General features: G+C 40.8%; 1 protein-coding gene across 1 annotated transcript; it reads right to left on the bottom strand.

The window, feature by feature from the left end:
- Nucleotides 1-27647: 27647 nt before the first annotated feature.
- Nucleotides 27648-315868, bottom strand: LOC126470350 (glycine dehydrogenase (decarboxylating), mitochondrial). The gene is made up of 20 exons (XM_050098138.1): nt 315769-315868; nt 315441-315673; nt 242250-242328; nt 188778-188913; nt 188505-188669; nt 173413-173638; nt 169496-169692; nt 142985-143187; nt 134706-134845; nt 120229-120315; nt 93562-93735; nt 91241-91425; nt 90834-91035; nt 89314-89430; nt 89079-89224; nt 71535-71682; nt 57983-58193; nt 49625-49732; nt 47176-47321; nt 27648-28139 (listed from the first exon to the last, which is right to left on the bottom strand). The coding sequence occupies exons 1-20, from the start codon at nt 315794-315796 to the stop codon at nt 28029-28031; spliced, it is 3042 nt and encodes a 1013-aa protein (XP_049954095.1). The 5' UTR covers nt 315797-315868; the 3' UTR covers nt 27648-28028.
- Between the last annotated feature and the right edge of the window lie 156323 nt (nt 315869-472191).

Genomic DNA, 472191 nt, shown 5'->3' with positions numbered 1-472191 from the left:
AAGTCAGAGCATACATTCTGTGTTTGTTATGCGCATCGGCCAAAAATGTGGTCATTCAAAACATACAAGGGATTATTCTTCTGCCACAGTATGTGTGATGCACTTTATAGTGATTTGCAGATAAATATGTAAATCCTGCCTACTGTAATCAAATAGAGAAGTTATGACTTTAAAAACAGTTCATTGATTCTTATATGCACTCAGAAAGTGCAGCCCCATTCACTTAAAATTGGGTAAATTATTGAGAGTAATTTCGAGAGAAAAAAAAAAAGGCTTCGATTTATTGACAAAAGGGCACTACATCAAATAGGGATTTTTGAGCAAGAATTAAGGGGTGATCCCAGTATACAGCCTCTGTGTGGAGGAGAAGAACTGACAGGTACTAACAGGAGAACTGTGAATGGTTTCAGCCATGATGTGTGAAATTTAGTAAGGCTACTGGTGCACCATAAGCATCAGAAAAAATGAGTCTTCTGCAATAGAGTGGGGTAGAGCAAATGCACACAGGAAGCGGCCATTCTGGCTATGATCAGAACACTGAGAGAGAACTCTCAGCTTGAATGACTTCACAGGAAAACCTGGAGTCATGTCACATACCTTGTATGAATCTTTGTGTGGGAAGAACCACACTGGTTGGAGTTGACACTCTTCTCTGAACTTAGACAAAAAGGATAATAAGGAAATAAAAGTGACAAGTCATACCATGTTTCAGAATAAAACAGCCATGTTTTAAACATCATTTGTTGTTGGAATGAAGAAACTAATATGAAATGTTGGCATGTGGAAGTAAATAGAGGCAAGTGATAGAGTGTAGTAACCTGAACCAGCTAACAAAGTACACACTTATTAGTAAGTAAACAGAAAAGCATTTCTAAAAAAACAGACAAAGACAAATCCATTATTGTGTCTGCCACAGTTAAATCCACACTGTCATCACCAAAATGTAAGTGTGAAACAGAAAGCAGAACAACAAAGAAACTGATTACAAATCTTTTTGAACATTTAACCTCAGTTGTAGCCGACTACGTGTCAGTGGATACTAAGGTCTGTGAAATGTGTCTGAAGGAACCATTCTGCCCATCAACCAGTACCCGTGTTCTCCAATTTGACAGGAGGATGAAATAAAATAAAATAAAATAATTTCTATTATTGCACCCTTACATCCTTGACTGTCACTGATGATTTACATTCCAGTGACTATTTCCTAGTTTGGATCCTTTGACTAGATAAACCACTCCTCGACAAGAAGCCACCACGATGCAGGATCAGTAGAGCTAATGGATTATTGTACTGTCAGTTGGCCAATTTTGAACATCCAGAACTGGATGGCTCATATAATAAGCACGATCCACCAAGCCACTGATGACATCCTAAATGCCTATGGCCACTTTGGGGGCAGCCTTCGCCATGGTGGAACTAGGATTTTCATTATGCAAGCCAAGTTTGGCCTGCAGCTTTGTGATAATCCAAATACTGATGAACTCCAGAGAACTGCATAGTTCTCAGGGTCATGAGCAAATGAATAATTAAAGAAAACAAACAAGAGATCAGTGGTGAAGTTCTAGGACTCGGACAACCAGTTCACTAGCTCAGGACAAGTATGAGAAGCCATTAAGAAGATATGTGGCAAACCAAGTTGTGCCAGATGTTCATCACTCTGGTGGTTTAAATTCGCATGCCCGATGGCACTGGCCTGGAACTCGCCTCTACATTGTCAGAAGAGTGCCTTCTATGAGAAGTGTGGAGTGCTTGGGGCAAGCAAATAGCAGCAGTTGCCTCTGGGAATTACTCTTTTGTAACATTGCCTCTGGCATGAGCGCACTTTGCTTGTAGCAAGGTGAATGAATTTTAATAAATTTTTCTAATTTTCAACCCCTTACTATTCTGTGCCCTAACAGTATTGACAGAGGTGTAGATAGAGCTGTCAGAGAGTTGGAGGTCAATGTCCAAGAAGGTGGCATGTTGGAGTGAGGAGGGCCAAGTGAAGTGGACGGGAGAGGAAGTGTAGAGGTTGTGAAGAAATGAGGATATGGTATTCTGGCCCTGAGTCCAGATCATTAAGATATAGTTAGGGAACCTTAACCAGGCAAAGGGTTTGGGGTTTTGCAAGGCTAGGAAGGTTTCTCTAGACGGCCCATAAAAAGGTTGGCAGAGGAGGTTGCCATGTGGGTGTCCATGGTTGTACCGACAATTTCTTTTTATACCTTCCCCTCAAAGGAGAAGTAGTTGTGTGTCAGGATATAGTTGGTAAGGTGTATGAGGAATCAGAGAGTGGGTGTAGATTCTGAAGGACACAGGGAGAGTTGATGTCTCACAGCAGTAAGGCAATGGGCATGAGGGATGTTAGTGTATAGTGAGGTGATTTTAACAGTGATGAGCAGGGATCCAGGAGGTAAAGGGGTGGGGATGGTGGAGACTCAGTGAAGGAAGTGGTTGGTATCTATGATTCAGAGGCTAGGTTTTGGGCAATCAGCTGGAGGTGTTGGTCAATAAAAGCAGAAATCTTTTCAGTAGGAGGACAATAACAAGCTACAGTGGGGTGTCCAGCATTCTTGGGGTTATGGATTTTGGTGAGCATGTAGAATGTGGGTGTGTAGGGTGTTGTTGTAGTGAGGAAGTAGATGGTCTCAGGAGAGAGATCTTGGGATGGGTCTAAGTATTTCAGTATCAACTGGAGGTTATGCTGGACTTCTGGGATAGGATCACTATGGCAGAGCTTGTATGTGGAGGAGTCAGACAGCTAGTGGAACTGGTAGAAGCCTTCTGTCAGGTAGTCACTGCAATACATCACAGTTGTGGAGCTTTTGTCTGCAGACAGAATGATTAGGTAAGGATCTGTTTTGAGGTTGTGTATGGCTCATTTCTCCTACTGAAAGGTGGTTGTTCATAGGAAGGGACCAGGGGGAAGGATGATGAGACCAAGTTGGAGCTAACGAAGTCCTGGAAGGTGACCAGGGGACTCTTAGGTGGGACGGAAGGAGGTTTATGGTTGGATCATATTATGAAGTGGGAGAAACAAGATTCAATATTGAGATTAGGTTGGAGGGACTGGTGGAAAAAAAGTGTTTCCACTGTGGGGATTGGCAGAAGGAGAGGTCTTTGATAAGCCCAACATGGGTGTGGGGCTGATGGTGAGGCCTTTGGATAGGACTGATAGTTCTGTGGGATTGAGGTTTTCAGTGGGAAGTTTAATAACAGCTTTTTGGGTTTGGATTTTGAGGATTGCTTGGCAGGAGTTTTGAGGGCTTTGTCAAATTGAAAAGGTCAGCTATGCAGGGTCTGGGTGCTATGAGGAGTTGACATGGGAGTTCACTGGGGAAGGATAGGAGTTGATGGGTAGTGGTGCTCCAAAAAGGGAGTAGGATGTCAATAGGTTGGGCAATTTATGGAAGAGGTATCTGGAATGCTCATCCAGGTTTTGAAGGGCAAGGGTTTCACTTTTGGGGATGTGGAATATGTAGTTAAGGTTGTGCAATAACAGTATCTTGCAGAGGGAGCAGTGGAGGTCCTGACATGACTGTGCCATGGAGATATGTTTCTGCACTACCAGAATTGTGAGGGATAGGGGCTGGATGAATCTGAAAAGTTGAAGATAATTGTAAAAGGGGAGGGGTGGGTGGGTTAGGGAGTGGGGGAATGGGACCCGAGAAAAAGGAATTTTTACGGCTAGGCTATTGGGATGGGATTCCATGGCTTAGGCAGCACTTAAGAATTAGTATGTAGGACAGTATTTCAGCTAGGGAAATGGATGCTTTCCTGGACTGACGCAGACTGATAGAGCAGGAGCCCATTTGGGTTGAGACGGTGCTAGGAATATGGGAAATAATGTGGGGAAATGAATGAAGGAAAGCATTAGGTGGTTGTGAAGGGAACTGGATAGTAATAATAATAAAAAATAAGCACAAACTGATAGATTTCAATTGGTGCTTCACAACCTGGGCCATCTGGATCCTTCCCTCTCCCACCAGTTGTGTACAAAAAATGGAATAGAATGTAAGTGCCACAAACTAAAATTTTCAGTATTCAAATAAATGTCTTAAATATTGGATTATTATATTAATTTTATGAAAAAATATGTGTATATCAAAATTCCTCTACAAAACATGAAAACAGTTTTTTATGGATATGTATAAAGGAAACAAAACTTATATGGAAAAAGAAGTAAGTACCATCCTTTCGTTTTCTGGAAAACGCTGTAAGTGCCTTACTGTTTGTGAAAAGGATGTAAGTCAAGGGTTTATGTTAAAAAAAAAATGGCAAGTCCATTGTAGTTTTGAGACCATTTAATAACTTCACATATAATTTCACTCTTTCAGTGTTAGGCTAATATAAAAAAGATATAAAATAAAATTTTGGATGGTTTTTTGAAGCAAATTTGTTTGTCTTCAGTTTGTTCTGCTTCTTCTTTCATTGGTAAGTATAAGTCACTTGAAAACCAAAAACTGAATCATATGTCTAAATATATTTTGGGTGTCTCAGCAATATACATAATATTTTGAATTTTTATTCATTCATTCTGACACAGTTGACTGTTTTTGACTAAATATCAATTTTATTTTAAACACACACACACACACACACACACACACACACACAGATATATATATATATATATATATATATATATATATATAAAAAGAAAGATGATGAAACTTACCAAACAAAAGCGCTGGCAGGTCGATAGACACACAAACAAACACAAACATACACACAAAATTCTAGCTTTCGCAACCAATGGTTGCCTCGTCAGGAAAGGGGGAAGGAGAAGGAAAGACAAAAGGATATGGGTTTTAAGGGAGAGGGTAAGGAGTCATTCCAATCCCGGGAGCGGAAAGACTTACCTTAGGGGGAAAAAAGGACAGGTATACACTCGCACACACACACATATCCATCCACACATACACAGACACAAGCAGACATATATAAGACATATATAAGACATATATAAGACATATATAAGATATATGAGATTGAAAATAATAGAGGGAAACATTCTACGTGGGAAAAATATATCTGAAAACACAGATGATGTGACTTACCGAACGAAAGTGCTGGCAGGTCGATAGACACACAAACATACACACGAAATTCAAGCATTTGCAACAAACTGTTGCCTCATCAGGAAAGAGGGAAGGAGAGGGAAAGACGAAAGGATGGTGGAACCTAAAACAAAAACATATATATTATATATATGTTTTTGTTTTAGGTTCCACCATTATCGCACCATAACACAAGCCTTTTACAAGGAAAATGGCGTCCAGTAGAAGCAACTTTGAAGAAACAAGAAGCTATTTCGTTAGTGCCATGGCCTCCAATCCCTTCATGCCACATACACATATATGAAGAGCCGTTGTCTCCAACATGTATTCCTAGATTGTAGCAAGATAGCTGTCTACAATAAAACATAGTGCTATGTGTAAGCATTGGAACAAACATAACTTCTTGTAGGTCCATGCATAAGGTTGTATAAATAGCCGTTGGAAGCTGTGAAGATGTAATATCTTGTTTCATACACTTATGAGCCTTTTCCCATTTTTGGTGATGGAACTCTTGCTGGCCTTTTACTTCCTGTTTCGCCTTTTCGCTGGTTGTAGATTGCAACTTTGCCTTCAAAAAGTCACACTTTTTACAGCTATCAAATGTAAGAGCTTTAAATTTTAGGTTTGGAAAATCTTGTTTGAACACTTTTGTGTAAAAACTTTATGTAACATCACTTGCAGGATTTCGTTTTTTAAAAGCCACGTACTTTTGGTGTTTATTTAGATCAGGTGACAAAAACTCATAACTTGATTTTTTACAGCTGTAGTGACTTTCATATCTGGGGAATGAGTTTCTATGATATCTTACAAGATTTCGATCATCTTCTGTAAATTAAACTTGTGAGCATTTGATGCAGGTGTTTTTCCTCTTTTGTCTTCAAAAACCAAGCAACCTGATTCCTTTTTTGTTTGTAAATCAATCAATTTCCTTTCAGATATAGAAAAAATTTTTTTGAACTTTCCTTTGCACACTTGTACATTTTTCCCTGTACCATCGGGGATGATATAAGCAAAAGTACAAGTCCGCCTGCTCTCTGCTGCACTTTCGTACGTCCCATGACCTCTGCGACCAATAGGTAACATATAAATATGATTAAACAAATATGTTCCTTGGCTTTCTTCATCATCTTTATAAAACTCCAAAAACAATAGCTGTTTTTGTTAACTGTTTATGTTTTTACACTTGTACTTACAGGAGCAGCTTGCCTGTTCTGCTGGTGGTTGTTTCCCATGACTGTTAATGTATGGTTGGCCCCCTTTCTCTTGCTTCACATCTCTTACGAACAGTCACCTTCTTCCTAACAGGCTTTTCCATTTGCTGGTTGGTACACTAAACACACAACTGAAGAACACTCTAAAACACACGTGAAACGGCCGAAATCACTGCCGTGTCAACATACTGTCACCAACTGTAGCTGAGGCACATACATCGTGGTGGTGGCACTTACGTCCGTGCCCATCTCAGGCCTGCAGGCACTTGCACAGTGCTGCTATCTTTGAACTGCTCTTGAAACTAGTAGGAATTTTTCTGGCCCTTGCAACCTTTCTCATATCATTACCCCTTGGCTTATACAGCCCTTTTCACTATAAAAGCCGGCCGGAGTGGCCGAGCGGTTAAAGGCGCTACAGTCTGGAACCGTACGACCGCTACGGTCGCAGGTTCGAATCCTGCTTCGGGCATGGATGTGTGTGATGTCCTTAGGTTAGTTAGGTTTAAGTAGTTCTAAGTTCTAGGGGACTTATGACCACAGCAGTTGAGTCCCATAGTGCTCAGAGTCATTTGAACCATTTCACTATAAAAGTCAATGTTTTTAATTTTTGGCACTTATATCCTTTTCCACTTTTTGTACTCAGTTTCTCTGAAGGCTCCAGATGGAAGCTATCTTTGCAACACATCCGTTGTACCTGTAACCTTTCTGGCCTCAGTCACCGTTAACCCATTGTCCCCACACACTCCACCCAGCAGTTTCCCCTTCCTCTGTCTTATCCCCCCTTCCCAGTTCTTGTCTCCACATCACCTTCATCGTATGCCACTCGCCACCACCTCTGACACTTGTGCATCATATACCTAGCCTCTGAGCCTCTGCACTTGCCACCCCTCACTCTGGCATTCCTAGATAGCAAGCTGACCACCTCCTCCTGAACTGCTAGCTCCCCTCCTCCCTGCCTCCCACCTCTCTCTCCTCACCCCTTCTACCCACCCCACCCCAAACAATCCCTACTCCACCCTATCTTCCAAATTGCAATTCTGGCACTGTGCTGCCAGACAGCATCATCATTTAGGGGCACAAGTAAGTGTGTGTGTGTGTGTGTGTGTGTGTGTGTGTGTGTGTGTAATTTTTTTGTCTTTGTTTGTGTGCACCTGTCGACCCCTCAGTGCTTATAATTTTGAGTGAGTGATCTACTTTACTCCATTGTACAGAATAGTCCAAGGACATAAATAAATAAAAATAACTTCATCACTTTTTATCATGAAAAGCAAACCCTGTAAAGCTGTTTTTAATTTAGATCGGTGGAGTTTGGATGGATTAAAAGCATGAAAAGAAAGGTTAAAATCAAGTAACATGAGGGCTGTTCAAAAATTATCCAACTTTTATTTATAAAATAAATCTTTATTCAGATACAAGTGTTTGACACTAGCCACCTCCAAAGTAGTCCCCTTCAGGTTCTAAACACCTCCCCAACACTGCTGCCATTGCTTGAAGCATCACTTGGTATGGTGTGCAGCTTCTCTGTTGAATTCTGCATAACGTCTTCCCTGTTCTGAAATGTGATCCCTTTCAGAGTCTCTTACAGTTTAGGGAAAATCCAGAAGTCAGGGGAATAGAGAGGCTGAAAAACCACAAAAACTCTCAATTACTTGAGAATGACGAATAAGTGCATTATCATTGTGCAGGTGTCTACTTCCTGTTGCCCAAAGTCTGCCCATTTGCAGCTCACTGGTTCATGAAAGCAACGTAGAACCTCTTGGTGGTACTCCTTATGCACATTAGTGCCTTCCGGGACATACTTGTGGTGGACCACACAATTGAAGTCAAAAAAGATTGTCAGAATTAGTTACACATTGCTGCAGACATACCTCACTTTTTTGGATATTGGCGATGATGAAAGCTTCCATTGTGATGACTGGAACTTTGTTTCTTGATCATAACCATAAACCCAGGACACATCACCAGTTATCACTGTGTTAAGAAAGTTGGGACTACTGCACACAGTGTCCAGTATGTCCTATGTGATCTCTGAACAAAGTTGCTTCTGCTCAGTTGTTAGCAACTTTAGCACAAATTTTACTTAGATTCTCCTGAGGTCCAAACATTCCATTAAAATGAATGAATTGATCCAATACTAATTTTAACCTCATCTACAAGTTCTTTCATTATGATTAATCTATCTTGCATCACTAGGGTCCTTATGTGATCAATAACAATCTCATTTGCAGATGTTGAAGGCCTACCTGACCATATTCACTCTTCAAAGATGAGTACCACTCCTTTATCTGTATGGTATTCATTGCTTCAGTCCCAAACAGCTGTTGAATCTTGCAGATAGTTTCAACTTGAGAATCACCAAGCTAAAACAAAATTTGATGCAATAACGTTGTTCCACTTTTTCTGTCATTTTGCTCACAAGGGAACCTCCCCATCGCACCCCCCTCAGATTTAGTTATAAGTTGGCACAGTGGATAGGCCTTGAAAAACTGAACACAGATCAAACAGGAAGAAGTTGTGTGGAACTATGAAAAAAATAAGCAAAATATACAAACTGAGTAGTCCATGCGAAGATAGGCAACTTAAGGGTTATGTGAGGCCAGGAGCGCTGTGGTCCCGTGGTTAGCGTGTGTAGCTGCGGAACGAGAGGTACTTGGTTCAAGTCTTCCTTCGAGCGTAAAATTTTATTTTTTATTTTCAGACAATTATCAAAATTCAGGCACTCACACATAATCAAATTCGCTCTCCAAAATTCCAGGACATGTTCAGATTTGCTTCGACATATGCAGGATTTGACAGTCTACACACGGAAACATTTGAAAACATTAAAAACATGTTTTGACAGAGCACAGGGAAAATTGTGCGACTGTGAAACTGTTGGATTCATTTGTTGCAATTTATGTGACAAACTCTTATGTTTTCATCACTTTTTTGGGAATAATTCTAACATCCTCAAGAAAACCTAAATCGGGCAATGTAGAAGAATCTTTTTACCCATTCGCCAAGTGTACAAGTTAGGTGGATCGACAACATATTCCTGTCATGTGACGCACGTGCCCTCACCAGTGTCGTATAGAATATATCAGACGTGTTTTCCTGTGGAGGAATCGGTTGACCTATGACCTTGCGATCAAGTGTTTTCGGTTCCCATTGGAGAGGTACGTCGTTTCGTCTACTAATCGCATGGTTTTGCGGTGCGGTCGCAAAACACAGACACTAAACTTATTACAGTGAACAGAGACGTCAATGAACGAATGGACAGGTCATAATTTTGGGAAAATAAAGAAAAATTTTTCACTTGAGGGGAGACTTGAACCAAGGACCTCTCGTTTCGCAGCTGCACATGCTAACCACGGGACCACGGTGCTCTTACATTCAGAGTATCCTTGATGTTGCCTCCTATCTGCGCATGGACTACTCATTTTGTATATTTTGCTTATTTTTTCATAGTTCCACACAACTTCTTCCTGTTTTCTCGATTGATCTGTGTTCAGTTTTTCAAGGCCTATCCACTGTGCCAACTTATAACTAAATCTGAGGGGGGTGCGATCAGGAGGTTCCCTTGTCAGAACACAACATCTGATGGCTACCACTGTCAAATTTATATATATACATATAAATAGCAATAATAAAGGGTACATAGATAAAGAGATTAATAGAAATCAATTATTTTCAATTAATGCCCAAATTTTGGATTTTTATACTTTCTATCTTTTGAGTCCGTTTTAACGTTAACTTACTTACATGTAGTTGAGGCCTACACACTCATGTTAGGTGTTCCTTATGTACCTATACACCACATGTTCAGTTGTCAATGGATAGCCAGTGACTGACTGTTTCTGTAGTCATGAAAAAAATCAGATGTGCCAAAAACTTCTTGAACAGCCCTCATACAATGACTAAAATTGCAAAGTTGTGGGTGCAGGCTCTGAAGGGTAGCAGAAAACGATCAAAACTTTGATGAATAGTGAGCACTGAGTAGAGATCTGCACTGTGGGTGATATGTGTATATCAGCTACAGCAATCAAAACCACTCTAACGTGGCCTCTTCAAAATGGTCAGGTAGAAAATATAAAGTTATCTATCTTAAGAAACATTAGAGTGTCAAGGACAGTTTGAATAGGAAAACTCCATCATGGAAGCCACATTAATGGAGTTGTCCAAGACTATTTTATAGGTACATTGTATCATACATTTTTACTAACACCAAGAGATATGTACATTATTTATTTATTTATTTATTTATTTATTGCTTTGTGAAAGCTACCTTCTATTTATTAAAAGCAGGATCTACAGTGCACTAAATATTGTCTACATAATAATAATCATTTTTAATTGTAAGTGCTTGTAATGCAATACTAAATATTATTAGTTCATAGAATATAACTCAATGATAAGATTTTTCTAAAAAATCCTGGTTAATTAGGAAGAATTTGAAATGAAAATAACTAATAAAACTAAAAAGGTAATGAGTGCATTTAGGAGCTTCTAATGTTTTCAGTTATACAGTTTTCTTTTGATGCCATTCACTGCTGCATCTTTTGACTTTTTAGTTTATCCATGTTCGGAGGGTGCTGTTTCCATAACTGTATGTTCAATTAATGGGAAGCCACGGTTCTGTTGCAGTCAAATTTTGACACATGCTGGTAGGCATTTGTCCTTCTTACAAAAGTCATAACGCAATATTCTCCACAAACAACCAGTATTCAAATTCAATTTCTGAATGAAAAACCTGCTTCATAATCTTTCTTATGTACACAATGTAGATGGCATTACCCCGGCCTACTTTGTACAATTGAGCTGAAATACTAATCATTTGTATATCGAAGCATGTGGTACACTTCCTGTGAATTTGGCATTTATTACATGCCATGCTGCCTTCATGGTACAGTTTTAATGTCCAGCAGTCTATGAGGGGTGTTCAATGAGTAATGTAACACACTTCTTTTCTGAAAGCGAGTCGGTTTCATTCAGGATTAAAATACACCATATTACTCACTCTTTTGGCTACAAAACACTGCTTTTCAACATAATCTCTGTTTAATGTGATGGTCTTATGCCACTTTACTGGGAGGGCCTGTATGCCCATATGATACACTTTACTAGTCGATATCAATGTCAACATCTTACTGCATCAATAACCTCCTCATAATCCACATACTGATTCCTGAGGAGCGCATCCTTCATTGAGCTAAATGTAATTCGGAAGGCACAAGATCTGGGCTGGGGGTAGAGGAGGAAACACAGTCTAATGAAGTTTTGTGAGCACTACCAACAGATATATCCAATTGAGCAGGGAGGTGTTTGATTGTGACCCTAATTGTAAAACGTAAACTTTTATGGCCAGTATTGTCACAATTAATTAAATATTCTGGGCTATTATGTCATGTTCGAAGGGATTTCACTTTAAAACTCAATGTTTTGTCCCCATCTGTGGAGGGCATTTTCAAGGGGGATCATAGCTTTGTTGAATGCCTGTTTCACACCCTGGTTGCCATCGATGTTAGTAACAGTGGAGGATGGCAGTCGACAATGGCCAATTGCACTCAAGTATACAGATGTGATGTCATGTCACTGCGTAGGAGCTCATGAAAGTGGAATTTTGCTGTAGTCAGTAGCAAGCCAGAGTGTTAATCGGACATTCAACAAAGCTACAATCCCCCTTGAAAATGTCCTCTGCAGATGGGGACGAAATGTCAGGTTTTAAAGTGAAATCCCTTCGACTATGGTATAATAGCCTGGAATATTTTGTTAATTGATTGTGATATGTCAATCACCTTTAATGAAAGAGTCTGCACATTCAAACATTGTAGGAGTCACAGGTGTGTGCAGCTGCCTGACATGTGGGAGATCAGACAGGTTTGTGCGACCTTGTTGCAATGATGACAGATGCCTCGCCCAATGACTCATCGTGCTTTTGTTCACTGCCAGGTCTCGGTAGACATTTTTAAGTGCCCATGAATATCAGTGATGCTCTGGTTTTCTGCTAAAGGAAACTCAATGACAGCTCCCTGCGTGGAGTGCACCTCCATTGCAAACACCATTTTATTTATTTATTAGTCCATATAAATCTCTCTTTCAGTCCATATATCGTATGCAGGATATTGGACAGAAACTTTTTATCTGTTGGTTTTTCAAATATGAAACATACATTATTAAAATTTTTATAACAAAATGGATCTACACAGTTAATAATTACTTTTTTTAAACTACTGTATATTTTAAACTTATTTCTACAGTTAAAGTTACAAATTACATATTTTCTTGCATGAGATACTGTGAGATTGAAATAGTAGCAGTTTCTCAGAAGGTGGGCTGTTACAGACTTTTTAAAGCTCTGTAATTCAGGAAGAGATTTTATATGTCTTGTTAATCTGTTGTATTGTTTTATTCCTGCATGATATACACCTTTTTGATATAGTGTGGTGTTACAATGATAAACCTGGTACTGCAATCATGGACACTTTTGTTTTGAGGAAAAAGGTTTTCTTTTCTCAGTATACTTTTTTTGGCATGCATAACTACTTCCAGTATATAAATGCAGGGAAGGGGTAAGATCTTTAGATCTTTAAAGGAAGGTTTGCATGGTTTTCTGCTGCTCACTTGGTTCATTATTCTCACAATTGTCTTTTGTTTCCTGAAAACTGTTATGGTCTGGTGTACATTTCCCCAGAAAATAATGCCGTACTTCAGTATTGAATTTACATGAGCAAAGTGTGCAGCCCTAACCGTTTCTGCACTAGTATCAAGTGCTCCATTTAAGGGTTTCCTGGATATGAATCCCAAGAAACTTAGTTTCATTGACAGCCTAATGATTTGGTTATATTACGGGTTGTCCTGCATTTTTATTTTGATCTGTTTGGAAATTCATGTGTACTGTTGTTTTGGGGATTAACTATTAGCCCTTTTCTGGTAAACTATTCAGACACTTCTTTTGTAATATCTGTTGCAGATGCAGTGAGATTTCCTTCTTTATTTCCTTCAGTCAATAGACTGGTGTCGTCTGCAAACAGAACAGGTTCAGAATCCCTAACGTGTGATGGGAAATCATTAATGTATACCAAAAAAAAGAAGGGGATGTAAAATAGAGCCCTGTGCAACACCATGACTTAGTCAACACGGTTATGAAAGGCATACCTGGAGTTCGTTTCCTTCCATGTATTTAATTTCAGTTACCTGAGAACAATATTCCAAATATGATTTACATCTACATCTACATCCATACTCTGCAAGCCACCTGATGGTGCGTGGCGGAGGGTACCTTGAGTACCACTATCGGTTCTCCCTTCTGATCCAGTCTCGTATTGTTCGTGGAAAGAAGGACTGTCGGTATGCCTCTGTGTGGGCTCCAATCTCTCTGACTTTATCCTCATGGTCTCTCCGCAAGATATACGTAGGAGGGAGCAATATACTGCTTGACTCCTCGGTGAAGGTATGTTCTCGAAACTTAAAAAAAAAAATAGCCTGTACTGAGCTACTGAGCATTTCTCCTGCAGAGTCTTCCACTGGAGTTTATCTATCATCTCCGTAACGCTTTCGTGATTACTAAATGATCCTGTAACGAAGCACGTTGCTCTCTGTTGGATCTTCTCTATCTCTTCTATCAACCCTATGTGGTACGGATACTGCTGAGCAGTACTCAAGCAGTGGGCGAATAAGCATACTGTAACTTACTTCCTTTGTTTTTGGATTGCATATCCTTAGGATTCTTCCAATGAATCTCAGTCTGGCATCTGCTTTACCAACGATCAACTTTATATGATCATTCAATTTTAAATCACTCCTAATGTGTACTCCCAGATAATTTATGGAATTAACTGCTTCCAGTTGCTGACCTGCTATATTGTAGCTAAATGATAAGGGATCTTTCTTTCTGTGTATTCGCAGCACATTACACTTGTCTACATTGAGATTCAATTGCAATTTCCTGCACCATGCGTCAATTTGCTGCAGATCCTCCTGCATTTCAGTACAATTTTCCATTGTTCCAACCTCTCGATATACCACAACATCATCTGCAAAAAGCATCAGTGAACTTCTGATGTCATCCACAATGTCATTTATTTATATTGTGAATAGCAACGGTCCTACAACACTCCCCTGCGGCACACCTAAAATCACTCTTGCTTCGGAAGACTTCTCTCCATTGAGAATGACATGCTGTGTTTTGTTATCTAGGAACTCTTCAATCCAATCACAAAATTGGTCTGATAGTCCATATGCTCTTACTTTGTTCATTAAACTACTGTGGGGAAGTGTATCAAATGCCTTGCGGAAGTCAAGAAACACGGCATCTACCTGAGAACCTGTGTCTATGGCCCTCAGAGTCTCGTGGATGAATAGCGTGAGCTGGGTTTCACACGATCGTCTTTTTCAAAACCCATGCTGATTCCTACAGAGTAGATTTCTAGTCTCCAGAAAAGTCATTATACTCTAACATAATACGTGTTCCAAAATTCTACAACTGATCGACGTTAGAGATATAGGTCTATAGTTCTGCACATCTGTTCGACGTCCCTTCTTGAAAACAGGGATGACCTGTGCCCTTTTCCAATCCTTTGGAACACTACGCTCTTCTAGAGACCTACGGTACACCGCTGCAAGAAGGGGGGCAAGTTCCTTCGCATACTCTGTGTAAAATCGAACTGGTATCCCATCAGGTCCAGCGGCCTTTCCTCTTTTGAGCGATTTCAATTGTTTCTCTATCCCTCTGTCATCTATTTCGATATCTACCATTTTTTCATCTGTGCGACAATCTAGAGAAGGAACTACAGTGCAGTCTTCCTCTGTGAAACAGCATTGGAAAAAGACATTAATATTTCGGTCTTTAGTCTGTCATCCTCTGTTTCAGTGCCATTTTGGTCACAGAGTGTCTGGACATTTTGTTCTGATCCACCTACCGGTTTGACATAAGACGAAAATTTCTTAGGATTTTCTGCCAAGTCAGTACATAGAACTTTACTTTCGAATTCATTGAACGCCTCTCGCATAGCCCTCCTCACACTACATTTCGCTTCGCGTAATTTTTGTTTGTCTGCAAGGCTTTGGCTATGTTTATGTTTTCTGTGTAGTTCTCTTTGCTTCTGCAGCAGTTTTCTAACTCATTTGTTGTACCACGGTGGCTCTTTTCCATCTCTTACGATCTTGCTTGGCACATATGCATCTAATGCATATTGTACGATGGTTTGGAGCTTTGTCCACTGATCCTCAACACTATCTGTACTTGAGATAAAACTTTTGTGTTGAGCCGTCAAGTACTTTGAAATCTGCTTTTTGTCACTTTTGCTAAACAGAAAAATCTTACTACCTTTTTTAATATTTCTATTTACGGCTGAAATCATCGATGCAGTAACTGCTTTATGATCGCTGATTCCCTGTTCTGCATTAACTGTTTCAAATAGTTCGGGTCTGTTTGTCACCAGAAGGTCTAGTACGTTATCGCCACGAGTTGGTTCTCTGTTTAACTGCTCAAGGTAGTTTTCAGATAAAGCACTTACAAAAAAATTTCACTGGATTCTTTGTCCCTGCCACCCGTTATCAACGTTTGAGTCTCCCAGTCTATATCCGGCAAATTAAAATCTCCACCCAGAACTATAACATGGTGGGGAAATCTACTCAAAATATTTTCCAAATTATCCTTCAGGTGCTCAGCCACAACAGCTGCTGAGCCAGGGGGCCTATAGAGACATCCAATTACCATGTCTGAGTCCGCCCCAGTAGCTGAGTGGTCAGCGTGACGGATTGCCGTCCTCTGGGCCCGGGTTCGATTCCCGGCTGGGTCGGAGATTTTCTCCGCTCAGGGACTGGGTGTTGTGTTGTGTTCATCATCATTTCATCCCCATCCGGCGTGCAGGTCGCCCAATGTGGCGCCGAATGTAATAAGACCTGCGATATGGCGGCCGGACCTGCCCCGCGAGGGGCCTCCCGGCCAATGACGCCAAACGCTCATTTCCATTTCCATACCATGTCCCCCCCCATGAACCATGGACCTTGCCGTTGGTGGGGAGGCTTGCGTGCCTCAGCGATACAGATAGCCGTACCGTAGGTGCAACCACAACGGAGAGGGTATCTGTTGAGAGGCCAGACAAACGTGTGGTTCCTGAAGAGGGGCAGCAGCCTTTTCAGTAGTTGCAAGGGCAACAGTCTGGATGATTGACTGATCTGGCCTTGTAACAATAACCAAAACGGCCTTGCTGTGCTGGTACTGCGAACGGCTGAAAGCAAGGGGAAACTACAGCCGTAATTTTTCCCGAGGGCATGCAGCTTTACTGTATGATTACATGATGATGGCGTCCTCTTGGGTAAAATATTCCGGAGGTAAAATAGTCCCCCATTCGGATCTCCGGGCGGGGACTACTCAAGAGGATGTCGTTATCAGGAGAAAGAAAACTGGCGTTCTACGGATCGGAGCGTGGAATGTCAGATCCCTTAATCGGGCAGGTAGGTTAGAAAATTTAAAAAGGGAAATGGATAGGTTGAAGTTAGATATAGTGGGAATTAGTGAAGTTCGGTGGCAGGAGGAACAAGACTTCTGGTCAGGTGACTACAGGGTTATAAACACAAAATCAAATATGGGTAATGCAGGAGTAGGTTTAATAATGAATAAAAAAATAGGAGTGCGGGTTAGCTACTACAAACAGCATAGTGAACGCATTATTGTGGCCAAGATAGATACGAAGCCCACGCCTACTACAGTAGTACAAGTTTATATGCCAACTAGCTCTGCAGATGACGAAGAAATTGAAGAAATGTATGATGAAATAAAAGAAATTATTCAGATTGTGAAGGGAGACGAAAATTTAATAGTCATGGGTGACTGGAATTCGAGTGTAGGAAAAGGGAGAGAAGGAAACATAGTAGGTGAATATGGATTGGGGGACAGAAATGAAAGAGGAAGCCGCCTGGTAGAATTTTGCACAGAGCACAACATAATCATAACTAACACTTGGTTTAAGAATCATGAAAGAAGGTTGTATACATGGAAGAACCCTGGAGATACTAAAAGGTATCAGATAGATTATATAATGGTAAGACAGAGATTTAGGAACCAGGTTTTAAATTGTAAGACATTTCCAGGGGCAGATGTGGACTCTGACCACAATCTATTGGTTATGACCTGTAGATTAAAACTGAAGAAACTGCAAAAAGGTGGGAATTTAAGGAGATGGGACCTGGATAAACTAAAAGAACCAGAGGTTGTACAGAGATTCAGGGAGAGCATAAGGGAGCAATTGACAGGAATGGGGGAAATAAATACAGTAGAAGAAGAATGGGTAGCTTTGAGGGATGAAGTAGTGAAGGCAGCACAGGATCAAGTAGGTAAAAAGACGAGGGCTAGTAGAAATCCTTGGGTAACAGAAGAAATATTGAATTTAATTGATGAAAGGAGAAAATATAAAAATGCAGTAAGTGAAACAGGCAAAAAGGAATACAAACGTCTCAAAAATGAGATCGACAGGAAGTGCAAAATGGCTAAGCAGGGATGGCTAGAGGACAAATGTAAGGATGTAGAGGCCTATCTCACTAGGGGTAAGATAGATACCGCCTACAGGAAAATTAAAGAGACCTTTGGAGATAAGAGAACGACTTGTATGAATATCAAGAGCTCAGATGGAAACCCAGTTCTAAGCAAAGAAGGGAAAGCAGAAAGGTGGAAGGAGTACATAGAGGGTCTATACAAGGGCGATGTACTTGAGGACAATATTATGGAAATGGAGGAGGATGTAGATGAAGATGAAATGGGAGATATGATACTGCGTGAAGAGTTTGACAGAGCACTGAAAGACCTGAGTCGAAACAAGGCACCCGGAGTAGACAATATTCCATTGGAACTACTGACGGCCGTGGGAGAGCCAGTCCTGACAAAACTCTACCATCTGGTGAGCAAGATGTATGAAACAGGCGAAATACCCTCAGACTTCAAGAAGAATATAATAATTCCAATCCCAAAGAAAGCAGGTGTTGACAGATGTGAAAATTACCGAACTATCAGCTTAATAAGTCACAGCTGCAAAATACTAACACGAATTCTTTACAGACGAATGGAAAAACTAGTAGAAGCCAACCTCGGGGAAGATCAGTTTGGATTCCGTAGAAACACTGGAACACGTGAGGCAATACTGACCTTACGACTTATCTTAGAAGAAAGATTAAGGAAAGGCAAACCTACGTTTCTAGCATTTGTAGACCTAGAGAAAGCTTTTGACAATGTTGACTGGAATACTCTCTTTCAAATTCTAAAGGTGGCAGGGGTAAAATACAGGGAGCGAAAGGCTATTTACAATTTGTACAGAAACCAGATGGCAGTTATAAGAGTCGAGGGACATGAAAGGGAAGCAGTGGTTGGGAAGGGAGTAAGACAGGGTTGTAGCCTCTCCCCGATGTTGTTCAATCTGTATATTGAGCAAGCAGTAAAGGAAACAAAAGAAAAATTCGGAGTAGGTATTAAAATTCATGGAGAAGAAATAAAAACTTTGAGGTTCGCCGATGACATTGTAATTCTGTCAGAGACAGCAAAGGACTTGGAGGAGCAGTTGAATGGAATGGACAGTGTCTTGAAAGGAGGATATAAGATGAACATCAACAAAAGCAAAACAAGGATAATGGAATGTAGTCTAATTAAGTCGGGTGATGCTGAGGGGATTAGATTAGGAAATGAGACACTTAAAGTAGTAAAGGAGTTTTGCTATTTGGGGAGCAAAATAACTGATGATGGTCGAAGTAGAGAGGATATAAAATGTAGGCTGGCAATGGCAAGGAAAGCGTTTCTGAAGAAGAGAAATTTGTTAACATCCAGTATTGATTTAAGTGTCAGGAAGTCATTTCTGAAAGTATTCGTATGGAGTGTAGCCATGTATGGAAGTGAAACATGGACGATAAATAGTTTGGACAAGAAGAGAATAGAAGCTTTCGAAATGTGGTGCTACAGAAGAATGCTGAAGATTAGATGGGTAGATCACATAACTAATGAGGAAGTATTGAATAGGATTGGGGAGAAGAGAAGTTTGTGGCACAACTTGACCAGAAGAAGGGATCGGTTGGTAGGACATGTTCTGAGGCATCAAGGGCTCACCAATTTAGTATTGGAGGGCAGCGTGGAGGGTAAAAATCGTAGAGGGAGACCAAGAGATGAATACACTAAGCAGATTCAGAAGGATGTAGCCTGCAGTAGGTACTGGGAGATGAAGAAGCTTGCACAGGATAGGGAAGCATGGCGAGCTGCATCAAACCAGTCTCAGGACTGAAGACCACAACAACAACAACAACAACCATGTCTGAGCCTGCTTTAACTGTGACCTTCACCCAAATTATTTCACATTTCGGATCTGTGGCAATTTCCTTCGATACTATTGCACTTCTTATCGCTATAAACACACCTCCCCCTTCACTGTCCAGCCTGTCTCTGCGGTATGCATTCCAACCTGAGTTTAGAATTTCATTACTGTTTACATCTGGTTTCAGCCAACTTTCTGTCCCTAGTACTATGTGGGCATTGTGACTGTTTACTAATGAGAGCAGTTCTGGGACCTTTCTATAGACACTCCTGCAGTTAACTATTAGCACATTAATATTGTTATTCCCTATTGCATTTTGCCTGTTCCTACCTTTCCGCGTCTCAGGAGGCGTCTTGTCAGGCCTAGGGAGGGAATTCTCTAACCTAAAAAACCGACGTGCACTCCACACGTACTCCACTACCCTTGTAGCCACTTACTGCATGTAGTGCACGCCTCCTATTTAGTCCACTGATTTGGCACACCTCTTACACCATACTGTTCAAGCTTCCTCAGGAGCACAGAATGATCAATCACATCAAAAGCTTTTGTTAGGTCCAAGAATAAATTGAGATATTGTCTACTGCATTTAAGACATGGTTTATCAGGTGGAAAGTGGCTGTTTCAGTTGATTGCTGTCGTCTGAAGTCATGTTGACATCCTGAAATAATATTATTCTTGTCTAAGAATGTAGTTAGTTGTGAAAGGAACACTTTTTCACTAATTTTCGAAAACCCTGACAGTAGAGACAGAGGCCTATAGTTACTCATACATTTATGATCACCTTTTTTTTTATATAGGGATATTACTTTTGCCATTTTCAGCTGCTGTGGGAAGACACTACATGATAAGGAAGAATTGAATATATCAAGTAAAGGAGAGAGTATTTGTCTTGCTGTTATTTTTATAATATAGTCTGGAATATCATCAATACCAGTTGAATAATTACTCTTCTGTGATTAATGGTATTTAGGAGCAGTTATTTCCATGACGTATTAGGTGGATCACCAAATTTTTCCTTCACTAATTTTCCAGCAACAGTTGCATAAGAAGAATTGAAGCTGTTTGCAACTGCCCTTAGGGTCAGTGACATTCTTGCCATCATGCGATATCACAATATTTTTGTGAGTTGTCTTCTTCCCTGTAAGATCCTGCAAAGCTTTCCACATGGACTTAGTTTTATTGTATGACTTCATAAAATAATTGTCATTTTCCTTAATTTTTGCCTCTTTTATGACATTTTTCGAAACTAGCTTGTATTGTGTGAAATAACTAAGAAATTCGGGATTACTGTCAGTTTTTGACAGGAGAAAAAGTTCACTCTTCCTTTTACAAGATACTCTAATGTCTGATGTAATCCAGTTTTTGAATCTATCTGTGCTTCTGGAAATCACTTTCCTTTGTGGAAAAGCTATGTCAATGTTATGCTTGAAAATGTTCAAAAAGTTTTCCAACTTTTCGTTTGTAATAGCGGTATCATATACTTCTCTCCAGGATTGTTTGCTGATTAGGTACTGGAAGTATTCAGTATTTTTCTTACTATAAATCCTTTTATGGATAATATTTTGTACACTGATCAAAATGTGATTTACAGGTATCTTTAATAATTGTGAAAGGTGGTAACTATAGCCGGTATTGAAGTTTTCTGATGTACACTTGTCCACATTTACACATACCTGATCAAGGAGAGTGACAGTTTTTGTTACATGTGTTGGAGAGCTAACAGTCAGACAAAGATTGTATGCTTTTATAATATTTAACACCTTTTCCCTGTGAAGGCTATGGTTCAGAAAGTCAATATTAAAATCTCCACACAGTACCACTGTTTTCCCAGTTGTCTTGAGTTTGCCTAAAGCAAGGTCCAGTTTTTTGGAAAAAAACCACTTTTGTTGCTAATAGGAGGTCTATACACACATAAAATAATAGAGTTTTCAGACATTAACTCAACAGCTGAGATTTCAAAGTTCCCCCATGTTCTGATTCCATTCTACAAAAGCAGTTTGCAAGATTAAAATGCAAGATTTTGAAGTATAGAAAATACTCATTTTGTAACCAGTACTTGCAAAAACATAAAACTGAAACATCTTTCCTTTCCATTTTGAAGGCTATGAATAGCACTAACATTCATCAGAATTTCACAGAACTATATAGGCTGAAGCGAGACTACCACACTTGTCCCACAAAAAATCTGCATCTTTTCAACTGAAACTGGTCATGAAAAAAATGTGTTGCATTATTTATAGAATGCCCCTCATATATTAAAACTAAATTACATGTCTTATTATACAACAGACAAAATACCTAACTGATCTGTGTTTCTGTATTTATTTTTGACTCCATACAGGCATTTGCTTGTGGTTAGTACCACTTGCATATCATGTCACAACACTCATTCCTTCACCATTAATACAACTTACATTTATTTACACCTTACCCATCAATAACATATTCCCTCTCACTCATCCTCACACCTCTGTTCACATCTCTTAAAACTTTGTTTGTATCTCTAGTATCTACTCTGACCTTGTTTAGTTCATTCCTAAATAAGTTGTATATAACACCATTCAGTGACTTAACCAACTTAACTATTATTAGTTTCAACTGGCAACTTCATTTTATTCTAAGGAGATTTGTGGCTCCTAGCTTCCTCTTTGGAGCCTATGTGAAACTATGTGCTCATGGTCTCTTCCTTATTCTATGTAAGTACTGGGGCTATGTGCTATGTACTATCATAAAATGAACCATACCTCTACTGGGGATGACGTGAGCCATTTTTAGTCTATTACACCTTTGGCAAAGGATTGGTGGTCCAGTCACCATTAGGGGCAGAATACAGAACTTTATTTTTCTTTGCCTTATGAGACATTGATATTAGTAATATCTTAATATTTGAAAATCAGTATATCTTTCACAAGAAAAAATAATTTACATTATGTACTAAATGTGCCATCTCAGTCATACAATAATTACACACATTCACTCTCATGTATGCTAAAAAGTTCACAAATGGAGTAGAATTAATTCTGAAACAGTCTTTAAATTCGCTCTTGAATTTCAGCATTTCAAGAGAAAGACTTTAGATTTCCCTACATAGAGCATTGAAAAATTGTGTCTGAGCAATTTACTCCTTTCTGATAAGAGGACTTACATAGTAACCAGACAAATTCTACTGTTTTGATCTCATATTGTCATCGTGATATGCACTATACGTTTTGAAAAGAGATTGGTTTTTATTAATGAAACCAAAGTGAGAAGATACACTGAGATGTTGTTGAAAAAACCTGTAGTTCCTGGAAAAGGCTCTTCCAAGAGCACCTTCGATGAACACCATTCATAATGTGTATAACTCTCTTCTGAGTGACAGTTTTTTATTTTTATTTTTTACCATGGGCTGATTATCCCAAAATATGAAGAGAACAATGCATGGAAATATGCAAAGCAAGCAGACTTGATGGCATTCTGATGTGTAGAGAATGTAATTGTGTGTAAGGCAAAAGCTGCAGAATGAAGGTGTTTTTTTTTTTTTTTTTTTTTTTTTTTTTTTTTTTTTTTTTTTTGCGGGGTGGGGGATGGAGTCTATGATGTAGTTGAACCAATTTAATTTTCTGTCAATGCACACATCCAAAAACTTAGCAGAGTTCAGTTGCTGTTTTTCTTGTCCATTACATTTTATATGTGTGTCCTCCTGTCCTTTCTGTCGCCACACAAAATTGTACATAATGAGTGTCTTTGATATTCAGAGTGTCCGTTACAGACAAACCACTTGAGGATATCATTAAGTACACTATTAACAGATGTTTCCATGTTTTTTCCTGCTGTTCTACACTAGGAGAAAAGTATCATCTACAAAATGGGTGCACTTGCTCATTCATGTCCCATTATTCCAAGTAACCCACAGAATTTTGTTTTATTTAGCAGAATTTCATCAATGACATAGTCAAAAGCCAAGGGTAGGTCACATAGGATTCCAGCTGATGCCGGTTTACTGTTAAGAGATTGCAGAATTTGTCCTGTGAAGCAGAAGATAGAACCATCAGTTGATAGACCATGCTGGAAACCAAACTGACATTGACTGAGAATGTTGTGGCTGTTCAGGTGAGCAACAGTTCCCCTGAACATAAGTTTTTGTAGAGCCTTAGATAAACTTGTTAGCAGGGATGTAGGGCATCAGTTTGTTATAGTACTTTTTCACCCTTCTTGAAAAGTGTTTTCACACATGCATATTTAATCTCAGTAGGACAATACCTTGACTTAGGGATTTCATAAATATGTGACACAACTGAACAGTGCCTAAGTATCCCTGTGGAATTTATAATATTAGTAGCCAAGATTTCCCGATGTGAAGTAGTTTATTTCATGACCAGTTTTGACAGCCTTGCCACACTGGTAACATCGGTTGTTATCAAATCACTGAAGTTAAGCACTGTTGGGCTTGGCTAGCATGTGGATGGGTGAGTGTCTGGGCCTGCAGAGTGCTGTCAGTGAGTGGGATGCACTCAGCCTTTGTGAGGCTTTGACTGAGAAGTAGAGGCTCTGCTCATGAAAATGACCAGGAGAGTGATGCACTGACCACATGCCCCTCCATATCCGCATATCCACATCCAGTGATGCCTATTGACTGAGGATGACACGGTGGTCAGTCGGTACTGTTGGGCCTTTTGAGGTCTGTTCAGATTGAGAGAAAAGAGTTTTTGACCGTTAAAAGCTGTCATCCCTGGATTCTCAGATCTCCCAGAGATATAATTACACGTTAGTCTCCTTGACATACAGAGAACATGCTCCAATTATAACAACACAGCTCTACACTGGCTTGTCAAACACATAAAACTTCTTAAATAAAATAAGGAGTACAGGAGCAAAAACAGGTACATCAGGTCCTGAGTTCAAATCGTGGTCTAGCGCACACTTTTAATCTGCCATGAAGATTCATATTGCAGAGTGAAAATTTCATTCTGGAAACTTCCCTGAGATAGGGGCTAAACCATGTTTCTGCAATATCCTTTGTTCCAGGGGTGCTAGTCCCACAAGATTTACAGAATAACTTCTGTGAAGTTTGGAAGGTAGGAGACAAGCTACTGGCAGAAGTAAAGCTGTGAGAATAGGTTGTGAGTCATGCTTGGGCAGCTCAATTGGTAGAGCACTCAGCTGCGAAAGGCAAACCTCCCAAGTTCAAGTCTCAGTCTGGCACACAGTTTTAATCTACCAGGGAGTTTCATAGCAGTGCACATTCCATTGCAGAGAGAATATTTCATTCTGGAAACATTTCCAGGCTGTGGCTAAGCCTTGTGTACACAATATCCATTCTTCCAGGAGTGCTTGTCCTGCAAGATCTACAAGACATCTTCTGTGAAGTTTGGAAGGTAGGAAATGAGGTACTGGCAGAAATAAAGCTGTGAGAATGGGTCATGATTTGTGTTTGAGTAGCTCAGTTGATAGAGCACTTGCCCATGAAAAGCAGAGGTCCTGAATTCGAGGCTCAGTCTAGCATATAGTTTCAATCTGACAAGAACTTTCATATCAGTACTCACACTACTGAAAACTGAAAATTTCATTCCCATTACATCCCCCAGGCTGTACCTAAGCCATGTCTCTGCATTATCCTTTCTTCCAGGAATGCTGGTCGCATAAGTTTTGTGGGAGAACTTCAGTGAAATTTGGAAGATAGGAGATGAGAGATTAGTGGAAGTATAGCTGTGAGGACGTGTTGTGAGTCATGCTAGGGCAGCTCACTTGGTAGAGCACTTGCCCACAAAATCAAAAGGTCCAAATTTTGAGTCTTGGTGTGGCACACAGTTTTAATCTGCTATGAAATTTAAAAGGCTGAAGGTCACTGAGATATCACTATTGACTGACCTGAAAGATTTAAAGGAATGTTTAACTTTATCAGCAAGGTTTATGTAATTTACTGTAAGCAGTTGTGCACAATGATCTGACAGTGTGTTGAGGATTTTACTCACAGTGATACAGCTTCTCCTGCCACTGTCAATGAATATATTGTTAGTTAGGCTATTACAGCTACTTGTCACTCTAGTGGGAAAGTTAACTATTGCAGTTAGGTTAAATTATTCCATCAGGTGCTGTAGTTCTCTGCTACTGTTAGTTGTAGTTCAGAACTTAATATGAAAATCATCCATGATAATTATATCCTTTGTTTATATTTTTTTTTTCAAAAATTGTTCCATCTGGTATACAAAAAAAAAATATTTTCCCTGCAGGAAACTATCAACACTATAACTGTCACATCATTTGTGGTAACTTCAATACCACAGACTTTAAAGAGGCAAGCTATACCATTAATACTTATGTCTATGGAGTTAGATATTGTGTCTGTTTTGGCACAAATTTTAGTCCCATCTTTCTCCTTAATAGTTCTACAACAACTTACTGCCAGTATGTAACCATCAGTATGAGCCAAGGGTGCTCATACCTGTGGACCAAGGAGTACTGTGCCCCCTGTCTGTAACAAAGTGCATAAATGTGGAATATGTCTCATAACATGGGTTGAGATGTAATATTTGAGATTAAAGTTTTAGTTTGGCATTACAAAAAATGTAAGTGGAACTGTACATTTACATACCTTAAAATTTTTTTTGTTAGAAGACATGTTCATTTGGTGTTGGACCTCACCTCAAGCTGATATGTGAATAAAAATCAGCACATTATGAAAGATTTGCCATCCACATGGCGACTTGGCATGAGGTCCAATGTAAAATGAACATGCTTCATGACAAAATGATTTTTTAAGGTATGTAAATATACAGTTTGACTCCCATTTCTTACATCTTAACTCATGCTATGAGACATATTCCATGTATATGCACTTTGTTACAGACCTGAATATGATAGCAAAGTCTGTCAAAACCAGTTGTTTTAAATAAGGAAATATTGGTCAATATTGGCTGCTGAGTATTTTTAGAAGTAAACGGAAATGAGAAAATTCAGTCATAGTGTAGACAGGTGTTTTTTTTTATTTTTTATTTTTTATTTTCAAGAAAATAATTTAAAAGTCAGTGTTAAGTACATTTCTTATAGATTCTGAGTCATTTATGTCATGATTCAAAAGCTCCAATCTGCTTCTGACACTCCTAATATTTTGATGAAACACACACAGTTTTTTTGTTACTGGCATTACTTACCTTGTTGTTGTACTTTCCTAACTTAATATCTCCCAATAAACTTAACAGTTTTAACAGGGAACTGTTTAACAGGTTATTATTCTTGTATTGCCTCTACTTAAACACTGATGAAAATCTGTACTTTCTTCTTTTTGGTTTAATACCACAAAAATCATCACTCACAATAGTTGCTCTTCTTGTCCTATGGCACTTACTTCAGGATGCTTCCAAAGGTTGGGAAATCTTCATATGTGGTAGCCCATAGTTTGTTGTACTAGCTACACTAGCCCTTCTTGTTCTTCAGATTCTTCTCTCACTCGTCTGGTTACAATAGAGATGTTTCCTTGCTCTGAGCAAAGAGCATTTCTTGTAGATGGTATCTTTTATCTTAACAAGACTCTTATTTGTCCTGTGCTAACAGCAGGTGTGCTGCATTACAAGTATATGGAAAGTGCAAGGACTTATTTTAGTTCTGGAATGTTTTAACTAGGAAAAAGTGTTTACATGTAGATATAATTTAATTTTAGTTTCCATGTGATATATTTGTACTAGAATTGATGTTTAAGAGAAGACATAATCAGAAGTTACATATCTTCACTTTTCTTTACGCCCTCTTTCTTGTTAAATTAACCAAAAATTACAGATGAAAAAAACCAGTGTCATAAAATTGTTCATAACTAATTTGTTTATGGACTGTCAAATGAAAAATGTCATGTGTGTGTTAAGTATGTGATTAAAGCACAACTTGGATAGTAAGAAGCATTCAATTTTCTAACACAGTAACAGGTGTGTATCACACTAAAGTTTCACACCATTATGCAGTCAGCTGAGCAGTCGGTGAGTGGATAGAATGAAACAGTCCTGGGGGACAGCAGTTACTTTTCTCTTTTTTAAAGGAGTGGGGAGAGGGAGGGAGGAGGAGTAGATATGCAAGTCTCACATGACATGTATTCTCCAATGTGCAACAATTGCATTGAGCTCATTTGCGGCCAGTAAATCAAAACACTACTGAAATTGAAGGCTTATACATCATGTCAGTTTATTATATTTGTCATAAATTACAATGAAATAAAATGATTCAGTGCAATTGTCAATTTTAGATGATGCAGGCTGTATTAACACTTTAAAATACTGCTATGCTTACAGTTTTCTGAACAGAAAACATTATGAATTTCTTTTAGTAAGAAAAATAATACTTCCTATGATAAAGGTATGTTTGACAACACAGGAACTATTTTAAATCTTTAAATGTGTCTATCGTTTCTTTAACATGAGCAATATCAAAGATCTATTTGTTACCCTTGTTTCCTTTTGTTATAAATTCCAGGGGAAGTACATTAATCTGCCTTGAATGTGTTTCACAAAATAGAAATGAACAATGATTGATAACTTAATCTAATAATCAGATAATACTGGTGGGCAAGTACAGACTAAATGCTTATCTCCATATATGTCATCTATTCTACCTACACTTGGCCAAATCTTGTTGTCTGCTCGTACAAATGGCTGAAATAAAGAAAAATGCATTTTTTTAATCTATGAAATAGCTACATTCAATATAAATGTTGTAGGAAATCACAACTTGTAACCAACCAGATATTCTTAGGTCTGTAAAATATGTGTTAAATCTTTATTGTGTGCAATAGCATATACTATGCAGTAAGGCCTGCAAGACAAAATCTTAAATGCATACTCTGACTGTTATCTTAACCCGATGGTAGAAACTCTACAACTTCTATTATACACTTTACTGTGGTACTATGTGCTGACATGACATACAATTCATTACCATATTTTATACCTCTTCATGATGATTTGAATTTTTATAGATCATGATAAATCTGTTAGTGGATTAATCACATCTGAAGATGTCAAACTGCCATAACTGGAAACGTTAATATTTTAGTTACTAGGCAATCTTGACAAATAGATTACTACATAAATTGGGTCTAAGACAAAAATAATAATAAAATACAAATAAAAATAAATAAAAATGTTTGAAAAGTCCCATCATGATTCACCATGAAGGAATTATTCAACTGGGACAGAAATCAGTAGATGTGATGTATGTGTACATGTACATGTATGTGTACAGACAAACAATTTATTACAATTTCATAAAAATTAGATAATCCCAAGCTGGCTGGAGGACCCTACTCATAATACTCCAAACATCACAACTGTGGAGATGTCCAGCAACTGTGCTGGTCAAGATAGGGTCCGGCAAGCATTCACACAAGCAGTAGAAACGTTTGCCGTGTGCGGGCAGGCATTATCTTGCAGAAATGCAAGTCCAGGATGGCTTGACGTGAAGGGCAACAAAATGGGCCTTAGATATTGTCGACATACTGCTGTGCTGTAAGGGTGCAGCAGATGACAACCAAAGGGGTTCTGCTATGAAAAGAAATGGCACCCCAGACAATCACACCTGATTGTTGGGCCACTGTCTGGGGCATCTCCAGAAATGTCCTTGGCCTGTTATCTCATTGACTGGAGTAGAATTGTCTTCAGTAATGAGTCCTGCTTTGAACTGAACCCTGATGACCAGCAAAGATATGTCTGGAGATGCCTCAGATAGCACTGAGATACCAATCTGACTTTCACCCAACACACTGTCTGACAACCAGGAGTAATAGTCTGGGTTGCCATTTCTTTTACAACAGGACCCCTTTGGTTGTCGTCTGTGGCACCAATACAGCACAGTAGTACATCAATGATATTCCATGAGCCATTTTGTTGCCCTTCGTGGTACACTATCCTAGTCTTACATTTCAGCATGTTTGCCTGCACATGGCAAAACTTTCTACTGTTTGTTTTCATGCTTGCCAAACACTACCTTAGCCAGCAAGTTTGGCAGCTCTCTCCCCAATTGAGAATGTTTGTAGCATTATGAGCTGGGCTCTTGAACCATCTCATGATTTTGACAATCTAATGTGCCAGTTGGACAGAATTTGTCACTATATCCCTCAGCAGACCATCCAACAACTCTACTAATCAGTGCCAAACTGAATAACTGCTTGCAGAAGGGCCAATGCATTACTGACTTGCTCAATTTGTGAAGCTCTTAATCTTGAATAAATCATCAATTTTTTTTTGAAATTATAAGCATTCATTTATTTATAAATGTGTATCACATCTAAGAATTTCCATTCCATTTGCGTAAGTGCTTTGTGGGGTGGCAAAAATTTAGTTGTGATGGGGGACTGGAATTCATTTGTGGGAAAAAGAAGAGAAGGCAGTGTAGAAGCATAATATGGGCTGGGGGACAGGAATGAAATAGGAAGGCCCCTGGTAGAATTTTACACAGAGCATAATTTAATCTTTGCTAACACTTAGATTAAAAGCTGTTAGGGAAAGATATATCCTTGGACGAGACCCAGAGGCACAAGAAGGTTTCAGAGATATTATATAACAGCAACACAGAGATTTCAAAACCACATTTTAAACTGTAAAACACTGACAAATGAATCTGTGGACTGACCATAATTTAGTGGTTATGACCCACAAATTAAAACAAGAAATTTCAAAAAAGTAAGATATTAAGAAGATGGGCCCTGGACAAATTGAAAGAACCAGAGGATGGCGAGAGTTTCAAAGGGCTCATTAGCAATGATTGACTGAAACAAGCGAAAGGAATATGACAGAAAACAAATGGGTCCTTTTGCGGAAGAAAATAGTGAATATGGCAGAGGTTCAAATAGGCAAAAAGACACAATCCAACAGAAAATCTTTGCCAGTGCATGACACATTGAAATTAACTGACAAAAGAAGAAAATATAAAAATGAAGCAGATAAAAGGGAATGCAGATGTCTAAAAAATGAGACTGGTACACAAAGCATGTATCGATAGAGGTCCAATTCAAGGCTAAGGGAAATATTAATGCTACCTATATCAACATTAAAATGTTCTCCTCCCCTTCCCAGCAAAGCCTCCTAATACTGCATATAGCAGCCTTATCTTGTCCCACCATGTTCCTGCATGCTCCCATAGGCAGCACTAGCATCTTCTTTATTCCCACTACCCACCCGAGCAAAGGTAGCTGCTCTCTTCAGACACAGTCGCAGTCAAGTCCGGGTACACAGATTTGGCAACGGCCATGTGTGTGTGAGTTACGCTCGAGTGAATCTGTGTGAGTTTTCCAAGTCTGATAAAGGACTTAGTCCAGTGGATAAATATATATGACATTCATTTTGGGTGTGTGTGTGTCTGCGACTCAATGCTTCATCTACATGGTGAGTAGGAATCTATCTTTTTCATATTGTTGTTATTCCATCCTGGATTTTCCATTGTCTGGGCTGGAAGATACAGGGTGACAATTATTGAACTATATGAAGTAAAATCATCATAACTTCTGAAAGGCTTGTGTTATAATGTTAAAACTGCATGGTTGGCTGCAAGGCATGATGGGAATTAGTATGCGCATGCATGGTTTTGTTTAGTGATGAAGTCCACTTTCATTTGAATGGGTTCATCAATAAGCAAAAATTGGCACAGCTGGGGGGACTGAAAATCCACATTTCAAAATTGATAAGCCTCATTACTCTCAATGGGTGACTGTTTTGTGTTCAATGTCCAGTCGTGGAATAATCATTGTGTTATTCCTTGACAACATGGTAACTACCAAATTGTATGTGAAGGTTTTGGAAGGTAATTTCATTCCCATTATTGAAAGTGACCTTGATTTCAACAAGATGTGTTTCATGCAGGATGGAGCTTAACACCATCAAACAGGAGAGTGTTTGATGTCTTGGAGGAGTACTTTTGGGACCGCATTCTGACTCTGGAGTATGCACAGGCCACTGGCATGGGCCTCAATTGGCTGCTATATTCTCTGGCTCTGAACACACGTGACTTTTTTGTGGGGCTATATTAAAGACAAGGTTAATGGCAATAACTCCAAAACCATTGCTGAGCTGAAAACAGCCATTCAGAGGGGTCATCGACAGTATCAATGTTCCAACACTTCAGCGGGTCATGCAGAATTTCACTATTCATGTGCCCCACTTCACTGCCAAGAATGGCAGGCATATTTAACATGTCATAAACTAAATCCTAATATCTGTAGGGGCATTTACATGTTGAAAAAAGTGTGTGCACACCAAAGTTTGCAAGTAAATTACAATTTTCTTCATATAGTTCAGTAATTGTCACCCTGTGTGTAGTAATGGAAAAGTTAAGATATTAAGGTCCTTAGAACATTTTTTTCCAATATTCTTTTTGTCGCTTTTTGTCAGCAGAATGTGGTTTATGATGGTAAATATCAATAAGAATTCCCTTCTTGTAGAAATAATAAAAGTCTAATCAGTTGCAAAATGGAAGGTATATTAAAATGCCTTTAACATGGTTTCAACATTTATAGAAACACCTTATTCAGAAGGATTATACATTGTGGGAAAGGTATGTAAAATATAGTCAAAAAGTGTCAGTTAAATCTAAAATTTCACCTCAATAATAATTAAAACATGCACAACATGGTTGTTTTCATTTGGTATTTTCTCACCAATGTACGGCTAGCACAGCTTTTGGCTATATTTTAACGTATCTCACACACAACATGTATTCCAGTTGTCAATATCTCCTTCTGAAGAAGGTATTTTATTATAAACATGGAATGCATGGTAAAGGGGTTATAAACCTTCCATTTAGCAGCTGATTCACTGTTTGCTATTTTTAAATGAAGAATTTGTCCTACAGTTGCTGCTCCAGCCATGTACAAAATTTTAAAATAAGAATTACTTTGTTCATAATTCATGTATTCACAGAAATGATTACACTACATACACAGACAAAAGGAATGATGACTCATAGATGGTCCACACTTCAGACAGAAATGATATAATACTTTAAAAGAAAGTTGTGTAATGAAAACTTGTGTTAAACTGACACATCCCACACCATTAAAAATGTTGTATTCATGTTCTATGGAGCAAATATTAATGTAATGTAGAAAACATAGAGATTAATGGATGCCCCCATTGCTCTCAATCAGGCTGTATTGAAACATTCTTAAAAGAAATGTTGGCCAAAATATCTACATCTACATCTATACTCTGAAAACCACCATGAGGTGCAAGGCAGAGGGTAAGTCCCATTGTACCAGTTATTAGGGTTTCTTCTGTTCCATTCACATATGGAGCATGGGAAAAATTATTGTCTGACTGCCTCTGTGCATGCAGTCATTACTCTAATCTTATCCTCATGATTCGTGTGTGAATGGTACACAGAGGGTTGCAGTATATCCCTACATTAATAATTTAAAGCCAGTTCTTGAAACTTGCTTAATAGGCTTTCTCAGGATAGTTTATGTCTGTCTTCAAGAGTCTACCAGTTCAGTTCCTTTAGTATCTCTGTGATACTCTCATGGATTAAACAAATATGTGACCATTCATGCTGCCCTTCTCTGTATATATTCAATATCCCCTGTTAGTCCTATCTGGTACGTGTCCCACACACTTGAGCAGTATTCTATAGCCAGCCCCATGAGTGATTTGTAAGCAATCTCTTTTGTAGACTGACTGCACTTCCACAGTATTCTACCAGTAAACTGAAGTCTAACCGCTGCTTTACCCATGACTGAACCTATGAGATCATTCCATTCCATTTCATATCCCTACAAAGTGTTAAACCCAGGAATATGTATGAGTTGGCCAATTACAACAGTGACTCATTGATATTACAGTAATAGGATACTACATTTTTCGTTTTGTGAAGTGCAAAATTTTGCATTTCTGAACATGTAAAGCAAATTACCAATCTCTGCACCACGTTGAAATCTTATCAATATTATGTGGCTTCCTTCAGATGGTACTTTATTATAGATAACTGCATCATCTGCAAAAAGCCTGATTTTACTATGAATACTGTCTGAAAGATCAGTAATATACAACATGAACACCAAGGGTCCCTGAGGCACACCTTAAGTTACTTCTACATCTGGTGATGACTCTCCATCCAAGATAATATGCTGTGTCCTCTTTATCAAAAAGTTCTCAATCCAGTTACAAATTTCACTTGATACCCAATATGATAGTATTTTTTACAATAAGCATACATGTGGTCCCGAGTCAAATGCTTTTTGGAAATAAAGAAAACTGTATCTACCTGGTTGCCTTGATCCAAAGCTTTCAGTATGTCTTGTGAGAAAAGTGAGAGTTGGGTTTCACATGATCAATGTTTTCAAAATCGATCTGTGTGGCATTGAGGAGGTCATTCCGTTCAAGATACTTCATTATGTTTGAGCTCAGAATATGTTCTAGGATTCTACAACTTATTGATGTCCAGGATAGTGGATGGTAGTTTTGTGGATAACTTCTATAACCCTTCTTGTAGACAAGTTGACCTGTGTCAGCCACAAATTCAGTATAAATCAGACAGGGATCTATCAGCGCCTGGAGCTTTGTTCAGTTATAATGATTTCAGCTGTTTCTCAACACCACTGACACTAACACATATTTCACTCATCTTTTCATTGGTCAGAGGATTAAATTGTGGCAATTCTCTTAGGCTTTCCTTTGTAAAGGAACATTTGAAACTGGAGTTACGCATTTCAGCATTTGCTCTGCTGTGCTCAATTTCAGTTCCTGTCTCATTTGCTAGGAACTGGACACTGACTTGGGTGCCACTAACAGCCTTTACATATGAGCAAAATTTCTTTGGATGTTGTGAAATGCCATTTAACAATATTCTGGTATGGTAGTCATTGAAGGTGTCACATATTGCTCTCTTGACAGCCAAACGCGTTTCATTCAGCATATCTACCTATACCCCTACGCTTTGTTTTACATCTATTATGCAGTAATATCTGTTTCTTTATAAGTTTCTTTACAGTGGTCGTATACTATGGAGGTTCCCACCCATTATGAACCATTCGACTGGGTACATAACTGCCTAGTGCTAGGTCAACTATTCTTTCAAACTTGAGCCAATTTTCCATTGCATGCTCCTGCCCTATGCTGAAAGTTTCAAGTTCCTCATTGAGATGTGACACTATTGATTTTTATCTAGTTTATTGAACATACCTATCTTTTTTCACGTTTTAGTTGTCCTCTGTACTTTGGTAATCATTGTTGCCACAACTGCGTCATGGTCACTGGTGCCAGTTTTGATGTGGACATCATCAAAGACATCGGGTCTATTTTTTGGCATTAGATTCAATATATTTCCATCATGATTGGGATTCATAATTATCTGTTCTGGGTAGTTTACAGAGAAGGCATTTACTAAAGTTCCATAGGATGTCTTATCACGCCCACCACTAACAAAACTTTAATTTTCCCAGTTAACCATTGGATGATTAAAGTCTCCACAAGTGATCACAGTATGATCAGGGAACTTACGTATATCTGAACTGAGGTGTCCTCAAAAGTTTTTGGTTACATCAGGAGATGAGTCTGGTGGGTGATAGAAGGATCCAACTAACATTTTATGCCCATCCATGATACTGAGTCTTATCCAAACAATCTCACATGCAGCTTTAATTTCTGTCTTGGTGAATTTGAGTTTATTGTCTACTGGAACAAATACACCAGCTCCATTTCCCATTTGCCTATCCTTCCAACACACACTTAAATTTTCCACAAAAAATGTAACCGATATCAATTTCAGGTTTCAACCAGTTTTCTGTGCATAGTATAATGTGAGCTTCACTGGTTTTCATGAGTGCTTGAAACTCTGGCACTTTGTTGCAAATGCTTTGGCCATTTACCATTAGGATTTTAATACTCTCACCTGTAGTAGGCATTTCTTTTGATCTTATGCTGATACTTCTCATTTTTATACACTTATCATTACCTGGATTGGAAGGAGAGTTGCCTAATCTAAAAAAACCATTGTGGGCACCCCACAGTCAGCTACCTGAGTAGCAGCCTCTAATGTGTAGTGTCACCTGACCTATTTAGGGGGATGCTATGGTTCTCAACCCTATGGTGCAAGTCCAAGAAGTCACAGCCCAGCTTGTTGCATAACTTTCAAAGTCTCTGGTTCAGCCCTTCCACTTGACTCAGAACCAAAGGGCCACAATCAGTTCTAGAGACAATACTGCAAATTGTGAGGTTTGTTGAAACTCCATGTGTAAGGCTGGTCTTCTCAATCTTCTCTGCCGGTCACTGGAATGACCCAAGAATGACCTTGGAGCCCAGATGAGAGGCATCATTTGTTCCAATGTGTGCCACAATCTGCAAGTGGTTGGAGTCTGTTCCCTCAATGGTTGTTGGAATAGCCTCTTCAACATGTTGAATGAGGCCCTCAGGCATACACACTGAGTGTACCTGGTGTTCTTTTCTGTCCCTTGCTGCCATTTCTCTCAGGGGTCTCGTCATTTGCCATATGTTTGAACTGCCGATGATTAATAGACACCTACCCTTTTGTGTTTGGCTCCTCTTCCTCAAAACAGGTGAAGTGAGTTCCACTGTGTCAGTTCCAGTTTCAGTGAAAGACAGTACCTCAAATCTGTTGGTTAGGAGGATTGGTACAACACCTCAAGTCCTTTCTGGTCGCCATCCACCATGTATAGGATGCCTAGATCTACCACTGGTTCACCACTCCCAGTTAAGTGAATGAGCAATGACAGATCCTGTGCTCTCTGCAGAGGAGACAGGTTCCACAAGAGAGGATAGCACTTTAAGTACTTCTGGTACAGGTATCACAGGTACATGACTCTTGGGAGCTCTGCCAGCACACTAATTCACAGCAGCTGCCAACCCTTTGACAGTAGTCAGTGCAGTTTCCAGCTGCTTACAAACATCAACCAACTCATCCCATGTTTGAACCGGCCAATTATCTTGTAATCAGTTGAGCTAAAAAGTTGGTAATTCCTATAAGAATTTAAACAGATACACAAAATGAGAATTCTATTAAGGGTACCCAAAAACCTGTGGTAAAAATTACTAATTTCCTAAAATGCTTTGATGTTGACTGTAGTTGTTAGCAAATTCGAAAACAGAGTTAGTTTATGATGAATGCAGATGATATATAGGGCTACTCCTCTTTAAGAGAAAACTGGATGTAACACAATATGTTAGTAAATCAACTATGGTAACTACATCACAAACACTGATTTGTTACAAATTGCTTGTAGATTATGCAAAACACACATTTATTTGCATTATTATACAATGAAATTCAGGGGTGATGTATGCTTTGGCTGAACTGTGAAAAACAAATGTTGATTTTCTGTGAACTAAATTACATATCCGAAACACTCATACTGCTAATTTACAAAAATTTCTAAGCATGGCAGAGTGAAGGAAATGGCCCTGGTAAATGCCGTAAGTTCTAGAAAGAAACGTGGAGGATAATATAATAAAAATACACTACTGGCCATTAAAATTGCTACACCATGAAGATGACATGCTACAGACGCAAAATTTAACCAACAGGAAGAAGATGCTGTGATATGCAAATGATTAGCTTTTCAAAGCATTCACACAAGGTTGGCGCCGGTGGTGACACCTACAACGTGCTGACATGAGGAAAGTTTCCAACCAATTTCTCATACACAAGCAGCAGTTGGCCAGAGTTTCCTGGTAAAACATTGTTGTGATGCCTCGTGTAAGGAGGAGAAATGCGTGCCATCATGTTTCAGACTTTGATAAAGGTCGGATTGTAGCCTATCGCGATTGCGGTTTATCGTTTTGCAACACTGCTGCTCGCATTGGTCAAGATCCAATGACTGTAAGCAGAATATGGAATTGGTGGGTTCAGGAGGGTAATACGGAATGCAGTGCTGGACCCAAACGGCCTCGTGTCACTAGCAGTCGAGATGACAGGCATCTTATCTGCATGGCTGTAGCTGATCGTGCAGCCTGGTCTTGATCCCTAAGGCAACAGATGGGGACATTTGCAAGACAACAACCATCTGCATGAACAGTTCGATGAAGTTTGCAGCAGCATGAACTATCAGCTCTGAGACCATGGCTGCGGTTACCCTTGACTCTGCATCACAGACAGGAGCGCCTGCGATGGTGTACTCAATGACGAACCTGGGTGCACGAATGGCAAAACGTCATTTTTTCAGATGAATCCAGGTTTTGTTTACAGCATCATGATGGTCGTACCCGTGTTTGGTGACATAGCGGTGGTCGGCCATTGGAAGCGTGTATTGGTCATCGCCATACTGGCGTATCACCCGGCGTGATGGTATGGGACGCCATTGGTTACACGTCTCTGTCACCTCTTGTTCGCATTGATGGCACTTTGAACAGTGGACGTTACATTTCAGATTTGTTACGACTCATGGCTCTACCCTTCTTTCGATCCCAGCAAAACCCTACATTTCATTAGGTTAATGCACGACCGCATGTTGCAGGTCCTGTGCGGGCCTTTCTGGATACAGAAAATTTTCAACTGCTGCCCTGGCCAGCACATTCTCTAGATCTCTCACCAATTGAAAACGTCTGGTCAATGGTGGCTGAGCCACTGGCACGTCACATATGTCAGTCACTACTCTTGATGAACTGTTGTATCATGTTGAAGCTGCATGGCAGCTGTACCTGCACACGCCATCCAAGCTCTGTTTGTCTCAATGCCCAGGCATATCAAGGACATTATTACGGCCACAGGAGGTTATTCTGGGTACTGATTTCTCAGGATCTATGCACCCAAATTGTGTGAAAATGTAATCACATGTCAGTTCTAGTATAATATATTTGTTGAATGAATACCCGTTTATAATCTGCATTTCTTCTTGGTGTAGCAATTTTAATGGCCAGTAGTGTATATCAGCCAGACCAATGAATGGATAAAAGTCATGAAAAACTGTTGAATTCTGCTCACCCAGACGAAAATAATTACATTTTTGAGTAGGGCCATCAAATAGACAGTACTATAAAAAGTATTAAAATCATATAAATTGTAGTAAGGTGCATACGGTAAGACCCAGGACTTAAATCCTACCATTTATTTTGTTTTTTGTGCCAATTGTTTTCATTATTAATTCATGTATTTTGGTACATATAGTACAGTTTAGTACTTTTATAGAACTGTCCATTTCCATAGCCCTATATGAAAAATTCGGAGTAGGCATTAAAATCCATGGAGAAGAAATAAAAACTTTGAGGTTCGCTGATGACATTGTAATTCTGTTAGAGACTGCAAGGACATGGAAGAGCAGTTGAACGGAATGGACAGCATCCTGAAAGGAAGATATAAGATGAACATCAACAAAAGCAGAACGAGGATAATGGAATGTATTTGAGTTAATTCGAGTGATGCTGAGGGAATTAGATTAGGGAATGAGACACTTAAAGTAGTAAAAGGAGTTTTGCTATTTGGGGAGCAAAATAACTGATGATGGTCGAAGTAGAGAGGATATAAAATGTAGACTGGCAATGGCAAGGAAAGCATTTCTGAAGAAGAGAAATTTGTTAACATCGAGTATAGATTTAAGTGTCAGGAAGTTGTTTCTGAGAGTATTTGTATGGAAGTGAAACATGGATGGTAAATAGTATGGACAAGAAGAGAATAGAAGCTTTCGAAATGTGGTGCTCAGTGCGACAGACTTGCAATCCTAAGGGCCTGGGATTGATTCCCGGCTGGGTCAGAGATTTTCTCTGCTCAGGGACTGTCCTTATCATCATCATTTCATTCCCACCAATGCGCAAGTCGCCGAAGTGGCATCAACTCAAAGGACTTGCACCCGGCGAACGGTCTACCTGACGGGAGGCCCTAGTCACACGACATTTACATCTATTTATCCTCCATGTTTCTTTCTGGAACTTGAGGCATTTACCATGCCCATCTTCTTCACTCTGTGACTCGAATTTTGACTAACAGTCCTTTTAAGGATATTGTAACACAACTTGAGAGGGTGATGGAGGCATCCAGTAGTCTCTATATTTTGCTGTAAATGATCTAAATGCAAGTATTCTACTCGTTTTGCACCCTATTCTCTTGGAGAGGTCTTGTCCATTTTATATGCTTAGGATCTAAACAAAACTGAAGTTACATATTGATTTCACTGGACCTGTTGACAAAAAATTAATTTTTTCCTCCAATATATATATATTTTCCCCCCTATGCAGATGCACCTGGTGATGCAGCTTTAGACTGAGAAACTGTTTGTACTAATACAGGATTATTCAACAGCTGCTGCAATTTTGTATAACAAGAATTCATTTTCAAGTTGTGTCTCTTGCACATTGTAGTTCGAGGTATGCATTTATCTGTCTTAAATGCTCTTCTCGAGCAATAAAAGCCTCATGTGCATTCTTAAGTTCATCCTCAGGGGAAAATGGTACATATTGTACAAGCATATATACAACAGCTGGAACATTTCTAATTACCATTTTAGTATTGTTTAGCAGCTTTGCCTTCATCTTGTTGGTTACTCTTCCTCTTCTGCCTCAGAGTTTTCTTCACCGTTTCCCACTTTCTTCACATAAAATGGCTCAGACTTCATTGTAAATTCAGATAGGCTTACTCTTGGGAAATCATAACCTTGTTCTTGTTGTCTTGGATGAACTTCATATCACTTGTATATGCTTGAGAAAAGTCCAACTGCTTGATTATCCTCAGATTTCAGCACTTGATACTGTTGATGCAGAAACTTATACTCTTAAAATCTGCATGCATGATTAGAAGAGCTTTCTTGCAATGTTAGTTTCATAATGATGAATTACTTGAGCTGCACCTTCATTTACATATGCTGGTTCTGTCTTCATAATGCACTTGGCGATGCAGTGGGCAACAGATTCATTTGACCTGCATGGTTGTATTTTCATATTGATGTTTAAGAACTCAAGAATTTGCTGATTATAATTATTGACTCATTTCTCAGCCATTCTTTGTTTTAATGTGCAGAATCATTCTCCATTCTGAATGAACTCACCTGAACTTAGTGGCATAATATGGGTCCATTGACATGGCTCATGAGGAAAAGCAAACAACATGGATAAGAGGTGGTTTTGTGGCACGTATAAATGTGACAATAAATTTGGTAGCATTTAATATGTAATCTTAAACCTGGATCTTCTTCTTCACTTGGCAAGCAACATGAGACCTCTTGGGCAATGTACATAAGTCCTTCTGGACTTTCAAAAGATGAAGCATTTCCAGTCCATACTGCAATGTGGATACGTGACTTTCAAGGTTCTGAAATTCAATTCATGTCCTTAAATTTAAAACTTTTCCACAAATAATATTTTCATTTTGTTTTAATTGCTTCATGAAAGCATCAACACAGCAAGAAAAATGTCAGCTCAACACAACAGGGTATGATTCATCAGGATGTAATTGGTTGGGATCTCTATAGGGTCTGCGATCTGCAATCAAGAAAAATCTTTGTGCTCGTCGAGCCAATTCAAGAGACAGCTAAGGACCAAGACATGAATAAATGCAATTAATTTGTTGTGAGCTGTTTGCCAATATTATGTGAATCCTCTTAGATTCTTCAAATGTTAATGAAGGGCCTTTACAACACCACCTTGTCTTCACATAGCTCTGCAACGTGCACTAATCATCAGCTGCACTCCAAGATATTAAAACATCGGTGATGCATAAAACAAATCATTTGTTCTTTGAAAATGAGTAACTGAGCCTATAATTTGCTGCTGGAAGTTGTTCAGTGGTGTAATTTTTAGCAGACACTCTTCATTCAAGCTGTTCTTTTTCTTTTCTATAGGTATTAAGATACTTTCTGTAAAGTCCTTTGGCCATTTTCCTGTTGTGTATCCTTGATTACACTGTTCAGTCAACTTCCTTTTCCCTTCTTTCTCTAATGCCTTTAACAGTTCCACAGGAATCTCATCAATTCCCATTGCCTTTCCATTTTGCATCTCCTTCATAGATTCTTCAATCTCACTAGTTAGTATTGCATTTCCTTTGTCATCATCAGCAACTTTATCTGCTCCTTCTATCCCAAGGTCTTCTTCACTTGGTTGGCTGTCTGCAGCATATAGCAATTCTACGTATTCTTCCCATCTTCTCATTATTTTCTGGTGTTCACTCACCATTTTACCGTCTGCTGCCTCTACTCCCTTTAGTCCACTGTTGTTTCTCTTTTCCCTGAATGTGAAACCCATTGCCTCTTAATTGATTATTTAACCTCCTGTAGTTGCACTTCCCTTCTTCTGTGTTTACAGTTTTCTGTTTCCTGCGATCATCCATCTTGGTTATCATATCTGGTGTTACCCACTCTTTCTTTACTTTTTTCCTCTCCTTGACTCCAAGCATTTCCTTAGCTGCCTTTTTGATTCCATTTTTTAAAAAGATCCCATCTTCCTTCTGTATTCCCTTTCCTGTCCTTGCATCATGATTTCACAATATACATTCTCTAATTTTTCACAATTGCCTTTGTCTTTCAGTTTCTCAAAGTTAATGTGCTTTCTCTTCTGTCCTTTCCAGGTTCTTTTCAGGTTAACTATAGCCTCAGCTAATACTAATACATGATCTGAATAAATATCTGCCCCTGGATAACCTTTGACACTCTTTAGGCAATTTTGGTATCTCTGTTGTATCATTATGTAATCAATTTGATATATTTTGTTGTCAAATTGAGATATCCAAGTATACCATCGTCTTTTGTGGTTATCAAATAGAGTATTTCCAACAGTGAGCCTGATATCGCATGCAGCCAAAGTCTTGCTGAGTACACTCAACAGAAGGCTGTATGGGAAGCTGAATTGTGAAATAGGAGATGAACAATTTGGTTTCAGGTGAGGAGTGTGAATTAGCGATGTCATTGGGCTACTGAGAGTGATAGGGGAGAGGTACATGGAGAAGAAAAGGTAGGTGTATGTTGTATTCATTGATCTTGAGAAGGCTTTTGACTGTTTCAGGTGAGACAAACTAATGGAAATCCTAAGGATACATGGAGTTGACTGGAGGGATAGACAGCTAATTAGAAATTTACATTTGAACCACAGAGCAAGAGTAAGAATAGGAAGTGTAATGAGTGATGAAATTGAACTGGGAAGAGGTGTAAGACAAGGTCGTTGTTTATCACCAACACTGTTCAATATCTATCTGGAGGAAATTATTAATGAAAGTTTTGATGGAAGGAGAGGAGTTTGTATAGGGGGTTGGAGAGAGGAGTGTATAAGATTTGCAGACGACATGGTTGTGATGGCAGAGAGTGCAAGAGTGCAAGAGAGATGGAACAAATCTTAGATGATCTAAACACAAATTAGAAGAATATGGAATGAAGATTAACAAGAAGAAAATGAAAAGCATGGTAATTGAAGGAAAGGGGACAAAATGCCGTATGAAAATAGGGGAGAGGAAATAGAGCAAGTGCATAACTTCAATTACTTGGGAAGTGTAATAATGGATGATATGTATTGCTCAACAGAAATTAGGAAAAGAATTGCAAAGGCAAAAGAAGTATTCAAGAGGAAACAGAAATTATTTTGTGAACCACTAAACAAAGATCTGAGGAAAAGACTTGCCAAATGTTACATCTGGAGCAGTGCACTGCATGGTGCAGAGAACTAGACATTGAGGAAGGAAGATGAAAGAAGATTGGAGGCACTAGAGATGTGGATAAGGAGAAGAATGGAAAAAGTGAAATGGAAAGACTGAGTAAGGAAGGGAGAAGTATTAAGAAGACTTGGAGAAGAAAGAAACATGCTGAAAGTCATCAGAAAAAGAAAACGGAACTGGATTGGACATTGTTTGGGGAGGGACTGTTTATTGAAGGAATGAATAGAATGAATGGTGGAGGGAAAAAGGGGAAGAGGAAAAAGAAGGTATCAAATGCTGAACGATATCAAAGGAGACAAATTTTCAGAAGTGAAAAGACTGGCTATAGACAGACAAAAGTGGAAGAGGCTTAACCCATGACAAGACATGCAGTAAGGCAGAACACCATACTACTGCTTCATTCAAGCCATTGTTGCCATATAGAAAGAGATGGAGCCACGAAAATTCCTCTGGTATTAACACTCTATTCACATTCACAATATTAGTCTTAGTTTTGTAAACAATTTCATTTACTTTCTACTTCCTTAAATTTATCATTAACACATGGCTGCTCATGATCAGTTGGTGTGATTACAGATGTTTGCACAAGACTGAATTGTGATGCATTTACTGGCTCTAGTTGTGGGTCTTTTCATCGGGAACTTCATCTACCTGTATCAATTGATGTGCCTATAAATACTGAAGCATTGATACAAGTCCTTCTTTGATGAAAAAATTGATAGCATTAATTGTAAATTGTTTAGCAGCTTTGGAATGCACGGTTCAGCAAATAATATGAAAGAATTTGTCAACAGTATTGCATTTTGTGACACAGGTTTTCCAGTTTGTGCTCCACATTTTCCTGTTGGTCCCTATGAATGGGAATCAGTGAAATAAAACCTATTATAATAGTACACTAGACCATATGCACTGCCAGAAACAATCAAAATTCTGACATTAAATTAGAATATAATAAACTCAACTTGCCCTTTTCTCACATGATATAGTGAGAACTATGGATGAGGGGCAACAGGCAGATTCCATATTTCTATATTTCCAGAAACTATTTGACATGGTGCCCCATTGTAGGCAGTTAACGAAGGTGTGAGCATATACAATAAGTTCACAGTTATGTGAGTGACACAAAGGCTTCTTAATAATAGAAACCAGTATGTTGTCCTCGACGGCAAGTGTTCATCAGAGACAAGGGTACCATCAGGAGTGCCCTAGGGAAGTGTGATAGGACCACTATTGTTCTCTGTATACATAAACAATTTGGTGGACAGGGTAGGCAAAATCTGTGGTTGTTTGCTTATGCCATGGTGTATGGTAAGATGTCAGAGTTGAATGACTGTAGGAAGATAAAGGACACAATTTCCAGTTGGTGTGTTGCATGGCAGCTAGCCCCAAATGTGGGAAAATGTAAGTTAATGCATATGAATAGGAAGAACAAATCTGTGATGTTTGGATACAGTATTATCAGTGTCCTGCTTGACACAGTCAAGTTGTTTATATATTTGGGTGTAACATTGTAAAGTGATGTGAGGTGGGGGGGAAGGCAAATGGTTGACTTTGGTTTATTGGGAGAATTTCAGCAAAGAGTGATTCCCTTATACAGAAGACCACATATAGGACACTGGTGTGACCTATTCCTGAGTACTGCTTGAGTGTTTGGGATCCGTGTCAGGTTGGACTGAAGGAAGACATTGAAGCAATTCAAAGGCAGGCAGGTAGATTTGTTACCAGTAGGTTCAAACAAAATGTAAGTATTACAGAGATGCTTTGGGCACTCAAATGGGAATACATGGAGGGAAGGCAATGTTCTTTTTGAGAAACACTGCTGAGAAAATTTAGAGAACCAGCATTTGAAGCTGACTGCCGAACAATTCTACTGCCGCTAACATAGATTGCACATAAGGACCACAGAGATAAGATATGAGATGAGAAATTAGGGCTCCTACAGAGACATACAGACAATCATTTTTCCCTCGCTCTATTTGTGAGTGGAATAGGGGGGGGGGGGGGGGATGTCAAGTAGTGGTTCAGGGTACAGTAACTTGAGGAGTGTCCGTGCAGATGTAGATTATGTTTGGTGAACATAAATTTAGTGTCTAAGTGCAAAGATTTAGGAAACTATTTACATAATTTTCCCTGTCACATAAACTGCCATTGTAGATGCCATTTAAATTATCACGCTCAGAAACAAAAGCACTGTCAGACATCAGGATGTTGTGTCTCACATCATCAGAGTTTCTGATCTCCAAATAGCTCTGATTATCAATTAGTAAGGCATCTGGTTGATGTCCAGTTTCCCAACCAATTCCTTCATAAAATCCAACACCTTCAATGAAGTTTCTATTTAGAACATTGATATCCCATTGCCTTTGTAGCAGAATGGCAGCAAATATTAAATGTACCACAATCATGGTGAAACATTGGTATTCAGAATGTGCAGATTAAAAGATTTCTTCATATCTTTGATTCTAGAAGGCATTTACAATTTGTGATTAAACAGTAACTCAGATTTAGGCACTGTGGGTTGGAGCATAAGTAGCTTGGGCATCAGATTCACTTGGTTGTTCTAGCTGAGCTGGAAAAGTGCGGATGAGGTCCAGTGTATTTCATCACACTCATTGATTTACTCTTACACCCTTGTAGAGTGGGTTATCTACAACCAGCTGCATTGTAGACATACCTATGTATATACTGATGTTTTCCAGAGTTTTGGCCACCACAACAATTTCTACCTCTGTACTTGATTGAGAAAGCATTTGAGGCATCTTTTCACTGACTTAAAAGATATTGAGACCAACAATGCCTCATGCCATTTAAAATTATATTGACCAAATTTTCTTGGAAATTTAATGACTTTGACAAATGGAATGATGCGCCAAGGCAAATGTCATTCTGGTTCAGTTAGTACCACAATTTCACCATGAATATCACCTGGTGGCGAGTTATTCCAATACACTTTTGATGGAGCACAACTTGTTGAGGTCTTCAAGTGCATATTGCATCAGTCACAAATAAGCAAATCCTTTGTAGAGGTGTGTTCTGCTGGCAAATATGCCTTAGGCAAAACCAAATGATATTTCTCTGGCTGACTAGAATAGCATATTTCCTGGCAGATATCACAACACTTGTTGCAAAAATTGACCTGTGGTTGAGTGGAACTCTGCCCATCAGCTGCCCTCTGAGCAGAGTCCTCATGTTTATGTCATAGTCTTGCTTCACTACTCCTCACTTGTCTCTCTAGCCCTTGGTTCAGAGTGTCCTAATACATCTTATAACATTCGATAAATATGTCCTTCTATAGTCTCAACTGCTCATGTTTGAGCATGATGAAGTGGATCACTAGTGAGGAGAGAGATATGTTCATCAGCTGTCTTCATTGCTCTCATTTGGGCTTGTTGTGCTCTTTGACTTTCAAGGCAAGAGATATGCTCTTCAGCTGTTTCATTTGCTCTTGGTTGTGCATGTCATCATGCATCATTGGCATGTCAAGAGGAACGTGCATCCACCATCTTGATCAATAGCACTTGAGGCATTTGTTCCTTGACAGTTGCATGTTCGACACTGTGCTGCTTTTCAGGAATTTCTTTTTGTTGTAACTTCTCCTGTTGTTTCTGTTTCTCTTTATCTAGGCATTTCTCACATTGGGTGGCTGTCTTCTTGAACATTGAAGAAGTTTTCACTAATGCAATATTTACAATTAATATCATTATTTTATCATTGCAAACTCACTTTTTTAAACTGTCATCCATTTTTGCAATATATTTCAATTTTCAAATCTATAGCTGATCAGGAAGTTTGTAGCAACCGACCAACAGACAGAGAACAAAGTACGTTACTAAGAACATGGTAATAAAATATGAAAATGAATGCTGTACTTGCTATATGTTTCAAAAAATTGAGACTGTTCACATTTAAAACCTTTTTTTGTGTTTATTCATGAATTGACAAAACTCATCTCCCTCAAAAAAGATATAATTCTTCAACAGAGGCACATTTACTTTCTCATGATTAAAAAAATATACAAATATAGCACAGATTAAGAAGAGTCTAGCTCTTAACCTCAACCACATTCCACAATTATAACATTTCTGAAGAAATTTATTGTTGGTAATATGTTATATTAAGACTTACAGCAGGAAAAGCAGCTTGCTCTCTTGTGTATGGACGATCCCAATTGCTTGAAACAACATCAGTCTGAGTATGAGGTGCCATCTTTAGTGGATTTATACGTATATCCATTTTTCCTTCTTCAATGTCCCTTATTTCCTGTCTGATACCTAGAAACAGTTATGTTGTAAGTCCTAGTATAAGGAATCGATTTTATGAAGTATAGTGGGAGGTTAATTTTTACTCTTAAAAAAGTACAAGGATCAAAGCAATATGAACACACACATGAAGGCTAATTTCTATGAAAGGTAGCAAAAGATTATTGTACAATTGCAGGCTTTTTGTGGCTGATGTTAAATGAAGTCATCATGTGGTTTCATTTAATCTGTACAGAAGATTAGTGCTCAATATACAAATGAGCATTCGGTTGCAGAGTTCTGTGTTGGCAGCAATTGTCATAAAATTCTGGTTGCATAAGTCATATCAAGTTGAAGTTAAAGCTCAAGTTTATGGGCTCATTACAGCTATCTTTTGGCAGTCAGATTTTTAGCTCCTAATTATGGAACTGTGGCAATGATTCTCAAAACTTTAATCTGGTGTGGCATACAGGAAGTGTAGACATGTTTTTGGCAGTATTGTAGTGACACTGTTCCCTATTTGACTATCAGGGAAGTCTCCGAATACAGAAATAATAATCAGCCTTGATCACAAAAATTTGTGATCTGATTATTATTTCAGATTATTTAATCAAATCTAGTCTTGTTCCAACACTGTTTTCAAAAATTATTAACCTTTAAATATATTTTGAAGGGTCTCTCAGTATTTAATCATACATACATTGTGTCTTTCTACAGTGCTGCAGTGGTTTGATATGTTAGTAGGCTACTGATTATATATGTATATTACTTTGATTGGCCAAAAGGTTTTCCATGAATAACAGACAATGTTACATATTTGATGCTAATTTTCATACAATACATCACAACTCAAATAATGGACTTTGCTTGTCCAGAAAGTGGTTTATCAAATGCTATTGAAATTGCAAATCTTCTCTAAGCAATTCTTATGTTACACGTAAACTCTTTTTTTGTGAGGTGGTGTTTCAGTACTAAATCTGCCAGACAAAAATTCTTGAATTATACTGAAAATAAAGTAAAGAACTGTGTCATGAACAGCACAGTTAATAAAACTTGTTCACCAGTATCAATTTTCCAGAATGTTTCAATATATTCACAAATATTAGTGTTTAAGAAACTGAACTCCTCCCGAATAGACCATGAAGGCCCAATGGTACCAACTGGCTGCTGTGTCATCCTCAGCCCATAGGTGTCACTGGATGTTGATATGGAAGGGCACGTGGTCAGCACCCCACTCTCCCAGCCGTATGTCAGTTTCTGAGACTGGAGCCACTACTTGTCAATCAATTAGCTCCTCAGTTTGCCTCACAAGGGCTGAGTGCACCCTGCTTGCCAACAGCACTTGGCAAACCAGATGGTCAACCATCCAAGTGCTAGCACAGACTGACAGTTCTTAACTTTGGTGATGTAATGGGAACCAGTGTTACCACTGCAGAAATGCCGTTGGCCAATATTAGTGTTTGGTAGACAAAAATCCACCACTGCAGCCACAGTCATTAAATTGAACTGTAAAAAAAGAACTTCCTTTAATGCTCTCAATAGAAATAAAAGGTCCTGCATAAAAGGAAAATCTAACAATAAAATAAGAAAAGCATGCAGCAACATTGAAACGCCTAGTTGGTAAGCATGAAACAACAAAAGAAAAATAACATCACTGTTAATACAAGAAGAAGCCCACTGGACTCGCATTCGGGAGCCATCCTGATTTAGGTTTTCCGTGATTTCCCTGAATCGTTTCAGGCAAATGCTGGGATGGTTCCTTTGAAAGGGCATGGCCGATTTCCTTCCCCATCCTTCGCTAACCCGAGCTTGCGCTCCGTCTCTAATGACCTCGTTGTCGACGGGACATTAAACAACACTAACCTAACCCTAACAAGAAGAAACAAATAGTTACTCATTATGTAGATGTAATTATATAAAAGAAGAAGAAACAAGAGCTCAGGGACCAATGTTGGTAAGGCTATGCAATGATCTTATCCTATCACAAGCTGTGAAAGAAGACCACAGACCGATGACCGTAGCAGTCTGGTCCCTTTAATCCCTCAAACCCTCAAAGAAGACCACATTGCAACTGCAAGTGTATCTTCTGGCTGTAGTAGGACCATAATAATGTTCTCAAGGGGACACATACAAGTAATAACCTTAGCAAAGATTTTCCATAACAAGGAAAAAACCACCACCACCACCAACAACAACAACAACAACAACAACACTCGTAGAAACCACATATGAAACTCATTCCAAGTGAAGTGGAAAAAAGAAAGGCTGACAAAACTCAGTCCTGTTCACAACCAAATCTTAATTTAATTCTAAATGATATCCATTAATACACTTACTGATAAGCGCATCACAGAACCTGTCAAGTTCTTTCTTGTCTTCAGATTCTGTTGGTTCAATCATAAGTGTCCCACTGACTGGCCACGACATAGTAGGTGCATGGAATCCTGTTCAACAACAAAACGACATGCTTTCAATTGTTGTATTTGTAACCAAATAATTCTTTGAAGTAAAATAATGCATGAAATTTTTAAGTGTAGTTTATATATGTTACTTTTTGATATACATGAATTGGCCACCAATTACATCAATGCAGCATTGTATGCAATTTATCAAACTGTTAAACTCATGTAACAAGTCTGCCTGTGGAATGGTGGCAATAGTATTTTCAAAGTTCTGCTTTAGTTCTTCCACTGTATAGTGGTTTACTGAGTATGCATGTGGATGTAGATGTTTGAGTAAACCTGACCCTCTGACTTTCCCCAATAGGTAAGATTTTCAGGGAGAGAGAGCAGGTGACTGGGCTGAGGAGATTTTACTGCCTTTGCTGAGAATCCTGTCATCACCAAACATGATGCCAAAGTTGTATGTGTAAGTGTGATGTTGCACCATAAGTCACTTGTCTTCTGTCAGTTGCCCTCAAATAGGTTAAACAGAGTCCAAACTCACTGCTCAGTATTAACAGTTCGAGGAAAAAATTGTGTTATGTTTTGGAACCCATTAAGCCATAACTATTCAATGTATTCATCAGGATTTTCTATTACATAATGGTGGATGTACCATCAGTTCAAGCTGAACCAGGCATAATCTGAAGAAATAAAAACTTGAGAATCCAAATGTCTCAATACCACTTCCTTTGAAAACCATCAGCAGAACCAAATAAGTTAGTTTGGAAGCTTTAGGCTCATGCATGAAAGAAAATCTGTAGGGATAAATACAATGATGAGCCAAAACATTACAACCACTTGCTAAACAGCATTTTGGTCCATCTTTTGTAAATTAATACAGCAGTGATTGTGTGTGACATAGTTTCAGTAAGTCCATGGTAGGTTTCCAGAGGTACGTGGCACCAGATGCCTACACACAGGTCATACAATTCCTGTAAATTATGGACTAGTGGTTTGTAGGCACAGAACTGGCACCTGATAGTGACCAAGAGGTGTTCCAGTGGGTTCAAATCATCCAAATTTGTTGTTCACTGTCATGCTCCTGAAACAACTACAACATGATTCTGTCCTTGTGACACAAATAATTACTGTACTGGAAGATGCCATCACCAGTGGGGAAACGTCATGCATGAAGGGATGCAGGTGGTCCATAATAATGTTCATGCAGTCAACAGCTGTCATGGTGCCTTTGATTACTAACACAGGTTCCATGGGAGCCCAGGCGAGTGCCCCATAGTACAATATTGCCCCCAATAGCCTGCATATTTGGCATGGTGGATGTTTTGGGCAGCCATTTGCATGGATGATGGCATATCTGGAAAAGCATTGACCTGGAGTAGCAAAAACAGGAGTCATCTGACTGGTGAAACATTATTATTGATTCACAGTCTAATTTTGATGATCCCATGACCATTGCAATCATAATTGACAAAGCCATTGAGTCAACATGACAAAACATAGGCATCATCTGCTGCGGAGCTCCATGGTCAACAACAAGCACTGAACAATGTGCTCCAAAACATCTTTGTCTGCACCAGCATTATATTTGGTCATCACATTTGCCACAGACTGCTACCTATCCTGCTTTACAAACAAGTAAGTAGGCAAGCCTCTGACCTCCACATTCTCTGATTAAGTGTGGATGTCCAACACTCTTTTGCTTACTTGTGGTTTCTCTGTCCTTCAACCACGTTCCATAGATGCTCACAAACTAGCATGCAAACTGCAGATCAGCTTCACCATTTCCAAGATGTGCATTCCAGCTGTCAGGCCATAAAAATTTGCCCTCTGTCAAAGTTTCTTATGCCAGTGGATTTCCCCATTTTCAGGCCATATTGTTACTAGAATGATTCCCCATTCATATCTACTCTGCTTGTATACATTCCTTACCACATCACTTGCCCACAACACCACCATACAGCATTCAATCTCATGGTATGCAGAGGTCACAATGTTTACACTCATCAGTGTATGCAGGTCGAATTTCATGAAGTTGTGACACCTCAATCTTAGATTTCCCACTTGCACAGTTAACTGGCATCATAAATTATTATTATTATTATTATTATTATTTATTTTTTTTTACAGGAAAATTTTCACCTGGCCAGTGTTGTCTGATGTTTGGACTTGATTCAGATAACAATCGTTTTCATTCAGTACAAAGGAGACTCCACACCATTTTTACACTAAGTCCTAGATTTTACCGTTTTGAACATGGCTGTTTTCCAGCAACCATATATAAGTTTCCATAGAGAAATAACACACCCAACCGATTGCAAATAATTGTTTAATACATGACCTAGGTTTCAACACCTCTAAGGATGTCTTCATCAGAATGAAAATTTAGAAGCTACATAAAATAATACATAGAAAAATAAGTTTGACAGAAACATTAACTGAGATGAAAAATGTCACACCGAGCGAGATGACGCAGTGGTTAACACACTGGATTCGCATTTAGGACCATCCTCATTTAGGTTTTCCACAATTTCCCTAAATCACGTCAAGCAAATGCAGGGATGGTTCCTTTGAAAGGGCATGACCATATTCCTTCCCCATCCCTCCTTCGTCTGATGGGACTGATGACCTCTCTGTTTGGTCCCCTCCTCTGAATCAATCAACCAACCAAAAATGCCACAACATAGAAAGGTTACTTACATAAAGTTACAATTTGAGAAGGCAATAGATAAAGTTTAGAGTAAACGTGTTCAAGTCAAAAATCAAAAATGTTCCAGTATTTGGTACGTACACCTTGCAAGGAACAACATCAGAGTAAGTGGGCCAGTGGCTTACATTGCTGCTACAAAAACAAGACAAGTTGTGCCACCTATCGGGTGAGAACAGTAGCATATGCCCAGTTGAAACAGTAGAACAGAAATAAATGAATTAAACAACAGTTAATTAATTAAGAAAATTCTAAGGAAGAGAGCTTAAAGTACTTTTGATAATACACAGATTTAAGATTTCCGTCAATTATTTCCCTCATACTTACATCCTCAAACACTTCAGTAAATGTTTTTCATACATTATGCTTCACATACTCAACAACAAACGTGCACTATTTTATCATTAGCACTATTTTGTATTCACTCCAGTTGATTTATAGCTCTGACACAAACAACATGTTGCTGTCACATGTCCCTGTATGCCCACGTTGTTGAATGTGCTACTCTCACACTGTAGCAGGAGAGGTTTGAATATTATTTCTTGTATGAGCACAAAATTGCAGAATAAAATATTGTCATAACTTTGTGATGATTTTCTCCTTAACAAACACCCCTCCCCCCCCCCCCCCCCCCCCTACACACACACATACACACACCGAACATTATCAATAGACCATGATTTAATTCATCTAAAATGGCTCTGAGCACTATGGGACTTAACATCTGTGGTCATCAGTCCCCTAGAACTTAGAACTACTTAAACCTAACTAACCTAAGGACAACACACACATCCATGCCCGAGGCAGGATTCGAACCTGCTGCCGTAGCAGTCGCGCGGTTCCGGACTGAGCGCCTAGAACCGCTAGACCACGATTTAATTCATCTTTTTATGTGTCTTAGGTAGTGATCGTTTGGAGATGACCAGTAGTGCATATTTACACATTGTACATAAGTGCAGATCACTGTGTAATGCATCAGAGCTATATTCTTCATAATGTTACCCAAACCATAAATTAAACTGTTGAACATGATTTGTTGCTACCAGTAAATCATGTTTCCAAGTTGGGAGATAACATGTAAGTAGTCTTTAGAAGCAGTTCAGTCAATATGTTATTATAAGCAATGCGCAATATCTATTTAGTCCTTGATCAGATTGTTGATTCTTTGCATGGCACTAGTTGTCAATCTTCTGCCAGTGGAAAGTTTCCATTCTACTATATTACTTCTTATTACACCCAAAGAAGCTCATATTTGTTTTATCATTGCATGAAGGATCAATTTTAACCACATTTACGGCATGGGGCGAATAAAAGAGGTTCAGATGAGTGGACATGGTTGGACCTGAATGTATGCTATAACCACACCCCATTCTGAGTGTTGTGCAAGTTGTGTCAGTGTGAGTCAAGCAGCGCAAAGGGCATGACGGTACTCACAGATGAGTAGTGGGGGTTTATTGTGGACAGTTATGTGACAACAAAGTCATGAAAACAGTGCGGTCAGTTGTTTACTGAGAAGTTTAATGGTGTCAAAGTGCCAGCAAACAGTGTCATGCAATGCTTTGTCTGAAAATGGCATCAGACAGGATCTGTTTTGAACAAGTCAAAAAACAGTCCAAAATGTGCCTGCACACCAGAAAATGTGCCTGCAGTTCAGCAGAATATGCTTCAGAGTCCTAACAATTCAACCTGATGCCTGTTGCAAGAGACCGCCATATCTCATTGATCACGCTGACGAATAGTCCACCTAGACTTGCACATGCAACCCTACTGAGTGTGTGTTGTTCTTGCTTTAAAACCAGCAGATGCTCATCAGTGCCTCCAGTTCTGTGAGTGGCTGTTCAGTTCACCGAGATAACAATGAATGGCTTGGACATGGATTTGTTCTTTACGTGTGATGAAGCCAAGTTTCATCTAAGTGGTTATATGAACTCGCAGAAAGAAACTTCCTGGCAGGTTAAAACTGTGTGCCGGACCGAGACTCAAACTCGGGACCTTTGCCTTTCGTGGGCAAGTGCTCTACCAACTGAGCTACCCAAGCACAACTCACACCCTGTCCTCACAGCTTTACTTCTGCCAGTATCTCGTCTCCTACACACAGTTTTAATCTACCAGGAAGTTTCATATCAGTGCACACTCCACTGCAGAGTGAAAATCTCATTCTGGAAACATCCCCCAGGCTGTGGCTAAGCCCTGTCTCCGCAATATCCTTTCTTTCAGGAGTGCTAGTTCTGCAAGGTTCGCAGGAGAGCGTCTATAAAGTTTGGAAGGTAGGAGACAAGATAATGGTAGAAGTAAAGCTGTGAGGACGGGGCATGAGTCATGCTTGGGTAGCTCAGTTGGTAGAGCACTTGCCCCGCGAAAGGCAAAGGTCCCGAGTTCGAGTCTCGGTCCGGAACACAGTTTTAATCTGCCAAGAAGTTTCATATCAGCACACACTCCACTGCAGAGTGCAAATATCATTCTGGAAACTCACAGAAACACAGCTTCTGGGCAGTAGAGAATCTGCATAACTTCCACCAAATACCATTGCATGATCAGAAGTTTTGGGTTCGGTGTGCAGTGTCTGCATGCCACATTATTGGTCCCATCATCTTTCATCAGATGATGACTCTGGCACATTACATTGCCAACATTTTGAAACCTTTTGTGGCAGAATTAATGGAGGAGGAAAAGACCAATAGTTATTTCCAACAGGGTGGAGCAACTGCCCGTACAGCTGGCTGAGCCTTAGAGCATATTTACACAATCTTCACAATCTTCTCAACAGAATTAGCTCAAACTCATCTCCTACAATGAATACAGACTGCTTGAAGACCTTACTGGTTTAAATCGAAAACATCTTATCATTCATAGAACTGATCCACAGATTTAGTATGTTTCTCTCACATGATGTTATTTATCAGAAAAGCTGTTGACTACAACTAAGGTAATAATCAAAGTAAAGTTTCTTGTATTTACTACATTTCCTTGCTGAAATTTAAATAACTATCACCAAACTCACCATGAAAGTATTTCAAGATATTAATGCTTTAACTTATTTCTAATTGGTTTCACGCAAAACAAATCTTACCTTGAACATATGTCATATTGAAGACTTCTGACAATTACTAATATGTTTTATACATCTACATCATTTGTGTATGAGTACTCCTTAAATGTGTCTGTGCCAACTGTAATTAATCTAATTTTGTACTTGCAGTCCCTATGATAAAATAAATAGGGAGTTGTTAAATATTCCTCACTTATTCTGGTTCTTGATTATTTGTAAGTGGGTGTAATGTGATAGTTCATCTATATCTTCAAGCATCTGCCAGTTCAGGATTTTAGCATGTTAATGATGTTCTCCTATGAGTCAAGCAAACCTGTGGCCATTTGTTGTTTCCTTGTTTGTATACACTCATTGTCCACTAAGTCCTTTTCAGTATGGCTCACACAAATGATGAATATTCTAAAATGGGGCACAAAATTGTTTGGTAAGCAATTTCCTTTGTACACTAGTTGCATTTCCCAGTATTCTACATATGAACAAAGATTTTATCTGCTTCACCTATGATTAAGCCTGTTGAACATCCAATTTCATAATCATACATATGATTTAATCCAGAGGAGTTGTGTAAGTTTACCGATTTCAGCTATGACTTATTGATATTGTAGTCATAGGATAATATTTTGTTACAATTTAAGAAGGGCACTCTTTTACATTTATGAACATTTTAAGCAAGTTGACAACCTTTGCAATGCTTTGATGTCTTATCAAGATTTGACTAAATATTTTTACACATTTTTCGGAAAGTACTTCACTTCAGAAAACAGCATCATGTGCAAAACATCTGAGGTTACTATTAATATCATCTTCCAGGTCATTAACATGCAGCTGCAACAGTAAGGATCCCAACACACTTCCCTCAGACATGCCTGAAGTTACTTAAATACCCCTCAATGCTTCCGCATCTAAATTAACCTGTTGTATCCACCCTACCAAGAAATCCTCAATCCTGTCAAAAATTTTGTTTGTTATCTTTGTTACCCTTATGATGACACTATTATTAGTACATTTTTGCATGGTACTGAGTCAAATGCTTTTTGAAAGTCAAGAAATACTGCATCTTGTTGGTTGCTGTAATCCACTGATTTCGGGATGTCATATTAGAAAATCACGAGTTGGGTTTCACATGATTGATGTTTACAGAATCTACATTGGTTGCCGATTAGCATGGAAGATGTTATTCTGTTTGTGGTACTTCATTATACATGAATACAGAGTACGTTTTAAGATAATACAACATGTGGAAGTCAATGATAATGGATTACTTCTGCTACCCTTCTTCTTGATGGGAGTGTTGTTGTGATAATGGCAGTTATGCACGAGAAAGTGCAGTTTGTTCTGTGGTTTAATGAAATGCATTTGCCTACTGCAGTTCAGTGAGAGTTCCAAAGTGTCTATGGTCAACATCTTCCAGATGTGAATAGCATCAAAGAATGGTATAAAAAGTTTAAAGAGACTGCTAGTGTTGGTGGTAAAGCAAGAGGCAGTGGAAATGGAGTGAGTGATGACACTGTTGATGCTGTGCATACAGCATTTCAATGCAGTTTGTGAAAATCAACACACCACATTACCAAGGAAATAGGCATACCTCGCATCACTATGGTGAAGTGCAACTCCTGCAAGCACTTCAGCCAGATGATAGGCCCAGAAGTGGCAAGTTCACTAGGAAAATGCGGGAATGAACTGATGTAGGCAATAACTACCTTAATAAAGTTTATTTTCCCAATGAAATGACTTTTTACATCTCCAGAAAAGTAAACAGGCATAATGCTCTGATCTGGGACTCACAGACCCCACATATTGTGATACAGCAGATCAGATAAGGGACAGCCCAAGAAGGAATGTGAAGTGTGGGTTAATGCCCAACACAATTACTGGACCTTTCTTTTTCACTGAGCCTGATACTATGGCAACTGATTATCTGAACATGTTGAAACCTTATGTTGCAGCTCAGTTACAGGAATTTCAATTATGGGTAGTGCTTCTAAAAGATATTGCACTGTCACATTCAGGGCTAACTGTTTGGATGAAACCTTTCTGGACAGATGGATCAGTAGAGACAGTCCAGCATCATGGCCATTGTGTTCACTTTTTTGTGGGGTTGTGTTAAGGATAAAGTGTTCAGTTCACCAATTCCTGATGTGCAAACTCTTATGACATGAATGCATGCTATAGAGTCAGTGGTGAAAGGGATGTTGGCAGAGACATGAAGAGACACTGAGTATCATCTAAATGTTCTAAAAGCAACAATTGGAGCACATGTAGAACTGTCTCCAAAAAAAATGTTATAAGTTAAGCTGCCATTTGGAACAAACTGCACAGCTCTATCTAGCATAAATCCTTAGAAATAAATTTTTGCAATCAGAGAAAAACTTTATACTCACCCTGTATTATATTTGCTCCAATGTTTTTAGGAGAGCTTCGAACTCTGACTTTGTTGTACATGTTTTGGTAGCTTATTACTAGTATTTCAATAATGTCTCTCAATGTGTGCACATAATATATGGTTATTGAATATTTGTAATTAAATTAGACTTACCATAATCCATAAGTCTTTTAGCTATATCTACTGCTTCAATATTTGTTTTGTCTTTGAGATCTCTCACATCAATTATGAATTCATGTGCAACAAGTCCAGTTCGCTGATCCTTATACAAAGTTGGATAATGATCTTCTAATCTTTTACTCATGTAATTAGCATTTAATATGGCAACTTGGGTTGCTTTCCTCAAGCCTTTTGGGCCCATCATCTGGAACAAACAGTATTTAGTGAGAGCCATCAGATGAAATGCAGTACTTGCAGACAAGGAAAATAGATGCAAGATTGTGAGGTTAAAAGGATTGATTGTCCAGTCAGAGTGCACTGAACCTGGTAGAGATCTGACATATCTGAAGTTCAAAAATGACATCTTGATGCATCAAATCACTGCAACATGGATTACATCCTTCCCTGACTACTAGTTCTGATCATTTGGATCATATAGTTGACATAAGATCAGTAAATGATGATAATATTGGGTAAAATGCATTGTTAGTAAAGGATATTGTCCATATTTCAGAATTTTTGGCAATTCAAGTTGTTATTTTTCAGGTGAGCAAGATGTTAAAGAGGATAGAATACTACCTATCAATTTACTGAAGCACTGAATTAAAGACAGGAATATACATATGCACTGGAACTGCTTGGTTTATAGAAGAAAAGGAAGGAAGATTGGAGTTTAAAGTCCTGTGAACAAATAGAGATAGACCACAAGCTCAAATTGTTTCAAAGATAGGGAAGGAAACTGGCTGTACCCTTTCAAAGAAATCGTCCCAGAATTCTCCTGTGGTGAGTTAAGGAAAGAATGGGAACTCTAAATCAGGATGGTCAGACATGGATTTGAACCACCATCCTTCCAAATATGAATCCAATGTGCTAACCATTGTGCCACCTCACTCAGTTTGTCTTTTAGACAAAGTTACTTGAGGGACATCATTGTATGTATTGGCAGTCCACCACTAGCATCCTGTTTTTTTTTAAATGCAAGATACGTGCCACTTCTTGCAAAAAGAGGAAGCATTGGTATCCCCTGATAGATAGCAATGGAGGTTTGGCTTGCTTGTCAGAGCACAGAGCATGGAATGAAGTAAAAAAAGTTAAATGAAAAATAAAAAGTCAATCATTTGGTGGTGTGTGTATGTGTATGCCAGGAAATAGTGCAAGTGATACAAGTGCACAATTTAAATCAATTCATGTGTATTATAAATTAATATTTATATAAAAATCTGCCACATCACATTAACTGAAACAAGAAAATCATGATAATGCCCATGAATGTTTTTAATATTTATGTTTGAGAATAGCATGTGAACAGTGCAACTCCGAGAAAGAATAAATTTCAGAAGAGAGTTGATATACACAGAACTATGTTACCTTAATTAGTATAACAGCACTCGTTCTCTCTGCCTCAAATTTCTATATTATGTTGAAGCATTTAGCATCTCTACAAATGACTGTGCCACAGAGGAAGGAGCAGCCTGTGCCCATGTTTCAAGTAGGGGGGTATGGGTCATAGTCATATGACAAAACTTTCCTACTACTTACTGTATTATAGTGTAAAGATATATTATTATTGTTGATGTTGTTGTTGTTGTTGTTGTTGTTGTTGTTGTTACATGAGCTGGACCACTTACAGAGTGCTCTGTCAGAGCTAACTAAAAACACATTCGCTTTACAAATAGACATACACTGTTCTCTCACAACGCTATCAACTCACAATGAGTACAAATCTCAGATGGGATGGATGGTTAAAAATAGTCGAGGGATGAGGGGGAGGAGGTGAATCAGTGGGGAGAAGGAGGAAATGGACGGATGTGGTTTAGGAGAGCCCATCCTGGCATGGACGAAGTGTCTGTGTGTAAGGTCAGGTTAAGTAGTAGGCTTGGTGGAAGAAACAGTGGTGAGAGTACCTGAAGGAGAATGTATAATAGGAATGAGACATGGGAAATAAGGAAATGTTCCAAGAGGGGAGTTTATATGTAGTAGGAAACAGATGGGTGGTATAGAGGACTGAGACAGGGTGAGAACAGGTGAAGGGAAGTGGGAAGGGAGAGAACAGCAAGTGAGGAACAGGCACTGAAGATTGAGACCAAAAGAGTTATGGAATGGTGGATACATCACAGGAAGAGTCTCTATCTATCCAGATCATAAAAGCTGGTCTTGGATGGGAAATTCAAAATTTATGATTGTGTAGAAGTCATTGAAGTCAATCACCATGTGATGCACAGCACATCAACAACAGTGTTGTCTATTTGGCCTTTGGTCATAGTTATGTGGTGGTTGTACAGTGTGTAAGTGGATTCTTTGGTAATTGTTACAGTTCATAAAATTCTGTGCAATGTACACAGCAAAACTGATATACAATGTGACTGCTTAGAAATTTTGCTCTTTCTTTGATGGGTTAAGAAATTCCAGTGCCAGGAATCAAATATGATGTTGTAGGCAGATGCATGGGACAAGTCTTGTACCTGAATCTTCCACAGGTTTATGGGGGAGCAGAAGCAGCATAGGAATAGGCAAAGATACTGTGTAGTTTAGGTAAGCAGCTGAATACCACAGTGGGACAGTATAATTGTGAGGGAGATATTTCTAATTTCAGGCTATGCCAAAAGATAGCCAAGGTCCTGATGGAAAACATGATTTCATTATTCTGACCTACCTCAGAGAATGGACAGTAGATTTGTAATGAATGTTAGATAAGTCATAGAAGACCTGTTTTTGGACAACACTGGGAAGGTAATTCCAATTTGCAAACACCCCATCAAGTCCTTCAACATACTAGCACAGAGATAGCTTATCACCGCAAATGTGGCATCCATGTGTTCTCAGGTTGCATTGGAAGGACTTCATGGTGTGAAATGATGGCAGCTGTTCAAATGTAGATATTGTTGGTGATTGGTGGGTTTAGTGTGAACAAAGCTTTTTAAGTGGGATGGAGGATCACATCCATGTCAGTCATTCACTGAGATCTAGTTAACTGAGAGGAAGAGAAGTTATTGAAGTTTTGGAGGAATGAGGAACATTAGAAACAAAGGGGATTGGGACAGCCACAAATTACTGATAATGCATGTATTATTCACTGATAATGTGAGCACCACTAAATTAGTGAAAACTCCAGAAGTCCACAAATGTTCTAACCAAGTCAAACTATGTTGTTATTCTCCTGACATGGCATCCAGTGACTTCTTTCTCTTTCTTCAGATGAAATAAATCATTGCATGGCAGGCATCCCCAAACTCATGATGAGGTGATTTTCAAGGTGGAATATTTCCTGAACAGTGAAACTGTAGGCATCTACAACCAAGGTCTCCACCAAGTTATCTTTATCATTGGGAAAATGTCACATTTAAGGGTGATACGTAGAAAAGGACTAACACCATCAACAAGAGTCATAGTAAAAACTCCCCTCATATATTGCTGTTGAAAGGTAAAAATACTGGGTGATCAAAAAGTCAGTATAAATTTGAAAACTTAATAAACCATGGAATAATGTAGATAGAGAGTTAAAAATAGACACAGATACTTGGAATGACATGGGGTTTCATTAGAACAACAACAACAACAACAACAACAAAAGTTCACAAAATGTCTGACAGATGGCGCTTGACAGCAAAACGTCAGTGACTGCACATGACAATTGTGTATAAAAGGAGCTGTAATGAGAGAGAGAATCAGATGCTCCAGCAGTTGCAGCATGTTGACGTTACCTGAAAAGGCGATCTTAGTGAAGCTGTATTATCAGAATGGGGAATGTGCTAGTTCAGCATTACTATCCTATTGCCATAGGAAGGGGATTCGAATGGGTAAAGGTCCGTCGACAAATGCAGCTGTAGTGAGAATGAATTTGAAGTTCAAAGCCACAGGTTGTTTAGACGATAGACCCTGTAGTGGCTGACCGAGCACAAGGCGTAATGCTGCTGAGACAGTTCAGGAAGAAATGGAGACTGTAGCGGGTTCGTCTATGCATGGAGAAGTCAGTGCTCATGCAGCCGCACGTTGCACCATCATTCCATACACTACTGTTTGGTTGGCACTGAGTCATACCCTATGATGCTATCCATACAAAATCCATTGGCATCATGAACTGTTACCTGCGATTTAGTGAAGCTGAGGGCAATTGCGGTGTGGGTGTGTCAAAAGATGGTGGAAGATGACGATTGGTTGAATAACATGTTGTGGACCGACGAAGCTCATTTCACACTCCGAGGGTCTGTCAACACCCACAACTGCAGAATTTGGGCTACCGAAAATCCTAGAACTGTCATGGAAACTCCATTGCACGATGAGGAAGTCACGGTATGGGTTGGATTTACCACATATACCGTTATTGGGCCTTTTTTCTTCGAGGAAATGCGTGATTCTGGTTTTGTAACTGCTACCGTGATGGGTGAGAGGTACGCCAATATGTTACAGAATCGCATCCTCCCCAGCCTGGCTGATAAACACCTGCTGGAATGTACAATGTTTATGCAGGATGGCACTCCACCCCATATTGCTAGATGCGTGAAAGATCTCTTGCGCATGTCGTTTGGTGATGATCACGTGCTCAGCCACCACTTTCGTCATGCTTGGCCTCCCAGGTCCCCAGACCTCAGTCCGTGCGATTATTGGCTTTGGGGTTACCTGAAGTCGCAAGTGTATTGAGATCAACCGACATCTCTAGGGATGCTGAAAGACAACATCCAACGCCAATGCCTCAGCATAACTCTGGACGTGCTTTACAGTGTTGTTCACAACATTATTCCTCGACTACAGCTATTGTTGAGGAATGATGGTGGACATATTGAGCATTTCCTGTAAAGAACATCATCTTTGCTTTGTCTTACTTTGTTATGCTAATTATTGCTATTCTGATCAGATGAAGTGCCATTTGTCGGACATTTTTTGAACTTTTGTATTTTGTTGGTTCTAATAAAACCCCATGTCATTCCAAGCATGTGTGTCAATTTGTACCTCTCTATATACATTATTCTGTGGTTTATTAAGTTTTCAAATTTATACTGACTTTTTGATCACCCGGTGTGTTTCAGTTTTATTAGGTCTGTCCACATTCGTTCCCTTTAATGCGTGTCAGGGTGCTGATGACCTCGTGACCTTGACGTTGAGCACCCATAAGCCCCAACACACACACACACACACACACACGCACGCACACACACACACACACACACACACACACACACACACACACACACAAAACACGGTGTGACACTTATAGTTGTCACAGAAAACACAATTATGCCACAGAAAATTAATCCATAAGATGTATAGATGCAGACTGAAGCAACAAATGAAAATTTGCACCAAAGCCAGGATCCAAACAGAAAAATGTAGACACTCTTTGACAGTCAATATCCCTGGAACAAAATGACATATTTTTGAAATTTTTCACAGTTGTGTAGTCCAATGCTTTCTCAACAGATCTTGGTGTGTGTTTTCTAGCAGATGACAGTGCAGCAATGAATGAAGTAAGATTGCCATTTGAGCAACCCAAGGTCATATTGAAGTGGTACTGGAAGTACAGAAAATATGATGTAGATACAATGGCAGTGGTGTAATGTGTATGGAACTCAGCCACCAATACATATAACAATTTATTATATTCAGGACAAATTTGAAGCTGATGGTACCGTTCAGGATGTGCATAAGGAAAGATCTGGCCAACCAAGAATATCAACAAATCCAGCTTCCAGTGCTGCTGTGTTGCAAGATTTTACTAGGTCGCCTAAAAAATCTGTGAAGTAGGATGCACATGAAAGTGGGGTATGCTGTTCAAGCATACAACAAACTCTGAAGGCTCCAGAGTGGAAAACGTACATTCCAAGACTGCTCCACACTATGAATGAGGATGACCCTGATCAAAAGATGGAGTACTGTGAGTGCTTTGAAGGCATGCTTCATGAGCATGAGTGGTTTTCAAGGATGTTTACCTGGATTGATGAGGCACAATTCAAACTGAACAGTACTGTTAACTGCCACAACTCTGTGTACAGAGCTCTTGAAAACCCTCATGTTCATGTGGACAAACATGTTAATCTAGCAGGTGTTAATGTGTGGTGTGGTCTGTCACTGGACAGTTTGATTGGCCCATTCTTCCCTGAAGGTACCGTAACTGGTGAGGTGTAGCTTCATATGCTGCAAACATCAATTTTACTTGTCACCTGAGAGATGTTTGGGAATGAAAGATTTTATCTACCACAAAATGGCACTCCACCTTACTACCACAGAGATGTCAGAGCCTAATTGCATGAAAATCTGCCTAGATAGTGGATAGGTTGAAGAAGAGCTGCTGAGTACCCACCATGTTCTCCAGACCTTACACCTCTTGACTTCTACGTATGGGGTACCTTGGAAAATGAACTGTGTCACCAGAAGCTAACTAAACTGAATGAGCTATGAGAAACCATTGAGGCATCCTATGCACCTGTTACACTGGCAACCTGACAGTGACAGTTTGGTCAATGGTTCAGTGACATCTACTTGTTTGGCTGCTAATGGGGGTCACTTTGAACACACAAAATAACCATCCCTGTGTGCAAGAATTGTAATGTATGTCATTTTGTTCCATTAATATTGACTATAAAAGAGTGTCTACATTTTTCTAGACCCCTGTGTATATCATTGATCTTTGAGACTTAGTAAGGTTTCTGGAATCATATAGTTTCATCTAATTAAAGCACCTATATCTGGGTTTCAGGAAGGATTCCCATTTCATTCGATGCTGAGGTGCTATTCTGATACTGTTAGAGCCTCTGCAACGCTGTTCAAGTTTAGGGGGAATACCAAGTGGGCTGTGGCATAAATGATAATTTGGAGTGAGGAGGGAGGTGCACTAGTGTAGTATGTGCATTCCTGCAAAGCTACTGTGCAAGAGTGGCATACTGGTTAGCGCATCAGTCTAGTGAGTCTAGGTGCAAATTTGCATTCATCACTTCACTTTGCATATACATCTCATAGATGTTTGAGACTTGAAAAGGTCTCTGGTGCCATATAGTTTCATTTTGTACTTCATAAGAGCTATGTGTACCTCGCTATCTCATAGTTTAAAACACTTCCTTAGAACAAATGGTCAATGAGAGGAAAAATGTGGCAATATTGAACTAATTATATAAATTGCTACACTGCTGTTGAGGGGAAATAATTTCCCAAACAAGATATTGTTGCTGAAATTTGTTGACTGTGCCAGTCTAACTTAAAGCTGTTATTTTATTGCAAAATATGTTATTTGTGACGCTCATAAACTTCAAGAAATTTCCAAAACTATACCTCTATTCACATAAGTATACGCTGAAGTGAGAAAGAATGATTGTCTGAATCAGAATAGTACTGCCATTAATTGTATAAAGCACACACTGAAATTATATAGTGCAAAATACATTGTTAATGGTACTCAGTGTTAAAAAAATACACAATATATCATGATAAACATGAGTTTTGATACAATAAATATAAGAAGTGCACTTAAATTTTACATAAAATTTTAGAGTCATTATTTTCGAAGTGACTTTGTTTGACACATATTATCTCAACATTATACACATGAAATGACAAAAAATGAGCTTATATGAATAATTAAACATGTAAACTGCACAAATTTTGCACTTGGATGGGTTTGTGCCATCTTCTGCGATGGTAAGCCAAAGATGAACACTATAATATCAGTTCATCCCATTAAAACTGGTGGAAATCGTAGAGCACAGCAGAGCATATTTTTTGCATGAGGTGGCAAACAATGCTGAGTACTACTTTGTTTAACATTGGTAACAGAGTAAGAAAAGGTCACTCACTTTTTGCTCTGGAAACAGCTATTCAGAAATATGAGATATCTAGTTATATATGAACAAATATATTTAAAAACAAAGATGATGTGACTTACCATACGAAAGCGCTGGCAGGTCGATAGAAACACAAACAAACACATACATACACATAAAATTCTAGCTTTCGCAACCAATGGTTGCTTCATCAGGAAAGAGGGAAGGATAGGGAAAGACAAAAGGATGTGGGTTTTAAGGGAGAGGGTAAGGAGTCATTCCAATCCCGGGAGCGGAATGACTTACCTTAGGGGGAAAAAAGGACAGGTATACACTCGCACACACACACGTATCCATCTGCACATACACAGACACAAGCAGACATTTGTAAAGGCAAAGAGTTTCGGCAGAGATGTCAGTCGAGGCGGAAGTACAGAGGCAAAGATGTTGTTGAAAGACAGGTGAGGTATGAGCGGCGGCAACTTGAAATTAGTGGAGGTTGAGGCCTGGCAGGTGGAAGTACAGAGCCAGGCCTCAACCTCCGCTAATTTCAAGTTGCCGCCACTCATACCTCACCTGTCTTTCAACAACATCTTTGCCTCTGTACTTCCACCTCGACTGACATCTCTGCCAAAACTCTTTGCCTTTACAAATGTCTGCTTGTGTCTGTGTATGTGCGGATGGATATGTGTGTGTGTGCGAGTGTATACCTGTCCTCTTTTTCCCCCTAAGGTAAGTCTTTCCGCTCCCGGGATTGGAATGACTCCTTACCCTCTCCCTTAAAACCCACATCCTTTCGTTCTTTCCCTCTCCTTCCCTCTTTGCTGATGAAACAACCATTGGTTGTGAAAGCTAGAATTTTGTGTGTATGTATGTGTTTGTTTGTGTTTCTATCGACCTGCCAGCGCTTTCGTATGGTAAGTCACATCATCTTTGTTTTTAAATATATTTTTCCCGTGTGGAATGTTTCCCTCTATTATATATATATATATATGAACGAAGTTGCTCATAGGTTAGTAGAAGTAGTTCATTAGAAAGAACAGTAAAATAGAGGAAGCCATACAGCCTCAAGGCCTTATGGTCCATGAAATGAAGACCAAGTGCATGATGCTCAACGTGAAGGAACTAAAAATCTGAATATACACTCCTGGAAATTGAAATAAGAACACCGTGAATTCATTGTCCCAGGAAGGGGAAACTTTATTGACACATTCCTGGGGTCAGATACATCACATGACCACACTGACAGAACCACAGGCACATAGACACAGGCAACAGAGCATGCACAATGTCAGCACTAGTACAGTGTATATCCACCTTTCGCAGCAATGCAGGCTGCTATTCTCCCACGGAGACGATCGTAGAGATGCTGGATGTAGTCCTGTGGAACGGCTTGCCATGCCATTTCCACCTGGCGCCTCAGCTGGACCAGCGTTCGTGCTGGACGTGCAGACCGCGTGAGATGACACTTCATCCAGTCCCAAACATGCTCAATGGGGGACAGATCCGGAGATCTTGCTGGCCAGGGTAGTTGACTTACACCTTCTAAAGCACGTTGGGTGGCACGGGATACATACGGACGTGCATTGTCCTGTTGGAACAGCAAGTTCCCTTGCTGGTCTAGGAATGGTAGAACGATGGGTTCGATGACGGTTTGGATGTACCGTGCACTATTCAGTGTCCCCTCGACGATCACCAGTGGTGTACGGCCAGTGTAGGAGATCGCTCCCCACACCATGATGCCGGGTGTTGGCCCTGTGTGCCTCGGTCGTATGCAGTCCTGATTGTGGCGCTCACCTGCACGGCGTCAAACACGCATACGACCATCATTGGCACCAAGGCAGAAGCGACTCTCATCGCTGAAGACGACACGTCTCCATTCGTCCCTCCATTCACGCCTGTCGCGACACCACTGGAGGCGGGCTGCACGATGTTGGGGCGTGAGCGGAAGACGGCCTAATGGTGTGAGGGATCGTAGCCCAGCTTCATGGAGACGGTTGCGAATGGTCCTCGCCGATACCCCAGGAGCAACAGTGTCCCTAATTTGCTGGGAAGTGGCGGTGCGGTCCCCTATGGCACTGCGTAGGATCCTACGGTCTTGGCGTGCATCCGTGCGTCGCTGTGGTCCGGTCCCAGGTCGACGGGCACGTGCACCTTCCGCCGACCACTGGCGACAACATCGATGTACTGTGGAGACCTCACGCCCCACGTGTTGAGCAATTCGGCGGTACGTCCACCCGGCCTCCCGCATGCCCACTATACGCCCTCGCTCAAAGTCTGTCAACTGCACATACGGTTCACGTCCACGCTGTCGCGGCATGCTACCAGTGTTAAAGACTGCGATGGAGCTCCGTATGCCACGGCAAACTGGCTGACACTGACGGCGGCGGTGCACAAATGCTGCGCAGCTAGCGCCATTCGACGGCCAACACCGCGGTTCCTGGTGTGTCCGCTGTGCCGTGCGTGTGATCATTGCTTGTACAGCCCTCTCGCAGTGTCCGGAGCAAGTATGGTGGGTCTGACACACCGGTGTCAATGTGTTCTTTTTTCCATTTCCGGGAGTGTATTATCAGAAACAGGCTTCAATTTTGAAGATGTACAGAATTTTGAATATCTGGGTTATATAATTAGTAGGACAAACTCCATGTCAACTGAAATAAAATCACATGGCTTAAATGGTACTTACACATATGTATGTTACTAGTCTCCATGATAGATTAAACTGCCAGTGGATAAGCTCAGTCAAATGGATCAGGCCAGATGTGACACCAAGACATTTACGAGTATCAGCTCATAATATTTGAACACAGGGTGCTGCACAACATCTTTGGGACAGTTCAGGCTAATATTGATACATGGAGAGAAATAAATGTAACATGTGGAAATCAAACAATAGAAAGAATGGATGTGTCTAAATTTCTTGGAGTACATATTGATAGCAAAATGAACTTGTCCTTCTATATACAACAGACCCTACAAAAATTCAGCTTGGCTATGTATGCTATCAGAATGATGTCTTCCATTGGAGATTTAACCACTATGAAGTCCGCATACTATGGATATTTTCACTCCGTTATGTGTTGCGGAATTATCTTCTGAGGAAATTTAGCTTTGGCAAAGAAATTTTTTTGGCCCAGAAAAGGGCTATTAGAATTATGTGCAGAGTACCGCCTAGGACATCATGCTGTAACCTTTTCAAAAAGCTGCAAATAATGACCACTGTATCCCAGTACATATATTCGCTGATGTGTTTTGTAATTAAGAACCCTGCACAATTTCCATCAAATAAGAACTATCACAAATATAATACAAGAGGGAAAGAAAATCCTCATTGTGAACTTAAGAACCGGACAGTTGTTCAGAGAGGTGTCAAATGATCAGGAACAAAAATTTTTAACCATCTCCCTGACCAGATAAAATGTTTAAGAGAAAATGAATCTCTTTTTAAAGCAAAACTAAAGGAATATTTGTTAAATATGTCTGTTTATACATTAGAAGAGTTTTATGATGCAAAAAGGGAAATAGCATTTAGATAGAATTGTCCATCTTGTTAACAAAGAAATGTGCTTGCAATTTTTCTCCAAATTAAAACATGAAATTTTGTATTAACACTCAAAGAACTCTGCTGTTATATGTACAGTATCTGTTTTTACTCTAAACTTTGTATTAACTATATGCAGTTATGTAGAACATTTTTTATATATTTAATGAAGACTGTTTTGTATCTTTTTGTATGTTTGTTGTTTTGTATGTTTGACTCGTTCCACATCTCATGTGACGTGCTCACAATATGAGATCTACGGAACATGAAATAAATAAACAAATAAATAAAGAAATAAATAAATAGAGCAAATGTTGGTATAGATTGCTTTATACAAGGAACTAACATTGTAAAATCAATATGAAGCAAAAGGATAGATTGGCTTGGACACGTTCTTAGGATGGATGCTGACAAAAGATGCTTAACAATGTAGGCCTACTGAAAGAAGACAGCAGTGCATGGACAATGTGGAAGAGGATATAAAAACTTTTGGAATCACTGGATGGCAAAAACTGCATTGATGGAGGGCAGGATGGAGGAACCTTGTTAAAGAGGCTGAATTCCCACATAGGGTTGTAATGCCATGATAAGAAAAAGAAAGAAGAAGAAGAAGAATCGAGGACTACTTGATTTTATGTTTCTTTAAGTCCATGACCTCATGTCAAGCTCAAGATTAGTCAAGAATTCACTGGACACTACTACAATTATCACAAAATAAGGTTCCATTATAGATAACAGTATCATCTGTTAGAAGCCTGAAGTTTCTATCAACATTTTCTGCTAAAACAATAATATATTATACGAGTAATAATGGCCCTATCACATTCCCATGGAGCACACCAAAATGACTGTCTCTGTGGATGATTCTCCATACAAATGCTGCATTTTCTTGTAAAGAAGTTTTCTATCAAATAACTTTTGCAAGCATCAGTTCATTACTTGAAGAAATTGCACATTTTCACTCTGGAATGTGAGAATGTGTGTCTGCAATGTTCCATTATATGTATGGTTGAAACTGGTGATGGAAATAATGCTCCAGCTAAAACATTTAAGCTACTCTCTCTCTAGTTAACACCATTCAAATTTAGTTTTTGCCTTATGGAAATCATTTTTGTTTAGAGTGTAGCCTTTTGAAGCTGGAAATACAGTTTCAAAGTATATAAAGACACTTAAACACTATATTCTCAAATTAAAAACAAGCTCAACAATGACTAGATGCCTCGTGGGATCAGCCGTGTGGTCTAAGGTGCTGCAGTCATGGACTGTGTGGCTGTTCCTGGTGGAGGTTCGAGTCCTACCTCGGGCATGGGTGTGTGTGTTTGTCCTTAGGATAATTTAGGCTAAGTAGTGTGTAAACTTAGGGACTGATGACCTTAGCAGTTAAGTCCCATAAGATTTAAGACACATTTGAACAACAATGACTAGTTATGTTTTCTTGTATATGGAATGTTGTAAAGCTGCTGACAAAGAGAAACACTGCCGGTCATGTTTCTGTTTTAGCTTGGGTAAAAACTTAGGTGTAATCAAAATATATACCCATAATTTATTTACTGTGTTAGCATATTTTCAAAATGTAGCGTATTGGCAACCTTGCCACTTTCATAAGCGATTGATACTAACTTTTTCCACAGTTTCTTTTTCAACTAGTTACTAATATTTAAGTACATGTTATTGAATATGATTTAACTAGGAAACATGAATTGTTCAATGCAGTGTTTGTTTGTCTATTGTTGTTCTTTTACTGGCACTACAAACAAAAATCAGGTAAAGCAAACGTAAATAGCGAATTTTATCATGAATATTGATTGGTAATAAGTGTAACTAACAGCAGCAATTTTTACAGTTTTTCTTCATTAATTTATTTTCTTACTTATTCCACATCCTTTAAGTATCCCCTCTAGTCTTTTATCTTTTTTTATTTACAGTGAGTGAATCAGTTTTTATTTGACACAGAATTTGATTTACATACGAATTCTCTCATTCACCTGATATATAGCAATCCTCCTGCATTATTACTCCCTAGCCTGTTCTCCAGCCCAAAGAAAAATTTCATAACTTATCAGGTATATTTGTCTGAGAATTTTGTGGCTAGAACATTAGTAATAAATAATGATCAGTTTTACTGAAAAAATTCTGCTCTCACATGAATATCTGTAGTTCTGGCCACAGTCTAATTTTAGCAATATGTTTACCAAGGAATAGTGAGAGTAACAATTGTACCAGAAAATCTTCCCAGAGTTCAATATTGTTAACTAACCTTTATATATGCCCAAGAAATTGGTAAGATTGCAGAGGAACCAAATGGTGCAGCACTGACAACACCAAAAGACTTCGACTGTTTACCCATATCAGCCATTGGATTGACAATAGGATGTGTTGGTAAGAATGGAGCAAGATGAGCTTTTCTGGAAACAAATGAAAAATAAAATCACACAGTTTGCTGGAAATATATAAAGGAAAATAAATATATTTGTAGATAAGAGTATTTATTCTTGCTGCTAGAAGTAAAAATTTGTTTGTCTTAATGAATTCAGGTTTCATTGACAAATAGCAGCAAAATGAAAAGAATTTGCTAATAAATTGTACTTTGAAATGAGGATTTTGCATTTTGAAACACTGTACTCTTATTAATTAACTGTCTGTTAATTGTTTCCTTACACTTTAATTATTTTGCAATTCAACAGGGCTGTTTTTCTTGAAATAGATACAATAATAAAAGACTCTTATACTAATCATGAAAAATATTAATTCTGGATTATGTGAACATACTCTGAGTATTATAAAGTATTAGCATATTACAAGTGCTTAAACAGGAATGACCTTTATGTGAAGTAAGACCACTCTAACAAATTTTACATAATATTTCAATTTGCGCATTGAAAAATGTGCATATCAAATTCACAGGAGAGGGTTCTGAAGGCTGACCTCTACTATACTACTGCATTATGAACCAAGGTTACTGAACAAAAGCCGGCCAGTGTGGCCGTGCGGTTAAAGGCGCTTCAGTCTGGAACCGCGTGACCGCTACGGTCGCAGGTTCGATTCCTGCCTCGGGCATGGATGTGTGTGATGTCCTTAAGTTAGTTAGGTTTAATTAGTTGTAAGTTCTAGGCGACTGATAACCTCAGAAGTTAAGTTGCATAGTGCTCAGAGCCATTTGAACCATTTTTGAACTGAACAAAACATTGGAAGATACCTTAACACAGCCACAAAAAACCAAGAGTGTTCTACAGATGACAAAAGTAAATACTGCTTGCTGTACTCAATGCCTTGAAAGCATGTGCACTGCTTTTAGACAAAAAGCTAACTCAGAAAATTCCAGGTGCTATGTCTTACGTGGAATACAAAACATATTGCAGAGGTGATATTTGGAAAATCCAAAATACTTTTCTTCCCTTATTTATGGAGAGGCAATATGTAAGTGATCAGGAACTACTAAAAATTATTTGTTCCCCAAAATTAATAAAAATCATGGTAAGAACACGCTCCAATCACAGCCTCAACAACTCCTGAAACTATCACAGGTATATGCTCTAAATGGCAAACATGTCTTCATTAGCAGGAGATTATACAAGTTCCACATATGTCACTTATTGTTTCTGAGAGCTACTTCAAGAAAAACTATGTTCATGTAGTAATGTTATGTAATAGAGTCATACAAAGAAAGTTGTTATGGCCAAGTTTGCTGTAATGTTAATTCCAAAGAATTGGTTTTCTTCCAAAGAAAATGTGTGTCAGATCAAGTCACTTTGGATATTTCATTGAGTACTTCATGCATATATTTGGAAACTAGATTTCCCAGTGCTACAAAGCTTTTTTTGCACTTCAGTTCATTTATTTTAAATAATTTATATTACTTATCTTAACTTTTGCTAATCAAAACATTGTGCATTTCTTTGTCTCATGCAGTTACAGCTCTGAAATATTTTTCATCAGGAAACATTAAGGAATCATTGTTGCTTGAAGGATGCACTTCCTGCACCCTTATTTTAGAATGATCGTTATGAATAAGAAGCAATTTTCTTGAAACCAGCTATGGAGCTTTTGGAAATGTACATAGATTTGGGTTTCCAGGGCCTAATAGCTGAGTGACTGGTGGTAGGTACATCCAGTCTGAGTGACTGGTGGTAGGTACATCACACCCAGTTTGTCTTGCATAACTGGATTATTATTTGCACTGCGTACATTGGCTACAATGGTTGTAGGACACTAAGGGAATTGAAGAAACTTTTTGTTTTGATGATGGCTCACCTGCTCCATTGCCTTCAGGATTGCTTATAGTTTCCACTAAAAACTATAACCTTTCTGAGGAGTCTATACCCAAAGAGGCAGCTGGCAAAGACTATCTCCATATTTTGAGCCATCTGCATAAAATTTCAGACCTTATCTAAAATGTTATAAAAACCGACCTAAAATTATATTTAGAGTGAATTAGTTCTTGAATGTGATCAATTCTAAACTAATTCTGGTCCTCCTACGTAGCCAAAGGTTTCTTTATTTCAATCTTGGCATAAAACATCAATACTTTCCACACACATTTCTAATGTGAAATGCTTTGCATGTATCAATATAGGCCCCATTGGTAGCCATGAGCTGTTAAAGAATAAATCAAAGAGTGGGTGGCCAATGGAGTAGTACACAGGTGTGAGGGGACAGCAACACATTTTGTTTGGAGGTAATGTCCCCCATTCTAAATTCAAGCAAATTAAAAACAGCATATAAACAGTTAAAAAGGACCCATACAGAATTCTCAATTGGAAATCTAGTGCCAGTTTTATCTACCTATTTCTCAAGCTTCCAAACTTTCAGCTGTTACTGACACATGGTGCTTGCAATGCTGGACGAGGAGCTAAAAATAGAGAATGGCATGTGCTGCACGCAGTTCTGCAAGATGAGCTAAAAATAGAGAATTGTCAATGACTAGGGAACACTGGATGGAGTCCCTTACAGTGGACATATTACTGTTAATATCCACTGAAAACACAGTCACACTTAAAACTCTACTTTGAAGATCTCAGTTCTCTAGATCAAAATTACTAAACAAAATATTGCCAACAATACCACGAACCTACTATGCGGTCATAGTAGGAGGAGAGGTGATACTCCTATGTGGCACGTCCCAGGTGGCGGATAGGGAAGTCCTCACTGGTTTATTGGTGGACTTGAGTGAAATAAAATAGCTCTCGCGGACCAAACACACCCTCTGCGGTTAACAACCATAGTTGTAAATCGGAGCTTGCACCAACTAAGGTTGACAACCTTCGAAAGTCAAAAATGGAAAGGTCTTTTAGGAAAAAAATTCCACCATCCTGCTCAAAAAGGCAGGAAAAGGCTACATCAGATTCGGTGGTTAGTCAACTAGAAGACAGCAATGAATTGGAGCATTTGCAACCATCAAAATGCACACTAAAATACAAAAAGAAGATAAAACATGAGCAAATAAATTATATAGCAACACACAACATAAACTCACTACTTCAGACTGGAAAACTCAAGGAGCTCACAGATGAACTAAATAAACAAAAAATTTTAATAACAGGGATCCAAGAAATGAGAAACACCACAGAGGACCCATTTGTATCACAAGGATACAGAATTTGTAATGGGAAACCAGGACCGAGGGCAATGAAACAATGTCCCCAGTTTGGAACAGGGTTTTTAGTAAACATAAAAATAATAGATTCAGTAATGGATTTCCAAGCAGTATCACCAAGAATTGCGACTCTAAGCTTTAAAACAATGAATAAAACCTATACAATAATAAATGCTCATGCCCCAACAAATGAAAAAAATTGTCTAACAAAAACAAAGGAAGAGGTAGATAAATTTTGGGACCTTCTAGAACAAACTGTGAACAGAGTAAATAAAAAGAACGTAAAAATCTTGTTGGGAGATTTCAATGCTCAGTTGGGAAAAGAAAGGAAATATAAAGATATAGTTGGAAAATGGAGTCCACATAAATTTACGAACAAAAACGGTCAAAGACTTGTAGAACTCTGCAGAGAACACAACATTATATCTAAATCAACACACTTTAAGAGGAAGCCAAGTAAACTTAAAACATGGAAACATCCAGACTGGAGGAAGGGGGTGTGGCAGCTAGACCATGTCTGTATGGACAAAAATTTTCATAAGGAGATCCACAATGTTAAAGTACTGAGAGGAGCAGACACAGGCTCAGACCATTATATAGTTAAAATTAAAATCAAATTCACTCCGTTGAAGAAGAGGACCAGAAAAACTAATAAAATAAAAAGGAGGTTTGACCCACATCAGCTAATTAAAAATAATAAATACCAACAAATAACACAAACCATCAAATTAACAGATGATCTAGAACAACTAGTGCCTAATCTTAAAAAAAAAAAAGCAGAGAATCTAGCTCCCTTGAACCCACGAAGGAAACATGCATGGTGGACATCAGAATGTGACAAATTCCATGAAAATAGACACCAAGCATGGTTAAAGTTTCAAACACATAAAACTGAAGAAAATGCCATCAACCTAAAAAAAGAAAGAAAAAAATTCACACAAAATATTAGAAGAATCAAGAGAGGATTCCATAAAGATATTATAAACTCTATAGAAGGTAATTATTATAAAACCAACTCCAGGAACTACTATAAAACCTTTGGGAAACAACTACAACAATATGGGGCCCCTACACTAATACTGAAAGACGAAGATGGAAGAATGACACATAGTAACAAGGAAAATGCAGAAATCATGGCAAAAGTATTTAACAAACTTCTGAATTGCAAGGAACCCAAAGAACCTCTACAGATCAACATAAATAATCCAATAAAAACCAAACCTAACAAACTAGACCCTCCAACTTTCCAACAAGAAGTAGGAAAAAAAAAAAAAAAATTATAAGGCATGTGGACAAGATCAGGTTTTTGTTAAAATGTGGAAATATGCAAGTGACACAGTCAAGACCTCCTTACACATGGCTCTAACAACAATCAGGGTTACAGAACGATTCCCCGAACATTGGACCACATCTATCATCCACCTACTACACAAAAAGGGAGATAAGAGCAACCCAGACAACTACAGAGGAATCTCTCTCCTAGACTGCACATACAAAATTCTATCCAAGATCCTATATGAAAGAATCAAGGAGCAATTAGAACAGGAGTTAGGGGAATATCAGGGAGGTTGCAGACCATGGAGAAGCTGTGCAGAGCAGATAATTAGTTTAAAATTGATTATGGTATACTACAAGAAACGGAACAAACCTCTGGCAATAACATTTGTAGATTTTAAGAAGGCATATGACTGTCTCCACAGACCTTCAGTATTAAAAATTTTAAGAAATCTAGGACTCCATCCAAAACTAATTAAAATAATACAACTCACTCTAACCAACACCAAATCAAAAGTGAAATTTAGAGGAGAAATTTCAGAACCATTCCTCATAAAAACAGGCTTAAGACAAGGTGACTGCCTATCACCATTACTGTTCAACTGTGTACTGGAATACATAATAAGAGGATGGTACAAGGACAATCCAAAGATGATAAGAATTGGAAGCGCAAAAGATGATATTAGCTTAAACTGCTTGGGATTCGCTGATGATCTTGCTATCCTAGCCAACACCATTCAAGAAGCCAGGCAACAAGTGAAATCACTACAAGAAATAGCAGAGAAAGTAGGCCTTAGAATATCATTTGAAAAAACTGAGCTTATGCTAACTGATCCACCACTTGCAAACAAAATTACAATAGGAGAACAGGAAATCAAAATTGTTGATAAATTTAAATATTTAGGCAAAATAATAACATACAATCTAAATGAGAAGCCATCATGGCAGAATAGAATAAAAAAACTGAACTACGCAAATTACATTATCAAAACTACATACAAGGAAAAAAGCCTATCTATAGATGCAAAATTAAAACACTATAAAACAGTTACACAACCAGAAATAATGTAGGCAGCTGAAACTATCTTCAAAACAACTAATACAGCAGAAACCGAAAGAATACTAAAAATAGAAAGAAGAATAATTAGGACATGTATAAATAAACAGTATAAAATAAATGGACATTGGAGAATAGCATCAAATGAAATAGTATATAAGAAAATAGAACCACTCATGAGCACGATCAGGAAGAAATGCATCTCATTCTTTGGACATCTGATGAGAACTCCAGAAAACAGAATTAGTGAAAAAATAATACAAAAATTGTGGAATAGCAAGGGCGACATTAAATGGATCACAGAAATTAAGGAAGATATAAAAGAACTCCAAATTACGGTAGATGACCTAAAAAACAAGACAGAGAAAACCAGAATACTGCAAGACCCACAAACCAGACTACAAATGAAAATCAATAAAAGAAGTACAGGAAGAGTGGTCTCAGATGAAGAAAGAAAGAAAATATCTGGAAGAATGAAGAAATATTGGGCAGACAAAAGAGCAAAACACCTTTCATATAAGAATAGACTCTAATAATTATATTACCTAAATATCATATTAAGTTATTGTTGAGTCAAATTGTATCCCTGTGTAACAACTTGTTTACAACTTTGTATTTTTGACTAGAGTGGTCCAATGAAAGCCATAAAATAAATAATGATAAAAATAATAATAATTGCCAACAATATTTAAAAATAATGTGAGGAAGGGAAGGACTGTAGGAATACTGGTAAACATCACCTTTATGCCCCATTCATGGAGTTGCCTGAGGATATTATGCCTTTTAGTAGCATTGTAAGCCTTCAAGGGCAAATAAAAATATCTTTTAGGTGATGCCTGTGGAGAAAAGCTTGTTGTATAACCACCTCCAGAAGGATTGATTATTGATTGTCAATCATTATTTCCTGAACCCACACTTAAAGATCCAGACTTCTAAAATCCAGACAAAATGTCAGTTTACCATCTGCTCCAATATTTCTCCTATGCAGATAGTGAGGGCAGTACTCTGAGATGTATCAGAGGGGGTTTAGAATGACACTTTTCAATTAGTCAGGAAATTGTCCAGATACCCATGACGGTTTCTTTGCTGTTATTTGTGGGGTGCTGTAACATTCTCTATTGGACCCTATTCTGACCATCAGGTTTTGTGCAATGAGCTGCAGAAAATGCTGAATCCAGCTCTCATGTGGAGAATGGACAGTTATACATTTCATCACTGGTGGAACTGAAGTCCCCACCAATTGCATGCTAACTCCTGTTTTAACTCTACAGCCATCCACCTCAGTGGCACATAGCACACCTTGGAGCTGAGGTTCGTTCTCTCTCTCTCTCTCTCTCTCTCTCTCTCTCTCTCTCTCTCTCTCTCTCTCTCTCTCTCTCTCTCTCTCTCTATATATATATATATATATATATATATATATATATATATATATATAGAGGGAAACATTCCACGTGGGAAAAATATATCTAAAAACACAGATGATGTGACTTACCGAACGAAAGTGCTGGCAGGTCGATAGACACACAAACAAACACAAACATACACACGAAATTCAAGCTTTCGCAACAAACTGTTGCCTCATCAGGAAAGAGGGAAGGAGAGGGAAAGACGAAAGGATGTGGGTTTTAAGGGAGAGGGTAAGGAGTCATTCCAATCCCGGGATCGGAAAGACTTACCTTAGGGGGAAAAAAGGACAGGTATACACTCGCGCACACACACACATATCCATCCGCACATACACAGACACAAGCACACATTTGTAAAGGCAAAGAGTTTGGGCAGAGATGTCAGTCAGGCGGAGGTAAAGAGACAAAGATGTTGTTGAAAGACAGGTGAGGTATGAGCGGCGGCAAATTGAAATTAGTGGAGATTGAGGCCTGGCGGTTTCTCGTTATCCGCCAGGCCTCACTCAGTGCACACTCAGTGCACTCTCTCTCTCTCTCTCTCTCTCTCTCTCTCTCTCTCACACACACACACACACACACACACACACACACACACACACACACACACACACACACACACACACACACACTACTAGCAGGATACAGCACACTGGTCCAAAGTGGTGGCAGTTGGAGCCAATAGCAGGGGCAGGACAGTGTACCAGGTGGACAATGGAGCATAGGGCCAGAATGTGCTGACTGATGACAGCACCAGGGAGGACACTGGCATGTCTTTGTCATCAGCAGCAGATGGTTCCCAGTGCAAAGCAGACAGGGCTGAACCCACTGGTGACAAAATGGCTGAGGTGATGATGGTGAGGGGGCCAGTGGAGATGGCCCATCCAGGAAAGAAGGCTGTAGCAATGTACAAAAGGCTGGAGACAGGCTGCGCCGCATGTGGTGAGGCAGCCAGTGAGAAGAGGGTGCCTGCACAACAGGTGATGATGGGCTCAAGGTGGAGAGCAGAGGGATGGGCTGTGGCGATGGGGTTACACCTGTAAAATGGTAACTTCTAGCAGCAAGCGGGGTTGCAACTAATCAAAGTGGAATACACCAGCCAATTGGCCATATGGACATCATGAAGACAGCATGCCCAGCAATGGACAACAGTGCCCAGTTTCCAATTGGGCTGGCAACCAAACCCTTGCATCCACATTGACGATCCTGACACAAAGAGGCCAGACAAGCCTGACTGCAGCAGATGCAGTATAGACCACAGAAGGTGGAGGAGTGTGTGAGGCTGCCGGCCATGAAGCAACTCAACTGAGCTCTGCTCCCCCATGGGTGTGAAGCAATAGGTGCTCAGAAAACAGAGGAGGAACATACATACTAATCATTCCACCTTGCCATTTGATTGAGGGTGGAATGGTGGAACCATAACATGATGGACTCTGTGATGGGAATAAAACAATTTGAAGGTGTGAGAAACAAACTGGGGCCCATTATTGGAAACTAAGGTACAAGCAGCAGCCTTTTCAGTAGTTGCAGGGGCAATGATTGACTGATTTGGCCTTGTAACACTAACCAAAACGACCTTGCTGTGCTGGTACTGCGAACGGCTGAAAGCAAGGGGAAACTACAGCCGTAATTTTTCCCGAGGGCATGCAGCTTTACTGTATGGTTAAATGATGATGCCATCCTCTTGGGTAAAATATTCCGGAGGTAAAATAGTCCCCCATTCGGATCTCCGGGCGGGGACTACTCAGGAGGACGTCGTTATCAGGAGAAAGAAAACTGGCGTTCTACGGATCAGAGCGTGGAATGTCAGATCCCTTAATCGGGCAGGTAGGTCAGAAAATTTAAAAAGGGAAATGGATAGGTTAAAGTTAGATATAGTGGGAATTAGTGAAGTTCGGTGGCAGGAGGAACAAGACTTTTGGTCAGGTGAATACAGGGTTATAAATACAAAATCAAATAAGGGTAATACAGGAGTAGGTTTAATAACGAATAAAAAAAATAGGAGTGTGGGTAAGCTACTACAAACAGCATCATGAATGCATTATTGTCCCACACCTACTACAGTAGTACAAGTTTATATGCCAACTAGCTCTGCAGATGATGAAGAAATTGATGACATGTATTATGAGATAAAAGAAATTATTCACGTAGTGAAGGGAGACAAAAATTTAATAGTCATGGGTGACGAATTCGAGAGTAGGAAAAGGGAGAGAAGGAAACATAGTAGGTGAATATGGATTGGGGGTAAGAAATGAAAGAGGAAGCCGTCTGGTAGAATTTTGCACAGAGCATAACTTAATCATAGCTAACACTTGGTTCAAGAATCATGAAAGAAGGTTGTATACATGGAAGAACCCTGGAGATACTATAAGGTATCAGATAGATTATATATTGGTAAGACAGAGATTTAGGAAGCAGGTTTTAAATTGTAAGACATTTCCAGGGGCAGATGTGGAATCTGACCACCATCTATTTGTTATGAACTGTAGATTAAAACTGAAGAAACTGCAAAAAGGTGGGAATTTAAGGAGATGGGATCTGGATAAACTGACTAAACCAGAGGTTAGAGAGAGTTTTGGGGACAACATAAGGGAACAATTGACAGGAATGGGGGAAAGAAATACAGTAGAAGAAGAATGGGTAGCTCTGAGGGATGAAGTAGCGAAGGCAGCAGAGGATCAAGTAGGTAAAAAGATGAGGGCTAGTAGAAATCCTTGGGCAACAGAAGAAATATTGAATTTAATTGATGAAAGAAGAAAATATGAAAATGCTGTAAATGAAGCAGGCAAAAAGGAATACAAACATCTCAGAAATGAGATCGACAAGAGGTGCAAAATGGCTAAGCAGGAATGGCTAGAGGACAAATGTAAGGATATAGAGGCTTATCTCACTAGGGGGCAAGATAGATACTGCCTACAGGAAAATTAAAGAGACCTTTTGAGAAAAGAGAGTCACTTGTATGAATATAAAGAGCTCAGATGGAAACCCAGTTCTAAGCAAAGAAGGGAAAGCAGAAAGGTGGAAGGAGTATATAGAGGGTCTATACAAGGGCAATGTACTTGAGGACAATATTATGGAAATGGAAGAGGATGTAGATGAAGATGAAATGGGAGATACGATACTGCGTGAAGAGTTTGACAGAGCACTGAAAGGCCTGAGTCGAAACAAGGCCCCGGGAGTAGACAACATTCCATTATAACTACTGACGGCCTTGGGAGAGCCAGTCATGACAAATAACTACCATCTGGTGAGCAAGATGTATGAGACAGGCGAAATACCCTCAGACTTCAAGAAGAATATAATAATTCCAATTCCAAAGAAAGCAGGAGTTGACAGATATGAAAATTACCTAACTATCAGTTTAATAAGTCACAGCTGCAAAACACTAACTCGAATTCTGTACAGACAAATGGAAAAACTGGTAGAAGCCGAACTCGGGGAAGATCAGTTTGGATTCCGTAGAAATGTTGGAATGCGTGAGGCAGTACTGACCTTGTGCCTTATCTTAGAAGGAAGATTAAGGAAAGGCAAACATACGTTTCTAACATTTGTAGACCTAGAGAAAGCTTTTGACAATGTTGACTGGAATACTCTCTTTCAAATTCTAAAGGTGGCAAGGGTAAAATACAGGGAGCGAAAGGCTATTTACAATTTGTACAGAAACCAGATGGCAGTTATAAGAGTTGAGGGGCATGAAAGGGAAGCAGTGGTTGGGAAGGGAGTGAGACAGGGTTGTAGCCTCTCCCTGATGTTATTCAATCTGTATATTGAGCAAGCAGTAAAGGAAACAAAAGAAAAATTTGGAATAGGTATTAAAATCCATGGCGAAGAAATAAAAACTTTGAGGTTCGCCGATGACATTGTAATTCTGTCAGAGACAGCAAAGGACTTGGAAGAGCAGTTGAATGGAATGGAAAGTGTCTTGAAAGGAGGATATAAGATGAACATCAACAAAAGCAAAACTAGGATAATGGAATGTAGTCAAATTAAGTCATGTGATGCTGAGGGAATTAGATTAGGAAATGAGACACTTAAAGTAGTAAAGGAGTTTTGCTATTTGGGGAGTAAAATAACTGATGATGGTCGAAGTAGAGAGGATATAAAATGTAGACTGGCAATGGTAAGGAAAGCGTTTCTGAAGAAGAGAAACTTGTTAACATCGAGTATAGATTTAAGTGTAACTTGACAAGAAGAAGGGACTGGTTGGTAGGACATGTTCTGAGGCAACAAGGGATCACAAATTTAGCATTGGAGGACAGCGTGGAGGGTAAAAATCGTAGAGGGAGACCAAGAGATGAATACACTATGCAAATTCAGAAGGATGTAGGTTGCAGTAAGTACTGGGAGGTGAAGAAGCTTGCACAGGCTAGAGTAGCTTGGAGAGCTGCATCAAACCAGTCTCAGGACTGAAGACCACAACAACAACAAGGTACAAGGCAATTCCTCAATAGAGAAAACTCTCAGAAGAGTATGAACTGTGATGTCAGCTGACACTGATGCACACTAGAGAATGTAAGGGGTACCAGGAAAATGCATCCACAGTAGGAATTCGAGAAGAGACCTGCAAAGTCTGCATGAATGTATTCCCATGGGTGGCATGGAGTGGGCTACGGGAACCGAGACACTTTGGGAGTTGTGTTGTTGGGCACACTGCTCACTAGTCACAACAAAATGGACAATTTTGCCCTCAATCCCTGGTCAAAAAACATGTCTCTTAGCTAACAGTTTTGTGTGCGAAACTCCCCAATGGCCCTGGTGGAGAAGGTGTGGAACTTGGTACCATAACACAGTGGTAATAACTACTCTGGGAACGAGATCTTCTGTGGATAACAGCGAAACACCACCAAAAACAGAGAAGCGATACTACAAGGAAAAATAGTTGCACAGGGGGTCTGAAGCCCAACCCGGCTGTTTATCTGCCCAGCCCTGTTGAGCAAACCGAACTGTCTGGAGGAGGAATGGTTCCACAGCAATGGCAGCTGCTATGTGTGAGCTTGTAATTGGGAAACCCTCAATCACATCCTGCATTTAAGCATCAAAAAGGAAGCAAAGCAAATCTTCATGATCAAAGTTGGGATCAGGATCCACAGGAACATAGACTACAACAAGAGCCTCTTTTTCCACCTAAGAGTAATGCTGGTGGGCCAGAGAGAGAGAGATTTAGAGGTGAAAGCAACAGCATATTGGTGTGCTAGGACTATGCTGAGGCCATACTATGAGGCATCAGTCACCAAAACTATGTGCTAGTCTGGAGAGAATGTAGCTAAACAAGGGGTCAAAAGTAGTTTGGGTTTTAACATTTGAAAAGTACATTTGCAATGTGGGCTCCATCAAAAAGGTACATTCTTGCATAACAAGGCATGTAATGGGTGAGACAATGTGGCCACCTCTGGCAGGAATTATGGTAGGTAGGCTATCTTCCCTAGGAAGACCTGAAGCTCCTTCATGGATGAGGGACCAGGCATAGATGTAACAGTGAGTATGTGGTCTGGCAGAGGTTAAACCCTACCCCGCAAGACCTTTAAACTCAAATAAAGAATAGAAGGTTGAAAAAACTGAGATTTTGTGAAGTTATACTGTAAGCCTGCAGACTAAGTGTGCAAATTTTTCAAGTGATCGGCCACGGAGGAGCCTGTGACAGCAATATCATCCAGATAATTAATACAACCCAGGACAGCCATAGTTGATTGCTCTAAAATAACTGGAAATAACGAGGGTGCTAGCCACACCAAAGGAAGGCACAAATATTGATAGAGACCAAAAGAAGTATTCAAAACCAGAACTCATTGAGACACTTTGTCCACATGAACATGCAGACTTATCAATTTTAGAAAAGTACTGGCCACCTGATGTTTTTGCCAACAGTTCATCCTAGCATGTGAGGGGATAAGTATCCATGATCGATTACGTGTTGACAGTAATACTGAAGTCACCACAGAGGCGAAGTTTCCCCGACAGCTTCTGAACTACAACCAGCAGAGACAACCATTCACTAGCCAAAGTAGGTTACACCACCCCTAGAGATTGAAGTCTGTAAAATTCTGATCTCACTTGATCTTTCAGGGCGATAGGCATAGGATGTGCATAACAAAAATGAAGCCGAGCCATGGATTTCAAAGAAATATGAACAGGAAAATTCATAGCACACCCTATACCCTCCAAAAACTAGTACAAAAACTCCTCAAGTAGTGTTTCCAATTGGGAATATGGTACCTGATCAAACACAAGGTGAACTTTGTTGATGACTGAAAATCCAAATGCCTGAAATGCATCCATTCCGAACAAGTTCTGAACACCACCACCATCAGCAACCACCAAAAATATAATGGAACAAACCACAGACTTGTAAGAGACAGATGCCATAAATTGTCCCAGCTGCATTATGTTCTTTTTGTTATAACTGACCAACTTCTACATGACTGATGTCAATGGTGGCAAGTCTAAACTCAAATACGTTTGAGAATTCAATAACACCACTGCAGCACCTGTGTTGATCTGTAGCCAAAACACTTGGCAAAAAACACTTAACTCAATAAACAACTTTGGAGAAGTCTCAGGCATTGGAGTCACATAGTTTATATCCATGTCCATACCCTTTGGCAAATGGTACACGGAGGCAATGTGGCCTTTCTTCTGGTAAGCATTAAAAGTTGCCCAGCACTTAGGGCACACTAAATGTTCATGCTGGACAAAACACAAAGGACAAGGTGGAAACAGAGAATGTTGATGCTGGTGCTGAGATGGTTACACCTGCTTGGGCTGGCCTTTGTCTGCTCGGTGCTGGACCTCCATGTTTACTACCACATCCTCATGCAAGATATTTGTTGCCCTAGTAGGCACATCTTGTGACACTACTGCCACATAACCACATGCTTCAGTCTGGTCACCTGCTGCCTGAGATACCTCAAAAGGTTTTGCTATTTGCAAAACTTCTGCCTGTGGGTGGTTTTTACAGAGTAAAGCCTTATGAAGCACTTCCTTGTCTGGAGTTATGCAGATAATTGGGCCGCACAACATACAGTCTGCATAAGAGTCATTATGGGCATCAGTAATGAATTAGTACTTACAGCTAAGACCATGAAGTTCAGCTGCCCAGGCCCTGTTTGACTGCTATGGTTTCTTGCAGCATTGGTAGAACTGAACTCATGCCACTATGACGTGAATTCATTTGTGATGGTAGTTGGACAATAAACTGCATGTCTGGTCAAAAGTGAGAGCTGCTGGTTCTCGTAAAGGGGCAAATGGACACAGTAATTGAAACACCTTAGGTGGGATCCATGAGAGGAACAAAGCTTTTCATTCGAGTTTGCCACACCAAAAGCCAAAATACGATATCTTAGTCTTTTTTTGGAAGCTTCCAGATCCTCAACTGAATCATTATCCATGAATAGATCAGTGGCAAGGTACACTGTCTGTTAATGGAAGCCAACAAAGTGGTCACTGCTGAAGTAAGCTGTTTAATCAGAGCTGGTAGCATGGAGCCCATAATGACTGAACCTGATGAAACCACATTTAAAGACTGCACATGTGGAAACTGTTCCAAACTTGCTGCTAATCATATAGTAACCTATTAATACACAAAACCAATTTAAGTAACACAAATATGGATTTATTCATAAACCTCTGAACAATAATGAAAATAAGCTTCTCATAGCTCTAGAAGTAAGAAGACACAAGACACATACAGAAGTTGCAACATACACAATACACAGAACAATTGATAAGAGTGGTACAAACTAAAAGAACATAATGAGAGAGAGTCAGCACTGCTCCACACATATATAGGCCTGAGTTGCCAGTAGACAGTGCAGCTGACCCAATGCCATGTGAATGCTTCCTACAGGCAGCCTCTAGTGGCCGGCCCATGCTGATAAAGTTGACAGTTGATGTAAGTACTCATGCCTGGCAAGACTACACTCAGTCCATTCACACTCACACACACTACTAGCAGTATACAGCAGTTAGCATGCTGATTTACAACAAACCACCCACTTTGATTACTTTTGAGTCAATTTGCAGGATAAAAGATAGTATAGAGGCAAATAATACAGTTTTACACTGGTTAAATGTTTAGTATAACAGTTGCTCTGACACAGCACACATCTGACTGTCAAAAGAGCAATGTGAGATGTCTCCAGTGACTATTATAGCAGAATCTTATTGAAAGACATTTCACAAAACCAAAACGAAACTCTGGCACCAACATGATGCAGGAACTGTAATTGAGGGTAACACAGCAAAAGCAGAAATTTTGAATTCCACTTTCAAATGTTCTTTTAGTCAAAAGTAGTCCCATACTCAGGAATTGGATGTAAGGAGGCAGATGCATGAATCCTACATAATCATTCTAGGCAAGATCATAGTGGAGGTGGTTTGCCATTGCCTTCTCCAGCCTTTTATGACATACCAAGTGCTTATCTGCGTTATTGGATGACTGTGATGAGTGCCTGTACAGTATAATGTTGTGCTCATGTTGTTGTGGACGAAGAGTAGGGAGAGGGTAAATCCCAGTGCCAGGACATGCCCACTCCTCTCGAACAGCATCAAGGAGGGCCGCCAAATTTAACGTTCTTATCAGCAGATCACCATCAACAGTATCACACACCCTCACTTCAAGAGACACTGTGGTGAGGTGAGGTGAGATTAGATTAGGAATTTAATCTATGACATTGGCACAAAGACTGGTTATCAAAACTTTACACCACCAACTGCCGACCAAATACTGGCAATGAAAATTTTCCACCAGGATTTGAAATGGTGTAACTCTAAGTCTAGCACTGCTGCACTAGCATGTGTTAGCAACCTGGCTATGGAGATGGGTCAGTGTACTTTTACAAAGGAAAATCCTTGAGTACTACACCAGTTTAACTGAAGGGGTTGGTGGAAGAAAGTGCTAACCTAGAAGGGTATATTTTGAGTTGCCGTGTATTACATGTTTGGGTTCATTCATCAACAAGAACATAAATAAAATAAGACAAAACAAATTATATAACACACAGCTATTTCCTAGCAGTACACTTGGACAAACTTGGTAGCAGCAAGTGGTTCATTCAGAGACACAACAGACAATGTGATCATACTAATCCTTCCTAAATTGGGGGTTAACACTTTCTTCTGCCAACCCCATCAATTCTCACACCACAATAAAGGTGAGTGATAAAGATGTCAGTATCAGTGCTGTCAATAACAGCTGAATTTGCTAAAATGGAACAAAGTTCCAGAGCCTGATGGAATCCTTATCAGATTCTATACAGAACATGACACTGAATTAGTCCCAGTGTTATCCATAACATGGTATAGACCCCTCCAATAAAAAACTTTGCTCTGTAGTTGAAAGCAAGCATAAATCATGCCTTCTGTAAGAAGGGTAACAGAAATAATCCAAAAAACTGCCATCCTTTTTCACTGACATCTGTACATTGTAGAATACCAGAATATATTTTGAGCCCAAATGTTTTGAGGTACCTCGAACATCATGACCCAATCCATGCCAACCAACATGGATTAGACAAGCATCAATGATGTGAAATCTAACTCACACTTTTCTTGCACAATGTCTTTAAAGTCCTGGATGAAGACAGTCAGGTAAATGCAGTAGTCCTTTACTTCTGAAGAGTACTTGACTCAGTTCGGTGCCAATGTTTATTAACAAACATATGGTCATATGAAGTATCAAACCAAATTTATGACTGGATTAAGAATTTCATAGTAGGGATGACGCTGCATGTTATTTTGGATGTAGAAATAGGCTAATTTTGTGTCCCAGGGAAGTGTGATGGGACCCTTGCTGTCTAAGTCATATATTAATGACATGGCATACAATCTTAACAGTAACCTCAGAATTTTTCAGGTGATTCAGGTATCTATAATGAAGTACTGTCTGAAAAAAGCTGTTCAGTCAGATCTTGATAAGGTTTCAAAGTGGTCAAAGATTGACAACTAGCTTTTACTACCATACTAATCCTTACCAAAATGTAAGCATCAAGTGAGAATCAACAGAAATATGAAATGACTGTCAATTACTAAGTCTGCTAGTATGCTATCACAGACTTTTTCTAGCAAATTGATTATGCACGACTTACTTTCATCACAATAATGTCCTCTATTTTCAATAACTGTTATGTATCTGGGAAATAAACAACTCAACAAGCAAGTGTGTTCTGGAAGTATGCCCTGGTTCTGTGCATTCCTGTGCTCTGTTCCACTAGCATACAAATTTTAGATCAGCAATTTCAAATTACCTGATTTCTTTAGTTTTTGGTGACATTTTATGAGAAACATACCATGTTTTGAAGAAGTCTCACACTGAAAACTATTTTGTTAATATTTATAATCATATATTTTTCATTTTTTAGAGTCATAGTTGTTCTTCCTGAGAAACAAGTCACAAATAGAAAAGTTGGATGATTAAATTCAATGACATGTGAAATCCTATAAATTTAAGCGTTGAAACATGTATTATATATTCCTTACACGCCTATTGGACCCATTCCTGGACCGCCTCCTCCATGAGGTATGCAAAACGTTTTGTGCAGATTCAGGTGTGAAACATCAGAACCATAGTCACCAGGCCTGCACAAACCAACCTGGGCATTCATATTTGCTCCATCTAAATATACCTGAATGAGGGACAAGAAAACAAGAAATCTTCAATATCACTACACAATGCACTGAAAATCAAGACACAGCATGAACATTTCTTTTTTACCTGGCCACCATGTTCATGTATTAAACTGCAAACATCAGCAATTGTTTCTTCAAACACACCATTTGTTGATGGATATGTGATCATTAAACATGATAGATTGTGTTGATATTTCTCCACCTAAAATTGTGCAAGACACTAAATGTAGATTAAAACTCCATCCAATATGAGAAAATTAAAACATTACAGTAAATTAAATAAATTGTAATTATTCTGCTAAATATTTTTTGACCCCACTGTTGTTCCACAATGGCCTAAGCACAAAGAGTCTGTAAATTGTTGAGTAGGTACCAGGACACCTACATATACAACAAGGCATAAAGTGTACCAAGAGTGCTTACAGAGAGTTAAATGCAAATAAGTAACATTATTACACACATACAATAACACACAACCAGCAGATAAAATTAACTATTGTAGGTACTAACAAGAAGGGGTGAACAAATTATTGTTGATTAACTGTTAACTGTTATGAAAGCCATTAAAGAATAATGCTCATAAAAAAAATTGTATCTTCTAATACCTGTTTTCTTTCCTACGAATTAAAAAATGGAACAATACTTAGACAACTGCAACATATTTTGAAATAGGCATTTCTGTGTTATATCATAAAAATAAATAGTTTTTCGCTATTCTGAATGACCTATCAAGTATTCAGGAAATTGAACGGGAAATTATGGTTACTAAAACTATATTTCAAATTTATGGTCATAAATAAAAGTTTTTTGAGTCATGCTGAATATAAACACATGAAATTACACTCCAAGACAAACTAAATGATACATCATAAAGGAATCATCTGAATGGGATGTAAATCAGAAGATATGATGTACATGTACAGAGAAACAAATGATCACAATTTTAGAAAAACTGGAGGAGTTATTCAAAAGAAAGAGATTCACAAACTGAGAAAGTCAATAACATGTTGGTCCACCTATGGCTGTTATGCATACAATTATTTGGCTTGGTATTGACTGACAGAGTTGTTGGAAGTCTTCCTGAGGGATATCGTGACAAATTCTGTCCAATTGGCACGTTAGATCACAAGAATCCTGTGATGATTGGAGGAGAGAACTTGCTGGCCATGCATTATCTTGCTGAAATGTAAGCCCGAGATGGTTTGCCATGAAGGGCAACAAAATTGGGCATAGATCATCATTGGCGTACCACTGTGCTGTAAGGGTGCTTTGGATGACAACCCAAGGGTTCTATTATGAAAAGAAATGGTGTCCCAGGCCATCACTGCTGGTTGTTGGGCTGTATAGTGGGTGACAGTCAGGTTGGTAACTCATCACTGTCCAGGGAATTTCCAGACGTGTCTTCAGCCTGTAATCTCAATGACTGGAGTAGAATTGTCTTCACTGACGAGTGCTGCTTCAAACTGAGCCCCGATGACCAGCAAAGACAAGTGTGGAATTGCCCTGGGCATCACTGGGATACCAACCTGACTGGAATAATTGAATGTTTAACAATAATTACTTTAAACTAAAGTACCATATTATGGCTACACTGTTGTGGCTGACCTTTGCTTTCAGATGATCAATATCAACACTGCCATCACGGCGTACATTTATTGGTTCAACTTTCATGCCAGCCATCTGTGCTGATGCTGGATTTGTTCCATGTGCAGAAACAGGTATCAGACAAATATTACGATGTCCTTCATTTCGAGCTTCATGGTAGCCTTTAATTGCTCGAAGACCAGCATATTCTCCTTGAGCTCCACTGAAATTGTTTGCACATAAAGATATTGATAATACTTGTTTATATGAGAAACGAGAGAAATACTTATGAAAAAAATGATTATCAAGAAATAATCTGAATTCTGCCGAATTAAAGATATGGCCAATTAAAAAAGTTAATTAAATTCTACATTTAATAATCATGCAATTTGCATTAACTGTATATTAAATTTTAGTAAATAATAAACCTGTTGGGCTGAAATGAAATCCGATCATATCCAGTTATTTCACACAAGTCCTTCTGCAGTTCTTCAAACAACTGTTGGTACCCAATGGACTGGTCAAGTGGTGCAAAAGGATGAATGTCTGTGAAGTTACGAAAACTGCAAGGCAGCATCTCAGTTGTGCTATTTAGCTTCATAGTACATGATCCCTAAAAAAAAAAAGTATGTAGGTTCCTGGTGTATATGTTTTGATTTTAATAACAGATCTTCATTCATATCATCACGACAATTTAAAGTGTCAGACTAAGACTACAAATCAGATCAGATCCTGGATAGTCTTGAGTCCACACACACCATAAACTAAGGCTTAAATTTTAACAGGAATAGTATATGATTTAAAGTCTTTAACCATTATGTGTGGATGACCTTTTCTTTGTAATTGACTAGATTCATTTATTCCTAAATGTATGTTTGATGTTAATTTATGAAGTTATAATCTATGTTTAATTTATAAATATCATTAAAATATTAAGCTTGTGTTGTAAGCTTTATATGTGTTCCAGATTTTGTTTCTGTTGCCTGTTGGCAATTTTTACTGATACCTTAGTATTTTGCTGAAACGTGCTATGTACATCACTTAACTTGGATATTAGAATGGTTCCCCTGAACGCCAAGGCCAATTTTGTCGTTGTTTACTTAAGCTGAACCAAATGAAAAGTAAACACTCACCTTCCTTCCAGTTCTGATTCCTTTATACTTAACCAACATTCAAAATTGTTCACTTTGAAATCACAACTGATAAAAATTCAGCATAGGTAGTCACACTATGAAGTGTGTGATACCTTATAGGAATTTTCTTGAATAAATATAACAGTATTATCAGTGTTGATTTCCTACCAAAAGTATTTTGTATAATAGCATGCCACATACGAGGGTAGTTTGAAAAGTTCTCGGAATCACCATGAGAGGTCAGTGTTAGCACAAAGAGTTGTTCACATGATATTCGTTGGACTGTTGTCTGGAAACTCATGCCATGTCAGTGCTCTTGGAAGAGAGCCATGGCAGTGATGTGGCTCTGTTGCTGTTCCTGTGTAGTGATTTGCGAAGATGGAAAAAATTGAGATCTGAACAGTGATTAAGTACTTCATAAAGAAAGGTATGAAAGCAAAGGACATTCATGCTGATTTCCAGAATACACTGTGGGACTCTGCTCCTTCATATTCTGTTTCCACGTAGATAAATGAATTAAAATTTGATTGGGAAAGCTTAGATGATGATCCACGCAGTGATCGGCCAAGATGTGTCACTACTTCAGAAATCATTGCAAAAGTACACAAAATGGTCATGGAGAATCACCAATTGAGATTGTGTGAAATTCCTCATGCTCATCAGATGTCATCTGAGAGGGTATATCACATTTTATTAGAAATGAAAAAAATTATCTGGAAGATGGGTGCCACTACTCTTGACGCTGGATCAAAAACGCATGAGAATGGACATATCGGAACAATGTTTGGAGAAATGAACAAGATTTTTTGCGCCAGTTTGTGGCCACAGATAAAACTTAGATGTACTACTATACCCCAGAGACAAAACAACAGTCACAGCAGTGGAAACATGCTGATTTTCTGCCACCAAAGGCAGGAAAGGTCATGGCATCAGTGCTCTGGGATGTGAAGGGGATTCTGTTTGTAGATTATCTCCCCACGGGGCAGAAAATTACTGGAGAATACTATGCTAACCTCTTGGACAAACTGCAACAAAAGACACCTGAAAAAAGGCCAGGTTTAGCAAGGAAGAAAGTTATCTGCAATCAAGACAATGCACACGCGCACACATGTGCCGTTGCCATGGCAAATTTACATGAACTAACCTATGAATTGTTGCCACACCCACCTTATTCACCTGATATGGCACTGTTAGACTTCCATCTCTTCCCAAATCTGAAAAGATTCACTTCAAATGAAGAATTGATAGCTGGAGTTGACAACTATTTTGCAGGCCTGGAGGAAACTCATTTTTGAGATGGGATCAAGGAACCGGAACACCATTGGACCAAGTGCATTAATCTACAAGGAGACTACATTGAAAAATAAAAAAGTTTCAGTGATTTAAGTACTTTTTTCTATTCTGTTCTGAGAACTTTCCATACCACCCTTGTAGTTAACCCCATACTTTCATTCCTGACTATTAGGAAGACTTAAACTGACACACAGTTTTATGTTTAATTTCTTACATACCACAAAATACATTTCAAGTACTAATCTCTCTCAAATTTTCTCACCAGTTTTCCTTGGTATTAATTGTAGCATTTAAACATACTGCTACAAAGTAGTTTTACTTACTAGTGGTATCATGGAATGAACAAGTGACAAGTCTTTATTTTCCAAATATTTCATATAACGGACAATTCTGGTTTCAGAATGATGTTCATTAAAGACAGGATGTGTCAAAAAAGGTGATGTTCGTCTGAAGTCTGACTGCAGAATTCCATTTAGTGCAGCAGTATTCTGGGATACCTGAAATTGTGGAAGATATATCATTTTATTCCAGTCAACATCATTTGACTTTTGCAGAAAAATATAGTCTCACACCTGTGAATTCAAAAAGAAAGTGAAAGTACCTTACTTGTTCATTATTTACTAATTAACATTCTCTGCTAGTGGGCATACATGATGAAGTCCAAGCTCTCTTAGCACAATGGGAGACTGAGGGGCAACTGAGTCTGAGGTAGGACATGTTTGCTTGAAGATGTCCGTCTGTCGTCATCCGAGTCCACTTCACCCGACCGAGCCATGGTTTGCTGCCCGTATTCCACAAGCATGCTGGGGGTGTGGAACAAAAGGGCAGAGTGCAGTTGGGTGAGCAGAGAAGTATGGGAATGACCATACTGTCAACCTGTCTTTAGGAGCCAAGACAGGAGGTTCTCAGTTTGACAAATGGCTACACAGCCTGACTTGGTCTTTGAGGGTGGCTGATAGCACTGTAGCCTGTGGTATGTCAGATCAGCAGCTTGCCATACACTGAGGCATAGATGAGGAGTCGTGTGCGGAGCAGCTCATGCAAGAAATAATTACACTTCACTGTCTAGCTGTGGTGGGCATGTTGTAAGACTGACACCTATTAAAATTCTGAATTGTGTGCCTCTGTGTCAGCAACGTTAAGCCGGTACTCTAAGTCTTGTTTGGCCAATATTAATTTCAAAGATTCAAAGATCCTGTCTCTTAATATGTGGTACAGTTGAGCCTTTTATGGTGCACATTTAATAATAAGTTTTATTCTTATTGTCACTGTTTACTAACATTTTCTGAGGATTATTAAAATTGTGCTGTTATTGTGTTAACTGGGCTTTCATATGTAACTTAACCTCTGGGCCAATACTAGTTTGTGTGGCATTCCTAATTTGTTCTGCTAATTGTACTCTACTTATTGGTAAGCAAATCTTTTTTTGAGAGGTAGTATTCAATCTCCAGGTAACTCTTTTACATTTTTAAATTGTTTGGTCTGTAAACTGTCTGGGTTGGGACGTGCATTGGCATTTGTTGCATTTATTTTAAGGTACATTTTGTATGTGGTAGAGAAGTGTTTGGTCCTTCGTTACCTGACCAGTGTGTGCTGTGGCATGTCTAGATTAGTGCATGACACCATGGTTTGAAGCCTGTCTTCCAATGTGCTGCTGGGGAGCAGACCTATTATGTAGGGCTGAAGCAGCTGCCCTTGTTATTGTATTGTCAAATTATTACTTTGTTGGTCTATTTAATGTGGCACTGGGAGATCTATTAAATTGTGTTACTGCAAAACACAACGTTCAATTTCCCGCTGTCCAGTTTGCCAAACCCCCAAGCAACCATTAACAGCTGGACATGTATCATTTCATAGCAGATCATGGTTTCTTTGGGAGGAGGGCTAATTAGTTAATTAATTAATTGAGCATCATTTGTAATAAGTAAAAATTTTTGGTGGGTATTTTAGGGGAAAATTTTCTTTGGCTAATTGTTCTTTCTTGGCGCATTTGAATGTGTGTGTGGTGATAACATGGAGGCCAGGGGAGTGCTGGGGCAGGAGAGGGGGAGGGGGGGGGGGGTGGCTGTCTTAGAAAGGAGCAGTTACAATACAAACTTTGTATACATGGCCAGCCAGAAGAAGGGAGCAATGTGGAGCTATATGCGTGGCTATGTGGGGTGGCAGTGAATGGGTTGTAGGTTGCTGTGGCCCAAGTTGGTGAGGTGAGTATAGCTCTTAATGACTATGCCTTTTCTCTCTCAAAATATGAGCAGAACATTTCCTTTTTAGATGCAAGCAATCCCTCATGTGTGCAGGTATATAGTGTGCAAGTTCAAGTTACACATTGGTTCTGTCACATCAGAGCTTTAAGTCTTATTATCAGCGATCCCCAGCAGAAATTAGATGTTAATAATTTAGAGGATAAGGTCATGCAATTTCATATGAGATTTAGTATGTTAGAGTAGGGTGGAAACCTGGGGGAGAATGAGAAAGACTGTTCATTATTACTGGAAAATACAGTTGACTCTCCTAACGTATTATTATTAGCACTCCATCTTGATGCCACAAGTGGCCCATTAGGACCATACAACTGCCATGTCATCCTCAGCTGAGGATGTGGAGCGTGGCCAGCACACCACTCACCTGGTCATTATGATGGTTTTCTTTGACTGGAGCCGCTACTATTCAGTCGAGTAGCTCCTCAATTGACATCACAAGGCTGATTGCACCCTGAAAAATGGCAACAGCGCATGGCGGCCCAGATTGTTACCCATCTAAGTGCCAGGCACGCCTGACAGTGCTTAACTTTGGTGATCTAACAGGAACTGGTGTATCCACTGCAGCTAGGCCGTCACTCTCCTAACATGGGATGCGAGAATGTTTGTGGGGTATAGTGTGTCACTTTTCTAAATTACTGAATGCTCTTTTTACCTTGTTCTGGGGCACTGAAAACATTCCCATCAACAGTATACAACAGCTGGGAAGTTTGATAAGTTCTTTGTGGTTCTCAGTAACCTTAGAAAGGCAGGTGGATATTTTTAAGGTTTCCTGTGATGTATTTTTCTAGCTGTTATATCTACTGTGTCGGATATCCATAGTTGAAATGATTAGTGTTGTTTGGACTGAACATCCTTATGTAAGCTGCATGAGAGGATTTTAAGTGAAAGGTTGTCAGCTAGGGTGAAGGGTGATATGATTAATCAATATTTTCCCCTTGTTCAGCAGGGAGGGTAGACTGATTGAATATGTATCTGTAATATGCGTGGTGACCATAGCCTTTCATCATTCAGCTTTTGGAATCAGTAGTCATTGCAAAACATCTTGTAAGGTATGAAACCACAGAACTGCTCATGGATTTTGTATGCTGAGAGGCCAGCTACATGCAGTGGTTTGGATCCTCGAATTATCAGTATTGTAGGTGTTAGGCAGGCCAACCTTAGGCACATTCAGATGGAAGCATCTAGCTAATTACATGAAGGGGTGACCAGTGAAGGTGCTCTGGCAAGAACCATTAAGTTGGTAAAATTGAGTTGCTATAATTGTGGCTTGCCAGGACATTTTGGTCATCAGTGTCATGCTGAGTGGAAGAAACTGGTAAACAGCTGATTCCATGATAGGATAGTGCACCACTCATCTCACATCTTATCCAGAGCTTGTAATAAGGTGAGGGCAGTAGTAAATAATCACCTTCCAGCAGTGATTCCTTATTAAATTATAATTTGTACTTAAGGACTTACTTTTCTGACTTGCATTCCATTTCTCAGGGTTGCAGGACACTCAATGGTCAGCCATTACCCTTAGTTGGTTTGTTGAGTATTTATTGTAAATTTGGCAATTACTCTTGGCCTCTGAATCTCACGGGGCTGCGATTTTGCTCAGAAAACAAGTAGAGTCTTGGATTATGTTGAGAGGCAATTTCATTTTAAGTTCTGGTTGCTGCAAAAATTTAGGTTGTGTGGCATGCTAGCTTACCTGGTGTGTATAGTGTGGTTACTGGGTCCAGAGGGTTTGACATTGCCAATTTGTTGGCCAGTGGGGCACAAGCCCTGCTTTGAATTTTGCAGGAATTTTCTGATATTTTGAGTGACAAATTGGGAGTGACCAATAAGAGAGAGACCCTTGTATGGTAGTTGTCATACATATTATATCCTCCCAAGATGAAGATCCTACTTCAACTTTTGGAGAATATGTTGCGCAGTGGAGTGATTAGGGTGTCCACTTCACTACATGCCTCTCAAATCTTCTTGATTACTAAGGGGAACAGGTCAGGCTGTAGGCTGGTTGTCGATTGATGTGCTTTTAACCATAATGTCATTTTGAAGTCTGTCCATCTGCCTGACTTGCACAGTTTTTCCTGGTTCTCAGGGGCATGACATTTTACAGTGCTTGATTTCAGTCAGGCATATTGTCAAATTCCAGTTGTGGAAGATAGGAAAGTGGTCACAGATATTTTGACCAAATGGAATTTATACGAATTTAAGAGTGCCATTTGGTTTATCGGCCAGAGCTACAGTTTTGTCCAGGCTCCAGGATTCATTTTTGGGTGATGTTGAGCTTAAGTCTGTTTATAACTATCTTGATTACATGTTCATGTATAGTACATTGTTTCCTGAACATCAAGAATACATGCAGCAAGATCTGATGAGGTTACGGGAGGCGGGACTTACCATCAAGCCTTCTAAGGCCAATTTGGCCACTAGGAAATTTCGCTCCTAGATCATTACTCTCCACTGTTGGTATTAATATTGATCATTCATCCACCCAGACCATTCACAGTTTCCAACCACCCAAGACCAAGAAGGACATAGCCCACTTTGTTCGTATGTGCAAATTTTTTAAAAAAAATTTGTCCCCTAGTTTGCTGAACTTGCTGTTCCCTTAAACCAGTTGCGCCAGAGGGGTGAATTGTTTAGATGGACTGACAGCCAACAAGCTGCTTTTGATGCCTTGAAGTTAGTACTGAGTAATGACGCAGTCCTGCCAGTTCCGGACTTTGAGCAGCCATTTGTTGTTCAAACTGATGTGTTTAACTCTGATGAAGTGGCTGTACTGTTGCAGGAGCAGGAGCAGGACAGTGCTGCCCTATCACATATGCATTGAGTTCCCTATCTCCAGCAGAGGACAAGCACTGAATCTATGAGTTGGAGGCTCTTGTGCTTTTTAGCCTCAAGAAATTTAAGTTCTACTTTGAACACCAGGAGTTTCTGCTCAAAACGGACAATCAGGCTAGTAGTTGGGTCTTAGCATGTCTGATAAGACAGGCCGGATCACTCTCTGCATGGTGCAAGTCTCGGTATTTCACTTTTCTATCTGGCACATTAGGGGGCATGAAAATGTAGTGGCTGATGCCCTTAGTTGGATGTTTGAGGATGGAGGGGAAGAAGCCCATTTTCTCTTGAATTTTGGGGGAAGTGTGTGGTGTATTCACAGTGTTGACTGAAACAGCTTCCCTATTTGTCATTTTCATGAATGACAAGAGTCAGGCTCTGACTTAGGGCCAGTTATGCAGAAGTTCATGGCAAGACAGGAATTACTGGGCTACAAATTGCAGAAGGGATCACTCTGTTATTTTACACGGAGGGCTGAAAGGTTAAAAATTTGTCTTCCCCATGAACTAGTTCCAGCAGTCTTTACATACTACCACAAGTCTGTTGTAGGGTGATACCTGGGAGTCTGTAAAACAGTCCACAACATCAAAGAAGCTATAATGTGGTTGTCCTTACATAAGGATGTCCAGAGGTTGACTGGCAAATGCCAAGCTTGCAATAACGCCAAAACTAATCCTAATGGTTGGAGCAGGCTTCTCCAGTCCACCTGTGGTGAACATCCATGGACAAGCTATTCATTGAGTATGTAGGACAATTGCCTTCCACTTAGGGGGGCACAAATATATTTTTGTAGCCATGGACACCTTTTCACTTTATTTGGTTCATGCCTGGCACGGAGGCAATGCAGAAGTCTGCTTTCAGTATTTGACAAGAATTTTTTCTCTGTTTTGGCCTCCTGAGCTACTAATTAGTGATACAGCTCTGGTGTTTGTGTCGAGGGTGTTCCGCAATGCTGATTCCAACATGGAAAGTCTCATGCCACCCCCACATCATATTATCTCCAGATGACCTTCATTGAGAGGGTTAAAGGATACTTATAAGCTGAGGTGATTATCTTCTATGTCAATTCGCAGACGAAATTGGATCACTCCGTGATCTGGTTGAATTTAGCATTCTACTCTACAAGTCATGAAGCTCATAAGATAACACCAGCTGCCCTAGTCAGCTGCCCTAGTATTTTCTTATTCCTTGAATTCACCATTGTCCAATCTCTGATCAGACAATAATTTACTGCCAAGAAAGGTTACTCAGGTAGTCGTTCAGGACAACTGGAGAAGGGCCAAGTTAAATATAGAGCATGTTCACCAGAGAGAAATGGTATGTATAACGAAGGCTGGTGTCCAGGAGGTTTTAAGGTTGGGGACTCTGACTTCATATGGATTTTGGAGGTTATGCCTCACCTCATCTGATAAAAAGGTGTCTGGGAAGTTGTTGCTCCATTTTATAAGATTGTGTCATGTGCTCAAGGTGCTTACTGCTGTCACTCTCCCAATTGAGAATCCTTCAACTGGATGGAACCAGGAAATGCATCTAAGTCACGTTAAGGCTGGTGATTATAATTAGAAGTGATCTCTGTTGCAATTTGTAAACCTCATCCTTGGGGTTGAGGGTGGTGTTTTTTTTTTTCTCCACTAGGGGTACACATGGCATGTGCTGAGCTCTCTTAGTTTGACAGGAGACTGAGCAGTGACTGTCTAGGGTATGACATGCTCGCTTGAAGAGGACAATCTGTCATTGCCTGAGTCCACTTTTTCCGACTGGGTCCAGAGTTTGCCACCCATGTTCTGCGAGTGTGCAGGATGTGTGGAATGCAAGGCCACAGTGCCATTGGGTGAGAGGAGGAGTACAGGCATGACTGTACTGGCACTATGACTTTAAGAGCCGAGGCAGGGAGTTCTCCATTTGGTGAATGGTCATGCAGCCTGACTTGGTCTCCGAGTACGGGCGATAACACGGATGCCCACAGTACATCAGAGCAGTGCCCATCAGTTGAGGTGCAGATGAAAGGTAATGTGAGAAGCAACTCACACAGAAGGTAACCATCGGCTGTGAGAGTATGGCCACACCACCTTTGTGAGTCTGCTACCACCAGCAGGCCCCTGCCAAAGGACTATGCTGGGTGAGCATAATTTTGAACTAATCAAATCATTTTTGCTCGGCTGCTTTCTGTGTGAAATGAATGAAATAATTATACATCACTGTCTACCTGTGTTTGGTATATTGTAAGACTGACACCTATTAATACTCTGAACTGTGTACCCTTGTGTCAGTCATGCTAACCTGGGTCTCTAAGTGTTGTTCGGCTGAACTAGTATTAATTTGAAAGATTAAAAGATCAAGTGTCTCGATCTGTCGTAAAATTCGGCCTCTCATGTTTCACATTTATTAATGAATTTTATTCTTGTTGTCACTGCTTAATAATATTTTTTGAGGGTTATTCAAATTGTGCTGTTGTTGTGTTAACTGGACTTTCATATGCAACTTAACTTCTGGGCCAAGACTAGTTCATGTTGCATAAATAATTTGTATCACTAATCATGTTCTGCTTATTGATAAGCAAATTGTGTTTGCATTAAAAAATGTAGTTTGCTTGCAAATTTCCTTGAATGTTACCAAACTGTTATTGTTCATTCATTGAACTGTAGGCATGGGGTGTTACCTTGCAAACTTTGCACTCACCTATTATTTTAGTTCCATCATACTATGTTATTTCAATGAGGGGGTTTGATTTCATTCTCTGTCATCACATTAAATCAGATCTCTTTTCTTTATTTCTTTTCTTTTTTTTTTTAAAAAAAAAGGTACTATTCAAACTCTGCACAATTCATTCACATTTTTGAATTGTTTGGTCTATTAACTGTCAGAGTTGGCCTTTGTATTTGCATTTGTTGCAGGTGTTTTAAGATACCTTGTATATGTGTTCAAGAAGTGTTTGGCACTTGCATTACATGACCAGTGTGTGCTGTGGCACATCTAGACTAGTGGATGGCACTGGGGTTTGAATCCTGTCTCCCAATGTGCTGCTAGGGAGCGAGTCAATTGTGTACTGCTGAAGCAGCTGTGCTTGTTATTGTATTGTCAAATTGTTACTTTGTTGACCTATTTAATGTAGCACTGAGAGCTCTAACAAGTTGTGTTACTGCAAAAAATGATGTTCAATTTCCCACTGCCTGGTCCTCCCACTTCGCAAGCAAACACTAACAGCTGGTCAATTACCACAGCAAACAAGTTTCAGCCATGAAATATAAATGCAGAATGATGGCATATTACCAGGGAAGAATGAAACAACAAACTGTGCTAGAATACTGTGAAGAATGAGAAGTGTTAGTGAATCAATCAAAACAATCTAGCTTACAAATGGAGAAGTGAGAGAGAGTGAGACTGAAATATTGCAAATGTGGAGAACAATGTTTGATACATCTCTGAACTCCTTTCAGAAAATGTTATGATATGGTCAAAGATCTTCAAATACTCTAATCAACACATCAAGCAATCTAGGTAGGCTGGAAGTGGTAACAGTTACCAATGGAAGTGAAAGTAATTTGTACTGGACATAACAGCTTTAGTGTGGATATACAGAGTTGAGAATATGGTCTCTATATAACTGAAGTAGAGCATCATCACTTCAATACCTAAGAAACTTTTATATTACACATTAAAAATACACAAGCCGATTGAGGAAAATAGATTAATGTAAGTTATTGAAGTCAAGCTAGAGGAAAAAGAGCATGAATTTAGATCAAATAGATGAATCATGGGTCTCATTTCTCACTAATAATGCAGCAGTAACACAATTATTACACACTGTGAAAGCATGAGCTATGTATCAGTCAGATGTGTAATGGAATGTGTAAGACATAAGGATGTACCATGTAAGTTCAAAACTAAGATAAGGCAGTTCTGCCAAGAAACTTAGAACTACACGCAGACCAACTGAATAAGTCTGACTTGATATGAAATTAAGAATGGTGCTAAACAAAGAAGCCATCTATCACCACTCATCTGTGTTGTTGTAATTAATGATATAATATGGGAAGCATTCTACAAATTTAATATTTGCCAATAATTTATAAATATGATGGCGACTGGAAGCAGAAATACAAAAGCACATAGAAAACAGAATCTCTGGGACTAGAACTCACCATCAGTAAAATTAAGACAGCTGATTTTTGTAAGAAGTGAATATCATACAGATTCAAGTGTCATGATATTTTCAAGTGATGAAAAATGTGTCATTGAGACTGCTCTCTGGTTGAAGATGGACACGTTAAAAAGCAGAATAAAGTAGAAAGCTAGATGGAAGACCAAGAACCTCTATAAACACCACACTGTCAGGCATGTGTAACATAAAATAAAGAAGCAAACATACTCCACTTACTTCCTTTTGATAATATGATACATGATTATTTTTTGAGGTAGGCTAACTCTTCAAGCCAAACTGAAGTATTTTAAGCCATAAAGTGTGTAATATGAACTATTTATAGTGTGAATTATGTTTACAGAATGAATTCAAGAATGTAATGCCAAGGCCTGTTCAAGGACCTGATGATACTAACTACTGCCTTCCAACATATTTATTCCTTAATGAAACTTGTCATATATAACACATTACTTTTTTGAACCAACAGATCAGTTTGTGTAATCAGTACTAGAGATAAGAATAATTTGCATAAAGGTTTAAAGTCACTTTTCTTTGGTCTGGAAAAGTATCAATTATTTAGAAACACATTTTCAATAACGAAATTCAGTTTAAGAGGAGCCTAAAGGATTTATTGGTTGCCCGGGCAGCTAGCAGAAATGGTAAAGACTGCCAGCCTTGCTTGTGAGATTAAGGCAGAGCTCACCATCTGCAGCATTGTTGACAGAACCGACTGTGGTCCTTTGGTACAGAGTTGAGTGGAGCATCTGAATCAGATGCTCAATCAGTTCTATGACAGAGTAAGCTGCAGATTCCTTGACTTGCACCATCGGGTGGTGGGTTTCCAGGTTCTGTTTAATAGGTCATAAGTCCATTACACACAGGAAGCAGCTACACGGGTAGCAGGGGCTGTGTGGAACAGACTGGGCAGTTTTTTAGGTTAGAGGGTCTCAGGAAACCACAGAAAGGGTGTCCGTCAAAAAGGGGGCTGGTAAAACACAGTAACGTAGTTGTAGAAACAATTGGTATTGCAGTTGTAAATTGTTGTAGCTGTGTTGGGAAAGAACCAGAGCTCCAAGCCCTAATAGAAAGCACTGAAGCTCAGATAGTTATAGGTATGGAAAGCTGGCTAAAAACGGAAACAAATTCAGCCAAAATTTTTTCAAATGACCTAACAGTGTTCAGAAAGGATAGATTAAATAAGTTGGTGGTGGTGTATTTATTGCTGTCAGAAGTAGATTACCTTGTAGTGAAATTGAATTAGATAGATCCTGCGAAATAGTATGGGTAGAGGTTATACTTGACAATCAGACTAAATTATTAATTGAATAATTTTACTGACCCCCCTGACTTACAAAATATAGTAGCTGAACAATTCAAAGAAAACTTGAGTGTCACTTCACATAGGTACCCGACTCATACAATTATATTCGGTGGCGACTTCAATCTATGCTGGAAAAATTATATGTTTAAAGCCAGTGGCAGGCATAGAACGTCATCCAAAATTGTACTGAATGCTTTCTCAGAAAATCACTTTGAACAATAAGTTCATGAGCCCAATCGAAGCATAAATTGCTGCTAAAGCATACTTGACCTCTTAGCAACAAATAATCCTGGACAAATAGGGAGTATCATGATGAATACAGGGATTAGTGACCACAAGGCAGTTGCTGCTAGGCTGAATACTGTAACACCCACAACCATCAAAAAGAAACACAAAGTACATCTATTTAAAAAAGCTGATAAAAATGCTCTTAACACCTTTTTAAGAGACAGTATCCACTCCTTCTGTTCTGAGCATGTAAGAATAGAAAAGATGTGGAATGATTTTGAAGAGATAGTACCAATGGCGATTGAGAGATATATACCACATAAATTAATAAGTGATGGTACCGATCCCTCATGGTACACAAAATGGGTCAGATCACTGTTGCAGAAGCACCAAAATAAGCACACCAAATTTAAGAGAACCCAAAATCCCCAAGACTGGCAAAGTTTTGCAAAAGTTTGAAATATAGCGCATGCTTCAATGCAAGATGCTTTTAATACTTTCCACAATGAAACCCTGTCTTGGAATCTGGCAGAAAACCCAAAGATATTCTGGTCATATGTAAAGCACACCAGTGGCAAGAGACAATCAATACCTTCACTGTGCAATAACAACTGTGAAGTCACTGATGACAGTGCCACTAAAGCAGAGTTATTAAACACATTTTTCCGAAACTCATTCACCAAAGAAGATGAAGTAAATATTCCTGAATTCCAATCAAGAACAACTGCCAAGATGAGAAACATAGAAGTAGACGTCTTCAGAGTAATGTAATGAGTGTATGGCACTGGTGGCCGGGAGACCTCTCGTGGGGCGGTTCGGCCGCCGCTTCACGCCACTACGGCAACTTGCGAGTGAATGAGGATGAGATGATGATGAAAGACACACAACACCCAGTCATCTTGAGGCAAAGAAAATCCCCGACCCCCCAGGAATCAAACCCGGTCTCCCCATGTGTGGGGAAGCGACAACACTACTGCAAGACCAGGAGTCGCGGACTCCTCGGGGTAACGAAATAGCTTAAATCACTTAATAAAGGCAAGACCTCCAGTCCAGATTGTATACCAATCAGGTTCCTCTCAGAGTATGCTGATAAAATAGCTCCATATTTAGCAACTATATACAACCACTCGCTCACAGAAAGATCTGTACGTAAAGACTGGAAAATTGCTCAAGTCACACCAATACCCAAAAAGGGAAGTAGGAGTAATCTGCTGAATTACAGTCCCATATCACTAATGTTGATTTGCAGAAGGGTTTTGGAACATATACTGTATTTGAACATTATGAAGTACCTCAAAGAAAACGATTTATTGACACATAGCACGGATTCAGAAAATATCATCCTTGCGAAAGATATCTAGCTCTTTACACTCATGAAATAATGAGTGCTATCGACAAGGGATGTCAAATTGATTACATATTTTTAGATTTCCAGAAGGCTTTCGACACCGTTCCTTGCAAGCATCTTCTAACCAAACTGCATGCCTATGGAATATCACCTCATCTGTGCGACTGGATTCATGATTTCCTGTCAGAAAGGTCACGGTTTGTAGTAATAGATGGGAAGTCATTGAGTATAACAGAAGTAATATCCGGCATTCCCAGGGAGGTGTTACAGACCCTCTATTGTTCCTGATCTATATTAATGACATAGGAGACAATCTGAGTAGTCCTCTTAGATTATTTGCAGATAATGCTGTCATTTGCTGTCTTGTAAAGTCATCAGATGACCAAAACAAATTGCAAAATGATTTAGATAAGATATCTGTATGGTGCAAAAAGTGGTAATTGACCCTGAATAAAGAAAAGTGTGAAGTTATTCACATGAGTACTAAAGAAACCTGCTGAATTTCGATTACTCGATAAGTCACACAAATCTGAAGGCTGTAAATTCGACTAAACACTTGGGAATTACAATTACAAATAACCTAAATTGGAATGATCACATAGATAATGTTGTGGGTAGAGAAAACCAAAGACTGTGATTCACTGGCAGAACACTTAGAAGCTGCAACAGATCTACTAAAGAGACTACTTACACTACACTTGTCTGCCATATTCTGGAGTATTGTTGTGCGGTGTAGGATCCACATCAGGTGGGACTGATGGATGACATCGAAAAAGATCAAAGAAGGGTGGCTCATTTTGTATTATCACGAAATAGGGGAGATAGTGCCACAAACATGATACGTGAATTGGAGTGGCAATCATTAAAACAAAGGTGTTTTTTGTTGTAATGGGATCTTCTCATGAAATTTCAGTCACCAGTTTTCTCCTCTGATTGCGAAAACCATCTGTTGGCACCCACCTACCTACACAGGGAGAAATGAACATCACAATAAATTAAGAGAAATGAGGGCTTGCACAGAAAAATTTAAGTGCTCGTTTTTCATATGTGCTGTTCGAGAGTGGAACAGTAGGAGCTTGAAGGTGATTCATCGAACCCTCTGCCAGGCACTTAATTGTGAATAGCAGAGTAATCATGGAGATGTAGAAGTAGACTTCCAACTCCACTGATGGCTCAATGAATGTACATATTATTAATAATATCAAATAGTTTTACTGTTATGTAAAATCTGACTTCTGCATGTCTTCAATGGATTAATGTGATCCATTTATGTAGATGTTGCAAACGACTTTCTATTCAGTGATGAGAGGCTACAGGAAATCTTACCTCAGTATATATACATTTACATGTATGTGACAGGTTTGGTATTACCTCTTAAACGAAAATATGTTTCAGAGCTTTTGCCTCCTTTCAGATCCATTAGGACCAATCCACCTAGGACGTGTGTAAGGAACATTAGTACATACCAGTACCTCTTTTTTGTAATATGTGCTATGTCTTCTAATTTCATACCATGATCGACATGCTTGAGAATATCCACACTACTGATCTAAGAGATGAAAATTGTATCTAATCTAATATAATAACATGCTTTCTTTTGCAGCTTTTGTCAGTGAGGATGGTGAGCATGGTCACTAAAATATAGAAAAAGATGTCTGAATCTTTGTGAACTAAACAGACAAAGTTAATAGAGTAATTAAAAAGCATCTAACAGATACTATTAACCCTAGAATAAGATTTTCACTCTGCAGCGGAGTGTGCGCTGATATGAAACTTCTTGGCAGATTAAAACTGTGTGCCGGACTGAGACTCAAACTCAGGATCTTTGCCTTTCGTGGGCAAGTGCTCTACCGACTAAGCTACCCAAGCACAACTCACACCCCATCCTCACATCTTTACTTCTGCCAGTACCTCGTCTCCTACCTTCCAAACTTTACAGAAGCTCTCCTGCGAACCTTGCAGAACTAGCACTCCTGAAAGAAAGAAAATTGCGGAGACATGGCTTAGCCACAGCCTGGAGGATGTTTCCAGAATGAGATTTTCACTCTGGAGTGGAGTGTGTGCTGATATGAAACTTCTTGGCAGGTTAAAACTGTGTGCTGGACCGAGACTCGAACTCGGGACCTTTGCCTTTCGCCAGCAAGTGCTCTACCGACTGAGCTACCCAAGCATGACTCACGCCCCGTCCTCACATCTTTACTTCATATCAGTGCACACTCTGCTGCAGAGTGAAAATCTCATTCTGGAAACATCCCCCAGGCTGTGGCTAAGCCATGTCTCCACAATATCCTTTCTTTCAGGAGTGCTAGTTCTGCAAGGTTCGCAGGAGAGCTTCTGTAAAGTTTGGAAGGTAGGAGACGAGGTACTGGCAGAAGTAAGGATGTGAGGACGGGGCGTGAGTCGTGCTTGGGTAGCTCAGTTGGTAGAGCACTTGCCAGCGAAAGGCAAAGGTCCTGAGTTCGAGTCTCGGCCCGTCACACAGTTTTAATCTGCCAGGAAGTTTCATATCAGCGCACACTCCACTCCAGAGTGAAAATCTCATTCTGGAAACATCCCCCAGGCTGTGGCTAAGCCATGTCTCTGCAATATCCTTTCTTTCAGGAGTGCTAGTTCTGCAAGGTTCGCAGGAGAGCTTCTGTAAAGTTTGGAAGGTAGGAGGCGAGGTACTGGCAGAAGTAAAGATGTGAGGACGGGGCATGGGTCGTGCTTGGGTAGCTCAGTCGGTAGAGCACTTGCCCGTGAAAGGCAAAGGTCCCAAGTTTGAGTCTTGGTCCGGCACACAGTTTTAATCTGCCAGGATGTTTCACTATTAACCCTAGTACAGGCAAACTTCAATTAATTCCACAAGATGAACTAATAGTGCTTTCATAATAAAAGCTGAATCCTAGTAAAACTACTAAAGGTTGCAAAAAGAAGCTAGTAATGTTCAAATTAAATGTGAGTGCCCCTCAAAAAAGATGGCCATACCTACTTGTGAAAGATACCCAATGAGGAATTACTAGATCATCTACAAAGAGAATGCTACTGAACACCTTGGAAAGGAAGAGTTCCAAAAGGAGACAAGATGCACTTAACCACTGATCCTTGAGCTAAATACACTGTGCACCACTTAATGGAGTAAGTTCTAGACTACTGGCATGCAAACTGTTCTCAATTAATCAAAAATTGTACACTGGTTGGTGCTGAATGTGAAAGATTACTTTTTTTGTACCTAAATGTTTCAAATGTTGTGACCGAAGTCACAACCAAATCATGACAAGCAGAACAGCAGCTCTGTTCCTACTGTTGGGAAAATACTCATGAAAGGAAAGATTACAACAAGTGGAGTGAAAAGCCAAAGGGTATGCCATGCCTTAAAATAGGAAACTAATGCTCACATGTACTAAAACACTGTGCCATCTATCAGTGCCTCCTAGAAAAAAGCTCAGACTGATTGTGGGTGTGTACTGTGATACAAATACTTTTCAAAGGTGGCACAACAAATTTTTAAAATCAACATATATGCAATGGATTGCAGACTGAGTGCAGTCTTGAAGCACATAAGTCACATTTCATGATTGCATGAAATTAGTGCTGAGCAACTGTGAGGCTTTAGCAACTCTGAATTTGCATCCTTTGAAAACTCTGAATGAAAACTGTCACATGATACCATCCTTTCCAAAACCTGACAGAGACAAAAGCCATTAAAATGACATAACTGACTACATTTATTGACTAGTGGAACACTGAAGTATGCAATAAGAGGCAGCTTGGGATGTGAAGAGCCATAAATGAGCATTTTTTTCAAGCTCAGCTGTCATTTAGCATAAATGAAAGAGAGTCTATCTTAACAGAATTAGGACACTATGAAAGTAATCATGAATTTGATCAAGATTTTGACAATTAATAGACGAGATATCCCAACACAGGACCCAGAAACTTCATTATTGGTATTACAACATGGCAAATTGAACTACCACACAAGGACACCTAACATCAAACATGGTGGTACTCTCAATGATTAAGGGTATATCTGGACAAAATTGTACCAATGATCTACGTATCAGTGACATGGGAACATGTTATTCACCTGAAACACCAAAGATAACATCAGTTACATGTCTTTGCTAACAGCATGCATCAGCACGTACACCCTTTTCCCTGCAAATGCAAAATCCTAAGAAAACTGCATGTTTGACTATCAAAGAACCCAAACCAGATGTACTGACACATAGAACACAGTATCACACTGAGTAATCTGGTGGATTCTGTCACTGTCCAGGCAACCATGAGATTTTTAACATGTTGCACACTCAAAGTGAGACACAGTTACTTTTGCTCAACACCAATAGTTAATGGCAATTCACTTAAGTGCAATAACCTCACTACTGACACTAAATTCTTTTATAATTTAGTGAGACACGTTGTTACACATTAGCATAAGTTTTCAAACCTGAAGAGGCATACTCATTGCTTGATTTGCGATGGTACTCACTGGTGCGCCGAACTAGTACCTCTAATGAAAAAACATCAGAACTGCAGATTTTGAGATGTGGTACAATACTTGATACGGTCAAAGTGATACAAAACAAATGTTGTATTCACACTTTTAAAATTCTCAGAAAAATGTTAAAATAAGGTTTTAAGAAGTCTAAATTTCAAAAACATTCCCTGCAAAGTCTCAGTACTGGAACCTCTTTTTTTACAAATTAAACACAGTGCGTACTAAGATTTTGTGGTGCCTGTTTGCTGATGTAGCTAATGCAACAATGATGGGATGCCTCTCTCACTATCTTTATCACTGAACTGAGACTTGATATCAGTGGTTCATTATGAATGGGTCTAGAGGGTCCAGACAGAAGGTACTCTATTTTTACTCCTTCTTAAACTAAAATGTTCTCAGATTTCACTGAATCTGTTTATAATAGTGAACAGCTAGGCAACACTAAATCTACATGAGTGGGAAATTATGTAAAGTGATAACAATCAATAAATGTTCATGTGTTTGTTAACAAACAACTTTCTAATTATTCATCATACATGCATGTGATATTGAGGCTCCTTACTGTTTTCAGACTATCCATAAGTAACAGAATCTGATACTGTCTGCAAAATTATCAAAGTCTAACCTATCCATGCCAATTTACCAAATGCAAACCTGTGTACTGAACAAACTTAGTCCTCAAAACAGTTAAGAGTCAGAAACTATACACAGTCCTTAAGAGTCTAAACTGTGCGGCTAATTTTCTATGTCAACCAATGAAACTGCCTGCTAGACATGCCCCCCCCCACACACACACATTATAAACTATAAACTAGTATTTGAATAATCTTTAAATGAGAGGAGTGTCTTATCAAAACTGGCCACAAAGAAAGCATCATTATTTGGTATACAATACCATAATATTATTCAATCGTGTGAAAGGGCAGATCACGAGCTTTGATGTGGTGTATGGTAATGAGACTGGGTTCTAATTTTTGATTCTATTCCCAGTGATCAAATTATAGTAATTCCTTTTTGAGACAGCCAAGTGACAGTCTTTCAGATATGGGGGTGATGTGTTCTATTTGTTGTGGCCCATCAATCACTTTGTCTCACACTAGTTTCATTTGCTGCACTGGAATTCTCTATGCTAATTGCATCTATGCTATTATTTTTTAACAGTACCAAGACTACAAGAGACACAATAACTTCATTATTTTTGCCTATAAATACTTTATCTACAATTCTGCGTCTGGATTCTTATTTTACATCATATCGCTTTAAATTTTTATTGATTTTCTAAGTTCATGAACGTTTATCATGTTTTAATACTCCATAACTGACTAAGAATAAAGCTGTCACTTACTGCCTAATATTATTCTCTTTGTATCCATGAAAACTTTCCACTGGTATATGACACTACTATATAATTATATTGGTTCATATTCCTTCATTATATGAGTGGTGGTTTGTTAACTCTTGCAGCACCTTGGCGGGCCAGTGCACATGATCTATGTTCTAAACAAACAAGATTTGGGCCAGTTTGACAAAATGAACTATTTCATACCACATTTGGATTTAATGTGTTGGTACCATTTTAGTTATGATAGATACAATACTTAGCTGTTGATGAAGCACACGATACATTGGAGCTTTTACAACAATAACTATTCACTGTTTATGATTGATAAGAACATCTCTGTCTGTCCTACTACATAAACATAATATTCATTCTATTAATTGCCGGCTAAAACAGAAAAGAATATATGGGAAATTAATTTTGAAAGAATGTACATTAGAAACATTTGTAAAATAAAGGAAATGCAATCACTTACTCATACCTATAGAGGAATGATGCTTGGCACACAGAAACAGGTAATAGGAAACAGATAACACTAGCTTTATTTCTCTTACTCTTTTTCTAGTGAAAGTACACACATTCAGGCATACAACCACATAGGCACACAAATGTACACATTTGTAGTAGCAGCAAAACTGATTATTGAATATCAGTTATCGAGAGTAATTTTCTAGGTAAATGAAGGTGGGGAAGTGGTAGGGAAGGACACACAAGGCAGGTCTTTTGCTAGATGATTCAGTGGCTGCACAACAAGATGAAAGAAGTTCAGAGGGTAGAGCATTAACAGATAGAGAGAGGAAGAGGGGGGAGAGATTGGAGGAAAGTAGAGGAAGGTGGTGGTGAAGAGGCAGACAGGGAGGGGAGAGATTAAGGGAGATGGCTGGGAAAAAGGGGGAGAGGTGTGGTGGGGAAAGGAGAGGAGATGGAGACAGAGTACATGCATTGGATATGAAGGTTGTTGGTGGGGAGAGGGAGGAGAGGGGGGAGAGTGGTGGGAGAATGTAAAACACAATCTGGATGGAGAAGGAGTTGTGTGGACAGAGGAGAAGTGGAGAAAGATAAAGTGAGGCAGCGGGAAACAAGTTAGCAGGGGGTTTGTGAAGGCACAGGATATGGCTGGAGAGCCAATTCCCATCTGTGTACAATTGAGGAACTTATGCTGGAAGGCAGTATAAAAATTGTCCCTGTAGTGAATCAGCTACCCAATATTCCTGTTGTTGAACATGTTGCGCACTACAACACTAATGACTGCAGCATCTGCTTCACTACCCACCATTTGAATACTTTTTCCAGCACAAGTTTCTCTGAATTATGCAAGTGGGAACTGCCTCTCCATCATATGCTGTTGTCTCACAATCCCCCTAGCCTAAACCTCCACTAACTTTTTTTCCACTGCCTCACCATCCCTTTTTCATTTTCTCTTCTGTCCACATGACTCCGTCAACATCCAGATAATGTACTGCCTTCCTTTACCACTCTGCCTTCCTTACTACTACTCCCCCCCCCCCCCCCCCCCCAATGTGGGAGAGCACACTCTCTCTCTCTCTCTCTCTCTCTCTCTCTCTCTCTCTCTTTTCCACCATTTCCACCATTCTTCCTTACTCTCTCCTCTCCCTGTCTCTCTCTTCACTACCACCTTCCTCTCCTTTCCTCCCTTCCCTTCCCCTCTCTCTATCCATTAGTGCTCTACCCTCTAGAACTCCTTTCATCTTGTGCAGCTGCTGAATCATCTGGTGAAAGACCTGCTCACCCCACCCTGCTACCCCCTCCTTGCCTTGTGCATGCTTCACTCTCCCATCCTCACCTCCATCTCCCCAGGTAACTTTTTTGATAACCAACATTCAACAGTCAGGCTTGTTACTACTGTCAGTGTGCATGTTTGAATGTCTGTATGATAGTGTGTGTGAAAAAGAGCAAGAGCTCAAAAGTTAGTGTTAAATTTTTTCCATTATGTGTTTCTGTGGGCCACACTATAGTGCCACATAGGCACAATCTAATCTATAGCTCATGCATAAATAAAGAAATTTGATTAACAAATATTAAAATAGAAACTGTGTAATGGATACACAAATTGTGATGTGTTCAATATTAGCAAACTACTGCATAGTCCTCACACCAAGCACGGCTTTCACCTAAACTATGAAGAGAAAAAGTCTGTGTCATTGTGTCAGTGAAATAAATACACAAAGACTTGAGTGGATTACAACTGTCTATGAATGTAGTGGTTTGAATAATAACAGGAATTTTTTAGGATAAAGACAGTGACTCGACAGGCAATAAGCCTCTTGGACTTGAGCTAGATACTACAAGCAACACTCGAAAGGGTGAGGGTTTACAGACATAATCAATAAACACAAATTTGTTACTTTGATGCAAATGAACATTTGCTCCATTAGGAACAAAATATTAGAATTAGAAAATTTTTGTAAAGTTGGAAATGTTGATTCTGTAAGTGTATCAGAACATTGGATAACAGAAGATCAGGTAGAATATTTTGTTCCGCAAGGTTATACTGTTTGTGACATTATGTGTAGACATGAAAGAAAAGATGGAGGTGCACTAATATTTGTTAGAGATACTGTAATGTTTTCTTAGACACATGTTAGCTCTTACTGTACTGAACTAGATGGAGAATTTAGCTGTATAAGACTTAGTCAGAGAATACCATAATTATTAGTTTATATGGACCTCCAGGAGGAGATGTAAATATATTTTATGAAAGATTTGGACTGTTTAAGAGAAAAATTTTGAAAACTAAAATAAATGTAATTACTGTGGTGATTTCAACACTGAAATCACCAGCAAGGATGAACATGTTACAAAAACTTTTTTTTAATACATTAACACCTCTAAATCTACACTGTAAAAACTACAGGCCCACACAGAATAATGCCTGCTTGGATAATATAATAGTTAATTTTTCTATAGCTATGTATGATGTCAGGCTTGTTAGTGGAACACCAGCAGACCATGAACCCTTCGTTTCAACATCCTGCTTGATCAGTTGTCTAAGTCAGATACATCGGCCAGCATGAAGTCTAGTGCTACTTGAATAAGGGGCTAGAAAGATGAATATGTTAATCTATTTATTGACAGATTAGCTGATGTTAGCTGGGACTTTGTATAAAACACAACATGGGAAGGGTGCTGGAGAAGCAGTGTTTGATAATTTCCAGGAAAAATTTGGTGAAATATGGTACTCTTGTTCACTATTAATCAAAATTAGCCCTAAGCATAAACAGAAAAAGAAACAGCTAAAATGGTATACAGATGAGCTGGCTTATATTAGGGAAGTTATGCTCATATTGTATAGAATATATAAAAATTCTTGTACACAAGAGCCTGAGCTGCATGACACCACATACAGAGCTTATTTACAATGTAAAAAGAACTAAAAAGACAAACTGACCCTGGCCAAACAACTTGTTTGTGAACATTATATAGAATGTGCTCCCAACAAAAGTAAAATAACATTGGCCATCAACAATGAAGAAAAGCCCCAAGCCAACACACAAAATGCAGTACTGGACCCTGAAGAAGTAAATGACTACTTTATAACCTGTTTGAGTAAGCTGAAAGACAGAATTAATAAAAATGGCACTTGTGCTTTAAATATCATTGGTGCTGGGCCACCTAAGGGGTATGACTTCCACTGGAATGTTGTCGCCCCAAGGACATTATAAAAGTTGTGTAAAGATTCTCAAACTCCAAAAGGATGGACTGTTATTGGTTCTCCAACTACATGATTAAAAAAATAATACATCTCATCTGTCAACCTCTTTCTATCATCTTCGGTATGTGTTTAGAATCTGGAGTTTTAATTGATGCACTCAAAATTGCTAAAGTGATACCTGTCTTTAAAAAGAGAGATAAGCATCTGCCCCAAAACTACCAACCAATTTCTATTGTCCCAATTTTCTCCAAAGTTTTTGAGAATCTAACGAACAACAGGCTTAATAGTTCTTTCGGAAAGCATGATCTCCTCTCCAACAGACAGCTTTGAATGCAACATGGCAAAAATATTACTATTGCTATCACTGAAGTTGTTAACCAGGTGTTAACCGCATTTGAACATAAGAAACTAGTATCAGTTGTACTTTGTGACCTCAGCAGAGCCTGTGTACTGTTTAACACCCTACTTGCATCTTATGGCATACACAACCCATCTTTGAATGTAATCAAGGAATACCTAAGCAACAGAAGACAGTTTGTATCAGTCAAAACCAGATGCTTTTATTTGAAGGAAGTTTGGGCTGGAGTGCCAAGTGCCACAGGGCTTGGACCTTGGTCGCTTTCTATTCATCACCACAGTTAACGATCTGCCTAACCATGTACAAGAAAATTCCATAGTGTGTTACGTAGATGACAAAACACTGCTCAGTACCCATAATGACCTGTCAAAACTGCATCTGGGAACAAAGGAAAAATTAGAAGTAGCAATGAACTAGTTTTCTTCCAGGGAACTCCTATGCAATCCTGATAAAACACAGGAACTAATTCTGTATCTGGCTGCAGGCATGAAAAATAAATCTGTAAAGCTGTTAGGCTTTCACATCAATTCAAAATTAAATCAGGAGGAACACATTAGCCATGTCTGCAAGAGAATATCAAGAGTAAGCTGTCTCAAGTGGAAACTGACAGATGCCGTCACTGGTGAGTATCTGAAGGTTGCATATCTTGGCCTATTTCAGTCACATATTTCCTCCAGCATACTGTTATGGGGACATTCCAGCTATGTCAGTGAAACTCTGAAAATCCAAAATGTAATCAGAATAATGAGCAATGTTACACCTAAGGAACACTGTTGTCCCCTCCAGATATTAATTCCTGTTAATCTATTCATATACACAGTGTTGCTTTGTGTCAAAAGCAACATAAATGAGTTCAATACCAGAGAGATGATACACTCTCACAATACCAGACGCAAACTGTATCTTGATATACCGAGATACAGACTCACAATGATTGCAAACTCACACAAAATAGCATGCTTAAAATGTTTTAATAAATCTTCAATACCTGCTCAGACATTGCCCTACAATATTTTCAAAGCTAAGATGTATGATTGGTTACTCAAATGTTCATTTTAGATGCTAGCCAAAGTATTTGAAATAAACATGATTGGCATTAGTGCTTAAGGATATTTCTAAAAAATGTGGAACTAAAGTGTAAAAACTTCACTGTAAAAATTATTCTTAATTGTATACGCAATGCCCAAACCTATGCTGCTGTAAGAGCTCAATGGTGAATAAACTGAAACTGAATACACTACAAGTAAGTGGTTGCCTTTCCTTTATTTTAAATATTTTTCAATCTGGAATTTCCATTATTGTTATGTGTCAGATACAATGTAATGTTCCAGTATTTAATTTATTCAGGTAACAGCAAATGTGACCAAAACTTGTGAAATTATGAAATTTTACTTAAGCTAATCTTGACTACAGTTCATTATTCATTATTTAAATAGTTGCCTTGTGTATTCTCTGATATTTCCAAACAAAAGAACATATAATTTTGTTTAAATTTTTACTCATCTAAAAACCAGATGTACATGAAATAATTAAAATGACACTAGAGGTGCCTAGAATGTTCTGGTGGACTTTCACAGGTTATAAATACTGCAAAAGACATGCCAAGTAGTCCATACAGTTCAGCTTGTTCAAATGGTTCAAATGGCTCTGAGCACTATGGGACTCAACTGCTGTGGTCATTAGTCCCCTAGAACTTAGAACTACTTAAACCTAACTAACCTAAGGACATCACACACACCCATGCCCGAGGCAGGATTCGAACCTGCAACCATAGCAGCAGCGCGGCTCCGGACTGGAGCGCCTAGAACAGCACGGCCACTGCGGCCGGCAGTTCAGCTTGTTCTCAAATGTTAAATATGCATGTCATTTTCTTCTAAATGCATTCCAGGAAACAGTCCTTTGTCTCTTCAGTTTCCTTTGTGCAGTTTGTACTATTAAATGACTATTCAACATTGTTTGGGACAGTTTGTGATGACTTTTATAAAGTGATCTTATGCTATGTTTGAAAATGCGACTGTTTCAAATGAGTTTTATTTTGAGCAAATATGCTACTGAAAATCAGCCATGGATTGAAGGAATATAAATCTCAATTAATAACTCACAAAATGTCTTCATTCATATACATTTCAAGCCTAGTTACCCTGGACAAGAAGGAGTTTTTCTGCAGAGGTCATCTATAAAAGGTGAGTATACAATATATTAAAGATTAAATTTTGACCAATTTTCTTACCCATAAGTATAAAATAAGCCATAATTGTGCTGAGTTTGCTAAAAGATGTTATGAACTATTAAGATTCTATTCAATATTTATGTTCAATCGTTCATTATTTCCCATACTTATTTTCAAAATTGAAGATGGTAATGCTTAATTGGGAAGTGAGTTAAGTGAGTTATTTCAGTGTGCAGACAACAGCTGCGCTGGTCATTGCTGGCAGCAGGAACCACACCCTGGCCTTCTACCTTTGTATGTTTGTCTGTTTGTCCATCACTCTGGACAGATATGTGACCATCTCCACCATATGCAGTATTTCACTACAGTCATGTCCTCATTTCTGCTACACATTGCAACTGCCAGTCGGACATAAGTGTGAGTCAGAAGACTGCAAACTTTAACCAGTTTGAAATACCCTCACAGCAAGAAACTGATATTCGCTGCTCTATCATTAATATAGTGAGTAGAGATCTAGATAATGCTAGAATGATGGTTTTAGGTAAAGGATTGAATGCTGCACCCACGTCAAAAGTTTTGCTAATACTTGCTGACAATACCCATTGAACAAATGGCCACAATTTCCACTGATTCAGCAAATGAAATTTACTATGCTGCCATGAAAGCTCATGCAGTAAAGAGTAATACATCTGTGGGAGAGGGGGCTACACTGTGTACACTTTGACAGGATACTGTAACAATGGTTCTTCCAGCTGATAAAGTTGATACTACTGTTTTATTGTTTTGTGATGACCATTGTGATAAGATGTATAGTTTATTGAGTGATAGCATGAGGCAATAACAAAAACTGCTTCCTTTTCAACACATCTCCTTTTCCTGTGTAGGCTGTGTGAAGTTTGAAACCAAGTGCTGTGGCTTTACGGGCTCCCAAAAATCCATATGAAAGATGTTCCTCAGTGACCAGTAGTGAGCAACAATGTGTCTGCAAATTACAACTATGCCAACTATGTACCATCTTCATTAAGACCTCTCACAGGAAAGTGTGCTCATCATCTTCATAACTCTGCAGATTTTATCAGTGGACTTAAATCACTCGGGCCAAACAGTTTTGATTTATTAGCTTTGACGTAGTTTCCTTATTCACCAAGGTTCTCCTTTCATTATCTTTATGTCATATTGGCAAAAATTTTGATAAAGAGGTTACAACTTTGTTCAAATATGTTTTCACCTTAACTTAGTTTTTATTTAACAACAAAATTTTTGAACTTGTTGCCCTTGGTAGCCAATCTGTGTATGGAGGACTTTGAGGAAAAGGCACTGGAATCTACTAGTTTGAAGAGCACAGTATTTTCAAGATATATTGACATGTTGGTAATGTTGTCCCCATGATAAATCACAGTAATTTTTAAAGTACATAAACATCATCCATGGAAATTTATAATGAAAATTGAAAATCTAGAACATGTTTCATTCTTGGATGATTTGGTTTGGTGCAAAGATGGTGGCTCCTTGGAATATACAGTTTATCAGTGTCCGGCTCATATAGAACTGTACTGGCAAGCAAATAGCTGCCACCATCCTGTGCTCAGAACTTTGATTGACAGCAAATGTAGCATTGATAATGAGAGCAGTCTGCAGAATGAGTTTCTTACCTAAAAGGAGTTTGTGAAGCAAATGAGAACTCTGCCCAATAGACACGTAAGGTGTTACTAATAAAATCAGAGCTGGACTCTAGGAAAATGGAAGATGATAGAGGGAGATTCAAGTGCATGCCTTCCCTCCCACATGTGGGAAAAATGGTTGGATCCTTAACAAGCGTAAAATGAAACAGATCTCTCACCCTCCACCAAAGCAGCAGGCATTTTGGGTTTCATCAAAGATGACTTGATGCTCTATAGGCTGGGGTTTACAAGATCCACTATGAGTGTGGCCTATCATACATCAGGCAGATGACAAGTACAGTACATGAGGCTGCGTGGAACACCAAAGGTGCACCTGGCTCTTACATCCCAATAAATAAGCTGTGGCAGAGCACTTCTTCAACACCAGTCACCCTATTTTTGCAGTACGACAATGTAGAAGCTATACTTCATCTTTTTCAGGCTAAGGGATGGAAGAAACAGTAGAAATCTGTTTGGTATAGAATGTAATTAACAGATACTGGTTTCAGCCTGTACAAAGCATGGAATTGAACACTGTCCTTAATAAACTGACTAAGACATCACTAAAGTGCAGCAACTAATGGCACATCAATAGTCCAGCATTGTTCAACAAGCTAACAACAGATTCAGTTTATGCAAAGCTCCTTTCTGCTGAATGACATCTCTGTGGCCACATGTACAATGGCATAGTCTGTGGGTTTAAAAGGGTAGAATGAGCATTGTAGCTTCAGTCTGTTGGCTCACCTGGAAATTGCAGAAAGTTACACAGCTGAAATATCAGGAGAAGAAATAGAATTTCAGTGGTTACACACCTGATCTAATGGATCATTCATTACACTGTGTGAACTTCAAGGTGCATAGGGGAGATAATATTTTCCATGAGGTACAAAATGAAATGTTAATGTTTTCATTTTTCTTTCTTTGAGCATATATACAATTTAATGTTACAAATAAAATAAAAATTCATGTTCTAAGTTAACATGTCTGACAGGATTAATCTCTTTTTTTTTGTTTTTGCAAAAGTACTTAATCAGTTAGACACATTTTGTGAATGATGTATCGAATGCACACAAAAAGCAGATTCATTTTTTTGAACTTTTATAATAATAGAAGTAGTAACACTAGCTTACTTAAACAGATAAACAGCAATTCAGATGCATAATATATTCAGTACCTACCTCTTCTGCTGTTAATCGGGACCCAAAGATCCACAGTAAATCATTTATATCTTCAAGCCCTACTGTCTCATCCAGAGACACACCTATCTGAAAAGAATACTAATGTGAGAAATTTTTACATACAAATGAAAATATTACACAAATGTTGGCAAAAAATGTATATATACTTCATTGAAATTATCTTTTCTATTTAAATGCATTATAATTGTAATTACTCATGTGAGTACTGGTGAAGAAAATTTAGGTGGAAATTCTATAGAGTGCTTTAAATTGATGGTGAAGTAATATTCCTAATATTTGTATTGTACTTGCAATTTTGTATTGTAGCTTTTTTTCTCAATACTTTACATTTTTAATATTATATTAGCCCATGCTATTTTTCTCACTTTCTTCATAAATAAAGCACTGACAGAATGTCTGAATCAGTTTTATTAAGATTTGTTTTGCAGAAATGGAAGTATTATAAGCTGTTAATTATGGCTAAATACCACAAATGAAACAATTTTTTCTCAAATAATTGATCAAACATAAATTGCAATGGAAAAATACTGAATTAATTAAAAAAACATGTATCTCACATTTAGCTATCAAATTTTATGACTGACTTAAACAATATGTTGGATGTTAATTGCAAGGGAAAAATATTGTTATTTTCTGCAATGATATAACTTCTTTTGGTACATCATACACCTACATCTAGAATCTGTAAACTGCCTTGTTGTATAAGGTGGAATCCCACTATTCTTTCCCTTCTTTTATAATGGTACCAAACTGGCTTTGTCACTGCAAGTCTTTGGTGGCACACGATGAGCTGAAGTCTTTTATTCTGAAACTGATTTTATTGGAGATCTCACTGTTCACTAACTAAGGCAATGTCACTGATTGGAGTCTGTAAGGCTTTTACATTTATTCATATTAACATACATTAATGATTACCAGGTAGCCTCATAATATTATTAATTTGTTGTTAATAAGTATATTATTATTGAATTTGTTCTGAAGAGTCCACTTTCCTTCAAAACAATACTATCGAGCCAAGTTAGTTTTGACTTAAAACAGATTCCAGCCTTGAACTCAAATTAATGCCAACACCAGACTTGACAAAAATTCATATATATAGACACACACTCACACACACACACACACACACACACACACACACACACACACACACACACACACAGATGTTTGCTAGATGGTAGCATAATGTTTATGATGTCATATCTCCTGACCTGTGTGTTGCACAATGATATAATTTTTCAAGTACATTCATGATTAACTGTACCCCATATGGCCTACCTAAGAAAGTTATTTTTTTAATACTTTTATGAGTGGCAGTAAATTATGACGGTTGGTTGCAATCTAAAGTACATCAAATTGGACATGTAGTAGTATGATGTGGAGAAAGTAAAATGTTTAGATAAGCCATAATAATAAGTATAAAAAAGAATGGTTTGGAGCATATTAAGTACGCTGTGTTCCCAACATGGCAACTTCTTTTAATAACAACTTCTTTTAGTAACAAATTACAAGTACTGGAAACTAATGAAATCTGATTTTCAGTATGCATTACACTTTCTAACACAAACTGATACAAGCTAATTCAGTTATTTGATGAAGTTAATTTTAAGGACTTTAATTGACGCAGATGTAAAACACGGAAGGAAAAAAAACTTAAGCAACCTTTATGGTTCAGTCTCACAAAATTGTTTCCCAGGACATATTCAGCAAATGTAATGGTTTATGAGGGGTTCATTATTCACTTACAAGAGTTATTTATGTCTCTGAACTGACAAAAATATTGTTTCATTTTGTTAATCACTGCCCTCAAAGCTTGGGAATTAAAACACCCCTTCTTCTTTCTTTAATCTGACAAATTTCTCTTGGATGTAATGACCACAAATGAAACACATACATATATCTGTCACTGAATCTTCTTTGCACACTTTACAAAACCCAGATTCATCCTTGTGTACCAATCTGGCTTTTTGGCTGGTTCCTTGGCTGGATCTGGTAATATTTTGGATATTCTAAGAATTTTGGTTTGCTCTTTCATTGCAAAGAGTGATTTCTTCACAATGGTACCATTATTGTTCAAAGCAGGTTTTTTCTCGGATGCTAGAGCACTTTTTTCCTTTGTTGTTGGAGTAGCTCAGCAAATGTGCTCATACCAGCAGCTTCATCACCATCTCAATCAATATAGCCTCTTCAACAGAGTCATCCTTCTTCACAGACAATTTGTGTGTTCCATTCCAATTAATGTTTGGCACATCTGAAAACCCAGACTCTGAAGATGAAGTGTCTCCTGATTTTTGTGGAGTTGATGTTGACAGAGGTTCTGAAGCTGCAGGACTTTGTGATCCAGAAGCTGTATTAGGTGCAAATGAAATGTCCAGAATTGCATTAAGATCATATGGATACAATCCAGTAGCCATAAACCAAGATGTGATATTAGATATGGTCATCGATTTTTCGCAAACTTTGACAAAGATTGTTCCAAAGTATTGCTTAGTTATTGCTTTCTCATAATGATTTTTCCAGTACATCATTACTTCTTGATGCAAGTGCATGTGTCTACTGCATATACCTTTCTTTGTGGGCACTTATGGTTCTTTATGTAAATTCTATCTGCACTCTCTCTCATCTATGGAGAAAGTCTTTCAGGATTTCCAAAAATAACAGGTCCTTCAAAAAGAATTTTAACTTTTTGAAAATGGTCTTGAATAACTATATTGTTTAACTTCTGTGCTCTAGTCAAATTAAAATATTGAGATTTTCTGATAGGAATTGAAGGGTTTTCCTTTAAAAATTTCCTTGACCATTTGTGGCTTGCAACCTGTGTAATATCAGAAACAGATGAGTAATACTGCTTTTCTCAGAGTATCTGTAGACATGTAGTCTTAAAATTTTAGTTGTTATTGGATAGCCCACTTCTGCCAAACTTACTATTCAAGAACAGAGTTCAGGATTTTGTTCTTCAGACAAAGTAAACTTTCACTCCAACTTTGTTTTGACTTTGCATCCAAATTTGACACACCAATGCAGAGTTCTTCATGGAATCCTAAATTCTTTTTCTGCTTTATAGTCTGACACTTCTTCCTTGGTGATGGCTTCTACAGCTTTTTTTAGATCATCCTTGCTTCACTGAAACTGTTTCTTATCATGGTTTGAAGTTAAACCTACAGAAAGTAAATAAAAAGTAAACTGTATACTCAGGATGGCCTCCTATCAATAATGGGTATACTCAGTATGTCCTACCAGGCCATATTGGATCCGACTTACAAGAAAAGCATTTCACACACATAGGTACACAAATATTATTGTATTGGAAAAACTGATTACATGATTTACAACAGAACAGATGCATGAAGTAAATGGCAAGTAACACTTGAAGAAACAATTTAATGAATGAATGACACAAAACAACTCACCTGCATAAAATAATAACTTTTCTTTGAATGGCAAATACCAAAAGCTCTGTTGTGAAATGGCTGATTGTCACTAAAGACTGGGTGACATGCAGAGACAGTTGATGTAGCTTGCCAAACGTGTATGAGCTTTCATTCAACTGTTGTCAAAGTTATCAAGAAAAAGCCATTAGGCTGTGTTGAGTCACAGGACCTATGGGATACATTTACCTTATGTGTAGATACTGGTACTGTCCACAAAATGTGTTGTGAATAGAGTTAGTAGTAAGGAAGTAACAAATTAAAATGTCATATCTTATAATGCTTAAGTTTTATTGTCTGAACAGTGAAAATGTAATAAGCAATATACATTCTTCCTATCAACCTTACGTGGCATCAGTGAGGAAAAGTTTCACAAATATTTGAAATTATGTGTAAAGATTCTTGCAAGTTGTGAAATGCTCTCATTCTCAAATACTGGATGAATGAAGTCCATGTATTGCGTGCGCCATCAGTTACACTGCCTCACAAAAAAATACACAGTTTCTTGTCTTATTGTGTTAAACTTTTGACATTGGATTATACCGCTTACTGAACAGATTGTGACAGTATTTAAAATTTTAAATTCAGTCAATAATTACGCAAAATACAGAAAACCAAATTTTTATTGCTCCCTGAAAGCCATCAGATATGCACCCTGCAACACGTCCCACACTCCACGTCCGGGAAAGTCCCTTTGTACTACAGACATGTGTGCAACTTTTACAATTAGATTTACACCAGTGAATTACTAGCCACAGACTTTGTCACTGATATGTTGATGTAATGATTATACTCGATGATTACACAAACTGACACAGAGATCTGGAATAAGCATATTTGTACCATCAGTGTGTATAACTGGATGCATATTCTCAACCAGTTTTGATTACTACAATCATACTCAAAAGAGAAAAACAGTGAAGGCTACATCAATGGATCAAATAAAAAATAATCACACAACTGTACAGTTGATGGCACAAATATGCATTTTTCAAATTATTTAACAGTTGTAGATAGTCACCTATGGAAACCTCTACTGACATAGAGATGTTAGCTGATGAAACCTACCACTGGCTTTTATACTAAGATGTAAATGCAGATTCCCATATGGAGATGTTACCTGGGTGATAGCTAAGCATGGACAGCTGACGTGCTGTTAGATGGGGCTATATAAAAGACAAATGTGCAGATAATTCATGAAATTGGTAATTATATTTTATTTTACTTTATATCAATGTTGTTGTTGTGCTCTTCAGTCCAGAGACTGGTTTGATGCAGCTTTCCATACTACTACATCCTGTGCAAGTTTCTTCATCTCCCAGTACCTACTGCAACCTACATCCTTCTGAATCTGTTTAGTGTATTCATCTCTTGGTTGCCCTCTATGATTTTTACCCTCCATGCTGCCCTCCAATACTAAATTGGTGATCCCTTGATGCCTCAGAATATGTCCTTCCAAGTGATCCCTTCTCCTAGTCAAGTTGTTGTGACTCGCCGATCTTTCAAAGTGCCGCCACGCAGTTACGCGCATCCTCTACATGCGGCGCTGTCTGCCAGCCATGCAGCAGCAGCACAACCTATGCGGCCAGCCAGCCAGCGGCCACTAGACACGGACTCAGTTATGATTTGATTGTTAAAGCGTACACATGTCTTACTCTGTTTACTTGATCTGTGATTTTCATGCAATTCTCTTCCTTGAAATATATTTGTTCAACCTGAAGTTATAACAATTGGTGACAAGGTAGTGATTTTTCTTTTCCATCGTTGACCCACATGTTTCCATGGCTACTTTAGAGCAACTATTGCGAGGTCGCATAGATTAGTAAACACTTGTCACAAATGCGATTCGTGATTTCATCGCGGCATCAAATGTGGGGCACCTCTTGTCATTGTCTCTACCTCCTTTTCCTCCTTATGACGAGACGGCGGAAGACTGGTCTGATTACGAAAAACGTCTTCGACAGCACTTCTTGGCATTTCATGTCGCGGATGAACAAACATGTACGTCTCTGTTCCTTTCATGGATTTCACCTCAAATGTATCGGTTGTTGTTGGAATTGGCTCCTTTGAAAAATCCTGCATCTTTGTCCTTTGCTGAAATGTGCTCACTTCTGTCTGTCTAGTTTCAAAAGCAAACGCATGTGGTAGCCTCTCGTATTGCCTTTTCTTGTTGTCAAAAACAACCGAATCAATCCTATCATGCTTGGGCTGCTAAACTTCACGGCCTCAGTAGAAAGTGTCAATTCGTTACTGAAGTTCACCAAGAATCCTACACTGATTCCATGTTATGGGATGCTATTATCCGATCAGCGCCCGACAATGAAGTTAGGCAACGTGCCCTTCAGTTGGCAAATCTGACTCTAGATGAAGTCCTATCCATTGCTCAGTCTTTTGAAATTTCTCGCGCCGCTGGAGCGAAAATTGAGGCATGGGGCAACGTCGGGGAAATACAACCTCTGTGTGATGTTGATGAAGTGTGTGGCGTGTCCCCGCCGGCTGACTATTTCTGTGTTGTCTTTCAATTGTAATTCTTCCCTTTCAGGGAAGTTATTCCTCACTGACCAAATACTTGGTCGAGATGTTCGCATGCAGGTGGATACTGGTTCTGCTGCCACTATCATCAATTCTCAGACGTATCTTCAGTTGGGTGCTCCAATCTTGTCACCTATCACTAGGCAATTACAGACTTACAATAAACAGAAGATTTCTCTCTTGGGACAATTTGATGCTTAGGTATCTTACAAATCTGTTGTTCGCACTGTTCCCATATCTGTGGTTGACCATAGTAACGCGGAGAATCTTTTTGGTTTCGATACCTTTCGCATTTTTGGGTTCTCCATAGATGACTCTGTCAATATCGCCTCTGATGCTATTCCTTATGCTCAATTGGATTCCTTGTTGATGACATTTTCACCCCTTTTTTCTCCTGGGTTAGGCCATGCAAACGACTTTGAAGCTCATATCACACTCAAACCCACTGCTCCGCCTATGTTTTTTCAGGCTCGGCCCATTCCTGTGGCCCTTCATGATCAGGTCAAACGGGAGCTGGATCATCTCACTGCTTCAGGGGTCTTGCTTCCTGTCACTTCCAGTGAGTGGTCCTCTCCTGTCATCGTTGTTGCTAAGCCAAATGGTGATATTAATCTCTGTGGCGATTTCAAAGCCACTGTAAATGCTCAATGCCTTATCGACACTTACCCTATGCTTCGACCTGAAGAATTGTTCACTAATCTTGCTGGAGGCCAGTATTTTTCTAAACTTGACCTGTCAGAAGCTTATCATCAACTTCTTCTTGACGCTGCTTCTCGGCAGTTTCTGGTCCTTAACATGCCTTTTGGCCTCTATCAATACCAACGATTGCCATTTGGGGTTGTCAGTGCCCCTGCTCTATTTCAGTGATTCTTGGAACAATTATTGCTCACTGTCCTTGGGTGAATAAATTACCAGGACGACATTGTTGTCACTGGCTCCACTACTGACGAACATCTTCAAAATCTCTGCACACTTTTTCATGTCTTACAGACTGCCGGTCATAAGTGTTATCTTCAGAAATCAAAATTTTTTCAGGCATCTATCACGTACTTGGGGTTTCAACTCTCTCGGGATGGTATTCGTCCGCTTCAGCAAACTGTTGCTGTGATCGATGCCCTTCCTCGCCCTACTTCTGTTAAAAAACTGCAGGTCTTCTTGGGGAAAATAGCATACTATCACAAGTTTTTACCATCTGCTGCTTCGGTGGCTCAGTCGTTGCATCGCCTGTTGCATAAAAACGTGCCTTTTCACTGGTCCACGTCATGCGATGCGGCTTTCCAGAAATTGAAGACTATGCTGAAACAGGCCCTGTGCCTGGCTACTTATCTACCAGGCCAACATCTTGTTCTTGCCACAGATGCCTCTCAATATAGGGTTGGTGCAGTCCTTGCGCACTGTTTTTCTGATGGTTCTGAACAACCCATTGCTTATGTCCCCAAAACGATCACGGATGCCCAACAAAAGTATTCTCAAATTGAAAAAGAAGCTTGGCCATTATTTATGCTCTTCATAAGTTTGGTGTTTTTCTCTATGGACCCAAATTTCATCTTGTTACGGATCACAAACCACTTGTTTCCTTGTTTCATTCATCAACGTCACTTCCCGACAAGGCTGCACACCACATCCAGCGTTGGGCTCTTTACTTGTCTCATTTCAATTATGAGATTCATTTCCGGCCAACGGCTCAACATTCGAATGCTGATGCACTGTCTCGCCTTCCCATGGGTCCTGATCTGGCATTCGATAGGGACGAACTTTTGTGTTTCCACCTGGATGTTGCCGAGCAGCGGGTTGTGGACGGGTTCCCCATCACCGGAGACCAGCTGGTGGCTGCTATGGGTTCTGACCTTACCCTCTCCCGGGTAGACTGTATTCAGAAGGGTTGGTCAGATTGTCCATCCACTAAGACTTCTGATCCGTTGCAGAACTACTAAGCTTTGTGTTATCGCCTCACGGCTAGGGATGGTGTTATCCTCCTTTCCACCGAAAATGCTTCGCCGCGTGTTGTGGTACCTGCATCTTTGCGTGCTTCAGTCTTGCGCCTCCTTCACCAAGGGCACTGGGGTGTCTCTCGCACAAAATCTCTGGCGTGCCATCATGTGTACTGGACTGGCATCGACTCTGAAATCGCACACATGGGCGCTGCCTGTGGCCCTTGTGCATCACAGGCCGCCACCCCGAAGTTATCTTTGTCACCGTGGCCTTCGCCTGAGAAGCCCTGGGAGCATATTCATGCTGACTTTGCGGGACCTTTTTTAGGTACTAATTGGCTTCTCGTTATTGATGCCTACTCTCACTTTACTTTCATTGTCCGTTGCACATCGCCTACCACCACGGCAACCACCAATGCTCTAGCTCACATTTTCTCTTTGGAAGGCCTTCCCTCTACTCTTGTTACTGATAATGGTCCACAATTTGCCTCTTCTGATTTTGCAGATTTTTGTGTCTGTCATGGTGTCATGCATGTCACAGCCCCTCCGTTCCATCCACAGTCAAACAGTGAGGCTGAATGACTGGTACGCACATTTAAGGCTCAGATGAGGAAACTCCTGACTTCTTCTGCTGCTGATGATGCGCTTCTCCAATTTCTGGCTTCTTACCATTTCACCCCCATGGGCAACCACAGCCCGGCTGAGTTCTTACGTGGCCAACAGCCCCGCACGCTATTTCGTCTTCTGCGGCCTTCCACCTCACGGCCGCGGGTGCCTTCGCTTGGCTGGTTCACCACCGACGACCTTGTATGGGTACAGGGATATGGCAGGCAGCCAAAATGGAGTCCTGGCCAACGCCTGTATGAAATCCAGACAGAGACGGGTGTTGCAGTGCATCGTTCGGACCAGCTTTGGCGTCGTGAGCCGGCAACACCTGTTCTGGATGCCGCTACACCACCTTCGGCTCTACCTGACACTCGGGATATTGGAATCTCTCATTAATCACAACGCAGTCCTCTCACCATCATATTGGTGCCAGCATAAGAACTGACACCACCAGGAGACGTGCCCATGCAGGAACCAGATGACCATCATCTGTCTGAGCAACTCTACTCGCCTCCTTCTCCTACGGACACGGACACATCATCCATGTCTCCTGTTATAACAACTGGACTTGCCACAATGGGCACATTGGTGAACAGGGCCCAGCAGATACGACCCCCATGTCTCCTGTCATCTCGACCCATTATCATTGGGGACACTTCCGTCCGTACGGGAAGCCTCCTCCTCGAGACTTTAACACCAGTCAAACAATACCTATGGACATTAGCCATCTACAGGCCACCTCCATCAAGACCTGTGCAAAAAACTTCAAAGGGGGGAAAAGTGTTGTGACTCGCCGATCTTTCAAAGTGCCGCCGTGCAGTTACGCGCGTCCTCTACATGCAGTGCTGTCTGCCAGCCATGCAGCAGCAGCGCCACCTAAGCGGCCAGCCAGCCAGCGGCCGCTAGACTGGGACTCAGTTATGATATGACTGTTAAAGTGTACACACGTCTTACTGTGTTTACTTGATATGTGACTTTCATGTATTGTGTCTTCCTTGAAATATATTTGTTCAACTTGAAGTTATAACAAAAGTTGTGCCACAAATTTCTCTTCTCCCCAATTCTGTTCAACACCACCTCATTAGTTATGTGATCTACCCATCTAATCTTCAGCATTCTTCTGTAGCACCACATTTTGAAAGATTCTATTCTATTCTTATCTAAACTATTATTCGTCACATTTCACTTCCATACATGGCTACACTCCATACAAATACTTTCAGAAACGACTTCATGACACTTAAATTTATACTCAATGTCAACAAATTTCTCTTCTTCAGAAAGGCTTTTCTGGCCATTGCCAGTGTACATTTTATATCCTCTGTACTTCAACCATCATCAGCTATTTTGCTCCCCAAATAGCAAAACTCATCTACTACTTTAAGCGTCTCATTACCTAATCTAATTCCCTCAGCATCACCCGACTTAATTCGACTACATTCCATTATCCTAGGTTTGCTTTTGATGATGTTCATCTAATATCCTCCTTTCAAGACACTGTCCATTCTGTTCAACTGCTCTTCCCCGTCCTCTGTTGTCTCTGACAGAATTACAATGTCACTAACAAACCTCAAAGTTTTTATTTCTTTGCCATGGAGTTTAATTCCTACTCCAAATTTTCTTTTGTTTTCTTTAGTGCTTGCCCAATAACCAGATTGAATAACATCAAGGATAGGCTACAAACCTGTCTCACTCCCTTCCCAACCACTGCTTCCCTTTCATGCCCCTTGACTCTTATAACTGCCTTCTGGTTTCTGTACAAATTGTAAATAGCCTTTCACTCCCTGTATTTTACCCCTGCCACCTTCAGAATTAGAAAGAGAATACTCCAGTCAACATTGTCAAAAGCTTTCTCTAAGTCTAAAAATGCTAGAAACATAGGTTTGCCTTTCCTTAATCTATCTTGTAAAATAAGTCATAGGGTCAATACTGCCTCAAGTGTTCCAACATTTCTACGGAATCCAAACTGATTTTCCCCAAGGTTGGCTCCTACCAGTTTTTCCATTCATCTATAAATAATTCGTGTTAGTATTTTGCAGCCGTGGCTTATTAAACTGATAGTTCAGTAATTTCCACATCTGTCAACACCTGCTTTCTTTGGGATTGGAATTATTATATTCTTCTTGACGTCTGAGAGTATTTTGCCTGTCTCATACATCTCGCTTACCAGATGGTAGAGTTTTGTCAGGGCTGGCTCTCCAAAGGTTATCAGTAGTTCTAATGGAATGTTGTATACTCCCACGGCCTTGTTTCGACTCAGGTCTTTCAGTGCTCTGTCAAACTCTTCACACAGTATCATATCTCCCATTTCATTTTAATCTACATCCTCTTCCATTTCCATAATATTGTCCTCATGAACATCGCCCTTGTATAGACCCTCTATATACTCCTTCCACCTTTCTGCTTTCCCTTCTTTGCTTAGAACTGGGTTTCCATCTGGGCTCTTGATATTCATACAAGTGGCTCTCTTTTCTCAAAAGGTCTCTTTAATTTTCCTGTAGGCAGTATCTATTTTACCCCTAGTGAGATAAGCCTCTACATCCTTACATTTGTCCTCTAGCCATTCCTGCTTAGCCATTTTGCACCTCCTGTCGATCTCATTTTTGAGACGTTTTTATTCCTCTTTGCCTGCTTCATTTACTGCATTTTTATATTTTCTTCTTTCATCAATTAAAATCAATATTTCTTCTGTTACCCAAGGATTTCTACTAGCCCTCATCTTTTTACCTACTTGATCCTCTGCTGCCTTCACTACTTCATTCCTCAGAGATACCCATTCTTCTTCTACTGTATTTCTTTCCTCCATTCCTGTCAATTGTTCCCTTATGCTGTCCCTGAAACTCTCTTTAACCTCTGGTTTAGTCAGTTTATTCAGGTCCCATCTCCTTAAATTCCCACCTTTTTGCAGTTTCTTCAGTTTTACTCTACAGTTCATAACCAATAGATTGGGGTCAGAGTCCACATCTGTTCATGGAAATGTCTTACACTTTAAAACCTGGTTCCTAAATCTCTGTCTTAACATTATATAATCTATCTTAAACCTTCCAGTATCTTCAGGCTTCTTCCATGTATGTAACCTTCTTTCATGGTTTTTGAACCAAGTGTAGCTATGATTAAGTTGTGCTCTGTGCAAAAGTCTACCAGGTGGCTTTCTGTTTTATTTCTGACCCCCATTCCATGTTCACCTACTATGTTTCCTTGTCTTCCTTTTCCTACTATCAAGTTCCAGTCACCAACGACTATTGAATTTTCGTCTCCCTTCACTATCTGAATAATTTCTTTTAGCTCATCATACATTTCATCAATCTCTTCGTCATCTGCGGAGCTAGTTTGCATATAAGCTTGTACTACAGTGGTAGGTGTGGGCTTCGTATCTATCTTGGCCACAACAATGCATTCACTGTGCTGTTTGTGGTAGTTTACCCACATTCTTATTGTTTTATTCATTATTAAACCTACTCCTGCATTACCCCTATTTGATTTTGTATTTATAACCCTGTATTCACCTGACCAGAAGTCTTGTTCCTCATGCCACCAAACTTCACTCATTCTCACTATATCTAACTTTAACCTATCCATTTCCCTTTTTAAATTTTCTAACCTACCTGTCTGATTAAGGGATCGGACTTTCCACGCTCCGACCCGTAAAATGCCAGTTTTCTTTCTCCTGATAACAACGTCCTCCTGAGTAGCCACCGCCCAGAGATCCAAATGGGGGACTATTTTACCTCCGAAATATTTTACTCAAGAGGATGCCATCATCATTTAACTATACAGTAAACTATACAGTAAAGCTGCATGCCCTCGGGAAAAATTACGGCTGTAGTTTCCCCTTGCTTTCAGCCGTTCGCAATACCAGCACAGCAAGGCCATTTTGGTTAGTGTTACAAGGCCAGATCAGTCAATCATCCAGACTGTTGCCCCTGCAACTACTGAAAAGGCTGCTGCCCCTCTTCACAAACTACACGTTTGTCCTGCCTCTCAACAGATACCCCCCCCCATTGTGGTTGCATCTGCGGTACGGCTATCTGTATTGCTGAGGCACGCAAGCCTCCCCACCAATGGCAAGGTCCATGGGCCATGGGGGGGGGGGGGGGGGTGTTATATCAATATAAAGGGCAAATTCAGTAATGGTATCATCCTAATGAATCATGTAATAACTTTGATTAACAATATGTCAGATAACTGCAAAACTGATGAAGTCAGGCAAACCATTTGGTTTAGACAATGCATACTTCCGTAGAGGATTGCTGGGTTTCATGTAAAATTCTTTGGTTCCTAATTCCTTAATTAGTTGCTTATTTGGATAACTAAGTGCACTATCTGATTTAGAAAAATTAAAGTAACAAAAGCATATTGTCAAATCTGGAAAGTAAACAAACTTGAAAGTTCAATAATTAAAAGTTTTTTTATGTAGGTCATAAATGTTACTGAATTTTTGAAGAAAGTGAACAGTTTACTGGCAAGAGTGAAATTAAGGCTCTCCAAAGAGCTATGCATTTTTATGAATGAACAGTTATTAGTTCATCACATTTTCACGACCTCATGGCATGGGAACAAATTTCAGTTACAAATTTATCTTTAACAAAATGTTTTATGGAAAACTGCCTATTCCATTGGGATTAGCAGCATTCAAATAATCTAGTGAACTATGAACTTTAATGATGTATTGCTGAGATAAATCTGCCTCCGTAGCAGGGACCCAGGTTCAATTCTCAGCACTGCCAGGGATTTTTCCCGGTGGGAGAAATGGTATGGGGTGTACTTAGCCTCAAAAGGCTACCTGAGGAGCTTCTCAACTGATTAGTAACAGTTACAAGGTTAATAAACCTGACAACGACTGGGAGAGTGGTGTGCTGACCACATGCCCCTCCATAATGTATCCAATGATGCCATGCATGGGAAAGGATGACACGATGGTCAGTCAGGCCTGATTGGCCTGTCTAGAGCCAGAATACAGATCTTTACCTGTACCTTACTACCTTTATATGAATTTTGACACTTCTGCTACTAGTTTGGCAATTAAAATGGGAAAAATTAGTTATCTAAAGGAGTAGAATGGTAGCAAATAGAGTAACTCCATGTCGTTGCATTACACTTTGTTCCAATCACAGGTGGTGCTTGGGAAGAGCAACTGTCAGTAAACCTCTTTGTGTGCTTGAATTTCTTTGATTTTTCCATCATGGTCACTTCACAAGATGTATGTAGGAATAAGTAATTAATTGCCCAACACATTTTGGAATGTACTCTTCATAAATTTCAATGGTAAATCTCTCTGTGATGCTGAAAGTGCTTTCTGTAGTGTCAGCTGAATGAATCCATGACAACATGCACTGCTCTTAACAATTTTTGGACATGAATTATATGACTTATGTGCAGTATACAGATATTGTACTTTATTATATTGCAAAATAAATCATAAATTCTAATTACAATCAGTGATTTTTCTTTCGCTTGTGCCTTTGTCCAACTGCAGGTACACAGGGTCAGCATGGTTAACTGGATTTGGCAATGTTAGATTAAGGGGTGACCGGATGCCCTTCCTGCTGCCACACGATGTGGCGTGTACCCCAACTGCCTGCGACTAGTGGAATCCATGGAATAATGCGAAAGTGTTCAGATGTCTGCTAGCCATGTAACTGAGGCGGGACATGGGGATCAGCCCGGTATTCACCTATGGGGATGTGGAAAACCACATCCAGACTGTCCGGCACACCGACTGTCATCATAAATCCGCCGGGCGGATTCCATCCGGGGCCAGCGCACATAAACGAAGCGGTGCATAAACGCTCTTGGCTAACTTGGCGGGTCTAATTACAATCAGTAATTTCCCTCTAAATTTACATTAAAACATAAAAGGAGGAAGGGAGATTAGAGTTTAATGTCACATTGACAATGTGGACATTAGAGATGGCACTAAAACATAGTAAAAAGAAAAGTTGAACATGAAAGTACTCACCATTTCATCATCATATACTCTGAGGTTAATCTCTTTCTGGCGTGCGCGGTGCAATATTTCTGCACAATCCATGCTAGGTGTTATCTTGATTGTATCAAAATACATAGGATTGAGGACTGTGTTCCCATTTTCCTTTATACCTATGTGGACAGATACAGATATACCATGTGAATAGCTCTCATAGCTAGCAATATCATTATGTATTGCAAATTGAATACTGACTGTATTTCAAGAGTCTAAATTAGTGATGAATCATTGACAATCTCTTACGCAATGGTAAACAGTACCTAAGCAAAAAAAGTATGATATCAATAATCTATTATTGTTCTGATATACCGTCACTTGATCAATATTCCAACTCACAGTGGTGGCATTGGCATCTGTGTAACTGATATTTCCACATACAGTGGCTGTGACTCCACATGTCATAGCAAAAATGCCAGATGCGGATGGATATATGTTGGCAACATATCAAGCAATTATCTAGTGGATTGGCTGGGCAGAAATCAATAAACCTCACACCAAGACCAAACCATGGTGGATGATGTCCTTGACCCATATCTACATAGCACTGGCAGTGCACTACCGAATTGGCTCTGCTCTGCATGTTGCTGCCTAGATATTATATCCCTTACCCACAGCTGAACCAGCTCAACCTCAGCAACTGAAATAAGCATATCACTGTCATTAAATTCTCCACTGTTTGTACTGAAGGAAAGTTGAGAAGGCATGCTCATGCTGCTAGCGATTGCAAAATTGTGGAAGTTTGTGGGTGTTATTTTTACAACATGAGCAAAATTCATCTTTTTCTGCAACTGTAGCATGGGCAAGGGTAGACAAGCCACACAAAGGAAAGCAGACTTTGTGAAAGAGCCATCAGCAGTTCTGCTCAATGAACTCATTGATTGCCTCAAGCAGACTTCAGTACACCAGTCCCTCCTCCACATATCCAGTGCAGAGGCACAGGATGGACTGAACTGTATGACAAGATGTTGAACTGCTACATCTCAAACTTGGTGTCAAGTCTGTTGATTCAGAAACCATGGTTGAGATACAGGCAGTGAGCATGATTGACTTCATGGCACTTAAGGGCACTGTGGCTGTCCACATTGTTGCAGTGCCCAAGAAGAAGAAGAAGAAGAAGAAGAAGCCACAAAAGTAGCATGACAAGACAACCAAGGCACTCGTCTGTGAGGTGCCTTGGATTTGTGATGAGACAGCACTCCAAGAAGGGCTGCTAAGAGCTGATTTTGTGGATGTGGCACTCAAGCTGTACAACCAAACCAATAAAAAGAGGCCACCTCTGTTTGTCATCACTGTGCAAATGGACAGCAACTTCAGCTATGTCTTCAAGCAGCAGAAGCTCTTGGGCTTCCCCGTCAAAGTGGAAGCTCTGCCCCCATACTTGGACCCTAAGCCCCAGTGCTTCAGGTGCCCAGGAGAAAGCCACATAGTTAAGTATTGTCACAATGCCCAGAGGTTCATCAAGTTCTTAGTTGAGCAACTGTGTGTGGAATTTGCACATTACCTGAATTCTGAGACAGAAGAGCAGCCTGCCCCCACTGGGAGGGAGGGAGGGAGGGAGGGAGGGAGGGAGGGAGGGAGGGATGGGATGGGATCACCAACCAGGAGGCACCTGCCTTCACCTTCAGTGCTCAGCTAACAGGATCACCCAAACTGCTCCTCCAACTGGGCTAACCAAGAAGACATCAGCCATTGCAGTCAGCCCACCATGAGTGGCAGCCAGCATCCAGCAGAAGCAGCAGGGCAAGATGGGTAACATCTGCAGCAAAATTCTTATACATATCAGTTGCCTGAGGGCTCATCTTGCAGGGAGCCACACCATCGGAGCTCCCCCACCACTCAGTCACCAGCACAGAAGCAAGGCTGCCTCAGCTCATGATGCAGCCTAGCTGGGCAACACAGATGAGGGAGCTGCAACCTACCCAGGGCCTGCTGCTGAGTCCACACACCCACTGACGCGGTAACACATCACAGTAGTGATGTACCCACAGCAGCACATAGTACAGTCACATCAATTTGGACTGACATCTTTACGATGAACTTGGGCAGTGATGTTGGTACCAGGCAATTGCATTATACCTGCCACTAACATAACCCTAACCTTGCAGGAAATGTCACAAATGACAAGCCAGTCCACCAACTGCCTTTACTACACATCCTGACTGTCACAAAAATTTTCCTCCCAGGATGCTTGCCATGGCAGTTTTTTCCTTCTACCATTAAACAGGCTTTTTCTTAAAACATTTCTGTCCAATGGGCCCACATTAGTTGGTGATGTCACCCATTTGTATGTATAAGATCACAGACCCAGATGAAGCTTTGTGCAGATGTGTTGCCTGTCGATCAATTGTTTCACATCACATTTTTCTACAGAGAGAACATAAATATGCCTAGAACAACAGACTATCCTGCTGAGTGTGAAGCACATGCTGACATTCGATTTCTTCATGTTGACGGGTTCCACTTGATTTCATGCAGCCCACATAATGCAACTGTTATGCATGGCAGTGAAGTGTCGCATTGGTGCAAGAACTTTGAAGCTGGAAAGCCAGACATACAGATGTTCATGATTCAGGCAGTCAGGGAAGTAAGCAAGTGTCAACTGATGATCTTGTTTAGTGAGTGTATCTGGCTATTTGAGAAAATCTTCTACAAATGGCAATTCAGAACAAAGAAAGAGGAATGTTGTCATAAGACATTGTCTGTCTTCATGACAATGCTTGGTCACATACAAAAGCTGCAACAAAACTGTTACTGTAACATTTTAGATGGGAAGTGTTTGTTCACCCACCATACAGCCTGGACATAGCTCCCTCTAATTTTCATCTCTTTGCTCACATGTACTGCTGCCTGTGATGACAGCATTTTGGTACAGACAATGAGCTGAAGACTAGCAAAGAACACTGACAGACAGCAAAGGTGGCTGTCTTCTATGATGAGGGTACTGGAAAGTTGGTGCCACGCAATGAAAAATGTCTTAAATCAGATCAGTGACTATGTAGAGAAGTAGGTGGAAGGTGTAACCAAATATTGCAAATAAAACATTTCATTTCATGACTGATTGGACCTTGCGGGGGGGAGGGGGGGGTGAACCTTGCACTAACCCTTTTGCAGAGGTTAGAGGTTGCAGCAGAAATTTTTGAGATGGTCAACATGTTAGTGCAAATGTGGAGGTGCTCCACAATCTCTGCCTACAACCATAACTACTGATGCCCTGTTGTTAATCAGACTTTGTCTTTGCACTGCCCTTGTGATTATTTCTACACTAGTCTAGGACAATCATGCCTTGCAAACAGAGTTGTCTGTTAGTCACTGAGACTGAACAGTTCAATGACGTTTTTTCTTATATATGTCTATAAATCAGTAACTGATGTAGCTGGTTATTTAGACAAAATGAAATTCCATAATTGAGTCCTTAGGATAGAAATGGGAAATAAAATGGGATAGAATGAATATTGACTGAAGTAATAAAAGCAGTTTCAAAGAAAATAACACACCCATAGTCTGCAATAATAAAACAGTCATTACATGAAGGATGCTTTCCAGATGTTATGAAATATGCAGAGCTGACGTCACTTTACATAAAACAGGTCAAAAGAGGACATGGAGAAATTATTGCCTACTGCTGTTCTTCATATATTTTTGAATTTATTCAAAAATTTGTTGCTAAACACAAATAAAATTTCTTACAAAAGTTCAGTTTCACAGTAAAAAGTCAGAAAAAGAAAACAACTCTAGAAACTCATAATTATTTTAGGGCAGAACATCAGCTGCTCTTTTAATTAATAAGAAAGAATCACAGGAATTTCCTGTGTCTTCCAAAGGCATTCAGCAGTGTGAGCCACTTTCCAATGCTCTAGTTCTGACAGATTCAATACCCCAGCTTCATGAAGATGATCTGGTTTGAGCTTAATGGCCATTCACAGGGAGACCGGAAGCAGACTTGCCCAACAGAAATGGTGTACTGCATCTGCATTTAGAGAAATATGCACCCTAAAATTTGTAATGCAACCCAGACCAGGTTCAAACAGAGACACAAAAGAGGCGCAAAGGTCCTGAAGTTCCTGAAAGGGAACCATGTCTGAAACAACCTGAACTTCATCCTTGATAGCAAACCCATCCAGCAAGAAGACATCCAGGCTGAAAATATTGTCAGTCGAGTGACAATTGACAACAAACAGCATAATGAGCTGTGTGACCTTCTTGTATTTTCCTGTAGTTGTGAACCAACCTCTGAAGGGAATTTAGTAGTCACCATATGCAACCAACTTGCTGGAGGGCAGGACCAATGCTGCATAACTTAGACAAGCATATGTTGGGAGGTTCACCAGGGAAACCATCACTCCTGTGTTTACTTTGAAATGAATGTCCTGTGGTGGTGGGAGGATTGCCCAGGGGAACAATGGCCTGGAGTTCTTGCATGATCCCTTGACATAAATGTGGAGTGGTGTTTGACTGTTCTGATGCTTGACAGCAGACAGTTTGAAGATGCCCATCCTTTCCACAGTGTGCACAGATATCTGCACAGTCCACTCTTTAGTGAGTCATGAAACAGTCAGGACAAGATGGGAGATCTTGCTGCTTACATCAATATGGTGTGACTGACTGCCTGAAAGCCACTGAAATATCTGAAAGTGATAAATCACAATGCCAGTGTCAAGAAAAGGGCTTATGAGAATTCTGACCCCTTGGTGGCGGTTGAACCACTGCTACAATGGGGTAAGCCATAAGGCATTCTTTTGCTGCCTGCATAATCTCAAAAAAATGCACAATTTTCAAAATATTGTCCAAGGAAACACTGTCCAGCTTGACGGGCCAATTGAACCAGCACATCTTGAATCAAGCAATCCACATATAAGGTTTTGCAAGAGGGGCTTGCGCAAGTGAAATCACAACATTGACTCTGTCCTCGCAAATCCATCACCACCGAGTGATATGTCTGCCCTGGTTGCTTGTGGTATTGATGGAACTCAAGGCATGAAGTCACCACATGGAATCATTGTGAATAATAGTTTGAGAGCAATGAACACATCTCCTCGAATATGATGTGCAACTGGATTTGAGAGGGGAGCCACATTCTTTAGTAAGAAAAATGACACCAGTGAAGGGAAATGAGGGTGTGTGGAACTCCACCTGGGGCACTATCACAAGATGAATGAATTGTGAACCCTGACCCTGCAAGTGTTCTGACAATAGCTTAATTCCCTGATGCAACAAGTTGGTTTGCGGCTGCAACTGCTGTTGGAACTGCTGTTGCAATTGCTGCTGCAGGAGCAGCTGTTGCTGTTGCTATTGCTATTGCACGAGTTGCACAAATTTTGCACTGATAAGACACTGGTAACCTTTTTGCCATATTACTGTAACCAGAGCCAGACACAACCAGAAGACACTGGCCGACAAGCTGAGGATGTCGACAGTGAGTCACCAAAAACCATGGAAAAACAACAACAGTGTTTGACAAACTATGAAGATGAAACAAGAGAATGAAAAGTCCCAAGAGTGAACCAAATCGATAACCTAGATGTAGCCATACTAATGGGGTTCAGATTCCTGTGCTGCTAGCTTTATAGAGCAGCTGTGAGACCAACAGTCTAGTGTGCGGGGCATGGCCCACATTTAGCACTGAGGTGGCAACAGGAGTGCTCACAAATATTAGGAACACCACCTAGTGGCTGTCTTCTAGGTCCATGTGTTCTGATGGGTTTTAAAACTCATCAGGCAGGGATACCAGAGCCCACTCTATCTTTTTGATCTACATTCTAATTGGAATTTAGGATTTGAATGCTATTAACATCTGGTTTAGCCAGGTTTCTGTCCCTAACACTATGTGAGTAGTGTTAGCATTTATGTCTACATCTACACGCATACTCTGCAAACAACTTTATGTTGCATGGCAGATGTTACCATGTACCAATATTAATCATTTCATTTCCTATTCCACTTGCAAATGGACCAAGGGAAAAATAACTATCTATAAGCCTCCATATGAGCCCTAATTTCTCTTATCTTGTTTTGACAATCCTTCCACAAAATGTAAATTGGCAACAGCAGGTCATTGTGCTGTCAGCTGCAAATGCCTGTCCTCGAAACTTTCCTAACAGTATTTTGTGAAAACAACATTCTCTTCCCTCCAGAGATTCCCATTTGAGTTCAGGATGGCTCTCCATAACATTTGTGTGTTGACTGAACCTGTCAGTAACTAATCTAGTAGCACACTTCCAAATTGCCCCAATGATTTCCTTTAATCCAGCCTGTTGGGGTCCCAAACTCTTGATCAGTACTCAAGAGACTAGTTCCATCATCATGCTATAGATGTTCCTTCAATGGAATAATGCAATAGTAATTTTTTTTTTCAATTTGCCACAATGAAAGCTACTTTCTTTAATTAATGGTGATGCTATTCTTCCCAATCTGAAATCAGAATGCATGTTATCAGGCTTGTGGAGGACTTTCACTATCCTAAAAAGCTTATATGTGCACACCACATGTTCTCCGATAACCTAACTTCTCGCACGTAGTGCATGCCTGACCTATTAAAGAGGATCCTACAATTCTCCACCCATTAGAGGGGGTTGAGAAATCTGCATCAAACAATTTCATATAATTGTCTGAATCTCTGTTTTAAGCCTTTCACTTGACTCCAAACCAAAACAGCCACATGCCAGTAGAAACCAAAGATAGTCTCTGAAACCAGGTTGCAGGCATCATCCCTGCTGACATGAGCGATGATTTGCAGCTGGATGCACTGAGTGTGCTCAGTCGTTGCTGGCAAAGCCTCCTTCACATTTCAGATGTGATTCCCAGAAAGCAGACAGAGTGAATACTGGCCTTCTTTCCGACCTGCCAGCTATTTCTCTGGTGAGCTCCATGACCCACCGAACACTGGTGCTCCCAATGACAAGCATCCATTATACTGTTTCTAACTCCATGTGACATATTTGGGAGGACGTAGTTATGCTCCATCCTCTGGACCCAGTGATGGTGCACCACCCAGTATATTTAGCATCTGACTTGGAAACTAGTGCTGCTGCCATTGACAAACCCATCATTGATAGCTAACTGCAACGGATCACATGGGCTGCTGAGGTCCATGGCTGCCCCATCACTACATTATTTCCATAGCTCTGTTCTGCATGACAGTGCATAGATTACTCCTCTTGCCTATAGTTGTGGCCACATTATTAACTGGGATTTGTTTTGGACTGCTCATGATTGTTTGAACCGCCATGAATCTGATATGGACTCACCTGCAGAGTTCATTTGAAACAAGTTATTTATGTGTGTGGTGTCTATTCACCATAATAATGCTTTGGACACATACTTAGCCATCTACAAGGTTAATTCCAAAATTTCTACCATGTGCAAATTAAATAGCATAAATTCTGTCCTGCCAACAAATTTTTAGTTGCTCATCTACAACAACAACAACATCTGGTAATCCATTTTCTGTTCATCCATTTCTTGTTTTAAACAGTGGGTAAAATTGTATTGCACTTGTATACTTGATATGTACTTTTGTTAAGATGAAAAACTGTTTCTAGTTTTTCTTGATTTGGTTTCTCCTATACAATGGATATCAAAATGGATATCATTTTCTTGTAAAATACATCTTAAAATTCAAATTCAGTTCTGAAAATTTTCACACTCTGTGAGACTGTAGAAAAGAATGTCATTTACAAACAGAATTATGCCACAGTATTGCTCATGAAGATGATATGGCAGCATAAAATGAACAATTGAAAGCAGTACATTTACTCTGGTTCATGTCACCAGAGTAGGAGATGTTTCTACATAGAGGATGTATAATGTCTTTCTTATTGTGTAACTTCCTTGGTAATATGATATCCATATGAATACGCATGACAATTTGTACAAAACAGAATGAAACAAAAAACTGGAAAGAATTTATCACTTTGAGGAAAGTACATATTAAGCCTACAACTTCAACATTATTTAACCTACTGTCTAAAACTGGAAATGAATTACCAAACTCTTGGTGCCTATTACATTTTGTAGCATACACATTTTCTTCACTACTAGAATTTCTACTCATTCACTGACTGTTTTTATAAAAGTAATATTTTAGGCCAATTAAATATTTCAGTTTAAGCTGTAGTTCTTTAACAGAGCTCTGTGTTTTACATTTTCTATTGCACTACTTTAATACCACAGGTATCCAAAGTTGCTATTCCTTCTTATCTGTAAAATGCATTCTTATAAGCTATAACTACAGTCATGAGCATCTGATAGTGTACCTGCTGCTAGAATAAGAGCAGACATATGGACACGTTGACCGATCTTGCGAAGCCCTTCTGGTCCATGGTACACGGCATACATTGCAGCCATATTGGCCAGCAGAGCCTGAGCTGTACAAATGTTACTAGTTGCCTTATCTCGACGGATGTGCTGCTCTCGAGTCTGCAAAGCCAATCGATAGGCATCATGACCTCCAGCATCTCTGAAAAACAATCTCAGATGCAATAGAGTCCCTGATGTTTAAAAGAATGAAATACTAAGCAAAATAATAGAGCTCATTACAATTTTAACATTAATTTTTAGCTGTCAGTTTAAATTCATAACTTTTCTGTAAATAAGTCTCATATTTTCTTATTGTGCCTTCAACAATATTTCATGATAAAAATATTTTATGATAACACCGTGTTTATGCAGTAAGATAACTAAATCTGTAATGCTGTTATAACAGTTTGTTCCCATCTATTAGTGTTCTGTTTATCATGTGCTGTTTAATGATTTTATCAGAATGAAATTACTCATCTTCAAAATCTGTTGTAATAAGCTTATTCCTTTTATTATATAAATGCATCTGAAATGTGTGTGCTGTGTTCATTTCAAACTATTTCACACATTTTAGCATTATCATTCACTGTGTTTCATACATAGTTTCACTAGATGGAGAGCATTTGACAAAGTTCAGCTCTATTATGCCGTTGGCATCTGTATTTCTCTACAGCACATTTCTTGGTTTGTCTTATTCTTCTAACTCTAGGAAAGCTTATTTAATTTGTTTTTATAACTACAACTTTAGTTCAATCCACTGATTTCATTTTCTGTAAGTGTCAAATAACTGCAACTTTCTTAGTTTTTCTGTTTTTTACTTTAATTTATTTCCAACTGTGCCCAGTTGAGGGATATAAACATAGAAGAGAAAGCATACCAAATAAAATAAGCAAGATGTAGAAGAATCTAGAAAATGAAGTAATCATAGACTTGAATGTGGGAAATGACAATGAGGTGAGAGGACACAACCACTGACTCCGAAGTTTGTCATGGTTCATATTTGTTTCTGGATTTATATTCCACTACAATTTCTCTATCATCATGTTAAATGGCAGTATAATTAATAGTAATGATTAAAATAAAACAGAGTAGAAGTGCTATAGTATTTATTGAGTTGAATGAATCTGAGAATAATCATATATATATATATATATATATATATATATATATATATATATATATATATATATATATATATATATATATGTGTGTGTGTGTGTGTGTGTGTGTGTGTGTGTTTGCTCTGGATGTGAAGGGTCACAATTACAATCTAAAAGGAGACAACACTAAGTGTCTTCAAAGATATCTTTCAGTTTTATACAGCTAATCCAGCAAAGCAAACACCACAACTAGTACAATGTGAGAATGAAAAATTTACCACAATTTTGCAAGTAGAAATAAATAAAGCCATTTATTAAATGCAGAATGAAGGAGAAAGACAGTAATAACATGGTGAGCTGTAGTGAAAGTGAAATGCAGAGAACTATTCATAGAATGTCCATATAAAACAGTAATACAGTACTTGAGATGAGGCTGCAGTAGTTTAAATAAAGAGCAAGCAGACAGAGCTTGTTTATATTAATATTGACTCTTGAGAAATATTTGTGACATCAAAATTTTTTCTACTGACAATAGACTAATAATTTGTAACAATATTAGATGATAACTAGTTCAGGGATCATTTGGTTTGAAAGCAGTCACAGCATAGTACACAACTTAAAATTTAAAAGTAAGTCATAGAAAAAAAACAATGGGTATGAATTACCATTTTTTCCAGTGACTTATAAATGTTGAGATGGTTTTTCACACAATTTCATGAAAATATGTCTTGTAGACAGTTTAGAAACAAAGAATAACATCTATGCATATCAATTGATTATGATACAAGTACAATAATACAATGACTTTGAGAGAAAGGAATCATCATAACTGCTATATGGAAGTCTGGCAAAATGCTTACAGTTCATTAAAATCATTATCTTTAGACCTGCAGGTTTTTATGTCACTTAACTGAGATGAAGGAGTACACATAAATGAATCTTATCTGAGCAATGTTTGATTTATAGATTACAATTATATTTCCTTTGACTGAAAAATGAATAAACACAGGAGAGTAAGGACAGAGCTTAAAATTATACATAATTTTAGCCTTATCAATGTTAATTGGTTTGATAACAGGGTTAGAGAGATTAACATCCTCATTATTGAACCAGACAGCAAATTCATCTACTTGGAGCAGCTCAATTTGATGAGTGGGTATACACCAAAGAGAAAAACAGAAAATTAAAATGGTCTCAATTCATTCAGGAAATAGAATTCCACTTTTAGAAGTAAATTTAAAATGTACTTTTACTTTAACAAGTGACTGCTTTATATTTTGGCAGTGACATCAATAGATGGGATACATGAAAAAAAATCACCGGAAAGTTTCTATATTTGTCTATGGCCCTTGAGTCTGTAAATCATTCAGTACTATTTTTGCAAATTAGAAATGTGTGATGTGAAAGGAGTAGCAATAGATTTCTAAATTATAATCTGTAATATAAGACATTGTGTCAAACTATATCACAAATATGAATGGCAGTGGAATTGTCATACAAAATTGTTAGTTGTGGCATCCTGCAAGGACGAATTCTTAGGCCATTTTTTTTTTATCTTTTGTATATTAATAAGTTAACATAACCCCAAAACTCAGTGTTCCTAATCTAATGCCATTTATTAATTAGAGGTGGACTGCAAAGTCAGACATCCAAAACAACAGTGAGAACTTTAATGTCCGATTGCAGAAAATCTTTGATTAATTCACATCATAATAAAAATAAGACCTATTATAACATACCTCAAGTGGGATAAAATGCCAATAAAAGGTGAAAAATCAGATAAGCATCAATTTCTAGACACTGTTGTACATGAGCACCTTAGGTAAAAAGAGATATCAGCTACATTTGTAAAAATATCAGCTGCAGCATTTACATATTGAAACATTCCACAACCATAACAATTCCTCTTGTTTTAAAACAATTCTACTCTGGCTTAATCTGTTCACATCTGCAATATTGGGTCAAGATTTGGAGTGGAGCACCTGCATTCTAGAGGAATAAGATCTTCAGACTTGATAAGAAAGCAGTTATAACAACAGCCAATACAATAATCCTGCACAGATTATCTAACTAATTATAATTTACTAACTGTGCAGTACATACATTCTTAAAATAGTTATGTTCATAAAAGAGAATGTGTAAAATAGTAAAATGGACACACTCATCATTATATGATGCTTAATAATAAAAGAACTACAGATTACAGTCCACCTGCTGTTGCAAACTATATATAAAGCTGTCAAATGATATAAAGCAACTTCATGGAAATATATTGAGAACAAATTAAAACAGTAAATAATTAAAGTAATTAAGTGAGGGGTGGGCATAAAATGATAAATGGATCCTTCTATCACCCACTAGACTCATCTCCTGATGTAACCAAAAGCTTCTGAGGAAACTGCAGTTGACTTGTACGTAAGTTTCCCAGCCATACTGTAGTCATTGGTGCAGGCTTTAATCATCCAACAATTAGTTGAGAAAATTACAATTTTGTTAGTAGTGAGCATGACAATGCATCCTGTGAAACTTTACTAAATACCATGATGCATTGGTGGCAACAATGATTACCAAAGTACAAAAGACATCTAAAACAAGCAGAAAGATGTATATGTTGAGTAAACTAGACAAAAAACCAGTAATGTCTTATCTCAATGAGGAACTTGAAACTTTCAGGATAGGTCAGGAGCATGTAGACGAACTCTGAGTCAGGTTTAAAAGAATAGTTTACCGTGCACTGGATAGATATGTACCCAGTAGAACAGTTCATAATGGGAGGGAACCTCCATGGTATACAGTCACTATAAAGAAACTTCTAAAGAGAGATTACTGTATAATAGGTGCAAAACAAAGTGAAGGGCTATAGATAGAGAGATGCTGAATGAAACATGTTTGGCTGTCAAGAGAGCAATATGTGACGCCTTCAATGACTACTGTAGGAGAATATTGTCAAATGACATGTCACAAAACCCAAAGAATTTCTGGTCACATGTAAAGGCTGCTAGTGACACCAAAGTTGATGTCCAGTCCCTTGCGAATGAGACATGAACTAAAATTGCAGGTAGCAAAGCAAAATCTGAAATGCTGAATTCCATTTAAGAATGTTCCTTTACAAATGAAAACCCAAGAGAAATGCCCCAATTTAATCCTTGCACCACTGAGAAGATGAATGAAGTAAGTACAGTATTAGCGTCAGTGGTGTTGAAAAACAGGTGAAATTGTTATAATCGGACAAAGCTCCAGGCCCCAATGGAATCCCTGTCAAATTCTATATTGAATTTGCAGCTGAGCTAGCCCCTCTTCTCACTATAGTCTATCATAGATCCTCTGACAAAACTCTGTGCCCAGTTCTTGGAAAAGGCACAGGTCACACCTGTATACAAGAAGGGTAGCAGAAGTGATCCACAAAACTACCATCCAATAGCCTTGGCATTGATTTGTTGTAGAATCTTAGAACCTATTCTGAGCTCAAACATAATGAGGTATCATTAACAGAATGACTTCCTCAGTCATAATCAGCATGGTTTTTAAAAAAATCGATCATATGAAACTCAACTCGCACTTTTCTCACATGACATAATGGAAGCTTTGGATCAAGGCAACCAGGTAGATGCAGTGTTTCTTGATTTCCAAAAAGCATGGACTCAGTACCACACCTATGCTTATTGTCAAAAGTACAATCATATGGGGTATCAAGTGAAATTTGTGACTGGATTGAGAACTTTTTATTAGGGAGGACACAGCATGTTATCTTGGATGGAAAGTCATCATCAGATGTAGAAGTAACTTTGGGTGGACCCCATGGAAGTGTGTTGGGACCATTGTTGTTCATGTTGTACGTTAATGACCTTCAGACAGTATTAATAATAAAATCAGGCTTTTTGCAGATGATGCAGTTATTGATAATGAAGTACCATCTGAGGGAAGTTGCATAAATACTCAGTCAGATCTTGTTAAGATTTCAACATGTTGCAGAGATTGGCAACTTGCTCTAAATGTTCAGATATGAAAAACTGTGCTCTTCACAAAATGAAAAAAAACATGGTATCTTATGATCGTAATTCCAATGTGTCACAGTGGGAATTGGACAACTAATCAATTACCTGGTGTATCACTTCGTAGGGATGTTAAATTGAATGATCATATAGTTTCAGTCATATGTAAAGAAGGTGGTAGACTTAAGTTTATTGATAGAATACTGAGGAAGTGCAATCCGTCTACTAAAGAAATTGCTTAAAAATCACTTGTGCGACCCATCCTAGAGTACTGCTGAAGTGTGTGGGATGCATACCTGATAGGACTAACGGGGGATATTGAACATATACAGAGAAGGACAGCACGGATGGTCACAGATTTGTCTGATCCATGAGAGAGTGTCACAGAGATACTGAATGAACTGAAATGGCAGACTCTTGAAGACAGACATAAACTATCCAGAGAAAGTCTATTAACAAAGTGTCAAGAACTGGCTTTAAATGATTTCTCTAGGGGTATACTACTATATATATATAACTCAGGCAGAGATCATGAGGATAAGATTAGAATAAACATTGCATGCACAGATGCATTCAAACAGTCATTCTTCCCATGCTCCACACATGAATGGAACAGGAAGAAACCCTAATAATTGGTACAATGCACCTCATTGTGGTATGTCAAGTATAGATGTAGATGTACGAGGTGCATTCAAGTTCTAAGGCCTCCGATTTTTTTTCTAATTAACTACTCACCCGAAATCGATGAAACTGGTGTTACTTCTCGAAGTAATCGCCCTGCAGACGTACACATTTTTCACAACGCTGATGCCATGATTCCATGGCAGTGGTGAAGGCTTCTTTAGGAGTCTGTTTTGACCGCTGGAAAATCGCTGAGGCAATAGCAGCACGGGTGGTGAATGTGCGGCCATGGAGAGTGTCTTTCATTGTTGGAAAAAGCCAAAAGTCACTAGGAGCCAGGTCAGGTGAGTAGGGAGCATGAGGAATCACTTCAAATTTGTTATCATGAAGAAACTGTTGCGTAACGTTAGCTCGATGTGCGGGTGCATTGTCTTGGTGAAACAGCACACGTGCAGCCCTTCCTGGACGTTTTTGTTGCAGTGCAGGAAGGAATTTGTTCTTCAAAACATTTTCGTAGGATGCACCTGTTACCGTAGTGCCCTTTGGAACGCAATGGGTAAGGATTACGCCCTCGCTGTCCAGAACATGGACACCATCATTTTTTCAGCACTGGTGGTTACCCGAAATTTTTTTAGCGGCGGTGAATCTGTGTGCTTCCATTGAGCTGACTGGCGCTTTGTTTCTGGATTGAAAAATGGCATCCATGTCTCATCCATTGTCACAACCAACGAAAAGAAAGTCCCATTCATGATGTCGTTGCGTGTCAACATTGCTTGGCAACATGCCACACAGGCAGCCATATGGTCATCTGTCAGCATTCGTGGCACCCACCTGGGTGACACTTTCCGCATTTTCAGGTCGCCATGCAGGATTGTGTGCACAGAACCCACAGAAATGCCAACTCTGGAGGTGATCTGTTCAACAGTCATTCGGCGATCCCCCAAAACAATTCTCTCCACTTTCTCGATCATGTCGTCAGACCGGCTTGTGCAAGCCCGAGGTTGTTTCTGTTTGTTGTCACATGATGTTCTGCCTTCATTAAACTGTTGCACCCACGAACGCACTTTCGACACATCCATAACTCCATCACCACATGTCTCCTTCAACTGTCGATGAATTTCAATTGGTTTCACACCACGCAAATTCAGAAAACGAATGATTGCAAGCTGTTCAAGTAAGGAAAACGTTGCCATTTTAAGTATTTAAAACAGTTCTCATTCTTGCCGGTGGCAGTAAAATTCCATCTGCCGTACAGTGCTGCCATCTCTGGGGCGTATTGACAATGAACGTGGCCTCATTTTAAAACAATGCGCATGTATCTATCTCTTTCCAGTCCGGAAAAAAAAAAAAAAAATCGGAGGCCTTAGAACTTGAATGCACCTCGTAAAATACATTTACATTCACTTAAATATTTATGAACTCTATTATTTATGGTACTAATGTTTGTCTGCATACAGCTTACAGTTGCAAAATTTTAGTGGTAGTAAATCATCATATGCATTGTATGGTTTCATTAATGTGAATATATGAAAGTGACTATGTCCAAGGAAAACTACAGTTGTGGATACCACAACAGCTGTGATGAAATTCTTCTTCTGGAAACATGCCCCAGGCTATGTGATGTTTCCACATTATCATTTCTTTCAGGAGTTTTAGTCTTGCAAGTTGGTGCTGGCAACCAGAGCCAGGCTAGCCTATGTCCAGTCACAGCTCTCAAGAAAAACTTAATTACTTCAAATGATGAATAAAAATTTGCTTCAAAATATCTATTTTCCATAGGGTCTGCCTGCCCACTTTGTACACCTGGTAAATATGTAGGTTCAAGAGATCAGAATTCATGAACCCCAAGGTCCCCATTCGCAAATGATTCACCATACAAAAATAAAATGCTCAAATAATGTCTTGTGCTATCTTCATGACTTGCATAGCTTGTTTTTTTTATCAGAAACCTGTCAAATGGAGTTAAAAGTCAGTCAACAGCCTGAGTGAAGCTCAGTAGAGTGAGCTGTTTTTCCTGTGATGAATGGGACAATTTGCCTGTGTACACAGCTCCATCTGTCAACACTCCTCGAAGTGTCATTTTAAGATCCGATCATGTGTGCCTTCTTGGGGCAAGAAGGCTTGTCAAGATGACAAGTTGCCCACCAAAGCATTTTACATCATAGAGACATCATTCAAACATTGAAGTGTTATTGTGTGACACAATTTATTAAATCTAGTAACCACCATCACTATGATCATGATTTCATCATAGTGATGATAGGGGAGTATTTTTGCTAGAAAGAGCAAATAAGCTGGTGTTTGCTTCCCACTTAGACAACAAATGGACACCATTTACTTCCAGTATGATGGATTCAGAGGAGTTCGGAGCAAAGTTTAAACATATTGTAAATAGCACTCTGAAGAAGTATGTGTTGAGTACGTATATTAGAGACTACAAAGACCCACAGTGATTTAATAACAAAATTCTGATAACACTGAGGAAACAAAGGCTATTGTGCTCTTCAGTTGAAAAGAGAATGCACAAATGATGATAGGCAAAAGTTTGTAGATATACATGCATCTATTAAAAGATCAATGCATGGCATACAACAACTACCACCATTATCATACCTTAGTAAAAATCTAGCCGAGAACCCAAGAAAATTCTGGTCCTACGTAAAATTGCTGAGCGGTCAAAGGCTTCTATCCAGTCACTTCTTGTCTAATCTGGTGTGGCAAAAGATGACAGCAAAAGGAAAGGTGAAGTTTTAAATTTTGCATTTAGGAAATCATTCATGCAGGAGGATCATACATGAATACCATCACTTGAAAATCACACAGACTCCTGTGTTGAGGACATCTTAATAGGTGTCCCTGGTGTAGAGAAGCAACGGAAAAAATTGAAAACAAATCACCAGATGTGAGTGGACTCCCAATTTGATTTTACAAAGAGTATTCTATGACACTGCTCCCTCACTGAGCTTGCATTTATTGTGAATCTCTCACCTAGTGCAAAGTTCCAAGTGACTGAAATAAAGTATAGGTAACTCCTGTATCCAAGCAGGGTAAAAGAATAGGCCTGCAATATTCCGGACCAATATCCTTAACATCAGTTTGCTGCAGATTCTTTAACATACAGTATTCTCAGTTCAAATATAATAAATTTTCTTGAGATGAAAAAGTTTTCGTTCACAGATCAACATGGATTTAGAATGTATCGCCCATGCAAAACTTAGCTTGCCCTTTCCTCACATTTGGGAGGACGACAGTTCAATCCCACGTCCGGCCATCCTGATTTATGTTTTCCGTGATTTCCTTAAATCGCTCCAGGCAAATGCCAGGATGGTTCCTTTGAAAGGGCATGGCCGACTTCCTTCCCCATCCTTCCCTAATCCGATGAGGCCGATGACCTCGCTGTCTGGTCTCCTTCCCCAAACAACCCAACCCCCTTTCCTCACATGGTATTCTATAAACCGTGGATAAAGAGCAACAAGTAGATTCCATATTCCCAGATTTCCAAAAAGCACTGGACACAGTACCCCACTGCAGCCTGGTAACAAATGTACAAGCATACGGAATAAGTTGCCAGATACATCAGTGGATCAAAGACTTCTTAAGTAAAACCCAGTACATTTTCCTTGATGGCAAGTGTCATCAGATACAAGCCTCTGAACTGGAGTGCCCCAAAAATGTGTGATAGAATCACTATTATTCTCTATATGCATAAATGATCTGACAGACAGGGTGAGCAGCAATCTGTGGATGTTTGTTGATGGTACTGTGGTGTACAGGAAGGTGTCATCATTGAGTGACTGTAAGAGGATACAAGATGACTTACACAAAATTTCTAGTTGGTATGGTGCGTAGCAGCTATCTCTAAATGTAAAAAAATTAAAGTTCATGCAAATGGGTAGGAAAAACAATCCCTTAATGTACATGTACAGTATTAGTAATGTGCTTCTTAACACAGTCACATCAATTAAATATCTAGGCAGAACATGGCAAAGCAATATGAAATGGAACAAGCATTGAAGGATAGTGGTAGGGAAGGTAAATGAATGGTCAACTTCAGTATATTGGGAGAATTTCAGGAGAATGTGAATCATCTGTAAAGGAGACTGTGTATACAACACTAGTGCAACCCATTCTTGAGTACTGCTGGAGTGTTTGGGATCCTCACCAGCCCAGGTTAAAGTGAGAATGAAAGCAATTTGGAGGCAGGCAGCTAGATCTGTTACTGGAAGGTTTGACTGATACAAGTATTATGGAAATGCTTTCGAAACTCAGATGGGAATCCCTGGATGGTAGGGAACATTCTTGTTGAGAAACGCCATTGAGAAAATTTAGAGAACTGTCATTTGAGGCTGACTGCAGAATGATTCCACTGCCAGAATTGTATGGTTTGCATAATGACCACAAAGCTAAGATAAAAGAAATTAGGGTTGTACAGAGGAATATAGGCAGTTGTTCTTCCCTTGCTCTATATGCAAGTGAAAGAGGAAAGGAAATGACCAGTAGTGGTACAAGGTACCTTCTGCCATGCACTATTGCCGAGTATGTATGTAGACATAGAAAAGATTGATGATCTGCCTGTTAGTGGTAGCCAGTAGACAACACCATCAGCTGATGAAAGCCATCTACAAATTATGGCTCATATACTCCCTCCTCCCCCCCCCCCCCCCAAATAAGTAAGTAAGTAAGTAAGTAAGTAAGTAAGTAAATAAATAAATAAATAGATAAATAAATAAAAGGTGAGAGGGCTGTTGAAAGACACTGTACGTAACTACCTTCACACAGTCAGTTTGGCCCCTAGGCATCCATTATGAAGAACAGTACAAACACCCAGCACCATGCTGTATGAAGATGGTGGGCAAGGGAACAACTAGAATGATGGAACCTGGACTAACGGTGTCTTGTTCTCTTCACTAACAAATGTAAAATCTGCCTGTAGAGGCAGGCTGGTTAGTCTTGGTTTGTGCCTATATTGTGTATGGATGTTGGATGAATCGTCACTGTCATGGCTACTCTGGCAATTGTGGACAGGGCCTCAAACGTATTGTTCAGCCTTATACTCAACATTTTGATGCTAGGTTTGTCTTGAAAGGCATCAATACATTAGCACTCTATGCCCTCATTGTAAAAACCTTCTTTCAGAGAGCAGGAATTAACCAAATGCAATGGCTTGTGGTACCTGCTGCTATGAGCAAAACTGAGCATGTTTGGGGCCAATTAAAACTTTTATTAACTTGTTGCATTGACCCTCCTCACACACTGAATGACCTCAGGAGGGCTATCACAAAGAAGGGGGAAATCTTGGGTAGAAAAATTTTGAGCACCTTGTGGACAGTAACCGAGGAGGATTCAAGCATATCACACTATAGGGGGTGGAACAACATGGTATTGCATGTTATGCTGCAGCAACTGCTGATTTCAGAGATTTGGAAAGATGTGCACTGTCAAACACACTGTCTTTCTTTAGCTTTTGTTCTTTTATTTCACAGTAAAGCTATTTTTTCATTTAATAAGGCCTTTCCATTTATTCTTTATGCCCTTTGAATCTGAGCTCAACATTTGTGCAAATATGCGGGAGGTGAAAGACATCTTTTACAGTTTAGGTTGTGCTACTGACTCTTTCTCAGGTTAAGTGAATAATGTCACTTTGTGAGATGCATTCAGCCAACACCTTTGCCCATTTTTGTTACTTGATTTAATTTAGTGCTTGGTGTCATAGTAGTGATTAGTTAATTTTAATCCTTTGTTAAATTTGGATGCAGTGAGTTCAGAAGCCTAAGCTCAAAAATTTCTATATGCTCACATACTTACTGACTTACTGATGTAAACACTTATTGATTTACTGATACTTTATTTGTGTATGAAAGTGGGAGATCTATGTATTTTCAAGGTAATTGAAGTATGTCACACAACTAAACATCACTTGAGGACTGACACTATTGAAACAATGGATACATGTGATATGAGTAGGTTGGTCATAAATGACAGTAATTAGGCAATTATTTCCCAGATAACAAGTTGAATGAAAGCACTAGCCACATGCTTGGGCCAGCTTGTATCAATTATTCTGTTTGGATTGTGAGTAATGTTTCTTCAAGATTCAGACATGTATACAGGGGACACCAACAATACATAGTCAATGGTGGTCCTTACAAAACTATATGGAAGGGAAGGAAATAGATCCAATGTGGACACAATGTATTTGCAATAGATGTTAGTCTAGCGAATTATACGGAGTTTGGTGGACAGGAGTTCTACATATACGCACATACATATACCATCAACAGTAAGAACCAGCTCAAAAGGAAGTGAAACATTCAGTAATATATGTTCAAATGTAACTGTCATGTTCATTCAGTAAACATAAGAAAGTCCCATTTTTCTCTCTAGAACTCCTCTCAGAAATTGAAAAGTGCAAGAAACCTACTGAATATATTGTGCCACTATCCTCTTGCACTGATCTAATTTATCATATTAGTCATATGCATACAACTGAATGTATTTGTTAATCTGAAGAACATATTCCTACTCTTCCTTTTGTCATCTATAACTGAGCATAGAAAGCATAACTGCATAAGTCACAGTTTCTCTATTAAAGTTCCAAACTGTTTCTTGTTGTTCTATAGCATAGCACTATAGATAAAGAGATGCTCAATGGAACACATTTGGCTGTCAAGAGGACAATGTGTGAAGTCTTCCATTACTCTAAAAGCAGAATCTTATCAAAAGAGCTCTCAAAAAAACCTAAAGAAAAGCTGGTCTATGGCACCAAAGTATAATATAACAGATCAGGATGAACTACTGAAAAATATGATACAGCTGTAGTAAAAAAGCTGATCAAACATGTAATATGTATGTCAAAACTTGTTATTGCAACTTTTGTTTTCCACTCACTGTAGTTATTGATTCATTATGTTATATGCAAGTATAATTAATTTCATTATTGCCCAATTTTGTAGAATTATTGTTTGTTTGCCATATAAACATTGTGATATTTTCATAATTCCTAATAGAAGTAAGAAACTAACTGAATCCATAGACTATGAAGTTATGCCACAAATGTTATCAATGTAATTTGAAAAATAATTATATTTCTAACTGAACTTTGATATTTCAGACTGTTAAAAACACATGTGTTACAGATCTGAAGCTAAAAAGATGTATATTTCTTAAATCTAACTAGAAAAATCTGTGTGCATATTTTTATTACATAATTACATATGGTAATTATTTTTTGTAACTGTAATTTATTTAAATTCTATTGTTAATAATAGGTTAACTGGTAAAAAGTTTATTTACACTTAGGTAGCTGTACCCAGCAAACTAACAGTTCACAGTCCCTAAATTCACACTATGAGCAGTAAAGTTATACAAAATTGTGCTCATACACATATGCTAAAATTATCTTGGTTCTGTGTAAATTTTGTAAAGAATCTTTAAAGATTATTAAGTGACGCATCTAATCATATTTCTTTCATACATGTTGTTATTTTGGAGTACCATAAAAGTCCAACTAACCCAGGATTTTGATATTAGAACAGGCAGATGCTGTTGTCAATAAATGGATATACCAGCTAAGCAATTCAAAAACAGCTGTTTCATTCCCATGCCACAATATTTTGCAAGTGCATCTCACATCAAAATTTTGCAGAAGTAACACAATTATAATGGACTTTTTATCTGTATTAATGGCACGAGAGTGTTACACCAGATACACACGGACTGCACAAGAATTGAAATTGAGGCTAGCAAAGTAAAAGCTAAAATGTTGAATTCCATTTTATAATGTTACTTTAATAGAGTGGAAACAGAAGTATTGTTCCAATTTACTACTTGCATAATGGGAAAGGTGATGATACAAATAATAAAGCCAGTGGCATTGAGAAACAGCTAAAATGAAACAAGGCTTCAATAAGATTCTATATAGAACTAACAGCTAAGTAAGCTCTCATTTTAACCATAATGTACCATAGATCCCCAAACAGAAACCTATGTCCAGTTGCTTGAAGAAACTACAGGTAACACCAATCAACTGGAAGGGTAGCAGAAGTGATCCACAAAACTACTGTCCTGTCTCAATGACGTCCATCTATTGTCTAATCATGGAACTAATCATGGAATATATCATGGGCTCAAACATAATGGGGTATCTTGAACAGTACAGTCTCTTCCATGCCAACCACATAGAATCAGAAAATTCTGATAATGCAAAACTCAATTTGTGCTTGTTTCACCAACTCGTGAAGGCAATGTATCAAGGCAGTCAGGTGGATGCAGTATTTCTTTGCTTCCAGAAACCATTTGACTTGGTACCACACCAAAGATTATTGTCAAAATTATGATTATATTGAGTATCACAAAAAACTTTTTGACTGCTGTGATGATGCCTTGGTTGGGGGTACACAATATCTTATCTTGGATGGAAAGTCATTGAAAGACAATCAAGTAACTTCAGATGTGCCCCAAAGAAACATTAGAACCCTTTGTGTTCACATAGTACATTAATTACCTGAAAGCTAATATTTATAGTAATCTCACACTTCTTGCAGATAACGCACTTATCTTCAATGAAATACACTATTTGAAAAAGATTGCATAAATATCCAGTTAAATCATTGAAAGATTTCAAAGTGGTGTAAAGACAGTACCTTGTATTCAGTGTTCAGAAATGTAAAATTATGCACGTCACAAAATGAAGAAAAGTATTATTTTATAACTACACCGGTGACCCACAATGGGAATCAATTGACTCATTCAAATACATGGGGATAAAAATTTATAGTGACATGAACAGACCTATCAGATAGGCCCAATCATAGATAAAGCAGGTGGCAGTCTTTGGTTTATTTGTGGGATATTAGGAAAATGCAGTCACTCTACAAAGGAGAGTGCTTACATATCATTTGTATGTCTCTTCTTAGAATATTGCTCAAGTGTGTGGGATCCATTCAAAATAGGACTAACAGGGGATCTTGTATGTATACAAAGAAAGGTAGTACACTCCTGGAAATGGAAAAAAGAACACATTGACACCGGTGTGTCAGACCCACCATACTTGCTCCGGACACTGCGAGAGGGCTGTACAAGCAATGATCACACGCACGGCACAGCGGACACACCAGGAACCGCGGTGTTGGCCGTCGAATGGCGCCAGCTGCGCAGCATTTGTGCACCACCACCGTCAGTGTCAGCCAGTTTGCCGTGGCATACGGAGCTCCATCGCAGTCTTTAACACTGGTAGCATGCCGCGACAGCGTGGACGTGAACCGTATGTGCAGTTGACGGACTTTGAGCGAGGGCGTATAGTGGGCATGCGGGAGGCCGGGTGGACGTACCGCCGAATTGCTCAACACGTGTGGCGTGAGGTCTCCACAGTACATCGATGTTGTCGCCAGTGGTCGGCGGAAGGTGCACGTGCCCGTCAACCTGGGACCGGACCGCAGCGACGCACGGATGCACGCCAAGACCGTAGGATCCTACGCAGTGCCGTAGGGGACCGCACCGCCACTTCCCAGCAAATTAGGGACACTGTTGCTCCTGGGGTATCGGCGAGGACCATTCGCAACCGTCTCCATGAAGCTGGGCTACGGTCCCGCACACCGTTAGGCCATCTTCCGCTCACGCCCCAACATCGTGCAGCCCGCCTCCAGTGGTGTTGCGACAGGCGTGAATGGAGGGACGAATGGAGACGTGTCGTCTTCAGCGATGAGAGTCGCTTCTGCCTTGGTGCCAATGATGGTCGTACGCATGTTTGGCGCCGTGCAGGTGAGCGCCACAATCAGGACTGCATACGACCGAGGCACACAGGGCCAACACCTGGCATCATGGTGTGGGGAGCGATCTCCTACACTGGCCGTACACCACTGGTGATCGTCGAGGGGACACTGAATAGTGCACGGTACATCCAAACCGTCATCGAACCCATCGTTCTACCATTCCTAGACCGGCAAGGGAACTTGCTGTTCCAACAGGACAATGCACGTCCGCATGTATCCCGTGCCACCCAACGTGCTCTAGAAGGTGTAAGTCAACTACCCTGGCCAGCAAGATCTCCGGATCTGTCCCCCATTGAGCATGTTTGGGACTGGATGAAGCGTCGTCTCACGCGGTCTGCACGTCCAGCACGAACGCTGGTCCAACTGAGGCGCCAGGTGGAAATGGCATGGCAAGCCGTTCCACAGGACTACATCCAGCATCTCTACGATCGTCTCCATGGGAGAATAGCAGCCTGCATTGCTGCGAAAGGTGGATATACACTGTACTAGTGCCGACATTGTGCATGCTCTGTTGCCTGTGTCTATGTGCCTGTGGTTCTGTCAGTGTGATCATGTGATGTATCTGACCCCAGGAATGTGTCAATAAAGTTTCCCCTTCCTGGGACAATGAATTCACGGTGTTCTTATTTCAATTTCCAGGAGTGTATAAATGGTCAAAGTTTGGTTTGACTCACAGAGGAGTGTAACAGAGATGCTGAAAACCTGAATTGCCAGATACTTTAAGATATATGGCATTTATCCTGTGAAAGCCTATTAAAAAGTTTGGAGAACCAATATTGAGAGAAGAATTCGAGATATTCTTCATGCCTCAGCAAATCAGTCCTGTAGGCACCAAGAAGACAAGACTAGACTAACTGCATCAGCTGCAGAGGCATTTAAGCAGGCGTTATTCCCAAGTGCCATATGCAGTTGAAACAGGAAGAAACCCTAATTTGTGATGATGTGCAAAGTACCCACTGCCACATTTTTCACAGCAGTTCACCATAAAATCCATCAACAGCTGTTACCTCATATACCTGGATATCTTCAGGAAACCATAATCACATTTGCAAACTAAAGTAAAGCTGAAACCTGCTTTCAGGTGGTCAGTAGAAGATTCAGTCAGAAGAACTAAAAGTATAGTGGTATATGGATGAAAACATGGCAAAGGATTTGACTGACACTGGTAATGGGGCTCTGTTGGCACTTATATATACATATGTGATCTTTAAGTATGTGAATATGTTTATTGTTTCCTAACATGTATCACGCTATATGGTAACAACACTGCTCAATTTTTATGGTTTATTTGTTCATAATTATGCAACCTTTTATTTCATTGTTGTCATTTATTTTAGAGCCATTATGTGCAGTATACTAGGACTCATAGCTTGTTCATACATCTGATGTCAACAAACTGAAGTATCCGTTTGTTCATTATGCTCAGTACAATGGGCTTTTGTACTTTGCACATATTTCTGAAGTCAACAAATTGCCCTTTCATGTAACATTAAAATACTGCAAGTATTTACATTCTTATGATTACACGAATAATGAGTTTATCCGCATCATTTTATTACTTCATTCACAAGTTTATGTCATGTGCTTTCATTGTTTAGGTTGAACTGATAATAATTTATAACTTAAACTAATCATAATTTTTTTTTTAAAATACTGATATAGCAGCTTTTGAAGATTTGAAGGTATTACTCCAGAATAATTTGACAGATGTGGAGCACTGCCTGTAAAAAGCATAAATTAGGTACACTTTTTTTTTGTATTTTGCAGAGCACACTCATTTCCAGCAGCTTCTAGTTGTTCAGTGGTAATCAAGGAAGTAATCATTATGTTTATCTCTGTGCATTTACAAGAACAATAAATTATTGGTTGCTGCCACTGTCATTACCACTTGTTCTCATACAAAATTCTTGCCAGTTATTTTTTTACAGTAGAACCTCACTAACCTGACCTCCCCATTTAGTCTGTCTGTCCCATTACCAGTGTTTGTTAGGACTTGTCAGTGACTCATCATCTGCAATATTGATCAATAGGCAGTTGACCACTGATAGGTGCAGTAGTTACATCAGTTTCAGTATGAAATAACTTGTTTCTAGCTTGATCAATAAGCTTATTGTGTATGGAGTTGTTTTATAAATTAGTAACAGTGTTCTTCTCATGTATTAAAGCACATAAAATTAAATTATGGCATCAACTAAATGTAAGCATGTTGCAAATTCTTTAGTTGAGAAACTGAAAGTGCTTGAATGGTTATGAAAGATGAGTCTCATCAAAACATTGCAAGTGATGTAGGGTTTGGCATAAAAACTGTTAAAAATTGGAGAAAAAAAAATGAAAACTCTTGAAAGTCATACGATGACAATCAATGATGTGAAAGGAGTGAAAATATGCATGACTTTGAAGAAGCCTACAAGTGAAATTCTAGAGAACACTTTGAGGGTGTGGTTTGAGTGGGAGAGGAGAAAAATAAAGTCTATTGTCTAGGCCGGTCATAAAAGAAAAGGCACTCATTTTGTATGAAAAATTACATAAAAATGAAAGTGAAGGCTGGTCACACTGGTGAAAAAAAAAAATGACTTGGCATTCAAAATCTAATTATTTCAGGTGAGAAGCTGTCTGCCGATGAAACAGCTGCCAATGAATTTGTTCCAAAATTTGAAATCTTAGTTAAAGAGCTTAACCTGACCCCTGATGAGGCATCTAACATTGATGAGTTTGGCTTGAACTACAAACTCTCCCCTACATGAAGTCCTGCTACACAAAAACTGTCTGTAACAGATTCACAATTTGCCAAACATAGAATTACTACTGCTGCCTGTAGTACCACTAACGCCAGTCACAAGATGCTACTGTTTGTGATCAGAAAGGCAAAAAAACCAAAGGTATTCAAAAACAGTCATAATGCATCAATGCCGGTAAATTACCATAACCAAAATTCAACAAGGATGGAATTCAGCCTCTTTAAGGAATAGTTTTATGACCAATTAGTCCCTGCCATTACAAAATACCTAAAAGGGAAAAACAACTTACTAAACATGCCACATTGATACATGACAAGGCAACATCTCATCCTCCTGAAGATGATCTTTAAAAGGTGAAATGAAAGTTGTTTTTCTTTCTGTCTAATAACATTTCTAAGCCAGTCCATGGACCAGGGGGTCAGTGAGTGGCTGAAGAGGTGATATCATTGAAAATACATCTGATCAATTTTAGAGAAAACACAATAAGGGAGCAGCTTGTTCCTGGTGATGACATAAATAAATGTAAAAGATGTTACCTATACAGTTGCTAAAGTTTGGGAAGAAATGGCAATATCACCACTTGAAAAATCATGGTGGAAACTGTGGCCAAAAATGAATGAAATTAAAGATGAAACATCAAAAGGAACAAGTGGAGAGAATCAAGAGGAAACAGACCACACAACGACTGATGAAAGTCAAGATGCAGACACTCTGATTTTGAGGCATTTGCAAACTTTACCGGACTCATCCTAAAGCTCCTGTTGGTAGGCGAACACCACAGTGGTGCACTGGGTTGAGTACATGCAATGCTGAGGGTGCCACTGAACCACAAACCAGACTCCCATAGTCAAGGAGGTATTGAACAAGGGCTCTGTAGAGCTGCAGCAGCGTAGAATGATCTGCACCCCAGATGGTGTTGCTCAGACAGCGGAGGGCATTGAGGTGCTGCCAGCACTTCTGCTTAAGCTGACGGAGGTGAGGAAGCCAAGTCAATTGGGCGTCAAAAACCAGTCCTAAGAATCAATATGTATCCACTACAGTGAGTGGATCATCATTAAGGTAAAGTTCTGGATCCCGATGAATGGTAAGATGCCGAAAGAAGTGTATAACACACGACTCTGCAGCCGAAAACTGGAAACCGTAGGATAGAGCCCATGACTGCGCCTTATGGATGGTTCCCTGTATGTGATGCTCAGCAACACCAGTACTGGTGGAGCAGTATGAAATGTAAAAGTTGTCTGCATACAGAGACGATGCTGCTAGACCATTAATGGCCACTAAAAGTAGAGATACACTCCATACGGAGCCCTGTGGGACCCCATTCAACTGGATATTGGGCAATCTATGGGAGGCACCAACTTGGACATGGAAAGTGTGAAGAGACAGGAAATTTTGGATAAAAATCAGGAGTGGGTCTTGGAGACCCCACTCGTATAATGTGGCAAGAATATGATGTCGCCAGGTCGTGTAATACGCTTTTCGTAAATCAAAAAAGACAGCAACCAGGTGTTGGCATTTGGAAAAGGCTGTTTGAATGGCAGACTCGAGGGACACAAGATTATCAGTGGTAGAGCAACCCTGGCAGAAGCCGCCCTGACATGGAGACAGTAGGCCACACGACTCCAGGACTCAACCCAACCACCAACACACCATAAATTCCAGCAGCTTACAAAGAATGTTGGTGTGGCTGATGGGCTGATAGCTATCCACATCAAGTGGGTTTTTACCAGGTTTAAGCACCAGAATGATGTTGCTCTCCCGCCATTCAGATAGAAAGATGTCATCGCATCAGATCTGGTTGAACATGACAAGGAGATGTCGCTTGTAGTCAGATGAGAGATGTTTAATCATCTGACTGTGGGTCTGATCTGGGCCAGGAGCTGTGTCGGGACAATGTGCAAGGGAACTGAGGAGCTCCCACTCTGTAAATGGGGCATTATAGGGTTCACTGTGGCGTGTAGCAAATGAGAGGACTTTCCTTTCCATCTGCCATTTGAGGGTGCGAAAGGCTGGGTGGTAGTTCTCCGATGCAGAGGCTCGAGCAAAGTGCCCTGCAATCACGTTTGTGTCAGTAGACAACACGCTGTTGATGTTAATGCCAGGGAGACCTGTTGGGGTCTGGTACCCTAAAAGAAGTCTGATCTTCGTCCAGACTTGGAAAGGTGATGTATGGCATCCAATGGTCGAGATGTATCTCTCCCAAAACTCCTACTTCCTTCTTTTGATAAGCTGGTGGTTGCGGGCATGGAGCCGCTCAAAGGCTATGAAGTGCTACAGGGCAGGGTGCCGCTTATGCTGCTGTAGAGCTTGCCGATGCTCCTTAATTGCCTCAGCAACTTCCGGCGACCACCAAGGAACCACCTTTCACCGGGGCACCCTAAAGAGCGAGGGATTGTGTTTTCCACTGTATTAATGATTGTTGTAGCTACCTGATTAACTATCACATCAATTTTACTGTGTGGGGGAGAGTCAACGATGACCACAGAGGTGAAAGTTTCCCAGTCTGTCTTGTTTAAAGCCCATCTGGGCAAGCTTCCATGGGCCTGACGCCAGGGCAGTGACAGGAAGATGGGGAAGTAGTCACTAACACACAGGTCATCATGTGCTCTCCAGTGGATAGATGGGAGAAGTCCTGGGCTACAAATGGGTGAATCAATGGCCGAGTAACTACCACGAGCCACAGTGAAATGTGTGGCGGCCCCAGTATTTAAGAGGCAGAGGTCGAACTGAGACAGCAAACTTTTGACACCTCTGCCCCAGCCAGCAAGCATAGTGTCACCCCACATGGGGTTATGGGCATTAAAATCTCCCAAAAGTAGGAAAGGTTTAGGGAGTTGATCAATCAGTGCAGCTAATACATTCAGGGGTATTGCACCATCTGGAGGAAGATTTACATTGCAGACAGTTATTTCCTGTGTCATTCTTATTTTGACAGCCACAGCTTCAAGACGGGTTTGAAGGGGCACAGTTGCACTACAGACTGAGTTTAGGACATAAACGCAAACTCCACCTGACCCTCAATTATAGTCGTTACATTTCCTGTAATATCCCTTATAGCTGTGGAGGGCAGGGGCCTGCAGTGCCAGGAACCAAGTTTCCTGGAGGGCAATGCAGAAAGCAGGTGTAAAGCTTAACAGTCGCTGTAGCTCAGCCAGGTGGTGGAAAAAACTGCCGCAGTTCCACTGGAGGATGGCATCGTGAGACTGGGAAGGCATGGAACATTCAATGAGGCAGTTTATGCCTCAGGGTCAACTGCTACCGATGACTTATTGCCTGAGCAGTCTATATCCATTGTTTCTGAAGGTCCAGCGAAATCTAGGTCCTCAGCGGATACCAAAATCTCCACCTCATCTCCAGGCACAGAGCCTGGTGGTGTGGGTGCCACTGCAATTTCCTTTTCGGACTTTTCTCATTGCTCCTTGGGTTTGTCTTGCTGGGAGGGCTTCACTGATTCAGTATCCAGGACTGAGGAGGATCGTGAAGGGGTACAACCAGCTGCTTTTGGGCACTTCAGCCACTGGCAGTCGTCATCTTTCCCACTAGCAGAAACCTGGGAAAGGAGTGACTCAAGGGATCCCTTCCTGGAGAGAGGAGCCGAAGAAGACTTACGCTTCTCCAGCTGGGAAGTGGGGACTGGTGTCCCTGATGGTTGGGGCGGGGCGAGGGGGGGGGGGGAGGCAGTGCTCTCGATGTAGGTGGTGCGGGAGCAAAGGGGGGGGGGGGGGGGCAGATTGGCCCCACCATCAAGGGGGCAGATGTAGCCTTCTGGTTCTGAGAGCCAACTGGAATTCGTGGAACTCGTTGGGCTACAACTGTTCTCGTAGCTGTGGCATATGAGGAGGTCATAACCACAGGATGTAGGGGCTCATATTTTCTCTTAGCCTCAGTGTAGGTCAGTCAGTCCAGGGTCTTGTATTCCACAATTTTCCTCTCTTTCTGTAAAATCCTGCAGTCTGGCGAGCAAGGTGAATGATGCTCTCCACAGTTGACACAGATGGGAGGCGGGGCGCATGGAGTATTGGGATGTGTTGGACATTCACAATCTCGACATATGACACTGGAAGTACAGCGGGAAGACATATGGCCAAACTTCCAGCACTTCAAGCACCGCATTGGGGGAGGGATATATGGCTTGACATCACAGCAGTAGACTATCACCTTGACCTTCTCAGTTAAAGTGTCACCCTTGAAGGCCAAGGTGAAGGCACCGATGGCAACCTGATTATCCCTAGGACCCTGATGAATGCGCCACACGAAATGAACACCTTGCCACTCTAAATTGGCATGCAGCTCATCATCAGACTGCAAAAGAAGGTCATTGTGAAATATAATACCCTGGACCATATTTAAGCTCTTATGTGGTGTGATGGTAACAGAAACGTCCCCCAACTTGTTGCAAGTGAGTAAAGCCCGTGACTGGGCAGAGGATGCTGTTTTTATCAAGACTGACCCAGAGCCCATTTTAGACAACTGCTCCACCTCCCCTAACTTGTCCTCTAAATGCTCTACAAGAAACTGGGCATCATTGAAGCAAAGGAGTCCCCATCAGTTCTCATACATATGAGGTACCAGGGTGAATAAGGTTCATTGTCATCCTTAGTCTGGCATTCCTCCCATGGTGTGGCCAGGGAGGGGAACGATTTAGGGTTGTACTTTCTTGCATTGTACTGAGACTTGGAACGCTTAGAGACTGCTGGTGTCTGATCACCAGCAAGTGATGACATGGTACACTTCATTGCATGTCCTCCGCCATGATGCCATCCACTCCCACCAGGGGCCCTCCCCACAGGCTCCACCCAGTCACAGCAAAAGCCACCTGGCAGGATGGCCTTTGCCGAGAATCCTGATACCCCAGGATCAAGGGCGTCTGCTCCTTGTCATACATGGTTAGTGAACGGCACAGGCAGGCATCAGCAGAGCAATCCCCGTGTTGTCTGGGGGAGGGGGGGGGGGGGGAGGCTACACTACAACCAATAGGGTACATGGCAGCCCCATCACAATGGACTGGCTACCGTGCTGGATATGGGGTGCTAAGAAATCCATGGTCATTGTCAGTGCAGAAAGCAACACTGTATAGTGCATGGTGGAAAACGCACCCAGGAAGGTGTCCTTATCCAAGAGAGTGAGAATGAGTGGGACTGCAATGCGACAATGAGAAACTGGGCTAAAGATCTCAATGCATAATGGACATGATGCACCATGTAAGGCGTCCTTCCCCAATTGGCTCACTCTTCAGGAAAATTTAGGAAGATGGAGGTCAAACCCAACAGAGGCCATCACATAAAGGCCGAAACATGTGATACTCCTTTTAGTCGCCTCTTATGACAGGCAGGAATACCTCGGGCCTATTCTAACTCCCAGACCCGCAGGGGGTTTTACAGTAGAACATTTAGCCCAGTGACATAAGTGAGTGGATTAGTACAGCTTATGTTGAGTGCACAATGGAAGAAGAATTAACTGGTGATCAAATTACTGGTGCTGTAAGTTGAAGAACCAATGAGAATGAGAAATATGATGATGGTGACGAAGACAGTGAACCTACGACTTGAGTATTGCATACAGATGGTAAAAATGCATTTGATATAGCCTTTAAATACATTGAACAAAGCTCTACATCTACCTCAAGAGACTTTAGTGGATAGGTAGTGCTGGAACATCATGACAAAACAAGGTTGTTGGCTGCTAAGCTAAAGCTCCTTACAGATTTTCTATGCCCTGCTTACACAAACAGAACATTTCTTACCATGTGATTTCATGTTTTAAACAGTTAGTTGCAAATCAGTTGTGTGTCACTGCAGTATTGCAGTAAGTCAAACTTTCACTCTCAGTCGCAATACCTGACCAAACAATACAGATGTATTTTAGAGTAGAGACACTACTTTACATTGCTCTTTTGTATAAGATTGTTTTAGTGTGTTGAAATATTCTTTTTGTTTTGTTACTGTTTTAAAATCGAACAATATTTCAGACAGAATTTTCAGTTGAAAATTAAAGTTTTACTGTACTGTATTGTGATGTTACAAGTCAATAAAGGTGTTCCTTTGATAATTTGATGTTTCTCACATACTGACCCCACTCTTGATCACTTAGGGGATGGATTATAAAGGTTCTACTGTACTTTCATGAATAACATTTTCTCAAAATCCCATCATAAATCAAATATTGATTTGGTTTCCCCTTGTATTATGCAGAATTATATATCCATTCTTCCATTTGTTCTGGCAAACTATTCCCTTCTTTTCTTAACCTGTATTCAGACGATCTCTATCTTATCTTTTATGTCTTCTCTTGCACTCTCAGTTACAGTGTAATTACACCTCTCTTAGTCATTCCCTGTATGAATTATGCCAATTTGGTGCAACATTTTGCATGCCATAAGTTACAATTTCTTCATCCCATTTTGTTGTTCTGGCTATATGAAATTAAATTTTGCATAGTATAAAAAGGGGGTATTTAGATCCAGTGTTCCCACTTGAATACAAAAGGACTCTTGCATGTGGGCTACAAACTGAATCAGAAGTGGTTTCCTTGCCTGTCTGCAGCAATAAAAAGGGCTCTCCAGCAGATTTTGAGGAGGAAAAAGTAAACTCATCATTAGTTGTGACAAGCTCTATGTGTGAGCACACATGTCCTTCCACTGTTTCACTTATTTATTTCTCCTTGTGCATTATTCATAGTGGTCTGTTAGTAGCAACCAGGAAATCCGGGTTTGAGTCCCAGTCCAGAAAAAAATTCATATGTAACTAATAGATAGTACATCTGTACCTAATACAGCTGATGTCAAAGAATTTTCAGTCAGCAAATAAATTTCAAATTATTTTGTACAGCTGTGGATCATTAATAATTCCTGTTCTTTCAGACATGCAAGTAAAGTACATCCTTCTAGCCCTGAATCTTTATGACCTCAATCTCTGCTACCCTGGCCCCCACACCCACCTCTACCTCTGACTTAACTTGTCCTGCTCACACATATTCCCTCCATCAGTCTCCCTCTTCCTCTGTTCTATCACCCCAGCCCAATCTGTTCCTACATGTAATCATATGCTGTACACAACTCACCCTGACTGTGAACCCTAACAAGCTCATTGGTGCCACATTTTGATTCCATACACTCGTCTGACTCCTGTCTCATCTCCCCCCTCCTCATTATCTACAGCTCACCCCCCAACCCCAGTTCAGCTGCAGTTCCAGCACACTGTAATTAGCCAGGACAACGTAGCCCACTCCCATTGCTTTTAGCAGATAATATAGGAAAACTACTGATCAGACATTACTTTAAAAGGTATGAAGATAGGTGTTTAATATACCATGAACAGAGATATCACTGAAGACCATGTGCAAGCTTGAACAGGACAACGATTGTATAGGAATTGGACCATATTCTTCTCAAAAGAAATATCTTAGGATTTATGTTAAGCAATTTAGGTAAACTACAGAAAACCTGAACTGCGATTTCAACCCCAGTCTTCACAGATGAATGTCCAATGTCTTAGATAATGTACTGCTGGTTACCTTTTACATTTAATTTGGTACTAACTGTCATAACAGTGAAGTAATTTCTGAAAAAATTAATTTCTATGATACTTCACTATAGAAATGTTAATATGCTAGAACTATATGGAAATCATTTTCCTACACATCATACTCCTGACATTTTTCATTATTCTCTGCCATCCAATTGATTTTTTCTTGTCTCATTCAGATCAGCCCTTGTAGAACTGGATCCTCTGTATCATAACTGTATGATTCTCTCTCACTGGCTGACTTCAATAGTTCCAACTTTATGACAATGATGGCTTTGCCATTTGCACATTTTTTTCTGTCTCTTTATTATACTGTTCTGACTTGTGCTTTATGTCAAAAGATTTTATTTGAATAAATATCAGGTTTTTGAACCAGTTATTTTTCAGTCACTTTCAGTAGGTTTTCAAGAGTAGTACATTTGGTTCTTAAAGAGTAGGGGGCAATATGCAACAGTATCTACAACAATTTAATTTCTTAATTAAAATGGCATGACTTATCAATATTTTTCCATATTTAGCTAAATGTAGCAGTAGCAACTGAAGCATGAATGGTTTGACCTGGTAGAATAATTTGGAAAAAAAACTCATTATACATGACATCATTTTATATTATATGTTGCATACAATTTGCTATTATAGCTGAGTGAAAATTGTTAAAAATGTAGAGCATTAGGATTATACGTATACATTTTCACATTATTGCTAACCAGATTTTATGCAATACCTTGTAACCCCAATCATACGTCCAGGCATCAGTCTTACAAGAGACTGACGGCAGGAAAAAAAACCAGCATGCGGCCCACCGTATCCTAATGGCACTCCAAACCTTTGGCTGGTTCCAACAGCAATATCAACATTGAACTCACTTGGAGGACGTAAAAGAGTGAGTGCTAATAAATCTGTTGCACAGCATACCAGTGACTGTAATAGGAAAATAAACATTTATTTTGACCATATGGAACTTATAAAAGATATGCTTTTTTTTAAGGACAAGTGAAATTACAGTAACTGAAATAAAGGAAAAAATGAGAAAAATGGGGCATGTGAATAATAGGGGTGATTTACAACATGGTCTGGATGGGATTATGAGTGATATCTACAGTTAGAAGTGGTGAGTAAGGGAACTGTGTCTAGTCATTCTGTACTAAGCTTGGGCAGATGGCCATATGTTTATTAATTTCCATTATTTCAAGGTAGTTCATCTTCCTTCCTTTATGGATGTAATGTAATACTTCATGTTGTACCTTGTAACTATGGCCTTCTTTAATCAGGTGATCTGCAAAAGTAGAGTCTCCTTTTCGAAGTTTCAAACTTCTATGGTGTTCCTTCAAGTGGACTTATATTGCCCTGCCAGGCTGAAGTATATAGAATTTACCACAATTACAGGTGATTTTGTATATTTCACTCCTTTCCAAAGCTGAAGTGCTGTCTTTACCATTGGGAAAATAGTGTCCAACAGTGTTGTGCACATTAAATGATGTTTTAAAGTAACCAAGTTCAAGTTTTCTGGCTACATTCAGTGAGACTTTCCTAAATATGGAATTGTGAACTTTATTGTGTTCTTGAGGTGGTGGGCCAAGAACAGGGCAAGGAGAGAGCACACTTGTTGTTTCTGCTTTTTGTGCATTATGGAGTCCACTGAGGTAGAAGGATGGCCATTGTTTGACACTATTTGTCTGATTGCATTTAATTCAACCTGGAAGCTATATTCATTCATGGGGATGGATATTAGGTGATGTATCATTGGATGAAAGGCAGCATGCTTATGGGTCACTGGGTGTCAAGAATGAGCAGATATTACAATATCTGTGATGGTACATTTCCTATAAATTTTGAAAGTATGAATATGATTGCTGATGTCTAAGGTTAGATCCTGCTTGAGGGATTGTTGAAGTTCTCTGGTAATATCTCTCCATAAGCACAAGACATCATCAACACACCTCAACTAGTATCAGTCTTGGCAGAGAGTTGGTTATTTTCATAAAAGCTGTCTTTCAAAATTATCGATGAAGATTTCAGCAAGGACTGGACTGTAGCAGAAAAGGGTGGAAGGGGGCAGGGGGGGGGGGGGGGGGGAGTGTCTCCCATAGCTAGACCATCCAACTATTTGTATACCCTGCCAATGAAACAGAAATACTTTTGTATTGGGCAAGCTTGTGTAGCTAACCTTATGTCATCTGTGAGAAGCAGGTTTTTGCATGCTGTAATAGAAATATAAAGGTTGACTGGAATACGAAAGCAGACTTCAGAATAAGAGGAAAAGGGCATGAAAGTGAAGCAGTAGTTGAGAAGACAGTGAGAGTGTGCTGCAGCTTCTCCCTGGTATTACTGATTTTGTACATTGAGCACACAGTAAAGGGAACTGAGGAGAAATTTGGAATAGGAATTAAAGTTCAGGCAGAAGAAATAAAAACTTTGTAATTTACTGATGATGCTGTATTTCTGTTAAAGACAGAAAAGGACTTGGAAGAGTAGCTGAACAGAATGGACAGTGTCTTGAAAAGATGTTATCAGATGAATATCAACAGAAACTGGGTAATGGAATGTAATCGAATCAAATCATGCAATGATGAGGGAACTAGATTAAATGAGATACTAATACTAGTAAAAGAGTTTTTATATTTTGGCAGCAAAATAATTGATCACCAAAGTAGAGGGGACATAAAATTTACATCAGCAATAGCAAGAAAAGCATTTCTCAGAAAGATTTGGTAACACTGAATTAAATTTAAGTGTTAGGGTGTCTTTTCTGAAGATATTTATATGGAATGTAGCCTTGCATGGCAGTGGAATTTGAGTGATAAGCAGTCCTGACAACAAGAAAACAGAAGGTTTTTGAAATACAGTGTTACAAAAGAATGATGAAAATTAGATTGTTAGATTGAATAACTAATAAGTAGGTACTGTATTGAATTGGGGTAAACATAAACTTGTGGCACAATGTGACTTACAGAAGGAACTGGTTGGCAGGAGACATACAGAGGCAGCAAGGAACTGACAATTCGAAAATAAGTGTTGGGATAAAAACTGTAGAGGGTGTACAAATTTTGAATATAGTAAGCAGATTCAAATGGATGTACAGGGTGACAGTTATTGAACTATAAAAAATAAAATTGTCATAACTTCTGAACGGTTTGTGTTAGGATATTCAAACTACACGGTAGGCTGCAGGGCATGATGGGAAGTAGTACGTGCATGTATGATTTGGATGGGTTCATCAATAAGCAAAATTGGTGCATTTGGGGGACTGAGAATCTGCATTTTGTGATCAAGAATTCTCTTCACCCTCAATGGGTGACTGTGGGGTGTGCAACGTCTGGTCATGGAGTAATTGGTGCAATATTTATTGATAGCATGGTGACTACTGAATGGTACATGAAGGGTTTGGAAGATGATTTCATCCCTATTATCCAAAGTGACCTTGATTTTGATGAGATGTGGTTCATGCAAGTTGGAGCTCAACTCCATCAAAGCAGGAGGGTGTTTGATGTTAAGGAGGAACACTTTGGGGACCACTTTCTGACTCTGGGGTACCCAGAGGCAACTGGCATGGGCCTCGATCGGCCATCATATTCTCCGAATCTGAGCACATGCAACTCCTTTTTGTGGGGATATATTAAAGACAAGGTATACTGCAATAACCCAAAACCATTGCCGAGTTGCAAACAGCCATTCAGGAGATCATTGACAATATCTATGTTCTGAGACTTCAGCAAGTCATGCAAAATATCACTATTTGTCTGTGCCACATCATTGCCAATGATAACAGGTGTACTGAACATGTCATAATATAAATCTGAATATCAGTAGTGATATTTACATGTTGAATAAAATGTGTGCATGCTGCAGTTTGTAACTAATTTATGGTTTTTTTTTTTTTTCATATAGGTCAGTAATTGTCCTGTAAGTTACAGTTGATAAGCAGAGATGAAGAGGATTGCACAGGATAAACTAGTGTGGATAGACACATCAAACCAGTCTTTGAACTGAAAACCACCACCACCACCACCACCACCACCACCACCACCACAACAACAACAACAACAACAGAAATACATGTCTCCTGAACTATCAGTAAGTAATATGGTCTCATCCTGCAAAAACTCCACTACAACACTGCTTGAAAGATAAATCCACTACAACACTGCTTGAAACATAAAAGAAGGCATATATTCTGATAAAGTGTAGAGAAATGTCATTTCAGGATGTTCTTGAGGCTGTGGTTGTTTAATTCTATACTATGTGATGTTCCAGAAGCCTAGCATGAGAAATTCTGTTGAGCTTGGAAGGTATAGAGAGGAACTAGTGGCAACATTAAACATTGAGTGAGTATGTAATGCATGAATGGACAGCACATTTAATAACATACTGTTTGCAAAAGGCAGAGACTTAGTCTGACATACAATTTTAACTAGTTCTGAAAGATCACCAAGAAGACTTATCCTCTGTAGAGTAATAAACTGTATAATAATAAGGATAAAATTTTAACTTTAGAAAAACTATGTTAATGTCCTTTATTTTACATTTCCTAAAAGTCTTTCTATTGTTGTTTTATGGATAACTTCATATTTAAGTATTCGATGTTCAATGTACTAATGCATTCAGAGTATATGAAATATTTTTCATTCCTTTGTTACTTACACCATTTAAATGAGCACGTTGTACAACCTCTGTGAAATCATTAACAGTTCCTTCTGTGTCAGGGTATTGGAAAAGTACGGCTGCTATATCTCTGTTTGTGAAGTCAGCTTGGAATACATTTCCCACCTCTATGGACAATCCTAGTGAATCAGCTCTTGTTTCCACAACAGAAATTGTTTGTGGATGAAGTAGATGTGATAGAAATAATCGTCTTCTTTTGTTTTGCCTGAAATAAAATTGCTTTTAATTTATAAAACCAGAAATGGAACTCTTTTTCATTACATCATTTAATATAGAAGTAGTGTATAGTAACATCACAAATTCCATCATCATCCATTATTCTGCATGTTCTTATTTGCAAGACTGGAGTATTTGCCTGTCTCTTGCCATCACAAATAATATTTTCTAACAGCTTTAATCTAGCTTTAGACAGCTGCACATAAACGATAGAAAAAATAATCAGTTTTAAAAACTTATGTATTAAAATTTTTTGCCCACTGGTAATAGTTTGGCTCAGATAGAAGTTTTGGTTGATATTACTTCCAGAATTAAATGATAATAATTGAATCCAGTAATGCTTAACTATACATATCAAAACATATGAATCTGGGCAAGACTGGCGTATTATTTTATAATAGATAGTTTAGTAGACAAGGGCAGCACCTGTGTGTGAGTCAATAGTCAGTAAGAATAACTGAATAATTATGAAAATGTTTAGTGATTGTATAGATAAAAACCATACACAAAGATGTAGTTTAAAATTGGTTACATATTTTGAAGTAAGGTTGACAGTAAATTACCTCTTTTACATTTTGGCACCATTACAAACACAAAGTTTATTCTATATTAGGAAACAGCAACCACAATATCAAGAGAGTACAAGAAAGTGTTCATAAACTAATTTCATTTATAAATATCAACATAGAATTTACATGAGTATTGCTGAAACTTTAACAACTGCAGCAAGAGCAAGTCTATATTATGAATTTCAGTATTGTGCTGATATACTTGTTGCCTGCATAACTAAACTTCTATTTATGTGACCTTTCACTGCTCAACACCTTCACTATATAGTAACTGGTTATTTTCACACACTCCATTCTATTCCACATTGGATTTCCCTGTATTGAATTAACAATGTAATGCATAACTCAGGAATCATTGTTGTATTTGTACATTTCCACACTACAGAGAAAAAGCTCATAAGATGAACTACTGTAATAATGAAATAGTCAGAAAGTGGTAGCAGTTTTCAGTGCAGAATTATCAGATTTGAAGAAAGTTTATTGATAATTATTCTCTTCAATGCATAAGCATTTTCAAATATAATCTTTAGGCTTTAAAGAGAGACTGTTTTCCATTCCTACCAGATCTGTAACTTTGAAATCATACACCTGAACCATTGCAGGCAATTTTTAATAGTCAGATAGGAATGACCAAGTGACCTGCTATATTAACACTTTTCTGTCCGCACATCTCGTACAAATTGATTCGCTTGGCACTGGCAGTGCTAATTCGGATTACTTGGCTTGTTACCGGCCGTTCTTCACATCATCATTAACTTTTACTTGTCTCATCATTAGTTCTCATAAGTTCACAACCCTTTTCCCCTACTTTCATAAAATTGTAGAGGTGATGCCACTTCCCATAAGAAGGTGTCAATAGTTCCATCACTGTCTTTGATAAAGGCTGTCCAGCACCGGAATATATCTTGAATCAGGAAATGTATCCCGTACTCTAATCACACAGCGTCTGAATGAGTATGCCATTTTTCATAATTTTCGACAGATTGTAAACTTTAAAATTTAACCATTTATGCCACAGTATCATTCTTTCATCAACTGAGATGTTTTGACTTAGATTAAAAGTTTCTTTAAACTTTTTGGAAAAATAATCAATTACGAATTGCACTTTGAAAAGCCAATCGTCCTTATCCGGTTCATCGTTGTTGTCAGAAAAATGCAAAAATGATAATATTTGTCTGAATCGTTTGTGGGACATCGTTTTGCGAAATATTGGTGTGTCTATCAATGGTTTCATTGACCAATAATCATCGCTCCTTGCTTTTTTTTGTACAATTCCCATAAGGATAACAAGCCGAAACATCCCATAATTCTGACAAATTTGGCATTTTTTTTTATCCAGTTTCCTTCTATTGCAATTTTGACTGTAGTACTTGTTGGTTTTGTTGCTAATATATTCAAATAGATTGTTCCCAATATATAATTCTACAATATCCTCGATGCTCTGTGTATCTGTGGGAAATAAGTTTGGACCCAGAGATCCCTCAAATTTATTACTGGTCCTCGGTAAATCAAAGTATGACCACTGTGCACTGTATTCTTTGTCTGATTCATCCAAATCACTTGGCAACCGTAGTGTTCGCCAAATTCTTCTTGGACGTATTTCACTATCTTCCGACGATTCTGCTTCACTTCCATTTTTTTTATATCCAGTGTCTTCTTCCCAATCAGCCAAGTCATCTGGAACATCAGACAAGATGTCTGCATATTCATCGTAAATAATTGTATCGTCTCTTTCATCTGCCATGATGAAAGAGCACAAATACTTATAAAAACAAAAAACTTGTTCACGTGTGCAACTTATTGTTACCTAAACGAAACACCAACAGAATGCAAAAGACACTAAAGTGGTGTCGCCGGCCACTGTGCGATGCTATGCTCACGACACCAATGTGGTGCCACTGGCCACTGAGCGATACTATGCACAGGACACCACTGTGGTGTTGGCAGCCATTTACCACTATTTTGAGTATGACACCACTGTGGTGTCACCAGACAGCATAGTGTTAACAGAACACTCAGAGTTCTGGGTGAGAGTTTCCATGTGATGAATGCTACAAGTAGTGCATATATTTTTCCACCATTTACATTTTAGTCATTAACATTTTGCATAATAACTTAACATTCATTTCTCTGTAATTGACTGGTTCTGCTGACATCATCACTGGCATTCTTGAAAACACATTTAACTCCAATTATCTGTTTTGTGTATATCTTAAAAGCAGTATTAGGTCAAAACTTCTGATCAGAACCAGAATTTAGTACTCATTTTATGTTACTGTGTACACAAGTGTTCAAGGGACATTACAGAGGTGGTCGCTACTTCCCAGGCTGCATAATCCAGTGTCTTATTTCATGAATGTGTGGCACTGCAATATATGGTACCATTGGACGCCACACATCCTTTCAGATAATTTGACTCATGGGTAAGAATATGATAAGCAAGTTCGGATGTCTCTCGTTAACATAAAGATGTTTTTTTAATTGGGTTGAGAGTATTTCATGAAATTTTTACTATTAATTTCCTCCTCAGAATGCCAAAATATTTTGTTGACTCCCACTTACATAGGAAGAAATTACTACTGAAGAAAAAGCAGTTAGAGTTCACAAGGAAAAATTAAAAATTTAAGTGTGTTTTTTTTTTCACATGTTATTCAAGAGTTCAATGGTCAAGAAACAGTCTGAAAGTGGCTCTATGAACCCTGTGCCAAACTCTTAAGCCTGGATTGCATAATGGTCATGTAGATGTAGAGGGGTAACCTTGACACGTAAGGCTAGTATGGTACGTACTGTAGTAGCCTTGCCACTGTTCTCTGCATTACTACAGCTGTATTCCAAAAGGACAGTCCATGTCCAACTGTTACAGAAAGTGTTCTATATCTACATCCACACTGTCACTTACATGCTTTCCTATTACAATTGCAATGGTGCACAGGAAAAATAATTGTTGTTAAGTCCCTGTGTGAGCTCTAATCTCCCTAATTTTGCCTTCATGGTCTTTTTGTGATAAGTATATTTTGGTTTAATCTTCTAGGAAAGTAAGCAAATGGAATTTTAAGAGAAAACTATAGTATGATGCACGATGACACTTTTGTACTTAATAAATGAACATGTAACAAAATAAACTGCTCTTCTTTGGATCTTCTCTATCAATCCTATCTGTTACTGGTACCAGATAGATGAGAAATATTCAAGTATTGATCAAATGATGGTTTTGTAGCCTACTACCTCCATGAGTGGATTACTCTTCCTAAGGATTCTTCGGGGCCAATATAGCAATCTTCTAACACTCCTTGTGGTACACCCAAAGCTATTTTTACATCTGAAGATTTTTCTTCTTTAAAAATAACATGCTGTGTTCTATTTGTTATAAACTACATTCTAGAACACTGCAATTTCTTATGAATACCAGCACCTGGTACCAAAGTCATCTCAGCTGTACTTCACATTTATCACAGTGAGAACATATGGTATATTACGTTGTTGTTGTATGCTCTTTGTTATGAAAATGTTTCATTATTGGAAAGTTGTGGGAAAAAGTTTTTTTGAGGGGTGGAAATAACAATGCTGCTGTGACTGTTTTCATCTGTGTAACTCAATAAATTCTGAAAATGATGAATTGCTAGTTTTCTCATTCACTATTAAAACAACCTGAGGACCTTAAAAATCACCCTGAAGACAATGACTACCACAAATGGATTCAGAAAAGATGATTATTTTCTTTTCTTTATTGAAATGGTACCTTCCTTTGAATTAATAAATGCACAAAGACTTAGCTGCTACACTGAGGAAGTGCATGAACATCAACAATTTAAATTATTTTATTTAAATGACTCATTTAAAGCTACAGAATCATTGAAAAAGTCTATGTTCAGTAGTGCAGAAATATCCTGATCAAGCAGTATCACTTGGATCTGATTTTAACCTACTGAACATGCACTGGAAGTCCCTGGATTCAATGCAGGTTGTTCGATCTGATTTTGAAGTAGTGCTGAATATGTTTTCCCAAAACGTGTCTTGAGCAGCTAGTTCAACAACCCACAAGCAATGAAAATATGTTAGACCCTGTAGAAACAAACAGTCTTGATCTCATAAACAGTGTCCATACAGAGACAGGAATTAGTGAAGATGATATCATAGTGATGATGGTTACTACAGATAATCCATCAAGAAGACTAGGAGAGTTTTAATGCTCCAAAGAGCAGATAAGCAGTTGTTAGTATCTAATTAGATAGTTAATGTACTTCATTTAGTTCTGATATGATACAGGTAAAGGAAATATTGGCAAAATTTAAACTGACTGTAAATCCTGCTCTGTGCTGAGTAAGTGGATTAAGCACAGAGAAAATCCCCTATGGTTTAACAACAAAATTCCAAAAATGCTGTGGATCAATCTTGGTTCAAAAATGAATGTGGCAGTGTTAACAGGCAAAAGTTAGTAGAAATTTGTGCAGCTATAAAGAGATTGGTGAGCAAAGCATACTACCGTCTCTACTATCTTAATTCGGTGAAAGATCTTGCCAAAACCAGTGAAAATTCTGATCCTACATGAAACTACTTAGTAGGTTGTAGACTTCTGTTCAGTGCAATGTTACCCTTAGGTATACATATAGTATACAGATCCAGACCCAAATACAGTGTTATGAACAACTACACATGTAATTAAATATACTTCTTCACTGTGCCAGTGCAGCATGTCTTGACTTCATTCCCTCTGCAGTTGTACCTATGTTGGTAACTCAGGATCTTCACGCAAATTCAAATTTCTATAAAGGAATATGCCACACTAATTCTTCTAATAAATGTTTATATTGCATCCCAATATACAACATTACAATAGTTGATAACAGAAGACACTGCTTGTCTGTTTGGCTTTGTATCTGACATCAGACTCTGGTATTACACAAATGAAAGAATAATTTGTCAGTTCTGTGGGTTTCTGTTGTTTGCTGTTACAATGTCAACATTGTCATGATGCACTTCTTACTCAATGGTGCCCCTTACTATTCCTAGATGGGATATCAAGTGATGCAACAAATGAAAAGCCCCCCAGAAACTGCAACTCATGATAATAGGCCTACTGCAAATGCTGTCCCAGCTTTAAGACAAGCAGCAACCATCCATGTCATGTCACATGCAAAAACAAATTGCAGAAACCTCCAAACAGTTTTCAAATCTTAACTATTTAATCACTAAATGGTTTCACCTATTGTAACCATCATTCACTGGCTAGGTAGGCACAGGGTAACATACAACCCTATCAGAGTGATGTGTCAGTCATTGGTCATTTGTCTACCAGTCTGCTGTTAAAAAAAAGTGAAAGGAAAGCTGAAGTTTTAAACTTTGCATTTAAAAAATTCATTCACGAAGGAAGATTGTACAGACATACCAGCCTCTGACCACTGAACAGACTCTCCTATAGACGATATAAGGATACGTGTTCAGAAGCACAGAAAGAGTTAAAGGCAAGTAATCACACATCTGGATGGAAAGCAAATTTGGTTTTACGGAGATTACTCTGGCATAACATTTGTAGTACACTATACAAGCCTTAATTTCAGAGTGATCTTTGAAGAATTTATTTTCCATGCGACTGACGAAAATATCTGCAGTGTATCCGCCAATGGAGATCTCATAGTTACTAATACTTAGATCTAGTCTTGAAACAAGAAGTAGTTTTACTATAGTACGATTTCAAATGACTCTATAGTTTTAATGATGGCCCCAGGGAAAAGTGCCTTGTGCGTCAACATATTATTTTTAATTACTGTTATCATTTCATTCATATGAGTATTCATACATATGTTTCCTATATCAAGCCAGGCAAACCCCACATTAGCAGGAGCACAAATATGTCTAATCATAATTATAATGTCTAGTCATATTGAATAAGCCTTGTGCCAGTCTCACGACAGTTAAAAACTGATTTCATTCTTGCTTTTAATGCAGTTTTTGTCTTCAGTACAATTAAAAACCAATTTTCTCACACCTGATGTGGGAAACCTTGTGGTGGTGGATGGTCTTACCTAACTAGCAACAGTGCCATGGCAGTTAAATGACTAGCTTGTGTGACTATGCTCATTGTACAGTACAATTGATTTAATATGCAACTGTCACCATAGTTGTCATGTAGCGATTCGTATGTCATCTGCAGCCGAATCAATTTATGATGCTTACTGCATCACCTAGGGGGAAAATTTTCGTAATCTTTTTTGTTTCTGTAACATTTCCCCCCATCTGTGATGATATTCCATTCAAATTTGATGTAATTCTGAGGAGAGATTTCTGCTAAAAATGGAATTTTAATTATAATCACCCTTTGTATCAAAGGCTGGAAAATGAACAACTGTGTTTTTGTTCTGCTAATATTTGTTCATTTCAAACAAAAACGCAGTAAGGTGCATTGACAATTCTCTTGTGGTACATGTTCGAGGAGATGAATGTTATAATTGGGATAGTGATCCGGTAGTGTGTGGCTAGTTGATTGGATCATGTGAAGCTTAATGGTAGGGATGTGTTCAGATGTAACTGATTTTTGCTATATGTTCTATTTTGACTTTGTATTTATGACCTTGCTTCAGCACATACTCAATAAAAATGGAGTCTGGGCCATGTAATCTGCAGCTACTCTGATGCTCAGTCAGTCTAGCTGCATAATGACCTGCCTGTTTGACCAACATAAAATTTGTAGCAGTCAATGCAAGTCATTTTATAAACTTCAATATTACTTAATAAATCTGATTTACTCTTGCTGTTGAATAAGATACGAGCTGTGGTGCCTCTTACATAAAATGAAGCTTTGTAATTACAAGATTTGAGAGTTTTACTTTGGTTATCAGGTATCCTTTATTTCCATTCTGGAAATGCACCCAAAAATAATGCAGAGTAGCCAACACTCATCAATGAAAGACCAAAATCTGTTGAACACCTTTCAGCATATCTACTCTCTCCTGGTGGATTGCCTCAGTGTGCCGGTACTACCTGGTGAAGTCAGTAGTAGTGACATACATCAAAATAAGTGCTTGATAGATCGTTCATAAGGTGAGAAATTTGGCTTCTGTCATGTTCAGGTTCTTTGTGTGTAACAGTTCTTCAGTTGGTGTTTGGCTATACAGACCTGCTGCTAGTTGTCACCAAATGTACTTTTAATTTACACCTGTAATTTGTCTCAGCTCCTGAGTTTTTCCTTGTTGTCCTCAAACCACTGCTGGCTGCACTATCCAAGTGAAAGCAGACCTTGGCAAGAAAAATTTAATCTCACCAATTGTATTTGGTAATACAGTCAAATCCATTTAGCCATCTAGTCAGTCTAGCCATAATTTCCAAGAACACTGCTTCATTTGTGGCGTGCATGTTACTTATCTAATCTTTCATATTCATTGGTACCTTAACAATGCATACAGTAAGAGGACTGTACTGTTTGTATTAAAGTTCCTGCCCACAAAATGGACAGCTTTTGTAGCATCAATGGCGCTACAGTGATATATGTCCCAGGTACCCACTGTCTCCTTCAAACTATGTCATGTTGAATTCAGAGTCAAGTACCAATCATGAGACCAGTGTCATACAAAAGATCAACACTTCACATTGATGGTACATTTATCAAACACACACCATGCACAAAATACAAACAATGCTGAACTGCTAGCCTTGGCAGAGTGTGCTTTTATTTACATGAACATAATATGGTTTGGTAACTACAGTATTCCATAAAGAAGCATGCCCCAAATCTTCCAAGAGTTACAAATCTTAAACAGTACATAACTGCATGAAGTGGGAACCAAAGTGGTGCCCCCAATATGCCATCCAGCAACCATAACAACTACATGATGGTAGATGGTGTGAAGCAGCTGTCAATTTAAAAAAAATAATTAGTGAGTAGAAATATGCTGAATAAAATATTGTAGTTACCAGTCATAATGCAAATGTAGCTGAACCAAGCCATTTCATTAATTACAAGGTTTCCATTTTTCAGTTAATGTTATGATCTATCTGCACTCACAAAAACTTAACACTTTCTACCACTTGTTGTTCAGTTAAAATATTAAATGGTCTGTACTGTGTCTTACCAAAATTTCATGGTAATCCATTTGTCTTGAACTATCTGTAGACATTTCCAGATAATTTGTCAGCTTCCTTTTCAGTGACTGAACTGGAGCTACTTTTTATTCATATCCTTTTATCATTTGCAAAAATAACAAAATTTTTTATTTTTTACATTGTTGTTGAAAAATCATTTCTGTACATTAGAAACAACAGAGGATTCAGAATAGAACCCTGTGGTGTATCATGTCAGATTTCTTCAAATTCTGAGAGCCTATTGGTTGACATGGAATTGATACACTATGTTGTCATGCAGAGTGGAGAGAAACCATGAACCCAGTGTATCCACTATTCCATGATATTTTATCTTTTGCATGAGACTATTGTGGGTCACAAATTTTTTGAGATTTATTTTCTCTAGATATTCTGTGAACAGTTTTGTAAGATCCTTTTACATTAAATTATTACGTTTCCTACATGTTTAATAATTTCTATTGGAACACCGGCCTCTCATAGCACATTTGCTAAGTTCATACAGAAAATCTATTTTATATGTCTCATCAGGAATTACTTCTGGAATATCATTTCTTTGTTGTGAGTTACTTGTGTTTGTTTCATCCCTTGACTATAAAAACATTTTTAAAATCTTTGATTGCTTGTACAACTTTCTGTTGTTATTTACTATAAAGGCAGTAGTATTTTTAGCTCAATTTAGCCTTTTGCAAAGTCTGTTTTGTATTTGTTTTCTTCTGGAAGAATATATTATGGATGAAAATGTCCCTGGTGAATTCTCCTAATGTGTAGCTTTTGTTATGTCTGCTATCACTCTCTACATTTTCCACCAAGAACTATTCTTTCATCTTTGGCTTACTTTTGCATTAAAACCTGTCATGTTTGTCTTCTAGTTAGATTTGTCCCCTTAATGATGGCATCAGTCCACTACTCCAAATATCCATTCACCAAGGTTAGAATGCAGATGTCCTAGGAACCCTTTAGTGGCAAAAGGGATGCTGAAAATATTACCCATTCTGCACAAGCTTAACAGGGGTGAAAGAGTCTGACTATGCTTGTGAACTGGCGAATAGTGTTGAACTCAACAGAGCTCTGTGCACAGTCAAGAGCATACACAATGAGAGTCATGGGAGGGCAGCTTCTCCCTTCAAGCACACACACATACCTACAAAAAGAACTCTGCAAACCAAACTTACATTCTACCATGAGACAGACAGATTTATCAATTTAGTATCAGACTGAAGGAAGCCAGAACAGACAATGAATATTGACTAATAGTATGTGTACAGTCAGCAAGATGGAGCATATGCTATGATGTCATTATGCACAGTAGCCAAGTGTTGGTGTTGAGTTTTGTACAGAATTTGTATAATTTAAAATGCCTTAATCCAAATTATCATCAATGTTGTATTTTTGAAAACCTCATTATTCAGTGTAGAGTTTACAAGCTACTGACAACAGTTTTAGTAGTACTTCAGACAAAAACATCTTCTTTAAAGTAATATTCAAAATTTATGATTCACAAAAACCACATGTACTGCACATTTGACCCCACTAATTATTATTTGTTCTATAATTCATGTACCTTATTTGAAAAGCCTCCGGACATTTTATCTTTTCTGAAAACTGTATTTCTGAAGTTTACTTATTCAAAATTTTTGTTTTCAAGTTTAGATCTTGAAATACGATCCTTCTGAAAGTACAGTATTATTATCAAATAGCACTAATTTTTCTGTTTCTAAATATGTACGATTTTACATGTTATGGTTTTGTGTTAGTTAAACAGTTTTTCAATTAAAAAGTTAAATTTCCAGAAATCTCAGTGTGGGTTTTTCTAAATCCCTGGGATAAAAGATACACCCAAAATTCTTCTACATAAAATAGAATCTATAATTTTTGCGATTTGAAGTACGTGTCCATTATAATTATCTGGGCTGTTATGCCATGGTCGGTTGATGAATTCTGAGTCAATTCCCAACGTTTCGTCCCTGTCTGCGGAGGACATCTTAAAGGGGGTCTGTAGCTTGATGGACGGTCCAACACACACAATGGCTCACTACTGACTGAAGTACAAAGAGTTGGTAGCGAGCCAGTGGGTGTGTTGGACCTTCCATCAAGCTACAGACCCCCTTGAAGATGTCCTCTGCAGACAGGGACGAAACGTTGGGAATTGACACAGAATTCATCAACTGACCATGGCATAACAGCCCAGATAATTATAATGGACATGAAATTTCCGGCTGTGAAAGTCTACATTTTAGATTTTAAGTACACAATGTTATTGTCCTAGAAAATAACTTCATACTCTAATGTACATATGTATTAATTATCAGTCCTGTCTTTTATGCATATATTGATAATTTAATAACTTAGTATTTTAAGTTTTTGTGATTTAGAAAAACGCTGCACACAAAGTCAGTCAGACTTGGATGGACATTCATTTTAATTATGTTTATACAGGCAGTCTTAGATATGCTTTCATTATGTACAGACCTTATGTTACCCGGTCCATGTCTAGCATTTCAAGAGTAAAGTCAATATATAAAAGTTCCATGTCAGTGGTCTGTAAAAAGCCAGAATTGAGTGTATTTACACATATACAGTCACAGTCTATCTACAGTCACACAAAATCACTTGGAAAAACTTCAAACAAACATATATTGAATTCAAATGACATATAATTTCCACTTGTTTGTGCAATTTAGGCTCCTCATAGTTTCTATATGTTTGCTTATCTGCCATCTTACAAATGTGAGGTTTTCCATGTAAAAGCTGATCACCACTAAAAAAGACAGTGATTACAAATATGCATAAATGTGAAATCTATTTTGATGATGTTAAGCAAAGTCATTTAATGTTCATTCAAAACGCCTAGCAATCACCAACTGAATTCAGAAATAAGGGTATGACATCCAAGAAATCAATTATAGCTGAACAATAAATTTACTTTTTGTCTGACTCCATTTGGAATACTTTGAGTGAGTTGTGTGTACTACTAAAAGTTCATGAAGTATGAGACTGCTGTGAACTGGCCCAGTCATTTGAAAATCTTTTTATTGCATGTTGCTGATGTTATGAGTATATATGTGCAAACCTTGAAACACAGAGTTAGAGTGGGCCATAGCGTTGACAAGGAAGCTGTGTCATTTACAAATACATAAGTTACAAGAAGGAACATTAATAAAAACCAATAATTCTGAGACATGTGTCATTCATTGGACAACACACTATTTCCACAATATGAATGCTGAATACCCAATACTGAGAAAATACCTCCAATTTTGGAAAAAAAGAAAAGAAACTTCTTGGGCAGGCAGCTGAGTTCCACAAAAGATCAACAATCACTTAAGATACACACAGAGAAAAAATCAAATATTTGAAATTATAACAGGAAAGAAAGGGAATTACAAAGATTGGCTGCAATATTTCTGAGACACTGAAAAGTAAATAATAGTAGGAGACCTATTACACTGCCTGAAAAAGGTGTTAAGCATTAGAAGGGGAAGAGAAAACAAAATTAAACTTTGCACATTGAGAGGGTATGTGATTTTACTTGAGCTATTAAAAAATAACTTTTCAGCAATAGGCAACTTACCATTATGATGTTGAACCCGCTTTGACCTGGATGCATGTACCCATTTGGTTGGGAAAGGTATTGTAATGCCATTCATTTGATTTCTTAAGCAATCTGGCCCACAACTCTTAACTGTTCCTTGATATCCTTGATACTGGCACTTAGAAAGAATTGACATTTCAGCTGGTCCTGCAAATGTTCTATTGAGGAAAGATTTTCGGGATCTTGCTGGCCATGGCAGTACTTCATCATCCCTCAGACAATCCTTACACACATGAGCATTGTCCAGTTGAAAAATGGCACCATGACAGTGTCACATGATAGGATCTAGAATGTCTGTGACATATTGTTGTGCTGTCAGAGTTCTGTCAATCACTACTAGCTGTGACCTGAAGTCATACACACTGGCTCCCAACATTGAGATGCCAGAAATAACACTGCTGTGCCCCTTCAAAACATTGGAATAATGGGACTCCTCTCCAGATCACCACCACACTCACCAACAAAGGTCATCTGAAGTAATGCAGAAATGTAATTAATTGCTGGACACAATGTGAAATCATTCATTAGAAGTCCAAGCTTCCCGGTCACAGCACCACTCCAAACACAGCCATTTGTGTTGTGGTGTTAACAGTGAACTACACATGGGATGGTAATTCCCAGTCCAGCTGCTGCTAGTATCTGACCAATTGTGCAGGATGAGACAGAATGTTGCATGGAGTCTATTACTTGGTCTTGGATGCCAGGTACAGATGTCCTTGGTGCACCATAGTGTTCAATTTTTGTGGGGATGAGATGTGGTGAACCAGTACCTTGACAACAGCTATATGTGCTCTCATTTCCCCATGCAGTCCAGCATGAAACCACTGTCACATCTAAATGCCCCACAAATCTGGGGTTGCACGGTTTGTCCAGCTGGCTAAATAGACACCCACAAGCGGACCCCTTTCAAACTGTATGGTTACTGATAACACTGTCCCATACAAGTATGTGGCATCACTGTGTCTTTTAATGATCACCCTACATCTGACAATCTTCATGCCCCTTATGTACACTACTAGGCCTAGTAACAACACTAGACATGAACAATGCTACTACACTCAGGTGGTTGTTTTATGTCACAGATAATTGCAACTCTGGTCCTTTACATACCTACTATAATGTGTATGTGTACAAAATTACATTGACAGCCAAGAGTGGAAATGTGCTTGCACTGGCTTCTAAGGAAAGAAGCAACTATTGTGAATGCTGTGGTGAAAGTGGGTTTGTGCCAAATGCATTATTAATATTTAAATCTATGATGAAATATTGTGATCATACTGATCATAACATTAATTAATCCACCATCTGCCTACGCTCTTTGTATTGTTGAAATAATTAACAGGTTGTCATGAAAACATAGTTTGTTTTATGAAGCCATGTAAAAATTACAGCTATACACTCTAATTAAAAACAAACAAGTAAGGATTCAAAACATTCAAAATTGATAGTATCTGTACTGTGTATCAGCACACAGTTCTTAGATCACCTTCATACTGTATTTAAAATGCAATCAATCTAATTTATGCCACACTGAAATAGTATTTCAGAAACACAAATATTACATTCAAGCTGGATAGTTGATTTGCAACACAAAAGAACAGTTTCCTGTTATAAAGTCCAGTAGACCTCTCATTACACACATTTTTGAGCAGACAAGGATGATTAACTATTGACATAATGATAATAATTCATTGTCAGTACACAGGCCAACTGTACCACGGCAGTGAGAGTAATAATGTAAGAAGGAGTGATAACTGAAGCGGTCTTAAGACACAAAGAATGGCTATCAGCCATAGTGTCACTAACATAAGTGGATTCAGTCTTATGTTACAGGTGTGTGCCATTTAAGGACCTATCATAGTTAAGGTGGGTAGTAGTAGGGGTGTTCATCCTACCTCTTGCAGTACCATTGTGCATAGTTACTTTCTTCCCCTTCGCAGCTCGCGTGACATCTCTTCAACTATAACCAGAGCCATTTTTTGTGGACTCTCAAAATTATTTCATCATTCATCATCCATCACAAAACTAGTGTGGGTTTGCCTACTACCCTCTACTCACATCCCAGTTGTGTAAGATGGTATTCTTGACCGAAGCCGCAACTATTCAGTCGAGTAGCTCCTCAATTGTCATCACAAGGCTGAGTGCACCCCGAAAAATGGCAACAGTGCACGGCGGCCTGGATGGTCACCCATCCAAGTGCCGACCACACCTGACAGCGCTTAACTTCGGTGATCTCACGGGAACTGGTCTATCCACCGTGACAAGGCCATTGCCTATATGTTTATTATATAGGACTGTAAATACCGACTAACCATATTGTCAGCAGTAAGTAATGGAGAGCAACAAACCTGTATTTGTATACCACAAAATTATCCATCAAGATGGTTATGATGCTAACAGTGTGAATATCTGGATTAGAAACTGGGATTTACTGATTGATCCCCTTAATACTCATAAAGATTTAACTGAGGCTGTGTCTTCAGTCCTTAGTAATATAGTTTTGCAACTATTAAATATCAATAATGCATGCTCAGCTTCATGAACACCAATATTTTTCTCTCATAAGCCAACACAGAAATTTTTTTCTAAATTTTCTAAAAACTGCCATTCCCTGTTACCTGTAGCATAGACTCATAGCCTCAGCAGCTGCTGTACCTTCGTCTAATAGGGAAGCATTAGCTACTTCCATGCCTGTGAGGTCACATACCATTGTTTGGTAATTCAGCAGCCCTTCCAGTCTCCCCTGAGCTACTTCTGGCTGATAAGGTGTGTACTGTGTGGTCCTATGAAAAAGAGAGAACAACTGGCAATCAGACTGATATGTTGGAATCCATTTATCTTTCTAATAAACTAAAGTATTTTAAATAGTATGTGTGTTCTCAAATACATACCAGCCAGGATTTTCAAATATATTTCTCATAATTGTGTGAGGAACACAACAATTATTGTAACCCATGCCTATATAACTACGCCACACTTTGTTCTTGTTTGCTATCTCCTGGATACGTTTTATTAGCTCATATTCACCTGAAATGTAAGTAAATATTTGGCAGTGATGGTTTTATAGTGATATCACTGAAATTAATATACTTGCATTTATATAAAAGTATTAAACATCAAAGCATTATTTTCAATACTGATACATATTCTGCTAAAGTGTGCAACACCAAAATTTAATTTACAGCATGGCTACTTGATTTTATCCAACAGATACTGAAAAGGGGAAACATTCATTTCCTAACTCTGTTAAGATGCCATCTTTTTCTACTGGTTTAACTTGAATAGATTTACAAAATTCGGCATTTCTCATTGCATTAAGCTTACAAACAGGATTGTGATGTATATACTTTACATAATGAAGTAACCCCTGTCGCCAACAATTTGTAGTTCAGACTTGTGGATCTATGTACCACAATTTATGATAATGCGGAAAAAAAAATGTTGCTATCAATTTGATTTATACAGATCATTTTTACAGAAAATGGTTAACTCTGAAAATGAAATTAATAATGGCAGACAAAGGAGTAGTAACTTTGTTTGAAAATGGAGAGTAGTTAAATTGCTAAGAGAAACTTTAAAACTGACCCTTAGGTCTTGTGCAAGTATAACTTCAAAATGTTGTAAGGAAGTAATAAAATGGAAGATATATATGGTAAAAAATATTTTGATAGGTCTGCACAGTGTGGCAATAGTGTGTGTGAGAGTGAGTGAGAGAGAGGGAGAGTGAGTGAGAGAGAGAGGGAGAGCGAGAGAGAGAGAGAGAGAGAGAGAGAGAGAGAGAGAGAGAGAGAGAGAGAGCACAAAAATTGGCAAAGGCAAATAGATTTATTGTCTGGTGTGACAGAACTCAACATTACATGTTTTTCATTATCACATCAGTAATTTACTTCTTATTACCCAGTACTGTCATGGCTATGAATACAACAAAATCATTCCCTCTAAGAGCTATAATTATCTGAAATCACGCCTGAAAATGAAAATCAACTTGTCCAGCACTTTCTCCTCAACAAACAGATTAACTTTGTTATTCTTTCAACATCCTCAACATCTATGCTAAGCTTCTCATCTTACAACTTCCTTCATTGATCCCATCACTGTGAGGGTTACTTTGTCAGAAGAGAGATAATCTGAGGTGACACAGTAAACTGTCAGGAGGTTGTGATGCAAACAGGCTCTAAACCAGGGGTTTTCAGACTGTGCATCACAGTTCCCAGAGGCATCGCAGCCTTACAATGGGAGTGTAGTAGTGGTTTTACAAAAATAATAATTTGGTTAATTTGCTTTCTAAGCAAAGGAACAATGTGTGCACTGGTATTGATTTCTTTCGGGCTGGCAAGAAAGTAGTGATACAGTGACAGTGTGCTAGATTGCAGTCAAATCTAACTACACAACTCATTTCTTTTTATTAAGTAACAATCAGTTTAAAGGTTAGTTTTGTTGAATGCAGATAATTTAATTTGTTTATTGTCTTTTGTGATGATTTTTGTCTCTATGTCAGCATGGATAAATTTTTAAATGTAAGTACAAAATCTATTGTGCAGCTCTAAAGACATGAACAGATGAAAATTCAGGAGGTATGAGAACAATTACTCAGCTTTTGGTTTTACATGTACTACAGTTGGACATGTTGAATGACCCAGTGTATCATTTGTTTCACAGTCCTAGCTACTGAAAGCATGTTTTGTAATAAAATGAAATGACATTTGGAGTCAAATCACAATACTTTGGCAAACAAACTATGAGAATACCTTTCCCACAATTTGAAAGACATGGAGAAAAAAGAAAAAAAAACTTTCACCACAAAGTTATGATTCCTGCAAAGGCTCATCTTTCACTTCACAAAGATGCCTACTGTGTAGCAAATAGCAAGAAACCTCAAAATATAGTGGAAGATATTTTATTTCATATAATACATGAGTCAGCTGCTAAGCAACTAGCAAATATGCCTTTGTAAGGCAACATTATTAGTCATTGAATACTTTATGTGGCCAAAACCACTAATAGTTGACAATTAATGGTTGGAAAAACTCCAAGGTAACGGTGATTTCGCTACTCATCCAATGAAGCCATAGACAAACAATGATATGCACAGGAAAATTACTCTTGGAACAAAAGCAACAGACTTCTTTGAAATACTACACTCTTTATTGAAGAAAAGAATATTAATTGGGAAAATTGTGTAGGCATTTATACAGATGAAGACCACAGTGTGGCTGTCTTTGACATTTATGCCAGATTGCAAGCTCTTTGTACACACTTCCATTCACCAAGAAACACTTGCATTATAAAGCATGAGTCCTGTTTTTCATGAGCTTCTTCAATCAGTGATCAAAGTTGTACACTTCATTAAATGTCTGTCACTTAAGCTAAGGTGTTTTCAGCAAATGTACATTACTATGGCAGTTGAGTACATGTCCCTAATTGATTACAGTAGCTCTTGCTAGCTTTCGCATCGGGATCTTTGAAAATGATTTATGAAGTTAGGACTGAACTTTACTTTTACCTTGTTCAACAGAAACATTTCCGTGAAGTTCATAGACAGTGACTACATTCTGATGCAGGTGGTTCTTTGTGAAAGCTTTTAAAACTCAGTTTATGGAAGGTATCCCTTCAAGGTAATGAGATCAACATTCTGTAACTGTCACACAAGATTTCAGCTTTCAGGTAGATTGTGGAAGAAAAAGTTGGATGATAAAGATATACATTACATTTTCCCTGCTCTTCACATGGTTGTAGAAGACAATAACTTTCAGCTGAGTGAAGAATTGAAATCTGTGTTTATTGACCATTTAAATTAAATCACTGATTACTTTCTGAAGGACATTTTAGAACAAGTTAATCAACACAGTGAATTAAAGCTCCATTCAGTACAGAACTTACATCAATGCTTACCACTGAGGAACAAGAGTCCTATTGATGTATAATACATGTGAATTGGCAATGCAGCGAATCAACATAAACACCAGAGTTAGTGGCTCATCAGGAAAACTAAGGGGGACTATTGAGGTCTAAGAAAGTGCCGAGTGGCAGCACTAGGAGCAGAGCAGAAGTACATAGAAATGTGAAAAATAGAAAGGGAAATGGTTAAAACAAATATTGGAAGAGATAGTCTTAAAATCAATCAACAGGAATGTTAAGGAGCACAAAGCTGTAGTGGTAGGATCAGATAAGGGTAAGGTTTGCTTGCAGTAACATCATCGCCCCAGAAAATCAAAGTAAGCTAAATGTACTTTATCCAAGACTCCAGCCATCTGCACCAAAATCAAGACACACAAACCAGAATTTCTGGTTCACCTCATTCTTAATTGTATTGGTAACCTGGCAGAACCTGCTGCCAAATTTGTTCCTAACATCTTAAGACAATATTTTGTTTATCATGTCATTTACTCAATTTCAAGTAGCAAGGTGCTCATTGATAAGCTTCAGAATAAAGCAGTTCCCACAGTCTGCTGCTTAGTCTCTCTCAATGTGAAAAACTTGTACACAAACATACCTATCAATTAAACTATCAACATTATTGTTGATAATCTAAGAAAAGAGAGTGCACTCATTACTGATGAAATCGATGAGCTCGTATTCCTCCTTAGAATCATGATGTCATAAAACTATTTTTCTTTTCATACATATATGTATAAACAAAAAGGCACTAGCAAAGGGGAACTGCTTAGCTGGCTGTTGAGCACACATTTTTCAACAACTCATTAGAGAACAAATACTTCAAACAGCAATTACTCAGTGATTGGTTGTGTGATTGATTGAGTACTTAGCATCCATTTAGACCCTAATTTAGTACAACATGAATTAACTAATCTGAAGGATACCACCAAAGCTAATGGCTATAATGTCAACCTAGTAGACTAGGTAGTTTGTCAAAAATAAGCAAATTTGAATAACACAATCAGTTCTCATAGTACTCCTTCAGACTTCAGCTATGTCACTTTACCTTTTTCGGTGACACATTCTATAGACTAGACAACCTCCTCAAATTGCATCATGTTAGTCTCTTTCTACATCCGTGATAGGATTCAGTACATGTTCGTCCACAATGAACAGCGAACTAAAGATTTCTTCTCCAACTCCAGTATGCATAAGCTTACCTGTGCCCATTGTTCCCTAACACGCAGACTGGTAGTTCTGTCAAAATAAGATTTCAAGAGCTCCATCTTACCAAAATGGATGCAAAAAAAAAAAATCCTCAACTGTAGAATATCTTAGTACTAGTGGCCATTGTGAACCTACTCTTGACACCCTCCAGGTTTTACACTCTGACCCTAAAGATAAAGAACTATTCTGGAATAATTTGAGATAACTAAATTCCTTGAACATTCTAAAAGTTGTATATCTCAATGACCAACTGGTGATAAGAAATCAAGTTTTTTGTGACTACAATATCAGCTTTATCAACATTTGAATAACTTCACATTTCTTCGGTACACTTAATCCTGTGTTCAGTGTGGTTTATGACACATTCTTGTTTTTGCCCCTATTTACCTTTCTCTACAGATTCATTATTTCACAACCCTGCCTCATTCCTTATATCCAATTCTTTATTTCTTATTCCACTCCCCCCATCCTTCCACTCTTCTTTCCTTTCGGCTATCAGGTGTTTACTTTGTTATTCAATAGTTTCCTTATGCTGTCATTAGCTCTAGCTTCAGAGCATTTAATTTTGTTTACTTTATAATAACAGCATTATATATTCATATATTCCACTTTACTTTGTTCCCCTTCTTTTTAATTATTATATAGTTTAGCTTTACCTTTATCATTATCACTGTTTATGTAAGATTCAACCTGTGTATTCCTTATTATTTTATTTGTATTTATTTTAAGCATTTCCCCTTCTATTTTATGTATTTATATGCCTTTGTACTTCTTCTCTGCTCTCATCACCACCACTTGGCACTTTCTTATGGACTTCATGAGCCCCTCTTAGCTTACCTAGTGATCCACTCTGGTGGATATGTGGAGTCACTGCATCGTCTGTTCACACATAATATTAAATGTTTGTGATCGCCTTCCTATATTTGCACCACTTTCCACTTCCACTTGTTGAGTGTTTACTATTATTATTCCTTAACTCTCACAAATTTATATCAATTCTGAGCTCAGTAAAATTTTTAACATTTTAATATAACTTTACTCATCTTGCCATTCTCAACCAGCCTCCTGGTCAAAACATGATGGTCACGTATTTTGTTTTAACCTTATGTTATTGAGGATTTTCATTATCTTACTAATGCTGCTTTCACTGTTTTAAGAAAAATACAATAATTTTCATACCTCACTATTAACTCAATCTTGGCAATTGTTGGTGCCAGATAGATTCATGTAATTCCATGTACCTAATAAAAACTATTTAGTTATTACATGCAGATAAGCTGAAGGTGTGTCAGTTGACTTATATTTATACATATATTTCACTTGTATCTCTGCAAATTTCTCCCTGCAGTTTTGTTTTCATGTAGCTCAGTTGTTATGATGTAAGTTCTCATGCGTTATGTGCTGTACAATAATATAATTTTGTAGGTACATTCAGTGGAATATGTGGATACTGTCTGTTCATGATGCTGGATGTCAAAGTATAGGTATTTGTGCTTTGTGGGCTACACTACTTTTTCACCTCCATCCCCACCTTGTTGATAGGTATGTGCTTTTTTTTTATTTTATTAAGCATCCATTCACCAATTCTTTGATGTAGGATATAGCTTACTTTTGATTCAACAACATAAATAATTTTAAGCATATAATACAATACAGTAAATTGTTGAAATAAAATACAATAAAATAATAGTTCAATCTAATATATAGTTCAATAGATAAAAAAGCAATTTTTCATACATAATAAGATAGAGGAAATAATTTAAATTTATGTCAATGGATATTCATTTACAGTGTAATGGCATCTCACCTGCAAATGTTTTTAGAGCCCTTTCAATTTTTGTATTTCCTTTATTGTCTTTATGTTGTGGGGAAGTTTATTGTAGAGTTTTTATCAGTTTTTGATGGTCCATTTTGTCTGAGAGTTGTGCTTGCATGCTCACTGTGAAGGTCCAGTTTTTGCCTGGTGTCATATGCATGGACTGCTTGATTTGTACATACTAAGTTGTTTTTAGCCACTGAAATTTTCTGTATGTAACCACCTACCTCAAGCATGTATAGGCATGGCAGTGGTAGTATCTGGAGTGCTATAAAATGAGTTTGCAAAAGTTTCTGCATGTAGTATTTTCAGTTGTGCTAATAATCCTCTTCTGTGCTATGAACCAGCTTCTGCTAATTGGAGAAATTCCACCAAAAACTATCCCATATCACAGCAGTTCTTCTGCTTGGGCATAAATACACATTTTTTAAACATTTCTTTTGTTGTATACCTAACATTTATTTTTGTGCTGTAGCATAACGTGCTCAGCTTCTTGCTTATATAATTGATGTGTGTGTTCCACTTCATGTTGTCCTGAACCCATATTCCTAGAAATTTTGCTGAGTTTACAGTTTATGATTGTTTATTAAATAGATTTATGGTGGGGATTAGTGAATGTTTGTTTTGTGTGTTATGATGGTGCATTGCAACAGTTTTCTCTGTGTTAACAATAAGAATGTTAGTGGTGAACCATTCTGCAATGTGTGTGGTACAATTTTGTATTTCATATTGTTGCTCTGTAGCAGTTTTGCCTTTCATCAATACATTTGTGTCATCCACAAATGTTATATATTTTAGGAGTTGCTGGATGACTAGGTCATTGACAAATATCAACAACACTGCGCCCAAAATAGAACCCTGGGGCAGGCTGTACTTAATTTATTTTCTTTTAGATTGGTAGCTGTACATAGTGTTTTCTTCCTGATGCATGATTTCTACTATCTGTTCTCCGCTTTTCAGGTATGCTTCACCCATTTGTGTGCCAAGCCTGTATATTGCAATTTTTCAAGAAGTAAATTGTGGTCCATTACACCAGAAGCCTTTGCGAGGTCCTGAAATATTGCTAATATGTGCTCATTCTGATGATACATGTTCCTTCTGGTCTATTGCAGACAAGGCTTCATTAACAAAATCAAAAGTGGCAGTTTCTGTTGGCATGAATTTTCTGGGTTCTTACGCCAACAGTGATAATTTCTGGGCAGTAAGTGATATGTGTACCAAGTTTGGTTGAAATACGTTTTCTGTATACATATTTCAGTTCAGTCAATTTAGTAGTTGTAAGATGACAGTAGTTAGTTTGTATAACACAGTTTTTTAATAAACTATGCCGATATGTACTGTAGAAATCCCTAGAAAACTATGTAAAACCACATTGCCGATTATTCAAAATGTAAACATTTCAAACATTCACAACATTTAACATGATTTTCAAGATGTATGGAATTGGAATTTGTAAATAAAGGCCATTGCTCTACCTAAGTATTTTATCTGTAATTTTCATATTTCAAAAGTGGTTGTGAAATTTTAGATATGATCATACTTTCATATAGGAAAAAATTAATATCCAACAACATTAACTACTTAAGGTATTTTGTTTGTGCTGACCTTGTTAACACACTTAAAACTCCATGAATATTTAATCTTTATTATATGAAGTCTGTCTAAAAAGTATCCGACCTTTGATTTTCCCATGCAAGACAACAGCGTGGCGCCACTGTACACAGTAAAGTTAGAGAGACCTTGATGTCAGTTGCTGTCTGTCGGTCACTGAGTGAGGTGCTACACAACATATTCATTGGATTATCAATTCTCTCAAGATAACAGAACATGTTGAGCAAAGATACTGCAACAAATTTTGTCAAAAGCTTGTTGGTTCTCAAAGCAAAACAATTTGTAAGATTCAGTAGGTGTTTGGAGAAGATGTGATGGATGTAACACAAATTAAGCGGTGGTTCAACTGATTCAAAAATGGCCGCACGTCAGCGGAGAGTGGACCAGTGTTCCGGCAGGCCCCAAACTGCTCTAAGTGCAGCTGTTGTTGAGGATGTGCAAAATTTGGTGAAGGCAGATTATTGTTTGACTGTGCGGGAGGTTGCCCAAGAGGATGGAGTGAGTAAAGATTCTGCACATGCAATTTTGAATGATGATTTGATGAACATGCACTGAGTGGCTGCGAAATTTGTGCCCAAGTTGTTGTCACTGGAACAAAAAGACCTCTGTTTTGACATTGCACAGGACCCTCTGGACACAGGGAATTACAACCGTTCGCCAACCACCCTACTCTCCAGACATGGCTTCTTGTGACTTATGGTTGTTTCCAAAATTGAAGATGTCACTGAAAGGATCCTGTTTTGCGAGTAGAGAAGAGAAGATATAATGCGGAACATGACGACAGAGCTGAACACCATTCCAAAAGAAGACTTCCAGAGGTGTTTCCAGCAGTGGAAGGATCGGTAGGCGAAGTGTGTGCAAGCACAAGGGGCCTACTTTGAAGGGAATTAGGGTCCCAACCCCATCGGGTATTCAAAATATTTTTTCTGGCCAAACGTCTGATACATTTTAGCCAGGCCTTGTAAATCTGTAAATGTACTGATGGCACTTATGTATACTGTATGTTTGTTGTTTATGTATTTAAGAGCCACTGCCAGGCCAGTTTTAAGCCGGACTGTCCACAATAGTTTTGGTGCACAGTGCATGGCAGATAATTACGAAAATATATAAAAAATGTTATCTACTGGTGTTTCATTCCATAGTTTGTGTAAATCCCTGTGCCTCTTGATTATGACAGCATGCCACCTATGACAGCTATGTATCTAAAAATTCCTACATACTCCTGTAATAACCTGATGTTCTAAAACAACTTTCTTTATTTAATAGTACGAGCCTATGAGAATTCAATGTTTCATCAACAATGAGGTCATAAAAAACCTGGCACAAGCTCAGGAATGGGGAAGGAAACTGGCTGTGTCCTTTCAAAGGAACTATCCTATCCTGTCATGTGCCTGTTAGCGAAATCTGCATGGCCAAAAATGGAACTGAAACTTTGTCCTCCTAAATGCGAGTCTAGTGTGCTAACCACTATACCATCTCACTTGTTATTTAGTTCATAGTCATTAGTGGACATGAAAGTGTATCCTGTCCTCCTGGTATTTTTAAAACCATTGGTGTATATAATTTTGGTACTTGTGGATAACAGAGAGAAAGATGACCTTATGGAAATGAGGTAAATCGAAGTTATAGGACATTGGGATAGATCTAGCTGAACCTTTGGTCAGCATGCATAAGAGGTGGGGGTGTATGAAGTGATCCAGTGGATGGTAAAGTGGGAGCAAAAGATCTCTACTACATACAGTCGAATTCCAATTTGAAGTCCTACTCAAGGTGGAGTGTCGGGGTTGCAACTCCTGAGAAGGGAAAAGAGTACAATTATTGAGGTGGTTAGGGCACTGACTGACATAGTAGGCCATGCCAAAACCATAGGGGTAAGACCCCAGACTCAACTAAAAGCATAATAGAATTGTTAGAAAAGTGCTTGTGGCAAATCTTCCTCACAGTCATGAACATGAGCTAGCAGTCACAATGCTGATAGTGCTGCCGAATCATAAGTGGCACTCCTAGTCCAATTGCAATGAAACTAGCTAGAGCCCTATGGAAGTGCAATAGCGTGGAATCATCTGCACTCAAAGAGGTATGGCTAAGAAATTAATGACCATTCAGTTTCTACATGCAGTTTAATTTGAGCCATCAGATGTGGAACAATTTTAGCATTAACAAGTAGGTCAATGAAGTGGGATTGCACAACTACTTCAAAAGACTGGGCTCCCAGGGAAATGTCCAAGTGGATCATGTTGTGGCAGCAAAAATTTCTAACCTATGTTGTGGTGGTGGATGGTGGAAAGGGGAGGAGGAGAAATGAAAACCATGGCCCTGGGCCTAAGACTTGGCCCTTTTTATGGTGCCTTGAAGTTAATACAAATTCGCAATGTTCGGATACAGCACTATAGTGTCCTGCTTGATTCAGTCACATCATTTAAATATCTGGGTGTAACATTGTAATGAAATATGCAATGGAACAATCATGTAGGGATTGCAGCAGGAAGGTCAAGTGGCCGACTTTGGTTTAGTGGGAAAATTTTGGGAAAGCATTGCTCATTTGTAATCGAGACCACATACAGGATGGAGTTCATGAACTGATATCTGTACCAAATACACGAGTCATTTTCATAGAGGGCAAGAGTAACCATGAGTCCCATGGTGTCCACAAGTCCATTCAGAGCTATAAACACAATTGTGATACTGAAACAGTGACCTGGGATACACCACTCTCCTGCAACTGTGGTGAGCTGAGGTATGTTCAGAATCTAATCCAGTGCAATCAGTAAGAAAATAAGTTATAGATAAATGGCAATTAAGTGCTACAGAAGTCCCAGCTGCATAGTGTGGTCAAGATATAATGGCACCAAGCAGTGCTGCAGAGCCGTAGCTTTACGAAAGTTGGAAACTGCAATGAGATGGTGGCATTGAGGAAAATATCTATCTTTCTCAGCATTCTTTCTTTTGATGTTTAATTAAAAAATGGGCCTTTTCCCACAACCATTTTAAGATTATGAGACTGACCATTGAGAGAGGGTGTTTAATTGTAAAGAATTTGTCAACAGTCTCAGATCATCTTCGCAATTTCATTAGACCACCATGGAACCAGCCTTCAGTAATGAAACAACTTCGAGAATGGGTTAACTACATCAATGGTGTCAGTAACACATCTCGAAGATGAGGCACAAGCGATGTTCGAAACGTAGGTCTGCCGGTACGCCTTCTTGAATGCCCAAAGGGTGAGTCAGTTTTTAGAGATGGAATAGGAAAGAAAGGACTACCGGAAAGAGATCACTGTTACAAAGATCATAGTGGTTGGTTGGTTGAGGGTTAAGAGACTACACAGCAAGGACACCAGTCTCTTCATCAAGAGGTAGTTCATCTCAAGTTAGTGGCATCCAACAGAAATGTGATCGGATAATGAAAGTACGTAGGAGTGGTGAAATTGAGGCACTGAAGGAAATATTGATACCAGAGTACACTTTTACAGAAAAGTAAAAGCACAGGGATTGGTCTTGTATGTAGGTCAGAGTAGATTGAGGGGCCCCCTAGGGCTCATCAGTGACAAAAGAAACCAGTCCCGCATCCAACATCCTACCAATCCTATTAAGGCGAAAGACAGTTATGGAGTAAATAATGCTTTCTACTCAGGAGATTCATAATAGTAAAAGTGCGAAGGCTAAAAACATCAGTTGGCCTATTAATAAAAAAGAAAATTGAGAGAAATAATCACAGCAGTAGCTGTGTGGGGAAAGGCAAGTGTCCTCCAGGGCTCTGCATGTGACATGAGCTGTCCTTCTCCCTCTGATCCATTATAGTATGAATATGCAAAAGTGTGAACAAATTTTTAGTGGATCCTCATTTACTATGTGGTATTGAAATTTTAATTCCTGAATACTGCATTCCAAGTCCACTCCTAAGTGTGCTAAAAACAATAATTAACAAAAGTTTGCACAGGAATATGCCCTTTTGTTGCTCTGTATTTTCTCATATTATGTATTCCTGTGGTTTTTTCCCAGTTTTATGTATTCACAATGTGGGGAATATTTTGGTGTTTAGTAGATCCAGAACTTCTACAAAAGTGTGTGCATGGAAAAACTCAAAAGCCTAATGAAAGTTAAGACTCTCTGAAAAAAAAAAAAAAAAAAATTAAAAAAGAAATGCCCCACCAAGATTTTTGTTTCCACAACTGTTGATGAAGTTGCAGCGTGTGATGTTGTTCAGTTTTTAACTGTGCTAATCTTGGCAGACTGTGGTCTCTACAAAGGCTAGTACTTGATCCAGGAGCTGTAAAAATCTTGCAAAAGATGTTATCAGTGTTCTGTTCCACAGATATTTTTAATAATGGTATATCAAACTTTGTACAAAAATACATTAATTTTGTTCTGGCAGATGCAAGCAAAAGAAGCACCCCCCCCCCCCCCCCCCCAAACACAGGATGTGGCAGAAGATTCCCAAACACCAGCCATCTCACCTACACACTGAAGGTGGTTTAAAATGTTACACTTGAGAATAAAAAACACTTTCATGGAGAAAACAGAACCATTTCAACTGTCCATGCATTGTCCTCAAGGATTAGAGGTAAAGTACCTGGAAGATGACACTTAACATTGAGAGCCAGGGGGAGGGACATTCCTCCGGGATATGAGCTCCTGTCTGCAAGAGTCCAAAATCACAATGTGGGGGTGGCTCAATACATATCATAAAACTGTTGGTTAACCTGGTATGACCGATGTGGAGATGACAAGAGGATGGTGGATTCCTTCTGGGAAATATGGAATGAGTGGTGGCATGCAGCTGTACTCTTCTTCATAGAGCAGAGTTTGTTGTATGGTGCCAGTAATCTACCAAATCTTGCTTTATCTACAAGTGAAGAGAGGTTTTATTTGCACCTTCAAATCCTCACCTGGCATCATCAAAGTGAATGTGGGATGAGGAATCACTTCGCCAGTCAAACGCTCAGCTAGTTAATTCTCTGGGATACCCACATGACTTGTGACCCAGAGATAGACATCTGAGTAGGCAATATGACTGAGATTAAAAAGAAAATCATGAATAGCAGATATTACAGGATGACAAGTAACATTGATCAGTGGCCTGGAGACTGCTCACTGAGCCACCACACATTAAAATGTGGCCGAGGGAGGTTGAATTAACAAAATAAATGGTCTGTTATTGGCTGTCAGCTCTATTGCAAATCAAATGTTATTCCTGACTGGTGGGATATGTAAAAGCTTATACCATCCTATCAATGATTTTAGAGACACCAGTATAAGTGATAGTAGCACCTAGTGCTCCTGAAGAACTGAGAGGAGTGGACACCAACAGGTTATGGGGGTGACAACCTTTTGAACCTTGAAATAGATTGGTCCTAATTCACAGTCTGGCTACCAACGAAGAGAGAGTGTGCTGGAAAACACAGAGAGCACATTCTAAGGTTAGGTGAAGGTCCTGGAAAAGGGCATCAAGGTGCATTCCAGCTGGTAATCCCAACTAAGGGTGGGTGTCAGGGAGTAGATTTACTTTGTATGCAGAAATAATTTGATAAGTTGGATGATTAGGAAATTGTTGGATGGTGACTGCATAAGTGAAGAAGACTTGATACAAGCAGAAATGAATAGGGTAGCTCCACATTTTGATGAGGACTATTCCAGAAAGCACCAGTGGCCAGTCTTACTCTGCAGTGGCGCAGTGCTCAGCACACTGGACTCACATTTGGAAGAAAGATGGCTCAAACCTGTGTCCAGCTATCCTGGTTTAGGTTTTCCGTAGTTTCCCTACATCATTTCAGGCAAATGCTGGGATGGTTCCTTTAAAAGGGCATGGCCAACTTCTTTCCCCAAGCTTCCCTAATCCAATGGGACTGATGACATCGCTATTTGGTCCCTACCTACCTACCTACCTACCTACCTACCTACCTACCTACCTACCCACCCTCCCTCCCCACAGAGATGGACTGGATCCACTAGTTTCAAAGCTGAAGGTGCCACTGAGCCATAAACCTGGCAATCATAGTCTATTCGGGATGAGACCAGGGCCTAATAAATATGGGGCAGAGAAGTGTGATGTGCAGCCCAAGCGGAGTGGGCAAGGATGCAAAATGTGTTAAACTTCTGCATGCAACTAGTCTATAGTTTACAAATATGGAGTAGTCATGTCAGCTTTTTTCAAAGAGCAATCTCAAAAATTGGGACTGCGCAACAATCCAAATGCTGGGTACGCTAGTAGTGTTGTGGGTCAGGATGGTGCAATGACAAAAATGCATGACTCATGTTTTCACAGGAGAGGATTGGGAACCATGGGATAGGGTCCAAGCAGAGATTGTTCAGCACCTTGGAGCTGGTGTTCAGCCAAGGCCACAGAGTGGGAATTAAACGAAACGCAAAAGTTTCTGTTGATCCATTGTGGAATCTAGACAGCAGCCAGTCAAATATTTACCAAGAAAAATTGCCAAATGGCCATATGTTTTCTGAAGTTACTTTATTTACATGACAATCAGTTTCAGCATGCCATCCCCTATACACTCCATATACAGACTATCAGATGCACCAATACTTGCATACTGGATCTATCAATATCAGGATTTTATGAATTTATGTTGGAGTGTTTACTTCAATGATTTGGCAAGTAACTTCTGAAAACATATGGCTGTTTGGTGATTTTTCGTTGGCAAATGTAAGAGTCATCGATATACGGTACAGGGGTGACCTCAGGCCTGATGAAAGTCACTAGATTATTGGTCGTGAAGATGTGATGAGGAAGAGTGTAACACTCAGCACAGAGCACTGCAAGCCTCCATTTTCTTGGATCTGTGAGAAATCGAGTGATATACCAGCTCTAACCTGAAGCAACTGGTGGGATAAAAACTTGTGAATAGAAGCCACTGGGGAGCCTCAAAAGCCACAGTCATGAAGGGTAAGTAAAATTTGAGGGCACCTAGTGGTGTCATATGCCCCATGTACATCAAAAATGACTGCAGTGAAGTGTTGGTGTTTAGGAAAAGCCTGTTTGAGAGCCGTTTCCAACCTAACCAGATGGTCAGTTGTGGATTGTCTGCTTTGGAAACCACACTGATAGAGGGACAAAAGGCCCCAAGATTCATAATTCCAGCATAATTGTTAGGTTACCATCCCTTCAAGTAATTTGCAGGCTCATTGGTGAAGTTTCTTGTTTGGTGGCTGTTGATGGACATTGTATTTCTGCTTGGCTTAAGGATTTGGACAATGATACTATACCACCATTGTTAAGGTAAGATGCCTTTGAGCCAAGGAGATGGAGCCTTTGAATAACATTCAGAGGTTGGATCATTTGATTATGAATCAAATCAGGGCCTGGGAACGTATTGTGTGAGGAGGCTAGAGCCTGAAGCAGTTCCCAGTCAGTGGAAGATTGATTATATAATTCGCGGCAGGGGTGAAATGTAGGAAGATGTCATCAGTTTGTCATTTGTGCATTCAAAAGGTAGCCATGGAAAAGATGATATTTGCACTGTAACAATGTGGGTCACAAGGTGCACAGCAGAAACAGTACAAAGACAAGCCTGAAGGAAGAGATCAAGAACAGTTTTTTATTTTTGGCAGCCCAGAAGACTACAGAGCTTGGCCTGCACCTGGGATGAAGAGGCATACATTCCCGAGAAGGAGACATAGTGTTCCCACCATTACTTATTAGTGAGTTGAATTAGTAGCCAATGGCTGTGCCACAGTGGTAACACCAGTTCCCGGCAGATCGCCGAAGTTAAGTTGGGCTAGCACTTGCATGGGTGACTATACGGTATGCCGAGTGCTGTTGGCAAGTGGGGTGCACTCAGTCCTTGTGAGGCAAACTGAGGAGCTACTTGATTGAGAAGTAGCGGCTCCGATCTCGTAAACTGACATACAGTTGGGAGAGAGGTGTGCTGACCACATGCCCTCCATATACGCATCCCGTGATGCCTGTGGGCTGAGGATGACACGACGGCTGGTCAGTAGCACTGGGCCTTTCAAGGCCTGTTCGGACGGAGAGTTTGAGAGAGGAGTTGAATTAGTGAGCCTTAATGTAATATCTCTTAAAAGTGAGGAGGTTGGTCTGTTTGGTCCACCATGACACCAGCTGGTGGTGGAAGAGACCTGTAGAAAGGGGATAGCAGTTTCAGTGGCGAGGGTGATTAGGTCAGCGACGTCTCCCACAACCGTGTAGACGCAATCTGAAAGAGAGGGACAAAAGGAAGAGAGGAATACAACTGGAAGTTGGCTCTTTGAAGTTCCCAGCATGATAACTGGTCTGACAGGTGTTGTTGAGGAAGTGATAGGATCATTGGAAAGTGGTAACTGTCTCAAAGATCATTGTAGCGAAGCCACGAGATTGGAGGAAGAGATCGTAAGGTCTGTAGCTGATGTGGGCATGAGTACAGTCATTGAGAAGATACCGATCAAGGTTGAAAAGGAGCTTGTCAATCGGAAAGCTCCTACCAGACGAAGTGGTAACTCCCCATGTGGAGTGGTAGGCATTGAAATCACCTAATTGGAAAAAAGGGTGGCAGAGTTGTTGGACTGAGGTGTTCATCTCAAGATAAATAAGTGGCCCGCGTGGAGGTTATTAAACATTCAAATAGTGATCACTGTGCTAGTAGGCACTCGCACTGCTATTGCTTCCAACAATGACAGCATTTGTGTGAGCCAATGCACAAATCCCTCCAATGATGATGATGATGATGATGATGATTGGTTTGCAGCGCACTCAACTGCACAGTCATCAGCACCTGTACAGTCTCAATTTTTTACACAGTCCAATCTAGCCGCTGTCACAAATGATGATGAAGAAATGATGAGGACAACACAAACACCCAGTCCTGGGGCAGAGAAAATCCTCAACCTGGCTGGGAATTGAACCCAGGGCCCCGTGATCCAGAGGCAGCAATGCTAGTCACTAGACCACAAGCTGTGGACAAATCCCTCCAGATGCTCTATCAGTGTCAGTTCAGTTTCTACAGAATGCACAGTAACTTTGATGAGAAGGGGAATGGTCATCAATGAAGTGTGTATCTTAAACAACAACATAGAATGCAGAACAAGGGGAAATTAGTTCTTGTAGTCTGGAAGGTGACAGAATACTCATTACAGTTCCACATAATCATTACAGTCTTAGAATTTGTCTCTAATAACAGCAATGATTAGTAGTTCATATTTTCTGTGTAGCAGAATATAAAGAACAAGCACTGTCTTGAACTTTTCCTTGGTTGTGGTTAACGTATTCAATTGCGTATTGTCGGAACAAGTTACAAGTAAAGCGCTCACTACTAATAGCAAAAGGTACAAGAGAGGAATCAGGAGTTGCTGGGAAGAACTAACAGTGGTAGGGTGTACTCACTGATTTGAAAAGATATAAAGCCACTGTAAGACACCTCTCCAGATAAGGCTGAACTATCGGCAAATAAAGTGTTCTTAACTTGACCCCTTAAGTGTTTGCACCCTTATTCACTTTCAATTAAGCAAACTTCTCCACTCCATTCCAAAATTGTCTGTGCTAAGTATCCTAGGAGACTTTCTCCCTCACTATGGTGAAGGAAGGTTAGTTGAACTCAACTCACATTGTTCTGATTGGGCCATGCAGGCCACACCTTTGACTAATGCTGGTGACAAGACCTATGCTGGGACGTGATGTAAAATTTCTGGTGTCAGGTGTGTGGGGTGTGGTGTGTGTGGTGTAGAGGCATTCCAAAGTAGGGATCAGGTGACAGAATATCTGAGGAGAAGTTGGTAGACTGTCAGAATCACTCCCTCAAACTGTGAACAGCAAGAAGATGGATGAACAAGCCTGTGGAACAGGAAAAAAGAAGGAGACACCATCCTGAAAGCCCAGCAGAAACTTGGTGAACTTGTCTAGGCTGGAAAAGTTGCAGAAGAGCCCAGCATAGGAAGAAATACTTGTAGAAGGAACTACAAGGGAAACCATCAGAACTATAGCACCATAAACACACAGGGTTCAGGTAAGTGACAACAGCAATAGTTTTAGGACTCTGTGTATAACACTGTATTAGCATAACATGACTTCAGCCAGTAATTCAGATGTTAGAGGCATCAGTGCAAAGGATGTTCTTTTATTAGTAAATTGGTCATTTAGTATGGGCAAGTCCAAACTTAGGGAGTTCATTGAGAATATGGATGTGGTGTTTGAAATAGTCCAAACAGATGATAAACCACCACTATTTCAATACACGAAGTCTAACATTACAGGAGAAGCTAAGGCAAATTTAACTGTCCTGGAGAGAGCTAAGAACTGATATCAAGTGGACACAGTCTTGGAAGAAAATTATTCATGTAAGTGCACCATGGACTATTATGCCTGTAGGGTGTTTCAGGCCATACAACATGTAGGGGAAGCAATAGCATCATGGGCTAATCAAATGGATAAATTATAAAAATTATTCAAAGAGGCAGCCACCAGAGTGACAGAGGTGGCACAACTGCAAAGTGTATTAGAACTGGTATGCACACTAGGATGGACTTAATTCATACAGAGCATAGTAAGTGACAGGATTCAGACACTTACGCGAAGCCAGGGTGAGCCATTAGCTTAGATGACACATTTTACGTAGCACTGCAAGAGGAAAGCGTGCTATTGTCCACAAATGAAAAGGGCCGGTTCCTAAGTGTCTCATCAGATAGTTGACATTTGGAATAACACAGGAGGAATACATTATAACTGTGAGCAGATAGGTGACATGGCTAGAAACAGTGGGAAGCCAAAGGGAACTACAAGGGTATGACAGGTAGCAAAATCCATGAAGAAGGAAGAAGTGAAGTGCTCTCAGAACTTCTTTTATCACTACAATAAACAAGGGCACACCAGTGGTCAATGTAAAAGAATAATCATTTGCAGAAAGTCCAAAATGTGTGGGCATCAAGCACTGGATTGTAAAACACCTAGGTGTCACACGTGCATCCAATATGGGCACAATAGACCCCAGTGCAATGAGAAATTTGGGATCGTATCCAGAAGTAAAAAGGGAAACTAAGAGTGCGGAACATGAAGCAGTCAGATGTTACAATAACAAAATGGCCAAAAGTTAGTCATAGACTGCAAAGAAAAGACCAAAATTATGATGGCATATTGTTACAAATTAGGAAGGGAGTTATGGTTATTAATAGACACCAGGACTCATATAAGCATTATACCGGAATAGAGTCTCACAAAAGAAATAGTAACTAACAGGGTAGATATCTGTAGAATAAAGGGCATGACAAGGTACAGTACACACACTGGGAAACCTGAATCTGCAGTTACTAATAACAGAGAAAGTGCCAATGAAGCACAAGCTCCATTTCACAGGGAGAGGATCAGATATTAATTATGGTATAGTAGGAAGCAACTTCCTGAGGAAGCAAAAGGTTGTGATTAATTATCATGTGAGGGACAGCAAAACACAGGGTCAAAGTATTCCACTGCTGGTAGATGCAGCAATACTGCAAATTTTTAGTAAACACGTGGGCTGAGTAACAAAAACTAATTATTAGACAACCCAAAAAAGTGATATGTAATGAAAGCAGCCATGTTTTGAGAGTGTCTGTGAGCCACACTGCAAAGAAAATGAAAATGAATGGAAGTAGGATCTGTGAATAAGAGGGTAAGTCCTTCACAAAATATGGATAAAAACAGTGTACATCACAGGATGTGAAGGAAAAAGTAGTAATATATGTATACCAAAGTCAAGTCGTGAGACAAAAAGTAATGAATTACCCCTAAGGCAAAACAGCATGGCACCAGAAAGTCACATGAGAAAGATTGTACAAGGTGAGACAAATAAAAGTGGTCTGCACAAGTGGATAACATTCAACGTGAATGTATGCATATAACCACATCCCAACAAGATGGAGCAACTGCCCATACAGCCATTTGACCTTTAGAGCATATTTAGACAATCTTCACACCTGACAGAGATGCTAGCAGAGGTTGCTCTGGTCGCGGCTGTAGCTGACCATCCTGGTAACCTGATCTGTCAGAGTGTGATTACTTCATGTGGGGACCCCTCACGTCTAAGGTGTATCACTACAACCCTCAGTCTTCAACAACTGCAGCAGAACTCTCTGGATGAGATTGCAGCAATTTCAGCAGTCCAGCTTCGATCCACTTTCAGCAACTTGTTGACCAGGGATTAAAATTGCCAAGAGATGAATAGTGGTCACTTTCAGCATATTCTATAGTCAGGTTAGTACTGTATTTCCTCTGCTATGCTGTGTGTCTTTGTACCCTGGAACTCTGTTCTCCCGGCCACTTTTATTTGCCCCGCCCTATATATGCTTCATGTTATTCCACTTGGGGGGGGGGGGGGGGGGGGCAAACTACACTGGTATGGTAGAGCATTTGTTCAGATTACTTGTTTTGGCAAAACTATATTGCCATTTTTCAGACCTGCAGACCATAGACCAAATAAGCACAAAAACTAGGTGTGAGATATCTACATAACATTTTTAACATAATATGTATGCACAGTGTGCCTCATGCACTAGACTTCGAAGCATCTCATCCAGGTGTACAATAATTTGTATCACATAATAAACAGACATTCAAAGAACATACATGAGATATTATACAGGGTGTTACAAAAAGGTACGGCCAAACTTTCAGGAAACATTCCTCACACACAAAGAAAGAAAATATGTTATGTGGACATGTGTCTGGAAACGCTTACTTTCCATGTTAGAGCTCAGTTTATTACGTCTCTTCAAATCACATTAATCATGGAATGGAAACACACAGCAACAGAACGTACCAGCATGACTTCAAACACTTTCTTACAGGAAATGTTCAAAATGCCCTCGGTTAGGGAGGATATGTGCATCCATCCTCCATTGCATGGAATCCCTGATGCACTGATGCAGCCCTGGAGAATGGCATATTGTATCACAGCCGTCCACAATATGAGCACGAAGAGTCTCTACATTTGGTACCGGGGTTGCGTAGACAAGAGCATTCAAATGCCCCCATCAATGAAAGTTAAGAGGATTGAGGTCAGGAGAGCATGGAGGCCATGGAATTGGTCTGCCTCTACCAATCCATCGGTCACCGAATCTGTTGTTGAGAAGCGTACGAACACTTCGACTGAAATGTGTAGGCGCTCCATTGTGCATGAACCACATGTTGTGTCGTACTTGTAAAGGCACATGTTCTAGCAGCACAGGTAGAGTATCCTGTATGAAATCATGATAACATGCTCCATTGAGTGTAGATGGAAGAACTTGGGGCCCAATCAAGGCATCACCAACAATATCTGCCCAAACGTTCACAGAAAATCTGTGTTGATGATGTGATTGCACAATTGCGTGCGGATTCTCGTCAGCCCACACATGTTGATTGTGAAAATTTACAATTTGATCACATTGGAATGAAGCCTCATCAGTAAAGAGAAAATTTGCACTGAAATGAGGATTGACACATTGTGGGATGAACCATTCGCAGAAGTGTACCCGTCAGGCCAATCAGCTGCTGATAGTGCCTGCACACGCTGTACATGGTACAGAAACAACTGGTTCTCCCATATCACTCTCCATACAGTGACGTGATCAACGTTACCTTGTACAGCAGCAAGTTCTCTGACGCTGACATTAGGGTTATCGTCAACTGCACGAAGAATTGCCTCATCCATTGCAGGTATCCTCGTCATTCTAGGTCTTCCCCAGTCACGAGTCATAGGCTGGAATGTTCCGTGATCCCTAAGATGCCGATCAATTGCTTCAAATGTCTTCCTGTCTCGATACAAACGTACCGCGCCACGTCTATTGCCCTGTGCTAATCCATACATCAAATGGGCGTCTGCCAACTCCACATTTGTAAACATTGCACTGACTGCAAAACCACGTTCGTGATGAACACTACCTGTTGATGCTATATACTGATGTGCTTGATGCTAGTACTGTAGAGCAATGAGTTGCATGTCAACACAAGCACCGAAGTCAACATTACCTTCCTTCAATTGAGCCAACTGGTGGTGAATCGAGGAAGTACTGTACATACTGACGAAACTAAAATAAGCTCTAACATGGAAATTAAGTGTTTCCAGACACATGTCCACATAATATCTTTTCATTATTTATGTGTGAGGAATGTTTCCTGAAAGTTTGGCCGTACCTTTTTTGTAACACCCTGTATATGCATGTCAAACGTAAAACAATCATATAAAAATCATACACAATGCACCAAATATACATGCTCATGCTTGCTTAAAAGCTGCGTACAGAATGCAGATCCTACATATTGCAGTCAGCCACCAGGTGGCACCACAAACTGAAATACAGCATTTTGTATAAAGCCTAGGCACAAATTTAAATCTGCTTACATGTTCACAACGAAATTATACTGAGAATGATCCAAATTAGTGTATAGAAAGAATTATATATTTTTTTTAATATTTAAAAAGCAATTTCTTAAAGTTTTTTTATATTATGAAATATTTATCTTTATAATTCCTTGTTAACCATAAGAGAATGTCTACGTATCTATGAAGAAGTAAGATGTACAGTATGTTCAAAATAAATAAATCAATGAACAGGACATCAAAGCGCCACCTCATGTGTATTGAACAAGAGAGATGCTGTAGGTAGTTCACATTAAAACTTTCAAACATTATATTATATTTATATAAAGGCAACATAAAAAGATTTTACAGTTGTAATCTTAATCTCCTTACACAAATAACTCACATTATACAATGCTGCCAGGACAGTGTAATTGAGGGGGCAGCGCAACTGTGGTCTAATCCTTTCCGATGTGAAAATTAAAATTAGGCTCCATCTGTTGCCATTTGGATGAACTATCCTCCTACCACATGGTTAGTCCAATTCATAATATGTATGTTGCTACAAAGCCTTTAATCTTTGCCCTAAAAATATTTCAGTTCTCTGAGTGCAACAGTGCTCCAACCTCAGAAAGTCAATGAAAAGTGAGAACCAAGTCCCGTGTAACAAAAACAACAAACAACAACAACAACAAAGATTGCTGACATTAGAGATGATGATAACTAAAGAAGCATTGAAAATTACAAAATTAACATGAAAAATTCAGGAAATTGTGTAAGAGAAAGAACAAGAAATGTAAATTCATGGGCAAGAAACATTAAAAAACAGAAAAGGAATACAGGAGAAGAGTATGTAGGTAGCACCGGCAAGCAAGACAAGGAACATAAACAAGTTCTGCCATGTGGTTGTGAACATAAGTGTTATGAATGACTTAGAGAAGAAGAATGTGAAGCAGTGTTCAAGAGTTCTGGGATATTGTTGATTTTTGCACACAAAATGCATTCCTTAATGGGTGTGTCATAGTGAAAGGAGTTTTGGAAAGGTATGGTGCTAACAGAAATGAAAGCAGGAGACAGAACACGTACAAGTACCACGTTTTAGTTCAGGACTGTGACAAAAGGATTTGTAAAATAGCATTCCTATCCTTGTTTGGGATTAATACTGAGCGACTTTCTAGTGCACTAGAAAAGAAGCAGAGAGAAGGAACAACAAAATTTGATGGCTATGGACATCATGCAAACTGACCCTATAAAACTAGTGACCATAAACATACTTTAGTTGTAAATATAATTTAGTTGAAATCAAATCAATAGTTTCCCACTACATGAGTCTTACTTTAGTAGAGTTTCTGCTCCAAACAGAAAATACTTGACTAAAGGCCTAAATGTTTCTGTTACATATAAACTTTGTTAGTTGGATAAAACATGAACCTGATTCCTGTGACACTGTTGGTGAGTACCATGTATCTACAGGGAGATTTTTAACAAAAAATTCAGTCTCTTCTTTGCCACCCCATCTACTGACACCTTGCAAAGTTTGTGATTCTCTGCATATAAAGTTTCAGATGCAGAGAATGACGCTGAAAAAAAAAAAAAAAAAAAGTGCAGCCAGAGTTAAACTTGCACCAATTAAAGGCACAAGCAGTATATACCAACCTGAAAGCTGATATAGCTTGTTCCAAAGAACATAGCTCTGTAAAAATTATTAAATTTGCAGCAAGTATGACCACCTTTACATGTGCAAACTAATGAGGGTCGTTGTCCTTTTTTTTTTTTTTTTTGTTTTTTTTTTTACAAAAGGCAGCTCTGGATGATGTATACAGATGACGGAAAATGGAGGGCCAGAAAATATTGCCGAATTTGATGCTGATGAAATAATTTCATGTTTAGTTAAGTGTTCCTCTGCATGTCTATAAGATATTGATCAATTAATTATGTATTCTGATAATTGTTGTGCACAAAACAAACATATGTATTTCTTGTGCTTCTGGTTACAAATTATTCACAAAAAATAGGCAAAGAGCATACATATTTAGTTTCAGGTCATAGTTATCTGCCATGTGATAGGACTTTGGGCTAACTGAGAAGAAAAATTTGGAGCAAAAATATATTTATACACCTGCTGAGTGGGCACAAATTATTAGAAATACTAGGACCAGCAAAAAAAGATTTAACATTACTGAGATGCAACAGGCTGATTTGATTTTGTAAGCACAAAGCCTAGGTATCTGTTAAATGAAATAACTAATCACTTGGAAATACATTGTGAAGTATTCCCATTCAGAGATAGATTCATGTAGTTATGTAAATTATATTGTAAAAGGACTGAGGGGAAGAGAGAAACACACATTAGCTCTACAATATGTTGACTTCACACAAAAATGTTGCAAACAAAATTAGGGACATTTGTGACATTTTGAAATATGTATCTGCAGTTTATTGTCGATTTTATAACTGTGTCATTTCTCATAATAGGACTGAGGAAGCCCAGGCACATGATATGGAGGATGATGATGTTCTTTTTAATCTACCTTATTATGTGTGGCTAATAAACAGAGTAATAACAATGATGGATCTTGATCAGTCTGTTACTAAAGGTAACTATCGCACTTACGACAAATCAGATAAATATGAGTTTGTACACACTTATGGATATAAAAGACATATTGTACATCCCGTTTATTAGTTTTTGAAAATTGGGCAATGAACAAGCCATGAGTTGTTTATATGTACAAAATTACCATTTTAACAATGTGTGAGGTAACTCCCTCTGCCACTGGGATCTTCATTAGTTAATTTTTTAGTGAAAATCTCTTCGTAAAACTTATATAAAGGAGTTAAGATACCATGTGTTTCTTTTCATGTAAAATGTCTAACTTTCATTCAAACAAATTTCTTGGCCTCCTGAGGTCTAGCATAATCATTAACTACTTCATGAAAATTTATGTACCATTGCAGTTAAACAGACAAAGCATCATACAACATACTACAAGCAACAGACTTGGATGCTTCAAATTCTAATAAAAATCACAATCATATAACTTGAACTTGCTTTTTCTCCAATCTTTAAAAGAAGTGGGATAGACCATTGTTGCATGGACTGCTCACTCCTAAGTGCAACGAAAGCTATTGCTTCTTGACTAAGTGAATTTAATCCAACTACAGACACTAAAAAGGACACAGATTGTTCTACTTAGTTACATATGAAAATAATGTTGTCATTAGCTCACAAAAAGGGATCCTATAACCATTACACATGCCTTACAATATTGAGCTTGTACATTATAGCTCAAATTTTAGGTAGTCGATTGATGCATGATGTCTTGGTATAGGGAAAGGAGACATGGTGGTAATAATGAACCAGATATCAGTATTTAAACACAATGTGCACTGAAGTAAACTGCAGCATTATAAATGGTAGAGTTTCAAGCTCCCAATTACTTCCATATCATCACTCATGCATTGAAAACAAGGAATCTATATTCATTATAGACAGTGTATGTAAAGCATGGGAATGAACATGCTGAGAAGGAACTGCTACAGTCACCAACACTGTATACAAACCATTTATATTAGGACTGGTCATGGCGTGCCAAACATCATGTGAACCGAGTGTGCGAGAGGCATGCCAACCACAGCTCTGTCTGTCTAAGGCTATGCTTGTACCTTTCTCGTGAGTCCTTGGTACAGCTTGACATTTCATTAAATATTGCAATGTGGCTTTTTTCGATCAGTTCAACTCTCTTCAGTTCAGCAGTGTCATGGCCTCAGTGGAGTTTACTCTTCACTATTTGTTCATTGTATGAAGGACATTCACAGGCCCAGTGAATGTTTGCACAAAAAGAGGCAGTAAGCAATCTATCATCACAAGTCTTTAAAAACTAATGGAAATGATAGATGAGAAGGATGAGAATTCTCAAAATACGTTATGTTGCTGCATAACTGATAGATACTGCAAATTTACTTAAAAATGAAAGAACAAAAAAGTACAATAATTGAATGACAGGATTCATGAAGAAACACATTGTGCTAAATTTGCAGGCATGCAGCCCATGAAGAAAGTGATGGTATGGATAGCAAAATTTCTGAACTGGCAAACATTATTCCACTGTCAGTTGGAACTGTTTCTGATGGAACTGATGAAGAGTGTAGAGACTTTATATATTACTGCTAAGTGTGTTGGCTAAGTCAAGGGACATACCTGGAACAATTTTTCAGTTTAAAACTCACTATTTTTTACTTTATGAAAGAAAATGGGGTAAAGGAACGAAAATGAGAACAGATAGAACGGATTGCAGACTCTGCATTTTGTGTGGACTTGACTCAACATTGCCCATAATAAGACTTTGCAAGGTGAGAAGAAAAGGACACATTCTGACAAACATATTCCAGTTACCTAACCTCACTGCCGTTAAAGAAAACATGAAATTTGAAGAATTCATTGTGACCTTGAAAGACTTACAAGAATAATTTCCAAAATGTTTTGAGGACACTGCCAATGTTACATCTGTTTTAAGGCTGATTTCAAGACCATTTGCCATTTCTGTTGAAAGCATGTGCAAATGTAACTGACTGACCTGCAAGGTAATTCCTGACAAATCCATGACAAATCCTATTATGTTACAACAATCTAGAACATCCACATTGCTTTTCTGGGGTAGAGTTTCCACGCCTGCAAAATGAGGTTGCAAAAGTGCTACACTATTTCAGTCACATATTTGTGTGAAAGATCTTTTTTTGATTATGAAACTAATCAAGTCATGATAACTTGGCAACATGAGCGTGATAATTAGTGAAACTGCCTGCGTTTGTCCATATGCCGACAGTTTACCAGATAAATATATTGTCTTCAATGTGCCAAAAATAAATAGTAGTGAAGATTTGGTTGGTTTGTGACCTTTTTTGCTGAGAAACATGGAATATAAATTCAAATTATAAGCAGTGCAACTCTGTTGTGTTCACACTTTCCCCCTCTCCCTGCTCCAAGCACTCAGACAATGTAGCATGGCAGTGGGCCAAATGTGCAGCGAGGCTGAGTGCAAAATCACTCATGCCAGGGCACGACCCACAATCTGAAATCTTGATTACCCTTGATTTATATTGTATACTGCATACAATATAGCATGAAATTTAGGTAGCAACTGAAGCTGTAACGTGATGTCTTGATACAAACATCAAAAACAGTTTTGCCTCACCTCGGTTCTGAGAGTTTCGGAACCTGTACAGAAAATTGGAGTTGATATCAACATATACATCATTTCTACCCTTTTTATTGCTCATGAAAACCACACATTGCATGTTGTGGCACCATACAGCGAGATCTTTAGAGCTGGTGGCCCATTTGCTGTACACACCGGTACCTCTAATACCCAGTAGCACGTCCTCTTGCATTGATGCGTGCCTGTATTCGTTGTGACATACTATCCACAAGTTCATCAAGGCACTGTTGGTCCAGATTGTCCCACTCATCAACGGCAATTCTGTGTAGATCCCTCAGAGTGGTTGGTTGGGTGCATCATCCATAAACAGCTCTTTTCAATCTATCCCAGGCATGTTCGATAGGGTTCATGTCTGGAGAACATACTGGCTACTCTAGTTCTGTGATGTAGTTATCCTGAAGGGAGTCATTCACAAGATGTGCACAATGGGGGCGGAAATTGTCGTCCATAAGGCGAATGCCTCGCCAATATGCTGCTGATATGGTTGCACTATCGGCTGGAGGATGGCATTCACGTATCGTACAGCCATTATGGCATCTTCCATGACCATCAAGGCATATATCGGCCCCACATAATGCCACCCCAAAACAGCAGGGAACCTCCACCTAGCTGCACTCTCTCTGGACAGTGTGTCTAAGGTGATCAGTCTGACCGAGCTGCCTCCAAACACATCTCCGACGATTGTCTGGTTGAAGGCATATGTGACACTCATCAGTGAAGAGAATGTGATGCCAATCCTGAGCGGTCCATCTGTACCACGCTGCATGGCATTGTGGTTGCAAAGATGGACCTCGCCATGGATGTAGAGAGTGAAGTTGTGCATCATGCAGCCTATTGTGCACAGTTTGAATCGTAACAAGACATATTGTGGCTGCACAAAAAGCATTATTCAGCATGGTGGTGTTGCTGTCAGGGTTCCTCTGAGCCATAATCCATAGGTAGTGGTCATCCACTGCAGTAGTACCCTTAGGCGGCCTGAGCAAGGCATGTCATCAACAGTTCCTGTCTCTCTATATCTCCTCCATGTCTGAACAACATCACTTTGGTTCACTCCGAGATGCCTGGACACTTCCCTTGTTGAGAGCCCTTCCTGGTGCAAAGTAACATTGTGGACATGATTGAACTGCAGTATTGACTGTCTAGGCATGGTTGAACTACAGACAACATGAGCCGTGTACCTTCTTCCTGGTGGACTGACTGGAAGTGATCGGCTGTTGGACCCCCTCCACCTAACCGGCACTGCTCATGCATGGTTGCTTACATCTTTGGGTGAGTTTAGTCACATCTCTGAACAGTCAAAGGGATTGTGTCTGTGATACACTATCCACAGTCAACATCTATCGTCAGTATTTCTGGGAACCGGGGTGATACAAAACTGTTTTTGATGTGTATATTCCAGTGGGCATGTAGAAACCAACAAGGCAAAACCAGTCCCAAATAAAATCATCAAACACTTCTTAGTGTAAAGTCAAGTTGGTACTATAATGGAATCATTATGTTACCTTACATAACATAGCATCAAAATTTTATAGTTCTGAAAAACTCATATGGAATTTAATTAGTGCATCTTTTGATGTCATACGAGACACTTATGATGCCACTTAGACTTCAAGCACCATTCCATAACGGCATTTTTATTTATATTTTTTGTATACTTTTTATTTTATTTAAGGTAAATTGTCTAATATGGATCTATAATACCATGATTTGCATATTATAGTAAGAATTGCATTCTCTGTGCTTCTGTCCCATGATAAAAAGGGTTTCCCCGTCTTGTGGCATTCAGGTTTTGGACCTGCAATGGTCTATCGTACACGTTATGTGAGGATAACATGTTCCACTTTTAGTGCTCCCAACTTATTTAAAAATTATGTGATAAAATAATCTCTAACCAGATCTAATGGTATACAATGGTTTTCTTAAAAAGGAATATTACTTTTTCTCTTTTTGGATATACAAAACCTTATTGTCTTTTTCTTTTTATGATGTGCTTGAATCTTGAAATAACAGGATGAAACATACGTGTAGCATGCACTGCACATCATATTCCAAGTAATGGTGGTTTCTTTTTATCCACTTTTTCATGGTACGGTGTGTGCTGCACCTAGACATCGAGCACAGTTTTGTCTAGACATCAAATTTTATGGTTATAACTTTAATATCATGTTACATAAGGTTAAGTAATGATAGTATTATAGTACCAACTTGACTGTACATTGAGAAGTGTTTTATAGTTTTATTTGGAACTGGTTTTGTCTCACTGATTCTACATGTCCTCTGGAATACATCAAGACATCAAGCGACAGTTTCAGATGGTACCTGGAGTTCATACTGAACTGCATGTGGTATACAATATAAATAGTTTTTATGGTGGTGATGAATATAGCAGTTAATTCTCAATATGTTTGTTCCCATACTTAATGTATACTGTCTATAATGAAATTATACTCTTGTTTTTAATCCAAGAGTGATTATCTGGAAGTAATTGGTAACTTAAAACTCTACTATGTATAATGTTGAACCTATACCTTAGTGCACACTGTGTTTTAGTACTGATATCTGGTTTATTATTATCATCATGTCTCCTTTGTTATACCTAGACATTGTGTACCAATCTGGTACCTAAACTTTGAGCTATAAGGTATGAGCTCCATATTGTGAGGTATGTGTAATGATTGTAGGTCCCCATTTTGTTAACTAATGACTACATTAGTTTTGTATGTAACTTAGACATCAATATGTGTCCTTTTCAGTGTCTATAGTTCAATTAAAATCACCCAGACATTGAGCAATAGCTTTAATTGCATTTAGACTTTTACTGTTATGTTGGTATTGTATAATATGGCTTATTTGTCCAAGGAGATTAATATTGAAATTTTAAAATATTTTTATATTTCCTTTTTATAAATATAATATAAAATTATTTTCAAAAAGTCTTAACATGAACTATCTATACTGTATCTTGTTCTCTACATCAGAGATGGTGCTTCGACAACTTGTTCATTGATGAAGTAAGTTTTAATGTGCTGAATGTCTTGTTTCTTTAAGGCACACTGAATCATAACTATGGATATGCAGTATGTTCCCTTGTGGTTAACAAAGAATTATAAAGTTAAATATTTTATAATAAAAACACTTTTTAAGAAGTTTCTTTTTAAATATAAAAAATAAAAAATATGCTCCTATTTGGATGATTCTCCATATAATTTTAATGTAAACGTGTATACAGATTTGTATTTGTGCCTAGGCTTTATACAAAATCCAGTATTTCAGTTTGTTATCACTTTGGTGCCACCTGGTGGCCGACTGTAATATATACCATGTTTACTACCCAATCTCAGTCTGTATGCGGCTTTTACGCAAACATGAGCACGTATATTCTGTGCATTGGGTATGATTTTTAAATAATGATTGTTCCACCTTAGATACACAGATATCCTATGCCGTGCATGTCCTTGGAGTGTGTATTTGTTGTGTGCCACAAATCATTGTACTCATGGATGAGATGCTTTGAAGTGTAGTGCATAAGGTACATTATGGATACATGTTATGCAAAAACGTTATGTAGATAGCTCACACCCAGTTTCTGTGCCTACCTGGTCTATGCTTTACAGACCCAATGATGGCAACATAGTTTTACTGAAACTGGTAATCTTAATAAATGCTCTACTAAAGCAATCTTGGCATTTTTAAGTGTGTTACTTCTATTTTTACATGAAAATAAGTCCTGGGAAACAAAAAAAATGTTAAGGAATTGTGTAGAAACGTGGTATAATCACAGTAATGAAACAGAAGTGATTATTCACAAAGAGAAAGTAATGTCAGGTGTGTATATCACCGAATCTTTGGTACAAGTGAAACTAGGGATACGTATTCTTGGCGTATTAAATACAAGTGATGCTGAGTGTGATCTGAGCACATCATAAGTATTAGAAGAACCAACAGATAAAGTAATACCAATACAAGCCATACAGGAAGGAAGTAATGGTATGGGCAAGTATGGAAACTACATGATTTTAATAAAGAAGAGTAACACAGACTGGGGAAAACTCTTGTGGTGAGTACTATGATGTATTTTATCTAAAAGGTGACAAATGACAAATGCAGAAATAGTAAGGCATGCACTCCCAATTGTGCCATAATATGAGGGAAAGTTTTTGAATATATGTCTGTATAGAATACCAGAGGCACAAAAGGTCGAATTATGGGAGAAAATTGAGAAAACATTTAATGAGGATCTACAGGGTGAGTCACCTAACATTACCACTGGAAACACCTCTCAAACCACAACAAACACTGAATAACCAATTCCGCAGACTGAATGTGAGGAGAGGGGCTGATGTAACTGGTTAATAAAAATCACTGAGAAATGCACAGAAGTATGATTTTCAGCACATACTTATGTTTTTTTTTAATGGAAACCTGTTATTATTTTTAACACAACAGAAAATAAAAAAAATACTTAATCAATGCCATTTCTTATATTGTAAAATGTCAATTACATCCAAAGTAATTTGCAATGTAAAACTGATGCTAGAGTAACTACTCAGCAGTTCAATGATGGGTACCAGAGAGAACTGAATTAATTAGCAATACAAAAAGTACAGTGATTTAATGTAGCTACTGAAGAGACATGAACAGCATGTTACGTCCACATGGGAACATTTTTATTAATTTTTTCTCTAAAGAATACTGTACAGCACTGATTTGTTAGATGAAAATGCACATTAGCATGAGAATGTAGTTAAACTTACAAATTTGGATTTTGTTTTCAATTACAGAATGTAGAAGAGTGTCCTGACATTTTAAGCTAATAAATCTTCAAAGTGGTGCCCATCATTTGCTGCACATATTTGCAATCTACAGTATAATGGATGTCTTACACAACACAGTACATTTGGTGTAATGTTCCAAAGTCTGTCTCAAAATGATGTTTCATATCCTCTCGGTCTGTAGGCACAACATGGTACACGTTCTCCTTTAATGTACCCCACAGAAAGAAGTCTTAAGGTGTAAGATCAAGAGAACGGGCTGGCCAATTTGTGTGTCCCCCATGTCCTATAAAATGCCCGTTGAACATTCTGTCAAGGGTCAGCTTAGTGTTCATTGCAGAATGTGCAGGAGCACCATCATGTTGATACCACATACGTCTAGGCGTTTCCAGCGGGACATTTTTTAGCAATGTTGGTAGATCATTTTGTAGAAACTCTATGTATTTTGCAGCTGTTTGGGTGCCTTCAATGAAGTGAGGACCAATGAAATGGTCGCCAATTGCTCCACACCATATATTTACATTAAATGGTGCTATCGCTCTACCTGTTGAAGCCAGCGAGGATTGTTCATGGACCAGTAATGCATGTTTCGTAAATTAACTGCACCTTGGTTTGCGAAACCTGCTTCACTGGTAAACAGGTAGAACTGCAATGCATTCTCTGTTAATGCCCATTGACAGAAATTCACTCTATTGTTAAAATCATCTCCATGTAATTGCTGATGCAGTGACACATGATACGGGTGAAATTTGTGACGAAGTATGCACATTACACTACTTTGACTCATTGCACTGCCTCTAGCGATGCCATGTGAACTCATATGTGGGTTCATGGAAACAGCAGCTAACACACCAACTGCACCTGCTTCTCCTGTGATGGGTTTGTTATGGACCCATTTGCATGTTATGACCATTCCTATTGCATACAATTGTTTGTAGAGGTTTTCAGATTTGTGGCATGTTGGGTGATCACTGTCCAGGTACCTTTCTGCATACAACGTGCAGGCAGAATTTTGTCTACACTTGCCATAGAAAAGAACCATCTCTGCCTTTTCAGATTTATAATAAACCATTTTCACAGTTCTTATGACACTGTGCACGCTGTTGTACTTTTGACCTTCTCACGTTCCTACTGTGCATACTTCTGTTCTTACATGTGTACAGTACACCATCACAGATATCTCGTAACACGGTGTACTACAGACTAATTTAGCAAGCACTACATGCAGACACTGAGATAGCCAAACTAGTAAACACCGTAGTCTTCGTAAACATACCCCTACAGATCGTGTTTGTTACAACATGCAACTGAACATCTGAGGTTTCGAGCGTCAACTTTACGTTGCAAATTACTTCTGATGTACTTAAAATTTTACAACATAACAAACAGCATTGATTAAGTATTTGTTTCTTTTTTCAGTTGCGCCAAAAGTAATGACAGATTTTCATTTAAAAAACATAACTACGTATTAATATAATAGAGGGAAACATTCCACGTGGGAAAAATTTATCAAAAAACAAAGATGATGTGACTTACCAAACAAAAGCGCTGGCAGGTCGAAAGACACACAAACAAACACAAACATACACACAAAATTCAAGCTTTCGCAACAAACTGTTGCCTCATCAGGAAAGAGGGAAGGAGAGGGAAAGACGAAAGGATGTGGGTTTTAAGGGAGAGGGTAATGAGTCATTCCAATCCCGGGAGCGGAAAGACTTACCTTAGGGGGAAAAAAGGGTGGGTATACACTCGCACACACACACAAACTTGAGTTTATTAAACATCTCCGTAACGCTATCACTGTTACCAAATAACCCTGTGACGAAACGGGCCGCTCTTCTTTGGATCTTCTCTATCTCCTCTGTCAAACCGATCTGGTACGGATCCCACACTGATGAGCAATACTCAAGTATAGGTCGAACGAGTGTTTTGTAAGCCACCTCCTTTGTTGATGGACTACATTTTCTAAGCACTCTCCCAATGAATCTCAACCTGGTACCCGCCTTATCAACAATTAATTTTATATGATCATTCCACTTCAAATCGTTCCGCACGCATACTCCCAGATATTTTACAGAAGTAACTGCTACCAGTGTTTGTTCCGCTATCATATAATCATACAATAAAGGATCCTTCTTTCTATGTATTCGCAATACATTACATTTGTCTATGGTAAGGGTCAGTTGCCAGTCCCTGCACCAAGTGCCTATCCGCTGCAGATCTTCCTGCATTTCGCTACAATTTTCTAATACTGCAACTTCTCTGTATACTACAGATTCATCTGCGAAAATCCGCATGGAACTTCCGACACTATCTACTAGGTCATTTATATATATTGTGAAAAGCAATGGTCCCATAACACTCCCCTGTGGCACGCCAAAGGTTACTTTAACGTCTGTAGACGTCTCTCCATTGATAACAACATGCTGTGTTCTGTTTGCTAAAAACTCTTCAATCCAGCCACACAGCTGGTCTGATATTCCGTAGGCTCTTACTTTGTTTATCAAGTGACAGTGCGGAACTGTATCGAACACCTTCCGGAAGTCAAGAAAAATAGCATCTACCTGGGAGCCTGTATCTAATATTTTCTGGGTCTCATTAACAAATAAAGCGAGTTGGGTCTCACACGATCGCTGTTTCCGGAATCCATGTTGATTCCTACATAGTAGATTCTGGGTTTCCAAAAACGACATGATACTCGAGCAAAAAACATGTTCTAAAATTCTACAACAGATCGACGTCAGAGATATAGGTCTATAGTTTTGCGCATCTGCTCGACGACCCTTCTTGAAGACTGGGACTACCTGTGCTCTTTTCCAATCATTTGGAACCCTCCGTTCCTCTAGAGACTTGCGGTACATGGCTGTTAGAAGGGGGGCAAGTTCTTTCGCGTACTCTGTGTAGAATCTATTGGTATCCCGTCAGGTCCAGTGGACTTTCCTCTATTGAGTGATTCCAGTTACTTTTCTATTCCTTGGACACTTATTTCGATGTCAGCCATTTTTTTCGTTTGTGCGAGGATTTAGAGAAGGAACTGCAGTGCGGTCTTCCTCTGTGAAACAGCTTTGGAAAAAGGCGTTTAGTATTTCAGCTTTACGCGTGTCATCCTCTGTTTCAATGCCATTATCATCCCGGAGTGTCTGGATATGCTGTTTCGAGCCACTTACTGATTTAACGTAAGACCAGAACTTCCTAGGATTTTCTGTCAAGTCGGTACATAGAATTTTACCTTCGAATTCACTGAACGCTTCACGCATAGCCATCCTTACGCTAACTTTGACATCGTTTAGCTTCTGTTTGTCTGAGAGGTTTTGGCTGCGTTTAAACTTGGAGTGAAGCTCTCTTTGCTTTCGCAGTAGTTTCCTAACTTTGTTGTTGTACCACGGTGGGTTTTTCCCGTCCCTCACAGTTTTACTCGGCACGTACCTGTCTAAAACGCATTTTATGATTGCCTTGAACTTTTTCCATAAACACTCAACATTGTCAGTGTCGGAACAGAAACTTTCGTTTTGATCTGTTAAGTAGTCTGAAATCTGCCTTCTATTACTCTTGCTAAACAGATAAACCTTCCTCCCTTTTTTTATATTCCTATTAACTTCCATATTCAGGGATGCTGCAACGGCCTTATGATCACTGATTCCCTGTTCTGTACATACAGAGTCGAAAAGTTCGGGTCTGTTTGTTATCAGTAGGTCCAAGATGTTATCTCCACGGGTCGCTTCTCTATTTAATTGCTCGAGGTAATTTTCGGATAGTGCACTCAGTATAATGTCACTCGATGCTCTGTCCCTACCACCCGTCCTAAACATCTGAGTGTCCCAGTCTATATCTGGTAAATTGAAATCTCCACCTAAGACTATAACATGCTGAGAACATTTATGTGAAATGTATTCCAAATTTTCTCTCAGTTGTTCTGCCACTAATGCTGCTGAGTCGGGAGGTCGGTAAAAGGAGTCAATTATTAACCTAGCTCGGTTGTTGAGTGTAACCTCCACCCATAATAATTCACAGGAACTATCCACTTCTACTTCACTACAGGATAAACTACTACTAACAGCGAGGAACACTCCACCACCGGTTGCATGCAATCTATCCTTTCTAAACACCGTCTGTACCTTTGTAAAAATTTCGGCAGAATTTATCTCTGGCTTAAGCCAGCTTTCTGTACCTATAACGATTTCAGCTTCGGTGCTTTCTATCAGCGCTTGAAGTTCTGGTACTTTACCAACGCAGCTTCGACAGTTGACAATTACAATACCGATTGCTGCTTGGTCCCCGCATGTCCTGACTTTGCCCCGCACCCGTTGAGGCTGTTGCCCTTTCTGTACTTGCCCAAGGCCATCTAACCTAAAAAACCGCCCAGCCCACGCCACACAACCCCTGCTACCCGTGTAGCCGCTTGTTGCGTGTAGTGGACTCCTGACCTATCCAGCAGAACCCGAAACCCCACCACCCTATGGCGCAAGTCGAGGAATCTGCAGCCCACACGGTCGCAGAACCGTCTCAGCCTCTGATTCAGACCCTCCACTCGGCTCTGTACCAAAGGTCCGCAATCAGTCCTGTCGACGATGTTGCAGATGGTGAGCTCTGCTTTCATCCCGCTAGCGAGACTGGCAGTCTTCACCAAATCAGATAGCCGCCGGAAGCCAGAGAGGATTTCCTCCGATCCATAGCGACACACATCATTGTGCCAACATGAGCGACCACCTGCAGATGGGTGCACCCTGTACCCTTCATGGCATCCGGAAGGACCCTTTCCACATCTGGAATGACTCCCCCCGGTATGCACACGGAGTGCACATTGGTTTTCTTCCCCTCTCTTGCTGCCATTTCCCTAAGGGGCCCCATTACGCGCCTGACTATGGAGCGTATCTGGATGATTTAATTTGCTCCAGGAAATCTTTGATAGATTATGGACTCATAATTAAAGTTACAACCAGGTAACTGTGAATTCATGAGAAAGGAGGTAATATTTTTAAGGCACAAAATAACAGATAAAGGTGCAGAGGCAGTCAAGTGTAAATGTGAAATGTGTTTTATTCATCTCATAACATACACAATTTCAGAACATATGTCTGACGTACAGGAGAAATGTCAGTGTCACAATTTGCTTATTTAAAATTTTGTCACACTTACAATAATACTTTGTGGAGCGTTTACTTACTTGCAATTTGTCAAACTTACAGTATTTACATCTACTATAACTATTACAAATTTTTATTCCATTTTAGGGTTCCAGCTCAAAGTATTACTTTGTCCTTCATGAAATCTTCCACAGAGTAGTAGCACCATTCAATTAAGAAATCATGTAATTTGCTTTTTAAAATATTTATCTTCATACTCATTGTCACACCCTTTTATTGTGTTGTGAATTTTCAGGGCTATATACTGAGGAGTCTGAGCATGCAGTTTTAAGCGACGAGAGGTGGGTGTAAAGTTCTCTTTATGTCTTGTGTCATATGAGTGTTCAAAATGATTTTTTTAATAGATGGGCTCTGCTGTGTAGGAAAAGAACCACCTCAAAGATGTATAAAGAGGGGACAATTAATATTTTTAGGTCTTTAAATAATGGTCGACATGATGCCCTCGGCTGTGCAGAGCACATGTTGTGAATGATTCTTTTTTGCAACTTCAAAATTCGTGGTACATTTCCCGAGTTTCCCCAAAAAATTATTCCATATTGAATAACCGATTCAAAGTAGCTATAATATGCTATTTTCCTAGTTGCCATATCAGTGGCACAGGCTAAAAATTTCCATTGCAAATGCGAGGCTGTTTAATTAATTTGCTAGATATTCTATATGAGAATTCCAACGCAAAGTTCTGTCTAAGATTATTCCCAGGAACCTGACTGAGTCAAGTTCTTCCATTTTTTGATTGTTGTGAGTGACACAGATTTCTTCAGTTTTTGAACATTTAATTTTAAAACTCATCATGTGGGTTTTTGAAATGTTTAGCCTTAAGCCATTTTGACTGAACCATGTTTCCAGGTTACTTAACGTATTCATGACACTCTGTGGTATATTGTCAGAATTTTCATTTTCAGTTAGGTCAGAAGTATCATCTGCAAACAAAGTTAAATGAGTATTTATACTGAGAGGCAAGTCATTTACAGAGAACATGAATAAAATGGGTCCAAGGATTGGGACTTGAGGAACACCTTGTGACACAGTATTCCAGTGATCTGCTCCATTTGATGTGTTTACTGCCCTTTGTTTCCTCTCCAAGACATATGATTCAAACCATTTCAAAGCAACATCCCTTATTCCATACCTGTTGAGTTTGAAAAGCATCAGGGCATGGTTTACAGAGTCGAACGCTTTTGCAAGATCACAGAATATTCCTACAACCTTAGCTTTCCTATCTAGTGATGAAGTATTTTTTTCGATAAACTCATTTATCGCATCTACAGTGTTTTTGCCTAGTTGGAAGCCAAATTGGTTATGTGAAATGATATCATTCTGTGTGATGAAGCTTTGTATCTGTAAAGCAGCAATTTTCTCAAATATTTTTGATATGACAGGGAGTATAGAGATGGGGCAATAATTTCCCATATCAGATTTTGAATCTTTTTTAAACAATGGTTTTACTTATACGTATTTCAAAAGATCAGGGAAGTAACCTCCTTCAAAGGATTTGTTTATTATGAGAGAGGGAGAGAGAGAGGATGAGTTATTATGTTGTAAACTTTTTTAATTATTTTGGTGCGCATCCCATCCCAGCCAGCAGAGTTTTTGTCTTTTAAGAAGAGTTTGACATTTTCAACAAATTTTGCTGAGACTGTGTTGAATTTTTTGAGACATTCACTGGTATTGCCTTTTAACTCAAAACCATTTACTTTCTGCTCATAATTTGCTATGTCTAAATCAGATTTTGCTACATTTATGAAGCACTCATTGAAGCATTCAGATATTTGAGCTGGAGTTACAGCTAATTTTTCCTTAAGTCTGATTTCTAAAATGTCTTGTTTATGATTTTGGACACCTAATTCAGACTTAACTACAGACCAATACTGCTCTTGTTTTACTTTTCTGCCCTAAAATGAATTTGTTATTTGCATTTGTTTTGCAGCTCTCACAACTATTTTAAAAATAGTTTTATAGTTTCTAACATATTTCACAAAATCAGGATCTTTGTTGTAGTTCAGTTGATTTCGTAGCTTCCTTTTCCTCTCACTCGATATTTTTATTCCTGGTGTGATACATCTTACCTTACTTAATGTTTTGTTGCAACATGATCTTGGTGAGAAAGTTTCATTTAATACTTCAAGAAAACTGTTTAAGAATGTACTAAAGTTTTCATTTGTTGAACCACCATTCCCAAAACACCACTTAACTTTACTTAGTTTCTCATAGAATATCTCAATATTTGAAACTTCCTGGCAGATTAAAGCTGTGTGCCGGACTGAGACTCGTACTCGGGACCTTTGCCTTTTGTGGGCAACTGCTCTACCAACTGAGCTACCCAAGCACGACTCACGCCCTGTCCTCACAGCTTTACTTCTGCCAGTACTTCATCTCCTACTTTCCAACTTTATGGAAGCTCTCCTGCGAACCTTGCAGAATTAGCACTCCTGAAAGAAAGGATATTGCGGAGACATGGCTTAGCCACAGCCTAAGGGATGTTTCCAAAATGAGATTTTCACTCTGCAGCGAAGTGTGCACTGATATGAAACTTCCTGGCAGATTAAAACTGTGTGCCGGACCGAGACTCGAAATTGGGACCTTTGCCTTTTGTGGCTAAGTGCTCTACCAACTGAGCTACCCAAGCACATCTCACACCCTGTCCTCACAGCTTTACCTCTGCCAGTATCTCGAGGTACTGGCAGAAGTAAAGATGTGAGGACGGGGCGTGAGTCGTGCTTGGGTAGCTCAATCGGTAGAGCACTTGCATGCGAAAGGCAAAGGTCTCGAGTTCGAGTCTCGGTCCGCACACAGTTTCAATCTGCCAGGAAGTTTAATATCAGCGCACACTCCGCTGCAGAGTGAAAATCTCATTCTGTATCTGAATACAGGGCTATTACAAATGATTGAAGCGATTTCATAAATTCACTGTAGCCCCATTCATTGGCATATGGTCACGACACACTACAGATACGTAGAAAAACGCATAAAGTTTTGTTCGGCTGAAGCCACACTTCAGGTTTCTGCCGCCAGAGCGCTCGAGAGCGCAGTGAGACAAAATGGCGACAGGAGCCGAAAAAGCGTATGTCGTGCTTGGAATGCACTCACATCAGTCAGTCATAACAGTGCAACGACACTTCAGGACGCAGTTCAACAAAGATCCACTAACTGCTAACTCCATTCGGCGATGGTATGCGCAGTTTAAAGCTTCTGGATGCCTCTGTAAGGGGAAATCAACGGGTCGGCCTGCAGTGAGCAAAGAAACGGTTGAACGCGTGCGGGCAAGTTTCACGCATAGCCCGCGGAAGTCGACGAATAAAGCAAGCAGGGAGCTAAACGTACCACAGCCAACGGTTTGGAAAATCTTACGGAAAAGACTAAAGCAGAAGCCTTACCATTTACAATTGCTACAAGCCCTGACACCCGATGACAAAGTCAAATGCTTTGAATTTTCGGCGCGGTTGCAACAGCTAATGGAAGAGGATGCGTTCAGTGCGAAACTTGTTTTCAGTGATGAAGCAACATTTTTTCTTAATGGTGAAGTGAACAGACACAATGTGCGAATCTGGGTGGTAGAGAATCCTCACGCATTCGTGCAGCAAATTCGCAATTCACCAAAAGTTAACGTGTTTTGTGCACTCTCACGGTTTAACGTTTATGGCCCCTTTTTCTTCTGAGAAAAAAACGTTACAGGACACGTGCATCTGGACATGCTGGAAAATTGGCTCATGCCACAACTGGAGACCGACAGCGCAGACTTCATCTTTCAACAGGATGGTGCTCCACCGCACTTCCATCATGATCTTCGGCATTTCTTAAACAGGAGATTGGAAAACCGATGGATCGGTCGTGGTGGAGATCATGATCAGCAATTCATATCATGGCCTCCACGCTCTCCCGACTTAACCCCATGCGATTTCTTTCTGTGGGGTTATGTGAAAGATTCAGTGTTTAAACCTCCTCTACCAAGAAACGTGCCAGAACTGCGAGCTCGCATCAACGATGCTTTCGAACTCATTGATGGGGACATGCTGCGCTGAGTGAGGGAGGAACTTGATTATCGGCTTGATGTCTGCCGAATCACTAAAGGGGCACATATCGAACATTTGTGAATGCCTAAACAAACTTTTTGAGTTTTTGTTTGTATGTGCAAAGCATTGTGAAAATATCTCAAATAATAAAGTTATTGTAGAGCTGTGAAATCGCTTCAATCATTTGTAATAACCCTGTATTTGTTTCACTGAAACTTCTTTTGATATATGTTTTTCTTATATTATGTTTGTCAGTGAGAGAAATAAAGCTGAGTGATCAGAAAGCCCTAAGTCTAGACAGAATTTATGTACATTATCAAAGTAGTAATTCTTTACAATGTTGTCGATGAATGTTGCTGAGTGGATATTTTCTCTGGTGAACTCCAAAAAATTTAGTTTAAAACCAGACTTTTTATTGAATCAATAAATGTTGTTGATTCTTTTTGTCATTTGCAGTGTTTATACTAAAATCTGTTGCTATTACAATGTTTTTCTTCTTTTCTTTCTTTAATTTATCTAGCAAGCACTGGAATTTAGAGAGGAATGGCGTGACTAAAACTCTTTCTGGAATTCTATAAATTGAAATGATCAATTCTTTAAGCTCTACACAACAACTTTCGAATATGCAATCTTCATTTAAACAATTAGAATCTGTTTTCACTTCATAACTTATAGAAGAGTCCAGGAGTATGCAGCAACCTCTGAGATTTTTTCTTCCGGAAATAGCTGCTTGCAACATTGAAGTTTTTAATTTTATTTGAAATATTTATTGTATTAGAGCCAAGCCAGTGTTCATGTAAACAAATAAGTTTTATGGTTTTACATTCTGAGAGAAGAATTTGTAACTCATCAAGTTTGTAGCTTACGCTGCTGGAAGATTTAGAACGTAAGCCATTTATATTCCAGTGCACCAAATAAGAACTTTTGCTTGTTTTAATGGTATTAAGCGTACATTTTCGTAGACACTCTTTAGCAGATTTCTTTTCAGCTAACAGGCATTTTTCTTTTACATCCCCTCCAGTAAATATTAGTTTCCCTTAGTTTTAATGATTTTACAAACATCCATAAACATTTTGCTGAAGGTAATCTGTCCTAGTCTGTTTAGATGCAGTCCATCCTTGGCTAGACATTCCTTGCCCAAAAACTGGTTTGATTTTATAAATATAGCACCTCGTCTGTCACAACACTTATTAATTCTGCAATTGATGCGATTGATATAACTGTCACTCACCGACCTCCAGTTCATTGAAATCGTCGGTAAAGCAGATGCCTGACACATTCATTGGAAGAATTCTAAGGAAAAGTAGATTACAGTACACTTGTTCGCCCACTGCTTGAAGAATATTGCTCACCGGTGTGGGATCCGTACCAGATAGGGTTGATAGAAGAGAGAGAGAAGATCCAACGGAGAGCAGTGTGCTTTGTTACAGGATCATTTAGTAATCGTGTAAGCGTTACGGAGATGATAGACTCCAGTGGAAGACTCTGCAAGAGAGACGCTCAGTAGCTCGGTACGGGCTTTTGTTGAAGTTTCGAGAACATACCTCCACCGAGGAGTCAAGCAGTATATTGCTCCCTCCTACGTATAGCTCGCGAAGAGACCATGAGGGTAAAATCAGAGAGAGTAGAGCCCACACAGAGGCATACCGACAATCTCTTTCCACGAACAATGCGAGACTGGAATAGAAGGGAGAACCGATAGAGGTACTCAAAGTACCCTCCGCCACACGCCGTCAGGTGGCTTCCGGAGTATGGATGTAGATGTAGATGTAGATACTTAGACTGAATAAAGAATTACAAGGCATGAAAACAGATGAAGAATAACACATTCCGAACTGCAACAAATGCCACAGGAATAAGTTCACACAGAGCCTCTAGTAACAGCAGACACAGTGACGACGGAATTCAAGAAATGTGACATGGACACTATAGGTCTGTTAGATACAATAACGACTGCCAGTCGATACATCTTGACGTTCCACGTTCACCTGAGGAAGTTCACAGCAGCAGTACCAATCGAGAGACAGGACGCTGAGACAATAGGGCAGCCGACCAGGGGTCGAATTTTTAAGTGAAATGTTCATCAAGGTGGTAAATAAATTACTAAGGATTCGGAAGATCCAGACCACAGCGTTTCACCCACCGACAACTGGAGGACTTGAGAGAACGCACAGGACACTTGTGGAATATTTTCGATACTTTATTTGAGAGGACCACAGTAATTACAACTGCTGATGATGTTGTGGTATAGGGGAAGGTATCGTCGTCGAGTGACTGTAAGAGGATAAAAGATGACTTTGACCAAATTTCTAGTTGGTGTGATAAATGACAACTTTCTATAAATGTAGAAAAATGCAAAACAATGCAAATGACTAAGAAAAACAATCCTGTAATATTCAAATAAAGCATTAGTACCATGCTGCTTGACACAGTCACGTCAATTAAACATGTAGGCATAACGTTGCAAAGTGTTAGAAAATGAATGAGTGTGTAAGGATGGTAGTGGGGAAGGGACATCAGTTTATTGTCAAAATTTTAGGAAAGAGTGGTTCATTTGTAAAGAAGACTATGTATAAACACTAGTGCAGCCCATTCTTGAGTACTGCACGAATGTTTGGGAACCCCGCAAGGTCGGATAAAGGAATAGATTGAAGCAATTCAGAGGCGCGCTGCTAGATTTGTTACTGGTAGGTTCGGTCAACATGCAGTTACTACAGACATGCTTCGTGAACTCAAATGGGAATGCCTGGAGGGTAGACGACATTCTTTTCGCAGATCACTATCGACAAAATTTAGAAAACCGGCATTTGAAGCTGACTGCAGAACGATTTTATTGCCGTCATTGTACATTTCGTCTAAATATCACTGATATAAGAGAAATTAGAGCCTGTATGCAGTCATTTAGGCAGTCGTTTTCCCCTCGCTCTATTTGCAAGTGGCACAGGAAAGGAAATGAAAGACCTAGTAGTGGTAGAAGGTACCCTGCGCTGTGCACCATATAGTGGCTGGTGGAATATGTATGTGAACTTAGATGTAGATCTGTTGGTACTATATTGTATTTTTCTATTTAATATAGTACCTTGTAGTTGCACTGAGTCCGCACTATTTGATTTAATGTTTGGGAGAAAATCAAACATTCCAGGATTCCTACAGAAAAAGGAAAAAACTGTTGGATGTAATTCTGACGATTATGTATATCAATTGTGAACTACACTCACGCTCATAAATGAAGGATAATGCTGATACATGGTGAAACAACGCTCTGGTGGGCGGTTTGCGGGTTTAAATCACCTCGGGGTATGACCAAGCGGTGCATATGACCTGCGGTCGTCGCACAGTGGCGCTGGCAGCTGTCCGCATACGCAAAGGTGTGTTGGTGCATGTCAGAGTACAGTGCAGCGAGTAAGTGTGTAGACGTTTTCAGTCGTGCTAATGGGGATGAAAACGTGCTAATGGTGAATGTGTGTTGAAAATGGCTCAAAGAACACATATTGATGACGTTATGAGGGGTAGAATAGTAGGGCGACTGGAGGCTGGTCAAACACAGCAGGTCGTAGCACGGGCCTTCCGTGTGCCACAAAGTGTGATCTCAATATTATGGCAACGATTCCAGCAGACAGGAAACGTGTCCAGGCGCTACAGTACGGAACGTCCATAGTGTACAACACCACAAGAAGACCGATATCTCACCATTAGTGCCCGCAGACGGCCACGGAGTACTGCAGGTAGCCTTGCTCGGCACCTTACCGCAGCCACTGGAACAGTCATCTCCAGACACACAGTCTACAGACGACTGAACAGACATGGTTTATTCGCCCGGAGACCTGCAGGATGCATTCCACTGAGCCCTGGTCACAGGAGAGCCTATAAAGGATCAAGGATAGATGGGTACTTGTGTTCATCCTTTGTGATTACCAGAACCATAACGCTTCTTCCTCTAGTCTGGACTCTTCCGAAGATTGTTGCAGGAATTTTGCTTTCAAATGTTTCACGCTGCACACACCAATGGCCATCTGTCTGATGAAGCCTAAAACTTGATTCACCTGAAAAGACCACTCGCTGGCACTCAGTGGACGACCAGTTACAGTAATAGCACGCAAATTCCAGAGTTCGTCACTGACGAAGAGCAGTCAGCATGGGTGCAGGAACCAGGCACCTGCTGTGGAGGCCCCTTCACAGAAACATTCGCTTAAAGGTTCTTGAGGAGACGCTGTTGGTGTCCCCTTGGTTCATCTGGATGATCAACTGCTCAATTTTTGCACATATGTCCACCCATACACATCTTCACAGGCGTCGTTCGTACCTGTCATCTATGGCTCGTGGTGCAACACACTTGCCTCACCGCTGGTTTTGGATAGCAGCATTTTACCATACACAGTGTACTTTAGGCACGGCGCTATGTGAACAGTTCACAAACGTAGCCATTCTGGAAGCGCACCCACCCTTGGGCCGAAAAGCGGTGATCATACCTTTTTGGACATTGGATAAATTGCTCCAGCTCCACATTATGACAATGAATGCACTGTTTTCCACTTCCTCCCAGACATGCTGTATATACTCTCAAATTCCAGTACTGCCAGCTGCTTTCTGTGAATGGTAATTGCACATTGACATTGAAGGTAAGCTGTGACTGGGCCATGTACTAAGCCACCATCTCAGATATATACACAATCCAAATTGGGGACTCATTCTCAGATGTTCTCAGTTACTGGCCAACGTTGTTTGTACATAACTGGATACAGACGTCTATGTGATACTGCATGCTACAGTTTATGCAAGCTGTTAACTTTGGGATGATGACCACCTCAGTACCAGTTGAAGCAGCCAGCCACATTGCACGGGCTTTGACTCCAGTGGCTGCAGGTGTTCACCTGAGGAGGAGTTCTTATGCAGACAACTTGCCGTCTTCGCACTACTGGGTCACTTTCTGGGTGACTTCCTTCTGCTGGTTACCACCTCCCTGGTGGGTAACGTGCTCAAGCCTGGGCTAGCGACTGCCTGACTTCACTGATCACCACCCAGTACAGGTACATGCCTTCAACTTGGAACGTGCTGGTTTAGACACCATCCTTCCTGCTGTTGTACGCGGTGACCACGACGGAGTCAAGCTGCCTAGGGCTGTGCGTGTTATACATCGCCGACAGCATGCGATGTAGCCAACCTTCCGCGTCTTCACTGACGCCAGCACCTGTCTCAGCTAACACGTGCTGCCTCCCTCGCAAGCAGTCGCTGACATTGGCACACCACACGCCTGCAACCACTATGTCATTGGAGGGGGGTGGGGGGTGGGGCAACAGCCTTCTTACCAACTGCGATTTCGACTCTTTACCTAACACGAATAAAAGACTGTTATAGTCTGGGATGTTTCCTAACAGTCTGTCTGTGATTCCAGTCACCACCACCTCCTGAACCCATGTCCAGGCGAGGGAGGGGTGCTTCATCCTGATCCACGAACACCTCCCTTGGGACCTTTTTCCGACTTCAACAGCAGTCATGTGGCCGTCAGCAAGCCTGTGACCTTTAATTTATTAGTTGTATGGAATAAGTTGATTTATTGCGAATAATACTTTGTAGCATTAACAATAACCATCAGTAAAAGGAATTATTTAAGTTTAAAATTAGATTCTACTCATTAAGAAAACCTAGCTACATTTTGACACTTTATGAAGTATTCAGTTACTATTCGCGCAATCCAATTTGACGCTCCGCGTGGTAGCTGATGGGAGCGACTGTAAAGGGGAAATGTCTTTACATGCGTTCCCATCACGTCGTTCGCCGAGTATCGGCTTGAACTGCGTTAATAATACGTTTTATGCGTGTAAAACATGCAAAAGACAGGGGTGGTAACATATAGGACGTGAATAAGTTACGTATTTATTCACATGTTACTCTGAAGTTATAATAAATCCATCATTTGGTTTCTAAAGCTGTAGCACATGCTCTTCTGATCTTCTTGTACAAGTTAATAATTTATTAGCTGAAGACAAAGCCCACTACTTCGCCGTATCACTACCTGTTCGTGTAAAACTTAATCGCTGAGCATAGTGCAACCAAAGTGAAGCAGAGGCTATTTTCTCGGAGTACCATCTGCTAGGAGCTGTCGAAGCTCTTCTTGGTTTCACTATTTCTTTTAAAAAACAACTGAAAAGAGCGAGCCTCCATTATAGTGTAAATCGTTTGGAAGATTGACTGATGGTCACACACACAAAAAAAAAACACACACACACACACACACACAATATTAATTGGCCAAAGTGTGTAAAATATTCTAAAATACGCACAATTCTATATACAGACACAGAACATAATTAATATGCAGTACAGACTGATGGACGAGAACATTGTGACCAGTGCCCAACACGAGACTGGATGCTGCCTGGTGGTGTTGTGGACACGTGACGTGTTAAGGAAAGTATATATGCTGTCAAAATGGTTCAAATGGCTCTGAGCACTATGGGACTTAACATCTGAGGTCATCAGTCCCCTAGCACCTAGAACTACTTAAACCTAACTAACCTAAGAACATTACACACATCCATGCCCGAGGCAGGATTCGAACCTGCGACCGTAGCGGTCGCGCGGTTCCAGACTGAAGCGCCTAGTACCGCCCGGCCACACTGGCCGGCTGTATGCTGTCCTGAATCGAATTATTATACTTACTTATTTTGGCTTAAGGAACCATTCACCAAACAGCCAGTATCAGTTACAGCAGTACAAAGTTAACTTAATTTAAAATAACAATGGGACAATAAATTGAGTTTTTATGTACAAATATACAATCAGGTGACAAAAGTCACGGGATACCCCCTAGTATCATGTCAAACTTCCTTTTGCCCGCCGTAGTGCAGCAACTCGACGTAGCATGGACTCAACAAGTCGTTAGAAGTCCCCTGCAGAAATATTGAGCCATGGTGGTTCTATAGCCGTCCATAATTGCGAAAGTGTTGACAGTGCAGAATTTTGTGCACAAACTGACGTCTAAATTCTGCCCCATAAGTGTTCGATGTGATTCATGCCGGGCGATATGGGTGATCAAATCATTCGCTCGAATTGTTCAGAAAGTTCTTCACACCAATCGCGAACAATTGTCGCCCTGTGAGATGGCACATTGTCATCCATAAAAATTCCATTGTTGTTTGAGAACATGGAGTCTATGAATGGCTGCAAATGGTCTCCAAGTAGTCGAAAATAACCATTTCCAGTCAATGATCGGTTCAGTTTGACCAGAGGACCCAGTCCATTCCATGTAAACACAGCCCACACCATTATGGAGCCACCACCAACTCGTACAGTGCCCTGTTGACGACTTGGATCCATGACTTCATGGGGTCTGTGCCACACTTGAATCCTACCGTAAGCTCATTTCAACGGAAATTGGGACTCACCTGACCAGACCACGATTTTCCAGTCATATACGGTCCAGCCAATACAGTCACGAGTCCAGGAGAGGTGCTGCAGGCGATGTCGTGCTGTTAACAGAGGCACTCACGTCAGTCGTCAATTACCATAGCCCACACATTCCAAATTTCGCGGCACCATCCTGACGACGTTCGTCTACATTGATTTTTACGGTTATTTCACGCAGTGTTGTTTGTCTAAGCGAACGCGGCTGCTCTCGGTCGTTAAGTGAAGGCCGTCGGGCACTGCTTTGTCTGTGGTGAGAGGTAATGCCTGAAATGTGTTCTCGGAACACTGCTGACACTGTGGATCTCTGAGTATTGAATTCTCCAACGACTTCCGAAATAGAATGTTTCATGCGTCTAGCTCCAGCTACAATTCCATATTCAAAAATTGTTAATTCCCATCGTGCAGCCACAATCACGTCGGAAACCTTTCCACATGAATCACCTGATCACAAATGACAGCTCCGCCCATGCAGTGCCCTTTTATACCTAGTGTATGCCGTGCTACCGCCATCTGTATATGGGCATATCGCTATCCCATTGCTTTTGTCACCTCGGTGTAAAGACCTTAATTTAAAACAAATACACAAAGATGCATTGCATTGCATTGCATTTTTCTAACCGGGCTGATTCGATAGTAGTATTTGACCCACATCAACTTTTAGTTTAAATCTATATATCGGCTTCTTTTAAATATTTCGCTATCAAACTGTATTTATTTGCATCGAATCGGTAGAGTATGCAGGTTAAACTTGCAGGTCGGCGAAAACCGCTTGCAACCAGTTTCCTGTGTAGTACTTATTGAACATCTTGTATTTAGTGCATGCCAGTGTTCAAGTCAACACCGTCAGATTGATGCTCATTCCAATGACCAGAATCTAGAATTTTTGATCGGTGTAAATGTGCGGGGTAACATCCATATCCCAGTCTCATTCGAACGATGGAAGTCTCACGATGTCTACTATGCTTCACATAGTAGAACCATGCTCGAGGAGAGATGTCCTGTTGTATGGCCGCCAATTGTCTGCCTTATATTGCTAAGATACGCACCATTTACGGTTCCAGTCATGGTAAGCACCTTTCGTGATCCTAGGTTTCAGATCAGCATAAGGGGTTGGTGTTACACGGAATTCTCCTTCACCAATGCTCCTCTTTTCTAGGTGATCGACTATTTCGTTATATAAAATTCCGTAATTTCCTTTTGTCCGTGTCAAGTGGATGTCTACGCCATTATTCCTTGCTTCTGTCACGGCCTCTAATACATCCAGAATCTATTAGTCTGCTTGCCGAATTTTGAATTTTGGCTTTGGGAGTCCGTGAGTACTAATATGAGCTTAAACATCTGTATGCTATAATAAGTGGCCTCTCTAATGGCCTACAAATCCACTGTGTAGATAGAAGTTTCAGGTGGAAGTGCAAAGGGGCTGAAGAATGAATGTCCCACTCCCTCTTCTGTTTTAGAGCCATCTGTGTATACACGAGCATACTATGGCTAATATCGTTGAATAAATTGCTCTTGTTCGTAATTGATGTCTTCCCCTGTTCTGAAATCATGTTGCAGGTATGACTCTGGGGCTGCATTAAAGAAGATATCAAACGGAGAGATTTCACTCGTAAATTCTTACTAGCAGAAGAGTTCGGATCGTGCTGCTTCTGTGGGGTGCTTGTGTTAACCCCCAAAATTTAGTCGCTGCCTTTATGAAGTACAATCAGATAATGAAAACCGACTGAAGCGAAATGTATCTGACAAAATATATCTTCATATCTTTAGTGGCATTTCGGAAGCTTCCTCTAACAATGCATTTATGGGAGTTGATTTCATGGCTCCAAGAGTTAGACGGATCACCCTATAATGGAGTTCGTTCAAGTTTATATACAGTATATTTCGGTACGTTGCCGTATACCACGGACGAGCAACCGGCGGCCCGCGATTTGTTTCAACGCGGTTCGCGGAAGAAAGTCTTGGGCGAGAGGGAGGCGCTCGTGTCGTACTCCCCCTAGGACGCATTTTTGGTATTTCAGCCGACACTCGGGTCGTCTAGGGTTTGCAGCTTGTGTATACTAATATAATGCTAAGTTCAAGCGATCGAGAGTTTTAACCTTTTTAAAATGAACAAAGAAATGATAGATTAATTTATTTAGTGATAAAGAAACAACCCATGCCTATGTGATTAGTTATCAAAAACATTTTCGGACAAATAATGAAAAATAAAAACGCTTGCTAATAGTGTTTGTGAATATTAACACACTAAATTTCAAACACTGGAATGACCTACCTGTGACCAAAAATCCCAAAGGTATTCCTAATTGCTTGTCGACTGGGATTACCTACCTCAATGCCGTATTTTCTTCTGTTCTCATATTAGCATTACTAAATATCCCTTGTCCGTTGTGAACGTAATAGAAACTGCAACTGCTGAAACTGCAGGTTCTTTATAATAAATTAGCTGCAACCAGCTGCTTTTATAGGTATTTATTTGTCCACTATGATATTTAAAGATGCCTGGCATCCCATCTCCAGATGTTTGCTTTTACTTACATGTTGCGAACATTGTATCTTTACTAATATCGTTGCAACTTTGCAACGGAAGTTTTGACGACAGCTGTTTATGACGTCTAAATGACGTATAAATGAATACGAACATCTGAAAATGCGTGAAAATAAAAATCAATGAAATATCAAAAATGCGTGATTTGAGGCTTAATTTGCTGGCGTGGCGTATTGGGGTGCCATTCATATCTGTTCTTTAGCACATAAACATTTACGTTACTGGCGCTAGTTTTGATTTTATGCGCTAGGAGCGGTGCTGTTGCATCATGTGACTAGGCGTTCTTCGAACTTAATTACGTACGTGATCAGGCCCGCAGTTCACCAGAGGTTACCTATGGCTGCCGTATACGATACTTCCGTAGTCAAAGGCAGAGCAGATCAAAAGTATAGTCGGTTCCATTCCCCACCAGACCCTGGCAACTGTTCTCAATACACGGTCCCGTGACATTAATCAGATGAACGGCAATAACCACTCGCAGATGGCAGCACTAGCAGTGGAGTGTGTATAACGCGTGTGGTTATTAACCCGAGAGGTCAGGGGGAAAATTAGACGATGAACAGTTCTGCAATTCCTCCATGTGGATATCAGTATCGTCGACTATAAAAACATAATCAGCAAGGGGGAGTGCTCGCCGATAAAATAGTACTGCTGCCACTTTCTTCTATTTCAAACGACTTTTTGCGTGATGTTTTTCCTCATTTGTTGGAGTTGGTTGCGTGGGTAGAGAGGACGGTTTAGTAGACATCTGATGGTGCGCGGGGGTATGCGTTTCCAGGTCTAAGTGAAGCTTTTCCTCCAACTGGTAAACTGAAAAGTGCAGCTACTCGGACTTCATCTGTGGTCTGGGTTTGTGTGGAGGCATCACACTTGGCAACTGGCTTCTTAAGGTCCGATGCAAAAGAAGTAGTAAACTCCTGAGGTTGCGTAGCTTTAAAAACTTTTCTTGTTTCACCATAGTGTATGCGTAACTCCAGAATTTTCTTTTCCTTGTTATAAATCCCGCACTTCCTCCTCCATACTGGACGATCCCCAGAGCAGTATATAAATTTCGGAGGACGCGTACGAGAACCATCAGATTCGTAAGATGTGCCTCCACAATTTCCACACGTAGCCCTCTCGTTATATGCTATTGTGGTATGTGGAAATCTTAGACATTTGAAGTATTGCATTGCGTTGGGAACAAACAGTCGAACCTTAAGACGGATGTAGACTGCAAGAATAGTTTCAGGTAATTCCGGAGAGTTGAAGGTTAGAAGAAATGTTGCAGTATTTTCCCAGTGTGTCATTGACTCCTCATACAGTTCAGCATTTCTGTTACACCCAAGTTTTTCCATTCTTCACGTAACTCCTCAGGGTCCATCTCCATTATATCGGAGTAGATAATCACGCCATCGCAGAATTTAAGGAAGGTATACAACTCAGCCACAACCTAAGGCCGTACATCCAAGAAGCTTAGATACATGGTGACGTAGCAGTTTCAACTAAAAGTGATCCAATACAAAATCGTTTAACACTTTCTAAGGATCCACAATATCCTCCAATGATTTGTGAATATATGAAGGGGACACCCTCAAAGATTCCCTCTGTTCTCTTGATTCTGAGACTACTTCTCAGGCAGACTGGCCAACCGAGCTCTTTTTGCTAAGTAGGTGTTAGGTACTACCTGACGGCACACTCGTTCTGTCAGTGATATGACATTTTAGATGGAAAACAAGAAAGGAAAAATTATAGTGACAAACAAGCTACAGACCTTGCGCGGATTGTCACTATGCCCAACTATGTATTTGCAAACATAGCTCATATTTTTATAGAGCGAGCCAATTACTGCAATTCTGATATTAAGTTTTGTTTCAGAATTTTTGCTTTCAGTCCCAATTTATACCTTTCCTCTACCGTGTCATCTCTCCATTTGGTTGATGTTCATAGTCATACCAAAGATTTCACTGGTGTTGCCTAAATGGAGCAATTGAGGGGTCGGTAAGAATACGGACATGAAAGACACACATATGTATACAAACTGGTTCAAATGACTCTGAGCACTATGGGACTTAACTTCTGAGGTCATCAGTCCCGTAGAACTTAGAACTACTTAAACCTAACTAACCTAAGGACATCACACACATCCATGCCCACGGCAGGATTCGAACCTGCGACCGTAGCGGTCGCGCGGTTCCACACTGTAGCGCCTGAAACCTCTCGGCCCATCCGGCCGGCCATATGTATAGAAGTATCGATAATGTGGACCACTAGAAAGCAGCCATATATTACTGAAAGGTTGACAAAAATATGCACGTGGATCCTCATATAACATATTATACTAAAGGAAAGCACATGATTTGTGACAACACGAACTGTAACATTATTCCTTAAACTCAATTTTCATTGTGAAATGTCAAATACATGTCGTGGGATTTAATAGAAATTATACGAAGTTGAAAGATACTTAGTATTTAAATGATTTCAGAATTTATCACTTACTTGTTGGATCACCAATATCTAGGTCCTTATTCAGTCGGATGTTCTGGGGCACTGCATCATTGGTCATATCATCCAGTGACTGAAAATTTGAATTAACTTTCGTAAGAAACTGTACAAAGAGTACCATATATAAGAAAATGGAAGTAAGCATTATTTACATTTTATTATTCGTCTATCACATTTCTTATTTTGGATGGCTCTCTGTTATTCATGCGCAACTGTGTTTGTAAATAGAAAATAACAGACACCATGTTGAAGACTTGGTATGTACTTCCTCTGAAATAATGAAAAAGCCTCTACATTCTTTAGATGATTGGAAAGCCGAAACTTCAATCTAAATTTATTAGTCATGGACTATCTGCACATATCTGTTCATTATTTTAATTATTATGTTACTAATAAATTTTTGTTTGTGAAGTTATTACATTTACATTGTTGCCATTATATTTTAATGTAATATTTATGTTGAGGAAAGAGCAACTGAAAACAGCCACTTCTACTAACCAAGGGAATAGAAAACAGTGCCTGAATACACTTGTACATAGACTTTAAATAAAATGAAAAATGTGTTTTCAAGTTTTCACCACGTCGTTGACCGCCCCGCAAGATGAACATATGTGCCTGAAATGAAGCGTGTAGCACGGATTACCTATATGGCAATACACAAATAATTAATATTAAGGAAGTGTACATTTTAGTATCACCACATATTTAACATGAATGGAGGGTCACAAATAAACCAGCTATCTAACAAGAGTAACGCTACGCCGATTCGAAAGCAGAGGTATCAGACAGTAACGTTAGGAGAACGTATTGGCCACTGAAGCGGCGGTACCTGTCGGTCTTCGAAGAACACTTTTACTTCCCACACCGGTTGTATCTGAGCATTGTCCTGCTGAAATGTGACATGCAGAGTTGCTTCAAGGAGACGCAGTTTTGCTGGTTTTAAGATCCTCGTGACATAGTGGTTGATGTCCTTACTGCCGTCAACTAGTAGGAGCCGAGGTTGCCTGTTGAATTCCACAGCGCAGGAAACTATTACACTTGAGTTTTTTCCTTAAGCCGCTCACCAGCGTAAGCAGTTCTTTTGTGGTCACCATTGTAGCGTTAACAAGTATACGATAGTCTCCGTAGAATAGGTTGAAGCATGAGTCGTCCGAAAACATTGCATTTGCCCCTAAGCACATGATCGATGGTGTTGACGTTCTGATTGCAGCACGAAGCGTTTGTGGTTTCTAGACAATGGAAGGTCAGAAGATAACACGCGTGCCACCGTTGTAGACAGTAGGAATCAGTGTCGGAGCTTTGATACATACAGGTTCACATTCATTCCAATGCTTCAGTGTCGAGCCACCACTGAACGAAGCTACACAGTTCAGTACGGGCAAGCTGGCAACGTGGTTGTCATACCGTGTAGTAAACTACGTGGTTAAGGATCGATGTACGATCCTATTTTACCCACGTGTTCCACATACGTGTCACGTCGCAGCGGAGTGTCTCGTAACAGCTGAAATGTTCAAGTTATGAGAAATCTAATGCTTGAAGCTTTGTTGAGATCAATTGTCCATTATGAGCCCCAGTGTGGCATACTGGCAACTGATTTCATGGATTCACTTCGACGATTCTTCAGTAGTTCAAATTCGCGTAATCGGACATTACCCTCTCACGTAATACAGGCTACTGCTGGTCTAGTACACCCCATCAGTGTGAGTCTCAGGTACTTACTGGTGGTTCAATGGTCTGCACGTCTTCCGAGCTTAGTTACATTTGCCTCAATCTTTCTGAGAGTTCCAGTTTTTAGAAATTAGTTTACAATCGATGTTCGGAAAACATAATTTACAATTAAATGAAACGACGAAAGATTTTAAAAGAAAATTTAGTTTACAATCATATTCCTTGCTTTACTCTTTTTAGAGTCTTCATAGAAATTTAAAGAATTGTCGTTTCTATGGGACCTACACCAAATGAGTACTAACAGGACATATGGAATCTATGCAAAGAACTGTAGCATTAATAGTCACAGGTTTGTTCGACACATGGGAGAGCGCCACGGGGATGCTTCAAAAACTGCACTGGCAGACGCTTTAAGATAGAAGCAAACTACTCTGAGAAAGATTTCTTATGAAGCTTCAAGAACTAGGAAACTCAGTCGACGTAAAAAAGGGGGGGGGGGGAAGGGGGAGGGTGATACATACACACACACACACACACACACACACACACACACACACACACACACACACACACATACACACACACACTCTAAAGTGTCCTACATGGTTGGCCTTGTGAGTAACAGTGCTTGAAACGCTTCGCAGACTCCCCACGACATGCATCATGTATGAGGCGCCTGGGCATTTGTAGCGTATCATTTGAATAATCATTATCTAGAGCTACTTGATTAACAACGCGAGCCCGCTAATTTTGGGTTACGGATATCGCTGAAATTTCGCAGAGATGTCCACAATCGAAAATAAAATTCGACATATATTTTGAGTTTGGCTCTATATTTGTTAACGACATAGAAACTTTTTGTGTTACTTAGTACATAGACTATAAACAACTGAAGTGTAGCACAGTGGTGAATGGGTCACGCTCCGTGTTTGTGGGCTTGGGTTCTACTTACCGATTCTGATAAAAATCAGTAATTTTACGTAGTAATATATATATTATTTTTTTCATTTGGAACAAAACATGAATATTAATGAACATCGCAGTTTTATTTCATTAGCAGTTAAGATTCATTTAATTTCATAGTTATACGTTATAACAACCTGAATTCACGTAACATACTAAAACTAATACTTAAGAAAATTAACATCAATTAGCTCATACGTTAAGCATTCAGTAAGCGCTCTAACATGTGAAAATATCTGAAACGTGAAGCTTTGCTGCATAAAGTTCTGTAAAACACTGAATTTTATTAGAAGTTCTTCCACGTCATATAGCTATTGATAATGAAGTAGTGAGCGGTTTGCAGCAAAAGTTTTTCTTAGTTTTGGGTGGCGGACTTTAAGCCGGGACGGCATATGCTCATCACGGCAATTCAATCACTGGCTCTCGACGGGGCCCTCTCACCACCTGGCCATAGTCATTACAACTTACAGAACACTATAAACGTGTATGTCGATTTCCTTAAATACTATGGGGCGTTTAGCCATAATTTCAAAATTGTGTCGGTTTTTATCCTCACTGACTAAAACTGTGAGAATTTTTTTTGGAAATCAGTGAGTCACCACTTGTTGCTTCCCTTGTTAAGACAGGCCACGGAGTGGGTAGTGCCTGTTCAAGTCATGGTACTGCCGCCTCTTACACTACACTTGGCTTCGAAAAACAGTTAACTCCTGCCCACTAACTGATAATTCACGTTTTCCGACTAACATGGTGGACGTGGACACATTGTACTGTCTCCTATTATTTTCTCTATTGTTTTCTTGTTATTTTAAGTTGACATTAGCTTATATTCAAGTAAGCTATCTTGGTTAGGTATCGTATGGACGAAGCGGACACTACGTCCTTGAGCCAATGTTGCAATCACGACGCGCCGGCCACTTGTTAATTCAGCATCTGCTGTCGGTGGGAGCTGTAGCCAGCTTGAAGTCCCAGGCCATGTCCTATGTGGGCGACAGAAGCGACCGACAGCGCGCGACAGCTTCAGGCGACAAAATACAACCGCAGGTATAGTTATAGAAGTGTCCTACATGAGCTACATCTGTGTCGCTGCCTGTCTCCCGCTGCAACTGGCGACGTTTGAATTCAAACGTGTTTGAATCTTGTCGCTTGTAGCGGGTGCGACAGCGGTAGCCATAGTTCAAACTGTACAGGGTTTTGTGAGACAGCAGACAACATGTCGACTGATTTCGCCGAAATTTTAATAGCAGAAGTTAGTAAGAGGCGCTGTTTATGGGATATAAGAGAGAAAAGCTACTACAATAGAGCCATATGTGACCAAGAATGGGCGGCTGTGTGCAATTCAGTGGGCTCAACAAGTAAGCGTTGGTTTATTTTTTTTTCTTTTGCATGTGCGAATATTCATATTTAAGTCATTACGATACCCAAAAAAAGTTGATTTAATTGTTTATGATCGTATATCAATTACAAGTTCATCTCATTGGAGTTATTTCTTTTCTTTTCTGATTCCGTTCTACAGTTGTTAAAAAGTGATTAAATATGTATGAATTTTTTAAATATTAGATTAGAACTACTGTTTCAGACGCGTTTTCCATTATGATACTTAGTAATGTACATTGGCGTCTGTGATGAAGGTAGAAATTACGCACTTGAACCACTTAAAATAGACTTTAGGGATTTATTTATCATTAAAATAAAGCTTTCCTGAATATACGCTTCAGTTTTGACTTTTTTAACGATATGTCTGCTGTATATGAGGTGTGCAAACGTAGACATTGTGCTCAATATCAGATTTTTTTCATCTTTACAAATCCTTGACTTGTAAGATTTTCCTTTTTTTCGTGGCATCTGCCGTACGTTTGCTTTTATTTTTCTGTATTTTGTAAATACAATGTAAGGACTGGAATAGAAGGTTGTCTGTTCTTAAATGTCCCTGAACATTCTGGTGTAATTTGCCGTTCATTAACTATTGAATATCATTTTATTTTTTCGACAGTGTGAAGAAGACTGTAATTATGCTACTTAGTATTAGAATGGTATGTTCAGCAGGGATATTTTGAAATCCAAGTAATATCCAGTAACTTGCCTAATGTGTGGCAGCTTGTGTTGTTCTGATTATAAATTTTGAAGCTATTATGTGTGTGTAAGGCCTGAATACTGTTCTGTTAGGTGACTCAGATTATGTACTGTATTAATATAATTAAGAAGCCGAAGAATTAGCTGACTACTTTACAGTGGTCTTAAAAATTAACTGGTATATAATTTGTAGAGTAACAAGTTTCACTTTCATCTTATTCTCTATCATTTTTGCTCAAGTGGAAAACTGAGGACATTTTCCTTTCATTTTGGCCAATGGTTCCAGGTATACTGCAATTGTTTTACATATTTCTACTTTCATCTTAGCATAATAAATGGGTCACATAATACAATGAAAAATATAAATCCACAGTCACAAAGATAACTTATTACATATTTGATTATCTGGTTTCAGAAGGCGAAGCCAAAAACAAATGGAAATCCCTGAGAGACGGTTTCTGAAGAGAACTGAAGAAGAAACCAATAACATCATCAGGTGATGCAGCTAATGCATGGAGTAGCAAGTGGTGTTATTTCCAGGCGTTGATGTTTCTTAAGGACATAATGACACCAAGAGAGCCTGGAACAAATGTGGCACTTGAATGTCAACAATCACTGTCATCAAATGGTAACAGTGACACTGAAGTGCCAGAAACTGATCTTGGTGAAAGTAAAGTCTTTGATGGCCACGTTGATTGTGTTCTGACTGAGGAGTTCCTGCCCAGCACAGAAGACCCTAACTCTATGGTTGCCACATGACCACCTCAGCCGTCACTGACAGGGTCAGCAAAGAGAAGACAATCTGCTAGTTTTGAGAGAGAACTACTTGAAATGGAAGCGAAAAAGATCAAAATTGTGAAGTCACAAGCCAAATGTGAGGACAGAAAGTGTTTGTTGTCATTGGTACCTTATTTTAAGCAAATTGAACCACTATAAAAACTAGAAGTAATGGGGCAAATAATTGATGTACTGAGAAGCAAAATTTCAAACAAAAAATAATACAAACAAGTGCCTTTTTTCTCTGTAACATCTTGTACCTGCCATTCTGATTTAAGTGATTCAAGGCTGTGGATAGTAACTACCAGTACAGTTTTTATTAGTGACATGTATCTGCTTTTAAATTGAGTAATTAATTTATATCACTTACCATAATGGTCTTTTTGTTTGAATTTTCATAGATTTGTACAAGCTCCTATTAGAATGCATCTTCAGAATTTTGTTATGTGCTGTTGAAACAACGAGACACAAATCAAGATTTATATAACTTAGGTTCAAGTAGTGCAGTACATTGTGGATAGATTAAATCTGTTAAGTAAACTGATCTGCAGGGAGACCATGTTGTGATATGGCAAAAAGGTTGTGGGAATTTGTACATGAGTATATTGGGATGAATGCTTGTACATTTCAAGAACAATGAATGTTTTTGTACTGAGGCCAGATATTTGTACTAGAGGATTGCTGTTTTATGTAACAGGATCAGGGAATATGCCACATTTTGGATAGTGTTGGAATGTAGTAGGTTTGTTGGTCTGCAGTGAGACAAACAGGTGGTCGTTTTCTATCATTCATCATGTTCCGTAGATTACATCAGGGAGGAGAACCTTCAGGAATGTGGAGCAAATCAAGATATACACTGTTGTTGTTACATGCACTGTCTGTACAAGGATCTTTATTCCATTTCTTATTTCTGGGTTCTGTGTTTATAGCCACTGGATTACACTGAGCTTTTCTCTCCCCACAAGATACTTTAGTGCCAGGAGTTATCCAGTGTTTATCTTTCTGTTCAGTATTGCCCTTGTTTTATTGTTAAAAAACGAGATTGGAGTTGTTTCTGGAATATATTTAAGAAACAGTTAAAGTTACCATTAACATGCTTTATAAATTTCCCCGCTACATTATTTACATAACTTCTCTCTACGGTGATAGTCATTGTTAATGGTACTGCGATGTAACAGTTTTGGTATGTGGTGTTTAAAGCTTTCCCGGTGTACTGATTGTTCCATAAAAACACGGGAGAACTGCCAAATATCAGTAACGTTCTGCCACGATATTTCGGCGCAGAGTCTTCTGGCCATCTTCAGGTGAGTACCACTGTAGTAGTACTACTACAGTAGTAGTAATACTACAGTGGTATTCACCTGAAGATGGCCAGAAGACTCTGCGCCGAAATATCGTGGCAGGACGTTACAGATATTTGGCAGCTCTCCCGCGTTTTTATGGAACAGTTTTGATATGATCAGTACCTAACTGGCCAGTAAATTTTATTGATTACATTTGAATATCATGGTCAGATAAATGATTGACCATAGGTTTTACAGCTAAATAGCTATATGTTGTTGGATTTGAAACCAAATCGTCAGTAGCTGTTTCACAGTCTCATTCAATCACCATACAGAATGACGCTGTGGAAAATAATACAAAGATGCAGGTGAACATTCTCATGAATTCAAAGCACTAACCGTTTTCTTCATTGATAATATGTTTGTGAAGATATATATTTATGCACTAGTTAGTAATGAAAAAATGTATTTAAATGTTTATTCCAAATTTCCATTTTGTACACTATTAAAATAATTACAAAACTCATATCTGGTATTTGTTGCCTCTCGACGTGAAGAATTTAACCTCACTCTTGAGTCAGTGACTGTGTTAAATGTGGGGTCAACACCTTCTTTGTCAATAATAATAATAATAATAGTAATAATATACAGAATAGTTGTTGCTTTCACAATGGGTATTGCATTGTCCACATCCGTTTCTATTGGTTTTAACAAGATTCTCCATTTTGAGGAGAGAATTCCAAATGAGCATTCAACAACTCTCCCTGCTCTTGAAAGCCTTTCATTAAAGACTGCCTTTTCAGCAGGTAAATTTCTTCCTGGGTATGGTCTCATTAAGTATGACGTCAGTGGAAACACTTTATCTCCAACAAACACATGTGGTACTTTCATGTTCGAATTTGGCAGGAATGATTCCCCAGGCAAAATTATTTCATTTGATTCAATTTTCCTACGGAATACTGTATTACTGAATACTCCACCCCCACCACTGTCTCTTCCATATGCACCAACATCAATTACAGCAAATCTATGTTTGGCATCCCTTACTGACAGCAGAACTATAGAAAAGTAATTTTTACAATTGAAATATTGACTTCCCGAATTTGGGGGGCTGCTAATTCTGATGTGTTTCCCATCTATACTGTCAATGCAATTTCGAAACTGCCATTTTTCCAGGAAGTCCTTTGCAGTACTGGCAAAATACTCTTCTATTGATTGTGGCATATGTAATGGTTGGAAATATTTGCCACTGCTGTTTCGCCAACCCTGAAGGAATAGGAGAGCTGGCGAAATGATACTCCCGTTGCATAATACCTGAAGGAAGAATGAATTTTTGTTTTTATACAGTTTTTGCTTTGTAAAAGTAGTATGTCTTAAATTGGAACAGGTAATCTATAATAATAGCTTTCTCTACAGACCCTTATTTCCTGTTATCAAAAGGGTAATAAACTAGTATCATAAAGAGAAGAAGATGGGTAACTGGTGAGGTACACCACACAACAAATAAATTGAAAATGTATTAAGACCTCTCCAAGCGAAGAAACGCTGATGCATATTATATGTTGTACAAAATAAAAGACAGGTGACTGCAGTTTCAGCAGGGAAACAAAAACGTTATTCATTAACATGGCAGTAGACAAAGGAGATAATTACTCAAAAAGACTTTCATTCCTTTATAAATGAAAAGGGAAAAAGTAATAAAAAGGGCAGAAGATAGCACTAGTGATGTAGATCTTATAGAAATAGCAAGCACCTTTAACAGATATTTTATAACTGCAGCAGATGATGTTATAAAGCAAAGGAAAAGGAAGTACTACTAACTATTGAATGTGTAAACTAGTATCTAGTACAAAACTATCACTTTATAAATCAATGTGTGTATGTAGTGCTCAAAACTAAAAAAGTGGGATGTGTATATTAAAGTCAATGAACACAATTAAAGAAATAAAAAGCATATTTTTTTTATGAATTGTTATAGATGAGCATTTGACATGGGGAAGGACATATGTACTATGAAAAAAGATAAACACACAATGGAAATTCCTTGCTGGAATAATACATAAAATAAAAGAAGGGAACCACTTATCTATAGATGGCTGATGGCTGGATTATAGACACATACAAGGTAAAAAAAAAACAGTCTATGCCCCATGCCTTAGTCATCTGTAGGGGAATGGTTGCCTCTCTTTATTTCATGTAAGGCGAAGACCCAGAGTTTCATGTACAAAACAGTATACATTGTGCATGATAAAGTTCTCAGGACAATGTACAGTGGACCCGTATTCCCACATCTGTCCTAGTCAGTTCACATATGAGGAAGTGTATAAGATACATGCTTACAAATATTTAAAACTCAGAAAAGAAGAGTGGGGTGTATATACACAAAAATCAGAATACTTGTGCAATGAGAGTAAGTGATAAACTACTCCTACATAAAAATGTAGACCCATAACTACATAAGAGGAAAGGAAAATTATTACATAACACAGCAAAATCTCAAACTGACAGCGACTTTTCCAGATTAAGCAGGCAAAAGGTTTTTTTTATTAAGCTATCAAATCAATCAAGGAAGAAAAAGATTGAATTTTTTAACTGATTTAACTTTTATGCTGTGATAGAAGATGTGGAGTAACCTCATAAGTGCCTTTAAAAAATAATCCTCTTTTCTTCATTACATATAAATTGTAAGGTAACATGGTAAAGGCAGTCAGAACAGAGATGTTCATCTGTCTTAATCTGTGCACCTATAAACTTGTGTAAGACATCCTATACTCTCAACAGAAAATTGTAAGCTAGCGTCCACAGGCAAAGAATAAATAATCGTTTATGACAGTCACATTAGCAAAGAATAGTTTGGTACTTTGCACTGTGAATTTATCAAATATGTAATCATTTTGCCATCAATTCTTAGAACATTCTTTATTGTCGACGTTAATTTACACATAATCTCCGCTAGCACTGATTTGAAAGAAGTAAATTAGTAAAAAAACGCAAAACAGAAATCGAGTGCTACACAGCTCATGTTACATTTTGAAAGCACATACTAGTATATGGTAGTAACTTAACTTAGTGCAATTATCAGCCTTTCTTCCATGCTTATTGGCCGCTGAAAGTTGGTGGTTGCATGCGAAATACACACCTTTAAACCACTCACGAGATAATCGAAGGTATGTATGTTCATTCTCGTATATTCAAAAAATGTGTTTGGTAATCGCCGTAACTCACGATACAAATGATGGAATTCGCCATGGTGACTCCTCGTTTTGTAGATTTCATGTACAGTGCTCCTTTGACGTCTTAATTTCCTAATTTTCAGTTAATTTTTCTGCTGTACTCGGAGCTTGCGGTAGTTTGTCGCTCGCTCGTAGGACTGTAGCAAGAATGTCGCGATTCCGCTGTCGCGCGCTGACGGTCGCTTCTTGTCGCTCACGTAGGACACGGCCTTAGGTCCTCCCATACTGTCCCATTTGCATCGGTGCGCGGCAAAAGCAAGGAAGACTACTGTTCAAAAAAACCATCCCGACTTACGAATTAAGCTATTTAGAAAAACCGCTGAAAACCTAAATTAGATTGGTCAGACGGGGACTGGCATCCCTATTCTCTCGAATGTGTCTTCAGTGTCTTACCGCTGCGCCACATCATTATGTGGGGAAGGAAGGCTGTGAACTCTAATTTTTCTAATTCTTTCATCACAGTCATTTTGCAAGATTTGGGAGGAAATAATATGTTGCCTTAGTTCGTGGTGCTTACGCCTCTAATTTTTTAACAGTATACCCCTCCAGTCTGCGAAACGTGTCTCCTGCAGAGAGTGTGTAACATCCTTCGGACACTCTCGTATTTGCTGTACGCATCAGTCAGGAAACGCGCCGCTCTTGTTTAGATTTCTCTACCCTCCTATTAATCCTACCTGGTAAGGATCCCAAACTGCCGAGTTTCCTCAAGAACCCGTCAGACGAGCGTTTTTTATGCTACCTTTTTTTTTTTTTTAGTTGTATTACATTTCGATTAGATTCCTCCAGTGAATCTCAAGCTGACGTATGTCTTTATCACAACTACTTCTATTTGGTCGTATAAACATGCATTTTCGGTTTTATGTATAGAACAACACTGCATGACAAAAAATTGATACACCCAGAAGACATGGTCAGACGTCAATGTAAGTACGTGTACGTACACACCATCAGCAATTATGTAAAGGATTAAAGCTGCAATTTTCTGTGACAGGTAGAATGGCCCCCAGATTTCATTACTGTGGTTCAACTTCAGTGTGGTTCGTGTTTCGTGGGTTTCGGATTTAATGTGCTTTGGGCTTAGTGTTGTTGGGAGTTTAGTGTTGTTACCAGATCTGATAGGGAGCATAAGAGTACTGTACAGCGTCAGATGTTGGGTGATCACTATGAAGGATGTAGATATGCTGCATACTCGTCTGAGACAGCGTTATCAGCGCATAATAAAGTTTGAAAGGGGCCTCACTATGTGTGTCATTTGGTTTCCTGGCCCAATACCAGGTTTGTGGAGCACTCAGATGTGAGTGGTCCAATGTTGAATGTTGGCCTGCACGGGAACACGAAAGCAAGGATACCCGTCACCAAGGTTCTGGTCCGCCACTTCTGGCCACCATGAGGGAGGATCACCGTATTTTGCACCAATCACATTGTAACCCTTCACATCTGTACCCGCCATCCGAGAACAAGTAATGGATTCCCTGCATCATTTTGTGTCACAGACATCACAGCAGCAGCCGGACTAGGGAATTGCCGTCCCATGAATAGGCTGCTCTTAACACAACACAAACAGCTTTGTTTGGAGTGGTGCCGTGATTGGAGCACGGAATGCTAATGGATGGCGTCGCATTATGTTCGCCGTTGAACCTTAGTTCTGCTCTACCCTGGATGACCAACGTCGACTAGTACGGCGGCGACCTGCTGAGGAGTCATATTTTTCCATTGTTTTGGAGAGGTACTGCAGTGTTGCTCACGCCGCCCTGATGTGGGGAGCCATCAGTTACGACGTCTGGTCACGACTGGTAGCATTTGACACAATGCTATGTCACGGACAGCCCGCCTCGCTAGTCCTGCTGTCTAACGCACTGCTTCCCGAGCGGGAAGGCATGCCGATCCCCGGCACGAATCCGCCCGGCGGATTAGTGTCGCGGTCCGGTGTGCTGGCCAGCCTGTGGATGGTTTTTAAGGCGGTTTTCCATTTGCCTCAGCGAATGCTGGCTGGTTCCCCTTATTCCGCCTCAGTTACACTATGTCGCCGATTGCTGCGCAAGCACTGTTCCCACATACACGTACACCATAATAGTGTACCACACGAACACTGGGGGTTACACTCGTCTGGAATGAGTCTTCACATTCGCATACACCATAATTAGTGGACCACATGAACACTGGGGTTACGCTCGTCTGGAATGAGTCTTCTACTGGAGGCCGAAGGGCACAATAACCCTGGGTTCGGTGTGGGGCGGCGGTGGGGTGAGTGGACTGCTGTAGCCTGTTGTGAGGTTGTGTACTACCGAGGGCTACAGTGGGGACGAAGCCTTTCCGTCGTTTCTAGGTCCTCAGCTCAATACATACATACATACATGTCAAGGACATCTTGTGTCCTCATTTGTTGCTTCTCATGCCACAGGATCTTGGTGACATTTTTCAGCAGGACAACACTCGTCGCACATGGCATCTGTCACTATGAACTGTCTGCGTGATGTTGAGGTATGCCCATGATCAGCAGGATCTCCAGATCTGTCCCTGACAGAACTTTGAAACTTTGATGAGGGACTCTTTTGACACTGGGTCTCTGAATGTTGAATTCCCTAACGGTTTGTGACGTGGAGTATTCCATGTGCCCAGATCCAACTATCATTTCGCATTCAAATCTGTTAATTTCCTTCATGAACCATAACTATGTAGGAAGGGTTTTCACATGAATCACCTGAGTACAGATGACAGCTCCATCAATGCACTGTCCTTTTATTCCTAGTGTGCGCCATGCTACCGCCATCTGCATATGTGCATATCGCTATCCCATGATGTCACCGTGGAGTATATGGTGGTTATCTGGTAATATTTTTGCAGAATATTGCGAGTACATATATTGCATACACAACGACTGTATATTACCAGAAAATGGGAAAGAAAGTTAGTTAACTGAACTCTATTCGATTACAGTGCAGAAAGGTAAAAACATAGATGTTAAGAGAAAGCAAAATGAATACTGAAATCCAAAAGATTATTCACAACTGTGATAGATGTTATGTATCCATTAATATTGCGCTCTCTCTCTCTCTCTCTCTCTCTCTCTCTCTATCTCTCTCTCTCTGACTGTGTGTGTGTGTGTGTGTGTGTGTGTGTGTTTCTCCTTAGGATAATTTAGGTTAAGTAGTGTGTAAGCTTAGGGACTGATGACCTTAGCAGTTAAGTCCCATAATATTTCACACACATTTGAACATTCTTTTTTGTCTTGTTGCTTTTTTGTTTTGTTTTGGAAGTGGTACAGAACGGGCGTAGGCAAGAACGCTGGACCCAGAGCAGATGGCCAGTATACCTGCCGAACAGAGCGTCGGTATTTTCACATTAGTTGAATTTTAGTATTATTAGCCGATTCAGCACTTGCGAGAAAAGTGTGCGATTTCTTTAAAGACGTATTCGTTCGGAAATATGTAGGACTGGAGATACAGTTTTGAATGAGAGAAAGTAGGATTCTGTATCAGTTACATAGAATGATTACATAAATTAAGCTGTTTTCTGTAGCGAATAATTGGGAGTAGTCAACATAGCAATAATTACGATAGACTTGGTGGAATGAAGTGGGCCACATATTAAGAAAAATACGTTTTCTGGAACTCTAACAGTTTTGTCATCGACAGGATGTTAAATTTTATTTATTTTAATTTTCCTTCCGCCACTTGTTCACGTCACTTCACTGCATTGCACTGCACAGCACAGACCCTTCGCCTGTTCCGAGCTCCGCCCGGCAACCTTTTACGTGTACTTTAGGGATCTCTTTTTCGTTGTGGTTTGTAACTCAGTACTTAGTCCTTTTGGCGTCCTATCTGTAAGTTCTAGCCATTTTAATCTTTTTTATTAAGTTATTACATGAGTAAATTCTCAGTTCAGTTTCGATGTCTTCTTACTTACATGATCAGTCAGACTGCAACTTTTTGAGCGCCTCAAATTATTTCATTTCAGTGACCTCTATACGCGTTTTATCTTGCTTTCGTGTTGTCCACAACTCTGAGTCGCATCTCGGAACAGATATCGCTAGTCTTTATAAACATTTATTACTTTCTGAACTTTGTTATCTAAGGTTGTATGTAATGTTCAGTAAACGAGACAATATTGAGGCCCTATGATTTATATTGAAGGAAGGCAAACCTACGTTTATGGTATTTGAAGATTTAGAGAAAGCTTCTGACGGTATTGTCTGGACTACACTCCCTGAAATTATGGAAGTAGCAGGGACAAAATACAGGGAGCGAAATGTTACAACTTCTACAGAAACCAGACAGCAGCTATATGAACAGGACATGAAATTTAAGAAGGGAGTGAGGCAGTTATGCTGCCTATCCCCAATGTTATCCAGTCAGTACACTGGGAAAGCCGTGAAGGAAACCAAGGAGAAATTTGTAAAGGTAATTAAAGATCAGCGAAAAGAAGAAGAAGAAGAAACTTTAGGATCTGTCGATGACATTGTACACTGTACAGTCATATTAATGTCACCCCCTGCCAAAAGTCTGAATAACCACATTTTGCAATGATAACTGCTGCGAGATGTGCAGAAGAGGGTCAGCGAGGCTCTGGAAGGTACCGAGAGAGATGCAGAGCCACGCCGATTGAGTGCCACTGCCAGCTGCGCTAGGTTTGTCGGTTGAGGATCCATGGCGCGAACACCTCGATCGAAGAGATACCACTGATTCTCGACTGGGTTCAAATCCGGGGAGTTCGGTGACCAGGTCAGTACGGTAAACTCATCCTGGCGCTCTTCGAGCCACGTACGTGTACTGCGGGCCGTGTGACACGCTGCATTGTCCTGCTGGTAGACGCCATCGTTCCGAGGAAAAACGAACTGAGAGCTGCGCTCATTCCTCCAGCCTGAAGCCTTTCGACGATTGTTGCTGGGTGTTTGCTTTCAGACGTTTCACGCCGTACACGCCAACGGCCCTCTGTCCGATGGAGCATAAAACGTACTCGTCTGAAAAGGCCACCTGTCGCCACCCAGCGAACGTTCACTTGCGGTACTGGCGTGCAAATTCCAGTCTTCGTCGCCGTTGAACAGGTTCGAATGGCTCTGAGCACCATGGGACTTAACATCTATGGTCATCAGTCCCCTAGAACTTAGAACTACTTAAACCTAACTAACCTAAGGACATCACACAACGCCCAGTCATCACGAGGCAGAGAAAATCCCTGACCACGCCGGAAATCGAACCCGGGAACCCGGGCGCGGGAAGCGAGAACGCTATCGCACGACTACGAGCTGCGGACCGTTGAACAGGAGTCACCAAGGGTGCATGAACAAGGCGCCTGCTGCAGAGGCTCAATGCAGCAATGGTCGTTTAGGAAGGAGACACTGTTGGTAGGCCCTCCGTTCATCTGGCCGTCATTTACTCAGCAGTTGCACATCTATTCGCCCGTACAGATCTCCGCAGCCGTCGTCCACCCGTGTCATATATGGCCAGTGGTGCATAACAGTTGTCTCGGAGTCATTTTGCCACCCACGGTATACTTAACCACAGCCGCATGCGATCGGTTTACAAACTTAGCCGTTTCTTACATGCCCTTCGTTTCCGCATTACGACAACGACTGCACTATTTTTCCGAGTCTCCATGACCATGCTAGTCCTGCCACCAGCGGTCTGTGAGTGATTATTGCATGCTGACGTCGAACACAGGTGGTGGCACACTAATGTGACTCGGCTGAATGTATTTATTTATTTATTTATTTACATTTATTTACACGTGAAGTTCCGTAGGACCAAATTGAGGAGCAAATCTCCAAGGTCATGGAACGTGTCAGTACATGAACTTACAACATAAAAGTAATAACAGATAAAAATAAATGTTCATGAACCTGAAAGAAAACCAGTCGATAAGGTTAAGCAAACGCTATCAGCAATACTATGAGAATCGGCTTAATTTTTCAAGGAACTCCTCGACAGAATAGAAGGAGTGACCCATGAGGAAACACTTCAGTTTCGATTTGAAAACGCGTGGATTACTGCTATGATTTTTGAATTCGAGTGGCAGCTTATTGAAAATGGATGCAGCAGTATACTGCACACCTTTTTGCACAAGAGTTAAGGAAGTCCGATCCAAATGGAGGTTTGATTCCTGCCGAGTATTAACCGAGTGAAAGCTGATTATTGTTGGAAATAAACTAATATTGGTAACAAGAAACGACAATAAGGAACATACATATTGAGAGGCCAATGTCAAAATACCCAGACTCGTGAACAGAGGTCGACAAGAGGTTCGTGAACTCACACCACTTATTGCCCGAACCGCCCGTTTATGAGCCAAAAATATCCTTCTAGAATGGGAACAGTTACCCCAAAACATAATACCATACGACATAAGTGAATGAAAATAAGCAAAGTAGACTAATTTACGTGTCGAAGTATCACTCACTTTCGATACCGTTCGAATAGTGAAAATGACAGTATTAAGTCTTTGAGCAAGATCCTGAACGTGGGCTTTCCACGACAGCTTACTATCTACCTGAACACCTAGGAATTTGAACTGTTCAGTTTCACTAATCATATGCCCGTTCTGTGAGATTAAAACGTGAGGTTTTGTTGAATTGTGTGTTAGAAACTATAAAAATTGAGTCTTACTGTGATTTAACGTTAGTTTATTTTCTACAAGCCATGAACTGAGGTCATGTACTGCACTACTTGAAACCGAGTCAATGTTGCATACAACATCCATTACTACCAAGCTAGTGTCATCAGCAAACAGAAATATTTTACAGTTACCCATAATACTAGAGGGCATATCATATATATAAATAAGGTACAGGAGCGGCCCCAACACTGATCCCTGGGGCACCCCCCACTTGACAGTACCCCACTCAGATCCCACATCACAGCCGTTATCAACATTGTGAATAATGACCTTTTGCTGCCTGTTGCTAAAGTAAGAGGTGAACCAATTGTGAGCTACTCCCCTTATTCCGTAATGGTCCAACTTCTGGAGCAATATTGTGAGATCAACACAGTCAAATGCCTTTGTTAAATCAAAAAATACGCCAAGCGTTCGAAACTTTTCGTTTAGCCCATCCAGTACCTCACACACAAAGGAGAATATACACTCCTGGAAATTGAAATAAGAACACCGTGAATTCATTGTCCCAGGAAGGGGAAACTTTATTGACACATTCCTGGGGTCAGATACATCACATGATCACACTGACAGAACCACAGGCACATAGACACAGGCAACAGAGCATGCACAATGTCGGCACTAATACAGTGTATATCCACCTTTCGCAGCAATGCAGGCTGCTATTCTCCCATGGAGACGATTGTAGAGATGCTGGATGTAGTCCTGTGGAACGGCTTGCCATGCCATTTCCACCTGGCGCCTCAGTTGGACCAGCGTTCGTGCTGGACGTGCAGACCGCGTGAGACGACGCTTCATCCAGTCCCAAACATGCTCAATGGGGGACAGATCCGGAGATCTTGCTGGCCAGGGTAGTTGACTTACACCTTCTAGAGCACGTTGGGTGGCACGGGATACATGCGGACGTGCATTGTCCTGTTGGAACAGCAAGTTCCCTTGCCGGTCTAGGAATGGTAGAATGATGGGTTCGATGACGGTTTGGATGTACCGTGCACTATTCAGTGTCCCCTCGACGATCACCAGTGGTGTACGGCCAGTGTAGGAGATCGCTCCCCACACCATGATGCCGGGTGTTGGCCCTGTGTGCCTCGGTCGTATGCAGTCCTGATTGTGGCGCTCACCTGCACGGCGCCAAACACGCATACGACCATCATTGGCACCAAGGCAGAAGCGACTCTCATCGCTGAAGACGACACGTCTCCATTCGTCCCTCCATTCACGCCTGTCGCGACACCACTGGAGGCGGGCTGCACGATGTTGGGGCGTGAGCGGAAGACGGCCTAATGGTGTGCGGGACCGTAGCCCAGCTTCATGGAGACAGTTGCGAATGGTCCTCGCCGATACCCCAGGAGCAACAGTGTCCCTAATTTGCTGGGAAGTGGCGGTGCGGTCCCCTACGGCACTGCGTAGGATCCTACGGTCTTGGCGTGCATCCGTGCGTCGCTGCGGTCCGGTCCCAGGTCGACGGGCACGTGCACCTTCCGCCGACCACTGGCGACAACATCGATGTACTGTGGAGACCTCACGCCCCACGTGTTGAGCAATTCGGCGGTACGTCCACCCGGCCTCCCGCATGCCCACTATACGCCCTCGCTCAAAGTCCGTCAACTGCACATACGGTTCACGTCCACGCTGTCGCGGCATGCTACCAGTGTTAAAGACTGCGATGGAGCTCCGTATGCCACGGCAAACTGGCTGACACTGACGGCGGCGGTGCACAAATGCTGCGCAGCTAGCGCCATTTGACGGCCAACACCGCGGTTCCTGGTGTGTCCGCTGTGCCGTGCGTGTGATCATTGCTTGTACAGCCCTCTCGCAGTGTCCGGAGCAAGTATGGTGGGTCTGACACACCGGTGTCAATGTGTTCTTTTTTCCATTTCCAGGAGTGTAGAATTTTCAGTTGTAATATGCAACAACGGTCGTTTAGGAGACACTGTTGATAGGCCCTTCGTTCATCTGGCTGTCATTTACTCAGCAGTTGCACATCTATTCGCCCGTAGTCGTCCACCCGTGTCATATATGGCCAGTGGTGCACAACAGTTGTCTCGGAGTCAGTCTTCGATAGCGCCATTTTGCCACCCACGATATACTGAACTACAGCCGCATGCGATCGGTTTTTATCCATTTCTTACATGCCCTTCGTTTCCGCATTACGACAACGACTGCACTATTTTTCCGCGCCTCCGTGACACATTTTACATATCGTCTTCTGCTAATACTGCCACCAGCGGCCTGTGAGTGATTATTGCACGCTGACGTCGAACACAGGTGATGGTCATGTTATCTGTCAGACACAGCAAAAAACTTGGAAGGTCAGTTGAACAGAATGGATGATGTCTCGAAAAGAGACTATAAGATGAATATCATCAGAAGTAAAACGAATTTAATGTGGGTGGTTTGAATCACGTGAGGTGGGTGTCATTAAATTGGAAAATAAGAAACTAAATGTAGAATATGAGTTTTGCTGCTTGGGAAGTAAAATAAATAATTTCCGAATTAGAGATGTTATAAAATACAGACTGGTAATATCATCAAAAGCTATTCTTAAACAGAGAAACTCGTTAACAACGTACGTTTAAGTGTTAGGAAGTCTTATCTAAAGGTATGTGTCTGCTGCGTAGCCTTGAAGGGGAGTGAAAGATGGAAGATACAAACAGTTTAGAAAAGGAGGACAGAAATTTTTGAAATATGCTGCTAGAGAATAACTCTGAAGGTCAGATGGGTAAATCAGATAGCTAAATGAGGACGTAATGCATCGAACTGGGGATAAAACGTCTAAACAGAAAGAAGAAATCGGTTGACTTCTGGCATCAAGGAGTCGCTGATTTGGTCATGGAGGGCAGTATGTTTCGGAGGTGAGATAGTAATTGTACTGCAGAGGGAGACCAAAGCTTGAATACAGAAGGAATTTTCAAGCAGGAGTAGGTCGAAACAACAACACGAATCATCATCTGATACTAATTCAGGTTATTCTGTGTGTAATTTTCAACATATTAAATATAATGTCTTGGGACATCGCTAATCTCGCCCTTGTGCAAACGATACTCACCAAATGATGGTGGGTACGAGAGTGTGTGTTATTTCTACGGACACTGCGTTCTTACTTTATTCTCAGTGAACTTGCTGGGAGGGGGTAGGGGAGGGAGGAATGAGGGAGGCAGAGGTGGATGGACGATAGGAGGTAGTCCAGTTCACCATAGAAAAATTTTAATGTGGCCTCTTTCATGCTGACACATTATCCCACGTTTGCATCCCATGTAACATCAGCGGAAGTATATTAAGTAGTTTCAACAGATTTTATCATCTGCAGAAGTGAATAACTGAATCATTAAGTCCTCTACAGATCAATGCAGATAACGAAAGTGAGAGAGAGGAAAGAATCACGTTTCTAATGTAACAGTGGATTTAACACGAATAAAGACAACACAATGCATATCACCCATATTAATGAATTGTCACGGATAATCATTTGACAGAGGCCTTGCCACCTTGGTAACATCGGTTTCCGCCCTATCACCGCAGTTAAGTAATGTTGGAGGCGGGAAGTACTGGGATGGGTGACCGTACGGGGAAAACCGGTTGCCGTTGGTTTTAAGGACACGAAAGTCATCTAAGTGGCGTCCAACTGAAAGACTTGCCCCAGGCCGTGGTGCCACACGACTTTTTTTTTTTTTTTTTTTAACTTGTGCCTTCAAGATTATATAGCTGCTTCTACGAAGCAAAGCCTAGTGTGTCCGTTGCTTTTACTGAGAAGGTAGTGGACGAGGCTATTCGAGACTGAGCATTACCTCTGAACTAGGAAGGAAGGCGAAAGGTTTTCGTCGAATCCTTTTCACAGGAATCATCCTGGCGTTTGCCTTAAGCGAATCAGGGAAACCATAGAAAACCTAAATCAGGAAGCCGGACGGCAATTGTAATCACCTCTTCCCGAAGGCAAATTCATTGCGCTACTACTGCACTATTTCGCACGGTTTTACCCTGAAAAAGTATTTCTGTTGTGAATAAAATGAAAATGATGGTACCTGTGTGTACGAACATTCTTTTTTGTTGTTGTTGTGGTCTTCAGTCCAGAGACAGGTTTGATGCAGCTCTCCATGCTACTGTATCCTGTGCAAGCTTCTTCGTCTCCCAGTACCTAATGCAATCTAGATCCTTCTGAATCGGTTTAGTGTGTTCATCTCTTGGTCTCCCTCTGCGATTTTTACCCTCCAAGCTGCCCTCCAATACTAAATTGGTGATCCCTTGATGCCTCAGAACATGCCCTACCAACCGATCCCTTCTTCTAGTCAAGTTGTGCCACAAATTTCTCTTCTCTCCAGTTCTATTCAATACCCCCTCATTAGTTATGTGATCTACCCATCTAATCTTCGGCATTCTTCGGTAGCATCACATTTCTAAAGCTTCTATTCTCTTCTTGTCCAAACTATTTATCGTCCACGTTTCACTTCCATACATGGCTACACTCCATAAAAATACTTTCAGAAACGACTTCCTGACACTTAAATCTATACTCGATGTTAACAAATTTCTCTTCTTCAGAAACGCTTTCCTTGCCATTGCCAGTCTACATTTTATATCCTCTCTACTTCGACCATCATCATTTATTTTGCTCCCCAAATAGCAAAACTCATTTACTACTTTAAGCCTCTCATTTCCTAATCTAATTCCCGCAGCATCACCCGATTTAATTCAACTACATTCCATTATCCTCGTTTTGCTTCTGTTGACGTTCATCTTATATCCTCCTTTCAAGACACTATAAATTTCGTTCAGCTTCTCTTCCAGGTCCTTTGCTGTCTCTGACAGAAATACAATGTCACCGGCGAACCTCAAAGTTTTTATTTCTTCTCAATGGATTTTAATTCCTACTCTGAATTTTTTTTGTTTCCTTTACTGCTTGTTCAATGTACAGATTGAATAACATCGGGGACAGGCTACAACCCTGTTTCACTCCCTTCCCAACCACTGCTTCCCTTTCATGCCCCTCAACTCTTGTAACTACCATCTGGTTTATGTACAAATTGTAAATACCCTTTCGCTCCCTATATTTTACCCCTGCCACCTTCAGAATTTGAAAGAGTATTCCAGTCAACATTGTCAAAAGCTTTCTCTAAGCCTACAAATGCTAGAAACATAGGTTTGCCTTTCCTTAATCTATTTTCAAAGATGAATCGTAGGGTCAGTATTGCCTCAAGTGTTCCAACATTTCTATGAAATCCAGACTGATCTTCCCCAAGGTTGGCTTCTACCAGTATTTGCATTCGTCTGTAGAGAATTCGTGTTAGTATTTTGCAGCCTTGGCTTATTAAACTGATAGTTCGGTAATTTTACATCTGTCAACACCTGCTTTCTTTGGGATTGGAATTATTATATTCTTCTTGAAGTCTGAGGGTATTTCGCCTGTATCATACATCTTGCTCACTAGATGGTAGAGTTTTGTTAGGCCTGGCTCTCCCAAGGCTGGCATTAGTTCTAATGGGATGTTGTATACTCCCGGAGCCTTGTTTCAACTTAGGTCTTTCAGTGCTCTGTCAAACTCTTCACGCAGTATCATATCTCCTATTTCATCTTCATCTACATTCTCTTCCATTTCTATAATATTGTCCTCAAGAACATCGCCCTTGTATAGACCCTCTATATACTCCTTCCACCTTTCTGCTTTCCCTTCTTTCCTTATTACTGGATTTCCATCTGAGCTCTTGATATTCATACAACTGGCACTCTCTTCTCCAAAGGTTTCTAATTTTCCTGTAGACAGTATCTATCTTGCCCCTAGTGAGATAAGCCTCTACATCCTTACATTTGTCCTCTAGCCATCCCTGCTTAGGCATTTTGCACTTCATGTCCATCTTATTTTTGAGACATTTGTATTCCTTTTTGCCTGCTTCATTTACTGCATTTTTATATTTTCTCCTTTCATTAATTAAATTCAATATTTCTTCTGTTATCCAAGGATTTCTACTAGCCCTCGTCTTTTTACCTACTTGATCCTCTGTTGCCTTCACTACTTCATCCCTCAAAGCTACCCATTCTTCTTCTACTGTACTTCTTTCCCCCATTCCTGTCAATCGTTCCCTAATGCTCTCCCTGAAGCTCTCTACAAACTCTGGTTCTGTCAGTTTATCCAGGTCCCATTTCCTCAATTTACCACATTTTTGCAGTTTCTTCAGTTTTAATCTACAGTTCATAACCAATAGATTGTGGTCAGAGTTTACATCTGCCCCTGGAAATGTCTTACAATTTAAAACCTGGTTCCTAAATCTCTGTCTTACCATTATACGTATAATCTATCTGACACCTTTTAGTATCTCCAGGGTTCTTCCATGTATACAACCTTCTTTCATGATTCTTAAACCAAGTGTTAGCTATGATTAAGTTGTGCTCTGTGCAAAATTCTACCAGGCGGCTTCCTCTTTCATTTCTTAGCCCCAATCCGTATCCACCTACTACGTTTCCTTCTCTCCCTTTTCATACACTCGAATTCCAGTCACCCATGACTATTAAATTTTCGTCTCCCTTCACTATCTGAATAATTTCTTTTGTCTCGTCATACATTTCATCACTCTCTTTGTCATCTGCAGAGCTAGTTGGCATATAAACTTGTACTACTGTGGTAGGCGTGGGCTTCGTGTCCATCTTGGCCACAATAATGCGTTCATTATTCTGTTTGTAGTAGCTTACCCGCATTCCTATTTTATTATTCATTATTAAACCTACTCCTGCATCACCCCTATTTGATTTTGTATTTATAACCCTGTATTCACCTGACCAAATGTCTTGTTCCTCCTGCCATCGAACTTCACTAATTCCCACTATATCTAACTTTAACCAATCCATTTCCCCTTTTAAATTTTCTAATCTGCCTGCCCAATTAAGTGATCTGACATTCCACGTTCCGATCCGTAGAACGCCAGTTTTCTTTCTCCTGATAACGACGTCCTCCTGAGTAGTCCCCGCCCGGAGTTCCGAATGGGGGACTATTTTACCTCCGGAATATTTTACCCAAGAGGACGCCATCATCATTTATCCATACAGTAAAGCTGTGTGCCCTCGGGAATAATTACGGCCGTAGTTTCCCATTGCTTTCAGCCGTTCGCAGTACCAGCTCAGCAAAGCCGTTTTGGTTAGTGTTACAAGGCCAGACCAGTCAATCATCCAGACTGTTGCCCCTGCAACTGCTGAAGAGGCTGCTGCCCCTCTTCAGGAACCAGACGTTTGTCTGGCCTCTCAACATATAGTTGCACCTATGGTACGGCTATCTGTATCGCTGAGGCACGCAAGCCTTCCCACTAACGGCAAGGTCCATGGTTCGTGGGGGGAGGCATTCTTTTTTATCTTGTTATTATACTAAATTCTACACCTCTTTTTGTTACGGAGGGCTGTGTGGAATACTATGTACTTCTCGTGCCAAGATTAAGCAGTGATGAAACATACCACCGCGTATGTCTGCCTCAGTAAGTCCCTGTGTCGGTTTGTTCTGATGCTCTGGGTTCTAGCGGCGACGGGTCCCAGCACTGTCCCGGGTTAGAGACTAGCCACAGAAAATGCAGTACTGCTTGTGTTCGCAAGCCTGAACTTTAGAAATAGCCAACTCGTCTCCCACCCGTACTTTTTCTCAGGTCGAGGTGACATGAAGAATACGTCGGCAACTCTTGCAGAAAGGAAAGAAGAAGCTTCCAGGGATAAATCATAAACCAGTTTAATCGAAATTCGCCATCTATCTTTTAAATTTGCTACAAGATAAATTATTGTATCGTCGTCATTAATCGCGTGCAGTGATCGTGGAATGTAAACTTTCCATTTTGTAGCTTTCATAATTCTTCGTACACTTGTGCTGCTAACCCCCACTTCACGTGCACATTGCGTAGCAGATTTCTGTGGAGAATTAACAAATGTTTCCGACACGAGAGCCGACGAAGCAGGACGTTTAGCTGGACGCTGTCTTCCTGAGCAGCCTTTGTGAATATCACAAATCGTTCCATGCAATTCAAACTTGTCAATGATGCGTTTCATTGTTAAGCGGATTGGCGGTTCTGTTTGAAACTCCCGCCTCCACTGACGTTGCACTTCAACGGCACTATCAAACTTTAAAAACACCTTCCCAATACATTTTCGTTGCTCTAATATCAAGCGTGCTCCAGCCATCTTGTTTTCTCAATACCTAGATGAAAGTACTAACATCTGTTGAGCCAAAGACAATACTACAACACACTCGTAGCTCAAAACGAACGATAATATCGATATCTCGATAGAGCCTGACAAAGAGTGTATACATTTTTCTGGCGGATACTGCATTGTCTGCCCGTCAGGAGAAGAGATCCCAAAAACTTCTGCTCTATTACACCAACCTGAGCAAACCTGTTACTCGAGTATGGTTCACGGGTTTATTATGACTGTGAGATTAAGTGCTGAAAATGTTGACTATGAGAGTTGGTGGTACACACTACAAAGCGACTCTACACTGATAATACTGGACGTCGAATTTTATCTAGACCTTTCATACCACAGGTCCATGTTACACGACATTTCATATCTTGGAGAGTGTTTGGTGTTTCCTGGTCAATCTCCTCCTCTTTATCATTTTCCCCACAGGCAAAAGCCCACAGCTATTAAGTCCAGTCAAGGCGCAAGTTGTCGATTGCCCTACCGCCGATGGGATGTATTCCAATAGCTGTGGCAGCATATCTGTTATCAACTCTAGATAGCTTTGATTATTTATAGTCCCAACAACAAAACCGAGATCAATGATGCGATTCTTTAGGCGCCTGCATCCACAAGTTAACAGACTAACGACATTGTTTACCCACCTTCAACCAGAGTCGATTTTCAGTTGGATAGTAGTGTATAATCAGAAGATTGCTTTTTTTCATGGTTTGCAAAAGATGCTTCATCCGAAAAACGAAATCTTTCATAGAAACGCCGCATCACTTTTCAGTTTTCGGGGACATGAACAGCATTGCCATGAAACTATTGATGGATAGAAATGTAGAAGAAACGAAATGCGTCGGAATGTAATATTTTCAGATCACTCCTTTGGCTGATGTCACCCGCACATTCAGGATGCCTCATCGTGACAAGTGGATTATTTGTTACCGCTGCTATAATGTTAGTTGCACTTCTATCATTAGTTGTTGCTCTGTTTCGTTGCTGTATAATGTTATTTGCACTTCCAGATTCTGGAACTTTTTAAAATAATGTGTGCAAGGATGGATTACGGGGGCTTGGTATGATCTGGATAGCTGTCGCATTCACCTGCACTGCTACACTAGCAGTTTAGCGACATTCACGATAAATTAAAATCATATACACTTTTTCGACTGTCGTCGGAATATCTACATGATCAAGATTATGAACGCTACAACAGCAGGACACGAATTCATGATTCATGGACTTCTAACGCACAGGTAAACACACGAACCACATCTTTGTTACGCGTTTGCTTACATTTAGTACAGTAGAGAAGACGTTCTGGGATCTGTTCTCCTGGCACAAAGGTTTGTAGTGCTGTTATCTTGTCACTATTTGGTCAAGTTCCATTCATGTTATGTCGTCGAAATCCTCTTCGAAGGATCTTTCCATTGCAACAGATGAAATTATACAGTTCAATTAAACAATAAAACAACGACAGTGTCATAATTCAGCCGTTGTTCTTGAAAAATTACTCTCGTACATCAGCAAATTGGCCGCATTGTCCGCCAAAACTTGGCCAATGCATCGATATATTTGCTCGTTCGCGATATGTTTGGAAAGGTCTGCTTTAACTGCCATAGCCTGTATCGATGCTGATTTTATAGGTCTATCCCTTTAAAGCTGCAGAACCAGCTGAGAGTTCCACGCACCCTTCTGGGGCCTCCCACTCGCAGCTGGTGTCATAAAACGGATGCTTTCATCTCGGCCAGTTACAGGTCCTGAATTGTCGTTCTCCGCCTCACGGCCAGTTTCCTTCCCAGAAGGCACGTACGAAGGCCTTATCAGCTTTCAGATAAGGTTCCTCTCTAGAGAGGCGTAATGAATTCTTCAGCGACGACCGTAAATCTAGCCTCGCGCTTTGGCCTCAGCAAATTCAACGTCGCTTTCATTTAAATTTGTGACCTCTACTTTTATGATTCCTGTACGCAGACCAAGAGGTAAAAATAAAATCTCCGAACTAACAAAATATTGTAACAACAAGCCTTTCTACCATTAGGTAATGCAAACAACACTGACATCTAGATGACACAAGTGGAAGTACCACATTTAAAAGTGTTTGATCAAAAACTAGTCAGTGTAAACCTAACTTGAGAGAGAGGCGTAAAATCATATCTTGGTGTGGTTGTTGATACGATATTAAATCCTAAGATACACTGCTGGCAATTAAAATTGCTACACCACGAAGATGACGTGCTACAGACGCGAAATTTAACCGACAAGAAGAAGATGCTGTGAAATGCAAATGATTAGCTTTTCAGAGCATTCACGCAAGGTTGGCGCCGGTGGCGACACCTACAACGTGCTGACGTGAGGAAAGTTTCAAACCGACTTCTCATACACAAACAGCAGTTGACCGGCTTTGCCTGGTGAAACGTTGTTGTGATGCCTCGTGTAAGGAGCAGAAATGCGTACCATCACGTTTCCGACTTTGATAAAGGTCGAATTGTAGCCTATCGCTGTTACGGTTTATCGTACCACGACATTGCTGCTCGCGTTGGTCGAGATCCAATGACTGTTAGCAGAGTATGTTATCGGTGGGTTCAGGAGAGTAATACGGAACGCCGTGATAGATCTCAAAGACCTCGTATCACTAACAGTCGAGATGACAGCAGCATGGACTATCAGCTCACCACAGACAGGAGCGCCTGCGATGTTGTACTTAACGACAAACCTGGGCGCACGAATGGCAAAACGTAATTTTTCGGATGACTCCAGGTCCTGTTTACAGCATTATGAAGGTCGCATCCGTGTTTGTTGACATCGCGGTGAACGCACATTGGAAGCGTGTATTCATCATCCCATACTGGCGGATCACCTAGCGTGATGGTATGAGGTGCCATTGATTAGACTTCTCGGTCACCTCTTGTTCGCATTCACGGCACTTTGAACAGTGGACGTTATATTTCAGATGTGTTACGACCCGTCGCTCTACCCTTCATTCGATCCCTCCGAAACCCTACATTTCAGCAGGATAATGCACGACCGCGTATTGCGGGTCCTGTACGGGCCTTTCTGGATACAAAAAATTTTCGACTGCTGCCCTGGCCAGCACATTCTGCAGATCTCTCACCAATTGAAAACATCAGGTCAATGTTGGCCGAGCAACTGGCTCGTCACAATACGCCAGTCGCTACTCGTGATGCACTGTGGTATCGTGTTGAAGCTGCATGGGCAACTGTACCTGTACACGCCATCCAAGCTCTGTTTGACTCAATGCCCAGGCGTATCAAGGCCGTTATTACGGCCAGAGTTGGTTGTTCTGGGTACTGATTACTCAGGATCTATACACCCAAATTGCGTGAAAACGTAATCACATGTCAGTTCTAGTATAATAGATTTGTCCAATGAATAACCGTTTATCATCTGCATTTCTTCTTGGTGTAGCAATTTTAATGGCCAGTAGTGTAGTTCCACCATTTCATTGTACCCTCAGGATACCAAAGTTCTCAAGATCTCCACGAAAGGGGCACGTGTTGGATCGAAACCTAGTCTGGTGCAAAAGTTTCCATTATGTCATTTCAAGTAGTAGCGCGCACGCAACCAAGTACAGATGACAAATAATTATAAGTTTAATGATTCTCCGTGCTTTTTAACGGTAACGATTGGTGCCAGATTCGATTCTCAATCATACACAGAACTTTTCGTCATGTCATATCATGTTCAAACATGCCACTCTTAGTTACTGGTGAAAAAGAATTTGATACCGATAGTCGACGTCTCTTCGTGTGTAGTCAACAACGATGGTATGTGCGGGGTTCGACTCACAGTCAGCGCAGAACTTTACGGCATGTTCACACCTCGCTAGTGGTGAAATAAACCGATTTTTAGCGTCTATTCGTGGCTAGAAAACAATGATGATATGTGCTGCGTTCACATTCCGGTAGGACAAAAGCTTTTTGTCTTGCTATTTCAGTTTCAATCATATCGCCGGTGAAATTAACCGATTTTTAATGTCTATTCGTCGCTAGAAAACAATGATGATATGTGCTGTGTTCACATTCCGGTAAGACAAAAGCTTTTTGTCTTGCCATTTCAGTTTCAATCATATCGCCACTTGTGGCGAAACAAGCGCTGTATCATTGGAGAAATACAGAGAGCGTGTGTGCCGGGACTTACCCCAGTTCACTGCTTGTAGCGCCATACGCCACCAGAACGCGTCTGTGCCTAGCACAGAAGTATTGCACCATAATTTAAGAAGGGAATTAAAAGTTAAAGTTACTATTCCAAACTTTGTTAGCATGTGATTTAGTATATTGATTCGTCAACGGTCAAATCTGAGAATTATCGGGTCAATATTTTTACCTAAACACATCGTTTTAAGAAAAAAAGATAAGTGGTGCTAAATAATAAAGCCAGTAACTCAAAAATTGGTCGTTATGAGCAGATGTATGTCAAAATTAACTGGTGCAAGTCTCAAAGTGATTAAAAAAATATTTTAGTCAGAATCCACGTTTTAAAGAAAAATTGAAGGCGCAAAATATTAGACTTAGAAATATGAGAATTTGTATGAAGCCTCAGTTCATCACAAAAACATTAATTATGTAACCCCATTGAGCTACCTCTAATAGTTTTCGAGTAATTTCCAGAAAACTAAATTTGAAACTAAAATGTTCTTATTTGTAGTAGATGAAGTATCTGTTATATTAATGCTAGAAAGTTTTGTTTACAGCACGTGATGAAACGTAATAAATAATAGAGCTATACCAAGTTTCAAGGCCTAGATGTAACTAATAACAAATACAAGGTCTCTTTAAAATTGTAGTTCAGAGGTCAGGTTCTAGCCGGCTACTGTGGCCGATGGCTTCTAGGCACTTCAGTCTGGAACCACGCGGCTGCTACGGTCGCAGGTTCGAATCCTGCCTCGGGTATGGTTGTGTGTGACGTCCTTAGGTTAGTTAGGTTTAAGTAGTTCTAAGTTCTAGGGGACTGATGACTTGTCAGTTCCGTTCGGAAAATTCTAGACGGTGAAGTTTAAATGCAGGCGAGCTAAAACTTTTTCTGTGTTTTTAACCAACTTAACTACATGCATATAAAAATTACAAAGATTCTAAATTAAAACACAACAGTGTTTTAAAATATTATGTGTCCGAGAAAGTGGCTGTTTAGAGGCTACTACCGGTGTTATAGGGCGGATGACAGCAGGTGTTCACTTAGCCGTCCGCTGCGCCACGTATATGCAGTATGTACAGCCCGAGAGGCAAGACGAGGCTCCACTTCGCATCGAACCACTGTACGATCCGCGTCAGTCAAACGCCTGAGTTCGCGCGGCCTCGCATGACATCAGACAAAGGCTGTTCCTAAACGCATATTTTCAGTAATAATAGAAAGTGAACTCGTGAGTACTGTACACCATCCTGAATCGCTTAGTTAACAAATCCGCGTGGCAAATGGTGATACTTATTTTCCACTTTTGTGGCGAGCAATTATTTTGATTAGCAGACGTCAGAGCGAAAGACAATTTAATAGCAACTTACAGTAGAGGTCGCCTCTGAATTGGTCATAATGCTGTTTAAGATGGAGAAATTTACTGTCAATATGAACATAATGAACATTACAATGTTGTGTATGTGAAACTTGCCAAATATATGTATCTATCAATTAGAACTCAAAATCTTCATTTATAATCATAGTCCTGATCCCGTTGAGCAAATAGTGAATACCAGATTCAGATTTTCACTCTGCAGCGGAATGTGCGCTGATATGAAACTTCCTGGCAGATTAAAACTGTGTGCCGGACCGAGACTCAAACACGGGACCTTTGCCTTTCGCGGGCAAGTGCTCTACCAACTGAGTTAGAGTCTCGGTCCGGCACACAGTTTTAATCTGCCAGGAAGTTTCATATCAGCGCACACTCCGCTGCAGAGTGAAACTCTCATTATGGAAACATCCCCCAGGCTGTGGCTAAGCCAAGTCTCCGCAATATCCTTTCTTTCAGGAGTGCTAGTTTTACAAGGTTCGCAGGAGAGCTTCTGTAAAGTTTGGAAGGTAGGAGACGAGATACTGGCAGAAGTAAAGCTCTGAGGACGGGGCGTGAGTCATGCTTGGGTAGCTCAGTTGGTAGATCACTTGCCCGCGAAAGGCAAAAGTCCCGAGTTCGAGTCTCGGTCTGGCACACAGTTTTAATCTGCCAGGAAGTTTCAAATAGAGAATAATTTTATTGTCGAGGCATCCGACTTCATGGACGAGAATTCGCATGTGCATGATGCACATCTTGTGAATGACTTCCTTCAGGATAACGACATCTCTCGACTAGAGTGGCCAGCATGTTCTCCAGACATAGAGTCTGACAAAATGAACCCTATCGAACATGCCTGGGATAGATTGAAAAGGGTTGTTTGTGGACGACGTAACACACCACTCACTCTGAGGGATCTACGCCCAATCGCCGTTGAGGAGTGGGCCAATCTGGACCAACAGTGCCTTGGTGAACTTGTGGATTGTATGCCACAACGAATACAGGCATGTATCAATTCAAAAGGACATGCTACTGGGTATTAGATGTATCGGCGTGTACAGCAATCCGGACCACCACCTCTGAAGCTCTCGCTGTATGGTGGTACAACATGCAATTTGTGGTTTTCATGAGCAATAAAAAGGGTAGAGATGATGTTTGTATTGATCTCTATTCCAATTTTTTGTACAGGTTCCGTAACTCTCAGATCCGAGGTGATGCAAAAACTTTTTTGATGTGTGTAGATACTTCCAGATCCTATTTTATTCAATAACTTGCTGAGTACCCGACGTTGCTCGGGTATGTATTATTTCCCATCTTCCATTAGCATGTCTCCTCCTTCCCCCTCTTTCTGTCCATCTGTTCATCCCCTCTCTAATTCAGTCTCCTCCTACCCCTTCTCTTGTTCCATCTCCTCCACCCCCTCCTCTGTCCATCTCTTCCTCCTCCCCCCCACCCTCCCTCCCTCACTCTCTCTCTCTCTCTCTCTCTCTCTCTCTCTCTCTCTCTCTGTCGCCATTTGCTCCTCCTCCCTATCTGTGTACACGCACCAAGTTTGCTGTCTATAAATCTGTAAGACTATGAGGGGGATGGAGATCTCTTCTGAACAGCGTGTTGCAAGGCATCTCAGATATGCTCAATAATATTCATGTCTGGGGAGTTTCATGGCCAGCGGAAGTGTTTAAACTCTGAGGAGCTTTTCTGGAGCCACTCTGTAGCAATTCTGGACGTATGGGGTTTCGCTTTGTCCTGCTAGAATTTCCCAAGTCTGTCGAAATGCACAATGGAAGTGAATGAATGCAGGTGATCAGACAGGATGCTTACGTACGTGTCACCTGTCAGAGTCGTATCTAGACGTATCAGGAGACCCGTATCACTCCAACTGCACACGCCCCACACCATTACAGAGCAAATAAAACGCCTAGCCGTCTTTATGATTTTATGTATTTTGTTGCAACCAGTGTAGGCGCTTCAATGCACCATCTTCAGGCCGTAATTGAGGAAGGGGTTGACACAGTCCCTCCCTCTCTCTCTTATATATATATATATATATATATATATATATATATATATATATATATATATATATATATATATATATATATATCGCATCAGTGTCCAGCATAACTGGATACGCAGACAATCTGAAAACTAAGGTGTCAGCACTCTGCCGGCCGCGGTGATCTCGCGGTTCTAGGCGCGCAGTCCGGAACCGTGCGATTGCTACGGTCGCAGGTTCGAATCCTGTCTCGGGCATGGATGTGTGTGATGTCCTTAAGTTAGTTAGGTTTAAGTAGTTCTAAGTTCTAGGGGACTCATGACCACAGCTGTTGAGTCCCATAGTGCTCAGAGCCATTTGAACCATTTTGTCAGCACTCTAGCCGTGGTGGCCGTGCGGTTCTAGGCGCTTCAGTCCGGAACCGCGTGACTGCTACGGACGCAGGTTCTAATCCTGCCTCGGGCATGGATGTGTGTGATGTGTGCTTAGGTTAGTAAGGTTTAAGTAGTTCTAAGTTCTAGGGGACTGATAACCTCAGATGTTAAGTCCCATAGTGCTCAGAGCGATTTGAACCATTTCAGCACTCTAACCATTGTTGAAGGCAGTAGACGGCCGACGCGAGTGCCTTTTCCAGAAGGCTTTGAGACTATTTGCAGCCATTCATGGACTTCATGTTCCAAACAACAATGTCATGTCATCGGCCACAAATGTTCGCTATTGGTCTGAAGAGCATGCTGGATAGTTCGAACGAATCAGTTGGCCACCCAAATCCCCCGCCATTAATCCCATCGAACATTTAAGGGACATAATCGAGAGATCAGTTAGTGCACAGCGTCTTACATTGGCAACACTGTCACAATTATGGACGGCTATAGAGGCAGCAAGGCTCAATATTTCTGCAGGGGACTTGAGTCAATGCCACGTCGAGCTGCTACACTACGCCGGTCAAAAGGAGGTCTGACACGAAATTAGGAGTTATCCCACGACTTGCCACCTCAGCGTACCTTGAATGTGTATTGGTTTGTGAAGTCATTAGTCGATTACTACGCGTCAGAGAAGTCGAACTCTCTGTATAGGCCAAAGAGAAAATGGTTCTAACAGTTATTACGTAGTGTTTCTTTTTTCGCAAAAACTCTGTTTTAGTAATTACAACTATGTTTTCACTGATATTTTGTGGACCCAAATAACGGTTATTCCTGATTTATTGTGACTATATGAATAAAAAATTTCAAGAAGGAAGTACAAGAGTGTCAAAAAGCACCATTTACTTATTGTACTGATAGTTGACTGATGTTTGGAGGCCAGCCGGGTTGACCGAACGGTTCTAGGCGCTACAGTCTGGAACCGCGCGACCACTACGGTCGCAGGATTGAATCCTGCCTCGGGCATGGATGTGTGTGATGTCCTTAGGTTAGTTAGGTTTAAGTAGTTCCGTGTTCTAGGGGATTGATGACCTCAGAAATTAAGTCCCATGGTGCTCAGAGACATTTGAACCATTTTTTGATGTTTGGAAGCAGTGTGGACGGTCAAGTTAATTTGTTGCAACATAATATTCTCTCGGGAAAAGCGATTCCGTCTGGCATGGTACATAAGTGGAGCGTTACCGTCCAAATACATCCGAAAATACATGACCTACTTGTGTAAATTTCGTATGTATCATGGAAAGGCTGAATATACAGGACGTTACAAAAAGGTGCGGCCAAACTTTCAGGAAACATTCCTCACACACAAATAAAGAAAAGATGTTATGTGGACATGTGTCCGGAAACGCTTAATTTCCATGTTAGAGCTCATTTTAGTTTTGTCAGTATGTTCTTCCACCTACGCTCAATGGAGCACGTTGTTATGATTTCATATGGGATACTCTACCTGTGCTGCTAGAACATGTGCCTTTACGAGTACGACACAACGTGTGGTTCATGCACGAAGGAGCTCCTGCACATTGCAGTCGAAGTGTTCGTACGCTTCTCACAACAACAGATTCGGTGACCGATGGATTGGTAGAGGCGGACCAATTCCATGGCCTCCACGCTCTCCTGGCCTCAATCCTCTTGACTTTCATTTATGGGGGCATTTGAAAGCTCTTGTCTACGCAACCCCGGTACCAAATGTAGAGACTCTTCGTGCTCGTATTGTGGACGGCTGTGATACAATACGCCATTCTCCAGGGCTGCATCAGCGCATCAGGGATTCCATGCGACGGAAGGTGGATGCATGTATCCTCGCTAACGGAGGACATTTTGAACATTTCCTGTAAGAAAGTGTTTGAAGTCACGCTGATACGTTCTGTTGCTGTGTGTTTCCATTCCATGATTAATGTGATTTGAAGAGAAGTAATAAACTGAGCTCTAACATGAAAAGTAAGCGTTTCCGGACACATGTCCACATAACATATTTTCTTTCTTTGTGTGTGAGGAATGTTTCCTGAAAGTTTGGCCGTACCTTTTTGTAACACCCTGTATAGTTTCTGGTCAGACTATTTCTTACCAAGTTATCTTACCATTAGCGCAACTATCACCTTTTTCGTCAACAGCTGAGCAGGGTAACACATTGTGCCATCAAACCCCCTGTGGTTCGATCGAGTATGACTCAGCATCGGCTTCCAGAGCTCTACGCGGTTTTATCTTATCTCTAATTATTTCAAGCGCAAGGACGTAATGACGCAACCAACTTTAGGGTGGAAAAAACTATACTCCGCATGCGCAAGGCAGATAACGTTACTTTCGCCAGTCTTCCTGCTCTAAAGACTGTATCTCATTCGCAGAGGAGAGCAGCTATAGTCTGCCACAGTGATCGAGAATGCGTGCACCGGTGAGCAAAGAAACTGGAACACCAGGAGAGAACATCGATAGAATACGGATCTGATGTAATATATGCTGAATAGTTATAAAAGAAAGCGACAAAAATTTCATATTAATACGAAAATATTACAGAAACAAAGTCATATTTTGCAAGGTTATTGGAAGTGGAAACAAAACTTCCTTACGTCAATAAACGGGTCCAAAAAGGCATTTCATGTGTTTCTGGATGATACTGTGTCGAGCTCCTTCGACAAAGGTCCACATTTCATTGATACTAAGTCCTGGTGGTATGTTACCCAAGTCAGCTCGCGATATGACTCGTTTACGAAGATATTGACGAAAAATTACGTTGTGCTTTGAAGATTATTTTCGCGGCATGAAGGATCTCTGTCACATGCAGACTAGCTATACTGTATTGATTTCGTCTTAATGCATCCGCTGAAACTGCCGATATAACATGCAACATGCTGGTGGCGCCTGATCTGTATTCTATCCTTCAAGAGAATCCGTAGGAAATAATATTACGATTTAACGTTATGTCAACACTACGAAGTCATTAGAGATGGAGCACAAACTTAGACTTGGGATGTGTGAGGAAGGAAATAGGTCGTGCTATTTCAGGGGAACCAACTCGGCGTGCACCTTAAGTGATTTACGGAAAACCTAAATTTGGATGACCGGACGGGGATTTGAACCACCCATCCTTCCAATTATGAGTCGATTGTCTTAACACTTCAGGCCTTTTAGCCAACAGCACTGCTGCTGTAGACTGTTATAAATGGCCCAGTTCACGTCTGGCGGGGACGTGGCCGCCCTTTGTGGTGTGCGCCACTTCCATTGTGCCCACGAATGTCGCACAGAAGCGACGCGTGGCGGAGACGTTCATGTGCAGCGCTGTTTTCATTAATTTTAAGTCCTCCAGTGTGCCTAATTTTTTTTACGTAGATGAAGCAAATCCAACCCGTCCTTGTAGGTAGTTACTCAGTAAAACTTCTATTTTTCGCTTAAAAAAATAAAAATCGCTGTTTTGGAATTCGCGCGTGTACTCCGCTGTGCAGTCTTTCTCATTCGGCGTTGAGGAAACTATTCGGTAAAAAAGATTTTTCCGAATCTTATTGTCTCACATCACAGCCTCATAGTGAACTGGTTTTATTTTTATTATTGCCTATCGTTAATGTGACACTTCCCAAATATGTAAAGAGCCGGGCATATTTTGAAAAAGTTGCAGTGAAGACTGCAGTCGCTGTCCAGTTTATGTTTGGTGGGAACAGAAGATAGCTAACATATCGAAATAATTTTTAACGGTGGAAGGAGAGCGATACCTGTTTCCATTTCAGAGTAAACACTCGATATATTTTGACGTTTAGCCTCCACGAGCTACATCGCTCAACACTCGACATTATGACCGCGCGCTGTGTGCGATTGACACACGTGTTTCTCTTTCTTATGTGGTTTATAAAATCAGTTACTATCACATTTTAAGTCAATATTGCATTAAAAGTTATTTCGGTTTAAAACTAGAGATAGACAATCGCATATCCAGCGACGGAGTTAGCTATATACTGTAAACGTAATTTCTTCCTTTCTACACTAACAGTTTCACCCACGAAAGTTCAGTAACTGTTTTCGGTCACATATTGTTGAACAAATGGCGTGTATTCCAGTGAACAATGAATGAGAAACGCCACTTTACTATTGATATAACTAAAGTACGCGGTGTTCTGCATGTTTTATGCTTATCTGTTTGCTTACCTATTTTATACTTACATTTGTGCTATCTTGACGCAGACAGTATACAGGAGGTAAAATGGTATTTTGCATGTTTTTGTAACAGTAAGCAATTACTCATGTTATCTTTTTTTTAAAAAAGGAACACTATTTCTTTTCATTTTCCTGGACGAACAACGCTGAATGTTTGCAGCTACAAAATTTTGCTGCCGAAACACGCTGGTTTTTCGGTGTTACTTGTTGCAGAACTAGAAACCTTATTTTGAAGAAATACAACAACACAGGTCAAAACACGTAAAGTTTACTGTACTACAAGTCTGCACAAGCAGCAGCAGAAAATACAGAAAAATTTATGAGTATTTCTGTTGCAATTACTCTAGAGATGTACAGTCAGTGTTATATTTTATGTCCTTAATGGGTTTTGCCAGACAGACGTGCAAATCCACTGTTCACTTGATACTTGCTCACAGAAATGGGATGTCGAGTCACATGTCAAGTAAGGCTTACTTTCTGGAACATTTTACTGACAGCATACGAGAAACTACGTTATTTAGCGGCAGATTTCTTTTCCCAGTACCTCTCGACTTCTTTGCAATCCCTTGACAAACCCACGGTTACTGGATGTTACGACTTCTCCTTCCCCCTTAGTGTAGTAGGGCTGTCAGATGAAATGTGTAGTAGACATACTCAGTGATTTTGAATGAGCCTCATTGCAACCAGTGGTATAGTGGGCTAAAGATACCTGAAATCCTCTGGTTCCATCTGATGTATTACTGTATCTCATTGCTACCTATCAGAACCCCTCGGAGAGCATTAAAGATAAACACCAGCCCTAATTGTCCAATTGTAAAGTGACCTGTTTCCAAATTACATACAAAAATAACCACTATTTCATTATACATATAATTCGAAAATGATGCTTTGCTGATTAACATTGTTCTTATGTGAGAAACATAATATAAATGTGAAATTAATACTGTAACTAATCAAAAGAAATGTAGCACCTGGTCAGGATGTACCAGTAAACCTATCATTATAAAATTACTACAGCAATTTAAGTAGAACATATAAATAAAGCACGTTAATTGAATCTCCGATATACACTCCTGGAAATTGAAATAAGAACACCGTGAATTCATTGTCCCAGGAAGGGGAAGCTTTATTGACACATTCCTGGGGTCAGATACATCACATGATCACACTGACAGAACCACAGGCACATAGACACAGGCAACAGAGCATGCACAATGTCGGCACTAGTACAGTGTATATCCACCTTTCGCAGCAATGCAGGCTGCTATTCTCCCATGGAGACGATCGTAGAGATGCTGGATGTAGTCCTATGGAACGGCTTGCCATGCCATTTCCACCTGGCGCCTCAGTTGGACCAGCGTTCGTGCTGGACGTGCAGACCGCGTGAGACGACGCTTCATCCAGTCCCAAACATGCTCAATGGGGGACAGATCCGGAGATCTTGCTGGCCAGGGTAGTTGACTTACACCTTCTAGAGCACGTTGGGTGGCACGGGATACATGCGGACGTGCATTGTCCTGTTGGAACAGCAAGTTCCCTTGCCGGTCTAGGAATGGTAGAACGATGGGTTCGATGACGGTTTGGATGTACCGTGCACTATTCAGTGTCCCCTCGACGATCACCAGTGGTGTACGGCCAGTGTAGGAGATCGCTCCCCACACCATGATGCCGGGTGTTGGCCCTGTGTGCCTCGGTCGTATGCAGTCCTGATTGTGGCGCTCACCTGCACGGCGCCAAACACGCATACGACCATCATTGGCACCAAGGCAGAAGCGACTCTCATCGCTGAAGACGAGACGTCTCCATTCGTCCCTCCATTCACGCCTGTCGCGACACCACTGGAGGCGGGCTGCACGATGTTGGGGCGTGAGCGGAAGATGGCCTAACGGTGTGCGGGACCGTAGCCCGGCTTCATGGAGACGGTTGCGAATGGTCCTCGCCGATACCCCAGGAGCAACAGTGTCCCTAATTTGCTGAGAAGTGGCGGTGCGGTCCCCTACGGCACTGCGTAGGATCCTACGGTCTTGGCGTGCATCCGTGCGTCGCTGCGGTCCGGTCCCAGGTCGACGGGCAAGTGCACCTTCCGCCGACCACTGGCGACAACATCGATGTACTGTGGAGACCTCACGCCCCACGTGTTGAGCAATTCGGCGGTACGTCCACCCGGCCTCCCGCATGCCCACTATACGCCCTCGCTCAAAGTCCGTCAACTGCACATACGATTCTCGTCCACGCTGTCGCGGCATGCTACCAGTGTTAAAGACTGCGATGGAGCTCCGTATGCCACGGCAAAGTGGCTGACACTGACGGCGGCGGTGCACAAATGCTGCGCAGCTAGCGCCATTCGACGGCCAACACCGCGGTTCCTGGTGTGTCCGCTGTGCCGTGCGTGTGATCATTGCTTGTACAGCCCTCTCGCAGTGTCTGGAGCAAGTATGGTGGGTCTGACACACCGGCGTCAATGTGTTCTTTTTTCCATTTCCAGGAGTGTATGTTAGCACTAAAATTCAGGCACTAGTTGATTTGTTATAAACAAATTTAGAGATGTAATTGTTACCTGTAACATAATTAGTCAGAAAATGTTATATTAACTCGTAACTAAGTTGAAAATAGGTTCACCTTGTTCAGCACTGAGATTGTAAATTTTTTAGCAATGTGTAGCTCATATTCGGTTTAACTTTTAATTGTGATTTTACATAAAATTTTCATTTTCATTGTATGTAATTGTTAACAAAAGTATAAATAGAGGTCACGTAGGCGCCTTGGGGCACTCGTTTTTTGGCTAGGGTTGCGAGCAAATGTATTGTAGGCTCACTCGTTTGTTGATTGTTGTCAACTCTGTGTCATTTGATGTCAACTTTGGGTACATGTGATGTAACCGGTATGGTTTACCAGGCTCGGACACCAGAGTCCTGGAAATGTATTGGTATTAAAACTGCACTGTACTTTGGAATTTATTTGGGAGTCTTCCGCAATCCTTTTCATAGGCTGCACAGCGACGAGACATGAATCCAGGAATTTTACAAAAGCCCGAGAACTAAACAACTCTCAATGTTGGTAGAATTGACGTGAAAACAACAGCGCATCGACTGGGCATTTCACTCAAAACATTTGCAACGCGTAGGTGGGAAAATATTAACATCTCACATCTAATGCAGAAGGAATCCGTTGTTCTTGGCGTTGGCAGTGACTGGAATCGAGTTGTCTGGGTGAAAGGATAGATTGTTCCTCTCTATAAGGGCAAAATCTGTATCACATGGAAGGAAGCTATAGTCTTTAACAAGAAATGTCTGGTCTAGAGCAATGAAATATTTGGAAATGATCAGATGTCGGAAAAGCGACCCAATATTTTGAACATCTTTCACGAAATCAGCAGTATGTACGTTCAGATGAAAATAGTATGAAAAATAGGAATTATGATAACATTCCTATTTAGTTGCTTTTCTCTGAATGCTGTCCTTCACTTTGTCTAACGCACTATAAAAACATTTTTAGACATTCTGTAATAATGCTGGAAGCATTCAGCGTACAGGTTCACGTCTTTCATTACGTCGAATGTGCCATATTTCTTCCCTTTTTTCAATCATAACGGATATACCCAATATCTCCTTCGCTACTCAAAACTTACGAGTTGCAAAAGATCCAGTGCATCAAATCGTCTGACGTGCATCAGTATCTTCGTCTGATGAAGACGACATATTCTGATCTTTTCTCAGCATGACCGTCGAGAGCCTCTCTGACAACTCCAATGTGAATTGCTCACGTCCTGTATGCAGCGCGTCCCTGACTCGCCACCGCCAGACGTCCGCGTCGCGCCGCCATTTCTGTGTGAATTGGCCGAAGGCTACCGACAAATTACAGCACGTACCCCAACAGATTGGAAAGAAGTTCCTAATAACAGCAGATGCTTGCTAGTCTCAACGACTACGGCGATCTCTGGTCCCCGCTCTTAAAACAACTAAAGTTATTCCCCAGATCGAAATACTGGTCGATTACTTCAACAGCCCATACTTATAGGTCCAGAAAAGTACAAAGTCTCGAATGTGTATCGAGGATATGTCTTCGTCATAAGACGTGCATCTTCTATTATCTAACTGTATGGCCCGTGGCCCACTTCATTGCTAGGTTGTAGATTGGATCAAGTCTCCCTTTATGCCCACAGATAATAAAATACGTTCTGGAATTTAGAAGCCTCTCGTTAGCTGTCTACGCCTGTACCAACATCATGTTTTTGTAACGTAGTAAGGCGGAATATTGAGCATTTCTGCACAGTTATCGTCTGAGAATGTACATACGTTAATATCCTTGGAAATAAAAAGTTCTCTTTCGCTCGCCACAATATCTTTGCTCAGCCAAGGGGATACAATGATACAATCCAGAATGAGATTTTCACTCTGCAGCGGAGTGTGCGCCGATATGAAACTTCCTGGCAGGTTAAAACTGTGTGCCAGACCAAGACTCGAACTCGGTCCCGAGTTCGAGTCTCGGTCCGGCACACAGTTTTAATCTGCCAGGAAGTTTCAATGATAAAATCACTTACTCCCGGCTACCGGGCTACCCAGTACGAGTTCTTGCCGTGCGTTTTGTGGTCAATATTCCCCGATTTAGAAAACGTAGCTTGATGAGTTACTTTCAGTAGGTAATTATTTGGCATGCAAACTACGTTGTTTCGTATAAGTGTGTTGTTAGTTTTATGTTCTAACATTTTTTAGTTTGTGAGATTCAGAAAAACAGTAATTGAACCGTTTTGCGGCAAGTGATAATATGCGAAAGGACAATCAATATTTTGCATCACTCATGATCTCAGTTGTTTTCTATATCTGAATACTGAAACATCTATCTTTTTTTAATGGAAACAAAATCTTTTTAGCGGTATTCAGCCACCCTCCCGACGCAGATTTTTTCATCATAAATTTCTCACACTTATAACTAAAAACAAATGCACGATTTTGCGATAGTTATGCAGCTCTCCTACGTATTTCACATCCCGTATTACATGCAAAAAAAATTGTGAAATATACATGGAAAATTGAATATTACATTGCAAAGTGAGCATAAGTTGTTGTCATTTTAATATTCGGCTAACTTGCTAAACATAAAAGTAAACCATAAAAAATTAGGAGTCATCGTATTGTAGTAAGGTGTTTAATGCCTCGTTTGCTATTCGTCTTTACAATATTTTCTTTAAAAATACGTATTTCCCGTAATTTCCTTTGGTATATTAGCCCGGAAATCTGAGTACTCCTCCTTTAACCTCGCCTATAATTTCTTTTTCTCCACAGAGTTGACCAAAAATACTAATATTCAGATCTGGAGTGTTCGAAAGTATTTCAATAAGTCGGGCAACTTAAAAAAGTCACGGATGTTCTGTATGCATTTCACGTTTCAGATCCGTACCGTGACAAAAGTTTAAGGACGAACTTACGCATAGTTAAGAACGTAAGATTTCGAGGTTGGCTTCAATAATACTACAAGTTCTTGAGTACTGGCATCGCGTCATTCTTGCAGAAATTTCTGTTCCAACGTTTCGGCCTATTTACAGAGACCTTCTTGAAAGAACTGGTCGCAGATGGGTGTTGGTACTGCGTCGTTTGTGTAGAGTCTTTTGTACCGACATTTCGGCGTCCTTGCTGAGGTCTTCCTCCAGGAACTGCAGCCATATTCTTGGAAAAATGCCTCACCGAGACCGTCGAAACATCACAGTAGAAAAATCTGTCTGTAGCCAGTTCCTTGAAGGCCGCCGCAATAAGGCAAATTTCGGATCAGAAGGGTCTACAAAAATGATGCGGTAGCAATGTCTAAAAATTTTTAAAATCAAGTGTGTGCCGAGCGGTTCTAGGCGCTACAGTCTGGAACTGCGCGACCGCTACGGTCGCTGGTTCGAATCCTACCTCGGGCATGGATGTGTGTGATGTCCTTAGGTTAGTTAGGTTTAAGTAGTTCTAAGTTCTAGGGGACTGATGACCTCAGAATTTAAGTCCCATAGTGCTCAGAGCCATTTGAACCATTTGCAACAAAAATGGTAAATATCACTTCTGACAACAAAGAATTACCTACCGATTAGATAGGTTGGTTGGTTGGTTGTTTTGGGGAAGGAGACCAGACAGCGAGGTCATCGGTCTCTTCGGATTAGGGAAGGACGGGGAAGGAAGTCGGCCGTGTCCTTTGAAAGGAACCGTCCCGGCATTTGCCTGGAGCGATTTAGGGGAAAAAAACTAAATCAGGATGGCCGGACGCGGGATTGAACCGTCGTCCTCCAGAATGCGAGTCCAGCGTCTAACCACTGCGCCACCTCCTTCGATTGATTAGATAGGTCACGAAAATCTTTTCCTCTGAAGAGATTACTTTCCTTAAAACAGTGTCCTTTTTCGTCAGTTAATTTCGGGAGATCTGCATTAACTCGTCAAACGAACGTACTGACATTCTCACATAACCGGAAAATTTAGCAGTATAGTTTCTTAAATTATTGCACAGTGTGTGAAGTAATCCGTTTATGTCAAGACCAGCGATGAAGGACCGTATTCAGAACGTCTTTTCCTGCATTACCTTGTTGTTTCGAACTTGCACACAAAGCTATTAGCTCTTCTACTGAGCGAAGACTGAAAGAATGCCTCTGGCGTCTCGTACTGCCAGACCTGAGCGCTGCCAGCAGAATTGCCGTGGCGTCTGAGTGCGGTTAGGGCCCTTAGCTACGTTCTGGCCTGACTTTCTTCTGACTCTCCTCAGATGTCGAGATGCCACTTCGGAGCTCTCTGGAAACGAGTATCTCATACTTTATAAGAATCTTTGTGGTTTTGTTATGACCAACCTTCCGTGGTCTGGCCCATTTGTGGCAGTGAGTCGATTCTATTCATTTCTCTATCGGCTTTTGACGTCGCTAAAAAGACAGTGCAGTTCTCCTGTTGCGAATCACCTCTTGCATGACGATAGAGCAGCAGATGTCTGATAAAAGGGGGTGTTGTAATCCCTGTCTCATTACATACGTTGGTTGTGTGAGTGTGTTTATACTGGGCGCAGATGGGCAACTCTGTGAACGCGAGCCCACCAGGCAGCAGGAGCTATCAGAGGGGCTGTGCGGATAAACGCCGCATTGCCGCTGAAGGGAGGCAAGCGGCTCCGACAGGCTCAAATGGTTCAAATGGCTCTGAGCACTATGGGACTTAACATCTGAGGTCATCAGTCCCCTAGAACTTAGAAATACTTAAACCTAACTAACGTAAGGACATCACACACATCCATGCCCGAGGCAGGATTCGAAACTGCGGCCGTAGCGGTCGCGCTGTTCCAGGCTGAAGCGCCTAGAACCGCTCGGCCACACCGGCTGGCGCTCCGACAGGAAGTCATTGATATTCCCACCTAACTGCTACAAGGCCCGTCCATAAGGACCGACTCGACTGAGCAGTCGAGGACGGGGAAATATCGCCACGTACATGTATTGACATGAATGATGCACATGCAGCCGATTGTCATATACAAAATCCACACATACAATCCAATAGAGAATTTAGGCCGGAATTAAGTCTCAGCCACATTAGGATACGCTTCTTTAAACATTGTGACTACTTGTTACAATGGAAGAAACTATACACAGTAACGATACACTTATAAAACACACCAATACACGAGGGGTGACAAATACGTAATGCCAACTTTTTGAGACAGTGACGCTACTTTGAGACAACGGGGGGTGCATGGTCGTGTACTCTGTCAGAATGAGCCAACTAAGAGCAATGAGCGAATTCGAATGTAGCATGAGTGTAGGAACCCAGAAGTTAATACTTTCCGCCAGAGAGATTTGACAGAAGCCAATAGTGCACATGGGCATTGTGAGTGACGTCACTGTGAAGTGGAAACGTCATGGAAGAGTTAAATCCAGCCAACTCTCTGGCAAACCTAAGAAAATAACTTAGAGAGACCGCCGAACTCTAAAGCGTAGTGTAGAGTCAACCGACATACAGTCTTATCACTTGTTGTTGTGGAATACCTCTGCAATTTAGATGCATAGGCCAGTGTCAAATAAACTGCTCGGACAGCCGAGCGCGTTAAAGCGCCGCTTCCAGGATTCGGGGAGGCTAGCCTTCCCCGGGTCGAATCCGGCTCGCGGATCAACTGCGAGGACTGGTGTGCCGGCTAGCCTGGATGCGTTTTTTAGGCGGTTTTGAACATCCAGCTAGGTAAATACCGAGCCGGTACCCACTTTCAGACTCAGATACACGCTACGTTAACGTTTAGACACCGTTGTAGCACTTGCACATGAGATTTACTTTAGATTTCGTAGAAATGGTTTTTCTGTTCTCTCGGACATGCTTGCTGGAAAGAACAGACATAATACCTGTAAAATATATGCGTCTGACGGCATATCTATCCTCTCGTGTAGATGCACAATAAAGTCCAACCTCTAGCGGGAATACATTAGGACTGCGAGTGAAAAGGAATAATGGAGAAGGGACCCTACTCTGTAGTGTGCGACATATGGAGACGTGCATTGGACGGGAGACGTGCTCTGGTAGCCAATGCGGTTAAGGCGACCGCTCATGGAATGCAGGAAATCAGGGTTCATTTTCATCTGTCTCCATTGAGTTATTTCAGTACCTCAATGCAGCAAATTCGGACATTTCTTTCGTCGAATATTTACTCTAGACGAAGACAGATGGGGGTATACAAATTCCCTTTCGGGTGGAGTGGTGGCGTCAGGAAAGGCAACCGGCCACCAACTGTCATCATCATTGCCAATGCCAGCATAACAATACCGACCCCATAGAGAAGCTGGAAATAGAAGAGGAAGGAGAAGGAGAAGGAGGAGGAGGAGGAGGAGGAGGAGAAGGAGGAGGACGACGACGACATCTAAGTCGAAGTCAAACCAGTCTACTGAGAGGCGGCAAGACGCTGCTCTTACAGTAGTGCTACCGTCCACTGTACGTATGGAGCACAGCATTGTATGGTGGTGAAACACGGACTGTGGGAAAACAGGAACAAAAGAGAATCGAAGTATTTGAAGTGTGGTGCTACAGGTGGATGTTGAAAATCAGGTGGACTGATAAGGTAAGGAATGAGGAGGTTGAATCGGAGAGGAAAGGAATATGTGGGAAACACTGAGAAGAAGAATGGACAGAATGATACGATATTTTTAAAACATCAGAGAATGACTTCCATGGTACTAGGTTGAGCTGTAGAGGGCAAAAATTGTAGAGGAAGACAGATGATGGAATACATCCAGCAAATAAATGAGAACGTAGGTTGGAAATGCTACTCTGGGATGAAGAGGTTGGCACAGGAGAGGAATTCGTGGCGGGCTGCATCAAAGCAGTCAGAAAACTGATGATTTAAAAAAAAGAAAAGAAACTAACTCAGGACGTCGATTACAGTAGTGCAAACGACGTCATCATTGTTCTGTGGAACAGTGAAAGGACATTTTATGACGTGTTTAGTCATGATGCAAATTGCGACACTCGGGTGTGTGTGAGCTGGCAGACCTCTGTCGAATTGGATTTACCAGATTATCTTGTGGTGGTAATGAAATTCGTTGTAGGTGGACTGACAATCTGCTAGAGTTTTTCATGGGCTGGGTTTGAAGCATCAGTTTTAGCATATAGAGTAAATGCAAGCGTTCGTGAAAACTTTTTATGCTATATCATGCTTCCTATGCTGTGGCAAAAAATTCAAATCACATCTTTTCAACATCGGTATGATAATGCCCCTATTAAGAAAGAATGAGTCATTGTATCATGTTTCAAAGAAAATCAGGTAGGTTGTCTCAAGTGACCTGCTCAAAGTATCTAATTGCAGCAAATAATAATGCCCCTATTAAGAAAGAATGAGTCATTGTATCATGTTTCAAAGAAAATCAGGTAGGTTGTCTCAACTGACCTGCTCAAAGTATCTAATTGCAGCAAATCGAGTATCTTTGGAATACTACAGAGTGAGAGATGTGTTCTACATTAATATATATTCACGTACTCCAAGAGGAATAGATACAAATTGCGCCCTAAGCGTGAGAGAAGTTGGTGGTAAGATGTCTACGAAGAACAATGACTGCAACGGAAGTAAAATAAGACCACACATATTATATGGCTGTCATATTATATGGCTGTCATATTATAAAAAATTACGGCAGATGTGGGGAGATTTTTAAGCACGATGTAGATTACACCCTTATGCGTTTCTACTACATTTTCCCCATTTTACTCAATTCAGTTTGGAGTAATCTCATTATCATCGACAGAAGTGGTATATTATTCACGTCTTCTTCGCCTTACGTCGTTTGCCGTACATTACGGCAAAAATGGAATTGCTGAACATAGTTGAATTCTATGATAATTATCGTAGATAATAAAAAGAGACTTAAATGTCTCAGGGAAACATTTAATTATAAGATAGTTGAATTCGTACGTCTTTATTTTGAGAAGAAATTCTGTTGGGGATGTTTCGTTTGCGACAAAAAATGCGAATAGCTGTTGGATTACATTAGTTACCCATTTTCGGAGTTATGTTACTGCGATGTAACAAATTTCGCGATGAAGCTAGTATAAAATTCGTTTTCATCAGTAGTTTCTTGTACTAATAAAAATATGACCTCATGCCGTCAAAGATTTACATATAATTTGTCGATAAGATTTCATATCTATTAGTTGCGAAATTAAAGACACCATGTGTATCAATTCAAGTTTCGCATTAAAAATACCGTTTATTGTATGTGAGAAGATGGAAACGTAATTAACTTGTGGTAAACAACAGTGCATTTTTAGAAAGCAATGATTTACGATCATAATTTTTTAAAAATACGTAGCATTTGCATTCTTTATATTACTGAAAGCACGAAGTACCTGGCTGACATATACACTGCACTCTTGGGCGTGCTCAATGTGCCACATTACGCCAGAGAGTGGCAGTCTGTACGTCTCAGTGAACTTGGGCGCCCAGGTCACTTCTGCTATTTAAGTTTAATTTCTGACTGCAGCTTTCAGCGTTAAAGATGTATCCCTGTCTTCTTGCACTATTCGAAGAATTATTCTCCATGAGGGACTGCAGCAATCATTAGTTTCTTTAGAATCACTTTTAGCGTGAACTACGTAAGATTTAGGTTGCAATTGACGATTTAACTCATGGAAACATCTCTCGTGTTCCGAAAAAAATCTCTAAGTTAGTAAATAGGAGGCTGATGACTTTCGCATGAGGTAGTCAACGTGTTAAACGGCGTGGCGAGGAATGAAAGAAAGCTTGGATATCGTCTAGGGGAATCTCTCTCTCTCTCTCTCTCTCTCTCTCTCTCTCTCTCTCTCTCTCTCTCTCTCTCTCTCTCTCCCCCCCCCCCCCCCCAAATTTTTACACAAGCCACGAAACATCCGCAGTGGTTTCTAGAAGGTCTGGACGAACGAGTGGGCGACCACTCATGTGGCAGACACGTTAAACAGACAACAGGCTACATGTGATGCGCACACTTAGAACATGATGTACGTAGAAGAGCGTGCTGAAAAATAATGCCTCCGAATTTTGTATCTGAAAACTCTTAAAGCTTTTTAAATTAAAAAAAACGTTAATAACATAGTAAATTTTTATTCTACGTATGTATATAGCTATTTTTCAACATAATCACACTGGCGACGAATACATTTCTCGCAAAGAGACACCAATTTGTTGTAGCCGTCACTGTAGAATGTTCGAGTTTGTTGTCGGAGTCACAATATCACCTCTGCTTGCACCGCTTCATCATCATCAAAGTGAAGTCCTCGAAGGTCTTCTTTAAGTTTTGGAAACGGATGAATATCGAATGGAGCCAAGTCGGGACTATTTAGAGGATGATCGATGAGAGCGAACCCAAGGCGGCGAGTTGTTGCAGATGTCACAGCGCTCGTGTGCGGTATGGCATTGCCATGCTGAAGGAGAGGGTGTTCCGCGTGTGGTCGAACTCTTCGAATGCGAAACTCGATTACAGCACGCTGTTCCTCACGCACCGACATAGTTACGTTTTACCCTCTACAATTCGGAGCCCTCTATCTCCAGAGGGCTGCAAATATGTAGACAAGAAGAATAATGATGTAGAATATTAATTACGTTTCTTTTATTTAAAAAGCTATACGAGTTCGCACATTAAAATATTCGGAGGAATTGCTTTACAGCACGCCCTCGTAGTTATACTTTCGGTCAACGAAGAAGGCTTGAACGTTCACCGCCAAATGTGGCCTGTGATAGTCTACAGTGCTTCTATAATGGATGATAAGTCTGACTTTTTCGAAGCGAATTCAAATGAACAGATCCTAATCTGTGATTCCACAATGCTTTGAAGGAGATTATGTCCTTGGTTCTTTTTACGACTCCTCAGTTAATTTTATATTTAAGTACTACAGCAGTTTCAGTATGCTATTATGTACGTATACGATGTATTGGCTCTATTGACTGGAGTTACTGAGTGTTAATTGAGAGTAGTGGGTTCCAGCACAGTCGAAAAGTTACTCTCGCAACAGAAAAAATCCGGGACCATGCGGTGCGTTCACTGCACGTCCATTCCTTACTGCCGTAATATGTGACAACTTTGCTTTATTATACAAGTTTAGGAAGGTATTTTCACTCAGCTGAATGTACTCTTTGACAGAGAAATTTGTTGGTCCGCAGAATATTTTAAGAGTAGGGAAATAGACCTTCTGATGACTGTGGTAAAAAAGGTCGGCGTACAGGGTATGGTTTCATTTCTCATATGGTAATTTAATTCAGCCACCGAATTTTGCCTTGATGTCGATTGTATTATTATTATTATTTCTTTCTTTTCTCAGACGTTATGTCTGGTCAAAAATAGAAAGTGATGCGGACCTTGATCAAGCGTGACTTCCTTTTAACTGTACGGTATATGTTACATTGCATTTAGGAACTTTCGGGTATCTGAACATGTATTATTATTATTATTATTATTATTATTATTATTATTATTATTATTAATCAGTGCTGATTTTGGAATTTGAGGTATGAATATGTAGCCCATCCAGGATGTGCTTACATATATGTTGAATACCACGTAGAAAGCATATTCAGATTGTTTATTGTATTAGATCATGATCATATTCTGGCATGAAAACCGCTCACCACCTAATCCTTCTCCGTTTTTAAAACAAGCATCTGAAGCACATAATACTTTTAGAGCCAGTCGTGTCGCTCAAATCCTAAAGCGATATGAAATAGAATGAACACGCAAAACAAACTGTAGGAAAGGCTATCAAAAGAAAATGTTTTTGAGAGAATTCTAAGAAGAGCAGCGCATATGTCAAGGAAACCGAATAAAAGACTATTCTGACCCATTGTAGACTACTGCTCCCATTTTGGGACCACTTACGAACTGACTCTGGTTGAAGACTGCTAAGAAATTTGTATATGCGCTACTAGGATCTTAAAAGCTTGGTATCTCTGTCAAAAAAAAAGTGTAAACAGATGTTCAAGAAACTTCAATAGTAATAATCGAAAGAAAAGTGACGTTCTCGCAAAAGCCTGCTGGATATATTTAGAGAGCTGGTGGATGACTGATGGATTTAGGAGTTTAAGGGCCCAAATTACTTTGGTCATTGGTCCCTCCATGTTGGATATACCAGAAACATGTGAGAAACAAATTTTAAATCACAAACAAAGAGGGCGTAAGAAAACTGGCATGAGACAACCATAAGAGGTGTTAATAACAATTTATTGGAAGAGTAGGAGGATAACAGGTAATAGAGTAGGCTATGATAGACCTGAGCTAGGAGAGACTGCCAGCTTACGGTGGTTTGTCATGCGACGGAAGGTACACCTCTGTTTCCGAACAGGCTCCCTCACACAACGCAGAGTCGACGAGTCGGCTAACTAATAACAGCACCGCTAAAACATTTTTTAAACTAGTTAAGGCTCAGGGTAATATTGAAACTGAGTAGATACAGGGATTGGACAAAAATGTAGAAAAACAGAGAAATGCATACCTGAACATAAATGCAGATGATAACCAAGTGCCGGCCGGAGTGGCCGAGCGGTTCTAGGCGCTACAGTCTGGAACCGCGCGACCGCTACGGTCGCAAGTTCAAATCCTGCCTCGGGCATGGATGTGTGTGATGTCCTTAGGTCAGTTAGGTTTAAGTAGTTTAAGTTCTAGGGGTGATGGCCTCAGAAGTTAAGTCCCATAGTGCTCAGAGCTTTTTTTTTTTTTTTTTTTTTTTTTTTTTGATAACCAAGCCTGCAGGTTGTACTGTTTTATTTGACCACGATAGGCTCCCGTGCAATGTCCTCAACACATTCAGAGTGTCAGTCGTGGTTAGAACAGTGGTTTGTGCAGTTATGAGTTATTCTGGAACGAAATGAATTCGAATCTGGAAAAATAGTTGCTGCTTGTATGGTGGGTACTTCCGTAACCAACGTAGCCGAAGCGTTTAGTGTTTTAAGATTTATATCGCAGACAAGGAAAGCGGGAAAACATCATGCGTTCAGTCACGAGGACGAAACTATGTAATGAGTGATCGTGATAGACGGTAACAGAAGAGGATTGTGACAAAAATTAAGAGAACTATAGCTGAAAAAGTCATTACAGAACTGAATGTCGCACACGGGACCTCTGCTGGCACCAAACCAACACGAGGCGAGCTCCAGAAGCAGGGAATTTCAAGGCGAGCTAGAATTCCAGACCTACTCGTCAGTGATGCAGATGCCAGTAACAGTAAAACGTGGTGCCGAAGCCATAAAATCTGTATTATCGAGCATTTGGTCAGATGAGTCTTGTTGCATACTATTTTGAACTTATGACTGAGTTTACGTCCCACGAGTGGACAAGGCGGGGCTGCAGTGTCGATTTGAACAGCCATATCGTGGTATTCCTTGGGTCCCATGGTTGCTGTGCAATGTCACATTACTGCCAAGGATCATGTGACCATTTTGGTTGATCAGGTGTATCTCATGATGCAATGATTTGTTCCCCAACGATAACGCTGTGTTCTAAAATGGCAGGGCTCATGTTTACACAGCTCGTATTACCCAGGACTGGTTTTGAGCACGAGGATGAATGGCTGCATGTCCCATGGTAGCCACAGTCACCAGATCTCGATATTATTGTGTCTTTGTGGTCCAGTTTGGAGAAAAGAATTCGTGAACGTTATTCATCTCCATCATCGTTATCTGAACTTACCACTATTTTGCAGGAACTGCGCTCGGTGTTATATTTTTGTCAACCCCTGTACGTCAGGAGTCAAACCAGCCCCCCATCCGTGGACAGCCAGGGGGTGTCCTGTAATTTACACCCAGTGAAATTTGCACCCAGGACCGGTCGACTAAAGGCTCCAGTTATTCCCCTATTCGAACTCCGCAACTTGCAGGTATGTAGAAGAGCCGGGGGCTCTTACGTGGGGTACTTACCAAGAGCACTGGAGTGCTCGAACGAGATTTGTAAACAGAAAATTTTCACAACCGGAAGTGACCATAATTTATTTTCTTTCTGTCTGACACAATCACAAAATTTTTACTTACGACCAGATGTTCGGAAACTGCAACGGATAACATAAAAACAAAATTGGAAAGATGAAATTTAAAACTCTTATCATTTCTACATGAAACGGCATACTCGGAAATAAACATAGAATTGATCCTTACCCATGGATCATCATATTGTACATGTAATATATATGTGTTATCACACTAACTGAAAGGAAGAGTATAGGTCACATAAGTTATACACAGCTTCTCCTAGCGCTACGTGTGCACGTTCTCTACTCGTGACTTCAAAACACGAAAACAGTTTTCTTTATAATCACAATCATCCATATCATTACCGCCAAGAGGAAAACATAAAATCGTGTATTATGTAAAATATATTTTAATATGACGCAGTATGCATCACAGGACTTAATTTTAATGTCAATAAATAAATATTCACTCCGCAGCCGAGTGCACGCTGATACGAAACTTGCTGCCAGATTAAAATTGTGTGTCGGACCGATACTAGAACTCTGAATCTTTGCCTTGTGGGGGAAAGTGCTCTACCGACTTTTTTTGTCTCATTTTGTTCGTTCATAGTCGTTGTGTTTGTTCGGGGCGGACGTCCCATGATGCTTGTTCAAGTTCATCGTTGATCTATTCACTCAGCCCTCTGACAGAACCCGCTGAGCTACCGAGCCGGCAGAGCTACTGGAGAACGACTCACGACTCCTCCTTACAACTTTACTTCCGCCACTACCTCATCTCCTACCTCGTGAAATTCGCAGAAGCTGTGCTGCGAATCTTTCAGAACTAGCACCCCGAAAGAATATTGCGTAGACATAGCTTGGGCACAGCCTGGGGGATGTTTCCAGAGTGAAATTTTCGCTCTTCACCGGAGTATGCGCTGATACGGAACTTCCTGACAAATTAGAACTGTGTTCCGGACCTAAATTCGAACTCGGGAGCTTTGCCTTTCGCGGGTAAATGCTCTACCGACTGAGCTACCCGAGCACGGCTCACGACCAGGAGTGCTAGTCCTGCAAGTTTAGGTAAGAGATGAGGCACTGGCGGAAGTAAAGTTGTGAGGAGGGGTCAGGAGTCGTTCCTGGGTAGCGCAATCGATAGACCACTTGCCCACAAAGGGCACATGCACCGAGTTCGAGTCTCGGTCCGGTACACAGTTTCAGTCTGCCTGGAAGCTTGTTTTTTAAGGTGTTAAAAATGCATAATACTAGTTTCCATATGAGGACAGTACGCATCATACAAAGAACAGTAGGATTTCAAATCTAAAACTAGAACAATTGCAATATGCGTACCACCTGACTACGATTTTATTGAACTTGACCTCCCGTTGCCGTCATCTGAAACACTCGGTGACGTTGCAGTAAACAAGTACAGTAGTAACTAAGGGGAACGCATCGCACTGTGAATGATTTCAAGACAGTGGTGCATATACTATCAAGTGGTTCAGAGTGTCTCGTGAAACATCGCGATAAAAACTCACGATAAACCGACCGAAGCGTCCTCACTCCCAGGTGCAACAGTATTTTCATTGACTAATATGTAAGAGGGCATATCGTAGAACGTCATGTCGATCATTCTTCCGACAGCTACTACTTGGTCATTTGCATGGTGGCGTTGATGCAGGTCGGACGGGGCTGCAGGCCCTCTCATTTTGCATCAGCCTACTCCAGCACAAGTGAACGGCAGCACCTGGCTCAGCCGAGCGTATCATCATACTCACTGGGGCTGACGAGGACTTTCGGAGTGCAGGTAGGCCGTGACTTAGGCCCGTATTACACAAAGTTCTTTGACAAATCTATTATAAAAACTGGGATCACGCTCTAACTTTTACAAACGATATGATGAAAGTATTCCAGTAGCGAAAAGATAATATAAAACATCTTTTATGAAAGATATTTGACATATATCTTTTACAGTGTAATAGAGGCTTCAGCGAAACTTTGCGTCCAGAAATACTGGGCGCAAATTTAAGATTTTTGTATGGACGCAAATTTCACCGTGCACAACTTTCACACATCCCAGCTAGAGGCACCCCGGGGCTAAAAATGCGGCAACAGGCGACCAATTACAGAGCTGCTATCTGAACTAGACTGTAACAGTACTACTGCATGCATTTTTTCTCTCGCCTAGAGCACATTAGGGCAGTGTAAGAGATTGGGATGCGAATGGAGAGAAATATACACAAATGCAGTGGAGCAGGGAGTGGCTAAATGAGTGGGAAGTGTCCTCCGCCAAGCACTGTACAATATTTTACACATTACTTATATGAGTAGAGAAGTAATGAAATATTATTGCGAATACGAGAGGATCGATGTAGAACATTTGTATGAGACACTATATAACCACACAGTTAAAAGTTCGAATGAGATATTTGCAGTGTTTCAGTTTCGGAAAAAAGAATAAATATCCACTGCTGTGTTTTGAAAAACTAAAATTAGAAACTATAATCATGTACATTCGTTTATATCTCCAGACGAATAATAATAAAATTTTATTTTAACAATTAACCTGATACATAGCAACATATGAAACTATAGTTAACTACTTAAAATTTCAGATAGCTGTTACTGTTTCTTGTTTCATGCTTAGTGCCATTTTACTAACGCTGTATAAGGCAATTTAATACCTTCTCATACTCAGCTAAGGACAGAGCGACTGGCAGTTCCCTGCTGGTCATTAAAAATTGCAATACTATGAGACGTATGTGCAAATGATTAGCATTTCAGCACAGAGTAGGTAGGACTTACAAGTAACGCCATTTACGGTCTGAATACAGGGTGGTCAGAAACAGTCTGCAAAGCTTGTAAGAGTGCTGCAGCGGAGGCTGTTAACAAAAAAATTCTATACGTTTGCCCGTTTCCGCGCTAATTAGTACTGAAGTCAGCCAATCAGGCAGTTCTGCGCGCGAATTCAAGCCGCCCGCCAGATAGAGTTAGTGTCCGTTGTTCCCATGGTGTAGGTGGTAGCGCACGGGACTGTTCAGACTTTGGCTCGGGTTCGATCCTTGCTACCGCCCCATGTCCAATTTTTGTATCGCTCTCTTGCTCAGTTTTCGCAAACCAATCGAAGAACACGTTTGGCAACACCGTCTCGAGGGGGGGGGGGGGGGGGGGCGCTTGAATTTGCGCCCGCAGCGGCCTGATTGGCTAACATCAATGCTAATTAACTCTGAAACGAAGCAACGTATAGAATTCTTTTCTTAAATATTTTCAGCACAAACTACCCTGCAACACCCGCCCAAGCTTCCCAGACTGTTCCTGACCACCCAATATAAGAAAAGATTATGCATCAGGTTTCTTATTCAGCAATCACGTCTAAATGTTGTTTGTGACAAGAAAGAGTAAGAAAAACAACTGTGTAAGATGTGTGAAAGATAGTGTAAAAAGGAATATGTACCAGAACGAGTCGAAATTCAACAGCGAAAGTATCACGACCTGTCGAGCCTTCGGTTTATCATTCCGCGATATTGCCTGTCACTTTCGTCGGGGTCCCACAACTGTCTTGCGAATTGGAACCGTCGGATTGAGGAGGATCATACTTAACGCCATGCAGGTACTCAACGGACCCGCGCTACTAGCGCCCTAGAGGATACTTTCTTCACTCGGCGGTGCAGGATTGTACACTCATCTGACTTGGCTTGAGCCGTGGAATAGGCTTGTTTGTAGCAAGACAAGCATCCACACGAACAGTGCGACAACGTCTGGAGCACCACGGACTGTCAGCACGGCGACCACTGCTACGGCTGCCCTTTACTCAGCAGCAGACACGTGAGCTGACAATAGTGTACTGTACACAACAAAAGCACTGAACAAAAGGGTGACATCATGGTGTCTTTTCAGACGAGTCCTGCTTCTAAGTACAACGTCACAGTGAGCATGTGCGTGTGGAGGCTCCGAGCAGAGCGATCGTTGCCAGAACACAAGTCTCACTGTCACAGGAGACTATCAGCTTCCTTGATGGTATGGGAAGCCATTGGTTACATAACAATGACACCTTTAGTTCCTTACACATAATTTTAAAACTGTGGCAATCACAGCTAAAATAGTTATGCATGATTGACAGTTCACACAGTAATAGTTTTTTAATACAAGTATTAAAATTATTAAATATAAAACTGAATGAAAGGTCCAATAGTCCGCTGTAGCTGTATTTATTCAAGTCAATTATAGATCCACACAGCCCATTTCGCAACTTTTAAGTTCATCTTCTGGCATATATGAATGCTACGTCACGTGGTTCAATAAGTAAAGTGATGACAGTTCGCGATTTTAACACAGACATGACATTCATCATAGATGATGGCTTTTAATCAGTTGATGTTTTTTTTATCAATTGAGGAGGGCTGAGAACTTTGCCTAGCCAGGCCAACAGTTACTCTGCGGTATTCTGTAACTACCCCCCACACCATATGACATAGCATTTATATACATCAGAAGATGTAACTTAAAATTTGGTAAATCGGTTGTGTGGGTCTATAATGGACTTGAATAAATACAGCTGCAGCGAACTATTTAACTTTTCACTCAGTTTTATATTTAATAATTTTAACACCTGTACTCAAAATTGTTTACTGTACGAATTGTCAATCAATCATGTATACGTTTAGTTCGCACAAGCGAGAATTTGGACAGATGGTTGGTTGATTGATTGATTTGTGTGTGGGGTGGGAGGGGGGAGGGGGGGGGGGGGACCAAATAGCGAGGCCATCCGTCCCATCGGGTGAGGGAAAGTTGGGGGAAGGAAATCGGCCGTTCCCTATCATTGGAAGCGGCTTAGGGAAATCACGGTAAACCTAAATCAGGATGGCCGGACACGGTTTGAACCGTTGTCCTCCCGAATGCTTGTCCAGTGTGACAACCACTGCACCTCGTTCAGTGAATCTGGACAGCAGTCATTACATTTCTGACGGTAGCAGCGCCCTGTCTCAGAGTTCTCCAATATGTTATTGGAACGCAAGACTCCATGTCACCCGTGTTGTCCTGATGTACTTCGATACAGAGGCCCTGGTCAGCACGTCATCCATATTTCTCACCCACGCAAAACATTTGGTGACGGGGTGACGAGAGACTTGCACGCAAACCACTCGCCAGTCAATATGATTAATGAACTTCGGCACCGAGTGGAAGCAGCATCGAATGAAGTACCTGTATCCGTCATCGGAATTCTGTTCCACTACATGCTGAGCCGTGTTAACGCCATTGTTGCTACCACAGGTGGAATTTCTATGTACTAAATTTCGCACTTTGTATACCCCAAACCATCTATAAATTACATTATGAATTCTTCCTACTGTACTGTATGCGCACTGTAAGTAAAATTTCGTTATTTGCTATTCTGCCTGGAGTTGAAATGTCGCAGAATGACAAACCACAGACTTGATAGGGAGCAATCTAGCCTCTGTCGAATTCCTACAAACATTGATAGACGTTTCTTCTTCTGACATGAGGCATAACACGATCTTCTCAGAAAGAAAAGAAACGTACTATCTGTGAATGAGAAAACCGCTACATAATATCGTCCTTATATAAAGAATTTAAATGGTGTTACTCCTAGAGACTTTGTGTAGCTGTGTTGAACTACTTATCACTTGCATATCCAAGCATATACCGTATTATACTGCAGATGACGTTTGTTGCATACAGCCTTCATTGTGTTGGAGTGTTAATAGTTACCAGTGTAGATCTAATGAAAGTGGTGAATAACAGATGTGTCTCCTGTTACAAACTGTGTAGCCTTTGCACATTTATTCTGGAAACTTCTACATCTACACGAATGCTCTGCAGTTCACATTTAAGTACTTGACAGAGGGTTCATAGAACCGCCTACACACTATTTCTCTACCGTTCCACTCTTTTAGAGCGCATGGGAAAAACTAACATTTAAATCTTTCCGTGCAAACTCTGGTTTATTTATTTATTTATTTATTTATTTATTTTTTACAGTGATCATTTCTCCCTATGCGGGTGAGTGTCAGCAACATATTTCCGCATTCCGCATTCAGAGGAGAACGTTGGAGATGGGAATTTAGTGAAGAGATTTCGCCTCAACGAAAAACGCCTTTTGTTTTAATGATTGCCACCCCAACTCGCGTATCATGTCGGTAACACATTCGCCCCTATTTCGCGACAATACAAAACGAGTTGACCTTCATTGAACTTTTCCGATCTCCTCTATCAGTCCCTTCCGGTAAGGGTCAAGTAGTGCACAGCAGTTCCCTAACAGAGGGCGGACAGGCGTAGTGTAGGCAGACTCTTCAGAAGACCTGCTGCATCTTCTTAGTGTTTCTTTTGAACAAAAAATAGAACTTATAATTTTTAGTATGTTTCATCCCATCGGAACTATTACTTCATATTATTCACTGTCACAAAATTTTTCAAGAACAAGTATTGAAGAATATCAACACTGCACCTCCCCATCGACATAGATGTCATCTTCATTGTCCTCTTCCTGCTCTGTGTGCAGGACGACAATGGTGGTCTTGTGAAACTCAATTTCATTATATGCCGCTGATAAACCCATGCAGCCAATAGAACGTTTCTGTACTGGTCGTCAGAGAAAGATGCGTATCCATACATGTCGTGCCTTTTTCAATGTATTCCAGAGGAAGTCTTCAAGATACATTATCTTTTTTAAGATTGAGGTTCCTGAAAACTGTTGAATTATGTAAACCGTACCTCATTATTTCGTTTAATAGCTGGACACCGGTCAGTGTACTGCAACCGCTGTATAGCTAGTGGGAACGTTAAGACGTGCATGCACGATACTCGTGGTTGGTTTATTGGCACTCGTAATTTAGTTAACGAAATGCAGCACTTTTTGAGTGTTTGTTCTGTCGTATAAGAACTGTCTATTAATGTTTATGATCCCGTAAATCTCAGTTTTTCACTGTTATTTGCGCAACAATATTAATTTTTGTACGATCTCAATCCACAGTAAAACGTTTGTGAAAGGGTCTGCGTAATACAGTGTTTATTCTTGAGCACTGACTACCATAGTCTTTATTTTAAAAGTGTGTCGTAACGAGTCTTCTACGCTCGAAAAGATGGTTTTCGGAGCATGCCAATAATGTGCTCTGTTTTGCCTTCAAGATGGCGGCGAGCCCTGGTTGAGTGCACCGATCTACGCATAGTGACGTTTTATGGGAAAATTATTAAGTGAAAGAAGAAACACAGTTATTCGTTTCGAGTTGTAAGTTATTATTTTCTTCTTTGTCGATGCCAACTGTTAATATGTAAAACTAGTAGGCCTACTAATTGCACCCCCGTCGGAGGTTCGAATCCTCCCTCGGGCATGGGTGTATGTGTTGACTTTAGCGTAAGTTAGTTTATGTTAGATTAAGTAGTGTGTAAGCCAAGGGGCCGATGACCTCAGCAGTTTACCACAAATTTCCAATTTTTACTAATTGCACAACTTTCGTTAATCGTGTCAGATACTTCGTCGAATGTCACTATTTCATTATTTTATTTGCAAAACTAACTTCTTTCTCGTACTCCCGATATTCTGACCCAAGTATTACGTTCGTCATTGTTCTTGTGTACAATATCGCTTCATATATCGTCTATCCCTTCACCGCTACCGGCCGATCCACAATGAGTTAGCATCTCTTCCCTCGGATTCGTTCACCTACGCCATACACCAGTTCAGTTAGTCGAGAGCTTCCGGCCCTGAAGCAGTACAGCAAAGCATACCATATCGTTTGTGAATTGGTGATGGTTGTGGTGTATCCTATTTCAAGTAGGTGCACCACCTCCCACCAAACAATTCTAGTTGGTGATAACTTCAAACTACTTTCGATATGTCGCAAAAATACACGTTTAAAGTCGATGGTAGGCATAAAATATCGACCGAAATCGAACTAAAATGCTTTCCCCGAAAATTACATACTTGACCTCTTAGCAACAAAATCCTCAGCAAACAAGGAGCCTCATGACGGATACGACACAAGTAAATGCATAATATCTATTTAAAAAAGCAGATAAAAATTCGCCTGATGACTTCCTGAGAGACAGTCTCCATTCTATCCAAACCAAATATGCAGGCGTGGACCAGATGTTGCTTGGATTCAATGAAATAGTATCGACAACAGTTAAGACATTTATACCAAATGAAATGGAGTTGCAAAACACTGTTTTCCGATATTCCCTCACCAAAGGCGACAGGTAAATATCAAAGAATTCGAATTAAGAACAGTTGACAACACAACTTAGAAGTAGATATCCTCGATGTATCTAAGTAGCTTAAACCGCTTAATAAGGGCAAGTCTTCCGGTCCACATTGTACACCAATCAGGTTCCTCTCAGATGATGCTGACAGTCATATACAGACAAAAGATCCATACCGTTTAGTTTTTGGGTCATCGGTCTTCTGACTGGTTTGAGCGGCCCGCCATGAATTACTCTCCTGTGCTGAACTTTCTATTTCAGAATAGCAGTTGCAACCGACGTCCACAGTTATATGCTGACTGTATTGCAATATCTGCCTTCCTCTACGGTTCTTTCCCTCTAAAGCTCCTCGTAGTATCATGGAAGTTATTCCCACATTTCTCAACAGATGCCCTATCATTATGTTCCTACTTTTTGCAAGTGTTTTTCACATATTACTTTTCTCGGCGATTCTGCGGAGAACCTCCTTACCAGTTCACCTAATTTTCAATATTCTTCTGTAGCACCACATCTCAGATGCTTCGATACTTTTCCGTCACAGTTTTCCAACAGTCCATAACTAAAGACTGGAAAGTTGCACGGGTCACACTAATACCCAAGAGCGGAAGTAGGCGTAATCTGCTCAATTACAGACCCGTATCACTAGCGTCGATTTGCAGTGGGATTTTGGATCATACACTGTTTTCAAAATTTATGAATTATCTCGTAGAAAACGATCTTTTGACACAGTCAATATTCCGTTTTTATGAAACACAGCTAGTTCTTTATTCTCACAGTCAGTAATGACATCAGCTTATAAAAGTTCATCAAATCGAATAAATTCTCTTCTGACAGAGAGCATACTTATATTTACATTTTATGAAATATTACAGAAATTATTTCTATTAATTTCGTAAGAAAGTCCCGCAAGCAGGAAGTGACGTCATAAACACGTCGAGCGCCACGTTACGTTAGCTAACTCGTGGCGTGTGACGATGGTTTAAGCGCATAATTCTCATTCGCCGCTGGCCGTCAGTGCATGTGTGTTTCATTTATTCATTTCACATTTCAAGATTCTGAGTCAGAATTCGTATTTGGTCACTGTGGCATGTACAAATACTTCGATGGTGATCATTATCTCTGCTACTGTGAAACTGCCGTGATGAAACACCTTTACTTGACAGTTATATTACGCACAGGGCTAACTGAGTTTACGGTTTGTCACTTGAACTGGTAGATCGGAGAGAAACACCGGCCGGTAGCAACGTTCACTGGTCTCTCTCTTCTACCGAATCCAAAACTTACGTTAAAGTGAAAAAATTCCATCTGTTAGGAGAGCGCTGCAAACTTAACCAGCGAAACTACCTAAATCACGGTGGCGAAGAAACGTCGGCAGCAAGCCAGTCATGGATAATAGATGGTACCGCGGACTAGCAGCAAATACACACAGAAAAACAAAGTTTTCGACGTATGAAGTTAGTCCGGATGAAAAATAAAAGGTCGTGGGGCGAGAAGATACTGTACACTACATAATTATCACTAATTTGGCACACTATAAATAGATCTAACAGCCCTTCCGGCAGTAAAAGCACAATATTTGCCTTAATTTTGATAACATTACTGGTACTTAACCCTTATGTTTGTAGTAATGCCTCATCGGATTGTTTAACGAGTATTACTAGATTATCTATACCACTGCACATTTGATATTACAGCACACGATTCAAGGCGACTTACTCCGCAAGGTGTTTTGCAGAACGACTACTCTGCGTTAAGATCTAGTTCAAGATAGTAAATAAAAAAGAAGCTCTTCACTTTAGATCTAGCCATACATTGCCATGATATGATAGCAGCTGTTCTTTAACACTATCAGATACTGCTTAGCGCCATTGGGTAATACCTAGCTAAAGTTATCCTAAAATCAGATATAGCACGTGAAACGATCGAAATGTTAAGAGGCTCATTTAGAGTGATTATTATCCTATTCTGGTCTTACATCAGCTTCAGAAATGTAGGCAGTACTACTCGGAAACTGAACGAGGCATTAAAATAGCGCCTGGATTGTCATACAGCACTGAATCTAAGTCTAAAGGTACAGTTACTTTGATTCCAGGATCAAAAGCTTTGAGCTAGAAGTAGTAGTTATTTGGTGAACCTAGGGTGATATGCAGGTGATTTATTACCGCTAAGTATTATGATGTTTGCTGCTACTAGTGTGTAAATGGAGTCAGTAGTGATTTTCAAGAAGTCTCGGCCTTCATTATGCAAGCAGTTTTATGTTAGCGCTCCGTCTTTGTTCCGTAGCCTGAGCCAGCTGGACACAGCTCTTGATAACCGTTCCATCTCTTAGCGTACTTTTCATAGAATATGCCTCTGCTTTCCAGTTTCGTTTCAGGTCCTCTAGTATATGCGTTTTAATCACATTATTGTAGTTTATAATTTTTCGTTCGTAATAATTGTTATATAAATTTATCCTTAATGGGTACGCGTATGCAAAATGTTCACCGTGCACACCTAGATACTGCAGTTAAATCACTCACCGTGTGTGATGTCCTTAGGTTAGTTAGGTTTAAGTAGTTCTAAGTTCTAGAGGACTGATGACCACAGATGTTAAGTCCCATAGTGCTCAGAGCCATTTGAACCATTTTAAATCACTCACCTCATTTTCTTTAGAACGATAATCTAAAGGAACATTACTGCGGGCAGTTATTCTTGAAACAAATTTTGTATATTCAGTATGCCGTTCTGGCGATTATTTCACACAGACAGTCAATGCACACAGCATTCGAATGATATAATTATTATGATATACAAGGTGTTACAAAAAGGTACGGCCAAACTTTCAGGAAACATTCCTCACACACAAATAAAGAAAAGATGTTATGTGGACATGTGTCCGGAAACGCTTAATTTCCATATTAGAGCTCAATATAGTTTCGTCAGTATGTACTGTATTTCCTCGATTCACCGCCAGTTGGCCCAATTGAAGGAAGGTAATGTTGACTTCGGTGCTTGTGTTGACATGCGACTCATTGCTCTACAGTACTAGCATCAAGCACATCAGTAAGTAGCATCAACAGGTTAGTGTTGATCACGAACGTGGTTTTGCAGTCAGTGCAATGTTTACAAATGCGGAGTTGGCAGATGCCCATTTGATGTATGGATTAGCACGGGGCAATAGTCATGGCGCGGTACGTTTGTATCGAGACAGATTTCCAGAACGAAGGTGTCCCGACAGGAAGACGTTCGAAGCAATTGATCGTCGTCTTAGGGATCACGGAACATTCCAGCCTATGACTCGTGACTGGGGAAGACCTAGAACGACGAGGATACCTGCAATGGACGAGGCAATTCTTCGTGCAGTTGACTATAACCCTAATGTCAGCGTCGTCCGCAGCTCGTGGTCGTGCAGTAGCGTTCTCGCTTCCCACGCCCGGGTTCCCGGGTTCGATTCCCGGCGGGGTCAGGGATTTTCTCTGCCTCGTGATGACTGGGTGTTGTGTGGTGTCTTTAGGTTAGTTAGGTTTAAGTAGTTCTAAGTTCTAGGGGACTGATGATCATAGATGTTAAGTCCCATAGTGCTCAGAGCCATTTGAACCATTTGTCAGCGTCAGAGAAGTTGCTGCTGTACAAGGTAACGTTGACCACGTCACAGTGTGGAGAGTGCTACGGGAGAACCAGTTGTTTCCGTACCATGTATAGCGTGTGCAGGCACTATCAGCAGCTGATTGGCCTCCACGGGTTCACTTCTGCGAATGGTTCATCCAACAATGTGTCAATCCTCATTTTAGTGCAAATGTTCTCTTTACGGATGAGGCTTCATTCCAACGTGATCAAATTGTAAATTTTCACTATCAACATGTGTGGGCTGACGAGAATCCGCACGCAATTGTGCAATCACGTCATCAACACAGATTTTCTGTGAACGTTTGGGCAGGCATTGTTGGTGATGTCTTGATGTTCTTCCACCTACGCTCAATGGAGCACGTTATCATGATTTCATACGGGATACTCTACCTGTGCTGCTAGAACATGTGCCTTTACAAGTACGACACAACATGTGGTTCACGCACGATGGAACTTCTGCACATTTCAGTCCAAGTGTTCGTACGCTTCTCAACAAGAGATTCGGTGACCGATGGATTGGTAGAGGCGGACCAATTCCATGGCCTCCACGCTCTCCTGACCTTAACCGTCTTGACATTCATTTATGGGGGCATTAGAAAGCTCTTGTCTACGCAACCCCGGTACCAAATGTAGAGACTCTTCGTGCTCGTATTGTGGACGGCTGTGATACAATACGCCATTCTCCAGGGCTGCATCAGCGCATCAGGGATTCCATGCGACGGAGGGTAGATGCATGTATCCTCGCTAACGGAGGACATTTTGAACATTTCCTGTAAGAAAGTGTTTGAAGTCACGTTGGTACGTTCTGTTGCTGTGTGTTTCCATTCCATGATTAATGTGATTTGAAGAGAAGTAATAAAATGAGCTCTAACATGGAAAGTAAGCGTTTCTGGACACATGTCCACATAACATATTTTCTTTCTTTGTGTGTGAGGAATGTTTCCTGAAAGTTTGGCCGTACCTTTTTGTAACACCCTGTATTACCAAATTTGCTAATAGGTGGTCGAAGTGTTTTTCATGTCTCTTTCGATTGAAACTCAATTTTTAAATTACAGAAAGAAATGATTACATTTATTTGTATTCGCAGACTGAAATCCGTACCGAGTATGATTGACGGCAAGACGGAAATGTTCAACGAAAAGACGCGCAACTCTTCATTAAATTCTTTAGCCAGCGCATGTGTGTCACACTGATGCCAACGTTGCCCAGATTTAATGAGTACTAGCTCCACCACTGGTAGCACTTCGGAACTTACGAGTGATTTCTTCCGCTGATTCCATGTGTTTTTTTTTTTTTTACAACCACTCTCCACAATATTCGACGGACCCTGTCCGTCAGTATACGATGTCTGCCTGATCTTGGTTTAGGTATGGTTGTTCCCTCGCGTTTCGACTTCACAATCGCATCTCCAACAGTCTACTTGTACAGCTTTAGAAGGGTTGAACTGTCACTTAGGTTGAAATGTTACTCAGGTATCCAATGACTAGTACACTTTCGAAGCCACTTAACTATCCTGATCGACCCAATCTGCTGTTACTTCTTCTCCACTAACAACACAATAACCCCTCCCCCACCCCCCCCCCCCCCCAGCCTCCTGTTGTACTAGCAGGTCTGTCTCTCGCAACATATTGTGGTCAATTCCTCATTACATAGGGGTATTCAAATACTTTTGATCACATAGCCCATTCATCTGAATCAACAATCTTTAAGTCGATAAATCTGTTGGAGAGAGTTTCTCAGACAACGTGACATAGGAATAGCTCACCTTGTTTAATTTGGACTAGTGGCTATGCAAGTTCTTTTCTGGGGTAACCGACAGCCGGGACGATATGCCCGTCACCATTCCCCACCTAATGCCACGACTTTAGTCAGGCCAAAAGCCTGGTCACAGGTTTGCGCCATAGACTTTATCTTTTACTGGGCAAATTTTAAGTCGCCTAATTTTAAGATATCCACGAAAACTTTGTTTCAGGTTCTGATATGTATTAACAAATTCTTAATTTTTATTTTTCATTGAATAATTTGTCTGTTTAAATGGGCGTCTCCTAGTACGATTTTTGTAACATTTGTGTAAAACTACCCCGTACCCCCCGCCCCGCCCGCCACTAACCACACAAGCCCTTCATCTCCACTTGTCCTTTCCCAGTCCAGTATCCAACAACATGTTCTCCACATATACGAATTATATTGCAGAGTAGGGCGTACAAGCGCTTTATAATCAATAACCTTGAATAATCAACAGAATATGCGAGTATCAGTTAATGAAACCTGGCAATTGCTATACACAAGGTTCTAGTAACTAATCGTTCCCTTTTGTGATTTCGCACAATGTTTATACCACGTAACAGTACGACAATTTCAGTCATCTTAACCCTGTACTCAAATGCAGCTATGTTATTACGTTTTGTAAAGGGTTTAAATCTAGATTTTATAAAGTGTGCACAGCACTGAAGAAAAATAAAAATGAAGTTCTTAGTACTACAGGATAAAAATATTTATAAATTTTGTAGCAGCCTCTGGTGCCCCACTGCAGCTTAGTAACATCAACGAGAAGTTATCTTAGCTCTAATCTTGGGCATACTGACGAAAAAGAGGAAACTGTTTTTAGAAGCTGTGCCATTCAGTTGCATTTTACAGTCTAACAATGGAGCTTGCGTGAGATAGTCAGTTACGTGTTCCACTGATCAATCTCACGGTAACCGTTATGATTTGGAACGTTCTACCATACTGAATTTACTAGAGAGATTCAGCATCTCTTCGTGTAGCCCGTTAAGAACGGTGGCTCTCACGAGGAGATATCTTGGGACACACATTTCCGGAACATTATATTTAACAGAAGATACTGCCAAATAATAGTGATGTAGACAAAGTGACGTCACCTACCGAATGGTAAACAAGGACGGAGTTATCTACCACAAAGACATCATAAAACACCAGACCTTCCAATTTGGTGAGGCGATCGGGCGCCACGAGGCTAACTGTTTTGTTCGGAAGATTTCAGTAATTTTAAGGATACCAGAGTTAATTGTTCTGATTTCACTGCGAAGATGTTAGTTACGATTTTCCACGCCTGTTCTCTTCCCGTGAAGAAGATTAGTTACAGCGTGATCTTTAACATGATTTTGTCTTTGAGATCCCTAAGAGATGTGTTTCCGAAAATATTGCATAAATGAGGGCTTGGTAAAAAGTAATGCCTCCGAATTCATGTGCAAAACTCTTTAAAGTTTTTTAAATAAAACAAATGTTATTAACATTCTACGTCTTTGTTTTTCGTGTCTACATATTTATTTCTCAACACAGTCACGCTCGCGCCTAACACATTTCTCCCAACGAGAGAACAGTGTGTTGTACTGTCACTCTAGAATGTTTGACTTTGTTGACCTCCGCCACCTCTCCTCTGCTTGCACCGTTTCATCACTATCAAAGGGAAGTCCTAGATGGTGTTTTGGAAATGGATCATAATCGTGTGAGGCAAGTCGGGACTGTGAATCCAAGGCGTCGGATTGTTGCAGATGTCACAACGGTCCTGTGTGGTATGTCATGCTGAAGGAGAAAGTGCTGCATGTGCGGAAGAACTCTTCGATTTCGAAACTCTATTACAGCACCCTGATTTCACGCACCGACGTAGTTACGTTTTACACACTGCCATGTTACACGCTAGAATTCGGAGCTCTCTAGTGGCAGAAGACTTCAGATATGTAGACATGAAGAATAAAGATGTAGAATGTTAATTACGCGCATCTTATTTAAAAAGCCATAAGGGGTTTGGTATAAAAATAGGAGGCATTACTTCTCAGTGTACCCTCGTAGCTCAAACGTCTTTAAAGTCCAGTGACTGCCTAGACTTAAAAATTTCTTTCAAACAGATCGCCAGTTTTCCGTTCAGGAGAGAATTTCACACTTCATGTCTTTTTCTGCTCAGCACAAGGGATGTCATCGACTCCCGTAGCCGAAAGCTGCTTGTAAACTACATGTCAAAATGACGAATCCTAACGCGCTACCTGGGAGTGCACAGGGTCAAATCACCGTTTCTTGGAACAACAAAAATCATGGTTTCGCAGATGGGAAAATTATAGCGTGGTCGTGGCTTTTACACATAGCGATTTTGGCTCTTGTTGTAGTAAGTTGAAATTTCATAGCAGATTTTTAGGGTGTGGATAATGCGTATGAACGCTAATGAGCTCACACTATTACGTAATAGTTTTCTGACGAGTGATTCCGGGATGAAAATTTATTGGCTATGGATAGACCAGTGTAGATCACTATTTGAACTTAACAGATATGGATTTCTGTGGGTCGTTAAGACTGCACCAGTGCTACTTGTCCTCACTGCTATTGTCAGTGAAAAATGTACTGCCGTTTCCATAAAATTTATACCCACTTCATCTTGTCTCAGTGAAAGCAAGACTGTTGTTGTTGTTGTTGTTGGTGGTGGTGGTGGTGGTGAAGGTAAAGGTGTTGATTTTGATGCATCATTATTACTACCGTTTAGGGTGGTCATTGGCTATGTTATCGACGCCTTTCATGAATATGAATACATTTACTGAAACGAACGAAGTATTTATTCACAAGCAATGTTCTGTGGATACTGTGATAACTTTTAAGAGAATATTTGGTGGTATCAACGTTTCGGAGAGCAATGAAGGCTGGCTCTTCGGGCCAGTTTGCATAGTGTTGCAAACTTCTAAAAAACATTTCCCCTGGGATCAATTAGAAATCCTCCTGAATTTTCCTTCGAACCCGCTAAAATTCCGAATAGGCATCTGAGTTTGATAGAAACATTGAACTATTAATAAAAAAACATTCGGGTAGGAAGAAATGATGCTGTTTGTTAACTAACTTCGAGCTAAGTAAATCTGAAAGTTTAAACAAGAATGATAATGGAAAAAATAACGCACAGTGCCAATTATTCTAGTTTAACATGAAACAAAAATATTTCGGGAGTGATAAAAATGTGTTCCGATTTCGACTTACAAAATATCGAATATTTCGTCAAAGGCTTGAGTATCACGTTGCGTTTTACTAGTGCCTGTGCGTTTGTGATCATACGTTTTGACGTTGAATAATTCGAGCAAACGAGTGGATGGAACGAATTTGACATACGAATCGCAGTCTCTTTGCAATGTAAATCTTATCATCATGATACTCTAAAGTACTACAAGAGACAGATTATATTTTTAATTACACTGTACGACGAAAAAACACGTTCGACACTTGCGTTTGATATTGGCAGCGCGAGTAGTGTCACTGAAAATTTGGCTATTTTTCCAATACGCTTTTCTCCAGCTGAATCACAATTTTGAAATGCCTCGGTATAAAATTCAGCCGAGTTGGTTACATTCGACCAAGACTTATTTTGCAACTGATTCCATTCCGATTCTATTTCATTCTTCTGTCCATGATCTCAACCGTTGTCATTCGCGCGCTCTCTATCTTTCTCTCAGGGTCCCCTCCCCTAAATTTGGGGGGGGGGGAGCCTCTAAGTTGGCAACACTGAGTCTGCAGGGATAGCCGATCTCTCGCCCTCTACAGCCACTTAAAACGTCATCACTGTCTCATCTACTGCAGTGGGTGGTTAGAATCAGTCCACAGTAATACCCTTGAAAGTTGGGAGGCTGACATCGATTATATATCAACAAGTAACAAATTTATATTAGAATTAAACTAAGAAGTCATGGAAGATACTCATACAACAGCAGTGAATATTAATGAGACTAGTTGATCACTTGATAAAAGAAATTACTGAGCCAGTTACTTTGTTGTACATTAAATCACTTCTCTAACACCTTTGGAGTAGTTCTGCCTCAAAACAAATTTTAAAATGTTTGCAACATTTGTTGAAGCCAGAAAAAATTTACGATAAATCTTCGGTTAAATTCGAGAGCTGCTCTCTTGTTATGAAAACGTATATAATTTAAGTATGACGTATAGGCAGAGTTGAAACTGCAGGCATTGCATGCTCTTAGATCCTCTTATCTAAAACGATCGCTGTAGGTCATTGGGTAATTTCCGAGCCTTGCGAGCTCCATTCCTTTTCATCTATGTTCGGCTTCGCTGGTCGCTGGTACAACTCTTGTTCCCATTGCCTCAGTTTTTCTCCTCGTTAGCGAGATGAATACATATAGGGTGATAAGAATATCTTGCACTGTGTTATTCATACCGCCGTCTTTGGCAGTTGCGTCAGATATATCTTTGCTCCTAATTCCTACACACCCAGTTACCGGCAGGAAGATAATTCTTTCCCTTGGTTCTGCATATGCGAGACGTGTGTTTTTACTTCTCTTTTGAGGAAGTCAAGTATTTTTAACATGGCCACAGCAGCGCTGCAGTCGGTTATCTGGCCACGCACAGCGAGTTCCCGCACTTACTGATTTCTCATAGAGGCCACAACGAAAGTAGTCGTCCGCGCTTTCGTTTGTGCTATTGTATCTTCCGCTCAATTGGCGATATTTGCCATCCAGAATGTCTAATAATGAAATAGCAAAAAATTTGTCTATGCACTAACAAACGGTCTGAGGTAGAAATTAAGCAATAGTACGAATATAAACTAAAAATTAACAGATGCAGGCAGCATGGATTCATTCAAAATATCCTTCTCAGCTAAGGATCTCGGTTCAACAAAATCGTCTTCATACTAATCTGAAGAGTAAAGATTCATTCAGAACCACCCGAATACGTTTCTTTTATTTTCAAGTATTTAACGAGCCGTTCATAGTATAGATACGAACTGAGTGGACCGATTCGGAACTGTTGTTTGTAAAATACCTGATTAGAGGACTATTTCCAAACTAAATAAGGATAGCCGTATTTTATTAAGAGTCAGTTTCCGTTAATGAGTCCCATTCGTACCACCGTATCTCTAAGCTCTGACTATTTAATCAAAAGAGTTAACACCATTAACCATTTTTCTGCCAAAAATTACTCTTTTATTATTATATTATTATTATTTTAGAATGGCAGTGCCTTTAGTGTGAAACTAGCGATCTATTGCAAGACATGTACCTAGCGATACAGTGAGATACTTTTACGAATGTAGTGCAGTGTAGCAATCACTTACAGCGTCAAACGCGACAGTCGGTGCGGAGATTGTGTTATGATTGTAGGAGATTGTGAAACGGAAATGAGCGTTTGGCGTCTTTGGCCGGGAGGCGCCTTACGGGGTAGGTCAGGCCGCCTTGGTGCAGGTCTTATTACATTCAACGCCACATTGGACGACCTGCGCGTCGGATGGGGATGAAATAATAATGAAGACAACACAACACCCAGTCCCTGAGCGGAGAGAAAATCCCCTACCCAGCCGGGAATCGAACCCGGGCCCCTTAGGACGGCAGTCCGTCACGCTGACCATTCAGCTATCGGGGCGGACGTAGGAGATCGTGACGTGTGATTTTTTTATAGCGATCATGTTGAGGAAATCATTGACAGTGAAAATAAGTATATGTAAAGTTATCGTAGACTAAAATGATATGCTGATTTAATGAGTGGTTTCGAAATTAAACCACTGAAGCAGTATGTACTTCTGATAAAAATTTATTAAATTTTAGGTCCCTTTTTGGTTGGTATGTAGGACTATTATTTGTTTTAGGCATTGTGTGTTGTGACCGCTACGGTCGCAGGTTCGAATCCTGCTTCGGGCATGGATGTGTGTGATGTCCTTAGGTTAGTTAGGTTTAAGTAGTTCTAAGTTCTAGGGGGCTGATGACCTTAGAAGTTAAGTCCCATAGTGCTCAGAGCCATTTGAACCATTTGAACCATTGTGTGTTCATAGAATGTTCGAGATGTGGGATCATGTCTAGGAAAAACGCGAAATTGCTTTCAAACATAGTTCATGAAATGATGGGTGATTGAAAACTGTACGTCCCAATGCTTCCAAAGTTAAACCACCTCGTTAAAATAACTGACTGTTTACTTTTTGCCAACTTTTTCTTTTACTCCTTCCTTACTATGAAGATGAAGATCGTTTTGTGAAAAATTTGAAAATTAATTTTTTTACATTCTTGGCCTCAAAGGATTAACAGTAGTTAACCTCTTACGTATAAACTTGTAATACACAATTTTATTATTGATAAAACGTTTCTGTCTTCTGTCAAAGGCTTTAATTTTTTGAGTTAAAATGTTAATTATGGAACAATGTCAGTGCACATTTGCAATAGGCCTTATTTTTGTAATGGACTCTAATACCACTTTGGCAAAAAAATAAAACAGACTGATCGAATTACTAACAGTCTTAACACTAGTGCACGAGTAATTTTTTTTATTTTTTTTTATTTTTAGGCATGTTGTTGCACTCTGCTGGAAAATGTAAACGAAGGAATTCCTACGAGACAGAGACACACAAAAATGTTTTGAAGAGTGAACCGAACGAATACAGATGTGTGTGGTTCAAATGGGGCCTTCTTTGAAATCGACACCACTAACTGAAGATATCTGGACAGTGTACAAATTTGCAGCATCAATCTTATTTCTCTTACGTGTGACCTCGTACATGACATTTTCAAACTTAGTTCTAGAACATGTCTGTAGTGTACCGATTGTCCGCTGGCGCTGAGGCGATCGATTCTAATTAAATGTACCTCAGTAGGAGCGACGAAATTCCAGGTAGAGTAACAAATGAATCAAATGGCTCTGAGCAATATGGGTAGAGAAACAGTAGCGCACTAATACACCACAGCAAACAGCTCTTCAGTAATGCGAACATATTCGTTTCTTTCGGATAAGTTTGCCGTGGCTTCAATTGAAGGTTATCGTGCTTGCAGATTTGATTCACATGCAGTGTAAGTCAAAATTATTACACAAACGTGAAATAACTCACACGTGGGTCGTCGGTTGGAATAGATCTTCGAGGCGTTACGGTAGGCTGACGCCCGCGGTTACACACATTAGGGATTAATTAATTGCATCTGCGGAGCAATGTGTATCTGAATAGGAATGTAGTCATAACACTATCGGAAAAAGTTTAAAACAAAATTATCTGGAAATCACTGATCTAGCAGTAGTTAATTACTGTTCTGTGTGTAGCAGAAATGGACTCTGCCTTTATTTGACTAAACACAGAAAACAGCTTCCTCCTCAGTGTTCCACGTCTCAACAATCAACTGACCAGTGATATACAGGTTGCCATTGCCCAACAGGTCCGTGGTGTAAAATTAAACTAGATGAAATGGTAGAAATACCTTGTACCCAATGAGCTCCAGCATTTCGGTCTGTTGGCGCTCGCGTGGTCCAATGTGACGTGCAGGAAATTCGGAGTTCTTCGAAGAAAGACTCTGTAGCCATGACTGCGTCGTAAGGTGACGTCCGAGAGGAAGGCGAATGCAAGGGACGGCGCCCCTACGCAGGATAGAACATACGCGCAGCATGGCGTTTTCCCTCGTGGACACTGGCCTCGGACTGACCGCTGCAGCAACTGTAACGGAATGTCGGCCACCCGCGTGCGCTTATCGCTGGCCAATGACCGTCCAGTTTATACACCCTCCTCTGCCGTAAATGTAAACACAGTACCTCTTCTGCTTCCCAGCTGGCTGCACATTAACTGTGGAAGGGCTGTATACAATGGCAGGACCAAAGTTGCGAAACTTCCACGGTGAAGTGTCACCAGCAAATAGATATATCGTCTGACATCGTGCGAAAGCAGCAGCATCTTTCAGTTGTTTGTTTACAGTCAACGAAGATAGCCTTTGCTGTTTACTGCAGTTCAGCCCGGACTTTAGGACTTCGACTGTAGGATGATAGTGAGTGCTGGAAGTATGAATGTTCAAATGGTTCAAATGGCTCTGAGCACTATGGGACTCAACTGCTGAGGTCATTAGTCCCCTAGAACTTAGAACTAGTTAAACCTAACTAACCTAAGGACATCACAAACATCCATGCCCGAGGCAGGATTCGAACCTGCGACCGTAGCGGTCTCGCGGTTTCAGACTGCAGCGCCTTTAACCGCACGGCCACTTCGGCCGGCCGAAGTATGAATGTCTCAAACTGCAAAGTAATGCAGATACTTAACATTCCTCCATCTAAAGTCTTTAACAGCATAAAAATAATAATACGGACTTAATTAACACACAGTGTGGAGTACATAGCTGGTGACTATCGAAGCCTGACGATCCAAAGCAACGACGACTGGGGAAACTTTTGAAGTAATCAACAAACGGTACTATGTTTTCTGACATCAGAATTTAGATTTAGTAGATTATGCGAGGGGTGTTCAGTAAGTAATAGAACATATTTTTTTCTGAAAGCAGGCTTGCTTTATTCAGGATTCCAATAACCATGTTATTCCCCTCTCTTTGTGCAACAAAACCCTAGTGTTCAACATAATTTCCATTCAATGCAACGGCTTGACGCTACCTTACTGGGAGGGCCTGCATGCTCGCGTGGCACCATTCTACTGCTCGACGTCGGAGCCAACGTCTTGCTCGATCAATAAACTTCCCGTCATCCACGTACTGCTTATCACAGAGCGTGTCATTTATTGGGCCAAACGGATGGTAAACGGAAGGTGCGATATCCGGGCTGTAGGGTGGATGAGGAAGAACACTCCAATGAAGTTTTGTGAGCTCTTCTCTGGTACGCAGGCCTGTGTGAGGCCTTGCGTTATCATGGAGAAGGGGGTGTTTGATTCTGATCCGTCGATAATCTCGAATGAGTGTGGCCACAAGTTCCAACATACAAGGAGTTACAGCTGTGTCCCGTCGACCGGCTCGGGAGGGGCGGGGGGAGGGGGGAGGGACCGGACAGATTTGCGCGACCTTGTTGCTTGTTGCAATTATGACAGACACATAGCCCAATGACTTACCGTGTTTTTGTTCTCTGCTAGGTCTCCATACACATTGCGAAAGGGCCTGTGAATATCTGCAATGCTCTGGTTTTCTGCCAAAGGAACACACTGACAACTGTCTGCTTGGAACGCGCCTCCGTTATAGATACAATTTTGAAGGTTACGTATAGCGCCACAACTACCGGAACTTCATGAAACTATAGAGGTCAAAGAGGGAATATTCCACCATATCCCACAAGAAATTTCGCATTGATCGAGAAAAAAAATCAGTTGCATTATTTATTGAACGCCCCTCGTTTTAGATAAGATATACATTTTGTTCCATATTCCAGAGTGAGGAGATCTGCAAGGATGTGGAACATGTCATAAAAGAAGATGATACATTGCAGAGCCACGAAAACTGGTACAGCTGCCTAATATCGTGTAGGGCCACCGCGAGCACGCAGAGTGCCGCAACACGACGTGGCATGGACTCGACTTATGTCTGAAGTAGTGCCGTAGTGCTGGAGGGAACTAGCACCATGACTCCTGCAGGGCTGTCCATAAATCCGTAAGAGTACGAGGGGGTGGAGATCTCTTCTGAACAGCATGTTGCAAGACATCCTAGATGTGCTCAATAATGTTCATTTCTGGGGAGTATGGTGGCCAGCGGAAGTGTTTAAACTCCGAAGAGTGTTTCTGGAGCCACTCTGTAGCAATTCTGGACGTGTGGGGTTTCGCACTGTCCTGCTGGAGTTGCCCAAGTCCGTCGGAATGAACAGTGGATATGAATGGATGCAGGTTATCAGACAGGATGCTTACGTACGTGCTACCTGTCAGAGTCGTATCTAGACAAATCAGGGGTCCCATATCACTCCAACTGCACACGCCCCACACCATTACAAAGCCTCCACCGGCTTGAACAGTCCCTTGCTGACATGCAGGGTCCATAGATTCATGCGGTTCTCTCCAGCCCCAGGCGAGGCGTAAAGTTATGTGTCGTGCAGTCATCAAGGGTACACTAGTCGGCCATGGCTCCGAAAGCCCATATCGATGATGTTTCGTTGAATGGTTCGCACGCTGACACTTGTCGATGGCCCAGCATTGAAATCTACGGCAATTTGTGAAACGGTTGCAATTGTCACCCGCAGCGATGTCGGAGATTTGATGTTTTACCAGATTCCTGATGTTCAAGGTACACTCGTGAAATAGTCGTACGGGAAAATCTCCACTTCATCGCTACCTCGGAGATCCTGTGTCCCATCGCTCGTGCGCCGACTATAACATCATGTTCAAACTCACTTAAGTCTTGATAACCTGCCATTGTAGTAGCAATAACCAGACGTAAACAGTAATGAAATCCTAAACTCAAATTGGAATGTATACCGCAGAGACAGGCTGGACAGTGAAGGGGGAGGCGTGTTTATAGCGATAAGAAGTGCAATAGTATCGAAGGAAATTGACGGATATCAGAAATGTGAAATGATTTGGGCGAAGGTCACGGTTAAAGCAGGCTCAGACATGGTAATTGGATGTCTCTATAGGCCCCCTGGCTCAGCAGCTGTTGTGGCTGAGCACCTGAAGGATAATTTGGAAAATATTTCGAGTAGATTTCCCCACCATGTTATAGTTCTGGGAAGAGATTTTAATTTGCCGGATATAGACTGGGAGACTCAGACGTTCATAACGGGTGGCAGGGACAAAGAATCCAGTGAAATTTTTTTAAGTGCTTTATCTGAAAACTACCTTGAGCAGTTAAACAGAGAACCGACTCGTGGCGATAACATATTAGACCTTCTGGTGACAAACAGACCCGAACTATTTGAAAAAGTTAACGCAGAACAGGAAATCAGCGATCATAAAGCGGTTACTGCATCGATGATTTCAGCCGTAAATAGGAATATTAAAAAGGGTAGGAAGATTTTTCTGTTTAGAAAAAGTGACAAAAAGCAGATTTCAGAGTACCTGTTGGCTCAACACAAAAGTTTTGTCTCAAGTACAGATAGTGTTGAGGATCAGTGGACAAAGTTCAAAACCGTCGTACATAATGCGTTAGATGAGTATGTGCCAAGCAAGATCTTAAGAGATGGAAAAGAGCCACCGTGGTACAACAACCGAGTTAGAAAACTGCTGCGGAAGCAAAGGGAACTTCACAGCAAACATAAACACAGCCAAAGCCTTGCAGACAAACAAAAATTACGCGAAGCGAAATGTAGTGTGAGGGGGGCTATGCGAGAGGCGTTCGATGAATTCGAAAGTAAAGTTCTATGTACTGACTTGGCAGAAAATCCTAAGAAATTTTGGTCTTATGTCAAAGCGGTAGGTGGGTCAAAACAAAATGTTCAGACACTCTGTGACCAAAATGGTACTGAAACAGACGATGACAGACTAAAGGCCGAAATACTAAATGTCTTTTTCCAAAGTTGTTTCACAGAGGAAGATTGCACTGTAGTTCCTTCTCTAGATTGTCGCACAGATGACAAAATGGTAGATATCGAAATAGACGACAGAGGGATAGAGAAACAATTAAAATCGCTCAAAAGAGGAAAGGCCTCTGGACCTGACGGGATACCAGTTCAATTTTACACAGAGTACGCAAAGGAACTTGCCCCCCTTCTTGCAGCGGTGTACCGTAGGTCTCTAGAAGAGCGTAGCGTTCCAAAGGATTGGAAAAGGGCACAGGTCATCCCCGTTTTCAAGAAGGGACGTCGAGCAGATGTGCAGAACTATAGACCTATATCTCTAACGTCGATCAGTTGTAGAATTTTGGAACACGTATTGTGTTCGAGTATAATGACTTTTCTGGAGACAAGAAATCTACTCTGTAGGAATCAGCATGGGTTTCGAAAAAGACGGTCATGTGAAACCCAGCTCGCGCTATTCGTCCACGAGACTCAGAGGGCCATAGCACGGGTTCACAGGTAGATGCCGTGTTTCTTGACTTCCGCAAGGCGTTCGATACAGTTCCCCACAGTCGTTTAATGAACAAAGTAAGAGCATATGGACTATCAGACCAATTGTGTGATTGGATTGAGGAGTTCCTAGATAACAGGACGCAGCATGTCATTCTCGATGGAGAGAAGTCTTCCGAAGTAAGAGTGATTGCAGGTGTGCCGCAGGGGAGTGTCATAGGACCGTTGCTATTCACAATATACATAAATGACCTTGTGGATGACTTCGGAAGTTCACTGAGGCTTTTTGCGGATGATGCTGTGGTGTATCGAGAGGTTGTAACAATGGAAAATTGTACTGAAATGCAGGAGGATCTGCAGCGAATTGACGCATGGTGCAGGGAATGGCAATTGAATCTCAATGTAGACAAGTGTAATGTGCTGCGAATACACAGAAAGATAGATCCTTTATCATTTAGCTACAAAATAGCAGGTCAGCAACTGGAAGCAGTTAATACCATAAATTATCTGGGAGTACGCATTAGGAGTGATTTAAAATGGAATGATCATATAATGTTGATCGTCGGTAAAGCAGATGCCAGACTGAGATTCATTGGAAGAATCCTAAGGAAATGCAATCCGAAAACAAAGGAAGTAGGTTACAGTACGCTTGTTCGCCCACTGCTTGAATACTGCTCAGCAGTGTGGGATCCGTACCAGATAGGGTTGATAGAAGAGAGAGAGAAGATCCAACGGAGAGCAGTGCGCTTTGTTACAGGATCATTTAGTAATCGTGAAAGCGTTACGGAGATGATAGACTCCAGTGGAAGACTCTGCAAGAGAGACGCTCAGTAGCTCGGTACGGGCTTTTGTCAAAGTTTCGAGAACATACCTTCGCCGAAGAGTCAAGCAGTATATTGCTCCCTCCTACGTATATCTCGCGAAGAGACCATGAGGATAAAATCAGAGAGATTAGAGCCCACACAGAGGCATACCGACAATCCTTCTTTCCACGAACAATACGAGACTGGAATAGAAGGGAGAACCGATAGAGGTACTCAAGGTACCCTCCGCCAGACACCGTCAGGTGGCTTGCGGAGTATGGATGTAGATGTAGATGTAGAATAACCGATCTAACAACTGCGCCAGACACCTGTTGTCTTAAAGAGGCGTTGCCGACCGCAATGCCGTATTCTACCTGTTTACATATCTCTGTATTTGAATACACATGCCTATACCAGTTTCTTTGTCGACCATGATGCTTTTAAAGAGTAATATCCTAAGTGGACGGGGTCCTCAGTGCCTGAAATTGCAGAAGCGCTTGTCTCGGAGGCAACCAGCGCTAAGTCTGGAGATGAAAGAAGTGGCTGGCTCTGAGCACTATGGTTCAAATGGCTCTGAGCACTATGGGACTTAACTTCTGAGGTCATCAGTCCCCTAGAACTTAGAACTACTTAAACCTAATTAACCTAAGTGTGACATCACACACATCCATGCCCGAGGCAGGATTCGAACCTGCGACCGTAGCGGTCCCGCGGTTCCAGACACAGCGCCTAGAACCGCTCGGCCACTTCGGCCGGCGATGAAAGAAGTGTTAGGATCGAAAGTCAGCACCGCACTCTTTAGAAGCGGTGAAGATTTGGTGAAGATTTCGTGCGTTGGCGATAACTGCGCGTCAAACTATGCAGATGGTTCACTATTCCGAAAACTGGCACTTGATATTGATGGAAATGATCGTATTGCGTCAGTGGCCGGGAGTTCCCAGGCGGGAAGTTCGGCCGCCAAGTGCAAGTCTTATTGAGTGCGACGCCACAATGGTCAGCTTGCGGACACCACAACACTCAGTTCCTGAGGAGAGAAAATCTACCACCCTAGCCGGGAATCGAACCCGGGCCCCCGTGCGTGGCAGTCCAACGCGCTGACCATTCAGCTAATGGGTCGGACTTGATATTGATTATGAATCAAGATACACTGCAGGAATTTCACCGAAAAAAATTTCAATTGGGGTTGTGGACCACTGTGGCTGCGGCGGGGGCGGAGCCTCTCCGTCGTTTCTAAGCCCCCCGGTGCCCCCGGTTAACATGCAACAAGTTATTTATATCGAATATTACATTCAGGAAAGACTTACAGTGTGGAAGCTGTTAAAAGTAAATCTGCTTTTCACACACACAGCCAATGAATGATTCACCTAGGTTAACCTCACACACTGGATGAAAATGCAAAATAACGCATATCCATTATTTCGAGAAAATTCCTACTCTCTGCACATATAAACATTTTGCATACTAAAACATCGCGTGGTTGGTAGAACCCCAAACCAGCACATGACTCACGATAGGTGTCCCATTAACAGAAACTGTAGCCCACCTAGAGCTTCTGTGCGTTTTGGTAGGCAACAAATAAAGTCTAAAAGGACTCCACGTACGGACTTAATGTTGCTTACAACAACAGCAGGTATCGGTGGCCTTTATATGCAGAATCGATATTCACAATGTGTCTTTGTATACCATTAGTGTGCCAGGTCTGCTGTTGCGCCCGTGTCAACGGAAAAGAATGATGAAGCACGATATGTTGTGCTACTAGTGCTAATCTGGAAGAGTTGACTATGTGGAGATGCCACACTCACTCTGTCCTTCCTGTCATCACTGTCGTCAAAACGGGAGCAACCCTGCATTCCCTTCGCTCTGTCATTTACACCGGCAGTTACACATGATTTGCTAGTCAACATAAATAATTCACAAAGGCAAGGCGAAAATGTGTGTAAACTAAGGAAATCTATTCATTGATAAGTAATAACCAACTGGCAGAGTCTCGTGGGCATCATTGCTGTGCGAATTTAATTTTTCATTTAAGAGAATTTAATTAATTGTCAGATTTTATTGACAGGTTCTGTAATCATTCATAGAACAGTATCTTGCTTCATTTAGCGCAAGGAGCACACGTCTCTAAACCACATCGAGTACTGTAGGCGAAGAGTCGAGTATGATGTCGCTCGAATACGCTTTCCGTAACAACGATTGTGTCCTTTACGACATTAATCTGTTGAAATGGCGAACTCATTATACTGCACACAAATTAGTGGCGTGCATATTTTTTCCATGAATTAAGTTAATTTGGTGGAAGCTAAAGCTGGCAGATGTTATTGGTATTTTACTAATTATGAAGCTAGAAGTGTCTTGAAAATGAGTAACGTTAACTGTCAAAAACGCTAGCGGAATTTTGCACTGAGATAAACGGGCATGATAACGGTATAGTTTATCAGAACACATTTCAGTTAGGAATGAAAAAGCGATATTTGGTGCTAGCCTAACCTGGTAGGAAAAGATAACATCTCCGTTGGTCTGTTAAGTCTCAGGCACTGTACTTGAACACCTCAGTGCACTGTTCCGAAATTCCTGTAATGGGTAAACAATAGGGAAAATGTCACACTTGTGGCGTTGCTCGTTCAAAACCAATCAACAACCACTACATTCAGCATGAAGAAATCACATATGGTGCAAATATTGGAAGCCATTTGGTGCTTGCTATGTAAATTATAGGGGAACTTCTTCACAAATTCTATAGTTGTGTTGGTGAGGTTTTTTTACATTTTAGATTATGAATACAGAAATACGCTGTTCCAAAACCTCTGTGCACATTGTTCTTTGATAACCCAACTAATCTGATCTCTCCCACACGGAGCGTATGCCTTCAACTTACGATAAGTGTTCACACGTCTGCCGATGTTCAACGACTTACACTGAAGCACCAAAGCAACTGGATAGGCATCCGTATTCAAATACAGAGATATATAAACAGGCAGAATACGACGCTGCGGTCGGAAAAAGATCCTGCAAGAACGGGACCAATGACGAATGAAGAGAATCGTTCAAGGCGGCAGAAGTGCAACCCTTCCGCAGACTGCTGCAGATTTCAATGCTGGGACATCAACAAGTATCATCGTGGGAACCATTCAACGAAACATTATCGATATGGGCTTTCGGAACCCCTTGATGACTGCGCGACACAAAGCTTTACGCCTCGCCTGGGCCCGTCAACACCGACGTTGGACTGTTAATGACTGGAAACATGTTGCCTGGTCGAACGACTCGTTTCAAACTGCATCGAGTGGATGGAAGTGTACGGGTATGGAGACAACCTCATTAATCCATGGTCTCTGAATGTCAGCAGGGAATTGTTCAAGCCGGTGGAGGCTTTGTTATGGTGTGGGGCGTGTGCAGTTGGAGTGATGCGGGATCCCTGATACGTCTAGATATGGCTCTGACAGGTGACACATAAGTAAACATCCTGTCTCATCAGCTGCATCCATTCATGTCTGTTGTGCATTCCGACGGTTTTGGACAATTCCAGCAGGACAATGCGACACTGCACATGTCCAGAATTGCTACAGAGTTGCCCTTCTGAGTTATACACTTCCGCTGGCCACCAAACTCCTCAGATTTGAACATTATTGAACATATCTGGGATGCCTTGCAAAGTGCTCTTCAGAAGAGATCTCCATCCCCTCGTACTCTTACGGATTTATGGACAGTCCTGGAGGATTCATGGCGTCAATTCCCGTCAGCACTACTTGAGACATCAGTCGAGTCCATGCCACGTCGTGTTGCGGCACTTCTGCGTGCTCGCGGGGCGCTACACGACATTAGGCATGTGTCCCAATTTCTTTAGCTTTTCAGTGCATAACACAAAGCTTTCCGCAGTTTCTATGTAGGCACTTGGCTCATTATATGCATGTATGAGGGACGTTCAATAAGTAATGCAACACATTTTTTTCTGAAAGCCGTTTGGTTTTATTAGGATACCAGTATATCATTCTAGTCCTTCTGTTTTGGTTATAAAATCCTATTTTTCAATACAATTTCCGTTCAATGCGAAGGCATTACGCCACCTTATTGTGAGGGCCTGTACGCCAGCATAGTAACACTTCACTGGTCGACGTCGGATCCAATTTATTGCTGCAACAGAGACCTCCACATCATCCACGCACTGCTTTCCGCGGACACGAAGTGCATCCTTCATTGGGACAAAAATTAGAAGTCGGAAGGTTAGAGATACGAGCTGTAGTGTGGATGAGGAACAACTGTCCAATGATGTTTTGTGAGCTCCTTTCGGGTACACAGACTTGTGTGAGGCCTTGGTTACGTGTCGGAAGAGAATTTCGTTAGCACTTTTGTGGTGACGAACACGCTGAAGTCATTATTTCAATTTCCTGAGGGTAGCACAATACACTTCAGAGTTGATCCTTGCACCATGATGGAGGATATCAAACAGAATTACCCCTTCACTGTCCCAGAAGACCGTCGCCATGACTTTTCCGGCAGAGGGTGTGGGTTTGAACTTTTTCTTTGGAGGATAGGTGGTATGGCACCATTCTATGGATTGCCATTTTGTTTCCAGTTCGAAGTGATGAACTCATGTTTCCTCATCTGTGACAATGTTCGACAAAAATTGTCACGATCAGCAGCGTAACGCGCTAGCAGCTCCGCACAGGTGGTCCTTCGTTGGTCTTTACAGTCTTCTGCTAGGCGGCGAAGAACCCAGCGGGCCCACCCGTTTAAGTAACCCAACGGATGGACGAGTGTGTTATCACTACCAACAGAGACGTGCAGTTAAGTAGCGAAGTGTTTGATTGTGATCCTTCGATCTCCTCGAATGAGAGTATCCTCACATTCCAACATTGCAGGAGTCACAGCGGTGTGGCCGGTCAACAAGCGGAAGATCATAAATGTTCGCACAACCTTGTTGCTATGATGACAGACGCCTCGCCCGTGCTTTAGTTCACTGCTAGGTCTCCTTAGACATTCTGCGAGTGTCTATCAATACCTGCGATGCCCTGGTTTTCCGCCAAAAGAAACTCAATGACAACTCTTTGCTTGGAACGCACCTCCATTTGCAGACGCCGGTTTGAAGGCTACGTATGGGGCGCCACGTATCAGATCATCATGAAACTGCGGGCGTATTCCACGATGTCCCCAAAATCGACATTTTTGCAACCGAAATTGGCCGAGAAAAAAGACGTCTTGCATTGAACGCTCCTCGTATATGGATGACATTACTACTTTTACCCTTTTAGGCCGTAAATTTAATAAGAATAACGTAACAGCACCATTTTAAAAGCAGCAAATCGAGCCGGAGTTTCACCGCAATCGCAAGATCAATTATTTCTTATAACATATCTTCACTTATGAGCTTCTCATTTGCATCCATCCAGAATTTGTTTTAGTGTCAGGATATTACTGGTAACCAAAGTCAATTTGTCACTTTTCTTTATAGTGCTAAGACTGACATCATTTAGAAACTCAGCAAACGGATTTCAAAAGTTAAGACTTCGAAGTCATATCTCAAAGTAACCCACACTTTAAATAATTGATTATGGGTGCCACTAAAAGATCAGATGAGTCACTAGACTTACGCGATGTAGTTTTTATAGGTTTCGAACTGGAGGAAAATCCAATTGCTAGATGCTGAAAATCATGAGATTTAACGAGACATTAAAGTATTGAAGAATATGATGTGGAAACACGCATGTGATGCGGCACAGGACGATCTGTGGCTTCTGAATAGTTCTTTAGATATGTGCACATAAACCCTGAATGCAGTATAACGGATTTTTCTTCCATGACTCACAAATAAACTTAACAATTTCCCGAGACATGCTAATGGAGAATAAAGTGCGCTTGTTTATCCTGAACACACTATAAGGATATCATATTTTCAAATTTGTCGATATTAGAGTTACGATGTGGGCTCAGGAATCTAATCTTGGTCATTTACAATATTGTTAGTGGGGGAATAGTAATCTTCAAAAATGTAATCCCCGAATGTAAACAATGCCTGTCTGCACTGAATAAACATGAGCACTTAAAACTTACCAGTAGTTTCGCTTCGGTGCGACCATAAAACACGCTGTAAACCATGACAGAGACTCTCAAACCAATACAGAACCTCTACCGTGCCTGACAATTGCAAAAAGAAAGTGAGTATTGTATACATCCCTCGCAGTTTCCCATTGTAATGGTGGCCCACGGGCGAAATTTGAATAAAAGTAGATTCTCAGAATCACAAGTGTTTCTATTGGTCAGCAGTCTAGGTTTTTAGCGCCTTGCACGACTTATTTTTGTTTTATCCATTTGCCGATCGAAATTGAGCAGTGGTTATACAATGGCCTCGAAGTGGTTCAGTACCGTCCAATCATTCAGTTTTAGGTTTTGTGTTCTTCCCCTAAAGCGCTTAAGGCTGGTCCCGGCGGAGGTTCGAGTCCTCCCTCGGGCATGGGTGTGTGTGTTTGTCCTTAGGGTAATTTAGGTTAAGTAGTGTGTAAGCTTAGGGACTGGTGACCTTAGCAGTTAAGTCCGATAAGATTTCACACACATTTGAACATTTTTGTAATGGATATGGCAGAATACCTCACTTATTCTTCCCCAGTCCGAGTCCCTGAAGACCTCGTCTTTCACGGGACGTTAATGCTAATATTTCTTTCCCTACGTATTGACCTGGTTTACAAGAGGACTGGCAATAAAAGGTCTAGCATGAATGTTCCGTTTATACAGGGTGATTTAAAATTCCTATTACAGTCTTCTAGGGGTTGTAGAGGGGACTTCGTAGATGAATTTTTGATCAAGAACCCATGGATTTAAACAAGTCTGAAGACAGCGTCACGGTCAAATCTCCCACATCATGGTACGCACACAAGCTGAGAAGATGGCGCCGTCGTCAGTCCCTGTTGTAATTATGACGTCAGATAACATCTTTGACCGACTACAGAAACGGCTGCAAGGAACTGGTACGTTTGAAACTAGGAGGATTGTTTGTGGTGTTACACGGACACGCTGCATTGTCGACTTTGAAGAGGACGTCCTTCGTCACATAGAAGGGAATCCGAAGAGTACTCAAAACTGTTTACTTTCATGAAATAAGTTACAGGATATTTCATATTCTGTACTACATTTACGATTTGTCAACAAATAACATCCCGTCGACCACTTTGCCATTAGAGATGCTGCTTGTGGTAAATGTGTAAAATACGATACTACGGTGGGTCTGCACAACACAAACTTAGTGGTGGCGCCGCACGCTTCCAGAGATTTCACAATGCAATGAAGATACAAAAGACAACGTCATTTGTGTAACACATGAACCAGAAACAAAGTTCCTCAACCGAGATAATAATTTTATCTTGGAACTCTCCCATTTGGTCCGTGTTTGCATAGAAAAACAACAATATCAGAAATTGAGTCCGCCTTGATGCAAAACTCGAATAACACCTTGTTATTCGTGTTTTGCATCAAGGCGCACTCGATTTCTGATATAATTGTTGAACTGAGATGTTTTGACCAGGTTGTTCACATTATTAGTTTAACCCACCTACTCTCAGTAGCACATGTAGCCCCATGTCTTCATTACATCCGTCCTGTTCGCTCTGTTTGACCGCGATAGCAAACGAATTCGTTTAGTCGGTTGTGGGAACCACGTGAAAGGCGCGTGCCCCGCACTCAGCACTGGACACTGCGCAGCGAGGAACTAATGACCTCTCAGGGAAAAATTACAGCGACGCAGTTCTGCTCCTGTAGTGGTTTTATTTTATTAGAAAACTGGAACGTGCACAAATGACAGCCCTTCGCCGCCGACGACGAAAAACGAAAAAGGACGGCCGTGAGGTCATAGGTCTCGATATCGGTGGGTTATCACAACGGTGTTTAAAAGTTCGAAATAGCGTCATGCCTCTCACAGGGAGGCAACGCCTTAACCCTTACGTAAGTTCCTGTCGCGTAACGTCTCCGGGAAGCTCTGTTTTTATTTTAGTCGGTGGCCTTTGCGACCAGAGGATTATTAAATGATTGCACAACTGATAAGCGCTTACGGGTATCATTAACTGTAATGGAATATCCGTGGAAGGATAGATAGCCGTGCCACCGGTAATCATAGATCTAAGGAAGTGACTGAATAGTATCAGCCCAATTAGACTTATTGATGTTAGTATGAAAAGGTGCAGTTTTTTGGTTCGATTCCCGGCGGGGTCTGGGATTTTCTCTGCCTCGCGATGACTGGGTGTTGTGTGATGTCCTTAGGTTAGTTAGGTTTAAGTAGTTCTAAGTTCTAGGGGACTGACGAAAAAAATGGTTCAAATGGCTCTGAGCACTATGGGACTCAACTGCTGAGGTCATTAGTCCCCTAGAACTTAGAACTACCCAAACCTAACTAACCTAAGGACATCACAAACATCCATACCCGAGGCAGGATTCGAACCTGCGACCGTAGCGGTCGTGCGGTTCCAGACTGCAGCGCCTTTAACCGCACGGCCACTTCGGCCGGCAGGGGACTGACGACCATAGATGTTAAGCCCCATAGTGCTCAGAGCCATTTGAACCATTTTTTTTTTTTTTTGCAGTTTTTCGCTTGTACTGATGTATTCGCTATAGTGGGGTTTCGCCTGGGAAGCTCTTTAACATCTTTCACTGCTCTGGAAAAACGAGATTTATTGAACTGTTCACAAGACTTTGGTTTATCATACATGCACTTGAGACATGAATATCTTTTCTGGGATAACTGGTGTATCGCAGAATTGTCTTTATGAAACACTAAAAAACAGTGGAAAACAAACGTTTAAAACACACACACAAACCGCACCAACGGCTGGGCATAGATCGGTGAAACTCGACCCTCAAGTAACAGGTTCCTATCGTGGTTCTAGAACATATTATCGCCAGAATTTGACCACCAAGAATAGGCTAAGTGGCGACGTACATCTGATTACCAGATTGTACGCGAGTTTCGTGGTATAAATCCAAAAGCTCTCCACACGTCTTTCATGATCAGGACATGTGACACTGTTGATTGTGGTCCATCTGCTGAATGTGGAATACGCTGACCTACCCCATCTGGAGAAAGGAAGTTGTGTGACGATATCGACTATCAGCTTCTGTTAGCTCCATCTATAAGAGCACAGACACAAAATTATCCTACAAAATCGGGCATCACAATCACCGATTGAGGGTAAAGTATATGAAAATGAAGGAGTGAGAGCGCTGCCCTCAGCACCTCTACCGACCAGCGTCGGCGTCACTTAGGTGCCTTCCATTCCATAGGGGTTCGAACGACAGTGTAGACTGACACTTCTGTGGAGACACGTTTCTGCGGAGCGTGGGGCTCTCGCTGGGAGGAGCGGCTTTTCGCAGGTAGCATACAGGCATACTAAGAATCTGCGTCATGTCTAACAGTCTAGCACAGCGTGCTGTAGTCTACGACGCGGGTTACTAGGAATTACACTGAAGAGTCAAAGAAACTTGTACACCTGCCTAATATCGTGTAGCCCTTCCCCCCGCTCCCCCCTCCCCCCACCCAAAAAAGGCACGCAGAAGTGCCGCAACACGACGTAGCATGGACTCGAAATATGTCTAAAGTAGTGTTGTAGCGAATTCACACCATAAATCCGTTAGAGTACGAGGGGGTGGAGATCTCTTCTGAACAGCACGTTGCAAGGCATCCTAGAAATGCTCAATAATGTTCATGTCTGGGGAGTTTAGTTGTCATCGGAAGTGTTTAAACGCAGAAGAGTGTTCCTGGAGCCTCTCTGTGGACGTGTACAGTGTCGCACTATCGTGCTGGAATTGCCCAAGACCGTCGGAATCCACAGTGGACACGAATGGATGAAGGTGATCAGACAGGATGCTTACGTATGTGTCCCCTGTTAGAGTCGTATCTAGACGTATCAGAGGTCCCACATCACTCCAACTGCACACGCCTCATACCATTACAGAGCCTCCACAAGCTTGAATAGTCCCCTGCAGACATGCAGGGTCCATCGATTCATGAGGTTGTCTCCATATCCATACACGTTCATCCGCTCGATACAATTTTAAACGAGACTTGTCCGACCAGGCAACATGTTTCCATTCATGAACATTCCAATGTCGGTTTGACGGGCTCAGGCTAGGCGTAAGGCTTTGTGCTGTGCAATCACCAAGGGTAAAAGAGCGGACCTTGGCTCCGAAAGCCCATATCGATGATGTTTCATTGAATGGTTCTCACGCTTACCCTTGTTGATGGCCCAACATTGAAATCTGCAGCAACTAGCGGAAGAGTTGCACTTCTGCCACGTTGAACGATTCTCTTCAGTTGTCGTTGGTCCCTTTCGTGCAGGATCTTTTTCCGGCCGCAGCGACGTCGGAGATTTGTTGTTTTACCGGATTTGTGATATTCACTGTGCACTTGTGAAATGGTCGTACGGGAAACTTTCCACTTCATCACTACCTCGGAGATGCTGTGTCCCGTCGCTCGTGCGCCGACTATAACGGGACGTTCACATTCACTTAAACCCTGATAACCTGGAATCGTAGCAGCAGTAACCAATCTAACAATTGCGCCAGACACTCGTTGTCTTATATAGGCGTTGCATTTATAACGTCAGTTTTGCATAGATTGTTGCTTCCAGGGTGTTCAATGATATTCATACGGATATCGGCGAAATAAATGATCACAAAAAGCGACTGGTCGCATTTGTTCAATCTTTCATTATATCAACAGTCACAGACTTCCAACATCAAACGTGGATTAAATGTTTAATTGTTTAATACACTGCCGGAAGAGGAATGCAATACCCTCAAGGACAACGTCATTTCATTGACAAGTAGTGTGACAAGTAGTTCATCATTGTAGGTGTATCTGAAAACAAGTTCAGACCAAATGAAACACACGTCACAGTTAAGGGTGTCCAAAGAGTTGCATCAGTACGCGGTGTACTCCCTCTGGCGGTAATACAGATGTGTATTCTCGAGTGGAAACGAGCGTAAAGGTGCCGTATGGCATCCTGTGATAGATTGTCCCAAGCACCTTGCGCCTTTTACTGCAATTCGGTAATGGTTCTTGCGAGCTCTGGAGAACGAGTAAGTTACCACTTCACCATGTCCCATATGCGTTCAGTTTGCGAGAAATCTTGTGATCTTGCTGGCCAAGGCAACGAAGAGCACGTTGCGTCGTAGCAGGAGTATGTGGACGTCATTGTCCTGCTGAAAAAGCACCTCACCGCCCTGTCGAAGGAATGGCAGTTGCGTTTGCATTGTAGCGGGTACTGCCTTCTTTACTCCGGAGAAACAGCAAAATGTGACCGCGAGTTGTAACTGATAGCCCCCATACCATGAAGCCTGGGCTGAGACCTGTGTTTCGTGGGCGAATGCACTCCGAAATAGGCCGTCTCCAGGTCCACGCCCTACACGCATCCGTCCATCGCTCACTCAGACAGAATCTACTATCATTGCTGAAGACACAGTGTGGTATTGCATTCTCCAGTCGACTCTTTCACGACACCAGAGTAGCTGTGCTTGGCGGTGTCGTGGTGTCAGTAGGTAGCATGGCCAGAGGCACATTATCATTTTAGGACTCCTGTAAGCAGACGGTTCCCATCTGTCCTTGATGACACATCAGGTGCAACATGTGCCCAGATTTCTGGCCTGGATGATGTTCGGTCGGCAACTGCTGCTCTCACAATGCCTCGATCTCGATGTGCATCTGTACTACACGGACGTCCAGAACCCGACGTACGGTTGTGGGAACACTGAAAGCAACGACAGGCCACCTATACAATGTACCTAACACGTGGAGCAACCTGTCGATACGTCCATCCAGCTTCCCGCAGGCCCATAATGCGATACAGGTCAAATGGCTGATGCTGTTCAGCAGGGTTACATAATCATCACGGTAGTACCCTGGAATGAATGTAGTGCACACAGTTCACTTCTAAACTCAGCACAATTAATGCATGAAGAACCAAAACAGAGAGTGCACAGACAAGCCTCCAAAGCGCCACCTGCTGGACGATGACATTGATAAATGAATCTCTAACACAACCCATCAGTATGCGCCTGATGGCACTGCACACAGTCTTTGAGGGAGTTGCATTTTTCTTTCGGCATTCTGTATGCCTTTTTATGTGTTAAAAAAATATGTCCAGGGTGACAGTTATTGAACTATATGAAATAACCTCTGAATGGTTAAGCCGTCGGCACACGGACCGTGCATCCGAACGTTGAGCGTTGAGCGTGCCCAGTTTCTGACGTCATAGCGTGGAATAGCACGTTCGGGAGTCTTTCCGAACGTGCAGAGCAGTATCTAGCATGTCAGATATTCTGAGCGTGCGTCTGAGCGTTGACCAATGAGATGGCACAACGCCACCTACGTCACAGGCACGCCGTCTCCCTTCAGCACAGAGTTGTTAGGCGCCATATTGGCATTCATTTCAAGTCTATAAATGTATATGCCGTTTCTGAGCAGCAGCGAAGTGAGAATCACTGGAAACCCCGTTGTTAACTGTGTGATTCGTTCCAATAAAATAATGAGAAACACCATAGTCGTGGCAAAAGAATTATTGTAACGAGCGTATTATGAGAGTAGGCCATTTGAAGGCAGCGACTCACTGAAGATCCATCCAAAGCGCATTGTTCTTCGTACAATTTGTTATAATTAAATTACAATTAATAACATAATTATCTACTATTAACGTTTTTAGCAAGGGGTAATGTAATATATTTAAGAAAAGTGATTGTGTTGTATGTTTAGCGTAAAGAGTAGCGTCTCTGTCCAGAAATGAATTTTTGTTGGGGTGGTGGTTCGCGTCTGAACAGTTCCAAATTTTGTTTCCCAACATTCGCGTTTTTATTAGGTTCTGATACTTTATTATTAGTTTAAAATAAGAATATGCTACAATATTTGGTGTTATGTAAATATAAGGTCACCTTTTTATGAGGGGTGACTGTTGGATTGGCTTAATCTACAGGACAGCTTGCGCTACTTGTATAAAGATATTTTGCTCCTTTTTCTTTTACGCTTCGTAATTCACATGTTGCAGAGATTCTGCTGCTGGGTAGGAACAGTGATCAAGTAAGACTGACCTTGGGGTTTTACTAAAATGTGGGAATGATGAAATAATGTTTATCTTATTCGGAGAAGTATTCTAAATTTGTACCGCACTGATTGTGATGGAACTTTTACAAGCCTGTGTACTTATTAATTGGACATGGCACTTTCCTTTTCGTGGACGATAGAGGAAATGTGCGTTTTAATAGAGCTAACGTGGGAATTTTACGCACGTCCGTTGAGTAAACAGTGAGATTTACGAACTAGAAACATCCCTCAAACTGTCGCTGGAGTGCGTTGCGATCGCGTATACCACGTTGGGGCCCACGTACCGTATGCACAAGTCGCATCGTTCCTAAGCGTTCAGCAGCACGTTGAACTTGGCACGCTCAACGTTAACGTTCGACAGCACGGTCCGTGTGCCGACGGCTTTAGCGTTAGGATGTTCAAAGTGCACGGTTGACCGCGGGGCATGATGGGAATTAGTATGCGCTGTATGGTTTGGTTTAACGACGAAGCCCACTTTCATTTGGATGGGTTCATCAATAAGCAAGACTGGCGGATTTGGGAGACTGAGAATTCGCATTTCGCGATCAAGAAGTCTCTTCACTCTCAAAGGTTGACTGTCTGGTGTGCAGTGTTGAGTCACAGAATAATCGGTGCGATATTCCTTGATGGAACGGTGAGTACCGAACGGTCCGTGAAGGTTTTGGAAGATGATTTCATCCCCATTATCCGAAGTAACACTGATTTCGACAAGATTTGGTTAATGAAAGGTGGAGCTGGACCCCATCGAAGCAAGAGAGTGTCTGATATCCTGGAGGAGCACTTTGGGGACCGCATTCTGGCTCTGTGGTACCCAGAGGCCACTGGCGTGGGCCTCGATTGGCCACCATATTCTCCGGATCTGAACACATACGACTCATTTTTGTGGGGCTATATTAAAGACGAGGAACACAGCAATAACCCCAACACCACTGCTGAGCTGAAAACAGCCTTTCAGGAGGTCATCGACAGCATCGATCTTCAAGGGGTCATGCAGCATTTCGCTATTCGTCTGCGCCACATCATTGCCAATGATGGCAGGCCTATCGAACATGTCATAATCTAAATTCGACTATCTGTAGTGATGCTTACATGTTGAGTAAAGTGTGTATTTGTAACTAATTAACGCTTTTTTCATGTTATTCCCCTTTATTTATAGTAAGGAGAATGAATGGATGTAGTTGCATCTCATTTCCTTGGATTTCGGCTGCAACGATTTTCTACTCGATGCTCACGCATACAGATTTTAATTCTAAGAACCTCTCAAGGGGAATGCCGCGAATATTCCCTAGAAAAGACATGGCCCATGAGGTAGTCTTGTCTGTCTTAACTAGCGAAGATTTTACAAATTGTAAGAGACATTGAGCCGACTTCGTGTCGTTTCCGGGGAACACCACCAAGAAGTGGTTTCCTTTCATCCCCCATTAAACTTATTTACGATATTTACAAGATAACCAATGAGTATGACGTGCATTAAAGTTGTTTTCAATATCTACATAATTTCCAAGGGTTATGAGTTTTTATTCCTCAGCGTAATTGCTTTGCGTAGGCCACACAAGTAAGAAGTGACTTTGTCAGTCTGTGGCCTTTCAATGGTTTGCAGTAGTCTCGTTAATTTTACTCCTGGCTTCTTTCTCCATTAAAATTCAAAATTAATCGGTGAAATTTGTGACCGTTGTATCCTGCATCTTCTTGAAGATGTGTTAATAATGAGTAAACATTTCGATGTATTTTTAATATTAATATATTTATTCTTCTATTATATTCTTCAGAGACGTTGTTAGCACGATGTCGCCTTCCCCTGGAATTTCTGATATCTCTTGGCATATGCTCATTATCGAGCCACTGGTCCGTAAAAGTATTCTTAGAACGCCTGAAGCTTGGTTTTCAGGCATGCTCCCCTGAATACACAACCAACCATCATCCAGCATTTCCGGGCGAAGATGTGCTAGAGCTGAACACATTTTTACGTGACAGTGTATTTTTTCGTTTTCCATATGGGCGGGAACAGGACAGCAACACAGAGCTTATGTCCAGAAACGATGATTAAAATAGTTGCAACCTGTAATGTATGTTTCTGGTAATATAGCTGATTGGACGATAGCAATTTCGAAGTCCATCATGGGAAACTCAGTGATCCTTCCTAGCACGTTGATTCTAATAGCTTAAAAAAACGATCATAATTATGTTTCTCGCTTTTTGTTTTGTAGCAGAGTGTAAACAAACCGCCTATTGGCTTCTGCCTCGGGTTCTTCGGCCGACGTTCATCTAATGATTTTTCTGACGTTTCACCAGCACGAGTGGCTGGCATTGTCAAAGCTTCACCTTCCATTGCTGGTGGTGAACTGGAGCCGAGCTCGCGGCCGCAGACTATATGTACCTGGCGCGCCAACGTCCGAGGGCTTCTCCGCGGTCATTCCCGGTGCGGTTCTCCTCTTGCTACCTGCGACGGTCGTTCGCCGCAGTACGGGAAGCCAGGATTCGTTTACCTTAAGGCTTTCCTCTTTCTTGTTGAAACTGTTCGCGTGTTTTTGGATTTCTACAGCTTCTCTGAACAAGCGCGTGTGATAGTGCTTCTCTACAGCCACAACTTCCGTGTCGGCGAATTTTATTACGTGGTCGGTCTCATTCAGTGCGTGCTCTGCCACGGCCGATTTCTCCACCTGCCCCAACCTGCAATGTCACTTATGCTCTTTGATCCTGGTGTTAATTGATCGTCCAGTCATTCCGACATAAACTTTTCCGCATGTGCATGGCATACGGTATATCCCCGACATTGCGAATGGGTCTCTTTTCTCATTCGCCGATCTAAGACACTCTTTGATCTCCCTTGTCGGTTTGAAAATCGTCTTTACGCCATGTTTGCGCAATATACGGCCGATTCTGTCCGTCACTCTGGGAATGTATGGCAGAAAGGCCGTACCCGACATTTCTTTTTCTGGTTCCTTACTTCGCCGAGTGTTTGGCTCTGTTACACTTCTAATATAATTTGTGGAGTACCAATTGCTCCTCAGAACAGTTTCCAGGTGTTGCATTTCTCGTCTGAGGTGTTGCGGCTCACATATTCGTCCTGCTCTCGTTACGAGCGCACTAATCATGCCTCTTTTCTGGCTTGGGTGGTGGTTTGACAGTTTGTGCAGGTATCGGTCCGTGTGTGTCGGTTTTGGATACACGCTGTGTCCCAGGTTTTCGCCGACCCTTGTGACCAGCGCATCTAGAAATGGCAGTTTCTTGTCCTTTTCTACTTCCATGGTAAATGTTATCTTAGCATGGAGGCTGTTCAAGTGTCTTAAGAAGTCACCGAGCTGTTCTTCACCGTGGCTCCACACCACGAAAGTATCATCGACGTACCTGCACCACACCTTAGGTTTGCAAGTCGCCAAGTCCAGTGCCTGTGCTTCGAATTGTTCCATGAAGAAGTTGGCCACCACTGGACTAAGAGGACTACCCATGGCGATGCCTTCCAGCTGTTCATAGAAATCGTCATTCCACGTGAAATAGCTCGTGGTGAGACATGCATAGAAGAGCTTTTGATGTCTTGTGGGAAAATGGAACCGATGTGCTCCAGAGCGTCACTGAGAGGCACTTTCGTAAATAACGAAACAACATCAAAGCTGACCAGGATGTCGTTTGGTGTAAGTTTCAGTTTCTTCAGCTTCTCAATGAAATGTCCAGAGTCCTTTATGTGTGTGTCGGTCTTCCCCACGTGTGGATGGAGCAGAGAGGCCAAGTGTTTTGCCAGTTTATACGTCGGTGAGCCAGGAGCGCTAACGACCGGTCTCAGTGGAACGTTGTTCTTATGGATCTTGGGTAATCCATAGAGAAGCACTATCACACGCGCTTGTTCAGAGAAGCTGCAGAAATACAAAAACACGCGAACAGTTTCAACAAGAAAGAGGGAAGCCTGAAGGTAAACGGATCCTGGCTTCCCGTACTGCGGCGAACGACCGTCGCAGGTAGCAAGAGGAGAACCGCACCGAAAATGACCGCAGAGAAGCCCTCGGACGTTGGCGCGCCAGGTACATACAGTCTGCGGCCGAGATCTCGGCTCCAGTTCACCACCGGCAATGGAGGGTGAAGCTTTGACAATGTCAGCCACTCGTGCTCGCGAAACGTCAGAAAAATCATTAGATGAACGTCGGCCGAAGAACCCGATACAGAAGCCATTAGGCAGTTTGTCAACAAGTGGCCACGAAAGTCTTAACAATTTTGTAGAGTGTAAACAGCTGGAATGGTGTCTGTTTTCTCCCAGGGACTAGTAAGATCGACATAAAGTATAAACAATCGTCCAACATGTTCGCTCGAAGCGGCCTTTCCTAGTAATACGTCGTAGGTAGCTACGGACAGGCCTACTTCTGGAACAGTATGTCCCGAAGTCTACTATGTGAGGTGTCTTGGGCTCCGCAGAAATGTCAACACATTCCGTCTCCACATAGGCGTAGCTCCGCACAACCGCCACAATCTCGCCTGCAACACTGTCCCGCTATCACATTGGTTATCCTCTCCCGACTGGAGGATGATGTTTCCATCACCAGTTCCTATAAATGAGTGTTCAAGTGCTGACGATAGGCACGGATTGCTCCATGACTGCGGTGTGCTTTGGAAGAGTGACACTCTCGAAATGTTTAGATGTGTGTGAATTCCTAAGGGACCAAACTGCTGAGGTCATCGGTTCAAATGGTTCAAATGGCTCTGAGCACTATGAGACTTAACATCTATGGTCATCAGTCCCCTAGAACTTAGAACTACTTAAACCTAACTAACCTAAGGACATGACACAACACCCAGTCATCACGAGGCAGAGAAAATCCCTGACCCCGCCGGGAATCGAACCCGGGAACCCGGGCGCGGGAAGCGAGAACGCTACCGCACGACCACGAGCTGCGGACTGAGGTCATCGGTCCCTAGACTTACATACTACTTAAACTAATTTATGCTGAGACGAACACACACACACATGTCCGAGGGAGGACTCGAACCTCCGACGGAAGAGTCCGCGCAATTCGTGACATGGTGCCTCTAACTGTGCGGCCACTCTGCGCGGCTGGTGACACTCTCGCTCTCTTCTGAGTTGTACACTAACCCAACAGCAACTTCGGAAGACATTCTCGTTCTATTTTTGTTGTTGTGTTCTTCTTCATTGTCAAATGATTTACCTTTCTTCGACTGTTTATTTTGTTGTTTCTTCTTTAATTTCTTTTTTTATCGTAAAGCTGATGATTTAAAGTTTTGTTTAAAAATTAACGATAGTAACAATCAAATACATATAATGATTCATTGTGTGCTACCACGCCTAAGCTGACTGTCTCAGTTTTCGTATACCAGGCGGCCTGAATGTAAAGAGCTAACCCCAGTTAGAGGGTGAGATAAACACTGATAGGCCATCGGGATCTATTATTCTACACGATATCAGACCGGGTGAAGGCATGGACTACGACACTACTAGCAAGGAGCCACTGATTTGAACGGTGCTGGCGAATGTGGTAGAAATCGCATAGCAAATAAAAGATTTAGAAACTAAAATAAAGAGGGATATTCTGAAATTAGCACAAAACAATGTACTCTTAACCGAGGACAGCCTTCACTGACATAGACACACCAACATAAAGAGAGAGCATCCTTTTATAGCCACATAAGTTGAACTGAGAACACTTCGGAGTGAACCATGGGAACTAGGTTTCAGCAACAAAAGGGGGGTGGGGGTGGGGGGGGGGCGGTGAGCCTTAACGCATGGCTGGCACAGCTGCTCTCCCGTAGTATCGCGAAATACTCACGACCGCCAAACGACCGAAACGGCATCGAATCCGAGCATCATTATTAGACTGTGCCCGAAGTCACGAACCGTTAAGCTCCACCGTCGCATGGCGGAGCGTACGCATGGACAATGGGCTGTCGCGGGCAAGACGGCAGCTAGTAGACCTTCCGAGACGACGTTCCAGAATCCCCTGGAGCGGCTTTTGTTCGCTGGTCGCTATCTCACACTAGTGTGTCTACAGCTAAAAAAGGCAATTCCGGTGCCAACTTGCTGGGTGGTCAAGTGGCTAGCTGTCGCCTGCTGGGCCATAGACCTGGCCGCTTCCTTCTTGCCCCGGAAGTTTCCCAACTTGGCGCAGCCTCGGCCATTGTGACACCGGGATGTTCAATGTTCGTACACGCCTCAAGACAAAGAAGATGCTCCGTTGGAACTTGAATATTTTTAAAGGCCTCTGTCATTTTGAACAATTTATTAATTTCTCTCAGAATGACGGCAGCCGATATCTGTTTACAGGTTTCTGTTCCTCTGTGTGTAGGGAGTAATTACTACAAGGTTTCTTTCGTTTCTGTAATTATTTAGTTGCTCTAATTCGCAGTTGAATCTTTAGATGCTTCGAAATAAAATTGATATGCAAATTGTGGACAGGGCAGCGATTTGTTCCTCGTCAAAGGTTCGGAATAGTGCGAACCACTAAATCTGCTAGATAAATACGCTAGTCAATGATGTGAAGGCAGAAAATATAGCACACACACACACGCAGGCACAAATCGTGCTTGGTCGCAGGCGCATATAACAACTAAAGATCTATACTAAACTAGCACCAAGTTGGCTGTGCCACGAAAGAGAAGTTACTAGTAACTGCGAACAATACAGAATTTAGAGTGATTAGAAAGTGTTCGTCTTAACTACAATATCATACGTACGGGTTTTTCAGGAAGGATATTAAACGTTTAGGAGATAATACTAAAGACTAATTCAAGTAAAACATTCCGTATAACATGTTCACAGTTTTTATTGTTTACTGATATACAGCTGATTACAGAGATCAGATTTCATTTCATGTAATGCTACTTCAGTTGTTATGTCTTCGTTTATCAATTGGCTTGTTTTGAAGTTGTAATTGTGAAGTTTTGCTTGAATTTACTTAATTGAGTTTTTCAGGTGAGACTGTAGTTTCTTACTTCTACTGTTTTAAGCTCACCGCTCTTATTTAAAAATGCTGAGAATGCCGCTATGGTACTTCTGTATGGGTTTTCACTGAACTATATGAGCCTGATGGAGTATCCAGCCACCACATTTCATCTTTAAGCATACACGAGTAGAGTGTGGATGAATCACAAGACATTATTCACCTGATAGAACGCAGTCCTTCTACAAGCACACGCTGAGTTTCTGCACGTATCAGTGTTCCACATTCATCAATATGGGAGACATTACGTAAGCACGACGTCTGTCTTTATCATTTACAGTGGATTCAACACCTTCGACAAGGAGGTGATAGTATCCGATTAGAATTTTGCATTTAGTTAATTGTGATATTATCAACAACACACTTTAATCGCATCGGCGATTCGAAGAAAAACCACATGCCTTTGTAAATACACGTTTTCAGGAGCGCTTCTCTGTAAACGTGTGGACTGGGTCGCTTGTGTTACCACAACGCCTTACAGAGTCCCTTTATCTGTAATTTCTAGGAATCGAACTTCCAGCAATATTATCCTTTGGCCACAAGAATGGGTATGTTTTTCGAGAATTACGGGGCCGTGGCATACTGTATTCCTCAGGTGACAACCATCTGAACCTAATACCCCCTAGAAGCTTGATGGTCAGAAATGGTCACGTTTCTTGACTATCAATATCCTCGGATGCACCTCTGTTTTTGCCTGTGGGAATGGAAAAAGGCGAAGTCTATAAAGAAAACGTAAATGCAAGGGATGAACTGATCGTTCTGATTATGAATAGTACTGCCCCATAAAAGGACGCCAAGATGATCTCGTAAAAGTGAAACGTGATGTTGTCTGAATTCGAAAGTCTGTTGATGCTGTAGGTGGAATTTACGGTAATCAACTTTGAACTTAATCATATGACTTCTCTTGTCACTTCTGTGACTATTTGTCTAGCTAACATTCTAAAACTGTAACTCTGTAAGCAATAAAAGTTGTATTGTATGGTTCCATTCACAAGTAACAAAGTCGAGAATGTTTAAACTTGAAATGAGCTGACGGAACGTTTTGTGCTGGATGGGGATTCGAACCCAGCATCTAATCGAATTGTTAATTGTAGCATGACTATGCCGACTCCAGCCCATCTAATCAAAAAATCTTAATTTGTTTGTATTTGTGACATCAGGAGCCACGCCATCTTGTCTATGACGACATTATCATGACGTCATCACCTCTGTCAATGATAACACCATCATCACATGGCACACCACACCCCATCTCAATGACGTTATCACCTCCCTCTGCCTTTCACTCTCCCTCCACCTCCAGCCAATCACAGTGTAATATTTTAGTGGGCATTAAAATTAATCACAGCCTAGTGTTATAGATTTATAGTGGCCATTAAAATGAGGCACTCAGTCACGGTGTAGCTGCCCAATTATATAAGCTTCACTTGAACTGCATAAAAATGGTGCCATATTTAAAGACTTACAGTATTTCTATATTGGAAAAAAATGCAAAATCTTTACCCGAATTGCATAAAAAATGTAGTCAGGTTGAAAAAAATTATGTAAGCTTTACCTGAGTTGCATAAAAATTAGATAAACGTCTTCACTCGAATTGTTTAACTGACACACTCACACTCACACACACACACACACTCACACACACACACACACACACACACACACATAACGTTCCTCCTCTGTATTTCATCTCTCTCTTCCTGTCACAAACATTAAATTTCATCCCACATGTGCACACGTATCAAAAAATTACGTACATTGTTTCCGCATCTGCATCATCATTATCATCATCATCATCATCATCATCATCATCAACAAACTTCATCTCTGACTTAAACACAACAAGAAATGTTTGTCTTAAATACTGCTCTGCCTCAGTAAATTTCCTTTTTCTCTATGTCTCTATGCCAACAACCTTGCTGCAGTGGTAACACCGGTTCCTGTCAGATCACTGAAGTTAAGCGCTGTCGGGCTGGGCTAGCACATGGGTGGGTGACCATCCGATCCGTCGAGTGCTGTTGGCAATCGGGGTGCAGTCAGCCCTCGTGAGGGTAACTGAGGAGCTACTTGATTGAGAAGTAGCACTACGGTCTCGTAAACTGCCATACGGTTGGGAGAGTGGTGTGCTGACCACATGTCCCTGCATATCCGCATCCAGTGACGCCTTTGGGCTGAGGGCAGCATGGCGTCCTGTCGGTACTGTTGGGCCTTCATGACCTGTTCAGATGGAGTTTAGTTTTAGTTCTATATCTCTATGTCTCTGTAATGTTTACTTTAATGATGTAACAACAGTATAATACCTGCAATTTCACCTGGAACACGTGTGTCGCACATATTGCATACATATATGTCTGAATCTCTACTGGTATTCAGCTGTGTGGCAGGATTTTTGATCCAGAAACATATTGACGAAAATATTGGCTCAATGTAGTGATCATTCTCGTGACCTAGTTGACACAATGAACAGTACAAATAAAAGGTTTTGCACTTCATACCAATAAATTTTTTAGATTATTTTTACATATTTTAGAAACCATTCAATATTCAGGATCACACAAAATAATTTTTATTCAAGACAACCGGTTTTGAAATTCTTAGCTGTTATCTTCTGGTCTTACCATTTTTTGGTAGTAAAACATGTTCATTTTACACTTACCTCATGCACAAGATGTCAAGTGGATAAAACTCAGCAAATAATAAATGTTCGTCATGCTTAAAATATTTAAAAACACACATCATCTTCTCTGAAAGGCCATGCCCATATACATATTGTTCACAGATACTTGTTACATGATACAAATGGGGTACACTAATCTGTCTTTATTCTTATTTGGTATTGTTTTAATTTTATCTGGTTTAACTGTAATCTTGTAGTTTAGATCTATATTTTTATTTTTTATTTCCTCTTCCAACCAATAATTAGAACAATAACAATCTGGTAAATTTTCAAATTAAAAAATATATCTATCTTTTCCTCAATATTTTTCGATTTTAATGTTATAAATAATTAGTTGTAATCCTTCTTCTAGATCTTCTAAACGTTTACAATTTTTTATTGTTATATTTCCTAGTATTTGGCCCATTTTTACTTTTTCAATTATTTCTTTATCTTCTTCTTTATACAATAAACTATCTTTGTCTTCAAACATCGTTATTGTTTTTAAGCAAATTATTTTAGGAAATGAATGTCCATTAAAAGTCGAAAAACCATCTATTTCTATTTCTAAAAATGGTTCTTCCTTTGGATAGTAAAAAATCTCTAATTCTTGTCGAAGACTGTTATATGGAATACAAACAAGTCCTTCATTTTTAAGAATATCTCTATTTTTCTTAATTTCTATAAAGGTATTAAAAAACTAAAAACCCACCTAGATTGCAAAAAAAAGGACCTAGTGTCAATTTTTCGCAATTGAGGCGAGTTTTTAGTTTTTTAATATATTAACCAACGATCACTGACATGCTGCGATGTTGAAGGTACTTCTCTAAATGTATTTTTATTGGGTCCCTTAACAATATATACAGATTTTTTACTATTTTGTTCACCCAATACATCAACATATGTAAACTTATTTTTATCGTTTACCACAAAAGCATAAATATTAAAAACACCACTTGTAGGGAAAAATATCCACTGTTGCGTAAAATAATTTTTAATTTCTTCTTCTGTTTGTCTTACTTTTTGTTCTTTTTCCGAAGTATTTTTGTATTCTTCCTTTAAAGATTTGGTTTTATCTAAATATTCTAGTTTTCTTTCTTGTATATTTTAATTTTCTAGTTCTTGTTCTCGTTTTTTAGTAGATTGTAAATATGGTGTATTAATTGGTTCGATTTCTTTAATGGAATACGTATAAAGTTTGCTGTGGTTATTTATTCTTTTTCTAGATACAAATGCAATAATATTGTTTGTGTTTATTAATTCCAATTCTTCGATATTTATTTCTTTGGCTGTTGTAGAAAACGAAGTATTAGATTTCGAAAAATATGTTTCTCCAGATTTTATAAAGCATGTTTGTTTTACAAAAACTACATTATCTGTTTCTTCGAAAATCTCTATACAGTTAATAGGCAACAAGTTAAAACTGAATGCTGATAAAACAAATTTAACTAATTTTTCTCTTTCTTCTTTATTTTCTGTTTTAATTTTTATTTGTATTCCTGTTAATTTGTTAGTGTTTCTGTTACCCCAATAAACATATTTTAAAAGATCATTAAAATAATACAACAACTATTTTGTAATGAAGCTGTTAATTTTTGCGACATTTTAGCTAGTGAAACAGAATAAAATGGAGCTTTTTCTAAATATTTGCTGTTATTTTCTATTAGTTCTAAGCAATCTGTTAATGCATTAAATTCTTGTTCTTTTTGGAAATCTAGATTAATGTAATTATAAATTGTTGCTTCTAATCTTGTAATTCCATTTTCTTTAACTAATGTAGAAGCAAATGTTTCCTTTAATCTTTTGTCTGGACAATTTAAAAAATCTATAATATGGTTACCAAGTTGTTTATTAACACCAGGACTTGTTAATTGGCAAATAAATTTATTGTAGATTTTTAACTCTAGAATTATAATTAATCCATGTTAAACAGTCTTTTCTGACAGAATTATTGTTGTTAACTATTACATTACAATTTTCTTTACATTCGCCTTGCACTCTAAAATTAAAATTATTTGTTAAATATTTACACATTTCTTCTTTGTTAAAAATTCCTGCAAAATCCTGTGTTATGTCTCAATCCAATAAATAATAGTGTTCCTTTTTAAGTTCTTCTAAGATCTCTGGTAATTCTCTTAAAAGTGTATCGAGTTTAACATCTGCTAATTCTATTTTGTAAGGAATAACAACAGGATTTTTATACTTTTGTTCTATAATTTTTATATCTTTCTTTATAATTTGTTTAGTACTTTTAATTATTTGTGTATTGGAATTTAATAAATATGGAATTTTTGCTTTAACTCCATGTCATGCTAAATTAAATGTAGAAAATCTAGATCTTAAAATACTATTAAAACCACCACATGTTTCCTTTTTTAAAAGAACTTTTCCATTTTTCATTTCTGCTTCGCAATCTATAAAATCTGTTATTTTAATTACCATAGTATTATTGCAAAATGGTTGTGTAATTGGTTTAAATTCTTCTGACTTTGTTCTTCATTTGTGTATATTATATCTCCAATATTTGTAACAAGATTATTATTATTTAAATTGTAAGTAACCATAATCCAAATCTTTTATTAGTTTGTTTTACTTTATTTCCCAAAAGTTCTTTTACAGAATATTTCTTTTGATTTGTAGTAGACATTTTATTTTCAACTTTCATTTATAGAGGAAAAAATTTGTTACACTTGCAAAAAAGTAGTTAGAAGTAAGAATTGTAAAGACATAAAAATTATTTGTTTTGAAAAAGTAGTTGAAACTTGGTTGTTGAAAGCATAGCAATGTGATTTTTTTTACATATATGAAAATCAATGAAATTTTTAATATAATTTACTTTTATTAACTAATACATTTTAATTATTTACTTACATTCACAATATGATTTCTTTAAATAATGTACTATGTTAACTAATTCATTTTTTATTACATTCACCTATGGGAAATGTATGTAAAATAAATGATTTTTTGTTATAGCTATTATTATATTATTTTATTATATTATATTATTAGGTAAAAGGGAAAGTAGAATGTTTTTGTGTGTTCTGGATAATTAGATCAATTTTATAAAAAATAAAGAATGTGGGTGTTAATGAGCAATTTTTAATTTTTTATAAAATTGAACTAGTGAGCCAGAACATACAAAAATATCGTACTGGCATGCTAACCAAGGAAAAGTAACCCAAACAAAAGATATTACAGATATAAATTTTATAATATTTTTTTAACTTTTCGTACAATAAATAGGTTATCTTTGACTCGCAACATAAATTGACATTTTACGCTATCACACAGTGGAAACATACGAATTTAATACATTTTCTACTTCATCTTCAACTCTTTCTAGAATATCATCTACTGCAAACAGTATGTTGTTACAATCTGAGTTAATATTTATGATATCTCCATTAATAAAGAAGTTTTTTTAATGAAACTGTAAAGACACTCAATTCCTTTTTCTGAGCAAACTGTGTACCATATGAATAAATCATCCTTAAATCCTTAATGTAACAATCAACAAGTCTGTTATACTGAAACAGAAACGCTCCAGTGTAGTAAATACATTCCTATTTATCACACACTTCAAAAGGAATGAAGTTTTCAGAATCTGCAACTTACACCTTCTTGAACGACTGTATTGTTTTCACATTCACGTCTGCCAAAGCGTTTGGATTGTAACCAAAACCAATGACTTTGTATGTGAGAATTATATATTATTGCGTATTAAACAAAGAACCACAAAGTATTCTTTCAGAAAAAAAAACTTTGTGTTCTGCCTTACTGCAGGTCTTGTCATGGGGGAAGCCTCATAAGAGAGGTCCACAGCATGAGCGTCTAGGGAAGTGATTCCAGTGGTGGTTTCGCTTTGCCTTCTACTGGTGATGATGAAATGATAATGAGGACAACACAACACCCAGTCCCTGAGCGGAGAAAATCTCTGACTCAGCCGGGAATCGAACCTGGGCCCCTTGGGTTGACAGACCGCCGTGCTGACCACTCAGCTATCGGGGTAGACATTCTTTCAGAGAGCAAACTTCAGTTTTTCTTATTACAGTGTGACACTTTATGGATAGAAACGGATATATTTCATTTACAATATTTTTCTACTAGGCACATAAGAAAAAAAACGTTAGTTCTTATCATTGTTTTCGAAATCAGCTGCGTCCATTTTGCTCACTCTTCGACGATATATCATGCACGCAGTGTCACTGTTGCTTTAGATGGGCCAGCACTGCCGCTCCCCATTTGGTGTTGCCGTGTCTTGCACTCAGTACTGCGAGGTACTCTGCCTTCTCCAACGGTGATAGTCTTTCATTGTATATTGCGATCCAGCACACGCTCAGATGGTTCGAATTCTGCAACATGCAAGCTGAAGAATGCGTGCTTTCTTGAATTATAGCAACTAACTGATAGACAAAACAAATTTTATTAGTAGAAGTAGTATGTACTGCATTTCGCTCTTACATTTTGTGTACAGAATCAAGTCGAATGTATGCATTGGGTAGCTGACTGTGGATTTTACTGGCCAGTTGTACTGCGTGTAGCTTGGTGACTTCTTGCAACAGGCATGAAAAGACTCTCTTGACTTCTGGTAACACCAAACGAAGAACGTACCGTTGCACCATGGTTCCAAATCCACATTAAAAATGAGGTTCCTTCGTTACAAACTGGAGGAGTATTGGTTGTTGTTCGATCATGACACAAGCTGAAGTCACGGCTTGTCAAAACTCTGTCACTAGTAAGCTTTCTTATTATAGAAAATTTATTTTATTCAATGAACCAATGATCGTGTAAGGTCACTGGGTATTTATGTCTTATTTTATTTTGCATAGCGCTGTACTTTGATACACTTTTCAGACATTGGCCTCTAACCAGTTCTCTAATAGAAGATTAATTTATTTTCTTGTTCCATTTTTAAAATGATGACATTAACGTTTTATGTGCTACAGCCTTTTCCTGAAATTATGACTACTACTCCGGAAACTGCAGCTGTTATTCCAGCGTCGAGGGTCGGCGCAACTTGTTCCACGGAGTCCACCCACCGTTCTGGAGTCTGAAGATGGTTCTTAAATAGAATCGAAACCGGTCACGCCAATAAAAATTAAAAGTTGCGATCAAGACTGTTTTTATTCTTTAAATTTTAATCTTAAAGATCGTTGATAATGTTTTCAAAAATTGTATATTAAAAGTTTGATTTTCTGTACCGTTACAGTAGAACATCGCTTTCCGGCTCCCTTCATGTACATCAAGGTCATCAGAGGCGAAGCACTACCTCGGACTGGACAATACTTCACACTGTTCGATTCAGCAACTTTTCTCGTAATCAAGCCATTTCAGGAAAAACAATCTTGCAGTTGTTACTAGCACCATTCCTGTGAAGGGAAACCGTACTGGAAATGACTGAAGCCAGAATCCAGCAGACAAATATTTCATAATGGCCTCTTACTGTAATTGATGCTAGCAACTCACTGAGCTATTCTAAGAGTCTTGTGTTGATAGTTTTCTTTACTGATACGACTGCCTGCTCTAATGACTGTTCTCGTGCAGACATCCGAGAATTATATCTTCCATTTAGTCCTAGATAAGAACCGTCTTTGGCAGGCGTCCGAAATCAGTGGTTGTCATAAATGTGTGCCATAGTCTGGAAAGAATCTTTATAACACGACCATTTAGGACGGTACACAGTGCATTACCCATCACCAAACATATCAACAAAAGTTATGAATTGTGTCCTTGTGGCATGTTCCACTCATTCACTAGGACCAACTACAACACCTCTATAATTATGAGCAACATAATCTTGAATAAGGTGTGGTTGACCATACGACTTTCGAGAATCACCAATGACTACACACCGAAGTTATCAGACGTCACAGTGTCGTATTGCTGGCAACTTTGTTGTGGTCTTCAGTTCGAAGGCTGATTTGATGCAGCTCTGTATTCTGCTCTGTCCTCTTCAAGCCTCTTCATCTCCAAATGACTACTGCAACCTACATCCTCTTTAATCCGCTTACTGTATTCATCTCTTCGTCTCCCTCTAAAATTTTATCTCCATTCCCTCCCCCCCCCTCCCCCCCCCCCTCCCCCCCCCAGCCAATACCAAACTGACCATTACTATATGGCTCAGCACGTGTCCTATCAACCGACTCCTCTTCTAGTCAAATTTCTTCTCTCTCCAATTCTATTCAGTATCTCACGCAGTCTACCCATCTAATCTTCAGTATTTTTCTGTAGCACCACTTTTCAAAAGCTTCTATTCTCTTCCTGTGTAAATTGTTTGCCGTCCTCGTCACACTTCCATGCAAGGCTACATTTTAGATAAATAACTTTCTAACACTAAAATCTATATTTGAAAAAAACAAATTCTCTTCTTGAGAAACGCTTGTCATCGTCAATCTAAACTTTATATCCTTTCTACTTCGGCCATCATCAGTTATCTTGCTGTACATTTAGCAGTACTCACCTACTACTTTTAGTCTCGTCTTCTCTACTCTAATTCCCTCAGCATCGCCGGATATAATTCGACTACATTCCATTACTCTTGTTTTGTTGATGGTAATGTTACATTCTCCTTTCAAGACACTGTCCATTCCATTCAGCTGCTCTTCCAAATCCTTTGCTGTCTCTGACAGAATTACAGTGTCATCAACAAACCTCAAGGGTTTTATTTCTTCTCCCTGGACTTTTAATTCCTTCTCCAAATTTTTCTTTGGTTTCTTTTCTGTTTGCTCAATATACAGATTGAACAACGTTATGGATAGGATACAGCCCTGTCTCCACTCCCTTTTCAACCACAGCTTCAATTTCAAGCCCCTCAACTCTTGTAACTGCCATCTGCTTTCTGTACAAGCTGAAGTTTCTGAAGTTACTACCTGATTTCGTTCATCATGCTGTACTTTCGACACTAAAACGCACTGTACGGTAGTGACAGAATACTAGACTCTTACTTCGTAAGGTCATTTGAGATCGATGTCTAGTCATTATTTCTAGTTAATCTTTTGTTCCTCTAAGCCAGTGACAACAACTGTTGAAATTATTATCAGTAGGGTTAAGCTCTTAAGAAAGGGGCTGACTCAATACTCTTGTTGAGAAATAACATTATCTGTGAATACCCAAAGTTTTATTTCTTCTTGTACTTCCACTCCTGTTGGTGGGTTATCATCGATAGCAATATCTGCAGTACTCTGATAAATTGGCGCTGAAACATCCAGTATATTCTCCCTGATTTCACTTTAATGCGTCGTAAATTTGTGGGTGCAACATTTCTAGTCATTGTCGATTACATAATTATTCTTGTAAACAACTGTGTTACACAGCGACTGAGTAGTTTTAACTATTCAATTATAGTAGTGAGCTGCTGCGTTGTAGAATTAAAGTTCAATTCTTCACATCGAATGGAACAGTTTGTGGTGTCACGGGAGCTGGATGTCCCAGTGACAGACGTTAGCAGGATGCGTAAAATGCGCGATATCAGCCGAGGTCGTGCGGGCAGGAGTAAACAGCAGACCGCTAGCGCGCACACACACACACACACACCCACGTTTTGAGCTACCAACGACCATTTCGTTAAACCTTACAAAGATGCGTATATGAAATAATTAATTTAAAATCCAAGAGCAGATTCGAACTATAAAGAATATGTTGAACCAAAGGACTGCAGTCACCGGTCGAGCGCATTGCATAATTAATGTCCTGGTAAATTTGATTGGCAGATATCACCCTTAAAGTAATTTTCAGAGCGATTTCGAACGGACGGACGTGTTGTCAATGAAATTCACTACAAGATCGAAAGATCCGCAAAATTTTTAGATGTCTGAAAGTAAATGTGGTAAAATAGTCCGAAAATGACTGGCCTGTTAAAAAGGAAGACATGAGTGGTTTAGTTCAAACACGCTTCGCAGTAACCCTTCCATCCACGTCTACATCTATACGCTACAAACGACTATGAAGTGCCTCCAAAAGCGCCCGGGTTCCCGAGTTCGATTCCCGGCGGGGTCAAGGATTTTCTCTGCCTCGTGATGACTGGGTGTTTTGTGATGTCCTTAGGTTAGTTAGGTTTAAGTAGTTCTAAGTTCTAGGGGACTGATGACCATAGATGTTGAGTCCCATAGTGCTCAGAGCCTTTTTTTTGCCTCCAAAAGGTTACATCCAATTTTACCAGTTATTAGGGCTTCTTCTCGTTCCATTTACGTATGGAGTGCAGGAAGAACGATTGCTTAAATGCCTCTGTGCACACTGTAACTAGTCTAATCTCGTCTTCGCGATTCCTATAGGAGTGGCAAGCAGGGAGTTGTAATATTTTCCTACATTCATCACTTACAATTGTTTCTATAACTGTGTAAGTAGATTCTTACAGTATAGTTTGCGTCTAATCTTCAAGTCTCTGCCAATTCAGTTCTTTGACCATCCTCGTGACGCTCCCACGGGTCGAACAAACCTGTGACCATTCGTCCTCCTTATATCCGTTCAATGCCCCCTGTTGGTCCTATGTGGTATTCTACCAGTGAACTGCAGCCTGCCACCTCCTTTACCTGCGGCTGAGATTATGTGATCATTCTATTAGATATCACTACAAATTGCTACACCCAGGTATTTGTATGTGTTTTTGGATTCCAGCCGTGACTCACTGATATTATTGTCATAGGATTTACATTTTTTTTCGTTTTGTGAAGTGCGTAATTTTACATTTATGTACATTTAAGGCAAGATGCCAGTCTTTGCACCACTTTGAATTCTTATCAAAATATAATTGAACATTTATGCAGCATTTTTAGACAGTACTTCAGTACAGATAACTGCATCGTCTGTGAAATATCTGAGGTTACTATTAGGATCGTCCACAGGATCATTAACATACAACATGGACATCAAGGGTCCCAGCAGACTTCCCTAGGGCACACCTGAACTTACTTATACATCTGTCGACGATTCTTCAGCCAAGATAACTCCGTCCTTATCAAAAAATTCTCATTCCAGTAACAAATTCCGTTTGATACACACATACGGTCGTGTTTCTGATAATAAGTGTAAGTGAAGTATCGAGTCGAAAGCTTTTCGGAAATAGAGGAACACTGCGCCTACCTAACTGCCTCGATCCATGGTTTTCCGGCTCCCATGTGAGAAACGACGAGTTGCACTTCACCATATTGATGTTTTCGGAATCCGTGCTGGTTGACATGGAGGAGGTCTTTCTGTTCCATATATCTCATTTCGTCTGATCTTAGGAATATGCTGAGATTCTGTAACAGTAGTATGGCTATGGGGACTACAGTGCACAGTTCGAGTAGCTGCCACTGTTCAGCGCTGCAATGGCCGGAAAGGCCAAGATGCCAGTGGAGGGAGACTAAAAAATGCACAACAGCGCTGGCAAGAAATTATAAAAAAATGTAAGATGGCTATGATGGGAAATTTAAAAATGCAAGACGTCGGTGTAGGGGAAGTTTAAAAACCCAAGATGGTAGAACTGGCTCATTTGTGCTAAGTTTAAAATGGCGACATTTTTTGAAAATAATGGAAGATTTTTAGAACTATGTCCTAACTCTCATCCTGAGACTACTAGTCATGTTATAACAGTCAGGCACAGATCACAGAAGCGAGATTTAGATTTTTTTCGACAGAAGTAGCAGCCAGCACAAGCTTCCAAACAGTAGATTGCCGAATTCAGAGGGCTAATAAGACATTGTAGGTTTAAGTGTTTTTGTGGACTATGTTACAGTGGTGCCATGTTATGTGATGTAATTATGCAGAATGTGTCAGACTCACGTATTCGTGTTACTGTTCTCAAACTGCCGGAACCTGATCTGAAAACAGTTCTGTCTATTGTGGGTTTTCAAACTATTGTGGACGCAACTGCAGTTGATTTTGGGGCTCCATACATTTGCAGTTTATTTTTAAGCTCCATACAGTATACATCCGTTGTTCAAAATGAATGTGACAATCTGCCTTGTAAGTGTTAAAGTGAATAGAAATAGAGATCAGGCAAACAGTAAACAAAGAGGCTTAAGTTACAGTCTCAGGGTACATGACATGAACCACAGAATACAGTGAGGAAGTTTGCTCCTCAGTGATTTTTAAATCGTGACCAAAAAGCTTATCCTTGTCGTGATATAAAATTTTTCCAGTGCGGAAAAAAAGGTCATTTTCAAACAGTGTGTTCACAAGGTGACGCATGCCAATACTGTGTGGGCACACGGTCGTGGGTGGCATAGCTATCAACAAGTGCATTCTTTCACTCTAAGGCCATTAAAGCCAGCTCAAGCAAAGGCTTGCACTTCCACATCGTGGAACTCTTCTGCTGCGGTACACAGACAGGAGAACAATCTTTTTGTTCAGTTAAGAGTGGCTCGAAGGACAATTAAATTGCAGGTAGAGAACGTTGTATATGTTTCCCTTATTAATAGAGACGCATATGAAAAGATCGGAAGCCCACAGCTACAGCAGCCTACTTCTGTTTTGCCTGTTTACAACAAATACGAAATCGCAGTACTTGACGTGTGCAGTTTGCAACAACTTTCTATGAAGTTAAGAAATGTGTATGTTTTCATGTACCCAGTTCTAGAAACAGTGCAAACGTGTTTGGTTTCGATTTTTTGATCTGTTCAACCTGTGCATACAACACAATGTGTTACAGTGCCTCACACAAATGTTTCTGATTTGTGTAATAAGTACAAGGTCCTGTTTGAACCAGTTTTCGGAACGGCTAAAGATTTTGAAGAGCGCATTACTGATAAAAACAATGTGCAACTGTGATATTTTCTCGCATGGCCTGTCTCCCAGGCCATACATGAGCAGGTTGCTCAGGAACTGCAAAGATGGAAAGACAAGGTCTTATCCAACCTGTTTCAGCAAATCAACGGGCATCGCCCTTGATAAATCTCAACAAGCCATCAGGAGGTTTACACCGAAGAGCCAAGGAAACTGGTACACCTGCCTAATATCGTGTAGGGACCCTGCGAGCACGCAGAAGTGCTGCAACACGACGTGGCATGGACTCAACTAATGTCTGAAGTACAGCAGGAGGGAACTGACACCATGAATCCTGCAAAACTATCCATAAATCCGTAAGAATACGAGGAAGTGGAGATCTCTTCTGAAGAGCACATTGCAAGGTATCCCAGATATGCTCAATAATCTTCATGTCTGGGGAGTTTGGTGGCCAGCGGAGGTGTTTAAATCAGAAGAGTGTTCCTGGAGCCACTCTGTAGCAATTCTGGAAGTGTGGGGTGTCGCGTTGTCCTGCTGGAATTGCCCAAGTCAGTCGGAGTGCACAATGGACATGAATGGATGCAGGTGACCAGACAAGATGCTTTTGTACGTGTCACCCATCAGACTCGTACCTAGACATATCAGGGGTCCCACGTCACTCCAGCTGCACTCGCCCTGCACCATTACAAAGCCGCCACCAGCTCGAACAGTCCCCTCCTGATATACAGGGTCCGTGGACTCATGAGGTTGTCTCCATACCAGTACACCTCCATCCACTCGATACAGTTTGAAATGAGACTCGTTAGACCAGTCATTAACAGTCGAATGTCGGTGTTCACGGGCTCAGGCGAGGCGTAAAACTTTGTGTCGTGCAGTCATCAAGGGTACACGACTGGACCTTTGGCTCCGAGAGTCTATATCGATGATGTTTCGTTGAGTGGTTCGAACTCTGACACTTGTTGAGGGCCCAGCACTGAAATCTACAGCAATTTGAGGAAGGGTTACGGTACTGTCGCGTTGAACGATTCTCTTCAGTCGTCATGGGTCCCGTTCTTGCAGGATCCTTTTCCTGCCACAGTGATGTCGGAGATTTGATATTTTACCATATTCCTGATATTCACGGTACACTGGTGAAATGGTCGTACGGGAAAATCCCCACTTCATCGCTACCTCGGAGGTGCTGTGTCCCAGCGCTCGTGCGCCGACAATAACACCACGTTCAAACTCACTTAAATCTTGATAACCTGCCATTGTAGCAGCAGAAACCGATCTTACAACTGCGCCAGAAACTTCTTGTCTTATATAGGCGTTGCCGACAGCAGGGCCGTATTCAACCTGTTTACATATCTCTGCCTATTCCAATTTCTTTGGCACTTCAGTGTTTGTCTGTGTGCTGATTTTAAAGCAACTGTACATCCACAAACCCTCATGGATTCTTTTTCTTTCCCACGAGCGAAGGAATTAATGGATAGGTTTGCAGCTGGAAGATCCTTTTCCGACATTGATTTACGATAGGTATACTTACAGGACAAATGGTTCAAATGACTCTGAGCACTATGGGACTTAACATCTGTGGTCATCAGTCCCCTAGAACCTAACTAACCTAAGGACATCACACACATCCATGCCCGAGGCAGGATTCGAACCTGGGACCGTAGCGGTTACGCGGTTCCAGACTGAAGCGCCTAGAACCGCACAGCCACACCGGCCGGCTTTACAGGACAAGCTGTAGAAGCAATATTTTGTGATAAACACTCACCTAGATTTGTTCCAGTTTCAAAGGCTTCCGTTCGTAAGTGCTTCAGCTCCTGCTGTTTTCCACCGGCTCCTGCAACAGTTAACAGCAAAGATATATCTTTGTACAAACTATTTGGACGGTATTATTGTCATGAGTGCTAGGCTTGCTGAAAATTTTGCAAATTTAGACGGTTTGTTTCAAGTTCCTTCTGCGGCTGGCTTAAAGTGCAACACAGAAAAGTGCTCCTTCTTCCAAGAAGAACATGACTATTTAGGACATACGATAAATGCACATGGAATTCATCCAGATTCTTCGTGCTTGTCGGCGATGAAAGATCTGCTGGTACCACATAACACTAAGGAGCTCCGAGCTGCAATGGGGACATTTACGTATTACATCAAATTCATTTCTAATGCTCCGCAAATTACTGTACCGCTGAACCGGAAGCGGCAGAAAAATATTCCGTTTGTATGGTCTCAAGAACGTCAGGTCACAATTCAGCAACTAAAGTTTGAGTTATTGGGTTGTCGCTGTTTGATTCATTTTGATCCAGCTATACCTGTTGTGTTAGCTCTAGATGCACTTCTTTACAGAACTGGAGCTGGTTCAAATGGCCCTGAGCACTATGGGACTTGACTTCTGAGGTCATCAGTCCCCTAGAACTTAGAACTACTTAAACCTAACTAACCTAATGACATCCATGCCTGAGGCAGGATTCGAACCTGCGACCGTAGCGGTCGCGCGATTCCAGTCTGTAGCGCCTAGAACCGCTCGGCCACCCTGGCCGGCCAGAACTGGAGCTGTGCTCTCCCATAGAATTGGTTCTTCTGATAGATGTAGTGCTTTTGCCTCTAAAACTCTTAACAAACCACAGAGTAATTACAGTCAGCTAGAAAAAGAAGCGCTCCACATTATCTATGGTGTTACCAAGTTCCACCAGTATTTGTACCACCGGAAGTTTTATATGAATACAGATCATCGGCCGTTAATGGCCTTGTTCAATCCTTCCAAGTCCTTCTCATCTCAGACAGCGCAAAAATTGCAACGGTGGGAACTGATTTGTCCAGTTCTCAGTATGAGTTGATGTACAGGTCCACTGCCCAACATTCGAATGCTGATGTGCTGTCTTGGTTACCAGTCGGTAATGATACAGCGTTTCATTCATCTGAGGAATCTTTTTTCAAATCGATACACACGAATTTGAAAGTCTTCAAAATTTTTCTATCGATTTTCAACGTATTGTCGCAGCATCTGCTGGTTACCCAGCTCTTCAGGTTGTTTCCCAATACGTGCCCCATGAGTAGTTGCGAAGTGTGAAAGAAATTCACCACCCAGTGGCGCGTACGTATTTTTAGCATCGTGACAAGCTATCCGCGCGGTCAAGTGTTCTGCTGTTGCATACGGAGAATGAAGATGCGCCTGTAGCGATTCCTCTTTTCCTGCAGCGGAAAGTTTTGTTTTTATTGGATCAAGGTCAATGGGGCCTAGTTCACACGAATCAGCTCGCCCGACGTCATCATACTTGACAGAGTTTGGACGCCCAGATTGAGCAAACGACCTCTCGTTGCAAAGTTCGTTCGGGACGTCAAACAGCTCCGCCGCAACGCTTTTTAGAGTGACAATGACCGTCCGGATCATGCGAATGCAGCCATATCGATTTCGCTGGTCCGTTCTGGAAAACTCAATGGTTGTTGATAGGAAACGTAACAGCTCATTTTTCTTACGATTTGGAAGCAAATTTGGATGGCATGGTTAACTGTTATATCATTAGGCAGGACCCATGCAAGTAATTTCGTCTTTTGAGTTCTGTGACGTAGTTTTCAACAACTTCCTGTGAAAATACTGCCTCGTTTATTTGCAGTCAGAGCTTTTCATTTACGAACAACCGAATAACAAAAGATATCAAATATACTGTAATTATAATATTTGAAACCAGTAACAACGCTGTTTATTATACTGCCAGCTTGCTATACTACTGGCTAACATAACAACATCTGATTAACTTGTAATTATTGCAGTTCACAAAACGAAACTAGAATAACAATGTACACAAAGTATTCATTTGCGTTGCTGTACTATATATTGAAATTCTGCTCACACCAAAAAAATAATGTACTCATATTTGGAACAGGAAACAGGCTAGGAATATTTGGGATCAGGTCGTTTCAGTGTAATGAACGAAAATGTATTCAGCATTGTTTGTTCTTATCATTTCCGTGTCATATTCTATGAAAACAAGAGATCTGTAATTGTCTTGGTATATTATTCAATGCATTTCATTTGTAGCCATCGGGTGATAACATTTTTTGTAATTATCAACAAGTTCTGTAATTGTAATTACCGAATTTACTATACGCAACAATATCTAAATCTATAGAAAAAGCATACAAGACGCGCGAGAAATCGTGTGGAAAATCCAGTAGGATGTAAAATTTTGAGCAGCACTATGTGACGTAATAAATGGTACACCTGAAACAGTAACTGACTTTTCACGTCTTTTGAGAACCATGGTGTCCTGTGGCCCGTCTTAACTTAAGGAGGAGTACTCATTTGCAGTAAAGCAGCGAAATGAAGATAAGTTGTGGTCAACGTTTAGAACAAACTGAGTTACGCGCACCCAACTTTAAGAACATTTATTTCAGCTACTGTCGACAAAATTGATATCTCGTGAAAACATTTATTTTGAATTTTTTTTTCTTTTGACGACATTGAGCCCCAGCAAGGCTGTCACACCGCATCACATACAGTAAATTTCCTTTTGTTTTCCCGGAGACATCCCCACTACTCTGTCTTCTGTGTTTTGTCTTGAAGGTCTTCCCGATGTCAATGTCTCAGACAATGGACCATAACTCACGTCATCCGATTTTCAATAGTTCTGTGCCGCCAGCGGCATTCACCATGTGACTAATGCACCTTTTTACCTTCAGTCTGCAAGTGAAGCTGAGCGGTTCGTTCGAAAGTCACATGGAGAAATTCTGTTCCTACCACACACAGGACCAATCCTTAAGGATTTTCTTTTCCTCTTACCGCTCCATGCCACATGACGGGAAGTAGCCGGCAGAATTATTATATGGCCTTCGTCACCGTATCCTGTTGCATCTTTGGGCGGCCGCTGCGGGAACAATCTGTTCTGCCAGGTCAGTCAAAGTTTCAAGAGCAGGATGCAGTTTTCTTTACAGCATTTGGAAAGAAAAAGCGTTGGGAGCATGGCGTTGTTACAACGGCCGTAGGTCGTCGTTCTTACGTCGAGCAAGGTTCCACTGGGTTGCATCGGCGTCACCACGACCATCTGCGGCGTGCTTCGGATTATGTCAGTGATTCTGCCACAGAATTATTGTCCACAGACCCAGCACGTACCCGTGAAGGTCGACACCCTGCCGCCGCCGCCGTCGCTGATGTCGCAGACGTCGACGTCCGTCCTTGTCTGTGATCGCGACGACCGCGGAGACCATCACGCTATCCCAGAATATCTCCTTGCTGTTCGCCCGACCACAGCGTCTGCATCTCTGGATGAGGGCACACACCCTGTGATCGGTTTTCGGCCAGTGTTCTCAGTCACTCACAAGGTGGATACCGGGTGTTCGGTCAGGGAGCTACAATCGGCTGCCGTTACAATCCCTGTCTCCTCATCTACGTCTTCATTCAGTCCTGCCCCCGTAGTCGTCACGTGACACCGCCCTACTCGACGACGGTGCTGAGGATTACGGGGAAGGAATGTAGTGTCGTCTGAAGAGCAAGGTGGCAAGTTGAGGTTGGTACCCCGCAACGCAACCTCAAAAGAAGATAGTCGCTCCAAGCCACAACGACGAATGAGTGACTCTGGCATAAGCCACGGCCAGAAACGTTTCGCTAGTCACTGCAGCTGCTCTTCTACGAGTACGTACAGCCGAATACAGTACCGCTCGACCAGTCTGTGATAATCAACAAAGATGACACCATCGTCTTCCAGTAGGCCAGCTGTGTGATCAGTGTACTGGCCAGAACTCTACGTGAAAGTTATTGTTAAATATACTCTGAGTGAGGAACTTGTATTGTGTCACTACCAAGTTATACGTCGATTTTCAGAGACAGTTGTAAATACTCATGACAGTCTTGAGGAAATGTATTGACAAAGTTAAGTAATTCTCCTTATCTGTGTTATAAGAAAGTGAACTAATACACTGAGGAGCCAAAGAAACTCGTACACCTGCCTAATATCGTGTAGGGTCCCTGCGAGCACGCAGAAGTGCCGCAACACGACCTGGCATGGACTCTACTAATGTCTGAAGTACTGCTGGAGGGAACTGACACCATGAATCCTGCAGGGCTATCCATAAATCAGTAAGAATACGAGAGAGTCCAAATCTCTTCTGAACAGCACGTTGCAAGGCATCCCAGATATGCTCAATAATGTTCATGTCTTGGGAGTTTGGTGGCCAGTGGAAGTGTCTAAATGAGAAGAGTGTTCCTGGAGCCACTCTGTAGCAATTCTGGAAGTGTGGGGTGTCGCATTGTCCTGCTGGAAATGCTCAAGTCCATCGGAGTACACAATGGACATGAATGGATGCAGGTGACCAGACAGGATGCTTATGTACGTGTCACCCATCAGACTCGTATCTAGACGTATCAGGGGTCCTATATCACTCCAACTGCACTCGCCCCGCACCACTACAAAGCCGCCACCAGCTCGAACAGTCCCCTCCTGACATGTAGGGTCCATGGATTCATGAGGTTGTCTCCATTCCTGTACACCTCCATCCACTCGATACAGTTTGAAACGAGACTCGTTCGATCAGGCAACATGTTTCCAGTCATTAACAGTCGTATGTCGGTATTGATGGGCCGAGGCGAGAGGTAAAACTTTGTGTCGTGCAGTCATTAAGGGTACACGACTGGGCCTTCGGCTCCGAAAGCCCATATCGGTGATGTTTCGTTGAATGGTTCGAGCGCTGACACTTGTTGATGGCCCAGCGCTGAAATCTGCAACAATTTGCGGAAGGGTTGCACTTCTGTCACATTGAACGATTCTCTTCAGTCGTCGTCGGTCCCGTCCTTGCAGGATCTTTTTTCGGCCGCAGCGATGTCGGAGATTTGATGTTTTACCATATTCCTGATAGTCACGGTACTCTCGTAAAATGGTCGTACGGGAAAATCCCCACTTCATCGCTACCTCGGAGGTGCTGTGTCCCATCGCTCGTGCGCCAACTATAACACAACGCTCAAACTCACTTAAATCTTGATAACCTGCCATTGTAGCAACAGTAACCGATCTAACAACTGCGCCATACACTTGTTGTCTTATATAGGCGTTGCCGACCGCAGCACCGTATTCGGCCTGTTTAAATATCTCTGTATTTGAAAAGACATGCCTATAGCAGTTTCTTTGGCGCTTCAATGTATTTTATGTGTTTTAGTACCTACTCGGTGTCCTCTCGGAGCAAAGTAAAGAACCCATCATTGTATCGACGAGTGTATTTTCAACCACTACAACATTTACTTTGGACGTGAATTGTGCACTGAAGAGTGTGGCACCGATATGGAACTTTAGTCATTAAGTGCAGCTTGACATGTCATTTTTACCAATAGTGCTATTATGCAAGCCACGTGCATTTTTTTTTCAATGCTACAAAATAGCTAGGTTCTGGCGATAGTGCCATTCGTGGTTCGTGCTCCAAATTTTACGCATTTTGAGAAATAATTTTCTTTTGGTGCAACATCGAATTTTTGTTCGCGATCAGAGATCTGTAATTACACTTACATATTATAATACGCAACCTGCATGTGTTTTGCACTCGAAATATTCACTTATTTGATGAATATATCTATTTTGATGCAAAGATCGAATTTTCGAGTTTTCGAACTTTCATCTCTGTGTGGATCCTTATTCCATCGTTGTCCTTGTCCATGTTTTATTATATGCAAACATTTCGTACTTCGTGCATTATAAAGTTATACTTGCGTATTACGAAAATTCAGTTGTGGCATACTGTATTTAACAGTCTATTGTAATTGAAATATAGAACGTAATTCACTACAATTTTTCAGAGAAAATGCCTTGATGTCCAGTACTCGAGAATTAAAATTCAGATTTAAAAAATTTAATTAAAAATTTTAAAAATCAAACAAAATACTCACACCCTAACAATTTCAGAAAGTTACAAATTACTTGGCACAAAAATTACTGCAATATTTATTAGTATTTCATGAGATATCCTCTGGATTTAATCACTGTCTCGACTCTGCATTGCACCGAGTCCACCAGAAGTCGAAGATCTTCTGGTTTGAACTACGAATTGACTGGCGATGACCTCTAGGTGCTCCCTCTTATTACTGGTATTCCGTCCTGAAACCATGCTGTGCCTTGACCACAAGTTCTCAATTGGGTCCAGATCGGGACTGTCGCCAGACCAGCGCAGCACACAAATTTGATGGTCATCAAACCATTTCTTACTGATATTTGTGATATGACACGGTGCACTGTCTTGTTGAAAGATGCACTGATGGCTGTTACCTTTAAACAATCGTGGATAAAGGGCAGCAATTTCAACATTAAGATTTCGTCTTGGTACTTTTTTGCATTAATGTTGCCCAGTAACACTGCCAGCAGTCATGCAGACTTGTTATGCAGCTCCACACCGTGACACTACTGAGATGCTTCATAGTGGCAGTGGTTCACGTAAGTGGACTTGCAGAGAAAGACGGTAGAATCTATGACAGTCTTAATCAGTCAATATTGGTTTTCTCTAGATTCTTGGAGCAGTTTTGATTGACTAACTTTCTTCATACCGATTGCAGTCTTTTCTCACACCAGACTTTGTAGCGCCCCAGCCCAAGATTTTTACTATTTCTGCATGCGTGTAACCTTCTTCAGGGAGTGTTACTGACTTAATCCATATACTTGGTAACCAGCCAGCACCCTGCTGTGCAGGAGACATCGTCTTCAACCCTTCAAATGTCCCAATTCAACTCACACTAAAGAAATCTTACATTTCAGCAACAACACTGTATTGCTACTACTGGACTTTCAACAATGATCAAAACGCTTTTTCTCACTGGATTAAGCAATAGTAACACGCTTCCATTTATTAATTTGTTGGAACAGAAAAAATTGCAAACAGCTGCACAAGCAGTGAATTTTTTTGTCGTTGTCAGTTGAGTGTATTTCTTCATTTTCAATAAAAAATATAACATCACATTCTCTGAAAATGATAAATATTCAGTAGCACATCGCACAAACAAAAAAAAAATAAAAGCACAATTTATTAACTCTGTACACCAAAACTAACTTACATCCCGTGATATTAAAATGAATGAACATTTCAACAAAGTGTCCAAAATTAATGCTACTACCGTATATAGTTTATGTGATATAACACATTAAGGAACTCGTCAAAACGCGACATTTTTAGTATGGTTTGTTGTGCTAAAGTGCCATAAATCGTGACGTCGGTGTACAGAACACCAGTGGAACACCAAAAAACCATTTGTCACAAAATAATGTCAGTTATATTATTCTGGCGTAGAACATGATGCATTCCCTTCTTCTTCTTCTTCTTATTCCCATAAAATGGTGCTTCATGACGTGAAGCATTATTGAAAAAGTTATAAATAACGTCAGCTGTGAGAAGCTCAATCTACGAGGGGCGTTCAATTAATAACGCAACACATTTTTTCTCGGTCAATTTCGGCAAAAAAGAATGCGGAATTTGTTGTGGGACATCGTGGAATATTTACTCTTCAACCCTTATAGCTTCATGAAGTTCCGATAGGCGGCGGCGCTATATGTAGCCTTCAAAATGGCCTCTATAACGAAGGTGCCTTCCAAGCAGAGTGCTGTCACTGAGTTTCTTTAGGCGGAAAACCAGAGAATCGCAGATAGTCATAGGCGCAAGCAGTGAACAAAAGCACGGTGAGTCGTTCGAGTGAGGTGTCTGTCATAATCGAAACAAGGTCGCGCAAACCTGTCCGATCTCCCACGTGCCGGCCTGCCGCACACAACTGTGACTCCTGGGATGTTGGAACGTGCGGATACGCTCATTCGATGTAGTCGACTGATCACAATCATACACTTCGGTACTCAAGTGGACATCTATGTTGGTAGAGCTGACACACCCGTCCACCAGTTGGGGTAATCAGAGGTTTGTGCCCGCTGGGTTCCTTGCCGTCTAACAAAAGACCATGAAGAGCAACAAACGACCATCTGTGCGGAATTTCTTCTGCATTACGAGGCTGTTTGTGACAATTTTTTGTCGAAAATCGTCACAGGCCGTGAAACGTCTGTTCATCACTTCGAACAGAAATCAAAATGGCAATCTATGGAGTGGCTTCACTCCACCTCTCCTTCAAACAAAAAGTTCAAAGCCTCACCCCCAGCGGGTAAAGTCATGGCGACGGTCTTCTGTGGCTCTGAAGGAGTTATCCTTGAAAGATTACCGTCAAACCTCGTTGCCTAGGGACGCCAGATGAAAGTTGATCTCGTCAAGCCCTGAATGAAAATTGCGCAACGGATAACTGGGGAGGGGAGCTTGAGAGCGCTACCTAGAGAGCGTGCCCTTTCTGTACGATACTAGGCTAGGGGCTGGAGGGCTCACACGCTGATGTGTGGGTCCCTGCATTCTATATCTTTTATTTTAAATGAAGTCCTTTAACTTGACTCCTTTGTGATTTTTAGGGTATGTTAAAGATTGATGACAATTGATTACCTATTTATTTTGAACATTATCTCTCGACTTTACAGCGATTGCAGCAATTGTTCCAGTTTACAGATATTACTATTTTACAACTTATAGCTCGGGTATATTATATAATAATCTGCACGCACATTTCTACGGGCAAGACGGAATTGCGTTGGCCAAATGTATACTACCAAAGTCTCTCAATATTTTACATGGGACATCCACTATGTGAGGAGGATAATGGGCAAACTGGGGACCAGATACATTAACACAGGGGGGTCAAATTTCCGAAATTAAATGAGAACATTCATTTCCTTACACAATCCGAAGCTGGTGAAAAGTCCCCTTAGAAAAATTTTACATGACTGTCCTTAAACTGACACACAATATTTTTAGCGCAACGCAATCTGAATTTCAAAAATCCCTGCAAAAGAATGGCCCTGACTAACATTAACCTATACCTTTCACAAATCACTTACCTCACAAAAATCTTCGTTACTCGAACTACTGCAATACAGCGAGCGCCACTACTGCCAGCTAAATAAAAGATTCAAACTACTGAATGCACTAACTACTGATAGGCATAGTTAGCAAATGAAAGATTTTGATAGAGAACAAACAATGTATTTACCTTAATAGTGTCGAAAAGTCATAATATACATAGCAGTTCATGACATCCCGTCTTACAAATTCCAAAACTCCACCATTTCTCTCCCCACATCCACCACTGCTGGCTGCTCACCTCCAACTGCGCAACGCTACGCGCTGTTCACATCCAGCTGCCCAACACTACAATGGCAGATAACAATGCAAACTAGCCACAGACTGCACACAGCACAGCCAGTGATTTTCATACAGAGCGCTACGTGGCGTTACCAATATAAAAACCTAAACAGCCTACTTACATAGCCCCCATGCTCCCCACAAAAAATTTTAGGAATTGTTTTGGGCAGTGGCCAATAATGATTTGATAAAATTTTTCATAATTACAATAACAAAGAAATCAAATGCACACACTTATTGATACAATGTTGGTCAAAAGCTAAAATTTTCTCACAGTCCATAAAGACAGCCCTGATCATTCATCACAGTAAAATTGCAGTGTTTTTTTTCTCAAAGTCTGAGCAGTAAAAGAAAATGCACATGGAAGTAGTGGATTTCCATGCAGTCTTGAAGAAGTAGTGTTGTCCTTCCAACGGAAAGACGGTGCTGACTCTCGACATGCAGACAAGTAATGGGCCACAACAGAGGAAACCCACAGCAGAGTCAATCGACGTTTTGAAGAATATTGGTAGGTAGGTCATCACAGAGCAGACCCACTATTGTCTTGGTAGAGAGTATGGTATTGGTGGGCCACCAAAGGTGCAGACCCACTGCAGTCCTTGTAGAAATAATGGTACTGATGAATCATCAAAGGTGTAGACCCACTGTAGTCCTTGTAGAGATGGCCAGCAGCCATCTGCTGCGACTGTGCAGGTGCACAATCACCATCGAAGAGTCTTGCAGACAATATAGCAAGTCCATAACCACCAGTTGTGCACTCACAAAGTTTTTGGAATTGTCCTTAGAACCAGCAATGCTATTATCCAGTCCCTTGCTGAATTATCAACACATGTGCAAACACTAACAGTCCCTACTTCTCACATATTGTCCATATACTATGACCAACAGAAACGTGTGCAGTGACATGGAACTTACAAATTAATAATATGATGAACTGGTGTCAATTACAATTTTATAACATAAGAATACAATTACAAAGGTACAAAATACATCATTAAAGAACATAACAATACAGATAACATTTGTAGTACAGGCTTTACAAAAGAATCGAAATAACATCTACATCAGTGTTACAGGAATTATGACATGAGTACATACATAAAAGATCAGAATAACTTTCGAAACATCAACTTCACACATGAGCATTAAAACACAATAAATAATGTCTAAATATCTTTACAAAGTAAATAACAAAAACATGGTTCAAATGGCTCTGAGCACTATGGGACTTAACATCTATGGTCATCAGTCCCCTAGAACTTAGAACTACTTAAACCTAACTAACCTAAGGACAGCACACAACACCCAGTCATCACGAGGCAGAGAAAATCCCTGACCCCGCCAGGAATCGATCCCGGGAACCCGGGTGTGGGAAGCGAGAACACTACTGCACGACCATGAGATGCGGACAGTAAATAACATATTATCAGAAAAATTCCACAACGTAACTCTCATCAGATAAACACATAAAGACAGGAAGAACACAAATACCTAAGGGTACACAAACACATAGTGGGATAACACAAGCAGAAAGGGCAGGGTTTGTTTTCAGTGTAACATTTGGTACTGCAGTCCACCCCAAAACTTCATTCCATATAACTTTCCCCTTATTTCAACATTTGTTTCCACCAAAAAAATTCTATCCAAGCATGCTTTCTGTATTTATATGTTCACACATTTCTTACCTCATTATTTATTTTCCATTATCTTACCTCATCATTTATTTCCAAGAAAATCCTACCTAAATCTGTTGTCTCTAAACCCTACTTTTTTGTTCATATCCTCTTTCAAAATACTTTTTTGGCCAAACCATTTTCTTATAGCTTTTCAATGCATTTCTTCCAATTCATCACAACTTGTTCTCTTATATGGCCTACCCCATCTTAAGCTAACTTAAATCTACTGAGCTCAGATGCTAAACTAAGGGACGAGGCAATGCAGCAGCACAAAACAATTAACACAAACAGCAATAACAAAAAAATGCAAATTGGCAAAGCAAGCAGCAATATTACAACTAATATAAGGCAATGAGCAGCAAACAAGAAAAATAAATCAGTAGTAAAACTGGCTTAACAGAGTAATGTAAAGTGAAATTTAGTAGCACTATGCCTGGCAAACAGCAGCAGCAAATGCAGTAACTTATATCTAAACATGACATAGCTCAAGCAGAAAAAATATTACACTAAAGACAACAATGCAGACAAGGGAAATGTATATTCACATCTTAATGTCTATGTAATTAAAGCGGTGCACCACAACTTATTCTACGAGAAATATTACCAAGTAGTTGAAAAGAAAATTGTGTATGCAAATCCTGCGAAGGGAAATGATTATTTGTGCTCTTTTTTCTAAGAAAGTACATCATAAACGTATTCTTTACTGGGTCTGTAGACAGAAAATAGTGATATTAGTACATCTATTAAATTTTATTTTAACCAATGCTGCAGTGCAGCTAGAAACTTGATATCAAACAAAATGAGCAAATATATATATAAAGCAACATATGAAACGTCATTCACTAGGCAGATGGCGTCTCCAAAGGCAAAAAAAATTCTCTCAACTAGAAAGACAATAGATGTAACATGTTCCTCATCATTTCATTAGGCATTTTAGTAAATATCATAAATTAAGAGCTCCACAGTGTAATCATATGTTTTCAAGTTTGAGCGTGTCATATTTGCGATGCTTTCTACAAAGGAATGTCAATAGCGAGGAAATGGCCCCTTTTTTTTTCTCCACCTGTGCCTCTGAAAGGCACACACTAATGGCTTTTTTCCAGGCAACAGTCGCGCAGCTGGGTGCCCACGACTCATTATGTGAAGGTGGTCACTTAACTTTCTTACTGAAATATTTACGACACCAGTTTGCATTAGAGTGACAGTCTCATATAAAAAATTTCACAGGTCGAGAATTTGCGTTGCAAATGTGTAGAAACAAAATCCTATGAATGTAACAGTGTGCAAAAAATTTTCGCCTGCATTGTGATACATTCACGCATTTACACAAATTTCATAACTCTTAAAGTACGATTCTTGGTTTCCAACATCCTTTTTCGCAAGTCAGAGTCCCTAACCACTACTAATTATTCATATATGTATTCATCGACACTTCTTCAACATTTCATCGTAATAAATACATAGCATAATCAAATTCCTCATATACGGTAGCATCATCTTATTGATCATAAACATACCTCAACAGCATAATACACATCGTCGTCGTAAAAATAACATCATAACACCTCAGCCAAATCTCAAAATCGTCGTAGCTTCCTCCAATAATTTCAAAACCTAAAAAAAATTCTCTGCTCATTTCAATAGTGTCATCTACCTCAAATGTACTTTAAAAATCATGATCCCATACCAAATACATCATTAAAAGCTCTCATAGTATCACAATGGTTCTGAAAAAATAAGAACAGTTCACAAAGTACAGACAAAATACAATTTCATAAGTGTGAAGTTACCCAACTGTGTAATTGCATAAACATGTGTCACTGATGTAGTAAAAAAATGTTTATCTCTCAGTTAAATGATCAGATAGCTGTGTAATTTGTGTGTTAGAGAAATATGGTACTGATGTGGAAAGTTGTATAAGCAAATACCATATTAGCTAGGGCTCCTTGTGCTTGCCAAACACGTGGTACACAAAGTAGGCGTGTACCCCCCTGAGGATTAATGTAATTATACCCTCAGGTGTTACAGATTACAGCAATGGAATGAAATGTATCACGGAAAACCTTTGTATCATTGTACTTCAAATATCTTTAAAAATAAATGATTTAAGTACAAAATTAATCACTCAAATACGTGTACTGTAGTGCTAAACTGTGCGTCTTGTTGTAAAATAATCTCTGTGGAAGTGTCGTAGTTATCGCCCTCCGAAAAATAAGTTCTGCAGAAGCCAATGTACTTACCTCATGATAAACAAAAGTGAAATGCTTTGCGTGTAGATATCTTAGTTATTACGCTTATTGCCATGATGAAGAAAGTACTGTGCTGTAACCTATTGTTGTGCTACGGAAAAAGCAGTCTCATTGTAGCTATACCACAAAAGTTACTACTAAAACACGTTTTACTTTCCAGAATAATACAGAAAAACTGTGCAGATATAAAACAGAAACACTGCAAAAGCAACATTGTAAATTGTCACTCATTAGTAGCGTCGTGATAAAATCGTGTAGCTGTCACATAAACTAACCACTGTGTCATCTGGTATCTTACTGAAAGTACTTTAAATCCAGAATGTATTTTCAAGTAAACCAAAATGTTGCATTAAAATCTCATTAGCAGTACCAGTATATGTTCTAAGTATGTAAGTCTTATAGTCGTTACGTAATCGTGCAACTAACAAAGCAAGAATGTACAAATAACAACACTGTGTCATCTGTTCACTATAAAAATGCATTCGTAATTTCTGTTTAAAAATGTTCCCTTGGTTCTTGATTGGATATTTAACTTCAAACATTGTTGCATGGTAACAGTTTCTAAGTCCGGCAATGTACTAGTAGCGTGAAGTGAAAATTTTATGGCAAAGACTAAGTTAAAAAGCAGATTATCTCTCAATGAACGGTTTTACATGTGAAATGTGGTGTAAACCTTTACTCTTCCTAGTACGCAGAGTTTCAACTTCAACGGAATTATCATGTGGTATATGGTATTTCGGTAAAGAATGCTCAAATTTTTCTTGAGGTTAGCGTCTATGTTATTTTTCTCTGAGCCAGCCGGCGCACGTGGCTGCCTGCGGTGCGAGTTATTGTCCGCTATCTCTTTGTTGGCGTGCGTCGTTATTGGGATTAGGAGACCTAACTTTTACAAATTCACCTTGCCGAGAGGGCGCAGCCCAGTTTGAACCCTGTCAGTTCTGATAAAATTCAGGTCTGTCGTTATGATTATATCGTCTGTCGTCATGTCGGTAATTTATGTAGTTTCTTTCTTGTCGGTTAAGTGGTAGAGAATTTCTCCCTGAATTATCACTGCACGGTGGACCGTTGCGTCTGAAGTTATTCTGTCTCCCGTGATAATAATAGTTCTGGTTGTTATATTGTCTGTTTCTATGATTGTCTCTGTCATATTCATTACTACGGAAATGTGATCTTTCTCTGTAATTATTACTACTCTGCCAACGGTTGTCATACAGGTGGTGTCTGTTTTGGTCACGAATTGTGTTGTGAGAATAGCCTTGTCGAGTCCAGTTATTATTTCTTTCATCACGGAATTGCGACGGATGTGATCTGTAATTGTTGTGTTCCTGTTTTCGCGTTCCGCGATTGTCAGTGTCAATTTCTAATTCTTGTAAGAGTCCCTGAAAAGCTTCAATGTCGTCTTTGCAACGTCCTGCCAAAATAATATGTCGTAAATGTTCAGGTAATTTGATTAAGCAAATGCGGATGAGTTCTGACGAGCTGTATGGGTTTGACAGGTACTGATTCTTGTGCAACATGTCTTCAAAATATTTCACAAGACTGGAAAATTCAGATTGTTCGAAATGTTTCATCATTATGATGCTATGTTTTATTCGGTCTTGTGTAGCTTGAGACCAATATGCTGAGAGGAAGGCATGATAAAAAAACTCTCCTTCACTGTGACAATCGTGAATGACCGATCGCATTCTTTCAGCTGGTTCATTCTCTAAGTAGCCATACATAAATTCTAATCTGTGCTCTAATGACCAGTTGGGAGGAAAACAACGAGAGAATTGATGAAGCCATGCTTGTGGATGAATGTCATTGCCAGAATTCTTAAATGTTTTGAATTTACGTGTAGTAATGAACAGTTTATAGTCAAAATCATCATGTCGGCGAGTCGCCTGTCGGTCATTCTTACGTCGTTTCGGCAGTTCCATCTCAAAATTCGGTGTACTTTGCCAATTTCTTTCATAATTTCCGAAGTGCCCTCTGTTATTATTTTGTGGCTGTTCCGTATTTCCGCGCTCCAATACGGGAAGAGGGATGTATTTGAATATTTGCACTAATTCTTTTATTTCCAGTGTAAGTAGGCTGTTTAAGTTTTTATATTGGTAACGCCACGTAGCGCTCTGTATGAAAATCACTGGCTGCGCTGTGTGCAGTCTGTGGCTAGTTTTCATTGTTGTCTGCCATTGTAGTGTTGGGCAGCTGGATGTGAAAAGCGCGTAGCGTTGCGCAGTTGGAGGTGAGCCGCCAGCAGTGGTGGATGTGGGGAGAGAAATGCCGGAGTTTTGAAATTTGTAAGACTGGATGTCATGAACTGCTATATATATTATGACTTTTGAACACAATTAAGATAAATACATTGTTTGTTCTCTATCAAAATCTTTCATTTGCTAACTATGCCTATCAGTAGTTAGTGCCTTCAGTAGTTTGAATCTTTTATTTAGCTGGCAGTATTGGCGCTCGCTGTAGTGCAGTAGTTCGAGTTATGAAGATTTTTGCGAGGTAAGAATTCATGAAAGGTATAGGTTATTGTTAGTCAGAGCCATTCTTTTGTAGGGATTACTGAAAGTCAGATTGCGTTGCGCTAAAAATATTGTGTGTCACTTTAGTGAATGTCTGCGTTTCAACACAACTTACAAAGGGCACCTTTAACTGCTTTACAATAATAATCCAACCACGGAATAACTTAATGAAAGTATTTCCAATGGAAATTCTTTTGTAGGGATTACTGAAAGTCAGATTGCGTTGCGCTAAAAATATTGTGTGTCACTTTAGTGAATGTCTGCGTTTCAACACAACTTACAAAGGGCACCTTTAACTGCTTTACAATAATAATCCAACCACGGAATAACTTAATGAAAGTATTTCCAATGGAAATCCTCTCATTATGCCATTCATACCATTCTTAAAATTATAATTTTTGTTAGGTTGCCATAGATTCAGTAAATCATCAATTTTTTTTTTTTTCTGCGTAAGGTCTGACATCGGAAATGACCAGGAGATTGCTATCGTTTTCAGAAAAGCACTTCAAGGCAGCAGAAGTACTGACTCGTTCTGTATTTCCTCCGTCAGTACAATTACTGAGATTTGTAGTAAGGATATTTGAGCGACAATTTTCTTCTGATATTTCATCGCAGGTAGTGTATTTTTCGATTCCATCTCTTTCATTTTAAGTTTTCATTCGTTTATGAGGTACATAAAACTTTCGAATATAATTTCTCACTCTGTTCAATTTGCTTATAGACCTCAAAATGCACTAAGTTCTAAGTAAACCACATTCATTCTCAGACTGCTCACTTACAACTCGTTGTTCTGTGGAAAAATTGAGAGAACTTCGTTCACTACCGACAACACACGCACGCAGGACCGAACAGCTGAGTGTTGTGATACACATTACAGAGCCGTTCCTGCTCAAATGTGGAGCCTATTTGCAGTTAATTGGATGAAGGCTGCTGTGCAACATTTAGTCAATGAGTGCTACCCGTTGTTAGGTCGGGTATGTTGGTAATAGTCTCAATGACGATGACTTTCTATTTCTACCGATCAGCAGTCACACCCCTTCAGCAAGCGAAAAGTAATGTAACACTATAAGCCACATTCAACTAGTGTCTGATAGTTTTTACCCACTATTTGAATACTTGCAGAGTAGCATAAGCTTTTCTCGAGCACGTATCGTCGTGCAACTGGTTTGTTACACTAACAGCCGTTTGAGGTCTATGAAGTTGTGTGCCTTTTTCATCGCCTTTGGAGGGAACATTTCCGAGACGGAACTCTCACCATGGATGCCGTTCGGGTCCGCACACGCATGTAATAGTTTCGTCAGTCAATGGAATTGCCAGTTTCTCTTCATTTTATCTTAGCTTACAAGTAATTCCGTGTTTGTTGACATATAATATTTCTTCCTTATGCACGAATTGTTCCAAAAGTACTAAAATCCCAAATATCCTTTCTGTACAAATGTAAATTTGATTTTGTATTTTTTGTCTTACATATACCGTACAGAACTGAATTTTTTAAGGTTGTCATTTTTAAGATTTTACTTGATTTTTTACCTTTTTATGTTTAGCGTCCATTTAATCATTGCTCATTCCCTACTCACCTTCGCCGAACACTCGTTCCAGATGTGAATGTGATGGAATAACAGTAGGAGAGGTCAACCACACCTGCGTCCGGCCGTCCTGATTTAGGTTTCCCGTGATTTCCCTAAATTGCTTGAGGCAAGTACCGGGATAGTTCCTTTGAAAGGACAAGGTGACGTCCTTCCCCATCCTTCCGTAACACGATGGGATCGACGATCCCGCTGTTTGGTCCCCCCCCTACAAATCAATCAACCAACCAGATCAGTCACATTTTTTTCGGATGTAAACTGCATGCAAACCAGGAAACTGAATTCATATAACAGTTAATCACATCTCATCGACCATTACTGATATAGCATTGTTCCTTCATGAAAGTAATTATCAGTTGTAAAACCAATTATGAAATTTTTAGATAACTGTAACGTTACTCTGTAAAATTCCAAAACACTGAGAGACGGCTGCACGTCCTTCAGACCAAAAGTCACAATTTCTTTTCTTAGAAAAAGAAGTCTAGTTATCACAATAATTCATTCTTTTCATATACAAAGTAGCTGCAGACATTGGCTGCGAGCGGGCATTGATTGAAATCAGTGGGGAAAGTTGAAAATTTGTGCTCGCTCGCTACCATTGTCTGTTATTCCTTTGTGTCTTAATTCATAACGGCTGTTGGATCCAAATGGTATCTATTTTTTTGGACATGTCCGAAAGAACGGACGCTACATAATCATTCTTTTAATGTCTGCAAGAGTGAGTAATACAGGTACCTGTAGGAAAAACGCAATGATGTTGCTCAAGAATGTATTCGTACATGTTGAAAATAAATTGATGGTTCGTCTGCTTATTGTCATTGTCGTTTCACTTACTGTTAACTTGATCCAGGCATGGGCACTGAAACAAAAAAAATCTATATTTTACCAAACATAATGTCCATTTGCGAAATATCGATAATCATGTGTCGATTTTTACTAGATTCCTTTTTTAACCTAAAGGAAAATATCAAATGCACGTTCCAGCTGTTGCAGAAAATGTGGGAAAGATTTTCTAACTACAAGCACCAGTTGTCATGCAACAGATGTTCCCTCACTTCCGAGAATTCCTGCTTGCTGGCTGTCACACGCTCACTACGTCTACATGCGACACCTCCTCCGAAAGATGAAAACCGAATTTCGGAAACCGTTTTTCGCTGTCGTGTTTACATAATAGGGTCTGAAGAGTTTCTCCTTGCCCACTTAAATGTAGCGTCTGGAAAATACCTGATACAGTTTATGATTTAGTCAGCACCATCGCTACTTCTCTTCACTTAGATGAGATGTAAACAGCATCAGTCTAACATTTCTACTCATCTTTCACTGTACAAATAGCCATTCCGTCCATATTAGCGGAAAATTTTTAAAAGCAAGACGAAACCTAACAGCCCAAGCACGTTTCCAAACCGGCTGCTTTTACACGGGAGGAAAATCGATCTGGGAATTGGAAAACCGGCAACCAGAAGCGGATTTCAAGAATCGATTTTTAAGTGTCTACATGAACACCCAGAAGCGGTGTTAGGATATTTCTATAACGCAATTCACTTGAGAGCCAGTCTAAACATCAAGTATGCATCAAAGATCGCAGATTCTTATTGCAACTTATTGAGCAACATAGAAGTTTGCAAAATATCTCCACACGCTTCTGATAATTATATCTTATCATAGGCAAATGTTGTCCGAGACAATTCCAAGAGTAATTCACTTTTATGCGAACTTAAGAATCTTATACGGCACACACGTGTTGCGGGTCGGTACACTAGTCGAAGACATGGGTACAAACGTTTTCTGAGGCTGGTTTAAACTTTGACTTAATCTGAAATTTTGAATAAAACAGAATACCTATTCGTGTCACGAACATGTTGCTGGTGTGAAAGGTAGCTACGAACTGCCTGAAAGTACGTTCTAGACTGAGTAGCGAGCAACGTTACGCCTGCCTGCTCAGGGCGTACTTATCATTGGTCATTTCAGTCTACCAATTATTTACACTATTAACTGGAATATTTAATTAAGCCTCGAGCGCGAGTTTAGAGTTACTGAAAGTATAATTATAAAACTTTAAGTGAGGACAACGTCGTCAGTACAGATATAGTCCGATTAAATTTACCTGATATTTCTCCGTCACTTGCCCCTACATTACTGCAACATCCGCTGCTACCGTTCGGTTATAGGTAGAGACCGGATTATATGCATTTGCATATTTCGCTCCTTTTCACCAGTTATTGCATATTTTAACTAAAAAGTAGTGACGATGCATATTCTCGCTCTATATTTACAATATTAAAAAAAAATTTAGATGGGCGCTCTGTAGCTCGATCCGGTTCCGATGTCTCACAGATTGACCGCGTCCTAGAACTGCGTGCAGTCGCTAACCGCGAGGCCACTGCCTAACGAAATCATTACAGAAGAGGAACAGTCAATGCTCCTGCGCCCGCGCACCCGGTTAAGCCCCCCGGCTGTCATACCGTACACTTCGGCAACAATTAAATTAAACTACGCAAGTTTTTAGTCGCACGTCCAGTGTTTCAGTTTAGCTTTCTATTTACTTACGCACAGTTGAACGTGTTTACGATGTGTAGCATGTAACGTGTTGTGCGCCATGCCGCCCGAAAAAAGAAACGTCGTTTCGTGGATAGCTGACTATCGTGGAACATTTACATAAGACGAAACTATTTTATATTGTCGAGTTTGCGGGAAAAACGTTCCATGCAAAAAAGAAAAAAAGTTGAAATAGATCAGCTTGTCAGGACAAGTCTTAATATCGCAGGAATGCAGAAGAAAGGACCACGACAACAACTTCTGACAACAGCAAGTTGCAGTAACAGAGATTTGTCCAAAGGTAACCATAAAGGTCGGTATAACATGGCTCTATGTGAAGCATTCATTGCAAGCAATAGCCGTGCGGGATTAGCCGAGCGGTCTTAGGCGCGCGGGCGCGCGCGCGCGCGTTTGTGTGTGTGTGTGTGTGTGTTTGTGTGTGTGTGTGTGCGTGCGTGCGTGTGTGTGTGTGTGTGTGTGTGTGTGTGTGTGTGTGTGTATGTGTTTTTCCTTAGGATAATTTAGGTTAAGTAGTGTGTAAGCTTAGGGACTGATGACCTTAGCAGTAAAGTCCCATAAGATTTCACGCACATTTTTTTGCAAGCAATACTCCTCTTCACAAACTTACAAACCCTATCCTCAAAGGCTTCCTACGCAAATATTGCTTAAATCAAAATATACCAGATGAATCAAAACATTGCGTAAAAATTACATACCGGCAATTTACGTAAATGTTCTGGAAGAAATACGCAATGAACTCAAGGAGAGCATTATCTGGATTTCAGTTGACGAAACTACAGGCACTTGTGGCCGTTACATTGCAAATTTAACAGTTGCTGTTTTAACCTCCTACTACCAGAATTTTTTTGTTAGACTGAGTACCGCTGGGATCAAATGACCCCAAGTAATTAACACGGGATATATTGGCAGTGTTTAATTTATTTTAATCAACTGACATAAAAGCATACATTACTGACTGAAACCAGGTAAACTATGTATATAAGCATTTACAGATCTTGTCTTTCTTTGATCTTATAGATCTTTACATTTAAAACAAAGCAACTCTTTACATTTAAAACGAAGTATCTCTGAATATTGTTTACAGACAAAAGAAAAGCATGTTCTGCACGTTTCTGAATGTTTTCTATCCACTGAACGTTCACATAGGGGGTACCGCCCACGTTTTGCCCCCCCCCCCCCCCAATGCACTTATGCAGAAGGAGGAGGACGAGGAAGAGAAGCTTTTCTGCGTCGACTTAGAAGAAATTCTCTTCTTTTGTTGGTTTTTTTGTTCCAGTCAGGATTTAAGTCAAGTCAAATTATGAAAGCATTTAGGGCACTAATATCCAAAATATTACAAAAAATAACCACGGGCCATCTTCTTGCCATACGTTTTGTGGTGTAGGTCCCGACTAACTTGTCCACTGTATCCACACCTGATTTGGTTGCATTACAGTCTAGAATTACAATAGGTTTTGCTGCTTCGCCGTCACCTATTTCCTCTCTGAAATGCATATTACTCAGCAATGTCACTATCGCACCCTTTTTTGGGCAATAGGAGACTATTGTAATTGATTCCTGGAATCCGTAGAGACATGAAGCTGCAGTTCTTCCCCCTTGCTTCGATAAATTCTGCAGGTAGTTCACGACTAATTTTTCTTAGTGTTCCTAGCAGAGTCATTTCGTTTCGTTCTAGTTCCTTTGCCAACTCCAATCTTGTTAAGAAATGTTCTGCCAATTCTAACACTACTCTTTTTCCCTGATTTATTTCACTAGGCTGGCCTTCGCCCTTTCCTGTCTACACCTGCAGATGTGTGACATAGTAATTAGTGCTGTCACATGCAGCCCATATCTTTATACCATACTTTCCAGGTTTTGAGGGGATGTGCCGGCGAAATGGACACCTGCCCCTAAAAGTGACCAGTTGTAATATTCTCGTGTGGTTCGTATGCATCATGTAATGTGCTTTCCCACTGTTCAAATAAATCCATTATAGGAGCCAATTTATCAGGGCTACGAGTTTGTCGCCGGTGCTGAGCATCGTCAAACCGAATATAGCGTGATATTTCTGTAAAGCGGTTCCTAGACGCAGAACTATTGAAAAAGGTCGGCCATGCTCTTTGTTACATAAATTCGCTATGCCATCATTGTGACCTTTGTACACTCCCGCAAGAATAAGCAGGCCAAGGAAGCATTCAGATTCTTCTCTATCAAGATCTCACCATTTGTTACCGAAAGTAATGTTACCTTCATTGTTGGTCCACTTCAAAATAATCTGGAAAGTGGTGGGCTTCATAAATAATTCAAATGCTGACTGCACAGTATTTACGTTCTTTACAGTATGCCTCGTGGGACCTGGAGTCGTTCTCAATATATTTCGTGCTGGCTGTCTCCCAAGTAATCTAACAGAATTTTTTCCCCGTATTTCATTTCCATTTCTCGACCTGAAGAAAATGGTATTAATATTTTACATATGTACTTTCATATTCAGTACTTTAAACATAGCTGCGCTACAGCAACGGTTCCACGTAAATCAGACTAAGAGCAGCCGACCAGTTGCAAAGGATAAAGTAATCTTTACCTAGGTTTCAATAGATATAAATCTATCTTCTTCAGAAGACGGCAGTATTATAACAACATGAAGTGATATGTCCTTATCGTTTAGGCAAACATCTGCATAGTTACATTAATCATATAAAATATAGCCCTGAAAACAGGGTTTGTCAGACAAATAAAATAGGTACATAGAAGTTGCAGAGCGCCTAAGCGACTTCATGTTGTTATAATACTGCCGTCTTCTGAAGAAGATAGATTTATATCTATTGAAACCTAGGTAAAGATTACTTTATCCTTTGCAACTGGTCGGCTGCTCTTAGTCTGATTTACTTTCATATTATTATTATTAGAACAATCATTAAAGCTTTTGCAAACACATGGTAGATTATACATACTTACTTGAAAACGATGAGATGTCAGCAACTTCAGGAAGTAGAGTTTCCAAACCTCCAACACCTTCATCAGAATCTTCAGTTGATTCACTACCTCCAGAAATAATAGCATCCATCTCTTCATCGTCATCAGACGGTATACCTCCTAACTACTCGTCTTCATTCAAAATTGCTTGTATTTCAGTAATACTCAAACGTTTTCTAGTCATAATGTTGTTCTTTCCCACGCTGAGGCAAAACACTAACAACATCTGAGGCAATAAACAACAAAGGCTGAGGTAAGAAATGGCAACGGTGGGTATAAATAAGAAGTGGGAGACGTTAGTTTCATTGTTGCATGTGTCTGCTAAAAGTAACATTCGTCAATCTGCTTTCATAATATTACATTAAAGAAACAAAACAAAAATTTAGACTGGGGTCATGCTGACCCCAGTGGTACTCAGTGCATAGCCCACGAATAAATTTTAATATGTTGCAAATGAAGCAAAAAGGTGGGAATTTAAGGAGATGGGACCTGGATAAACTGACTAAGCCAGAGGTTGTACAGAGTTTCAGGGACAGCATAAGGGAACAATTGACAGGAATGGGGGAAAGAAATACAGTAGAAGACGAATGGGTAGCTCTGAGGGATGAAGTAGTGAAGGCAGTAGAGGATCAAGTAGGTAAAAAGACGAGGGCTAGTAGAAATCCTTGGGTAACAGAAGAAATATTGAATTTAATTGATGAAAGGAGAAAATATAAAAATGCAATAAATGAAGCAGGCAAAAAGGAATACAAACGTCTCAAAAATGAGATCGACAGGAAGTGCAAAATGGCTAAGCAGGGGTGGCTAGAGGACAAATGTAAGGATGTAGAGGCTTATCTCACTAGGGTAAGATAGATACAGCCTACAGGAAAATTAAAGAGACCTTTGGAGAAAAGAGAGCCGCTTGTATGAATATCAAGAGCTCAGATGGAAACCCATTTCTAAGCAAAGAGGGGAAAGCAGAAAGGTGGAAGGAGTATATAGAGGGACTATACAAGGGCGATGTACTTGAGGACAATATTATGGAAATGGAAGAGGATGTAGATGAAGATGAAATGGGAGATACGATACTGCGTGAAGAGTTTGACAGAACACTGAAAGACCTGAGTCGAAACAAGGCCCCGGGAGTAGACAACATTCCATTATAACTACTGACGGCCTTGGGAGAGCCAGTCCTGACAAAACTCTACCATCTGGTGAGCAAGATGTACGAGACAGGCGAAATACCCTCAGACTTCAAGAAGATTATAATAATTCCAATCCCAAAGAAAGCAGGTGTTGACAGATGTGAAAATTACCAAACTATCAGTTTAATAAGTCACAGCTGCAAAATACTAACGCGAATTATTTACAGTGAGAGGCACCCACATGCCTTGCTCATACTGTGGCATCAAGCAGTCAGGCCTGCGAGATGAGTGGGCTGCCAAGCGAGTGGATTCATTCTTATTTATCGAGTAACATGAACTCTAGTACTCACACTTAAGTTACCAGTTATCCTCCTATATGATTAATACGCAACGGAAACACGCATCTGACTATCAGTAATTTACAGAACTCTGACTGTACACTACGCACTGGCAATACCACATTTTCTTTTTGTCTTTTATTTAACGGCTTTTGTCAACACGTGGCCACCGCACTGAATATGAATGGCGCACACATTATAAATTCGGGACATTATGACAACATACAATTCGAAGGAAAAGTCCGCCAATCTTTTTCTTTTCACTATCTTATTTATTCCGACAAATTCTCTAACCTAAACACACAAATTCTATAACCTACAACAATAACACATGAGAAATTCCGCCCAGTGGGCATGGCTTTACAATGGTGAATCTCTATATTATGGTCTCGTAATTATTTTTAACGCTACAGTGCACTTTCTGGATAGGATGGTGGATCTTTTATTGTACCTCACACTTCGACTCTCACAATCATCATCACAAAACTTTCCTCCAGACCGAGCGGTACCGAAGGAACAAGCATAACCCACTAATCTTTTGAAACTACCTCGCTACTCTCCCGTGCAAACCACACATACCCAAATTACATGACATACACCAAACTACAACATGAAATACTACACAGAGAATGGTCACAACACTATCACTTTCAGCTTTCCCACTTCAATTAATATTTATCCCAGTTTCACACGACACTGCCCCACTTCGTAATTCTACTTTCCTACTATGAACTCTGGAGATATTTGCACGTCTTCCTGTGCAATGCAAGCCAAGTGGCGTTGCTGGATAGACGGCCAACTCACCTTGCTTCTCTCTCAGAGTTTGAATCAAGCGTCACACGGAATCATATCACGCAAAGTAATATTAAGAACATCACACACGCGAGTCCTCAAGTGATACCATGGACGAGTACTTCTCTTTATCCTTTGTCTCATACACAGATTGAGACTCACACAGTACTCACCACGTGGAAGTACTCGTCTCTAATTTCAAGTCCTGCACACGACATTTCTTAAATATTTCAACTTATGGTACACACGCTATTTCTTAAATATTTCAACTTATTGTACACACGCTAGTAATTCAGCTTAACTTAAGCACACGGAAGTATTTCAACTTATTGCTACACGTGGTTTCATTGTGACCGTCGGTCACTTCCGAAGATTACTACAATCCCTTTAATATTACCTGCCTGACATTTAATTCTCCCCACAAAAGTTCCTGAAATAGAGAAATTATTATTTCAAACTACTCTTAAATATTCCACATGCATACCATGTCTCCACTCTTTCGTCATTACGGAGCACAACTATAACAGGTCTTAACAGCACAAGATCCAGCGGCAGAGTGCCGAAACATGGCCGTTCTCTAGGTCCTCTCCCATCTCTGTCGAGGTGGGGGAAGCACCTTGCTATCGTATTGGTCAGCCACATTTCAGGCGCTCAAAGCTCTGGTAAATTTCATCTCTTTGGTCCCACCAAAGGTGGCCAAAGGATCGACTCAAAGATGATCATATATTCACATTCACTATCTGCGGTTAGCAGACGACCATACATTCATTCATTTCACAGATCTCACCAAACTGGATGTAGGGATTTACTTTGTGGGAGTGCACATGTGATAAATTAAATAAATAAATTGTCATTCTTTCCCACACTGGTATCCGGCTTCGCTGTATTAATTGAAATTGACTTATTTTACAAAAAAAAATGTGTTGTTCTGACACAAATAATGAAGTACAGGGTGAGGCAGTGAAACGGCACGATTTTGTAAAACCACCAAAGATCAATTTACTTAGTAAAATCATAATAGTTGAACATGGATCTCAAGTACAAGAGTGGAAATTAAAGATTTAACTTAAAAACAATCATTTTTTAAATATGGTGTCAGTGAGGTGTCGTCCTTGGTTTTGCACACATTGTCTAAGCCTGAGATGAAATTGTCCCATGACGTTTCGTAGCATCTGTACTGGAATGTTGTTAATTTCCTGTCAAATTCGCTCCTTCAGGTCTTCTTTTGTTCTTGGTGGATTTTCCTGGAAGACTTTGCACTTGAGGTAGCCCCAAAGAAAAAAGTCTGGTGCCGTCAGATCTGGTGAACGGGCAGGCCAGGGGAAATCGCCATTCCTGCTGATTAGACGTCGTGGAAATGCAAGTCTGAGCAATTCCATTGAGACATTAGCAGTATGGCTTGTTGCACCATCTTGCTGGAAGAGTGTTTCAGCATCTGGATCATGTCGATCAATTCCAGGCAGACCAAAAATGGTCAACATGTCAGCATAACGTCCAGAGGTTACCGTCACTGTGTTGCCATCTTCATCTTCAAAAAAATAGGGCCCCACGATTCCACGAGATGACATTGCGCACCAGACTGTTACTTTTTCAGAATGGAGAGGTTTTTCATGAAGTTCGTGCGGGTTATCTGAGGACGAATATCTGAAGTTTTGCTTATTTACGTACCCACTAAGATGAAAGTGGGCTTCATCACTCATCCATAAGTTATGCACTCTTTCTTCATTTCGTTCAATAACGTTAAGCATTGACTGGCAAAAGCGTATACGGTTATTGTAGTCATTAGGTTTAAGGGCTTGCACTACCTGAATTTTGTATGGATGATAGTGAAGGTCACTCTTCAAAATCCGTCTTACTGATCGATTGCTGAGACCAAGTTCTGCGCTGTGCCGTCTCGCGGATTTTCGCGGACTTCGTCCCAACGCTTCGTGCACACGATTAATGTTCTCGGGTGTCCGGATTGTTTTTGTGCTGCCGCCTCTTTTCTTTGTTGTGCTAGCAGTAGCTTCAAAGATTTTAACCCAAAGGAGAATGGCTTTCCTTGATGGCACGGGAGCCCGTGGCGGCAGGTTGAATTCACGACGAAAGGCGCGTTGAGCACCAACCACACTATCCGCGTTTTTGTAATATGTCTTTACGGCATATGCACGTTGCGCACTCGACCAACGCTCCATGGCTACTGAAACTTCCACCACTCTAGACGCCCAAGGTCACTTCCCCCACTCTCGCAACCCCCCTCCGCGCCCGACAACCACTATCGAAATCGTGCCGTTTCACTGCCTCACCCTGTATTTCGTACCTATTTTCAATGTCGGGCGATACTGTACCCTTTCAACAGACGATGGAAAAACTGGTAGAAGCCGACCTCGGGGAAGATCAGTTTGGATTCCGTAGACATGTTGGAACACGTGAGGCAATAGTGACCTTACGACTTATCTTAGAAGAAAGATTAAGGAAAGGCAAACCTACGTTTCTAGCATTTGTATACTTAGAGAAAGCTTTTGACAATGTTGACTCGAATACTCTCTTTCAAATTCTAAAGGTGGCAGGGGTAAAATACAGGGAGCGAAAGGCTATTTACAATTTGTACAGAAACCAGACGGCAGTTATAAGAGTCGAGGGGCATGAAAGGGAAGCAGTGGTTGGGAAGGGAGTGAGACAGGGTTGAAGCCTGTCCCCGATCTTATTCAATCTGTATATTGAGCAAGCAGTAAAGGAAACAAAAGAAAAATTTGGAGTAGGTATTAAAATCCATGGAGAAGAAATAAAAACTTCGAGGTTCGCCAATGACATTTGTAATTCTGTCAGAGACAGTAAAGGATTTGGAAGAGCAGTTGAACGGAATGGACAGTGTCTTGAAAGGAGGATATAAGATGAACATCAACAAAAGCAAAACGAGGACAATGAAATGTGGTCGAATTAAGTCGGATGATGCTGAAGGAATTAGATTAGGAAATGAGACACTTAAAGTAGTAAAGGAGTTTTGCTATTTGGGGAGGAAAATAACTGATGATGGTCGAAGTAGAGAGGATATAAAATGTAGACTGACAAAGGCAAGGAAAGCGTTTCTGAAGAAGAGAAATTTGTTAACATCGAGTATAGATTTAAGTGTCAGGAAGTCGTTTCTGAAAGTATTTGTATGGGGTGTAGCCATGTATGGAAGTGAAACATGGGCAATAAATAGTTTGGACAAGAGGAGAATAGAAGCTTTCGAAATGTGCTGTTACAGAAGAATGTTGAATATTAGGTGGGTAGATCACATAACTAATGAAGAGGTACTGAATAGGATTGGGGAGAAGAGAAGTTTGTGGCACAACTTGACTAGAAGAAGGGATCGGTTGGTAGGACCTATCCTGAGGCATCAAGGGATCACAAATTTAGCATTGGAGGGCAGCGTGGAGTGTAAAAATCTTAGAGGGAGACCAAGAGATGAATACACTATGCAGATTCAGAAGGATGTAGGTTGCAGTAGGTACTGGGAGATGAAGCAGCTTGCACAGGATAGATTAGCATGGAGAGTTGCATCAAACCAGTCTCAGGACTGAAGACGACAACAACAACATGTTGCAAATGTAAAACTGAACAATTTGTCACTGCATACAAGCAACTTAGAGAGACAAAGTCATAAATTTTGAAAATACTCGTTTTGAAAACAAGTGAGATATATATTTCAAATGTGCTTATGGGGTTAATTAACCCCAGTGGTACTAGGAGGATTAAAAGAAGAGTCTTCTTCTTCCTATTTATCTGCCTGCAAAGAACTTGTAGAAGTAATTCATTCTACGATCGTCAGATTTGTGAATGAGGCTATTAGAAAAATATTTCCAGAATCTTGTGCAGATGAAAGGGTGTTTGTGTTTATTTCAGATGCTGCTCCCTATATGATCAAAGCAGGAAAAGCCCTCAGAGTATTTTCTACCAATTTCAATCAGATGACGTGCTTTGCTCATGGATTACATCGCTTTGTTCAAGAACTACTTTCCACGTTTGTAAATGTAAATAAACTGATTTCATCCCCAAAGAAAGTGTTACTGAAGGCTCCTGCTCGCATCAAGACCTACAAAGAAAAACTACCAAATGTGCCCTTACCTCCCGAACCAATGGTAACTCGTTGGGGTACGTGGGTCCAAACTCTGTTGTTGTACAATGAACATTTCGAGGCCATTAGAAGGGTAGTAAACGACTACGATAGTGGAGAGGCTTTTGCGGTTTGCCAAGGCAAGGAAGCTTTTAATGATTCCGATATTAAAAAAGACATTGCTGTGATTAGCATTCATTTTTCCCATATACCTGCAAGTATTAAAATGCTTGAAACTCAAGCTTTGGCGTTGAATAATTCTATTCAGTTAATTGCCGGAGGTATTCCCAAGAAAACATTTTAAACAATAATCCAGGCTTTGAAGGCTTTGAACCCTTGTGCCAAAAAAAATGGTTCAAATGGCTCTGAGCACTATGGGACTCAACTGCTGAGGTCATTAGTCCCCTAGGACTTAGAACTAGTTAAACCTAAATAACCTAAGGACATCACAAACATCCATGCCCGAGGCAGGATTCGAACCTGCGACCGTAGCGGTCTTATGGTTCCAGACTGCAGCGCCTTTAACCTTGTGCCAAATTGATAGTTTTTTCTAATGGGCTCGGTGAACTTTTACCAGAAACAATAAGTGTCAACATAGCACCCACATTCAAATACTGCCCAGTTACCTCAGCTAATGCACACCGGTCCTTTTCTGCTTATAAAAATGTTTTGAATGATCGAAGACACAATTTTACTACCGAACATTTGGAACAGTACTTGGCCGTTTATGTTTACAACAGTAGAAAAATGTAAAATAGATTGTAAATGAGGCTTTGGTCCAAGAGTGTTAAAAAAATTCATGATTTATTTTGTTTTTTCAATAAAATATTATGGAGTTTTTGAGCTTGCCTCACTGCGTGCAATGTATCTCGAAGTTGGTTCCGCACATATCGATTGTTTCGCTGCGACTCACTCGCATCGCATCCGCTTGTTACCGACAACAGTTGCAAAGAAGGAACAATTCTTAAAACATCGTATGCGTCCCCATTTTTCAAATTTTTGGACTAAATCCCAGAAAAGTGCCTTCCTGACCTCTACCAGAAAGTATTCAGAAAATGATATCAGCGTACTAAATGTACAGATTTCTCGTGTGACCGGCTCTCTTTCTTGTAATTCATATCCACAGGTTCGACTTTGAGAAATAATGCATGCCGTAACTAACATGTTTTTTTATTATTTGATCTTGCACATTTTGAGCCATTTCAGGCACTTTTTAACATTTTTCGTGCATATTTGCATGCATATTTTACGGTTTTTGCGATGCATATAATCCGGTCTCTAGTAATAGGCGACACACAAACACGGCGGGTCACTTCGCAAATGCTGTTACTGCATAACGTGAAACAATGTTGAAAGCGGCCGTCGTTAGGGATGGTGGAAGTGGGAGATACTTTGTCGACAGCTGATTTTAAGCAACCTATGACTGAACTGCAGCAGACGACGTGGTTTGTAGCCCTAAATTTAAACTGATGTCCTAACCTAACCGCAACCTCGCGATGTGCATGGTATGCGTGAAAACGGCGACTATCAATTTGCTGCAAAACAGAATTCACGATTGCTTTGTTCACGGCGTTTAAGGCTAACGTCTACGAGCTAACTCAAGACCAAAATATCTTTTAACGTGTTTGTTAGCATAGCCATCTTCCGCAGCGCAATTTCTGTTTTAGCTGTTTAAGCAAACTGCAATTTCTCGCTGTCACTGGTTACCTAAAACTATTCTCACTCTATCTGCAATTGATGCCGTGTTACCAATCGGTGAGCATTTACGGCTGGCACTTGTTTGCGGATTATAGGCGGCACAAGCACATTCCAAACGAGAAAAAGAATGAGAGGAAGAAAACTAAGAGCAAATAAAAAAATCAATACCATGATAAAATGACTCGGTAAAGCATTAGAAATAAAAAAATTCATCGAAACCATTAACTGAACAAACTGATAATCAGTCTTTTGATTAAATTTAGAAAATTAAAAAAAATTGCTGCATTCAACGAGATTCGAACCTTTGACCTACACGTACGTTTATACGCTAACCACTACAAAAGAATGTTGTATTTATAACTCTGGTATCCCAATCGCAACGATAAACTGACAGCCTTCAAACATTCAACTTCACGCTACGTCATGCGACTGTTATCTAATTTAAGCTGATCTCTGTGATTATAATAACTGTGGAAATGACGCTTAATCGCGTCTTGGTTGGAAGGATCCAGTAGCGTTTGGTTAGTGCTTTGTATGAAACATAAGTATTCCGTTAGCCGAAATAAAGGTGCCAGACCCAGGATTTGGGATCGATACACATCAAAAAAGAAAGGCGGACGAGGAACTGGAAGTGAACTAGTTGTTGTGGCTGTTTGACAACGGTGAACAGTTCGGGCATGACGTTGAGGGCCCTGACTGGAGGAAACTGGGAACAACGAGTGAAGTGTCAAATATCAAGCAATTTTAATCAGACAATAGTGGCGTGAATAAACATTTAACCAGTAAATACAGATAATCGAAGGGTATGCTCTTGGCGCCAAGTAGATGAATCACCGCCCTCTCTATACGCGCCAGCACGATCCTGCTTTTACTAACACCACCGTTCCCACGTTTCATGATAATCTGCCGCTTTGTCGGATGGGTAGGTTTACCGATTTTGACTGCTGGCTAACTTACAGAAGCGTGAGCCTACATAGCTGTCTGATAAAACATGATAAATCAGGGGCTGAAGCGGCACGCCAAGCACAGATATAATGTCACCCAACAGTAGGTATTATAGAGAAGCCGTTCTCCACAGGAAGATCGAAGTTGATCACGACCTCCACTACCTGTCCATGGTAACAAAGGCACATTGGTGCCGGCGTCCGCTAGGCGCTGCAGCTTGGTGGCTTCATCTGTTACCAGTAGGAATTTCGATCTTTAATCGTGTTGTTGGTGGCAAACTCGCAGCTCAGTCGCGTGGGTGGCGGCGCCGACACTCGAGTTTCCTACGCAGCAGCACAGTGTGTACGTCGACGTGATCTGCCTCCGAAGCAACTCGATAAAAACATACCTCGCAGCCCAGTGTGTGTGAGGATGGTGCGCTGCCATATCTGCGTGACACAGTGCGTTCCTTTTTCCTGTGGGTTGTGGGTGGGCTCTTCCACCTTTTACGCATGCTTAGGGCAGCAACCGGGCACGTGAGATCGTTGAGCCGCGATGTAAAATCGTCCGTAACCGACTTATGCCGCAAGATGCACAGGGTAAACATCTGCGAAGCTACAACCTCCGATTCTGACCGCAGTCTCGAGGGGCTATTCCATTTCAAGTCGGACTAAAAATAAGAAAGTTGACCTCTTTAAAATCATTAATATTTTCTACATATGTCAATTATTGTAAAATAACAAATTGTCATAAAGTTTCTTTTCTTAAATGTTTACTAATTTTCGGTGGAAATTTGCGTTATTTTCCGAACGAGACAGTTTTTCTGCTTTGTAACTCATGAACCTTATCTACAGCTACATCTACATGGATACTCTGCAAATCACATTTAAATGCCTGGCAGAGGGTTCATCGAACCACCTTCCAATCTCGTACGGAAAGAACGAACATCTATACCTTTACGTACGAGCTCTTATTTCCCTTATTTTATCGTGGTGATCGTTTCTCCCATGTAGGCCGGTGTCAACAAAATATTTTCGCATTCGGAGCGACTTGAATTTCGTGAAAAGATTCCGTCGCAACGAAAAACGCCTTTCTTTTTAATGATGTCCAGCCCAAATCACGTATCTTTTCAGTGACACTCTCTTCCCTCTTTCGCGATAATACAAAACGTGCTGCTCTTCTTTAAACTTTTTCGATGTACTCCGTCAGTCCTGTCTGGTAGGGATCCCACACCGTGCAGCAGTATTCTAAAGAGGACGGACAAGCGTAGTGTAGGCAGTCTCCGTGGTAGATCAGTTACGTTTTCTAAGTGTCCTGCCAATAAAACGCAGTCTTTGGTTAGCCTTCCCCACAACATTTCCTATGTGTTCCTTCCAATTTAAGTTGTCCGTAACTGTAATTCCTAGGTATTTAGTTGGATTTACGACCTTTAGATTTGACTGATTTATCGTGTAACCGAAGTTTAACGGATTCCTTTTAGCACTCATGCGGATGACTTCACAAATTTCGTTATTTAGGGTCAACTGCCAATTTTCGCACCATTCAGATATCTTTTCTAAATCGTTTTGCAGTTTGTTTTGATCTTCTGATGACTTGATTAGTCGATAAACGACAGCGTCATCTGCTAACAACCTAAGAAGGCTGCTCAGATTGTCTCCCAAGACGTTTATATAGATAAGGAACAGCAAAGGGCCTATAATACTACCTTGGGGAACGCCAGAAATAACTTCTGCGTTACTCGAGACTTTTCATAAAATACTACGAACTGTGACCTCTCTGACAGAAAATCATGAATCCAGTCACGTAAGTGAGACCATATACCATAAGCTCGCAATTTCAGTACAAGCCGCTTGTGTGGTACAGTGTCAAAAGGCTCCTGGAGATACAGAAATACGGAATCGATCTGAAATCCCTTATCAATAGAACTCAACACTTCATGCGAATAAAAAGCTAGTTGTGTTTCACAAGAACGATGTTTTCTAAACCCATGTTGATTGTGTGCCAATAGACCGTTTTCTTCGAGGTAATTCATAATGCTCGAACACAATATATGTTCCAAAATGCTGCTGCATATCTACGTTAATTATATGGGCCTGTAATTCACTTACTGACGGTTCCTTTTCATTTTCGAAGCGAAAATTATTCATAACGTTATTTCTCTGCTCGTACACACATCAAAAAAAGTTTTACATCACTCCGGTACCCCGAACTCCTGAAGACAGACGTTGAGTGTGGATATTGTATGACAAAAAAAAAAATGGCTCTGAGCACTATGGGACTTAACAGCTGTGGTCATCAGTCCCCTAGAACTTAGAACTACTTAAACCTAACTAACCTAGGGACATCACACACATCCATGCCCGAGGCAGGATTCGAACCTGCGACCGTAGCAGTCGCACGGTTCCAGACTGCGCGCCTAGAACCGCGATATTGTATGACAGACACAGTCCCTTTGACTGTTCAGAGATGTCACTAAACCCGCCCAAAAATGTAAACAACCATGCATGAGCAGCGCCTATTAGACGGAGAGGGTCCGACAGCCGATCAGTTCCAGTCATTCCACCAGGAAGGAGGTACACGGCTTGTATTATCTGTAGTTCAACCATGCCTAGACGGTCAATACCACGGTTCGATCGCGTCCACATTGTTCCTTTGTGCCAGGAAGGCCTCTCAACAAGGGAAGTGTTCAGGTGTCTCGGAGTGAACCATAGCGATGTTGTTCGAATGTGGAGGAGATACAGAGAGGCAGTAACTGTCGATGACATGCCTCGCTCAGGCCGCCTAAGGGCTACTACTGCAGTGGATGACTGCTGCCTACGGATTATGGCTCGGAGCAGCCACCATGTTGAACAATGGTATTCGTGCAGCCACGGGTCGTCGTGTTACGACTCAAACTGTGTGCAATAAGTGCATTATTCGCAATTTCATTCCCGACGTCCATGGTAAGATCCATCTTTGCAATCACGACACCATGCAGCGCGGTACAGATGGGCCCAAAACATGTCGAACGGACCGCTCAGGATTGGCATCACGTTCTCTGCACCGATGAGTGTCGCATACGCCTTCAACCAGACAATCGTCGGAGACGTGTTTGGAGGCAGCCCGGTCAGCCTGAACGCCTTACACTTAGACACACTGTTCAGCGAGTGCAACAAGGTGGAGGTTCCTTGCTGTTTTGGGGTGGTATTGTGTGGGGCTGACGTACGCCGCTGGTGGTCATGGAAGGCGCCGTAATGGCTGTACGATACGTGAATACCATCCTCCGACCGATAGTGCAACCATATCGGCAGCATATTGGCGAGGCACTCGTCTTCATGGACGACAATTGCGCCCCCCATCGTGCACATCTTGTGAATGACTTCCTTCAGGGGATCTACGCCGAATCGCCGTTGGGGCGTGAGACAATGTGGACCAACAGTGCTTTGATTAACTTATGGATAGTATGCCACGACGAATACAGGCGTGCATCAATGCAAGAGGACATGTTACTGGGTATTAGAGGTACTGGTGTGTACGGCAATCTGGACCTCCACCTCTGAAGGTCTCACTGTATGGTGGAACAACATGCAATGTGTGGTTCTCATGAGCAATAACACGGGCGGAAGTGATGTTTATGTTGATCTCTATTCCAATTTTCTGTACAGGTTCCGTAACTCTCGGAACCGAGGTGATGCAAAACTTTTGTTGATCAGTGTATATGGTGAATACTTTCTTCAGGCATGTCGCTTAAAAGCGTTTTTTTTTTTAATTATCTCTTTTTTTCCACATCTGCTTCTCGCTGTTCGCCTTCCAAGTGTCCATAATCTTTCGCATGGAGTCTATTGTAATGTTGCTGTAAACTCGATTGTTTCGTTGTCTTCAAAGTTCTGAAGCACATTAACAGAACACCAAACGTATCAAAACACCATTGCATACAATAAACCTATAAAATAGGCATCCTGCACTTATACGTTGATGTTGATGTATCTGACCGCTTTGACGTTCCTAGCCCCGGCATCATACTACTTTTCATCCCTTTAAAAACCATTTTAAGAAGAAGACTCCACCCTAAAATTTCAATTAAAGAAAAATTAAATGCTATTTCACGTCTTTGAAGTGTTTACTCTTAGATTCCAAAACGATTTGTCTGTATTCACATTACAAGTACGTCTAAGAAATGTTTGAAATACGGACTGCGTAAGGTGCAGTGGCACACTGAAAGATGCCAAACTCAATTTTTTATTTTTATCAGCAGCAAACAGAACCATATTTACTCCCAACTTGGAGTAAACTCAAACTGGGCAAAATAAGTTGCAAAATTTCCAGGAAAACTGAAGCGAAACAATTTTCAGCCAGTCGTTGGAAATCAGTTACTGTGCCTGTTGACTGTGTAAATATAAATTTAGGTAATACACTGAAGTCCTGATGAGTACAATCAAAAAGCAATAAGGAAACAGGCATTAGCTTACAATCAGATATCCCTATCACAGCACCTCCTCAAGAACACATTCAGTAGATTTTAATTCAGAAAATTCCAGAAAAAAGGCTACCCTGGTCTTGAAATTACAAGAAGCAGGAAGGGAAATCTTTATGGTGGTGGTGAATTTTAGTGGGTATGTGTCTTCTAGTAACATTCATTTTTTTATATAATGTTTGAATTCATTTCACTATAAGTTCTTTTTTCTAAGCTCTGTGCCAACTTTTTTATCATAAATACTAACCAGTGTGATTAAAATTTTTGCAGGTAGTAGACTCGATGTGTTTACATACATCTATGCATTAATGTTAACGAGAATATAATTTGTTTATTTATCATCAAACTTATGTACCGATAATTATAGAAAATTTCAGGCTGAAATTTGAAATAAACACTGAAAACAGATTATTAATATTTCTCATAAAATGAATGCACAGAAACATTGAATTATGTCTTGTGAATGTATCTACAAAATCTGGCACGTGAAAATTGTGGTTTGAGTACCAAAATTTGGTTTTCAAGAATACCATTAAAATCGAACTCGAAAACCAAAGATGTTATGGACTTCAAAATTTGGGTATTGCTACAGCTTTACATAATAGATAAGATTTTAAAATTTGGTTGCTATCGGCAAAGTAGAAGAAAAATTAAACATTTGGGTGGAATCTCCCCTTAAGCACTGCGCCGTACACGGTTGAGCCAAAACATTATGGCCTGCCGGAGTGGCCGAGCGGTTCTAGGCGCTACAGTCTGGAACCGCGCGACCGATACGGTCGCAGGTTCGAATCCTGCCTCGGGCATAGATATGTGTGATGTCTTTACGTTAGTTAGGTTTAAGTAGTTCTAAGTTCTAGGGGACTGATGACCTCAGAAGTTAAGTCTCATAGTGCTCAGAGCCATTTGAACCAAAACATTATGACCACCTGCTTAACAGCATGTTTGTCCGTCTTTGGAACGAAATACATCACTGATTCTGCATATCAGGGATCCGACGGTTTGTTGGTAGGTTTGTGGAGGTATGTGACATTAGATGTCTACCCACTGGTCATGTAATTAACGTACATAACCGGCCGCTGATTTGCGAACAAGGTGATGGGGCCCGATAGCGACCCAGATGGGTTCCAGAGGATTTACATCAGACGAATTTGGTAGCCGAGAAATCAACGTGAGTTCACTATAATGCTCCTCAAACCACTGTAGACGGTTCTGGCTCTGAGCAAGGACAATTATACTGATGAAAGATGACATGGCCGTTGGGGAAGAAGTCGAGCATGAAGCGATGCAGGTGGTTTGCAGCTATCAGCGTTTTAGATTACTACCACAGGTCCTATGCAAGAGCAGGAGACTGTCTCCCATTGCATAATACTGCTCCCACCAGCCTGCGTCCGTCGCGTGCTGCACGTTTCGAGCCAACGTTTACCTCGATGACGTCGTTTATGGAGACGACCAGCGACCTAGTGTAGCCAAAATGTAAGTCACCCGAAGAGCAGACACATTTCCATTGATCGACAATCATAATTGACGTTGTCGTTGGGTCAACATGTGAACACGTAGGTGTGGTCTGCTGCGAAGCTCCATGTTCAACAATGTGCGATGAATGGTGTGCTCTGGAACACTTGTGTGTGCACCAGCATTGTGCTCTTTTGGCAGAGATGCCACAGATCAGACGAGCCTCCGAACCCCTGTTCTGTGAAGATTCGTGGACGTCCAACCATTTAGCGCCTAGTGGTGGTTTCACTGTCCTGTAAGCTCTTTCCGTAATGCTCACGACAGTAGCACGTGAACATTCGACCAGCTTCGCCGTTCTCGAGATACTCGTTCACAGGCTCTGCGTAATAATAATCTGACCTTTGTCAAAGTCGCTTATGTCAATGGATTCCACATTTGCATCCCATATCTTCACTACAGTGATCCCCCATCCGTGACTGCTCCGCTTACATACTTTCGTTACCGCGGTCACTTGCGCGCAACGCCACCAGGCGGAATCCAGCGAGCAGTGCGCAGCTATCATAGTGTTTTGGTTTATCAGTGATATACTTTATGTTCGTATCTAAGACTACGCCGAACCTAATGGTGGTCATTCTTCTGAAGGCAACACACTGTTTGCACATCACCTGCGCAGCAAGTCGGCCGTGCTACACTATGTAAGGAAGTCTGACCGTCCCATTTTAGCGCGAGCGCTCACAACCGAAGCGGCGAGCAAACGTGAGCACTCTTGTGTTATTAGAAATTAGTTTTAACATGTTGAAACGTTTTAAAACTGCGATCAGTCACTTTTCTATGATACTTCATATTTTCTTCACCAGTTTCATGCTGCTCTGCCATCTTTTAACGGGGAGAGAAAGTATGGATTTAATTGCATGTCATTTGCTTGCGTATCTTTTGCAGATATTTTGTATTCGGCGTTCGCCAGAACAGATTTTGATTCTAAGAACCTCCCAAGGCGAATGCTGCGATTATTCCCTAGAAAAGTGTTGGCCTTTAAGAAAGTCTTGTCAGTCTTCATTAGGGAATATTTTACTAATTTCAAAAGACATTTAGCCAACTTTGTGTCGTTTCCAGGGAACACAAAAAGGAGATAGTCTCCTTTCGTCACCCCATTAAATATTTACAAGATTTTCAATGATTGTATTAAACTATTTTCAATATTTACAAATTTTTCAATGATTCTGACGTTTTCTTCGTCATTGTAACTTCTGTACATTGGCCTCACAAGTCACAAATGGTTTTAAGTTCCTACCAGTTTGGAGTTTCTTCGAAGCCTTTGCAATCGTTTCGTCGGTCTTCATTGCTGACTTTTTCTTGCTTTCCCAACAGAGTTTAAAATTAGGCAAACTGGTGGCCGTGGTACTCTGCATCTTCTCGAAGGTTTTTCACTAATGTGTAAACATTCGGATAAACTTTTGATATTAATGTATTTATTCTTTGGTTCCATCTTTCTCAGACGTTATTAGTGCGATGGCGCCTTCTACTGCAATTCCACATCTCTCTTGGCATACGTATATTCGTTATCGAGTCAATGGACCACAAAATAATCATAAAAGTTCCGAAGCTTTTGGTTTACAGGCGTGCTCTCCTGAATCCACAGCCAACCATCATCCAACATTGCCAGGGGAAGATGTGCTAGAGCAGAACACGTTCTTATGTGACAGGATACTTTCTTATTTTCCTTATAAGATGGAACGAGGCCGCAACACTGAACTTGTTTCCACAAACATTGATTAAAATTGTCTCCTCCAGGAAACAAACTGTTAGCTGCTTGGACGCTGGCAATTTCGAAGTCCATCATCAGCGAAACACGGTTCCATCCAGGCACATTACTTTTAATAGCTTTAAAAAAACTTTCATGTTTTTATCGCTTTTTATTTTGCGGCAAACCGTAAACAACTGGAATGGTATTTGCTTCCTTCCAAGAACTGTTAAGCTCGGCGTGGAGTATAAACAACAGTCCAAACTGCTTTCTCGAACTCTTGAACGTTTCTTCCACAAAGAATGATTCGCAGTTTGATAAACACGCTTTTCCATTTTCACTGTCCGATACCAATATTCTGTCATTCGGTCCCCTGTTATGATCTACAAGAAAAAATTTTCATCATCGTCCGTCAGTAAATTATTTTCTTAGAAGAATATTGCCGGACGTTGTGGCCGAGCGGTTCTAGGCGATTCAGTCCGGAAGCGCGCTGCTGCTACAGTCGCAGGTTCGAATCCTGCCTCGGGAATGGATATGTGTGCTGTCCTTAGGTTAGTTAGGTTTAAGTAGTTCTAAGTCTAGGGGACTGATGACCTCAGATGTTAAGTCTCATAGTGCTCAGAGCCATTTGAACCATTTTTATTTTTTTTTTTTTACGAAAATTCCTCAAGAATAGGGCGGGATCTTGTGTTGTTCAAATGGTTCAAATGGCTCTGAGCACTATGGGACTTAACTTCTGAACTTACCACAAAATCCAAAATTCCATTTTGTACACCTTGCAGGCACAAAGAGCTATCATAATACGCCTAACGCAAGACATTGTATGAGAACCATCCACTGCTATAAAAGCTAAACAAATGCCGCAACACGTATTTAAGTTATGTTATTCTCTATAACGTACAGATATGTAGACGTAGATGTTGGTCATCGTGTTCTAAAAAATTAATGTCACAACCATAAATGACGTTAAGGTTCTATCAGCCTATTAAGCCGCCTAAGCTGGAATATACGCTTAATATCAGGTCCTCAACCACATCATTCATGTTCAGGCCTCCAATAGTTAAAGCTTAAACAAAATGGCTCTAATGGTTGCGAGGTATGGAACCCCAACATTGCAATGTGACAGTATGACAGAGCCGGTTTTCAGAGACGAAGATATCGACGTCGCAATACGCGGAAAACAGAAATGAAACAATGTGATAAAAGCAGCAATAGCGGTGAGACATTATCGATAATTGCCGAAGTGATGTTATTATTTTTCATAACAGAGTAGTTGAAAAGAAAGATACAAGTCATTGTGTAAATATCTGAACAGAATTGCACAGGGAGCAAACTGACGATCCATTCTGTAGTATTCTCCATTCAGGTAATACAATGTTCTTTAGCCAAGGAACACGTAACAAGTTTCCTGTAATCACATGTCTGGTCAATTTATAAAATCTGTAAGACGGTTACCAATAACATTTGCTCACTCCTGGGCTTGTCACTTGACATATGTAATATATTATGCAAGTTTTACTCTACAATTGGAGGTCACCCACGATAAACAGTCAATCCTAACTTTCTTATCGGTATAACATAACCCCAGGTAACTGTATATGAGAGATGTCGCCTCCCAGCGAACATCACGCTGCACTCAGAAAACTTTTTAAAACTATCAAAGCTGGTTGGTTCACATAATGTAGATTTACAGTATACTTTCGTGAGATAGGACAGTATGTGACTCCTACGTGCCCGGTGTACACATTATTGGCGTCATTGCATACTGCGCAAAAAAATGGCGGCGAATAACAATGTAACGGCATAATTAAGTGGTAAACTCTACTATTTTGTTTATTTATTTTTATTTATTTTATTTACACGTCAAGTTCCGTAGGACAAAATTGAGGAGCACATCTCCAAGGTCAAGGAACGTGTCAGTACATGAAATTACAATATAAAAGCAGTAACAGATAAAAATAAAATGTTATGAACCTAAAAAAAGTCAAGCCGTAAGTTAAAGTACACGCAATCAACAATATAACATAAGAATCAGCTTAATTTTTCAAGGAACTCCTCAACAAAATACGCTACTGGCCATTAAAATTGCTACACCACGAAGATGACGTGCTACAGACACGAAATTTAACGGACAGGAAGAAGATGCTGTCATATGCAAATGATTAGTTTTCAGAGCATTCACACAAGGTTCGCGCCGGTGGCGACACCTACAACGTTCTGACATGAGGAAAATTTCCAACCGATTTCTCATACACAAACAGCAGTTGTCCGGCGTTGCCTCGTGAAACGTTGTTGTGATGCCTCGTGTAAGGAGGAGAAATGCGTACTATCACGTTTCCGACTCTGATAATGGTCGGATTGTAGCCTATCGCGATTGCGGTTTATCGTATCGCAACATTGCTGCTCCCGTTGGTCGAGATCCAATGACTGTTAGCAGAATATGAAATCGGTGGGTTCAGGATGGTAATACGAAACGCCGTGCTGGATCCCAACGGCCTCGTATCACTAGCAGTCGAGATGACAGGCATCTTATCCGCATGGCTGTAACGGATCGTGCAGCCACGTCTCGATCCCTGAGTCAACAGATGGGAACGTTTGCAAGACAACAACAATCTGCAAGAACAGTTCGACGACGTTTTGCAACAGCATGGGCTATCTGCTCGGAGACCATGGCTGCGGTTACCCTTGACGCTGCATCACTGACAGGAGCGCCTGCGATGGTGTACTCAACGACGAACCTGGGCGCACGAATGGCAAAACGCCATTTTTTCGGAAGAATCCAGGTTCTGTTTGCAGCATCACGATGGTCGCATCCGTGTTTGGTGACATCGCGGTGAACGCGCTTTGGAAGCGTGTATTCGTCATCGCCATACTGGCGTATCGCCCGGCGAGATGGTATGGGGTGCCATTGGTTACACGTCTCGGTCACCTCTTGTTCGCACTGAAGGCACTTTGAACAGTGGAAGTTACATTTCAGATGTGTTACGACCCGTGGCTCTATCCTTCATTCGATCCCTGCGAAACCCTACATTTCAGCAGGATAATGCACGACCGCATACTGCAGGTCCTGTACGGGCCTTTCTGGATACAGAAAATGTTCGACTGCTGCCCTAGCCAGCACATTCTCCAGATCTCTCACCAACTGAAAACGTCTGGTCAATGGTGGCCGAGCAACTGGCTCTTCACAATACGCCAGTCACTACTCGTGATGAACTGTGGTATCGTGTTGAAACTGCATGGGCAGTTGTACCTGTACACGCCATCCAAGCTCTGTTTGACTCAATGCTCAGGCGTATCAAGGCCGTTATTACGGCCAGAGTTGGTTGTTCTGGGTACTGATTTCTCTGGCACCAAAACTGTGTGAAAATGCAATCACATGTCAGTTCTAGTGTAATATATTTGTCCAATGAATACCCGTTTATCATCTGCATTTCTTCTGGGTGTAGCAATTTTAATGGCCAGCAGTGTAGGAGGAGTGGCCCATGAGGGAACTCTCCAGTTTCGATTCGAAAGCGCGTGGATTACTGCAAAGATTTTTGAATTCTTGTGGTAGCTTATTGAAAATGGATGCAGCAGTATACTGGGCATCTTTCTGCACAACAGTTAAAGAAGTCCGATCCAAATGCAGGTTGTGTTTCTCCTGAGTATTAACTGAGTGAAAGCTGTTTATTCTTGGGAATAAGCTGATATTGTTAACACGAAAAGACAGTAAAGAATATATACATTGAGAGGGCAATGTGAAAATACCCAGACTAGTGAACAGGGGCCGACAGGTGGTTCGCGCACTTACACCAGTTATTGCCCGAACCCCCCGTTTCTGAGCCAGAAACAGCGTTTTAGAATGGGGAGAGTTACTCCGAAATATAATACTGTACGACATAATCGAATGAAAATAAGTAAAGTAGACTAATTTTCGTGTCGAACAATCACTTACTTCAGATATCGTTCGAATAGTAAAAATGGCAGCATTAAGCCTTTGAACAAGATCCTGAACGTGGGCTTTCCTCGACAGTTTACTGTCTATCTGAACACCTAGAAATTTGAACTGTTCAGAGTATCAAATCGCGGCAGTCAGACTGTACCAGAGACCTTATTGTGAAGACCTAGGCTTCCGCTGTTTTAATATAACACGTCCGTGAGACTCAGAGTAGCTTGTTATAGCCTTATGTAGACAGAACATCGTTAATAGTCTACCTGTACGCCAGCAGACAAACAGCGGTGACGTTGTTAAACACCACACACCGCCTGTTCTGTACGTTATATGCAACAGTTGGCACAGAGTAGTAATACTAATACTCAGTACTCGCCACTATCAAGTCGCGACATAGTTTTGTCGTCATTGCAGCCCCAGAGACTTTCGACCCAATGCTAGCAGAGCTGACTGAGTGTAGGAGGAGACACATTACCGGATTGGATGCTCGAATACAATGGGTGGAACAAACTATAACTGAGTGATAGTAAATTGTCATTTGTCATTAATTTCTGTAGTGCTGTAAACGATTCGACTATATCAGGAAGGCGGGGCTGCAGCGGTGTTAGTGCTCAACAATAAACCGATACTGCTGACATAATGTTCTCCAACAATGCCATTCTGTGTATAATACATCATCAAGTTCGCTTGGATGGTTAGCAAGCCTACCAGCTTACGTCACAATAGTAGCATATACCAGTAGCGATGTAAATGTTGTTATCTAATGGGAGTTTCTAAATAAGGTCTGCACCTCATAGTCTGAACGTTACTGTGCATGAATCGGACACTCGTAATACCACTCTTGAAAAGACATATATATTGAAGCGCCAAAGAAACTGGTATAGACATGCGTATTCAAATACGGTGCAAAAAATGGTTCAAATGGCTCTGAGCACTATGGGACTTAACATCTGAGGTCAGCAGTCCCCTAGAACTTAGAACTACTTAAACCTAACTAACCTAAGGGCATCACACACATCCATGCCCGAGGCAGGATTCGAACCTGCGACCGTAGCAGTTGCGCGGATCCAGACTGAAGCGCCTAGAACCGCTCGGCCACCTTGGCCGGCAAATACGGTGCAGAGATATGTAAACAGGCAGAATACGGCAATGCGGTCGGTAACGCCTGTATAAGACAACAAGAGTCTGGCGCAGTTGTTAGATCGGTTACTGCTGATACAACGGCAGATTATCCAGATTTAAGTGAGTTTGAACGTGTTGTTATAGTCGGCGCACAAGCGTTGGGACACAACATCTCCAAGGTAGCAATGAAGTGGAGACTTTACCCCCGTGCGACCATTCCACGAGTGTACTGAGAATATCAGAAATCCGGAACAACGTCAAATCTCCGATATCGTTATGGCCGGAAAAGATACCAACTAGAACGGGACCAACGACGACTGAAGACAATCGTTCAACGTGACGGAAGTGCAACCCTTCCGCAAATTGCTGTAGATTTCGATGCTGGGCCATCAACAAGTGTCAGCCTGCGAAGCATTCGACGAAATATCATCGTTATGGTCTTTTGGAGCCGGTGACCTACTCATGTACCTTTGATGACTGCACGACACAAAGCAGTGTAATGAGTGGGCCCGTCCACACAGTCATTGGACTGTTGATGACTGGTAACATGTTGCCTGGTCGGACGAATCTTGTTTCAATTTGTATGGAACGGATGGACGTGTACGGTTTTGGAGACAACCTTCTGAATCAATAGACCTTGCATGTCAGCAGGGGACTGTTAAAGCTGGTGGAGGCTCTGTAATGGTGTGGGGCGTGTGCAGTCTGATACATCTAGATACAACTCTGACAGGTAACACGCAAGTAAGCATCCTGTCTGATCACCTGCATATTTTCAAATTAGAATTATATATTAATACCTTCAGCTGCTGACGGGCGTTGATGTATATCAACGGGGACACGTGAAAATGTGTGCCCCGAACGGGACTCGAACGACGGCACAGAGGATAGTGAGACTGTAGGGACTACCTCGCGCACGCCTCCCGCGAGACCCACATTCTCACCTTACATGTCCACACACTACATTCGTACTGTCCCTACCAAACACACTCATTACTCGTGGAAGACATTCTTACCAAGTCCCATAAGAGTTCGGGTAATATGTGTGCATCCGCACAGACAAGGAAGGTCATGGCCGGTACCGCCAGAACTATATACTTATATGGGTATAGTGTCTGTTCTTTCGGACATGTCAGAAATAACACATGCCATATCCATATAAGTGCATAGATTCATGTCTATTGTGCATCCCGACGGACTTAGGCAGTTCCAGCAGGGCAATGCGACACTCCACACGTCCAGTGGCTCTTCTGAGTTTAAACACTTCCGTTGGTCACTAAACTCCCCAGTCATGAACATTATTGAGCATATCTAGGATGCCTTGAAACGTGCTGTTCAAAAGAGATCTCCACCCCCTCGTACTCTTACGGATTTATGGACAGCCCCGCAGGATTCATGGTGTGAACTCCCTACCCAGTACTACTTCAGACATTAGTCGAGTCCATACCACGTGTCGTGTTGCGACACTTCTGCGTGCACGCGGGAGGGGGGGGGGGGGCTACACGATAGCAGGCAGGTGTACCAAATTCTTTGCCTCTTCAGTATACAGCACATCATGAAGTTCGTAGGTAGGGTTGCGAACTGCACATAGCTGCATACGTGAGCTTGCTTACAAAAGAGAAATTTATTGTGCTTTTCAACAAATACACATTCACTTGTTAACTGTGAAGTTTAACATGTCGCAAAGGCAAAAAAATACACTGAATAAAATCTTGTCGGTTTTCAAACAACGGCAGTTCGGATAATATTCTTGAGCTTTCGATGGCTATCTCCACCATCGACGTCAGGAGTAAAACCACTGACTGCCAGAGGTGGCATGGTTTTCTCCATATACATAGTCACGATTGCTGCCTCTGGCACCAATCAGAAAGGGTCGTAACGACGCGTGTACGGAAGGTGAGTTGGGCAGCTCATAGCAGAATTTTATTTGAATTGATGCAGCTTGAAAACCGAGAAGATTTTATTCAGACATACCGTCACGAAAGACTCTGGGGACAAAAAATACACTGTTTGCTAATACTGTCTTAATTACGTTGATTCAATACTCTAATTATAGGTGCTGTAGGCTCCCACACCCGACGCACGAGAATATGGAGAGTCCACATTTCATACGGGTAGTAACGTGTCCACATGGATGGAACACTGCAGCCACCTCGTCCTGGAAGCAAATTTTACACAGACGAGTACCCTCAACCACTTGCTGTACAAATGATGCTTCTTTGTTCAGAATATCTGCCTCGAGATTAATATTTAACACATCGTTTGCTGTGGAATCGGAGAACTGACGACTCAGCACAACAATACTATGCCTGCTGCGACCTGCTTGTGCAACCTGAGAGGCAGGTCAGGTCCACAAGGCTCTTCTTGGTACCAGCCAATGTTGAGAACCTGAGGACTGACGTCCTGGCACCCTGCCTGTTGGGACCTACTGGTGCAACTAGCGAACGGGTGTGTCTCCCACTTAGTAGCAACAGCTGTACCACGTCTGCTGGAGACATGAACACCAGGAAGCGAGTGCACTTTCCGGACCCCTTGTGCACATCAGTTTACGTATTGGACGTCTGGGATTACACCATATACAGAGAAGCTCGAGAGGGACTTTGGACGTAAGTGGCAATCGACCGCTGGCACTTTGACTGTCGTATTAACGATGTGTCCAAAATTATTACTCCTGTTCTTCAAGGTAAACACAGACGAACTATGTTAAATACTGCCTGAAGCCTGTAAGCGAGAAAGTGGAAAATAGGAAGTGAACAAATAAATACAAATTTCGGTGGACTGCATGATGGTATTTTGCAGAAGCAGCTAGTCTAGTGAATACGCTCACATCACAGTTGACTACATACATTTTCATGCGATAGCTGTCACAGATAGCCGTCAGCGCTCGCGCTAAGCACAATACACGAAAAGCCTTAAGTCTGACGCCCGACGCCCAACTCCTGTCCCCTGCTGTCCAACGCATTAGTTAAACATTGAAAGCAAAAGACGGAGACAATTATTTGCTGGCCACTAGACAAAACATTATATATATACTATAGCTTGCACACACTTTATTCAACATTTAAACGTCACTACAGATATTAGAATTTAGGTTATGACATGTTCTATATGCGTGCCATCATTGGCGATGTTGAGGAGCAGACGAGTAGCAAAATTCTGCATGATCCGCTGAAGTGTCAGTACATCGATGTTATCGATGACCTCCTGAATGGCTGTCTTCAGCTGAACAATGGTTTTTGTGCTATTTTTGTACATCTTGTCTTCAATATAGCCCCACAAAAAGGAGTCGCATGTGTTCAAATCCGGAGAATATGGCGGTCAATCGAGGACCAGGCCAGTGGCCTCTGGGCACCCCAGAGCCAGAATGCGGTCCCCAAAATGCTCTTCCAGGACGCCGCTTTACCTGCACCCGCACACGGGATAAGGAGACCAAGCTCCCACACCACGTCCACCCATAATAAAGCGGTTAGGCCGGTCCCAGAATACCCGGCGCCGCCAGTTTCTAAAGAAGTGTCATTTCGCATTCAGCCACGGCATTCCCACCCTCTTGCTTCGGCCACTAGCGGAACACAGGCAATCGCCAGATTGGTGGCCCATAAACCACTGCCCTGCCATGCACACAGTCTGCTTCGGTGACTTCAAGGAATCCTCAGACTCACTTGCTGCTCAGGGAAATTTCTAAAGCTGCCCCTAATGCAATGGTCACCGCCAGAGTCCAAAAATCTGTCTCTATAGCAGAGTTTAATTCTACTACTGCTACTCAAGGCATTCAAGTACTGTGAGATCAATCAGTGGTTTACCCTAACCCTAATAGTCCATCAGATTAATATCAATCAGGGAAAATTTAGATACACCAAAGGCGAATGAAATTGTATGATAATCACCGAAACAAAATGAAAGGGGAGGTGCCTGACAGGTATTGCCACGGCAGCGGCCTGCCCGGAAAGCACCTCCACCTTTCACCCAAACACTACCAGAGCAAAAGAAACTTAACCTGTATATACTTAAAGTTCATAGACTTTTGGAAAAAGAGCACACACTTACCGCAGTTGCACACGAGGTAATGTTGGAAGCGGAGATACAAATAAAGGGTCCTAAGGAGGATAAGTTTTATTGTTTTGAAGTTAATAATTCTTTAGAACACCTTACAGAAGAAGAAACGAATACTCTAGTAAAAGAGAGCATATTTCTTACTACAGATTATTAAACTATCTTAACAAATGGTTCAAATCTAGTGTCCATGCTAGATTTATGTCAAACAGAACTATTTTAATTTAATGACTTGGCCGAAGTAGGAAAGAAATTGAAAATTAGTTTCGATGGAAACGAATTGTATGATGAGTTTTCTGCTTTGAAATCGGTAGTATCAGATCTTGATAGGAAGATTAATAATTGATGTAAAGTGCGGCGTAAGTTTTTCGAAAACACATATGCATAAAATCTGTTCAGAATAATGCAGCTTGTCCTCGCAATTCCTGTCAGTAAAGCACACGTTGAACATGTGTTTCGCGTGTGGGTAAGTTATGGTCAGATGATAAAAGCAGAATGTCCATTGTACTTGTGAAAGCCGAGATTTGTGTTCAGATGAATTTGGAAAACACCATGTGAAGATTTCTACAGTGTGGTTCTTCAAAACAAAGCTCTCTTGAATGCAGGTCCTCAACAAGATATGAATACTAAGTTACGCGTTTCTAACAGTAATTTTTTGCTGTTTTTTTTATTTGGTTTATTATAGTTTGGGTAACGGCAATGCCAGCATTAGTAGATGATTAGCAGTTGTAGTAGTAGTACTAGTAGTTGTAGTAAATTTTATTATATTAGCAAAAATTCTGTTGTTAATAACACACAAACATCTGTTTAACAAATTCTGCCCCCATTTACACAAATGTCCTTGGCCCGTTGGTTAGTCTGCAGGCCTGCCTCGATTTCAATCAGGCAGCCCTACCCATAGTTCTTAAGGTTTGCATTTTAGAGCCCATTTTTATTGGAAATTTTTGTCTTTGTTTGGCCTATACTACCACCTCCCATGCAATACTTTTTTTAATGCCTACACAAGTGACATTACAATGTATGTCTGAGGGTGCTTTTGGTATAATCGTAATTTTCCAAATTTACTGTTCCAAAAAAAACAGTGCGACTTTGGTAACTCTCTGCATGAGCTATTTCTCAAATGTTCTCGCGGTGGGTGCGTTTGATGAATTTGGATGGAGGTAATACGTTGCCAGACTCATGTGGAAAGTACGCTCTGGCGAATCCTGCTTCGGGCATGGATGTGTGTGATGTCCTTAGGTTAGTTAGGTTTAAGTAGTTCTAAGTTCTAGGGGACTGATGATCTCAGACGTTAAGTCCCATAGTGCGCAGAGCCATTTTTGGTAATATTTTCTTGGGATTCTTCCAGAGAATCTCTGTCTGGCGTCAGTGTGACTGAGTACTCGAAGCCATGTCTCGTTCGAACGTATCAGTTCTCTCTATGGCCTCATTCTGTCAGGAAACATGATTTCTATGTTGACGACGCACTGTGCCCACTTTTATACAGTCTCTCATACATAGCCTGACATTATGCTGAGTAGGGTTAGTGATGCATCCGGTAACTTTTGGAATCACACTATTCCTCTCATCATGAGATGATTAAATCACTTCAGAAGTACCTTGAGCAAAGCTACGACTGGTATGCCCTCGTGGACTCTTGGGAGAACATGTTGTGTTGCTTGTCTTGAGTGCCTCTGATCGTTCCCTAATGCCGTCGTTGTTTCCTTTTTCTCCTTCAATGAAAAATTGTCTCAGTGTGGTCTAACATGAATATCATAGCAAGTATCATAGCTGGCCTTTCTACCATGGACACTAGACTTGAACCATTTGTTAAGACAGTTTAATAATCTGTTGTAACAAGTGTGCACTCTTTTACTGGAATATTCTTGTCTTCTCCTGTAAGGTGCTATAAAGACATATTAACTTCACAACCACGTCAATAGGGACAGGAATAGCATCAGATAGTGTTTTCGGACCAATCCAGGTGCCGTTTGTTTGGAAATGATGGCCGCATTTTGGTTCGCGTCAGACAGGGGGAGCGGCATCACAGTGACTGCATTCGCACAAGGCATACAGCGTCAACTCAAGGCCTTACGATGTGGGATGCTATTGGGTACATCCACAGATCACAGTTGGTGTGTTCCAGGTCACTATCAACAGTGTGACCTATGTGACTGACGTCCTGCGATCCATAGCCATACTCTTTATTCTCAGCATCCCAGACGCCATTTTTCAGCTAGACAATGCACGACCACACGCTCCTGCAAGAACAGGCGCCTTCTTGGTATCGCAGGATGTCGGCCTTTTGCTCTGGCCCGCCAGATCACCTGGCTTGTCGCCAATCGAAAATGTGCAGGATATGGTGAAACGACGGGTGCTGCGCTGTGACCCAGTGCCAACCACCACAGATGAACGTTGAAACCATGTGAACGCAGCACGGATGGCTATACCACAGGGCGCCTTTCGCGCCTTATATGCGTGTCGATGCCTTTACGCATGGAACAAGTTATTAGGGCCCATGGCGGACCATGGATCTGCTAAGCAACAGGACACATACTCAACCGAAGTGACTGAAATGCTAATCATTTCTGCAGAACATACTAACGTACATGTCCTATGAATACCAATGTCCTATCTCTAGTCGTTCAAGGCGTTCTGTTCTTCCTGAACATGAGTGGATTAGGTAACAGTTCGAAAGAACATCCATTTATCACTTACGCACATTTGTTTACATATTTCCAACACAAAAAGGAACCCAGCATACTACACGTACAGAACAGTACTATTGCATTACAACAGTGGCTCGATGTGGCGACCACCACCAACTCTGTTACAGACATTGTACCTACGAAGCCTGTTCTGATGCAGACTCTCCATCTCACCTGGTGTGTCTTCAATTTTTAGTGCAGCGGCCAGAACTCGTGCAAGCAGATCTTTGTGTCTCTACAAAAATCTTGTAAATTAAACTTTCCATATGACGTTATGTGACATCAGGTGACTGTCTGACGTATTACACGTCATCCTATCTACCCTACTGCATACCATGACAACTCTGAGTCTTCTCTCTTTCCCACAGCAGACGTAGACGTGGACATGGACGGAGACATCTGAACTGAAACCGTCAAAGAACGGGAATGTTACGATTCCTGACGTGGGTTCCTATTCAAAATATCATGTACTCAATCCCCTCTACAAGTTCCAGAAGTTTATAACGGGAATTTCCGAACACTCTGTATAGAGAACAAAATTGGTACTATCAAACTTCGCTGGGGCGCTCCAGACGACATCCCTGTCTCTGATAAACACCCGTCTTCTGTGTCAACGTAATGGGTTCTATTACTCAAAACGTCTCCGAGCCACTCACATACCTGGGAACCTAATTAGTATGCTCGTACGTTCGTTAACAGTCTGCAGTGAAGCACCATGTCAAATATTTTCTGGAAATCTAGGAATGTGGAATCTGCCTGTTGCCCTTCATCATGGTTCGGAAGATGTCGGGTTAGAAAAGGGAATACCTTTTAAATCCATGCTGATTCATGAAGAGAAGCTTTTCGTCTCAAGGAAATTTACTGTATACAAACTTAGGATATGATCAAGAATCCTGCAGCAAACCGATTTTAAGGATATTGGTCAGTAATTTTTCGGATCCGTTCTTTTTCCTTTTTTATATACAGGATACACCTGCGCTTTCTGTCTGTTGCTAGGACGTTTCGCGATAAAAACAGGCTAACTAAGGAAAAATACCGTAGAGAACCCCTTGTGAGATCGGGCTGGGATTCCATCGGACCTGGCGAGTTATTTGTTTCCAGCCCCTCAAATGTTCGAATGTGTGTGAATTTATAAGGGACCAAACTGCTAATGTCATCGGTCCCTAGATTTACACACTGCTTAAACTAACTTAAACTAATTTACGGTAAAGACAGCTCACACACCCATGTCCGAAGGAGGAATCGAACCTCCGGCGGGAGGGGCCGTTCAGCTCTTCCAGCTGCTTCTCAATGCCAGGGATGCCAATTTCTAGAAGCTCCACACGGGAGTCTGTGCAACGGTCGGACTATAGTATGTATGTACGACAGTTCTGCGTGATCGATTTTTTAAATACGAAATTTAAAATTCCAGCTTTCCTTTTGCTATCTTCTATTGCAACACCAGACTGTTCGACGAGTGACTGAATAGCCTTCGACCTGATTGACAATTTTACAAAGCACCAGAATTTTCTCTGATTCTTGTCAAGGTGTTTTGCTAAGATTAGACGGCAGAAGTTGAATACTCAGCGTATCGACTTTGTTATAGCAATACGAATTTTTACTAAGTTTTGTCTGTCGACACCTCTGCATTCTTTTTTGAACAGACAGTGCAAAAATGTCTTTTTCCTCAGAATTTTCCAAATTTTATTACTAAACCACGGTGGGTCTTCTCTGTCCTTAATCCACTTACTCGGCACATATTTCTCCAGAGTGCGTTATACAATCAGTTCAAATTTTGTCCATAATATCTCTACGTCCATCATACTGGGACTAAATGATGTCCATTCTTTGTCTAAGTAGGATTCTAACAACGGCATATCTGCTCTTTCCAGCATTAAAACTCTTCTAGCGTTCTTAATGGCTTCATTAACCTTACAAACTATCGTCGTCATAATGACATGATTATAATCCCTGTCTCTATACTTACACTGTCGATAAGGTCAGGCCTATTTGTAGTTACAAAGTCTAAAATATTTCCATTACTTGTGGGTTGTCGACGAAGCTGAACAAGACAGCTTTCGGAGAGCGTGTTCAGAAATACTTCACAAGACTCCCTCTCCCAGCTAACAGCAACGACTCTATAAACACCGCAGTCTATACTAGATAAGTTAAAGTCGACTCCAACTAACACTGAATGAGCGAGTTATTTCCTCGCTACTGAAAGCTGACCTTCTTTGAATGATTCTACAGCTGTTACAGCGTTATCGGGTGGGCGGTAAGAAATTCGGTGATTGAGTTCACCAGGGCTGGTTACTCTCCTCCATATAATTTAGCGGACGCAGTTTGATCTCAATAGAGATAATATTTTCAACGATTACACTGTGCACTCTCCAAAATGGTTCAAATGGCTCTGAGCACTATGGGACTTAACATCTGAGGTCATCAGTCCCCTAGAACTTAGAACTATTTAAACCAAACTAAACTAAAAGAGGACATCACAAACATCCATGCCCGAGGCAGTATTCGAACCTGCGGCCGTAGCGGTCGCGCTGTTCCAGACTGAAGTGCCTAGAACCGCTCGGCCACACCGGCCGGCGTACACTCTCCCTCTCTGTCTGTCTTTTCGATAGACGTTTTATGACACGATATCCCAAAAAAGTCCTCACTCAACATCGTGTATCTTTTGATCGTCTCAGGAGCATTCTCTGAGAGCCTGGTACAGTTGTTACTGATGATGATTTCGCTACACATCTTCTTGGCCTCAGGAACTTTCTCTGGGTTTTTGATGGTGCTGCTATTAATTTTGCTGTGGATCTTTTTAACGTTAGGTTGCTTACTTCTGTTGTTGACAATGGTTATTAAGGAGGGATCATGTATTCATTAGCTGTAGGGTCTTTTCGTTGTCCTTACTTTATTGCAGGATTCGTGCTTGGGTTGGTCAATAATGGTTTCAGTACGCAGTGGATTGACTTTCGTAGATGTTTTCGTCTCACTTTTCTTTGATAACCCGTTTGTAATGAGCAGATGTTTAGGATTTGGTTTTCAGGCATCCTAAATCAGAAATTATTTTCGCTGCTAGTAACTGTTTTCCTATTTAGCTAAAGTGTTGTCCATGATTCGCATGAATTCTGAATCTCAAGTAACTTATACACCCAATTTCAAAATTCTTAAAATTCCTGCAAAAACAAATACTTGCTGGTTTGTGCTGCAGATTCGTTGTTGACACACGATTGTGACGGTAGGTCATAACGTTGTGGAGTGTTTATGATTATTATATTAGTGTGTGTTAGATTTTCTATACAGTCTTATGGAGCTTTATCAGCTATTTGCGACTCGTTTCCGTATATTTGAATGTGCTGTCAACACAATAAAGGCATAAAAATTAAGGTTGGCTCACGCGGTCCCAGTCTTAATGTAGGTTGAGATATTTTCCCTTGTGATTTCGTTGATGCCACTTCCATGACTGGCCCCACAGTTATCACTGTTCCTTCGTTCACTTGTTTTGTCTTTATATAGCACTGCTGCATTTCGCCTGGGCGTTTTATACGTTAGTGGAAACATTTGGTTTAGTTAACTCAGGCTAAATTCAGTTGACTTAATTTACAACATACCTGTTTTACTCTTTAATTACGGGTTTGATTCTCAAGGTAGCGTTGTTAATGGCCACTTCTTAATCTTCATACATGACCAGGCCACTGAATTGTTTCTCACTGGGATGGTGCTCTCAGATTTATGTAAAACGCCGTTTTGATTGTTAGAAGATTGCGCTGTACACATTAATGATTGTTCCAGTTCACTGACGGATTTGTTAGCTTCATCAAGGGATGTTATGCTCATTCAGGAGAAAACTCTTTAAGACCGATCTCATGACAGTGTTAATAGATGAACTCATTTGCTTGAAATAAAGATAGTGCTGATTTTAAGACTGACGGTCTGGATTCATTAAGGGAATGACTTACGAAGACCGAGCCAGGTGGCATAGTGGTTAGCACACTAGAGTCGCATTCGGGAGGACAACGGTTCAAACCCGTGTCCGGCCATCCTGATTTAGGTTTTCCGTGATTTCCCTAAATCACTTCACACAAATGCCGGGATGGTTCCTTTGAAAGGGCACGGCCGACTTCCTTTCCCAATCTTTCCCTAATCCGATGAGACCGATGACCTCGCTGTTTGATCCTCTCCCCCGAATCAACCAACCAACCAAGTTACGAAGAGAACAAGGCAAGCGCCACAACTTGGTTTCCCAGAAACTTCGCTCAGTGGTAGTGGGGTCAAAATAAGCGAACACTTGTCTCGGCTTATTTGTAGATACTCGACCGTATTTGAGAAAACGACGGTCAAAGTTTTCGATATAGTTTAGGTGTCGTTTAGTGCGTTACGTCTTAAACCGAAGCGGTGTCATAGTAGCTAGCATCGCGGGTCACGCTTCTGCCCCCTGTGTTCGAAACATGATTATTGTTTCGTTTTCCATTAATATACCCATGTCCGTAGAAGACTGCTACATGAACGTTTCTTATCTGCTTAATGATCGCAAAGACGTTATATCAATTCTAAAATTACAACTAGGTTTTACAATACATGTCATGTATTTATTACATGACTTATGTGTGAATTTATTTTCGGGTTTTAAAATCTTTTAAATTTCTCATAGTTTTATACTTCATTCTTATATCAATTATTATATTCATTCTTATATTAATTTTTATATTAATTCTTGCATTCATTCTTATAAATGATTCCTATATTAATTCTCATATTTTATTCTTATGCTTATTCTTCTGAAACATTTGGTGCAATCCCTTGGTTAGTACCGCTAGTAGAGACATTTGAAACATACACTCCTGGAAATGGAAAAAAGAACACATTGACACCGGTGTGTCAGACCCACCATACTTGCTCCGGACACTGCGAGAGGGCTGTACAAGCAATGATCACACGCACGGCACAGCGGACAACCAGGAACCGCGGTGTTGGCCGTCGAATGGCGCTAGCTGCGCAGCATTTGTGCACCGCCGCCGACAGTGTCAGCCAGTTTGCCGTGGCATACGGAGCTCCATCGCAGTCTTTAACACTGGTAGCATGCCGCGACAGCGTGGACGTGAACCGTATGTGCAGTTGACGGACTTTGAGCGAGGGCGTATAGTGGGCATGCGGGAGGCCGGGTGGACGTACCGCCGAATTGCTCAACACGTGGGGCGTGAGGTCTCCACAGTACATCGATGTTGTCGCCAGTGGTCGGCGGAAGGTGCACGTGCCCGTCGACCTGGGACCGGACCGCAGCGACGCACGGATGCACGCCAAGACCGTAGGATCCTACGCAGTGCCGTAGGGGACCGCACCGCCACTTCCCAGCAAATTAGGGACACTGTTGCTCCTGGGGTATCGGCGAGGACCATTCGCAACCGTCTCCATGAAGCTGGGCTACGGTCCCGCACACCGTTAGGCCGTCTTCCGCTCACGCCCCAACATCGTGCAGCCCGCCTCCAGTGGTGTCGCGACAGGCGTGAATGGAGGGACGAATGGAGACGTGTCGTCTTCAGCGATGAGAGTCGCTTCTGCCTTGGTGCCAGTGGTGGTCGTATGCGTGTTTGGCGCCGTGCAGGTGAGCGCCACAATCAGGACTGCATACGACCGAGGCACACAGGGCCAACACCCGGCATCATGGTGTGGGGAGCGATCTCCTACACTGGCCGTACACCACTGGTGATCGTCGAGGGGACACTGAATAGTGCACGGTACATCCAAACCGTCATCGAACCCATCGTTCTACCATTCCTAGACCGGCAAGGGAACTTGCTGTTCCAACAGGACAATGCACGTCCGCATGTATCCCGTGCCACCCAACGTGCTCTAGAAGGTGTAAGTCAACTACCCTGGCCAGCAAGATCTCCGGATCTGTCCCCCATTGAGCATGTTTGGGACTGGATGAAGCGTCGTCTCACGCGGTCTGCACGTCCAGCACGAACGCTGGTCCAACTGAGGCGCCAGGTGGAAATGGCATGGCAAGCCGTTCCACAGGACTACATCCAGCATCTCTACGATCGTCTCCATGGGAGAATAGCAGCCTGCATTGCTGCGAAAGGTGGATATACACTGTACTAGTGCCGACATTGTGCATGCTCTGTTGGCTGTGTCTATGGGCCTTTGGTTCTGTCAGTGTGATCATGTGATGTATCTGACCCCAGGAATGTGTCAATAAAGTTTCCCCTTCCTGGGACACTGAATTCACAGTGTTCTTATTTCAATTTCCAGGAGTGTAGAAATTTCTATCACCTTGAGCATCGGGGGAAGAAGGTTTGCCACAGTCACAGTTCTTGGTACGAATTCGCGAAAGGAACGTCGTTTACGTTGCTAAGGATTTCACGTGTTGGTAAAAATTTCGCTTCAAACTACGCATAATGGACCAATTTTCCAAAAGTATAAGTAAGCAACACGATAAAAGTTACTGGAAATACACAATATAGAAATTTCACCGAAAACAATTTCAAATAATTTTCTCATCCATTTATTTTGTTTGATTAATTCACCAGACAAACATTAGTAGACGAATAAGGACAATATTATTTCAACATACACCATGTGAGCCCATACGTGGGAGCCCACGTGGTGATACGGCTGTGTGCATGGGCAGTGGGACCGCTGATTCGAGCACTGCTGGTCGAAGAGGGTGCAGAGTCTGCACCCGTGTAAAATTTTGGTGGGACTACCGTTAATAGCAACGAAGCAGTAGGTTGTGAGGAAGCTGGTGAGTGCTTTCCCGGAGTCTACTACCGTCTGTATTCTGAAGGTCCCAGCCATCTGCTCGGCTTTCAAATTGGATGCTGGTTGGAGAGGAGCCCTGGTCAGTTTCTAATAACGTTGCATTTACAAAAATCCTGAAAAGTAGGTGCTACAACTGAGGGCCGTTCTCGGAAATCAGAGTGGAAGATTCTCTTGCTATTATAAATATGGTGGAGAGAGTGTAGATGGCAGCTGGTGTGATTGTGGTAGCTATCTGTGCCACATATGAACAGTCAGAGAAGGTGTCAACAACTAGCAACTACAGTGCTCCTCAGAATGGTCCTGTGAAATCAATATGTACTCCTTGTCAGGGGTGGTCAAGGCGTGGCCAGAGGTTGAAACACTGCGCCAGGGCTGACTGACGGTGGACGTAAGCCTGGTGGTTCGTGACTTGGCCAGTACACTTGACTGCTGCGCTATTGTTTTTATTCTGCACATTCCCAACATGTAGTGAGGAGGAGCTTCACTATGCTGGGCTGGAGTATGGCCAGAATTACCATCCCACACACATATTCGTCAGTGGTTAACAATATTAAGCCATTATCATAACGAAAAATATGTGCCCATGCAAGGGTCTGCGCCCTTAGGTAGGTGTTCTGGTCGCGCCCGCTGTGTAACAGATAACACTTTACGAAATAGAGGATAACGGCCTGTTTCTGTTGGTATTCGCCCGCCACAACTGGGAATTTGTCGAGGGTGTGTAGCTCATCGGCATCTAATGCAGAACACAGTGCTTCGTCCCTGTCATGCTCAGCATCTGGGTTGTATGGCAAGTGGAAAAATGCGTCCGCGATTGAATGCTCCGAGGTGAGCCGATAGTGGATCTCGGAATTGTAGTTACTAATGAATAATACCCACTCTTGCAGCCACTGCGCCATCTTGTCGGGAAATTTCAAGGGCTACTGAATAGAATCAGTAGCTTGTGATCAGTGATCAGGTGAAACTCAGTGCCACAGAGATATCGATGAAGCTTCTTGATGCTGTATATGACAGCCAATGCCTCTTTCTGTATTTGCTAGTAATTTCACTATATGGCATATAATGTCTTAGATACATTCAAGGAGCTGTTTTGTGCCATCGGTCTATTTGTGGGACAGCTCTCCACCGATTCTACAATCGGACTCATCAGTAGCAAGCATTACCATTTGGCCCGGGTTGAACATTGCTAAACAAGGAGACAAACCACTCACTTTTTAAGTTGCAAGAAAGCTTTCTGGCGCGCCTTTGACAACTCGAATTTAACTCCTTTTTTAAGCAATTGTTTAAGCGGGTAAGAAATCTGGACTACGTTGGGAATGAATTTCGTATAATAATGAACTTTACCCAGGAACGATTGTAGTACGTTGAGGTTCCTAGGAGCTGGTACGTTATTGATTATGTCCACATGATCCTGTGTGCTCGTGAGCCTTTCCTTACTCAATATACTCTAAGACAAAAACAAAAACACAACACGAAGGAGTGTTACGAATTGGCCATAAACTAATATTCATATATGTATTTACGGAAAATGCACAATTGTAAACTTGTAGGCCGGTTTAAGAATGTATGACGCTGCTACGCAATTTCACCACGTATCTGGCAAGGATAATAAATAGGGGACATATCGATACCAAGGCTTAAAGTCTTTGAGAATTTAATTCTGTGTCCTTAGCTGGACAGTAACTATGCCTCGCAGACATCACTGAGGTAGAATTGTCCTCATTGATGAGTCCCACTTCGAGCTGAGCCAATGAACAGCGAAGACGTATCTGAAGACGCCCTGGACAGAGATAGGATACCAATATGACTGTGACATGCCTTACGGCTTGACAGCCGGGAGTGATGATGTGTGGTACCATCTAATTTCGTAGCTGGACTCTTGTGTTGTCAACAGCGGGGCCCTTACAACACAGCAGTATGGCGACGATATTCTACGGCCCATTTTGTTGCCCTTCATGGCACGCCATCCTGGGCAAGATAATGCCCGCCCGCACACGCCGAGAGTTTTTACTGCTTGTCTTCGTGTTTTCCAAACCAAACGTTGACCAGCAATGACGCTGGATAGCTCCCCAACTGAGAACGTTTGGAGCATTATGGGCAGAGCCGTCCAACCAGCTCGGGATTTCGACAATCTAACGCGCCAATTGGACAGAATCAGACACGACAACTCTCAGGAGGCCATAAACAACTTTTTCAAGCAATGCCATGTCGAAAAACTGCTTGCATAGAGGACAGAGGTGTAGCAATGGATTATTGATTGCCGGCCGCGGTGGTCTCGCGGTTCTAGGCGCTCAGTCCGGAACCGCGCGACTGCCACGGTCGCAGGTTCGAATCCTGCCTCGGGCATGGACGTGTGTGATGTCCTTAGGTTAGTTAGGTTTAAGTAGTTCTAAGATCTAGGGGACTGATGACCACAGATGTTAAGTCCCATAGTGCTCAGAGCCATTTGAACCATTTTGATTATTGATTTGCTGAACTTATGTAGCTCTTTCACTTGACTAAATCGTCCAAGTTTTCTGAAATTATAATCGTTTGTTTGTTTGTACATCCAAATCACATCTACCGATTTCCGTCACATTTGGATAATTCATTCATGGTGCGTCGGTTTTTCTGTCTTACAGTGTATATGTCCATGGTACTTTACACTTGGCTCAAAGAAACTACATTCACGAAGGCGACACCGTCAGGTTTGTGTGCATCTGGAACTCTGGCGCTGCTGCATTCATTTCCAGTTGTACCATGAGCTTTTGTACATCATCTGTTGCTGTTATTGGCACCGGCAACATAGAATGCAGAGCGCTGGTTGCTCCTCTTATCTCCCGCTGGCCAAGGCAGACACATGCTATGTGTCTCGATCTGCGGCATGTAAAACCGCTGACGTCATGGACTGGGCAGTGATGTCGCTGACGCCTTGGTCCGCATCTCGATACGTTTTGATTGCACTAACTTTTCTGGGACTCTTTGATAACGACGTGGAGAAAACTTTTGTACGAGCTTCCTCTCAATTTGGGACACCCCGAAGGCGAACAGTTTGTCCATGTCTGCCAACAAAGAGGGCAGTGGACCGCTAATTACTGCTGTGACTATTGAGTCCAGCTTCACCAGGCTACCACACGATCCAGTGCTCGTAAATCGAGTTATGATGTTGATTGGTTGTCATCTGTTGATCGCAGAATACAACGGTGTCTACCACTCCTGTAACAACTACTGCTACTGCTAAGAAATCCGACAGCAGAAATATTGTGAAACACAGCTTGCACTGATGCTATTGCCTCGTGAGATTTGGCAGTTTTTAACATATCGCTCAGAGGTGGAACAAATGACTCTAAAGCTTTCGCACTAACTTCTTTATCACGAACCAGACGTATAATAAAATCAAGGGTTAATGATACTGCATACGATGTGTCACACAGTTTACACGAAGAATCACACTTGAGTGCTAAGTCTTGCAATTCAGCAGCCCATGATGCGTATATTTGCTTGCACTGCTTAATATGTTGATTAAATTTGAGCATAGTTTCAACTACGAGGGTTTGGCGAGCGCAGTAGTCAGTCAGCAAACCACAAGCATAGGAAAGATGAAAACATTGCTGTCCGTGAGCGTGCGAAATTTTTACATCACTTTATACAACTTGTCTGCCTACGTAGCCGAGTGGTCAGCGTGTCTGGCTGCTATGCGGACGATTCAGCTTTGACTCCCAGTACTGCCAGGGATTTTTCCTTTGGGGGAGGACTGTACCAGGCAGTACTCAGCCTCGTGAGGTCAACAGAGAAGCTACTTGTATGAGAAGTAACGGCTCGAAGATGAAGAAGGCCAACAACGGCGAGAGAGCGGTGTGCTGACCCCACATCCCTCCTTACTGCAGCCGATGATGCCACTAACAAAGGATAACAGGGCGATCTGTCGGTCCCGACTGATCCATCACGGCCAGAAGAGGAGCTTTCCTTGGCTTTTACACAACTTATTACGAGAAGACAGTAAGAGTGCATTCCGACGTTCATTGTCAGTAACTTGGCTTGCCCTGCAGTGAATAATAAAATGACGTACATAGATTTCCCATGCCTCATTGGCGTCGTCAAAACAAAAAAAAACGATTAATGGAGAGGCAATGATTCTGCATCTGCAGAATCTATTTGGTTATGCAGTAGTTGGAATAGCAGTTCCTGCTTTTGGTGTGCTAGCCGGCCGTTGTGGCCGTGCGGTTCTAGGGGCTTCAGTCTGGAACCGCGTGACCGCTACGGTCGCAGGTTCGAATCCTGCCTCGGGCATGGATGTTTGTGATGTCCTTAGGTTAGTTAGGTTTAAGTAGTTCTAAGTTCTAGGGGACTGATGACCATAGATGTTAAGTCCCATAGTGCTCAGAGCCATTTGAACCATTGTTTTGGTGTGCTGCTGTGAGAATTATCACTGCTTTTTCCTGTCGCTGCAGTTGTTATTCGATTTACCGTTGCAACTCCGTTTCCATAACTTTATAAATTCAGGATCCGTGCTTCACGGTGAATAGATGCTCGGAGAGGAAGTCGTCGTCGCCACTTTTCTATGCTACTTGGCGCCGGTAGAACACTGTTTACGATCGATCACTCGCACTGACAGTGATGTAGAGACCGGTGGAATAAACAGGCGGTTCCTCTCGTGGAAGACGACGGTGTTCATAACGTGTACTGCTAGATAGAAGGAAAGTTCAAAGTGTAGCGAAAGTCGTAGTAAGTGTGCGCAAGTGCCCGCCCGGTTAGCCGAGCGGTCTAGCGCACGGCTTTCCGGAGTGAGAAGGAGCGCCTGGTCCCCGGCACGAATCCGCCCAGCGAACTTGTGTCGAGGTCCGGTGAGCCGACCAGTCTGTGGATAGTTTTTAGGCGGTTTTCCATCTGCCTCGGCGAATGCGGGCTGGTTCCCCTTATTCCGCCTCAGCTACACTATGTCGGCGATTGCTGTGCAAAACAAGTTCTCGACGTACGCGTACACCACCATTACTCTACCGAGCAAACATAGGGGTTACACTTGTCTGGTGTGAGACGTTTCCTGGAGTGGGGAGGGGGGGAGGGGGGCTGACGGGGCCGAACCGCACAATAACCCTGAAACCCTGAGAGAGTGGTTCGGTGTGGGGCGGCGGAGGGGTGAAGTGGACTGCAGTAGTCGTTGGGGGGTTGTGGACCACTGCGGCTGCGGCGGGGACAGTGCCTCTTCGTTGTTTCTAGGATCTCGGTTAACATACAATACATACAATACAAGTGCGCGCAGACTATGCAGGACGCGATCCGATTCTAAATACATAGACACAGGCAATAACCACTCTGTTATTAATGGTGCATATCGAACGCTTCAAACAATAGCGCGAACAGCTGGAGAAGTGCGGAGCCGCGGTATTTAGGGACACTGTCAAGTGTGGATAGGCCCATGTGAAACGCCTGCAGCGGCGACCGCGCCCTCCGCAGGAAAAAGCTGCGCCCGTAGTTTGAAGAATGAATGTCCCTGAGCTTCCCTCCATACTGATGCTCGGGCTATCGTCGGAATCCGAATCACTGTCAGATATTAAACCAGGCCTGGCCCAGACTTGCGCTCCCAGAGTGGCTAAGAAGGCCGACAGCAGAAATATTGTGAAACACAGCTTGCACTGATGCTATTGCCTCGTGAGATTTGGCAGTTTTTAACATATCGCTCAGAGGTGGAACAAATGACTCTAAAGCTTTCGCACTAACTTCTTTAACACGAACCAGACGTATAATAAAAGCCGTCTGCTCGGCTTCCCCCACCACTGCGCTATTCCGAGCAGGTGTGTGAGTGAGACCACTATATGCTAAAGGCTGCACACGCGGTAAACTTAGGAAGACACATTTGCAACACAGTGCGATTGCTTCCAAGGCGCGAATGCTGCAGCAAACATTTATAAGTAGGATTCTATTGCTAGTGTTTATTTTCAACTTTTTGTTTTTCTGCCAAAGGAATGACTTTACTTCTTAATTCAATAAGAGTACTTTATAACTACAGACCGCTTTAAATACAGACAAAAAAATGGCTCTGAGCACTATGGGACTTAACATCTATGGTCATCAGTCCCCTAGAACTTAGAACTACTTAAACCTAACTAACCTAAGGACATCATACAACACCCAGCCATCACGAGGCAGAGAAAATCCCTGACCCCGCCGGGAATCGAACCCGGGAACCCGGGCGTGGGAAGCGAGAACGCTACCGCACGACCACGAGATGCGGGCTAAATACAGACATTTAACGTTAAGTTGCGATGTTTATAAATTTATGGATTTTAGAATATGTCATATATTGGAATTACGGTTCTTGATACAGTCAAACACATATAGTTAAGCACAGTAATTTTTTATAAAAAAAAAGTTTGAGGGTACTCCGACATTGGATACAACGCAGCGAAAATTACTTATAACTGAAGCATGGGATACCACCCGTCTGATTTTAGCCATGACGTCATCAACACGTCGAACTACATAAAAATGGTATCGGACTCTTCAGCTGACTTTATTACAGTTCAAATGAAGCAGGTGATACCGAGAAATACCCAGACATACAAGAGAATGTGGTATCGAACACTTCAGTTTACATCACCTCAAATGAAACATGCGATTCCCATCAACCCCTGAACAATAAAAGAAAATGGTATCGTACACTTTATTTAACCTATAATACACCTAAAATGAAACAGGTGAGTACAACCAACCCTGTGTCTGCAGAGGATGATTCTCCATCCGCTGTTCCAGACAATCGTAAAACATGCTGGGTTCAAGATATCTGTTAGTTGCCCTCTTTTCCAGTGGAATTTTCTGAAGTTCAGCTCTTGGACTGCTCTGAGAGCTTCACAGTAATTAGGACCACAGCTCACTTTTCTTTCTTCAAACACCAACAGCTTATTTCTGATCTTTTATTGGGCAGAATACAGTGTAGCTCAAGACTTAATTCTGATAATTCTTGAAGGGCATCACACATTAGAGCCAAGTCGAGACTGAAGTCAACTTTGGTAATGTACTTCAATAAACCACAGTACATACCTCTGTCAGTTGATTCCCTGCTTTGATCATCTTTTGCAGCTGTGAAGTGAGCAACCAAGGCTGTAAAGTTTTTCCATAACGAATCGCGAAGGATAATGGTAGCGGGACCGTAGAGACATCTATCGGTAGCTCGGTGTTTGGGCGTATGCATATCCGTTTAGCACTACCATCACCCATTATTAGCGGGCGAGGCCACTACATGCTTGTCGAACTGGCTCCCAGCGATTCAGTTGTCGAGAATGGTTGCCGCAGCATCGAAATGCTTGAAACAGTCAATTGAATCGCTTTTCCCGCCAAAAACTGCTCTGGTATCCTTCGTATTGCAATTACCAACAAGAAAAATTGAAATAAAAATTTACGTCCGTAAAATAAATTTTTGACACTCTTCCAAGTTCTCAACATCGTAAAAAAATTACTTTGTCGACGAAAAAGTTTAGGGGTACGGATCCTCAGCGTTACCCCAGAAAAACAGCACTGGCTACGCAGATTAAAATCTGTTAAACCTAAACATTGGCGGGACTTCGACAGTTTCATAACAGGAAAAAACTGACTGTACACACACGTTGAACCAAACACTGACATAACTTTAGCGGCTTGCCTGTGCAATCTAGGATGTAGATCATGAGGAACATTTTAAAGGAGTCTTGTAAATACCTGGATTGGACAAACAGGTCATTGAGCCAGGCGCTACAATGCACAGCTATCAACTCAAGTTGGAGGCAATGACGAGGTAAATCAGCAGCCAAAAGCGAGAACGGTCTGACAAACAAATCGAAATCAGTCTTCAAAGTGCTCAGCCTTGGAATCTCTTTTGAGAACTCATGATAATGTCTGGTCCGCAAATGACTGCCCTGAACTGCAGGAAATGTTCCATGTCGTGAGCCTGAAACTGTTATTTCCATAACATTAAATTTGTTTCATATCATTAATCTCATGTGGCATATCTGTTACCAAATGGTTCTCCACTTGCATTAAGGCGCTTAATGAATTGCAGTAATTGACGATGCCGACCATAAAAATTTTTTTCACTGCTCCATACAGCCTTAACTCAATTTTTTTCTCTACAGGATCTTTTTTTCTCTCTGTCAAAAGACAAGTGCATCATATTGCCTTTGTGGCTGGTGTTGCAGTGATGTTCCAATGTTCCAACATATAACAGTGCAATGGTGTATTAAGCACACTGTGTGGCCTTCAAACAACAGAAGAAGTAAAACAATTCCCTCTGAATACTGAATAACGTGGCTTCTAAACTTTTTCTATTTTTGGACAAGTGCATGGACGCCATAGTATTCCTAATGCAAAAAGTGAATCTTATTTAACACAACTTTAATTTTAGCAGACTGTGAGAAGCTGACTGCCTCGCCTTAGCTGCTTCTGGCTGCAGCCTTTTCCTGCTCACCGCTCACCCCTCACAGCCACTCGCCGTTGTGCTAAGGAGTGCTAGGCAAGAGCGCGGCTGCAGCGCACGCACTCGCGGAGGGCTGTTTGACCTGACCTGTATTAAGCTACCCTAAAGTAAAAAGTATTCAGATCACAATCATGGTAATATGTAGGACGCCTAGGCTGAACTCGTGGTGTAGGCCATACCAGAGGAGATTGTACAGTGACTAACCTGCAAAAAACAGCACTGTAGAGCCATTTTCGCATTAAAAACCTGTAACGCAGCATTTACACTTTATTCTTTGATTGTATAAAATTTTACTACCCATTTTATGATTTAGTGAAGTGACAAACATACAGAAAAGTTATACGAATTTTCTTTTGGCACTTATGGTTTTCCCTTTAGTTCGATTAGTATGTATTGTATGACACACCTTAAAAATAGGTTACACAGGAAATACAAAAAAACATTATTAATGAGCTTTCTTTACTTTGCTATTACATATTTGCTATGCACCCACAACGACAGATACAGCACAATAGAAGTTGTGTATATTGTGGTGCAATTATGGGTGGAGCCATCACAATTTCGTAATAGTGATGTGGAAAATTATTTTGAATTTTTGCGATTGGTGTAATTATTACACCAAAAATATTCAACTTTTATTAAAACACACTATCTGACCAAAAGTATCTGGAAATCCCTAAGTAATGTGGATTTGCTAACTACATGTCATGAGAGGCGGATCAACAGTGTAAGAGTATGGGGAGAGTATTGTGTTGTCAGTAGAGGAGCAGGTGGTGGTGTCCTACTGACGACGAGAGGGGGAGGGGAAAGGGGCGCGAAATTTCGCTAGGCGGCTCAGACCGCGCGGCAGTAAAGCTGCAGGAACAGCATAATGGATCGCAGAGGTGAGTTCAGTGACTTCGGACAATGACTAGGCATTGGAGGTAAAACAGTGGTATTTCAACCTTTCTAAAACTGTCGAAGTAGACTGTTGATGAAATGAGTGTGGGATGGAAACGTGGAGAAACTACCAAAGAGAAACCAGACCAGGCAGACTTAATGTACTGATGTATACGGACCGTCGAGCACTGCAAAAGAAGGTTGTAAAAAAAGCACTAAATCAGCGGAAGGAATCACTCGTCAGCTCCAGAGTGCTACCAGCTAACACAACGAGTGTTCATTGGGAGCGAAAGAGTGGGGAACAATGGCCGAGTTGCTCCTCATAAGTTTCACGTTTCTGTGTTCAATGCTAAGCGACGGTTTATGTGGTATAAAGAGCGACGTGAATGGACGATGGATGACTAGAAATGATCGATTTTGAGTGATGAATCACGCTATACCCTATGAGAATCACAGTGAAGGGGAGGGTGTGGAGAATGCCTGGAGAACGTTACATGTGATCATATGTAATGTCAACAGTAAAGTACAGAGGAGATGGTATTATGGTATGGGGGGGGGGGGGAATTCCGTGGTTAGAATGCGGTCCCATTGTTGCAGTTAAGAAAACATTGAATGTGGAAGGATATGAATACATTTTACCTTTTTCTGCATTGTGTACTGCGTAGAGTAGAGGAACAGTTCAGATGCAATGATTGGTTTATCGTAATGACAACGCACCCTGTCTTAACCAGCATCTGAGTGACAATGGTTTGTGGAGAATAACGTTTTTGAAATGTACTGACCTGCCCAGATTCCCGACTGGAACCCGATGGAACATTTTTGAGATGAGTTAGAACGTCGACTTTGATCCAGGCCCCAGTGTCCAACACAGCTACCTCTTGTGATTTCGGCTGTCATTCCTCCACAGACATTCAGACCCCTTATTGAAAGTGTCTCAAGCCGAGTTCAAGCCGTCATAAAGGTTAAGGGTGGACAAACCACATATTAGCGTCTATCAATAGGTGACCTGAGACTTCTGTTTAGACAGTGTACATTCGTGTTTTTGTAACTCATTTGTTTACATGACTTTCGAATTTCCCACTAAAATGCTCACTGTGGTCGCGTGACATTTGCTATGAAGTCACGAGTCAGCAAGCTGTCGGTCGGACGCCATGGATTCCAAAATAGATTGTGCGCTTCCTGCACTACGTTGTTAACGAATATAGTTATCTAGAAATGGTTTAGTCCAGCTTCAAGCGGTCAAGAATGTGCGTCTGGCGACGGGAAGCCAAAAAATTTATGGATACTGATTTCGGTGAAAAGAGGTGTGTAAGAAATTGGCTTTCCACGATATCGAATCTACTTCAGGCTCGTAAAATTCCATTACCCAGTTTTATGAGTGTAATTCTTGGCGATATTGACAACTGAAGAGCCACGTCTTTGAGTGGGCGACGCTGGGAATTTGACCCGAAGGGGCGCAGGCTCGAGACATGTATGTTTACTTAGCTTATCCATTGAAAAGTTCAGCAAAATAAGACTATATAAATAATTACTTCTAGGTCTTTTTCGATAGTTAGAGGTGTATTGAAACACAGAAAAGGAAAGAAATAAAGAACATTACTATAAAATTCCGCAAAAATAAAATGAGTCTCTTTACAGTGCAGTAGTGACAATACTGTGGCTTATTTAACCATTTAAGAAGGAAAAGTCTTTACACTAACTTATAATTTTACTAGCAACCCAGGAATAATTTTAATTAAAGTAATTAAGTATAATAGACTTTCTGACAGCTTGGCCTCCAGCTTCTGCATCTCGCTGAAATGCATATTGTTCGACGTCATCATCCGCCACAGCATCAGGGTGTAACATATCTCCATCTTTTATTCCAAAGTTGAGTAGAACTGCAGCAGCCAAAATAACATTCCCACACTTGTTTAGGTTAGATCGCACTGTTTTAGTGAAAATTTGGAAACGTTTCTTCCAAACGCCGTACGCTCGCTCTATTACACGTCCGGTTGCATTACGGACTCTATTGTAGTGCCGTTCAGCCCCTGAGTGGTCTCGGTTCAAATGGTTCAAATGGCTCTGAGCACTATGGGACTTAACTTCTGAGGTCATCAGTCCCCTAGAACTTACAACTATTTAAACCTAACTAACCTAAGGAGATCACACACATCCCTGCCCTCGACAGCATTCGAACCTGCGACCGTAGCGGTGGCTCGGCTCTGGACAGTAGTGCCTAGAACCGCTCGGCCACTCAAGCCTTCAGTGGGCTCGGAACTCAAGCGTCATAAGATGTTTGGAGAGGGTATATCCACTATCTCCAACAAGCAACCCATCATATTGTTCATTTTCAAATTCTGCAGCAACTCGACGATTGTCCCAAATGTGTGCATCATGCGTGGAAACCGGCCAACGGCTTACCATGTTCAAAATCTTCATATTGGCATCACAGATGATATGTGTATTGAAAGAAAAGAAATTCTTGCGATTTCTGCGTAGTTCTGCTTGTGCTCGAGAAGGACAAAGTATGGGTATATGTACACAATCTGTGGCTCCTATGACATTTGGGAATCCACCAGATCGATAGAGTTACCTTTGATTCTTTGATATATTTTCTTGGCTTTGTGGCATGGACACATACAGTGGCTTTAAGGCAATTAAACTGTTTATAACACTGTTAAAAACTCTACGACGGATATTAATGAGATCCCCTGCTCGATTTGATAAGGACCTGCGTGTAAGATTCGCAGTCCACAAAGAAGTTGCAGCCTAGGAGACAACGCACGGTTCCTGTCAGAATTGTGCTGCAGTAGCTGCTCCAGCATACCAAGCAGCAATTCAAAAGATTCCTTACGAAACCCAAACCGCTAATTGTAATCACTGTCTCTACACACATCAAATGGGCCTCTTCTCTCCATTACAGCCCTTATTTTTGGGATGTTCACATCTTTCTCCATCTCCATATATCCTTCGTAGTCCAGGAAATCCATAGAATTCGACACTGAAAACACAGAACTCAAAGATAGCACCTTACGCTTACATTACTCCTACTACTCCATAGGAACAAATTTTGACCTTATTTTCTCCTTAAGTTACTAATGTAGCAGCGTACTCTTCAGTGGTGCTCTCCACCAGTAAGGGAGTAAATAAACTTACTTCAGAAGTAAATGAATAATTCACTCATGGAGTACTATCGACTGGAAGTCGCCGATTTCCTTCTCTTTTAGTAACTTACTACTTCAGTTTCACTTATTCCTGGTTGGTGCTCGCCACCCTAAGTGTAGCTGAATGTGTAGAAATAAAAACATAATTTCTTCATTAATGTAAACACTCTTCACATCTACATACCCTGTGAACTGAATAATTCCACAACATTAGGCAATAGAATGGTTCAAATGATTGAGGGAACATGTAACAAACTAACATATGCTCAGCTGTAGGGACAGTAGATGGCAGACTTCGTTTCAGTTTTAGAATATTAGGAAAGTGCTCAGCCTGGAAATAAGATTGCTTTCGAAACACTCATACGACCATTCCTAGAATATTGCTCTAGTGTATGGGACACATTCCAAGTAGGACGAACAGGGGTACTGAACTTATACAGAGAAGGGCAGCACGAATGATCAAATTTTGGTTCGAACTGTGGGAGAGTGTCACGGAAATGCTGGAGAAACTGAACCGACAGGCACCTGAAGAACGACGCAGACGATTAAGGGGAAAACCTAAGTACAATATTTCAGTAGCTAGTTTTAGATGAGGAATCTTGGAATATACTACAACGCCGCCAAGAGGATCGCGAGGACCAAATTAAAATAATTACAGCACATACAGAGACGTATAAGCAGTCATTCTTCTTGTACTCTTTACATGAATGGAATGGGAAGAAGCCTTAATTAGTACAATAGGAAGAACCCTCTTCCATACATTTCATAGTGGTTTCCAGAGTGTGGATGAAGATATACAGTGGTTCGACAAAAATGTGGAAACACGGTGAGGAATGCAATGCATAATACTGTTGCTAGCCAAAGCTGCTCGTTCTGCTGTTCTGTTTGGTCACGAACAGGATCTGTGCAATTCCCTCAACGAGTTGCAAGTGTCAGTCTTTTTCAGAACAGTGTTCTGTGTAGCTCTAAGAGTATAATGTCGGAGGTAAGTAAATACATACGTGGGCAAATTGTTGATGTCTTTGTGGTATTTTCTACTGTCCCCAAGGTTGTTGAAATGGTTGGTATTTCAGCAAACAACGTATCAAAGATTTATACTGCGTGGAAGGAAAGCGGGGAAACATTATACCCTAAGTCACAATGCGGACGAAAGTGTGTTCTGAGTGATTGTGAGACATGATAATTGGAAAGGACTGTGACGACTGGATGATTTGGGAAGCCATACTGTGGTATTCCTTGGACCCAATGGTTATTCTGCAAGGACACTTTACTCCCAAGGATTGTGCGATAATTTTGGCTGATCAGGTCCATTTCATGGAACTACTTTTGTTCACCAGTAGTGATGCTGTGTTCCAAGAAGACATAGCTCCTCTTCACACAGCTCATATCATCCAGGACTGGTTTGTGACCAAGAGATTGAATAGTCGCAGTTGCCTTGGCCACCACCAGTCACAGGTTTTAAAATAGTTTTTACTCTTTATGGTCTAATTTGGAAAGAAGCATTAGTGATCGCTATCCACTTCCATCATAGGTATCTGAACTTGCCATTATTTTGCAAGACGAATAGTATAAGATTCCCTTGAAGGCCGTGCAGGACCTGTGCATAGTCATTCCGAAACGACTAGAAACTGTTTTGAATGACAACGATTTCCGCGCACTGTATTATGCGTCGTAAGGGGTTGTGTTTTTGATTTTTCCATTTTTTTGTCCACTCTATGTAGACGAATGTGCAGACTACTGTTGGAAAATGATCAAGTTACCAAGTTCCTCCTACGTTTGGTTTGCCCTACAGCCAGAGTGTTGCATGATGTTTCTACAGAGATAGTTGTGTATTTCAACATTGATCAATTGAACAGCAACAATAGTAAATAAGGCATTCAACGCGTTGTAGGGTTCCTGGAAGTGCGCCTTTGTGTGTCCCCTACTGTTTCCCCACCCAGCCTTGCACCACACGTATGCTCACGTCCACACACACACACACACACACACACACACACACACGAGCGAGTGCGCGCGCATGCACGTACGCTTCCGTACTTCTGGGTAGTAGAATACTCCTTTCCTTAGAACACAGCTCAAACCGAGTGAGGTGGCGAAGTGGGATGAGTCAGGAAGCACAGTTAGGAGGACAGCAGTTCGAGTCCCCGCCAGAACATCCACAATTAGGTTTCTTTCTCATCATTCCCCAGTCCACGCTTATGCTTGGAAAAATGCGGGAAACCTAAATGTAGATGGCCTGACAGGAGTACGAATAGCCGTTCTCCTAACTTTGATGACTGCCTCGTCTCGCTACGGCACCTCCCTCGGTTTTGGTGATGAGATTTGGTGAATTCAGAGGATGCCGTCTGCGTAGTTTTTAACCTTTTATTTTGTTACGAGGCTTTCGCATTGTCAAATATTATAATCTTGTACTTGTTGACAAGTTCACGTGAGGTGATTATTTTTTTTGTGGCCAACTCATCGTGTTCGAGTACTTCCCAAAACTGGTTCATCCATCAGATTCCAACAACAAATAATATACGATAATCTGCAGCACATCAGTAGTCCACATTGTATTTGATGTGCAGCGTAGAGCAGCAATGGAAACGCTGGACTCTCGTTCTGGAAGATTAACATTTCCTGGGGTTTCTCTACCTCATTTCATGCGAATGATGTGATGGCTCCTTAAACAAGGTTATTCCCAGTATCTTTCCCACTGAACTTTCAAATGGGATAGTGCCCCTTTGCAATAATTCTGATTCAAGGCATCTTAAACAGTAACCTTCATTACCACAGAGCAAGGACAACGAGCTGACTAAAAATCCAAGGACATGTATAATAACGTTTCAACATTCCTAGTAAAATTGCATTAGCTAGTCTTGACAGAAAACGGTAGCCTTTTGATTCACGTAGAGAATTATTTATTCACATAACTTAGGTATGGAGGTATTTCAAGCTACTTTCTAAGAATTTCATGTCCTGAATTCAAACAAGGCATTAATATTTCCCGAGGAGCCCACATTTCTAAAATATAAGATTTTAGTGAAATATATGTTTTACTGTTTTATGTCCATAGTTGAAGTATAAAATGACACAGTAGTTTTACTATTATAATACTGTTATTTGATGCGAAATAAACGAAGAAGTCATTGATAAAGCCATCTAGTCCATGAACACTTCGGAAGCTTCTTTTCCATGACATACTTGAATGCATTTTGGAGCAGTCCATTTTGAAATTCCAGCACTAATCAGGCATCATGTGCATATCCAATCTTCCTTCCTAACGGCCGTCCATAGTTTTCATTCGCTGGTGAAAACTTTCATCTTGTTCCTCACTAGCGTCTCTAACATTTTAAGGAAAAAGTTCTACATGATAAAAAGCGCACCGTAACTCATGTTACGCCCAAGGGATTTCAAATATTAAGCATCTCGTTTACCAGTTCAACATACATTCAACTTTTCGCTTGCCCAGAAATTGTCTGACCACTACAACAAATAAAGTTGGGACTTCTCAATCAACCTTATTGTGGATCTTCAAATACACCTGCTTTATTTTTTCCGCACTCAACTCAGACATTTTTTCCTGTACATGCAAAGCGTGATTTGTTGTTATCAAATACCCTTACAAACTGCTTAAAAAGGCCTAGCTTGATATGCAGTGGAGGAGAGATAGTTTTCTCTCGTTCAACTGATGGGTCGTTTATGGCATTCTTTCTCCCAGCGTCCATGTTTTCTCTCTGAGGCCTTCTTCTCTAACCCAGTGGTGTGCTTTGTCTTTGTAGTTCCAGAGGCACAAGAAGCGAGTATATTTGGTGTATCCACTTTGATAAACATCGAAAAAGTTTGCCATTTATAACTCACTGAGTGAGCAGCTGGTATTCAGCTGTATTTGTTACCATTGAGTATTAGTACCCATTTCAAACTTCCCTTTGAGCTGCCCATAGATAGGAACAAATCATATGGAAAACATTCAGGAAGACCCATTTTCTCAGGTGTCCTCTAATTTCGTGACAAAACACGAGATTGTCTTCTTGAGAGTATAACAAATCCAGATGGAATGGTTTCTGGATCAACAGGACGTTATGACCACAGCCTGGCTCAACTGAAAGATATGATACCACATCCAAATGGGTAACGTTTATTCCCATTTCGATCGTAAAGTACCGGATTCGTAACTTTTATGTAAGTACGCGGTGCTTTGAAGTATTTATGAAATATTATTCTTATCCAAATTTACCTTTTTATTGTTACTTTAAACATGAAAAATTAAAATTACGGAAATGGGTCATCCTATAGTTTTGTCTTTGCGTCTATATTTAAAAAGAATTGGTACCTTTATTGGTTTTTATTAGATTTCATTCCATTTGTATAATTTATCATGATTGTACGTGTTTTCATTAAAATTCCAAATATCATTTTGAGCTACAGAAATTCGTAATTTATTATTCACCAGACAATAGTCTTCAGTCTATTCAGAAACCGTAACTAACTTCACCAGAAACAATTTCGCTTGCTGTAATAATTTAATGTTGCAATATGTAAAAATATCTTGGGACTTTTTGTATATTGGAAGTTCTAAATTTTTTTCATAAATTTATAAAATTTCTTTTCTAACTATTTTGGTTCTCGGTGTTTTTAACCATAAAAAGATCAATTTTTTCTTAAATTCCCTTTCTCTGTAAAACCGGATATCGGTATAATAATTGTTTTAACAAAGGAAATTCTAGAGCGTTCTGGACAACAATTCTATGTTACACAGAACTGGATATGTGCCAAATCAGTCACAATCAGTGAGTCACCTTTTAAGCAGTTGTACATGACACATCGTGTGTGAGATTTCTTATTAGGAACAGTCGTGTGTAAATGAGCTCCTTTCATGTAGGAAAGGGTTTCCATTATGAGACTATGATTTGTTGTGTTATTGCCTGTTAAAAACGGTAACACTAAGGAAACCTGTGTATTGTGTTTTGCTATGAGTGATAAACTAATTCAGAAATAAATCAAGAAGAAATATTAAGAAATAGTACTTCACTGCCTAGTAAAAAAGCTGAAGACCAGTTCTTACCCAAATCAGACTACGATGCCACTTCTCACGGAAACAGGGTGAGTACTTTTCTTTATTCTACAAAATGTCTGATTTGATCTTGACTGAGTCTCTTTGTCACGAAGTTCCATTGCAACAAAATGGCAGAAAAAAACTTCAGCTAGAAAGGTGCATCACATTTTCAAATAACTGTGCTATTATGTAGTTGCAATAAGGGCTCATTTCAACTGGAATGTCTCATCAGTGATATTTTGGCTCAGATGGACCATTTCATGAGGAAGACGGGTAGCACATCGCTTTCCCTTCTATGGTAAAAGATAAATTGTTTCGTTGTTCAAGCACAGTTTTGGTGTTCAACCAGTGAACCAGTAATTCATCAGCTCCTTTTGACAGCTTCAGATCTCTGGTGGGGTCATTAATTCATCTCATTTGAATCATTTAGGAACTGATGCAATACCCTCAGAATCACTGCAGCTTCATTAGTATCAGAGGGACAACACTGGTCCTTACAAATAACGGTCATCACAATGGTTTCTGTGTTCCCTCCAAAGCCACTGTCCATCAAATTTGAAACATTGTCTTTGTTTTTGTTGCCAAACTCTTTACAAAGTGAATAATAGGTCTCCTGTTTCCTTATTTATTTATTTAGCGTATGGCTCATAACATCATAGTAAAAATTACAGAAACAAATCGATTTAAAAAAAAATCACATATGTATAAACAGAGCAATAAATAACAGTTTGTATATAAGGACACCGCCAATATCTGTTTCCTTTTAACATTTATTATCAACCTATGTAGCAAAACACATTAGAATGATTCACACAAATTCTGCCTTAACTTATTTTATTTCTGTTCAACAACACAAATACAAAAATCTGCAACACAGTATGTTTCCTAGCACAGTTATCATGTGAGGCCATCCTTGTTCTACCCTGCACGGCGAGAGATACCAAACTAACATCCACCTCCATCTAGTGGATATTCCTTCAACTAATTATAAAGCAGACTGACAACAGGACAAACATACAGGAACCAATCGTCGTACATGTGATTTAGAATCGCACAAAACAGGCTTACAGTTGCACACTTCGTGTAGAAGTGTATGTTAAACAACACTGATCAATAAAAGTACAGGAGCAGAACAAAACTGATTTCTTATTTAGATTCGGCGCCCCAACTACAGCTAAAATCAGTTCTAAAATCCTAAACACAAAAAAACTGTTTCATGTTGACCTGTGTAATTACTATATTTCTTGATTTCTGTAAGTATTTTGAAACAGAGTAACGTTGTGGTACGCTGATGAACAATTATTAATGTTAGGAATATGTGTACAAGGCGCCAATGTAAATTTGTGTTTTTCAGCCTGATGAGTTACATCTACATCTACATGATTACTCTGCAATTCACATTTAAGTGCTTGGCAGAGGGCTCATCGAACCACAATCATACTATCTCCCTATCATTCCACTCCCGAACAGCGCGCAGGAAAAACGAACACCTAAACCTTTCTGTTCGAGCTCTGATTTCTCTTATTTTATTTTGATGATCATTCCTACCTATGTAGGTTGGGCTCAATAAAATATTTTCGCATTCGGAAGAGAAAGTTGGTGACTGAAATTTCGTAAATAGATCTCGCCGCGACGAATAACGTCTTTGCTTTAATGACTTCCATCCCAACTCGCGTATCATATTTGCCACACTCTCTCCCCTATTACGTGATAATACGAAACGAGCTGCCCTTTTTTACACCCTTTCGATGTCCTCCGTCAATCCCACCTTGAGAATTGTACTATTTATCGAGTAATCGGATTCCAACGGATTTCTTTTGGAACTCATGTGGATCACCTCACACTTTCCGTTATTTAGCGTCAACTGTCACCTGCCACACCATACAGCAATCTTTTCTAAATCACTTTGCAACTGATACTGGTCTTCGGATGACCTTACTAGACGATAAATTACAGCATCATCTGCGAACAACCTAAGAGAACTGCTCAGATTGTCACCCAGGTCATTTATATAGATCAGGAGCAGCAGAGGTCCCAGGACGCTTCCCTGGGGAACACCTGATATCACTTCAGTTTTACTCGATGATTTGCCGTCTATTACTACGAACTGCGACCTTCCTGACAGGAAATCACGAATCCAGTCGCACAACTGAGACGATACCCCATAGGCCCGCAGCTTGATTAGAAGTCGCTTGTGAGGAACCGTGTCAAAAGCTTTCCGGAAATCTAGAAATACGGAATCAACTTGAGATCCCCTGTCGATAGCGGCCATTACTTCGTGCGAATAAAGAGCTAGCTGCATTGCACAAGAACGACCTTTTCTGAAACCATGCTGATTACGTATCAATAGATCATTGTTAAATAAACAATAATTTATTTCTGCTTAGGATATTGGATTTGCTTTGAGCAGAAGCAGCGAGGAAGTATCCAGCCACTCAGATTAAGGTTATCTATGGTTCCTCTGAATTGCTTGAGGTATCTACCAGAACGATTCTTCAAATGACACGCACCTGAATTCCTTCCCCATCCTTCTCTCACTGAGGAAGTTTTCCGTACGTAATAATGCCGTGGTCGACGTAGATTTATATCCCAACGTTTCTTTTCTTCTTTCCAACATCTTCATTGAACGAAGACTAGTTTAGTTGTTTAGTTAATATCTGTGTTGACCACGCTGTGCAAAGACAGAATGATGGGATTTTGAACGCCCCCTCCTTCTTTCTATCATGTTCTTTTAAGCAATATTAGTTTCGTTGTCTAGTTACTATCTGTGCATAACCAGAATGCTATACTTCACAAACTACACTGATAAATGACACATTACGCGCTCGAATGTGAATTCGTGGGAAACTCAATCCCAGTTTCAGACATGTAGCTGCTGCATCATATGGAGTTATATGCAAACATTGTTTTGGAACACAAATCAGAATCCGTGAGTGGTAATCGTGGATTTTTTTGTAGGACATTCTTAGAACGAACGAAAATACGCTGCTGGCCATTGAAACATATCACCAGGAGAGACAGTAAAAATGACATTTTATTTATAGTGCGTGTAGTGTCATATGTATGAAAAAATCTGTAGGTGATTTGGAAGTATACAGGTTCCGAAATTTATGTGGTACAGTCACATTAATGTGACCAACAGCTGTGATAGATGCTAAAATGCAATAACCACTCAAAGACGATAGGAGACAGCAGTAGCAGTGGAGGGTATATGAAGCGTGTTGCGCAGATGCGGAAAATAGTACAGTCGTTAACATAATGCGGAAATGGAATGATTTATATGAAGTCCAAAAGGAGCATGGTAATTGGCTTTCGGACCAGCGGTGGAAGCGTTTCTGAAATGGCTAACTTTGTAAACTGTTCGCGTGCCACTGTGGTTAAGGTAAAGGCCTATCGTGCATGGCAAAATGGAGCTATCCGAAACTGGCATTGCACCACGGGCCATAGATGACTGAGGTGAACGACGACAGCGGAGATGTGTATGGTTGAATAGACGTGCAACGGTTAAACACCTGACCACCCAGCTGAACCAAGCAGCTACCAACAGTGTTTCCTCAACGGCCATTCTGCGTTGCTGTGTATGGGCCTCTGCTGCTGGTGCCTGGTTTATGCAATCATGCTAACTCATATTCTTCGCTAGCAATACCTGGAATATGCATGCAAATCCTGCATCTGGCGTTCACTGAGTGGCGGCAGGTGGCCTTTTAAGATGAATCACGTTTTATGTTCCATTAGATGGATGGCTTTTGGTGCGTACAGCATGAAGCGACTCAAAGGAAACACTCTGAAACCAGGAGGGAATCTTATGATCGGGGGAATGAGCTTCTCGCATACCAGGGCTACTCTCGTCATTCTGTACGCACAATGGATCAACACAAGTACTTGTATCCACCTGTTCTTCGGGATCATATCCACCTCCACATGCAGTTTCTTTTTGCTTGACACAATGGCATCTACAAGAAGGGCGAAGTTATGTGTTACACAGGTTGCAGTGGATGTGCGTGGTTTGAAGATCAACAGGATGAGTGTAATGTACGCCGCTGGCCACCAACCTCCCGAGATGAAACCAAATCGAGATTCTAAGGGACCAACTAGATCGGTTGTTCCTGTGATGGATCCTCACCTAAGAAACGTAGCTTAGCTGATCACGGCACTGGAGTTGGCAAGACTCCATATCCCTCCTGGTACCCTCCAGAACCTCACTGACACTTTCTCTCCACATCTCGTGCTGAAAAAGGTGGTCATTCAGGATTTTGTCATATCGTCACATTAATGGGACTGGACTAAGTGGTACAAACCTGCCACTTCTGGCAGCAACTTAGCTCAATACTGGCTAGGCATCGAGCTTGGATGACAGATACGGATGCATCACTGCATGCTGCTTCAGTTATAAGCCACTCGCTGTAGCTGACAAGTGCAGGCATGCGAGTTATCGGCAACCCATGACCAAATATTTTCAAAGTCCGAGAGATCTGGAGAACATACCGGCCAGAATTACAGTCTTAAAATCTCTGTATAGAGGCAGTCTGGACATCGTAGTTACCATGTGGTCTCTCTGATAGGTATCGTTATGGAGTCTCAAAGATAAAGCTATGTCACTGCCCATAAGGCACCTTCAATGTAGTGACTACCATGAAATCCAGAGGCGGTTATGATCTCTATCCTACAGCACAAAGTAGCATCATGTCATGTTTTGTGGCACTATGATAACGATGGACAAGCTGGAAGCCATGATGCTATATGCAGAAAAGAAGACATGGTGCCACTCCTGGGTCCAGTGTTTCACCATGCCTCCCTCTGCTGCTGCATCAAGGGAAGCAGCAACAATGGTCACCACGCTGACAGTTCATACTGCTGGAGACATCATCACACTCTCTATGTAAATACTTTTACTGTAACAAAAACACTCATTTCCTGACTCAAGGAACATGTATGTAACTTTTGGATCATACACGGCACTGAATAGGAAGCTACTGAACCTTTCGATTCCATATCGGCTTAACAATCGTTGGATGCCAGCCAATGCAACGAACAACATCACTGAACGGTAAAGCACTGTTTTGAGTGGTGGCGATGCTGCCACTGTCGAGTTCTGTCACATGCTTGTTGATGTTTTTCTTTGTACATGAGGCATGGCACGATCATCTCACAAACAAGCAACATTCTGAATGAGATACCTTTATATACAGACTCAAGATAGTGTTATTCCTACTACTTATTTCTGTTACAGTGCCATGCTATGTCGGCAGGTAGGGCACAATAACATATGCGTAAGTGAGATGCGAAACAAGTATAGCTGAGCACAGCAGTAAATTGTCCCATGCAGCAACGAATAATGTGGTAAATGGGTAATTGCCACTGCCCTCGAAGAGTCTCTTTGTTATGGGCAACGTGACTAGACACCAGGTTTTAGAGAAACACGCGGGCACAGATGGAGTATAAATGAGGCTGAATTTGAGAACAAAACGTCACTCGATTCAGGGACCTGGTCATAGTGGGGTAGCCGCACCATGACACTGAAGCACAGCAAGACGACTGGGCAGTGATACCAGCAGCAGCTTCCGATTCTAGACCAGGCTGTGTCTGCCGCCGTGCTGGATCCTTCGTGGGACTTGGTGTTCGAGTCAGCTGTCGCTGATGTTGAGACCCACGGAAGGATTCCGCATCACAACGGCAACAGCCGCCTGCCGCCTGTTCGAAAAACATGGGTAGAGACCCACGCACTTCCGCCTCCACCACCGCGGTGCGAAGGGCAACAGCGCCTGGTGAGTCTTTCCGCCAGGAAGCACAGCTGTCGCATCTAGCCTAAAGAGCCTGTATACAGAGAGAGTGGCCATAGGTGAAGTTGCCCGTGATTGGTTGATTAGCTTTGGCGGAAAAATGGCGCCAAACGTCTCTCACGCTTCCTATGTTCGCAGTGATTTTGAGTTGAATTGAAGTTCAGAGGACTTTTGGAAACGATTAAAAGGTATCTGAATTATTGAGGGACTTGTTATGCGTTGTGCATGCATGTTCGATTTAGTTGTATATCGTTTTTAGTATGTAATTAACGTTTGCGATCTTAAATACGAGTTGAAATAATGAAGCGTTTTGTGATGAAGTCGGTAGGCCTACATGTTTGAAGTAAACACGTTAGTAATTGTACAGTATTGTTTTTGACATCTGTAATTCGTACTGCAGACATTAGTAAACGATACCAGGTTGTGCTGCATTTGGTTGTTCCAATAGAGGCGAAGGTGGATTTCGCATGTTAGCATTTCCACGCAATGAAGAAAGACGAAAGCAGTGGGCAGTCGCTGTCAACAGGGCTGACAAAAATCAAACAGGAGCCTTGTGGAAACCAACCAAGTACTCTTATCTATGCGAAGTAAGTCGTTTTTGCTTTTTACTACATGTAAAACAACTTGCAATATACATAGTTAAATTTGAAGACAGACCAGTAAATTGGCGGTGTGAAAATTATTATAACACATCATTCTTATAAATAAAGGCATTTAACGAATGATTTCGCAATATTATCTTGTCCTTTTGATTCGGTGAGTGTGTGCTCCACTACTCCACTACTGGCCATTCAAAAGTCCCGCGCGCAGTTTGGCAGAAGAATGGCCGCCGTATCTTCCGGTTGGCCACTCTCTCCCTATACAGGCTCTCTAATCTAGCCATCGCCTAGCGTTCACAACCGGGCCGGAGTCCTGACACAGCATCGCCGGGCGCAGTCGTAGCAACCGAAGTCAACTGCACCGTCCAGCGCTCACGGGGAGAGTCGCGGCTGCCTCATGCAGAATTCAGGATTAAATGAATTTATATTGTTAAACTGTCCTCATCGTTTCCACTGGTTCTCCACCAACTACCTCGTCACCACACACACACGATCCCCTACAGTGAACCATATTGTACACATCATTCAATTTTCACAACCAGCAGTGTATACACATATGGATCAAAGTATGATTGTGACTATGTAGACACAGTAACAGTTCTATGTATTTTGGTACTGTAGACCAACATCTGGCAGGTCCACCTCCCCCCCCCCCCCCCCATGTTTACTTTTGGTCCTGCCCATCTTCTCGCCTTCCACTCCACGGACTAAGAAAGTAACATTATGAAGTGGAATATTACGTTAGTTAGCTCGACAAAAAAATGGCTCTAAGCATTGTGGGACTTAACATCTGAGGTAATCAGTCCAATAGACTTAGAACTACTTAAACCTAACTAACCTAAGCACATCACACAAAACCATGCCGGAGGCAGGATTCGAACCTGCGACCAGAGCAGCAGTGCGGTTCCGAACTGAATCGCCTAGAAACCCTCGGCCACAACGGCCGGTAGTTAACTGAATGATACAATAATTACGCTCTAAGACATAAAACGATGCACTGTGAAGAAATTATCCGAATGGTATGGAAATTGGTAGATGATCTGTATATATGTACACAGACAAATGATTGCAGTTTCAGAAAAATTAAATGATTTAGTCAACAACGCTGTGGTTCACGTCTGGCTCATATGCAAGTATTTATTCGGCTAGACATTGATTGACAGAGTTGTTGGACGTCTTCCTGAGGGACATCGTGCTAAATTCTGTCCAATTCGCGCATTATATTGTCCAAATCCATGTTCGTTGGATGTTCCTGCCAATAAAGCTCCAAAACTTATCAGCTGGAGAGGTATCCGGCGACCTTGTTCACTAATGTAGAGTTTGTCATTCATGAAGAAAAGTATTAGAAACTTTCTCCATATGTGGGTGCGAAATATCTTGCTGAAATGTAATCCCATAATGGGCAACAAAACGGGGTGTAGAACAACGTCGATGAACTGTAGTGCTGTAAGGGTGCCGCAGATGACAACAAAATGTATCCTGCTATGAAAAGAAATTCTACCATAGACAATCACTCCTGGTTGTCGGACCGTATGGCAGTCGACAATCATATTGGTGTCCCACTGCTGTCCAGGGCATCTCTATACAATGTTCTGTCAGGCATCTCATTGACTGGAGCAGAATATCCTTCGGTGATGAGTCCCACTTCAAACTGATCCCTGATAACCAAGAAAGACGTGCCTGGAGACACCTCAGACAGTGGTGGGATACCAACCTGACTGGACCTAGGCGTGATGGAAGACATATGGAGTGACATACCGCGATGCCAATACTTACACAGCGTTGCTGAGGACAACAGTGAATGAAATTCTACTGCCACTGGAGTATTATCACAGCTCCGTCTAGTGAGTAGGTATCACCACCCAGCGTTAAGGTGCCATTAGATGGGCTGTATTTGACAGGAATATTTGTCTAGAATAGCGTTCTCGTCAACTTTTATGAAACGTGGTTGCAACAGACAACAGTTAAGCGTTATGGCTGTGCAATATTGGTCATGTTGAATACTGCTGCACAATATTGCCGACGTATTGTCGTAGAGTTGCCGGTATTGTCCACCAAGGGCGGGGAGTATTTCGTATTACGGAAAATCTCTGTTCTTGTATGAAAATACTTCCCTCTTCCCCTCACGTTTGTTTCCTACTTCTCGCAGCTCTAGTTTCGTGCCTGAACGATATCAATATCGTTTCCCTTTTGTCCAAATGTTTGTGCTAGTACATACAGCCACATGTTCTGTAGTTGTTTGTACTCGTCAGAATTTTTGTGTGCAGTAATGTAGGTTAGGTGCATTTCACAAACACAAAGTGAATTCAGTTCACTATAACAATTATAATAGATTTTTACTGAATGCTGTATCCATGGACAATAACAGAGGTATGTAGCCTCATTTGTTACTTCGCTTAGAAGCTCATTCGTAATAGCATAGAGCTTGAGGAAGAAAAAATACATTCCACCGTAGCGAATATGAGCAAGTGCTCAAAGCTAGAACTGTCATAACCTCTGTGCACGGCAGAACTGGCCAAATCGCTTCAAAACCCGGACGTACTAAAAACGGATGTAAAATCCTACATTAATGTGTTCTATTTAGATTTTTGGGGTTGCAGATCACGAATATATTGTCGGAATTCAAAATTTCGGATCCAATTTGACGGGTCAAAAATTATAAATTCAGCGGATTCGAGTAAAATTTTGAGTATAAAGTATTTTGAGTTCGCTGATACGGAATTAGAAGTTGGAATTGCCGTACTGAAATGTTTTATTCGATAGTTTACATTTTTCTATCGAAATAGTAGTCACATTCGTTGCTTGTTTTGTCTTTATCGCCATCACAAGGGTCGCTGTTGGCTTCTTCACTGGGATCTCGTTCGACAACAAGATCTTCTTCCGTATTTTTCTGAAAGCTTGAGATGGGTGGATCTGAAGACGCCAGAACCTGATATCATAGCCCACGTATCGTTTCTTCAAGGCAACAGTTGCACGTAACATATTTTCGGTGATGCCGGATAACCTTTTGTCGAGCTCCATGCTCATCTTCTGACAGCGGAACAATCGCCAACGGAGCAACTTCGATATCTGTTAATCAAAACTATCTGGACGTATGTTGGCATCGCGTACCATGAGTTTAAATCCTATTACGTCCGTCCTTAAATTTCTCGACATCAATGATACACCCACCTGACACTGTCTGCAAGATTAATTTGCTTTTCGTCTTCAGCTCTTCATCAATCTCCTAAATTTGTGCAATTAACGCCACATCGTCAAAATGCCCTTAGAGGATTTATCATCCTTTTTTGTGCCTAGCCACTGTTTGAGAAGGTCCATGAGCAAACCGTATTTGAGTCTGAAATTGGTTTGAATTTTCACTCTGAGAGCCGCGAGACGCTGTTTCCGCTCTACAGTCCGTGCCTGCCGTGTTTTTCCTTTTAGTCATCGCCGTTCTTCAAAGCAAAATGTGTAAACCATTCATTAAACCTCATCCATGCCTGAAGCGAATATACACCGAGAGTAAGTTTTGCGGAGTTGGTCTCCTTATCCACAAGTGAATCAATATTATTAAATTACTGGGATGTCCCCTTACAAATATGAAAACATAGAGCCTGCTGTAAAGTGTCCATCAAAGCATTTTTCACTTTGCCATCGACCTCAGTTAAAACCAGGGGATACTTGACACTATTTTTCTATCGTTGACAAGAAACTGAATCTGGCTTTCGCATATTGCTTTACAGCAGGAATCTTGCCGAAAAACTCTTTGAAAAATTGCAATCTTAGCGGTCTGCAAGCACTCGTCGATGATGGATTCAGGTATTTTCCAAATAAGACTTATATCTCCGTTGTCAGACACAGCAGTTTGAACCCAGTTTGTTGTCCTCGATAGCGAGAGTTTATCAAAGACAAGGATACCATCAGGAGTGCGCCAAGGAAGTGTGATAGGACCGCTGTTATTCTCTGTATACATAAATGATTTGGCGGTCAGGGTGGGTAGGAATCTGTTGTTTGCCGAAGAGGAGGAAGTGGTGGTGTTAAGTTCCTATGGGGCCAGACTGCTGAGGTCATCGGTCCCTAGGCTTACACGCTACTTAAGCTAACTTATGCTAAGGACAACACACACACCATTGCCAGAGGTAGTACTCGATCCTCTGTTGTCGTAAGGGGGGGGGGGGGAGGAAGAGAAGGGAGGGGGTGCGCCGCGCGATAAGTAACTAGGCCCCTCAGATCACGTGTCAGTACAGGTGCAGGACCAGGATAGTGGGTCGCTGAAGTGAGTTTAGTGACTTCGGACAATGAGTAGCCATTGGGGGTAAAACAGTGATATTTCAACCATTCTAAAGCTGTCGAAGTCGACTTTCGGTGAAGTGAGTGTGGGGTGGAAACGTGGAGAACCTACCAAAGATAAACCAGACCAGGAAGACTTAATCTACTGATGGACGTGGACCTTCGAGCATTGCAAACGAAGGTTGTAAAAGACGCACTAAATCAGCGGAAGGAATCACTCGTCAGCTCCAGAGTGCTACCACACGAGTGTGCATGGGGAGCGAAAGAGTGGGGAACAATGGCCGAGTTGCTCCTCATAAGCTTCACGTTTCTGTGTTCAATGCTAAGCGACGGTTTATGTGGTATAAAAAGCGACGTGATGGACAATGGATGACTAGAAATGAGCGATTTTGAGGGATGGTTCAAAATGGTTCAAATGGCTCGGAGCACTATGGGACTTAACATCGATGGTCATCAGTCCCCTAGAACTTAGAACTACTTAAACCTAACTAACCTAAGGACATCACACAACACCCAGTCATCACGTTTTGAGGGATGAATCACGCTATACCCTACGACAATCCTAGTGAAGGGGTGAGTGTGGAGAATGCCTGGAGAACGTTACATGTGGTCACGTGTAATGCCAACAGTAAGGTACGGAGGAGATGGTATTATGGCATGGGGGGAGGTTCCGTGGTTAGAATGTGGTCCCCTTGTTGCAGTTAAGGAAAGACGGAATGCGGAAGCATATGAATACATTTTACCTTTTACTGCATTGTGTTCTGTGTAGAGTAGAGGAACAGTACAGAAGTGATGATTGGTTTATCACACTGACAACGCGCTCTGTCTTAAAGCAACATCTTGTTGACAATGGTTTGTGGAGAATAACGTTTTTGAAATGTACTGACCTGCCCAGAATCCCGACCTGAACCCGATGAAACGTATTTGAGATGAGTTAGAATGTCGACTACGCTCCAGATCCCAGTGTCCAACACAGCTACCTCCTCTGATTTCGACTCTTGAGGTAGAATCGGCTGTCATTCCTCCACAGACATTCAGATCCCTCATTGAAAGTGTGTCAAGCCGAGTTCAAGGCGTCATAAATGCTAGGGGTGGACACACTCCATATTAGCGTCTATCAGTAGGTAACCAGACACTTTTGTTCAGACAGTGTACATTCGTGTTTTTGTAATTCATTTCTTTACATGACTTTCGAATTTCTCACTAAAACGCTCACGGTGATCGCGTAACATTTTTTATGATGTCACGGGTCAATAAGCAGACTTTCGGACGCCATGGATTCCAAAATAGATTGTGCGTTTCCTGCACTACGTTGTTAACGAATAAAGTTATCTAGAAATGGTTTAGTCCAGCTTCAAGCGGTCAAGAATGTGCGTCTGGCGTCGCGAAGGCAAAATAATTTATGGATCCTGATTCGGGTGAAATGAGGTGTATAAGAAATTGATTTTCCACAATACAGAATCTACTTCAGGCTCGCATATTTCCGTTAGCCAGTTTTACAAGTGTAATTCTTAGCGGTATTGACAAATGAAGAGCCACGTGTTTGAGTGGGCGACGCTGGGAATTTGACGTGAAGGGGCGTAGGCTCGAGACATGTATGTTTACTTAACTTATCCACTGAAAACTTCATCAGAATTAGACTATATAAAATAAATACTTCTAGGTCTTTTTCAAAAGTTAGAGATGTATTGAAACACAGAAAAAGAAAGAAATAAAGAACATAACTATAAAATTTTGCATAAATAAAATGAGTCACTTTACTATGCAGCAGTGACAATACCGTGGCTTATTTAACCATTTACGAACGAAAAGTCTTTTCACTAACTTCCTATTTTAATAGCAACTCAGGTATAATTTTAATTAAAGTAATTAAGTGTAATAGACCTTGTGACAGCTTGGCCTACAGCTTCTGCATCTGGCTGAAATGCATATTGTTCGACGTCATTCACCTCCACAGCATCAGGGTGAAACACATCTCCATCTTCTATTCCAAAGTTGTGTAGAGCTGCAGTGGCCACAATAATATTCCCGACACTTGTTTAGTATAGATCGCAATGTTTTACTGAAACTTTGGAAACGTATTTTCCAAACGCCGGACTCTCGTTCCATTATACGTCCGGTTGCGATATGGAATCTATTGTAGTGCCGTTCAGCTCGAAACACAGGCATCATAAGATATTTGGAGAGAGTATATCCACTGTCTCCAACAAGGAACCCATCATACTGTCCATTTTCAAATTCTGCAGCAACTCGACGATTGTCCCAAATATGTGGATCATGCGTGGAAACCTGCCAACGGCTTACCATGTTCAAAATCTTCATATTGGCATCACAGATGATATGTGTATTGAAAGAAAAGAAATTCTTGCGATTTCTGCGCAGTTCTGCTTGTGCTCCAGAAGGACAAAGTGTGGGTAGATGTACACAATCTATGGCCCTTATGACATTTGGGAATCCACCAGTTCGATAGATTTACCTTTTGTTCTTTGATATATTTTCTTGGCTCTGTGGCATGGACACATACAGTGGCTTTAAGGCAATTAAACTGTTTATCTCACTGTTAAAAGCTCTTCCAGCAGTAGTACGACAGATATTAATAAGACCCCTGCCACGATTTGATAAGTACCAGTGTGAAAGATCCACAGTCCACAAAGAAGTTGCAGCCTAGGAGACAAAGCACGGTTCCTGTCAGAATTATGCTGCAGCAACGGCTCCAGCCTACCAAGCAGCAAATCAAAAGATTCCTTACGAAACCCAAACCGCTCTTTGAAATGACTGACGCTATACATCCCAAATGGGTCTCTTTTCTCCATTACAACCTTTATTTTTGGGATGTTCAGCTCTATCTTCATCACCATATATTCTTCGTAGTCCAGGAAATTCATAGAATTCGACACTGAAAACACAGAGCTCAAAGATCTCACCTTATGCTTACATTACTCCCACCACTCCCTAGGAACAAATTTTTGCCTTATTTGCTCTCTAAGTTACTAATGTAGTAGCGTACTCTTCAGTGGTGCTCTCCACCAGTAAGGGAGTAAATAAACTTACTTCAGAAGTAAATGAATAATTCACTCATGGAGTACTATCGACTGGAAGTCGCCGATTTCCTTCTCTTTTAGTAACTTACTACTTCAGTTTCACTTATTCCTGGTTGGTGCTCGCCACCCTAAGTGTAGCTGAATGTGTAGAAATAAAAACATAATTTCTTCATTAATGTAAACACTCTTCACATCTACATACCCTGTGAACTGAATAATTCCACAACATTAGGCAATAGAATGGTTCAAATGATTGAGGGAACATGTAACAAACTAACATATGCTGAGCTGTAGGGTCAGATGATGGCGGACTTCGTTTCAGTTTTAGAATACTAGGGAAGTGCTGAGCCCGGAAGTAAGATTGCTTTCGAAACACTCATACGACCCTTCCTAGAATATTGCTCTAGTGTATGGGACACATTCGAAATAGGACGAACAGGGGTTCTGAACGTGTACAGAGAAGGGCAGCACGAATGATCAAAGGTTTGTTCGAACTGTGGGAGGGTGTCACGGAAATGCTGGAGAAACTGAACCGACAGGCACCTGAAGAACGGCGCAGACGATTCAGGGAAAAGCTACATACAAAGTTTCAGTAACTAGTTTTAGATGAGGAATCTTGGAATATACTACAACGCCCCCATGAGGATCGCGAGGACCAAATTAAATTAATTACAATGCAAACAAAGGTGTATAAACAGTCATTCTTCTTAACGTCAAGAAGCCGTAATTCGTACAATAGCAAGTACCCTCTGCCACACATTTCATAGTGGTTTGCAGAGTATGGATGTAGATATACTGTGGTTCGACAAAAATGTGGAAACACTGTGAGGAATGCAGTGCATAAATGCAGTTGCTAGCCAAAGCTGCTCGTTCTGCTGTTGTATTCGGTCACGAACGGGGTCTGTGCAATTCACTCAACGTGGTGCAAGTGACAGTCTTGGTCAGAACAGTGTTCTGTGTAACTTTAAGATTATAATGATAGAGGTGGGCAAAGTGTTGTTGTTTTTTGGTATTTGCTACTGTCACCAAGGTTGTTAAAGTGGTTGGTATTTCAAGAAGCAACGTATCAAAGATTTATACTGCGTGGAAGGAAAGCGGGAAAACATCATACCCTAAGTCACATCGCGGACGTAAGTGTGTTCTTAGTGATCGTAAGAGATGATAATTGAAAAGGACTGTGACGAAGAATAAGAGAACTACAGCTGCAAAAGTCACTGCAGAACTGAGTTCCGCACTCGCAAACCCTGTCAGCAACCAAACAACGCGAAGGAGGATTCATAAGTAGGGAATTGCAGAGCGATCTGGAATTCCAAAACCAAGCATAGCGATTTAATGGCCGCAATAGGAACTATAGAGCAATGGAAGAAAATCGTTTGCTCCGATGAGTCTTATTTCACACTGTTTCCAACCTCTGGATGAGTTTACGTTTGGTATATCCATGTCCCAAGCATGTCTACGATACAGACAGCTTGCTCCCAAGATTGAAACATGGTGCGGGCTTGGTGATGCTTTGGGCAGCCATACTGTGGTATTCCTTGGACCCAATGGTTAATCTGCAAGGTCACTTTACTGCCAAGGATTGTGCGATAATTTTAGATGATCAGGTTCATTTCATGGAACTGCTTTTGTTCAACAATAGTGATGCTGTGTTCCAAGAAGGAATGACTCGTCTTCACACAGCTAATATCGTCCAGGACTGGTTTTTGACCAAGAGATTGAATAGTCGCTGCTGCCTTGGCCACCACCAGGCACAGGTTTCCATGTTTTTGACCCTTTATTTGCAAAGAAGCATGAGTGATCGCTATCCACTTCCATCATAGTTACCTGAACTTGCCATTATTTTGCAAGACGAATAGTATAAGATTCCCTTGAAGGCTGTGCAGGACCTGTAATTAGTCATTCCGAGATGACTAGAAGCTGCTTTGAATGACAACGATTTTCGCACACTGTATTAGGCGTCGTAAGGGGTTGTGTTTTTGATTTTTCCATTTTTTTGTCCACTCGCTGTAGATGTAGGTGTAGACCAGTGTTGGAAAATGATCAAGTTACCAAGTTCCTCCTACGTGTGGTTCGCCCTACAGCCAGCATGTTGCATGATGCTTCTACAGCGATGGTTGTGTACTACAACATTGATCAATTGAAAAGCAACAATAGTAAATGAGGCATTCAACGCGTTTAGCGTTCCTGGAGGTGCGCCTTTGTGTTGCCCCACCCAGCCTTGCACCACCCATAAGCTCACGTCCGCACACATACACACACACACACACACACACGCACGCGCACACACACACACACACACACACACACACACACTCACACACGAGCGCGTGAGCGCAAATGCGCGTACGCTTCTGTACTTCTGTGAGGTACAATACTCCTTTCCTTAGAACAAAGCTCAAACCGAGTGAGGTGGCGATGTAGGAAGACTCAGGAATCACAGTCAGAAGGACAGCGGTTCGAGTCTCCGTCAGAACATCCAAATTTAGGTTTCTTTCTCATCATTCCCCAGTCCCAGCATATGCTTGGAAAACCGTAGGAAACCTAAATTTAGATGGCCTGACAGGAGTATGAACAGCCGTTCTCCTAACTTTAGTGCCTGCCTCATCTCGCTACGGCACCTCCCTCGGTTTTGGTGATGAGATATGGTGAATTCAGAGGATGCCGTCTGCGTAGTTTTTAACCTTTTATTTTGTTACGAGGCTTTCGCATTGTCAAATATTATAATCTTGTACTTGTTGACAAGTTCACGTGAGGTGATTATTTTTTTATGTGGCCCACTCATCGTGTTCGAGTACTTCCCAAAACTGGTTCTTCCAGCAGATTCCAACAACAAATAATATACAATATCTGCAGCACAACAGTAGCCCACATTGTATTTGATGCGCAGTGTAGAGCAGCCGTGGAAACGCTGGACTCCCGTTCAGGAAGATTAACATTTCCTGGGGTTTCTCTACATTTCATGCGAATGATGTGATGGCTCCTTAAACAAGGTTATTCCCAGTATCTTTCCCACTGAACTTTAAAGTGAGAGAGGGCCCCTTTGCAATAATTCTGATTCAAGGCATCTTAAACTGTAACCTTCATTACCACAGAGCAACGACAACGAACTGGCTAAAAATCCAAGGACATGTATAATAACGTTTCAACATTCCTACTAAAATTGCATTAGCTAGTCTTGACTGAAAACGGTAGCTTTTTGATTCACGTAGAGAATTATTTATTTACATAACACATGTACAGAGGTGTTTCAAGCTACTTTCTAAGAATTTAATGACCTGAATTCAAACAAGGCATTAATATTTCCCGTGGAGCTCACGTTTCTAAAATATAGGATTTTAGTGAAATATATGTTATACTATTTTATGCCCATAGTTCAAATATAAAATTACACAGCAGTCTTACTATTATAAAACTGTTATTTTATGCAAAATAAAGGAAAATGTCATAGATGGAGCCATCTAGTCCATGAACACTTAGGAAGCTTCTTTTCCATGACATACTTGAATGTATTTTAGAACATCAAATACACATTATTTATTTTTTTCCACACTCAACTCAGACATTTTTCCCTGTATATGCAAAGCGTGATTTGTTGTTATCAAACGCCCTTACAAACTGCTTAAAAAGGCCTAGCTTGATATGCAGTGGAGGAAACATCGTTTTCTCTCGATCAACTAAGGGGTCGTTAATGGCAGTCTTTCTTCCAGTGTCCACGTTTTCGATTCTGAGGCCTTCTTCTATAACCCAGTGGTGTGCTTTGTTTTTGTTGTTCAGGAGGCACAAGAAACTAGTATATTTGCTGTATCTACTTTGATAAACATCATGAAAGTTCGCCATTTATAATTCACAGAGTGAGCAGCTGGTATTCAACTGTATTGGTTACCATTGAGTATTAGTACACAATTCAAACCTCCCTTTGAGCTGCCCATAGATAGGAGAAAATCATCTGGAAAATACTCAGGAAGACCCGTTTTCTCAGGTGTCGTCTAGTTTCGTGACAAAACAGGAGATTGTCTTCTTGAGAGTATAACAAATCAAGATGAAAGGGTTTCTGGATCCACAAGACGTTATTACCACATCTTGGGTCAACCGCAATGTACGATACCACATCCATTTGGGTAACTTTTGTTCCCATTTTGATCGTAAAGCACCGGAATTATGACTTTGAAGTATTTACGAAATAATATTCTTTTCCAAATTTACTTTTTATTGTGACTTAAAACATGAAAAATTAAAATTAGCAAAAAACAGGTCATCCTACAGATTTGTCTTTGCGTCTATATTTAAAAAGAATTGGTAACTTTATTGGTTTTTATTAAATTTCATTCCATTTATATAAACTGTTTTCACCAGAATTGCAAATATCATTTTGAGCTACAGAAATTCGTAATTTATTATTTACCAGACAATAGTCTTTAGTTTATTCAGAAACCGTAGCTAACTTGACCAGAAACAATTTCTCTTGACGTTATAATTTTATATTGCGATATGTAAAAACTCCTTGGGACTTTTTGTATATTGCAAGTTCAAAATTTTTTTCATGAATAAAATTTCTTTCGTAACTATTTTTCTTCTCGGTGTTTGTAACCGTGAAAAGATCATTTTTTTCTTAAGTTTCCTTTCTTTGCAAAACCAGATGTCAGTATAATAATTAATTCAACAAAGGAAATTCTAGAATTTTCTTGACAACAATTCCATGTTATACAGAACTGGATACGTGACAAATCAGTCACAATCAGTGAGTTACCTTTTAAACAGTTGTACATGACACATCATGTGTGAGATTTCTTATTAGGAACAGTCGTGTGTAAATGAGCGCCTTTCATGTAGAAAAGGGTTTCCATTATGAGACTGATTTGTTGTGTTATTGCCTGTTAAAAACGGTAACAATAAGGAAACCTGTGTATTGTGTTTTGCTATGAGTGACAAACTAATTGAGAAATAAATCAAGAAGAAATATTAAGATATGGTATCTTCACTACCTAGTAAAAAAGCTGAGGAACAGTTCATAACCAAATTAGACTACGATGCCGCTTCTCACTGAAACAAGATGAGTACTTTTCTTTATTCTACAGACTGTCTGATTAGATCTTGACTGAGTCTCTTTGTTACGAAGTTCCATTGCAATAAAATGGCAGAAAAGAACTTCAGCTAAAAAGGTGCATCACATTTTCAAATAACTGTGCTATTATATAGTTGCAATAGATGCTCATTTAAACTAGAATGTCTCCATAGTGATATTTTGGCTCAGCTGGACCATTTCACGAGGAAGATAGGTAGCACACCACTTTCTCTTCTATGGTAAAAGGTAAATTGGTTCCTTTTTCAGGCACATTTTTGTTGTTCAACCAATAAGCCAGTAATTCAGCATCTCCTTTTGACAGCCTGAGATCTCTGGTGGGGTCATTAATTCATCTCAGTTGGCCACATGGAGTGGCCGTGCGGTTTTGTCTTCATGTCACAATTTGCACGACACCTACCACTGGATGGCCTCGGACAAGTACAGAAAAGGCATCAGCCTCAAATGGTGTGGGGCAAAGTCAGGACATGCAGCAACCGGTATTGTAATTGTAAACTGTCGAAGCTGCGTTGTTTAAGTACCGGAACTTCAAGCGCTGATAGAAAGCACCATAGCTGAAGTCGTTATAGGTACGGAAAGCTGCTTGAAGCCAGAGATAAATTCTCCCGAAATTTTTACAAAGGCACAGACGATGTTTAGAAAGGATAGATTGCATGCAACCGGTGGTGGAGTGTTTGTCGCTGTTAGTAATAGTTTATCCTGTAGTGAAATAGAAGTGGATAGTTCCTGTGAATTGTTATGGGTGGAGGTTATACTCAACAACCGAGCTAGGTTAATAATTGGCTCCTTTTGCCGACCTCCGGATTCAGCATCATTACTGGCAGAACAACTGAGAGAAAATCTGAAATACATTTCACATAAATTTCCTCAGCATGTTATAGTCTTAGGTGGAGATTTCAATTTACCACATATAGACTGAGACACTCAGATGTTTAGGACGAATAGTAGGGACAGAGCATCGAGTGACATTATACTGAGTGCACTATCCGAAAATTACCTCGAGCAATTAAACAGAGAACCGACTCGTGGACATAAAATCTTGGACCTACTGATAACAAATAGACCCGAACTTTTCGACTGTCTAAGCGCAGAACAGGGAATCAGTGATCATTAGGCCGTTGCAGCATCCCTGAATAGCCTGCCGCGGTGGCCGTGCGGTTCTAGGCACTTCAGTCCGGAAACGCGTGACTGCTACGATCGCAGGTTCGAATCCTGCCTCAGCCATGGATGTGTGTGATGTCCTTAGGTTAGTTACGTTTAAGTAGTTCTGGCTTCTAGGGGACTAATGACCTCAGATGTTGAGTCCCATAGTACTCAGAGCCATTTGAACCATTTTGAACTGTCCCTGAATATGGAAGTAAATAGGAATATAAAAAAAGGGAAGAAGGTTTATCTGTTTAGCAAGAATAATAGGAGGCAGGTTTCAGACTACCTAACAGATCAAAACGAAAATTTCTTTTCCGACACTGACAATGTTGAGTGTTTATGGAAAAAGTTCAAGGCAATCGTAAAATGCGTTTTAGACAGGTACGTGCCGAGTAAAACTGTGAGGACGGGAAAAACCCACCGTGGCTCAACAACAGTTAGGAAACTACTGCGAAAGCAAAGAGAGCTTCACTGCAAATTTAAACGCAGCCAAAACTTCTCAGACAAACAGAAGCTAAACGATGTCAAAGCTAGCGTACGGAGGACTATGCGTGAAGCGTTCAGTGAAATCGAAAGTAAAATTATATGTACCGTCTTGACAGAAAACCCTAGGAAGTTCTGGTCTTAAGTTAAATCAGGAAGTGGATCGAAACAGCATATCCGGACAGTCTGGGATGATAATGGAATTGAAACACAGGATGACATGCGTAAAGCTGAAATACTAAACACCGCTTTCCAAAGCCATTTCACAGAGGAGGACCACACCGCAGTTCCTTCTCTAAATCCTCACACGAACGAAAAAATGGCTGACATCGAAGTAAGTGTCCAAGGAATAGAAAAGCAACTGAAATCACTCAACAGAGGAAAGTCCACTGGACCTGACAGGATACCAATTCGATTCTACACAGAGTACGCGAAAGAACTTTCCCCCCTTCTAACAGCCGTGTACCGCAAGTCTCTAGAGGAACGGAAGGTTCCAAATGATTGGAAAAGAGCACAGGTAGTTCCAGTTTTCAAGAAGTGTCGTCGAGCAGATGCGCAAAAATATAGACCTATATCTCTGACGTCGATCTGTTGTAGAATTTAGAACATGTTTTTTGCTCGAGTATCATGTCGTTTTTGGACACCCAGAATCTACTATGTAGGAATCAACATGGATTCCGGACAACAGCGATCGTGTGAGACCCAACTCGCTTTATTTGTTCATGAGACCCAGAAAATATTAGATACAGGCTCCCAGGTAGATGCTATTTTTCTTGACTTCCGGAAGGCATTCGATACAGTTCCGCACTGTCGCCTGATAAACAAAGTAAGAGCCTACGGAATATCAGACCAGCTGTGTGGCTGGAATGAAGAGTTTTTAGCAAACAGAACACAGCATGTTGTTATCAATGGAGAGACGTCTACAGACGTTAAAGTAACCTCTGGCGTGCCACAGGGGAGTGTTATGGGACCATTGCTTTTCACAATATATATAAATGACCTAGTAGATAGTGTCGGAAGTCCCATGCGGCTTTTCGCGGATGATGCTGTAGTATACAGAGAAGTTGCAGCATTAGAAAATTGTAGCGAAATGCAGGATGATCTGCATCGGATAGGCACTTCGTGCAGGGAGTGGCAACTTACCCTTAACATGGATAAATGTAATGTATTGCGAATACGTACAAAGAAGGATGTTTTACTGTATGATTATATGATAGTGGAACAAAACTGGTAGCAGTTACTTCTGTAAAATATCTGGAAGTATGCGTACAGAACGATTTGAAGTGGAATGATCATATAAAATTAATTGTTGGTAAGGCAGGTACCAGGTTGAGATTCATTGGGAGAGTCCTTAGAAAATGTAGTCCATCAACAAAGGAGGTGGCTTACAAAACACTCGTTCGACCTATACTTGAGTATTGCTCATCAGTGTGGGATCCGTACCAGATCGGGTTGACGGAGGAGATAGAGAAGATCCAAAGAAGAGCGGCGCGTTTCGTCACAGGGTTATTTGGTAACCGTGATAGCGTTACGGAGATGTTTAACAAACTCAAGTGGCAGACTCTGCAAGACAGGCGCTCTGCATCGCGGTGTAGCTTGCTCGCCAGGTTTCGAGAGGGTGCGTTTCTGGATGAAGTATCGAATTTATTGCTTCCCCCTACTTATACCTCCCGAGGAGATCACGAATGTAAAATTAGAGATATTAGAGCGCGCACGGAGGCTTTCAGACAGTCGTTCTTCCCGCGAACCATACACGACTGGAACAGGAAAGGGAGGTAATGACAGTGGCACGTAAAGTGCCCTCCGCCACACACCGTTGGGTGGCTTGCGGAGTATAAATGTAGATGTAGATGTAGATGTGGCTTCGGTTGCTATGACTGCGCCCGGCGATGCTGTGTCAGGACTCCGGCCCGGTTGTGAAGACTAGGCCAATGCTAGATGCGACAGCTGTGCTTCCCGGCCGAAAGACATGACAGGCGACGGTGCTGTTGTTTTTCGCTGCACGGTGGTGGAAGCGGAAGTGCGTGGGTCTTTACGCATGTTTTTCGGACAGGCGGCAGGCGGCTGCTTCTATTGTGATGCGGAATCCTTCCGTGGGTCTCAACATCAGCGACAGCGGACACGAACACCAAGTCCCATGAAGGAACCAGCACGGCGGCAGACACAGCCAGGTCTGGAACCGGAAGCTGCTGCTGGTGGCACTACCCAGTCGTCTTCCTGTGCTTCAGTGTCATGGTGCGGCTATCCAATTCTGACCAGGCCTCTCAATCGAGTAACGTTTTGTTCTCAAATTCAGCCTTATTTATACTCCATCTGTGCCCACGTGTTTCTCTAAAACCTGGTGTCTAGTCACGTTGCCCATAACAAAGAGACTCTTCGAGCGCAGTGGCAATTACCCATTTACCACATCATTCTTTGCTGCATGGGACAATTTACTGCTGTGCTCAGCTATACTTGTTTCGCATCTCACTTACGCATATGTTATTGTGCCCTACCTGCCGACATAGCATGGCGCTGTAACAGAAATAAGTAGTAGGAATAACACTATCTAGAGTCTGTATATAAAGGTATCTCATTCAGAATGTTGTTTGTTTGTGATATAATCGTGCCATGCCTCATGTACAAAGAAAAACATCAACAAGCATGTGACAGAATTCGACAGTGGCAGCATCGCCACCACTCAAAACAGTGCTTTACCGTTCAGTGATGTTGTTGATTGCATTGGCTGGCATCCAACGATTGTTAAGTCGATATGGAATCGAAGGGTACAGTAGATTCCTATTCAGTGCCGTGTATGACCAAAAATTACATACATGTTCCTTGAGTCAGGAAATGTGTGTTTTTATTACAGTACAAGTATTTACACAGAGAGTGTGATGATGTGTTGAGCACTATGAACTGCCAGCGTGGTGACCATTGCTACTGCTTCCCTTGATGCAGCAGCAGAGGGAGGCATGGTGAAACACTGGACCCAGGAGTGGCACCATGTCTTCTTTCTGCGTATAGTATCATGGCTTCCAGCTTGCCCATCGTTATCACAGTACCACAAAACATGGCATGATGCTCTTTTGTGCTGTAGGGTAGAGATTATAACCACCTCTGGTTTTCATGGTAGTCACTACATTGACGATACCTTATGGCCGGTGACAGAGCCTTATCTTTGAGATCGTTCCACACGCATACTCCCAGATGTTTTACAGAAGTAACTGCTACCAGTGTTTGTTCCGCTATCATATAATCATACAATAAAGGATCCTTTTTTCTATGTATTCGCAATACATTACATTTGTCTATGTTAAGGGTCAGTTGCCACTCCCTGCACCAAGTGCCTATCCGCTGCAGATCTTCCTGCATTTCGCTACAATTTTCTAATGCTGCAACTTCTCTGTATACTACAGCATCATCCGCGAAAAGCCGCATGGAACTCCCGACACTATCTACTAGGTCATTTATATATATTGTGAAAAGCAATGGTCCCATAACACTCCCCTGTGGCACGCCAGAGGTTACTTTAACGTCTGTAGACGTCTCTCCATTGATAACAACATGCTGTGTTCTGTTTGCTAAAAACTCTTCAATCCAGCCACACAGCTGGTCTGATATTCCGTAGGCTCTTACTTTGTTTATCAGGCGACAGTGCGGAACTGCATCGAATGCCTTCCAGAAGTCAAGAAAAATAGCATCTACCTGGGAGCCTGTATCTAATATTTTCTGGGTCTCATTAACAAATAAAGCGAGTTGGGTCTCACACGATTGCTGTTTCCGGAATCCATGTTGATTCCTACATAGTAGATTCTGGGTTTCCAAAAACGACATGATACTCGAGCAAAAAACATGTTCTAAAATTCTACAACAGATCGACGTCAGAGATATAGGTCTATATTTTTGCGCATCTGCTCGACGACCCTTCTTGAAGACTGGGACTACCTGTGCTCTTTTCCAATCATTTGGAACCTTCCGTTCCTCTAGAGACTTGCGGTACACGGCTGTTAGAAGGCGGGAAAGTTCTTTCGCGTACTCTGTGTAGAATCGAATTGGTATCCCGTCAGGTCCAGTGGACTTTCCTCTGTTGAGTGATTCCAGTTGCTTTTCTATTCCTTGGACACTTATTTCGATGTCAGCCATTTTTTCGTTTGTGCAAGGATTTAGAGAAGGAACTGCAGTGCGGTTTTCCTCTGTGAAACAGCTTTGGAAAAAGGTGTTTAGTATTTCAGCTTTACGCGTGTCATCCTCTGTTTCAGTGCCATCATCATCCCGGAGTGTCTGGATATGCTGTTTCGAGCCACTTCCTGATTTAACGTAAGACCAGAACTTCCTAGGATTTTCTGTCAAGTCGGTACATAGAATTTTACTTTCGAATTCACTGAACGCTTCACGTATAGCCCTCCTTACGCTAACTTTGACATCGTTTAGCTTCTGTTTGTCTGAGAGGTTTTGGCTGCGTTTAAACTTAGAGTGAAGCTCTCTTTGCTTTCGCAGTAGTTTCCTAACTTTGTTGTTGTACCACGGTGGGTTTTTCCTGACCCTCACAGTTTTACTCGGCACGTACCTGTCTAAAACGCATTTTACAATTGCCTTGAACTTTTTCCATAAACACTCAACATTGTCAGTGTCGGAACAGAAATTTTCGTTTTGATCTGTTAGGTAGTCTGAAATCTGCCTTCTATTACTCTTGCTAAACAGATAAACCTTCCTCCCTTTTTTTAATATTCCTACTAACTTCTATATTCAGGGATGCTGCAACGGCCTTATGATCACTGATTCCCTGTTCTGTACATACAGAGTCGAAAAGTTCGGGTCTGTTTGTTATCAGTAGGTCCAATATGTTATCTCCACGAGTCGGTTCTCTGTTTAATTGCTCGAGGTAATTTTCGGATAGTGCACTCGGTATAATGACACTCGATGCTCTGTCCCTACCACCCGTCCTAAGCATCTGAGTGTCCCAGTCTATGTCTGGTAAATTGAAATCTCCACCTAAGACTATAACATGCTGAGAAAATTTATGTGAAATGTATTCCAAATTTTCTCTCAGTTGTTCTGCCACTAATGCTGCTGAGTCTGGAGGTCGGTAAAAGGAGCCAATTATTAACCTAGCTCGGTTGTTGAGTGTAACCTCCACCCATAATAATTCACAGGAACTTCTATTTCACTACAGGATAAACTACTACTAACAGCGACGAACACTCCACCACCGGTTGCATGCAATCTATCCTTTCTAAACACCGTCTGTACCTTTGTAAAAATTTCGGCAGAATTTATCTCTAGCTTCAACCAGCTTTCTGTACCTATAACGATTTCGGCTTCGGTGCTTTCTATCAGCGCTTGAAGTTCCGGTACTTTACCAACGCAGCTTCGACAGTTTACAATTACAATACCGATTGCTGCTTGGTCCCCGCATGTCCTGACTTTGCCCTGCACCCGTTGAGGCTGTTGCCCTTTCTGTACTTGCCCAAGGCCATATAACCTAAAAAACCGCCCAGCCCACGCCACACAACCCCTGCTACTCGTGTAGCCGCTTGTTGCGTGTAGTGGACTCCTGACCTATCCAGCGGAACCCGAAACCCCACCACCCTATGGCGTAAGTCGAGGAATCTGCAGCCCACACGGTCGCAGAACCGTCTCAGCCTCTGATTCAGACTCTCCACTCGGCTCTGTACCAAAGGTCCGCAGTCAGTCCTGTCGACGATGCTGCAGATGGTGAGCTCTGCTTTCATCCCGCTAGCGAGACTGGCAGTCTTCACCAAATCAGATAGCCGCCGGAAGCCAGAGAGGATTTCCTCCGAACCATAGCGACACACATCATTGGTGCCGACATGAGCGACCACCTGCAGATGAGTGCACCCTGTACCCTTCATGGCATTCGGAAGGACCCTTTCCACATCTGGAATGACTCCCCCCGGTATGCACACGGAGTGCACATTGGTTTTCTTCCCCTCTCTTGCTGCCATATCCGTAAGGGGCCCCATTACGCGCCTGACGTTGGAGCTCCCAACTACCAGTAAGCCCACCCTCTGCGACCGCCCGGATCTTGCAGACTGAGGGGCAACCTCTGGAACAGGACAAGCAGCCATGTCAGGCCGAAGATCAGTATCAGCCTGAGACAGAGCCTGAAACCGGTTCGTCAGACAAACTGGAGAGGCCTTCTGTTCAGCCCTCCGGAATGTCTTTCGCCCCCTGCCACACCTTGAGACGACCTCCCACTCTACCACAGGTGAGGGATCAGCCTCAATGCGGGCAGTATCCCGGGCAACCACAGTCGTAGTCCGATCGGGGGATGCGTGGGACGAGCTGGCCGTCCCCGACAAACCCCCATCCGGAACCCCACAGTGATGCCCATTGGCAACAGCCTCAAGCTGTGTGATAGAAGCCAACACTGCCTGAAGCTGGGAGCGAAGGGATGCCAACTCAGCCTGCATCCGAACACAGCAGTTGCAGTCCCTATCCATGCTAAAAACTGTTGTGCAAAGAACGTCTGAACTAATCTACAGAGAGCGCAAACAAATCGACACAAAATTTAAACGGTTATTAAAATACAAGATTGCCTAGTAAATGCAGTAATGCTGCTACTTGCGCACTGTTGACACACTGCTCGGCGGCGGAAGGAGACTACGCGATTTTACACTATTCGGGTACTAAAACGCGATGCTACAACTCTCAAATACTATAATACGCCAGAAATGTATGAATTAGACAATGCAAGTACCAAAAACACGCAAAGAAATTAAGAATTAAACTATGTAACAAATAGTGAGCTAGGAGTATACGACTTGCTGCTGCAGCTGCTTATCCAACGGCGGCAGGGAGCACCTGTACCATCCAGCGCTCACAGGGAGTGTCGCGGCTGCCTCATGCAGCATTTGGGATGAAATGAATTTATATTGTTTCCACTGGTTCTCCACCAAGTACCTCATCACCACACACACACACACACACCACCCCCTACAGTGAAACATATTGTACACATCATTCAATTTTCACAACCATCAGTGTATACACATATGGTTCAAAGTATGATTGAGACTATGTAGGCACAGTGACAGTTCTATGTATTTTGGTACTGTAGAGCAACATTAGACACCTCCACATCCTCCCCCCTATATTTACTTCTGGTCCTGCCCATCTTCTCCCCTTCCACACCACTGACAAAGAAAGTAACATTGTGCATTGGAATATTACGTTAGTTAGCTCGAAAAAAATGGCTCTAAGCACTATGAGACTTAACATCTGAGGTAATCAATCGCCTAGACTTAGAACTACTGAAACCTAATTAACCCAAGGACATCACATACAACCGTGCCGGAGGCAGGATTCGAACCTGCAACCATAGCAGTAGCGCGGATCCGAACTGAATCGCCTAGATACCCTCGGCCACAACGGCCGGCAGTTAGCTCAATGATACAATAATTACGCTCTAAGACATAAAACGATGCACTGTGCAGAAATTATCCGAATGGTATGGAAATTGGTAGATGATCTGTTTATATGTACACAGACAAATGATAGCAATTTCAGAAAAATTAAATGATATAGTTAACAATACAATTGTTCACGTCTGGCTCATATGCAAATATTTATTCGACTAGACATTGATTGACAGAGTTGTTGGACGTCTTCCTGAGGGACATCGTGCCAAATTCTGTCCAATTCGCGCATTATATTGTCCAAATCCATGTTCGTTGGATGCCCCTGCCAATAAAGCTCCAAACTTTATCAGCTGGAGAGGTATCTGGCGACCTTGTTCACTAATGTAGAGTTTGGCATTCATGAAGAAAAGTATTAGAAATTCTCTCCATATGTGGGTGCGAAATATCTTGCTGAAATGTAATCCCATAATGGGCAACAAAACGGGGTGTAGAACAACATCGATGAACTGTAGTGCTGTAAGGGTGCCGCAGATGACAACAAAATTTATTCTGCTATGAAAAGAAATTGTACCGCAGGCAATCACTCCTGGTTGTCGGACCGTATGGCAGTCGACAATCATGTTGGTGTCCCACTGCTGTCCAGGGAATCTCTATACATATATTCCGACTGGCATCTCATTGACTGGAGCAGAATATCCTTCAGTGATGAGTCCCACTTCAAACTGATCCCCGATGACCAAGAAAGACGTGTCTCGAGACACCTCAGACAGTGATGGGATACCAACCTGACTGGACCTAGGCGTGATGGAAGACATATGGAGTGACATAACACGATGCCAATACTTACAAAGCGTTGCTGAGGACATCAGTGAATGAAATTCTACTGCCACTGGAGTATTTTCACAGCTCTGTCTAGTGAGTAGGTATCGCCACCCAGCGTTAAGGTGCCTTTAGATGGGCTGTATTTGACAGGAATATTTTCTAGAATAGCGTTTTCGTCGACTTTTCTGTAACGTGGTTGCAACAGACAACAGTTAAGCGCTATGGCTGTGCAACATAGGTCACGTTGAATATTGCTGCATATAATTGCCGAAGTATTGACGTAGCGGTATTTTCCACCAAGGGCGGAGAATATTCCGTATTACGGAGAATCTCTGTTCTTGTATGAAAATACTTCCCTCTCCCTTACACGTTTGTTTCCTACTTCTCGCAGCGTCAGCGCTCTAGTTTCGTGTCTGAACGAAATCAATATCGTTTCCCTTTTGTCCAAATGTTCTGTAATTGTTTGTACTCGTCAGAATTTTTGTGTGCAGTATTGTAGGTTAGGTGCATCTCATAAACACTACACAAACTGGTCCCATTATAACTAATGTAAGCGTTACACTTAACCAGAACAGTGAATTCAGTTCACTATAACATTTATAATAGATTTTTACTGAATGCTGTATCCATGGACAATAACAGAGGTATGTACGCTCATTTGTTACTTCGCTTAGAAGGACTTTCGTAATAGCATAGAGGTTGAGGAAGAAAAAATACATTTCGCAGTAGCGAAGATGAGCAAGTGCTCAAAGCTAGAACTGTCATAACCTCTGTGCACGGCAAAACTGGCCAAATCGCTTCAAAACACGGACATACTAAAAATGGATATAAAATCCTACAATAATGTGTTCTTTTCAGATTTTTGGGGTTGCAGATCACGAATATATTGTCGGAATTCAAAATTTCGGATCCGATTTAACGGGTCAATAATTATAAATTCAGCGGATTAGAGTAAAATGTTGAGTATAAAGTATTTTGAGTTCACTGATACGGAATTAGAAGTTGGAATTGCCGTACTGAAATGTTTTATTCGATAGTTTACATTTTTCTATCGAAATGGTAGTCACATTCGTTGCTTGCGTCTTCATCGCTATCACAAGAGTTGCTGTTGGCTTATTCACTGGTATCTCGTTCGACAACAAGATCTTCTTCCGTATTTTTCTGAAAGCTTGAGATGAGTGAAGCTGAAGGCGCCAGAACCTGATGGCACAGCCAACGCATCGTTTCTTCAAGGTAACAGTTGCACGTATCATATTTTCGGTGATGCCGGATATCCCTTTGCCGAGTTCCCTGCTCATCTTCAGACCGCGGGACAATCGCAAACGGAGCAGCTTCGATTATGGCATATCTGTTAATCAGAACTATCTGGACGGATGTTGGCATCGCGTACCATGAGTATAAATCCTATTACGTCCGTCCTTCAATTTCTCGACATCAATGGTACACTCGCCTGACAGTGTCTGCAAGATTAATCTGCTTTTCGTCTTCAGCTCTTCATCAATCTCCAAAATGTGAGCAATTAACCTCACATCGTCAAAATGCCCTTAGCGGATTTATCATCCTTTTTTGTGCCTAGTCACTGTTTGGGAAGGTCCATGAGCAAACCGTATTTGAATCTGAAATTGTTTTGAATTTTCACTTTGAGAGCCGCGAGATGCTGTTTCCGCTCTACAGTCTGAGCCTGCCATGTTTCTCCTTTTATTCATCGCCGTTCTTGAAATCAAAATGTGTAAACCATTCATTATACCTCATCCATGCCTGAGGTGAATATACTCCGAGAGCAAGTTTTGCGTAGTTGGTCTCCTTATCCACAACTGAATCAATATTATTAAATTACTGCCGGCCGGGGTGGCCGAGCGGTTAAAGGCGCTACAGTCTGGAACCGCACGACCGCTACGGTCGCAGGTTCGAATCCTTGCTCGGGCATGGATGTGTGTGATGTCCTTAGGTTAGTTAGGTTTAAGTAGTTCTAAGTTCTAGGGGACTTATGACCACAGCAGTTGAGTCCCATAGTGCTCAGAGCCATTTGAACATTAAATTACTGCGATGTCCCCTTACAAATATGACAAATATGAGACTGGCAGCAGAACGTTACATGTGGTCATGTGTAATGCCAACAGTAAGGTACGGAGGAGATGGTATTATGTAAGGGGGGGGGGGGTTCCGTGGTTAAATGTGGTCCCCTTGTTGCAATTAAGGAAAGACGGAATGCGGAAGCATATGAATACATTTTACCTGTTACTGCATTGTGTTCTGTGTAGAGTAGAGCAACAGTACAGAAGTGATGATTGGTTTATCATTGTGACAACACACCCTGTCTTAAAGCAACATCTGAGTGGCAATGGTTTGTGGAGAATAACGTTTTTTAAATGTACTGACCTGCCCAGAATCAAGACCTGAACCCGATGAAACATTTTTGAGATGAGTTAGAACGTCGATTTCGCCCCAGATCCCAGTTACCTTCTCTGATTTCTACTCTTGAGGAAGAATCGGCTGTTATTCCTCCACAGACATCCAGGCCGCTCATTGAAAGTGTCTCAAGCCGAGTTCAAGACGTCATAAAGGCTAAGGGTGGACACACCCCATATTAGCGTCTATCAGTAGGTAACCTGACATTTCTGTTCAGACAGTGTACATTCGTGTTTTTGTAACTCATTTCTTTACATGACTTTCGAATTTCCCACTAAAACGCTCACGGCGGTCGCGTGACATTTGCTATGATGTCACGAGTCAATAAGCTGCCTGTCGGACGCCATGGATTCCAAAATATATTGTGCGCTTCCTACACTACGTTGTTAACGAATAAAGTTATCTTCAGTCCAGAGACTGGTTTGACGCAGCTCTCCATGCTTCTCTATCCTGTGCAAGGTTCTTCATCTCCCAGTTCCTACTGCCACCTACATCGTTCTGAATCTGTTTAGTGTATTCCTCCCTTGGTCTCCCTCTACGATTTTTACCCTCCACGCCGCCTTCCAATACTAAATTGGTGATCCCTTGATGTCTCAGAATATGCCCTACCAACTGATCCCTTCTTCTAGTCGTGTCACAAACTCCTCCTCTCCCCAATTCTATTCAATACCTCCTCATTAGTTATGTGATCTACCCATCTATTCTTCAGCATTCATTTGTAGCATTAAATTATGAAAGCTTCTATTCTCTTCTTGTCTAAACTATTTATCGTCCACGTTTCACATCCATACACGGCTACACTTCATAAAAATACTTTCAGAAACAACTTCCTGATACTTAAATCTATACTCGATGTTAACAAATTCCTCTTCTTCAGAAACGCTTTCCCTGCCATTGCCAGTCTACATTTTATATCCTCTCTACTTCAGCCATCATCAGTTATTTTGCTCCCCAAATAGCAAAACTCATTTACTACTTTAAGCGTCTCATTTCCTCAGCATCACCCGATTTAATTCGATCACATTCCATTATCCTCGTTTTGCTTTTGTTGATGTTCATCTTATATCCTCCTTTCAAGACACTGTCCATTCCGTTCACCTGCTCTTCCAGGTCCTTCGCTGCCTCTGACAGAATTACAATGTCATCGGCGAACCTCAAAGTTTTTATTTCTTCTCCATGGATTTTAATTCCAACTCCGAATTTTTCTTTCGTTTCCTTTACTGCTTGCTCGGTATACAGATTGAATAACATCGGGGATAGCCTACAACCCTGTCTCACTCCCTTCCCAACCACTGCTTCCCTTTCGTACCCCTCGACTCTTATAACTGCCATCTGGTTTATGTACAAATTGTAAATAGCCTTTCGCTCCTGTATTTTACCCCTGCTACCTTCAGAATTTGAAAGAGAGTATTCCAGTCAACAATGTCAAAAGCTTTCTCTAAGTCTACAAATGCTAGAAACGTAGGTTTACCTTTCCTTAATCTATTTTCTAAGATAGGTCGTAGGGTCAGTATTGCCTCACGTGTTCCAACATTTCTACGGAATCCAAACTGATCTTCTCCGAGGTTTCTACCAGTTTTTCCATTCGTCGGTACAGAATTCGTGTTAGTATTTTGCAGCCATGGCTTATTAAACTGATAGTTCGGTAATTTTCACATCTGTCAACATCTGCTTTCTTTGGGATTGGAATTATTATATTCTTCTTGAAGTATGAGATTATTTCGCCTGCTCGTACATTTTGCTCACTAGATGGTAGAGTTTTGTTAGACCTGGCTCTCCCAAGGCTGTCAGTAGTTCTAATGGAATATTGTCTATTCCTGGGGCCTTGTTTCAACTTAGGTCTTTCAGTGCTCTGTCAAACTCTTCACGCTCTAACATTCTGCGTGGTGTCTGTTTGTTCTAAGTCGTGTCTCCCTACCACTTTCGCGCAACGACGCTCTGAGCGTGTTTTTTAGGGAATTGACTAGTTTGAACCTGGGACCTGTTGCTGGTAAGGAGACGCCAGACCACACATGACATGTAGAGTTCAGAAGAGTTCAGTGAGACTAGCGATGATATAACCAAATACTTAATGATTTCAGCGTCAGCTCCACTGCACTCCCTGTAAAAGAATCTTAATACTAACTAAATTTAGTGGAAGGGGTTCAAGGGTTTCCTATTTTTAATTAGCTAGAATCTTAATACTAACTAAATTTAGTGGAAGGGGTTCATGACTTTCCTATTTTTAGTTAGCTGGTAAAATAACGTCGAAAAAGCAGTTAAGTTTACCATTGGAAATTTTATTCTACTCACAAAACATTGTTTATAAATTGCACTATTGATAAAAGGAAATATTTTAATACAGGATGATAAAAACCAACTGCGTTCAACAAAAATGTGAACGAATATTCCCTGAGTGGGTTTCCAAGTTCTACAATGGATCGAAGGATGGCCTATGCCATATCACATCTACACTCCTGGAAATTGAAATAAGAACACCGTGAATTCATTGTCCCAGGAAGGGGAAACTTTATTGACACATTCCTGGGGTCAGATACATCACATGATCACACTGACAGAACCACAGGCACATAGACACAGGCAACAGAGCATGCACAATGTCGGCACTAGTACAGTGTATATCCACCTTTCGCAGCAATGCAGGCTGCTATTCTCCCATGGAGACGATCGTAGAGATGCTGGATGTAGTCCTGTGGAACGGCTTGCCATGCCATTTCCACCTTGCGCCTCAGTTGGACCAGCGTTCGTGCTGGACGTGCAGACCGCGTGAGACGACGCTTCATCCAGTCCCAAACATGCTCAATGGGGGACAGATCCGGAGATCTTGCTGGCCAGGGTAGTTGACTTACACCTTGTAGAGCACGTTGGGTGGCACGGGATACATGCGGACGTGCATTGTCCTGTTGGAACAGCAAGTTCCCTTGCCGGTCTAGGAATGGTAGAACGATGGGTTCGATGACGGTTTGGATGTACCGTGCACTATTCAGTGTCCCCTCGACGATCACCAGTGGTGTACGGCCAGTGTAGGAGATCGCTCCCCACACCATGATGCCGGGTGTTGGCCCTGTGTGCCTCGGTCGTATGCAGTCCTGATTGTGGCGCTCACCTGCACGGCGCCAAACACGCATACGACCATCATTGGCACCAAGGCAGAAGCGACTCTCATCGCTGAAGACGACACGTCTCCATTCTCCATTCGTCCCTCCATTCACGCCTGTCGCGACACCACTGGAGGCGGGCTGCACGATGTTGGGGCGTGAGCGGAGGACGGCCTAACGGTGTGCGAGACCGTAGCCCAGCTTCATGGAGACGGTTGCGAATGGTCCTCGCCGATACCCCAGGAGTAACAGTGTCCCTAATTTGCTGGGAAGTGGCGGTGCGGTCCCCTACGGCACTGCGTAGGATCCTACGGTCTTGGCGTGCATCCCTGTGTCGCTGCGGTCCGGTCCCAGGTCGACGGGCACGTGCACCTTCCGCCGACCACTGGCGACAACATCGATGTACTGTGGAGACCTCACGCCCCACGTGTTGAGCAATTCGGCGGTACGTCCACCCGGCCTCCCGCATGCCCACTATACGCCCTCGCTCAAAGTCCGTCAACTGCACATACGGTTCACGTCCACGCTGTCGCGGCATGCTACCAGTGTTAAAGACTGCGATGGAGCTCCGTATGCCACGGCAAACTGGCTGACACTGACGGCGGCTGTGCACAAATGCTGCGCAGCTAGCGCTATTCGACGGCCAACACCGCGGTTCCTGGTGTGTCCGCTGTGCCGTGCGTGTGATCATTGCTTGTACGGCCCTCTCGCAGTGTCCGGAGCAAGTATGGTGGGTCTGACACACCGGTGTCAATGTGTTCTTTTTTCCATTTCCAGGAGTGTATAATCTAGGTTTAAATTAAGTTTCACAAAAGATGAAAGTATCAAACGGTCTACAGTGACCCTCAATTATCTTTAATTACTTATCTAACTTGTCGTAAATTACAGTGGCTGATGTGGCGTCTCAATAATTATATAACAGAAAAATCATTGCGTTTCAGATTTTAACTTACGTAGCAAATGTGAATACCATGAGCTTTAATTGACGATCAACACTAGTATTAGGCAAAAAGGGGGTGTAACAGATGAGACTTATGCAGTTCTGAGTGAAGCTTTATGCGCTGTTATGCGGCATCGCGTGCGTTCATTACCCTGTCGTTGGTTAGGCAGTGTCAGGGGGCGGCGGGCAGCGCAGCTCCATACAGCTCGCCGTCTCGGAAGCAACTCTCCCCTAACTTCTCCTTACTACAATTTACCGAAGTTTGTTTAAGAAAAACTATCTGGCTGTGTTTTCATCTGACCAGTCAGGGTCTCAATGTTAACCTTAAGCTCCGCCTACAAAAATTCTGTCTATCCAATGAGAAACGTTATACTTTTCGTGTTGGGACAATGTTTTTAACGTTTGCAACGTAACAGAGACGTGAAAAAGTCTCACGCTAAAACTTGCAGCTGGTGTGGCCCTTTTAGTGTAATCGTAAGATCTATTCTGTTCTTCTGGAGGGCTCTATCTTTTAACATGGGCTGGGGAGTGGTCCTGTCGGTTAGCTGGCGACGTGGGTGTCCGTCCTTACCGTAGGGCCTTCTAGCTTAATACGATTCTGCTCTCGGCTTCTGTTCTCGTTTCTCCCCTCGGAACTGCGTCTGTCTCACGGTGGGAAGCTATGACATGCATTTAGGCATTCTTGTGTTAGTCTGTGGTATTCCATTTGCTCACTCGTTACTCGTATTACTTTGGTTAATTTAATGTCACGATTTATTCGGAGCTATGTGACATACTGCTGGATTTGCTTATCATGTCAGGGTTTTCATAGAAGGTGTTGGATTAGCCTGACACCTTACAACGCGCTATCATATCTCCAATTTCATCTTCATCTAAATCCTCTTCCATTTCCAAAATATTGTCCTCAAGTACATCGCCCTTGTATAGACCCTCTATATACTCCTTCCACCTTCCTACTTTCCCTTCTTTGCTTAGAACTGGGTTTCCATCTGAGCTCTTGATATTCATTCAAGTGGATCTCTTTTCTCCAAAGGACTCTTTAATTTTCCTGTAGGCAGTATCTATCTTACCCCTAGTGATATGTACCTCTACATCCCTACATTTGTCCTCTAGCCATCCCTGCTTAGCCATTTTGCACTTCCTGTCGATCTCATTTTTGAGACGTTTGTATTCCTTTTTGCCTGCTTCATTTACTGCATTTTTATATTTTCTCCTTTCATCAATGAAATTCAACATTTCTTCTGTTACCAAAGGATTTCTATTAACCGTCGTCCTTTTACCTACTTGATCCTCTGCTGTCTTCACTATTTCATCCCTCAAAGCTACCCATTCTTCTTCTACTGTATTTCTTTCCCCCATTCTTGCCAGTCGTTCCCTAATGCTCTCCCTGAAGCTCTCTACAACCTCTGGTTCTTTCAGTTTATCCAGGTCCCATCTCCTCAAATTCTCACCTTTTTGCAGTTTCTTCAGTTTTAATCTAAAGTTCATAACCAATAGATTGTGGTCAGAGTTCACATCTGCTCCTGGAAATGTCTTACAATTTAAAACCTGGTTCCTGAATCTCTGTCGTACCATTATACAATCTATCTGATGTCTTCTAGTATCTCCAGGGTTCTTCCATATACACTCCTGGAAATTGAAATAAGAACACCGTGAATTCATTGTCCCAGGAAGGGGAAACTTTATTGACACATTCCTGGGGTCAGATACATCACATGATCACATTGACAGAACCACAGGCACATAGACACAGGCAACAGAGCATGCACAATGTCGGCACTAGTACAGTGTATATCCACCTTTCGAAGAAATGCAGGCTGCTATTCTCCCATGGAGACGATCGTAGAGATGCTGGATGTAGTCCTGTGGAACGGCTTGCCATGCCATTTCCACCTGGCGCCTCAGTTGGACCAGCGTTCGTGCTGGACGTGCAGACCGCGTGAGACGACGCTTCATCCAGTCCCAAACATGCTCAATGGGGGACAGATCCGGAGATCTTGCTGGCCAGGGTAGTTGACTTACATCTTCTAGAGCACGTTGGGTGGCACGGGATACATGCGGACGTGCATTGTCCTGTTGGAACAGCAAGTTCCCTTGCCGGTCTAGGAATGGTAGAACGATGGGTTCGATGACGGTTTGGATGTACCGTGCACTATTCAGTGTCCCCTCGACGATCACCAGTGGTGTACGGCCAGTGTAGGAGATCGCTCCCCACACCATGATGCCGGGTGTTGGCCCTGTGTGCCTCGGTCGTATGCAGTCCTGATTGTGGCGCTCACCTGCACGGCGCCAAACACGCATACGACCATCATTGGCACCAAGGCAGAAGCGACTCTCATCGCTGAAGACGACACGTCTCCATTCTCCATTCGTCCCTCCATTCACGCCTGTCGCGACACCACTGGAGGCGGGCTGCACGATGTTGGGGCGTGAGCGGAAGACGGCCTAACGGTGTGCGGGACCGTAGCCCAGATTCATGGAGACGGTTGCGAATGGTCCTCGCCGATACCCCAGGAGCAACAGTGTCCCTAATTTGCTGGGAAGTGGCGGTGCGGTCCCCTACGGCACTGCGTAGGATCCTACGGTCTTGGCGTGCATCCGTGCGTCGCTGCGGTCCGGTCCCAGGTCGACGGGCACGTGCACCTTCCGTCGACCACTGGCGACAACATCGATGTACTGTGGAGACCTCACGCCCCACGTGTTGAGCAATTCGGCGGTACGTCCACCCGGCCTCCCGCATGCCCACTATACGCCCTCGCTCAAAGCCCGTCAACTGCACATACGGTTCACGTCCACGCTGTCGCGGCATGCTACCAGTGTTAAAGACTGCGATGGAGCTCCGTATGCCACGGCAAACTGGCTGACACTGACGGCGGCGGTGCACAAATGCTGCGCTGCTAGCGCCATTTGACGGCCAACACCGCGGTTCCTGGTGTGTCCGCTGTGCCGTGCGTGTGATCATTGCTTGTACAGCCCTCTCCCAGTGTCCGGAGCAAGTATGGTGGGTCTGACACACCGGTGTCAATGTGTTCTTTTTTCCATTTCCAGGAGTGTATACAACCTTCTTTCAAGATTCTTGAACCGAGTGTTAGCTATGATTAAGTTATGCTCTGTGCAAAATTCTATCAGGCGGCTTCCTCTTTTATTTCTTCCCCCCAATCCATATTCACCTACAACTTTTCCTTCTCTCCCTTTTCCTACTATCGAATTCCAGTCACCACGAAGATTAAAATCTGTTAAACCAAAACACTGGCGGGACTTCGACAGTTTCATAACAGGAAAAAACTGACTGTACACACACGTTGAACCAAACACTGACATAACTTTAGCGGCTTGCCTGTGCAATCTAGGATGTAGATCATGAGGAACATTTTAAAGGAGTCTTGTAAATACCTGGATTGGACAAACAGGTCATTGAGCCAGGCGCTACAATGCACAGCTATCAACTCAAGTTGGAGGCAATGACGAGGTAAATCAGCAGCCAAAAGCGAGAACGGTCTGACAAACAAATCGAAATCAGTCTTCAAAGTGCTCAGCCTTGGAATCTCTTTTGAGAACTCATGATAATGTCTGGTCCGCAAATGACTGCCCTGAACTGCGGGAAATGTTCCATGTCGTGAGCCTGAAACTGTTATTTCCATAACATTAAATTTGTTTCATATCATTAATCTCATGTGGCATATCTGTTACCAAATGGTTCTCCACTTGCATTAAGGCGCTTAATGAATTGCAGTAATTGACGATGCCGACCATAAAAATTTTTTTCACTGCTCCATACAGCCTTAACTCAATTTTTTTCTCTACAGGATCTTTTTTTCTCTCTGTCAAAAGACAAGTGCATCATATTGCCTTTGTGGCTGGTGTTGCAGTGATGTTCCAATGTTCCAACATATAACAGTGCAATGGTGTATTAAGCACACTGTGTGGCCTTCAAACAACAGAAGAAGTAAAACAATTCCCTCTGAATACTGAATAACGTGGCTTCTAAACTTTTTCTATTTTTGGACAAGTGCATGGACGCCATAGTATTCCTAATGCAAAAAGTGAATCTTATTTAACACAACTTTAATTTTAGCAGACTGTGAGAAGCTGACTGCCTCGCCTTAGCTGCTTCTGGCTGCAGCCTTTTCCTGCTCACCGCTCACCCCTCACAGCCACTCGCCGTTGTGCTAAGGAGTGCTAGGCAAGAGCGCGGCTGCAGCGCACGCACTCGCGGAGGGCTGTTTGACCTGACCTGTATTAAGCTACCCTAAAGTAAAAAGTATTCAGATCACAATCATGGTAATATGTAGGACGCCTAGGCTGAACTCGTGGTGTAGGCCATACCAGAGGAGATTGTACAGTGACTAACCTGCAAAAAACAGCACTGTAGAGCCATTTTCGCATTAAAAACCTGTAACGCAGCATTTACACTTTATTCTTTGATTGTATAAAATTTTACTACCCATTTTATGATTTAGTGAAGTGACAAACATACAGAAAAGTTATACGAATTTTCTTTTGGCACTTATGGTTTTCCCTTTAGTTCGATTAGTATGTATTGTATGACACACCTTAAAAATAGATTACACAGGAAATACAAAAAAACATTATTAATGAGCTTTCTTTACTTTGCTATTACATATTTGCTATGCACCCACAACGACAGATACAGCACAATAGAAGTTGTGTATATTGTGGTGCAATTATGGGTGGAGCCATCACAATTTCGTAATAGTGATGTGGAAAATTATTTTGAATTTTTGCGATTGGTGTAATTATTACACCAAAAATATTCAACTTTTATTAAAACACACTATCTGACCAAAAGTATCTGGAAATCCCTAAGTAATGTGGATTTGCTAACTACATGTCATGAGAGGCGGATCAACAGTGTAAGAGTATGGGGAGAGTATTGTGTTGTCAGTAGAGGAGCAGGTGGTGGTGTCCTACTGACGACGAGAGGGGGAGGGGAAAGGGGCGCGAAATTTCGCTAGGCGGCTCAGACCGCGCGGCAGTAAAGCTGCAGGAACAGCATAATGGATCGCAGAGGTGAGTTCAGTGACTTCGGACAATGACTAGGCATTGGAGGTAAAACAGTGGTATTTCAACCTTTCTAAAACTGTCGAAGTAGACTGTTGATGAAATGAGTGTGGGATGGAAACGTGGAGAAACTACCAAAGAGAAACCAGACCAGGCAGACTTAATGTACTGATGTATACGGACCGTCGAGCACTGCAAAAGAAGGTTGTAAAAAAAGCACTAAATCAGCGGAAGGAATCACTCGTCAGCTCCAGAGTGCTACCAGCTAACACAACGGGTGTGCATGGGGAGCGAAAGAGTGGGGAACAATGGCCCAGTTGCTCCTCATAAGCTTCACGTTTCTGTGTCCAATGCTAAGCGACGGTTTATGTGGTATAAAGAGCGACGTGAATGGACGATGGATGACTAGAAATGATCGATTTTGAGTGATGAATCACGCTATACCCTATGAGAATCACAGTGAAGGGGAGGGTGTGGAGAATGCCTGGAGAACGTTACATGTGGTCATATGCCATGCCAACAGTAAAGTACAGAGGAGATGGTGTTATGGTATGAGGGCGGGGATTCCGTGGTTAGAATGTGGTCCCATTGTTGCAGTTAAGAAAACACTGAATGTGGAAGGATATGAATGCATTTTACCTTTTTCTGCATTGTCTACTGCGCAGAGTAGAGGAACAGTTCAGATGCGATGATTGGTTTATCATAATGACAAC

This window comes from Schistocerca serialis, chromosome 3 (genome assembly GCF_023864345.2).
Source record: "Schistocerca serialis cubense isolate TAMUIC-IGC-003099 chromosome 3, iqSchSeri2.2, whole genome shotgun sequence".
Classification (NCBI taxonomy): Eukaryota; Metazoa; Arthropoda; class Insecta; order Orthoptera; family Acrididae; genus Schistocerca; species Schistocerca serialis.
The sequence above is the reverse complement of the archived record's forward strand: the minus strand, read 5'-3'. Positions and strand labels throughout refer to the sequence as shown.

Excerpts from the sequence above, each read along its gene's own strand:
- LOC126470350 (XM_050098138.1), bottom strand. The coding sequence starts at position 315,796 with ATGTGCAGCCAGCTGGGAAGCAGAAGAG. Across the intron at positions 242,329-315,440 it reads TGGAGCTCATTGGGTACAAG|TCACTGGATGATATGACCAA; the intron begins GTATTTCTACCA and ends TCAAATTTTCAG. Across the intron at positions 169,693-173,412 it reads AACGTGCTCATTTAAATGGT|TCACTGGTATGCTGTGCAAC; the intron begins GTAAGTAACAAA and ends TTCCTATTACAG.